At 38.1% G+C, this 576032-nt stretch overlaps 18 protein-coding genes and 1 non-coding gene across 38 annotated transcripts; 11 read left to right on the top strand and 8 right to left on the bottom strand.

The window, feature by feature from the left end:
* The first annotated feature begins 13537 nt into the window (after nucleotides 1–13537).
* LOC131681537 (uncharacterized) lies at nucleotides 13538–14087 on the top strand. The gene is made up of 2 exons (XM_058962360.1): nucleotides 13538–13666; nucleotides 13729–14087. The coding sequence occupies exons 1-2, from the start codon at nucleotides 13624–13626 to the stop codon at nucleotides 13998–14000; spliced, it is 315 nt and encodes a 104-aa protein (XP_058818343.1). The 5' UTR covers nucleotides 13538–13623; the 3' UTR covers nucleotides 14001–14087.
* A 4627-nt stretch (nucleotides 14088–18714) lies between these two features.
* Nucleotides 18715–33088, top strand: LOC131684472 (general odorant-binding protein 84a). Its single transcript, XM_058967384.1, has 3 exons — nucleotides 18715–19117; nucleotides 19182–19311; nucleotides 32925–33088. The coding sequence occupies exons 1-3, from the start codon at nucleotides 18851–18853 to the stop codon at nucleotides 33017–33019; spliced, it is 492 nt and encodes a 163-aa protein (XP_058823367.1). The 5' UTR covers nucleotides 18715–18850; the 3' UTR covers nucleotides 33020–33088.
* A 3-nt stretch (nucleotides 33089–33091) lies between these two features.
* On the bottom strand, nucleotides 33092–45923 carry LOC131684471 (cytochrome P450 4c21-like). Its single transcript, XM_058967383.1, has 5 exons — nucleotides 45534–45923; nucleotides 45211–45466; nucleotides 34159–34285; nucleotides 33779–34000; nucleotides 33092–33713 (listed from the first exon to the last, which is right to left on the bottom strand). The coding sequence occupies exons 1-5, from the start codon at nucleotides 45883–45885 to the stop codon at nucleotides 33132–33134; spliced, it is 1539 nt and encodes a 512-aa protein (XP_058823366.1). The 5' UTR covers nucleotides 45886–45923; the 3' UTR covers nucleotides 33092–33131.
* A 16459-nt stretch (nucleotides 45924–62382) lies between these two features.
* Nucleotides 62383–72152, top strand: LOC131684473 (microprocessor complex subunit DGCR8). Of its 2 annotated transcripts, XM_058967386.1 has the most exons (5): nucleotides 62383–62495; nucleotides 62833–63210; nucleotides 63268–63575; nucleotides 63633–64733; nucleotides 71693–72152. In XM_058967386.1, the coding sequence occupies exons 2-5, from the start codon at nucleotides 62865–62867 to the stop codon at nucleotides 71972–71974; spliced, it is 2037 nt and encodes a 678-aa protein (XP_058823369.1). In that variant the 5' UTR covers nucleotides 62383–62495; nucleotides 62833–62864; the 3' UTR covers nucleotides 71975–72152. The 2 variants fall into 2 exon arrangements, with proteins under 2 accessions (XP_058823369.1, XP_058823368.1); XM_058967385.1 differs by having other exon boundaries at nucleotides 62402–63210.
* Nucleotides 72153–72185: 33 nt separating this feature from the next.
* On the bottom strand, nucleotides 72186–303647 carry LOC131684476 (uncharacterized). Of its 13 annotated transcripts, none has more exons than XM_058967394.1 (8): nucleotides 303568–303641; nucleotides 288876–289146; nucleotides 229767–229803; nucleotides 127776–128050; nucleotides 126764–127193; nucleotides 99210–99386; nucleotides 91800–91914; nucleotides 72186–91509 (listed from the first exon to the last, which is right to left on the bottom strand). In XM_058967394.1, the coding sequence occupies exons 5-8, from the start codon at nucleotides 126837–126839 to the stop codon at nucleotides 91332–91334; spliced, it is 546 nt and encodes a 181-aa protein (XP_058823377.1). In that variant the 5' UTR covers nucleotides 126840–127193; nucleotides 127776–128050; nucleotides 229767–229803; nucleotides 288876–289146; nucleotides 303568–303641; the 3' UTR covers nucleotides 72186–91331. The 13 variants fall into 13 exon arrangements, with proteins under 13 accessions (XP_058823377.1, XP_058823380.1, XP_058823373.1 ...); XM_058967397.1 differs by having other exon boundaries at nucleotides 288876–289094; nucleotides 303568–303606; XM_058967390.1 differs by lacking the exon at nucleotides 303568–303641 and having other exon boundaries at nucleotides 126764–127066.
* On the top strand, nucleotides 72875–72947 carry Trnas-aga (transfer RNA serine (anticodon AGA)). Its single transcript has one exon. It is a non-coding gene; the product is annotated as a tRNA-Ser (tRNA).
* LOC131684474 (venom allergen 3 homolog) lies at nucleotides 149921–202356 on the top strand. Its single transcript, XM_058967387.1, has 5 exons — nucleotides 149921–150193; nucleotides 201234–201296; nucleotides 201361–201629; nucleotides 201692–201939; nucleotides 202009–202356. Exons 2-5 carry the CDS (start codon nucleotides 201281–201283, stop codon nucleotides 202250–202252), a joined length of 777 nt encoding a protein of 258 aa, XP_058823370.1. The 5' UTR covers nucleotides 149921–150193; nucleotides 201234–201280; the 3' UTR covers nucleotides 202253–202356.
* On the top strand, nucleotides 207200–224700 carry LOC131680741 (uncharacterized). Its single transcript, XM_058961449.1, has 9 exons — nucleotides 207200–207259; nucleotides 207315–207583; nucleotides 207648–207889; nucleotides 207948–208189; nucleotides 214092–214360; nucleotides 223262–223343; nucleotides 223407–223672; nucleotides 223737–223978; nucleotides 224037–224700. The coding sequence occupies exons 1-9, from the start codon at nucleotides 207241–207243 to the stop codon at nucleotides 224281–224283; spliced, it is 1878 nt and encodes a 625-aa protein (XP_058817432.1). The 5' UTR covers nucleotides 207200–207240; the 3' UTR covers nucleotides 224284–224700.
* Nucleotides 213995–214878, top strand: LOC131684475 (venom allergen 3 homolog). The gene is made up of 3 exons (XM_058967388.1): nucleotides 213995–214036; nucleotides 214092–214360; nucleotides 214551–214878. Exons 1-3 carry the CDS (start codon nucleotides 214018–214020, stop codon nucleotides 214818–214820), a joined length of 558 nt encoding a protein of 185 aa, XP_058823371.1. The 5' UTR covers nucleotides 213995–214017; the 3' UTR covers nucleotides 214821–214878.
* Nucleotides 259422–262828, top strand: LOC131680742 (WD repeat-containing protein on Y chromosome). The gene is made up of 5 exons (XM_058961450.1): nucleotides 259422–259856; nucleotides 259919–260030; nucleotides 260086–261976; nucleotides 262031–262231; nucleotides 262288–262828. Exons 1-5 carry the CDS (start codon nucleotides 259452–259454, stop codon nucleotides 262826–262828), a joined length of 3150 nt encoding a protein of 1049 aa, XP_058817433.1. The 5' UTR covers nucleotides 259422–259451.
* A 5797-nt stretch (nucleotides 303648–309444) lies between the features above and the next one.
* On the bottom strand, nucleotides 309445–383309 carry LOC131684478 (glucose dehydrogenase [FAD, quinone]). Of its 2 annotated transcripts, none has more exons than XM_058967404.1 (5): nucleotides 382540–383309; nucleotides 329212–329528; nucleotides 311109–312008; nucleotides 310611–311047; nucleotides 309445–310554 (listed from the first exon to the last, which is right to left on the bottom strand). In XM_058967404.1, the coding sequence occupies exons 2-5, from the start codon at nucleotides 329519–329521 to the stop codon at nucleotides 310348–310350; spliced, it is 1854 nt and encodes a 617-aa protein (XP_058823387.1). In that variant the 5' UTR covers nucleotides 329522–329528; nucleotides 382540–383309; the 3' UTR covers nucleotides 309445–310347. The 2 variants fall into 2 exon arrangements, with proteins under 2 accessions (XP_058823387.1, XP_058823386.1); XM_058967403.1 differs by having other exon boundaries at nucleotides 309447–310554; nucleotides 329212–329521; nucleotides 382540–383307.
* A 20562-nt stretch (nucleotides 383310–403871) lies between these two features.
* On the top strand, nucleotides 403872–415680 carry LOC131684481 (glucose dehydrogenase [FAD, quinone]-like). Its single transcript, XM_058967407.1, has 4 exons — nucleotides 403872–404059; nucleotides 413446–413752; nucleotides 413812–415130; nucleotides 415197–415680. Exons 1-4 carry the CDS (start codon nucleotides 404012–404014, stop codon nucleotides 415404–415406), a joined length of 1884 nt encoding a protein of 627 aa, XP_058823390.1. The 5' UTR covers nucleotides 403872–404011; the 3' UTR covers nucleotides 415407–415680.
* Nucleotides 415681–420689: 5009 nt separating this feature from the next.
* LOC131684482 (nucleolar protein 56) lies at nucleotides 420690–422577 on the bottom strand. The gene is made up of 2 exons (XM_058967408.1): nucleotides 422390–422577; nucleotides 420690–422326 (listed from the first exon to the last, which is right to left on the bottom strand). Exons 1-2 carry the CDS (start codon nucleotides 422390–422392, stop codon nucleotides 420824–420826), a joined length of 1506 nt encoding a protein of 501 aa, XP_058823391.1. The 5' UTR covers nucleotides 422393–422577; the 3' UTR covers nucleotides 420690–420823.
* Nucleotides 422578–427492: 4915 nt separating this feature from the next.
* On the bottom strand, nucleotides 427493–503597 carry LOC131684483 (uncharacterized). 5 transcript variants are annotated; one of them, XM_058967412.1, is made up of 5 exons: nucleotides 503302–503597; nucleotides 503133–503243; nucleotides 458498–458728; nucleotides 428888–429254; nucleotides 427493–428819 (listed from the first exon to the last, which is right to left on the bottom strand). In XM_058967412.1, the coding sequence occupies exons 3-5, from the start codon at nucleotides 458673–458675 to the stop codon at nucleotides 428453–428455; spliced, it is 912 nt and encodes a 303-aa protein (XP_058823395.1). In that variant the 5' UTR covers nucleotides 458676–458728; nucleotides 503133–503243; nucleotides 503302–503597; the 3' UTR covers nucleotides 427493–428452. The 5 variants fall into 5 exon arrangements, with proteins under 5 accessions (XP_058823395.1, XP_058823393.1, XP_058823397.1 ...); XM_058967410.1 differs by having other exon boundaries at nucleotides 503133–503597; XM_058967414.1 differs by lacking the exons at nucleotides 503133–503243; nucleotides 503302–503597 and adding an exon at nucleotides 468261–468618.
* A 5760-nt stretch (nucleotides 503598–509357) lies between these two features.
* On the bottom strand, nucleotides 509358–512005 carry LOC131684484 (MAU2 chromatid cohesion factor homolog). The gene is made up of 4 exons (XM_058967415.1): nucleotides 511493–512005; nucleotides 510904–511429; nucleotides 510383–510845; nucleotides 509358–510328 (listed from the first exon to the last, which is right to left on the bottom strand). The coding sequence occupies exons 1-4, from the start codon at nucleotides 511895–511897 to the stop codon at nucleotides 509872–509874; spliced, it is 1851 nt and encodes a 616-aa protein (XP_058823398.1). The 5' UTR covers nucleotides 511898–512005; the 3' UTR covers nucleotides 509358–509871.
* Nucleotides 512006–524370: 12365 nt separating this feature from the next.
* LOC131684485 (large ribosomal subunit protein mL65) lies at nucleotides 524371–526285 on the bottom strand. Its single transcript, XM_058967416.1, has 2 exons — nucleotides 525734–526285; nucleotides 524371–525683 (listed from the first exon to the last, which is right to left on the bottom strand). Exons 1-2 carry the CDS (start codon nucleotides 526180–526182, stop codon nucleotides 524453–524455), a joined length of 1680 nt encoding a protein of 559 aa, XP_058823399.1. The 5' UTR covers nucleotides 526183–526285; the 3' UTR covers nucleotides 524371–524452.
* A 3772-nt stretch (nucleotides 526286–530057) lies between these two features.
* On the top strand, nucleotides 530058–535832 carry LOC131684488 (regulator of nonsense transcripts 1 homolog). Of its 2 annotated transcripts, none has more exons than XM_058967419.1 (5): nucleotides 530058–530174; nucleotides 530291–530584; nucleotides 531328–531725; nucleotides 531788–534051; nucleotides 534168–535832. In XM_058967419.1, exons 2-5 carry the CDS (start codon nucleotides 530396–530398, stop codon nucleotides 534692–534694), a joined length of 3378 nt encoding a protein of 1125 aa, XP_058823402.1. In that variant the 5' UTR covers nucleotides 530058–530174; nucleotides 530291–530395; the 3' UTR covers nucleotides 534695–535832. The 2 variants fall into 2 exon arrangements, with proteins under 2 accessions (XP_058823402.1, XP_058823401.1); XM_058967418.1 differs by having other exon boundaries at nucleotides 530070–530174; nucleotides 530268–530584.
* A 20182-nt stretch (nucleotides 535833–556014) lies between these two features.
* On the bottom strand, nucleotides 556015–558963 carry LOC131684490 (zinc finger protein ZFP2-like). Its single transcript, XM_058967421.1, has 4 exons — nucleotides 557564–558963; nucleotides 557022–557498; nucleotides 556723–556957; nucleotides 556015–556662 (listed from the first exon to the last, which is right to left on the bottom strand). The coding sequence occupies exons 1-4, from the start codon at nucleotides 558800–558802 to the stop codon at nucleotides 556517–556519; spliced, it is 2097 nt and encodes a 698-aa protein (XP_058823404.1). The 5' UTR covers nucleotides 558803–558963; the 3' UTR covers nucleotides 556015–556516.
* A 7085-nt stretch (nucleotides 558964–566048) lies between these two features.
* On the top strand, nucleotides 566049–570057 carry LOC131684489 (poly [ADP-ribose] polymerase). The gene is made up of 4 exons (XM_058967420.1): nucleotides 566049–566427; nucleotides 566488–566744; nucleotides 566876–568062; nucleotides 568566–570057. The coding sequence occupies exons 1-4, from the start codon at nucleotides 566169–566171 to the stop codon at nucleotides 569860–569862; spliced, it is 3000 nt and encodes a 999-aa protein (XP_058823403.1). The 5' UTR covers nucleotides 566049–566168; the 3' UTR covers nucleotides 569863–570057.
* The last annotated feature ends 5975 nt before the right edge of the window (nucleotides 570058–576032 follow it).

The following is a 576032-nucleotide window of genomic DNA, read 5'->3' on the forward strand; positions in this document are numbered from 1 at the left end:
GTACATTGCACCCAGTTACCAAGATATTCCCTAAGGTTCTACAATTGTTTAAAAAATGAAAGCTATTTGAGTGACTTAGTGAAATGTCACAATGAATCCTGTTAAGGAATTATATCCAGGGTTGCGAACAGTATCGGTAAACTACATATTTTCCGGTACATTCACATTTGCATAAGCCGTACAGCTCGCTACAGCGACGCATCACTACTGCTCCTGCTGGAACGGTAGCCAAACCGAGCGCACTTCTCCGTACAGCAGTAAAATACATTTTTGTTTTGCTGCTGTGCTCCGTCTGCTCGGTAAGAGTGTGGCGCAGTATATTTTACCCTCTCGCTTTGTACATTGTTCTCTGCACGGGAGAGGGCCGCATACAAAAGTGTTGATGCCGGTCGTGACATACATGAACCGCATTTATTGTCGTTGTTTGTGATTAAAAATATTAAATAGTGTTAAATAAGACAAGAGAAGCAGTATTGTTTGCGTCTGGTGGCTGTGCTAGGAGCAGTATTTTTTGTCATGTAACTGCTTTGCACACAGGCTGCCGTACAATGCGGGGCTTCTTGCAGTAGCGAACAACAGCAGGATCGTACTAGAAATGAGAATGTGGGCAAAAATATTACAGCCATAGAAAAGGTAGGAATTTTGCATACTTGGTTATATCTACTTGGGTTTCAAAATAAGGAGTATGTTCGCGATTTATTATTTCATCATGTTTTATTTTTTGTGTTTCGAATTTATCTCGTCAGTAACTAGCACCATCTAGGTGTCTAGTTAGGCGATGTATCTAAACTAGTACCGAAATTAGCACTAGTTAGACACAAAAACTCAAACACGAACGTACACATGACACATGTGACATCTTGTCTTTTGGCGGGGAGCAGAACGAAAAAAAAATGGCGATATTTGGTGTCTCAGGAAACCTCTGGTGAAGAAATTTTTGAAAAAAAATGGAACGGGGCTTCATAGTTTAAAACCAAAGCTTGTCTGGAGAACTAGGGGTGTTCTGGAAGAAAGATATCAATGAAAATGGTCATCTTAAATTTTCGCATAAAGTCTTACATAAAAAGCTTATTACATTGAAGAAGTAAACTATGCAAGTTTTTAGCTCAATCGGACATTATTAAGGGGGTGCAGCGTTTGAATATTGATTTCATAATATAAGAAAAAATCGACATGAAATGTTGAAAATCGAATTTTTTCTTGTCGAAATATGTCTAAAATAGTCTAGAGTCAAAACAAATGAAAACCGCTAAAAATAAATTTTAATTTTTTTTAGTTCCAAGGACCTGAAATAAGATTCGAAAATCGAAAAGTTTATTGTAATACCCTATAATTGTAAAAAATGAGGGTGGAAATAGCGTAGTTGGTAAATCGATGGCCTTGTACGCAGCTGACCTGAGTTCAATTCCCAACCCCGCACATTGGGTTAAAAAAATTCTAAAGTGTTTTCTTTGACTCGACAAAGAGGCGAATGACCCTATGATTTAAAAACCTCTATAATCAAAATTAAAAAAAAATGTGAAAAATTTTCCCACCGAACTGGGCTTGAGAGCAGAACAAATAAAAAGATGGTAGGGATTTAGGGTTCACAGTTTAAAACCAAAGTTTTGTGAAATTATTGAAAAATAGCATCTTTTAGGTGAAAATGGACATTTTTGATGGAATTTTCCTAACGAACTGGGCTTGAAGGCAGAACAAACTCAAATGATGGCAGGGATTTAGGGTTACAACTAAATCATCGTGAAGAAATTTTTGAAAAAATTGGAACCCTAAATCCCTGTCATCTTTTTATTTGTTTTGCTCCTAATCCCAGTTCGTTGGGAAAATTCAATCAAAACTGGCAATTTTCACCTAAAAGATGCTATTTTTTAATATTTGAATAAACTTTGGTTTTAAACTGTGAAGTCCCGTTTCATTTTTTTTTTTCAAAAATTTCTTCAAGATGATTTAGTTGGAACCCTAAATCCCTGCCATTTTTTATTTGTTCTGCTCCCAAGCCCAGTTCGATGGGAAATTTTCTGCAATCGTAGGGGATTACAATTAATTTTTCTATTTTCGAATCAATTTTTCGATAATTTCTAAGTCCGTGGCGCTAAAAAAATTAAAAATTGGAGACGAATGACCTTAAGGTTAAAACTTTTATAAATTAAATTTGTTTTTAGCGGCTTTAGTTTGTTTTGACACTATATGCTGATGTTTCATGCTATTTTTAGACATATCAGGACAAAAAATCCGATTTTCAACATTTCATGTACTCTCTTTGATTTTTTTTCTTATATTATTAAAACAATATTCAAACTCCGCAGTTTTTAGCTCAATCGGACATCATTAAGGGGGCTTAGATGACTTTTTCGATGCAATAAGCATTTAATGTAAGACTTTATGCGAAAATTTAAGACGATCATTTCCATTGATATCTTCCTTCTTAAACACCCCTAGTTCTCCATACAAACTTTGGTTTCAAACCACGTATATGGCACCCCTATCCCATTTGTATTGAACTGACATAAGTCAACATCTCAGCGGGCACACAAATTATGGGCCCCACCTACAGTTCAAATTGTTCTAATTGTTTTGCATGAAGCTCGATTTTCACTAGTCAGATACACCATGGTGCACCAACACATTAAACGAACTCGACTATCACAAAATAGCATCGAATGAAATTGATTCTGTTTATTGTGGATCGACCCTAACGCGACGTTTTAGATGTTGGCATAGAGATCATGGCGGCGTAGCAGATACCTGTTTCAAACTGTGAAGCCCCGTTCCAATTTTTTTCAATAATCTCTTCACCAGGAGCTTCCCGGTACCCCAAACTTTTTTTTTAACGTGGGACTACGTCTTTGTTTTCGAAATGGAAGTGCACTTTATAAATTCTACAAAAATAGTATGTAACGAAAAGTGGTCCAATTTTAAACGCATATAATTCAGAAATCTCACGATAAATTTTCAATTTTTTTGCTCATATCGCCCCGAAATACTTCTAAGAATAGATTCCAATAGATAAACCCAAAGATTTTGATATCATAGCATTAAAATTTAAATAATGTATAACCTAGTCAAAATATCGCGCATTTGCACACAGAAGATAGCGCTTCCCAAGTCCGGCACGATATATTTGTGTACCTAGCGCGCGGGTCTACCCCATTTGGCATAATGTGATATGGCATAATGCCATTTGGCATAATGTCATATGGCATAATGACCATTTGGCATAATGGTTATTTGGCATAATGGTTATTTGGCATAATAGTCAGTTGGCATAAAGGTGACTTGGCATAATGGCAATTTGGCATAATGACCATTTGGCATAAAGACCATTTGGCATAACGCCATTTGGCATAACACCATTTGGCATAACGCCATTTGGCATAATTCTATTTGGTATATTTTTTTATTTGGTAAAGTGATCATTGGATTAACGACAAGTTAGCATCTAAGGATTTCATTCTACTTATGTAAATGTTAAAAATAGAAATTTTGGCAATCTTTCTATTCAAGAACATCTCATGTTTAAAAGAAGAGAAAATCATCAATACCGAACCATCTAGTCTGTACTTATCCTAAATATTGAAAGATAAATGACATACTTTACTGAAAATTCATCCTTCTTTCAATTATGAGCTGTTCTTTAATGCGAAAGTTTGCAAATACCTAATTTCATATTTCCACAATTTATGATATCTTACTCAAAGCAAATTTTACTTTTAAAATCCTTGTGTAAATAAATTCAGTAAACTAAGCATTTGTTCTGGTTCTGTTTTTTTCAATAGTTTATGTGCAAATTAAAACAAAATAAATTATATTCAATGATTTTATTCGTAGTAACCGTCATAGGGATTAGAAAATTTAATTTAAAAATCATCTTTATTGCGAGCTCCGATTTGCTGCTATTGCTTGAAGATAATCAATAGTATCAAAATTTTGTAAGTTCGTAACATTTTTGCACAGTTTCGCATCAATTATCCGATCTTTAGTACGACGCTTCTTCTCGGAGGTTGGTGACATATGCGCCAAGATTTGTGAAGCGATAAATTTTTCCTCTAGTTTCAGTTCTTCGGTGATATGCACCAGACCAGCACTGCGACCCACCAGAAGACTCCAATGACCATTATCTTTAAAAATAGAATTTTATTTTTGATGCCAGATGTCTTTAAGGCGCATGACTTGCCGTCGAGATTTGATGCAAAATCAAAAAAAAAATTGACAAAAATTTGCTTTTTTCGATTTTGGCACATTTTTGCTTTTCTCATATAGAAAGGTTATGAAATCACTTTGAAAACCGTCAACCTAATCCTAATAATTTTGTTTGACTGGCATAAGGTTTCTGGATTTTAACAGGGGCATAGTTGAGGGTATACGGAGAGGGGTTCCCCCCCCTACAGTTCACTCTCCTCCCTTTAAAATTTTTAGACCACCACCATATCACAAAGCATACCAAATTAAGCTGGGGAGTCGTTTGTTCGTGGGATTTTCGCCCTCCTAACACACCCACTCCCGCGTGACAAAATTAGTTAGCAAGCAGATAACATTGAACTAATGCTGATTAGGCTAATTAAATATGATATATTATTTAATTTCAAGTGTTTCACCGTCGACACGTATCTCATCAAGTTCGTGGCTGGCAAGCCATTGTGTATAAGTGCAAAGTGTACTAAGAATGTAATGGACAATTCCACAATTATGTTGAAAATAACCTGCCACCGAGCCGTAGTTTATAGAAACGAGAAAGGCACAATTGAACCGCTAGGTGGGTTAAAACAGGTTTTTTTGTATCTATTAAATAGTTCTCATTTTTGTTGAAAATCTGCAACAAACGATTTTGTTGGATATATTTCCACAAGTTCATGCTTAAATGAAAAAAAAAACATCCATCATGCCTTGAACCAGGGAACTCTTCGGCAAACGCATTGATAAGAGCCTTTCCAAATCTGTTAAAATCACTTCTGGGTGCAATTCAACGTCGACCTCATCAGCAATTTCGATAAGCTTAGACAACACTGCTCTATAGCTGATTCGCTTGTCATCAGAGCAAACACCAAAGGGAAGGTGCAGTGCTCCCCTCGATAGTAAAACGCAGACGAAATAAACTAGTCAAATGTATTGTAGACCAGGTTGATCTTTCCTGGACCGTCAATCACCATTCTCCCTGCGCTCATAACGCATAGGCATTCTCCTTATTTGCGCGCATTCGGTAAATGCGGGGTGCTAATTGGTTATGCCAAACCACCCTTATGCCAAATGGCATTATGCCAAATGGCATTATGCCAAATGGCATTATGCCAAATGACCATTATGCCAAATGGAATTATGCCAAATGACCATTATGCCAAATGACCATTATGCCAAATGGCATTATGCCAAATGACCATTATGCTAAAGAACCTTTATGCCAAATGATTATTATGCCAAATTGACATTATGCCAAATGGTCATTATGCCAAATGGTCATTATGGCAAATAGCATTATGCCAAAGGGCATTATGCCAAATGACATTATGCCAAATGGGATAGAGCCCAATAGCCATATTGCCAGTATTCCATTGAAATTCACAAATAGTATCCCAGCACTGGAACATGCTTCCGGATTCCCGGAAACCGAATGGAGTAACGCGATTCATTTTTAACAAGTCTAAAAGTGGATGAGTTCCTGAATCCAAAATACCCAAATGTATCTAAATCGTTTGGAAATTTGCCTTAGTTATTGGCATTTCACTTTTGTGGATACCCGGGTACCCTCGTCGGCCTGCTATGTAGTAAAAAAATTCAGGAGCCCCTCCTCACTCGCCCCCTTACTAGGGTTACTGTGCCCTAATTCATCTTAGCACCTCTATTCATCCCACCCATTTGAACACATTAGTTAGAGCAATGTCTGCTATCTCTATTCAACGCATCAGCTCAAATGGTAGGATGAATAAGGGTGCGTTGTACTCGACTTTTCGCTTCGATCTAACGAGAGTATTTTACATTTTTCAAGCCAGATTTTTTATTGATCGTCTTCTTAAAAACAAAGCAAAGATGTTGATACATATTAAAGCGCAATCTAACCAGTGTAAGCCGAGTTATCAGCGAAATAGTGTGACATCGTGACTAATGAGATAAATAAGGGCACGTCTACCCTATATCAACAATATTATTATCCCAAAAGCTTGATTTAGTGAAGTTCTAAGATGTCATAAAGTTTCAATTTTCGGCTATAGATAAAACATTGGAATTTCATTCATTGAATCCGAAAAAGGTACTCGGGTACTGCGTCAGAAACATAACGGTTTAACGGGAACTGTACGGACAATTTTTTATGTCTTCTTTAATAATCTTCATAAATTATGCAGTACGAAGTCTATTAAAAATTTTTAAATCTGCAGCATTTGATTTGTACACGCAGGTCAAAAGAACAAAAAAGGATGAACTTTGAATTCATATTCGAAAAATTAATGCGTTTTTCTAGCATCTGTTTCATAACCCTTTTCTCACACGGGCAATTTCTGTGTCTAGTGTAAAGAGATAATTCCATTTCTTAGTTTAAGTATAAGGACTTTAAATCTCGACAATTCTAAATGAAGACTTTAGAAGCCTAATCACAAAATTTGGTTGTATTATGTAGTCACTGAACATCAAGAAAAAAAATAGTTTGTCCATTAATATAAACTCGCACGTGCACTTAATATTGTTGGGAAAATTGTGACCGTGACACCTTTTATCGCCAAATATAAAATTTGCCTTAGGAACATCAGCTATTAATGTAATAAATTCAGAAGATAGATATTTTTTGGAAGAATATAAATTGATAAACATGATTTTGCCAACACACGCAATAAAACTACACGAAGGTAAATATAAATTGTACGTCAATATGAACGATTTTAAATCTTAATGTTAACCTTGTGAATCGCTTCGATCTTTTCTAAATATATTAAAATAGGGAAAAGTTTTATTTGAAAGAAGAAATAAAAAAGTTTCTCTAGAACAAAACATAATTATTTACAAATCGTGTGTTATATCATAACTCTCCGAGCTCTCGATCGAAGCAGTTCGTTTTCTGGTGCTGTGCATAAAGTGAACAAGAATATATATTGTCAGTGAAGGTCAACTATTGTTTGAGGCAGTCTTTGTTCGCCGGTGCCCAGGCTGGTGAAGTGAATACCAGAATTGCCGGACACGCCGCTATATAAGCTAAGTATTATTTTTCTTTCTTTCGTTTCCCTTTCCCCGATCGGTCTACTTTTCCCTTTCCCCTGAATACAAGTTTCATCTCTCGTTTACACCACGTGCTATCCTCGTGCCTAAATGGCCGAGGGCGAAGTAACATTGGATGGGAATGATATTCCCATGGATTTACCGGATAAACCCGATATTACTCCCTCCCCTGATTCCCCCAGTCCTCCCCGTATTAAAACATACCCAGCCAGTTCAAATGGACCCTGGGTGGTGTATTTCCGGCCCAACACGAAATCGCCCAATATTCTAGAAATATCACGGGAGCTGACTGCTAACTACCCGGTCGTAGCTCAGATAACACGTGTTCGAGCCAATAAGATACGCGTTATAGTAAATGACCTCGATCAGGCAAACCAGATTGCTCGCAGCGAGCGTTTTACGAAACAATTCAGAGTGTATGTGCCTTGTAGGGCAGTGGAGATCGATGGAATAGTCGCCGAACCGGGTCTAAAGTGCGAAGACCTGTTGAAGTACGGGGTTGGCTGCTTTAAGGACCCTTCACTTCAAAAGGTGAAGATTCTGGAATGCAAGCAATTGTATTCTGCAAAAACAGAAAATGATAAGACAACTTATTCTCCGTCAGACTCGATTCGGGTGACTTTCTCCGGGTCTGCTCTTCCCAACTATGTCCTCCTGGATAGGGTTCGCTTACCCGTTCGCCTGTTTGTACCGCGGGTAATGAACTGCAGCAATTGCAAGCAACTGGGCCACACAGCCACTTATTGTGGCAATAAAAAACGGTGCGGCAAATGCGAGGGAGAGCATGAGGATGACGCTTGCGGTGGAGAAACTGAGAAGTGTATTTACTGCGGGGGCCCTCCACATGCTCTTAAGTCATGCCCGGTGTACAAGCAGCGCGGGGATAAAATTAAGCGCTCCCTTAAGGATCGCTCGAGGCACTCTTATGCAGAAATGCTAAAGAATGCTTCGCCATCTGTCCCTTCCGAAAATTCCTTTGCTCTATTGGCTGGCGTTGAGCAAGAATCTGACGACCCACAAGAGGGAACATCATTGGTTAACCCAGGGGAATCCAGGAAGAGGAGAAATCTAGCCTCCCCTACATTGCCTCGTAAGGGTGCCAAGGTGTCGTCCACTCAGAGTGCGCCATCTACAACCAATAAATCCAACGGAAGTGATGCACAAAAGCCGAAGCAATTTGCTCCAGGACTTGGAAATATTAATTCTAACAAGGAGTACCCACCACTTCCAGGGACACCAAAAACCCCAAGTGTCCCCGTTTTTCAAACAGATACTCAGTCCAGTAACGGACTAATGAAATTTTCTGACATAGTGGACTTAATTTTCACAGCTTTCAATGTTACTGATCCTCTTAAAAGCCTTCTGATACGTTTTCTCCCTATAGTGCAAACATTTTTGAAGCAGTTGACTACTAAATGGCCCCTCCTTGCAGCGATCGTATCCTTCGATGGCTAAGTCATCGAACGAGGTCACCGATTCGATCACTGTTCTACAGTGGAATTGCAGAAGTATCCTCCCGAAAATCGATTCCTTCAAATTCTTACTAAACAGTTTAAAATGTGATGCTTTCGCATTATGTGAAACCTGGTTAACTTCTGATATAAATCTCAACTTCCACGACTTTAATATAATCCGTCTGGATCGAGAAAACCCTTATGGAGGAGTACTTTTGGGGATCAAAAAGTGCTATTCTTTCAACCGAATTAACCTCCCTTCGACACCAGGCATTGAAATTGTCGCTTGTCAAGTTTTAATCAAAGGTAAAGACCTTTGCATTGCTTCCATCTACATTCCTCCTAGAGCCTCGGTAGGGCACCGAACGCTTTGTAATATCACGGAATCCTTACCGGCACCGCGGCTAGTTCTGGGAGACTTTAACTCGCACGGTACGGTATGGGGCTGTCTTCATGATGATAATAGATCAACATTAATCCAAGATCTTTGCGATAATTTCAACATGACCATCTTAAACACGGGAGAAATGACGCGGATTCCTACACCACCAGCACGCGCAAGCGCGTTGGATTTATCGCTTTGCTCGACATCGCTACAGTTAGATTGCATGTGGAAGGTGATCCCTGATCCCCACGGTAGCGATCATTTGCCTATCGTGATTTCAATTGCTAACGGTTCAAGACCATCGGAAACAATCAATGTCTCGTATGACCTCACACGGAACATTGATTGGAAGAGTTACGCGACCGCGATATCCGTTAAAATCGAATCCGCTCAAGAACTTCCTCCGGAGGAAGAGTACAGGTTTTTGGCTGGCTTGATTCTCGACAGTGCGAATCAAGCTCAGACTAAACCAGTACCCAGCGCGAATACCCATGGACGGTCTCCCACCCTGTGGTGGGATAAAGAGTGCTCAGAGCTGTACGCGGAGAAGTCCACTGCATATAAGGCCTTCCGGGAAGACGGGTTACCCGCTAGCTATCAACAGTACGCGTCGTTAGAAAGGCGAATGAAGAGTCTAATGAAAGCCAAAAAACGCAGTTATTGGCGCCGGTTCGTCGACGGGTTAACGAGAGAAACAGCGATGAGCACTCTTTGGGGTACGGCTCGACGTATGCGTAACCGTAATAGTACCAACGAGAGCGTGGAATATTCAAACCGTTGGATATTCGCTTTCGCCAAGAAGATCTGTCCGGACTCTGTCCCGGTACAGAAAACGTTCCGCGCCGCGTCTCCTCCCGATACCGCGAACGAAACACCGTTTTCGATGGTGGAGTTTTCACTTGCTCTCTTATCATGCAACAATAACGCCCCAGGGTTAGACAGAATCAAATTCAACTTGCTGAAGAATCTGCCTGACACTGCAAAAAGGCGCTTGCTGAACTTATTTAACAAGTTTCTTGAGGGTAACATTGTCCCTCATGACTGGAGGCAAGTGAAGGTCATCGCCATTCAAAAACCAGGAAAACCAGCCTCCGACCACAACTCGTATCGGCCGATTGCAATGCTGTCCTGTATTCGGAAGTTGTTCGAGAAAATGATCTTGTTTCGCCTCGACAATTGGGTTGAAGCAAATGGCTTACTGTCAGATACACAATTTGGCTTCCGCAAAGGCAAAGGGACGAACGATTGCCTTGCGTTGCTTTCTACAGAAATCCAAATGGCCTATGCTAACAAAGAGCAGATGGCATCAGTCTTCTTGGATATTAAGGGGGCTTTTGACTCAGTTTCTATCAACATTCTGTCAGAGAAGCTGCACCAGCATGGTCTTTCACCGACTCTAAATAACTTTTTGCTAAACCTGTTGTCTGAAAAGCACATGCACTTTTCGCATGGCGATTTAACAACATCGCGATTTAGCTACATGGGTCTTCCCCAGGGCTCATGTCTAAGTCCCCTGCTCTACAATTTTTACGTTAATGACATTGACGATTGTCTTGCCAATTCATGCACGCTAAGGCAACTTGCAGACGACGGGGTGGTCTCTGTTACAGGGCCCAAAGCTGCCGACTTGCAAGGACCATTACAAAATACCTTGGACAATTTGTCTGCTTGGGCTCTTCAGCTGGGTATTGAGTTCTCCACGGAGAAAACTGAGTTGGTTGTTTTTTCTAGGAAGCGTGAGCCGGCGCAACTCCAGCTTCTATTAATGGGTGCAACGATCAACCAGGTTTTCACATTTAAATATCTCGGGGTCTGGTTCGACTCTAAAGGTACCTGGGCATGTCACATTAGGTATCTGAAACAGAAATGCCAACAAAAGATCAATTTTCTCCGAACAATAACTGGAACATGGTGGGGTGCTCACCCAGGAGACCTGATCAGGTTGTACAAAACAACGATATTATCGGTGATGGAGTACGGGTGTTTCTGTTTCCGCTCCGCTGCGAACATACACTTCATCAAACTGGAGAGAATCCAGTATCGTTGCTTGCGCATTGCCTTGGGTTGCATGCATTCGACCCATACGATGAGTCTCGAAGTGCTGGCGGGCGTTCTTCCGCTAAAAAATCGATTTTGGGAACTCTCATATCGATTGCTCATCCGATGCGACATTCTGAACCCGTTGGTGATTGAAAACTTCGAGAGGCTCGTCGAGCTTAATTCTCAAACCCGATTTATGTCCTTGTACTTCGACTACATGGCACAGAGCATTAATCCTTCTACGTATACTCCCAACCGTGTTCGTTTCCTAGATACTTCTGATTCTACTGTATTCTTCGACACATCCATGAAGGAAGAGATTCGTGGAATCCCGGACCATATACGCCCTCAAGTGATCCCCAATATATTTTATAATAAATTCCGAGAAGTCGACTGTGACAAAATGTTCTACACTGACGGATCAAATCTCGATGGGTCCACTGGCTTCGGTATCTTCAACAATACTATCACCGCTTCATTCAAGCTCAATGATCCCGCTTCAGTTTACGTCGCAGAGTTAGCTGCAATTCAGTACACCCTTGGGATCATCGACACTCTGCCCACAGATCACTACTTCATCATTTCGGACAGCCTCAGCTCTATCGAGGCTCTTCGTGCGGTGAAGCCTAAAAAGCAATTCCCGTATTTTCTGGGGAAGATACAGGAGTCCTTGTGTACGTTATCTGAAAAATCTTATCAGATTACCTTTGTTTGGGTACCCTCTCATTGTTCTATCCCGGGCAATGAAAAGGCCGACTCATTAGCAAAGGTGGGCGCATTAAATGGTGAAATATACGAAAGACCAATCTGCTTCAACGAATTTTTTAGTATTTGTCGTCAGAGGACACTCAACAGTTGGCAAACCTCGTGGAGCAATGGTGAACTTGGACGATGGCTACATTCGATTATCCCAAAGGTATCAACGAAGCCTTGGTTCAGGGGGATGGATGTGGGTCGGGATTTTATTCGTGTAATGTCCCGACTTATGTCCAACCACTACACCTTAGATGCACATTTGCGGCGTATTGGGCTTGCGGAGAGTAGTCTGTGCGCTTGTGACGAGGGTTATCATGACATCGAGCACGTTGTCTGGGTATGCGCCGGGTATTTGGACGCCAGGTCTCAGTTAAAGGATTCCCTTCGGGCTCGAGGTAGACCACCCAATGTCCCAGTCCGAGATATGCTGGCAAATCGTGATTTCCCCTATATGTCCCTTATTTATACTTTCATAAAAACGATAAATATCCCAATTTAGCCCCTCTCTTTTTATTTCTCGTTTTTAGAAGTTTTCTCTTGCCGTGTGGAACCGATAAGCTTCAGACTGCCACTATGTAACCGCCGTCGCCCTTATCGCTACGGAATCTGAAGCGAGAGCGACTCGAGGTCCGAAGGATTCCCTTTGAAGGATTCCCCGCGGGTCCGAAGAATACCATCCGCCAATCCGACCTACTAGACTGAGGCGCAAATTTGTTTCGCTGATCTCCCGTTTGCCCGAAAGTTGCAAGTTTTGCTCTTCTCTACCGGTCACCATCTACGCCTTCTCTCCCCTGTCCTTGATACAACTACTTCTACACCGATTTTGGAAATGACCAAGCATAAGTATCCGATAAAAAATCAAATTTGTATTCCGTATTCCTAGTTTTAAGATAGTTGTAATTTCTACTCTTTGTTAAAACTATTGTCCCCCATCTTGTAAATAGAATTGTATCCCTAGTTTTAAAACATCTGTGAAATTTTTCATAAATATTTGTTCCCCCTTTTGTGTACCAAACTATATTGTTAGTTTTAAGATAACTGTAAATATTTCCTAAAAAACTATTAGTATTGAATTCCTTGTTTTAAAATTTTTCATAAAAAAAATCTTTTGCCCCCTCTTTTATATATAGAATTTTTTTTTTCTAGTCTTAAGATAGCTGTAAATTTTTTCTCTTTTTTAAAAAAATATTTCAACATTGTAACCTCCTAGTTTTAAGATATTCAAAATGTAAAAACAAAAGAATTCGGCACCGCCAAACTAACGCATTTGTGCCTATCAAATAAACAAAAAAAAAAAAAAAAATCGTGTGTTATATCAATAATACAAGTAGAGCTAAATATGGAACCATTTTTCGGTATCCAATATTATAATTCGTACATGCTGTTTAAGAAAGCAAGAAAACCGTTTTTTCTTCTTTTCTTAAAAAGTGAAAACAAACTTGAAAAAGTCGTTTTATTATCAGTTTTGTTCCCCTAACCACTTTCAATTAAGTAACATTCAATCGAATGAACACGCTAATCATATATTCTTCCACCTGAAAGGGGCAATTTCTACTGCACTTGGAGACATTAGTTAATTTGAAATTCCTGAATCAAAGGTTATCAATGCAATGCCAAGCTGGTACAATAGAAAAATTACCTTCGTGTAATTGTTTGCCGATAAAAACCTGCAACATTGTTCTAATCGCATGCGAATTTGTATAAAAGCTTTCCCACTCTGTCATAACCACATCATTCACCTGAAGCAAAAAACCGAAGTGCAAGCAGTATTCAAACCCCCCGATCAAAATGTTCAAGCTAACGTCCTTTGCTCTCCTCCTGGTCGCCGTTGGTAAGTTCACGTTTCGTCAATACTACCCATATTATATATTCACGCTCGTTTCGATTCTACAGCGATCCACGCCGCTCCTCAGATGCCCGATGTTCCTGATATGCCTACAATGCCCGACATGCCAACAATGCCAGAAATGCCAGGTGCTCCAGAAGCGCCAGAATCCCCGGAAGCCCCGGAAGCTCCAGAAGCCCCAGAAGCCCCAGAAGGCCCAGAGGCACCAGCTGCCCCAGAAGCGCCAACTGCTCCAGAAGCCCCAGCCGCGCCTGCAATGCCAGAAATGCCGACTCTGCCGAACCGAATCGGTAACCGTATCAGCTCCAACCGCGCCTAAGCAAAGGAAGGCTATCTCGTTATGACCGATTTGATGTGTGCATTATGATCGCATAAATAAATGGAAGAGTTCATTTCAAAAGCATGATTATGATATTTCAACCCAACGCGACAAACGCCAAAAAGAAACCTCTGTGAAAATAGAAATAACTATTCCAACTGAGTCCCATTTGCATGTCCACGAAACTATAGAAACGTTCCATCTTTTGTTCAGATCAGACTTTTGGAGCTATAGGTTGGTGAGTACGGAATTTCCCACATAATCCGTTACAATCGTAATACCCCAGAGGTTAAACGTCTACTGAAATGGATATCAAATTACTTTGATTTACAGATCTAGATCACTGATAGCCGATCAAAGATGCTTTCAAGTTATTGCCCACTATCGACAATTCCGGTGGTTCCGGGCATATTTCAGAAGCCATACTCGGTGATGATTGAACCGATTTTCACAAACCAAGTATAAAATGGAAGGTATAAAATGCGATTGGTTGCACCTCCCATCAACCCTCCTCTCCTCCACCCGCCTTCCGAAGCCTCGTTGGCTACATTGCCATCACCATACAGTTCGGTAATTTCCTAACAGCCGTGCGGTCAGCAAATTTGGAAACTGATTTATCAGTAAAGTCAGCTTTGTTTGCTGATTTTCGGTGAAATATTTTCCGAGTCTCAGCTATCAAACGTCACTTTTACTGATATTGTTTACTGAGATCTCAGCTGTTGAAATTTCGGCAAAAGATGCGAAAAAACTGAGATTCGGCAGAAAAAATTAAAGTTCCGACATTCCCGGGAAAAGTTGCTATCTTTCAAAATTACCAATTTCAGATCGGTTTTTCGGCATCGGTATAATTAGGTGGATTTGCTTAAGATTTAACTAGAGATATAATAACCATTGATAGCCATAAAATTTCGTACGGATCGGTTATATGGTTCCAGAAATATAGACTTAATCGTCCTGGCACATATGAAATTCCCATGTAAGCCGGAACAATTTTTTTCATGAAATTTTTGAAATCGAATTTGTACTTTTGATGCCAAATCGTCACTGTGGTTCTATCTTATGACAAACTCCATTATGGCGTAAACTGAGTTATATATGCCATAGTACTGAATTTTAAAATATCTGCAAAGTGGATTTTTCAGAATTTTGAAATTCTGCTAGGTTACTAGGATCGAGCGAAACGCCAATTTCACGATTGAACGAGTTGTGCTATCTTGTGACCATCGATGCCAGATGTCAAGTTTGAAAACTTTTTAAATGTTGTAAACAAGCTTTTTACACTTAAAAGGAGAGATGGGCGAATGAATCACGAATCGATCGAAAGAGTCGAAAAAATACCAATAAATTGTCTTTCGCTTTTTCAAATAATATTTTCATAAAAACCTTCAAAAAATCAAGAGCTTAGCTCACTTTACCCATTCAACTTTATATATAACCGCTTAACTGTTAAACCATGCCTACTGATGCATTAAACCTTGTTTTTAAAGTTATTCGAAGATGAAGAAATCAGTAAGCCCGTAGCGTGCGATTGGCCAGGGAGACCTCCCCAAGGGCGCCTACACCACAGGGAGCTGATATATTGAACTACTTTATGAAATAATTGAAATAAGTCATAAAATAAGCCAAAATCCACTGTGCCACTTCCAGGGACACACTAAATTATTATTTGCAAGTCAAACTGAAAACGGAAGTCAATGCAAACACCACAGAGGCGCTAAACCGAAACTCCACAAAAGGCTCCAGAATATCACGCTTCGGCGTAGTCAGGTCCATCCAGATTTCATTGTTATAGATTATTTACTATAAATGGCATTGTTCTCAAATGTAAAATGTCTTCAAAGATTAATAACGTACGTGATTGAGCTGCCCAACACAAAAAAATCAAATACAAAGACTCCAAATTGGAAAAATAGCTAAAATGGTTGCAAACTTCATCGCTCGTTTACTCAATTCCGTAGAAACATAAATGAGGCAGACCGACTATAGCAAAGATCGTGGAGTGAGTTATATGGATTATTTTCGAGAAGACAAGAGACGGGCATGGTGTAGTTGGAAAGTCGATTGCCTTGTACGCAGCCCATCAGTGTTCAATTCCCAACCCTGCACGTGGAGTTAGAAATTTTTCTATAGAGATGTTTTGAACCTGAAAAACGGTGAATGACTCTAAAGTTCAATCATCTATAATCTAAATAAAAAAATCGACAAGGCAACTCCATGTCATACCGTGAGAATTGAAGTCTCCTCGGGAAGAGTTCCGCTATTACACAAATGTTGCGGTGCCCAACCTAAACCCACCCACTCCTGTGCTAAGTTGAATCTCTGGTTGTAATGTTTAACCACTTGAGATTGTTGGCGCTCCTGGTAATGCTGGAAACTCTTGGTTTGATCCCGAATTACTAAGATCAGAAGCGGTTTGCATAAGCTTTGTATCAGCGCTTCCTCGAGCTGTTACATTTGATGGCTCCTTCAAGAGAAAAAATTCCGCCCATAGTTTTTTGAAACAGTAACTAGCGAATGTCAGAGTAGCAGTCTTCTAGAGCCAAGAGGTCATAATATTTTATCGTGGTGAATGGTATAGCCCTCATCAGTTTATCTGCAAAATAGTGCATTGGCATTTTGTATGCGTAGCTGTTGTTAATCTGCATTCAATTAATCATTTTTTAAAAATCTTGTTAGTTTAAACGCACAACTGCAGTAAAACAGTCTTTTAATGGTGATGTACTAATGCAGCCATATATTTTGCTAAAAGCGGTATTTTAATAGCATTTAAAACTAGTCGGTGATAACGTCGACGATCTCTACTTTTGATGTGGGAATGTAGACACGGTAATGCTTTATAAATCCTCAGTAAAGTCGTTTTCTTTCTTTACATATGATATCACAATGCGGAGCTTATCTAGTATGTATACATTTCAATAAAACGAAAACATCGTTAGGAACTCGTTGGTGTTGTGCTATCTTATGACAAGCGCCATTTAGCACATTTCGAGAAAAACGATTTTTAAAGTTTGAGATTGAATATCTTGAAACTTATAAATGGTATAAACAATCCAAAGAAGACAATTAATGCTTCTATCTATTCTTCATCAATCTCTCAAATATTACGAAGATCGCTTGACTATGTTGCGAGTTTTTACTATGAATGTAAACAAAAGTCGCACTCACACGTGTCATAGGCGTGTATTGATGACAAAATTTGTATGACGTGTCATAATCGTGCATGGAAAATTTTCCATAGAAAAAAAATCACCAATTTTTAACTTTTATTCATATCTTTGCGTTCATATGGTCTATAAACAATCGATGAAATGTATTTTGAAACAAATGAGTCAGGGCATCTAGAAAAAATAGTTAATTTTAGTTACAGTGTTGCCAAATATCCTTTATTTTCAGTTTAAAACTAAAACTGTGTTTTTCTCACAACTCGTGTAATTTTCTTTTGAAAATGTTTATGCCATTGTGTTCCTCGGACATTTTCACACATAAAAACATCTAAAACTTCAATATAACTTGAGCAAATCCTTAGATACAGTGATTTTAAGCAAAAAACTCACAATTTCTCATCATGTTTCTCGCTATATCTAAGTAACCAAGCAGAATTTCAAAATTCTGAAAACGCCACTTTGTAGAGATTTTTCAAACAAGTAATGTGGCATGTCTAACTCTGTTTACCCCAAAATGGCGTTTGTCATAAGATAGCACAACAGCGACGAACTGTCATCACAAAGTCAAAAGCGAGCAAAATATTGCTCCAAGAAACACTAGAATAAATTTAATATATAATTGTCATCCAATGTTTTTGAATTGGAAATCATGTTATTGACTTTAAATGAGCCAATGGAAGACCTAATATTTGATTTAAATTTTGGTGTGTATTGTGAAGAATGCAAAAAGGGTATTTTAGACATACATATTTTTAGATGTTTGCAATTTTTACAAATTCCTACGAATACCTATAAAGATTTTTGAACAAAGTTTGAACGATTTTCAATCAATTATTCAGGTTACAGCTACTATAAAAAAGTCCAACAAAACGCGACTAATTGTATTTTACCTGAATTTGGAAAACCTCTTGATGAGACATATCACTCGACAAAAACATGGGGAACGTTCTCGTGAACATTGTTAGGAGGTGGATGAGAAGGACAACAACAAAGTTTTTTTGAACAACGTGGTATATGAACGGCCCCTTAAGTCATGTTAGCTGCACTGGCGTAGAAAAGCTCTTGAACATAAAAGAAACCAAGGGAGTTCTAAAAAATCCCCCAGTGTTAATAATGAATGGGATTCGAAAGTGAAAATTCATTGTTATGCCTTTACTCTATATATTTACAACTTTTCACAGGGACATGCAATCCCCATTTGTCACTCACCGGGCAATTCAGTCGGTTCATAACATACCGTTTTGATTGATGGCTTTTGAGCGCAATTCCTCGAACCGCACAATCAGTAGCTTTGATGGAAGAACCCGTCTGCTAGTCAGTCCGGGAACTAGATGACACAATTCCCCTTTCATTCCGTGCTTGTTTGTTGGCAATTGAAGCGATTTAGAAAGAAAAAAACTGCCACACCATGCAACGGCATGTTCTCGTAGTGACATGTATTGAATGAAACAATTTTCCCTCCCATCCAATCAAATCACGGTCGAGAAAATTGGGATCATGTGGTTTTTCCCACAGCGGCTTCGAATGCTATATAAAAGAGGAAAAATAACACTAAACGGCAAGCTGCAGTTGTGGAAACTAATAAAACGAGATTATTGCTGGGACATAGTGAAGAGAAGCGAACAAATAGGAAAAGCGCAAGTATTTTCAGGCTGCAATCAACTTCGGATCTCTGTTGAAAACATCATGAAAGCGGTAGTACAACAAGGCATCCTGCTGGGTTTGCTGGTAATCCTGGGCGCTTCAGGCTGCAGTCTATCCAACAACGATGACGCTGAACTGCGGGAGGCCTTACTAGCTGATCCGTCCACAATTATGATGAGTAGCAGTAAAAACAATAGCCTGGAGGAAATTTACTCCGAATGCAACAAGACGTTTATCATAACCATGGACTATCTGAGTGAATTGAATGACACTGGCAGTTTTCCAGATGAAACGGATAAAACTCCAATGGTAGCAATGGACACGGTCGGCATTTTAAAACAATCTAATAATGGACATATGTTTGTTATTCCAGTGTTTTATGCGGTGCTTTCTGCAAAAGAACGGTATCCTGACCGAGGACGATAAAATCAACAAGGAGCTTGCCATTTCCGCTGGTTGGGTTAAAAATGGTGAAACCATCGATGAGTGCCTGCAAGATATGAGTAAGTATCAATACCGCTATGAATATAGACTGGCTTTTGATGGCACAGTGTCAGGAAGGTTTAGCTGAATTTTGTCGATCTAATATATCAGCAAAAATTTTAACAAAGAAAACTTCGCTTCAATTCAAAAGTATGGCAATTTTAATTTGATTTAATAAAACTCGTCAAATTGTTGAGGGCAACAGGAAAACAGCTCGAAAAATGTGGAAAACAGTGGAATAACGGAGAGTGAAACCCGTTAAAAACATGACCTATTTTCAGATTCTTGAAATGTTAAGTATAGGTATTTTTATACTTATTTGAAAAGCTCCAATATTTCTTTTCGTTAACCCTCCGGAAGTCGCGCATGTGGCCCACTGAACGAGCAGCCGCTAATGCTCCAAGACTATTTTTTCAGAGCCGTGTGCACTCAGTGCACTAGCGCGACTTCCGGAAGGTTAAAAACAGTATCATAAAATTGCCGGTCAGTGTGCGAAGCGCCTCGGTAATGTAGTAGCTAATTTGTATGACAGCTTGTAATTCTTGTTCAAAACGGTACAACCGAAACCTTTTTAAATTAGTATTTTTTCTTAGGGTCGATCTATTCACCCTCGCTTAGCTTTTAAACAAGGTTTACTGGTTCGTTAAACTTAGTTCAAACGTTAGGTAAAAGTGAAGAAATCAGCCCTATATTTATCTATAAAACTGCAGTAAATCGTGAAACTGTATATTTTATCCGAGGTATTTTAGGAAATGCGTATTATTACCATAAAGCTTTGACTTCATCGTGCAACAATTATTTAAAGGTGTACTAATACTAAAGGGTACAAACCTTCATTTGTTTAAATCGATCAATGGCTTTTTTATTTTCCACTCAATTCAATTTTTTTAGTAATTATTTAAGTTTCATTAATCACGATAAAAATCAATTTATTTCATTTTGGCAACTATTGACGATTAAAAAAGTTGGCGATCGGTATGATGGATGCGATAGAACAAAACTGTATACATATTGCAAGGTAGTAGTGGGAGTATGCAGACTAATTTGTTGGGATTAAACCAGGGAGCATTATCATATACAGGTGGCTTGGTCCATGGTTAAGAATCTCTCTAGGGGTGATTGAGGATCAAGAAAAAATCATTCTACACGAATAATCAAATTTCAACTGTTACGGAGTTATTGAACTTTTCTGTGAACTATTTGTTTTTCTTTTAATGCCTCTAACTCAAAAAGAATACATTGTATTTTCAATCTTTTAATTCCATTGGAGAGGTGTTTTCTTTCCTATTAAATAGCGGGTACGGTACCAGCATAGTAAATAAGACAAACGGTCTAATAAGTGTTCTATAGAAGTTTAGCTTCGTACGGTAGCGAACGTTGTTCGACCGAAGAGGAACAAAAAGAAATTAAAGGTTTGTTTACCCGGCGAAGCGAGGGATAAACAAACCTTCAATTTCTTTTTGTTCAGTGATTTCTAGACGGGAGGTTATACGAAAGCTTAAAAACGATAAGGTCGTTAGGAAGGGCAGAATCCCGGGTGAACTTCTAAAAATTAGGAGTGACTGGCTGTGCGAACTAATCCACTGCGTGATTGGCATGATCTGCGTGGGAGAAAAAATGCCTTCGGATTGGTTGAATGGCCTCATATGCCTAATCTTGGAGAGGGGCTGTAAACTTCCGAGGCATAATGATCCTCAATGCTGCCTACAAGGTAGTTTCTCGTTTTCTGTTGAGTAGACTGCGCCCGTTGGCTGAATGCTTTGCCGGCGAATTTCAAAGCGGGTTTCGAGAAGGACAGTTAACGACGGAGCAAATGTTTACCCAGCGACAAATTCTGGATATATTTCGGGAAAACAATTTGCGGACTCACCATCTGTGTATTTAAGGTGGCATACGATACAGTAAAACAAAGGAACTGTGACAGATAATGCTTGAGCGTGGTTCCCCAACAAAACTGATTAAGCTGATTCGTATGATGCTGGATACGATAAAATCAAGCGTTACGAAGATCTGATGTGCATAGGAACGGAACCGTCATCACGAGATCTCACATGCTTCTTGATTTCGCGAACGATTTCGACATCATTGGTATTGATCGCAGAGCATTGGAAGAAACATTGTTACCTTTTAAAAGGGCAGCTGCAAGCATCGGACTGACTATAAACTCTGACAAGACAAGGTGCATGGTAGCTGGTAGAGAACGTAGCAGTCGTGTTGGTTTCGAGGAGGGAAATCGGTGGGGTACGGTACAACGAATTCATATACATATCTTCAAATACTTACCTTACCGTTCAGGCCTTGTTGTCTCTTGCTGCATGCAGAAGCCGTCTCCACTTCACTCGGTCCATTGCTGCTTGTCGCCAGCCTCGCAGTCTTCGAAGGGTCCGCAGGTCGTCCTCTATCTGGTCGATCCACCGTGCTCGTTGTGCGCCCCGTCTTCTTGTGCTTCGAGGAACCATCTTCACCGAGTCGTCGTCCGACATTCTTACGATGTGTTCAGCCCACCGCAAACGACCTATTTTTGCGGTACGCGCGATGGATGGTTCTTCCAGCAGCTGATGCAACTCATGGTTCATTCGCCTGCGTTACGTTCCGTCTTCCATCTGCACGCCACCATAGATGGTACGCAACACCTTTCGTTCGAAAACTCCAAGGGCGCGTTGGTCCTTCACGAACATAGTTCAGGTCTCGTGGCCGTAGAGGACCACCGGTTTAAACAGCGTCTTGTAGATAATCAACTTCGTGCGGCGGCGAATTTTGTTCGACCGGAGCGTCCTCCGGAGTCCAAAGTAGGCACGATTTTCCGCCAAGATCTGTCTCTGAATTTCTCTGCTGGTATCATTGTCGGTGGTTATCAGTTAGCCCAAATACACGAATTCGTCGACCATCTCGAATCCGTCACCGTTAACCGAACTCGGAATTGGAGGTTCACAGTGTCGTCTCTAGAACCTCTTCCTCTCATGTATTTTGTCTTCGAAACGTTGATGGCAAGTCCAATCCTGCTGGCTTCAGCTTTCTGTCTGATGTACGTTTCCGACATTGCCTCAAATTTCCGTGCCATTATGTCAATGTCGTCGGCGAAGCCAAGAAGCTGGACGGACTTCCTAAATATCGTGCCACTCGTGTCTATCCCCGCTCTCCTTATTACACCTTCTAACACAACGTTGAACAGCAAACACGATAGACCATCCTTAACCCTCTTCGAGATTCAAAGGGACTCGAGAGTGTCCCTGATACTCGAACAATGCACATCACCCGATCCATCGTCGGTTTGACTAATCTTGTTAGCTTATCCGGAAAACCGTACTCGTGCATTATCTGCCATAGCTGATCTCTATCGATTGTGTCATACGCCGATTTGAAATCGATGAACAAATAGCGTTGTATTCGCAGCACTTCTGCAGAACCTGCCGAATTACGAATATTTGGTCCGTGGTGGCACGGGAACCCATGAATCCCGCTTGGTAGTGCCCCACGAACTCCCTTGCAAATTGTGACAATTGGCGGCAAAGAATTTGGGAGAGGACCTTGTAGGTGGCGCTAAGTAGTGTGAGAGCGCGGCAGTTGCAGCAATCCAACTTGTCACCCTTTTTGCAGATTGGACAAACAACACCCTGCATCCACTCCTCCGGAAGAATCTCCTCCTCTCAAATATTGGCGATTACCCAGTGCAGCGCTCTAGCCAGTGTTTCACCACCGTATTTTAATAGCTCGCTGGGTAGTTGATCTATACCGGCAGGTTTGTTGTTTTTCAGCCGACCGATCTCCGCTTTGACTTCTTGGAGATCGGAGCCGGCAGCCTACCCTAGTAACAATTGAGGTTTTATGGCACTCTTGAAGCCCTTCTTAAAACTTAGAATGCACTTGTAGTGTGCTATAAAACCAGAATTGCTACTTGGGTATCGTCTTCTGCGCATTCTCCAAGATCCGTTGCCATACCGCCTTTGTCCTCTGCTGCTTCTTCAAATACTAGTTAAATATGATAATGATGTTCGCCACAAAGGAAAAAGGCACGTTGCTGCTGCGAGCATGGCTTACGTAGTCAGCCCAAAATCAATAGCCTAAGAATTCGCGCAAAACTTGATTTATTCAAATCACTGATACTCCCTGTTGCTCTATACGGCCGGATGTTGACGGAAGCAGGCTATCGATTACCCGGTTTGTAGTGAAGAATTCTGTGTTCAATACGCGGCAGCACAGTAGAAAATGGAGAATGGCGCCAGTTAAAGTTATGATCAGAGTATTTTAAACAAAAGAACATAACACATACTGTTAGGAAGGTCATTTCTCGTTCTTTCCAGATCACAGAAATTAAAAATCGGTTAAAAATGACCGGACAGAAAAGTGTTTAGCGCTGAAGGTCCCGAAAAACACAATTTTTTTGCTATGAATCAAAAATGGAAAAGGTAGTCGAAGACAATCTAAATCCCTGACTACATACGGTGAACGTGCCATTTGAGCTAATATATTCTGATTCCTGCCTACACAGACAAACATCCGTCGGATGTTTGTCTGTGTATATCGTTTCAATATGTCATAAATTGAAATACTTACTGAGAGTGCTCAGGATCAGGTTTCTGATTGTAAAGGTAATGTTTTCATTCAATTGAAAATCATTTTTTTCTGACAGGGTTATGATTGCAAAAAAAAAATCAGAAAGAGGCACGTTGAACAAAAAAGATTGAAAACCACTGTTCTAAGTAATCAACTTCAGGTAAATTTAATAGATTATCACCAAAATGCATTTATGATGTAAAATGATAAGCCGGAAATATTTATACAATGCAGCTTCCAAACTCAATTTTTTGTTTCCAGGTTTTAGTCACCGTTCATGAATGTTACCGTTTTTCAGTTGATAGTTTCGGTGATAATTAATCAAAACCACAGTTTACCGTTTACGTTTCAGCTTAATTCCCTATTTAATTTCAGCCATCCTCAGAATTATTCACTCACGCGCCTTGCCGTCGCTGGGGGGAAATCGAAACGTATACGGTAAACTGTGGTTTTGATTAATGATCACCAAAAATATCAACTGAAAAACGGTAACAAACTCAATTTTTCAACAATCATAGACAAAAAGGGTAAAACTTTTGCATGTAGCGAAAATAAGAAAGATACGATTTAAAAATTTAATAATATATAAACAAGTGATGGCTTTACAATGAATATTAATAACAAAATATTGACAATAAAATGTGAAGAAGTGTGATGTGAAGATTTTTATGCAGACATTTTCTAACACTTTTATCATATTTGTTTCATATGAATAGGTGGGGAATAGTCGAACTCTTAAAAATTAATTAGTGAAGGGGCGGCAAATTTAATTTTTGGCCCCCAGTTTAAATTTTTATCAATAAGCGAATAAGGAAAGTTTCTAAGGCACGGATGGCCACAAAATCTGTGCACCATCAAATATTCTGCAAATTTTCACTAGGTTGTTTTGAACTTGAAGGAAGAACAAATCTCAAATCATGCCCTACTATGTTCAATTCGCCGTTTTTCGTCTGCATTATTCATTCAAACAGCCGAGCTGCTGTATCATTTTTCATTCATTTTCGATTCCATTGACCATATAAATATTGATATTGACGAGGTTTTTCAAGCAAAACTACTCTGAACATACTTCTTACTGTTCATGTAAGCTTGAAAACGCAAAATATGTCAACATTTAACCTAAACTGACCTCTACAGAGCAGATGACAACTTTTGTTGGTGAATGAAAAAGCATCAATTTGAAATGAAGACGTAGGGATTGGTTATGAAAACCCGGAGGCTTTGAATTTGAATCATGGTTGGGTTTGATTGAGCTGAAAGTTGGCATTTGAAAATGAAAATTTGCACCACTGAAAAATATACAATTCATTAAGAGGTGAACTGCAGAGCACAAAAAATATGCATATTTCGAAAAATTTTCCTGACTCATTGAAGAGATAATGGATAACAAAAGCTAGGACGTAGCAGACTTCATCCAGCTTCATGGCATTTTTTTTTCTACACTGCTATGCAACGCAATGAGGCTACAAAGTAATTCTGAACAACAGAGAGGTCTAAGTTTCACAAGAAATATTTGGTTTGGCAGATGATCTGCAACAGTGGATGAAGCAGTAAAAACTACTTACCAACAGCTCCTGATGAGATACCAGTCTAAATGTAAGAAATATTTCACTTTTTTTTGGTTGAACATTTCAAGAGATCTATGTGTTTGACATGTCAGGATTTTGTCGCGAACAAGCCTACACTTACTTTCGTCAGCAACCATTACATTTTACCGTAGCTGTACAGGTGCAATACCTTATTTTTTAGCATATTCCTAGAGTTTTTGTTTAAAAAATTTACAAGATGAATGATTTCTTCAAGGTACGGTTTCGTGTAAATTCGGGGCAAATCGTTACATTTCAAAATTTGGACAAATTTATAACAGTCTACGAACCAGGTTCGCATTCCTCTTCATTTCACTTTCAACTTTATATTTAATATAGAAGTGAAGATTGATGTAATCTCCAAATATTTCGGGTAATAGAACAATATTTGCGATTTAGGATTAATTCTTCTCGTTTTCCCATTTTACAATCAGTTTAGCTCAAGTAGAAAAAGTTGTGTGAGAACTTACCATTCCATGAAATTCATATTCTTTTAAGGTTTTTTGTCTGAAACACGAAACCGAAAGAAGTCAATGCAGAAGTAACGTCAAATGACATGTTATGAATGTTCATTTAAGTGACAGTAACAAAATAGTTAACACCATCCAGTGGCTCGACTTTTAAACCGTTTAGCTCTCGACTCTTATCTTGCTGTTCGTCACCATCTATCACGTCGCCGTTTAGCTCTCGTTTCAGTGAACCGTTTAGCTGCTGATTTCATAAGCCATTTAGCTTATGTACCCGTAAGTCACTCAGCTTCCTTCCTTATTACTATCTTCTCGGATAGTCCCCGGTAGTGAACTCACCCTACTGCGACTGAGAATTCCCCGACGGAGGAATTTTTCCTGACACTGATATTCGCTTTCTTGGGTCGTTTAGCTTATTCAGCGGTGAAACTACTCTACTCCGACTGAGACATCCCCGACGGTTGAATTTCTTTCGGAACTGATGTCTGTTTCGAGAACCAGTTAGCTCCCTGCCAATTTGAATCTTCCCTATTGTGATTTTCTCTGTGGTGGGTTTATCCCGATCCCGATACTTGTTCTCGTGAGCCATCGAGTAGATAGGTACAAAGTCTCCCCGATTCATACCTATCTACTCGATTTAGTCTCCAGCTGTGGTCCCAGCCTACTCAACGAGCCAGCCAGTAGGCGCTGAGGTCTATCCAACGATTTTGGGTGGGACGTAGCTTCTAGTTCACTGGTGCCCCAACGACTCGCTGATGACTGTTCTACGCGATCTACTCGTATTAGTCCCCGCCAGTGGATCTATCCAGCCGACGAGCACCCGGTAGGGTGTCGGGGTCGATCCGGTGATTCCGGTAGAGCCTGACGTCCGCTTCGCTGACGCCCCGATGAACCGAACTCTGCTGCTGCGTCGCATACTACTCAACTCATCGCCGACGGTGAATCTAGTCAGCTCCGGCAGAGAGTTTCTCTGTGGCAGATTTTATCCCGAATGCAATTAGTTGGTTTACGGCGGCTTTCTAGTCGGCGGCTCTGCTTCGTTGGTCCCTTCGCTACTAATTCAGCAGCTAGGAAAGCATACTCGCAACCACTCTGTTGGCAACATCCCAGATGTGGTCGTCTTGGCACATCTCTTCTACGGTATTGTCAACTGTCACACCAGGCAACTTCTCCGAACCTAGGGCATTCGAAGACTACGTCTTCTGGTGTGTCTTGCACGTCCACACACTTCGGGCAAAGGGGTGACGACGCATGTCCAAACCGATGCAGCTACTTCCGGAAGCATCCGTGTCTGGACGAAAACTGCGTCAAATGGAAGACACTTTTACGATAGGTCGGTGGGTCCACCTTCCTTTGTCCACGTTGTCCCACTCTTGCTGCCACTTAGTCAACGAGTCCGCGCTGCCAGTCAGTTTCGTGAATTCCTCAGCTGGTAGCATTCCACGTCCTCAGCCAGAGTGATGCAGATGGGGATCATACCGGCAATTACGCATACCGCCTCCGACGACATCGTTCTGTACGCACTCGCGACACGAAAAGCCACTAGGCGAACCACTCCAGTCAACTTCTTCCGGTTCCGCTTTGAGTTAAGGGCAGCAACCCAGGCCGGTACGTCATACCTCAGTATTAAGGATGAGACACACGCCAGGAAACGTCTGGTGTTGCATCTTGCTTCTCCATGATTCGGCATGATCCTTGCCAATGCGTTAGTTGTCCCCGTAGACCTCTCACATACATAACCGACATGGCTATTGTAATTTAATCATTCGTTCAACATCACACCGAGGTGCTTCAGCGAACGCATTGATGGGATAGATTATCCCCCTACACTGATCACGACACGCTGGATTTTTTTACGGTTGCCGACCAGCACTACCTCCATCTTGTGGTGACCCAGCTGCAACTTGACGTTAGCCTTCCAGGTTTCCACGATGTCTATCGTCTATGCCGTCAATATCTCCGCCTCCTCAAGGGCCTCGCCCGTTATCGTCAGGACAATATCAACTGCAAAGCCGACGATCTCAACTCCCCTGGGCTGTTCCAGTGTTAACACTTCATTGTACATTATATTCCAGAACGTTGGGTCAACCATGGAACCCTGAGGTACTCCCGCCGTGACCCTAATAGACCTCTGCCTCATATTCGTTTCGTAGACCAGTACTCGGTTCTGGAAGTAACTTTTCAGTACCTTGCACAGATAGTCCGGAACCCGTATTCTATGCAGCGCTATGGTGACCGCCCCCCAGCTTACACTGTTGAACGCGTTCTTTGCGTCGATCGTAACCACGGCGCAGTAGCGATTACCCCTTCTCTTTTGCTTCAACGCTTTCTCCGCGCTCGCGATGACTGTGCGGATGGCGTCCACCGTCAATATCCCTTTCCGGAATCCGAACTGCTTTTGTTCGATCTCACTTTCAGCGTAGTTCGTCAGCCCGTTAGGATGAACTGGAAGGTGAAGTATATTTTTCAATATTAAGAGCCATAGTACTTAAGGGAGAGCAAGGAATTGAAGGGAAAAAGTTTAGAAAAGCGTAGAAGGGTCATATGTGCAAGCTTAGAATTTACCGGCGATTTAACCCTTTGTCTGCTATCGTAGCAGCAAGATCTTTTGGCATTAGAAATGCGAATCACCTGAGTCTACGGCATGTCCGGACAAGCGTAAAGTAACTTGTTACTTCATGCTGTCGGAACCGACAAAAATTCAAGTAAAAAATCTAGCTCATTCAATGAATTGCTACGTCGCAAATGCTTAGTGCGGAAGTTTACCGTGAATGAGCTAGTTTTTTACTTAATTTTTGTCGGTTCCGAGAGCATGAAGTAACAAGTTACTTTACGCTTGTCCGGACATGCCGTAAACTCACGTGATTCACATTTCTAATGCCAAAAGATCTTGACTCCTACGGTATCAGACAAAGGGTTAAGTCGCCGGTAAACTCTAATCTTGCACATATGCCCTTCCACGCTTTTATAAACTTTCTCCCTTCAACTCCTTGCTCTCCCTTGAATACTATGGCCAGTGATGTACCAAATCGGGTTTTTATAATTTTGAGGAAAAAACCCAAGGTTTTTTCCCGGTTAAAACGGGTTTTTCGCGGGAAGATTGGGTTTTTTGCATTTTTGATGTTTTGGTAATTGAACATTAATGTATTGTTATCTAAACATTTTTATTTTATTTATGAGCATTATTGTCATAAAGTTTTGCATGTTTATGAATTCTGAATGGTTTTCCTCGATTGAATCATTGTTATAGCGGTGATCCAACATTTTTTTACAAATATTGTGGTTAAATAAGTGATAAAACTTTTCAATGTTTGGGCTAAGTCGATTGTGCTTCTTACTGTGAATCCACCTAAACGAACTAAACATTTTTTCTACTGTTGCTGATGTAGCTGATAACGAAAAAAATCGGATTGTGATTTGTGAGAGTTCTGATTACGGTTCATACTAATGACGAATGTCAAGGCCACTCGCATTCTGCATATGACTCACTTTTCACCGAACTAAATAGGTATTTTCTAAATTTTGTGTGAATACCCACCTCATTTCGCTAAAAGTATAGCAACCCTTAAAATGAGTAACAAGCAGAATAAAAGTAGTTTGGGCATCACACGATTATTCTAATTTTCATTTGTCAGAGTAACAATGACTATTGTTCCCAGTATTATATGAAACCAGTTGGAATATGGAATGGACCGAAATTAAAGTCGCAGGAACAGAAAATGCTTCGTAAAACCCGTATTAAATATATTAGAATGAATTGAATGAATTGAATTGAATTTAAACTTCAAGTTTCAGAATTGGACAGGAGCTTTTCGATTATGTCCTACAGAATAAAAACCGTAAAAAACTATATCCGGTTCTTGCAAAGGACTTTTCTTTATCCAACTTTTAATCTTGAATGTAACGTTGTACGGAATTTCCTCTGAGCGAATTATACTGGAGGTTCATACTTGCCGACTTTTCCGGGTGAGAATATTCTAAGCGATTGTCATGCTCAAAGATCTCTGTCCGATTTTTACGCTTGATGTTTATATTCGATTTTTACATGCTAAGATATCTGGAGTGGATTCTACAAAGTATGTTTTATCCTTGCGACTTTTATTTTCGGTCTCTCAAATGTAAATGCAAGATTCTTTAACCCCCCGGAAGTCGCGCTTATAGCCCACTGAATGAGCAGCCGCTGGTACCGTAAGACGATTTCGCTAGATTTTCAGCGCAGCGTGCACTCAGTGCACTAGCGCGGCTGCCTAAAGGATAAAAAAAACTAAATGAACATTATACATTCGATAAAACGAAAAAACCCATATTTCGTCCGGGTTAAAATGATTTGGGAAAAAACCCGGTTAAAATCCAAAAATAAAAACCCGGGAAGATGGAATTTTTCCCATGGGTACATCACTGACTATGGCTCTTAATATTGATAAATATACTTCACCTTCGAGTCCCTTGCTAATTAAATGCCGTAACAACAGTTGTTAGGATGACCCTTTCCAGAAGTTTACCAAGAGTATCCAGCAGACACATAGGCCATTACGATGCTGGATCTCCTGGTGGCTTCCCTAGTTTTGGCAGCAACACCAACTTCTGGATTTTTGCAGAACTAGCCTGAACATTTTTGTAGAATTAGCCTGAACATGCCCGGAAACGTCAGGATTGCGATCTACAGTGCCACGTTGGGACCGGTTCTGGATCGGAAGCTTTCTCCGCTTTTAGCCCTTTTGCTACTATAAGGACCTCGTCGTCGGAGACTTGAAACTTTGCCTTTGAGTTTTTTTCTGATCCGGCTTGCGGTTTTACAGCAAATTTCCATATAAACTGGTAGCAGCATGATAACAAAATGATGCAAAACTTCTTACAATGACTAATGCCAATGAGAAGAACCCTCAATCTCCTCCGCCGGTAACAGTGATGATCCCCGACTTCGGGGCATTTCGAACTGAGCTTTCAACATTTCTTCATTCCTTCCGGACGTGAAAACCTCTCTCCATATTGGCCGAAGAGGTGAATGTCGAGTTACAGTGGATGGATTAAATGGTCACCAATGAAGGATCCTGGGAGTCCGGACCCCCTCCCCCCTCCCCCCGAAATTTTTTAACTTCTTTAGAAATTCTAAAATAGTTTCTGTTTTAAATTCGTTCTAAATTCAAAATCATTCCAAACCAGATTCGACCACCAAAACTGATTTTAATTAACTGAGGTTATTACATGTTACGTATTGTATAATGAACATTTAAAAATCAAAATTTCGGACCCTCTCCGAAACTTTTGTCTGGATCCGCTCCTGATGGTCACACACGTCTTTTAACGTCTCTCATAGAAAAATTATATATGTTCTACGTTCTATTCAAAATAGAATAACAACTTCTCTACCTATACGAGAACCTTTTATCTCAGTCACACAACACTACAAGGATCCGTCATCTTATGCTTCAGTTGCAGGTAACGAGGAAAACGCTCGATACCAATCTTGCCTTTAATTTTATCTCCACATGAGGCTTCCTAGGTAGCATCACTGAAGAGAAACTAAAATTTTTGCAACAATCAATTTTTCAATTGATGGCTGCAATACCAAATTCTACCTCTATGTTCGAAGTTTTGCAAGCTGCGTAGAAATTTGCATATTAAATTTTAATGAGTTTAATGTTTAATAATGGCTTTAAATGACCATATATATTTTTTAAATTGAAATACTTCTTCATTAAAACGTGTCTAGATGATGTTTTTAACTTCTTGATATTGCGGTTGTGACCGAAACTGTTTTAAAACAAAATATTTAAATGAAAAGTAACCCTAATTTTGTTATTCGCCAAATTGATCGAATTGTTCGATTAGACGAAGGAATCAAAATAGTGGCTAACCGCAAAATCAAACATCGCATTCTAACCTTTTTGACACCTTTTTGGAGGTCGAGTGTTTTGGGTTTGAAGTTGAAACCGATATTAATATCATTTTTATCGCTGCAGTATATTTGCTTTTTCAATGCACTGGTGAACTAACTAATTTCTTTCAAAATCTACGGTAGATTTTTTTATAATCGGTTTTTATAATGCCAAGCATCAATCCTAGAACAATGCTCAAAGCAATTCAACAGTAAACTGCTTTTTAATGACAGCTTTGTTTTGCAATTTTGTTTCCACATGGACATTTATGGGAACTTTTCAAGCTTCTTATAAATTCTCAAAGACCAATTTCAGCTTTGAAAGGGTGTGAGTTACAACTATTTGTACACCTATCATTCATCTACAGAAAAAAAATCAGCAGATAGTGAAATTGAAGAGAAATGAAAAAGATAAAAATATGCTGTTAAAGTACTGCCTTTTAACCCATTCATGCCCATGTTGTTTGTGGACAACAACGTTATTAAACATCTATAACTTTTGATTAGCGCAAAATTTCCTCACAAAAACAAGTAAGGCTAATAAATATGACTATTGACTTTCATTTGATTATTAATAGTTTCAATAACCAGCTCTAGAACTGAAGCTATTGCAGTTAGTCTGATTGGATTCCGATGGAGCAGTGCTGCCAGGAATAGTTTACGTTGACGACGGAAAATGATTTTTTCATATATCTTCGTTATGTTGCAATATTATTGAAAATTGATAAAAGTTATCAATTTAGACTGTCTTTGGCTACATTTTTCACGCAATTGGATTATTGTTAATATTGTAGGAGAATTGTATTGAGCATTGGAAGGTAAAAATTTAGCAGCTTTTAGTACTGCGAGAGAAGCTCCTATCTTTATGGAAAAAGGCTTTTCGTGTTTCTTGATCCCACCGTTTTCAAGGAAAAATAGTTTTGAAACCATACATGCATGAGAAAAAAGTTGGACATGAAAGGGTTAATAAACATATTAAGGTTGATCGGTGAGATAATATATGTTTTTGCTAATAGTGACACCCTGTCACCTCTAAAGAGATACTTAAACCTCGTATATCATTTCGATTATTTCGGTTATCAAATTAATTGAGTCCTTGTTCTACTACTCGTCATCATATTGTTAAAAATACTTCTACTTTCTTCCAGCTGGAAGCGAATGCGAACGAGCCTATTTCCTCGCCCGATGTGTCAGCACCCGTTCTTTGGTGGAAGGCAGGAGCAAGGAAAGCAAAAAACGATAAACGTATTCAGTTAGTAAATGTTGACTTAATGATTTGTGGTATATAATAAAATTTCGGGAGACATTGCAACGATAGTTTTTTAATGTTTCAGATGATAAACCAACATACCATTTCATAATCTTTTCTCTAATCGAACGGCATGCGAACAAGCTAAATTTAACGATATCTGATAATGATACTTAATGTCTTTGCAGCTCATTTGTGTGGATAGTTTAAAATTTTTCAGAATGAAAGCCAACAGCATCTTCAAACTCATCATTGCGTATCTGTAGCCGATACATCCACGTGGTCCTCCACTGAAAGGAAGATGTGCGTAGGCATGTCGCTGTTTTGCTTCATCTCCAAGAAAGCGTTGTGGCTCGAACTGTTCGGCTGTACTACCCCAAATATCCTCTCTTCTATGTAGCGAATAAAAGTTCATTAGCAGCAGAGTACCTTTAGGAATTGTCCGTCCGTCTAACACTACATCCCGGAGGTTTTCCCGCGCAATGATAGGAGCAACCGGCATCAATCTCATCGCTTCCTTGAGTACAGCTTCCACATAAACCAGCTCTTTCAGCACATCCATATCAGCGAACAGATCTGCCGAAGTAATTATTTCATTAACTTCCTGAAATGCTCTTTCTTGGACCTCCGGATGCATGGCCAGCAACAGACAAGTATGCGCCAACTGTGTGGCAGAGGTCTCATTTCCCTGCAAAATAAAATGAAAAGGTAGCTGAAAAATCCTTGCACTTGCGAATGTGAAAGTCTACCGACCGCCACAATCATAGTGTAGATGTGATCAGATATCTCCTGGTCGGTGAAACTGTACGCCCCGGCGCTCGTCAAAGGCATTTTCATCAACTGGTCGATGAAAATCTGCGGCCGGCGATAGCAATCACCCTCCTGGGCGTCTTCGTTCTGAAAACTTTTGCCAATCACGTTTCCATTCTCGTCCCCTGCGTGGGAGCCCAGTTCGATGTGTTTCTCGGCAATAATCTTGAAAAAGTTGGAAGAAAGTAAAAAAGCAAACAGAGCGCCAGTCAACCGTGAAAAAAAATCACAGCTTTCAACACCCACCCACCCCACTCAGATTTGAAGCAGAAATTTAATTTAAGCAAATTGTTTGGGTCAGAGAAACAAAATAAGTAAATTACCTTATCGGTGAACTGATGACAAATGCTGATGGCTTTCATTTCGTTGCGGTACAGTTCGGTGAAGCGGTAAATCAAGTCGTTGTGCAGCAGGACGTTGAAAATTCGTTTGCCGAGGGTCGTGAGGGCACTGGAAAAAAAGATGAGGGGGCGTAGTAATTTGAGTAAGCGAAAATCAGACTGGCATAGCGACGATTCGCGTTCGTAGCTACCTCAGACCGCCAATATCTAACTAAAGTAAATCTAACTACATGTCGACTGGGTGATTAGGGACCAAATCCAATGATATACCCAACTTCTGCGAAAAACCGGAAACATAGTTTTGAGCCTTCAGTAGTTGGATTTTTGCTCACCGCAGCGCATAACCTAAGCTCTCGAACAGGTCACTTGACATGTAGATCGCCAAAGCAGCCAATCTTTGCTACACTCGTAGAGAAACGGCCCATTAGTTTGATTTTAACTCAACAGATGCTACTAATAGACGATAAAAGGGTATCTCCAGGGGAATGCATGGAAAATATCGCAGATGGGTATCTTTCTCGTTATTGATATCTTTATTATGGATGAGCGAATTACAAACAGATTCCCTGTCTTGAGTTTAATACAGCATTACAACGTGGAAAAGTCTACGATCATTTCAAGGCGAAGTTCTCCAAGAAGTACATGGTTTAGCAGGCTATATCTAGATCAATAATGACTAACAGAAGTCGCTTTGGCCACATTGGCCACCTACAACGGTTCGTGATTCCAAAAAAGTTGGAACTAAAAAATGCTCAAAGGAAGGAATAAGGAAAATTTCAAAATCGAATTTGTATTTTTATGCCAAATGTCATTTAAAATGCATGAAACGTCGAGATTTTATGTAATCTGGAAAAATAATTTTTGACGAAAATTGACTTTTTTGGACTTTGGCAAGGCTGATAAGTCTATTATCTTTCTCTGAAAAAAGCAGCGTATAGGCCGTGTGGCATCCGGCGGGTTGAAGTATCTCAGCCAAGAATGGATCCACTGGGCTTCTGCTCCCAGGTCGTAGGAGCGACTGAAAGCAGAAATCCCTAAGTCAAGATGTATTTCCGTGTCGAGGACTGAATGGCTGGCTGGGTAAAATATGTCAGTCGCGAACGGAGTATCATGGGCCTTGCCCTTACTGTGTTAAGCGAATCTTTGACACAGTGGACGTTTTGTTTCTTCCCAAGTCGTGGGACTCAAATGATGAGTGACGAAACCAGAAAAAAATATCCAGGCGAATCTGCATCATGCGAAAGGAGCAACTGGAATTTTTTGTCACAGATTCACAAAAGAAAATATAGCCGTGGCTTTAATCCAAGAACCATGGGCTTTGATAAACAATATTCTAGTAATATCTACACAAACGGGTAAGATAATATTTGACAACTCGGTGAATATGGCTATTCTGGTAAGTGCAAATGTTAACTTTACACCAATAACCGAATTTATAAAAAGAGACATAGTGACAATACAGTTAAATATACCAACAACGAGAGGGAGGACTGATATTATAGTCGCTTCTGCTTACTTCCCAGGGGAATCAGATGAAGCCCCTCCACAGAAAGTAACTGAGTTTGTTGGCTACTGTAGGAAAAGAAATAAGCAGTTCATTATTGGTTGCGATGCAAACGCCCGTCATACAGTATGGGGAAGTTGTGATATCAACGAAAGGGGTAAGTGCCTTATAGAATATATATTATCCAACAATATTGGTATATGTAATAGAGGCAACAAACCTACTTTTATAAGTGCGATACACGAGGGAGTCCTGGATCTGTCAATGTCAAGTACAAAACTCTCTGAAAACATCATAAACTGGCATGTGTCTGATGAAATTTCTCTATCAGACCACACGCATATACTCTTCGAATATAAAGCAGGAGAAGCACTAACAGAAGTTTACAGAAATCCCAAAAACACAAACTGGGATTCATTCTGCTCTCAACTGTTGAGCGCAAAAGCATGTTTTGAAGCAGAAATCCAAACCGAAGAAGAATTGGAGATCTCCACAAATATTGTAACATCTAAACTGATGGATGCTTATAATAGAAGCTGTCCAGCTAAAACGCGTACATCCAATAAGGACGCACCATGGTGGAACAAAACCCTAGAAAAGCTCAGGAAAGTTTCTAGGAAACTGTTCAACCGGGCTAAACGGACTGGACAGTGGGATGAGTATTTCTATATACATGGGACAATTATGCGTAGAACGGCAGCATATAACCTAGAAATTAGGAAATCGCGAAGAAAGAGTTGGAGGTTGATGTGCGAGCGGGTTGAATAAACTCCCGTCGTTGCTAGACTACAAAAAACTCTCTCAAAAGATCATACAAACGGGTTAGGGAGTGTGAAGAAGGACGACGGAACTTTCACCATTGATTCCCAAGAAACACTTAGTATCATGATGGAGAAACATTTTCCTGGTTCGTTTCCCATTAATAATATACAAACACAGAATCAAATTGAAGCAGAGCCTGACTCATATGAAGCTAGTACCGAAGCTCACGAAATAGTCAGTGCTATAATTACAGATGCAAAGGTGGAATGGGCGATCGACTCCTTTGAACCATTTAAATCGCCGGGGATGGACGGAATACTGCCAATAATGCTACAGAAAAGCAAAAAACACATCATTCCACACCTGACGAAAATGTTTAGGGCAAGCCTAATACTAAACTATATACCTACAAGCAAGGGTAATATTTATACCAAAATCGGGGAAGCGCGATACATCACTTCCAAAATCTCAATCAGCCTAACCTCCATACTTCTGAAAATAATGGAGAAAATGGTTGACTTACACATTAAAGCAGAGTACTTGAAAGACTCTCCACTGAGCGAATTTCAATTCGAATATCAAAGCAACAAATCAACATTACACATGTTGGTTGGAAAACTAGAGAATTCTATTGAAACAAAAGAAATCTCACTTGCAGCTTTTTTAGACATAGAAGGAGCTTTCGACAATGCATCTCATAGTTCAATGCGGAATGCTATGAGAAAACATGGGTTTGACATTTACACAATAAATTGGATCAACTCAATACTTACAAACCGTGAAATAACTAGCACGTTTGGAAACACTGACTATGAAAACAAATAAGGGATGTCCTCAAGGCGGAGTTCTATCATTCTTATTGTGGTCATTAGTTGTAGACGAGCTATTGAAATCATTAACTGAAATGGGATACGAAGTGATTGGATTTGCAGATGATGTTGTAATCCTCGTGAGGGGAAAACGTGGTTATGTTATCTCAAATAGAATGCAATCTGCACTGAACTTCACTTCGAAGTGGTGTAAAAAGGAGGGCCTGAACATAAATCCCTCCAAAACAATCATAATCCCGTTTACTCGAATAAGGAAATATTCCATATCAACACTTTTGCTCAACGAAACAGTAATTGAAATGTCCTGTGAGGTAAAGTATCTGGGATTGATACTCGATAAAAAAACTAAACTGGAATGCGCACATTGAGCATGTTACAAGCAAGGCAACTAGTGCTCTTTGGGTGTGCAGTAGAACAATTTATAGAAATTGGGGTCTCAGACCAAGTATGGTTCACTGGTTATACTCTACAATAGTCAAACCAAGAATAAGATATGCCTCGCTAGTTTGGTGGCCTAAAACGAAAGAGACTTCAACTCAAAAAAGCTATGTAAACTTCAAAGGCTTGCTTGTGGAGCGATAACCGGTACCATGCACACTCCGACAATTAGCAGTGAAAAATCATGTTAATTTATACTCGGTTCCAGGGCATTGTGGAGTTGAAGGGAATGAAAAAGCCGATGAGCTAGCAAGAAGAGGGTCTTCCACTAATTTTATCGGCCCAGAACCATTCTGTGGAGTCTCATCGAGTGCCCTTTAAATGGAATTGAAAAAGTGAGAAATCACAGCTATAAAGAACAATTGGAGTACCACACCTGGACTACGACAATCAAAGAAATTTATCTCACCCAACGAGAAAAAAAGCCTGGAGTTGCTTAGACTAAACAAAAAAGAGCTAAGAATCATGGCAGGACTACTTACCGGACACGGTCCGAGTAAATATCATCTTAAAAAAATTGGTAGGCTTACAAACGATACATGCCGCGTCTGCGGATTTGAAAGTGAAACATCAGAGCATCCGCTCTGCGAACCGATTGCCAACTCACCTACGACAAACCAACTCACATCTGAGTTATCAATACCAATCAATGTCTGAACCACAAACGGTGGCTAAATTTGTGGTAATTCTTCAGACCATAATGATAACCGCAAAAGATGCCATCCAGCACCCTAAAATCAACTGTAGGCAACATCGGCAAGGAAGGTATTATCAATTATGACGGATTTACACTGGTCAACAATAAGTGCAAGAAACAGGGGAAAACATCAGATCGTGGGCACCAAGCCAGCTTCCACCTGAACGTGAAAAACAAAAGGAAATTAAATGAACCCGCTGACGCTGTATGCCAGCAGACCCCACGAAGGAAGGGTTCCGCTCGCAATCAAAAGCGCACGAAATCCAAAATTCGTATATATTTTTATATTATATTGTAAACATATAAAAGACCCATGACTCCGCTATGAGCCGTGTCAAATAAATGAATTAAAAAAACACCTTCATCAATTTAAAAATTTCCACAGGTTTTTTTTTAAATTTTATTCTAACTTACAAGTCTGTTATCTGTGGTTCATCTAAACCTCACTGCCTTACAAATATTAGGCACGGTGTATTTATTAGATCAACTTTATGCAAAAAAAATTCAGCATCTCTGAAACTTCGGAATATGAAAGAATGGGCTTTCCTCTTTCAATTGAAACTAAGATCAAAATAATCCGTCGGGGGGTATAGAGCAACTTTTTTTTGAAGATTTTTTCGTAACAATATAGGTTTTACTACTGGAGCTGGTTCACATTTCTGTCCCTAGATGGAGCTGTAGACATTCGAACAACACTAAAAGGGAGAATTTCATAGAAAATTTAATTGTCTACAAAATTGTTGACAACTAAAGGGCGAACACGAAATTATTGCGACACATTCAACAGGGCATAACTTTTTTACCATTGGGTAAAAATCACCCAAATTTTGCACACTTTCTCATTAATGTGTATTGTTTACATGCTATAAAACTCGAAGTCGTGTTTTTCGATTCAACGAAAATGGAGGTGAACCAACGAAACGGTTCCAGGAGCGGTTGACGTTGGACCACGGCAAAGGAGCTGGAAGAAAACCGGGACCGGAGAACAAAAAGACGGAGGGAAAGTGAAGCGGATGATTAAAGCAAATCCCAACGTCTCAAGCCGTAATTTGGCTAAAAAGATCGGCATGTCGCAGAGCTACGTCCAGAATGCAAAGAAGAGAGCTGGACTACATACATACATGGTACAGAACTCCCCAAACCGCGATGAGCGGCAACAATCGACGGCTAAAACTCGGGCACGAAAGCTCTACGAGAAGATGCTGACAAAATATGGCTGCTGTGCAATGGACGACGAAACGTATATAAAAGCCGATTTTATGCAAATTCCGGGGTTGGAGTTTTCAACCGGCAAGAGCAAGTTCTATGTGGACGACAAATTTAAGAAGAAGAAAATGTCGAAGTTCGCCTCCAAATATCTCATTTGGCAGGCCATCTGCTCTTGCGGACTGAGGAGTGAGCCTTTCGTGACAAAGGGCACAGTAAATGGCGAGATCTACAAATCTGAGTGCCTCGAGAAACGCCTTTTGCCGTTCTCGCAGCAGCACGACGAAGCTCCGCCAGATTTGGCATCATGCCTCTATTCTAAAAGTGTCCTGGAGTGGTATGAGGCCAATTCTGTCCATTTTGTTCCAAAGGACATGAATCCGCCAAACTGTCCGGAGCTGCGCCCGGTGGAGCAGTACTGGGCAATGATGAAGCGGGAACTTCGGAAGAGCAAGAAGACAGTCAAAGACGAGAAGGACATGTTAAGAAAATGAAAAAAAAAACTAAAAAACTGGTACTGAATGACACTGTAAAGACTTTGATGGAGGGCATCAAGCGAAAATGCGTTCAATTTTACACTCAAGGCTCCATCGATTGACTTTTCTTTTGATTTTTGAAGTAAATATGTGTACAAAACTACCCTAAAATTTTGGTTTGATTTTAAACATTATAAGAAAATTGGCATAACATTTTCGGTGTCGCAATAATTTCGTGTTCGCCCTTTAAAAATTGATCTGCAATAACCCGGAAAAGTTGTTTAAGATTTTAACGCAGTTATATTTAAGATAGTTTCACACGAGGCCTAGTGGTTTGGAAATATATTTTCTCCCACTTATTTCATTACCAAAAAAGATGGGTGGGTAATGTCAGAGACATAACCGGAGTGAAGTAGAATACACTTTAGACCGGTAAATTCTGCTCTGGAATAAGCAATTTCTATGCGATTTTGTCGACTTTAGCACATTCATAGTTTATTTGGAGTATTTTTGGAATTATCAATTATCGTAAGTCCACCGGAGGAAAGGATCCCCGCAAGCAGTTGGCAACAACCCCCTGGCAACCCTATACCATCATATGGAGTTTGACAGCGACCGACATATATGGGCCGTTATAGCTATAAAGCCCCAAACAAAGAATTATGTTCGGCACTATGCTCGATATTCAAGCATTCCACACGACGTTTTGCATCTTGTGGGATGATTTAATAATTTAATTTAATCGACATTTTGTAACTAAATACAGCTTCTAATCATTCGGTTCAAAATCAATGTTTTGCCTTTCATGGCAGTGATGCTGGCTGTACAGAGACGTCGTCCTTGACAGGGGGCTGGTTGGCAACGAAGGCCGTGTAAAAGTGCCCCAGTCACCGTTGACGTTAAGAGCCTCATCGCTACCGAACAGAAACAGTCGCCCTGCGAAAAATTCACAGCTATCAGAAATCGAGCGGGCCTAAATTGTGACCCAAAATAAACCACAAACCAACAAGTTGTTTTCAGAACCAGCCAATTATAAAGTATTATTATTATAAATGAAATTTTCCATTGCCTTACAACCTCCCTCTCCCTTTCCTCCCGGCTTGAAGAACTATCAATCTTGATGATGCTGTGCGGCGGGGGCACTAGTTATTATTATGGTGGAAAATTTAGGTTTGCTCGTTTTTCCCAAAAGTTTTTTAGCTGTGCTGTTTTCAAAGAAGTTGTAGTTGAATTCAAAATAAAATAGTTTATTTCTATTGTCAGAGATGGACCTTCCAACGAAAACGTCTGGCTCGCTTGGAATCGAATTGTATGGACCAACCACTGCTTTCACAAAATCTGTTATTTTCAGTAATTGAACATTCTACATTTTTGTAAATTGAATCATTACACTAACCTGTCTACAAATCACACAAATAACTTTTTTATTTTGTGCCATTCTACTTGAAAGCGACGATATTGTTCACAAGTGGCTCACTTACCATCCAACGCTCTTGGCAAGCCACTTTCTGATGCTTGTAATAAAATTTCAATTCGATTCTTTGTCGATAAATTGATGGCCCTGAAAAGGGCCTTTTCTTTGGGCAGTGTTCGAAATTTACTTGGTGCTGGTGTATATGGTAACAGTTTTGGTGCCATCGAAGACGGCGTGCTTGGCCAACTCTTCTGACAGCAGCAAACGGACTGCGGTTTGAATTTTGCGGGAGATGCTGCAAACGAACTGATCGTGAACAACAGCATGCTGAGTTTTTATACCTGACTACAGCACAATGTAAGCTCGTCCTTTTTTGTGTTGTCCTCAATATGTGTTCTTCGTAGCTCCACCTCTTTGTTGGTCGACCACATATTTTTGATAAAGAACAAAATTGAAATTGTGTTTCCAATACGGAGGTTATCGAACACTCAGGGTAAAAAGAGTAATGTAATACGGCACTTTGGTAAAATGTTTGAGAATTGAAACCGTTTTTGAATGCGCCTAGTAAACACGAAACTGTAAACAAACAAACAAATGATAACTTTTTATTTTGTGTCATTCTACGTGAAATCTACGATATTGTTCACAAGTAGCTCACTTGCCATCGAACGCTCTTGGCAAGCTACTTTCGGATGCTTGTAATAACAAAATTTCAATTCGATTCTTTGTTGATAAATGGCCCGTACCAAACATACCGCTCGTAAGTCCACCGGAGGAAAGCCTCCCCGCAAGCAGTAAGCAACGAAGGCCGCGTAAAAGTGCCCCAGTCACGGTTGGCGTTAGGAAGCCTCATCACTACTGAACAGAAACTGTCGCCCTGCGAGAAATTCACAGCTATCAGCAATCGAGCAGGCCTAAATTGTGACCCAATATAAACCACAAACCAACAAGTTCTTTTCAGGACCAGCCAATTATATTCCAGTAAGATATAAATGAAATTTTCGTTTTCCATTGCCTTACAACCTCTTTCCTCCCGGCTTGAATTACTATCAATCTTGATGATGCAGTGCGGCTGGGCACAGGCAGTTTCCATTATAGTAAAAAATTTAGGTTTGCGCGTTTTTCCCAAAAGTTTTTTAGCTGTGCTGTTTTCAAGGAAGTTGTAGTTGAATTCAATATAAAATAGTTTACTTCTATTGTCAGAGGTGGACCTTCCAACGAAAACTAGTCTGGCTCGCTTGGAATCGAATTGTACGGACCGACCACTGCTTTCACAAAATCCGTTATTTCAGTAATTGTACATTCTACAGAATTAGTCTCAACTATTTCCAATCAGCGCAAAAATCGATTCCGAATATTCGAATATTCATTCAATACAACAGCAGATTTTCACGTTTGAAAAAACAGGCAGCATTCTGGCCGAAAATTTTGAAACGGAGCACCTATATCGAAACGTTAGAAAACGTTCGATTTTTGTAAATTGAATTACACTAAAATGTCTATAAATCACAAATAACTTTTGATTTTGTGCCATTCTCGCGAAAGCGACGGTATTGTTCACAAGTGGCTCACTTACCATCCAACGCTCTTGACAAGCTGATGCTTGTAATAACAAAACTTCAATTTCATTCTTTGTCGATAAATTGATGGCCCTGAAAAGGGCCTTTTCTTTGGGCAGTGTTCGAAATTTACTTGGAGCTGGTGTATATGGTAACAGTTTTGGTGCCATCGAGGACGGCGACGGGAGATGCTGCAAACGAACTGCTGTATGCTGATGCTGGAAACGAACTGATCGTGAGCAACAGCATGCTGAGTTTTTATACCTGACTACAGCACAATGTAAGCTCGTCCTTTTTTGTGTTGTCCTCAATATGTGTTCGTCGTAGCTCCACCCCTTTGTTGGTCGACGACATATTTTTGATAAAGAACAAAATTGAAATTGTGTTTCCACTACGGAGATTATCGAACACTCAGGATAAAGAGAGTAATGTAATACGGCACCTTGGTAAAATGTTTGAGAATTGGAACCTTTTTTGAATGCGCCTAGTAAAAATGTTTTCCACTTCACTCCAGTTTGTTTCTGACCATATTTGCAATTTACGTACTGAAATAAATCATAATTTAGGGTTTAACCCAAATTGCTCTCCAGGGAGAAACAGTCCATGAAACAGAAAATGCAAACTTATTCTTTGAAATGGTTTTGGTGGCCATGAAAAGGGCCTTTTTTATAATGATACAAGTGAGTTCTACCTTTTCAACTTTCAAATCCATACAAAGTGCGTCCCTGCCGCTTCAGAGTATAGACGACGTTCATTTCGGTTTTGCGCTTGGCGTGTTCAGTGTAGGTCAAGGCATCTCGGATGACATTTTTCTGCACACCATCAGCATTCGTAGATTAAATTGGAGATGCATTTTACACCACCACGACGAGCCAGACGCCGAATTTGGTGATTCCCTGGATTTTATCACGAAGAACCTTGCGATGACGCTTGGTACGGGAACGCAAATATGATACCGCTCATTGTACCGTCCGGACGAGAATGTTGCTCGTGTGGTAAGCGAGCACCCACTGATACAAAACAAGCTCGCGTGTCCTGTATATATAACATTCCCGTATGTAATGAAACGCTTACATGCTCCTTTTTGACGGCTCTGCGTGGGATATGCTGGCAAATTGCGCATTTTCCTCGCTGTTTCCGAAGGATTTTCTGAAAATCCTTGTTTTGGTTTATTTATAGTAGTCGCAGTAATTCCGAAATTTAATACGAAATACGTGCACAAATTTCCGATCAGATAGTGCAAAAATATTGCGATTTTGTCCAGTAGAACGGAAGATATTCGCATTTCAAACCTGGGAAAATTACTTAACTGAAATTTTTGAAACGGGACCCCATATTGAAACGTTAGAAGTATTCTACTTCAAAAATAATTGGGTTTAGTGGCATGAAAATATTTGACGGGATTCATTACAACTTCTTCGTTGACAATACCAATTGACCTTCTGAAAATTAGGATGTTTGACAGAGACAGAAAACTATTTGTGCTTTTGGTTCAAGTTTGTAATCTTTCCCGATATGCTGACGATTGGTAAAGATAGACACGTCTACCTTTATCAGGACACATGCTAGTGAACTCGGGTGATTCGTAGTTATGCTGCCTAAGCTCGACCCTCATTAGCAGAAGACAAAGATTAAACCCGTACGATATTAGGTCTGTTCTAATGACCCTGCCACTTCTAGTTTTCCGATCTGTTTACTTGACATTCTTGCTCTCACTTGAGTACTATGGCTCTAATTTTCATACTTTCGCTACCTAGTAATCTCTAGCTAATTGAATGTCGTTAAAATATAAAAAAGAAAATATTACGTTTCAGTTATTTGTAAGGGGACGAATTGTTCCATACAAAAGCTAAGTTAAACAAAATGGCCAGTAAAATTATTCTAATGACCTTTTCAATTCATCCTTTAGCTCGACGTTTATTGGTATGTCACCAAATATTTTATTCAAAAACGCGCATATCTCACAGCTTCTTGCAATAAGAGAGTCATCTGAGAAGCTTCTTACAATAAGCGATAAGTCATCTGAGAAGCTACGATTAATGTGTCGTACATTTGAAAGCATTCACAAGCAACCCTCAGCTTAGATTAATATCAACCAAGCAATAACTCCTAGTGCAAAAGTTATCACATCGAACTATTCAAACTCACACTTCCAAATTTTCGATAAATTCCTGTCTTCCTTCTCGTTCCAGTGCCTTGCCGCCGAGCGAAGTTCTGCTGATCATTTCCAAGGTACACTCGGAGATGTACTCCAATACGTTACAAATTTCTCCAGTCTCGGCATATCTATTCAATCGATTGATCAATTTCCTCGAACAATCATTGAAAATCGGCAGAAAACTGTACAGTATTCGAATGTTGAAGGTCGAGTTCAGTGTTTTCCGGTGCACTTTCCATGTTTCATCTAAAACCAATAAAGCCTCTTTTTTAGTAATGAAACCCACCGTCATCAATTCCAAATGGTTGCCTACATCTCGAAGCCAACAGTCCTTTTGGCAACCTGACCACTTTGTACACATCGGGTTTCTCCTGACAGTCGGGGTGATTCAAAACTGTTTGTATCAGTTCTGGATGCGTCACACCGACGGCCACCAGCGGTCCGAAGTGTAGCGTGAAAAGCCTATCGTGCTTCTGGAAACACTCGTGCAGTACGTGAAACATTTCATTCGACGATTTTCCCAGAGCCATTGGGAGATTCCCCAACACGGGATAGTAAGGCTCAGCACGGGGGATTGTTTTAGCGAACTGCACTTTTCTGTTCCACAACCGACGAACTAGCACCGTGATAGCAATCCAAATAAACGCCCATACTGCCACGATCATTGTATACTTCGACACTCGACACCTTATCGGAATTTGGCTGCGATTGCCAACCAGCTAGACAGCTGTAGGGAAACTATAATAAGAAAAGCATTTGCCTGCATTTTTCCAGCCAGAAAAACTTTTCCACCTTTTTAAGTGGGGGGCTCGGTGAATGCAGGCAATAATGCTTTAAACATAAACTAAACGAGTGCCCATTTTTTATCCAGCTTTGATGCATTTTTCAATTTCATGCCAGGACGGGGCGCGTTTTGTTTAGGTGGCGTGTCCGCATAGTGCTCGTTATTTAATTTACTGCAAGTGAACCACGTGCACCTCCATGCGTATCATAATAATATGCACTTTGTTTCCTCTAGTGCAGTGAACTTAGGCCAGAAAACATTAGGCCGCAGTCGGTCACCAAAACAAAAAATGAAAAAAAAACAACACGCAGCACGCATAACTGCACATGATAGCGATTACCTACATATTACCTATGTACAGACTAATGTCAACAAGACCCATGGGAAATTGGACTTGGTTGATTGCGAATGAGTCGATGATGCGTGACTATGTACACCTTCGGTGGAAATTGTCGAAAAACTTTGTAGTGCACATGGTGGACTTTGTCATAATTTATGCGAAAACAGGAACAGGTTTTATTGATAAGTAGCTGTAGCGAAATACACAAGCTGACATACCTTAATCGAACAAAACTACTCCCTATAAAATCTTATCGGCAAGAATTAAATATACTAGAAGGGATTGTTCTGAAAACGATAACATAGTTACTATTACTGCTACTATCCTGATGTTATGACAGGCCCGAAAACTGTCGTAAAAGGCCAAAAGTCTGCTCCTACTGTTTTTTTATTCGTCAAAAATCAATATTCAATGATTTATTAATGAATGATAATAAATTACTTGGCGAGATTAAAATTAAATGGTTGTGTACAGGACACGACCACGGTGAGGTGATAGTAAAAATATAGCAAGACCGTGCAATATAATTTGCGAATGAATTCTAATCTAACATAACTATCGACTCATCTGAGGATTGGAGACTACTTAGTCTTCTGCAGCACTATTTGGCTGATACACCTAGCAGTCTGTTCCTTCTTCTTCTTCTTCTTCTTCTTCTAATTCTGTTTATTTTCCGTCGGCCTATTTCCGCTACGAGTCCAAACACCGACGCCAGAGAGATGACACTTCCACTATCTGGACTGGATATCGAGCCATCAACTCAACTTCCGAAGGAAGGCGTGACCTCAGATTTTTCTCACCTCTGCAAAATCTCAACGACCTCGACTGGGATTGAACCCAGACCAACTGGGGTGAGTGACGGTCACGCTTACCACCCAACCATTGGTGCCGTCTAGCAGCCTGTTCCGAAAATATATTCAAAACGAGCAGCTTCATTATTGAGGGCTGTGGGGTGGAAGCCCTCGCTCGCCAAAGCAAATACATTGAAGACCTGTTTTTATCAGCCCCTTTGGTGTATCTTTGGTTGACAAAATGGAGGCAATGACAAAACATATCTATTTATTTTTTTATAAACCGAAGCTGTTAAAATATTCAACATTATTCCATATACATAGCCTCATAAACCTGGCTGGTTAACGAAATCGGGTCGAAAGGCTGATAAAATTAGGGGCTGATAAAAACGGGTTTTCATTGTATTCAGATTTTCCACGAATCATTAAATCTCATTTTCCAATCAAATTTTCGATAATGTACTAATGAACTTAGGTAAAGGAATTTTAAAATTCAGTATTTCTAAATCGATTAATGGCTGAACAAAAAAAAGTATTTAATGAATCAGTGTTAGTACCGTGTAAATCTGAAATTTTGACAATTTTGCGTTGCGTAAGCACGGTATACTTCGTAGATTGCAGACTGATGACTCTCATTTCCAGCCAGACTACTTGAGGAGCATTGTTTGGGAATAACAATTGATCCAGTCCAAGCGAGAGTTTCGCCTGAGAGCCACCATTGCGGGCCACGACCATCTTTACCGTAACTTGGGATGAGAAAGGAAGTGTTGATGCGGTACTTACTTAACGGAAGGCCCCGACTCAGTGACACTCCCATAAGTACCACGGATTGGGTAGTGGGTGGGTTGTTAGTCAGGATTCGCTTCAAGCAAGCGATGCGACTGAGACTATATTTTCGTGCATATTTGAATAGTTTATTGACTGTAGGATACGTAAATCCTCTAGGCGTTTAAACTCTGGCTAATCGTTTATCGAGATTGTTTCATCGAAAACAACTTGAACTCCGGACAGCCGGCTATCGGGAATGTTGTCGACAATGTAAAATGGACCGTAAACAATGAGTTTAAAAGTGGTATGGTGGAACATTAAAAAAATATGTCACGCAAAGATTACCCAATACTAACTAACTCTCTCATATTACCTCGTTATTTTTCCCCTTGGTCTAATACGAATCAAATTCTTTTAGTTTAGTTTTTTCATATTGTAGTAGCACTTTTATGCCGCTACTCGCAAAAGTGTTCTATGGAATTTATATATACATGGCGCAATCGTGCGTAAAACGGCCGATTGCGTCAAAGCACATGACGTGCTCTCCTTCCATTTATGTCACAATTAATCATATCTCTTCCTTCTAATAGCGCGGCAGAATTTATAAATGGTCCTTATTGATATAATGACAAGCATATTGAGATCCCGTAACTTGAAATTTTCCACCTCGTTCGAGTAAACGAAAAAATATAAATGCTGCGTTCCTAAACGATATTAACATCATGCACGAATCAAACACCCCCGGTTTCCAAAGAGTACGCACTTATTCTTAGCTCAGTATAATTGACTGATGAGTTAATGGACTAAAAGTAAAGCATTAAATATGACCATAAATCATTTGTTCCTCGTGCTGAAATGATTGCCGCAAATTAGTAATTGGATTTGAATTGATCTTTCGAATTGTCAATTCTCCACCCTCATACCTTCAAAAGTCATTCACTCAGACAAGACCATGCGTATTTCCCTCCCGCATTAAAGACCTAGCGGATTCGTGTCCTAGTTGGTCAAATAAACACTAAACAAACAAATAAATTAGTTTGTTCAGTCTAAAGAAATGTCAGCTCGATTGGCATCAACCGGCGGATACGTGTTTCCTTACAATTCCATCAAATGAAAGTACATTTAAAATTACATACGACAAAATATGTGCAATTCAGAATATAACGAAATGAAGATTGCTAATTATTTGCATTTAAAAAAAGATCGGGAAAAATTAGTTGCATAATCAAGGTGGTTCATTTTCAAAGATAGCACTGCTGATGAATCACTGTATAAAAATTGGTGAAAAGGGACGCGGACGAAAATAGCTGACCACCGCCCAAATCTGAAATTTTGACAATTTTATCAGCAAACTGCATCCCATGTGCAAAGTTTGAAATCGCTCAGCAGGGTGAAGAGCGCACGATAAACTTTACAGACAACGAAGAAAAATAATGTATAGCGTCTACCGTTTATTGTACCGTCCGAACGTTATAGCGCAGATAACAGACATTTAAGCTAGAACAAAATTTCTTAAAAAAATCTGTGTAAACTTTCAAATTGATAAACGTTGAAAATCCGTGTTTAGTTATTGCCATCTACTCACCTGTTTGCTACACGTGTTTGACAACTGCACTCTAACTGCATTGCGTCGAACACCGCGCCACCTACAAACATTTGCCAAACGTGTTTCAGAGTCTGATTTGTTCGGAATTTCAGTAGCGGGTATTTATAAACGTTTCGAATTGAGTCTAAACGTCTGTTATCTGTGGTTATAGTCATGATATTGTTCGTTTTGCATGTGAGTAACAAATGATTCAAACAGACGCGCGGCACCTTTATTTATAGCCTCTCTTATTTGATTGAGCCGCTTAGGTGCTTCCTATTGACGGTTGTGCCTGAAAAAGCAGCTTAATGAATGGTAGTTTTCTCCTATTTTCGTAAACTTTCCCATTCTACTGATTTTCAATGGACTACTTTCATTACATGGATATTAAATTATTACCAGGGATACCGTGGGTAGTATGGGTAATACTACCCAATCGAAAATAACCAAGAGGGGAAATACCAACTCGAAAGTTTTGAACAAACTAAAACCTGACATTGGCCGCATATTTGTCTTACGCCCAAAATGCATGCGTCTGAAATTGGATCATTAAGCTATATGTAGTTTTCCGTCCCATTCGATAAATTTTAGGTCCAATATATACAATCTAACATTATTTAAAAAAAAATCGTTGTAATACGAAAAACAATTTTTTTGTTTTTTTTAAATAAATCATATGTAAACATAGACAACCTTATATAGGAAAACTGCGGTTGTTTACATCTGGCCTATCAAGACAACCCCAAAAAAAAATATATCATTGGATGGTGTTTTATGTCAAATAAAAATAACCCTGCGGGAAAACCAGGAAAACATGTATTCTTTTTTTCTGACAGGGCATCGTTTTTCGTGGAATTCGATATGTCAAATGCTTCTGATAGTGTCAAATCAAGACTGTCAACATATTTCTTTATTTTAAATTAAAATTTTATTTTCACGTTTCCTGAGTTGGAAAAAAACTTTGTTGTAATCACGAAAATCAGCTTTATCGATGTATGTAATAAAAAAGATTTTTTTTCTCATTTAATGACCCAGTTCTCGATGCACAGTAATTTAGTTTTCTTATTCAGATGCAAATTTCTTTTGGCTTACAATTAATATTTCTTGAAAATAGTGTATAATAATTAGGATTTGTTTAAAATTTAAACTTATTTTTTAGTAATACTAAGGGGAATATATTTTGACACATCTATATCCTAAAACAAGGAATTCAGATCGATATGTAGAAAAAAATTAGTGCATTTTATTCAGACTAAAGGATGCAGTTAGAAATATTTTCAAAGACCAGATATTTAAATAAAAACTAGAGCTATTATTTGATTTACAATTGGAACAAGGAGAGACACTATTAGGCTTATTATAAGGAAGGCAAAAGATATACACAAGAGGAATTGAGTTCAACATCTGAGTAGCAGAGACCGTATCAGGGAAAGTGAAGAGAGAGAGAGAGAGAGAGAGAGAGAGAAAAAAAAATAAACTTGCAGCTTTTGGCAAACGGAAGAATACTGCAGAACATCCTGAACCGGATCGCCAACAGCCCTCTTGGGATCTGCTAGGAACTCTTTTGGGACCATATTTTCAGGTAGCTGTTGGCATATCAATCACAAAAGAAGAGATAACTATGTATGTAACTAATATGTATATGGGAGATATATAGGTAGATCGAGGATAGCTAGCACAACTCGAACGAAGGGATTCGTTTAACGGAAATCTGGCACAAGGGCAGTAGGCGCACGACCAGACAACATGTTTAATGTTGCGATAATCGTCATCATAAGCGCAGAGATCACTATCCACGAACCCAGTACACCGGAGATGCTCATCCAACGTGTAATGACTGAGCATGATCCGAGATATCATCCGAATGAAGTCACGAACCTTATCCGTCCCCTTGAACCAGGGCTTGTTTGTGCCTTCCATTGTTCAACGAAATATACCAATTTCAAGCGCCCGAAATACTGAAAAACTCGTTGAAGTTCAACGATCTTTCATGAATATCACCTAATAATGCCTAACTGTACGCCTCATCTCATTACCATTCTAATCTAAGTGTCCGCCTTCTCATTACCCGGAGTGGACTAATGCAAAAGAATTCAAACTAAGATAATCTGATATGATTTTTTCAGATAAAGAACTAAGGAACTCCCATATTTTCCCCCGGAAATGCAAGGAGTGCTTGCCATGCTCCATCGAATGGAGAGCGTCCTTGAAACAGTAACGATGTGGAAATAGTCGTTGAAAGATTAATATAAAACCATCAGTTTTATGGGGAGAATGTATGCAGCACAGCCTCTTTTGTGATCACCCCAATTACTACATGTCATAATAATTAGAGCTGCCGCGTATAAAACCTTCCGGAACGACGGGTTAGTTGCTAATTATCGAGTGTGCGCGATATTACAAAAGCGAATGAAAAATTGTGAACTGACGACAACGCCTGAAAGCTAAGAAACGCAGTTACTGGCGCCGGTTTGACGACGGGTTAACAAGAGAAACATCAATGAGCACTAGACTGCCCAGAAAAATAATGAATTTTTGAAAACTCAATCGGCCCACCCCTGATTCGATTCCTAGTCCCACCAGGAGTACTTGCACCAAATTTGAAGCAAATCGGACAAGTCTAGCTACCGGACCAACGTGCCTAAAGTTTGTATGGGATTTTTCGACAATTTACATGGAGAAAACCCACTAACTCGCCTTTTTGCCGCTAGGTGGCACTGTACGCATCTTATTATCACTGTAAGTGAAAATAAGAAAGATAATTTAATTGTCTACAACTTTGTCGAAGACTGCTAGTCAATCCGGCTTTGTTAAAAGAAGTTATTAAACTTTTAGCGAAGTGATGTCTGAGTCAGTTTTCCATGGGGCCTAGCAGTGCATGGTTGTGTATCAGTACTCGATTCCCACGAACTAAACATTTTTGTGAAATAACCGTTAGATTTAGCTCAATAGTATGTTCAGAAGAGTTGTAGTAAATAATACGAGTCATGTTTTGGTTAGAAAATTTTAGTTCCAAATGTGACCGCATAGAGGGTGCCAACACTAACTTTTCATAGACGAGAGATAGAATATCGAAATGTTCGGAAGAATTATTGAAAAATACCTGCTCAACAACTTTGTAAAAGAAACCTAATATCTATCTCTTTCCGTTGAAAAGTTAGTGTTGGCGCCCTCTATGCGGTCACATTTGGAACTAAAATTTTCTAACCAAAGCATGACTCGTATTATTTACTACAACTCTTCTGAACATACTATTGAGCTAAATCTAACGGTTATTTCACAAAAATGTTTAGTTCGTGGGAATCGAGTACTGATACATAACCATGCACTGCTAGGCCCCATGGAAAACTGACTCAGGCATCACTTCGCTAAAAGTTTAATAACTTCTTTTAACAAAGCCGGATTGACTAGCAGTCTTTGACAAAGTGGTAGACAATTAAATTATCTTTCTTATTTTTACTTACAGTGATAATAAGATGCGTACAGTGCCACCTAGCGGCAAAAAGGCGAGTTAGTGGGTTTTCTCCATGTAAATTGTCGAAAAATCCCATACAAACTTCAGGCACGTTGGTCCGGTAGCTAGACTTCTCCGATTTGCTTCAAATTTGGTGCAAGTACTCCTGGTGGGACTAGGAATCGAATCAGGGGTGGGTCGATAGGGGTCATTTTTTTCCTGTCACTCAAATGAGCACTCTTTGGGGCACGGCCCGACGCATGCGAAACCGAAACAGTAATAACGAGAGCGTGGAATATTCAAACCGTTGGATATTCGATTTCGCCAAGAAGGTTTGTCCGGATTCCGCCCCGGCACAGAAAATCTACCGCGCCGCGTCGCCTTACAATACCGCGAACGAAACACCGTTTACGATGGTGGAGTTCTCACTTGCTCTCTTATCATGTAACAATAAAGCCCCGGGGCCAGATAGAATCAAATTCAACTTGTTGAAGAATCTGCCAGACTCTGCCAAAAGACGCTTGTTGAATTTATTTAGTAGGTTTCTTGAGGGTAACATTGTCCCACATGACTGGAGACAGGTGAGGGTCATCGCCATCCAAAAACCAGGAAAACCAGCCTTCGACCACAACTCGTATCGTCCGATTGCAATGCTGTCCTGTATCTGGAAATTATTCGAAAAAATGATCTTGTTTCGCCTCGATAATTGGGTCGAAACAAATGGCTTACTGTCAGATACACAATTTAGCTTCCGCAAAGACAAAGGGACGAACGATTGCCTTGCGTTGCTCTCGTTGAAATTCAAATGGCATGTGCTAACAAAGATCAGATGGCATCAGTATTCTTGGGTATTATGGGGGCTTTCGATTCAATTTCTATCAACATTATTTATGAGAAGTTGCACCAGCATGGTCTTTCACCAATTTTAAATAACTTTTTGCTAAACCTGTTGTCTGAAAAACAAATGCATTTCTCGCATGGCGATTTATCGACATCCCGATTTAGCTACATGGGCCTTCCCCAGGGCTCGTGTCTAAGCCCTCTCCTCTACAATTTTTACGTGAATGACATTGACGAATGTCTTGTTAATTCCTGCACGCTAAGACAGCTTGCAGATGACGGTGTGGTCTCTATTACAGGTCCTAAAGCCGTCGACTTGCAAGGACCACTGCAAGATACCTTGGACAATTTGTCTGCTTGGGCTCTCCAGCTGGTTATCTGGGTTTTTTTTTATTATTATTTGATTTATTTTGATTTAAATTAAATAGTGCGGTCGAGCGTGTTGCTCCCGCAACAAAATGGAACAAACAGAAGGATCACCCTCCGAAGACGAATATTACTCGGAAGAAGAACGTGTATCTGATTCGGAGACAGAAGATGTTATGGTCAATCCACTTCCCCCACTTTCCCCCAATGTCTCACAGCTCCCCGAGTCAAGTTTTAACAGGATGGATCCGCAGGTCCTTGGGTGGTATACATTCGGCCCAAAAATAAACTGTTAAACAGCATAACTGTTGCACGGGAGCTGACAAAACGTTACTCGGCCGTAACCGAGATTAGAAATGTTCAGTCAGATAAACTGCGCGTAGTCGTTACTGACTTGAAACAGGCCAATGATATCGTTAGCAATAGCCTCCTTACGCTGGAGTATCGCGTCTACATCCCTTCTCGTGATGTGGAGATCGACGGTGTGGTAAGTGATGCGGGTCTAACTGTCGATGATCTGATGAATGATGGGGCTGGCCGCTTTAAGGACCCCAACCTTCAATCAGTTAAGATTTTGGAGTGCAAGCACTTGCACTCAAAGTCCATCGAAGATGGGAATTACTATCCATCAGACTCGTTTCTCGTAACCTTCGCCGGATCTGCACTTTCGAGTTCTCCACGGAGAAAACTGAGCTAGTCGTATTTTCTAGAAAGCGTGAATAAGCGCAACTACAGCTTCAATTAATGGATCAAACTATTGCTCAGGCTTCAATATTCAAATATCTCGGGGTATGGTTCGACTCTAAAGGTACCTGGGGATGTCACATTAGGTATCTGAAACAGAAGTGCCAACAAAGGATCAACTTTTTCCGTACAATAACTGGAACATGGTGGGTGCCCATCCAGGAGACCTAATCAGGCTGTACCAAACAACGATATTATCAGTGTTGGAGTACGGATGTTTCTGCTTTCGCTCCGCTGCGAACATACACTTCATCAAACTGGAGCGAATCCAGTATCGTTGCTTGCGTATTGCTTTGGGTTGCATGCACTCGACCCATACGGTGAGTCTCGAAGTGCTGGCGGGCGTTCTTCCGCTGAAAAATCGATTCTGGGACCTCTCATATCGATTGCTCATTCGATGCGATATTCTGAACCCATTGGAGATTGCAAATTGCGAAAGGCTTGTCGAGCTTAATTCTCAGACCCGATTCATGTCCTTGTACTTCGATTACATGGCACAGAACATCAATTCATCTACGTATAACGTCAACCGTGGTGGTCCCAAATATTTTCTATATTAAATACCATCAAGTCGACTCCCAGTCAAAAAGGGCTAGTTGCTGGCTAACGGGGGGCAATTTGCCAACTCGGATGCGCTAATTGCCCTTCAATTTGCCAGCAAATTGCTGGCAATTTGGGGGCTATTTCAAATGCAACATTTGGGCGATTTGCCGCCGTCATGTTTTAGCCGCCCTACTCGCCTTAAAATCGCCACCAAATCGCCCACGGAACGCGCTTTTTAATCGCTTTTAGTTGCCTTATTTGAAAATTACAAATAATACTTATTTACGGGTTCATTATCTACTCACATAAACACCATCAAACTATAGGAAGAATTAATGGCGAATATGACATTGCACACCAAAACTTACCACAATCTGAAGTTCATTAGGAATTTAGATCAAAGATCTTGTTTTACTATACTTACACATGATTCCACAATTTCCCACATTCGTTGGCTTAATGAAGTGCACTAGACAAACAAAATTCATGCGAGAACATGCCAATTGTTAAAAAAAAAAACAATTTTAAGCTTAAGCCAAACATGAACCGCCATGTTGGACAAACGCGGAAAACAACCAAGTCCATTTCAGCCGCCAGAAAATTTGTCTAAGTATTGAAATTGCCTTTAAATCGCATCCGCAAATTGCATTTGTTCCTAGGGGCAATTAGCATAGGCGAGTTGAGCCAAACGTTAAACTTTTCAAATCGCCTGACCATGTCCGTCCGCATTTTTTTCGACCGGGCTGCGCCAAAATGTGCTACACTGACGGATCAATTCTCGACGGGTCCACAGGCTTCGGTATCTTCAACGAAAATCTTGCTGCCTCATTCAAACTCAATGATCCTGCTTCAATTTACGTCTTAGAATTAGCTGCCATTCAGTATACTCTCGGGATCATTGACACCCTGCCCTCAGACCATTACTTCATCGTTTCGGATAGTCTCAGCTCCATTGAGGCCATCCGTGTGGCGAAGCCTGGAAAGCACTCACCGTATTTCCTGGGGAAAATACGGGAATATCTGAGTGCTTTATCTGAAAAATCTTACCAGATTACCTTGGTTTGGGTCCCGTCCCATTGTTCTATTGCGGGCAATGAGAAGGCGGACTCTTTAGCCAAGGTGGGCGCATTAGAAGGCGACACTTACGAAAGACCAATTTGCTTCAATGAATTTTTCAGTATCTCTCGTCAGAGAACGCTCGATAGTTGGTAAACCTCATGGAGCAATGGGCATCTGAGACGGTGGCTACATTCCATTATCCCGAAGGTATCAACGAATGCTTGGTTTAAGGGGTTGGATGTGAACCTGGACTTTATTCGTACGATGTCAAGGATCATGTCCAACCATTACTCGTTTGACGCACATCTCCGTCGTATAGGGCTTGCTGAAAGTAATCATTGTGTTTGTGAGAACGGCTATCACGACATCGAGCATGTTGTTTGGTTATGCGCAGAGTACTGTGTTGCCAGGTCCCAACTAATAGATTCCCTTCGGGCCCGAGGTAGATCACCCTATGTGCCAGTCCGGGACGTCCTGGCAAGCCGTGAACACTCCTATATTTTTCTTATCTATATCTTTTTGAAAACTTTTAATGTCCAAGTTTAATGCATTTTCCCCTCTCTCATTCACAGTAGAATCTCACCAACCTATCCCTGTATCTACAATATGGCATTGCTTCACGAGTCTTCGGTGCATCCCTTCTTGATAACCGTCTATCCAGAACATCATGACATACCTCACATGCAGATGATATAGAGAACATCATGACAGCATCAGAGTGCCAATAATTATCCGAAATATCGACCCTCCCCTCGCCCCTGCGATTACAGGCTGGAAACTACAACACTACAACAAAGTGTGCATATCCGCCACAATGATCAATCAGCAAACGACGATGTCAATTACACAATATGTATCCCACTTCCTACCTTTTTCCTTTACTTACATAAGAGGGGAGCAAGCCGCTCTTAAATACGGCTTTCCCTTCCCCCACTAACATGTGACATGTAATTTAAAAAAAATGAATTGTCGGCCTCGTTAAGCTACAGCATTTGGGCCTAAATAAACGTATTTAAGATAAAAAAAAAAGGTGGAACAAGAATTGCTCTCCTCCACAACAGGAAAAGGCGAGCAAAGGAGGCAGACAGCGGTATCGCAAGGGAAGCACTTTGTGGTGTCGGTTATTCATCACCAGAGGTCGCAAAAAAGGGGTAAAACTCACCTTTCAAGCCAACAGTTAAGGGTCGCTGCAGGAGTAGCAACAACACCGGAAGAACTCGATGTTGCTCTAGCCAGTTGGATTGGAACAAATCTGCCATACCTTGGTGCAGCACCACTAACGGTGAAGTGATATGGTAAAAGTGCAGCAAAATAACTTTTTTACACCATTTGGAGCGACTTAGTGGGATGCAACATTTCAATTGTAGCATATAGCGAAATATTACTTTTCTTAATTTGGAGTAAATTTGATTTATTTTTCATTAATTGCTTTGTGAAAGAAATCAGCAATATTTGGTGAACTAATCCTCGCCACCTTGAAACGAGGAGTTAGTCGGACAAAATAAATCTGAATAAAGAGTAATAGTTAACTTAGACTTTTAAAATATTTTGTAAAGAATAAAATAATTCCATAAAAATTGAAATTGCGCTTCTTCCCACCAAACCCGGAGAAATTGATGTAAAACCCGGAGGCCTGGAGATCGCTTTCGAAAACCGGAGTCACCGGGTCAAACCCGGAGGGGTGGCAACCCTATACAGGTGCACTTGAAATTGATGTGAAATTTCCTTTGGTTTTATATTGTGATTTTTTATAAACATGTTTGGCAAACGTTTGCAGATGGCGCAGTGATCGATACAATGCAGTTAGAGTGCAGCTGTCAAACACGTGTAGCAAACAGTTGCGCAGATGGCAATAGTGAAACACGGATTTCCAACTTTTATCAATTTGAAAGTTTACACAGGTTTTTGAAGAAATTTTGTTCTAGCCTAAACGTCTGTTATCTGTGGTGTAGCAGTTTCTTTTATCCGCACCAGAGCTGCCATTTATACAGCTTTATCTGTATTATACAGATTTTTAGGTGCAGTTACAGACCTGATACAGAATACAGATTTTTAATACAAAATACACATTTAAATAGTTTTTTTTTAAATTCCATTTGAAGATGTTTTTGCGGACACTGTCTGCGGTCGTGTTCATTAACAATATCCTATTCTTCAATTAATTGTTATTAGATGATTCATAACACTTTTTACATTCAACAATATTAAAAACTGATTAGTAGGAAAACATACAAGTTACTTTAAAGTACACATTTAAAATTCATTTTTTATTGTTTGAATTTATAGTAAACAATACTTCAACTTTTAAATTAAATGAAGTGAATTAATGATTAAAATTTCTTTTCTTCATTGAATACCAACCCAGGGACAACTTGACAGATAGTGCTTGTTTCATATATGTACCACCCATTTGATGGTGGCGCTAGTATGCCTTCTCTGTACGAATACCATGAACAACGAAACGAAAAAGTTTCAAGAGAAAAGCGTGTTTCGTTTCGTGTGTTATGAACGTCGTCAATGCGGCTAGAACAACATTTAGAAAAAGCTTATTCCAAAATGTGGTTAAAGAAAAACATTATTAGAGAATGAATTTTTTCCTAACTGGAAACCGTCAGCAAAGTTACATAAATATTATTATAAATTTAGCTGGAAGTCGTTGTTTTTAACAACCAGCTCGCTTCCTTCCGAAAAATGTTTTGGTTTTCTTGTTGTGTGAAGTTTGTAGTCGGTAAATCATTGGTGCTTTTTTCTCGAGAAATATAAAGAAAAACATTTTGGCCAATGAAAGTAAATCACCAAGCTTCGTGAACCTACGACATCTTGTTTCAAGTTCATTAAGAACGTCAAGAATTTTAGTATTTTGATCGGGAAAATAAACAATATATGTAGGATTTTCTACCTATTTGGCAAAATACGTTTTGAATAGAATTTGTGTGCTTTCATCAGAATTGTGGCAGTACTGCCAGTACTCGCAGTACTACCGGTAGTACTCAGTTTCTGCAAGAATGCTGCCAAGAATGTACAATTTTGTTCGACTCCTGCCAGAGTTTTGTTCGACTTTTGCAATTATTCCGTCCGGTAGATATTGCGATGGTTTTGGTAGGGATCCCTTCAGAATTATTCTGGCATTTTACTCCAGTCTAATGGAAACCTAACAGAATATTTTATGCCTGGTGGAATGTTTATTCGATCCGGAAGATTTTCGGAAATTAAGTGGATCTGGCTTTATTTTGAAAGTCACCTTCTTGTATTTCCGAAAATCGAATTTATTTTATTCTGGATTTTTTAAATTCAAAATGGAATCTATATTTCTGTTTAGGTATGATGGAATGAGAACAGCGTCCAATTTGAACAGCGATATAAATTTTATGATAGAAACACTTAAATTGTTTATTTTTTACAGATATGGAAAATAATAAATGGGATGCGCCTTTTTCAAATTTTGCTCAATTCGAGCCGCCATGACATCACCAAATCACCACAAAATTTGCTTATGAGTTCCCCGAATAGAAATGTACAGTAACAAAACCATGATTTTCACTGTGACAGTACAGTAATTTTACAAAAATTTACAGTAAGTTTTAGTGTTATGCTACAATACAAAATCAATAAACTTTTACGCTTTTACAGTGAATTTCAATGTAAAATAGACTTTTACAGTGAAAAAGGGGGGTGGTTATGTATCTTAACATTAAAAAAATCAATTTTTCTCCATACATTGTTTTCTCGAAAACAGTAAAATTTAATGTGAATGCACTGTATCAGTTTTTTGCTAAACAGTGAAATTTATTGTTACATGAAATTTTATTGTAAATCTACTGTGAGAACTTAGCATCGAACAATGTTGAAACAGTAATAACTATAATATTTATTGTTTTATGATTGTTTGTAGGGTAAATGCTATTGTAAAATTCTATCCGGGTCAATATATGGGAGCTGTCATGTTGTCCCCGGGCTGTTGAATACAGACAAATACAGATTTTTAATTACGAGAATACCGATTTTCTACAAAATCATCTGGCAGCTCTGATCCGTACCGCTGTACTTGAATCAAATCGGCACGATTAACGTCAATTGACTATATAAACAGGGTGGCCAGATCCACACTGCAAAAAAACTTTACCAATTTTATGTTTAAATTGCACATTTTCGGAAGTAATTCAAGCTCAAAAATGGGTACTTTTTTGTTTCCAACCAAGAGTACATTTTACCTTTTTCAAAACCTCTCGATTCGGTAATACTAATGGGTATATTGATCCTGATAATGAGTGAAAAAATCTTTAAGAATAATTTCAAGCGAACTAACCTGCAAATTGTGGGTCGTAGCGGAACGTGCAAATATCGGCTCGTAGCCGAAAATCGTGCCGGAATCGGAACATTTCGGCAATGCTCTGAACACAACGGCAGTTTAAACCATCGAGGATGTTGCAAATCTACGCCAGTTCTGCAATTTTGACTGCTTTGGAAGCCAACAAAAATATTCTGACCAGTGACAGGTTTTATTTAGTTATGGCTTTAGAACAGAATCTCTCTATCGAGATTCGTATACTTTCATGAGAGGGAAATCTTGAGCTTGTTTACTTTCTCTTTCGATTTTTACGGCGTCACTATAGCATTTTTTACGTATTTTATAGTACAGATCCAAAGACGGTGGTTTTGACTAGTATGTTATACAAAGAGTTGAGGGATAAAGGTTAAAGCGACCGAATTATTAACAGAAGAGAAAGTAAATAAAGAGAGTCACTCATTGTAGATAAGTAATTTTGAATAAAAGGTCTAGAAATATGTAATGTGAAATCGATATTTTGTAATGTCTTTTAAATTCAGAAATAATTTTATTTTCAATATTTTCATTCTAGGGCGATTTTCATGAATGGGTATTTTTTACGCATTTTGTTGTAAATGTTCTGGGAAAAATAATGCATAAAACGTACTCAGGTTGACGTACATGGTCTATTTTTACCATTTTTTTTGTTAACCATTTTTGTTAATGACCTATTGAGTCAATTTGTCAACAGTTTTTACGGCATTTAATTAGCAAGGGACTGGAAGGTGAAGTATATTTTCAATATTTAGAGCCATAGTACTCAAGGGACAGCAAGGTGTTGAAGGGAGAAAGTTTAGAAAAGCGTGGAAGGATCATATATGCAAGCTTAGAGCTCACCGGCGACTTAACCCTTTGTCTGCTACCGTAGGAGTCAGGGTATTTTGGCATTAGAAATGCGAATCACCTGAGTCTACGGCATGTCCGGACAAGCGTAAAGTAACTTGTTACTTCATGCTGTCGGAACCGAGTACTATGGCTCTAAATATTGAAAAATATACTTCACCTTCCAGTACATGGTCTGTACTCATTATTAAGTACAAGCTCTTTACCCATTAATTATTCCACTTTTATTGAAAATGGGTAGTTTTCTAACGGCCAATTTCTTCACTAGATGAAAACCGGTTTTCGCTGAAAACCAGTTTTCGGGTTGCTGGTGGCCAATTAGCCGAAAACCGGTTTTCAACGAAAATCGGTTTTCACCCAAGTGAAGAAATTGGCCGTAAGCAATAATGGGTATTGCGAATCTTTTCTAAAATCCACATCGTGGCGATTCAGTCATGCGCCACCAAGCCGTGCGCCGAATTACGCGCATATTCACTTTGCATTAGTGCAAGTGAAAAAACGGTTTGAAGTTTATTTTTGTTTCGTTCGCACTCATTTGTCCCACATATAGCAACAAATCGACGAAACGCTAGTTTATCTCGGGATAGACAATACTTTATTTTATCGGTGTATGAAAAGTGCGCATACATTTCAAATATCGTCAAAATGAAATCTGGCACCACTGTCCTACATATGCTGTCATTCACCTGTCAAGTGACATATCCACGGTTTTAGTCACGTTTTCTCTTTGCTTGTGGTTTGAATTTTTGCAGTATAGTGAACTATTCTATCGTTTTGTTGAGTTATTTGTTGATAAAGAAGCCTTTGAAATCGTGAACAACAAAAATCATTGTGAGAAACTTCACAGCTTGCGCTTTCTTGCTTTCGATAATGCGGCAGAAACGCTAGGCTTCGGTTTCTACGTGATATTCGTCAGCGATAAATTTTAGTAGACGCCATCAGCAAATAGGGAAAAAATCAATACCCAAACGGACCCACGAATGCGAACTCCGGTTTTCTACCTCCAGCCGATGTGAACACACTCAATTCTTGTCCTGTTGTCCCGTTTAGCTAGGGCAACATTGGGGAAGCCGCAAGATTTGCAAAATAATTGAGCGTGATCGACATTGGACGGTTGGGTGGAAAATCGCAAACCACACCAGTTTGATTTGCTCTACTGCATTGCTAGTCCAGTGTCATTGTGTCCAAGAAAGGTGAAAAATGGAAAACGATATCTCGTCGGATACTGGGGTAAATGGGATAGGATTCGCTTCGCCGCCATTGCCACCAAATTCGACGTTGGGAAGCGGTGGTACCTCATCAGAAGAGCGAAGACCCAATCGAATTATTGGTGAATGTCCCATTGCCAAACGGAGAAGAATGAATGAGTTTTTTGAGGATGATGATTATGATGACAATGACGAAGATGATGGTGCTGTCGGAAACGGTTCTCAGATTCAGTCTGATGGGATTACGAAGCTTCACGACGGATTCAAAGAAAATCTCAAACAGTTTCAAGTGTTAGACGAAGTTCAAGGCGACAATTCGGATGATGAAGATAATGGTGGTAGGTTCACTAGTGTTTTGAACTATGGGTCTGGTTGCAAACAATTTTTTATTTCAGACGACAATTTTGGCGATGAAGACGGTGAGGACAATAGTGAAGAAGGGTCTGATTTCGATTGCGAAGAGATTGAAACGATGCTTGATGAAGGCCTTCCGGAAGGGATGAAAGCAAGTGGACCCAAAGCAAAAGCTTATGAAGAGCGTTTCAAAGAAGTTTTGGAAGAAAAGGGAAGAAATCATTTTGAGGTTCTACCCGAGGGATGGGTTCAAGCGACTCACATCAGTGGAATGCCGTTGTTTCTACACACCGCTTCCCGAGTATGTACAGCATCGAGACCATATTTTTTAGGTCCAGGGAGTGTTAGGGTAGGATAGTCTGTTCTATACACACAATTATCGGTCTAAACGATGGTTCCATTCCAGAAACACGAAGTACCCCTGAGTGCTATACCTTGTCTGAATTATCGGAAAGCGTTGGAGAAGGAAGAAGAGTTGCGAAAAGAAATTGAGGCAAATGCAGCTGCTGCGGCGGATGAAGCTGCAAAGTCCACGGCCAAAGATTTAGCCTCTCAGCAACAAGAAAAACAAATGCACAATCCTCAGTTGAGTAAAATGATTGCCAGCACCACTACAACGGCAGAAGCGCAAGCCAATGCCAAAATGCTACCGCTAAAAGTCACTGCCCGAATCGAAACTGTCAACGATAACCTAAAAGCTCACTCACTAACAGCCGACTTATTTCAAGAGTACTGTAAGAAACTATTCAAATTTAAAACGATTCGAGTGATGCGCTTCAAATCGTGGGCTGCCCGACGAAAGCTTACCAAGCACCGAAAGCATATGAAGAACCTGCAGAGACCCACATTGCCGGATGGAACGAAACTGATTACATTCCCAGTGTTACACAACGAGGGTGAAAAGGGCAATGTTCACGCACGGCCGAAAAAGGAATGGATAATGAACCCTAATGGAAAAAGTTACGTTTGCATTCTTCACGAGTACGTTCAACATGCCCTTCGGAAGCAGCCAAGCTACGAGTTCAAAGAACTGGAAAATGCTGCCACTCCCTATTCCGCGACGGTTTCAATCAACGATCTCAAGTACGGTACGGGTTATGGAACAAGCAAGAAGCAGGCAAAAAGTGAAGCTGCTCGGGAGACGCTGGAAATTTTGATTCCGGATATGAAGGATAAAATCACCAGCAAAGATAACAAAAAGGATCAAAATGGATCGTCGGACCAGCAACCGGAAGCTCGTAATCTGTCGGTGTTTGACGAAATCAAAATTGAGGACCCAAGGGTGGCGGAGTTTTGTGCCAAAACTACAGAACCATCACCGCATACAATTTTGCAAACTTGTCTGCAGCGGAACTTTGGCCTTGGTGATGTGCAGATTCAGTACGACGTCAAAGCGGGTAAACATCGTAAAAATGAGTTTACAATGACCGTTGGGAAGCACACCGCCACCGTGGTGTGTAAAAACAAGCGAGACGGAAAACAGAAGGCATCTCAGGCGATTCTGCAGGTAATTCTGTGAAGTTTCGGGGATGCTTGATCTTTAGCAGATGCGGGGAAGGTGCATGTTGGGAAGTATGGTTACTGGGGTTCGTGTTCAGTAGAATCATTGTTCTCGGAGCATTCTGTGGTGGGTAAAATGTACAGTCTTAACTGGTCGTGTCAGAAAACCAGTGGCTGTTTTCAGGGCCACCACTCGTACGACGTTGTCTTCTCCTGGATGAACAACTTCAATTCTTCCCACCTTCATTCGAAAAGGAGGCTGATTATCGTCCTGAATAATTACCAACTTTCCAAGTTCCATTTGGAAAGGTGAACGCCAGCATTGCACGAAAACCAACGTCGTCCATCAAGCCTACGACGATCCTTTGCTATACCAGGATTGTACCACAGTAAAGCCGGTTGACCTGATACTGGCTTACCACTCGTTCGAGCCTTCCTTGGCAAACCCTTCCAATTGTATGCGACGAAAAAGAGTTTATTCTGCTTCCCTTAGCTCGATGGTGCTAATAAAACCAGGTGTAGCAGTAGTTTAACTACTCACAACCAAATAACTGTACGTGGTACTGAGAATGTCCTGTGGAGGAATACCTCCGGATATTAAATCTGCCGAAAAACGTTTTTCTAGGAACCTGACACAACTCTGGATCACCATGTTGGCAATTAACGTGCTCCAGACCGCGTTAAACTAACGCAATACGCAAGTTGAATAAGTTCAGAAGTAAGCAGGCGTTGTATTTCCGATGGAATTCTGTACCTTTTCGAACAACTGGGCTGCGAGAAGCGCTCCGCATAACTCTTACATAAGAATTCTCGTTTATCTGTTGTATCTTCACCAATAGACCCCCTTTTTTGTTGGAGACGAACCACTGTGACCAGTATTTAGATCTATTGCGGTATGCCCCTTGCTTAATCTAAGTGTACTATCTACTATGGCATATCACTATTGATGAATGATTGTCGTTATTGAGATACACACTCTTCCTATTTAGGCACATCACTTCGTATGAAGTTTATTACCTGTTTTGGATTTGCAGTCCAAATATCAAAAGGCTCTAATGTTCCTTTACCGACGATTCTTAGTCTGCGTATCAATGCACTGCATTCGCAGAGCAGATGCACTGATGATTTACTTTCAGATCCGCAGACGCGGCATGTATCGTTTGTAAGCTTACCAATTTTCTTCAAAAGATATTTACTCGCACAGTATCCAATAAGTAGTCCTGTCATGATGCATAGCTCTTTTTTGTTTAGTCTAAGCAACTCCAGCCTTTTTTCTCGTTGGGTGAGATAAATTTCTTTAATTGTCGCTACAATTGTTCTTTGTAGCTATGATTTCCCACTTTTTCAGCTCCATTTTGAGGGCACTCGATGAGGCTCTGCAGAATGGTTCTGGACCGGTAAAATTAGTAGAAGACTCTCTTCTTGCTAGCTCATCGGCTTTTTCGTTCACCGCAACTCCACGCCCGATTGCACACTGATAAATAACAATAACGATAATTATTTATGACGACTTATTTTCAATGCGCTTTTTTCCGCCTCAAGTTGTATCACCTGATGTAGAGGAAGGAGATGCAGCATTGCATCTAATGCTCTCGATGTAGTACTTCGCATGACACCGGTTATCGCTCCACAAGCAAGCCTTTGAAGTTTGCCTACCTTTTTTGAGCTGATGTCTATTTTTTTAGGCCACCAACAGTTCTACTGCACATCCAAAGAGCATTAGTTGCCTTGCTTATAACCTGCTTAATGCGCGCATTCAAGTTTAGTTTTTTATATTTATCCCAGATACTTTACCTCAGCGGACACTTCAATTACTGTTCCGTTGAGAAAAAGTGTTGATGGGATGTAAATGGGATTATGATTGTTTTGGAGGGAGTTACGTTCAGGACCACCTATTTACACAACTTCGAAGGGAAGTTCAGTGCAGATTGCATTCTATTTGAGATAACATAGTCACATTTTCCTCTCACGATGATAACAATATCATCTGCAAATCCAATCACTTCGTATCCCATTTCAGTTAGCTTCAATAATAGAATTTTTATTTTTGATGCTAAATGTGTTCAAGATGCATGAAACGTCGAGATTTGATGCAAACTCGAAAAAAAATTTGACGACGATTCATTTTTTTGGATTTTGGCACATTTTTGCCTTTCTCATATAGAGAGTGATTGCATAACTCTGAAAAACGTCAACCTAATCCCGGCCCGGAGGGCCGAGTGTCATATCCCATTCGACTCAGTTCGTCGAGATCGGAAAAAGTCTGTATGTGTGTGTGTATGTATGTGTGTATGTGTGTGTGTGTATGTGTGTGCGTATGTGTCAAATAATGTCACTCATTTTTCTCAGTGATGGCTGGACCGATTTGCCCAAACTTAGTCTCAAATGAAAGGTGCAATCTTCCCATCGGCTGCTATTGAATTTTGGATCGATCGGAATTCTGGTTCCGGAATAACGGGTTTAAGAGTGCGGCCACACAGAAATTTCTCATCTAATCTATAGGAAAAATAAAAAATAGAATTTTTATTTTTGATGCTAAATGTGTTCAAGATGCATGAAACGTCGAGCTTTGATGCAAACTCGAAAAAAATTTTGACGACTGTTCACTTTTTTGGATTTTGGCACATTTTTGCCTTTCTCATATAGAAAGGTTATGCAATCAGTCTGAAAAACGTTAACCTAATCCCGGCTCTAATAATTTTTTTTGACTCAAAAGGTTTCTGGATTTTAACAGGGGCATAGTTGATAGTTTAAGGAGAGGGGTTACACCCCCCCCCTCTACCGTTCACTCCTCTCTCTTAAAAATCTCCTTAAATCAGCCCTCAGACCACCATCCCATCCAGCCCTCATACCCCTCCCTTTCAACCCCATCATCTTTAAACCACCACTATATCACAAAGCAAACCAATTTAAGCTGGGGAGTCGTTCGTTCATGGAACTTTCGCCCACCTCACATACCCACCCCCGCATGACAAAATGAGTTAGCAAGCAGATAACATTGATCTAATACTGATTAGGCTAATGAAGTACGATATTTTTTGTTTCAAGTGTTTCACCGTTGACACGTAGCTCATCAAGTTCGTGGCTGGCAAGCTATTGTGTATAAATGCAAAGTGTACTAAGAATGTAATGGACATTTCCACAACTATGTTGAACATAAAAAGCCTCCGTGCTATAGTTTAGAGAAATGAGAAAGGCACAATTGCACCGCTAGGTGGATTAAAACAGGTTTTTTGAAAAATGTGTAAGTCGAAAAACATGATTTTTATTGCTTACACTCACTAAAGGAGCTAAAGTTGGAGTAAACCCCCTAATTTTTGCAATTGGTGCACAATCCAACTTAAAATTAAGTCTGATGTTTTGTGTTTCGGATTCTCCTCGTCAGTACCTAACAGCTGACTGGGCCGCTAGGTAGACACTAAATCCAAAAAAATGACACGCAACTTACGTGTACGTTCGAACGTTTGCCCCAAATTTAGCTCCTTTAGGGAGTGTAAGCACATTGGCGTGATAGCCACAAAAGTTTCGGTTCAATTTTATCCCCATCAGTATAAAACAGAACTTCTGTACCACCGGGACATCAGTCCCAACCAGTCGTTCGAACGTACACGTAAGTTGCGTGTCATTTTTTGGATTTAGTGTCTACCTAGCGGCCCAGTCAGCTGTTAGGTACTGACGAGGAAAATCTGAAACACAAAACATCAGACTTAATTAAAAGATTTTTATTGGCAACAAATATAAATTAAATGAAGTGCATTATTGTGATTTTGGATCTGCAGGATAATATCTTGTTTTGGGTGAGACTATCCACCGTGTTTGTTTAATCGGTGTGTGAATAATAGAATATGGGTTGGTCCAATTCGGACTTTTTCCCGTATATACGATCTGATACGCGATCGCGAAAAACCGTTTGAGAGGAAAATATGCGCAGTCAGTCGAGCTTTCAGGAAAACATAAGTTTTCAGAAATCGGTTGAGAGATTTCGTCGTTATAGCTCATAACATATTTTTAGGTAATTTGGCCCAGCTCTTACTTTTTATCGTATATTTACTGCAAAGTTTTATATATCAAAGAGAATTTTTCATTTCGCAATTCAAAATATAGTGAAAATCAAATAGGAATAACCAACATAGGAATTCATTTCCATTGCAAAAATTCGATAAGAAATGTGTGGTCCGAATTGGAACAGGGTTCGGGTAATTCGGACCTTTCATGTACTTTTGCGCAGAACCGTTTATACACAATACGGTAAAAGATCGGAAAAAGTCGGCTTAGAAAAAAATGTGCGCAATTGATCAGGCTTTCAGTAAAAATTATTTAATTGTGAATCGGTTGGCACGTTCCAGTTCTATAGCTCACAGACTCGTAGACCTGTTGGCCCCAACGGTGCTTGCCTAAACTAATAACATTTCAGAATAGACAATATTTTAGCTTTTAACGAATTCCTCGTCAGATTGAAGCCAAAAGCTGTGGCCACACTGTTAAAAATACGTTGAAGTCCGGTAACAGCACTCAGACGACCATAGTTGGTATGCCTGAACGGTACTCGCAGAAGAGAGTTATTGCGTAGAGCTCGAACAGGGTTCGAGAGCAGTTCCTCCGGATGCCTAGAGTATCGAGCTGTATTAACTGACAACGGTTTCCGTAGCCCAAATTTGTTTTGCCAAGGAAGATGTCGGAGTGCAAAGCTTATGAACCGGCGTTGGCCGGCCTCTATTCTACCAATGCCGCTATGGTAGTACGGATTCCAAACACTAGAATAATATTCTAGTGTTGGGCGAACCAACGTGCAATATTGATTTTAAACAGAATACGTCCCTAAAGTTCCACGATGTATGAAGTATGCGGTTTGAACGTTAGTGTCGAATCCATGATAACTCCGAGATACTTGAAGGGAGAGTGTCCCGAATGTTCGAGTCGAAGAAATAGTAGATAAACTGAGTCGGATGGTGTTTCCCCATGAACGTAACGATTGAGCATTTACTCGGGTATAAAACCATTCTGTTTAGATCACGTGCTAAAGCTTTCTAGTTCACACTGAAGAAACTCGGCATCGGTTTATCCTACGTTAGCGAATTTTTTTGGTGTTGCGAAAGAATGGCGGGGTAATTGTAATTGGTTATTGAAGTACTTGAAGTAGGGGAGGAATATTGCAGGACCGAGATGGCTTCCTTCTGGGGTGCCGAGAGTAGGCAGATAGAATCCATGAACACCAAGTTTGTCCAGCTTCGTTGTTGCGATATCATGGTTGTTTTTGTCGCAGGCCGCAGATAGATCCAAATAAATAGCATCGGTTAGCGAATCCATCTAATACATGTGTTGTGAAGAGCGGGTTGGTTATTGTCGATCGTTCAGGCATAAAACTGTGTTGCTCATCTGCAATGTAGTGTTTGTAGTGAAACGGTCTAAAACAATCAGCTCTATTTAGTTTTGATACGGCACTCAAACGCGAGATTCCTCGATAATTATCAATGTTCGATTTGTTTCCGTTTTTATGGACTGGAAATATACAGGCTGCTTTCCAGCAGGAAGGGGAAATTTTGGTAGTGATAGTTTGATATCGGAGCAAAAGGCAAATTACTGAAAGCGAAGAATACATCAGCGCTTGAAGTGCTTGGTGCAGAGCGGTGAGAGTCAGACGATGAACTAGAAGCGTAAAATGGTCCATCCGTTGTATCATTACAATTTGTATGATACTGGCCAAGAATGGCGACTTGAAAGACCAATTATCAACCCACACATACAGGATCGAGACGACTGTTGAACAAAGGGGTTAGGTATTTTTTACATAGAATATGACAACACGTTCCATTGCGACATGACCCGGAGCTCTAGTTATATGGGAGACTTTCTTCTAGCATCTGTAGTACCTACCATACACTAAAAATTAAGCGTCAGATTCACAGTCCGCGTGCGATCATTCAAGAATACATGCGAATATGCGAATGGCCACACCGTTATAAAATCGACTTTAAACACGCAAAGTTACATACACGCTAGCGTAAGCGACAAACACGTTAACATTCAAACGCTCGAGCCCGTCGCGATCACTCTATTACGCAATTAGCAACATCCACGCCAGCAGAGACAGATATGGACACCTTGAACGCTAAAACTCACACCTTTCACGCACACACCACAACAGGACTCACAATCAGACTTTACATACAAAGTCACACGCACTAATTACAGGTTTTCGTCTGGCAACCGTGGGAAGTACATCGCAAATGCAGAACTTATCATTTGAACGTCGCCCTTGGATCTTCGTTGCTTATTTTGAAGTCACCATAGTTTCGTCCATCAGGTCAAGGATGTATGAAACCTAATAGCCACCACCCTCGGCCCTTGTTGCCCATAAAGGCGCGCGGCTAACAGTCCTAGTACATACCTTCCGTTGGATCACCCCAAACTAATGAATAAAAAATTGTATATTAGAATCTCGGCCGCGCTCACATACAAAATATGCGAACGACAACAGTGATATACAAAAAAATATACACGTGGAGTTACACGCAAGCGGCATGTAAACGCTTACGCAATCAAACACAGCATCATAAAATAGTACAAATAGTACAAGAACAATTTTGAAATAATACCAGATACCAATCATGCTAAATGTCCGTTATGTCATGTGATCCTCAATTTCAAAATGCCAGTTGCCCATCATTTCTCAAAAGAATACCAAATGACAGTTTTTCTACATGTCCATTATGCCTAATGGCTCACTCCTGCGTATGACAACTATTATTACTTGCTTTGCAATGCTTTTTTCTGCTTGTCAACCTCGTAGTTTTAGTGATGGTATCGATAATCACTAATATTTTCTTTTTGAACTTTTAACTTCTATAATAAAATTCATGTTTTTGCGCCTGGATCCTGTTGTTTATTTCAAAATCCAGAGGATCCAAAAAAAAGTTTGTACCATTTGAGTCAACGCCTTCTGATCCCGATTTTCTGTACTTTCAGATCCTGCACCCGCACATCAAAACCTGGGGCTCACTTTTGCGCCTGTACGGTAACCACTCGATCAAGTCGTACAAGGAAAAGAAACAGGAAGAGCAGGAGATCACCGTACTGCAGAGCAAAGCTGCCATCAATCAACCCAACTATGCCATCCTCAGCAAGCTGAAGCTGGAAATGTCCAAACTGGAGGAACGGCAGAAGAATGTACGCGTTATCGGAACCTTCGTACCGGACGTGGAACTGCCGACGGCTTCATGTTCGAACTTGAAAAATGTCGATCTTTAGAGCGCGGGTATGGCATGATATCAGCAGTGTAGACACATTACGCTTAACTGTACTTCATCTATTGACTATCATCGACTATGGTTTGTGTTTGATCTCCTATGGAGTTCAACCAATCTAAATTCCTTTTTACGATTAATTAAATTGATCATTATTTTCCCCGAGAAGGGTTCAAAGATAGTTTTTTTTTCGGATCATAATAAAAAAAACTTAATACGGAAACAAGTGTTACTTTATTTTCTAATTATCACGCGTATTCAGTGTTAGTTACATAAAGGTGAGATACAGTTTTTAGGAAATTAATGAATGACTATTACACTACAGTGAGATTTCTTAGTGACTTACTGAACAAACGAGTTAACCGATAATGGATCTTTCTTCGTCTATCATCGTTTCGCACTGTTGTAAGTATATAATATTAGCATAATATGTGCTCTATCCATCCGTGAATTTTTACCACTCCGTTCTGTTACGATATCACAATTAAGTATTTTTGTTGTGTTTCAAAATGTACATTTGCTTTTTGGTTGTTTTGGGAAAGATTAACTTCCATTACAATAGAGTTACATTTCATTTTAGTAACTACAACTGAGCTTCAACAATAATAGAGAGCCATTTTTGTAAGAATTTGGCTTCTCGTAAAACGTAATTTTGTGAATCGGAAAAAACAATTTATTAAAACAAGTCATATAAATGAATTTGCATTCACTCCCTCTCATCGATCGGGTCAAATCTCTCTCGTTATCTATTTTTAGGTCCAGTGGACTGCGCTAAAGGCTTGAGATATTTATTATCACTCCTTATAGAAGACACTGGTGGTCGATAGGTAAATTGGAAGGAATTGGAGGCTGCGGCGGTGATCACGATACTGTTGGGAATATGTGATGACAGTATCATCACAGTTCCTCGATGGCGGAGTGGTTAACGCACTCAACTAGAGACTGAGAGATCGCAGGTTCGATTCCTGCTTGAGGACATATCTTTTCTCAGTGTTTCCAATAAAAAAGGTGAATTTTCACCGTTTCTTCATTCTCACCGTTCCGGTCATTCTTTCTCTGTCTGTTTTCCATTGGACACGTTCATTAAAACCCGTTTTAACCCACCTAGTGGTGCAATTGTGCCTTTCTCATTTATCCAAACTACGATTCCCATGGCAAGTTATGTTTAATTTAATGGTGGAACTGTCTATTACATATTCAGTGCGATTTACACATACGTACAATGAATCGACAGCTACGAACTTGAATTGCTATGTGTCGACGCTGAAACACTTGAAACCAACGATGATCCAGAAGGAGGACTCGGGGGTTGGACCCCGCCAGAAATTTTCAACTTGTTAAGAAATTTTAAATTAGTTTCTCAACTCAAAATCATTTCAAACCAAATTTTTCCCTGGTTTTTCAGACCCACTAGGAAAATTTATTCCGGAGGAACCAGAAAATTTTATTCGAGTAGGGGGATAAACGATGAGGAAAGGGCGGTTTAAGGAAGGGTGGTGAGTGATTTGGGGTGCCCCTCACCGTATCCCCCTAACTACGCCTCTGATACGGGCTTCAGTATACCTGTGAACGGAAGGTTTTATAGCAGGGAACGGAAACTTAATACAATGAAATTCAAAAGAATGGAATAATTGGTACTTAGCTGTGGAACATTTGTAGTATCTGGTACACTCAAAACTCGGCCGTAATACCTTCACGATAATAAGAAAAATGTTCTAATAGCAAGACGTTTAATACTAAAACGGTCCCAACAAAAAATTCCCCAAACTGCAATACCAACACATTCAAATCTTCTCTGCGTCGAACTCATGTTTCAGCAATTCTTATACAATAAATATTAACGCGTCATGTGTAGCACTTCGCTTGTCATTGTATTGCACATTAAGCAAAACGAACACAATGTGGATAAAGACCACTTTCAATTTTCTCTACACGACACATTCCGTATTTGAAGATCGGCTCACACTCGGCTAGCTTCAAAGTACAGTCAGAATAAAAACCGACACGGAATAGTGGTGTTGTATTTCGGTCGGAGTTAAATTGAAATTTGATTTCTATCACGGACGTCAACAGCAAGGTAGCGACTACACAAAACATTAACAGTCCTTCCAGTCGTGTACGGAAAGCCAGTTTGGATCCACGTATCCGAGCCGAGGGTCCGGATCCATACACTTGGCTAGATCTAAACAGCAAATCTGTGGCTGGTAAGGGGATGGATTAGATCTAGGGACTGGTCCATTTCCGGGTACTGGTCCAGATTCGGGAACTGGTCGGGATCCGGAAACTGGTCCAGATCTGGAAACTGAACTTTCGTCAGTACCAGGAGAAATCACTTCGAATCTTACTATCCATTCGGCAAAAAGGTGTTCCGCCGACCCTGATGTCTGCTCTATGAATTAAAATACGGTGTACGCTAGATGGCATTTTATACCAGCCGTACAGTTTCATATATAGCTGAGCTGCATTTATCTCGAATCCTGAAGATATTACTGCCAAAATATTTGAAAATCTCTCAATCAGTTCTTCGTTTATTTTCGTGATTGAAGCGGTTACTACATCGTACTCGAAAAATCTTTTGGCCGTGTTTCCATCATTTGATGAACCAGAACCTTGTTTAGGAACATCGATAACAAGACCAGTCTGTATTTTAAATGATTCCTGTATGTAGTTTTTTTCGATCTGACACGCTTAATTTTTCATGGGGTTTCCATGCCTGCCAACACATTACATCTTATCTGTATGTTATATGAAGCAGACTCTCCATACATCTGATTTATATAAAAATAATGAATAAATAAGCTACACTACTGCCATTCTTATTCATAATAGAAACATCTTTTTGTTTGGAGTTTTCTTTTGTGTTTCGTTTATATTATTGAACTCTTTGGGTGAAGCACCACACACGAAGCATTTTTGACATGATAATTCGGACAAAGCACTACAAACTTTAACATCAACCATGCTACATCTCATAGTGTGACTAATATAGAGCATTGCATAAAAATGTATAACCTCACTTTTCTGTCAGCACCGAGAGCTTGTTTACATGGACTTGGAATTTTTTTTGTTCCACCCAGTATAAGAAACTTGGTTCGAATTCTAACACCATGTAAACAAGTTCGCTGAACTGTCATTTTTCCGAGCATTTTAACTCATATGACGTCATCTTGCAATACTCCATTGATTTTTGAAAAGGATCAGCTGATGATGTATTCTGCGTCTTTCATGTTTTTGTATGCGTTTTGACCGCGTTGGAGTTGATTGAATAACTTCCGTGAGCGGTTTGGCGGCAGCTTCATTGCCTTCACTGCGAGCATTCATTTGTGCAGCAAATGCAAGCTCAGAAGCACACTTTTCGTATCGTAGACCAGAAACTCGTCTTCTCTTGTTGCGATCAGAAAGGTGATCGAAACCCCTCTTCGATTTATCATCCCGAGGAAAATACAATTCAGGAAATACTTGTCCGGAAAGCGTTGCGCTTTTGAAACAGAGCACGGTTCCGCTTGCAACTACGCCATTATTCTTGGAAGTTTGAGCACAAGTGGACTATCGCTTGTTTATGCTTTGAAGTAAGACTCTCTCGACCAATTTTTTTTCCGAACATGCTCAAACACTTTTTTGTTCCTCCCTTTCAGATCACTTTGTAACCAAAGATCAGACAAGTCAGAACCAGGGTTGCCACTATTTCTTAAAGAAAATCTGGCAGTTCAACTAAAAATGTCTGGAAAAATCTGGCACTTGACAGCGACCTCAAAGTCATCGAAATTTGGTATACATTTTAGTTTTCATAGAACCTGTATCAATGGATTTTTGTAAAATTTGGGACATTATTATTCAAATTTTCAAAATGTGTGTGTAGCAGCTTCTAAAACTTAAAAATCTGGTAGAACGCGAGGTTTGTCTTTTTGTCTGGAAGCTGCCAAAAACTCTGGCTGTGCCAGATAAATCTGGCATAATGGCATCCCTGATCAGAGCTAGAAAAGTTTAACATTTCCGCACTTTCGATGCTTTAAATATTTCAAACTATAGCAGAACACCATACAGATCAGCGAAATAGACTGAACATGGAGGAAGTCCCTCACTGAAAGTATTTTTTTCACGGATTGCTAAGACTGTGCACTTCAGCTACAATGAGGTATATATATATAGGTGTGGCAGAACACACGGTTTGCTAGTATTGGCAACCAAAAATATGTAAACAATCCAGAAGCACATCGGGTCGACGTCATAGCGTTCACACGATTCAATGGAGCGGAGCGAACGGTATGACGAAAGCAAGTCGATTTATTCTGTGATCACTCACACCACTCATCTAAGATTCATCTTACGAATACCAAAGTGCCCTCTTCGCCATACCTGTATATACCAAGGCGGATACAGGTGTGCACATTTTTTTGTGTGTGTGAGTGCGGTTGTCATTTTTCTTTGATGAAGCTGAAAAAACAAGAGGATATGAAGAAGAAAAGCACAAACGGTTGCCGTAGTGGGCCCTTCTGCTGCCATAAGTTTTGTTTCGGATCGGTCATAGTTAATTTAATCGGTTTTTTTCGAGGTAAAAAGTGTCCATAAGTGTTCTAATCGATAGATCCGAAGTGAAGCTTGGCTTTTTCTCACTTTTCATCGTGCGCTTAAGAATCAGGATGCTCGTTCGGATATTGATGTTTACTTCAAGGGCCCCAGCCGCCATGCTTAATTTTGCAAGTATAATACTAATACACTCAAAAGTGTCAAATGTTCCCACCTTTCTCTCCATCTTGTGTATATACGACATTGCTTCCCCCCCACCCAAGTAACCAATAAGCATTATAACGTAGCTTAATATCTGCTTTAGATCCATATATACAGTTATCTTAAAGAGCCGTGAAGCCCTAAATACTGATATAATGCTGATATTATGCCAGAAAAGGCGAAATATAGTGCTATTACTGTGCAGAGATTGACAGCTCGTTTCTGCAGTACTAATGCTATTATATAGCACCAGCGCACAAATGTTGATTTTGAAAGCCTTATATTGGCAATACTAATGTTATTAAAAAGTTTTAGGATGCTGTCATTGTCCGCCATGATTTTGAAACCATTTCTTATGTTTCCTTTCGGTTTAATGCTGTAATGGAGTTTCAATGCAACATTAGTTCAAATATATAGCCATTATAGTGCAATGGCTTTGTGCTTATGGTTACTTGGGTAGTCCAGATCGATACCGGAGTAGCAGCAACCCAGTCAAAACAATGCGGACGAACATGGTCAGGCGATACCCGGTCAAAAAAAATGCGGACGAACATGCACTGAGAAAAAACCTGTAGTATCTGTGACCAGACTTTCGTGGTTGTTTTAACTATTCCCCGAAATAGCAGTAATGACCATGAGATCAGTAATACTAAACATCTGTATCCCAAAAAATACTACAAAAATCGATTACCGCTTAACTATGCTGTTGTTATTTACGACAATTTGAACATGCTCACTCCAACAATATTTATCATCTATAAAGTGACAAATGAATAGTGTGAATCACTATTAAAATTCAAGTAAAAATAAAAATATGAACATGGTAAACATCTTGAATGTAAACAGTGCCATTGTTATAACTACTTTTCGTTTGATTGTCCTCTGCACAATATATTAATAAGTCGTGAACACTAAATGTATAGTTGTTATAGGAATGTAAAGGTTAAAATAACTATATAGACCGTTGATGTGGACTTTACCCTTGTCGAAAGCAGCTTTTGCGTATAGTGATTTTCAGCTGACAATGCTTTGTATTACTAACAACCATAAAACTTGTCAATGTTTGCGATCCCATTAAGTCTTTCTGCAGGATGCGGCCATTACAGTGAAAAATGTATAAATAACATACGTGCGTGTTTTTTGGCGTACTCTGTAATTTTATTTTTTTAACTATCGCACTAATATTATCTCTGTAATATTACGGTAAGGTGATAGCATCATTACCCGTTGTATGGTAGAGTCCCAGTCAGGGAAGGTATTTAGTAGCCAAATATGAACCTCACAAATGGTCTGTACACTAAGAATCGGTTTCAAGTCCTACGAAATAGAAGGTCATGTTTCGCAACGGACTGTATTACTAAGTATTTGCTTTGCTTTATTGCACTATGTGAGTACATACTTCAATTTAATTCAAAAACGATGTTTTAAAATCATAAATATTTTTTGGTTCTTTTCAGTTAAGCGTAAGAGCAGAAAAAAGGAGGCTGAGATATGGTTGCTGAGCCGATTAATATTTTTATAAAAAATGTGTAGCATCAATAAACTAAGGGATACTTTCCAAAAGCTAGATTGGCTCAAACTTTCTTTTGTCCATCCTCACCATCCATATTGGCTCGCGTCATTTCCAAAACAATGATATCCCTTTTTAAAATAACTAGAAGGAAAATGTCAAAACCCCAAGGTTTTAGTTATTGAAAGCAGGCCCTGCTCAGGATGACTATGCTTATTGTTATACCAAGCATCCCACTTTTAATGGTCATTCATACAACAGAGTGTTCAATTTGACTATTATGCATAAAGCATGGTAAAACTGGTAAATAATTCCATTCTACTGGTTTAGTTATAACAAACACTTCCAAGTCAAGATAACTATGAACATTGTTACGGTGAGCATCCCACTTATAATGGTCATGCTTACAATACAATGCTCAATAGTACTATTGTGGTCAAGAGCTCTTGTATAGTAAACTTGAACATGGGTATAGTTGATGTGACCTGATGCTATAGTCGGTTAAAAACCACTACACTCGAAAAGTCGAATTTACCTCCTCATATGGTACATGTTACCATATAATTTTTCTTAGTGTGGTCAGGTGATTAAACAGTTTGGCGTTTGACTCAACTCGCCTGTGCTGATTGCCCCTAGGAACGAATGCAATTTGCGAATGTGATTTAAAGGCAATTCTTAATACTTTGACAAATTTTCTGGCGGCTGAAATGGACTTGGTTGTTTTTCGCGTTTTTCTAACATGGCGGTTCATGTTTGGCTTAAGCTTTAAATTGTTTCTTTGACAATTGGCGTGTTCTCACTTGTACTTTGTCTAGTGCACTTCATTTAGCCAACGAATGTGGGAAATTGTGGAATGATGTGTAAGTATAGTAGAACAAGATCTCTGACCTAAAGTCTTAATGAACGACAGATTGTGATAACTTCAATTTTCCAGCAAATTGCTGGCAATTAGGGGGCTATATCAAATGCAACATTTGGGCGATTTGCCGCCGTCATTTTTTTGCCGCTCGTTCACGGAACGCGCCATTTAATCGCCCTTAATTGCCTACCTATACTTATTTTCGGACTCACTATGTACCCAAATAAACTTATCAGCATACTAGGTAGGGGAGACTGAGGAGACTTGATCCCCGGGGAGACTTGATCCCATCATTGTAACTCAAAGGCGGATCAGAGTACATTAATCGAATATACTAGAAAGTTGCGCAGCTTTATCTAAACATAAGTTTCTTTAACACAAAAAAATAAATTGGATATGTGTTACCGAATTTTTAGCGATTCAAAGAAAAAAATCTCAGAAGAACTGAAGAAGATTTATTTTCAAAATTTTCAAACTTTTATACAATTGATAAAGTCACCCACTACATACTATACTTTTGCATACAGAATTACAGGAGAATGTCAATTATATGAATACGTTACGATTGAGCTGATTTTTTGTTCAACTATACTTGTACTAAACTTTGCTGAAATAAATGCTATGGGTTCACTTGATCCCTTCAAATTCGTGGAGATTTGATCCCCTTCGCCATGCTTCATACACACCACTGAAAATAACCAAATTCACACCAGAACAGTTGAAGTCATTGTTGCCATAAAATAACAAAAAAACTGTCAAAAATGAACGCTTCAACGTACAGAAACTTAACTGTAATTGTTTACTACAGTATACGTAGCAACCATGCATCCCACATTTGACGTTCCTCAACCATAAGAACGACAGCTTTCAAATAATTGCACAGAGATTTGGAGAATTCGAAAAAAAATCTTGTGAGAGATGCGTAATATGTAGTAACAAAAATAGTAATATGTAATCGCAACAATTTAATCAATACCACAATACATTTATAACATTGAATGGGGTTAGGTAGCTATTTTTGTTCTATTAGCGAGGGTATCACATTATTTCATTGTTAATTTTATTATTTCAGCCTCTTTGCTTTGTTATTAGGCGCCATTTTTTATTTCGATTATAGAGGTTTTAGCCTTGAGGTCATTCGGCACTTATTAAGGGCCAATATAATAACAAAATTGTGTTGAGAATGGTGAAAATCTTCTGTTTGAGCGCAGCTAAAACTCAAATCGAGTACCCCTATCATCGCAACACCATTTGAGCCAATGCGTTGAGCAAAGATGGCAGACGCTGCTCTAACCAAAAGCTTCAGATGGGTAGGATGATAATAGACAAAGGGTAAAAATAGGCTTATTACCCTACATGCTCTTTTAAACACGTTTTCAAAAAATAATCAAGTGTTCCCAAATTAGGGATCGAGGCTCCACTAATCAAAGAATTTTCCAGTTTTTTGTTGTTTTCCAAAAATGCTCATAGCTCATGTCCAGTATAATATTTCCATGTATTTTTTTATGATTATCAGTCAACCCTAGAAACAATATAAAACTACAAAAAATACATAGTTTTTGTATCATTCCACGGAGTAGGATTGAAAAATAAAAAAGGGTATCAAGTCTCCTCAGTCTCCCCTAATAACCGCCAAGCTTTAGAAAAAATTTAAATTGGTATTGCATATCATAGCTTACCATAATCTGTCGTTCGTTAAGACTTTAGGTCAGTGATCTTGGTCTACTATATTTACACACAAATTCCTTTTTTCGTTGGCCTAATAAGGTGCACTAGACAATTAAACAACAAGCGAGAAAACGCGAATTGTTCAAAAATCAAGTTTACGCTTAAGCCACACATGAACCGCAATGTTGGAAAAACGCGAAACAAAATTAATTAGTCTATTTCAGCGGCCAGAAAATTTGTCTAAGTATTTAAATTGCCTTTTAATTGCATCCAAAAGGTGGCAGTTGTTCCTAGGGGCAGTTAGTACAAGCGAATAAACTAAAATGTCAAAATATTCAATTTGCCTGACAATATTCGTCCCCGTTTTTTTGACTGGGTATATATGCCAAATTGCAGATAACCTCCGCTGAGTGGGTCTCTGGAATGAAAAATCTACAATTCTAAATATTCATAACATGATGCTCAAAAGCGCAGCTTATTCCACACAAGGAAAACGTTCGAGTTCATACGGGGTGGAGTTAGATTAACTCCGAGTCGCTGAGAGCTTAACAGCAAGAACCAGTTTTGATACCTAGAATTGGAACCAGTGTTGCGGCACAGGTTGGGTTCTCCTCTAGGAGAAAAGATTCTTTTGTCTTAAAGGTCACACAGTGTACAAATATAGAAAGATGGCGAAAACACAGATAAGCCCTTCTGACAGATGGTGCTAAACGATACAAAGACTGAATTAATATTGATACTAACTTAAATTTTCTAAACAAGTTGAAAATTTCAGAAGGATCTGGACCCAATGATCCTCACCAAGCAACCAGAAGTTCGGATAAAACTTAAAAAGCGCACTTTGAAGTTCACATAAAGTTCTTAGCGAACTTTCAAGCTGCTTAAGCTTTAATGGAACTTGAAAGCTGCTTAAGCCGCAATTAGAACATAAAACATACTGAAAAATTATTTAAAACGAGAAGCTTATGCAGCTCCCTTATACGAACTTTTGGTTGCTTAGGTCCTCTAGATCCTAGTCTGAAACATAGTCTTCAATACAATCACCTGAATCACAGACTGTTCCCAAATTTGTGGTAGCTGTTCAGACCATAATGGCAACAACAAACGCACAGCATCCAGCACCCTAACCTCAACAACCAGCACCATCAATAAGGAAGTTAATACTTAAGACAGCGGGTTTACGCTAGTGAATATTTAAATTACTCGTCACGCTCTTTCTAAATATTGGCGAGATTTAATGTACTTTATGGTACTTAAAGTTACTTAACCGCGAGAAATATCAGTGTGGTACGAAAGAACAAATCGGAAATTGAAGCAAATGCGAATTTTTTTTTGAAACAGTGTATGGAATCAGAAGTAAAACTATCAACTCTACTGTTACGCAGCACACAGTAACTTGTTAGAGTGCTCTTAAGGGGAGAATGCTGCACTTTATTGGACTTTTAATTGACACCACGAATAATCAATAGCTTAACTTATTATTTGACATACAAATTCATTTATTTGAAATGTGCTTACGTGGTTACGAAGGCGATAACAATTCCATTTTATTGATGCAGCTCATAATTCATAATATAATGTATAAAATATAATGACAGATATACAAGCAAAAGAAATTAACGCAGGTTTTTGCTAAGTTGCAATTATGTCGTTTTAATTCCAGGCACTTAAAGCACTTAATTATGTTCGGATTTTTTATAATCACTGTTGTTAAGCCTTTTCGACTGTTTGCTTTCTTTTATTATTTCAATGCCTATTTCGATACATAAAGTGCTTTGGCTAACAGTTAATATGGAATACATTTTCTTTCAGCACTATAAAAGTGGTATTTAACTTTTCTAATGTGTCTTACTCATAAGATTCGCTTTATCTAGCAAACATTCGGAGACGCCAAATGTTAATACTTATCTCCGTTTCTTTGTTAGTACGAAACGTACTAAGTGATTTCTGCTTTTTAGTTTTATATTTGTATGAAATTTGAAACCTTCACCAATGTTTTGTTTTTTTTTTTGCATTACCCGTCCAGCAGGGGGTTCTGACGTGTTGGTCACTTGCTACAAAGCGGACATTTTCTATACATTTAATTTGTGTTATACAAAACGTTTTATTTGGTAGCTTAGTTTGTACGCGTGAGGAATTTAATGTGTTGGTCGCATGCTTTCATTGAATTTATTGGACATTGTGTGTTGCTTATAAATTGCTACATCAGCTATAGTTTGGAGCAACTATGGCGGAATTATTTGACGAAACACGGTTTTCCAAAATAACTGAAAATTCCCTTTTCCGCATACATTTATCGTCTAGAGCAATACAATAAAATCAAAGAATTAGAGAATATGGTTATCACTGTACCTAACTGAATCCGCAATCAAACACACTGCAGTATGCGAGTTATATTAAAAATTAAAAAGTTGGGAGTACACGAGAAACTTAACATGTAATAACAGATCCATGAATATCTAATCGAGCATGCCACGATTCTCGCGACAAACTTTGTTCCAACCAGTTTACCGGAAAGTTACATGGTTGCAGTGCAATGACGATGATTCGAGCAATTATAAATTCTAACGATCCTTCCATGTCGCTTTCTTCTTCTATTTTCCGGGCAGCATTTTGTCGTGATTTGCTTGTGGGTTGATAAAGTTTTTATCCTTTCTTTCTTCCGAAAAAAAGTTTTTTGCTTGATACAAAATGATAATGCTGTTAAATTATTCAAATCATTTGTTCCCCAGAGAGATATAGCTGCGTCGCTACGCTGGATCCGGTGAGGCTAATCTGCATTTTATCATTCTTCATTTTTGTTTGAGTTGACATAATTAATTCGTTAGTCAGCCTCTCATTCGAAATTGTTTTACTTATCTACAGTTTGTGAGTAATCTACATTTACTTTTGATTTAGTCATTTGCAACAGTTTCGAGTTTTACTTACTTACTCTTCGAGCGCAAGTTGATAGTTTGGATTTGGAGTTGATTAATTTGATAAAAAATCATGTTTTAAGTATTTCAAAGTCCTGCCGTCGTAGGTCCATGGGAATTAGGTAGAACGTAACTATGGGAATTTCGTTTATTTTGATTAAGTCAACCACACTCATGGTACCAAATGATACATCCGGTTTTTTTTTAATATTTCCAACCGATCAAAGGTGAAGCAAATTATTACAATTCAATGATTTTTTCTCCAAACAAACTAGCATATATAACTGTGTGAGTCTGCATCCTGCTACCGAATTATTATGCATATAACGATTGTTCAGAGTTCATCTTGAGTTTTACCTAAATTGCTGTGATCGACTTCAAACACTGCAGAATCTAGTATTCAGTTGTACGATCGACGTAGAGGCCCTCATGTCCCATAATGACTTGAAACACTTCGTCGAGTGCGAAAATGAAAGGGTCAATATCTTTGTCAACTAACTTCACCTCATAATCAGCTAATTCAAATGTCTGTTATTCTGGTATAGCAACCATGAAACAAAGACTTCAACAAGTATGCACGCATAAAAAGCTTAAACAAAAAATGTATTTTTCATTAAAAAAGTTAAAAATAGTACAACCATAGATCTCGTTAAGTTTTCAGATGTCTACATGAATTTAAATTTTGTGGTATGGACGAACCGAGGAATAACTAATGATCACAGGTGTCTTGGTTCAAATATAAGAATGGTAAACATTTGACGCCGTAAAAATCGAAAGAGAAAGTGAATAAAGTCTCCCATTGTTAGATATGGCGTTTTGAATAAAAGCTCTAGAAATATGTAAAGAAATTTTTCCGCTCTTCAAAATTAAAATTTAAAAATCAAAACATGAGACCTCAAAATAAAAAAATCTGAATATATTCGACTATTCTTTGCAATTTATTCTCTAAAAACAGCTCAATTTGAGGCCGCGTGAGTAAAGTATTTTTTCATCGTGCTTTAAAAATACCTGCACACATCTCGTATTAACAATGGATGTGTGTAGCATCATGCCTACTATTTTATTTTGACATTTGAAACATAATTTTACAAACAATTCATTTTTTTTGGTTTTTGACGTAAGTGCCAAGACTTTCCAATGGGGAAAACATCAAAATTGTGAGCTAAGCGAAAGCAATTATGTGATAAAAATCCCCCCAGAGTCAAGATTCGAACTTTGTAAACCGTCAGGGTAACAATTTAGCCCTGGGTGGAACTATACCTATTATGGCGTACACTCTCCGTAGAGTGTATTTGTTTACATATTATGCCCACCGCTGTTCGATACCGTTCACATTTAGTTGTAAATTTTCGTTCATTTTCGCGTTTGTGAACGGTTTTGTTTGTGCAGATAGGTGAAATAATTTTTGTTTCACATTTGTGTATAATTAGCATAGGGTTTAGTTAGTGACGAACCATGGTTATCAGACGCCAGAATTAACAAGTCCTTTTCGGAACAGTTTTCCGCCACTATTGCCAGTGAAGTAAAGTGCGCGCGTGTGACGGCCAGTTGAATCCGTCGAAGAGTGCCGGCCCGTGGTTCGGGCACACGTATAAGCGGTGTCGATCCGCTATTAAGGGGTAAGGTCAAGGAGTGTTTTCGCTACCCCGGCTAAACCGCAAGGAATCGAGTCACCGACCGTTCTGACTGTGGAGAATCCGTTGATCGAGCCAAACTCTCCTCCACATTTAATCGCCAAAGAGAACGAAGCAGGGCGGATCAAGGCTCCCCCTGGGAAGATCACTGTGGTGACTTCCGGGATCGTTAACGGCGAATAGACGATCCGGCGATTCGTCGCTAAGGAGGTTCCAACAAAGGAGTCAAGCTCATATCCCTAGCTAAAAGCAAAGGACCACTGCTGGAGCAGCCAACGGAAAACGGGAGAACTCGGCCGTCCCGGTCCCGGCCGGTCGGATATACCGCTCGTCGCCAATAGTAGTAGATCGAGTATCAGCGTGCAGAGGAGAGAAAGTTGGAGGACAATAAACACGGTAAAATTTAGTTTATTTGTTTTTCCCTTTTTTGTTTGTTTACATACGAAGGTTCGAAATTCCAGGTCGCCCTGATAAGAAGGGTCCGCCGGACAATCAGATCCTGAGTAGTGGGCAAACCGCTACTTACAACTTGCAACTCTTGAGACTCCGGCCCAATACACAAACCCGTATGCTATCCCTGGGATATGATGTCGTGTTAGGAAGCACACATGATTATTGCATTGGGGATAGTGATTGTACCCTGCCTCTAAAGCGAGATCACACACAACCGCAGCTGCAACCCAACACATTTGATCTATTTAATTACCCCGCTAGATACCGATATTCTAGATCGACACACTCGAGAAAAAAATGCTATAAATTCTCGCACAAAGCAACCAATAAAAATTTACCTATTTCGACATGCACACTTCGAGAAAACAAGATTAAATGTGTTAATCCGCTTCAAAATAGAAATACGACTTCTTTGCCTATATAAGGATCTTCATTTACACCATCCTACAAGGAACCATTCATAAATTACGTAACGCTTTTAGGGGAGGGGGGTATAACAAATAGTTACATGTTGTCACATATGGGAGAGAGAGTAGGCTGGGACGTTGCATGTTTTTACTGAAAAAATAAATTTTAACGGATTTGTTATGCAATAGGAGAGGTACGGATAAAGAAATTTATAACAATTTGTTACATGGAGAGAGGGGAGCTAATACTGGGAAATTTTTGCGTTACATATTTTATGAATGGTCCCCAATGTGTGGTCCAGAATGTCAATTTAACAGGAATTTTAACTTTTTGCTAAAGCTAAATAATTTGGCCTTACGATTTGTTCAGGAAAGTTGTGCTTTGCAATACTCTCCTGTTCGTCTAAACAGTAGGTAGGGTGGTTCTGATTTTAGCACCATTTAAAATTGAACTTTTTAACGATTTGAGACTTTCTTTACTTGAGGAATTTTTAATAAAAATATAACTTTTTAAAATAGAATTATTTTCGAATAAAGCACTTAGCATTAAAAACCGTTGCTATCATATATATGATATTTCTTTATAGTATAGATCATCAAAATATAGCAAATACGATATTTTTGAATATCTTGCAATATTTCCTCTGAAATAGTTCATTTTTAGTAAAAACTCTGTACAACTTTATAACGAAACTTAGAGTTTCATTATATCAAGACAAACTGTTCTCTTTCAAAATATCTCAAAGTATTTATAAAGTCATTTTAATGAAAATTCAAACGAAACACTATTTCGAACACTTAAAAAGTAAATTTTCTGATTTTAATAAATTTAAAACTACCCTACCCACTATCTAAAATAATAGAAAAAGCTTGTAAAGTGCAGCATTTTATCATGGAGACCAAGCTATATATTTTATATTTTCCACCGTGAAAGCAATTTAAAGTAAAATAAAATTTTAATATAACTCTTATACTTTATATTTTTTGCTAACATATCCTTTAAATGTGTTTCGGAGTTTTTTTAAGATAATCATTTCCTTCTAATACATCAAAACTTTAGCTTCTATTATTCAAAAGACTTTATAATATTAAAAGTTTTGGAATCAATTTTGTGAAATTTAAAAAAACGTAGTGCTCTCCATTTTTTGCTCAATTATACCTCCAATCATATATTTAGTTGAAAAAGAATTATCTTTTGTTTGTCCCAATGAATGATATTGGTATACCAAAGAACTTAATTTTTGGAGAAGACACTCTCATAACATTTCAACGATAATAGTTAAATATGTGGTGCCATGAAACAAATTATTCGTTTTAAAACAATCTTAAACTTGTCTGAATATGATTTCAGTTGTAAATGGCTACAGTGAAACCTCCATTTACGAACTCATTTTTAAGTAATAATTGATTTACGTAACTTTTTTTACGAACTAAATTCGAAATAACAAACTCTTTTTTACGATACAAGTTCGTAAAAAAAGTTTGAGTTGGAAGTTGTATACAATTTTACACATTCCTAGTTAACTGATATTAATAAAAGTTGGGTATTTTCGGAATAAAGTTAACGAGTTAATGACGGAAATTGATGTCTTGAGCCATTTTGTAATCCAACATGGCGACGGTTTCGATAAATTCTCTATAACCTCAACAATGTGGATATTTTTTGAATGGAGTTGACGAGTGCATGACGGAAATCGATATCTTGAGCCATTTTGTAATTCAAGATAGCGACTTCCGGTTTAGATAAATTCCCTTAACCTCAAAAATATGGGCAACGATTGACGAGTGAATGACGGGAATCTAAATCTAGAGCAATTTTGTAAACCAAGATGGCAACTTTCGGTTTCGATAAGTTCTCTATAACATCAGCAGTATGGATATTTTTGGAAAGGTGTTGACGATCTCATGACAAAAATCGATATCTGAAGCTATATTGAAACCCAAGATGACGATTTCCGGTTTCTCGGGGTTATCGTGAATATTGCTCAACCGAAAGTCGCCATCTTGGATTTCAATAAGGTTCCAATTGTCTATTTTCATTATCTACTTGTCAAGCCCATTCCAAAAATACTTATGTTGTTAGGGTTATCGTGAGTATTGCTCAACCGGAAGTCGCATCTTGGATTTCAAAACGATTCCATTTGTTCATTTTAATCATCTATTTGTCAAGTCCGTTCCAAAAATATCCATATTGTTAGGGTTATCGAGAAACTTGCTCAACCAACGAATTTTAATAAGAATGTGAAGCAAACTCTTTTCTCGAAGTAAATCCCAAATAGCGAACACTTTTTTACGAACTAATTCAATTTACGAACGGTTTGGTTTGTAAATGGAGTTTACAGTGTACCGCAAGAGTTATTTGAATAAAACAGTTTTTTCTAAAAACACCTAAAACACCCCAAACGTTGATTGTAAATTTGTTGTAAAATGAAAAATATGTCGTCAGCAAACTTTTCTAAAACTTTCATTCTACAGCTTCACTGCAGGTCGTGTGACTCTATCTTGAGTGATTAAAATGTCAAATTTTTTATCTTGATGAAATAAGAACCACTCTATTGTTTCCACAAAAATGATAAGCTCAAAAATTGCGAAAGTGGTTTAGTTTTAGTAAAATCTCATAATTCCTGCTGAATTTGCATTCTGGCCCACTGTGCAATGGTACGTCATCTTATGCTTCAGTAGCAGGAAACGTGGCTAAAAGAACGATGACGACCATGCCTCCAACTTCATCTCCATACAACGCTTACTTCACTCCAATGGATCTAGGTTGCATTACGGAAGCAAAAATCGATTTTTTTTGCAACAATAAATGTTTCAATTGATGACTGCGATGTTATATTCTACCTTCATATTTGAAGCTTTTCAAACTGGCTGGGTATTTTCTAACCAATTTGTCATGCCTTTAAAGTTTAAAAATAACTTTAAATAATCATTTATTTTTTATATGCTCGTGCATTAAAACGTGCGAAGACGAATTTTTCAACTTCTTGAGGGTTAAAAATTTAATTTAATATTTGGTTTTTTACAACCAAATATTAAGTTAAACAGTAACCCTAATTTTGTCATTCATCGATTTGATAAAATTGTTGGATTCGGTGGAGAAATCGCAATAGCGATTAATCGGTTAATCGCAGAATCAAATATTGCGTTTTACTCTCTTTTAACACCAAGGTGATCGAAAATTTACCTATTGAAGTTTAAACCGATCTTGGTATAGTTTATACTACTGCAGTGCATTCGCTTTTTCAATGCACTGGCGAGCAAACTAATTTCTTTAAACGAGACTTACAAAAACTTTCAAGAAATCAGTTGAAATTCTTCGTAATTGGCGCTTTTGACGCCAAACACCGATCGTGGAATAATGCATAAAGCAATTCCAACTAACAAACGAGAAAAGCATGAAAACTTGCTCAGCAGTTTGAGAGCGTCCATAATTTTAAACTCAACATTGTGAGTCCTATTGAAAATGAAGTCTTAGAAAATTATAAAAATGTTTCAAATCAAGAATTGTCTCTAGACGAATTTGTTGAAACAAGCTAAGGTGAGATCAAATTCATCCATTTCTAACACTCTTGTTGAAAACCTTGAGATATTTGGTCAAATTATTCAACAAATGTTTTCAATTAGCATACTTGGGAATGGAAGAACAAATGTGAAAGTATTTCCTATCCCGCAGCCAGATAAAAATTTAGCAGATGCATCTAGTTATCGACCAATTAGTTTACTCTCTTCTATTAGTTCTTCTATTCTATTAAAGTTTCGATAGTGTTTGACATAAAGGATTAATTGCCAAAATGTGGGATTTTATTTTCCAATTTACATAATCATGATAATTAAAAATTATGTTACCAATCAGACCTTACAGGTATATTATCAGAATTGTAAATCTAATATACTACCCGTTAAAGCAGGTGTCTCAAGGGCCAAGCGTCGCTCCAATCTTATATAATATATTTATCTCTGATCTTTCAAATCTAGCCGTAAGCAGTGAAAAGTCAGTTTTCTGTCATGATGCTAGCATCTTTGCCTCAGGTAAAAGCCTTAAGGTTATTGCCGTCGTCTGCAACGAAGTATGACTATTTCCAATGATTATCCGAAAAATCGGAAAATTTCCACTAACAGAAAAAAAAACACAATTAATTGTGTTTCCGCATAAGCCGAGAGCTTCTTCTCTTATGCATTTTTTTTAAAGGCAAACGACAGTTTGTTGATAACACTATCGAAGATTAAAAAAAACAAGTCGAATTGAAAGAAATATTCAAGGTTGTCGGAGTTATGGCGTGTTTTGGCAGAGGTTTGCAATGAACGCTCTTAAAGCCGAACCGCTTAACTGAAATCCAAAAACTAAAAAGATTATTGTAGAAAAATGTAATGTGGTGTACTTGAACGGATCGGTTCATTTAAGGATCACTTTGAAGAAATCCAAGAAAACTGCAACAAATATATAAAAAGTTTGAAATACACGAACCCTAGATATCATTAGAAGTAGAGTAGAGGTTCAAGTATTGCTCGTACTTGTCCACGGAGGGGAAGATGGGGTCAAAATGAATGTTTTTCCATCTACGTGTGACTTAAGCAGTTACGTACGGCCATAAACGTAGTGATAGCTTTAAGCACCATATCTACTGAAGTAGATTGCCGATACGATCTCAAATTCCAACATACATATCCAAACCATGAACTTGAAGCGCTGATGGATCACCCGATGTTCTATTTGAATCTATAGTAAATATTTTACATAATTATTTGATTCCATGTTCTTCATCTCTCAATTTAATTTGAGAAGTTGTTAAGAATGCCCTGTCCAGTAACATTTTGATTTTCAATTCTTCGGTGCAGCAATAGTCACATTGCATCAATTGATCGTGTGTTCTTACTACCTAGTTAGTGCATTTGTTTGTATTTGTTTGGTCGACCGACACACCTTTTGTTCGAATTGTTCGCCACGGTCTGTTGCAACGTCTAACACTACATTTCGTGAGGATTAGTTAGTGTACAAACAATGGAGAAGCTGTGAAAAATGGTATGCTATAAAAAACACTGTGCTGTTACGGCATTCTAGCCCATAGTTTGATATAATAACGGCCACCAAATGGCCCGCTGAAGCTAACTAAACGCTACGACTATGCACTGGTTTCATAAATTATTCGCTCGACGGTGATGATAGTGTGGCTAGATTCCTCTTTGTTAGCTTTCGTAGCCTAGGTACAGCAAACTGGACAAGGCTTGCTGCCGATGATAGTACAGTAGGAGATACAGTGTTGCCAAACAGAAGCCAACCCGATAAGGATCGACTGCCGCCAACCTCGAACTGTGGTTGCATGCATCAGCATCGTTGCAGCTTTGCAGACATCCGTGGACGTATCTGAGGGAAACAACGAATGAGTAATTAAATCGCTGTGGAAACTGCTGACGTGGACTGGACATGGTTATTGGGTTTCACACAACTTGTATAGAAGTTCTTGTATTTTAGATACAATTTTCGCTCTACATATGGTTGGGTCCCAAAACCTACACAATAAAATCTAAAACTAAATGCAGAGTTGACGAATCATTCATCGGTTCAATCTTTACGGGTAAAAAATGTGACATTCACCAATAGCAAGTTCCACCCCCGTTCGCACCTTGAACACAACCCACCAGCGTCGTCCTTACCTATCATCGTAGAAGAACCGACCGCAATGGGACATCCGAATGATTTCCGTATCGGTAGTCAATGTTCCACTATCCAGCGCACATCCTCGGACGGTGATTGTTTCACGGGTGTCGTCTACAATGGAATATAGCGAAGAAGAAAAAAAAATGAAATGTCCATCAATCAAACATTTACCACCGACATAAACCCACAGATATCCCATAGTTGCAGTCAATATTGTCCGCCCAGTGTTCGGCCATTGTACAGTGTCATCGACATGGGAGGTCACATGTTCACTTGCATAGCTATGCTCGTTTACCACATGTATTTTGTGGGATCTAGATCACGATTTTATATGGGCTCCGGTGTTCAATGGGAGGCGAGTCTGGATCGTGGGGAAGTTCAACGTTTTATGCAAATGGAAACCCATCCCCTTTCATGCATTAGCACACTTGCGACAAGAGTCACATCAACACCTAATATTGGATTGGTACTGAGCGATAGTGTGATACAGCCATTGAACGCATTATGGTATGTATAGCATAGCATAAAGCCCAACGCCTAATGGCTCTCAGTCTGATGGGTAAAATTGTCTCAATATCACGATGTTCGCTTCTAACAAGGCTATACAGAAAATGATAAACACTGATTCAGAGTGACTGTAGAGTTCATTCTGCTTTTCAGTTCAGATGAGGGGTAGATCGTAATAATAAAATTATCCAGCAATTACGTGCGCGCTGGATACAGGCTAGTAGTAAATGAGGTGCTATAACCGTATGTTTTCCTACATGTATCCATCGCCTACAAACGTTGATGTCATTTACGTGTCCGGCTAATCATTTGAGACATAAGTGATATCATTATGTCTCTGGCCATATTTTTGTACCTAAGGGGTGGCCTGCTTTACAAGAAGGAAAAATCGAGTTTTTTTATTGCTACGTCAATAATTGAACTATCTAAGAATATAAAGGGCGAACACGAAATTATTGCGACACATTCAACAGGGCATAACTTTTTTACCATTGGGTAAAAATCAACCAAATTTTGCACACTTTCTCATTGATGTGTATTGTTTACATGCTGTCAAACTCGAAGTCGTGTTTTTCGATTCAACGAAAATGGAGGTGAACCAACGCGAGTCGAGAGAACAAATTCTTTCCAAACACCTGGAATTTCCTGACCCGTCGCACCGGCAGTTGGGAAAAATGTTGAACATTCACCATTCAACCGTCTCCAGAGTGTTGCAGCAGTTCCAGGAGCGGTTGACGTTGGACCACCGGACCGGGACCGGAGAACAAAAAGACGAAGGGAAAGGTAAGGCGGATGATTAAAGCAAATCCCAACGTCTCAAGCCGTGATTTGGCTAAAAAGATCGGCATGTCGCAGAGCTACGTCCAGAATGTAAAGAAGAGAGCTGGACTACATACATACAAGGTACAGAACTTCCCAAACTGCGATGAGCGGCAACAATCGACGGCTAAAACTCGGGCACGGAAGCTCTACGAGAAGATACTGACAAAATATGGCTGCTGTGTAATGGACGACGAAACGTATATAAAAGCCGATTTTAAGCAAATTCCGGGGTTGGAGTTTTTCACCGGCAAGAGCAAGTTCTATGTGGACGACAAATTTAAGAAGAAGAAAATGTCGAAGTTCGCCTCCAAATATCTCATTTGGCAGGCCATTTGCTCTTGCGGACTGAGGAGTGAGCCATTCGTGACAAAGGGCACAGTAAATGGCGAGATCTACAAATCTGAGTGCCTCGAGAAGCGCCTTTTGCCGTTCTTGGCAGATTTGGCATCATGCCACTATTCTAAAAGTGTCCTGGAGTGGTATGAGGCCAATTCTGTCCATTTTGTTCCAAAGGACATGAATCCGCCAAACTGTCCGGAGCTGCGCCCGGTGGAGCAGTACTGGGCAATGATGAAGCGGGAACTTCGGAAGAGCAAGAAGACAGTCAAAGACGAGAAGAACATGTTAAGAAAATGGAAAAAAAACTGAGAAACTGGTACCGAATGACACTGTAAAGACTTTGATGGAGGGCATCAAGCGAAAATGCGTTCAATTTTACACTCAAGGCTCCATCGATTAACTTTTCTTTTGATTTTTGAAGTAAATATATGTAAAAAACTACCCTAAAATTTTGGTTTGATTTTAAACATTATAAGAAAATTGGCATGACATTTTCGGTGTCGTAATAATTTCGTGTTCGCCCTTTAACACAGCACTTTTCGAACCCAATGCGAAGTATTTTAGAAGATACATATAGAGCGTAACGCATAGATGCGCCGCAAAGGTATGCGACTCTACGGACGATGTACATACACATTCTATATAAAAAATACCGAACCCCTACGTTAAATTTTCGAGATAATTTTTCAATTAAGAGTTTTTTTTACTTATTTGAAATAAAAAATGCTATTGCTCACGAAAAATTCCACAATTTTATGAGTAAAAAACTCCTTAATTGAAAAATTATCTCGAAAACTCGACGTATGGATTAGGTATTTAATACATATAATGTGAACGCAAAGTTAACCCTTTCATGCCCAACTTTTTGCTAGTGCATGTAGGGTTTCAAAACTATTTTTTCTTGAAAACGGTGGGGTCAAGAAACTCGAAAAATTTTTTTTCATAAAGGTAGGTGCTTCTCTTGCAGTGCTAGAAGCTGCTTAATTTTTACCTTCCAATGCTTATTACAATTCTCTTAGCATATTCACAATAGTCCAATTGCTTGGAAAACGTAGCCAAAAATAATCTAAATTGTTAAGTTTTATCAGTTTTTACTAATATTGCATCATAACGAAGTTATATGAAAAATTCATTTTCCGTCGTCAACTTAAACTGTCCCTGGCAGCACTGCTCCTTCGGAATTCAATCAGACTAATTGCAATAGCTTCAGTTCTAGAGCTGATCCTTGAAACTGTTAATACTGAAATGAAAGCCAATAGTCACATTTATTAGCCTTACTTGTTTTTGTGAGCAAATCTTGCCACAAACAAAAGTTATAGCTGTTTAAAAACGTTGTTGTCCACAAACAACATGGGCATAAATGGGTTAAGTAGCTTTTGAATGGCAATTAATACTGCAAACCGTGTGTTTCCAGAGAAAGCCGTGTGGTGTCCGGCGGGCTGAAATCTTTTTGCACTATTTCAGCCAAGAATAGAACCTCTGGGAACTGCTCCCATGTCGTAAGAGGCGACTAACAACCGAAGACTTAAGGAGTTCCTAGGTCGAGGTATTGCTCCGTATCGAAGACTTAACCTGGACGGACCTTAAGGTTTTACATCATAACCTTTATCCATTCTGTATTTAGTGAATCACTGACATATAGTCACCTTTTCTGATTCGCTATTCTCGATTGTGTACCAACGTTTTAAGTTTCTTCTGGCGGTTGTATAATAGCCGTAAAGGACGAAATCTAATTCTACACTAAGTAACAGCATATATTAATATCTTCCATGCCAAGGTTTAACTTCCAAAGCTTTGGTTTATAAATCGTTTTTTAAAAAAAGTTAACTTTTATGTAGGAAATTTATTGAATTGGCCTAAGATGGAGCTGTCGAATTGCACATTTTTAAGTTGTTAGCGATCTGTAGATGTGTTAAATTAGACTTTTTTTAATTAACTCTGGAAACGTTTACCGACAAATCTACATTTACGAATACCTCCAAAAGTGACTTCTTGAGGTCTCATGAAGGCCTGACACTAGCTTTATGATACTTTTGCTTTCCTAAACAGTGATAAAAATCTCAACATTCCAGAACTTCACTTTGTCAGAAAATGTAGAGCGATCGGAAGCTAAAACTTCGTAAAATCGCACTCCTGGTTCTTTCTTCAAAATCATCCAGTGCAGTATTTAACCCAATTATGGGAACGTGTCTGATAGGGAGAGTGGAGATGCCAACTTGTCATTAACATTTCGCAGTGAATTTTTTCACATTCATTTGGGATATCTTTTATACATTTGTACGCTTTCTTTGTACTGCAAACTTTGAAAATGATTATTGAAGTGTTAATAAGAAGCATTACTCCCGATGGTCGGCTGTTCGGAGTTCAAATTGTTCGTTTCGAATTTTCGGAAATTGATCGCCAGCGACTACGTACATATTGTTAAGATCATATTGTCTATAGATGAGTAGACCTCTATCATATTCCGCGCGGCTTTATCCTTTCATGACGCCCCACGGAAGAATAATTTTTAAAATGCCTATTTGAATGGATTCATATTGCTACTGGAAGTCGCACACCTGAAAACTTTGATCTAAAACGAAAAGACAAAGCGCGTGATTACTTAGCTAAATCACAATATCTACCAAGATATATCCTGATTCATCTCCCTACCTACTAACACCAATCCTATCCTGTGACACTTGTGGATGAACTATTATGATGCGGTCATAATAGTCACAAGTGTTGAACTAACATTCCTTCCCATCCCAAAATTGACCTGCATGGGCGTGGCCATCTACGTTATTGATCATAATATAATCGTAGTCTCTTTAGGTTGCACGTTGAGTATGATGAACTACTCCCAAGTATCATACAATTGGTTCAATATGCAATTTTAACAGGCTTTGATCAATCACGGGAAACTCACGGGCGGTCAACTAAGCTAAGCTAAGCTAAGCAAATCGTGTTTTTTCCAGAGACATTCTACAAAAAGTTTCGTCACCGAGTCGCTTGTTGATATTTTTGTATAAAAAAATACAGAATGTTAATTAAATTATACAGTATAAAATACAAAAGTTTTGATCAATTCGCTTCATCCAAATTTCTAAAAAAATGGAAATGTTTTTTCACGCTGGTATCCTTACATCCACCTTAAACTCCAAGATTCATTGAAAAAATAGTTCCACAAGGAATTTCCCATAACTCGCTAAAACACGGAGTTTGGCTGCATGTTCAAGCTTCTTTTGTGGTTCTTTCAGTGGTACACTGTATTTTCTTTTCTTTTTTTCGAGATTTGTCCTACTGGAGCTTAGAGCTAGGTTCTCGGAAGGGCCAAGACAGGCAATAGCGCCCACAAAAACACTGCTTTATTGTACGGTTCAGGTAAGTGCGGGCCTGGGAACTTCGCAATCGCATGTATCATCGCGAAGGACTCAAGCATTTGTACGATAACAGGCTTTTTCAGCTACATTGCATCGCGTAGTGAGCCATCTTCACTCGATTGCTTCCGTCATGCTTATGATCTTCTCTGCTCTAAAGCTCCCGATTGTCTTTAATGGTAGTGTTGGGACTGAAGGCACGACAGGGCCGTTTCTGAGTTAGTCCACATTGTGGGTCGACAAATAGGAAAAGTATGGTATTCGCAGACTGCTTTGATCAGTTTTTCCCCTAACAAGACACTCATCAACACCAGACGAAGCGCTGATGAAGTCTTCAATGATGTTACGTTCACTTTAGCCATCGCTAGCTGACAAAGGCGGTAGACGGATAAACTTCCTCGCTGGTGTCAGTGAAGACGAGTTGTCATACTGTCCCAACTTCTGCGACGAACACCTTGGAAAGAAGGTCCTATGGAGTCCTATCTAGCCACCCCATTGAACAAAGTTACCTAGTAATACCGGAATGTACGGGCACCCAAACGAGATTGATAGTATCTTCCATGCTAAGTTTTTCTATTTGAGTTCGGCATACAATCACCAGCTTGGACCGTGATTTGTCCGAGCTAATGGCCTTGATTGCAGCCTGACTATCGGAGAAGAAGTTTATAACATTTGCCGAACAAGCTCTGTTGAAGGGCCGATCGTACATAATCGCAAAGTTTTCTATTTGGAATACAGTGCAGTATCTACCTAGCGATGGGACTATTCCAATCTCCAATTTCACGACAGTAGACACCGACACTAGCACGTTCCACCATCAGTGTAACAGGCCACTTGCGTTTGTTATTGTCTCTCCAGATAGCTAAACAACCATTCCTTTGAGAGGGAATTTTCACATGAAATGTCCTGCCAAGTAACAGTTGAAATTTTATGGCATTCTTGTAGTCCATCTTAAAACTTAGATTGTACTTGTAGTGTGCTATAAAACATAAATTGTCACTTGCGCTGTAAGGAAAACTACATGTGAGTGTAATATCGCTGGGAGCAAAAATTTCCTCACCCCATGTAACCATTTGTGGTCACAGTCGTGTATGACTGGTAGCAAGATCAACATAGTTACTGTTCCAAAGACCATTAACCTGTTGTCTATATGCACATGATAGTGCTTTTTTAATGTGTATGTGTAATGGATTAATATTTAGAAGGGCCACAAGGGCAGCAGTCAGAGTTGTTGCGAACGCGCCAGTCAACGCCATGAACGCCATTCTTTGCATATGGTTTAGCTTCGATTGGACCTGCCACCACGCAAGGCATCCGTATATTATTGGACGTACAATTGTCGAGTAAATCCAATAGATGTATTTGGGTTTGAGACCCTAGGTCGTTCCAAACGTTCATCTGCATTGCCCGAAAGTCATGCACGCACGCTTTTTTTAATCTGAATTCAATGCGAGCAGTTCAGTTCAGTGTGGAATTCAATTCAACTTCAATGTGCTTGGCTTGATCCGCACACAGAGTCAGAGGGGACTGCAAGGGACGAATCCTGCTTGTTATTCGCTTCTTCTTGAAAAGAACCATTGAGGATTTGTTTGGATTAACTGATAATTTAACTTATCGACATCTGTCGACACTGTTCGAGAGCTGTTGATACAATGAAGTGTAGTAATTAGTAATTAGTTATCGTCACCAAACCCGTAGGTTAGAAAGAATATTGAGTTTCCTCAACAAGCCGTCGGTAACCAGGTTCCATAGCAAAGGTGAGAGAACGTCACTCTGAGGACAGCTGCAAATACGCAACTTTATTATCTCTGCCTGTCTCAGTGACGAACAAAGAATACGGTTACTAAGCATTGCGTTTATCCAAACCAAAATACTTCATGACCGCGTGTTGCTTCTACAATAGAGTGAAAGGATACATTGTCAAAAGCACCCTCAATATCTAGGAATACACCCAAGCTGGACTCCTTTTCTTGCGGTACAGCACGCAGGACTAGGGGTTTGCTCAGAAACACAAATCGTGTTTTCGTTCTTGGAGCTAGCGTCAATCTAGCGCTAATCTAGTCCTGTGACTAAGTTAGTGTCGGATTCTGATGAGACGAAGTCGAAACGCATAACTAATTTACTTATAGGTTTTCTACCCCCAACGATGGTTTTAAACATTTTTCTCCATGGTAGAGAAAAAATTGTTTTTACCTAATATTTTCTCCACTAAGGAGAAATATAGCATAGCAAATCAATTGAACCCAACACAAACGAGATAGGCGTCTGTTCTCTGTGATATTATCTAATGCATTCAAAACTGGTTCACTCAAATTGTCGAAATGGAACGAGCAAAATTTGACATTCAATAATCCCACCTCAGCTGTAGCGGGTACTTACCGTAGTAACCGGCAATTTTGATGCACGACGTGGCCGGAAACAGTCCGTCCCGTCCTTTTCGCCCACCCATGCACGGCGACTCCAGGATGGCGGTGGAGTAGTTATTGTGGAACGGGTCGTCGCACGCCTTGTTCGCACCATTCATCGACACACATTTGAAGCAATCAATTCCGTGCGCTGGAACGAGAGAAAACCGTGGTTGGGGAATTATGTAAATTATTTAACTTTTTCCACATTTGACCTATATGTAATTACGGTAGCCGGTGGGACCACCGGGACAGGGTGGGTTGCGATATGGTAACACAATCAATGATTACAATGTAGCGAAATAATTACGATTCACGCGGTTCACCGAAGTGGGTTGCTAATTGATTTATGAATAAAATAGTATAGCCCGCTTCTTGAGCGTTATACACTTTGCACCGAATATCACCAGAGAGATAATTTATTAATTCCCCTCCCCCATGTGGTGGGACTATTAATTTATGCTCAAATTTTCGATATAATTGGTAGCTTTTTATTTCTGAAGAGTAGGCCGATTCAGTGATTTAGTGATAAGTTTCTACTAAAGAGGTATTCCAGATAAATTCATCAAGTGCCAACAGCCGGAATAAGAGTAGAAATACAGCCAGATTCTACCTATGATCAAGCTAGATACAATAAACAATTGAGTAGTTTATGTCGTTTCCGCTTACGTTATATAATAGGGTGCGCTTTTCATATTTTGAACATCTTGCGGCAACTAGAGCTTCTTTATGACGACACATTCACGTTCGCACCATAAAATATCCTCATCCCAGTAAATTACATCCGGAATGAGATTCAGAATATGGGCTGACTTATGATTACATTCCAACCAAAGGCAACAACCCATCCTGAATGAATCGGTTTTCGAATCGGCTATTACATTTGCGCTTAAAAGAAAACATTCCAATTGCAATGAGTTGGGAATCTGCTGTCAAAATAAGTGAAACAGAGAGTTGTGAAAGAAAGAGTTTCAACTTTTCATGGTGAAAACTAATGAGTAAAATGTATGGGCGCGAACAGTTTTTTTAGATTTTTTTTGAAGATTTTCCAGTAAGTGTCTAAATAACTGTTCCCATATTTTTTCTGCATCAAATTTTACAACAACAATATTATAGTTTCTCCAAAATCCCTAGCTTTAATATCGTTCTCATACCTTTAAATTCACGTTAGCCACCACTGAAGCAGCGCCATCTCCTAAATATTTTCATGAAAGTTTTACCTAATTAAAGCGAATGAGAAAAATTTGCCGTTTTGATTGACTGCAAATTGTCTGAAATACAAAAAACCGTTTCAACACCCAAGTAACCATAAGCATTAAGCCATTGCACTATATTGACTATATATTTGAACTAATGTTGCATTGAAACTCCATTACAGCATTAACAATGCAATAAAGGTCTATATTAGCATCAATAATGCATAACTGCACAGCCGATATATAGCATTATCGCTTGCTCTATATGCGTATATAAAGCTGATATAACGCGTAAATTGTTCAAGGATCTTTAAAGCATGTAAGCTTTACAAGTGCATTTAGTGCCATTATAGAGCAAATAAATGTACCGAATAGAATTTTCAAGAAGAGTTGCATAACAAATAAACCCACAGCATTACAATAGCATTATATCAGCTTTTCATTTGCTCTATAATGGCACTAAATGCACTTGTAAAGCTTACATGCTTTAAAGGGATCATCCATAAATGACGTTTTTTGAGTGATTTTTAACACCCCCCTTCCCTATCGTAGCATTTCGTCCCGAACCCCTAAATAACCCCCCTGGTAATTACGTAGCTTGACGGTAAACCTCCCCCTCTTGACCCCGTAAAAAATTTAAAAAAATAAAGAACGATGTTAGTTAGATGAAACGGGTAAAGCTACGTAGTATGACATGATCCCCTCCCCCCTATCGTCACACATCATCACAAAATACAAAACTCCCCCCTCCCCCATATAATGCTACATCATTTATGGATGATCCCTAAGAGAAACGAAAGTAATGAAATTGAAAGACGAATAGGTATTATAGAACGATTCAGTTTTAAACTTAGATCAGAAAACTAGGACTAGTCAGGCCCATACGGACATGACCGGAAATATGAAGAATCCTTTACCTTCTGCTAAGTAGGAGTTGAGAGCTGCACCCAAGTCTACCGCATGGTCATGGATACAACATAACTCATTAGGTTTTTCGAGACGTCTCTGGCTATTTTCTGTCACCCGCTCAATTTTTAATAGTTTCCAACCACCAAATTATTGTAAAATATGCCATTCAACGTATAAAATCACAACCGTCTGTACTGGTTACTATAAGCGCGCAATACATGAATAAATAAAACAGGTTGAGTATTGTAATGTACCACCAGAAACTAAATCGCATGACTATGCATACTGGAGTTGTACACGAGAGCAAGCCTTTTCTGGTTTGCATCACGCCATCACCACCATTGTGGACGGAGCTAAAAGGATACAAAAAAAATAACACCACACAGTAGCAAAGCCTAAAACGGGTAGTAAAAAAACATCACAAAAACTTTGCGGTGACGATAAACGGGCACTAGTTGCAGTCATTTTTCGGTGCAGGGTGCAAATGGAAATGTATGACTGGCACTTTTCTGTTTTATTCACTTGCACTTCCGGACAAAGGACTACATAATTAATGGTACTCTTCAGTTGTGACTTTCGGACATTGGGATACATAAATAGAATTCGTCCGAAAAGTGTAGGATCGTGTTTACGAGGCAGTTTGCATTGTATCATTCACAAAGTTTTAGGGAAAGTGGTGTCAAAATTCTCTTTGAAAGGAAATTCCGGACAAACCGTTACAGGCTAAACACAGTTTGCAGCAGTTAATAAAAGAGAAAAATTTTCTCTTTTGTTTACTACCAACATCTGTGATTGATGAGTAACGGTTTGTCCGGAATTTCCTTTCAAATTTGACAGTTGGCTTTTAAGCCGTAATCATATGTTTGTCGAGAAATAATATTTGTGTTATATTGCGCACTTCCCACCAACCAGGACTCCGCACGTTCAAAGTTCGAGTGATCAAACTGCTAGTCTGCTACCGAAAACTACGAGCAGTCAAAACGGTCAAAATGCATAAATTTCAAGTGATAGAGATGGTACCTTCATAGACAGACCAGTCGAACTAACCAGTCTATGAGAAGTATTTAGTAAAGGAATAGTAAGTGCGCAGTGCGGTTAGAATCCAGTTTTTATACCACAAGCAATATTATTGCTGAAGCAAACAGACTCATATGTTCTGATCTACAACAAAAATATTTTTTGAACATGTGAAAATCTACTCAAAGGTTTTTTGATCATTTGACTACTGGATGAAAACCGGTTTTTGCTGAAAACCAGTTTTCGAATAGTTGGGGAGCAATTAGTCGAAAACCGGTTTACAGCGAAAACAGATTTTCATACAAGTGAAGAAATTAGCCGTTAGTATTATGGAAAGAGTAAAGCGAAGTAACGAAGTGAATTAATTCTATTTTGTGATTCAAAAATTGAATGGCACCGAAATCTTCGCCACATTTTTTTTGTTCAGTTTTCAAACAGGTTATTAACCTTTCTGCAGTCGCGATGGTGTACTGAGTGCACGCTGCTAAAATCGTACCCATTTTGAAGTAGAATACTTCTAACGTTTCAATATAGGGATCCCGTTTCAAAGTTTGTGCTGAGATATTTTCCCAGTTTTCAAATGCGAATAACTTCCGTTGTACTGATCGAAAGCGCTATATTTTTGCACTACCTGATCGGAAATATGTGCAAGTATATTATATTTGTAAAATTTCTGTAAAATGCACGATTACTGTAAGTAACGAGAATAATGTATTTTGTGAAAGTGGTAATTATCATTGGTCCGTACAATTCAACCAAGCAGAGAGCGTTGCTAGCACTGCCCAGTGGCGGATCCAGAGGGGGGGTCTTAGGGGTCCGGACCCCCCGTCCTCGAAAATTTTTAACTTCATGAGAAATTTCAAAGCAGTTTCTATTTTCAATTCATTCTAAATTCTAAACCATTCCAAATCAGATTCGTTCACTAAAGCTGACTTTAATTAAATGAGGGTATTACATATTACGTATTGTACAATGAACATTTCAAAATCGAAATTTCGAACCCCCTCCGAAATTTTTTTCTGGATCCGCTCCTGGCACTGCCCCTTTACCATTCAATGAACCCAGACGCACTATAACTTTCTCCTAACTCCGCTAGCGAATGACGGATCTCAATAGTAGCATGTCTGTAATAACATACGTACATGGAACTATTGAGAACCAGAGCTACAGGTCCAAAGCCCTGGTAAAGGAGGATGGTTGTGATGATCCGGGCCGAGATCACCACGTAAAGCAAGGTAGGGCATAACCCCAATTCCAAGGCGTGAAGCGACCCGTGCCGAGGGATGAGTGATCGAGGGGGTGAAAAAGATGCTCGATCGTTAACGGAGCCTGTGGGGTACCTGGGCAACCCCCACAGTAAGCGTCCCTTACCACGCTAATGCGGAGCTCTGGCGTGGCGGACATATATTTCTCGCGCTACTCGTGGGAATTTTCATGGAGCAAAATAAAAATAAAAATAAACAGACGGAGGTGCCAAACCCCTTCGCAAGAGGTGGTTTGGCGAGGTCTCCCCCCCGTGGGGAGAGTAGTGGAACGATGAGTGCTGTACTCGAAAGCACCAGTGACCCCCCAGCAGCGGTAGGCAATACCCCTACCAATGCATCGGAGGGGCCAATAGCTGCGATGCGCAAAGTAGCGAAGCAACTCGATGCTATAATCGACTTCGCTAGCGCAAAGCAGAACATAGCCAAGGAGTTGAAGTTGAGCCTTCTGGAGCTCCGGAAAGCTGTTCGTGTCGCAAGACAGGAACAGCAGGCATATGTTGAGAGGGTGGAATGTCGGGAGAGGCCCGACAGAGAAACCCAGACAGTGGCCTCCAATAGGGAGGAAAGAGAGAAGGTTAATAGAGGTTCACAGACAGTGGCCTTTACCTTCTATGGAGCAGCCACGTCGATCGGAGCGGCGACCGAGTTCCCCTCGAAGGGAAAGGGAAAGGGCAATCGCAAGACGGCATCGAATGCGAAGCGCCCTAGGAAGTCGCCAGGAGAGGGTGCCAAAACCGACACCACTCGGCGTGCAACCGTCAAGGTCAAACGCCGCCTGGGTGAGGTAAGCGAGGGCGAGAGTGACCTCGCTGTGGAGAGCGATGGTACCAGCAACCCGACACGACCGGGGCAGGGGGGCTCAAACCCCTGGACGCTGGTTACCAAGAAAAAGCCGGCACCGAAACCGGAGGTACCGCGGCCTGCGAGGAAGGCCAAGGACAGAGGCGAAGCCTTGTGGTTAAAAACCGACAAGGACAAATACGCCGATGTCCTTAAATCGATGAAGGCGGCCGAAAGCCTCTCGGCCCTTGGGCAGGATGTGCGTAGCGTAAGACGCACCAACACGGGAGAGATGCTCCTGGTGCTGAAGCGAGGCGCACAATCAAGTGCAATATATAAGGCCTTGGCTCAAGAGGTCCTTGGCCAGGGCGCCCAAATCAGGTCGCTAGGTGCGGAAACAACTCTCCAGTGCAAGCACTTGGACGAGTTCGCGACCGCAGAAGACGTCGTCGCAGCCGTCAAGGAGCACTGCGGCGTCACAATCGAGCGGGCCTCTGTGCGATTGAGGGACGGACCCTCTGGCACCCAAGTAGCCTACCTCAGGCTACTCAATGCGGATGCCAAAAAGGTAACCGAGAAAGGGAAGCTGAAGATCGGCTGGTCGGTATGCCCTATTAGTATACCCCAGCCGCCTTCAGTGGACAGGTGCTATCGGTGCCTAGAATCCGGCCATAAAGCTTACGAATGCAAAGGCCTAGACAGGAGTAAGCTATGTCGTCGATGCGGCGAGGAGGGGCATAAAGAGCGGGGGTGCACTAAGGCATATAAGTGCCTTATCTGCACCTCTAAGAAGCAAGCCCATAAACATGCTATGGGCGGACCTTCGTGTCCCTTCGGCGAGTTAAATAAGAAGAAGCCGTGAGAGTCACACAGCTAAATCTTAACCATTGTGCAGCAGCCCAACAGCTGCTGTGGCAGTCGGTCTCGGAGTCGAGGACAGATGTCGCCCTCTTATCAGACCCGTACAGCATCCCTGCCGGCAACGGCAATTGGGTGTCGGACGGGTCTGGAATGGTGGCAATCTGTACAACGGGAAGGTTCCCGGTTCAAGAGGTAATACACCCCTCCGCCGAGGGTGTGGCGATTGCCAAGATCAATGGTGTGTTCTATTGCAGCTGCTACGCCCCACCAAGGTGGCCAATAGAACAGTTCTACCAGATGATCGACAGGCTCTCGTCGGACCTCGTGGGCCGGAAACCGGTAGTAATAGCGGGAGACTTCAACGCTTGGGCAGTGGAGTGGGGCAGCCGCTGTACAAATAGCAGGGGTCAAGCGCTAATGGAAGCGTTTGCGAAACTCGATACTGTGCTAGCTAATGATGGCTCCGCTAGTACATTCCGTAGAAACGGAGTGGAGGCGTGGATTGATTTGACCTTTGCCAGCCCGAGTCTGGCTCCAGGCATGGAATGGAGGGTAGACGAAGGCTACACCCATAGTGATCATTTAGCAATCCGCTTTAAGATCAACTATGGTGTGCAGCATCCGAGGGCGGGAGATCCCTGTCAGGTACGCGGGTGGAAGTCCAATCACTTCGACAGCGAAGCTTTCACCGCGGCCCTGGGACTGGAGGCCAACACCGACAGTCTAAGCGGGGATGCGCTGGTAGCTGTTCTATCACGCGCGTGCGACGCCACTATGCCGAGAAAAACACTGCCAAGAAACGGTAGATGCCCGGTATACTGGTGGAGTGCCGAGATTGCAGCTCTACGGTCAGCCTGCCTCAGAGCTAGACGTAGGATGCAAAGAGCTCGCACCGAGGATGCAAGAGAGAACCGCCGTGAAGTGTTTCGAGCTGCGAAATTAGCCCTTAACAAGGCTATTAAAAGCAGCAAGAGAGCGTGTTTCGACAACCTGTGTGAGAGTGCCAACGCGAATCCGTGGGGTGACGCCTACCGGATTGTGATGGCCAAGACCAAAGGGGGCTCCTCACCCCCAGAACGGTCTCCGGACTGGTTGGCAACGATTATCGAAGTACTCTTCCCGTCTCGAGCCACAAGCCCCTGGCCACCTGCACTACGAGACAGTGCGGGCACGGTCGAAATGGTGGCTCCAGTGACGAACGAAGAACTACTCGCAGTGGCTAAATCCCTAGCAATGAACAAAGCTCCAGGGCCGGATGGAGTTCCGAACAACGCTCTCAAGGCAGCGATCATAGCGAACCCGAACATGTTCAGGCTAGCTATGCAGAGATGTCTTGACGAGTGCCGTTTCCCCGATAGATGGAAAAGGCAGAAACTGGTGCTGTTGCCGAAGCCCGGGAAGCCGCCAGGCGACCCATCGGCGTACAGACCAATCTGCCTGATAGACACGACTGGCAAACTGCTTGAGAGGATCATCCTCAACAGGCTCACCCCGTACGCGGAAGGTACGGACGGTCTGTCAAGCAACCAGTTTGGCTTTCGGAAGGGTAAGTCCACAGTGGACGCTCTCAACTCAGTGATAAATACTGCCGAGATAGCGATCCAACGAAAAAGGCGAGGTATTCGATACTGTGCGTTAGTGACACTTGACGTGAAGAACGCATTCAACAGCGCAAGCTGGGATGCCATCGCGCTCTCGTTACACCGGCTTAGCCTACCGGTGGGTCTGTACCGGATCCTGGAAAGTTACTTCCAAAACCGCGTACTGATATACGAGACCGATGCCGGTCAGAAAAGGGTTCCGATTACCGCCGGAGTCCCGCAGGGCTCGATCCTAGGCCCGGTGCTATGGAACCTCATGTATGACGGGGTTCTGAGACTGAAGTTCCCTCCTGGGGTCAAGATCGTCGGCTTTGCCGACGACGTAACCTTGGAGGTCTACGGGGAGTCAATTCCTGAGGTAGAACTAACCGCAGAACACGCGATTAGCACGGTGGAGGAATGGATGAGCGCGAGAGGCCTGGAGCTCGCTCATCATAAGACGGAGGTAGTTATCGTCAACAACCGCAAGTCGGCACAACATGCAGTTATCCATGTGGGAGAAGTCGCGATCACTTCACAGCGAAGTCTGAAGTCTCTCGGAGTCATTATAGACGACAAGCTGACCTTCGGCAGCCATGTCGACTATACGTGCAAGAGAGCGTCGACTGCTGTTGCGGCACTATCGAGAATGATGTCCAACAGCTCAAAGGTGTGCGCCAGTAGACGTAGGTTACTGGCAGGCGTTGCCGTATCTATCCTCAGGTACGGCGGCCCGTCATGGTCAAGAGCACTGAGGGTAACCAGTTACCTACAGAAACTGGAGAGCACCTACCGCGTGATGTGCCTCAGAGTGATATCTGCCTACCGCACGGTATCACACGATGCATCCTGCGTGATAGCGAGCATGATGCCAGTCGGGCTGGTCATTCGGGAAGATGAGGAGTGCTTTGAGCTACGTGGAAATAGGGGAGCCCGCGAGCGCACCAGGGTGACCTCGGTCGCCAGATGGCAGCGTGAGTGGGACAACTCCTCGAAAGGTAGGTGGACCCACCGGCTGATACCTAGCATATCGAGCTGGGTGGGAAGACCCCATGGGGAAGTTCACTTCCACCTGACACAATTCCTGTCAGGCCATGGCTGTTTCCGTCAGTACCTCCACAGGTTCGGACACGCGGAGGTCCCAGTCTGCCCGGACTGCCCAGGTGTAGACGAAACTGCCGAACACATACTGTTCGTATGTCATCGGTTCGACGTCGAAAGAAGAGCAATGCTTGACGTCTGTGGCTGGGACACAACCCCGGATACCCTTATTCAGCGGATGTGTCAAACGGTGGAGAAGTGGAACGCAGTCTCGGCTGCTACCATCCAGATTGCCAGTAGGCTACAGGTAATCTGGCGAACCGAGCAACAGACGGCGGGCACGGCTAACTAGTGATTGGTTAGTTGGAGCGAAAAAGGCCAAGCGCAAAATAAGAGAGTGAATGGTCTGTTCATGCCGAGGTAGGTTGGCGCAGCGAATGGCAACCGCGTAAGGGGTAAACCCAGCCACCCCGAAGCAAGACAGAAGAGTGAGTGTATAGGCGTATAAGTGGACTGCCTCATGCCAAGACGGGAGGGTCGTAGCGTAGTATGTTGGAACTAAGCTATCGATGCCTCATGGCGTGGCAGAGGAGTGAAAGGGTGAGCATCCAAGTCAGTCTCACACTGCATGTTAAGGGTGAGCATAAAAGTCAGCCTCACAGGTTGGTAGCAAGCAAGGAATGAAAAAGGTGAGCACAAAAGTCAGCCTCGCATGGTATGTCAGAAGTGGGGCCTAAGAAAAATGTCCCACATGGGATGCCAGAGGGAGTGACAAAGGTACAATAGAGTGGCACGATTGAGAGTGAATCAGGTGATAGGGTGAGCACCCAAGTCAGCCTCACATGTATGGGTAGGGCGAGCACAAAAGTAAGCCTAGCAAGGAATGAGTAAGGTGAGCACACAAGTCAGCCTCGCATGGAACGTAAAAGGTGAGCACAAAAGTCAGCCTCATGTGGGAGTGTTTGAGAGTGAATCAAAGTGTGATTGAGAGAGCACCCAAGTAAGCCTCATACAGGATGTATGATCGCGCGAGTGAGAGTGAATGAGTACATTGAGTACAGCCATCCCCCCAGAAGTAATACCGAGAGGTAGTTCCTGGGAGGAATGATGGCGGAGCCCAATGGAGTTTAGTCGGTATTAATGGCTCGTCACCATTCGAGTCCGACACGCCCCCAGTGCACCCCGTGTGGTAGATTGGACCCTACCGTTAGCACGTGTACTGGGCTAGGACATAAAGGTCTTCTCCATTGTAAAAAAAAAAAAAAAAAAGACGCACTATAAAAGCAGCACATAAGAAAAAATCATCAGTTTGCTTTCTGACCTCATAGTAGTTGCTACGTTTCTTCAGCTCCAAGCAATATATTCCATGACTGCCGCCAGGCATCATTTCAATGATGTACAGGCGCGCCATTTGCATACATGCAATGATCACATACCACAGAAAAAAACAGAACGCTCTTTCTTTCGGAGCTAAATAAACGAATTTCAAGTGTTCACTGGCGGTGGCTGGTGAGGTTGTTGGGTGAGAGAGACCCCGCTCTCTTGATCTTTCAATTATGTGTAGCGTTACCTGGGTTTGCGCTAGCAATGATTTTTTCCAAAAGGGCGCCTTGTTCGTAGTAAAGTTTTATTTGCGCTACCATATACAAGAAAATTCAACTTGCATGCAAGTTGCTAGCGCATTTTCTTCCAGCATCTGCACTAGGGCATTGAATGAACCTAGTATGAACATGGAAGTAGGTGCTTTGAACGACTAGCAGCCGGTTCTTAATCTGCTAGTCTTTTAGGATAGTCGATATATATTAAGACTTACTCAACGTATTGGTTTCATGGAAAAAATTGAAAAGTTTAAAACAAATCGGCTTTTTCAAACTTGGACATGATTTTTTTTCTTTTTATTAGTGAATAAAATAGTAAAATCATTTTTCTTGATCCCATAAAAATTTCGGAGTGGGCAATTAAATACTAACGGAGATATGATTTTTTCAATCGCGCCTTGCTTGCGAAAAGCGTACCGCCACGCATTTCGCTTGTACTCAGGCTTGTCTGTATGAGATTTTACACACCACCGTGTTGTGTAAAACACACTTGCAATTAACTTAATTATATATTAGAAATAAATAATAAATATTCAACGGATTGGCTTGATTTTTTATGAAGATGCATAATATGCGTAGCCAGTCGATGAACCACGGAAAACTGAATAAAAAAAAAATTCTCTAATTACAGGAAGATTCCGTTTTTGGCACGTTCCATTTTTGGCATGCTCCCATTTTGGCACACTCCGATTTTGGCAACAAATGGGTTCCGTTTTTGGCAACATTCTTGTTGTACATAATAGGTTTTTTAAAAATGTGCAATAGATATTTTCTGTACCACATTTGACTTTATTTCCAAACATGGGAGTCATATTAACCCTCAAAGGGGCAAATCATTTTTTTAAAATTTTGTAAAAATTGTCTCATAGCTTCAATACATTACTGTGATAATTTTGAGATGGTTTTTGCAGAGTTGTTTTGGAACATTGGATTTAAGGGTTAATTAAATTGTACACTATACGTGTTGTGTTTAATTATCACAATAAGTATAGAAATGTATTATTTGTGTATAATATAACTGGTAACAGTGTAACTAGTGTCTGACGGAATCAATTTTTACAGTAAGACCCAGAATCTGTGCACTTTAGGAGTCAAATACAGGGGAATGCGCTACACTGGATAATAAGACTATTTCTGGAGAAAATTTTCCATAGAACCTTAGTAACATTTCGAGCCTTTTTCTTTTTCGATTATTACGACGTTATTACAAAACTTGGCACTAAATTTTCAGTACATGTCGAAAGCTGACCATGGTGCGTCCCAAAGCCGTATTTAGGAATACAAAACTAATAGCCTTAAATAGTTTGATTTAGCTTTATGATGTCTTTGGTAAATTTGTTAGTTTTTTTGGCGATTTTTTTTTTCAAATGAATGGAATGAGAGTGGTTCTTGTGGTTGGGGTGTTCAAAGTATCGACTGTTTAGATGCGTGAAGTTTACCAGCTTAATGCCCTACAATATAAAAACACAAATGAATTGAAGCAAGTTTGATGAATAAACAAGGCTATCTATAATGGTTAATTTGTTATGATTTGTTTTTAAAAATTTAAGGTAGGGTGGCTCTTGAAAAATAGGGTTACTTATATTATCTTTTGATGTGTTAATTTCTCGCAAATGCATTGTTCTAGAGATTTTTGGAACTTTTATTGGAGAACATTTTCACCGTAGCACTGATGTTTCAATCCCTTTTGTTTGGATATTTGCAAGTGATTTATACAGGTTTTCTTCAAACCTAATTATCTTCAAACATTGCAATTTTATTTTCCATCTATCAATTCCATCTAGAAGATCAACGATTGGTTAGTTAACCCATTCATGCCCATGTTGTTTAAAACATTTTTAAACAGCTATAACTTTTGATTGAGGCATGATTTGCTCACAAAAACAAGTAAGGCTTATAAATGTGACTATTGGCTTTCATTTGAGTATTAACGGTTACAAGGATCAGCTCTAGAACTGAAGTTATTGCAATTAGTCTGATTGAACTCCGATGGAGCAGTGCTGCCAGGGACCGTTTACGTTGACGACGGAAAATGAATTTTTCATATAACTTCTTTATGTTGCAATATTAGTGAAAACTAATATAACTTATCAATTTAGACTATTTTTGGCTGCGTTTTCCACGCAGTTGGACTATTGTAAATATTCTGGGAGAATTGTAGTGAGCATTAGAAGGTAAAAATTGGGCAGCTTCTAGCACTGCAAGGAAAGCACCTACCTTTATGAAAAATGGTTTTTGGAGTTTCTTGACCCCACCGTTTTAAAGGAAAAATAGTTTTGAAACCCTACATGCACTAGAAAAAAGTTGGGCATGAAAGGGTTAAAGAGAATAAAATTTATTTATTTTTATTAAAAAAATTTTTTAAGGAGCTATGTTTTTTAAACAAAATAGTTCATTAACATTCTCGAAAGACAAGATAACAAGCCCAGGAACGAATGTCATGATAACGTTTATCACACTTTGAAGCTTTTTTTATTATTGCATATTTTCGAAGATTTAGCCATAAAACATTTATTTCTAGATATATTTTTCTAGTCTAGTCTAGTCTACTCATACATACATACTCAGCCAATACATGTAGGGATCCTGGAAAATTACAGATGTTCGTCCAAAATTTTTCTTATCATTATTAATGTTTGTGGCACAAATGAAATATGAAACAAGCATTAAAGCGGCCATGCCAACTGAAACGTACGAAGATGATTCAAAATTATACGACAATCAAATTATTCATTTAATGAAGAATTTAATCAACGGATTATTTTGAACCTTGAATAAGGAAGAAACGTGGACAACCGTACATGGGGATGGGTGTTTGATAAATCGTTGGGAGTGATTTTGCTAAGAGGGTTAATGTCACTCCTTTAGTTTCAGAGGTATTTAGCCTTGCATTAACTAATGAGCTTAGGTAATAGCGCCTTTACTGCCCATAAAAGCATAAGAGTCCCATATTGAAAAACAGCAAGCCGAGAAAAATGCTGTTCAAGATTTACATTTTCATTGAGCCTTATGGATGGGACAACCATGTATTGGTATTTTTTTCGATGTTTTATAAACAAACCTGGTAATCTTATTTGTGTATTGTGAATCAGTGGAGGTACAGAATACAATCCAACAGATAACTCATTGTTGCGGCAGAGCGCACTATTTGTGCATCCCCTAGTCAGTGATTTTCATTATCTGTAGACAAGTGAACAAAATAAAAATCTAAGGCAGTCCAGTCCAGCCACCGCCGCTGGCGGTCGGTTGTTCGTCTATATAATTTCAAATTGCTTTGTTCAATATCACAGTCCATCCTGGTGTCGTTGTTTTTGTGTGTTGTTTTTTGTGTGCTGATCGACGATCGAAAGATAGGAATGGGTCCTACCGCTACGATCGATCACTCATTTTCTACAAAAATATATGTGGGACTCTTATGCTTTTATGGGCAGTTTACTCGCACTTTATTTCGGGGTATATTTTTTATTACAAATGTTAAAATTCATTTTTTCGAGTATTTTTTTAAATGTCATGTAGCGCCATCTACATAAGTTATAAAGTATAAATATCTTCAGTACATGTGTTAAAAATATCAAACAAACAACTTTGCCGAAGAAAGTTTTTTATATAACACCTCTGTCAAAAGGTTGAACTGATATAGATCAGTTTCTACTTATCTAGATCAAAACCAAAGTTGTCAAAATACTTATCATTTCCATCTAAGAAATTTTACTAAAGACACTAATCCTCCAGGATATATACCAAAGGCGTGTCGAAAATATCATTCGGCCCCACCGTATGACGTCTGAATTTGATAAAAACATGAATAAAATTGAATTTGCTTATTTTTTCTTTCATCTCAATCCATTTCACATATGATTAAAAATCCTTGAAACATTTTTGAAATCGTAAATTAAAAATCTGAACTTAAAAAATACAGTGCCATTTTTGGCACGGTTCCGGTTTTGGCAACTGAAAAAAATAAAATTGTTGCCAAAAACGAAATTTTTAAGAAAAGTGAGTGAATTTTACTTAAAGATATCATATTTTTCGGTTTTTATAAGGCTATTTCCAAAATTCAAACAATTTTTTTTTTTTTGGTTCATAGAGTAAATACTAGTCCAAGTTTTCAAAATATTATTGAATTTCTTGTCTCATTCAATTTTATCAAGAGTTATCATATTCGCCGTGGCGCTCCTCGACGTGGAAATGGTTGTCGCCTCTCTTGGAACGCTCGTGTGGTTCTGTGTGACTGCAATGATGTATGTATAAATAAATCTTAACATTACACAAGAGGTCCATTGTTGCCTTATCTTCAAAATCGTTAACCAAAATCACTTTCGGTTTAAGCACTTTACACCAGACGCTCCCCTAAAGGAAAACATACACAGCTAATGCGTTATGTTTGTTTAAAATTATTATTGTTTTATACTCAATTTTGTAGTTGATTTTATATCAACAAACGATTGGGAATATCGTTGTTTGGTTGTATGAAATAATTTTTAAAATGATTAAAATGTGAAATTTGTATTCTGGCGATAAATGATTGCTGAAGAGAAATTCTTGCAGTTCTGCAAAAATGTAGAACGAATGCTTTTTAAGTTTCTGGCGCTTTTTAAATCTTGTTTTCAGTTTAGTTACCTATCGTTTGTACGTCGTACTCTTAACTCCATTCATTTTGAAAACCTTGAAAGTTTGCATTTATTTTTCTGAATGTGCTCGTCAACATTTTAAAAATGTCAAACGTTGTACTAATTTTTTTTTCACCTCAAATCTAACTGCATTCACCCCACACAGTGGCATTTTCGCGCAACAGCCCGGGGAAATGTGCTTGCGACGAAGCCATTATTTGTCGACCAAGTTTACAAATGATCAATGATGATCAAATCTCGACCGCAACTGAGTCGTACGAGGTGGCAAGGATGCCTTCTTTGTTACGCAATGTTTCAAGTTCAAATCTCAGACTAACGTAGGAAACGTGCATATAGAACCAATTTATTCTGATGCAAGAGCAGAGAAGAATTTTACAGAATTGCTTCGAAAAATGCCAAAGCATACCTGGAACACAATCATTTCACTATGTGGCAATTGTATTGCTTGTAGAGTATATATATATATATATATATATATATATATATATATATATATATATATATATATATATATATATATATATATATATATATATATATATATATATATATATATATATATATATATATATATATATATATATATATATATATATATATATATATATATATATATATATATATATATATATATATATATATATATATATATATATATATATATATATATATATATATATATATATATATATATATATATATATATATATATATATATATATATATATATATATATATATATATATGAACTTGTTTATCTGATAATCCTGATGAAATTCGCGCCCTCAGAGTTAAATTGTGTTGCAGAACAAGATCGCGTGGATTAATTTTGAACTTGGATTGCCAATTGATCCTGAATGCCCAGAAAATATATGTCTTCAGCGAAGTTCATGTGGCTAGCAAGCCGTTTGGTTCGAAATTCTACCATGGCGCACAGTGGCTGGAAGCCGGACAAAACCTCAAAAAGTTTAAAATATTAGTACTTTTCCTCAATTTCTAATGCATATATTCAAAAAATTTTGTCCATTGAATAAGAACACGATTTTTAACATCAGATTAAACGTAGCAATGTCCGGACTTTTTAATAATTTTTATTTCCGAAGCCACTATATCTATGTTTTCAAATGCATATTGCTCAATGTGGTGCTCAAAAACGACGTCGCTACATGGTTTGAAAGTGATGAACACAGCGAACCAGCGTAACACGGGTAGAAACTATAGCTGAAATCACAATTTCCAACCGCAAACATTCTGGTGTAATTAAATGCGCAAAAGTAAGCAAAAATATACAACACCACCCTCATCGACTTCGTTCTAACAAGCAAGATTGGTTTTCATTCTAAGAAACAGGATTGTTTGAAAGCATGCGAGCTACGTAAGAGCTTTCATGAATAGAAACTCAATCACACAGTATTTTAATAGGGGTATGAAGGTACTACACGGTTCTCCATCCGGCCATGAGCAATATACCTACATAGTACCGACGAACCATAACCGTAAAAAGCACAGTGAACATCCTTTGTTACTCAATAATCCGACACAAGAAGGAGCGCATTACATTTTGGCAAACCATGCTGGGTACCCTTCCGTGTGTTTCCCTAAGCACCGTTTCTGAAGAAAGAAATTGAGAATTTCTTTTTTGCCGTGAATCTCTATGACCCCATTCACATGTTCGCTAAGCAATACATCCATCAGCCCCTTCAGCGAAATTGTAGATGCTCACGGCTGGCCAGGATTTGGCGCAGGTATAAATCTCGATAGGAGTGTTACGTTAACTCGAAAAGAGGAATTGAAGTTTAATGACATTTTTTAATCATGGGTGGTTCTAGCCGGTTTTTGAGACAGCACGATCCAAACCCATTGTTTTGGCCCAATTTGGTTACATTTCAAAACTATGCAGCAGCAGTATGCGCAAGTCCTGTGGTTCAAAAAACTGAAAAAGAAAACGCGCACGATTGTGTAGACTCTGATGGATGGCGTTAATCGCAAATTTCGAGACTTTTAGTCAAACTCAGCCTAAAATTTAATCGACGTATGTAAGACGAAATCTATTTACATACTGAACTACTGTATAATTTTAGTTTCATCTCGATAACTATAAGCGATGTACCAATCAATTTAAAGTGTCGCAATAATCATTTGCTCACCCTTTAATGCATTATTGATTCAAATCGGAAATTTTAGATGATCCTTTTTGTAGTATACACTATTTGTACAAAGATATAACTCAAGTTGAAAACAGGGAAGGTTGACGAAGTGACATCCATGCCATTGTTACCGCCATCCTTTATGCACATATATAAACGTTTCATTTTCGAACAGTATAGACTTTAGCATACAATACAAAGAAAGGTGATGAGAATTAAAAAAGATGTGGAGTGATGCATCCCGCTCGGACGTGCCTGGCAGGATTCCCCCCAGATAGCAGGCAGCGAAATAAAAACTCTGGCAGAATTTCTGGGGGTCTGGCTGGCAGAGCGCTGCCCAGCCGGCCGGCTCAAATGCAACAACCGTTTCTGGCAGAATTTTTCGCCTTACGGTTATTAACGGTTTTTTTCTGCCGGATTTCTGCCAGGCTCGGACCGGCAGGACCGGTTTTGTACCGCTTCAGGTTTTGCTTGTATTTTTTCTTAATTTTTTTTTTAATTTTATGTAAATTTATAATAAAAACATGTCTGGAGACATGAAATCCATATTACTTACCTGATTTGAAACCAAAATCTTTGTTGCTTCCTATTTTTTCATCTGTCAAAACCATCCTTCTTGGAAAAATATCAATATGGCGAAAATGAAACAACGATAAACAAAACAGAACCGGTGAGGCGAATCTGCCTGCCATAACTGGAAGGAGCATAGCTGAATTCTGGCAGCGCCATTTTGATAATTTTGACAGCTGCCGGAATCCTGACGGATTTTTGCTGGCTGCCCGTTTTTCTTCCAAGCGGGATCGAGCTTATAGGGTAATATGCCTATTATAGCAGTAGAACCTATTGTGACCCTCTTTCGCACCTCTTGGTTTCCAACCAAGCATACAAGATAGTAACAATATCTATTTGGTTAAAATTGCAAAAATAAGCTCGAGTGATATTCTTCCTTAGTAATGCACATATTTTTCAGAACTATCGGCTGATTCCATTTTTTAAAGTAAAGTTGCCTTCTTGAAATATTTACTAATTCGTCTCATTCGCAACCGCAACGGATGAGCGAACAATTACCGCATCATATCTCGTTATTTCGCCAGAAATATATTAAACATTGTCCTGATGAAAACTTTTATTTCAGCCGGAGAATCCCTTTATAATAAATCCACCATAAAAGCACTCGTAAAACGCTGGGATAGAACGGGTGACCATATCAAGCGAGTGAAAAACCTAGACAGTCCAAAGGACCACCCTCCATCTCCTCTTAATCGATTGTGCCTTCACCCCAGTTTTTCGGCAGTAAAAAAGTTCTAGGTTCTGGTAGCTAGAGATTCGGCAGTATTATCTCTGTTCTGGAGTCAGGCAGGCACAACTCAGCCAAAGTCTTTCATGAGAATTCGATCACCGAGCTCATTTTTCGGATTTACACACACGCAGCTCTTGTTACATAACCATCAGCGAAGGTAACATGATGTTGTTGGAAAAATCGGCAATCATTTATTTAGCGAATGATACGAAATATTCTTAAATCATCTATGCAGAACCGGTAAGGGGAGATCCGTACTAAACACACGTCATTGAAGTAAAGTAGAAACATCAACAGTGTCAAGTAGCTTCCCTGCGCAATTTCTTGATTTAAAAATAAGTAGCTGCCAATCTCCAATGGCAATCATTATCTCTTGATCTGAGAACTGGGATCGAAACAGCTGCAAAGCTGCCGTTGATTGCAAATTACTCCATTTTATCAATGGTTATATGAAACATAGCGGATAGGTTAGTGCAAATAATATCAGTTTGAGCGCGACCTTCCATACTTCCTGTTATGTAGGATGCGAGACTCGGCAGGTTAGTCGCTGTTCAGCGTCCAGTGAAGCTATGTTAATAGTGGATTAAGTACTGCTAGCATTGACCCTGAAGTGGGTCCATAATCACCAGCTAGAGAGAGCACTCAGTGAAGTTATTCCACGATAGTATTTGTTGTTTCGTCATTTCCCTTTTCTAGATTGGAAAAATGTTCGCGGATTTGCAGTAAGACGAAAAAATGCCACCGGAAAGAGAACTTAACAGAAGTAAAGTCACCAAAACGTCTGCAATTTGTCTTCTCAGAGGCACCAAAAGGAATTCTTCGGATCTTGGATTGAAAGGCAATTTAATCCGAGAAGAAGCTCTAGTCATTATTGTTTCATCGACATTGATAGCGGCCAGAGATTGGTTCATAACGGGAACCAGTTCAATTTATGGACTTCCTATACATATGGGACTGTTATGCTTATCACGGCAGTACAAGTCATTCATATGCTATGCACGAACTCTTCGTTCTTTATCTTTTCAATTTCCACGTAAGAGAAGAAAGTCACCAGACACCAGGACAGTCACTAAAAAAGACATCGGATGGTAAAATTGAGATTTTATTTTCATCTGCACCTAAAATTAGGCTCGTGACAACGCAATATTTGATGTAAAACTAGTCATTACCAGTTGTTATCCTTCGCATGGTTATTCACTGCGGATAAGTTTTTTCATGAATGTGCTGTTTATATTTATTTTGATTGGGTTGAAAAGTAGAATGATTCATTTTAAAAATCGTACGATGGCGTCCATGATCTGGATACCTACTTAGAACTTTTTTGGTGCGATGGAGTATAAGGCATTACGTTTCAACCAGATTTTTGTTTGTTGCGGTGAAATTTTGCACGCCAAAGAATCGATAATTAGAATGTTGCAGTGAGAATATATGCATAGAATAGAAAATTAATTGTCATTCATGCTGAAAATTTAAACATTAATAAGCTTAATAAGTATTATATTTAGAAGAAGGAGAAGAAGCATATTCATGCTTAATTCTGGTTATAGAAAAAAAGTGCGGCCCTCTCCCTAGTAAGGTCAAAATAGGCTCATTACTCTATTGGCTGTGGAAAGCAGAATAAATGTTTTTTTTTTTAATGTCGGCTATCTCAGTTTTCCTCCTATCAATCGATCGATCATTTTACTTATGAATAAGCCCTAAGCACCTGGAGCCTCAGAAAGAGATTGAAAAATTCAGTGTTATTCTCCCTCGTAGACTAAGATACTTTTTACTAGGTACAATGAAAGCTCAGATTAAGAAACATACGATAAAAGTTCGCGTATTTCTTACATAATGTACAACGTATGTAAGACTCACTTGAAGAGCCAATCATCGGAGATGTAATCTAGCGCTCTGTTGAATCGTGGCGCAATTAACTATTCATACTGATTGCATCCTTGAACGCGGCAAGCCATTTCCATCAATATTGTATTAGCACTCAGGAGCACTGCTCCACCAGATGCTTGCGGATTCAGTGTTTGGTTTGGAATGAAATCATTGGCACAAATCCCTTGTTATCCAAGACGATGCTTCACATATGATGATTTGCCAATTTTGATTCTATTAGCGAGGACGTACCACTAGTTTGATAGTTACTCGATCAAGAAGAGAGAGAATGTGGATACATTGGTGTCAAACTATATATTTCATTCCAAAAAAGCGGTACATAAATGTTAAATATGCAGTTTGTAATACAAAAAAAATAGTAATCGTTTCCCTAATTTTCATCCTACAATTTCAGTCATTGTTTTGAAAAAAAATGTTGCGCAACTGCTCACGACAAATTTAGATTACAACTGGTTAGGTAGACAATAAAAATAGAGTAAGCGTGTGCTCAAAAATCTACTGTACACCTTTTACGAATTTAATCATGATGCACATGTTCGATACCTGCTATGAATAACGAGTTATATAAGAATAAATGAAAACCAAATGTTTTCATAGTGAGTTTCGTCCGCTTTGATTCGATTTCATTTCCTTTGTTGGTCGTACAATATACAAAACACTGGTATTATCGTTCACTCTGTGCACCGTACCGGGCAGAGTTTGAGTACAAATTGTTACCACAAAGTACCTATTGGCCAACAAGCGAAGAATGTTCAACGAGCAATGATGGTCATTGATAATATCTATAGTGCTTCTAAAGCAATAACCCGCACCGCAAATAAAGAGCATATAGGATGTTAATGTTACCAGTAAATCGTAAAATGCGAATAAAACAATATCGTAATTTAAATTTGAAAATATATTACTCTACGTAATACTATTTGAATGGCTAAAGTCCAAAAGGGTGCAATCCACCCAATTTTTTCCGATTTTACCTTTTTAATTGTTTCAAGTAATCCATGTGTAGTATCACTTGAGAAATTTTAAATATGACTGTTCGCAATGCTGAGATCAATTGAAATGCTGAGATACAGTTCTATTTTTCAAACACTTTTTGATACAGATTTAAAACAGCTCGACAACTCTTTGTTAAATTTTACACCATTTGAAACACAAATAAAACAACAGGAGAGAATGGAGATAGATGAACCACGGGTTAGGTGAACCACTAAGAAGATTACGTCATATTCTAGCGATTTTTACGCGTGCATGATTTTTCTTGGTATGTAGCTCTTTTAGGTAACCTAACCTCACATCTATTTAAGATAGCGTCAATTGTTTGTTGACGCTTTTAAAAATAATCAAATTTTGTTGTTGTTAACGTGGAGATAGTTGAACCACCGCAAATATTTTTCATTTTGGGTTTTATACTACAGCATACAAATAAATGATATTTGGCGCTGACAGAATAAAAAACAAACGAATAAACGATAAATTTTCGTATGGGTTTACGGTGATTCATAATAGCCGGTAGAATGGTTCAGCTTTCCTCATAGGTTGATTTAAGTATCCCATAGTCATCATAATACTTAGTACATTTCGAAAGTACTAAGTATTATGATGACACCTTTCTTTTAATTTTCAAAGGTATTACATATGTTTCTTCTTTTATATTCATGCACAGAGAAAACAGTTTCAAAAAATTCCTTTAAAACATTGCAAGTGACAGAAAAGTGGTTCGTGTATCCTTACTCCCTCTTATATGCGACAACTGAGAGCAGAAAAAAATTAGAGGGTTGTGTACAAGACACGACCACCGACATTGAAAATGCGACATGACTAACGAACACCATGTGCACCATCATCGCATCAATATAGCATTATTTTTCAGGGCACATACGCATTACGTTGTTACTTTTAATGTCATTGTTCACTGGTAAATATACAGAATTGATTATCAACAAGCACAAGTTTAAAACAAGCTAATCCCTAGTAACAATTATGGTTTTATGATAGTTTTATAGCCACTGATAAAACTTAGGTGGCACTTGTAGCGTGCTATAAAACCTCAATTGTTACTTGGGAATGAAAGGGTTTTTTGCATCATGTGTGAATATTTGTTTACATTATGATTCACTGGTAAAGGTACAGAACTAGCAAGCGCAAACTTAATACAAATTAATAAAAGGAATTTTCGTTTTCCATTGCGCAATCGTCCTAATAAGGATGATTTGTGATACGGCGCAAGAATCCTAAAGTTGAAACGATTCGAACCTTTCGCAGCTCTTAATAGTGAAGAAATGTATATTTAATACTCGAAAACTATTTTTATGGTCACGATCACATTATTTCGAAACTGTCAACTTTGGATGTTTAATATCTTTGAAGAATATTTCAACGCAAAGCAGCACCTCATATAATAAAATAATTATAACAAATTTATTTTTCAAGCAAATTTTGTTAGAGATTTAATGTCTTCAGCAAAGTTTTCGAAAATGCTATTTCAAACAATTTTATTGAATGAAGTGGGCACAGAGTAGTTGTCCAGTCGATTGCATTGTATGCAGCTCACCTGGGTTCAATTCCCAACCCCGTACGTCAGATTAGAAATTTTTCTAACCTGAATCAAGATCCGAAAACCCCTAAGGTTAAAGTCTCTATAATCAAAATAAAAAAAACTTTGTTGAAGATATTCCATTACTAGTTTTGTTGAAGACATGAATACTCCGTGTATTCAGAATGTCGAAATATATTAGACTACATCGTCGCTGTTGTGCTATTTTATGACAAGTCCAATTTTAAGGTAAACTGAGTTAGATATGCCACATTACTAGACTGAAAAATCTCTATAAAATGGCGTTTTCATAATTTTTACATTCTACTTCGTTACTGAACATAGCGATAAACGTGCTGCAAAATGGTGAGCTTTTTGCTTCAAATGACAAATGTCTTGGGATTGGCTCAATTTATATTGATGTTTTAGTTGTTTTTCTGTGTAAAAATGTCTGAGAAACACAATAGCATAAGCATTTTTAAAATAAAAATAAACGAAGAATGAGAAAAATACAGTTTTAGTTTTTTACTCGAAATATAGATTCTCCGTCTAATTTCCTTCAAAGTGCATCTCATCGATTGTTTATAGACCAAATCATACAAAAAACATGATTAAAAGTAAATAATTGATGCTTTACTTGCATAGAAAATTTTTCATGCACGATTATGATACGTCATACATGTTTTGTCATCACTACACACCTATGACATGTGTGAGTGCATTAAATTTTTGGCAAACACTCTCAATATGGTCAACCGATCTTCGTAATATTTGAGAGATTAATACACAAAAGATAGAAGCATCAATTATGGTCTCTGATTTTTTTGTTTATTTATTTGGGTTTTAACCTAATGGTCATTCGCCAATGAGATCAAAAATTAAAAAAAATATATGCAAAACGCAAGGATTCCATTTCGATTTTGTATGTTTGGAATTATTTTAATGTTTTACTAGCAGTGAGGTCAGCAAGTGCTGAGTTGGTTTGGGCCGCGGGAGGCCACCTCATGGGGTTTGGCGAAGGAATCACAATTGGGTGGATTCAGCTACGGTGTCCAGACCATATTTTCGGCACTGTGTGGTGTGTGCCATAGACGTGCCGTAGACGTGCCACAGGCATCCTCTCCGACGCCGAGGTAGTGTGGCAGAGGGCCCATTGGCGATGTTCATTTGAGTGTCGTTCTCGGAATCTTTGTGCGGGCTGGTCGTGATTAGGCGCAGTGGCTCGCGGGGGACCTCCCCACGGCTCCTGGGAGTGTGGTGGGGGACCCGCGCTCACTTGTTCGTGCTTTGTTTATATTCGGTAGAACAGATTGGCGTCCTTCAGGAATAGGATGAGTGCCTCCTCCCGAGCCGGGTCGTTGGACAGGATATCTCGTATTGACCCGGTTAGGTCGTGCTGTTGCCGTAGGTAATCCAGCTCCCGGCCATTGCAGAGCAGGTGCTCGACGGTGAGCCGGGTGTTACATGAAGCGCATTCTGGTGGAGGTACGTTGGACACGATGTGGGTGTGGGTCACACGGGTGTGCCCCACGCGAAGTCGGGAAAGTATTTTCTGTTCTCTCTGACTTCATCGGTCGGTCCAGATGTCAGTTGAGTCCTTGACCTTTTGCGTACGACCTCGGAATCTCCGCCAGTGGTTAGTGAATCCGTGCTTTACACTCGTGTTGAATTCCCTTAATATGTCCACTGTTGGGGTATCGGCTGAGAGACAAGTTCGGGCTCCTCTGCCGGAGAGAGCTTAACGTGCCGCGTATGCAGACCCGGAAGCGGCGGTTGGTTAGATAGTTTTGAATGAACACACCGAGGTTTCCCTGTATGCCCAATCGCTTTAATTCTTGTAGTACACCTTTGCGCCAGAGGGTGTTGTAGGCTTTTGCCACGGCGAGAATGGCGATGTCGACGTGGAAGTTTTCAGATCTGGCTTTGTCCAGTATTTCACCGAGGGAGCCTAGGTGGGCTCCAGTACCGAGTCCCTTCCGGAAGGCAAATTGGCATTGGTCGAGAAGTTTATGGTCTTCCAGCCACGTGGTCAGTCGTCGGTTAACTGTCCTCTCCAGGATCTTCGATGTGCATGATAACAGACTGATTGGTCTGAAGTCACTAGGGGTACGATCGCCCTGGCACTTTTTGGGGATGGGACCACATGGGCCAATTTCCATTTCTCTGGGAAGGACCCTCCTTCCCAAGTTGTGTTGAATGATAAAAGAGCCCTTTTACCTCTGGGGGGATACCGAAGCATCCGATAACCCACCCTGTCGGGGCCGTCGGACTTCCCTCGTGCAGTTCTGAGAGCGACGGCGAGTTCAGATCCCGTGAAGGGTTTATTGTAGATGGCTGTGGAGTCCGTCATGAAGGTAGTAGATGCGGATTGGAGTTTTCTTATTCGTTGGACGAATGCTGCTGGTAGGGCTTCGTCGGCGGATAACGATTTGAAATAGCATCCTATCCTGTCCGTGATTTCTCCAGGGTCTATGATGGTGATGTCGTTGACTGCTAGGGATTAGCCGTTTTGTCGGCGTTTTCCGCTGAGCGCGTTGACCCGTCTCCACAGCTCCGTAGTTGGGGAGTCCGGATGAATTCCGTCCACGAAGTTGTTCCAGCTTGTTTCCTTAGCCGCTTGGATTGTTTTCCTTGCGGCGTTCCTGAGCGTCCTAAAGTTATCCGCTCTTTGGTCACGGAGGGGGTGATGGGTGATGTTTTTGTAGGGTGCGGAGTGCTTTCCGGCGCGCTTTGATGGCGGCGTCAACTTCCGGATTCCACCAGTGTACGGCTCGGTGTGGTGGTGCACCACTGGTTCGGGGGATACTTTCTTCAGCTGCGTTGACAATTATTTCCGAGAGTTTGATTGGCGTGTACGTGCGGTCTCGGTCGAGTTGGGATTGTATCGATGCGTCGTAGGCGTCCCAATCGGCTTTGTCGTACAGCCAGCGTCTGCGCCTGATGGTTTTAGGTGGGGAGTGGTTGGTGTGTACTCGATGGGGAAGTGGTCGCTCCCAGCCGTGTCGTTGGCCGTGTATCAGCCACATAACCCTGCAATGGAGCTGGAAGCAAAGGTGATGTCGACGGCAGAGGCGGTGATACCGCGGATGAAAATAGGGCTGCCGTCATTAAGTATCACGGCATCGACTTCTTCGATGAGTTGGACGATTTCGTTGCCTCGGTGGCAGCACTTATCTGAGCCCCAGGTCGAGTAGTGTGCGTTGAAGTATCCCAGAATGACGAAAGGGGCTGGGATCTGATTGATTAGGCTGATTAGTTGATTTCTTATATTAGTGACCCCCTGTGAGAGGTAGATACATACGATGGAGCAGCTGATGGGGGTCGAGATTCTCCTGGCAACAGCGATCAGTTCAGTGTTGAGCGAGATGTAGGTCAATACGACTTCAACCTTTATGCCCAGGCCGATGGTTTGATGGTTGTTAGCTCCTCTCGCAAGCTCCCACTAGTATCAGTTCCCGAACCAAGAGGAGGGGTCGGTTCCGCAGTGTAGGTGCTTTTCCTAGATGGCGAGGCAGAGCGGCATTCTTCTCTGAATTGTTTCTACCATTTATAAGTTTCAAGATATTCAATCTCAAGCTTTACAAATCGTGTTTCTTGAAATGTGCAAAATGGCGCTTGTTATAAGATAGCACAACATCAACGATATGAGAAAGAAAACAATTAAAACAGGGTATTCTGATATTATTGTAATTAATAAATCTTATCTGCTGTGTATAAACAAAATAATTCACATTCTATTGAAGGTATTCTTTAAAACTTACAGAAAAATAAATTATTGTTATGAACTGGCTGTAAGAAAATTTGTTAAATATCGTCTTATATCTCGATATACTGCATTCATGTAGCCTTAATATTTTCAACAAAGTTGTTTAAAATAACATTATCAACAACTTTGATGAAGACACTAAGTCTCTTACTATTTTTCAAAAGTTTTTTCTCCATAATTACTTCTAGAAGATTTACCAATATTATTACATCAAAAGATGTGCTTTTTTATGTTGAACAGCTTCTTCGAGGTTGTTAAAAGTCCAAAGTTGATGCTTTCGAAATTAAATGATCTTGATCGTTTAAAAATTTTTCGCATTTATTTCACCTGAAAAGTGTACTTTTTATTTTTGTAAAGAAAAAACTATAAATGGTATCTGTTTGACTAATTTTGTTTCTGAACTTTCAATAATTTATCAAACTTACATGAAATTTAAGCATTTTCGAAAAATCAACGATATTTTTACCAACCCCCCCCCCCCCCCGCCGACCTAATTTCTGGATACGCCACTGGCCTCTCATAAAACTTAGATTGCACTTGTAGTGTGCTACAAAACTTCAATCGGTACTTGGGATCGGACCCTGAAAAAATGGTTGAATGATCATAACATCGATGTAATGAAGTGAGCAATAAATGTTCGAATCTTAATCCCGTGGAATGCCACGAAACAAGCAAGAATATTAGAAAAAAATACAAGAAGCATAAAAGGCCATTTCAGTTGTTGGTAGTAACACTTTAGTATAATCAAGGTCTAGAAGAATCAGAAAAGTATTAAGACGATGGCTTTACTACCAAATACTGATAATAGAATTTTTAAACTGGTTTAATATTTGATGGAATTCATTTTTCGTAGTAATGCATTTTGCTGAGTTAATTTTTGGTGCTTAATTTCTCGATATTAAAATATAATTTCCTTTAAAATATAAAATGGCGAAATTTGAATAGTTTATAGGATGGAATTGTTGTTTTATTCAACACTGTAATACAATTAAAGATCAGTACAACTAATCAACTTACCACTTTTAGTTAGAAGCACCAAACTGGTGAACAATATTGCTGGCAGGTAGTTGATATGTTGCTCTCCTATACACATTCTTTTTTGGTACCGCTACTAGAGAAGTAGCACTTGTATAATTCCTCAACGCTGATACCGTTTTCGCACGTTCACTTTACACAATGTTTTCCCGTCCATAAACACTATACGGGTGTGGTATCCATCTCCGTGCCCACCACGGTAACTTCACCACTTGTATTGCCGACCGAAATTAAATTGAATTTCTTCCCCGTCTCGAGTTTCTGCTTGGGGTCGCCTTTATTTGTCTAATTAAGATAGAGTGGGTAGGTATATTTGCACTTCCCGAAGGGCACCGCCGCACTACTCCGGCACAGCTGCTAATCGTTCCTTAACCAAGCGAAAAGTTTTCCAGAGCATATATTTGAACTTGAACTGGTGGCAAAGATAGCAAAGCGGGATTAGCCTAGTTTTTTGTTGGGGTTTTGAAAGAAGATATATACTTAAATTTGTCAATTTCTAGCCAAGTTAATCTTCTAGTTTCATCAAATTCATGTGATATTTTGTACTGAAAATATTAGCACACTATTACGAAAATTACTTGGCCTACAATCGATGGATTGTGCACAACCAGCATAACTCAATCTTCTTGCTTCAAAACTAATAATCACCACTGCCATCTACCCTGATAATCTAATACCTTCATTTTTGAGTGAAGTGAACATTGTCTTGGGCGCAAACAATTTCTTATGGATGAAATGACAATAGGAACATGCATCCAATGCTGTACAGTGGAAAATATTAATCAATTCCAGTTTTGTTATCTTTGCCAAACTCCGAAACATTTCAAGAGATGGCGCGCACTATTTTTCGAATACCAAATGATCCGTTTGAAACCATGCTGTTGACATACACAAACTTGATTTATGAAGGAATTTTCTCAGCCCATTTTCCACCAAATTAACTGACATGTTTGTTATAGCAAAACCCCTCAGAAGCCATATGAATTGAAAGTACCCATAGCACAACGTTCCAACATGAGCAGCACAATCAGTAAGCCAATAACAATTTATGTGTTATTCCTTTCCCACTGAGAATTATCTCGTTCTTCAGCACCAACTGGCAAAGTGTTCTCTGATCGCACGGCAATGTTCGATAATCGTGAAATAGAATTAGTCGCTAAAGGTCGTTCTGCATTTCCTCCTGCATTGGCCTCTTCCTGGATGGCGTCGTCCTCGTTCAATGATGAATGGTCCTTGCTCTGTAGTCTGAAGTCTTCTTGGGCGAAATCTCTGAAAGCGGAAAAAATAGGGAGAACAGTGAGCTAGAATGAAATAGGACTTCGACGTGGCATTTTGTACGTAGAAATAGAAGGGGAAATGGTTCTGCAAGTTTGCGGTATCTAATGGGGACAAATTGCAATTGAAATGATAAATCGCTACACTAGCTACAGAAGATAGGAGCCACATCCTCATTTATTGCAATAAATGTCCTCCGCATATTGGATGGTGTTTTAACTGTCAGCTAACGTGACTATTATGTAATTTATCTTACTGTGACATTTGTATGAAACTCTGGTTTTTTGTGTAGAATACTGATAAATTCAATAAAATTTCAGCAGAAAATAAAAGGTTTTTTTATGCTGAACTGAATTATTTTTTTTATTGCACTATTTGGTCCAAAAATTGTTATGTGGTTATATGGAACAACTTTCATTAACGCAAGGATCGATAGCTCAAATTGCAAGCGTTCTGTTAATGTGCAAAAATTGCAAGAAGCTTCCTTACATGTAATGCAAGAAACAGAAGCCTCGCACGGACAGATTACGAAAATACCGAATCCATCCCACCATTCTATCAGATGTTTATGAAGTGGATAATATATAAACACTTGAACGATTTCACGATTACGTTGCGTTGCGTTGCATTGCATTGTGATGATGATTTTGGCGGATTGCACACTGACTTCATCATGTTTGACTGCTGATTATCTAATAAGAGTTGCTTAGGAAGTGGTAAGTAGGAATTCATACCAATCCAACCCATATTAAAACCTCCACAGCATGATAGCCATCATTGCCGGCCACCCCCATCTCCATCGTTCACAGGGAAGGATAAAGGATAAGATGGACAAGAAGTGTTGATGCTCCACCTACTTAACGAAAGGTAGACGACTCATCAGACTCTTCCATAGCTTTTGCTGCGTTAGTGGTTTGGAAGGGTATAAGGTCTAGGATTCGCTCCAAACAAGCGATGCAACCTCTAAGCATGATTTATTAGGTAGTAGTTTATTTGATTTTCGAGTACACGTTCACTCGAAAAAGAAAAGATCTTGTTTAGTTTTTGATTCTTTTTAAACTCTGGGCAGCCGGCAACCGAGAGAATCCTGTGTTCCCTAAACAAAAGCAATTTGAACTCCACACAGCCGACCGTGGGAGTATTGCTTAGAAAAGTTGATCTTCTCTGCGTAATGGGCCGGATCACTATCTATTGCAACAGTATTTAGACAGAATTCGCTACTTCTTCTCTACTATATACTAATTGGGTTGAAAACTACCGATAACACATTATACATTATAAATCAAGGAAAGTATTTCTTATTTTCTATATCGGATTGCTTGCGGAATACAAGCATACGAGCGATAATAACGGCTTGTTAGCTATAACGGAGCTTGAAACTAGGTTCATAGAAACAGACGCGGAAAATTTTCAGTACGTATTGATACATGATCATCGAAACTATCAGATTAAAGTCTTATTGGGGATAATTTTCGATCAACTATTCATTTTTAATGCAATGTTTTCTCGACTGGATCTGTTCGCACCCTCTCATTCTGCTACTATCGGCAGAAGGCTGATAGCACCCAGTCGTCGCCGATCTAAGGACCAAATGTCATCAATAGACATAGACTCGCGTGGAGGCATGACACTTGAACGATTTCACGATTAATGCAAAAAGTAACGAGTGAAACCCAGATTTGAGCTCATGCTCTTGCGCATCGTAGCACTGACTATTAGTTTTGGTCTGTTCTTGCACATGAGAACATAACGTTAAAACTTGTACATCCACATCCGAAATTCGTAATCTCGTATGCAATGAATGAACCATTGCAATGGTGTTGATCGTAATAATAAACTTATTACTAACATTCAAGTCATATACAAAAATAGTGATCATACAATAATTCACAAAAACGGTAAAAAAGTCAAATGTGGTTAAAAAATCGATTAAAAAGTCTAGAAAATCGCTGACGCAGAGTTTGTCTAGACACGTTGAAATCGAAAGCTGAGGCAACCTGGTTGAAAATCCTTTGTAGACCAGTGATGGCCCCATGCATACTATAATTAGTGCGTCTGAACGGTAATCGAAGCATAATGTTGTTGCGTAATGTTCGTAATGCGACGTATATATTAACTTGTTCCAGTATAGCTGGGGCGTCTATATGACCTTGCAAAGTGTTGGCGATGAACAAAACTCTTGCTGTATTCCTTCGAACATAAAGGGGTTCCAGTTGAATCAGCTGACACCGGTAATCTTTCATAGCTAGGAAATCGGACAGGATCTCTCCACGGCAATCTACGGAGTGCGAAACGTAAAAAGCGACGCTGTACGCTTTCAATTCTCTCAACGCCGTTATTGTAGTTTGAGCTCCACACTTCAGGGCAATATTCTAGGATTGATCGGGATAAAGCGCAGTACAGCGATTTGAGGCAATAAACGTATGTAAAATTTTTGGCTATCCTGAAGTTGCATCCTAGCGCTCGAGACGCTCTACCGACTGCATAGGAGACGTGTTGTTTGAACGTAAGTTGAGAATCCAGAATCACTCCCAGGTCTTTCACGTGACTGACGCGTTCGATTTCTGTTTCTAGAAGACGGTACTTAAAATAGATCGAATCCTTTTTTCGTGAAAATGATATTACCGAGCACTTCATGCGGTTCATGGTACACCAGTCAGCAAAGGCTTGAAGCTGCTGTTCGAGAAATCTGCAATCTTCAATTGTACGAATTATGCGAAAAATCTTGAGATCATCCGCGAAGGACAATCGGGGAGTCTTCAGAATTAGATGTACATCATTGAAGTATATCAGAAACATCAACGGTCCCAAGTGGCTTTCTTGAGGTATTCCTGACGTAGAAGTGAATATAGGGCCCTGGCGTTCTCCTATGACAACCGCTATCTCTCGGTCTGTGGGGTAAGATCGAAACCACTGCAGAATACTACCATTTATTCCAAATCTCTCCATTTTTGCTATTGTGATATCGTGGTTTAGTTTCTCAAAAGCGGCAGATAAGTCGGTGTAAACGACGTCAGTTTGAGCGCGACGTTCCATACTCTCTGTTATATAGGATGTTAAGCATAACAGGTTAGATGCAGTTGACCGCCCGGACGTGAAGCCATGTTGATCGTCACTTAGGTACTGCTTACAGTGAGCCTGAAGAGGTTCCATAATCAACAGCTCGAACAACGTTGAGACAGCACTCAATGAAGTTATCCCACGGTAATTATTGACGTCTCACTTATTGCCCTTTTTATGAACTGGGAACATGTTCGCTGATTTCCAGCAAGATGGAAAAATACTTCTAGTAATAGATGCTCTAAAGATCTGAAGAAGCGGAGCAACCAAAACCCGTCGGGTCCCGGATTGAAAGATGATTTAAGTCGAGACGAAGCTCTGGTAATCATCGTTGCATTAAAATCGATAGCACCCAGTGTGACCCACAAGTGGAGCTCTGCTAGCAGCGAGTTCGATTTGCTCAATAGTTAGGGCCTCATCTGTGAATACATTCGCGAATTTTTCCGAAAAAAGTGCACATATATCTCGAGATGTGGTAGCTATGTTCCCATTGAAAGTCATAGACGACGGCAGTCCTGATTCCTTGCGCTGCTCGTTCACATATTTCCAGAAACGTTTAGGATGCGACTTGAGATTACGCTGAATATTTTGCTGATATCGATAGAAACAGTGTTGACTGACTCGTTTGTACGCATGTTTGAGACTGACGTGGTTGAGTGATATTGTGCGATACTTGGTAAACCTCCGCAGAGCAGCACATTCCACGCACTTGTATCGCTTACCTCATAAAAATAAATCTGCTAATATAAGTAAAAGTTGTTCTAAAATATGTTGGTATAGGCTCCCAAATCATAGATATATAAGATTTTTTTAAAAGAATTTTATGACGGTCGTCGATGAAAACCGGTAATACATTTATGACTCGTTTTTAATAATTGAATTGATTTTTCCGTACCACACCGACAGGTTTGTAACAAAATTTATTTGGAATAAGCTTAAATTCCATTTTATTGTTCACACATTGTACAAAGATTTTATCTTCGGACGCGAATTTATTGAGTGAATTGATCGTCGGATAAAAGGGGGGCAAAAATTGACCATTTTTGCGTTGTCCCCTAACGCAAATATCATGGTTTTTCAATTTTTCACGAAAGCAAAGCACGCTATCTATGAAATCTTTTCAGAATCTATTAGTACTCATCAATACCTTTCTAAAAATATGCTATTTGTATATAACAAGCTTTGGAATCGTTCTTTCAGAGGGGTGCACTGAAGTGTTGTCTCCTAACGCTTTCCGTTGCAATACGATAAATCCTTCTGCAGAGTTACTTTGAAAGCCTACAGAACAGTATATGGACATAAAAGATATAACCAACCTATTTCAGCAATACCGCAGCCATGTAGTGTCATGGGTGGTCTCAGGGGCTGGGAGAGGAGGGGGGGGGGGGGTTCCATTAAGGGGGAGGCCTTATAATATCGAAAAATTATCAAGTTTTTTATATCATATATCAGTAAATAAACTGTCTAAAGATATATCAATGGTTTCAGAACAGAGTTCGAAGTGATTTCAAAGATATAGAATGGAACGCATTAGAATACCAAATAAGCATGAGAGCGCGCGGAAGAATTTGGTCATAGGGAATAACACTCACTCGTCGTCACATTCTTTCAAATTAGCGGGATAATTATTGACCACTTGGAACTAGCCCGGTTTGTCTTTTCGGGATAGATTTTCTTCAACATGAACCAAACATCGTAGTTGTATGCAGTTTTTTGATGTTTTATAGCACTTTAAATTCAAATTGTTATCCTGAGGAACCGCATTTTTTAGAATTCGCTAATAATAGATACAATTTTACGAAATTCTCCAGTTTTCTATTATTTAGATAATTCAATGACAAGCCAGCCATCTGAGCCATAAGACCGCAATTGTATGAAATTTCTTAACGATTTTTTTGTACTCTAATATATCAAAATTTTCAAAAAGCTGGATCTTAACCTTCTTTTCCAAAAATTGCGTAAAACGGCTACATTTTGATTATTTTCCGTAATCATCACTAATAAGTGTCTACTTGCAGATCTATGAGCAGAAACAGTTGTGCAAACTCCAGAGGATGAACTGGAAGGGCGATATTCTCTTTCGAAATTTTTTTCTACCGTATTACACGTATTTCTCGACAACATTATATACAATATGTAAATATAATAACTGCTCGACTGAGTATAATCGTTTGACAGTCTTTCCTTTGTTGAATTGCTTCAGAGTCACATTTGTGTATTTGTAACGTAACAAAAAAATAAATATTGAACAACCCTATGACGTATTTTATCTGCCCTAATCACCAGTCAATTTTATTTTCAAGATCTTATAAGGTCAAAAAACAAAGTCAGTGCACCAAACTTACATGGAAAAAACTTAGATGGTGAACAAAATAAAAAAATGAGTCACCCTAAGAAACAGTTAATTTTATTTCATATATTTTCCTATGTCAATCAGGAGCGGATCCAGAAAAAAATTCGGAGGTGGTCCAAAATTTCGACTTTAAAATGTTCATTGTACAGTACGTAATATGTAATACCCTCATTTAATTAAACTCAGTTTTGGTAATCGAATCTGGTTTGCAAAGCTTTTGAACTTAGAATGAATTTAAAAAAGAACCTTTTTTGAAAATTCTCAAGATGTTAAAAATTTTGGGGGGGGGGGTCCGGACCCCCAAGACCCTCCCCCTGAATCCGCCACTGATGTCAATAATATATTAAACTTACCAAAACTACTTCAAACCACCTTTTTCAATCCATTAGAAAGTGGCGATTGTGGTCTATAATCTCTTCTATACCGCGCCACACTATGGTATGCGGTGTGTCCTGTTCTCATTTCATATTAATTTGATTTCTTAATAAAACACATGAAGGTGAAACTAGAAATACATCTGATTTAACGTTTCAAATCTTTATTTTGAGTTATTTGCAGGTTTAGAGGTAATATACATCGCTTTGTTTGAGCTTCAACAAATACTTCAGTCGCGTTAGGGGACAACACTTCATATGCGACTGTTTGTGTTCATTTTGGTGTTGTCCCCTAACGCAGTGTTCGTAGCGGTCGTGAAAAAAATTTCCTAAGAACTCGAAAATCTAAGTATACAGTATTGTTCTGTGACTATCGATGATCAAATTTCTAGAACAAATAGATGCTCTAAAGTTTGAGACAGAGCAGGTTTTTTGATAAATACAAGTGTAGGTTGGAACATCAATTTTTTGCGCTGTTGTCCCCTAACGCGACATTTTCACCTCTCAGAATGAAAGGACAACCTGAAAAACATCAAACCCATAACATTAACGTTATGTTAGGACTTTTAAAGTATTCAATTAAGTTTTTTGAGCGTAAACCGTAGGATTTTTCAAACGACGAGCTGTTAACAGTTGCATGATGCGTGCAAACGTTGTCCCCTAACGCTGGAATGTGTCTTTATAGACTTCAGCCGTCGCAGTGTACTCGTTTGCCATGAAGGGCCGGTTTGTCGATGGTGAACTTGCTTTGGAACGTGCCCGTCAATAGCGTACACCATAACGTTTGAAAAGATTTGAACTGCGGTTTCGACATATTCGGGGTCCAGAATATTTTCCCAATCGATGGTGGAAAGAAGGTCTGCGATACTGCGATGACCAGCTTTACGGAAATTGTAGGAGACATAAAACGGTAATATATCGAAGTCATGCACCACAGAGCTATCAATCGTGGCGATCAGTGGAGGATAATGTGCCACTGGTTTTACTAGGGGAGAGGGAGCTGTCACTATTGATGTGGCGGAAACCTGATCGCTGACAAAACAAAGATCGAGATGGCGGCTATTCTCATTGGCAATAGGATTGATTTGTAGTAACGTGGCTGAGCTATAGCTGTCAAGTAGCCTCACTACACATGGGTGGAGAACGGAATGGTCAGAATCCGGATAAAGAAATCCATTACGGGAAGATTTCCATGAAATACTAGGAAGATTAAAATCTCCTCGTACCATGATCTCATCAACAGCGTTAGCATCTTCGAGGATAGTAAAAGTGAGCTGCAATGTGCTTCAACGTATTCGGTATCACTAGCGCGGTCGGGTGGAACATACAAAGCACACAAGCACAACTTATGGTCGCCAAGCTCAAATATCGTCCAAACCTACTCTAGACAAACCCAAGAAGTGTTCACGACGATTCTTGCTTTCAAGCTGGTTTTAACCGCTACTAATACGCCGCCTCCGGTGAATTTTCAGCTGTTGCTAGGGCTCCGGTCACAGCGAAACACCTCGTATTCAGTACCGAACACCTGACTGGAAAGCGTGTCATCATTCAACCATGTTTCGACGAAGACAATGATGTCAAAACTCTTATCGGAGACTGCAAGACGGTATTGCTCAACGATTGAATTAATACCACCAACATTTTGGTAGTATAGCAGCAGTTTTGCCCGTCGTTTTGACCAATGCTGGAAATCGAAGAGCTTTGAGGCAAGGAAGAGCTCACAGATGCGTTGTGCTTGCCTGAGGTAGGTTTGCGGAAGAGCCCTCGGCCTATCTCCACCACAGGACCGGGACGGCTGCTGGGCTTCCTCACGGCTGGCGGCAAGTGTGCGTCCCTGTGACCGAAGAGACAACATTACGTGGGATGTATGCAATGCAGCTGGACTAGGTGTCTCTCGTAAACAGCTGTGGTTCGCAGGCAGAAAGAACGGCATCTGGTGCTGATACGGTACAATTAACGGGGAACTGGAATCGGGAAACATTTCAGCGCTTGAATTATTCAGAAAGGATGGGTACTTGTCGCAGAGGGAAGTTTGGAAGACCCTTTCTCCACTCCCGGACATAGGACGTTGGCTGCAGTAGCTGGAATGTGGCGGGGGGATCGAGGGCTTCCATAATACAAGCTGCTGTGCTCCCGGTATCCCATTAGCGAAATCTATCCTGCTTTGGCTGGTCGAAATTAAATTCCCGAACGAGTACTCCAGTCGGCCAAGGAGACGCTTTGAGTGCAGTGTCCTTTAGTTCGCTCGGAAGCTCAACTCGGAAAGAAACGAAGTTGAGTTTCGTGAGATCGGTGTCCTTCTTGACCAACTAAATTGTTTTGGGTGCATCGCTTATTCCATGGCATTCTTGGTCATGGCAACCATTTCCTCCACTGTATGGCTCGGGTCAAGACGGCTCAAATAGACCCAAAACTGCTCCCGCTCATCCGCAACTGTTCTGATTTCCCGCTGAATGGCTCTAGTACCACAGACAGCGGCTGCAGTGGCGCGAATTTTAGCATTATTCTCGCGACATCGTTTCGGTTTTCGGTTTGACAAACAGCCCTCTTTGAGTTACAGAACCATAATTGGCCGGAAAATGATTTTCAATACAACTCGAGAGATTTGAGACGACCATGTTCAAATTATCTACAGCTTCTAGTCCTGCACGAATAAAACCTCGAATAAACTGAATAAATTATATAAAATCAATAAAACGAACAAAATAAAAAATAAAGCGAAAATGGAAAAAAAGTTTTCAAATTGAACAAATTTCAACAAAATGAATAGAATGATTAATATAAATCAAATTAATAAAAAACATAGTATAAATCAAATTAATAAAAAAAATCAAATTAGATTAGCTCATTACATATAAAATTTGGCAATATTTAAAATAGTTATAAAGTAATAGAACAAATTAAATTGACTCAAAGTAACAAATTGAATGAAATATATAAGAGAAATGACAATTGAAAAAATGAATAAAACAAATCAAATGAATCAAATAAAACAAATGAATCAAATGAATCAAATGAATCAAATGAATCAAATAAATCAAATGAATCAAATAAATCCAATAAATCCAAAAAAAAACAAATGAATCAAATGAATCAAATGAATTAAATGAATCAAATGAATTAAATGAATCAAATGAATTCAATCAAATGAATCAAATGAATCAAATGAATCAAATGAATCAAATGAATCAAATGAATCAAATGAATCAAATGAATCAAATGAATCAAATGAATCAAATGAATCAAATGAATCAAATGAATCAAATGAATCAAATGAATCAAATGAATCAAATGAATCAAATGAATCAAATGAATCAAATAAATCAAATAAATCAAATGAATCAAATGAATCAAATGAATCAAATGAATCAAATGAATCAAATGAATCAAATGAATTAAATGAATCAAATGAATTCAATCAAATGAATCAAATGAATCAAATGAATCAAATGAATCAAATGAATCAAATGAATCAAATGAATCAAATGAATCAAATGAATCAAATGAATCAAATGAATCAAATGAATCAAATGAATCAAATGAATCAAATGAATCAAATGAATCAAATGAATCAAATGAATCAAATACGCATATTTCAGAGATTTTTCTTCTTGAAAATTTGTACATTTAGATATTTTTAATGTCTTCCAGTTTTGGCATGTCATTTTTAATACTAAAGCAAGTTTGTCGTCAGTAAAATTTTGTTCGATTTTCTTTAAAATATTCAATGGTGTAACCCCTTGATCATCATCCGTCGCGAAGATACACACAGAAATATCGTGTGCTTTACCTGGTCACTTTGCTTATTATTCATGTTTCAGCCCTGTTTGCCATTCAGATCACTATCGCAAAACCTTTCCGCATAACTGCTCCCTCAACGCTTACAGGCGATTATCTTCCGCAAATCCATACACAAAAAGACGTAACACCGAAATAGCACCCCAAAATAGCTCTCAAGTGAGAATGTTGTCGGCCGCTGGCTGATCAGATAAAAGCCAGAATCGAATATAGAAGGGTCTGGTGGTTTACGATTACATCTTTTATCCATCTAATTATCCTCTGAGGTTTTTTTAGTGCTTTGGGCGCAGTGGATGTTGCTGAGCCAGCAGAATGAGTAAGGGCTACAATATACTGTCTAACTTAATAAAGAACCTTTCGATTAATACATCCAAAATGACCTGCTCATGTGAGATACAGTATGTCGGAATATGTTGTCAAGTCAGTAAACGGAAGCACAATTTATATTAAATAGTTATCGTATTTGAAATGTTCTAAAGGCAGTGTTCTTGAACTACTGGTATTACCATATTGGAGTTTTCACCTTAATTACAGCGTTTTTAACAAATGTGCTTAGGAACTACATGTACTATAAGGTTTAGACGCTGTACCATTAGGCAGCTCCACAACCTATTACGATCATTCATCCTCATTAGTGCTGTGAATCGGAGCAATGTCGAAACATTTGCTAGCTGTATGTAAATAAACGAGCAGTTCGAAGAACTCGTGCCATAACTTTTGTTCTAATTTGTTTTTCGTAAATTTGTTGGTCAAATAAATTCGCAAAAAAATTTAAAATAAACTTAATTTAAGTTAAGAAAATCTACAGAAAGTTGGTTATTTTCAATGAAACGCCATGTCCTAGGTTAGGCGTCACCTTAAAACCAAGGTGTGCAAAAGAATACCAATTTGCGATTCTATTAACATTTGTATTTCACCTGATGAATACGAAAGTGTTTCCGAAACATCCCCGTAAAATAAATGTCGTACATTCCATTCATCCGGTATTCTGCTACAGCACTATTCGGGAAACATTACTAACACTATTCACAAGTGGCCAATTACGCTCCTTTTCAGATAGGCGAGCAAAAACCTCCTTCCATCTTCTTCGGATACAATGCCGTTCTACAGGACTTCTTTATCGGATGTCTTATTTTTTCGCTGTGTTTGCGATAACAGCATTTCTGGGGGGAATGAAGAAAGAGGTCGGCGCTGTTGCTGAGTCATCGCGGGTTTGCTGTTTTGTAGGTTTCGCACGGGCGGTGACATGGCGGGGGTTAAATGTCGTGGAACAAAAGACGAAAAGATGTAATCAGCAGCTTCAATGTCACGAATTATCTTATAAATATTCCAGTTGAGCCAAGGAGGGCAATAGGTCCGTAGGGGGTGGGCGTTGACGAGCGTTTATTCGGGGTGAATGGAGCTTTGCCATGAAATCAACCATGTAATAGAGTAGCCGATTTGAAGGGAATGAGACCTAGAGTAAATGATTTTCTACTTTTAGGTTGTTGGTTTTTGCCCTTGAGATTAGGTGGAAAAACGTGGATTCCGATTTGAAAGATGCCAATGCGATGTGATTTAACGATGATACCATTGATGAGACCGGGTTTTAAAAGTTCTTTCTAGATGGGATTATATATAATATATTAGAATAATTATATTGTAAATAGTATAGTTGAACCTTTGTACTGCTTACCTCGAAGCGAATTGACATCAATCTCAACATCCTTATAGTGGCGGTACGACAGAGATTCATGGAGAAGTTTGTTGCGTTACTTCAATCATTTTTAATGGAGACGAACGGTACTTCATTTTCGAAGTAGTGGATCCAATAAAAATAACAAAATTACGCTTTGGGCAATGAACATGTGAACTGTCCCACTTCTGATTGTAGATGGCATTTAAGTAATTTTACACTGGTTCCCAGTTAAGTTCAGCCGGAAATGAACTGGAATTCCGGCTGGTGCAAGTTTGCATTCCAGCTCCACTGACACAACCGATTCTAGTTAGAATCGGTTGTGTCATTGGAGCCGAAATACGAACTGGAACCAGCCAGAATTCCAATTCAGTTCCGGCTGAACTTTACTGGGTTACGGCATCAATCCGTTGGCAACTTTCGTTAACCCATTATAACCCAGGGGTTTCAAAAAGTGAGCCAAATGTAGTGATAGCTTCAATTCCACCAAAAAATGTATCAAAGATTATGGGAAAAATAAAATCACCGCTTAAAATGGTTTTGAGAATGAAAATATCTCCTGCAAAAAATTTGGTACGCTTGAATAAAAACAACAAATTTTAAGTTGTTTGACATATTTCTTCGGATTTTCTGATGGATAACACTTCTTTTATACCTGTAGGAACGTTTTGTCACATAATGGAATTATTAGCACGAATTCCAACAATAAAATTCAATTAAATGTATTGCTTACTTTTCAGCCGCCATTTGCCCCAACTATACACGGTTCAAAAATGTAAACAAAATTATAAAAAATGGCAGTTGTCTTGTTTCACAATGAAATATGAGGTGCAATAATCCCATTAGTGCAATAATAAAGCAGTTAGATGCCAAAATTCTGCAGTAAATACGCGTTAAACGATGGATAATTCTGCGTATGAAATTTCATACGCTAGGATATAATGGGTTAAGCTTTCCCCTCAATTTTTTAAACACTTGAAGACATTTTGTATCAAAAATACTCATTTGTGTTCTTAAATTACACGTCAAATAACATTTTGTGAAACTCTTCAAAAATAACAAAAATGGAATGCTGTTTAAAATTTGTTCTGTCATTTTATATCTGTATATACGATTTTTTGATCTTCGCTTAGCGCATAAGTTTAAACGTACTAGTGAATCTGGTTTAAGAGTTATGCTAGGGTGAACAAATCAGCCCTAAATCAATAAATTCGAACTTGACCTGATTCTGACGTCGAACTTGTTTGATGCAATCAATCGTTCGTCAAAAAACGGAATGGCAAATACTAGACCATATTATTGCAGAGCCTACAATGTTTGACGAAACGACGCAAGTAAATTACGCGGAAATCGAATCGAATGCCAAATTAAGGCACAATATCGAATATGTATTCCCTTCAATATAATCCAAAGCTCAGTCAACCTGATGCCGGGCTCGAAACCAATAGCCACAGCATATGACAATAAAAAAGCAATTTCGTTGGTCATACCACTCGCCGCGCCGCATATGGTAATGTGATTTATTGTACTTGTTCAAAGGAAAGCGAGGTTTGGAAGTGTTATTCAAAATCTGTCCCACGTTGGGTGTACAGATCACGCCTCGCCGCCCAGCCGTTGCCACGTGGAACACAATCAACTCAAAATTCAATATGCTAGTGCATATTTTAGTCGTCTCGCAGGCCTCATAGAGTAATCAAAAGGGAGGGACAGCTTTTGCTGGCTTGTGGTGCTTAAAACATGGCGAGGAATACTTTGTAATATTATTTCATCGGACTATCTCGGATCCTGCAGGTGAGCTGTTCTATGGCCATAGAGGGAGATGATGTTAAACCAAACATTGTAGCTCCGTTGTGTTCTGCATCGTCCTAATTCCATTTGATTCCACCATGCGCTCTCAATTACAATGTAATACGGTTTCGATCTAATACGTGATGCTGAATAAGAAAATGTCATAATTTTAAATTCGCAATAGATACTAGTTCATTCCTGTGTTTGCTATGGATCTAATCATTTGTTTATGTTTGTTTTATTGGAGAGCCGACAGCAGCATAATTCGATTTACAAATCTTTCGAATGCGTCCATGCTCATTGGACATTTTTCGGCACATTAGAGCGTGAAACCTTGGTGTGGCGACAATTAAATTCATGCGAAAAATTATAAGCATTAGTTTTGGGTGTAGCTATATTAAAATATTCACTACTTCTCACAAAATCCGTTAAGGTAATTCTCTACTCTCGAGGCCTGAAATTGAGCTGTTTTTTTGGGGACTAAATTGTTAAGTATCTACTGAATAGACTTAGAATTTTTATTTTTATTTGATAGGTACATATTTTGACTTGAAAATTTTAATTTTGAAGGCCAAATCCAAAATTTTGACGACCTTGACAGTTATTAGAACAGTTATCATTAGAATAAATTAAATTGATCAAACTAACAAATTAAATTAACTAAATAAAAGGAATAACCGATCAGAATCAATAAAAAATATCAAAACGATGATACTTAAGGAAAACTATGAACTGAAAAAAATAATAAAATTATTAAAATAAAAAGTATGAAATTCATAAAATTTATAAAATAGATGGAATCTTAAAATAAATGACTAAAACAATTAAAAAAATAGAATAAATGAAACCAATAAAAGAAAAAAATAAAGAAAATTATTAAAATATTAAAATTAAAAATTATTAAAAAATAATAAAATTTATTTTATTTATTTGTTTATTTGTGGAGCAGGGAAAAGCCCGCTGAAGTGAAGCTCATTTTCGCCTCTCCTCCAATAGGCATAAAAACTTCTCATCTTTTCATTGCCAACAGGCAATATGCTAACCCTAATGACAAAAAAACTAATTACTATATAATACACAGAATATAAATAATATACAATGATAGAACATACAAGTAAGTTCAGTACCTATTAACTATGTCTAACACAAACTCGAAAAGTGAAACTTGCTTAAGTACTACTTACAACATAATACAAAAAATTTATAAACGAGAGCAACTAAACAGTGGAAGCTGTTGAAGTAATGCGGATCAGTCGATATTACCTTGAATAATATCGGAGACAAACAAAGCCTTTGCGACATTGCGACGACAACTGAGCAGGTCTAGACCGATCAATTTACATCTGTCTTCGTATGCGGGCAAATTTATCGGGTCAATCCAGGGAAGATGGCGCAAGGCAAATTGTAAGAACTTGCGTTGAACGATCTCGATTCGGCTGATGCTGTTTTGATATTCTGATGCATATTCTAATATCGAGCGTACTAGAGAGCAATAGAGAGACTTTAAACAATGCACATTTCTGGAATTTTTGGCTGTACGAAAGATAAATCCAAGTGTTCTGGAAGCTTTTGATGTTACGTATGAAACATGGTCTCTAAATGTTAACTTTGAGTCAAGAATTACACCTAGATCTTTAACAGAAGTATCTCTCCGAAGATTATTGCCATAAAGTTCATAATTGAAAATAAATTATGAATGCTTACGAGTAAAGGATATTACGGAGCACTTAGATACATTCAAGACCATCTGATTGTTGTTGCACTAATTAGCGAATATTTCTAGATCGCATTGAAGAAGTCTTGCATCATCAAGACATTTTACGATGGCGAATAGCTTGAAGTCATCAGCATAGGAAAGCTTGACACATTTTAGTGAAAGGTGGACATCGTTTATGTATAACAGGAAGATTATGGGTCCCAGGTGGCTGCCCTGTGGAACTCCGGAGGTAGCAGCAAATGGTAGGGAAACAGTATCTCCAATTTTAACGCTCATTTGACGGCCAAATAGGTAAGAACGTAACCAACTAAGAAAAGGTCCATTAAAACCCAGCTGTTCGAGTTTGGCAACAGCTATACGGTGGTTGATCTTGTCGAAAGCTGCAGTAAGGTCTGTATAAATCGCGTCAACTTGATGTCTTTGGTGGAGTGCATGAGTTATGTATGATGTGTATGAAACTAAGTTTGTACTGGTAGATCGCTTGGGAATAAATCCATGTTGTTTTTCAGCTATTATGTTACGGCAGTTGTAAGTGACAAAATCCAGGACGATTGACTCGAATAGTTTGGATGTAGCGCACAAGGCTGCAATTATAAGCAAGATAAAATGAATTCAAGGAATAAAATGAATTGAATAACAAAAACAGAATCAGATTCAACTTGCTGAAAAATCTGCTTGACACTGCAAAAAGGCGCTTGTTGAATTTAACAATTTTCTTGAGGGTGACATTGTCTCGTATGACTGGAGCCAAGTAAAGGTCATCGCCATCCAAAAACCAGGAAAACCAGCCTTCGACCACAACTCGTATCGACCGATTGCAATGCTGTCCTGTATCCGGAAGTTGTTCGACAAAATGATCTTATTCCTTGAAATTGGATCGAAGCAAATGGCTTACTGTCAGATACACAATTTGGCTTCCGCAAAGACACAGGGACGAACGATTGCCTTGACTTGCTCTCTACAGAAATCCAAATGGCTTGTGCTAGCAAACAGCAGATGGCATCAGTCTTCTTGGATATTAAGAGGGCTTTTGACTCAGTTTCTATCAACATTCTTTCTGAGAAGCTGCACCAGCATGGTCTTTCATCGATTTAAAATAACTTTTTGCTAAACCTGTTGTCTGAAAAGCACATTCACTTTTCGCATGGCGATTTAACAACATCCCGATTTAGCTACATGGGTCTTCCCCAGGGCTCATGTCTAAGTCCCCTAGTCTACAATTTTTACGTGAATGACATTGACGATTGTCTTGCCAATTCATGCACACCAAGGCAACTTGCAGACGACGGGGTGGTCTCTGTTACAGGGTCCAAAGCTGTCGATTTGCAAGGACAATTACAAAATACCTTGGACAACGACAAGGGTTTCAACGCGAAAAAAACACTTTCCCCGAGAACCCCTTCCCGAAATCTGGGCGAAGCAAACCTATCGAAACCCCTGCACACCACATTGCACCACTCTTACAACAACCTGCAATCCCTCCACGCAAAAACATCGACAAGCGACTTGGTGACGAAGCCCCCTATGACACGTCACCGGAATAACACAATTTGCGGTGTCCACCCAACCGACCCCCCTAAAAGTCTGCACACACACTCCATGCAAAAAAAACCCAACCCCCATGCTGAGCCCCCGGGACAACTCTCCAATCAAGGGGGCCTCCTACTCATTTGAAATAAAAATCGCTATTTTTCGCGAAAAATGCCACCATTTTATGAATAACAATATATAAAAAAAATCAGAACATTGTAATCTCCCAGTTTAAGTATGTTGTAAGTAGGTGTTTTCCCACTACTCAGGTTCTGATTTCCCGCCGGACCCTTCTTTTCAGGGCGACCTAGGTGCCTCTACCGGAATTTCGGATTTTCGTAAGATAACAAAAAGAAAGGTAAACAAACAAATAAATTACTAAATTTACCGATTTTATTCACCTACTCTCCCTTGTGGCTGTTCGTGGTCACAACTGATCCGATACTGCTGATGCTGGCAGGAAGGCGACGGCTTCGTCCGACCGGCTGGGACTACAACGGCCGAGTTCTCCCGTTTTCTGTTGGCTGCCCCCGCAGCGGTCCTTGGCGTTTAGCTAGGGAGGTGAGCTTGGCTCCTTTGTTGGAACCTTCCTAGCGACTTTGGCGATAAATTTCCGGACTGTTTACTCGCCGTAAACGATCCCGGCAGTCACCGTAGTGTACTTTCCAGGGGGAACCTTTGACCGCCTTGCTTCGTTCTCCTTGACTATTAGCTATAGAGGACAGCTAGGCTCGTTCGACTTATCCTCTATAGCGAGAACGCTTGATGTCACGGTTCCTTATTGTTTAGTCGGGGAAGCGAATACACTCCTTAACTGTTAGCTTACCTCTGTTAGCGAACCGACACCGTAATTTTCACTGGTGCCCGAACCACGGGCCAGCACTTTTCAACGGTCTTAGCTTGCCGTCACACGCGCGCACTGGAACATTTTTTTAGTGGCGGAAAACTCCCGAAAAACTGATAAACGGACGTCTGTCTATCGCCGTGGTTCGTCACTTTCTATCGCTACTACGATGGCCGCCTTCTCACTCGACCAAAACAAGCACAAACCGCCTCGCCGCATAGCTGTCATCGCCGATCCGTAGCATCATGAGCACACATTTTTCAGCAAAAGGAAAGTATATAATCCCTATGTTACTTATTCACAAACATAAAACAAAAATTATCTAACCTAGCTGCACGAACAAAACCGTTCATATACGCGAAAATGAACAAAATTTACATGAAAAAGTGAACAGTACCGAACAGCGGTGAGCCTAATCTTACATGTCAACAAATACACTCTACGGAGTGTATACCCGCAAATAGGAATATTTCCACTCAGTGCTAAATTGTTACCCAGGCGGGTTGCAATGTAAAATGTCAAAACAAAAAAATCTGGCACCGCCAAAGCTAACGCAATTGTGCCTATCAAATAAACGAACTGAATAAAAAGAACACATACTGCTTTTGAGACTTTAACAATTTTGAAATTACGAGATTTTTTTTTCAAATAAATATGTTTTAAGTCATATTGATCATAAAAAGGTACCTTGGAGCTTTCAGTACAACTCAGTGTTATTGTTGCACAGTAATGTTGTATGCTAAAAATCTAGTCAGATCGACTACTATCGGTAAAGCCTCTATACTAATTGTGGCTGTCATTAAAATTTCAATCTCAGCATCGAGAAAATATGGACAACTGAACCTTCGCAGTTACACTAATACTTATCATTATACTTGCTTCTCGCTTGGAGACTTTATTTCCCGGATCTAATTTCGTCAAGAACATTTCAAATGGGCACATATACAAAACGTAAACAATTCCGGTTAATACTTACTTTAAATGAACACTAACAATGCTTTATACACATTTTAAATAAGCTTGCAAAATACCTTGTTTTGTTTATGTTCCCTTTCACTTTCCCTCAAAAAATTAACGGTTCATATTCATCAAACAACAAAACTCAAAAAATTGTTTAAGGGCCCTTTTCTCAATGTGAAAAACTATTAGGTAATCCATGTGACGTTTGTTTGACAATTCAGTGGTGGGTTTTGTCAACAAGTCTACTCCTGCGAACAGAAAAAAACTCGTCCGACAAACATATTTCGTTAGTCCGATTCGTTTGATATTTGATGTTGAATAAAATCAACGATATTGTTGGACGTTGCGCCCACCGGAGTAACGCCAAAAGAAATAATCAGCTGATCAGGAATGTCTCATTGATTGCATAATACTTGAAAAGGGTCCAAAAATATCCCAAAACCGAAAAACGGATCAAAATAAACGTCACATAATCATCTGCTATAAACAAAAGTGTTCACCCGCATGAAACCAGTGCGATGTTTCAAAAGAGACCAAAACATTTATCTGCAAAAACCGTTCAAAATGCATTTTTTTATAAATGTGGTATATTATTCGGAAAAAATAGTTAAGTTAACACGGCATTACGTTGTTTGCTCCTTATATCAAACTCCTGTTCATAAATGGGAAAATAAAGTACGAGGTTATTTTTCAGACGCCATTTTTTCAACATGAGTATATTGTATTTAATGCCTTATGAAATATTGACGCGTCGATTTTTGGTTATTTTTAGGACTTTGCGAATGTTTTGACGCAATGGAATATATCACAAATCGACATAGATCTTTCAATAGGGCTTAAATCGCAAATGTAAACAAACTGCGTTTTCGCTGTTATAACATAACGCGACAAAAATACTACAAGATTGAGGTGAAAATTAGTTAACATGGTTTTAGTTCGATTTATAATTAAAGAAAACTAAACGGCGAAACAAGCATTTTCTTCGAGATTTCGACTTAGGCCCTTCTTCTCATATGGAATATAAAGGCTAAACTTACATTTTTGGACAGAACCGGGGCGTACGGGTATTTTTCACAAAATTATTCTTTAAACGGCGGTTCTATTATATAAATAATAAGCAATATCTACTATGATCATGTCTACTCGATAGTTGTTGCACATAAACATTCGAATATTTCGATATTTTTATGAAATTTGAAGAAAAGATGCACGCGTCCTTTCATTTACATTGGATTTCTATACGCCCATTTGCTGAGCCCTATTAAAAAGTAAACTGTCAAGCTCGCCCATTTACCCAGTCCTACTTAACAAGACAGAGTCAGTTTAGCCCATTTACCGCGCCCTTCTGAAAATTATGTTGACGATTTAGCCCTTTCGCAAATGGTGGTTGCTGAAGGGCGAAATCACGACTGGAATGCAAATTGGGCGTAAGCATTTTTTTAGTTTCTACCCACTAAAAGCACATAGGAATTAAATTCATTGTTATATTGTCATAAGGTTTAACCAAAGATGCTTCAGGAAAAACATGGTCATAAAGTAATTTATACTTACAATAAAAACTACATTTAGAAAAGCATCGCCAAATATTGAAACTGATTTTTCTCCATTTGAGTACATTGCGACTTAGGCCCTAATAAAAGATCTGTATCGAAATCAAAAACTTGCTCCTTCGAAGTGTTGCTATTTTTGTAGAAGCTAATCGAAAGTGACGAGACGTCCCGGATTGGGTGGTACAGCCCCGGAATTCAAGGTCTTGTCCTGCTTGTTAAAATGTCCCGGAAAGTCACGCATGTTATACAAAACATCCATAAAAGTTTTGAGACGTGCTGCTTAATCTCCGAACTACGTGGGAAATGTGCAAATTTAGCCAATTTATTCGGATTGTGTTTTGAAAAGTTTTTCATTCATTTAACTGTATCGTAAAATGTGGTTTCAACAATGAGGAAAGTAAAATATCACTTTAGGGTGGGGAGATTTGAACAATTTTTCTTTTAGAACCCTCCAACATACTCTTTATTAGGTTCAAAGTGTTTTGTTGAGCAAAAAACCTTCAAAATAACTTCGATTAGGTTTGGTGTATTGAATGCTCCACTGTGGAACGTGACCAGATGTATACTGTGATAATTGTTTTACTTTGGAGAAAAGAGCCTTTTTGCCCAGCTGTATGGTGTATATATCGTAAGAGCTGATGTACATACACCCACCCACGATTTGTATAATCGCATGTGCTAAGGTACCGCATCACTGCCAAATTGAGGGCTGAGATGAATGGATGCAGGCCCAGAAATAGTGGTTCCAAGCGATTGTTTTCCATAAAGTTTTACAAATCACATCGATTGAATATTCAATTTAATGATCACTCGGTTGAATGTCTTCCCTCCATGCAAGCCGAACCTGGTGTTCTTAGTAACTGAAATATGCGCACGTCCTAATGATCATATCCTAACGAGTCGTTAGCAACGACAAAGCTTTTACTTTGATGCAAAATTGAAAATGTGCTTCTTGTAAAATCACCTAAGCCAAAGACCGAAGCTCAGGAAGTGTGTTTCCCGTGCACAGCGAAGGGAAAAGCTCTGACAGAGGAAATGTCAGTCTTACAAAAAACAGTTGTTATGCTTCTTCATATGTGATTGAAGAAAAGTTGTGAGCTCACTTACGATTGCACAGCCTGACTGATTTATTTTTTGATCAGTCTAGTGCGACGAAACTAAACGGCATTTTATAGTATGTAATATTTATTTTGCAATAATAGTATGATCATCGTCACACTACTGGGTGGATTAGAGCAGGTCGATTCCTTCCGATACTCGGTTATCAGGCAATTTTCCCACACATGCAGGAAAGTCTTTCTAAATAAATTTTATGCTCGTTTGCGATCCACGCCAAGGAACGGAAGTACCCCGGCTGAAAAGAACCTCTAAACGACGGAAACAGAGTGTCTTTTGTATGTGCTGTGCATGTTGCGAAAATAAAGCCGTTTTCCTCTTGACTTTTTGGTTCGCCCTCATCGAATACCGGAGCGGAACCGCCCCGGAAGAGATAAGGTGGAAAAAGGAAGCAGCGATAACTGTTTCACTGGGATGTTTACCCCTTTCGTCGGTTGGGTTTGCAGCAGTGTCACCGCGATGTTGTAGGTTGTAGAACGTCGTCACTTGAAGGTGAAAAATTCGCTAACTAATGGAAAAGATTAGTTATTCTCGTTACTAGTTTCCAGTTGTTGAAAGGATACACGTATGGATGTTTGAAGAATGGATTTGGTAAAATTCTTGTCCATTTCGAAATTTGAGGCTTTTTTGCTTCAAAAAGCAGTTATCTTAGCCGAAAATCTCGCTATTGATGAAAGATTAAGCATTTCTGTTATATTTTTGGTATCTTATAAACTAAAAATCATGGTATGTCAGTTACATTCAGACATTCAGGATATATTGACTCCTTCACCAATCGTTGGCAAATTATATAATGAAATGTTCTTATCTAGTCTTCAGACTATTCTGTAGATCAGATTTGTCTGTTCAAACCGTTTTTTCTTGAACTGAGAATTGATGAAAAAGGTGAAGTTAAAACTATAGTGCCATTCTAAATTTTCCCCCTCTCTTTGGACGAATGACTTTTTCAACAGCATAAAACTGTTATCTAACACCAATCGCGAGTTGTATTCAATAGACATTTTTTAGAGAAATACAGCGCAAAAATCGTGCAAAACTAGAAGGGGCTATACAATGTAACACTGCCGATTGCAATGCAGTTGCGATCCAGGTGGGCATGAAAATGCACTAGGTTCTTATCTGCAGTGCAGCACGTTCTGTAGTTTATAGTCACGGTATTTCCCACTAGACCAAACAATCGCTTCCGTTTGAAGTTAGTTCGGTTTTACCAGTTCACTTATTAACTTATCGACATGTGAGAAGGATACAAAATTCAAGACCTTTACAAAAGCAAGTGATCTTTAAACAATAGAAAAACATTTTCTGTACAGTATTCCCTGTGGTGAGAAAAGTGTACCATCGCCCATTTATCATCGTAACCTGCTGCTATTTGGTAAGAAACTCGCACCGTAATGTCCCCTTCATGCATGATTCATGAGGAAGGATCAAACCAACATAACGATACATTTTACATAGACGAACCAAACCCATGTGGGCAGTTCTGCTTAGTCGATAGTAAATTCCCTTATGCTTGTGGATTGCTCTTGAACAGATCGAGTGAACTTCGTGCCGTTTGATGCGCCATCAAACGAGCAAGGATTGAGCTAGCGAACAAAAGTTTATATATGTTAAGGGAGGGATGGGTATAACTCAGGCTACTTTTGAAAGGAATCCGATTTCTCTGCACAGATGCTGGTGTGCTTTCTTGTTCCTCCCCAAAAAACATTCCAATTGAAAGTTGACCTCCATGATTGGAGGATTACGTGGCGGGCTCCCTATAAAAGTTCCTTTCCGAAAAAATTGCTACGCCATTCGGGATACGATATCTTAGTTTTATTGCGTCACATTCAAAAATCCAGCATAGTGAAGTACGAATTTGGCCATTAATGGCGAAACGTTTTCATTTCGGTTTAAGTGAAACCGGTATAGGTCAATCGAATTCTAGTCACACGTCCCTTCCTTTGAAATAAAAATTTCGATGGTTATCTGTGGTTTTGAATAAATGTTAAGGGTTTGTTAAGGGGTTACATACCTTTTTGTGAGAAAAATGTTATGAAGGTTTGAATTTAAGTAACGGCATAAAGCAATGATTTCATTACATCAAACTTATAGTATTTTGGTTATACATTTTTCAATGAAATAAACAAGTATAAGTTTATAGTAATATATTGATAATTGGCGGAGTTATGGCTTATTCCCCGAAAACCTTTTTTTATTGGAAAGGTTTGCGGTGATTACGTCTGAAGACCAATAGATCAACTAAAATCCCAAAACTCAAATAATATCATTAGCATAGGAGTATTTCTCGTATCTTAACGATTGGTTGAATAATTTTTTTTCCTGCATTCGGGAACGTTTTTTCTAAAAAATCGCTGTTTTCAGCTCTGTATTCATTGTATTCAAAAATACTGATCTACAAAACAAAAATTTATGCATAAAAAAGCAATCGTTAATATACGAGAAAAAAAAATTAATTACGATCAATTGAAATAACTACACGAAATATTAAATTTCTTAGTGGATTTGGATTTTTAATAAATCAAGTATATTTCATTCGTACAGTTTAAATATAACCAATCAACATCGAATGATGACCAAGCTAACGCATTTGTGCCTATCAAATAAACGAAATGAATAAAAAAAAATTAAAGGAGTGTTTACAGGACACGACCACGGTGACATTAAAAATGTAGCTTTTTTCAAGAGCGTGCAAATGAATTTTATCTATCACACATATCGACTCACGTTCTTGTTCACTCGCCTGTTTTCATATGTTACAATTTGCTATATACCCTCCCCATCAAAACATAATTTATTGAAGGTCTTTTAACGGTAATCTATTAATTAATCAAGTATCTCACTAGGTGATTGGCATTATTTGGCTGGTCCATCTAGTAAAAATAGGCTGGTCTGTCCAGAAAATATATTCAAAAGAAAAGTTCCATATTGAGAGCTGTGATGAGGAAGCCCACGCCCGCCAACGGAAATATACAGATTCTCCACGAAATATGAAATTTCATTTTCCATTTAAATTTTCAATAATGCACTAATGAACTTAAGTAAACAATCTTAAGGTTAAGTATTTCTTGATCGATTAGTGGTGGAAAAAATGAAATTATTTGATAAATTACATTGTTATGCAACGTTCGCACTACCAGTTAAAACGGGTTTTTATGCTATCTTGGTGACATTTTTCTTGTTGCTAATTATTAAAACGTGTTATAACTCTGTAGTGTAAACATTGTATTATTAAACCAATTCTGCAGCGTTTTATGTTATATAGGTGTTTTATGTGGTAATAGGACTAACATAATTATATCTTCAGTACAGCGGTTTGTTTCATAATTTAAAACAGATTTATTTAAAAATTTAAATTAGTATACCCAACCGTTCTATTTGTTGTGTACTTTAAAACGCAATTAGAACTGTGTTTTAAATACATAGGGTAGGACAGATATTCTGACTGAACTGGGAAAACAATTTTAAGTCCAGTAACGCTTAAGACATGGCTTGAATTTGAATCGAAAAAGAACACCCGCTTCAACTGCTGCTGGGACGGTAAGTTCTGTTTTAAAATTTTCCGTTGTGTGCAGTACGAAACAAAAGTGTTTGAAATTAGAAAACAAAAAGTTCTGCTGGGAATGTGATTGTTTCCGATGCAATTACACTCAGATTTTTCACGCAGGGGATACAGGCCGTGTAAATGAAAACCGCGTAAATTTCAAAAAAAGCGTTAATGAAAACCGCGTAAGTTTCAAAATCCGCGTAAAGAAACCTGAGTGTACTCTCCTATATAAAATACTACGCTGCTGAACAGTGCAATAACTACAGAAGCACGTTGTCAGATGCCTTACTGATAAAAAACATATAACCGAAATATGAAACATGAAAACCAATAGGCTCTTTACCCTACGCAGCTACAAAGCGCCGTAAACATGGATTAACAAGTTACAACGCACACGCATGCATAAAAATAAATATATTTTTTTTTTCAAACGCAATACTCATAAGCAGCACACACCGTATTGAATTAAATCCAAACCACCCCGCCCACCCACTTTGCAAATCATTCTGTGACACCGTGCTGGTACCCGAAAAATCCGCACACGGCCATCGCTGCCGAAAATGCATAGCGTCTACCGCTTATTGTAGTGCCCAGACGCTGCAGCCATGATCTAACCCGTTCGACATAAGAACAAAAACTGATTCAAACGGGTACGCGTCACCTCTATTTATAAACTAACAGTAGGGTGATGAGCCTATTTGCGCCATGTTTCTATTATCACCCTACCCATTTGAAACCGTCGGTTAGAGCAGTGTCTGCCATCTTTGTTCAACGTATTGAGTCAAATGGTAGCGCAACAATAGGGGCACTCGATTCGAGTTTTCATTGTGCTCAAACACGAGAATTTTACTGTTTTCAACGCATTTGTGTTATTATATTGGTTCTTAACAACGAAGCAAAGCGGTTGATGTCAATTTTTACGCATTCCTTTGATTGTAAGGCAAGAAATTACCGAATTAGTGAGGCACCTTGCTTAGTATGGTGAAAATAGGTTCATCACCCTATATGGTTTAGTCACTTAGGTGCGAGTGTGTGCAAATGCCAACGTTACCGAAAATCGATAACGCTTATTGCATCGCCCGGAGACGATGTTGCTCGTATGGGATAAGAGCAACAACTGATTTAAACGGACATGCGTTGCTTCTATTTATGACTTTTCGTGTTTCATTGAGCAACTAAGCTGCCCTCTCTTGACGGCTGTGTCTGAGAAATCTGCCTCACGAATGGTAATTTTCCCGTTTTTCGTGAACTTTTTAATTTTACCAATTTCCAAAAGTCTACTTTTATTGGGGAGATATTAAATTATTACCAATATTTAAGTTAGGTGTTTCTGAATCGGTTGGTGTATGAATGATTAAAATCCATCTAGTAATATCGGAGTTATAAGCGTGCAAACCTTACATAGTTTCGTTACATGGGAGATAGTTTAGATTTTAGAATGACACCTAGCCCCAGATAGTGGAGTAAGACATTTTTAATGTCAAAAACATCGAATGATACATATTGAGCCACGTCTTCTTGCTTATCAGTTCATTTTATTTGTAGTAGGCGATAGAATCCGATTAAAATTATTTGAGATGACTTGAAGAAAAAAGACAGAAAACTGCGGCCGAAAACCGAACTAATAGCGGGAACTGTTTTAGTTCTTAATGGGACAAACTCAACTTTGAAAAATTGTAAAAACTTTTCGATTGTGTGAGGTAAAACGCCTAGCCCGGTGAAGCAAATTCAAAGTATAGGCGATAGTCTCATTTCATTTGTGGCTTTTTAGTTATATTTTGCCATTATTGTAATTTTCCTAAAGTAGACATTTAAATGTATCTAATGCAGTGGTCTTATTCATATATCGAATCACGTAGAATATTGTATTAGTAGCATCAAAGTAGATAGGCTAAGTGGAAACAAATCACGAGGAATCAATGAACGTAAACAGTAAACCTTCGTTGCGCTTTCCATCGATTCGCGTAAATTTATTGCTAAGAAAATTTTCATCTGTGCACAACGAAAGCACAGATTGTTTTCATGGACGCATGAAACCGCGTATACACATTTGCCTCAAGCATTGAACCCAAGCGAACGGTATACATTTGTGCAATGCTTGAATCAAACAGCTGTGTGAGTGTATCGTATCCGTACACGAATGGAAGATACGTACCAGGCAAAATTAGTCAACGCTAGTGACGAAGGGGGGTTGAAAGAGACAACTAGTGCCACGAAGCTATGTTACCATTGTTTTCATGTGTAGCTCGACCGTACAAGCTATTTTGTGCACGTGTTTTATATGAATTAATGCGTTCGTAATTCTACATAAAATGTGTGCTGGAAGTGAACACAGCACAAGGGAAGCATGGTGTTTGATAAGACAAGCTCAGTCGCCTGTTGAACGTCACTGTGCAGCGTTCCTCCAGGAAGCATGCAACGAAGTACTCTGACTGCAGTTCAACAGGCAACTGATCTTGTCCGACCAAATCTGTTCCTTAAATAGTCGCTGATGACATCATTCGTAGAAGCGTAGCGTGCTAGGTACCAAAATCTGTCGCGCCAGACAGAGCGCTACTTTCTGTGTGCAAATGCGTGGTATTTTGACTATGTTATACATTCTTTAAATTTTTAATGCTATGATATCAAAATTCTATGTGTTTATCCATCGGAATCTGTTTTTATAAACATTTCTGAGTGATATGTGCAAAAATTTATCGTGAGATGGCTGAAATATAAGCGTTTAAAACCTGACCACTTTTCGCTACATACAATTTTTGTTGGATTTGAAAAGTGCGCCCCCATATCAAAATCAAAGACGTTGTCCTACGTCAAAAAAATTGAAGAAAATCGGTTGAGTAGTTTTCCGGCAATCGCAAAAATTTCAAGTTACCACTGCTCTTCATAGATGAAACGCGCTTGAAAGCGCTGTAACTTTCGATCTTTTTCTCGGGTTTCCAGTAGACAGTAAATCTATTATATAATGTTGAAGTCCACTAAAACACAGCTCATGTGAAGTTTCGAATGACGTTCTTTTTCTGATATTGAAAATTTTCTTAAGTGGTAATCGAAAAATTTGGGAACTTAAATCCTGAGATCTTTGAATGAAATTTGGTTGAAGGCTATGCATGTTCCCTTAATTCTGAAATCGATCTACGACAGTAATTACAGAGTTACAAAACTGCAATGGACAAGGTCCAGCCGTAATCATTCGTTTTGTGAAATGCACCATTATGTTCTATTTGGATTAACTGATAGTCCAGCATTAAGACATCATTGCTCAACTACACATAAGGCTTAGGAAAGTGTAGAATAGGGTGATATGAGCAAGCTTAGAGTTTTGTCTTCTACCTCAGTGGTCAGGAGATTGTGGGATTTGAAATGCGAATCACCTAAGTCTGCGGTATGTCCTGGACGAGCGTAAAGTAACTTTGAACTTCAAGCTGTCGAAACCGACAAAAAGTTAAGTCACAGAAAACTTCTAGTGTACTGCGGCGTTGAAAATCTTTGAATGGGCTAGTGCCGAAGACTCAGATGATTTGCTCTACTTATCTTAACGATGAATTCAGATGTCGGCTGCTAAGCATTATGTGTATTTGGTTTGTGGTATATAAAGAACCTCGTGCTGATTCCAAAATGGATTCGAAAAACTCCTCCAATCTCAAGAACAATTCCCAAACTTGATTGCTTCTGCTCCTGATTTTTGTGTAGCATGGTGGGTGCTCTCTCATGCTAACATCCCGAAGGTAGCGATCGATTAAACGTTCCACTGATTTGAGAAGGAATGAGGCTAAACTGATCGGTCTAAAGCACTTTGCCTCCTCATAGGTATCGCGGTTACTGATGAGAATGAATTTTAAATGTTTTTTTTTATTTTCCGAAACGTTATTGGAATGTATCCTGTCGCAAGACAACAAGTAAGACAATTTTGCAAAATAGGCTGGAATTGTTAATATTCTCTTTGAAGTAAGATAACTGGAGTGATTTTATCTTTCCCCAAAATCTTAAAGCGTCTAAAAAAAGCTATTGAGTTTAAATAAATGAATTTAATCAAATAAATAAGTCAAATTAATTCAGTTTACTAAATAAAAAATAAACAAGATTAAAAAATAGTCAAAAAATTAATACAATAAAACTTGTTTCAAACAAAGAAATTGGGTGAAACGAGTAATAAAAATGACTGAACAGAATTAATAAAATTAATAAAATGAAAAAACTGACTAAGTTAATAAAACGAATAAAATTAACCCTAGAACGTTGCACTTGCGTTCTCCACTCTAGAACGTTGCACTGGGGTACAAATCTACCCTACGCGTTTGATCTCAATTTTCGCCGGTAAAAATGCAAACAAAAAAATGTATAATACATCATTTTCTTCGTTTTTTAATTGCGAAAACAGATGTGTGAGTGGAAGTACGGAATTTATTGAATCAATGCTACATAAATTTGTTCGAACAAAAAAAATTGAAAAAATCGTGGCTTTGACTTTTTTCACAAAAATTATTATAACCGAAGTAATTTTTGAGAACGAATTTTCAACCGATTTGAAAAAAAAATGATTCTAAAAGTTGAAAGAATGGTCTAGAAACGGTACAAAATGGAATCTCGAATTTTTTGAAAAAGTGCAATTATTTGAAAGAGTGAAAGTTTAAAAGTCCGGTTTTGGAAAATTCCACTAAATGGGGTGGAAATTGAAATGAAAAAAATATTTCTGATCAGTAATACATTTGTTTCACGCAACGTTACTGTTACAGCAGATACTGCGCGCAAATTATACTTGCGAGTCATTATTTTGAAAAACTAATAAAAAAATAAACAATAAAACAATAAAAATCAACAAAAAAATTTTCTACTTCAAAATTAAATTAAATTAATTGAACAAATTATTAAAATCGAATATATAATACTAATTGTTACTTACGTAGTAAAACAACCTAAATTTAAACTGGTATTGTAACGAATCACATTTCCACTGACAGCACGAAACCTGACGAAACACTAACGGCAACCGTACACTGGGGTACAAATGTACACCACGCCAACTTCGACACCTGCTTCCACGAATGCTATAAGCAAACTGGCTATACCACCTTTTGCTACTCTTACTAGGAACTCTAAATTGAATTATGGTTAGGGTCCCAGGTCAGTAAATACCGAATTCTCGTCTTCTCACGGCTCCAAAGATGGCTTGGGGTGTATTTTACCCCAGTGCAACGTTCTAGGGTTCTAGTTTTTGTTTTAGGCAGGATTTGCTTACATAAAAAGTACGGCTAGTAACTGGGCCTATTTCCTTTCATTTGAAAGCTTTCAGTTAGAAGTCTAATTCGTAGAACTGCAGAGTATTACTATTAGGATTAGGATTAGCGATGAAAAATAAATGTTTTTGCCTTTCTCATATAGAAATTTTACACACACATGCAATCACTCTGAAAAAAACGTCAACCTAATCCCGGCCCAGAGGGCCGAGTGTCATATCCCATTCGACTCAGTTCGTCGAGATCGGAAAAAGTGTATGTGTGTGTCTGTGTGATTGTATGTGTGATTGTATGTGCGTATGTGTAAAATAATGTCAATCATTTTTCTCAGTGATGGCTGGGCCGATTTGCCCAAATTTAGTCTCAAATGAAAGGTGCAACTTTCTGCTGCTATTGAATTTTGGATCAATCGGAATTCTGGTTCCGGAATTACGGGTTTAAGAGCGCGGCCACACAGAAATTTCTCATATAAACTGCAGGAAAAATTAAAAATAGAATTTTTATTTTTGATGCAAAATGTCTTCAAGGTGCATGAAACGTCGAGATTTGATGCAAACTCAAAAAAAAATTTGACGACGATTCACTTTTTTGGATTTTGGCACATTTTTGCCTTTCTCATATAGATAGGTTATGCAATCACTCTGAAAAACGTCAATCTAATCCCAGCCCGGAGGGCCAAGTGTCATATCCCATTAGACTCAGTTCGTCGAGATAGGAAAAAGTCTGTATGTGTGTGTGTGTGTGTGTGTGTCTGTGTGTATGTGTGTGTATGTATGTGCATATGTGTCAACTAATGTCACTCATTTTTCTCAGAGATGGCTGGACCGATTTGCCCAAAGTTAGTCTCAAATGAAAGGTGCAACCTTCCCATCAGCTGCTATTGAATTTTGGATCAATCGGAATTCTGGTTCCGGAATTACGGGTTTAAGAGTGCGGCCACACAGATATTTCTCATGTAAACTATAGGAAAAATTAAAAATAGAATTGTTATTTTTGATGCTAAATGTCTTCAAGGTGCATGAAACGTCGAGATTTGATGCAAACTCGAAAACAAATTTGACGACGATTCACTTTTCTGGGTTTTGGCGCATTTTTGCCTTTCTCATATAGAAAGGTTATGCAATCAGTCTGAAAAACGTCAACCTATTCAATTTTTTTTGACTCGCATAAGGTTTCTGGATTTAACCAGGGGCGTAGTTGATGGTTTACGGAGAGGGGTTACACCTCCCCCTCTACTGTTCACTCCCCTCCCTTAAAAATTTCCTTAAATCACCCCTCAGCCCACCACCCCATCCAGCCCTCATACCCCTCCCTTTCAACCCCATCATCTTTAAACTACCACTATATCTCAAAGCATACCAATGGGGAGTCGTTCGTTCATGGGACTTTCGCCCTCCTCACACACCCACCCCCGTATGATAAAATGAGTTAGCAAGCAGATAACATTGATCTAATGCTGATTAGGCTAATGAAGTTGATATTTTTTGTTTCAAGTGTTTCACCGTCGACACGTAGCTCATCAAGTTCAGGCTGGCAAGCCATTGTGTATAAGTGCAAAGTGTACTAAGAATGTAATGGACATTTCCACAATTATGTTGAACATAAACAGCCTCCGTGCCATAGTTTAGAGAAATGAGAAATGCACAATTGCACCGCTAGGTGGATTAAACCAGGTTTTTTAAATAAAGCATTGTGCAACATAATTGAAAATTGACAAAACCTTTCAATTTAGACTGTTTTCGTCTATCTTTTCCAAGCATTTGGACTTTTGTAAATATTTTAGAAGAATTGTGCTGAGTTTCTAACACGTGTTTCTTCACTGCAACAGTCCCAAAGGAAAATAATTTTAGAACCCCATTTGCGATAGAAAAAAGTTGGGCATGAAAGGGTTAAGGATCTCATTCCTATAAAAACTTTTGATTGTTTGAGTAATATTTTACAAGAACTGCTTAAGTAAAACAAACAGGTCAACCCCGCTATCTGAAATCGCCCTGCGAAAACGTTCACGAGAACGATCGTAGGAAAAAATAATGTTTTAATAAAAAAATATTTATATTTGTTTGACCCCCCCCCCCTTCAAAAAAAATGATCTGAGACATAATTGTTGAAAAATATTTGCATTGGCCTAATGTATGAATATTATCTCTACTTATATTGCTTGGCATCTTTGATTACTATATTTGAGTGTGATCACAAACTGAACCAATCATTAGGGTCGTCCTATGAACATTCAATGATTTCTATTTTGCATTCATCGATAGATCTCAATTTCCTATAAGAAATGACAATACAAGGGCATTTCATGAATGACATCACAAACCATTATGTACGGTCCTGTTTTCGTAACGCCAATATAAATTATATTCTAACTTCTATTATCGTATGCCTATATGTCTTCATACCTAAGCTCGGTTTAAAATGTCTGTCTACTTGGCTACAAGTTATACACCGAAACGTCTAATAGAAAGAAACTTGCTCGGTTCGGTGTTGTCTACGGGGTAAACAGCAGAATCCTATTACTTGATTGCGCTCCAAAGAGCGAGATACAGCCGAGTAACAACGTTCTGGCAGTCTATGAAAACGACAATGTGGTGAAGGCGGTCTGATACAGGTGATATGGAGCAGGATGGTTTTCACATTTAATTTAGGCATGAATCTTAGGGTGGCGAAGCAAGAGTCGAGGAAGCTTTTTCCGGAAATATTCGTGAATGAATTCATTTGTATGGAGATCTAACGAAAAATGTGTAAGTAACAGTGAGGTGAATTATAGAAGCAACACGAGCTTAAATACTTGGACAGAGAGAAGTCTGAAGGGTACTATATCATTGTGAGTGAAATGCCCTTTAAATTCACATATGAAAACAATTTCAATGTGATGAAAGCCTCACAAAAATAATAATAAAAAGTTGCAATATTTACATGTTTCAAAATAAATAAGAAAAAAACCACATTCTAAAAATGTGCAACACCCTAACGTACAACGGATGTAAGAAAATGATTCAGAAACTCTTCAGGGCCCACCGGAGAAAGTTTGTGACATATTTTTAATTGAAAAATGTGGTACCATGGAACTGAACTAAGCCATTCATGTCGAAGCTTTCAAGACAAGGCAGGTAGAGATAGTATATAAATAAAACGGTTCAGTTTTATAGCCTTGTTCTGATCTGTCTCTAGCAGTTGTGGTTTGCATCGGAAAAAATATTGACTGTCCCTGTTTTTACAGAATCTGGGTGAAGTAAACATATCTCTAATAAATTTTAATAGCCAGTATTAGAATAAATAGGAAATATTAAATCAAATTTTGGTGGATTCCTCTTCAGTTATCATAATGGCACCCAATCAATAAAAGCAATGCAAAAAATAATGAGTTCTGTACAAGACACCACTATGGTTACATCGAATATGCAGAATATCTAGCGAACACCTTGCACGAATTTCAGATTTCTAGATTATCAATAATTTTCGGTTCATCTGAAATATTTGCACAGATTGTTGTTGAGGAATTCCAGGAAGATCCGTCCGAAAATCTTTAAAATCGTGACCGACCATCTTTGATTCCGATGAAACTTTGCATGTATTACCAGCATGGAAAACTAAACATTTTCCACAGTCAATAAGATTATTTTGACTCAAGAGCAATTTTGCAAAAGGGCGTACAAGTTTCTACATGTATATTTTCGAAAATAAGTTATTCAATTACCGTATTTTATACATCAAAACCATCTGTGAATGAATTACAGGAGAATGAATACTTCTGAGTGAAAAAATATACACTAAAGAAATTACGTAACGCTTTTAGGGGAGGGAGGGGGTACAACAAGTTGTGACATGTTGTGACATAGGGGGGAGGGGGAGTTAGCTAGATCGTTACGTAACATGTTTTCACCGAAGAAAAACATATTTTTTCTTGGAATTTGTTACGTAATAGGGGAGGGGGGATGGAGAAATTTGTGACAATTTGTTACATGGGGGGAGGGGGGAGTCAATTTTGGGCAATTTTTGCGTTACGTAATTTATGAATGGTCCCTAGTATATAAAAAAATCAAATTGTGACCTATTTTATAATAAAAAACTTAAATTGCAAAAAAAAACATTTTTTCTGATTTTTTTATATTTTGTCAACAAAAAGAGAAAAGAAACATTTTGAATGCGATTGCATGATGGAGAACTTATCGAAAAAGAGTTTTTCTAACAATAACTTTATACATGTTTTTAAATTTCATACTAATTGATATACAATGGACAAACGCAAAAAAACTTATGAAAAGGTCGTAATAAAACAGAATAATTGTGCAGTTTAAAATAAAATTTAAAATATCTCGAGAACTATCACATTTTCAGAAAAGTTGTTTGTTTTCTCTTTACGTTTTTGTTAACAATATATGAGCAATAAAAAATGGGTTTTTGCAATTTACTATTTTAACATACATTTTGGTTTTGTGAAAAATGACACTACATTTTTTGGGTGTATATTCTTTTACGTACGAAGTATTTATTCCCTGTAATTCGTTCTCAGACAGTTTTGCTGATTGAAATACAGTAATCGAACAAAACAAATTTTGAAATTGATGCACGTAGAAACGTCTACGCCTTTTTGAAAATGTGCCCTTGTATCAAACTATTGCAATTAGCAGAGAAAATCATGGATATTCATGAACCTAACACAACTGCAAAGTTTCGTTCGAATCGATAGTGGTCATATTTTGCGGTCGTCCGGTTTCTCGCGGAATCCCTTACCGATACGGCTCATACGTACGGTACAAACCAGTAATTCATTAACTCGCTTCTGTTGTCCCACCATCACTTGGACCTACGTGCGCTGTAAGCCTTCAATAACGCACAGACGGATGTTCTCTTTTCGCAGCTAATGTCAAGAGAGGACGTTCGAAACACGGCAACCTATTTTATTACAGCTTTGCGACGCAGATGGAAGACCCACCTTTTGTACAACAAACGAAAACATTTTCATCGTTCTTTTTGGTGTGACTTTCGCATAGTGACAGGTTTCCACATTCACTGATTTTCTTGAAGATTTTCTAAAATTTGTAGATTAATAAAAAATTTAATGAATATTTGCTTTTAATGATATTAACTGACAAAGATACTGAGCTGTTCAAGAGAAAGCGCAAAGGTAAAACAAGTTAATAGAAGATTTTTTTCATTTTTACTGGTACCTGGTAATTCTTCCTAAAAAGGATGGTTTTCTGGTAAATAAGTTTTGTTTTTCGGGTCGAGTATCCTATTAAACGAATGAGATCTTGCCGGCACGGCTCATACGCATGTCGCCATCTCGCTTCTGTTGCGTCATCATCGTTTGGACCTCCGAATGGTAAAACCCTTCCAGTACGCCAAGACTAACATTCTCCTTCCGTGGCTCATGTCAAGTGAGAGATGGAACAACAATTTGGCATCTCGCTGTTCTGTGTGATCATCGTTGCGAAACCCTACCAGCGGCAGCAATAATCTTATAGCAATATAGAAATTCGGACAGAAATATTCCATAATCGAGTGATGAAATTTGAATGACGCTTATGAATGTGAAGATGCGGTCTGTATTAGGGAAAATCTGGCGCCAGGGTATGAAAATTGTATTGGTTTTGCCTATTTTTTGCAGATTTACAGATTTTTCAATAGTATGTAGAAAAGTGTGGGGTCAAGTAGGTCAGTTTTTTTGGCGAGCTCATACGATGGTATTTTCGCACTGATTTTGATAGAAAAGCACCCGTTGGTTGGGTTATACATCTGACAATGGTTTGGCAATAAGGATAGGCCAAATATTTTTCAAGCTTAATCCAATAAGACGAAGGCGATTTTTTTTTTCGATTTTTTAAAAATCTTTTTTAGCAGCTGCGCCTGGATTTGTACTTGCAATTGACTTCTTCGTTGTCCTCGTCGTCGCCAGAGTGTGGAATTGAAGTTGTGCATTCCGGCTCACGTGATTGCTTAACTGTGCGACGATCACATTTACGCCTCGGACCATTTTTTGGATTCCTTTTCCATCTATTTTTCGATCATGTTTTTTCTATGATCTACTTGAACAATATTTTAAGTTATTATATCGTTAACTCACGCGGAATATCTAACGCGCTTTCATTGATGGCGAGCACTTTCCTTTCACACGAGCACGCAATGTTTCAAACTGAGGCTGATCGAATACTTTACATTTTTTATCATTGATTAAATGTACTGCACTGTGGACGAAAGACACTTCGCCGGTTGTCAGCTGTTTTCGTCCGCGTCCCTTATCACTTATTTTTATAAAGTGATCCATCAGCAATGCTATTTTTGAAAATGAACTACCTCGGTTATGCAACTATTTTTTCCGATCTTATTTCAATGGAAATAATTAGGCTGTCTTTATTTCGATATATTCTGAATTGCGCATATTTTGTCGCATGTAATTTTAAATTTTCTTTGATTTGATGGCATTGTAAGGGAACACGTATCCGCCGGTTGATGCCAATCGAGCTGACGATTCTTTAGATCGAGCAAACTTATTTTTTCGTTTGTTTAGTGTTTCTTTGACCAACTAAGAAACTAATCCATTGGGTATTTAATGCGCGTGGGGAATACGCATGGTCTTGTCTGAGTGAATGATGGCTTTTGTATTATATATGGTCGGTGTTAGGTCAGACCGGACTAAGGGACAGTGCATTGATTTCGAGAAAAACGCGTTTAAAGTTTGAATCGCAGCATCCTTTACATTATAATTGGAAAATATTTTTAACCATAATTCTTGTTTATTGTTTCATATTTCAAATCTGGTAAAAGTGGAATATAGATGAAGGAATTCTTTATCCAGTGCTATCATTAACTCATTTTTTGATGTTTTGCGACTTGGTCCGGTCTGACTTAATACCGACCATATGAAGGTTGAGAATTGGCAATTCCCAAGAAGAATTTTAAACTAGTTGCCAATTTTCGGCAGTCGTATCAGCTCGAAGAACAAATGTTTTATTGAGATATTCATTACTTAACTTTCAGTCCATTAAATCATCAATAAATTATATTAATTATACTTATTGTATTGAGTACTACTTGTATATGCTTTGGAATTTTACATTCCCTATATTACTGTCATGTTAACCATATTTCTTCATGAGTATAAAAATATTGATTATTGACGCAAAAGGTGACAAGTTAGTTTCTTTTCGTTCTTATTATTCTCAATCTTTTTCTAGTAATTGTCGTAAAAAGTTTGCCGTTTCAGGTATTTCAGTAGGGCTTATTTTATTCCGTTTAAAATATGCCTTAGATAGCATAACAACGCGCACGTCCGCGAAGAAAGAAGCCAATACATAATTGTCATTAATAATAATACCAAAATTAATGCTTGATAAATAATGCGTGTATATTGAAACATTTATATCAAAAAATGTTTCGAATCACTAAAAGTAATCGCTTTTCATTATATTCTATTGCTTTTTGGAATACCGTGTTTCGCCGTAATGAAGCAAAAATAATAATAACAACATTCCAGAGCTGAAATTGATTTTTTCACAAGCCAAGTCATTCAAAATTAATTCAATAAACGATAAATCAATCATAAATTCACGGCAGCCGGCTGCCCAGAGCGATAAACATATGATGACACTACTTCCATAGATCATATCACTCATCAAGGTGAATCCAGATTGGTGTAACTCCTTACCCCATACTACTAAAAAAACTTTTTCCCGTGGCAAACGTGAAGATGCAGAGGTATACACGGTCTCCCTAACAACGTTTGTTACACTAACATTCCGTCCCTTCCCCGAATTCTCTGAATTGATTGGTGTTCGAATTTTGAAAATTCACCAACAATTAACAAAACGTAACCAAAGCTTTGTATATTTTGTCACATTTTCTCAATTTTTTTTCGTTATTAGGGATTTCTATTCAGTGAACTGTTGGAAACCTAAACAGAATTACATCAATTACTAAGTTGCACTTTTTTAATCAATTGGTGATTAAATGACGCAAATCCATCAACGATTAACAGCTTTACAATAGTTAAAAATTATGCCACATTTTCGAGACGCAAATCGACTTTCAAATTTTAATTTTACACCTAACCCAATCCCTACATAATCGAGTAAAGCATTTTCAATGTTAAAACAGAATCTTGAGTATTTTATCAATGACATGCGACCCAAGTAATTTTGCTGACAAAATAGGGAGCACGGAATTTCTCGGCGTAGAACACATTTTTTTCAAGAAATGATCTGGCATCCCTGCATAAATACAAATCTATTATAATCAGTTATATTACAACCTTTCGAAGCGTTAGCATTAAAGAATCGATTTTTTCCTGTAGCTTGTTTTGCCCTCTTATTACCTACATACTTACAAAATTACACTTGTTTTCCGGGTAAATTGTTTTAGCTTATATTTCTTTTTTTTTCGGTTATTTGAGTGCACGAAAAAAATGGCTGTGACATTTTGAGTTACTACTTGTTTATATGTTTTATGTATAATAAGAACGCAAACGAAAGAAAGATTTCAAAATTCTACCAATATAATAGATTTATTCAACAATTGCAAACATTACAGTAAAGTAAGGTGCGCTGGTAAACAGCTAGTTTAGAATACATAATACAAATCATTCACGCGTTATCATAGCTGCTCTTGAAAACGTTTCCCTTCATCACGACACGAGTTGTAAATATTTCAATGACATTGTTTGGATAATACCGGCACAATATAATTGCTATTGTAGTCTTCGGTTGCGTCGAGATATTAACTTTCCTAGAGAAGCGGCCCTATTTCACAAGCAAACTCATCTTCCACAGGCGTAAATCCACCAGCCGTACGGTGGGTGAGAGGCTGGTATCTTTCATAATGTGTACAGCGATTGTTGTTTGCTGGCTGACAGTGTAAACAACTGTTTCGGAGAAATTCGTGCAAAGTTTGTGTTAATCGTTTCTCCAGATTTCCATCATCATCAGAATGTACAATGTGCTCCGATTCCACTAGTATATACTGCTTATAAGTCTTGTCATGCTTGTTTCATCCATGTTTGCTACAAGTTAGACTTGCAGTCAGGGAGTCTGTGAAACTATACGCCTACCGTAAGACGGTGTAATATTTCCAAATTCATTAATTGCATACCCTTTTAGATTGAAACAAATTTATTCTATTACGTTTATCAATTGAAGCCAATCGAAATTAACTGTCGGGAGTTTAAGATTTGGAAACTTGGACACCAACTTACGCATTGTTACGGTAGCTGCTGTTTACGTTCTTGCAATAAACCGACAACCAACCGAAGCAATTATAGTGGTGGATAGAGTGAAACTTTCCGTGCCCGCCACTTTCGAAGCTAGTTTGCGGAAATTGCCATCTGCTTAAACACTTTTCCACCGTTCTCGCCCTGTTGCTAGGTATCACTAGAAGGATCACATTTACAGTCCACTGGGTTCGAATGAATGCGCCATTGTCTATGCCAAGTGGCTTCCTTAAACTGTTGCTCACGGCGAAATGAAAGATGCTGTGAAATTTCTATGTTTTCGCAGCCGTAAACAGGTGCCGGATGGCGGCACCTTTCTGGAATGTCTGGAAGGCTCTACTGAAGCGTTCGTCTTCGAAGAGACCCCGTTGCGGTATAAAATTGCGGATCATTAAGTTCCTAAACAAAGCTGCTTTATTACACGTTTTAGTACAGGAGTCAAAATTTCCCAAACGAGCCAAACGCAAAATAAGTAAAATTGCAATTTCAATGGAAGATTCATTTTTCGGTACAATTTGCCATTGGAAATCAAATTCAGACATATTTTGAGGCTCGCTTTGCTTAAAAAATTATTCCGGCGACCCAATTAACTGATTTTAATGATTATGTAGCAATGAAATCGTCAAGAGACACAGATTCAACGTGATTTTCTCTGATTAGAAAAGTTTAATAACAGCATTGAAACAAAGCTTTCTGGATGTCATTTACATTCGAAAAATATCACATTTACTACTTTTAGTATTTAACATCATGCCGCCGAGAAAAACATGACGCTCGATTTGTAACTAAGTTATTTCACGTCAAGCGTTTCGGTGTACAGATTTTGAAGAACGGATTTAAGAGCTCGAACCCGCATGGACCAATGGAAGCATTATGAATGGGAGCACGTAATACACATTTATTCAGCCTGTAACCTTGAATTCAAAGCGATGAAATATACGTATTTATATATCAATCGATTGCAGATTGGTGTAACTCTTTACCCTATACTACGTCTAGCGTAGTACAATGTCAAATTTGCGTAATCCACTTGAGAATATGAAAAAATATTAATAATTCGTAATAATCCGCACAATTTCCGTAAAACGCGTCTTTGTTTGCTTTTTCACTTTCGTGACTACTATTCCAGTGAAAAAGCTCAACTGAAAGCCTAATATAAAAAAAGTAATTAATTAGCATAGGGGTTTCAACAATTCAATAAAAAAATTGTTGAAATCATGGACGAAAATATATTATTAAAAAAAATCGAGATAATTGCGTTCAATGTTTCAAGTATGAGTGAAACCCCGTAAGGGAGCAAGATGAAAACGCTATAATTACTACTACTGCTTGGATCACTATAAAAATATGGGATACTACTCTTTACAACCTATACTTTAAAATAAAAGAATAAGACAACTTTCGATGGTTTGACCGACCTCGACGTACATAACCCCTTAACACACCTCCACAACCATGATGTTTGTTAGTCTTTGGGTCAAAATTTACCAAACGGGGTAACGGGTTAAAATTCCAATTTCATTGAAAGAGTCGTTTACCGGTAAAGTTTTCCATTGCAAAATCAAATCCATATAGATTTCGTGAAAACAAAATTTGACGTAGGACTTGCGTCTTTCTTCATTATACTGGATCATTTCAATATTTTCGAAACGGAAGCGTTACGTACATTTTGAACTTTAATAATATTCTACCCATTCAACTACTTGCTAAAATAAAATGAAAGGAATTATTCAAATTTTTCACAAACCGAACGGAAAGTGTTCAACGCTAACTACTGATACTTTGTTTGAAATGAAAAACTTGTTTAAATAATTTAAAACTTACTTAATTCACCTAGCAGGGAGAAGAGACATTTCTTACCCATATCACTGTTGCATCATGCATTAGCTTGCAGAACTCATGCGAAGTAGGCACCCAACTAGAGGTGGAATAAGCACAGTTTCGAGTCCCGCATGAATAAAACATCGAATAAATTGAATGAATTATAGAAATCAATAAAACAAATGAAATTCAAAAAATAATAAGGCAAATAACAAGTTTTTTTTTAATTCCAGGAAGCATTCTACCTATAATGAATCAAATAAATATAATAAACCCCCGATTTTTGCAGCTTTTTTAACCCAATTTGTCAGTCATGTGGTAGATCGTTCCTTTCTTGAGCAAAAGCGAAAATGTCAATTTTTGCCTTTCTCATATATAAATGTTATTTTTATTTTGCCATGTAAGACAACCTAAGTAAAAATGTATACCAAATCATCAGAAAGAACTATGAGGCTATGTCTAAGGACTTAAGAAGAATATTTTAACAGCTTCGGTTTATATAAAAGAAAGAAAAAAATATATCCTGGTTTTGTCAATACCACCGTTTTGACAGCCACAAATTTACCAAGGGGCTAATAAAAACGGCTCTGTATTAAAAACGCTTTTAATCCACCTAACACTATGATGAGACATTTCTTATAATTCCTATCACTTTCATCGGGTATTATATCGATTGACAACATTTAGAACTTGATGTTTCACGATGATTTTGATAACACGTACTACATGGGATAGTGGCCCATAAAATAGACATTAAAACGAACTATTGCTAATACTCTGTTAATAACATATCTAAAGTCTTCGATCAATGGAAAGATTGTTGTACTAGGCCAAAAACATCAAAAAAATTTTGGAATCGATTTGAAATTCATACTCTCAATAGCGTTTACTCAAATTTCTAACGCGACTCAGAACTAAGCACAGAAATTTGAGCTTTTGATATCGCGCTTCTTCTGAAGTGCATGCGTGCATAGTTCAAACTTTACTTCGATATCGCCTTTTAATAAAAATGACTTTCTAGCAATATCTTTAATTTGAATTATTATCGCTAATCCTAATGAACAAAAAACTCTCGAAACCCGTTAGGGTAATTCATCATCATTACTGGAATTTTCTTTTTCACGAAACTTTTCGGTAACCTTCCGTCACTTGCGTTAGTGCACTAAGTGCAAGCTGCTCTGAAAATCTATTAAAAAATTTTAAATACCTTATAATTTTCTCAACCTTATTTGGGAAAGTTGTTTAATATGCTTTTGTAATATTGTTCAGGAAAAAGCTGAAAGTTTCTGTATTTTCTCTGTCTGCAACATATAAACCTTTAAGTATACCAATTAATTTAGGATACCCTTTTAACATAAACTATCGCACGAATGAGAATACGTTCGCCGAATTTTGGAAGAAGTCAATAAAATAACCCCTAGAAAACTATCAAAAAATTGGTGTAGTTCGATGCAATTGAAAAAAAAAATATTCGCAATTCGGTTTGGTGAAAATCGAACTTACTATCCAAATGGCATAATTCCAAAACCGTCATCTTTGAAGTTTTAAAATTATGGAGAATCATTTTTTTTAAATTGTAGCAGAGTTCCTGTCCTTGGCGAATTTGTTAAGTTGTTTAATAAACAAAAACTTTATTGCAGGCATGAATATTACATGTTGGGAGTATATCGAGTTATAAAATCATATTTACGAAATGTTCCTTAATTTATTCTTCATAAATTCCCTACTTTCGGAAAGTGTTATTCTCGTTATTAATCAAAATGAAAGCATGAAGAAAATGAAGAATATGAAGAAAATGAATAAAATGAATAAAGTGAATAACATGAATAACATGAATAACATGAATAACATGAATAACATGTATAACATGAATAAAACGAATAAAATGAATAAAATGAGTACAATGAGTAAATTAATTAAATTAATAAATGTAATAAAATAATTAAAGCGAAAAAATGGAATAAAATGAATAAGGGAGGGCATAGCGTAGTTGGTAAATCGATTGCCTTGTACGCAGCTCACCTGGATTGAATTCCCAACCCCGCACATAGGGTTAGAGATTTTCCTACTTTGAAACACGGGCAAATGACCCGAAAGTTAATATTTCTATAGTAAAACAAAAAAATAAACAATTAAAATTAAAACCAACAGAATAAATATATTAAATATTAATTTTAAATTCTATAAACAAAATTAATTAAATAAAAAATAGAACTAGAATAGCTTCTCGATAACATCAGTGCTAGCAATCTCAAATGCTAAACCAAATCAATGGAAAGCGGAAAAATTGCCCATGAGATAGACCCCCCCATTAACGGGTGTAGTTAAAAAAACAAAAAAAAAATCACCTAATTCAGTAGTTTTTTTAAACATGTTTATTCTTCAAAAAAACGTCAATGAATATTGGAGAAGGGGCTCAGGTCAGCCGTACGACAAAACTTAGTCGCGATGCTCTCATCAGAGCGCTGAGCGGCACTGACGTCCATCTTCCGGATACAATTCCAGATCCTGCTGGTCAACTGATTCGCATCCTTGGCCCGCCAATTATTTTTGTACGGCATTGAAGGAACCGAAAAAATCCTCAATGGGACGGCACTGGGGCAAGTTGGTCGGGTTCCTTTCTTTCGGCACGTACGGTATCTTTTTCTGCTCCAGATACTCCAGCGTCTTCTTGACATAATGGGAACACGCCTTGTCCAGCCAGAAGACGTACTTCCCATCCGCATGATGCTCTTTTAAGAACGGCAGAAGAATTTTCTCAAGATACTCCTCCTGGTACACTTGTTGATTGATGGCCAGACCGCTCGGCTTGAACCACGGCTTTGAAATCCCTCTGTCCGATATGGCGATGTACAGCATAATTTTTTTTTTCATTTTTTTTTTTCAGATTTATTATACTTATATTTTGCTTCGGGGGTGTGGCCGACTTGTCGCTGGAATAGTAGCTATCATTTCCTGGAATGTGGGTCTTCGAGAACAGAAAGTAACTTTCGTCGTCCAGCACAAACGACGTCCCGCGGTAGTTCTTCGTCATCCACCGGCACTGCGATTTCACGATCGCTATCTGCTCGTCCGTGTACTCGGGGGCCGAGTCTTCTTCCGATAGATGATGTCCTCCATCTTTAGGGTTCGGTGAATTATGGGAGCAGTGATATTTTCTGCCGGCGTGACGCAAACTCGTGCCGTCCTTGTTGTCGAGCAAATTTTTCAACGCTTCCTTCTTCTTCTTCGTCATTATCTTCGCCGGACAGCCTCTACCGATCTTCCGCTCCACGCTCAGGGATGCCAGAATCCAGTAAACTGTACTCACGGGCACGTTTTCGTCTCGAAAATGGTCTACCATAAACTTCTTTCCACAATGACCATGCGTTTCGTAAAACCGTAAAACACGCTCGCGGAGGGCTTGTTGTTTCGACGCCATATTCGAGTGAACTGTGAGCACCTGAGCTAAAAGAAACATGCCACCCATTTCTAAGGAGTCCAGAGAGCAATTCTCGTGGAGAGAAAAAAAATTACGCTGTTTACTTTAATTACAAAAAGGTATTGAAATCATTCTCATTTTTTATTAAACCGGGTTTTCTTTTATAAGAAATGTAAAAATGTGGCATTTTTTGTGTTTATTTGTTTTGAGAACCGCCAAAATCTCGCGTGGATTTGGCGAGTTTTCCGTCTGTCGTTAGTCGTCTTTGGTATCAATCCTGTAATTTGTTATCTCATTTGGAAATCATAAAAACCTAGTTTGCCATTTTTATAGTGTGCATTGAATAATGTTTAATTCTGCAAAATTAATGCTGTTCAATTGAGAAATATAAGTAGATTAATTGTTATAAACAACATTTCATCGCACTACTAGTAGGATTAACGTGTATTTTTTAATACGGAACGCTACAATCGTGTAAAATGAATATAGATAATAATAATAATAATATTGTCGAAAATATCAAGCGGTCCCTGGTAACATGACATGCTACAATACTACCGGTTGCGTTGAAACCATAGGGACATGTAATATGCGGTGCATCCTATCATACTCAACATACTATTTTCAATTATGCGAAGTGGTTTCAGGTTAAAACATCTATCATACCAACTGCACGTTTTAATTCAATTTGTTCTCCGCTACGCTGAACACCGGCAGTTTCGTGGTAAACGAAGGGTAATATGTATTTAGTTCATAAAACAGCTTTCGCCAAAGTTTCAATCCGCTGTTTGTCGGCAATGTCGCCATGGGGGTTGGTCTAGTTTCTATTCTGTGTGACTATGACTATTGTTGTCCCGCAGCAAACATAGTTCGCTGGAATCGGGAAACTACTACCTTCTAGTAATTCCTCGATTCCTATCAGGTCGGTTAAGCGAAAAGATAATTTTATGCGTGAGCAGACAGCACAACGGTGCCCCATGTATCTACATGGAGATACGAACTAATCTCGAACATTTGCTCGTTGTATAATCAGGCGCAGTTAAATAGTGGGGCATGGTAAACCGACTTGGCCACCAAATACGCTAGATTTAATAACTACTTGTGTCCGAACCAAATAAATCGTCGCGAGCAGTTTTTTCTTTTTATTTTACAAAAAATGAAAAGGTACCCATATGCGACATGTAACCATTCACCATACCAATTGTGCGAAAGAATCTAATAAAATAACAATCATGATTTATGTTAGATCACTGAACTGCATATTTTCTCGTAAAAGCACTCAAGCTTATGTAATCAGAACGCTAGTCAGACAGATGAGAGCAGCATATCGACCTTCTTACCGACCAATTTACCCTTATTCTGTTCGCATCATTAGCTCCATCTCCAACGGTCAGTCTGACCATGTTCGCAGCAAGACAACATATCACGGGTGAACAGCTAAAAGGCTTTGGACACATTTGAAGCATTCCAAGATGTGTGGGAAAATAGAACGAAGCAATGCGTTGATATTAGGGGTCATGCATAAATGACGTAGCATTTTACGGGGTAGGGGGGGGGGGGGGGGGGGGGGTGAACCAAATTTGTGACGAAATGTGACGAGGGGGAGGGTAGGGTCAGAAGTTGTGCGACGTAGCATTAAGTTTAAATTTTTTTGACGGGCACCCATTAATTCTAGGGGCAGATCACTTGTGATGCATTTTTAAAAATCAGCTAAATTAAATGCATTTCTTTCCATCAAAATAGAAATTCAAAATGTATTTTGCGTTGCGTGTAAGACGTCAAAACCCTACAAAAAATCAGCCCTACATTCAACCAAACGTCGAACAAAGTGAATCAGCGTAGGACATTTGTTAAACAAAATTTTCTGCGAGGGAGTGCAAAGTTGATGCAAAAATGGAAATTAAATGCATTTTTTCTAATTTGATGCAAATTTGTTATACATTTCTAGGTTGATCTGCCCCTAGTATTAATTAGATTAATTAGAGAAAACAATTTAATGTTCCTCCATTCCCAAGTTGCTTTTCACGCGGTTTTTCATTTTGTAAATTTTACTGTTCGAGGAATGGCAGGCTCGCAAAGAAATTGAAAGATTTTTCATGCGGATTTAAATTTCCACATTAGTTAGCTAATATTGCTAACTAGTAGACTTATTTTGCTAGCTGAATTAAATTTTCTTTCAGATTCAATCAAAGAAAATTTAGTAATTTAGTTGAGCTTATACTTCCTAAAATCGTTGGCCGCTGCAGGATTGTGAACTTCTCTTCATGCTTTATGACATGTAAAATGCTAAACAAAACTATCCACACTATATTTGTCATAAAATGGGCTTGTTTTGTAGGCAATTTGCTGTTATAATGAAAATGTTGATAAAAGTCATCAAACATTTTGTAAGGACATATATTTAAAAGAATTGAAAAACATATGTAATTTTTTATCTCCCTGTCGCGGTGCGTGGGGGGGGGGGGCTTCGGGAAGTGCTACGTCATTTACGAGGGGGAGGTTAGAATTTTGTGACCAAATGCTACGAGGGGGGAGGGAGGGGTCGAAAATCGCCAGAAAAAAGCTACGTCATTTGTGTACGGCCCCTTACAAGATCGGCACGAAACTTTGGTCTCATGTTTCGGAAATCTTCGCAATCTATACTTAGTATACTTAGAAAATCATAGTGTAACGATTTTACTCAATTTATGAATTATTCGAACATAATTATCAAATGATTTTGTAGTGAATTAGATACGAATGGATAATTGAAAACCAATATAAGTTAGAACTTACAAATACAAAATACAAATATATACCACACTCTCCGTACAAAAAATAAAACTGTGCTACGAAATAATCCAGCAATAACGGAATACCTAATTCATTCACACAAAAAAATAAATTTTATCGTCAACGTAATTTCAAACTTGACACAATTTAACAAATTGCAATTCACGAAACGCCATATATGCCAGGCCATAAATGTATTCCACTTAATTTTATCCGAAAGATGTACTTTCCATACGCAGTGACGTATAATTACAATTCACTATGAACACCATATTTGTATTGATCTAGGAAATAGAACGTCACGTAAAATATAAATTAAACGTTAAATTGTGCAGTTTTATATGCTCGTATGTGTCAGGGTCAAGTGATGTAAATTTACATAAGTGTGTAGATAAAAAAGAATTTTCTGATATTTCCTTTTATCGCTGACTCGGGTCCGCGAAAATTGAATGATTCCACTTGTCTGCACATTTACCAATCAACCCTAGGAAAAACTAAATAAACAGGAAATCCCATCAAATAAAATCGGAACGATGTCAATAAGCATTTAATGGGTAGGAATGATTGATTGAGCAGAAACGGAAAATACAACATAATCCCTCCTCGTCCAAGAAAATGGTATTTTTTCCGGTGATGCCATAATGCCCCGACCAGACCGGATGTCGACCCTCGATTCGATTGAAAAAAATCCCCAATCAGCGTGGGGTAGGCTTTAGAACATTATTCATTGCATGGGCAATCGGTTTCAGATGCGACATTTTGATGTGTCTCTATCAGCGACACATCAACGAAGTTTGAGAAACAACTGAACAGGATTAGAATCAATGATACCAAATGACAGGTTCAAATAAAGTTTCTTTTTCCGAAAAATCGAGTTAGAAGAAACATCTCATTGTCATAGCCGGGGAGAAAATATACTTTCCGGGCTGGTATTGAATATAATTTGATTGTACGCGAGGGACGAAATACTTCAGATCCGATCCGAATGGAGTCTAATTTCATTACTCGGACACAAACGTGACACCCATACCGAATGAAAAGATTTGTGTTGTTACTTGAGGTAATGTGGGATTGTTAACATAACCTGAGAAATGCAATAATAGAAATTTAAGTATGCTTGCCGGAAGGAATGGGTCGAGGCAAAATGTGATTCGGTGAGTTGATTTAGTCTTCTGTCACTTTTATTCAGCTAACTACATGATAAAAATTCATGAATATGATTTATAACGCAATTTGTCAATTAAATAGTGACGTAAAACTTAATTTAATAAAATTTTGCGTTCAAATTGTCATAAATAAAAATCGCGTCTCTCATAACACAAAGCTATAGCATGTCTCAGTTAATATTATTGCAGAATATTAAATCTTATCAAAGCGACATAGAAATTTCCACAACTCAACGATTTTTTTAATTACAGTACATATAAAATTATGTTTTATATGAAAATCGTGAAATTATGTTTATATGAAAATCGTGTAAATTTCAAATGAAAGTTCAGTTACAGGTTATGCAGCACATTTGTTACACTCAAGTATATTTTACTATTGCTAAACTACCTACAGCCATGAAATTGAGCCAAAGCTTTTGAGTAATCTTCTTATTATATACTAAACTATAAGTCCGATCTTGATGAAATTTGGCATACGTATTGTTTCCCCCAAGAAGATGTTCATGGCGTGGTTTTTTTTTGGGGGGGGGGTACACTGATGATGGAAGTGGACTACGAAATGGGGGGGGCGAAGAATGTAGTAATCCTTATCTATTCATTCAATGTGATTATTAGCGATGAATTCAATTTTGACATAATTATTCCTTCCACTAAAGAGATGGTCATTGGGTGGTTTGTGTGCTCGATGGGGAGGGTGAGAAGTACCTAAGCCGAGGAAAGGAAGAAGGGGGGGGTGTACTGAAGAACCCTTTTTAGCTATATATATTATATATGATTTGGCATAAGTATTTCTTCCACCAAGACGGTGGACATGATTGTTGGTTACGGAATCTGAAGGAGAGGGAGGGTTTCTGATGCAATATCTATAAATTACTTCAAAAATTTAAAATTTTGTTGCATGTATGTTTACCAGAATATAAATGGAATGGCAAAAATTTATTTGATAGAGATCTATTACGCGAATGACAATATAATACTGATGAATTGCATGAATTTGTCGAAAATTAAATTGAAAATTGCACTTGCGATCTCTTCATCTGAAGTTAAATCAACATTGCTGGATGATGGACGAACAGCTCTGCCCTGAAATAACCACTAAATCTTGCGCTTGCGGAAAACGTTACTTACAATATCAATCAAAATTCGGGTATAAGCAAAATTCTGGAAGAATGCAACACGGTTATATAGGACGAATTCACGATGACCCATAAAATGAACCTATCGAATAGTTGGTGGCGTGGTCGGCGATCTTTTTTCAAATTTTACCCGTTAGTCGACACCTACTGATGAAATCAGTTCTTGCTTAAGGAGGTAGGATTATTGTCGAAAAAATATCGTACTCAAAAAAACAATGGCGATACCGAGAGTGTTAGTCTATTCAGTCAATAACGCAACATTTAAGCAATATTTTCCTAAATGTTTACCGTAAAATATTGAAAATTGGGTGTGTTACAGTGAATCTTTAGGAGACACCTCGAATAAATCCGATGTACAGCATAACTCAAAAGCTACTGAACCAAATTGTTTGATTTTGCACAGTTCTCCTTCATATCATAACATCATTAAAGATTATAACTTTGTTCACAAAAATAAGTTTCATGATTTTTTAAATGAAAATTGCATTTTTAGCTGCAGAATGCTACGAAAAATTCAAATATCAAGAAAAAAATAAAAGCTTCGATCAATACTTGGGGATATCTAGAAGAACTGTGCAAACGTTGAAAACGATTTGTCCAATATATTTTGATTTAAAAAACAAGTTTTCAACGAGATACCTCCAGAGATTCTCTATCACTGGGTCAATTTTCAGTATTCTGCTATGATATTCGAAGAAATATTTTTCAATTGTGCAGTGATTATATGGAAAGTGAATGAATATACTAACACTCTATGTATCGCCAAAATATTTTTTTAAATGTGCCATTTTTTATGAATTAACTTTACCCACCTCCATCAACACTCCGTTATGTCTTCGTATCATTGTAAATATGTTTCGAAAAAAGAACTTTTCACTATATGTGCATACTTTTATTGAATGATTCTTATAGTCACCTACGTAGGTCAATTCGCCAAAAAAGTTAGATATATGGATTGGGAAAATGTTAATCGATGCAACAATAAATTGCACCACATGATTTTGTAAAATAATACACTCTGTTGAAGAATTAATCGATTGCGTATATTGACTTCAATTTCATACACTACTCCATCCAAAATAAAATCGATGGTAATTCTGTTACGCATATAAATGTTGAATTATTTAATTCAGTCGATCCACCATGCTTTCAGAAGTATTGGTTTTATACGTAACCTACCCAGCAGTCTCCGTCAGACGAAGGTTTTTATATTTAAACGAAAGAATAAAGTTTTTTCTACGAATTTTTGCTATTAAGGAAGTTGCTTAAGGTGTAAATTGATCAAAAAATATTCGAAAATTGACAATAACATTGTTGTTTCGAGAGCTACAGATTCTTCGTTGTTTAAAAAAATGTGTATTTGATCGCTTTTAACAACTTTGTAGCAGACACTTTTCATAATAAAAAGTAATCGTAAAAAGTTATATTCGAAAAACTGTTTTGAATGGGTCCATCCCAAGCAAACCTACATATCTAGCTACTGTTACTATATAGAGCTTTAGTAACTTCAGTAAAGATTTTCACAATAATATTTTCTAGAACTTTACTGAAGACAGCGAGTTTCTAGCTAAATTATTTGGGGAAATAAATTTTCTATCTCACTTTTAGGGGATTAATCACTCAATTCATTATATCAAAAGATGCATCCATTTATATCCAGAAACTTCTTCGAAAAAATCCATTCTCCAAAACCAATGGTTCAGGAGTTATTGAATTTTGATCGTGAAAACGTCGTTTTGCAACACTGCGCACCGCATGTGTTGCAATTGAAACTTTGTGTGCCTATTATATTAGTTACTGCGCATCATCGACCCACCACAACTGTGCTTTGATTGAAAAATTTCATTTAAGCGACCATTGTAACTAGAAAATATAAAGAAGCAGATGTACTGCTACCTCGAATTCGAATGATACCAAGGGATTTCAAACGATTGTGTGTAGGAAAACAGAGCAATTAGTTTAATTGTGCTCCAGGTGGTCAAACTAAGAACATTGTCTATCCGCAAGAATTACAATAAGTTTCTTCTTTGTAACAAAAATATTTGTTATTTTTAGTATTTTTAAAATATTTCCTGGTCCTGGTCCTGGTGGGTGTAGCGAAGCGCACCGGGTTACAGCTAGTTCATCCATACATACCAATATGGTAAATCTACAATATATGATGTTATTTTGGTATGCTATATGAAATATCATTGGTCAGGGCCGGCGGAACACGTGGGTAGTATGGGTAGTACTACCCACTCGAAAATTACCGATGGGGGAACTACCCGCTCGAAAGTTTGGAACAAACCAAAACCTGAGATTAACAACGTATGCGTCTCAAATTCTCGATGTGCAACAGATTTATATTTTTATTGAGATGCAATATTTTTAAAAATGTCGGATAATAATTAGGATTTGTTTGCAATTTGAAATAGAATACTATCTATACAAATTTCAAACGCACATTTTAACACATCTACATCTTAAAACAAGAAATTCAGATCGATGCACAAAAATATTAATGCACTTTCATTCAGACTAAATGATGCAGTTAGAAATATTAAGCTTTTATAAGGAAGGCGAAATACATATATAAGAGGGATTGATTCCAAAATCTGCGTAGCAGAGACCGCATCAGGAAAAGTGAAAAGAGAGAGAGAGAGAGAGAGTGGTCAACATTGACAGGAAAAAAAACTTGCAGCATTTTGGCAAACGGAAGGTTACTGTCAGGATATCATGGACCGGATCGCCGACTGGCCTCCTTAGATCCTCTGGGAACACTTTTGGGTACATAATTCCAGGCAGCAGTTAGCATGCCAACCAGAAGAAAAGAGATAACAACTAAATTTGGATACCTGCATATCCATATTGGGGAAATCGAGGAACCAGCACATTTTGGACTGCAACGAGTGTAGCGATCACGTGTATCAGAAGTCAAAATAACTTCCAAATTCGGTAACCCAAGTTCCCTGTTGCAAATATGAGTTCACTTCCTCTATTCCGTAGGAGGAAGAATGAACACTAGGCGGCTAAAACGTACTATCCGCTCGCGCACGCACGTTTTCTCTTTCCCAATCTGTCTCACGATTGCACAAACTAGAGCAAGTGGTTGAGTTTCGGTCGCCGAACGGACCTCGTTGTCGTTGTCTTATCAACCGCCCGACCAGTAAAAACTATGTGAACGCAAGTGAGGGTATTGGCGCGTAATTAGGGTTCGTCGCGGTTGCGGTAATTACCGCAACCGCGCGGTATTTACCGCACCCGCACCGCAAAATCTGCGGTGCGGTGAGACACTTTTTCCCGCAGATGCGGTGCGGGAAAGAGCTTTCACCGCGCGGTTTTACCGCAACCGCACCGCAAACAAAATTGATAAAGTGATAATTTTGATTATTCTAAATTGATAAACAGACTGCTATTACGAAAGAAAATCTAGCTGTGTCCGAAATATTCTGACGCTATTATTTTTACGACTTATTTTGGACTAGTTATTTTATACTTCTAAGTAAAACTTCACAAACTAAATCATTTCAAATACATAAAATGCAAGATCCAAATAGAGATAAGATTATTAGATCATTTAAAAACAATAAATTTTTACTCTTAAATCCAATTTAAAAGTGTGCATCACTTCTCTCGATTTCTGTTGGAAATTGTGGAATTATGAATCGTTTTCGATATCAATTTTTCAACTGTGAATTTTGACTAATTTAAAGGAATTAGAGATGAACTAACTATGCTGGGACTTAAACACAACCCAAAGAATATAATTATCTTTATCATTTTTCATTTTTCAGATAAGACTATTTTGTAGCTTTTTTGCCAAATACCATAGTTTGACTCCCGTTCACTTCAATTGAAGTTTTTGCCAATGGCTCTTTGGGAAAATATTAGAGGAAAATACATTAAATGCTAGAACTTTCGAACTATCCTTTACAAAATTACACTTCATACATTTTTAAAGGGAGCAATCTTAGTTTTTGAATGAGAATACATCTGTTTCTTGAAGAATGCGGAAGTTATTTTTAAAAATCATTTCTGCTGTATGCTACAATTCATAAATTTTTTGCAATTTTTCCAATGTTCAATAATTCTGTACCGGTTTAGACCGGACTCATGATTAGATGTAATGTATAGAGCAATTTTTTTCGTCAAATATGGTGTCGTTCTTATTGATGATATACAATATGTTTTTATTTCACTGTATTGGAATATTTGCACTACTATATAGAAGTACTGGTATTTGACTTTAATTTTTTTTGGTGAAATTCCTTTAAGAATGAACGGTGGTTTACAACGTAAATGCGAAAATCATCCATTTCATTTCTATATGTCAAAAACATTGAAAAAATGAAAATTTAAAGAAAAAAAATGCAACTTCATTTCTTATCACATTTTTCACATTTTACAATTAACTAAGGGGTTGATAAAATAAAAGTTTTCCTATTACTGCAGTAGAACGTTTTTGAATGTATAATGTTTGCCTTAAAATGTACGGAATTTTATTAATAGAAAATGCAAAAGTTGATTTTTTCATAAACATTACATTCTGAGGAGTCTCTTAAAGTTAAATTTCGTGTGAATAAGAATAACATTTGATTATATATGGTTACACAAATGTACAATTTTTCAACACTATTTTTAAAAATATAAAAATTTTACCGCATTTACCGCATTACCGCGCGGTGCGGTGCGGTAAATAAAGGGCGGTTGCGGTAAGCGGTGCGGTTTTATTATTTTTTTGCGGTTGCGGTGCGGACAATCCATTTACCGCCCACATCCGCACCGCGACGAACCCTACGCGTAATGGTATGATGCAAATGTTTCGAGAGGGAATGAGATAGCGATTCAGAATCAATTGTCCAAGAAGTTCGTTTTTCGAAATACGAGTTTTACTTCGGTAAAATTACGTACTTCCGGGTATCTAGAACCAAAAATCGTTTATCTGAGGGTTTTAGGAATAGCTTCTCATCCATTTCAATCTAGACCGTGAAAGAGGTTAGAGTGCGTGTTTTTTGATTTTGTCCCGCGGTGTGTCGAAAGGTTTGTCCAGTTAAAATATGAGATGTCTTTAAAATTTAGTAATTTTTTTTGCTATTAGGTGTTGCGTTAAAGTCTAGAAGTAGGAAGTGCGGATAATTCGTGTGCGTTTGCTGAAAGTACAAAAAAGGTAAATTACAATTGTGCTTATAAAAAGAGAGACAATGCGTTCACGGTATCGGTAGCCGTGCGACGGCTTTTATTCTACCGCTTAGATTGGCACTATTCATCGGCCCGCCACACCGCCCTTCGCCTGCCGACGCGCTCTAGACCGACGCGCTAGTTTGGGATATTCTGGCGCTGCAACCGAAAAGCCAGAAGTGCGACGATTCATCAAACGTTTGCACAGCAAAGTTTAACGTCACGACCATCCGGTGTGCACGTATTTTGTTGCTGGCAGCTTGTCCGGCGTTCCGACACTGCCAGCAGTTGTCCATCCTGTACGCAGAGGAACATCTATAGTCATCCGGCACATCCTTAATCGCCGCCTGCGCAGATTCATCACCGCCGGTGTAGATGCATCGCCGCATCGGAACAGTCTTCGCAGTAGTGCGAATGTGAGTGGGCAAGCAACGAAAAAGACTGTAAGTAGTACTATAAAATCCATGCGCATGGTTCGTTAAAGTTTAGCCGATACACGCACCCGGCAAACTAAAGTTCGGCCACATTATGGCACAATAGCTCGGTAGTAAATAGCGATCGCTCCCCCGCACACAGTAGGGAACAAAACGAATATAGGCAACACTATGTTAGAAAATCCTAGGTTAAGTTTATGAAAATGCTAGAGAATTAAAATATACCTAATTATGTTAATTGTTGTTTCGGTAAATCATGTTGAGGTTAAAACTGTTGTGGTAGTCATGTTCCCATAAAGTTTACTGATTTGAAGAGGTATCTCATGTTTCGCGTCGTGTTAGTTTTGTAGTCTTTTGGGTTCTTTACTCCAAGTAGGGCTACTTGGGAATCTTAGCCCCACCACTCGAGTCTCTTTTCGGTTTAGTTATTTGGGTTTTGAGGCATTCTTCCAGTGATGAGACAATACGAGTGGTGTTCTTAGGTATCTCGGGATAGGAAAGCGAACTTCTTTGGGTTAATTCGTGGGTAATTTGACGCATGAAACTGAGTACCTCTCGATTCAGTTGCGTCTGCTAGGTCGTTCCTCCAAACCTTCACTATATCGACCCGCCCTGAGGCTGGGTTTCTGGTCGGCAACCCTAAAGCACGACAAATGGTCCTCGAAAGAGGTGGCGCTTAAGCCATTTGTTCGGAAAGGTGGGACGATTGGGCAGACTGATTCCGTAGCAACGTCGTGCACGCTACATTTTGGCGCCCAACGTGGGGCCACGTTATTGGGAAATTTCTGGAAGTTAAAATTTTTCTGGAGTAGGTTTTCGTTTAGGTAAATGATACGGTTCAAGATTTTTCTTTCTTTTGCAAATTCAAATGCTAGGCTATATTACTAGATATATGAAAGTTTATTCTTCATGGGTTTTTCCTACCGCTATTTTTAAATTTATGGTACAGTTCGGATACTTGAGTGTTGTGAAAGTCTTAGTTATAGTTTGTGTTTAGTTGTTCGGATATTTTGTGTTACAGTGTTTTTACTTTATGGGAAGTTCTAACGTCCATTATGGAAAACAAATTTCCCAATGCATATCACCTGACAAATGATGAGGTGGATTACGAATTGGTAATTCGGGGTAGGATAGCGGAGACTAAATGGGGACTGGAGGCCAAATGTCAAATTTTAGGGAAACTGTTTCGAAACGATGCCCGAAAGAAACGCGAATATTCTTCCCCAAATACAATTTACGAAGAATACGACTATACTAGGGTGAAAGTGGACTTTTTCGGGAGGAAGTTGGATCGATGTCACGATGAAAGGGTTGTTTCTCGCCTCAAGCATTACTCGATGAGAGTAGCTAGAAGCAAAACACCCGACGATGCGTCGGTAAGGATGCGAAATGAGCTGACTAACTTCATTCGCTCAATATTAGACAGGTCTAATGGGAAACGGGGTCCAGTTGAGCAGAGTAGGGACGTGTTTCCAGAAAACCGCAAAGGGCCGTTACACAACGCTTACGCAGTTTTCGACAGGTCAAAGTTCGAAGAATGGGAAGGTACGAACGATTCGCAGTCAGAACCTTTGTTTTCCAGATCGCTTAGTCGGTTCGCAGAAGAGTTTCCTCTCCAACTTAGTCCTAAGCAGGCATTGTTAGACCGAATATCTGAGTTAGAGAAGGAGATCGCAGCAGTGAATGAAGCCAATCAGCAGAAATCGAACACCTCTTACGAGTATGACACGGAGGATACTCTATTCGATAAACCCTTCTATGGAGAAAGTACATTAACCGAATTGAAACACAGTAGTTGGGGTCAAACTTTCGAAAGGGACGGGATGACCAATCGTTGGTTTGAAGATTATGGTGGGGATAGCCGATCGTACGAGATTGCGGGCGATGAACAGCGAATAAACCGCTTTTCTGAAGTGTTTAGTCAGAACTGTAAAAGCGGTCGGTTAGAGCGGCGTTTGCCATGTAATAACGACGATCGTGTAGATAGGGATAGTTTGCTATATAGCTTTAGTTCAGAGGAAGTCGACGATGACCATTGCTATAAAATACGGGACCCAACTAACATCCAGGTACCAGATTGTCCATCTCCATCTTTTTACGAGAGCTCGTGCGAGACGAATCATGAAGTGGAATATTCGGGATCGTCGTATTGTGATGCCGATGAATTAGATCGCGCTCGGAATCAGTACGACTATGATCGGGAGTCGTGTAGGTCTTTGAATACTAACGTAATCGAGCCAATTCGATTGGATACAGTGCTAAATGAAGAAGGCAGTACCGATGAGCATAGTCCCGCTGATGAACTATGTAAGACTGGGTTGACTGATGGTTCTACGAAGTTTGAGGAAAGGGGAATCTACTCGTGTATCGATGAGATTTTAGACGGTGAAACTGTTCCCTTGCTAGATTCTGGGATCAGTGATAGTTTGAACCCCGAGGAGACATGGGGCGGTTTGATATTAGGAATGAGTCCGGTTCCAAGCGAGGGTGGTAACCGTAGTGTTCACTTAATCCCTACTTCAGGATCGACACTAGAGGAAAATAGTTTTTGCGGGATCGTCGGCAAAAAATCGTGGAAAAGCGGCAAAGAATCTGCCGAAGGGTTGTCTGTACCCTCGAAGTGTGAAACCGCCGAACCGCAAAACACCTTACTGGAGAAAGCGAAGATCGATCGAGATGTCGAGAAACATGGCAGAATTCCGTCGTTAGTCAGAAGCGAGTCGTGTCCAATACGACGACGAAGGGTTTTAATTTCAGATGGTCGTGCATATTGCCGCCTTCGAGATTCACTCGTCACTGAGGATGTTCAGTCGAGAACCCAGAAAACGGTTTACAAAAAGTCTGGCAATAATAACTATGTTCGCTACTCTGTGGAAGAAGGGACTCCTGTGAAAATTTTGGAGCAATCGGGCAAAAGAAAACTTTTTGTTATGTTAGCACTTAAATCCGTGCTGGCAATTGTAAAGTGGGTTAAGGGAGCGCAACGCTACGACCGTGAGGATTTGAGTGGGAAGCAGCCTACGATACTGAACTTCAAATACCGCAGAAAACTCAACCCACCCAATTCCTCCCTCTCTCCCACTTAAAAAGAATTAAAAAAATTCGAGCTATGTATCTTTCATTTGTTGAGTAGAGACAATTGCACCATGATGCGAAAGCTCTGGTTGCGGAAAATACTGTTCCACCGTTTGTAAGGCTCTGCACTGTTCTTAGCACAGCTGCAGCCCCCACAACAACTTTAATTTACTGGGGGATCCTTGCGAAAGCTCAAGAGGCCTTACAAATCTGGTTGGAAACAGTTAATTTGATTTCGGGAAATAAGCTTCGTTCCCCCTCATTAGTTACTACTGCACGTATAGCTATCCCCTCGATTAGAAGTCAGAGAGAGTTCACGGCGCAAGCCTGAACGATGATCTACCAAACCAGAAACTCCGAGCCAAAGTGGCGTTGAAGAGGAGTACCTGTAATGGGAAACACATCGCGAGTCCAAGACTGGGGATGCTTGGATGATGACCGTGCAAGACTCGGAGGACTTTCCTGTGTAAGGTCGATGACGAGCAAACCCGAGTGAATCGAGCTGGCAGTATCAACTAGGAAGAGGGAAAGTTACGTATTTTCTTAAGGAAATTCAAGAGGGAAAGTATTCGAACAGGTTGGCCTGCCTGTCGAGAGAGGAGTCGATATCTTCCCCGGGGCCGAGACTACGACGAATAGGGTGTTGTGTTTATCACAATCACCCACCCTCCCCCGTATTTCTGTAAATAATTTCCGTTCGGATTAAATGATGTTAGTGTTTTTACAACTACATCGAGTCTTATACTCTATGTTAGTACCTAACGCTAACATATATTGAAATTTACCTGCTAATTATGTCTATATTTTTTTAATATGGAATTATTTAATGTTTTTGTTCGATGTTAATATTTTCATGTTTATATTTTGTTATTTATATGCATGCAATTTATTTATTTATAATTATTTATTTGTGAATTATTTATTTGTTCAGTTATTTCATGTTATATTTATTTATTTAATGTTTAGTTATTTATTTTGGTGTAGATGATTTATGTTTATTTGGGAAATTTATGGGGTGAATTATTTTATGGCAACTTTTGGCCAGTCATCCTCCTGGATGAATTTTGATGGAAACCTTTCCGATTTGGAACACTGTACTGTCCGGTTGCTCCTAAAATGTAAAGTTCACCATTAGATCATGTTCAAAAAACTTACCTTCAACTGGAATCCAACTTCCCTCCTTCAGTTTCCGCTGGTTTCTTCAAAACCAGTTTCCGAACAGTATATTCCTGTGGGGTGGGTTGGCCGTCGACACCCGTCCATCTCCCGCTAAGCTACCTGATAAATAAAAATAAAACTGATTTGAGTTACCTTTTCTTTTGTAATCCACCGTTTGCCGGACAGGTTGTCTGCATAAATTACCTGAAAAATTTACAAAAACACTCCGATCTACCGTAACACACTTTTGATAACTATTTACTTTTTTGTTTTGACGTTTCTTATCGTGGCCGTATTGGTGGTTCAATGTGTGCGTGATATTAGTGAATTTTTTTGGAGCTTTCATAGGGTTGCCAACTTTTTACCTACACTTTCGTTAAGTTTTGTGTGGCCGAAATATTTCGGCGTGAGAAACATAATGTAAAGTGGGAGTAGGGTAATGTAGGGTATGTTGTTTCAGTGTGTGTGATCATGTGGTCGGAAAACATTCCGGCGTTGAAAACGCAGCGGAAATGACGTGATGAAGTTTTCTTGGGGAATTATTTTGGCAGATTTCTCACTGGCCGATGCATTTCGGCGTTAGAGTTACTGCTAGGGGTACGGATATGGGTTTATTGCGTTTTGTCGTTTCGAGATTTTTGACCAAGAAATATTTTGGGGTTTTCTCGGAAGACAAAACTGTGCGGTAAATTAGATGTAGGGATACCTTTCCATTGAATTGGAGTAGTCCCGAAATCTGATGAGCCTGTTATTGTGTAATATGGAGTTATGCGTTTTGTCCATTTGAGAGTGTTGACCAAGAAATTTATTGGGGTTCTCTCAAAGGCAAAACAGTGCGGGGAGTTTAACGTAGGGATACCTTTCCATTAGATTGGAGTAGTCCCGAGGTTGAATGAACCAGTTATTTAAGGTTTCGTGTGTCATTGAGGTTTAATGTTTGTGTTGAAATTTTAGATTCAATGCTATTTGGGAATTTGTATGTGCTTGAGTGTTTGATGTTTGAACCACCAATAAGGAAACGAAAGAGATGTCAGACCTACTCAGTATTTCTGTACTAGTTCTGAACCGATCATTTTGTAAATATTCTGTACATAGTAATCTTAAGTTACTATAAGGTGATTGCTTGTAATGTATAAGTCTTCAATGTGTTATTTTGCTTCTTCTTTACAGTTTACCGTTACGAAAATTTGGTTTTACTCCTTCAACCAAATTTTCGTAAAATAAGCTGGGGTGTTATGTAGCGATCACGTGTATCAGAAGTCAAAATAACTTCCAAATTCGGTAACCCAAGTTCCCTGTTGCAAATATGTGTTCACTTCCTCTATTCCGTAGGAGGAAGAATGAACACTAGGCGGCTAAAACGTACTATCCGCTCGCGCACGCACGTTTTCTCTTTCCCAATCTGTCTCACGATTGCACAAACTAGAGCAAGTGGTTGGGTTTCGGTCGCCGAACGGACCTCGTTGTCGTTGTCTTATCAACCGCCCGACCAGTAAAAACTATGTGAACGCAAGTGAGGGTATTGGCGCGTAATGGTATGATGCAAATGTTTCGAGAGGGAATGAGATAGCGATTCAGAATCAATTGTCCAAGAAGTTCGTTTTTCGAAATACGAGTTTTACTTCGGTAAAATTACGTACTTCCGGGTATCTAGAACCAAAAATCGTTTATCTGAGGGTTTTAGGAATAGCTTCTCATCCATTTCAATCTAGACCGTGAAAGAGGTTAGAGTGCGTGTTTTTTGATTTTGTCCCGCGGTGTGTCGAAAGGTTTGTCCAGTTAAAATATGAGATGTCTTTAAAATTTAGTAATTTTTTTTGCTATTAGGTGTTGCGTTAAAGTCTAGAAGTAGGAAGTGCGGATAATTCGTGTGCGTTTGCTGAAAGTACAAAAAAGGTAAATTACAATTGTGCTTATAAAAAGAGAGACAATGCGTTCACGGTATCGGTAGCCGTGCGACGGCTTTTATTCTACCGCTTAGATTGGCACTATTCATCGGCCCGCCACACCGCCCTTCGCCTGCCGACGCGCTCTAGACCGACGCGCTAGTTTGGGATATTCTGGCGCTGCAACCGAAAAGCCAGAAGTGCGACGATTCATCAAACGTTTGCACAGCAAAGTTTAACGTCACGACCATCCGGTGTGCACGTATTTTGTTGCTGGCAGCTTGTCCGGCGTTCCGACACTGCCAGCAGTTGTCCATCCTGTACGCAGAGGAACATCTATAGTCATCCGGCACATCCTTAATCGCCGCCTGCGCAGATTCATCACCGCCGGTGTAGATGCATCGCCGCATCGGAACAGTCTTCGCAGTAGTGCGAATGTGAGTGGGCAAGCAACGAAAAAGACTGTAAGTAGTACTATAAAATCCATGCGCATGGTTCGTTAAAGTTTAGCCGATACACGCACCCGGCAAACTAAAGTTCGGCCACATTATGGCACAATAGCTCGGTAGTAAATAGCGATCGCTCCCCCGCACACAGTAGGGAACAAAACGAATATAGGCAACACTATGTTAGAAAATCCTAGGTTAAGTTTATGAAAATGCTAGAGAATTAAAATATACCTAATTATGTTAATTGTTGTTTCGGTAAATCATGTTGAGGTTAAAACTGTTGTGGTAGTCATGTTCCCATAAAGTTTACTGATTTGAAGAGGTATCTCATGTTTCGCGTCGTGTTAGTTTTGTAGTCTTTTGGGTTCTTTACTCCAAGTAGGGCTACTTGGGAATCTTAGCCCCACCACTCGAGTCTCTTTTCGGTTTAGTTATTTGGGTTTTGAGGCATTCTTCCAGTGATGAGACAATACGAGTGGTGTTCTTAGGTATCTCGGGATAGGAAAGCGAACTTCTTTGGGTTAATTCGTGGGTAATTTGATGCATGAAACTGAGTACCTCTCGATTCAGTTGCGTCTGCTAGGTCGTTCCTCCAAACCTTCACTATATCGACCCGCCCTGAGGCTGGGTTTCTGGTCGGGCAACCCTAAAGCACGACAAATGGTCCTCGAAAGAGGTGGCGCTTAAGCCATTTGTTCGGAAAGGTGGGACGATTGGGCAGACTGATTCCGTAGCAACGTCGTGCACGCTACACGAGGCCGAAGGGATTCGTTTAATGGAGATCTGGCGCTGGAACACTAGGTGCACGACCAGACAACATGTTTACTGTCGCGATAACCGTCATCACAAGCGCAGAGACCGCTTTCCATGACTCCAATACGCCGGAGATGCGCATTCAACGTATAATGATTGGACATGGCCAAAGGTATCAACCGAAGAAAGTCGCGACCTTCATCCATCCCCTTAAACAATGGTTTATTGATACCTCTGGGATTCCTAAACGTCCATTGTCACACAAAATTTGCCAATTTTGGAGCATCCTCTGACAAGAAATATTGAAAAACTCGTTGAAGCTGCGGGATCTTTCATAAATATCACCTTCTAATGCCAACGTTTCCGCCTTCTCATTACGATTCTAACCTAAGTGTACCTTTTCTCATTACCCGGAATGGATCAATGCGAAAGAACTCAAGCTAATATTTGTTCCTGGTAATCTGATACGATTTTTCAGATAAATCTAAGTAAACTCCCATATTTTCTTCAGGAAAAGCAAGGTTTGCTTTCCATGCTTCATCGAACGGAGAGCCTCCTTGGAAGTGTAACAATGTGGGCATGGTCGTTGATAGGTGAATATCAAACGATAAATTTAATGAGGAAAATGTTTGCAGCACAGCCTCTTTTAAGATCGCCCTCATCAGTACTCTCATAATAATTAGCATTGAAGCTATGCATAGCTCTCATCATCTGACGAACGTTACGATGATATGAGCACTACAATGCTTAGCGCGAGCATCTTTGCTGTCAGATAAATTCGAGGGTTTAAAGACCAATCATTACGTTTATATACAGCATTAACATTTCATCGCAAAACGTCTATCGTCTAGAATGAGGATCTATATGGAATGCTGTTGTCGCCGAAGAAGCATTCTTGATTCCGTGTATTCCAACCAAATGTTAAATCGAATACACAACGTAGGGCCTAGCCACTAGACGAAATATTGTTTCTTTCGTTAATCTGTCGACGAACCGTTGCCAATAACTGCGTTCTTCAGCTTTCATCAAGTTTTTCGTTTGCGTTTCCAACGACACATATATATTCAGCAAAAATCGGGCGATCGGACGTTCAAAAAGTTCTTATAGGACCTGTTCGCGTACAATTCTTAGGACTCACTGCCAGCCACGGGGTGGGACACCGCCAACAGTTGTTGGCGCAGGGTACACGTTTCGTCTAACCCTTAATCGCAGTGTAGAGAATCAAGCCAATCCAAACGTGCTTCCACCGGAGGAATTTCTTGTATTCAAGATGGTCATATTGAAATTGTCGCGAATATCATGTAGTAAGATAGATCGGATGTCATCGTGAAGACAATCCCATTATATACTGTGATAGTTGAAGTTTTCTAGAACCAGCTGCGATGCAATGTATATGGAAACAATGCCAATAAGTCTTTGCGTTTTATTCGGATTTGACAAGCGACAACTTGAATTCCTGGTACCGAGGGAAGGCTAATCCGATTGAAATAATAGAACATTCTGATCCACAAAAACGTTCCTCCATTGTGTTTTCTCGGCCCAGGCGGATTGTGGAAGATCTACGTCGGAAGTTAACCAGGTTTTAGACAATGCAAGCATTTTGTAAAACCTAGGAAAATAATAGAACTGACATTTAAAGATACTTGGTTTTGGATGTCCTATGTAGAATTTCCGAGACCAGGAGCCACCTACTTCGGTTTTGTAATAGCACCCATCGAGGGACACTCTTAGGCATTTACAAGGAAGCTTAGGAGAGGAAATGATTCACCTCTTTCGAAAATTTATAGGCACATTAGAAGATGTTTCCTCAATGGGATTGTCAGAAGCTCGCGCTTTAGTGAACGAGGGAGCGTAGAAATTAGTTGTGGTCGATGGCGTAGCACTCTTTAGCATTTCTTCTCAGAGCGTTCCTTAAAAGAATCCTTCAGTTTTTCTTCGTATAATTCATATGCGGGATATGTCGCCACTTCCTGCGGAATCTCCAGAAGGAAATTTTTTCATGATTATGATTCTCTCCGCATTTTCCAAATCGTACCTTGTTTCCACAATGGATAAACCTGCGGCCCCATTGTTTACAGCAACAGCAGTTCATGCTCCCTGGCACAAAAAGGCAAACAGGTAGACAAGCCCCGTTCAAAAGAACAAAGTTTGGAAGAACAGATCTGGCGATGGGCTCAAAATGAGGTTCAAGGAAAATAAGTTTTCTTATACTCCTTGATTTTTGCTGAACGCAATTACTTGCATACCAGAATTTTCTCTGACTGAAGCAAAGCGTTCTGAAAGGAAGCAACCCCATATTTCGCAATTAAGGCCCCTCTCGTAGAATACACCATCAATTTCTACTTCCTGGGCGGGTACGTTGACCAAATACGCGATATATCGATGATGTCTTTGGTCCGGAAGTAGACCATCCAGGTGCCGCTTCTATTGATGGATATAATTTGTATTGAAAAGGTGAATCATCGGCATTATTTTTGCCATCGGAGAAATTTTCAAATCGACCTTCATTAAACCTGAAAGGATGTCGGTCTTCGTACCTTCATATTAGTCAACACTATCCTTCGGGCTTAGTAAAGAAGGTTTTGCCACCGGAAATGAAAAATTAATGCAACGAAATTCAAAAGAATAGAAATATTGGTACTTATCTGTGGGACATTTGTAGTATCTGTAATCAACAAACACATTTTCGCTTAGCCGTCGGTCATACAGCAAGTTTACAAAGGGCCAACAGCTACTATCAGGAAACTTTCATTTTCACTTATACACGCCATATCTGAACTTTCGTCAGCACGGGCAGAAATCACTCCGAATCTTACTACCCATTCGGGAAAAAATGTTCCGCTGGTCCAGTCATTGGTACACCAGCAGTGTTGGCAAAAGTATCATTTATGGCATTTAATTCGATCTATTGAACTTTGAACAGTTATAACTTGTTTTAGAGACATTCTAACACCATGCAGGAAGAATTGTAGTCTGTAGAATTGAAATTGCATTTGCTGTCATTTGAGATACGTTTTTTCACTTTCTAATCATTTCCTTTTTGTCCGTTGATCCTCTTTTCGTCTTTCTCAATTCGCGCCTAATTATGTCCCAATAGATTCTGATCGAACGGAGTTCAAAACAGTTTAGGGGGTTTATGTCTATTGGCATAAAATCCACAAAATGAGAAGCAGGTACCTCTACACGGTTTTGGAGTAGTCACATGAACTCCAAACGCCAAATTGAACTCAAACAACGATTTTTGATAGCAAAATCCGTTTTTGGAGGCACTCAGTTTCATAAATCTCTCCGTTTATGGTACGTTTGGTCACGAATTGTTATGTTTGCTATATGTGCATATGGCCTGCCAAACCAGGTACTTCGAAGCGCACTTCGACAGATTCTTCGGTTTGAAAAGCTATATCCATATCTTTACCCGTAAAATGTTCTTGTCGCAGCCACTGCTTATAATCTGCTTAGATGTAGGTCTCATCATCATTGATGCAGCACCGATATTTTGTTAGCAGCGTTGTGTTGAGTTTCCGGGCGAACGTTTTGGCACCACTCTGCTGGCGATCATCCTGATTTTAAATATTCAGCACCTTATAAGTTCTCGATACGTATCGATGCAGGACTTGGCCAACACTTTATGTTTCTCAAAGTTTTATCCAGAGGGTTCAATCTGGATGAAACTATGCGAAACATCATGTTTTTTGGTCAAGCTTTGCATCAAAATGTTCGGATTTAACTTGAAATCAGCAATCGGCACTCTGTCGGTTTTTTATGCAATAGTCGCCTCAAGCCAGTGTTAACAATAAAGCATCGTTATTTTCATCGTTGTTGTGTCGCGATAGTTCATTTCATGATGGGCGAAGTTGATCAGCAAAATTTGAAAAATCTTGGATTCAATGCGGCGGCAACCTGTTTGAAAAACTGTCCAAACCACCCTAGTAGTCGCGAAGAGGAACAATTATTAAAGGTGTAAATACAGCTTAGACTGACGGAAGTCATCGTCATTCAATTTTACTATACACGTAATGCAGTACTGATAACGTTCAAAACTCTGGATATGGCGGAATAGTTTTGCTTTTATTAACAAGATGCAGCTGAGCAGGACATGATAAGGTTGATGTGCTTCTGCACGATCTGTCTCCGCGTACTAGCAATCATTACAACCATCATGTCGGAATACATAGCGGTGAAATCCGTTAGGTAAAGCTTACAGAATCCTTGCAACGGTGTTAGTGCCGTAAGAATGCGAGTGACGAAGCCTATTCCTTCATATCATTCAATGTGACGTTACCACATCTCGAATAACGTTGGGCACATATGAAGGACAAACCCCTACGCGCCAGTTCTAAAACAAATAGAAACAATACGGAAAACCATGTACGAAAACTTCTAATGAAACAACATCAAATGCAAGCAAACATAACACATCATCCTCAGCAACATCAACTAATTCACAAACAACCGTAGTTGATGTTTAGGCACCAACGTATGCCGAAACAGACACAATCTAAGCACAGCGTTTTCGACATTGTGTTGCGTCTACTACCACCAACATCAGTAGCCAGTATCACCAACGATAAAGCAAATTACAAAAAAACAAGGAGACAGTTAATCGTGAAAATCTATACAACATCAACAGCGAGAACAGCATTCACGAAAACGAAAAAACGGACAAAGTGACCCCCAAGTAATAGCAGGCGATGCAGCCAACAAGAGAAAAGATCTTCACGCGAAGTAACAAAACGCATAAACAAGATTCGATGGATGTATAATTAAATTATATTTATTTACTTTCATTTGCACATTGCAAATATTAAAAGATCCACGGGTCAGTTAAGCTAACACATTGCCGTGTCAAATAAATGGAATATCAAAAACTTAGCGGAGGTAAACCATACACTCAAAAAAAAAACTGGGCATGGAATTTTATCAATTTTCATCCAAGTGTGAAAAAAGTTACGCACGTGTTAAAGTCTTCCCGAAAATAATCAACTCACCCTCTACTGTGATTCGAGCACCAGGTAAAGGGTGTACGGAATCAAATTGCACCACTTTTTTTTCCATTAGATGCCTTCTATTAAAATTTTGGGTGAGATTGGTTCAATGTGTATTGTTTACACTGTTAAAGTTTCGCTAGCAATTGTTCAATTGTTATGAAAATGGAGTCAGAAGAACATCAGCAGCGTGAACAAATTTTACACAAGTGCCTACAAAATCCGAATCTTTCTCACCGTGCCATTAGCAAGAAGCTGGAAAAGGTCCAATCTACGATAAGTCGTATTCTGAAACGGCATAAGAAACAATGTACTATCGATAGTGAGAGAGCAAATGGCCAAAATGAATCTTCGTATAATGTAAAGGGTCACAACCTTTCAAGAGGAATCCCAATAGTTCGGTTAGAGACGTTACGAAAAAACAGCATTTAAGCGAGACTGTTATGCAAGATGGAAAAAACCTGTTTTAATCCACCTAGCGGTGCAATTGTGCCTTTCTCATTTCTCTAAACTATGGCACGGAGGCTTTTTATGTTCAACATAATTGTGGAAATGTCCATTACATTCTTAGTACACTTTGCACTTATACACAATGGCATGCCAGCCACGAACTTGATGAGCTACTTGTCGACGGTGAAACACTTGAAACAAAAAAATATCATACTCCATTAGCCTAATCAGCATTAGATCAATGTTATCTGCTTGCTAACTCATTTTGTCATGCGGGGGTGGGTATGTGAGGCGGGCGAAAGTCCCATGAACGAACGACTCCCCAGCTTAAATTGGTATGCTTTGTGATATAGTGGTGGTTTAAAGATGATGGGGTTGAAAGGTAGGGGTATGAGGGCTGGATGGGGTGGTGGTCTAAGGGGTGATTTAAGGAGATTTTTAAAGGAGGGGAGTGAACAGTAGAGGGGGGGGTGTAACCCCTCTCCGTAAACCATCAACTACGCCCCTGTTAAAATCCAGAAACCTTATGCGAGTCGAAAAAAAAATTTGACCGGGATTAGGTTGACGTTTTTCAGAGTGATTGCATAACCTTTCTATATGAGAAAGGCAAAACGTGAAGGATTACAAAAGTCAAAAAGCGCAGAATTTTGAAGATCGGCAGAATATAGTGTGTTGCGTTTCGGCTTCGCCTCATCAGAAACCAACACTAACTTATTGTCGGAATAGATTAGCGCCGGCTTGACGCAAATCCCTTAAAACTAAAACACACTTTGTGTTTCAATCGAACGACTGATCAAACGTGATGTCCCGTTCGAGCAGAAGTTCTGTTTATGCCGATGAGACACAGTGAAACCGAAACTTGTCTTGGCTTAGCAGGCCTATGCGAAAGCACTATGCTATATTTCACCCTAAGGAGGAAAATTTGGTAAAAACCAAAATTTCTCGCTAAGGTGAAAATTTGTTGGTAAAAACCAGTCTTTGTACAGGAGGGCACAAATCCTTATTTCATACGGTGTTGCGTTTCGGCTTCGCCTCATCAGAAACCAAAACTAACTTATTGTCGGAATAGATTAGCGCCGGCTTGACGCAAATCCCTTAAAACTAAAACACACGTTGTGTTTCAATCGAACGACTGATCAAACGTGATGTCCCGTTCGAGCAGAAGTTCTGTTTATGCCGATGAGACACAGTGAAACCGTACTCCTGTACAAAGACTGGTTTTTACCAACAAATTTTCACCCTAGCGAGAAATTTTGGTTTTTACCGAATTTTCCTCCTTAGGGTGAAATATAGCATAGTGCTTTCGCATAGGCCTGCTAAGCCAAGACAAGTTTCGGTTTCACTGTGTCTCATCGGCATAAACAGAACTTCTGCTCGAACGGGACATCACGTTTGATCAGTCGTTCGATTGAAACACAAAGTGTGTTTTAGTTTTAAGGGATTTGCGTCAAGCCGGCGCTAATCAATTCCGACAATAAGTTAGTGTTGGTTTCTGATGAGGCGAAGCCGAAACGCAACACAGTATGAAATAAGGATTTGTGCCCTCCTGTACAAAGACTGGTTTTTACCAACAAATTTTCACCCTAGCGAGAAATTTTGGTTTTTACCAAATTTTCCTCCTTAGTGAAAAATATAGCATAGAATATAGTGGAAAAATCACGCGCGGAGCTTTGCACTCAGCTGTTGACGAAATCGCATTGTCCTGTCATGGATGATGAGACCTGTGTTTATGTACATTTCAGGCAGCTTCCTGGGTTCTTTTTCTTCGCTGCAAGTCATAAGTTCGACGTCTCTGAGGAAGTTATAAAGCGGAAGGTGGTTAAGTTTTCCAAAAAAAAAGTGATTTTGTAGGCAATTTGCTCGTGTGGAAAGCGGAGCACTTCGTTCGTGACCCCCGAATACATTGGAATTTCAGCCAATTGAGAATCATGAAACAAATGCTTCGGAAGCATCCTAACGAAGATTTCGGAAATTAGTAAAATTGAATTTCCAGACAAAAAACCTTATGAACAGTGTTAATAGGAATACGTGCATTTGGATATGGCTGTAAAATTGAATGAAACGAACATGGAAAAAGTTCAATAATGTTTTATCTTATATCCTGAAAGTAAACAATCAGTGTTGAATGGGCGTATTTTGACGAACCTTTTCTTGTGATGCTATTTAATTCCGTGAAATGTGACGTATTGTAATGCTAGCTGGGAAGGTTATGAAAAAGAAGGCTAAAAATGTGCGATCATAATAAAATTTGACACTGCGACATCTACAGTTACAAAGTGTTGTTTTAGGATCCATATCCAAGAAGGAGGCATGGTAGAGCTAGGGCGATTGAACGTAAAATCATCATTCGCACTCAGTTATTAAAACCAGCAAAAAATTCTTTGTACATTATTCATGATGAGTTTGAGACCATTTTAGTAAACGGAGCGTTATACTATGTACACTGGAACCATTTTACTTTTTTTAGAAAAAGAAGGTACACACGCACAAGTTTTTATCAAAACTTTCTTTTCCTCGTCGAATTTACTTCTCAAATGAAGTGAACATTTTCGACACATGGTATCAATACATATATCAATAATTCACATCGGATGATATTGTCTCCCAGCACAACAGGCGGCTCAGTGAGAAAGTCCCAACTGACGATGTCGTTCTCTGTTTCGCAAAACTTTTTTTTATGGCGCAAAAGTTCTATCAACAAGTCGCTCCACGCCTCACTTCGACTCAAGCTCCACGATATGCTGTCAACCTGCCCAGCCTGTGTGGGACGTGCGGTAAGTTGCCGAAATATACGCATAAACTGTGACATATATAATCTCTTTGTCGTTTTATTGGTAAATATATTACCTCATGTTGCGGCTCTGGCGGTTGGTACTGAAGAGTTAGAATCCCGCTGCGGTCGTTGCTCTTACAAGATGTAATTAATCTTCCACAACCACTGCGAGAATGTGCTATCCCATCCAGAAAGAGTATACGAACCAATAATTTAATTTTATGCTGACAGTTTTCGCTTTTGGGACACCAACGTTCGAGTTTTCTCATAATTTGATAACCGAACAGCATAGACATGAGACGTTGGTGACACGGACGTGGACGATTTGTTGATTTCAGGGACGAAACAAAGCTATAGGAACTTTCGTTTCAAAAGCATACATTCCGTCTGTGTTTGCGTGTTTCCAATCTATCGAATATCTATGCTTATTCGCACCGAAGCATACACGGTGAAACGAAATAATATATTGGGGAAATTGGTATTTGACACAAAACTGTTGATTATGTAATATTTCAGTCTTCGAAAATTTTATATTTAAAAGAGTGGTGACAAATTTTGATTTAAGTGGGTACATAATAGATTAAAAAATGCTTTTTGAATTAGAATTCTCCTAACGTTTCAATACAGCAGTTCTGTTTCAAATATATCTACTGGAACAGTTTTCCAGTTTTTGAATACAAATAATTTTTGTTGTGGAGCAATAGAGGAAGGACTGTTGCTAACATCGCAGACTAATTGTGAGTTATCAAACAACCACAGCAAACGGCGAAAAACCGAAAAATTTTGGTCAAAATTGTTAGAGTCGCATTTTAATCCACTATATTGGAATAGGCATTTATATTTTTTTGATTTTAATGCATACTAACTCAAATTCGTATTTATAAATCATACAACCTTTTTTCTTGATGTTGGCTGAAATATTACTTATTTTTATTAGTGATACTCAACATTGAATTGGCCAATGAGTAATTCAAAAATCTGACTTCAGATCCGTAATAAGCATTTTCCAAAACCTATAATTTTATGTAATTGTTACAAAATGTTTACAATTTATCACGAAAGTGTTCTCAAAACTTTAAACGCGTTTATCGCAAATCATGATTTTTCATAACTGATTACTACCTTCATCTTTTGACCTTTCGGAAGAAAACCTTTTTCATTGGAGGAATAACCTATAAAATCTACAAATTCAAGAAATTTTTTTAAGTGAAGCATTAAAGTGTTTTCACTTAAAAAAATCGATCTCATAGTTTGAGATCGCACCATTACATCAAATTTGAAGCTTTTTACCCGTTCTTAAGGTCTAATAAATTTAGTTTACTTTAGAGCCTTATTATAATTATTTTTTTGTTTTTGATCTAAGGCAGCAGACAGTACGCTGTTTTGAAATTCTACGCGCACCTAACCTTGTCGTTTTCGCTAGAGACAGAAACTAATTCAGTTTCGGACCCAACTGCTGTCACACTGTTTGTTTGAAGCCAGTTTCGAACCTAGGTTATGCGCTACTGAATTGAAAACCGGGTTGGGTTCTAAGCTTAAATATATTTCGGGTTCGCTCACACCACCGCTGTTTTGCGAGAAGCCAACTCAATTTCGTTAAAAACGTTTGTTTGAAGCAACTAACCTGGATTAGTTTCTATGTTTTCAATCGAAAACGACATTATACAAAACGACACCAACAGCGCAATTTTGTTTTTTTTTCGTATTGAAAAAAAAATTGTAAATGAAGTGAAAGAGATAAGCTTTTTGAATCCTAAAACTGTTTCCTTCTATGTTTTTTCACTGGCCCACAAAAAAATCAAATTTTGCTTACTTTTTGACCATGTGAGTGAGATCCTCCCTTTAAATTATTATTTTATTATGTGTTTATAAAGTTCAGAAGATTGAACAAACGGCAAAATGATAAATAAAAATATTTTTTCCTTGAAAGGCATTTTCCGGAAATTTCTAAAAATAATTCCGTTTGCGATTTTATCTTAAATAATTGTCGGTGTGTAATAAACACAAAATAATATTACTTCATTGATCTAGAATTTATCTCTTAAATCAAAATTTTCCGTTAATTTTTTGATGCGTTAAAAAATGAAGAAACATTTCCGAAGAAATGACAGTTCCAAAACCAATAGATTCGTCTTAGCGATCTCCCCCTTGATTATGATTTTATCACACCGTACGATGGTCAAATTTTTCTGCCAACGATGCAGGGGAATATTTGGCTGTTTCGCGAGAAGAGGTCCAACAGTTTGAATCATACATCATCATTGGACAAGCAATATTCCTTCCGTACACGTTCCAAACCGCAACGAGTATCGACTATCGATAGCCAAGAGCCCGGTCACCGAATATCTAGAGAGGAAAGATACATGTTGGTTATTGCAGATATGTCTTCCATGACAATTTATTACGATCCGGCGGACACGGTCCTTTCTGTGATAGATTCCATTTACGGTCGGTCTGCTGTGGTAAAATTATGGTTGATGCTGGTTCAAGAGGTAGCGGAGCGGGAAAGATTAGGAGTTTTCACCCATTTCTCTAACCAAGATACCAAAATGTTACAATTTTTTTCAAGATTCAAAACTTTTCGAGCGACTTAGTAGAATGTCACAAATAATCCTGCTGAGATAGATGTCTTCCGTTTAATGCCTTTATAATAATAGTAATGAAAAACAGTTGCTTTTCACCATCAATATACTAGTATTTCAACGACTACTTATAGTTTTTTTCAGTGTTCATATCAGTCTGACTACTTTAAAAATAATATGTATGTGATTTATGGACTCCCAAACGGCTTAACCGATAACCGTAAAAATGTATACGTAGTAGACATTTATTATGGAGCATGTTTTTGTGCTATTGGTTGGGGATTATCTGCCCGCCAGATTGCGCATCGGCATAAATTGTGATTTACTCCTATCTCGTTGAAAGTCGCAGCAATGCGCGACGGGTATTAGCTAGTACCTTATAATATGTTTGCTTACTTGCAGGTCTACCTATTAAATAAGAATTCAGCTGAAAAGGAAATAGCAACAGGATGTTACCGGTAACAGGTTAGCAACGAAAACTATTCTAAAATCAGATTCATCAGAATCACAAAGTGCTCTTTTCTTACAGTGGTCATCTTATTTCTGGTAAAATCTTCCCAGCAGGTTGATTACTGCAGCCCCTCGTTATGTCCGACCGGAATTGCTCATATTGCTTGTAAAGGGCTATTGACGTTGGCATCATCATGTGGAGCGGGTTCCCAGGAGTTAGTTCTTGACCCGGATGAACAAGCACTGATCGTGGACTTACACAACATGCTTCGTAGCAAGGTTGCTACGGGGCAGCAGGAATACACTGCGGGCAGATACTACTCGCAAGCTGCCCGTATGGGTACAATGGTAGGAAAGTTCAACCACATACACAAGAACAATGTGTTAATATTTTAGAGACATACTTGCAGGTATGGAGCGCTGAGTTGGCAAATATTGCAGCAGCTAACGCGCGGCGATGTGTTTATGGCCATGACAGATGCCGAAACACTGCAACACTCAAGGCTGTAGGACAGAATATAGCCATGAAAAGTTACTACGGCATGACATTTTCCGATACTGATCTAATCAACATATTCGTTAATGCTTGGTATGCAGAAGCTGCCAGCGCCAATACCACTCTGATCGCAAGCTATCCAAATCCTTTTAGCTACAATGGGTACGAATCGAATCATCCTATTGAACTATTTCGATAATAAGTTTTATTATTATTTTTTCATTAAACTAGTCCTGTCATTGGCCATTTCACCCAGATTGTTTCGGATCGTACGACACAAATCGGATGTTCCTTAGTGAGCTACATTACTTCACCATGGATTAGAAAGTATTTTGTGTGCAACTATTCTCTGACCAATATCGTTGGCCAAGCTGCCTACCAAGCTGGGATTGCATGCTCTAAGTGCACGTCAGGCTGCAGTTCTAAGTATCCGGGATTGTGCAACGAAACTGAGGCTATTAACTCGAACCCGTGAAAATAAAATCGTTTTGCTGTTTGTTCTAACTCTTTCATATGATATCAAAACAACTTTTTGGATATGATCGGTAAATTAAGTATATACAAATTTTGTGTCCTTTATTTTATTTTATTCATTCACTTTGTGAACCTTTCCCTTTTCAAACTATTTTCATCGCGTTTTTTTCGATATAGTTATGGGACATCAATACTGTAACTGAAATGTACTATTTGAACCTGCATTTAAGTGGAAAGTTAATGACCAACATTAGGGACAACTGTGTTGATTGTGTACACAGCCGAACAAGAGATCCCAAGAGTCACCTAACGGAGAGATGATATAGTGCTCATAAATTTCTATTTCATACCTCCATGTGAATTATGTTCATCAGATTTGGTCCTTAGGCAGGTTTCGGCAAAATTCCGCACGAAATTCCGTGTGAAATTCTGCGTAAAATTCACACGGAACTTCTCACGGAGTTTCGTTCCAAATTTCGTACGGAATTTCGCATGGAATTTCGCACGTAATCTTGCACGGAATTTCGCACAGAAATACGCACGGAATTTCGTATGGAATTTCGCACGAAATTTCGAACGGAATTTCGCACGGAATTTCGTTCGGAATTTCACAAGGGATTTCGCACGGCATTTCGCAAGTAATCTTGCACGGAATCTCACACGGAGTTTCGCACAGAATTTCGCACGAAATTTCACACGGAATTTCGCACGAAATTTCGAAGGAGATTTCGCATAGAATTTCGAACGGCATTTCTCACGGAATTTCACAAGGACTTTCGCATGGAATTTCGTTTGGAATTTCGCACGGGATTTAGCAAAAAAAAAATGCGCACAGAATTTCGCACAGTTATTCCGCCCGCAATTTCGCACGGAATTTCGCATGGAATTTCGCGTGGAATTTCGCACGGAAGTTGGCACGGAATTTCGAACGAAATTTCGAACGAAATTTCGCACGGATTTCGCACGGAATTTCGTTCGGAGTGTCGCACGGAATTTCGAAGTAAATTTCGCATGGAATTTCGAACGGAATTTTTCACGGAATTTCACACGGACTTTCGCACGGAATTTCGTTTGGAGTTTCGCAATTTCACACAGATATTCGCCCGCAATTTCGCACGGAATTTCGCAAGGAACTTCGCACGGAATTTTGCATGGAATTTCAACGAAATTTTGCCCGAAATTTCGCATGTAATTTCCAACGGAATTTCGCGAGGAATGTCACATGGATTTTACACGGAATTTCGCGCGGAATTTCGCAAGGAATTTCGCACGGAAGTTTGCACGGAATTTCGCACGGAATTTCGGATGTAATTTCGAACGGAATTTCGCTTTTCAAACTATTTTCACACGGAATTTCGCGCCGAATTTTTCGAACCATTTTCACACGGAATTTCACAGCGGAATTTCACGCGGAATTTCGCACGGAATTTCGCGCGGAATTTCGCACGGAAGTTCTCACGGAATTTCGCACGGAATTTCGCTTGTAATTTCGAACGGAATTTCTCTTTTTAAACCATTTTCACACGGAATTTCGCGCGGAATTTTGCACGGAAGTTCGCACGAAATTTCGCACAGAATTTCGAACGGAATTTTGTACGGAAATTCGCGTGGAATTTTGCACGGAATTATGAGCGTAAATTCTCGCAAAAATTTGCACGAAAATTCAAACGGCACTTCGCACGTGATTTTGCACGAAATTTCGCATGAGATTTCGCACCGAATTTCGAACGGAATTTCGCTTTTTAAACCATTTTCACACGGAATTTCGCGCGAAATTTTGCAAGGAAGTTCGCACGAAATTTCGCACAGAATTTCGCACGGAATTTCGAACGGAATTTTGCACGGAAATTCGCGTGGAATTTCGCACGGAATTATGAGCGGAAATTCTCGCAAAAATTTGCACGAGAATTCAAACGGCACTTCGCACGCGATTTTGCACGAAATTTCGCATGAGATTTCGTACGGAATTTCGCAAGTAATTTCGAACGAAATTTCGCTTTTTAAACCATTTTCATACGGAATTTCGCGCGGAATTTTACACGGAAGTTCGCACGAAATTTCGCACGGAATTTCGAACGGAATTTTGCACGGAAATTCGCGTGGAATTTCGCACGGAATTTCGCACGGAATTATGAGCGGAAATTCTCGCAAAAATTTGCACGAAAATTCAAACGGCACTTCGCACGTGATTTTGCACGAAATTTTGCGCGGAATTTCACATGGGATTTCGCACGGAAATTTGCACGAAATTTCGTAACGGCTGTTCAATAAAAAAAATGAGAATAATTTAAATACCTTTCGAACGGAATTTTGCACGGAATTTCGCGTGGAATTTCACACGGAATTTCACACGAAATTACGAGCGGAAATTCTCGCAAAAATTTGCACGAAAATTCACACGGGACTTCGCACGTAATTTCGCAAGAGATTTCACGCGGAATTTCGCAAGGAATTTCGAAAGGAATTTCACATGGGATTTCGTACGGAAATTTGCACGAAATTTCGTAACGGCTGTTTAATAAAAAATGAGAATGATTTCAATACCTTTCTGTAATAAAAGCAAAGAGCGTAAATTTATTCTCTCCAAGACTTTTGAACTCCCTAGAAATGGATGACATGTTTCTTTTCACTCGGGTGCTGTTGCATGGTCATCGTGGAAAAAAAGTTTACTGTAGACCACTTTCGACACGAAAACGTGCCCATGAGTACAGCTTGCTGGATTCTGGCATCCCTGAGCGTGGAGCGGAAGGCCGGTAACGACTGTCCGTCGAAGATAATGACGAAGAAGAAGAAGAAGGAAGCGTTGAAAAAGCTGTTCGACGACAAGGACGGAACGAGTTTGTGTGAAACTGACCGAAAATATCACTGCTCCCATACCTTGAATCACCGAACCCTCAAGATGGAGGACATCATCTATCGGAAGAAGACTCGGTCCCCGGACGAGGTAAACCGGACGAGCAGATAGCGATCGTGAAATCGCAGTGCCGGTGGATGACGAAGAACTACCGCGGAACGTCGTTCGTGGTGGACGACGAAAGTTACTTTCCGCTCTCAAAGACCCACATTCCAGGAATCGACTGCTACTATTCTAGCGACAGCGGTCTGACCATCAATGAACAAGTGTACCAGGAGGAGTGTCTTGAGAAAATTCTTCTGCCGTTCTGAAAGAAGCATCATGCGGATGGGAAGTACGACTTCGGGCCGGACAAGGCGTCTTCCCACTACGCCAAGAAGACTCTGGTGTAGCTTGAGCAGAAAAAGATACCGTACGTGCCGAAAGAAAGAACCCTACCAATTTGCCCTAGTGCCGTCCCATTGAGGATTTTTCGGCTTCCTCAGTGCCCTAGTGTTCAAAAATAATTGGCGGGCCAAGGATACGAAGCAGTTGACCACAAGGATCCGGAATTGTATCCGGAAGATGGACGTCAGTAACGTCTATCGCTCTTGAGAGAGCATCGCGACTAAGTTGCGTCGTACGGCTGACCAGGGCTCCTTCTCCAATATTCATTGACGTCTTTTTTTTTGAAGAATTAACATTGTTTTTAATATAAAATACTGAATTCGTTGAAATTTTGTTCTGTTTTTTAAATACATGACTGAAAAATTTCTCACTTTTTGTTGAACACCCACGTAATCCGTCGGCCTGAGTGGAAGCGATTTTCGTTTGTGCTAGAGTAATGCCCAAATACGAGCGAGCACTGCATAAGCTAGGAAACAACAGCCGAAAAATTTGTTGGCGATCAAACCAGGCGCACCAAAAAATCGCCGAGTTCGGACGGGCTCTCTACAGAATTCTAACGCCTAACCACTTTTTCCTGGGAGGACAACAACGTTTTAAACAGAAGCACCTATGTTTATGAAAAAAGGCTTTTCGTGTTTCTTGACTCCACTGTTTTCAAGAAAAATAGTTTGAAAGCCTACATGGGCATAAAAGGGTTAAAATAACCTTGAGATTTCGCGTTTTTTTTTCAAAAGAGCCAATAAGCTATACCAAAATTCAGTTTGAGCGAAAATTCCGTTCCGTTCCTCGTCGAGCAAGGTCGTTAACATTTTATGAAGGAGAAAAGTTTTCTCTGTCGTCTACTGCTATAATCTATATTCGACGAGTAATGATTTTTGCGGAATTTTTCATAAAAGTGTAGTATAACAATATGCTTAATGAACTTTTAAAACAACAGGCGATGGATGCGCTACAATGGAATTGCATCGTCGTACACAATACTAATGAACTGTCAGAAAGTGAGGCTCATCCATCCACGATCGGGTTAAAACTATTGATATTAACATATTTTTACCGTAAATCACAGATTTTTGTTGATCTTGTACACAGCCTATACCATCGACTACTTTTTATTCATGTTTTGCCTAAAGTCTCATAAGTTGTCGGGAGGCCTGTGAGTGGCCCAATGTCTAGGTCATTTTTAATTTTATCGTTTATCAAGTACCGAATTACGAAAGCCACTGATCCACTTTGAGTACGTCCATCGATATTCAAAAATTTATTCACCTAGTCAAAGAAGTTATTCTTGCGAAAGGTGAACAATAGATCAGTAATGCTCAGCTTGCCGATAAATAATGAACACTTGAGAAATCAGGCGATGACACCTTGGAACAATGTTGGCAACAGTATAAACCAGCTCCAAACTCCGAATGTAAACTTTCCAAACTTTTACCGAGCCGATTCTATTTGCGGCTGAACACGAGTAGGCACCCAAACAAGGGATAATGAAAGAAGTTTATGTTTTCATGTATAGATCCAATTGATACTTGACAAACATTTCTTTTGAACTATTGTTTGGCTCATGTTTGCTCAAGCGATATGAAGTCGTGGAAAAATGAAATTATTTAGATTGGTGACCTTCCTGACACCATCTGTTACTACTCGCGACGTTACTGTATGTTATCATTATATTGCTATCTTGCATATCTGCATATAAAAAAGCGACTACTATGCCCAAAACGTAGTAGTCCGAGAAAAGAAGTGGCATCATGCAGTTTCTGGTAGCAGGTACATCCATTCTAATGAGAAGATCGTCGATTAGGTCATCACATTTTATTTTCAGTGGTCATCTTGGCTTTAGTAAAATCCTCCCTGCAAGTGGATTATTGTAGCGCCTCGTTATGCCCGGATGGAGGTCCCCACATTGCTTGTAAGGGACTGACAGCGCTGGCATCGTCATGCGGAGCAGGAGCACAGGAGGTACTGCTGGACTCGAGTAAACAGGCTCTAATCCTGGACTTGCACAACCAGCTTCGCAGCAAAACTGGTACGGGAAAACAGAATTATACTGCCACAAAATTCTATCCGCAAGCAGCTCGAATGGCCACAATGGTGGGTTATTTGAACAACTGGAGTACTGGAGTAACTCGAAAATCAACCATTGAAATATTTGCAGGTTTGGAATTCAGAATTGGCAAGTATTGCGGCCGCCAACGCACGTCGATGTGTTTACGGTCACGATAAATGCCGAAACACGGCAACGCTTCCAGCAGTAGGACAGAATATTGCCTCTAAAAGCTACTACGGCACGACATTTTCCGATACTGATCTGATAAAAGGTTTTATTGATGCGTGGTTTTCGGAAGCAGCCTATGCAAATCCCGACATAATTGCAAACTATCCAGAAGATTACAATGGGTAAGCAACATTACATATTCCTTAATTATTTTATTAAATTATTGGTATTCCGAACTAGACCTGCAATTGGCCATTTCACCCAGATTGTGTCGGATCGCGCAAACCAAATCGGATGTTCCTTTGTGAGCTACAACGTTTCACCATGGATTAAGAAGTACTTTGTGTGCAACTATGCCATCACCAACATCATAGACCAACCTGTTTATCAAGCAGGAAAAGCGTGCTCCAAGTGCACAAAAGGCTGTAACTCCAAGTATCCAGGATTGTGCACGGCATCTGAAGTTTACAATTTGAAGCCTTAACTATAAACTATTGGTTGTGTATACCGTTATGATTAATATGCAACATGTCGGCTGTTTTTAAAAGGCATCTCATACAAGAACATTCCTCCCACTTCCAGATTAAAACACCTAATGTCAAATATTAACCCACCTTATGTCGAAAAGTACACTGAGTGCACTTCGTTATGAAGGTCAGGTGAAATCGTTTTAGAACTTCAACTAAAAACGCAACTGGCGAAGGGTTAACAATGAATTGAAATCGATCAGAGCATGATAAAATGCAAAATATAAAATATAAATGCATAGTGTTGAAAAAATAACTAAGGAAATGTACATGCCTATATACGAATATAATAAAATTTCAGCAAAATTTAATGAATTGTATATATCAAGAAAATATTAATTTGATTCCAATTCCATTCGTTCCTCATAACATAAAATTATGATTGCTGAACGAAAAATATTAAGACATTGGCGAGATTTCCAACTGGATCTGTAACATTGATTCTTCGATATACATGTAACTTAAACCTGAGAAATAATTGATTTTCCAAAAGAACGCATTGCACTGAAAATGTGTTTATTGCATACATATTTAAACTGTTTTCTATTGAATTATTGGACAAAAGGTGTTTCTCAAAGCGAAAGATTTCACCAAGTAGAATAATCCTAGAACTGCTCTGGGCATCTGGGCAATGCTAAACTAAGTAATCCCTAAAATTAAACAGGTGAGCAGTTGTCATTTTAAAGGGGAACTCTACTCTCGTGGCCTAAGATTGAGCAGATTATTTTCTATTTTGCAGCCAAAGTTGTGATTTTTAAATTTTAATTTAAAAAAAAACATTGGCAATCTTGAAACGCCATTGATTACATTGATGTTGAAACTGCATGAGGCTCGCTTAAGTATAAAAAAATTATATTGTTCATAACCCTTAAAGACGCGAATCGATTTTTTTTTTTCTAATTTAGTTGAAATTGTTTCTCAGATCTGGTACGTTAATACGATAACTTTAAGACGATTTTCGCAATGTTGTTTTAAAATAACATTACGCATTGAAAGGATAATCATTGTCACGTTGGCTATGTTTTCGATTTCGATCGATTTGTTAATTATTTTTATTTTTACGTTACATTTTGACATATCACAGAGCATGAGCATAACCCAGTGGCGGATCCAGGGGGAGGGTCCTGGGGGTCCGGACCCCCTCCGAAATTACTTTACTTATTGAGAAATTTCAAATGAGTTTCAATTTTATCTTAGTTTCAAACTCAAAATTATTCGAAACCATATTTGCCCAACAAAACTGATATTCGTTGCATAAGATTATTATGTATTACGAATTGTACAATCTTCATTTTAAAATCGAAATTTCGGACCCCCCCCCCCGAAATTTTTTTCTGGATCCGCCCCTGGCATAACCCAAGCAACATATGTAACAAGTCCAAGAAAAAATTTAACCTATTTAGTTGAATTTCAGTTGTAGAAAAGTATCAAAGTATTTTTTCAAATCATGGTTTGTTGCTAATAGACAACAAACAAGTTTATTTCTGCTAATCGAACCGTAAAAAATGGTTTTGTTGACTAAAAGAATTATTTTCCATTAAACAACACGGACTGTAAACGAAACTTAGTAGGTGGAGCCTATTATTATTAATAGCTGTTAATTGAAAGTAACTCAATACTAGGGTTACCAACCGTTCTTATTTTAAAGAACATGTCCTTAATTTCGATGATTTGGGAAAGCGTCCTTAATTTTACTTCAAATGTCCTTAGTTTTAATCGCAAGCCGTGTTATATTTGAAATCAATTAGATTAAATTCACTCAAGCGAATGAAACATTTTACTCGCCATAGTTGTTCACTTCCTTATAGTCTTTTGATTTGTTATGTTCAGATTAATGATTCAAAAACATTGATTAATTTCATTTCTTGAAGAAAAGTTAAAAACTTAACTTTGCATGTTTCTCATCTTGTTGAGCGCTGACAGAAAAAAAACGATTTGTCCTCTATTTCGAACCATCGAATTTTAAACAGCTATCATATTCTAGCACAGTCGGCAAATTTCTTAGTTACTTCATGAACTTTAATCAATAAGTTCTATACTTAAGGAAAAGCTTTGATTTTTGGAAATGAAAATGCAAAAAATAGGATTTCTCGTACTAATATCCATACAAATTTTAAATGTAACACGAGATGCCACGACCTAATATTCTGCATAGTTTCTTAGGACCCGAGAAGAATAAAAAAGCGCTGTTGTAAAAAAAATATTGGAAATCTTTTCTTAATACCACTCAACCAAACACATTTTAGTCAAAGATGAGTAAAATTTGTTAGTCTCGGTCAAAATTCAAGATGTCCTTATTTCGCTTTCAGCCCATTTGGTAACCCTACTCAATACTATAGTGGAAAGTAACTGTCAGAGTTTGTTTGCAATGAGCATCATATAAAGAACAAATACTTGCAAACTTGGAAAATACTTGCCGGCACTTCAACAAAACAAATTTGCAACAACGAAAAGACGTCAACGTTGCATCTTTAGGGTGAAGACAGAGTGGGCGCGATGCGTAACGCGACGCGATGCGATGCGAACTGCGTGCGATTTCCAACACGACATGATAGCCAGAGTGAACGCGACTGGAAGCGATGGTCATATGCGTTATACGTAAACAAAAATTGCGTTGAAGTATCGAACGGATTGCGAGCTAAAAAGTTTCTGTAAAAATGAGCTCAGGCGAAAAATATTTCATGTCCGAATGCGTACGCGATTTCTTTTTCAGAAACCATAAAGATTTTGGAATTCATCCGATCAATAGGAAAAGAGAAGACGTATCTCCACCTGCACCAAGATTTGCTAAATTATCCAAAAAAATTTCGCAACTATACCCGTGTGAGCATCGAAACGTTTGATTACATTTTAAGCCATATTGAAGTTGTTCTCACTAAAGAGTGGACCAACGTTATTAAAACTCCCATAGAACCACGAGAGAAACTTATAATCACACTAAGGTAATGCTAGACCTCTCCCTTCCCCGTCGTAGTATGTCTTCACGAATTGCAAAGCAATCACCCCTTAAAAAATAATGTTGAATTTGTAGAATGCCACAAATTAATTCTATAATCCCTACGATATATCGTGGCATATTAGCAAAATTTATAAGCTGTTTTTAGATTGAATTATTAAATAGTTTTATTTAAGAACCAATACAGTGCAATATCTCTAGGCTTCTGGCAACGGGTTTTTCGTTCAATGCACCATCCTACACGTTTCGTATTGGAAGATCTACGGCCGCTAGAATCATTAAGGAGACCTGTCTTGCATTATGGATAAAGCTTCAGCCAATTCATATGCCACAGCTAACCCAACATGTATTTATACAAAGTGCGCAAGATTACTGGACTTTGTGGAGCTTCCCCCATTGTTGTGGCAGCATTGATGGAAAGCACATTCGAGTGCAATATCCGCCACACTCTAGGACAATGTTCTACATCTACAAAAAGTTTTTTTGGTTGTACTTGATGTTATTAGGAAGAGTGAAGATTTCTTACAAAATGTTCAAAAGCCCACACATAATCCTGTCTGTTGCAGCACAATTCGAAGCCGAAGCTTCTCTAGGGGATTTCTTTACATGGGGTAGCGGGCTATCAATGAAAGTTTTATATCAAGCAGTTCTAGCTTCCTTTGCTCAAGCTCTAAAAGATATTCTGCTTGAGCGTTCTTTTCGTTATTCTTTTTATATCGTTTGGTGGGAAGCGAGACAGGAGCACTTAATGATCGCCCAGTGAAGGTATCAGCTACCTCCATTGTTTCTAGTTGACTTGGTTGGATTTCAAAAAATCCTTCCAATGCCTTGACGTCCTCAAATACCTCGCTGTTGGAAAATTGAGGCTTGAGATTGCCAATTGCTTGCCTGGACTACATTTGTTGCCGTAAAAAGTAGACTTTTGAAATGCGGTCAGCTAGAGCAAACGCTTTGGTCACCAGCATCCTGGGATCTGAACACCGGCAGCTTGCACAGTTCGCGACCAAAAGTGTCACGCAACTTTTTACACCTTTTCTTTGCAACATCGTCTGAAATTAAAAAAAAATATAGAGTTTAGAGCAAGTATAATATTTGAGAAAATGTCGGTCACTCACAGTACCCATTAATAACAATTTAAAAATTGTCCATCGATTTTACTTACCAAGTATTCCCCATTAATCCAAAACATATTTCCAACATTGGTTCACAAGAATCCGGTGCCGTGAATGGCGGGGTTGTTGGTCCCACAGTGCACATCTTTGGAAGACAGCTCCAATGTGAGCTTCGACATCAACATAAATATCCTCTGCCACCAAAGTAAAATCAAATTTTGAATTTGTCAGCATCTTTTCGCGCGAAAAACCTGTGCACGTACTAGTTGGTCGCGCGTCGCGCAAAAAATCGCTTAGCGCGTCGCATCGCGTCGCTTCCACTCTGACATGTACTGTATTATTTTGCAGGAAACAAATGAACGGAGCTCAGTCGCGCGTCGTCGCGCGATCTGTCAAAAATCGCTTCGCATCGCGTCGCGTCGCGAATCGCGTTCACTCTGGCATCCCCCTTATTCATTGTTTTTCTTCTGTCAACGAATCGACCACAATGAGAAGGCGGCCCTGATTCTTTTATAGTTTTTTGCGCAGTATTCAAATTGAATACTGTTAGGCGCAATCGAAAACTGTGTCATTCGCTTGGAGTGCTCTAACTAATCATTATATCACGCGTGTTTTTTGTAAACGGCCAATAAGCATTCTGTCAAAATTCACTTTGAGAGAAAATTCCGGACAAACCGTAACTCGCCAAGAACGGATGTTAACATATTATGGAAGGAAAAAGTTTTCTCTTTCATCTACTGCTAAGATTTATAGTAGGCGACTAATGGTTTGTCTGGAATTTCCCCTCAAAGTGAATTTTGACAGCATGCTTATTGGCCCTTTTCAAAAAACACGCGAGATATTTTTATCCATTTCTAATTTTATTTGAGGGCACGTTGAAAATATAAACGAAAAATTAAAGAATTCGTGCGATGGCACCTTAGAACAATGTTGGCAACAGTATTAACAGCTCCAATGCGAATAGGAACTTGCCAAACTTTAACCAAACCGATTTTATTTGCGGCTGAACACAAGTACAGGTAACCAAACCAAAGATAAAGAAAAAAGTTTATAGGTTTGTTCCAGTACCAGGAGAAACTGGAAGTAGTCCGGAGCAAACAGGAAGAAAAACGTTCCTGTATAATCTTCTTCCCTTTTTCTTCTTTTGGTAGCAAACAGGAGTGAAAAGGAGCAAGAATTTTTTGCTCCGGAGCAACAGGGAGTAACTTCCGTGTACTGGAACAAATCTTATGTTTTCATGAATACATCCAATTGATCAGTTCTTTTGAACTACTGTTTGGCTCGTGTTTGCACAAGCGATATGAAGTCGTGTGAAAATAAAATTATTTAGATGGTTGGCCTTAGGGACCATTCATAAATTACGTAACGCAAAAATTGCCCAAAATAGACTCCCCCCTCCCCCCATGTAACAAATTGTCACAAATTTCTCCATACCCCCCTCCCCTATTACGTAACAAATTCCAAGAAAAAAAATTTTTTTTCTTCGGTGAAAACATGTTACGTAACGATCTAGCTAACTCCCCCTCCCCCCTATGTCACAACATGTCACAACTTGTTGTACCCCCCCCCCCCCCTAAAAGCGTTACGTAATTTATGAATGGTCCCTTACGGACACCATCTGTTCTTACACGTTCCAATGTATGTTACCATTATATTGCTATAAAAAAGCGGCTACTATGCCCAAAACATAGCAGTCCGAGAGAAGGAGTGGCATCATGCAGTTTCTGGTAGCAGGTATATCAATTCTATCGAAGAGATGATCGAAAAGGTCATCACATTTTATTTTCAGTGGTCATCTTGGCTTTAGTAAAATCTTCCCAGCAAGTGGATTACTGTAGCGCCTCGTTATGCCCGGATGGAGGTCCCCACATTGCTTGTAAGGGACTGACAGCGCTGGCAACGTCATGCGGAGCAGGAGCACAGGAAGTAGTGCTGGACTCGAGCAAACAGGCTCTAATCCTGGACTTGCACAACCAGCTTCGCACCAAAACTGGTACGGGAAAACAGAATTATACTGCCACAAAATTCTATCCGCAGGCAGCTCGAATGGCCACAATGGTGGGTAGTTTGTAGAGCACTCTAGTTAGAGTGTGACCATGAGGCCTTGACGTATCCAAAAGAACATGAAATTTGACGTATTCACAACAGAAATTCAGATTTCAGATTTCTGCTCATTTGGATACGTCAAATTCGTCTTGGCCTCACTCTGCTGGAGTAACTCGAAAATCAATAAGTGAAATATTTGTAGGTTTGGAATTCAGAATTGGCAAGTATTGCGGCCGCCAACGCACGTCGATGCGTTTTCAGTCACGATGCGTGCCGAAACACGGCAACGCTTCCAGCAGTTGGGCAGAATATTGCCATAAAAAGCTACTACGGCAAGACATATTCCGATACTGATCTGATAAAAGGTTTTATTGATGCATGGTTTTCGGAGGCAGCCTACGCAAATCCCGACTTAGTTGCAAACTATCCAGAAGAATACAATGAGACAGACACATTAAATATTCTTAAATGATTTTATTAAATTATTGGTATTTCGAAATAGAGCTGTAATTGGCCATTTCACCCAGATTGTGTCGGATCGCGCAAACCAAATCGGGTGTTCCTATGTGAGCTACAACGTTTCACCATGGATTAAGAAGTACTTCGTGTGCAACTATGCCATCACCAACATCATAGATCAACCTGTTTATCAAGCAGGGAAAGCGTGCTCCAAGTGCACAAAAGGCTGTAGCTCCAAGTATCCAGGATTGTGCACGGCATCTGAAGTTTACAATTTGAACCCTTAACTATAGACTATTGGCTGTGTAGGCCGTTATGAGTAATATGCAACATATCGGCTATTTTTTAAAGGCATGTACATACATACAAGCGTATTCCCCCCACTTCCAGATTAAAACACATATATTCAAATATTAACCCACCTAATGTCGAAAAGTACACTGAGTGCACTTCGTTATTAACAGTTATGTGTCCAATAAAAAAAACACCTTTAACAGGCCAACGAGGGTACCCACAAATTGAAATGCTCATAACTATGGCTTCCTTTAACCGATTTGGACACTTTTAGATGTTTTGGATTCAGGAACTCATCCACTTTTTGATTCTGTACAATAGAACCGGAATAATGGACCTGGTTTTTAGTAATCCCGATTTTCCGGAGTAATGTTTCAGTACTAGGATATGATTGGTAAATTCTAATAATGTCCTAGCAATATGAGTATCAAAACTTTTCAAATTGTCTCGAAAGTCTGTTTTTTATTGTTACGGGACCCTGTGTCAATTTTAAAAATGGAATTGGAATGGAATGGCCACTCACGGCCCCACGGGAACCTGCTCCGGAATGTCCGTTCCGGGGTCAAATAACCAAATGGTTCCAAAACCACGAGATACGGCCTACTGATGCAATTCCAAGAATTTTGATACCCATATTGCTAGTATTCCATTGAAGTTCGCAAATAGTACCCCAGCTCTGGAACCTGCTTCCGGAAACCCGGATTTCCGGGAACCGAATGAAGTAACCCGATTCATTTTTGCCAAGTCCAAAAGTGGATGAGTTCCTGAATCCAAAACGACCAAAAGTATCGAAATCGGTTGGATATTACCTTAGTTATGGGCATTTTAGTTTTATGGGTACTCGGGTACCCACGTCGGCCTGTTACGTAGTAAAAAAATTCAGGAGCCCCTCCTCACTCCCACCCTTACTATATCAACAATATTATTAACCCAAAAGCTTGACATAGTGAAGTTCTAAGATGTCACAAAGTTTCAGTTTCCAGCTATGGATAAAACATAGGAATTTAATTAATTGAAACTTAAAAAGGTACCCGGGTACCGCGTCGGACACACAACGGTTAAAGTCAGGTGAAAGCGCTTAAAGCTTTAAGCGGTCGCCTAATGACGCGACTGCCGGAGAATTAATTATGAATTGAAATGGAGCATGATAAAATGCAAAGAACTTAGCATAGAGTTAAAAAAACTATGGAAATGTGCATGCCTGTATATAAATATAAAAAAAATTCAGCAAAATTTTACAAATTGTGCATATCAATAAAATATTAATTTGATACCAATTCCTTTCGTTCCTCAGAATATAAATTAATGACTACTGAACAGCAGATATTAAGGCGAGATTTCCAACTGGAGCTGTATCGTTGATTCTTCGATATACATGTAACTTAAACCTAAGAAATAATTGATTTTCCAAGAGAACGCATAGCACTGTAAATGCATTTATTGCATATATATATATATATATATATATATATATATATATATATATATATATATATATATATATATATATATATATATATATATATATATATATATATATATATATATATATATATATATATATATATATATATATATATATATATATATATATATATATATATATATATATATATATATATATATATATATATATATATATATATATATATATATATATATATATATATATATATATATATATATATATATATATATATATATAAACTGTTTTCTATTGAATTATTGGACAGACGATGTTTCACAAAGCGAAAGATTTCTCCAACCAGAACAATCCTAAAACTACTCAGGGCATCTTGGCAATGCTAATGGGGAATAAATTGCGAAGTATCAACTGAACAGATTTTAAATTTTTATTTTCTAATTTGAGGCTAAATGTTGTGGTTTTTAAATTTTATTTTGGAGACATAAAAAACATTGGCAACCTTGAAACGTTATTAGGTTTTACACCAACCGACATAACCCCACAGAATAAGCCTGATGAACTTCGTTTGACAATTCTCGGTGGTTTGTTTACATGGAAGTTACGTGAGTTCAAATGTAACAGATGAGCGCCCGTTGCACTCACACTGCAACGCAACTGGCAAAGTAAACAAACCACCGAGAATTGTCAAACAGGAACTTCATTCATCATGATTTAATTCGTGTCGTCATCTTGTAGAACTCAATTGATTACACTGATGTTGAAACTGCATGGGTCTCGCTTAAGTAAAACTGTGACCAGTTGGGTAAGCTGTAATCAAAAAATTGATAGTTTTCATAATCATTGTTACGTTGGTTATGTTTTCGTGCAACAGATTGTTCTTAAATTTATGCAACGATTTGTTTTTTTTAATTTTTGCATTATATTTTGACATATGGTAAAGTGCCTATTTTCACCATACTAAGCAGGGTGCCTCATTAATTCATTAATTTCTCGGCCTTCAATCAATGAAATGCATAAAAATTGACATCAACAGCTTTGCTTCGTTGTTAAGAACTAATATAATAACACAAATGCACTGAAAACAGTGAAATTCTCGTGTTTGAGCGCAACAAAAACTCGAATCGAATGCCCCTATTGTTGCGTTACCATTTGACTCAATGCGTTAAACAAAGATGGCAGACACTGCTCTAACCAATGGCTTCAAATGGGTATGGTGACAATAGAAACATGGCAAAAATGGGCTCGTCACCCTATCACAGAGTATGAACATGAAAATGATTACCGTAGAATTGCATACTTTGAAATGTCAATAACGGCGCCAGCCCCACGTCCTTACAGTCATCATGAGAGAGGAATGTTAGTGTTACAAACATTGTTATGGAGCCCTGCATCTCCACGTTTGCCACGGGAAGGAGTTTTTGTTAATAGGATAGGGTAAAAAGTTGCTCAAATCTAGATTCACCTTGATAGGTGATACGATCTATACAACTCTTAGAAGTGTTATCATGTGTTTATTTCTCTGGGCAGCCGGCTACCGAGAATTTATGATAGATTTATCGTTTGGTAAATTATTTCAGAAATTCTGAGCTTGATTGAAAGAGAAACTTCAGCTCCGGACACTCAACTGTCGAGAGCTGTATTTATATTTAATTAATCCCGAGCAAGCGGCTATCGGAAATATCAACGATCGTTCTTTCTTTATTCAAATTTATCTCAAAAACTGAACGTAGGGGTTAGGTATTTTTTACATAGGATGTGTATGCAAAGTTTAAAAGAAATAGGTTAAGTAGTTTTTGAATGGCATTTGAATTTTCCAGAGACGTTCCACAAAAAGCTTCGTCACCGAGTCTCAGTTGTCGATATTTTTGCTTAGAAAAATTACATAATGTTATTGAAATGATACACTATTTTTTTCGCGCTAAAACCCTTACCCCCCTTAATAGTGATGATTGCAGAAATTAACCAAAATGTAGCCGTATTTCACGACTTCTAGAAAAAAGAGAAAGACCCAGCATTTTCAAAATTTTGATATATTACAGTACAAAAAGGTTTTTCGTTAAAATACTGCACACAATTGCATTAAACTATGATGTTTGGTTCATTTAAAATAAAATAAATTCTGAAAAGACAAACCGTGGTTTGTTCCAAGTGGTCAATAACTTTCCCGTCATGCGAAAGATTAAAAACTCGATTATTATTCGATATTATAAGGTAGGCCTCCCCCTTAACGGCAAACCGACCCCCTCTCCACCGCCCCTAAACCCCTCATGTCTTATGTCTATATTCTGTTCTGTAGGCTCTTAAAAGTAACTCTGGCGAAGGATGTATCATACTGTAATAGAAAGCGTTAGTGGACAACACTTCAGTATACCCCTGTCAGAGAAAGATTTCAAAGCTTGTTATATATAAATAGCACATTTTTAGAAAAGTATTGATGAGTACTAATAGCTTCTGAAAAGATTTCATAGATAGCGTCCTTTGTTGTCGTTAAAAATTGAAAAAAAAACATGGTTTTTGCGTTAGGGGAGAGGGCTAAAATTGGCCAATTTATTGTAACCAATAAAATGCCATTTAACGTTACTCCAATTTATTTTAGTACAAACCTACCGGTATGGTACGGAAAAAATCAATTCAATTATGGTTTTCATTGATGGCCGTCATAAAATTCTTCTATGATTTGAGAGCCTTAAACCTATACCAACATATTTCAGAACAACTCTTACTTATATTACCAGATTTATTTCCATGAGGTAAGCGATACAAGTGCGTGGAATGTGTCTTAAGTAGTTTTTGAATGGTAGTTAACACCTACAAAAAGAAATTCTACAAAAAGCTTCGTCATCGAGTAACGTCGATATTTTGACATGGAAAAATTGCAGAATGTTGTTGAAATGATGGAGTATAATGTACAAAAGTTTCGATCAAGCTTTACCCAAATTTCTAAAAAAAGTGTTATTCTACACTGAAACCCTTATTTCCCCTTAATAAAATATTTAACCCTTTCATGCCCAACCTTTTTCTAGTGCATGTAGTGTTTCAAAACTTTTTTCCTTGAAAAAGGTTGGGTCAAGAAACACGAAAAGCTTATTTTCATAAAGATAGGTGCTTCCATGGCAGTGCTAGAAGCTGCTCAATTTTTACCTTGTAATGCTCAATACAATTCTCCTAGAATAATTACAATAGTCCAATTACGTGGAAAACGTAGCCAACGACAGGCTAAATTGATAACTTTTATCAGTTTTCAATAATTTTGCACCATAACGAAGATATATGAAAAAATCATTTTCCGTCGTCAACGTAAACTGTCCCTGGCAGCACTGGTCCATCGAAATCCTATCAGACTAATTGCAGTAACTTCAGTTCTAGAGCTGATCCTTATAACTGTTAATACTCAAATTAAAGGGAATAATCACATTAACGAGCCTTACTTGTTTTTGTGAGCAAATCTCACCTTAATCAAAAGTTATAGCTGTTTAAAAACGTTGTTGTCCACAAACAACATGGGCATGAATGGGTTAATTGCTTTAGATTTACTCTTCGAGTTTGTAGAATGTTGAAAAAAAAATCTTTCATAAATCGAATAATTATTTCAAAATCTCAAACAATTACCAGTGACGCCACTGACTTATTCTGTTGAAGTTTTACACAATGTCAATTGAAACAAGTGTGCACAGATAAGTGAACATTTCCGGCATCAGCTTCGGACCTCATATTTACAGAGCATCCACTTGTTGCGTCAGAGTGATATTTACGTGGAAGCACACAACCCCTTCTTTAAAAATCAAGCCGGAAGGTACATGAGGTAAAAAGAGTTTGTAAATAGCACCTGCACTGTTTAAGTAATTTACATACTTACTTGTGCTCAGTTCAAAAAGCCGTTGAGTATATTTGTTTGAGATAGACGGGTTCGTAATGTTAAATTGTTAATTATTATAATTTGTCCTAGGAAGGGAAGGGATTGCGTTGGTTCAATGTTTATGAAAATTTTCAAATCAAAGTATATTTCATAGAATATATCGCGAAATATATCTTTGCACTCTATCGTTGAATATAATTTTTTTCCAGAAAATGCTAATTAAGGATGGCGTCTGTTGTATTGGGATTTTTCACATTTCTTCATTTGCTTAATTGTTAGTATTGAACTTCTAGAATAATCTCTCGCAAACTCGATGGCCCCACTGACCTCCTTTTGTTTTAACAGCCCCGCGCATCTATCGTTTCCAAAACCGCATTTTTCAAATTGGTGGACACAGTAAGTTTAGATGCCAAATTTAACATCATTTGGACAATGTTCAAGTAAACGCTAGCCCATTTCGATTGGAGTTTTTATCATTGTCACTATGGGAAAATATGACAAATAATAACTGTAACTTTTGAAGTAGCTCTCGGAACACTTTGTATAAATTTTTCAATGGAAACAAGCTAGTACAAACAAGTATTTGATTAGAATAATGTTCGTTCCTTAAAAAATACGGAAAGTTAAAATTTTGGGATGTTTCATCCCCGAAATTTTCTACACGCCAAAAAAATCTGAATTTTATCGTTGACGTAATTGCAAACATGACACAATTCAACGAACCGTAATTTACGAAATGATGGAACATTACCGTGCTTCGTTTAATTTTACATGAAACATATGCTTTACATGCGCAATGACATAAAATTACACTTCCTACCATTCAGAACAAACGCTGTATGTTGAGTAAAATTACATGATTTGCGAAATTAAACGTCATGTAAAATTAAAATCAAACTTAAAACTAAGTCATTTTTGATGCTCGTATATGTCAGGGTCAGGAGACGTAAATTTACACTATTTTTTCTAGGTGTGTATATTAAATGATATTTCTGACTCACGCTGCGTACATTTTTACAGTTGTACGTAGCTCAGCTGGGTTCGATTCCCAGTCCGCACATAGGGTTAGAGATTTTAATAACCTGAAAAGACCAATGACCCTAAGATTAAAACCTGTATGATAAAAAACAGATTGGATATCTGTAAAATTCAAGGAAACATGGAAACCTGACTTTTTTCATCAAATTATTGCATTTTCACTGATATAATACTTCTACCATGAGCATTTTTACATAAGGAATTTTTTTTCGAGAGCTGTAGTTTCGCGATCGCATGTAACATAGCGAAGAGCTTTAGCGTTTGTACGTTAACGTGTTCGATCGCATGGGCGTTTGTATGTTGTGTGTGCTATCGTGTATGTAACTTCGCGTGTATAAATTCCATTTTATAACTGTGTGTCCATTCGCAAATTCGTGTGTGTTCTTAGATGATCGCGCGCGGACCGTGACTCTGATACTTAATTTTTGGTGGACGGTTCAAATGCTAGAACAGATTATGTCAACATGGAACGTATTGTCTAGTGGATATGAGCGTCATTTTTTATTGGTCCAACAGAAGGCGTGGATCTAAGCTGCTAGGACCGAGGGCACAGGCTTTCGAACGTCACCATGATTCATGATCGCGCGAGCTGCGAGTCAATGTTCGAGGACGTGTTTGTAAATTTATAGGAGCTAAAAGATTCACTTATTTACAGGGGTGTTTTAATGTTGGCAAGAACGCGGACGTAAGTATGAGTGAATGATTGTAATTGCATGTTCGCGATTGTGACTAGGTTTGTGTTGTCGCGAAGGTCACGAGCGATTATATGTTTTGAATGAGAGAGATTGTGAGTGTATATGAGATGCAAATGATTGTGTTAATGAGAGTTAGTATGATTTAAGACATAGTAAAAAGGGAAAAAATATGCAAAGAGATTATGTAACAGTGTATAAATTGTCCGATATTATTTTTGGTATACATGAGTAGTGGAAAAGCGAACATAACGAACATAACAGCAAAAACAGACTAGTAAAGTAAAAGAAAAGTACGCATACAACATTTAATCAAACTACTTGCACTCGTAATATTGATTTACCATTAACAATAATTGCAGTGTGTAAGAATTTTATTATACCAATCCAAATCGGTGCCAAATACTGAAATTGCACAATGGGTTTCATCTAATATCGTAATTAATATATCTTAAAAAGGCTTATAAGCCAAGAGCTTTACCCTATGAACCCCTTCATGACCATGTTGTTTGTAGACAGTTATACAGCTATAACTTAAGCTCACAAAAACAAGTAAGACCAATAAATGGACTATTGCCTTTCATTTGAGTATTAACAATTACAAGGATCAGCTCTAGAACTGAAGTTATTGGAATCAGTCTGATTGGATTCCGATGGAGCAGTACTGCGAGGGACACTTTACGTTGACGACGGAAAATGAATTTTTCATATATCTTCGTTATGTTGCAATATTATTGAAAACTGATAAAAGTTATCAATTTAGTCTGTCTTTGGCTACGTTTTCCACGTAATTGGACCATTGTAAATATTCTAGGAGAATTGTATTGAGCATTGGAAGGTAAAAATTGAGCAGCTTCTAGCACTGCGAGGGAAGCACCTATCTTTATGAAAAACGTATACTGTTTTCTTTAGGTAGGTTTTCTTGGGTATGTAAAAACTATTGATTTCTAGAAACTCTATAAAGTAAAAGCATAACCTAACTTTGTTTTCGTTGAACACAAATCATTGATATTCAAGCCGCTTGGAATATATTTTGATCGATCAAGTACTATCGATACTACGACAATACGATCAACTGTTTGAACAAATGATATGAAGTAAATTGCATATAATATTGATCTCATCATTACCATCTGTTACTGGTCTAGAATACATTCTATAAAAGCATCCATTGCTTCCTAAGCCCAGCAGTCTTGAAAAGTAGTAGCATCATGCAGTTTCTAGTTACAGGTCGGTCACGAAAACTCCTTTCAAATCCAATATAACGGTATAATTGCTGTATACAATTTCCAGTGGTTTTCTTGGCTTTGGTGAAATCCTCCCAGCAGGTGGATTATTGCAGCTCTTCGTTATGCCGGAACGGAGCATCTCACATTGCTTGCAATGGATTGAAATCACTCGCCTCATCGTGTGGAGCAGGTGCACAGGAGATAGTTTTGGACTCGGCCAAACAGGCTCTGATCCTGAACTTGCACAACCAACTTCGTAGCAAGATTGCTACCGGCAAGCAGAGTTACTCTAACAAATTCTACTCACAAGCAGCTCGAATGGGCACAATGGTGGGTATCTTAAGCATCACAAGCATCGGAGAAATGTGTTAATTTGTTTGAGAAACACTTGCAGGTCTGGAGTTCAGAGTTGGCAAATATAGCAGCCGCCAACGCAAGGCGTTGTGTTTACGGTCACGATCAATGCCGAAACACTGCAAACCTGAAAGCAGTAGGACAGAATATTGCCATGAAAAGCTACTACGGTATGACAATTTCCGACACTGATCTGATCAAAGGTTTCGTTGATGCCTGGTACTCGGAATTTGCTTTCGCTAATAACGACATAATTGCAAAGTATCCAAGTAATTACAAGGGGTATGCAGAAACTTACAATATATTAGGAAATTTTAATAATATTGAATTCTTGAACTAGACCTGCGATTGGCCATTTCACCCAGATTGTCTCGGATCGTGCGACACAAATCGGATGTTCTCTGGTGAGCTACAAGGATTCGCCATGGATTAGAAAATTGTTTGTGTGCAACTACTCTCTGACCAATATCATTGGTCAAGCTGTCTATCAAGCTGGAAATTCGTGTTCTAGGTGCACGTCAGGCTGCAACTCAAAGTATCCGGGATTGTGCAATGAATCTGAGGCTATTAACTCGAACCCTTGGTAATAAAATGTGCTGCATATATTTACTGTTTAACCCTTAAAAAGGCTAGCTCAAATTCTGACTTCAAGAAGCATAGCTCCTAAGAGCTCGAAGTATTTCCATCCTCGTTTAATTACTGAGAGAAATGAAAACCCGAAACCGTTCGATCATTCCTATAAAAAAATTTAAAAATTTAAACCCAGGCTTATGAAACCCCTTGCCTTTTTGAGAGTTAATATGATCTGTTTTATCCAGAAGTTTAATTGCATTATTTGTATAAAGAACTCCAACATAGGGTCATTAGTATCGAGTGCAATCACAATCGGACTGTCAAAAGCAATAGAAGTTATTAGTCTTCGAAACTAACGAAACAGAAAACAATAACAGTGTTTTGACCCTAGAGTTAGTCAATTTACTTTAAAATAAATTTTTGAGAGAAGAGATACTGACTGTGTCAAATGTAACTATGAATTTCGCCTAAGCATGAACTCACTCGCTTCCACATCATTTTACTATTTGCATATCTTTCAGAGATATATAAAAGGTGCTACTTCAAATATGAAAGTTGCTACGGCTCAATTAAGGGCAAAAGATTCACATTTTCGCATATCTTGCAAAAATTATCATATGTTTACAGAATGTGGATACAGAATGTTTCTGTGGATATATACAGTCTACCTTCTCATCTCGCGTAGAACAGAAGCTAAAGATTATTCCGCTATAGATATATTAGTGAAGCAAACAATCAATTCTAGCTATAGCGTTGTTACGTATCCACTCCACAAGCTGTACAGTATTGCAATGAAATGAATTAACCAATAAAACATGAATTAACAAATAAAAGGCTAAACCCAATAGGTCTGGAGCTGGAACAGTTACTATAAATGAAATAGAAGTTAAATTCGAACAAGTTACCCATATACAGCTCCATCACTTGAGAAACTTTATATTGATAACATTCAGAAGTATATACCAACGCGGTTTCGAATATGACAACGTTCAAACCAAGATCCATATATATGGATGAAGATATAATTAAAGTACACCTACAAGACCGAAAACATTGATGGATTCATGTTAAAATACGGAGAAGAGAAATTCGACACGGACGATACTAGGAGATACTTTGTCATTGGCATTCCAAACGTCATTTGAGACGTGAAAATGCGGCTGACCAATCTATCTATTGCAGTAGTTCTGTGCCGTCTGACATTACCATTACATTACATAGATTACCATTACCTACAACGAAACAACGATTGCGTTTAGTGTCTCCAAACTAACTGATGTCGCTTACCCCTACGTTGTGATTTTCTTCTATTTCACCAGAATTTTCCGGTAGGATGAAGGCCACTATGGGTACACGTACCCTACTTTCAGCATGCAATGTTACTTGCACAGGCAACGCAGATCACCGACGGGAAGCAGCGGCAGAATGACGATAGCCACCAAAAGCAACTCGCAATTAAGGCGAGCGGAAAAACGAGAAAGAAAAAGTCTCGACGACGACGGCTGATGCACCGAACGACAGGTCATCTCTGCACACAATTTCACCAGGGAAATCTTCTTACAGGTAGGTGTTCACAGTAAATCTTTCAGGTAAGTTCACCGTAATTTATTTTATCACATACAACTTATACTTTGCATGCACAAACTAACTACACATTTATTTTTTCAGGATCGAAATAGGAGCGATCTCGTCTGGTTGCAGGTTTATTCTCGACTGTCATGCTAGTCACGCTTATAGAGTGAGCTAATGTTGGCTCACTACTTCTGATCATTACCCGGTTGCCAGAAGGGCTAGAAAAACCGGTACAACGGGTGCCCGGTAGCACCAATCTTTGCGTGAGAAAAGAACTTCTCACGCAGTGGGACCAAATACTATTGCGTGAACCAACACTAACATTTAGCACCACCAGTAAATAAGCGAATGGCCGATGGAGATGGACATACGATAGGTAATACTTCACCGCTGAGAAAAAGAACACACTGCATCAACAAGCCCCGGCGGACAAGCTGACACAACTAATAGATATCGGAAACCGTGAAAAGTCCCATACATGAGCCACTCTATTCAGGGCAGAGCCGTCAATAGAGAGCACCTAACGACTTAAACAAATACCTCTAGATTATAAACAAAGGTGCCGCGTGTCTGAATCAGTCGATACTTGCATTTCAAACGAGCAACATTATGACTATACGGTCCGGACAGCACAATAAGCGGTGAGGCTACATCCAAAAATGATGTAGCATTTTTTGAGTGAGTTTTAACACCCCTCCCCTATCGTATCATTTCGTTATAAATTTCTAAATATAGCCCTGATAATTATGTAGCTTAACGCGACAATTAAATTTAGTAACAAACGTAATATCGAATTTTTGCTAGTAATAAGCAAATTATAGTTCTACTAGGGTTGTGGTACCGGTAATACCGGTAGCTAAAATCCGGGAATCCCGACGGGCTCGTTGTTGTCATGTTTCGTGCACGTCGCTTTTTTATAGAATATTACTAACGTAGAGTTAAAACGAAAATCAAAAAGCCATTGCCTCCAGAAACTGATGCCGGAAAAAGAAGTGTAACCGAAATAGCGGGCGTTCCACAGGGTTCAATACTCAGCCCAACTCTTTGGAATGCTATGTACGGCGGAGTGCTGATGCTGAGCCTCCCCACGGCCGTAAAGATTGTCGGTTTTGCGGACGACGTGGTGCTCCAAGTGAATCACTAGAGGAAGTAGACGTACCGGTATTACCGGTATTACCGGTACCACAACACTACTCATCACAAAACCGAGATGATGTTGATAAGTAACCGCAAAGCAGTGCAGCAGGGTTCGGTCAGAGAGTATACCATAAACTCAACGCGAAAAGTTAGACAACTGAGAGTAATGATAGACAACCGGCTAAGCTTCAATAGCCGCATCGACCACGCATGTGTAAGGGCCGTAAAAGTGATCTCGGCACTATCTCGAATCATGCCCAACAATTGGGCGGTCAGCAGCAGTAAAAAGCGACTACAGGCATGGGTGACGGCACTGCAGACGAAGAGGAACACATCTCGACTGAACAGCACGTTCAGGCTCATGGCCATGCGGGTGTATAGCGCGTATTGAACTATCTCGTCAAAGGCAGCCTAAGTTATAGCTGGAACGATTCCCATAAACCTTCTATTCGAAAAAGATAGCGAGTGTTATAGGGAACGAGGCACGAGAGGAGTCCGTAAACAAGTTCGGACTGATACCTTAAGCAAATAGCAATTTCAGTGGGATAACGCAGTAAATGGTAGATGGACACATTGAGTAAGTCCTGTGGGTGTTTATGAACAGAAATTCAAGAAATAGGTTCTGCCACGCGAGATCGCCGTACTGCATCGCGTGCGGTGATGCAGAGGAAACGCCTGAGCACGATTCAAGCACGAGCAAAACCGAAATGGGAACCATTGTCGGAGAGGTAATTAACATGAACAATATTGTCCAAAGAATGTGCGCGTACAAAGAAAAATGGGAATGGTGAACAGACCAGTCGTGTCAGCGTTGCAACGAAGCTGTCGAGAGGAGCAACGACCAGCAACGTAGCAGTACATAGTTTCGGGTCATCGAGGCACCGATGAACCGAAAGCTACACTTCACAGGAATCGCCGGACCGACCTTGAAACCAGACAAGTCAATCTGCTGAAGAAAGAGAAGGTAGACCAGCGGGCGCGACCAGAGTAGGCTAGATCCACCGCCGGGGACTAGACTGAGCGCACGCACCGTCGACGATAGATCGTCGGGGTACAAGAGAACCGGAAGTCATCCTCCCCCGGAATTGCAGGACTGACCTTGGCAGCCAACCGACCTGCATCGAGATAACGGTATCGAAGTCGGAAAATTTCTACGTCGGAGTAGGCTAGGCCCATCGCCGGGTTTAGCTCGAGTAGATCGTAAAGTAGCACCGGCAAAAGGTCGTCGGTGCGCATGTGAACTGGAAATCCACCCTACACCCAGAATCGCAAGACCGACCTTGGCATATGCCCGGGTAACATCTGTTTCGGAAGACCTTCCGCTGCCGGGGAACTCTTCGTCGGAGTGGGAAAGATCCTCCTTCGGGGACTATTCCGAGTAATCCGTAGCGAATCACCGGCTTGAATCGTCGAGGCACCAATCTCGGTCAATCTCTGGAACTGGACGCAATCCTCGACCCAGAATCGCCGGACAGACATCGGCATTCTGTCGGACTGCCTCTAAGCTAGAATAACGCGTCTGTCAGTAGTTGCGGGAGTCATTATTTCGTCGGGAACTCTCCGTCGAGGCTAGCTCCACCACCGATCACGACAAAACACCAGTATAGGGTCGTCGGGGTACCAGTGAACCGGAATCCACGCACCAACCGGAATCTCATGATCGACCATGGCATCCAATTGGTCAACGCAGAGAAGAGCGCATGAACAATATCATCCCGTGCAGGACTGATATGGCAGTCATGAGACCAGCGAATTAGTACGACCAACTAGACCTGGAATCTATTGAAGTGCGTGAGCACAGCCTCCCCCCGAAGTAGTACATTCAAATGGAATCCGGGGGATCAGGCAAATGTTAGACTCCTTTATATTTAGAGAAAAATACATTTGTAATAGACAATCTACCATTTTATAATTTATTTATTATTGTAATTTAAACTCAATGATACAATAGTTTTGTAATGCTTTTGAATTAAACTCGTGAAGAAAGACATTGTTCCAAGATGAATCTTCCGGCCTGATAATCAACCGATCGCATCACAATATATGCATATAATATTCGCACACGAAGAGAAAGTAAATTTTCTTCTTAGAATTTGTTCCTACCGACCGTACAGTATTTTGCTGTATTCTCATTACTCGCACCAATAAGAAAATTCATTCAATACACGGGTAATTTGATTACCGGGTGAAAATCTAGCAAACTTTCATTATCAACTTGTTCTTGTCCAAGGAGTAGCTAATATGAATAATAACAACAATAAATCACGTTGAACCCCACCTTTCTCAGTTTTAGCTTCCGGCCGATGTTGATGGACACCGGAAAACGCGCCGTAGCGAAACTCTGAACGAATACCTTCAGTTTCCCATCAGGCCTGTTTGCCAACAGAAGCGGTGCCTGAAGTTGGCGGAAAAGAGAATCTTCGTAGAAAAGTTATGAATTTAAATTTGAATAAATTTTGCATTGCATAACAAACAACAACACTTCATCTGGATAACCGTCTCAAGGTTCTACCGTTAATATATAGGTATACGTATACAGACGATAAACAGAAAAATTGCAGGAATGGAAATGCGAAGTGTGAAATGTATAGTGAATGGAACGTGATAGACAAGAAGTCCGCAACAGACAGTTGTCGGCGGGGAAGCTATATAATCAAATTTATTTTAAAGCTCATTTTGCATTTGAAACAACCGAATAATCTCAGAGCTATTTAAAAGATTTTCTATCGAAAAAAATATACACCAAACGATTACACAAGATTGTCCTATAAACATTCCGGATAATTACCTGTTTATGATTATCCTAGGAAATGTACATAATGTATCTGAAAAAAGAAAAGAAATACGAAGCTCATTAACAGGTGTTGATATTTATTTATTGGACTTTTTCTATGATGTTTGGATAGTTTAATCCAGAGGCGAAATATCTCTTGTCAAAATCGTACCAAAATGACGAAACACGGTGTCAATTTTAATACCACCAACCACAATAATCTTATATTAGGGATGTCAGTTAAAGGATTTCGCCACTTTGAAGACAAAAATCACATTGAAGTGTGTACGTCCGTTCAGTTTTGAATAGCAATGCATTAAAATTGTCTCCCGAAATTCTCGTAAAATACGGAAGCACTTGTTTGTCAGCTTTAATTTGCTCAGTGCCATGTGACTAAAGTGACAACTGTCCCTAAACGAACTAAAATTGGAAATTCGTGTGCAAAACCATGAACCGTCGCCAAGAGATTACTATCATCTCACTTTATTCGTATTCTTATCCTGGATCAATTTTTAAACTTCCCGACTGTTCTTCCTCTTCTAGTGCACCGGTGGAGTTCTCGTTTTAATACACTAGGGTTTTCGCGGGCCACAAACAAGCTACGTGGCTTCAATGCCAGCAAAGACAAAAATATCGCGTTTCAAAAATGGTACACCGGCTTCCAGAATCCTACCAAGGAAGAGGGGATGAATACAACACGCTCAGCCAAGGATGTTTTCGAGCGGAGCTGAAAATACGAATAGAACCAATAGTAATCCACCAGAAGGAAAAGCCATTTCCGGTTATCTATTTTTATCTCAATAGCACGGTGCAACTAAATCAAGTTTATGATTCCAGTTCGCCGCAGCTTAGGTGAAAAATCATTAAATCCATTTATAATCCTAGGGAAAGCGCTTCCGTAAGATTGAAATTATATCTGCCTTATTTGCAAGTACGGATACTGAAAAACTTAGCACGATGAGTCGGAGGTTGATCACGATTGCTTTCATATACAAGGTAATGAATTCGTAGTAACGTTAATGCAAATCGACTTTCCAACCATGGGTCATATGGCAGAATCTCATATCGGACTAAGTTGTTTAAATATGAAGATCAATGATATTTTAGAAAATGTCCCATTTTCAGCATGTGCAAAAAAGAAAGGCAACACATGACTTTAAATTAGAATAGCTTCGGCAAAGTTGATCGTTGCGTTGTGATGATGATTTGGGCGGATTGCACACCTTCAGCGTTTGTTTATGCATATGTGGGATGGACTTTGGTCAAATATCATCTTAGTGCTTCAACGGAAAATGGTGTAAAATGACCATTGAATAGTGCTCCGAATCTCTCTAACTTTGGTTTCACTTCATGGAATTTAATTTTGTTGAATTTTTCTGAAAGGGCATTGGGAGGGGTTGAAAATGGGCTATAACTTTTTTTATTGGTAATGCCATGTTTAATTCAAAATACTATCAGTTTCGGATTCCTCAAACAGTTCTACCATAATTTGTTGTATTTCAGTTCTACATTTTGCCGAAAAATCTGGAATATAGCACGATCGAAAGACTATCCTTTGTCCAGAATGATATTTAATCAATATATTATTTCCGCCTTTCTCAAAAGAAAGTTCTTGCAATTGCTCTGAAAATAGATCACTATTCGATTCAGCTCGTCGAATACGGCAAATTTCTTTGTGTGCTTTGCTATAGAGCAGAAAAAAATCTTCAAAATGACCCTGAAAAACTACCAGCTCTGGGAATGGGTTTGAGAAGCCACCACGGCCCATCAAAACAACTACTCTTGCCGAGAAACCTGGTTCCTCCCCTTCATTACCTTATAGCATACGGAGAGGGGCTATATTACGTGCATAGTGTCCAAGCTAGTCCAATTACTTTGTAGTTATTTCGCTCAATAGAGTTAGAGCGCCACTGCTCGACACACCACCAGATTTCGAACATCCATAGACCATTTCAGAATGTAACAAACTACAGATTGTCCAATTCACTGAGCTCCTTGGCTCCCTTGTGCCATTCAACCAAAATTTCTTGAACTCTTTGATTCCCTGTCCACTGCCTTTTAGCACCGCAACTACTTTAAGGCCTTTGATTCTCCTCTCGTACCATTTAGCACCACTTCCTTGATGAGCCGTTCAGCTCCCGACTTGTTCGCGAACTACTCGGTCTAGTCCCCGATGATGGACCTACCCTTCTCCGACGGAGAATTCCGCGGCAAGAGAATATCTCCCGAAACCGAGCCAAAGTGCCGAGGTCAGCTCGGTGATTCCGGTGGACCAGGGCGTCCGGGTCGCTGGTTCCCTAGACGACCCGCGACTGGTTGTTTCTCGTTGCGGTCTACTTAGTCTATTCCCCGGCAGTGAATCTAGCCTACGCCGACGGAGTGTTCCCCGGCTAGAAAGTTCCCCCGATACCGATTTCTTTTAATTTCGCTGTATTCCTCTCAGGCGACCAATAGGATACCGTGGTCCGCATCCGGTGCTCTTTCACAGTCTCCTCGACTTGATCAAGCCCACTCCGGTGGAGTTTCCCGACGGTGATTGCTCTCCCGTAACCGTTGCTCGCTGCTCATCACGCCATTTGCACGATAAGGTGATCAGGATCTGTGTCAACACTCTGTTGACCGCGTACCTCGTGTTTATGTCTTTTGTCATTTTGTAAACGACATTATCCGGGTTGAAGTGTGCAAGTATCTCCTTGTGTATCGCTTCGAACCTCGGACATTCGATTACCATGTGCTCCAGTGTCTCTTCGACGTTTTCACACTCTGGGCACACCGGTAACGTTGCGTGCCCGAACCAATGAACGTACTTCCTGAAGCAGCCGAGGACCGACAGGAACTGAGTCAGGTGAAAGTTCATCTATACATGCTATCTATTGAACCACGTCGCCAGGTTTGGGATGAGTCGGTAGGTCCACCTTCCTTTCTCCGTATAGTCTCGTTCTTGCTGCCACCTGGCCATCTTATCGATTCTCACCACCATCTTCCTCCCGTTTCTGGTGTTTTTCCGATTATGGCCCTCGACATCCTCCGCCAGGATGATGCAGATGGAAATCATCCCGCGAAAACGCATACTGTCTCCGACGGTATTGTTCTGTTTGCGTTCGCGACTCGTACGGCTGTCAGTCGGAACGTCTTGCTCGCAGCTTTTCGCGGCTGCGCTTGGTTTTCAGAGTTGCACCCCCGCCTGAACCCCAGTACCGATGACGAAACATTAGCTAGCAGACGTCTCGGGCTGCTTCTCGGGTGTCGACGTTTGGCATAATAATCGCTACCTTATTCGTTGCCTTCGCCATCCTTTTACAGGCGTAGTCGACATGGCTGTTGAAGCTTAACCGGTCGCCGGTTAGAGTTCCGAGTTTTCTGAGTGTATCCCGCAGACATATAGGCCTAAACGAGGTGAGATTGCCCGGTAACATCCCCGGTTTTAACAGCATCACCAGTACCACATTTCGGAGAAGTTGCCATCATCTAAACATTTCTGCAGCACCATCCTGAACGTGTCCGGATATACCAGGATGCCAGCTTTCAGAGCCACATTTGGACGATGATAGACTCCCTCCCGTCTCTCCAAAATGTGCTAACAGAACCTTCATTGTACAATCGTAAGTCTAACTTCACTGAAACTTACTGAAGGATACATCCTACACTCTACTGCCTAGGCATTGAAGTCACCACCAATGGCTACTGATCGGTTAACTGTTCCAACATTAGAATGAACTGCTCCACTATCCACGTTGTAGGTGCGAGGCAGATGCATATGAAGACGCCGCCGTTGATTTGGGCGATCACGAAGCCTTTTGCTTACGAGTTTTCCGAAGTCCCTTGATCGCTTGACCCACGAAATAGCTCGACCTTTCATTCATTTAGTTCCCGACAATCCTCTTGCTTTCCATCATCCTCTCCATATATTACGCTGTATATAGGTACGTACTTGAGCCATTTTTCCCCGTGCTCCATTCGGATATTACCCAGCGGTAAATTACCGCAAGGCCTTTATCTATGGTTCCTGTGAGCTGGTTAGCTAGCGTTTTCGTGAGCTATTTTAGCCTTCGTCTCAGTGATCCATTTAGCTCCAGATACCATGAACCATATAGCTCCGGTTTACTTGAGCCATCTAATTTCCAATTTTATCCCTATATCCCTTCCCAAGGTACTACGCCGCTGCAGCGCGCTGTGAGGATTTATCGGTGACTAGCAGCAACAAGTATCGAACTAACATTCTTTCTTTCCTCCAGATGGTCTGCATTCGGACGTTGCCGGTGTCGGTATTGATCAGCATGCAGGAATCCATATAGGTTGCACACAGTAGGTCATCGTGTTATTCTGACATTTTTTTTCCAATAATCCGATCCCTTAAGCTTATGCTTATACTAAATCGCTGCGTAAAGGGTACAAATCCTAACTTTATAAAGTCATGAGTTCGACTTCAATTTAGACTGTTTTCTGCTACGTTTCGCACCCAGTTGGATTATTGCAAATATTGAGCATCGCAAGGTAAAAATCGAGCAGCTTTTCACACTGTGAAGGAAGCACCTATCATTATGCAGAAGGTTTTACAGGTCTCTTGGCCCTACTATTTACAATGAAAAATAGTTTTTCGCCCCAAATACGCTAGAAACGAGTTGAGCATGAAAGGGTTAAAATCGGTGAAAACCATGCTGGTGCAGCTTTTCAGAATGAATGTTGATAAAAGCCTAATCAAAAACCCCCTCGATATCCAAGAAAAACTGATGCCACCTGTTCTTTGCTAGCAAAGGCCATTTGAATTTCTGTTGAGTGCAACGCAAGACAATCGTTTATCCCTTTCCTTTGCTGAAGCCACAATGTGTATCTGACATTAAGCCATTTACTGCAAATTAATTGTCGAGGCGGAATAGCATCATTTTTTCGAACAGTTTCTGAACACAGTTCAGCAATGCAATCGGTCGATACGAGTTGTGGTCGGAGACCTTGGACCTTTCCTGGTTTGGAAAGCTATGATACTCACTTGCCTCCAATCATATGAGACAATCTTACACTCAAAAAACTTATTAAATAAATTCAACGAGCATCATTTGACGGAGTCTGGCAGATTCTTCAACAAGTTGGATTGGATTCTATATGGTCCTGGGGCTTTATTGTTACATGATAAGACCCCAAGTGAGAACTCCACCATCGAAAAAAGGGGTTCGGTCGCATTATATTCTACGCTCTTTTCCGGTTTCGCATACGCCGGGTCATGGTCCAAAGAGGGCTCATCTATATTTCTCTCATCAATCTGTTATCGATCCGGCGCCAGTAACTACGTTTCTAGGCTATCATTAAAATCTTCATTCGCGTTTCTACCGTCGCGTACTGTTGATTGTTAACGGGTAACTCTTTATGCCGGAAGGTCTCATAAGCGGAGGCCTTCTCCGCGTATGCAACTAAGAACTCTTCCGCAACTTGTAAGCGTTTGATCAGAGATTAAATTGCGGTGTCGTTAATCAAACCAGTCAAGTCTTTCTCCGAAGGAACTTCTTGTCCGGGTTATATTTTGCCGGATATCGCGGACGTGTAACTCCTCCGCTCAATATCGTGTGACGTCATACGAAACATAGATTGTATTCGGTGGCTCAGAGCCGTTAGCAATACTAATAAAGATTGGCCGATGGTCGATGTCGCAGGGGTAATCATACAATCTTATGTCGAGCAAAGGGACAAGATTAAGGCACTCCGGGGCGCTGGAGGTGGAATCCGTGTTCAAACTGGTCATATTAAAGTTGTCACAAGGTTTATGGAGTGAGGTAAATTGATTATCACCATGAAGACCGTACCATGGGATTTAAAATCATCTAAAACTAGCTTCGGCACGAGGAGGAGTTTCGCAATATCACCAACCGTCGGTGACCAACTGAGGCTTTAGGGGGAATGTAGATGAAAGCAATGCAAAGTGTCACCGAACGAATATAGATGGAAGCAATGCAAATTCTTTAATTCTAGTTTGACAACGGAGACGCCTGGAGTCCAAGAGAGGTTGATCCGAAAGTTGAAAGAATAGCACTTTTTGATTTCAAAAAGTACTTCGCAAGAGTCTTCCCGATACAAGCGACTAATATTAAAATCGTGGAAGTTGAGGTCTATTTCAGAAGCAAGCCATGTTTTGCATAATACAAATGCATGGAACTTCAAACTATTTATCAAAATTTTAAAAGAAACGATTTTCGGGATAATGTTTCTCCACATCCACTGTAGTACACTAATCATATCCATGGCCTCGTTCGATGAATTAGCTATCGAAACAATCGCTGAACGGAGGGGTTATTTAGCAGTCATCAAGAATTTACTGCGGGAAAAAACTGAATAATGGGAACATTTTGGAGTTTTGATGTTCCAGGAAATGCAGGGAACTGCTTATTCCGAACTTTGGTACTCCATCCTTCAGTTTCTGAGACCAGAGCTACTTGCTTCGGTTTTGCACCAGTACTTTTTCTATTAGTTATTTTTGGAGGAACGAAGCTTCAGAAAGTAAACGTTCCTCTTTTTTCTACTGCTTTTAGGCATATAAGAAGATGTTCCCTCCTGGGGTTCATCAGAGTTGCATTCGTCAGTAGACAGGTTGGTATACATTCGTAGAGACCGATGATGTAGCTCTCATTAGCATTTCTGCAAAAGATTGCCTAGAGCGTCCCTGAAGGGAACGCTTCAGTTGCTCCTGGCACTGTTTGTATACCCGGACATATCACGAAATCGACACATTTCCCACATCGAACCTTAATGCTGCAATGAGAGACTGTGTGTCCCAATTGTTTGAATTTAGTTCAGTTCATGACCCGGGGCATAAGAAGGGAAACAGGTAGACGAACCTTGTCAAAAAGGTAATAGTCACATTTATTAGGTAGTTGGGTAGAGCAGAACCGGCGAAGATCACTGGATAGGAATCTGAGTTGACATATACCCTTTTTCCGTCAGCTGCGACTGAAGCTGAATGCAAAAGTTTGCAGTTCACTATCTTCACTGCCTGAAGCATGGGGTCTTTAAGACGCCCAACCTAATGTGTCAGCAGATTCGCGCAAACTCGAATCGGAGACGACCTTGTCAATTTCAACCCGATTAGCTGGTGCATATACTCTGTACTCCTTCGTAAAAGGCCAGTATCCAGCAATATCATTTGCCTACTGCAAACTATTTACCTCCACCCGAAGCTTATCGGAGAGAATTTTCGAGAATTCCGTTACAGTCGAATATCGTTCAGTCAGAACTCGAGAAATCTGTACATAAATTCAAACACGTTTTGTCTTTGACCCGGAAGAATATCTTGTGGGGCCCGGTTGAGGAGGATGGGTAAAATTTTAGCCTGGGAGTTGATTTTATTTCGACATCCACATCACCTTGAGCGAATCATAGTCAGGAGAAATCATAGCCCAGCACAGGATGGTACGTGATACAAGAATAATAAACATAAATAAAAAAGCAATACTTAAATTGTATAATGGTATACAGGCAGCTCGCATGAAAAGAAACACTTCTACTACTCTGCTGGTCGAATAACGGTTAATGCGTACACACAAGGGAAGAAACAAATTTCAAAACCTTGAAAAGGTGTAAAACACTCAAGGTAAGTTTGAAAGCGGATTAGCTAGCTTTGCTTTATAGTGCTACACTACATGAATTGTATAGTCCCTGCGAGTGTCACCGAACGAATGACTTCCGCCTCAGCTAAAAGGGTTACTACGCATTATTCGTACAATCACCCTTGTTCTTATTATTGCTCTAATAAGGTTACTACAAGTACAAAAATTATATTGATCATTACCTTAATTTCAAAGCCACCGATGATACAGCGACTTTAGGATACTTTCGTACTGACATTCCTTTCTAGCGAAAACAGCTCTTTTCAGAGACATCATAAAAGAAATCCCTTTTAAGGTCATAAAAATATTCATAAAATTCCATAAACACAAATAAGCTCTGGTAAAACTCGAAAAAAAATAATACGAGAAAATATAATTCGTTACTGATATACCATCAAATGAAAAGACATTTAACCAATATATTTTACATTTAGTAGTGTACTTATACGTCATTAGTTCGTTTTTTTTTTTGCGGTAAACCACGATTTATGTAATCTACCAAACTAAGGCTTGTTGAAGTGCGAGGTGATGTTGCAGAATCTTTTCAAATTGGGTCTGACGTTTTGACCTTTCAGGGAAGGGATATTTAAATGACTAATCAAAATTCCGGGAAACTGTGCTTTTAGATTTTGTATTTTTGAAGCTTAATTCATATGTAAGAAAATTCCAATTAAATCGTTTTTCTCCTAATTATGGGCATGTTTCAGTTATTAGAATTTGTTACACCCATCTCAAATTTGAACATAATGCAGAAGACAGATTAATGTGACGAGTCCATTATCCGTTGAGGAAATCGGCATGAAACTTCCCTTTCTGCGTCGTAAATAAACGTGTGCTTATCGAACCTTCTTCATAACTAAATGTGATTTAAAGAACGACCGCGAAAATTAGTCGATAACATAATGAAATTTTCGTAAAACACTATGAATCATAAAGAGAACATGTTTGTCTCCTTAAATATCAAAGCTCGTATTGTAATGCGTTGTTTGTTTTCATTAAAAAATATGTGATCTCCTAAAATCACCTAAAACTCCTCCACCAAATCATATCCGAGAGAGCCAAATGTTTCGGAAAATGATTCAGTTTTATCTCCCCACATAAATCAACATAAAATACAAAATGGAAAATAATAATTAAATATTTTAAATCGTCGAAAGTTGTGCATCCAAATTTCGGAATCTAAACTATAGGCATTTTACTGTATTTTGAATGCCAAACAATCGTGATTTAAACTTTTACTGCTCAGTTAAGAAAAATGATTATGTTAAAATCTAGTTCATGTTATGGCATAGTTAAATGCTAACGGTGTACACATGATAGGACATCTGTTTTATTAACAACATAAAAGGCCAACACTGCAGATACCATACGTGCTCTCTGCTTATATAGCTTCTCTAGTTGCTCTTGTGCCGTAAATATATAGGGCAGCCTGTTGTATATCCTTTCAATTTCAACATGATACAAAGCCCGAATGTATGTGTGCTACAAAAGCTCTTTATCCAATTTTACGATCTCGTATTTTACCTCGCCTAACCAACTAGTAAGCAAATCGTTAAGCTATGGACCAACGTGTTGTCCCCTCGGGAAGTGCGGGTGGAAATTTTGATTAAAAATTTCCATTTTTCTTTCCTCCTTTCAATACATGTTTACATTTTCCAGCCACTGTGCAGGGCACAACAAAAAGTCATCAGTTTGATTCGCAAACTTTTCCAACAACCAACCAACGGAAAGATAGCATCCAAAAACACCTCGGCAAATTTGAGTCTCTCGCTAATTTCATTCCCATTTATGCAGATTGCCATCCCGGAAGGGGCAAAGCATACAGTCAGCATGTAGGGTATATGATTTCTTATTCGTCTCAATAGTGCCCCTAATTCTTCGAATTCTCGGAGTATCATAAACGAAAGTCGTTTTATTTTGTAGTCAAATTTTTGCATTATTCCTAGGATATAGTAAATTCACGTAATAATGATACTTGCTTGAAAAATACTAGTGTTTAAAAACAGCGAAAGTGAAAATTAACAATTGGCCAGTTACCCCAGCTCGGTAGTTTAGCTTTTAGCTATTCGTCCCTCCACATTTAGGAATCCTTGGTTGTAGACACGAGATAAATTCAAATACGCACAGGATGACGAGAACAATTTGATGTTACCGCAGTGCTAGAGTTAATTGCATATTTTGCCCCTATGTACTGCACCATTGCACTCGACCTATAATCGACGATTTACGAAAAAATTGGATCAACATTATTACTTCATCTTCAAAAAACAGTACAATAACAAAACAACGTTAAATACTCTAAACTTCGAATCGGGTGCCCCATTTTTTTAGCATTCTCTACCATACTTCTAATTCGTTTATAATATAAACGTTATAACAATGATTTGTTGCAATTAAAAATACCGAATCTAATGCCCACTCGAATGACCAGAAAATAGGTCGTACACCCTGGTAAATCACGGTACGAAATTAGGGATATATTTTGTTTATCTCGTGCTGTGCAGAGCATATCATGGATCGCAGGTGCTAAAGTTTATTTGACCATAAAAAAAACTGTGCTACTGCTGATGCTCGTGTAGCTGCTGGTAGGTATGCACTGTCACTTGCCAACTGTTATCGTTCTCGTAGACGGTAGCACAGCAAAACGGTAGGACGAAATCTGCTTACTACAGTTGAAATACCTTGCCGCAGAAATAAATAGCGAGGAACCAGACAGCCTGTAGGGAGTGCACGCATACGGGAAACTAGCCACAACTTAGTTTTTTTTTTACTCAATTTGCGGTACTGTTGAACAAGTTGAATTTAGGTAAATCGCGCTGAAGGGAGTTTTTTATCTAACTGCGGGGAAATCACAACTCATAGCTAGGGTTTCAAGACTTACCCATAGGTTGAATTGGGGAGTGTTCCGATTGTAGCCATTTTTGTTGGTGTGAAATGCTGCACAAAGTTTCATCGTAAAATCGTCGGAGGACAGTTAGAAAAAGTTATCAACTAAGTGATAGAGGTCAAATTTAGCTTATAAAAATATCCTTGAGTGGGAGGAAAATGCGATGTCATTGGCAAAATGTCATCATTCCCGATTGTGACTATTTTGAATCACTGAATAGATTTATGGTCATATTTGTTGCATCCAATTCTATGTTCTCGTTTGCCACATTCCAATATTTCTGTGATTTTCTTGTTATTTTATTAGTTGGTTTATTTGATAGGCACATTTGCGTTAGCTGCCTTTCTCATATAGAAAGGTTATGCAATCACTCTAAAATCATCAACCTAATCCCGGCCCGAATGTCATATGCCATTCGACTCAGTTCGTCAAGATCGGAAAATGTCGGTGTGTGTATGTGTGTATGTGGAAAAAATGTCACCTCTGTTTCTCTGAGATGGTTGGACCGATTTGCACAAACTTACTCTCAAATGAAAGGTACAACCTTCCCATCGGCTGCTATTGAACTTTTTATTGATTGGACTTCCGGTTCCGGAGTTACGGGTTGAAGAGTGCGACCACACAGCGAATTTCCATAAAAACTGGAATGAAAAATTCTAAAAGGGAGGAGTAAGCGAAATTTCAAAATCGAATTTGCAATTTTGATGCCAAATGACTTTAAAATGCATGAAACGTTGAGATTTGATGCGATCTCGAAAAAAAATTTTTTGCGAAGATTGACTTCTTTGGACTTTAGCACATTTTGCCTTTCTCATATAGAAAGGTTATGCAATCACTCTAAAAACCTAATCAACCTAACAATAATTTTTTGACATATAGGCTTAGATAGAAATATGCAGTGAGGGGTTGCTACTTTAAAATTAAAACTAGTTCAAAATTTCTTTACAAGTTGAAAATTTTCGGCAGGGTCCGGCATCCGGATCTTCTCCTTGATCCGCCGCTGGTTTCAAGCGATGTTTCAGTATCGACACATAGTATCTCAAGATCATGGCTGTCGATCCATTCTATGTATGTGCAAATCGTACAGAATATGTAATATACATTTCCACCATTGTATTGAACATAACCAACCATGGAATCGTAGTTTGGACAAACGAGAAAGGTTTTTTGACGTAGGACTACGTCTTTGTTTTCGATATGGGGGTGCACTCTGCAAATTCTACAAAAATGGTATGTAACGAAAAGTGGTCCAATTTTAAACGCATATAATTCAGCCATCTCACGATAAATTTTCAAATTTTTTGCCCAATTCGCCCCGAAATACGTCTAAGAATAGATTCCAATAGATAAACCCAAGAATTTTTGATATCATAGCATTAAAAAATTAAATAATATACAACCTTGTCAAAATATCGCGCATTAATACACAGAAGATAGCGCTTCCCAAGCCCTGTACGACGGATTGGTGTACCTAGCGCGCAACGCTTCTATGAATGACGTCATCATCGACTATTTAAAGAACGGACTTGGCCAGACACGCTCAGTTCCCTGTTGAACGGCTGGCGAAGCAGATCACTGCGCTGTGTTTTTTACAGCCAGCGTAGCTGAGCTAGAAGTCCGTTACACTGGCTGTGGAGGGACGCTACCCTGTGTCGTCCAACAGGCGACCGCTCCAACTGCTTCCTAAATGCCGCTGCAATGTTGCCAGTAAATTTTTGGTTTAACTAGCACATGTATTTGCTATTTTCGCTTGAAATTAAGTAATGTAGTGGTAGTAATAAGCTTCCCATTTTGGTTTAAACGCAAGGACAGTTTTTAAAACAGGATTTGATTAATTGATTTAGCTCATCTAAGCAATTTTATCAATTCTGTAATTTAAAAGGAATTTTACGGAACTTGGTGAATTTGGCCCCACTTGCAACTGGTATAATCAACCTGCACAAAGTGTTGCATAACGCAGGGCTGTTTTTTGGAACAAAATCATTCAGCCCTTCGCTATGCAAAATCACGATATTATGACAGATGGGCTAAGCGCGGCCGTTCCTTTCAATCGGGAAAGGCCGCGTGGAATTTTGGTGAAACGCGCTAATAGTGTCGTGGTGATACTAGTTGTCTATGGATTTCCTATGCAGGTGGGACTGTTATGCATATCACAGCAGTATGAACCAGTACACGGTGCGTTACATAGCGGTACTTTCCGAGCCCCTAATCGACCGGAATGACATTTGGTGCGCACTTTGTATACTTGGCTGAACAGCTGTTCACAGGCTTTCTAAAGAACAGCTGATCAGCCAAGTAAACAAAGAGAGCGCAGCAAATGTCATTCCGGTCGAGCTGGGCTCTGAACGTAACGCTTGTAACACAGCGTATTTTGATTGATAGCGAGTGGGTAAAATGAACAGATTCTGGTGACCTGCAAAATGTCCTGTATGTATGCAATGCGCCGCGTTCGAAAGCATTTTCCGATCAATGCTAATATCCCAACAAATTATGAGCTTTGCATACACACAGGGCATTTTGCAAGCAAAAAAATTGTCACGGAAGAATTGAATTTTCATGACGTAATATTAACCATTTCACAATCCTGTGGCATCGAAACACATCTACAAACTTGGGGTTATCCATGGGTGTTTGAACTTTTAGGATCTGTTTGAGAGCAACTAGAAAGCTTGTTCTATACATGAGATGTGATTATATTGTCTAAAATTTGATTTTTCTTCACCGGTCCGGGTGTTTTTTCCCACACACTAAGTACTAAGAAAATAAATATTTTACATTAAGTAGTATAGTCCTACGTCTACAGTTTGTGCAACCCCATAGGGCTGCCCCTTGTAGTTTTTTACATTTCAAATACCTTAAAACTAGGAAGTCATCTTGGACCTCTTCTTTCTATACTCTTCGTAAACGACCTCTGCAGTGAATTGTCGTCGACTAAAGTCATGTATGCAGTTGATTTGAAAATGTACCGTATTATAAAACCTATGGTTGACTGTTGCGCTTTGCAAATTAACCTCGAAAGGGGTATGGATTGGAATGACAGAAACGGCACGAGAGTGAACATTCACAAAATGCAGTATAATCACTTTCGCACGATTACAATCGCCCATTGTTTTCGAATACTTGATGTGTTCTGGTCCTGTAGAACGAATCGCATCGGTCAAGGATCTAGGTATCACTCTCGACTGTAAACTACGTCTCACCGAACATGTTTCTTCTGTCATAGCTCAATCCTACGTTGTACTTGGACTCATCAAGCGCACAGCAAACAACACCCACTGATTTAACTGATCTTTACTCCCGAAAATCTCTATATATCGCACTGGTACGCAGTATTCTGGAATATGGAGTTACCGTTTGGGCCCCGCATCACACTGTCCACATTAATCGTCTTGAACGGGTACAGAAGAACTTCACCAGGTTTACCCTTCGTCGGCTTCCCTGGCGAAATCGATTACAACTACCTCCATACGACGAACGCTGCGCTCTCATCAATCTCCCTACGCTGCGAAAAGGGCGAATCTTTCTGCAACGGCTCTTCATCTTCGACTTACTTACAGACAACATCGATTCCCCTGCGCTCTAAGCAAAGCTTGACTTCAACGTTCCAGGAAGATCTTTCCGGAGAAATGATTTTTTTCCGGCACTCAACACATCGTACCCTATACGACCAGGATAATCCACTGGATGTTTGCTGCCAACTTTACAACAACGTTTATCCACTTTTTGATTTTAATATAAGTAAAGAGTCTTTCAAATCAAAAATAGTTAGTTTATAGTTGAATTATAGTTTTTTAGTCTGTATGATGTAATATTTTTGGTCGAAGACAATACATAATCAATCAATCAATTCATCAAAACTAGGAAATTACGATTTCGAAAAAAAATTAATGTTAGATCTAAGAGGAAAATCTTTACAGCTATCTTAAAACTAGGAATACAGTTCTATTTACGAGAAGGGGAACAATAGATTTTCATTAAGTGGGGAAACGAAGTCGCCAAAAGATATACTTTTTATGAGTATGAGTTCAAGTTTTAAACAAGATGTATTAGAACTAGAAAAATTCAATCTCGTTTTGGAGCGGAGGTATTAACTAACCTATGGCAGCTATCGTATCAGGAGCAGGGGAGAGAAGGCAGGCAGTGACGAAAGGGGAGAGGGAACTCAAACTTGCAACATGAGGGCAAACGGAAGATAAGCGTCATTAATTACAGCTTCGGGTTTCCTTGACATCATAAACCGGGTCGACTGCTGGTACACTTTGGACCCGCAAGGAATCCTCCAAACGTGCTCAGACCATCAGGTCGCAACGGTTGTAAATATAGGTAGTACCGACGCACAGAGGAGTAATTGGGGTCGAATCCTGGCCAAAATTATTTGCTGCTGCAATTGTTGTTATTATGCCTTAATATGGACTAAAAATAGACAATTACTAGTTTTTGGAACAATTTGGCATCTACCCACCTACCAGTGCAGAGACCAATTTTCTATATCCTTTCGAATACTAGTAATTTCTAGGTGACCTTTGTGAATACATATGTTTTTCCAGTGGCATAAACATTTGATCAGTGGGAAAGGGAGACGAAAAGGGGCGCCTGTGCATATTTTCATAGAGATACATTTCGGCAAAGATAATATTTGCCCCTACAGCATTTAGGTTACCTCAAATTAGTAAAAATTTCAATATTTTCAAATCGCTTGGGATTGGTGGATCGGACAAGATCGGAACAGTTCGAATATTTTTTGTATAGCTGAAATCTTGTTTTGTAATACTGCTTCAGCAACTTTGCCGGATCTAGCCGTATAATGTAACTTTTTTATCATTCAAATTTGGAATAAAATGTTCAAAAAAAGGTATTTTTTAAAGTTGGTGCAATACACAGCAAGTCGACTTTTTTTAGTTAGTTTTAAGCTGAAGTTAAACAAACGGTTGTGTTGAGCTAGGTTTGTAATAATACTGTCTTACTTAATACAATCATCATCACTAGAAAGCGATTTTACGGAATATATAACGAAAACGATTAAAATATCCCTTAAAATATCACCATTGGGCATACATGCTAAAATTCTTTAACAATTTTTGATATACTCCTAGTTTTGCCACGTTATACAGTAGGTTCTTAGGTATGTAAAAAAAATATAACGAAACAAAAAAATCGAAAAAAAATATTTTGGTTTTTGGCCAAGAATTTGTTCTAGTTACTCCTCTGCGCGACGTAGTGGTGACGGCGAAAGTGGTTACATGATTGCACTCTGGTACAGGTTGGTTCCACAAATACAGGTTTCTGAGAACGATAGACAGAAGAGAGGGACTAGATATTCATCGTTTAAATAAAAATGTAGATATATAGGAAAGGTCGCGACTTGCCAGGATATTTCGAACTGGGATCCTTTAGCTGTGACCCAGACAACATGCTCGATGTCGTCACAATCACACAGACTACTCTCTGTAAGTCCAATACTTCGCAGATGTGCATCCAACCTACAGTGGTTGGACATAAGCCGGGACATTTCATGAATGAAATCCCGACCCACATTCATCACCCTGAATCAAGGCTTCGTCAATACTTTCACGATTTTAGAATGTAGCCATCGTCAAAATTTCCCATTGTTCAACGATGCCTGGAGCTGTTCAGTATCATCTGACGACAAATACTGAAAAATTCATTGAAGCTAAACGGTCTATCGTAGATGTCAGGTTTTTGGATGCAGCTTTTCAGGTGTCTCTGCCACATGTTCTTTCAGAAAAACTTGAATCACGGCGTCCCACCTCTCACAGAAGGTGGAATCCGTTTACAATTCGCTGATGATTCAACAAACCTGTACAAGGGTCATACCATCAACGCTCGGTAGTAGAAATTGAAGAGAGGACTGGATTCTCTAACACAATATTTCACGAGCTGGAAAATTTATATCAATACGGAGAAAACTCAGGTCATTCAGTTTCCGCATTCGAGATAACGAAAACTTGTTTTGTTTGACAACTGCAAAATCCGGTTTGGCGACGACCTCGTCTACTGGTCCGACAAAGTGGTTTGCCTCGGTTTGACCTAAGACAGACATCAGATCTTCAGATGTCATGTTAACAAAATCATCTAAAAATGCAAAAAATAACCCGCTTTTAACACACTGATATGTAGAACATCTAAACTGAGTCTGAAGAATCAGACAGTAGTCTAAAAATAAAAAAATAACCTGACAACTATTAAGCATGGAGGAGTTGCGACAGGATCGATAGAGTGAGGCTCCAGTGTATACAATACAAGATCTTAGAGACGATCCCAAATCTGCCCCTCCCTCCGCTGCACGAGAACTAGTTAGGTAAATGAATTGGCCTCCTATGATCCCCTGGGCAATAAATTACAGCAATATTAGGGATCATCCATAAATGACGTAGCATTATATGGGGGAGGGGGAGTTTTGTATTTTGTGATGATGTGCGACGACAGGGAGGTAGGAGGTCATGTCATGCTAAGGGGAATAACTAACATCGTTTTTAATATTTAAAAAAAAAATTGCGGGACAAGGGGGGGGGAGAGAATTACCGCCAAGCTACGTAATTTCCAGGGGTATTTAGGTTTGTGACGAAATGCTAAAATGGAGGAGGGGGTGTTAAAAATCACTCAAAAAATGCTACGTCATTTATGGATCGTCCCTTACACAAAATTTGGTGAGTAGTACTCTGCCTCTGCAATATACTAACAATTCGAAATATGAATTTGCCAGATTAAGGTAAGTTTTAATGTTAGTATTAAATAGGTAGAAATTTTGTAATAATTGAGTTAATTTCTTTCAAAAGCAAACAAAAAGGTAATAAGTTGCAAAAACTGAACAAATAATAAAAATGATGAGAAAGAAAGAGGTAACGAAAGAAGCGTGAGAGAAAGAGGTACCAAGGTTCCAATATTCAAATTGTCTTTAAATCGACAGTAAATGTTTACACAACTTTATCGTTACCCACTTTTCAATAACCCCGCATGATTCAAAACTGAATAGAGTTTGTTGGACATTAAAAGGACGTTTTTTGAATGAAAGGAAGAAAGAATAAAATGAGATTGAGGTATCAAATAATAAAATTTATCCTGATATCCTAATAACGCATTGCATGACATTCCTTATGTTATCCATTTTTACAGTTCACCGATCCTTTACATTTAAATAAAGAAAACATCTAACCTAACTGCTTGTAAACCAGCTCGCTAAACCGTCAAATCTTTGTCGGCGATACATCATACAATTTTCTCCAAAATTACATGTATGAAAAGATGGCAGCACTTGATAATCGCGAGTCGAAGCAATAATTGTGATTTTAGTAGTAAACAAAGGTACAATTTGATAAATACAATGCAACAAACGTGCGAGATCAGTAGTACAGGGCCATCCCTTTCGTCAGACTTTATCAGATTTTGACAAAGGAGGAGTGATCGAAAATTAGCGAAAAAAGCTACCCATTCGTGTATGGTCTTTTACTTCTGGCCCAATACAATATCGGAAAGAAATTGCATATAAGATTTGGAAACGGTGTTGTAAACATAAATATTTAATAAAACGACACCTTGCTTATCTTTAGTGGATAACATATGCACATAAAATCAGTATCATTTTTACAAGTCAGATCAAAGGATCTACAACACATTCGGGTACAGTTAAATGTGCCAGTTTCTCCCCTATTGGTTTTTATGTTGTCACTCTACTCCATTCAATACCATCCATTCGATCGACAGTATAAGTTCTAATGCCACCGAACAGTAAATGGAAGTAAGAGTTCGAATAAAACGTTACTGTTATGATTATTATCTTCTACCGAACAGCTATCCAGTATTAGGAAAGGACATCTACACTATACAAGGATATAAGCAATGACCGACAAGCTGTGGCCGTCTTATTGAGATGGGTACAAAAGGAATAGCATTGATGGATGCCAATCAATATGTAGATAAAATATTCGATTTCCGTAGATCTGGAGTGATTACGTTTTGCGATAACTCTCAGCCCTATAAAGCTGAATACATTAATCTGTCCACTCCGCAATGATACAAACCCTTCAAATAAGCGTAAACCTTCAAACAACACAACACCCAATACTAAACTTTAAAACACCTAGAAAATTCTATTTATTAAAATAGAATAATTTGACATGAAGAAAATCACAAAAATACATTATGACAGTTTACCGGATTGAGGTCGAAGATATTATCCCAGACAATGAAAGATTTTCCCGTTTATCACGTCCATTGCCATTCTGTGCCAACAACCATCCTCGGTGTAAGTTCGGTTCGCACACAACTCCAAGCCATGTTGCCGTCGTTGTCCTAACACGTGTTCCAGCAGATTTGTGCTAGTGGAGCAGCCAATCACACGACCGACAAAGGGGCAAGCAGACAGGCGAACAGACTTTCGCTTTTGATTGTACTTTTGATTGCCCTCCGGTTTCTGCGGATAAACTTCTGAAGGAAGACACTGAAGCAAACAACGAACAGGAAATTTCGTAGGTGACAAAAACATGAATAAGCTCTTTTATCTGCGCTGCATTGTAACGAAGCAATGCATGTAATTTTAATTTCAAACTTGCAGGTTTGGAATCCATTGACAGGGATCGTGGGTATTTTAAAGCGAAGATGAAAAGTATTTCGCCAAAACATATAAATTTCATTTACTTCAAACGATAATATACGACAATATTTCTTTCGTATCTCCGAATAAATTCAGCTACATAAAAATCATCAATTGTGTACATTCCAGATTTACAACTAAATGCTGATTCTATTTCTTGATCACATAATAGCCCTGGAAGAAATTTGGTGAGCAAGCAGGTTTGTTGCATGACAGTAATGCAGTGTCACATAACAGGGATGACATATTCACAATAGTGAAGCATTATAATAATTCATCCAAAAAAAGGCAGCACTATAGTGCGCTAACGTATTACGAGCAAAATAACCTGTTATAAATGAAACAGTATAAACGTGAATTGCTTTCGTGTAACTGCAAAGGAGCTGGTTGATAGGGCGATGCCACTGAGAAAAAACTATTTTGGCTTAAAAATATTTTGAACGGGACAGGGCCGGCGAAAGGAATTGGGTATATGTGTGAAGTGTAACTCAAAATGGTGTAATGTAACTGGGGGGAATGAAAGGGAAATGAAAAATCAAAGAAAAATCATCTCTTACAGATTATATATGTTTCTTTTTTTACACAATATTTAGGGTGGATCTTATTTTTATAAACTAGATTTCAGAAAAAAATTGTTATGAGCATTTTGATTTAAAATGGCATTAAGAATCACATTCTAAAAGAAAATTGTATTTTTGACTGCAAATAGTATGATAATTATAAAACTATGTCAAAAGTTGTTAAGAAAACTTTTTTGTTGAAAGCTTCTCCATGGTCCAATTACACTGCAATTTTTTTAGGTCTTTAAAACGATAAACATTGGATTTTAATTCTCATAAAACGTTTATTTGACACCGCATTTGAGAAGCTTTTTACCCCGGGGTTTCTTTTTTACATATTATGTTACAACAGTTCTTAAGACTATCACGTTATAATATAAAATCGCTTCCTAATACTACATTCACACTACAGAGTTAAAACACGTTATAATAATTAGCAACAAGAAAAACATCATCAAGATAGCGTTAAACACGTTTTAACTCGTAGTGTGAACGTAGTATAATACTAACACTCAGAATAATCATCATTTGAAACATTTTTATTTATGCTTTATTTTCTTGAATTACATTGTAAACCTATTGATAGTTTTTCTGCAGTCTTTGTTTATTTTCTTTTCTTTCTTTATATTATTTGATGTAACTTAACCAATTGCAAGGAATTGATTGTGGGTAGCAAGAAATGGAAAACTAGGAATATAGCGGGGACAATTATATTTGAACATTTATTGTTTTTAGGAAATGATAAATATGGTTCATGTATGTAAGATCTCGTAAAGCGAGGATATGACGAACAGGAACATAGGGTGGTTTTCTTCGGGCTCGTGAGAAATCTTTTAATTGGGATCTGGCTTCACGATGTTCAGTGCAAGACCAAATAATATGTTCAATGTCTTGGTATGCTAAACATTAGATTGTTGATATTTTATGATGGGGTAACGCGAATAACTTTTAAAAAGGGCATAATTGTTTTGTTGGAGCAAAGCTCTAAATATCTAGAAAACTATCTCATTTTTGAAGATTTTTGTTAAAGAAGTTCTGATTTAAAATGATATTTTGAATTATATTCTGTAATAAAATTACATTTTGTATGTCAATTAGTATTTTCTGACATTTCTGTGTAGCACAAGTGAATTCAATTCGGGAACTTAATCACTTTCCCAAAGCTTTCGCATCCGCCGAAGGTATCGAAAATGGTCAAATGGGTATCAGTGAGCTGAAGCTATAAATCCTAGCAACTTATTACACATTTTATGAAGTTCTTCGTCGTCTAGATAACTTGAAGATTTTGATTTATATGAGAAGCTTATGCGTGACCGTACTCTTCAACCCGTAACTCCGGAACCGGAATTAAATGAAATTCAATAGCAGCATATGGAAACGTTATACCTTCCATGGAACTAAGTTTGATAATATCGGTTCGGTCATCTCCGAGTAACCGATATGCTTGTTGGTCACCTACACACAGACATTTGCCAAACTCGAATGAGATTGCATAGCCTTTCTATAAGAGAAAGGTAAAAATGTATCCTGAAACGTCAGAATTCACGAACATATTTTTAAATATTGTGTAGGCAATTGAATATAAAAACAAGAATCTGCTGGAAAAATAAGATCGCCAGTATTTCTTTATTTATTTTATGTAACCCAACGCTGGTGCTCCCAAATCTCTGATACAATTTTGAGAGGTTAGTGAATGCAATACTGTGGCACTCGTTATCATATCATTATAGCGGCGTTAAAGATTATCAAATTGTAATAAAAACTGACAGCGACAGACGTTCCGAAAATAGAATACGAAACGCTGCAGCTGTGGGTGGAACCACGATAATGGCCAATTAGGTACGGCGCTAAAAGCATCCAAATACAACGTTGTCGAATTTTACTCCCACCCCGAAAGGAGAACAGCATCCTAAGCGAAAAACTGCCGGCTTTAGGGCTTGGGATCCAATTTATATGTTTTGAAATGATTTCCCATTCACGGTTCTCATCGTGAAACCGACGAACGTACTAAAAAGAAAAATCAAATTAGATCACATGTGACCGTTGGTTTATCGACAACTTCAACGTCGAACGTTTCCCTGGTCAAATCCTTCGACCGGCATGTAAATTAGTTTACAGTTTTCTTTTTACCATTTCCTCCTAAGTTTACTGCCCTTAGGGTGGGTCATCGCAAAAAAGGGTTTTCCCTTGTGGACCTTCTGCTTCTGTAAAGACATTAGGATTAAACCATTCTATTTTATTGAATCCCGAAGAGAACCCCTCCTTCTATTAAACTATTTAAAAGCATTTTACTGCTATAATTTGTGGACAAGCTTTGCTACTGAACCGAATTTATGCATGGATCGATATCGTTCGAGAACGATTGGTTTGAGAAAATCTACTGCGAAGATCAACATCAAATGGTCGTGACCAGAGTTGAGGTATGTCACTTATACCTGAATATTTCAGATTTTATAAACGTGGGAGCAAAAATGTGAAGTTTTTAATATCATTAGAGATCCCAAACTGATATATGCTCAAATAGACATGTCATAATGAATTTAATGCTTACAGAAGGATGTTATTAATTACTAAATTTTACAGAAAAAATCGAAAAAAATGTTTTTGCTTATTTTTGTATGGAAAAGGTAAAAAACATAATAAATTAAGCTTACCCTATTCATAGAGTTCCAGAGTGCTACGCACCAAACCTTCTTACCTTAATTGTGCATAGTTTAGACTGTGAAAAAGGGCCTGTTCGTGCATTGTGGTTTGCACCTTTCTTTGTTATACGTAGTTGAAGTTGGTGCAAAAATGTAAAAATCTTCAATAACTTTGAAACGAATGAGTATTTCTACATATAATCTTCGACAATATTAAGTGGATTTGATACCTACACATTTGTCTTGAACATAGTTTGCACGAAAAGTCACAATGAAAAAAGTTATATTAAAAAAAAACTAGATTTAAGGGGGTTGCCATACAAAACGCCTTATAAATCGATAACCTTTAGTCCTACAAGCTCAAGTTTTTCAACAAAATTCTTCACTATGAATATTACTAAAACTTTGTCGAAAACACCAACTTTCTACCTCGTCAGTATAAAAAGTTAATATTTTTAGTTCGATCATAGTAAGCTATGCCTAAGTTCAATTGTTATCAGATTGTGGGGAATATTCATACGAACAATTCCTCCAAAGACACCCAGTGAATATATTCGATGGTTTGGCCTCTAATAAATTAAGTTCGCGTTTTAGGCGTTTCCAACCACTGTGCAGTGGTTTAACCTCTTAAGGTGAATCAGTATAATACAAATTTCTGATCAAAACCATTTTACTAAATTACTAGAATGAAGCAAGCGTAAACTCAGCTGTAAAATTTTTCTCTCAGCCATCGGTCCAGCAATGAGAATAAACAAATGATATGTTTTCTTATTGATTTTCGTAAATAAAATTCGAATTAGAAATGGTGCCAATTTGCATGCCAATTATACCGGTCGTGTTTTGGGTGTATGTATAGTAATAGCGGCCGCATTTCTATATCTGCTTCAAAATATCTGGGATGAGCAAGTTATATCGCATCGTGCGCCTTGAAACAGAACAGAAGTTCACATTTCAACGTTAACAAGGGAAAAGAAATAAATTTTTCCAGCAGAGGGCGTTTCTTTCAGTCCTCTAGAAGTGAAATCGAATCAATTTCAAGCTAAAGAAGCGAAAAAAACTAGAATACCATAAATTATGTTGTCAGAATGTACTTTTGCGGTTGGCTTCTTAATCATACAACAAGCCTGAAAGTGGTTTGATATGTAAGGGATAACGATATTGGATTTTTTACAATGATTTTAGCGTCGTTTTGTTATCCGTCCATAGATCGAGAAGGTAATATACGAGATGTTTTAAAGCGTTTTGTTGACAAGAGAACTTAAGCAATATTCTGGGCGAATCAAAACCTATAGTTTTTGTGTCCATTTTTGCGCTTATTATCATCTGCTACACTATACAAAAACCGTTTACCGAGCTTAGCTTATCCATTTAAACAATAGGTACATAGCTCCAATAGTATTCGGAGTTCACCTTTGAAATTTGATGATAATACCAGGGCCTTGCCACAAACGATTTTTTATTTTGGTTTGTGATGGACTCAACTACAAACCACGCACAATTCCACGAAAGCCAAACACTACAATGACGTTATACTTTTTTGATGAAACTGAATTAAGTTCTCGCAAAACTGTGGTGATGTTAGCTAACCTGAAATGTACTTCAGGTTAGACCCAACCCGATTTCCAGAACTGAGTTAGTTTTAGCCTCAAGCAAAAAAAAACAACTTTTCAAATGTAAATCCTAAATGAATCGCCGACGTTCAAAAGAGGATACCCAAACTATTTCCGAATTGACTTTTTTGCAATTTTCAATAGTTCTAAGTAATCCACGTATACTGTCATTTGAGAAATTAAAAAAAGATTTTTTGCTATTAGCAATCAAAGCTGACCATGGAGGTAACTCCAGTACTATTTGGCTTTTAAAAGAAGGTACCCCACGTGAAAATTCGAATTTTCACGTTCGTTTTCGGAGGTTTCAAGAAAAAGTAGTCTCTCGATTCGCCCTCTGTAAATCTTAAGTTATAGCTCACATATCGGTGAACTCGATATAATACTGATTTTAGCACCTATAAACTAAGTATCCTCAGAAGATATAAAGCCGTGTGGTGTCCGGCGGGCTGAAATCTTTTTGCACTATTTCAGCCAAGAATAGAACCTCTGGGAACTGCTCCCATGTCGTAAGAGGCGACTAACAACATGCTAGAAGTTCCTAGGTCGAGGTATTGCTCCGTACCGAAGACTTAACCTGGGCGAACCTTAAGGTTCAGGGTTGTTAATCGATAATTAATCGTCATCGTCGATAACGTTAACCACGTCATCGGAAACTCCGTTAACGATAATGTATCGTCGGATTCATCGCGATACATTTTGCGTTACTTTCCCGTTTATTCTATGGACACTCATAGTAATGGACTCGCGGATGTAAAAATCGCAAAACTGGCAACTAGAAAAACAAGCATGTTAAACTGGCATCACCCAAAAATGTGCAAGCTCGAACGTGCTCGACTGTATTCGATCATCTGTTTTTATCAAAATAAGTTTTCAAGTGGTTCAATATATGAATCAAAAGAGAAGTTATATGTTTGATACTGAGCAACAAGAAATTGAGAAAAAAATCCAATTTCCAATCCAATCCAATCCAATCCAATCCAACACAAAGTTGATGAAAAAGAGCATAAGTAAAATGTTTTTTGTGTAGTTATATTGAACACAATAAATATATTTCTAAATAACATTGTGAAATACCAATACGAACACGAAAAGTGAAGCCTACTGTGAATAACAAAATATATTTTTTTAAATAAAATCGCAATACTTGTTCTGCTTGTTTGCATTGAATGACGTCATGCTCGTTTGGCTTCGGATTTTGACAGTTCGTTTGGCTCGATAAAAGTACCTTCGCTGGTCTATTACTATGAGTGTCTATGGTTTATTCGAGTTGAAGTTGATGCGGTTAAATTTCAATTGTTTAGAAATAAATAACTATTGAAGGACATGTTGTGGCAGTTGAAAATCAATAGTTTGGACATTTTCTAAGCACAGGGGGGGGGGGGTCCGACGATGTGTCAAAATCGAATTTTTTGCCAACTTTTCGGGAGTGTTTTATATTGAAGGGAAAGTTATTGGCAGTTGACAATCAATAGTTTTGGACATTTTCAATACACAGGAGGTTCGACGATGTGTGAAAATAGATTTTGTTCAACTTTTGGGGAAAGTTTATTATATTGAAAACGCTATTGGTAAGTGAATAATCAGCTCCAATAAGACTTTAATTTGACTAGTATCGATGAACGCGGATCAATACGTACTGAAAATTCGCCGCGTCTGTTTTAATAAATCTAATTTCAAGTTCCGTTTTTGGTAACAAGCCCGTCCATCAGGTTAACGATCCTTTGTATTTCCCTTCAATGTTCGATATAATCGTTCGTATACATGTATTTCACAAACAATCCGATATTAGAAATAGGAAACACTTTCGCTGATTTATAACATCTAGAGCTATCATAACTCTTTGTCTGTATAACGTGTTATCACTCGATAGTTTGCAACCCAAAAAATATATCGTAGAGAAGGAATAGCGAAGTTAGTCTAAATAATGTCGCAATAAATAGTGATCCGGCCCATTAAGCAGATAAGATTAGTTTTTCTGGGCAATACTCCCACGATCGGTTGTGTGGAGTTGAAATTGCTTTTGTTTAGAAAACATAGGATACTCTCGGTAGCCGGCTACCCAGATTTTAAAAGAACAAAAAAGTAAACAAGATCTTTTTCGAGCGATCGTGTTTTCGAAAACTAACTGAACTACAAACTAAGGGATCATCCATAAATGACGTAGCATTATATGGGAGAGGGGAGAGTTTTGCATTTTGTGATGATGTGTGACGACGGGAGGGTAGGGGGTCATGTCAGGCTATGTAGCTTTTTCAAAGGGGAATGACTAACATCGGTTTTTATTTAAAAAAAAATCACGGGGACAGGGGGGGGGGAGAGTTACCGTCAAGCTACGTAATTACCAGGGAGTATTTAGAGGTTTGTGACGAAATGCTACGATGGTGGAGGGGGCTGGTAAAAATTGCTCAAAAAATGCTACGTCATTTATGGATGATCCCTAATAAACTATGCTTTACAGGTCGCATCGCTTGCTTGGAGCGAATCCTAGACCTTATTTCCTTCCAAACTACCAACTCCGCGACATCTATGGAAGAGTCTGATGAACCTTCGGTATAAGATTCCTCATTTTATTCAAACGATCGCCGGGTAAAATCAGCACCGACACGATAGAAACCACGAATAAATTCGTCGCGTGATTGAATATTATTAAAAAATATAAGCAGTGCTTCTTATAGCCGGCTATCCGGAGTTCAAGTTGCTTATTTTGCTAATCGTATTAATACAACAAATGATAAATTTCCCAAATTCTCGGCAGCCGGCTGCCCAGAGCAATTATTACATGATAACGCTATTGGCACACTCACTAACAACTCTCCCCTTCCCGTGATACATGTGGAGATGCAGAGGATTCCTCGGTCTCTAGTAGCAACATGTATCGAACTAACATTCCTTCCTTTCCCAGAAGATCTGCATTCGGACGTAGCCGGCGTTGGTATTGATCAGCATGCAGGGATCGGAATAGATTGTACAATGTGGCTCATCATGTTATTCCCAAGCATGTTGTTCCAATCAACATTTTGCAACCTAATTTGGTTCTGGTCAATAACGGAGTAGCAACTACGGGCGATCTCTTATGCTTATGCTTATGCTTATGCTTATAAACTAAGTATCCTCAGAAGATATACTTATAATTACCTGACATACAATTTTGTCGTAGACACCATCTTTCTATTTCATTCTATCGATAGATTAATACCAGCTCCGCCCTAGCGACTGAATTCCGAACTAATCTGAAATGATCAAATAAAGCGCTAGATGCCATGCAATTTTTTTACCTAAGACACCATAGCTTTAACAAGAAAGAAAAGGAAAGGGCGTGTGAATTGTGGGTTTACTCACATTGGCCTGGCGAATTTGTCCATCGCCGGACTCGACGACCTCTATCACTTCGCGGATCCAACACTTCCGATGTAAACTATGTAAACCAAGTCACCTACTCTTAACGGTGTCGATTCAACGAACCACTTTGTCCTCTGGCTCAGCGAAGGAACGTACTTCTTGACCCAATGTTCTCACAAAATGCTGGCTAAGTGCTACGAACGCTGAAACGCACCTTGAAGCGCTACTGCTAGATGAGGTGAGGGTAGATTCACGCTAGGCTGATTCGGGGAGAGCCTCCGAAAAATGTGGTTTTGAGTCAGTTGCTCCACTTCATCAGACTGACACGTACGTTAGCGGACGAGAGTTTATCATATATTTCGCCTCAACAACTACCGTCTGCAGAATTTCGTCCGTCAACCGCCTCCCATCATCAAGTGCCACAAATGCCTCTTTAACCGACCGAACGAGACGCACTCCTCCCATGTGAGGAGCCAAGGATGGATTAAACGTCCACTTCATTCTCGCACTGTCAGCTGATCCGCACAATCTTTTCCTATTTCTCGGGTAGCTTCTACCAGTTCCTTACTGACCCCTAGGATGTTCGTCCCATTATCGGACAGCAACTCACTCGTCCAACCTCGGCGACCAATGAACCGGTGAATCACCATCGAGAACGACTTCGTAATCAATCCGTGAGCGACCTCCAGGTGCACTGTGCGGGTTACCAATCAGGTGAATAGTTCGATCCATCTCTTCTCCGTTCGGCGTAGTAAAGTAACATCAAATGGGTCCAAATAACTCACACCCGTGTAACTAAAGTGGCGAAGATTCGGTGATAGCCACTGCACTGGTAGCGGAGCCATTCGTGGCACTCAAGGCCGACTTCGATAAACCTTACACCATACGCAAGATGACGCCACCTTCCGGACTACAGCGTCATGTTGCGGAATGTACAACAGCTGCTTCAGCTCGTTCTTCATCGCCTGTCGATATCCGTGACCGCTCTCCTCGCGGTAATGTTGAACATACAGCTGTTGAACCATCAGCTGCGTGATCCTATACTGATGTGGCAGGATCGATGGAAAACGTAGATCGAATGACAACAGCTCTGCCCTCCATTCGAATCAGTCCGTATTTATCAATCAGCGGAGTAAGTTTGTAAAGGGGACTGGACTTCCCGATCGCCAGCCATTGGCTCACCGGCCGATCCTTGTTCCTAGTCAGTACTTCCAATTTATCGATGAACACTCCACCTGTGCCATCTTCATCAACCACAGTTCCGCCTTCTCGCACTTGCTTTGCTGTATCACCACACGTACTCCCGTAGCTGCTATCGGTTGTAGTACGCGGCTCTGTCCACGACAGATTCGCATCAAACATCAAATCTTCGAGATGCATCAACCTGGCGGCAATGTTCATACACTTGAACTCCTCACAGCACCTGATGAGATGATCCGTTCGTTTACTTATCCAACACGTTACTGTTACCGTCTCTCTTCTAACTTCACCAGAATCCATCTGGTCCGCGCCATAAAGATGGAAGAACTCCTTCTTTCGGTAATTTCCTTCTCCCATTCGCGAGAGTTCCGTCACCTCCGACACATTCGAAACGATGTCAATCAAATTTTTAGCTCGGTGGCAACTTGTCAACAAACTCTTTCACCATCATCGGGTTATTCAGGCGGCCGCATAGTCCTGACACTTCACGATGGTCGCATAACTTCTTCTCCGTTATCCCGAAGCTGATGAACGTCTCCAATCGATCAGCTCTCGGTGATGGCATATTCCTCACCTTCGACAGCAACGCTCTGAGCAACTTCACCGGTTTCTCGAACAGATTACGAAGATCCCCGATCACATCCGGAACAGAATCCGGCAGCACTAGCCAACTCCTGATCGCCTCAAGTGCGTCACCCTGTAGACAGTCCTACCAACGCTTCAAATTCTCAAGGTTTGAAAACCCACAGCAGTCGTGTACTTCAAGCTGATGATAAACAGCGGCCAAACTTCTGCTTCCTCTTTGAAATTAAAAAGGTTCTGAGAAACCGCTTTGCGAGCAGCTAGCTGATCTCTTGTGATACGATCAACGATACACCCCAGCCCGTTTCCTTCTCCGCACATTTGAAGACTGTTGCAACTTCATCTACTCGGTGGGACCCGAAACTTCACCGTCACTCGCATCGGATTTGTTGGCTTAGACTTATATAACGGCACCTTATGGCCGAGCTTTTATGGACACGTGAGTTTATTATTCGTCTGCTACCCACCTTGGCGATAATCCAGCATCCAGTTTTCTACTTTATGTTCCGGCTTGGAGGCAGAAGCATCGCAGATAGCTCCTTTTTGGACCTTCAACGCGTTGACCTTATTAATGCTGTCGTCGAGCTGTTTCAGAATATTGTAGTAATGCAACAAAAATCATCCATCATAGCAACCAATCTCTTTGGCTGCGCTTCATCTTTGAGTCCCTGAAAAAAATGGACTTCTCAGCAGTAGCTCTCAGTACCAGCGTAAAAGACTATTCAAATCCGCAACTCCTACACCGGCATCTCTCCCAGGAAGATATCGAGTATTTGCGGGAAGTATTCATCGAGCGTAAGCAGTTACTACCGGAGGAGCTGCGCTCGGAACTGCACAACCTAACCGGAGTGCAATTCAAAGATGAGGATTTCGAGGCCTTGTTTATGAAAATCAATACCGATCAGGACAATTTCTGTCAATGGGATGAACTGATTAGCTACCTTATCCTTGGATTTCAAAACGACGATCCACTGGCGGTACAAGAATCATTGGACCTACCCATTTCTTCCGATTTGGGTTTGAAACTTGGGCGACAAACCTATCCAGTGACCAAAATAGAGTACAGTCCATTCGTATCGTATGTATGTTCGAATTTTCCCTGAAAATAATTTATTTCAAATGACAGCAACAGTTCACTTTCTAGGAAGGTACAGTAAATTGGTCTCAAGGGTCATGGATTACGTCAACTCGTGAAGCAGTTATTAATTTCTGGAAGCGGGATTGGAAGCATGAAAAAACTGGCAAGGCTTTCAGCGGTATGCGGAATTTCATAAAATATGCAACTTCGCATTGTATACTTTGCCATTTCAGTTGACTTGAAACGAGCCAAAACGATGATCCTGGACACGGCCGTTCTTCCCGATCAATATAACTTCTGCGTAGCTTGTCTGGAATGTGAACTTCGCTTTTATGACATCATCGCATCTGGGTTTACCCTGAAAACCATCGTGAATAGAATTCCGCACGCAATTAACGCTCTATTCTATCACTTTGCACCGAATTCCAGAAGCAAGCTGATACTGGGGGACTTCATCGGTTTCGTGCGGATTATTGAGTTTTATCCGGAGAAAAAGGAACCGTTCAAGTTCGATGCCGGTTCCGCTATTACTAGGATGAGCTTTCGCGATCTGATGAGCGGTCACTGTCCACAGATGCTTTGCATAGATTATGGTCGTTTGCTACCGGATGTTGTGCAACAAGTTATGTTTGTTGAGGCAACCAACTGTGTTTTGGCATGTTCTGAAAACAACCCACTGGTTCCGCATAATCAGCGAAATAAACTGCAAAAGTCGCTGGTAATTCAACACTGGGTCAATCATGACAAAAGGACAGAGTTCAAAGTTCCGAAAGGTGTCGCTTGCTTTGCGTTCGAACACTTGAAGGACTTGCTGGTTACTGGAGGTCCTGATGGACAGCTAAGATTGTGGGACAGCCGTCGACCAGAGAAACCAACAGTGGTGCTTCCCGGGCATAATGCAGGAGTCGTATTTCTTTTCCTGCAGGATGAAGCTCTGAAGATATACAGCATGGACCAAAAAAAGATTGTTAAGATTTGGGATATGCTAAACAGAGTATTAATTCAAACGTATAGTGGTTTTGCGACTAATTTGTATAAAACAGTTCCGGCATGCGCGTTGTACAGCGAAGCAAGCCGAGAGCTACTTGTTGGTGCCAACAAAGTGTTGTCTGCAACATGTTGTCCTAAAATTCCGCTGGAGGTTACCGACGGTGAGAGCCACACCCAACCGATTTCAGTTCTTTTATATAATCCACTGTTCAAAGTTGTGATCAGTTGTGGCCTAGACAGTTTCATAATCGTGTGGGATCACACGGTTAACCGAAAACTGACCGTGATAACAAACGCACACACCCAAATCGTTAACGGATTACAGGAAAAAGTCCAAATAACTACTGCCTGTTTCGATCCAAAATTACAACTGCTGCTGACTGGTGCTCGCGATGGCACGATGAAAATCTGGAACTTTAACAGTGGCTCTCTCATGAGCTCTATGAGCATCGAGCCAGATTGTGAAGTAACCGCCGTATTCTGGGAACCTACCAGTATTCTGGCAATGGGTTGGAATTGCGTCGTTTGCGAGTTCCCTGTTGGTCAATCCGGAATGGACTTCCCTAGTAACGTAGAGTGGCAAAAGCTCCACTCGGATGACATTCTTGGTGCAGCAGTAACTCATAGTGAGCCGAGGGCAGTGGCCACCTGTAGCTATACGGGAGAACTGATCTTCTGGATGCTGCAAACAGGACAACCATATCGCAGATTCGACGCTGCCAAACCTACCATTAAAATTCCAGTTAATTTCCGCCGCCAGATTAAACCGCATCCACCACGAAGAACAACTCGAACGTCAATTTTTCTGCCACAGGAACACTGGAAACACCGTAGATTGACTAAGATTGAGATGCCGGTAACGGTGGAACAGTTGAGACAACTAACTATTAACACGATGCTATTTTTGGAAAAGCGCCTAATGCATCCGGAATATGGTACACTGATGGCGTCGTTGGACACGGGAATTATACAGGTTTACTCACACCATCCGGATGGAGGTTTCCTGGGATCCTTCAGAACCAGCCACATGGCGGGCGATCGAGTAGTTACAATGACAACGGACGCGCAGAACCGCTTCCTTTTCACTGGATCTTATCTAGGATATGTGAAGATTTGGTTAATTGAAAACTATTTGTAGGCTACACATAGTAGCAGTTTGAAAATTGAATTTAAAACATGCAATTTCAGCATTCCGGAAGCAAAACAGTCTAAAATCAATCGAGCTGCATTGAGACTACAATTTTCCTTCTTGCATGAAGATGTGATACCTGGTCGAGCAAAACGTTCGGTGACACACCAAGCAGACCCATGGCTCTTAAATTCATATCAAGCTCACCGAAACTGTATCACTGCTCTAGTTTACATGGAATCTACCAAGGTTCTAGTAAGGTAATTATTAATTAATGCACAGTCTTCGCAATTTTTTCTATAATTTCCAACTGCAGCGCCAGCAGTGACCGAACGATTCGTATGTGGTCACTCAACGGGCAGTACATTGGACTGCTGGGTAGTCCAGTAAAGTGGGCCGCACTTAATCCGGATGTCCCCATTCCAACGGGGTACCAATTCCGGATTCCACCGGACCTCCAACGGGAAGTTAGTTTCACTACGGCTCAAGTTTTGAGAGGCGGCGAGCGGGTAATCAAATTCAAGAGTCGCATACTGCAAGAAGCCAGTGAGCGTCGTCGTACAGAAGCGATTGAAACCTATGGGAAACCGCTGGAAGATCCAATTTTGAATCCAAACGTTTTTCCCTACATGGAGCGATCTGGTTACGTACCGGATCCTAAGATGGACTATTCGTTTCAAGTTGCGCCTATTTTTGAACATTTGAGCATTCAAAATTTGCTCAAGTTGAAACCTGTCGACTCCGAGAATGCGATCAGAAGGGTAAAGGAGCTTGATTTTTCCCAGGATGGAGACCGAATTGATTCGTATAACGAAAAAGACCAACAGGTATCCCAATTCAGTTTTAAGCCAGAGTGATCCAAAAGCAAGGAGACAAATTAGATAGCATAATATGTTTTATTAATTATCATAAAGCGTGGTGACATTGATAACTTTTCGAATTAATCATTACATGTTTTTAGACACAACACATTTTTTCAAGCTTAATTTTTTCAAATCATTTACTGATGTATGGAGAACAAGATTGGATGGTTTTACCTGAAATTGTCCGTTTATAACTATTTTTCCAAAAATGATTTCAATTTGAAGTCCGATTTCGTATTCGTATAGTGGTGCATCGAGGAGACCGAGAAGGCTTATGGGCCTTTTTTGTGTTTTATGTTTTATCATACTCTGCACCAGCCCAATCTAACAAAAGCCTGTGCACACCGGTGTGGCCGATTGGCGGGTCACCGTTGATTGACTTTTTCTGTGGGCTGTGTTTGCAGACATTGTTCAACAGCTTAATGGCAGTGTTTGTGAGTGCGACTTCGCACTCGGTCGGCCTCGTCAAAATGCACAGGCGCATTAAAAATTTAACAGTTAAACCCTATAGTTGTGTTGTGTTGTGTTGTAATAATTGTAGTTTTTGGTACTAGTGTACAACTGTTATGTACTAGTCGTACTTGTGTATGTATTCGTCTGAGTATTTGTGACAGATGGGTCAGGGAACGGATGCAGAATTGGCTTATATGATAGAATAATGGGTAATTCTTCTTGAGATTCGTTGGTCACTTTTAACTGGTGTTCAATTCGTTCATTCGATTTGATTCATTCGGGAAGATCGGATTAGATAAATTAAGGTACGATTAATTTACCGACGCACGTCAATCATCCATTCCCGGTCAGCATAGCATGAAAAACTTCTAACGGTATGCAATTGTTAAATATATATCATTTTCTAGCATTTAGACGATTCCAAGTAATTTTATTGCATGTTACATGTGTTCTCTTCTCCTAATTCAATAGTCTGGTTTTTGTACTTTTATAGTTTGCTTTTCCACTACTCATGTGTACCAAAAATATTACCGATTAATTTCGCTTCTACTTAATTTCTTTCTTTTTTTCTTTATTCGGCATGTTATTTTCTCTTTTATTACTATATCTTGGATTCATTCTAACACTTACTAACCTAATAAATTGCTTATTCTCTCATTTATACCCACAATCTCTTTCATTCCAAACGTACAAACGTGGCCTTCACGATAACATAAACCTAGCCACAAACACGAACGCCTCCGATCTCGTCAACATTCAAACACCCCCGTAATTAAGTGAACGTTTTAGCATATATAAATAAACTCACGCGGTCTCAAGCATCAACCCGACGCTCACGCAAGCATGAATCGGTCACGTCCAGAAGTCTCTACCCTCGGTCATAGCAGCCGGTCATTCCAGCCTTCAGTTGGACCATTAAAAAAGACACTAGACAACACGTTCCATGGCGACATGATTGGGAACTCTAATAATATGGGAAAACTGGCTCACTTCTAGCACTTCTACCATACACTAAAAATTAAACATCAGATTCACGGTCCGCGCGCGATCATTCAAGGATATCGTATATATGCACGAGAAAGTACATAAACGCTACCGCAAACGATAGACACGTTAACATACGAACGACCGTGTCCTTCGCGATCACACGCGATTACGCAATTGGTGAACACCCACGCCAACCCAGACAGATATGCACCCGGAACTCGAACGCTAAAACTCACACCTTCCACGCACACACCACCACAGGACTCTCAATTAGAATTATACATAGAACGTCACATGCAATAATTACAGGTATTCGTCTGGCAAGCGGGGGGAGCTCAAACACAGAAATTATCATTTCGATGATGGCCTCGGTTCTGCGTTGCCTGTGTTTAAGGCACCATAACTTCGTCCGTCAGGTCAAGGTTGCATGAAACCCGTTAGCCGCCACCCTCGGCCTTAGTTGCCCATAAAGTGATAAAAAATTTGGAAATCCGTTTTCGTGTTCCGGGGTGACTTTGATAATTTGTTTACCCACACTAAGTTCTTACTGTCAATGGATTTGATTCAAATGTTTGTTAAGACTGAATCTGAAAAGATACTCATTGCTAAATAGGTGTCAATTGATATTGTACAAAGTGTTTCAAAATGCTGTACAATTCAAGTGATCGAAATTCGTATAACTCGAGTCCAACTAGAATAAAAGAATCTTAAAAAAATTTCAACTGCAAAGTTTGTTTTATTTCAGTGGTTTATCAATGTCGAAAGAGTTACATCCATTTTAACACGTTGGAGTATTGTATATAAAAAATATTGCGAATTTTGGCTTGAAATAATTTGAATTAATTACCAGTTAGTTTCACAAAAAAATTCTTGAAAATAAGCAAACACGTAAAAATAAATTTGACCCATCCGACTATAAAGAAAAATAAAAGCTCACTGGGAATTTAATGCTCCTGCTGCAATCTAAGAATTATTTGTTTAAAAAAAAATAAACACTTTACGAAGCTTCGCAAAAATAAGATTACGGTTTTTGGTAGCTTTTATACCCAAAAATCGAACAATTTACTCAAAAAGTATATCAAATCAGCATTTTATAAGTTAAGAGTAAATTTAAATGATTCTGTAAACTATTCGGGCTAAATAAGCAATATACGAAAAAAGTTTCGAGTTATCAAAGTCACCCCGACGATCAAACTCACCCCGGTTTACGGTAGCTCAGCTCTGATGCGTACGGTGGATCGATGGTGATAGAGATTGTCTTCGGGAAATTCTGACCTTTAAAATTTTATCAAAATCAAGTAAGCCGATCATAGAGAGGTTCAAAAACTAGAACTAGAACCTATTTTAATCATCTACCAGTGCAACCGTGTCTTTCTCATTTGACCAAGCTACGATTCCATGGCTTGTTATATGTTCAATATAATGGTGGAAATGTCTATTACATATTCAGCACAACGTTGGAAGGGGGGGGGGCATGTCAAACCCTCACCACATACCCCTAGCTACGCTCCTGTACAGAAAACCTACTTTAACTTTGCATAACCTTTTTATATGAGATAGGCCAAAGTCCAGAAAAGTCAATTTCCGTCAAAAAAAATTTTTTTTTTAAGATTGCATCAAATTTCGACGTTACATGCATTTTAAAGACATTTGGCAGTAAAAATACAAATTCGATTTCGAAATTTTCGTACCCCCTGTGAGCATTTTTCAGTTCCTGCTTATATGGCTTCAAGAACTGTCGTATGTGACCAATTTGATCAAAGCGACTTTGGTTAGTCAATATTGATCTAGACTGGCGAATTCAAATAATGTTGCACCCATTTCAATAAGTTTTGCATCATTTTGATATGGGGTACAAGTTTATGTAAGAATTTGCTGTAACTGTAACTCCGGAACCAGAAGCTCGATCATAAAAAGTTCAAAGATCTTAGCTATAAAAGAACTCTAGCCTAACCGGATTGCCAACCGACACTTCAGGATCGACGCCAGCAATATCATGATTATGGCATCCTGGTCATGGGGAACGTCAATGAACAGGACGGCTTTGGGCTGACATGCGTGCTGTTCTACTCTCTGAGTAGGGAAGGATGACACCGACTTGAAATGGCGAATAGGGTAACAGCACAGCTGCCTCCGTCCCGTCAAAATCTTAGCTGGACTCCGGGTACGTTCAAAACTCGTCACCATTTAGTTGGGGGTACTAGGTTCGGATGGCCCATTAACGATCTTACGCTGACGCGCCAAAGAACACTACTCGCCGTGAAGGAAAGTGTCAACCCTAGCATGACCTCCCTGCTCGCATAGATAACCATGGGATCACAAGAGGCCAATCCGTACAACGAGTGGAGATATCGGCCCGGAGTTGGAACCAGCATGGTGGTTACATAAAAAAAACAAATGAGATTGGAGAGACAACCGGAGCAAAGTAGGACACGATTGCGTTTGCAAAGAGCAGAGTAAGCTGCAAGCTGCAAGTGTAAGCTGCAGAGATCACTGGTTACGCCATCTTGCGAGTAACAGCAGCGGCTTGGTACAGAGTGAGCCATGAGGAAACCAACGTGAGATGGGGTTACTGAAACAAGTGTTCACCCCGAAATCAGATAGTGACAACACCCAGAATGACTCACATCTTGGGAAGTTGTATTTGAGAAGGAGGAGGAAAAAGTTCGACGAGCTCTATGAGTTCATGAAGGATAAGCACAATGTGCACGCAAAGTTTAAGCAGCTAGTGACGAGTATTAAATCACCCGTAACAGCTGCTGAACGCGAGCAGAAAACGCTCTTGATGAGAGCTGAATCAGCGTAAAAAGCTCTGATGGAAGCCGCAGAATACGCGACGGCAGAAACTGAGGCGACGTCGAATAGTCACCACAATACTCGCTTGGAGAAAAAAGTAAGAGACACGCCGGGGGAGTAAGAGGACCCGAAAATGCAAAAGAGCTAACTGGAGGACACCAGCGACCAGAAGAACATTGGGAAAAACCGTGGCTGATTCATCGTCGGAAGCAAAAAAAAAAGAAAAGAAGAGGGAACAAGAGAAGAATGAGTAACAGAACCCTTCTCGAGAGAGGTACAATGGCGATGCACTGATCATCGAAGCGATCAATACGACGTCCTACGCCGCTCTTCTTGAGAAAGTAAGAAATGACCCAGAGCTGAAGGAGCTGGGAGAAAACGTCTTTATAACTCCTTATATGCTGAGGTCGGCCAAAAAATCGATTTTTTTTTACTCTTCTATCGTAAAGCTCTTAAGGTTCTTAAGAATGTTACCTCAAATTTTTATAGAGATCGGAGCAGCTGACGCAAAGTTGTAGCGTTTTTCATCTTGCTCCTTTATGGAGGTGTTGCTTATACTTGAAACTTTAAACGCGATTATCTCGAAATCATGTTTCCCAAAAGCGTCCTTGAGTACGTTTGCCGGAAAAGTTTTCAACCGATCTCAAAACTTTTTTTTTTATTTGTTCGTAATTTAACTGCCGTGTCCTTCAATGATTTTTTTAATAATTTTTTTTCAGGTGAAAATAGTGATTTTTTTGGAAAAATCATCCCCTTTTCCAAAAAGAAGAATTTTTTTTAATCGATCGTTAAAGGACACCACAGGTACATATACCATTAATTTTTTTAGTTTGATGGTTTCTGTTGAGCTGTTGGACTGGAATCGTAGTCACGGCAAACCTCTTTGAAAAAAAACGCGCTTTGCGGAAATTGCTATAGCTTCGACAATTATTAATATTTTTTTATATCCTCAAGTGGATTTTGCAAAGTGTACATTGCACTGCGCTAAACGTATAACAAGTATTTCATAAAAATATGGCTACATACCTTTATAAAAATTCAAACTTTACCCTTTTTCCCGCATCTCAACATATATAACCCCTTAAAACAAAACGCATTCATAAAGGCGAAATGATCTTGGAGCTGAAGAAGGATCCTTCCGTCAAGAGCTTGATCTACCGCGAGCTCGTTGCTTAATCCCTGGGCAGCGAAGTGAACGAGAGAGCTCGGACGCAGGAAACCGTAAGCGAATGCAAGATAACAACCGTAGAAGGACTGCAGGGTGCATTGATCGAGCAGTGCAAACTGGACGTACCGGCGACTATTCGGATTTGGAAGTCATATGGAACCACTCAAACGGTGGCGATTCGACTACCGGTAGCCGTTGCCAACAAGCTGACGGAGACCGGCAAGATAACAGTCGGATGGTCGGCGTGCTCGCTGAGAGTTGCTCCGCGAGTTATCAAGCAGATGAAGCGATGCCTCAAGTGCTTGGTTCTCGGACATCAAGCAAGGAACTGCAAAGGCCCGAACAGGAACTGCAAGGAAATGAGAAGAAAATAGGCACGTTGCTAGAGACTGCACGAAGCAACCATGATGCATGATCTGCAAACCGGAGGACGGAAACGACAACACGACGGGCGTCTGCAAATACCCTGCGTACAAAAAGGCGAAGGCAGGCCAACAATGATGGAAATAACCCAGCTTAATATCAATCATCGCGACATTGCACAACAACTGTTGTCGCAGTCAACAACAGAAACGAAGTGCGACGTTGCAATTATTGCAGAGCGGTATCGTTTTCCTCCCGATAAGGATAACTGGGTGCTGGAACACGAACGCTTCGTCTGGCGATCAACGACGTGTTCATTTGTTATTCTCCCCCACGTTAGACACCAGAACAGTACAATCGGATACTGGACACACTAACCGACTCGGTAGTTGGACGATCGTTGGTTGTTATAGGAGGAGACTTTAACGCTTGGGCAGTGATGTGGGGTAGCAGGCTGGCCAGCACAATATGTTACAGCTTGTTAAAAAACCCTGGCGAAGCTGGATTTATAACTGTGTTCCGCTGGCACATTCCGTAAAGACGGTCGGGAATCCATCATGGACATAACCTTTTGTAATCCTTCGCTGAAGGGTAACGTAAAGTGGCGACTTAGTGAGCAGTACACACAAAGCGATCACTAAACGATCCACTACACCATTGGTCAGTGGAATTGTATTGTAACGCGGAGAGTGAGGACGGGCGAGCGGAAGCATGAAATAAAGGACTTCAACAAGGACCTTTTTGTGGAAGCACTTCGTACTGACAGCCTCACTCCAATTCCGAATGCCGATGAGCTGGTGGAAATATTAGCAAGGGCGTGTGACGTATTTATGCCGAGTAAAATGGAGCCGAGCCGGCGTCCAGCGTATTGGTGCAACGAAAGCCTCAGCATCCTCCGGGGTGCCTGGCTAAAAGACAGAAGACGCGTTCAGAGAGCAAAATGTAAGGCAGCCAGAGAAGACTGTAAGGTAACATTCCAGGCGGCCAGTGCCGCTTTTAAATGCGAGGTAGTGCTAAGCAAGTCCACCTGCTACAAGGATCTGTGCAATAGACGCTAACCTCTGGGGCAATGCTTACCATGTCATGTTAGCCAGGATTAAGGGTCCAACGACAAAATGTGCGCCGACAAACTGAAAACTATCGTGGAGGGCCTTTTCCGAGCTCTTTATAGTGGCAAAAGGGCTGAAAGCGAAGCTCCCGGACCGCAAGGTGGCATTTAAGACTACGCTCCTGGTGTTTCAGGACATGTTTAGGATAGTTCTACAGAAATACCTGGACGATGACTACTTCTCGCATAGATGGAAGATCCAGAAGCTAATGTTGCTGCCAAAACCATGGAAGTCGCCAGGAGATCCAGCATCGTATCAGCCTATGTGCCTGCTGGATACTCTTGGTAATCTTCTGGAAAGGGTCATCCTCAACAAGCTGACGACCTACGCTGAAAGTGAGAACGGGCCATCGCAGAGGCAGTTCGGGTTCCGGAAAAGGATATCAACGGTGGACGCCATCCGCACAGTCATCGCGAGCGCGGCGAAAGCATCGAAGCAAAGGAGAAGAGATAATCGCTACTGCACCGTGGTAACGATCAACGTGAAGAACGCGGTCGATAGTGTCAACTGGGTGGCAATCGCCGTAGCGCTGCACAGAATGCGGGACCTGCACTGTCTGTGCAAGATTCTGAAGGGCTACTGGAGGAGATGTTGATTACGGTCACGGCGCGAGTACCTCAGGACGCCATACTTGTTCCAACGCTCTGGAATATAATGTACAACGGAGTGTTAACACTGAAACTGCCCAGGGGAGTCGGCTTTGCAGGTGGCGTTGTCCTGACGATAACAGGCGAGAGGTGAGGAGGTGGAGATGTTGGTGCTTTCACCACAACTCCAACTCCTGCCCCTGAGGTACTTCTAAATATGAAACCATTACACATACACTTTAAACAAGAAGCACTATGTGCATACATACTGCAGGTTACTGGGCTTTGGAACAGTAACCATGTTGATCTTGCTACCAGTCATGCACGATTGTGGTCACAAAGTGTTGCATGAAGTGCTACTTGCTCCCATCGATATTACACTCACATGTATAGTTTTCCTTACAAGACATTCCATGAGAAGATTACCTCTCGAGAGGAGTGGTTGTCTGGCTATATGGAAAGACAACAACAAACGCATGTGGTCTGTTATACTGACGGTTCTCTGCCACTGGTTCTCTGATGGAAGGACGTGCTGGTGCTGGTGCCTACTGTCGTGAAATGAGATGGGAACAATCTCACTCACTATATTATATGCGGAGTACAATCGGCCCTTCAACTGAGTTTGTCCAGCAAAGTTATAAACTTCTGCTCCGACGGTCTGGCTGCAATGAAGGCTCTTAGCTAGTCAAAGCTAGTCATCGCGAGCCGAACCCAAATCGAAGAACTAAGCATTGTCAACACTATCAACCTTGTCTGGGTGCCCGGACATTCCGGTATTACTGGAAATGAATGGGCTGACAAATTGGCCAGGGGATGTTTAGCGATTGATTTCGTTGGTTCTTAGCCCGCCCTGATAATTTCGACAAGTTGGATAAGGGAAAAATACGGTCCAAGGTTTCTTCCGAGCACCGTTATTATTAGAGAAATCTATAAACGTGTCGCCAAACAAAGGCGTTTTTAGAACAACCGTGCCCAATGATTTCGAAAAATCTCCAACATTTTTCGAAGCTCAATGCTGACCAAGGCTTTAACCGGCCACTGCAAACTCAATTATCACATGGCAACTATTAAGCGCGCTGAGTTTTTTCATGTGATCTTTGTGAATCCGACTACGGAACCATCTGACGTGCAACTGCCCAGCAGTAGCGTAATTGCGATTTCGAGTTTTCGAACGTAGCTAGTCAAAGCTAGTTTCTTAACCAACGTGGTAAAACGCTTTAGGCTTACTCGCAGGCGAGTTGAATTATTTGTGAGATTAACTTATCTGCAGTTTGTTTTTGTTTTTGTGCTGTTATTTTTCCCACCCTTCCAATTCTACTTCCCCACACCTCCTTCTCCTTGCCTTCCACTCAGGAAATGATGAAAAGACACGGCAAGGCACAAATCCCTGACTACATACGGGTAACGTACCATTTACCTTTTTGCCTTTCTCATATAAAGAAAGGCTATGCAATCACTGTAAAAATCCATTTTTTTAACCGAGGCCCGGAGGGCCGAGTGTCATACACCATTAGATTCAGTTCGTTGAGATCGGCAAATGTCTGTGTGTGTATGTATGTGTGTATGTGTGTGTGTCATTTAAACTCACACAATTTTCTCAGAGATGGCTGAACCGATTTTCGCAACTTAGTTTCATCTGAAAGGTATAACGCTCCCATAAGCTGCTATTGAATTTTTAGTTGATCCGACTTCCGGTTCCGGAGTTATGGGTTGAAGAGTGCGGTCACACAGCAAATTCCCATTTAAACAGGTACCACCATGATGTTCAAATGATGTAAAACATATTAAAATTGATATAAATTTACTCTAGTTTGCGGGTCTGGATCACTAATGATCAATCAAAGCAGCTTTGACCACATTGGCCACCTATGACGGTTCATGACGCCCCCGGGGAACCCGCCAAGTTCCTAAGCTAATATCACACCCATTCCCCAACGAATTCTCTACCGATTTTCACAAACTTGATTTCAAATGAAAGATACAGTAATACCATTGACTGCTGCTAAATTTCATTCGGTTCTGACTCTTGCTTTCGGAGTTACAAGGGTGTTAGTAAGGATACACTGGAATTTCCCATATAAATCGGTACAATCATAATACCTCAGAGGCTAAAAACTACTGAAATGGTCACCAAATTACTTCTAATCGCAGATCTAGATCACTGATTGCCAATCAAACATTCTTTGGATGTATTGTCCTCTATAGACGATTTCGTAAGTCCGGTATTCCGGGCATATTCCACATTTAAAGTCACATCAGTTCTTCGGTGATGACTGAACCGATTTTCTCAAACCAAGTCTCAAATGGAAGGCAAAATATGTAGTCGAGTATTGCGTCGCCGCCCCTCCCCCCGCCTTGCCCTTACACCTCCCTCCTTCATCACTCCCCTCCGCTTGGACCACCCTCACGCCCGCATTTCTTTGATCCACCCCGTATACCGAAATAAGATGAAGGATTTCTGACGCATCCTCCACTCCCACTCTACTAACCCCCCATTCCCTCCACTTTCAAACCCATTCCACCAACATTTCAAAATATAATCACATGAAGATAACAATGAACTCATGCTGATTAAGCTAATTAAATATTATTCTTTTGCCTTTCTCATATAGAAAGGTTATGCAATTACTCCAAAAACCGACTTCTTAACAGAGGCCCGGAGGGCCGAGTCTCATAAAATTCGACTCAGTTCGCCGAGATCGCAAAATATCTGTGTGTATGTATGTGTGTATGTATGTATGTATGTATGTATGTATGTATGTATGTATGTATGTATGTATGTATGTATGTATGTATGTATGTATGTATGTATGTATGTATGTATGTATGTATGTATGTATGTATGTATGTATGTATGTATGTATGTATGTATGTATGTATGTATGTATGTATGTATGTATGTATGTATGTATGTATGTATGTATGTATGTATGTATGTATGTATGTATGTATGTATGTATGTATGTATGTATGTATGTATGTATGTATGTATGTATGTATGTATGTATGTATGTATGTATGTATGTATGTATGTATGTATGTATGTATGTATGTATGTATGTATGTATGTATGTATGTATGTATGTATGTATGTATGTATGTATGTATGTATGTATGTATGTATGTATGTATGTATGTATGTATGTATGTATGTATGTATGTATGTATGTATGTATGTATGTATGTATGTATGTATGTATGTATGTATGTATGTATGTATGTATGTATGTATGTATGTATGTATGTATGTATGTATGTATGTATGTATGTATGTATGTATGTATGTATGTATGTATGTATGTATGTATGTATGTATGTATGTATGTATGTATGTATGTATGTATGTATGTATGTATGTATGTATGTATGTATGTATGTATGTATGTATGTATGTATGTATGTATGTATGTATGTATGTATATATGTATGTATGTATGTATGTATGTATGTATGTATGTATGTATGTATGTATGTATGTATGTATGTATGTATGTATATATGTATGTATATATGTATGTATGTATGTATGTATGTATGTATGTATGAATGTATGTATGTATGTATGTATGTCCACATCGGATTTTTACAAACTAAGATTCAAATGAAAGGTATAATATTCCCATAGGTTGCTATTGAATTTCATTTTCAACCGACATCTTGTTCCGGATTACGAGTTGAAGAGTATGGTTACAAAACAAAATTTGTTGATTTGTCCACATCGGTTTCTCGGAATTTTCTGAACCGATTTTGACAAAGTTGATTTTAAATGAAAGGTCCATCAGCCGTTGAATTTTGTGTGGATCCGAGTTCTGGTTCCTGAATTACAGGGTGATACGTACGATCACGCAGCAAATTCCGATTCTAACGTATTCTGCGGTGAATGTAAAAAGGAGAATAACGGTTATATTGGTTTCTCGAAAATGGCTAGACCGATTTGATCAACTTAGTCTCAAATGAAAGGTGTTGCGTCCCCGGAAACTGATATTAAATTCCATCTCCATCCGACTTCCGGCTCCGGAGTTACGGGTTGTGGAGTGCGATCACATAGAAAACTCCGATTCAAACCGATACCGCGATGAATGCAAAAAGGTGCATATATACTTACCAAGTGTAATAAGAATGAAAGACATTTCCATAATGTTATATCGTACGAACCAGCTATTAAATCATAGTTTGGAGAGATGAGAAAGGCACAATTGCACCTCTAGGTGGATTAAAACAGGTTTTTAACGTTATGTCTGTTGTTAAAAGTACTATGCGGTTTTGAGACAACAATATGAAATCAACTATTATTTTGTCATGAAAAATACGAAAATAACATTTTTGTTAAAAAGTGACAGTTAAAATTTAAAAAGTTAAAATTTTAAAGAACATTTAATTCCGCATCTAATGACGTATTTATCAACAAAAACGGTTGAAAAATGGCAGAGCTATTAATTCATTTTTTTTTTATTTGGAAACTTGCTCGCATGAACTTTGAAGTCCCATATGAAGTTTTTAAAAAATCGATTTTTTTGCTCGATTACGTATACAGTCCAAAGTATTTGCTTGAACTTTGAAGCTAAAATTGGAAAAAAATAACGGAAGACGTAATTGTAGAATTTTATAGCGCGTGACAATATCTTGCTAACCCCTTAACCCTCCGGCCAGAGTTAAAAATAATCAAAGCTCTTTTTTTACAACTGAAAATTAACCTGATGCGACACGCGGTGAATAGAAAAAATATTCATTCAAATAACCATGTTACTCATTCAGTTGAAAATCGTACAATATATTCATTTCACCAATTATCTAGGAAAATGTTTTCAAATGCCGGAAAATCATATGAAACAACAATGATCATAGCTTACATTGTGCCAGGGCCTACTTTGATGCGTTCGATTCGTTGCCGCACGGCGGCTTCGTGTAATAATCGGAGACGAATGAAAATCTGTATTGATGAATGGGCAGTTTGTTCGTTTGACGTTTTTAGCTGCATCACTGAATATTGAAAATGAATGCGGCTGAATATGATCAATTTTCATTCAATGAATTTGAATATTTTTACCTCTGCCTCCGCCACTCGCGCGAATGGGTTGCACAAAATACAACGGCGCGAGTGCCGGAGGGTTAAGGGTTCTTCATGCGAGCAAGTTTCTAATTTTTAAAAAAATCATAGCTCTTTTCAACCGATTTTGAATATAAATAAGTCGTTAGATGCGGAATTAAATTTTCTCTCCAAATTTTTATTGAACTAGATACACTTCCTAAGGAGAATGTTGAGTAATTTTCACAATGTTCATGAAAAAGTCGCAAAGCAATGGTTGGTTTCATATTGTTGTACCAAAACCGCAACCAAATTTGTCTGTTATTAGTGCATTCAAACTTGTCTGTTATCGCATTGAATCCAAAGTTTTTTGCTATATAAGCTAAATTTCTGCATTTAACTCAAATGAAAATATAAATTCGACTAGCTCAAAGTGTGTGCGAACTTTTTTACCCCTTTTGGTAACTTTTTATCCTCTAAGTATTCCGGCTGTTAACTAAAGACGGCTATTTGAGGAATGATATGAAATAAATGCACCGAATCATAATTTCGTACGATGGAAGTCGACATTAATAACATTAATAAACATTAATAAAACTATCAAGCAATACGTTCGACTCGAGTCATTCTCGACTTCGATTCTTTTGGGTCCATAATGCAAACGCTTTTCGATAATCTAGTACTTCTTCGAGCGAACTCGATCAAAACATAACTTTCGTGCTCGGATCAAAATCCATAATGCGAAACAAAATCGATTTCGTAGAATTTTTATCGAATCGAGATGCGGAATGCAACCGCAGATTTCCAGCAACTTCTTGGATATCTTTTTTCACTGATCGTCGTAAGTTTGACGACCCTGAGGAAAGTAGAAAGCAGAAAATGTCTAAATTTGCCAAAAATTCATGTTTTGCAGGCAATTTGCTCATGTGGAATGAGGATTACCCCGTTCACGGCAAACGGAACGGTCAAATGGCAGGTGTACTTGAAAGAATGCTTCCAAATGCGTCTGACTCCGCGTCTCGTTCTATTACTCGAAAGACGGTGCAGAGTGTGACAGAAATATTAGGCTATCATGATCCGGGCACTCTGGAAGCTAGCTTCCTTAGGAAGTGAAATCGGAAACAGAAAAGTGAGAAAATGGATTTCAACCCAAAAACCCCCAAAACAGCCCAAACGTTGAACAATACCTTATGAGCGGTGTTAAGTGTGTGTGTGTGTGTTTGGGTATGGCTATGAAATTAAGTAAAACGAACATTGAAAAAGTGTAATAACATGTTTTAATTTAACTCCGTACACCCTTTATCTTCAAAAATTCAATTTTTTAACTAGTTTATCAAATGATATAAGCCAAAAAAGTCGTTTTTCTGTTCTTATAAAGCAGACCACCCAGTCTACTCCAGTTCCGTGAAAGTTAAAGGAGAAAGATTTTGAAACTAGGTCAAATTTTGTTATACGTGGTTTACGAATTGCTCTTGATACTTCGTGCTACAGGTTTCTTTCGCCAGTGTACCTATCTGCAAGCTGCAATTTTCCTTTATTTGTGGAGCCCAAAGAATCCTGCCAGTGACGACGACGTCTCATCTAATATTCAACTCATGGATTCGATAAGCGTGGAATGGTGGGAAGCTAAAACGGGAATATGTTAATTCAGGATAATGTTGAACATCGTATAACACGATACTGCAGAAAATGATGATAAATTGAGAACACATTTCCGCTGCAGGGCGAGATCTAGATGTCAGTTCATTTTGTCTATCCTGTAGCTTGGTGCAAAGAGATGGTCAAGATTCCTATTCTCTCGAGCGAATGTTTGGGCGTTGGATCAGCAGTATTTTTGCAGGTCTAGTTCACTAACAAAAGTTTTTTTTTTCTCGAGTTCAAAAATGGAAGATACTCCCTGCTTATGATGGAGAAATTTTCGAGCTAGAAAGCAGCTGGCACTTATTTTTCGTTCCATCCAACGGGATGCCTACCCAGAAATCTTGCTCTGGGGTTTCGTTGTGCGCAACATGAAGCAGAAATGCATCCGACATGCTGTAGAGGTTAACGCAATTTTCGCTTCCACGACGTAGCTTTCCCTTCATCACATTGTCGTCAGCAGGATGGTTTTGTTGGAACATAATTCTTCATTCCCGCGCTTTTTTTCATTGTAGCCGTACTTCCTCAACGGAGCGTTTCAACCAAGAATATATCTAGGTGTATATTTCTTGGATTTCAACTACAGAACAAAAGATGAAAGCAGAATCTACTTGTTTGAATGCTATTATCCTTTTATTTCTTTCATTTTATTATACAGACCTAAAATGTATATTCACGTACTGCAGCGTGCTTATCTCTCGGTTTGTCTTGGTGGATTGAAATTGTCTCATTGGCAAAAGTGCATTCAAGCGATTGAAATCTCAGTGTGATGATTCATAGTCTGTAAAACATAGACAAGCCAATTTCGTTAGTTTTCGCAGGGATAGCAAAGCGTATTTAAGATCTGGAACAGTTCCAGCTGGCAAGAATGCATATTTTTTATTTTTTTCCTCATCATAAGTACGACGCTTTTTATAGTGGGACGAAGTTCTTTATGAATAATCTAATTAATTAAAAATCTGCGGAGCTTGGTTTCTGCATAAGACCAAATATTTCAAAAAAATGGATGAATGCTATTTTAATGGATAAAACCAATTCTTAAAGATATGCGTTGTATATGTACATTCTTCATGCTCATGTTGTTTGTGAACAACAACGTTTTTAAACAGCTATTACAAGATTTGCTCACAAAAACAAGTAAGAGTAATAAATGTGACTATTGCCTTTCATTTAAGTGTAAACAGTTTCAATGATCAGCTCGTGAACTGAAGTTATTACAATTAGTCTATTTGGATTCCGATGAAGCAGTGCTGCCAGCGACAGTTTACGTAGACGAGGATAAATTATTTTTCATACATCTTCGTTATGTTGTAATATTATTGAAAAGTGATAAAGTTTATCAATTTAGACTGTCTTTGGCTACGCTTTCCACGTAATTGGACTATTGCAATTCTAGGAGAATTGCATTGAGCGTTGAAAGGTGAAAACTGAGCAGCTTCTAGCATTGCGAGGAAAGCATCTATCTTTATGCAAAAAAGTATTTCGTGTTTCTTGATCCTACCGTTTTCAAGGAAAAATAATTTTGAAACCCTGCATGCGCTAGAAAAAAGTTGAGCATGAAAGGGCTAAATATGATTAAAACAGAACATTTTCTAGACACATCGAAATGGGCCATCAAACTAGAACCTTCAACTTCAAATTCCAACAATTGATCCATTGATTGTAGCTACAAATTATACTTTCTATCTTTGTAACCCGGGACGTGTGACTGTTTGATAATTTTGATAATTTAGTAATAATTTAGTTACATCGTCTAAATTTTCCCCAAGTATATTGCGTAATTTTTCGAAAATTCCAATACAAGTGTCATATCTCTACATTGCAAGTTGAACGAGCAATAAGGCATCAGTAGAAAAACGGAACATTGTGGTCGGAAAATTAAAAAGCCTGGAATCAATTATTATCTTTCGTTCGGAAAAGTTGCTGTATGGCACCTAGCGCTTTATTTGATTGAAGCATACTAGTTCATAATTCAGTCGCAAGGGCGGCGCTGTTAACGAGAAAGTTGTAGATCCTATCATTTTAAATATATCCTCTTAAGATGCAATCTTTGTAGGTCCTGTATGTTTCGAGATGTTTTGGTTAAAAATTTTACTTGCACATTATGTTTTCAAATATGCGTCATATTTCAAAACCTGTAGGGCCTATAGGGTTAGTATCTTCAGAAGAAAAACTTATAATTACCTAACATACAACTTTGCCGAAGACATCTTTCTATCTCGTTCCATTACAAAGTTGATAGTAGCGCCGCCCTAGCAACTGAATTCCGAACTAATATCAAAATTGATCAAATAAAGCGCTAGATACGATGGACGCTAGGTACCCCCGGGATTACCCCTTCGAACTACGAAAATACTAGGTTTCTCAAATTGTGGTAAAATGAACATGTAATCAAACAGAAACTACAGCTTTGTTGAATTGACTTAGAAAGTGTAACCGAAATCATCATAGAAAGTTAACCTTACGCCTTACTTACTCTCCCGGAATAGGAAATTAAGTGCAATGTATTCCCTTCCAAGTGTCGGAAGAAAGACATGCTGAAATTCTATTAACAGAAAGCTATCAAATTTATATCTCATGTTGATATTTATTACTCACTGTGTTATTTTTGTGATATCCCTATCAGCAAGGCAAGCAAACTTATATCAAGATTATATCTTCTGGTGATATCATTGAACTGCTAATATGATTTTAATGTACGCATATAACAATGATGTTATAATATATTACATATTCTTTCACAATTATCTTTGAACGCTAACTGTACACTGTAAAGCGGGCAAATGACTAGTTGGTTAAAGCCCCAATAAACAAACCAATCGATCAACTGTGAATGAATGAATTATATTACACAAATGACCGTCTTTTTGCTAATACGCTGAAACCTCCTTTTATGCGTATTTATTCAACTTTTTAAAGCAAATTTTTGAAGTTTTTATTGATTTCCTTTTATTTGCGTTTTCCACATGGACATTCAAAGCTCCACGATTTTGAGAATAGATAAGTTTTAGATGCAAGTAGGCGGAAAACTTGAAAATAAGGTGTTTAACCCACTTGGTTGCATTTTGATTAAGAGATTACCTATTTTCTGAGACACTCATCTGACACGCAATTTCGAATATGTGGCTTATGATTTCAATGTTGAAACTTTTATTCAAAAAGTTTTGGAATCGCAAAATTATCAAAAGCTATTCTAAAGAATATAATTTTCGTATAAAACTTATTTTAAAGAAGATGCAGGAAGTATCAAGCACACCAAATGAAATAAAGAAACGCGGATTAAAATAAAAAAGCATTTTTTAAACTATTTGTTATGGTTTAGTCAAATGATTCTATAAATAATTTTAATTAATTGTGCATATTGCGAAAACGAATTTTCAGAACTCAAAAAACTGTTTGATATATACTGATTTCCACAATACCGTTATGAATTTTGAGGATCTACGAGGATCTTCAGTCCGATTTCTCCAATTTATGCGGGGTTTTCATAAACAACCGAAACTTGTCCAGTTTGTGGGTATCTGATTTTGTGCTTTCTCCGAATTACCAAAGTATTTTTTTTATTTAAACTCCCACATAAAAATTTTTGAGTTTGAGATTGTTGTATCTTTTCATTCCACCTAAGACAGTTTGACATTTACAATGAACTGACAATTCCTTTGAATGCGCATATGTACACCCAAAACGTACCCGGTAAGATTCGCTTACATTAATGCAATAAATACGAGCGAAAATTGCAAGCGTTCTGGTAATGTGCGAAAATTGCAAGAAGCTTCCTTGCATGCAATGCAAGAAACAGAAAAACCGAATTTTGCCTATGTATTAGCGATGTATGTGTATTGGTGACCAATATGCGTTAGAAAAAAAGACTGTTGGCATTGAAAAATGAATCCTCCACAAACAGATCGCTGAGTAATGCTTTATCCACCCAACCATACTACCAGATAGTAATAAGTGGATAAAAGCCATATATAAACACTTAGATGATTTCACGATTAATGAAAAAAGTAAAACAAACAACCAGATTTGAACTCAGACCTTTCCGCATCATAGCGCTAACTATAAGCACTGATCTGTCCTTACACATAAGAACAGGACGTTAAAACTCTTACAATTGTCACATCCGAAATTTGATGCCGACTTGTGTGTAATGAATAAACCACAAAACTGCGTTTGATGATGTTGGTGAGGAATGAATAAAAAGTAGACGGAAAATAAAAACTCGCCGTGCGTTGCTATACCAACCAGCATAGGCATGTGAATGTGGTGGTGATCCTTTGACAGTGTGTTGAAGAAACGTATGTACGTATAGCGAGAGATGAAGTGATTTTATATGCTTGCAACAATTGCAAGCGGCTTTAACTGCAAAATTGCAAGCGATGCTAACATTATTTGCAAGTGATTGTCGCTTGCAATAATTGCAAGAGATTTTTGTTTTGGGTGTACTAACGTTTCTGTTGTATTCGTCTTAAAAAAACATCGAACTAACAAATTTTCGTAATAATCAAGATACTTGATTCATTATGTAGAAAGTTAAAAAAAGGAATAATACGACCTGTTCAAATTGTTGAAAGATTAATATTTGTGAGTATGCTGCATAAAGCTATCAATATTTCAAAATGGCCTAGAAATCTCTGAATAAATACGCATCCCAGCTAGTATTATTGTTTGCTGTTACAATTTAAATATGTGTTTTAGATAGTGCTTGAAATAGCTTAAAACTTTAATGTAAACAAAGTATTGAATAATTTACTCCTTAAAACTAAATAAAATTTAGAAAAGAAAATGTATTTTAGAAAACATGAAATATTCTAAAATTCATAACAACGAAGAATCCTCAACAATTTCTCAAATTTTATGATTATCTGTTATAATATTCTCAGTTGATAGATTGAACTATTGTAAAACATTGTATTTCTGCGAATTTATTAGATGTGAGATAATTGTACTGGTTTGCTTAATCTTCCCCATACTAAAAATGCTAATAACAAAACCCCAAAAGCGACTTTACTTGAAATCTCAAAATGCAAGCCTCAAAACTCTGTATATGTTTCATTGAATCTATTCGGAATCATAAGTAACATTTGTCGTATTCTCCGTAAAATAATGTAGGTAAATTATCCGCTAAATGTTACCATATCGCATCGACATTATTTCTAAAAATCGTGTAAATCATGTTAACGTGCAAGAGAAACGCCGAAGCGCACTATTTAGATTCTAAAAATAGCCCCACTTTCCTAATCTGAAAAGATATTATAAAGCTATTCAGTCTATCGTAATATAGGCAGCTGTAGTAGTGAGCAAAACTGTATGAAAACAAAGCGTATTATACAAGGAAAACAAACAGTCCTTAGGCTTTGGCAAAGTTCAATGTGTGCGTTCTGGAAACATCTTCTGCATCTATAATCGTTTTGCCCTTGATAGATGCGTGGAATATTATGCTAACATTAAACATCAGTCGAAAACAACGTCGTTGGTTCATACAGGAAACTTTCCCATCAAACTCGGAATACCCAGGTTCAAAGCGGCAATATCGACAAATAATAATCTGCGTGTCCATATAATCACTATAAAAATCAGCCAGCATGTATGCAATCATTTGGCAATGCTATAAAAGCTTTTGCTGCATGAAGCTTTTTGCTCCCAAGCAAAAAGTGCCCTAATGTATGCTTTATTTTTCTCGTATTCTATTTTTAGACGCGCACGCTAAAATCGTTGATGTTATACAATAAGTAATACACGCTATATTGGGTTTAATTATGCTATCTCACGTTATTATGATCGTGTTATATTGCTATCAACGTTTGTTATAAATGTGATATTCGTAGAGATTTTTTTGTTAGAATTTTTGTTATTTTAACACCTAACGGTTTCTACTTTATAACAAAATTTGATAGGATTTTTTTCGTAACAAAATATCAGCATGAGTTATAATTGTGTTATTTCCTTCTGATCGGGTGAAGTATATTTTTTCAATATTAAGAGCCATAGTACTCAAGGGAGAGCAAGGAGTTGAAGGGAGAAGGTTTAGAAAAGCGTGGAAGGATCATATATGCAAGCTTAGAGCTTACCGGCGACTTAACTTTTTGTCTGCTACCGTAGGAGTCAAGATATTTTGGCATTAGAAATGCGAATCACCTGAGTCTACGGCATGTCCGGACAAGCGTAAAGTACCTTGTTGCTTCATACTGTCGGTTCCGACAGTTTCATTTTAATAGAATATATTTAAAAATTGTGTTAGCATGATGCCATAGAACTGGTAATAGTAGCAAAACGCCAGATCAAGAAAATAAAAGTTGAACCGTTTCTGCGCATTTACAAATTGCCTGCTAAATCAGAAGTTTTAGGGGAAATTTCGTCATTTTCTTCGTTCGAACATTCTAATAATATTTCACGGTGTCTTTTTTTAACTACTTTATGCAAACAAATTCAGCATCTCTGAAACTTCAGGATATGAAAGAATGGGCTTCCCCTTTCATTTGAAACCAACATCAAAATAATCCGTCGTTTTTGTTTAATGTTTTTTTCGTGAAAACATAGATTTTACAATAGAACTAGTTCATATTTCTGTCCCTAGATGGTGCTTTAGACATTCGAACAACACTAAATGTGAGAATCTGATTGATATTTTAATTGTCTACAACTTTGTTAAAAACTAAAAACCGATTTGAAATTATCCGGAAAAGTTGTTTAATATTTTAACGAAGTCTTAGTCTAAGTTAGTTTCACAGAAACCGTAGTGGTTTGTAAGTCAATTCACACGCACTTTTTTCATTTGCCAAATATCTATGTTTAGTTGAACAGTGCATTCAGTGGAATTTAAGAGCTTGGAAAGTCTCATCTTTTAGCTGAAAATTATAATTCCAGATTCCACCTGATATAGGGCACTATTAATATTTTTGGGATGAAAAGTATTAGATAAGTGTTGACCAAACTAGTATGATAATAATATTCTTTTCCAAGATAGTGAGTGATTCCTCCCGCTGAAACAGCCTTTTCAATGATGTAGGCCTTCTTTTTCATTTTTTCGATTGTTCTCGGGACTGACTGATAACTATTCTTGCATGAACCTCCTACTTTGTTAGCATCTTCGTATAAAATTCAACCTTTATATTTCAACAAACTCAATAAAACTGTTAAAACCATTGCAATATTTCGCGAATTTCATTGCAATGCTTGGTTAAAAACGCTGATTATCTTTTTCAAAATTAACTCAATGTGACAAACAGTGAACAATAAATTTTGAGTTTTTGGATCAAGATAATTTTTTTTTTCGATATATTCGTGGATTTATATGTATATAAGGTTTTTCTTGTACTCAAATCATATTTTGTTTTCAAAAGTAATACATTTCGCATAATCTAGGATCAATTTATTAACGATTTCTCGCATAATTGATAGGACATGACCGTAAAATCCAACTGCCACAATATACTTTGCGGAAAAAATTGAAAAAATCGTTTCGTGCTAACCACTAATTTGGACAGTTACTTCTGTGGTTTGCGTTCAAGTATAAACTGTGTGTCCCGACATTTTGTCTTGAACAGAAATATAATAGCTGACTTAAACGATCATAACCTAAATTATGCGACGTATGGTCCTTTCTAAAACATAAATGATGGCAAACCCTAACCAATCGAGAAAGATTACAAACTTGAACCAAAAGCACAAATACTTTTCTGTCGCTGTCAAACATCATAATTTTCAGAAGGTCAATAGGAATTGTCAACGAAGAAGTTGTAATGAATCCCGTCAAATATTTTCATGTCACTAAACGCAATTATTTTTTTGGTAGTGAAATAAGAGCGAGAAAATATATTTCCAAACCACTAGACCTCATGCGAAACTATCTTAGATATAACTTAGTTAAAATCTTGAACACCTTTTTCGGGTGATTTCAGATCAATTTTTAGTTGTCAACAAACTTGTAGACAATTTAATTTTCTATCAAATTCTCACATTTAGTGTTTTTTCGAATGTCTAAAGCACCATCTAGGGACAGAAATATGAACTAGCTCGAGTAGTAAAACCAATATTGCTACGAAAAAAAACTTCAAAAAAAAAGTTGCTCTGGACCCCCCGACGGATCATTTTGATCTTAGTTTCAAATGAAATGGGAAAGTCCATTCTTTCATATTCCGAAGTTTTAGAGATGCTGATTTTTTTTGTATAAAGTTGTTCTAATAAATACACCGTGATTTTTCTACTCATTTCGACTTAGCGTCTTCTACACCTTGCAAACATGTAATTAGAATACATTGCATTTTCTAACCCCGTCAAGGATTGTCATACTGGATTAGTATTTCAACACTTTGAACTCTCGAATATTCGTTGTTGTAACGAGAGTAAATTATAACTTCTAAAAAAAATAAAAATTAAATTCAACATCAATAATCCGTAAATGTCCTATAGCCTTTCTTGAGACAAAGAACATGTTTTTTAGGATTTTATTTTCTATGATCTAACATTTGGAATTGTTATAATATGAATTCATCAGATCAGAATAAAAGATTTATGCAATATTTTTAAAGCCCCTCCTGAATCCAACCCCTGGCTACTGGCCTGATCTTTACGAGCGTTGGTAGAAAAGGGAAAAGATCGGGAGGTATATCTTGGTATACAATATCTTAGCAATATGTACGAAAGCCACTCGCGGTCAAATTTCGAGAATTTTAAACTTTGAATCTTGAACTCCAGATAGCCGGCCATCGGGAGTGTTGCTTCTTATTTACACTTCAATTATCATTTCCAGATTTTTTTTTAGTTTTCGTTAAGCTTTAGATTGAACTTCGCGTTAAATAACGAGAAAATGTCTTGAAACATATTCAATTGATATTTAAAAATAATAATAAATAACTGAACGAAAAGTGGCAAAGGAAAAGAGTGAAATAGTCTCGTTTTGATTTGTGAAGGGAACACGAAATAATTTTGAGCGGCCCAAAATGAGCATTAACTGTACCAAAAGCAGTACTTTGTATGCCGGATACATTAACAGTTCCACGCGCTCATCACACTGATGAAATATATTCGTAAATTGCTAGGCATTAGTTTCGTACAGAAAATTTTCATAAAATATACGAATTTTTCGTACATATTATGAATCGTCCGTAGTTCTATTAAAACACAATTATTTTTTGTTACTAATTTTTCGTGAAAACCACGAAACGACTTTCGTTGGCTTATTACGAAACAGCTTCGTTCAGCAAACGAATTGTTCGCTGTTATATACGAATATCTTTATAATATTTACGAGCATCATTCGTCAAACCGTTAACGTCAAAAAGGCTTCAATATGGAGTCAAATACAAATTATACATATTTGTATTTGATGGAGTTATTGTTGCTATACGTCAGATAATTGTTGATCATAACGACGGTCTCAGTCTGACTATTTAGTAGCCGTATCTGTGTTCGTCGATTTCAGGAAGATTTTGCCAGACCTGTTCTTTTAATTAAAAAAATCGATGTTGTTAAACATCGATCCTAAAAGATCGAATGCTAAAATAAGGGGAAAATAAATACGAAAACTTTTCTAATATGAACGAAATGAATCCGTGCGACCAACGAAATCGTTCGTAATATACACAAACATTTATTGAAATAAACGATTCATTTCGCTTGATTTCCGAAAACTTTCGTTCATCAAGCGGCCATTTCTTTGTATTACAATAAAATCGATTTGGCCACATCGATTTTTTTAAATTTAAAAAAACGATGTTGTCAAACATCGATCCCAAAAGATCGACTGAAAATAATAAGATAACAAATACGAAAACTTTTCTAAGATAAACGAAATGAATTCGTGCGACCAACGAAATCGTTCGTAATATACAGACACGTTTATTAAACTAAACAAAACATTTCGTTTCATTCACGAATAATAATGTCGTTATCAACGATAAGATTCGTGCAGTGTACATTAAATGTGTAAAATTTACGAAAGCTTTCGTTCACCAAGTGACCATTCTTGTTCATGAAATGAACGAAACCTACTATTTAGAATGCACGAAAATACTTCGTTGCAGAAAACGACGAATGAATTCGTGCATTGCACGATCGATTTTATTATATTTACCAATATATTATCAGTGCATTAATGCAGCGGAATAACAAAATAGCTTCTTTTAATTAATTGACTTATTTGAATAGGTGTTCTCAAGTGCTCATTCCACTCAATTACGACTTGAATTATATTAAAATTGAATGGTAACTGCAGGTAACAAAACTGTCGAGACAATTAAACAAGTAAATAACGGTCGAAATATTTTCGTATTTTTGAATCCAATCTCACTGTACCAAACCTCAATGTGTAACTTTTTCGATTGGACCGTGCTACTGCTCCGAGCGTATTCACATTTTCTGACAGAAGTGTCAAAATCACATATCTTTCTACCGATGTAGAAAATACTGACAAATACTACTAGTAACCCACCAACCTTGCACAAACTCCCTCACTCTCAGGGCCATGCCAAGTTCCATACATATCGATTTTGCTCGCGTTTTGCTCAAGTAACAGTGATGAAAAGCAGAACCCTCTCACCCTTCCCTTTCATAACCAACTTTATATTCGCTTTACGTACACCTACCTAGCAGGAAAACTTTCCTCTCATTATCCTTTTTTGTAATAATGAGCACCGAAAAGTGGATAGTATACGGTAATGCCAAAGTATATTTTTACCAAGTTTCAAGTGCTCCACTGTGACCATAATAATTTATGCAAAGGTAGTGCTCTAAATTGAACCCCTCCCAGGATCGTCTTCATTTATATCACTTCGTTGGGAGCACTTTGGGCCCAATCGCACTCATCAGGGACGATTGATTGCAGTGGGTCGTATTTCGGTTGATATCCTAGCAAGTTTAGATTGATCTGCTTTTGGTGAAATATCTACGTATATGTAGAAAATTACCTTTTACATATCTTTCGTCATTGGTGAGTGGTTAGAATTGGAATATAGAACTGAGAAATTCATCATTAATCACTAAGCAAACCCCTGTATTAACTGGGCTGAACGAGTAAAACTACACACTATTTATTTAACAACTTTACAACCTTACTTTGACGAGGGAAAGATAACCCGGAATTTTTTTTTAAATTGAACCGCTTATGGCAATAATTGAAAGGTTGACAAAAGGAATGAATTTTGGAATTTTTATTCTAAACAATCAATTAGTGTAGAACAATATGGAAGGTTTAAAAAGAATTGACTATTGCAGTGAAAAGATAAGAAGAATTTGTAGAAGAATAACGGAAAGATGCAGCACATATTATTTAAGATGGTGCAATGAATGAAAGCTTTAACAAACACGTTTATTGAGACGAACGGACATAGCGCAGTTAGTCAGTCGATTGCCTTGGGCGCAGCTTTCTAAGTTCGAATCCCAACACCGCGCAAAAGATTGGAGATTTCTCTAATTCGAAAAACGAATGACCATAAGGTTAAAATGTCTGTAATTAAATTACAAAAGAGAGAAATATTTAGTGAAACCAGTCGACTATACTGTTGAATACATTTCTCATTTTAGTTCTGTTACAAAATCGTTTTAGTTAGCTGCGTTTCTCGAGATCGAAAAGAGATAGAAATATAAAGACTCTTTATTCCCTTTAGGAACTATTTATTACTCTTTAATCCCTTTAAGAGCTACTTATTCCCTTTAATTCATTCTCCGGTAATTTTGCTGTATAAAATGCAGTAAACAAACATTCTTTGTACAAGTAATGCTTCTACGCCCTTTTTAAAAAGTTGCTCTTGGGTCAAAATGTTCTAATTGCAAGAGCAAAAACATAGAGATTCATAAAGAGAACACAGCTACAAAGTTTTGTTTGAATCCGTTATCGTGAGCCACACAAAATATCTAGATATAACAAAAACGGTGTATAAATTGATTAAAATAGTTACATGATCAATCAACTTACCTATTGACGACTGCTCCGTATCATCTGGTCAGATTGAATTTCAGCGAACGACTGCAGCAGCAAGTAGTAAATATTCCGTGAAATCGAGTAAGTCCAGCTTGACCACGTATCACCAACTGTATCATTTCCACACTTTCCTTGAATCTCACATCCAAACGCAATAAAACAAGAACTCGCAGCAAATAAAACCTTCCACCGTTGATGTTGTGCTGATGAAAACTGCAGCAAACTTTTACACACCCTCACATCTGCACTCGTAAAACTGTGCGAACTTTGCCAAATCAGAACATTGAGATATTCTGTGTCAATCAGAAAAAAGCACACCACTCACTCAACTCGGCACCGACCCAATGATTAAACTTTTATGTATGACGTGCTAAGTTTGATGTACTTTTCCCCAGCGTTTCTTGTGATTTGCTATCTTTGCTCAAACTTTTCTGGAATGCTGCCGCTTCTTGACGGTGCTCTTCAACAGATTCACGCTGGTCCTTTCCGTATAGTTTCCGGATTTGGCACTTCTCCAAAACCATCAACTTCAGGCACTGACTGACTGACCAGTTGCTTTTCGGCTGGCTTCGGATAATAATATTTTCGCTATATTATTGCAGCAGCATCGTACTGATACCTACTGCTCCTGTTTTGGTGCCAGCAGCTGATGATGAGAGGAGTGAGCCGAAAAACAAGCAATCAGTTGCTGTATATGTGTTTGGAAAGGACAGTAGATCAAAACGTGCTTCCAATTCTGATGAGCAAACGAAGCATGTCTCAAATATTCAATGTAGCGAGAAAACAACTTTAACTAGTTGACAAACGACAAAGCATGTTGGAATATCAAATATCACATCATTTGAACAAATTCAGTCTTCCACGTACTTTAATTAAAGGTTTTACCTCTGCAGTTATGACGAAAGTTGGATGATGACATGCGCTTAATGCTTAACTTCATGAAGAAAAATAATAGTCATACTTGTTTGAGGAAGTTTCCTCTTTTATAAAATACGGGAAGTTTGTTTTGTCACCAAAATTCTTTAAATATCAAAAAATAGTTTTAGGCTGCAAATCATACTTGTCAGAAATCCTAAAATCTGCAACAACTCTGGACTATACTATTTTTGTAAAAAATGTGCATTCGAATTAACAACCTAAGCGTATTCTACTTCACTTCGGTTATGTCCCATTACCCACCAATCATTTTTGGATGGAAACAGTTTTTTAAATGAAAACACCGCACAGTGGCGGCTCGTCGAAAAAAAATGGGACAAAACCTAAAATGTTGTCTAATTTGTCTGGAAATCACAAATTAAGCTAATTTTGAGGTGCCTGTCTTATTTTAGATGTTAAAAGTCATAAAAAATGCTCAGCTTTCCATACAATGTTATCGAACCTTTCATGTGATTATGATTCCATTTTTATGGCAGGTTTTCTTTTACTGATTACTTTTATCAACATTATCATAAAAATGGAGAACACTACTTAAAATCCATTGTATAACGTGGTGGTTTACGTTATATTTTCTAATTATCTTGCACTAAACACCGCGCGCCTCCATATAAGTAACAAAAAATTAATATCATAATCATAACAAATCATAATCCAAAGCAAACTTAAGGAATAGATTACAGTTGCACCCAAAGTTCATTCAGTTCCCTGTAAAATGAAACAAGTTGTGCTAAAATGGGACCAGCAACATGCATTTGAAATGAACATAGAAATTGAGGTTTCGGAAATGAAAATCATCAAAAAGTCCTGACATTACATCGTTTAAACTGCTGTTAAAATCATGTTCTCAGCCAATAATGATACTGTTTTGAATATACATATATCATTCGCAACATGAAGTTTAGGAAAAATATAAAATATCAATAATTAAAACATTTTTGAGGTTTTGTGCAGCCTCCGATCACTGTGCACCGTAGCAATTATCCAGTTAACGTAAGCAAAGCAATGAATACAAAGATTTTTTTATATTATAACCCTTGATGTAGCAATCTAAAGGGCGAACACGAAATTATTGCGACACATTCAACAGGGCATAGCTTTTTTACCATTGGGTAAAAATCAACCTAATTTGGCACAATTTCTCATTGATGTGTACAGAGGTGGGAAAATACCGGTTGAGTACCGGTACGGTAAACCAAATTTTCACAAGTGTTTATGTTTCCTTTACATTGTGTGCGGTCTCATCGCTGGTTGTGTTTATACGAGACACGAAAACCAAACCGAGTTTCGTTTACACAGCACCGCGGTTTGGTTTTGATTTTCGTTTACCGGTGCACGAGTATGGGAAGGAAACACGAGAGAATAACAAAACCAAACTTCGGTTGTGTTGCGGTTGTGTATTCGGGTTGATGTTAATCGGCTGTGCTAGTGCTGCTAGTATTTTTATTAAGAATTCTGAACAAATTTCTTTATAATATAAGGTATCTTTTCGGTAATTGAAAAAATGTCTTCAGACATATTTCTGTTCAAATAAATTATGTTCGTGGTCATGAATGGCGTTCCTTAACTCAATATTGCGACATTTTCATAATGATTTATCATCAGGAAGTTTTCAATATGGGTATGTTTGGTATGGGAAACTGCCCAAAAATCGAAAGTAAAAGGAAATTTAATAGCCTCCGCTATTTTTATACCTATAGCAGCAGATACCAGATCAAAAGAGACGGTATATTCAAGATATTCTGAAGAGATCTGAAATGGCGAGCTATATTCAATACTACTGGTATTCAATAACGTTTTAATGGTAAAAAATATCATGAAACAAGGGTATTTTTGATGTCGAAAAGTTGTGTAGAGATTAAAAATTGTTATTCATTTTGCATCCCAATATGGTGTTATTTTCACGAAAATTTAGCATTTAAAAGCATGCATATTTAAATAGGCATATATTTCCAAGGAAACGAAACTTGAATTGAAATTCAAAATGGCGGCCTATTCATGATGATTTAATCCACAATATCCACATTAATGATTGAAGGTCGTTTTACATGTTTTGTTGTAATGAGACAGACAACTTCGGGATTGGACACAATGTGATCAAATTTTTTTTATTCAAATTATTGCGCAACATTTTTTAAAAATTTAATTGTTCTGCAGTAGATTTACATACACACATCGACTGGTATCGCCGGAAATATTTATTCCTTAAAGAAACTTAGTTTTTAATGGCGGTCTATAAAATGAAAGTGTTTTTGCTATTCGTTAGTTGGTTGCTGTTCTCAATGAATTAAGTTTTTTTGTAATTGAATAATTTAGTGGTAGTTTTCTCTAAACTCGAATGTACGCGACCAAACCTTCTAGATGTTTCAGAACGATGTACAGTAACAGCAAAAATAACTGAAATTCGTATTACCAGCACTCAGTAAATAAGAACCTAATCGTGAGTTTCCCCCCACTTGCGTCTGAGTTGCTTACCATATGTAAATACCACACACATACACGCAATTGCCTCTGTGCAAGGGTAGATGTATCAATACGATGCGCCGTAGCAGTAATAATAAGGATATATGTATACAAAATGCGAGTGTGTGCTCGAGATTATTCGAGAATCGCCTAACCAGCGCAACCAGACGTGGATTAGATCTCATTGATACGATTATTGGCGATATAAATACAGGCCACTTTGAATGCATTGAGTGTTGATGTCATGTCATGTTTAATTGATTTAATTAATTTTATTGATTTCATTAATTTAATTGAGTTTATTGTTTTTGTTATTTTATTGACATCGCTGATTTCATTGTTTTCTTTAATTTCAATTTAAACAGTTGTTGAACTTTTAACAACTGCTCAGAACCAGCCATTTCTATATTACCCCATTGACTCTCAACAACTAATTGAACTCAATTCAGTTGTCTATTCGGCAGCACTGCAGACGAGTTTACTGCTTCCTCTTTCAACCGAAGCACCGTGTACAGAAAAAACCAGGCCCGGTTTTCTAAAGCCAAACCGAAACCGCTGCTGAGAATACATCAACACAAGTTGAAATTCGTACACACATGTAAACGGTGCTGAGTGGCTCGGTTTGGTTTTGTAAACTGAGAGTCGGTGGAGGTTTTTCCTTCGTTTACCGTGTGAACGAAATCCAAACCGAATACGATGTGCATCACTCGTTTACACGTGTTGAGATTTTGAGAACAATACCAGTGTATGTACGTACCGGTCGGTTTTCTTACCCACCTCTGGATGTGTATTGTTTACATGCTGTCAAACTCGAAGTCGTGTTTTTCGATTCAGCGAAAATGGAGGTGAACCAACGCGAGTCGAGAGAACAAATTCTTTCCAAACACCTGGAATTTCCTGACCTGTCGCACCGGCAGTTGGGGAAAATGTTGAAAATTCACCATTCAACCGTCTCCAGAGTGTTGAAGCGGTTCCAGGAGCGGTTGACGTTGGACCACGGCAAAGGAGCTGGAAGAACACCGGGACCGGAGCACAAAAAGCCGGAGGGAAAGGTGAAGCGGATGATTAAAGCAAATCCCAACGTCTCAAGCCGTGATTTGGCTGAAAAGATCGGCATGTCGCAGAGCTACGTCCAGAATGCAAAGAAGAGAGCTGGACTACATACATACAAGGTACAGAACTTCTCAAACCGCGATGAGCGACAACAATCGACGGCTAAAACTCGGGCACGGAAGCTCTACGAGAAGATGCTGACAAAATATGGCTGCTGTGTGATGGACGACGAAACGTATATAAAAGCCGATTTTAAGCAAATTCCAGGGTTGGAGTTTTTCACAGGCAAGAGCAAGTTCTGTGTGGACGATAAATTTAAGAAGAAGAAAATGTCGAAGTTCGCCTCCAAATATCTCATTTGGCAGGCCATCTGCTCTTGCGGACTGAGGAGTGAACCTTTCGTAACAAAGGGCACAGTAAAAGGCGAGATCTACAAATCTGAGTGCCTCGAGAAGCGCCTTTTGCCGTTCTTGCAGCAGCATGACGAAGCTCCCCTATTTTGGCCAGATTTGGCATCATGCCACTATTCTAAAAGTGTCCTGGAGTGATATGAGGCCAATTCTGTCCATTTTGTTCCAAAGGACATGAATCCGCCAAACTGTCCGGAGCTGCGCCCAGTGGAGCAGTACTGGGCAATGATGAAGCGGGAACTTCGGAAGAGCAAGAAGACAGTCAAAGACTGATGGAGGGCATCAAGCGAAAATGCGTTCAATTTTACACTCAAGGCTCCATCGATTAGCTTTTCTTTTGATTTTTGAAGTAAATATATGTATAAAACAACCCTAAAATTTTGGTTTGATTTTAAACATTATAAGAAAATTGGCATGACATTTTCGGTGTGGCAATAATTTCGTGTTCGCCCTTTAAGAACGAGTCGTTGCACAGAATTTTTGTCAAGTTCAATAATCTCTAAAACTGTTAAGTTTAAGTTAAGGACCAAGTAACAAAAATCATGAAACTGTTGTACTATAAATAAGCACTAATATTGCAAAAAAACAGTATTTCAGATTTCACAATGCAATTGACTTCTACATTAACATTTTAAATGCGTATAATCTCAAACAAAATTGTCAGTTCTACATGCTTATATAAAGCTTATATAATACAAAACATTATACATGCATTTAGTGCTATCATAAGACATATATAAGGTAATTATAATGCCAACCCAAGCAACAAATCTAATGCTTTTCGGGTTTAACTAAATTTATAAAGGTTTTATTACAGTCACCACCATTTCTATCGGTTTTATAAAGGTAATAAACATTGCCAGATAATTCAGTTCCTATTAATAACTCATAGCTATCCTAAAACCTCCAATAAATTGTGTAAGTGAGTACAACAAAAAAAATCTTCTTGGCCTTATTATTTGCTTTATGGCAGCTTTAAAGTGCTCAAGAAATTATATAGCTAACGCTACTATAAACCCCTGTGACCTGGCTTAATGTTGTTTTATAAACATTCTCAATAAAATAAGATATTTTACGAAAGACGTCTTTAAAACTCAAAGAATCAAGCTTCCACCGTTGCAGCTATAAATACTCGCAGTTTTATAACGTATTTATGGCGAGCAATTTGATTTATGGCTAAACTGGTGAAGAGTAATTCGCATTGTTATGATTGCCACTGAGTCGCCATTTGTTAAAACTTTTTGTCATGAAATACAAAGTATTGAAAGTTTTCTAAATGTGAGAATATAGAATAAGTACCTGCTTCTTTTATAGGCAACAATAGGAGATCACTTCAGTCTATTTTCAACCATCAAAGGCATCGGTCACGATACTCAGTGTGCTCCTGCTTCTGTCCGAGCCAGTGCAAAGCGAACGAAAAAAAAGTTACTTGTGCGCATTGTCTGAACAACAAAGGATACCGTTATTTTTATTCTTGCGTGGTCTATGAAGATGAATGAGTCTCATCAACAAAACGTGGTTATTCGGCCTAACACAGTGACTTCAGTTCTTATCGCGTAAGACCAAGTATTCGTGATGGGTGAAGGTGAAAATGCAGCTTCGGTTTTCGGAAGTCACCTGCATACAGCTTGAGCACGTCAGGCATGCGGTGCTGATAACCTTCAACAAATCCGCCCAGGCGAAAAGATTCATTTTACAGAACAACTTAAAACACGTGCTTGTTTGTGACAACGCTGAAATCAAGATCCCTATATACATAGGTAATGGGAATATTGAAGTTAAATTACATGATTTATCTCCACTTACTTGCAAAGTGGCAATTAAAAGATTCATGTCGCATTTCGGAACAGTGGAATCTATTACGGAGGACACATGGAGAAACTACTTCCCAAGTATTTCAAATGGTGTCTTTGTGGTGAGAATGCGGGTAGACCAACCCATTCCCTCCTACCTTACCCTACAGTACAACACAGAAGGGGGTGATACCATTACACAGCGAACTCTTTTTACATATCAAGCACAAACTAATACGTGCCAGTTCTGTGAACAAGCGGTGCATTACGGACAACCCTGCCCAGAAACAACTGAGGAAAGCTCATCTCCAGAAAAATATGCCAACACACAGACTCCAATATCTTTACCTGAACCACAAACGGTTGCCAAATTTGTGGCTGCAGTTAAGGAAATAATGACAACTGCAAAAGCTTCAAACTTAACCACTAATACCACCAGTGAAACTACCACCAAGAATGAAGTGTTCACATTCGTGACCCGCAAGGGCAAGAAGCCAGGAAGAACATATGATCGCGAGTATCATGACGAAAACAACAACGAGACAGACATGGATAACCCCAAAGTTGGCGAAAGAAGAAACATCTTCCCGACGCGAAAAAAGATCTCCGCTCGCGATAGCAAGTTGAGCGCACGGGATCTTACAGACTCAAAATAAAATTTATTGCTATTTTTATTTTTTACTTTTTGTAAATATATAAAAGACAAATGGCTCCTCTAAGCTAACGCATTGAGCCGTGTCAAATAAACGAATAAAAAATAGGAGACCACTTCAAAAATTCCAGTAAAAACATTTCAGTTGATAACCCCGAAAGTTTCAACAAACTACTTGAGAGGTAGGCTTTGAATTAGAAGTATCGAAATACTGAAGAAAGCCATTGTACGATAATACGTCAAAATACCGGATATTCGGCCTTCCATACAAAATGGTTAAGCTGGAGTTATTCAGTTTTGATATGTTCTTCCTTTTTTTACAGTGTGCTGCAAACTATTTCCCGTCAGTGGGATAGATCATCACGTACAGCGGATAACGGCGTGCACTAGATCCGACGAACACAAATTAATATTCGTTTCTTTATTTCAATTCCACAAATAGTTAGAATATAACAACGGTACAATTTAACTAACACATACAGCCCTGCCAGTTAGGCGAAATTAAAAAATATAAAAAATATTCTCTAGACTTTATTTATCAAGCGACTAATTTATTAAGTGAGGATAGTGTAATTAAAGGAAATTCCCCAATTTAAGGAACTGTTTTATCAACCATTCCAATAGAATATTCATATATTCATATAATATAATGAAAAGAATATTCCTCGGAGATTAACATTCTGTTACTCGCGCTAGTGCACTGAGTGGACGCCGCGCTGATAACCAAGAGATATCGTCTTAGGGCACCAGCAGCTCTTCGTTCAGTGAGCCATTTGTGCGTATTCCGGGCAAATGTGTTTGACAGCTGTCCATCGACCCAACTAACAAATCTGCGCTGTATACGATGGGTAACAGTCGACGTGTAACGTGAATATAACCGCAGGATGTTTTTTGTACCGTAGATGAAGCGTGGAGTGACCTTCCAACAAGAGCGACCAGCACACAGTGGGACGAGCCCGGACTTAAGTCCATATATGAAGGTTATGCGATATTCTCACTAGTATTTTTCTCGTATCAGCTGAGCCATCAAAGACATTTTTGCGAGATTTTAGGTGATTTGAATGCAAAATGAATTTTTGACAGCTTTTTGAAGAGCATAACTCAACTGTTTTTTGCATTATTTGACCATAGCACAGTGGGACGAGCCCGGACTTAAGTCCATATATGAAGGTTATGCGATATTCTCACTAGTATTTTTCTCGTATCAGCTGAGCCATCAAAGACATTTTTGCGAGATTTTAGGTGATTTGAATGCAAAATGAATTTTTGACAGCTTTTTGAAGAGCATAACTCAACTGTTTTTTGCATTATTTGACCATAGGAACTACATACGGTTATTCTCGTTTTTCAAAGAAACGGTTGATTTTATGAATTGCATTACTTCACCAAAATTATCCGTGTGATAAAATTACATCGTAAAATCGCCAAAAATAAGTCACTAGTTGATTTAGTTAGTATTTAGATAACTGTTTGTCATGAATTTTTATTGAATTCGAACTTCTAAAGCGATAACAACAACGACGCCCGTGAATGCCCGCGATCACACTATGCTCATTCGAAAGCTTTTCATTTTCTCTTTAAAATGAGCCTATGCTAGTTTTGCGAAAATTTGCGATAAGCAGTCAAAATTTGAAAAAACTGTGAATGGAGACGCATGGTTATTACTGATATTTAATTTGAATATTCACTTTATGACTAGAATAATGACACTAATTTATGCACAACTTTCAAATAGCATTTAGAGCATGATCTACAAGGGTTTTACTAGTGATCAAGAGTAAGGAGCCGAGTGGGAAGTATGGTTTTTAAGTGGTAAAGGAATTAAGAATGTTTAAAATTTCGGTAAATATTTTCAACCATCTGAAATGTGTCATAAAATGTTTCATGAACTATTTTTGCTAACTTACGCAATAACTGTCAAATTGAGTGAACATAGTTGAGTTAGAGTCATTTGGTGAGACTATTTTTTCCGAGTTTGCATAGCGCTGATAAAGCTTAAGGGTATAAGATATTATCCTAATAAAATAAGACCATTTTTAAATGAACCATATACGCGAAAAAAGGATTTTGGATTTATTTTAATTTAAGGTATGAAATAAGCAATCTAAGCAACTTAAAACACACCTGCGAAAACAAAATCGTTAACCATCTTGTTGATTAGTGAATGTAAATCAATATTCCACTAAGACGTTCAAAATGTTTGTTTTGAAAATGAAAAAAGATGTAGGTTTCATACCAATTAACCCACTAATGAATTAAACTTTCCAAAATTAGTCGATCACATCTTATTTGATCCTTAAAAATAATATAGTCATTTCTAAAGCCACATAATGAGAATCAATTCGTTTCAATACGGAAAATAAATTCCAAAATTACAATTGAAAGAAATCTTTATAAAAGACAAAATATTTACTTTTGAGCCACTCTAATAAGTAGTAAAATTAATTTCTATTTTCTATAACCAACATAGGATTTCAGCGCACGGAAATGTCTTTAAAATTTTTTTGAACCTTCACAGCAAAATAATTATTTTTGAGCCACCCTAATGTATAATCAATTTTTTTTGCAAATGTTATTATCAAAAACGATTTAGCACACGAAAATTAATATACACAAATTTTAAGAACGATCTAGAAAAAAAATTTTTTGAGACACCCTAATGAATAGTAAATGTTCATTTTTGAAATGTTTTAATATCGAAAACGAATTCAGCGTACCAAAATTACATAAAAACGTCCTATATGAACCGATACGGAAAAGTTTGGACTTTAGTCCATCTTTTGTTCTAAGTCGTACCACTGTGCAGCAGCTCAGCAGAAATGGCTTGCAGAAAATGTTCCATAGTTTTAGGAAAATGAATCCTGCCCCTTAGCAATCTCGGTATCGATGCGTTGGATTATTTTGTATGTACATCTTCTCGGCAGTTCCCGGAAGCGTTTGGCAACAGTTATTAAAAAAGGAAGATGATTTTGTTAATAAAATGATTTACAATTTCTACGATAAAAATTGCTACGATAAAAAATAAACCATAACACGTTCATTGCAAAAAGTGGTGTATTTTTTCTAAAACGTTTCATCTACCACAAAAATTTGTCACGCACTCTGTATTGGTTCACTGCACAGAAAAATAACAAAATTACAGCACATATCTAGGGTTGCCACATCCAGATTTTTACGGACCTTGGATAGGCTTTTATAAAAGTACGAGTATATCGTTGAAATCAAGTCTTCCTACTGAGTTTAAATGAGAGACGTATAAACTCTTTCATTCTTTCTGTATCTCGTCGAGGCAGCGTTGCCAATAATGTTTTCAATTAGGACGTAAGTAACAATGAGAGATTTTCTTTTGGGTCTTTCTCTTCTGTCCGTTACTCATTAGATTCAATATTTACTACTCAACTCTTTGCATAATATTCAAGTAAAAACATCGTCCTTCGGCATGTACTGGAAAGTGTTATAGTGACATCGCAATTACCGAAAGAGAAAGTAAACAAAGAGAGGCTCTCAATGTTAATTAGGGACCATCCATAAATGACGTAGCATTATATGGGGGAGGGGGGAGTTTTGTAATTTGTGATGATGTGTGACGACAGGGGGGTAGGGGGTCATATCATGCTACGTAGCTTTTTTAAAGGGAATAGGGGTTGACCTGATGTCACGACAATCTTACTAGTTTCATCTAACTGACATCGTTTTTTTATTTTTTACGGGGACAAGGGGAGGGGTAGGGTTACCGTCAAGCTACGTAATTATCAGGGGGTGTTGAAAATCACTCAAAAAATCCTACGTCATTTATGGATCATCCCTTATGTCCTCATCTAAATTTTCTCCAAATTAATCCTTTCAATCAGGGGTGCCATTACACTTTTCACAAAAAAATTGAACTCTTTCATAAAAGAACTGGATTCTCAAACTTGATGTCAAACATCATTGTGCAATATGAAAAGATTTAGTTATTTAAAAGATATGAAAACAATCCCAACCTCTCCAGCCGTCGTAATGATAAAAATTAATAGTAAAAAAGTAGTAATAAGAACAAATATTATAATTAACAAAAATTCAATTATATAGAGAATCCTGCGCTCCATAGCATATCGATTTCTAATGTGTATTGAAATATGACAAGGTGCAGCAATATACGATTCCTGAAACACAATTAACTTGTTCTCCAGAGAGGATGTTCTCTTGGTAATTTTATATATTTATTGGTAGTAAGCTACCATTGTCTGCCAAATAATAATGCCATTGTATGCGAAATGGATAAAATTGGACAATATTTAAAAAACTGGACGAATTACACATTTGTCTATTTGACTGGATCGAGTAAAAAGAACTGGAAGAATCCCGTTTAAACTGGAATGTTGCTGTTGACATTGATGCGTCGAGGCATCAATTACCAAAACTAACTCACATCCCGTTCACCATTCATTCAATTTAATTCAAAGCTGTAAGCTGTAAATTTTTCGCGTTTGCAAACCGTGCAAGCTTTAGATAGGTGTGGGATTCCACTACCCCTGTTAACGACAAAAAATCCAAAAGCGCCGGCCACTCTCGCTGTGGAGGATAAGCCGAACATGGATTGCTTTCTACCACAGCTAACAGTAGAAGTAGAGTGAAACAGGCAGGAAATCGGCAACGACTTAGAAGTACACTTTAGTATCTTCCGGATTTTTTTTGCTGTCGCTAAAAAATCGGCTATTCTTTATTTTAGTCGCTAGAAAGGATCCAACAAATGAACAAAGTCCTTCTTCCAGGCAAAAGGTACCGCTGCCAACATTAACACCGGAAGAACTCATTCAAAGCAAATAAATTCAGTTCAAGTTATTCTTCGTCTCACTAGACCCGGAGAAATTGATGTAAAACCCGAAGGTTCGGAGATTGTCTCCAAAAACCGGAGTCTCCGGGTCAAGCCCGTAGGGGTGGCAGCCCGTGACATATCGTAACATCTATGGTAAATAAATTCGCCACCGACGATATCTTTTGTACGACATACATGAAATTAAAAATTAATTATTTCGAAAAAGTATGAACAAAATCGTGGGATGGATGAAAAAATTGGTCATAATATTTTCAGTTCGTTAACTAAGTGTTCAGCAGGACGACACGGAAATTTGAGGTTGAGGTGTGAGTATTCCCTCCTTTGCGAGCTCACGTCATTCCGGTTCAGTTGGTGTACAAGTTACGCGAGTAGATAATCATTTGTCTATATGCAATCCTTGAAATACAGTGCGTCTCCATTGTACTCAGAGTTTGCCAGGTAAAGTATTCTGGTTTCGACCGTACATTGTAAGTAAAGGTAATTATGAAACTAATGCTTTATCGTGATCTAATATTCAATTTAATTTAATGGATTTTGTAGAAAGTTTAACAAATTAAAATTATTCAGACAAAAGAGTAATTTCATTCGTAAATGAAAGTGCCATGTAGAGGCAAATGGTCCTATGATTAACCTCTTCATGTCCATGTTGTTTGTGCTCAACAACGTTTTTAAACAGCTATAACTTTTGATTGAGGCAAGATTTGCTTACAAAAACAAGTAAGGTCAATAAACGTGACTATTGCCTTTCATTTTGAGTATTAACAGTTACAAGGATCGGCTCTAGAACTAAAGTTATTGCAATTAGTCTGATTGGATTCCGATGGAGCAGTGCTGCCAGGGCCACTTTACGCTGACGACGGGAAATAGTTTTTCATATATCTTCGTTATGTTGCAATATTATTGAAAACTGATAAAACTTTTCAATTTAGACTGTCTTTGCATACGTTTTCCACGCAAGTGGACTATTGTAAATATTCTGGTAGAATTGTATTAAGCATTACAAGGTAAAAATTCAGCAGATTCTAGCACTGCGAGGGAAGCTGGCTTTTCGTGTTTGTTGACCTCACCGTTTTCAAGGAAAAATTGTTTTGAAACCCTTCAATCTACATGCACTAGAATAAAAGTTGGGCATGAAAGGCTTAACCCCCGCTATGATCGAAACAAAAACATCCTTTACCAGAAATGAAACTAATCCAAAGAAAATGATTCCTCTTTACTCCGATCCTTTACCCATCATAGTACACAGCAGATAAGAAGTACGCATTCCTTTTGCAATCTTCAGTGTCTACTGGAAATCCAATGCGATTTTATCAAAAATCCGATAAAGGCATTGGAGAAGCTTACATGTAATAAGTGAAACATGAACAGCATTTCACATTATTCGGATGATCACCTGAATGGTAATCCATAAGTGACGCAGGCATTAAATCAAATTCTTCACGACATAGCCATCTGATGCACAATTCATCGCTTGTTCTTTCCTTGCTCCTATAACGGATCACCCGAATAGAAATGTACAGTAACAAAACCTTGATTTTCACTGTGACAGTACAGTATTTTTACAATAATTTACAGTAAGTTTTAGTGTTATGCTACAATACAAAAACAATAAACTTTAACGTTTTTATAGTAAATTTCAATGTAAAATAGACTTTTACAGTGAAAAAGGGGGGTGGTTATGTATCTTAACATTAAAAAAATCAGTTTTTCTCCATACATTTTTTTCTCTAAAACTGTAAAATTTAATGTGAATGCACTGTATCAGTTTTTTGCTGAACAGTGAAATTTATTGTTACATGAAATTTTGTTGTAAATCTACTGTGAGAACTTGGCATCGAACAATGTTGAAACAGTAATTACTATAATATTTATTATTTTATGATTGTTTGTAGGGTAAATGCTATTGTAAAATTCTATCCGGGCAGTGATGTGTAGTTTTCGGATTACAAAACGTTGCACTTAGTGCTATGCAGGACAAAACAAGTCGCAACCATCCGTTATTCTGAACTTCAATCAATTTCAGGAATCTGTTACTCCATTCAACCGTTCGCTAGCTACCATGAAGTCATATTGCAATTAGTGAACGAGCGCAATGAATCAACGGGCTGCATGTTTGTTTCCAATCCATTCCAGTGACTGACTGTAATCCACTTCCACAGTGCTCTTTGCGAGAAACATTGCACCTGCCGTTGTTCTGAAATTCTAGAGAAACGGAAAAACAAGGCAATAAAACACCGTTCAGTGCGCGAGCCGAATTTCAGCCAAACTTGATTCGAATACATATAGCCACTTCACTGACGCACCGTATAGATCAAAAAGTCCTTTCGGCTGCACCCCAAATCATTTTTCCAAAGCAAGTTTTATCCAAAGCTACCGGCGGTTCAACTATGACACAAGGACACGGTGACGAATCTATTCTTGCCGTGCTCGAAACTGTTTCCTCTACCTCATATATTTCCCACGATTACAACTTCGTTTGTTATTATTATTATTATTACTATTGTTATTACTCAGCACACACAGGTATTCATCACGGAAATCTAACTAATCCCTCGGTACACACCCGTAGCGCCAAAGACGATCCAAACACCGAACGACCCGAACAGAAACTGACGGAGTGCAGTGACAGACAGCTGCTTCACATTGTGGACTGGTATGGTAGACCTACATGTGGTAAAGGTGGAAAAACGAAATGGCCATCCTGCTGCCACCCACTTCCCCCAAAAGTTCAAGCTCGTGAAAAACCGATGTCGAACGACCGAGCGATCGTGTGTTGGTGTTGGTACCTTGCGCCGCATACCGCACCTTGTGCTTATCCTAATGGGTAGTGAAGTACAGGCTCTCCCGTTGTACTAACCGGAATTGTTTTGTTTTGACAGGTATTTTTCCTGTGTATGAGGACTCTTTGTGCACTTGTTACATAACGGTGGGTTGATTGTAGTGCTAGTGCATCCTAATTCCGATGGCTAGTGCTGAAACGATTCATGAATTATGAATTATGTGTTGTTTTTTGGTCTCCATCATTTGCATTTAAAAGGGCAGCTCCAGATTATGTACATAATCTTTCCTGTTAAGCAACATTTGTCGCTAAGACAATTTTTTGTTACATGTTGTGGCATTCTTCAAGTTGCATACCCTTTCTGTAACTGTGTATCGACTTTGACAAGTTATTACAACAGATTTCAATTTTCGGAGTCAGATTTTCTGTACAAATCCAACGAATGAAAACTCTATTTTTCATTATTTAACTCGTATTTTTTTGGCATGAAACAAATTTGTGTATTTAATATGTTAAAAATATGGTGTCTTGAATTATGAATTGTGTCTTTGTTCAGTGTTACCAAGAAAAAAGTGAATTTTCACCGTTCCGGTCATTCCTTCTCGGTCTATTTCATAGTCCAGTGGACACGTTCCTGTAAACCTTAAATTTATCTTTTTTGTAATATATTTAAGAATCGTAAGTATGAATTTTACCACTACATATAGGGTTGCAACCTTCGGTGAGGCTGCTGAGTTTAAATGAGGCAAGTATAAACTCTTACATTCTTTTTGTAACTCTACTTTGTCGATTACCAAAATTGACATTAATGCACCGTTTGATTTGGCACCACTGTTTGAGCTTTCCTCATTGAGCTCTAAATTTTTTGCGATTGTAATTAGGACGGGTGTGAAAATTTCACCCCCGACTAACCATAAGAAATTCAAAAGCACCACCCACTCTCGCTACCTGTAACCTGTGGGCTACGCTGAACAGAGATTGATCTCTTCCACAGCTAACAGGAGAAGTAGAGTGAAGAATTGCAAAAAAGTTGCATCGCGTGGAAAGCACACTGCGGTGTCTTCAGGAAATTTTAATAGGCATAAAAAAACGATTATTCGTCATCACAGTCAACTGTTAACTGGTTGCTAGCGAAGTTCTAACAAAGGCTCAACAGTAACCTTAACTTCAAGAGCAGCCAACAATTCCACCGAAAGAACTCGTCTATAACAAACAAATTAAGTTAAAATTATTTATCGTCTGATCAGATCCGAATAAAATGAACAAAAATCGTGGTCTCCATTTGCTATCATTGGCTGCTCCGACATCAATCTTCAAATGATAATTTTGAACTTTTTCAAAAATCTTCCTAGATCTCAAGAAGACACAACAGAGTGCTTCCTAGATGATGTCACCGTCTTGTCTGCTTCACTCACCTTGACAAATGACAGTTTGCTATGAAATAGAGGGGTACTTCATCGATCTTTCATCCACAGCGAAAATAGCTGATGACTTTGAATTTATTTAATTAGGCTGAAGAGCGAAATTGTCCATCAAACTACAAACACGAAAACAAACAAAATTTAGGATATACTTTTGTCTTTATTTCAGTGTTCATTTTATTTTATTTTCATTTACCTCATTTTATTATATTTCTTTGGTGCATCTTAAGCAATAAAGAGCGATGAAAGTGTGCGAATACTGTATCGAGCAATTGCTTTAATTCCAAATTGGGTCCAGTTTCTGCGACACAATTTCGTGTAGGCGTTCAACCTTTAAATATGCTTCGTCTCGATGTACAGGTTCGCCTCCAACATCGAACCTAAGTGAACGATGTGCAAACTCTAGTTCAAACATCCGTGTACGTACACCGGGTGCGTACACGAGAACCATTCACACAAGACAGAAAGACAGTTATTAATCAAAATAAATGATTTCAATTTATTGCTTGACTTGACACGTCAGGTTTCTGTGCAGTTTGTTCTAAATTTGACAAATATTGACTTGATTTGGCTGCCTGTTCATTTTACCCCCTGTTTATTTTACCCACAGTTCCCCTACATCTGATAACATTAAGTTCAAAATCTAACAAAATTCAAAGTTTAGGTGAAAAAGTGATTTTTTAAATGCTTTGTGTAAATTTTATTTGAAAAAGCGAAAGCCAATTTGTTGATAGTACTATCGAAGAAAAAAACAAGTTGAATTAAAAGGCCCACTTGATCCACCTAGCAGTGAGATGAGACATTTCTTACACATATTACTGTTGGTTTATTCATTAGTTTGCAGAACTCATGCGAAGTAGGTACCCAACTGGACGTGGGATGAACACAGTTTCGAGTCCTGCACGGAAAAACCACGAATAAACTGAATGATTCATAGAAAATCAATAACACAAATGAAATAAAAAAATATAAAGCGAATCTATTTTTTGTTTCATTTCATAAAATTAAAAATGATTCATAAATCGAATTAATAAAGTAAATAAATCAAATTAGTTCAACTCATTGATTATTTAACAAAATAGTAGATTGACTCAATCTCGCCAATTGGATGAAATTAATTCAAAGAACGACTGAACATGACATGAATAAAATCAAAGAAATGAAAAAAAATATAAAAAAATAAGTTGAATAAAATTAAAAAATAAATATGCATGAATAAGTGAATGAATCAAACGAATCAATTAAATCGAATGAATCCAATGAATTCAGTGCATCCAATTAATCCAATGAATCCAATGAACCCAATGAATCTAATGAATCTAATGAATCTAATGAATCTAATGAATCTAATGAATCTAATGAATCTAATGAATCTAATGAATCTAATGAATCTAATGAATCTAATGAATCTAATGAATCTAATGAATCTAATGAATCTAATGAATCTAATGAATCTAATGAATCTAATGAATCTAATGAATCCAATGAATCCAATGAATCAAATGAATCCAATGAATCCAATGAATCCAATGAATCCAATGAATCCAATGAATCCAATGAATCCAATGAATCCAATGAATCCAATGAATCCAATGAATCCAATGAATCCAATGAATCCAATGAATCCAATGAATCCAATGAATCCAATTAATCCAATGAATCCAATGAATCCAATGAATCCAATGAATCCAATGAATCCAATGAATCCAATGAATCCAATGAATCCAATGAATCCAATGAATCCAATGAATCCAATGAATCCAATGAATCCAATGAATCCAATGAATCCAATGAATCCAATGAATCCAATGAATCCAATGAATCCAATGAATCCAAAGAATCCAAAGAATCCAATGAATCCAATGAATCCAATGAATCCAATGAATCCAATGAATCCAATGAATCCAATGAATCCAATGAATCCAATGAATCCAATGAATCCAATGAATCCAATGAATCCAATGAATCCAATGAATCCAATGCATCGAGTGAATCGAATGAATCAAATGATTCGAAAGAATCAAATGAATCGAATGAATCAAATGAATCAAATGAATCAAATGAATCAAATGAATCAAATGAATCAAATGAATCAAATGAATCAAATGAATCAAATGAATCAAATGAATCAATTGAATCAAATGAATCAAATGAATCAAATGAATCAAATGAATCAAATGAATCAAATGAATCAAATGAATCAAATGAATCAAATGAATCAAATGAATCAAATGAATCAAATGAATCAAATGAATCAAATGAATCAAATGAATCAAATGAATCAAATGAATCAAATGAATCAAATGAATCAAATGAATCAAATGAATCAAATGAATCAAATGAATCAAATGAATCAAATGAATCAAATGAATCAAATGAATCAAATGAATCAAATGAATCAAATCGGGCTCAAGGACGGCGGAGATAGCAGCACTAAGTAGGCAGCACCAACAAGCAGTTTCACGTCGGTAAAAAATCGTGCGAGGGTGGCTGTGAACGGATGCGAATTAGGTTTTCGATTTCTCTGGATCGGTTCACGTCTAGAAGTTGGCGACGGCGCGCCGGTACAAATTTCCGCGCACAAATTTTTTTTTAAGAAAATTAAAAAATGAAAAAATAAAAAAAAATAAGGAAAATAAAAATCCCGAAGTAATACCCAACGGTGATCCCGGGAGGAAGAGGAGGTACAAGAGGTTGATGTTTAGTCGGTAGGCTTGCTGGAGAAAGAGCTGCAGTAAGAATCCGACAGTACCACGGCCAAGTTAGTAGAGGTCTCTTTTGAAGATTCACCATCGATAAAAATAACTTTTGCCGAACTGGTCGAAGTGAGTCGAATGATATGAAAATTTCGAATGTTCGGGCCTCAGCGAAAAAGTCGATTTTCTGAGTAATTGCCTAACCTTTCTGTAGAAGAAAGGTAAAAAGTTTTAAATCGAATCCTTTTATTCATAACTTCGGAACCTACACTACGTTCAAATGAAATTCGGTTGTAATCAAATTATATACTGAATACTCTTTATTTAAGACTAAGATTATGAGAATCTAGTCATCAATTGATGAGAAACAGATGTGAATCTAATTTCGGGACTTGGCCATTTTTTCGGATCTTCCGGAATCCTCAACGGTTCTCAATGTGGTCAAAGAGATGTTTATTTGCAATTAGCGATCAGGGCCTCCAATTAAAAGCAATTTAGGACTTATTTCAATTAGTGTTGCATTATTTAGATATTATTATTATACCGGTTTGTACGGGAATTTCGCGTGAAACCGCATACTTCAACCCGTAACATCCGTACCAGAACTCCGATTCCAATGGCATTTGATATCAGTCAATAGGGATATTATCGCTTTCATTTGAAACTAAGTTTGAGAACACATTTTATTAAGTTTTGCATCTTTTAGATAACAAGCTGATACCGATTTATGTGGTAATTTCATGCGTGACATCAGGCGTAACTCAGGAACCGGAAGTCGGAATTAAATGAATTTGATCGCCACTTATGGGAACGTTGTACCTTACATTTGAGTTAACACACACAGATAATTGCCGAACTCGACGAACCTAATCGAATGGTATGACACTAGGCCCTTCGGACGAAAAATCGATTTTCAAAGCAATTGCAAAAAGTAAATAGGTAAAAATATTACGAATTTCGATAACTAAAAAAAATCTTTTCAAAACGAGCTTTTGCTCGACAGGCGAAAAATTGTTTGAACGCTTGGGAAATTTTGACTTAACACTATAGTAATCTTCCATAATTAAGCCACATTAAATTCGATTCTACAACAATGCACACATATATCTTGCGTTTGTGCATAGATAATATGTATACAGTTGTTACATAAAACGTATGTGTGCGCTTGACAATTTTAATATTTCTTTTTTATAGATTTAAAGTGTAGGAAGCAAATAGAATTACCAGAAGGATTTGCATTAGTGTATGGGTTCGACTTAAAACTGTGCATACTTATTTTAAAATACTAAAAAAGCTAAACTAGAAATTATATTGACACATTAAATAGTATACATTAAGTTAATTTTTTTCAAACTTTCAGGACCATCAACTTTTTATACTCTTACATGCGGCATTGTAACAAGCCGCATGCGCCTACACTGTACTGTAAAATACATTTATTACTCTAGTACTACCACGAACGGAAAACGAACGAAACACGACTACTGCTGGGCAGTAGTGAGAGGAAGGCGGGCGCCACGACCAGGAAGGGGGTGGTAAATGAAAATCCAAAACAAACGAATTTCGATGGTTTTCGTTAGATCGAGAGAAACAAGAAAAACCTGCACGCGCCCAATGACCACTGGAACTGATCGGATGGAAAGAAAATAAACTCCCTACTGGCCGGTTGTGTTTACATTAAACAGTCTCGCATTCTTTATTCTTATATCCTATTCGGCACTGCGAGCGCCGCAATGATTTTAACATTTCTAAAGTAAACAACAGTAACCTTGGAAATCAAACAAAGGTTGGTGAAATGAATCGAACTGTGAAATGGAAAAGAAAAATGCACCATAATTTTCGAAAACAACGTAATAGGAGCCGTTGTTTATAAGCTTACTTTTTCTAGTTATGCGGCGATTTTAATAAACTTTATAATAATTTTGCAATACATATCAGAATATGATGAATTTAGCTAGCATAGTATTAAATAATATGCCAGCTAAAAACATTCTTTTTATATGCATTGCAAAATTTTTATTTACCGGAAGAGAGAATACACAATTAGCGGCTATCATTTACAGTTACGTCGTTTCCAAAAAATATGTTAGAAATATGTGTTGTGCGAGGTTGATCACATTTCAATATTTATGATTTACGTAGAAAACGTGTTAGGTATTGGCAGTTCTTGGAGTGTTATGTAATGACATACAACTGGCAAAGCTTTGTGAAAGATATACTAAACTCAGTTTTTACGTATTTCTAGTATAACCTCAAAGCACACTCTGAGCTTTCTATATCGGGAAAAACCGTCAAGGTATCATCACGACAACACATACGAGTATTGACATAATAAGTGAATTAAAATCGATTCAAACTCTTCCCGAATGAACTCGGTTTCGATATAATGGTAACGGTTGACTAGAGCACATTGCTGGGGACACATTTATTCTGATGACTATGCGGTGTTATCGTATCTCATTGAGCCAATAGTGTTTGATCATATCAGCTGCTTTTTCGCCAATCATAAAAGCAACTGCGTTGGTATGAGAAGCTGGAATCACCGGAATAATCGAGCAGTCGGCAACACGAATCCCTCGGATGCCATAAACTAGAAGTTCTGGATTCACGACTGCTGTCGGATCCGATGTAGGACCCATTTTACAAGTTCCGGACTGAAAATGTTTGCAAATATAGTTAACACTGCTATTTAAAAAATGTGAACACTTACCTGATGTTGTAAACTTGTACCGATTCTCCTAATACAGCACTCCCAATACTCGTCACTGCGGAATCGATAATGTGCACAGCCGAAAAATGGCTGCTTATGAAGTCTTGCACCGAAACGAGCAAACTTCGGTGATTCCGCTACTTGTACGGTTAGTTTAATTCCTTCACGAAGCACTACCAAATCGTCATAATTTTCATAGTAGTTGCCTTGCATTCGTGGCCAATGGAACGGGTTTTTACTCTTCAGCATAATTCTACCTCTGCTTTTCGGTCTCATCAGCACCGGTGACATGGCAAAGGCATGCTGTCCAATGATATCACCGTATGTCTTTCGATAGAACTCATCAGTTATCCCGAAAGCATTCCTCAGCGAACCAGAATCGTCATTATTGTAGGCTCCTGTTCCTAGCACCATTTCAACATCCGGATAATCTGGGGCTGAAAACCAAAAAAAAAACATTAAAAGCTTTCCAAACAAAAAACATTTAAGCAATCATACGCAAAAAGGTAATATTGGTTTTCACGAAAGCTATTCCTTCGGCTCCACCTGGAATAGTGAAAGGTCCTTTCCCGTTCAGCAAATAATCAAAGATAATCGGCGGGGATCGCATGTCACGCTCCCGTATAGATACGGGTTGATCCACGGTGAAAACTAATCCAGGCAGAGTCATATGATCCTGTAGATTGTATCCTACTCGAAGATCTTGAATTACGGGAATTCCGACTTCTTGAAGATGTTCCTTAGGTCCAACACCGGACAACATCAGCAACTGTGGGGAAGCTATAGCTCCTGCTGACAAAACCACTTCTTTGCCAACTTTCACCGCGTACCGTCTTTTATTTTTAAGAAACTCTACCCCATAAGCCACCTTAGTAATGGGATCAATCAAAATACGCGTCACTCTTGAGTTAATAGATATATGTAAATTTGGTCTGTTTGCCACAGGTCTAAGAAATGCTTTCGCAGCGCTACATCTTCTTCCGTTACGCATCGTTGCCTGCGCCTTCGAAAATCCCATCATAATCTCTCCATTGGGATCGGTTTCCTGGTAACCCATCTGTTTCCCGGCCTCTATGAAGGATCGCAGCATTGGTGTTTCGAATGACGAGAATTCAACGTCTAAATACCCATTCCCCGAATGGTATGGCGATCGCTTTAGTTTGCTAATTTTAACCCGTTCGGACTTTTTGAAGTACGGCAGCACGTCTCGATAACTCCAACCGAAATTTCCAGCACTCTCCCAATCGTCGTAATCCCGTGGATGACCACGGGTGTATATGAGGAAGTTTATCAAACTAGTTCCACCCAAACCGCGTCCCTTGGGCCAACTGCACATGCCGTTACGCAGCCCGAGACAGGCACCCTTCATCGGGTCTGCCTTGTAGCCCCAGTTGTAACCTGTTAACGGGGAAACAAAGATCTGTTAGAATTTATTGGATATTGTATAAATTGACTTCCGGTTGTAAAAATATGCATTTTTATTTAAAATTCATCTGACAAAAATAGACTGTATTGTTCAGATTATTCTAGGTTTTACGGACTTTCTTAGCTCTATTTAAAAATCGATACCTGGGGTCATCAAAATCGAACACAGATACCACTCATATACTCACAGTTAATTTTTTCATAACATTCTTGGATACTTATGGACATTAACCATTTCTTCAGTATTTGATAGTGAATTGATAGTACTTTCAAGATAACAATATTTCATCTGCATATTTGTGCAACTTTTTGTGAAACGTCTTAAGAACTATGACATTTTTAATCAAAGAAACACACCGTTGAGAAATATGACTAACACTATTGGATCAAAGTTGCTTCCCTGAATGCTTGATGTGTTAGAAAATAAGGACAAAAATTCGAACCGAACTATACACGTAATATTCTTTTCGCAAATTGCGACGATATTTGCTACTTCAAAATCAAGTATTTGAATTGCAGATGAGATCTCAACCTCATTTGTGACCATAGATGGGCTAAAACAAGGCGATGCACTTTCAAATCTGCTCTTGAAGGAGCTATCAGGAGAGCTGGCGTGGAAAGAAACGGCACTATCATCACAAGATCGCATATGCTCCTTGGTTTTGCACACGAAATTGATGTAATTGGAATCGATCGTAGAGCAGTGGAAGAGGTCTTCGTGCCTTTTAAGAGGGACACAGCGTGGACAGGCTTAGTCGTCAACTTAGACAAGACAAAGTACACGGTCGCAGGTACGGATAGAGGCAGGTCTAGTGGTGTTGATGGTGACACGTTTGAAGTGGTCGAAGAATTCGTTTATCTTGGTACACATGTGACTTGCGACAACGATGTTTCCAGTGAGGTAAAATGGCGTATTGCAGCTGCCAACAGCTGCCTTTCACGGTCTACGTAACCAGCTTATGTCCCGCAACCTGCAAACGTCAACAAAATTCGCGTTATACTAGATACTGATCTCCCTGTCGCTCTTTATGGCTACGAAGCGTGGTCGTTGAGAGGGGCAGATAAGAGAGCATTCGTAGACTTCGAGCGATATGCGAAAATTGAGTGTTCCGCAGACGCATGAATCATGAGTTGTACCAAGTAAACAAAACTGCGGATATTATTAAAGAGATGAAATACGGCAGACTGCAATGAGCTGGTCATGTGGTACAGGCACGTAGCCAGAGGGGGGGCTAGGGGGTTAAAGCCCGAAATTTTTCAAAAATAAATTTAAATAAAAAACCGGCAACTTTTAACAAAATTTGTTACTCATTTGGTTTGAACAAATTATTGAGAAAAAGTTGAAGAAGGCTATTTCTAACCACCGAAGGCAATGGTCACGAAATTCAGTGTGCTTTATGCTTTTGCTCGAGCCAGTGCGAAGCGAACGACAAAAACAGTAACTGTTATATTGTGTGCCTTGTCTGAAGAATACAAGAAACTGTTACTTTAAGTGTAGCTGTAGTAATCTGTCGAGATTAGTGAGTAGCAGAAGCAAGAATTGGTGCTCCAGCCAAATACGGTGATTATAAAAGTTGATTCGCATAGGACAGAGCATTCATAATGTCGAACATTTCCTGAAGGTTAGACTTTCGGAGATTACACTTTCGGAAGCCGCCTTTATCGAATTCTACCATGGCAGGCATTTAGCGCTCAACAAATTAGCCCAGATGATCATTTCGCACAACTTAAAGCACAAGGTTGTGCGTGACAATGCTATAATTAAGATCCTCCTATATACGGACGATGAGAAGATGAATGTTCCGCTACAAGATCGGATACCGCTTACTCGCAGATTAATGTCACATTTGGGAGAAATGGAATCTATTTGGAAGGGCAATTATTGAGGACGAGAAGCAAGGAAGATATTCGCGAACATAAAGGCAGCAACTACGATGATGACACGGAAATGTACAATAGCGAGATAGAAATGAACAACTCCCCCCCAAGACATAGGGTAAAGACTTAATTTTCGCCCCATTAGGGAGGGTGCCACACTATTCTATTAATTACGCAGTCTACAGTCGATGAAATTCACATAAATTGGCATCAGTATCCTTGCTTCGTTTCCAAGAACCAATTTAATACCAAAAATGTCCTGAGAATGGGGAAATACTTCTGTTTGAGCGCCATGAAAACTCGAATCGAATGCTCCTATTTTCGTACTACCATATGGACCAAAGCGTTGAACAAAGATGGCAGACGCTGCTCTAACTGACGGCTTGAAATGGGTAGGGCGATAATAGAAATAGGGCGAAAATAGTCTCCACACCCTAGTTGGTGAGGAAAAAAATATTTCCACGCCTCGTAAACAGGTTTCCACGTGCAATGGCTAAACGCTTGCGCGAGATCTGTATGACAACCATTTGAACTCATTATATTATTTTTATTTTGTACATAAGAAAATATATAAAAGACCCACGACCCCGTTTGTTATTTTTAAATAATAAGTTTTTGAATTGCACACAATTTTGAATTTTTGTATTAGGTCAGTGCACACTGTACACTCTGTTCTCTGTACTGTGCTACACAAAAACTATTTCAATTTGTCTGAGAACGATTGAGCCGTGAAGAAAATTTTTGTTTCGCGTCATTTTAAGGCAATACCATTTTTATTCTCGCTTCATTTCATTGTTACGAGGAATTTGTTCCGTACTAATACACTGTTAATCCGTAATTCCGTGATATCTACAACAAACGTGTAAAAAAAATTCTTTTAAAAGTGAACCGGGCAAAAAGTGGTAAAACAATAGGCAATCACGAAGAGGGACTAAAATGTTGGGACTGATTGAATCTGTAAGCCAATAAGTGGGATAAGAGTTTCGATTTCATGTCTTCAGTATGTGACAGTCTTTCGTTCCGTTTCTGCTCGTCATGGAATAAAATGAGAGAAATAATCTTAAATAAGAGAGAAAAGAGAGGAAAAAATCAACCAATCGAAATCGACTCAAGATCACTCTTCTATCTTTACTATACACTCAACACGAGTTCTTTCCGAATTGCGCCTTGATCTTCTCATTTCGTCTTCGTTGCGTTAGGTGCAACAACTTTAATTGAAACTTTTTTCCCAAATAGTGGTAAAACAAACATGTAATCAGACAAACAGTACAACTTTCTTCAAGAAATCATACATCTCTTCCAATCTTGATGATGATTGAAAAAAAATCAAGAGCAAATTATTTTTATTCATAAACAAACCTATTACTGAACAGATTAGTGTTCACATATTTGTTTAATGAATTGACAAAAAGTTTTGCAAAAGTTTCACAGGAAACGGATAATTTGCTGGGATAATTCTGGGTAGTTTCCATTAGTAGATTAAATCATTGAAATATATATTTGACATTGTCCAAAAACCCACGAATTCCGTAATAATACCTTCAAATGTTCAAATATAATATTTACTTAATCTAGGTAATCTTCGTAAGTTACAGCGGTTTTGCAAGATTGTTAAAAGTCAATAGAGCTAAGGTATTCTTGCTTTGTAGTGAAATCAGTAGTTTTTTGCACTCACTTTACATTTTGACTTTTACTATAGTTTCAGGGATCTAGGAAAATCAGTCTACGATATTTTTAATTCGTAAGTACAATGATATAAAAAGTACCTAAAAAGAATCTACTTAAATAGATAAAAAGATAGTTATTCTGAGTTGCCTGATAGTATTGTCGAAGATAGTCTTTAACCCATTCCCTATGAGAGTCAAATGAAAAAACATGCGTTTTTCTCAGGATTGTATTGATTACGACATGATCAGTATCATTTAAATTGAAAATTCCATAAAGTCGAGTTAACGCAAACTTCGGATGAAGTCACAGAACTAGTAATAGTGGAAAGACGCCTGATCATGAAAATAGGAGTTGAACCTATTTTCTGCATCTACAAATCGCCTGCCTTATCAGAAGATTTGAAGCAAATTTCGACATTCACTTTGCTCGGACATTCTTTGCAACGGTAAACTTTGATTTCACACTGATATATTCCTATCCATGGGGACAACCTTGACGTTAGTTTCGTTCTCCTGATTAGCAAATGTGTGTAAAGTTTCGTGAGACGGGTTTTTGGATATTTTTTACTCATTCCAATTTAGCGTCCTCTACAAATTGTAAAGGTGTAGCGAATGTGTACCATTTTCAAGCAGCGTAGCATGCAGCGTAGCACTTTCAAGCAGCCCTAAATACTTTGAACTCTTGAATATTCATTTTTGTAACTAGAGAAATTTCTAACTTGTGAATTAAAAATAATCAAATTTAATTCGTCGATGCACTATAGCCTTTCTTGTAACAGACAACATATTATTAGAGTTTTTTAGTGTCTATTGTCTTAGTTTTGGAATTGTTTTCACTAAGAACTTTTGATAATTACGTTCAGTTTCCAGTGATTATTTCAAGTCATCAGAATTAATACATTTATGCAATAATTTTTAAGCCCCTCCCGGAACAAAATCCTGGCTACGGGCCTGATGTGGTACGAATGTCGGAAGAAAGAATAGCAAAAACAATGTTCAGCAGGGAGCCAGGAAGAGGACGCCGACTTCGTGGGAGGCAACGAACACGTTGGCTATACGCAGTGGAAGAAGGCCTGAGATCCTGAACGTGCGGGGGTAATGGAAGGACGCCGCCCAAGACCATTAAAGATGGAGCTCTATGATACGCCCGTGCATTGACGCGATCACGCTATAGCCAACAAGGACGTCAGGATATTTTTTATTAAAGTTAAATGTTGCTTAAATTAAATACAGGATCTTCTACTAATAATTATTATCTATTATAATAAACCTAACGTTCATGATGAAAATAATGGTGAGCCTATTGATCTCGTCAATGTTATCTAAACGATTGCCGAAAGATACGGTATATTGTGCCGTTTAGATATCTCCTTCGTATCAAATTTAATTTTGATTGGATCGATACGGCTATCGGTACTGAAATTTGGAAGAGCAAATAAAGATGAATGGATTGTTTGACAAAAATACAGATTTGCTTTTGACAACCCTACCAGTGAGTTATTTAGGTTCTAGGTCAATTGGTCGCAAGCCGAACACCATCAGCTGGCCAATAGCAGTTTAATCAAATGTCAAAATTTTATTGAATTGTTTCGTTTTTTTAATGTAGCGTTGGGTTCAAAATTGTATGGATATCGGTTGAAAAACCTGTTTTAATCCACCTAGAGGTGCAATTGTGCCTTTCTCATTTATCCAAACTATGATTTAATAGCTGATTCGTACAATATAACATTATGGAAATGTCTTTCATTCTTATTACACTTGGTAAGTATATATAAGATCACCTTTTTGCATTCATCGCGGTATCGGTTTGAATCGGAGTTTTCTATGTGATCACACTCCACAACCCGTAACTCCGGAGCCGGAAGTCGGATGGAGATCTAATTTAATATCAGTTTCCGGGGACGCAACACTTTTCATTTGAGACTAAGTTGATCAAATCGTTTTAGCCATTTTCGAGAAACCAATATAACCGTTATTCTGAATTTGGATGCTTTCGGATCCGTCGATGGTGGCCAGTGTGGCCAAAGAGACTTTAAATGACTGTTGGTGACCTAGATCTACAAATTCAACAGTTGTGTTTACATTTTGGAATAAATTCACCTTTTTACATTCATCGCAGAATTCATTAGAATCGGGATTTTCTGCGTGATCGTACGTATCACCCTGTAATTCAGGAACCAGAACTCGGATCCACACAAAATTCAACAGCAGCTGATGGACCTTTCATTTAAAATCAAGTTTGTTTTGTAACCATACTCTTCAACTCGTAATCCGGAACAAGATGTCGGTTGAAAATGAAATTCAATAGCAACCTATGGGAATATTATACCTTTCATTTGAATCTTAGTTTGTAAAAATCGGTTCAGCCATCTCCGAGAAACCGATGTGGACATTTTGTTAACAAATCCGCACATACACACACATACATACATACATACATACATACATACATACATACATACATACATACATACATACATACATACATACATACATACATACATACATACATACATACATACATACATACATACATACATACATACATACATACATACATACATACATACATACATACATACATACATACATACATACATACATACATACATAAACACATACATACACACATACATACACTCAGATATTTTGCGATCTCGGCGAACTGAGTCGAACGTTATATGAGACTCGGCCCTCCGGGCCTCGGTTAGAAAGTCGTTTTTTGGAGCAATTGCATAACCTTTCTATATGAGAAAGGCAAAAGAATAATATTTAATTAGCTCAATCAGCATGAGTCCAATGTTATCTTCAAGTGATTATATTTTGAAATGTTGGTGGAATGGATTTGAAAGTGAAGGGAATGGAGGGTTAGTAAAGTGGGAATGGAGGATGCGTCAGAAAACCTTCATCTTATTTCGGTATACGGGGTGGATGAAGGAAATGCGGGCGTGAGGGTGGTCCAAGGGGAGGGGAGTGATGAAGGAGAGAGGTGTAAGGGCAAGACACGTGGGGGGAGGGGCGGCGACGCAATACTCAACTGCATATTTTGCCATCCATTTGAGACTTGGTTTGAGAAAATCAATTCAGTCATCACCGAAGAACCGATTTGACTTTAATTGTGGCATATGCCCGGAATTCCGGACTTCCGGAATCGTCGATAGTGGACAATATATTCAAAGAATATTTGATTGACGTTCAGTGATCTCGATCTGCGATTAGAAGTAATTTGGTGACCATTTCAATAGTTTTTAGAATCTGAGGTATTACGATTGTACCGATTTATTTGGGAAATTCCAGTCTATACTTACTAACACCCCTGTAACTCCGGAAGCAAGAGTCAGAACCGAATGAAATTCAGCTGCAGTCAATGGTATTACTATATCTTTCATTTGAAATCAAGTTTGTAAAAATCGGTAGAGAATTCGTTTGGGAATGGGTGTGATATTAGCTTAGGAACTTGGCGGGTTCCCCGGGGGCGTCATGAACCGTCATAGGTGGCCAATGTGGTCAAAGCTGCTTTGATTGATCATTAGTGATCCAGACCCGCAAACTAGAGTAATGTTACATCAATTTTAATATGTTTTACATCATTTTAACATCATGGTGGTACCCGTTTATATGGGAATTTGCTGTGTGACCGCACTCTTCAACCCGTAACTCCGGAACCGGAAGTCGGATCAACTAAAAATTCAATAGCAGCTTATGGGTTATGGGTTATACCTTTCAGATGAAACCAAGTTTGCGAAAATCGATTCAGCCATCTCTGAGAAAATTGTGTGAGTTTAAATGACACACACACACACATACACACACACACACACACACACACAGACATTTGCCGATCTCGACGAACTGAATCGAATGGTGTATGGCACTCGGCCCTCCGGGCCTCGGTTAAAAAGTCGATTTTTACAGTGATTTCATAGCCTTTCTTTATATGAGAAAGGCAAAAAGGTGCGAAATCGGCAAAGTCCCAAAAAGTCGATTTTCATAAAAAAAAAATTTCGAGATAACATAAAATCTCGACGTTTCATGCATTTTAAAGATGTTTGGCATCAAAAATACGAATTCGATTTCTGAAATTTAATGGGGTCCCCCCTTTGAAAAAAAATTAGAGTTCCGACTTATATGGGAATTTCATATGTGACCATTTTCGGGAAACTGATGTGAGTTCGTAAATTTTGAAAGATGGCCGCTTTTCCCGGGCACTTCCGGAACCGTCTATGGTGGTCAATGTAGTCAACGAAAGTTTGGTTGGCCGTCGGTGACCTAGAACAGCAAATTTAAGTTGTTTGAGAGACATTTTAGCGAAATTTTTACCTTTTTTGCTTTCATCGGAGTATCGGTTTGAATCACAATTTGCTATGTGATCGCACGCCACAACCTGTAACTCCGGAACCGGAAGTCGGATCGGGATGAAATTAAATAGCCATTTACGGGGACGCAATACCTTTCATTTGAGGCCAAGTTTAGTCGAATCGGTCTAGCCATCTCCGAGAAACCGATGTGACTGTTATTCTGAATTTAGATACTTCCGCCGGGGCCTCCGGAACCGATGATGGTGGCGAATGTGGCCAAATAGACTTTGAATAGATGTTAGTGACCTAATACTACAAATCGAAGCAGTTGTGGTCATATTTTGGAAAAATTTTCACCTTTATACATACATTGCAGAATTTATTAAAATCGACATTTTCTGCGTGTTCGTACTCATCACCCTGTAATTCCGGAACCGGAAGTCGGATCCATTAGAAATTCAATAGCAGCCTATGGGAACGTTGCACCTTTCATTTGAGACTAAGTTTGTCAAAATCGGTTCAGCCATCTCTGAGAAAAATGAGTGACATTTTTGGTCACATACACACACATACGAACATACACACACACATACATACATACACACATACATACACACACAGACATTTGCCGAACTCGACGAACTGAATCGAATGGTATATGTCACTCGGCCCTCCGGGCCTCCGTTAAAGTCGGTTTTCAGAGCAATTGCATAACCTTTCTATTGAGAAAGGCAAAAATACAATAACTTCGATTCGAATAACTGATATTGGCTTGATCGATAATACACAGGATTTTTTACTAGGTTTTTGCACTATTTCCGCCAAAATATTCTAAATCCGGAATTTCGGAAAAGGACGTCAAATTGAAACAATGTCGTTGTTTCGTCTATGGCTAGGAAGGCGGTTCGGAATTACCCGCGCAGGGGCTGATCTTCACGAAATAGAAAAAGTAGATCCTCACGGTTCACTATATTTATTGCAACTGATTGAAAGTATAATTGATAGATACATAACAGGTTGGATGTCTTTACTGCTTCTACGGTATGTGTGTGTATCATTCGTGCACTAATAATATTGAATTGCCAGAGCTCTAAACCGGCTATTAATTTTGCATGACAACGGTCCGATGATTTTGCGTTGAACTTCTAGAGAGACGCAACATCCTCCCCCGCTTGAAGCATGTAGATTATTTGCTTCAACAAATCTAAAATAATGATTGGCTGATATCTGTCCGGTAAAGTGTTCAATCCACGAGAGCGGTTTGTGCGCAGGATGAATCAGTAGATTCCGTAGGAGTAACTGTCGTCGGTGGCCAGTCGTGTACACATACCTTGGAAACTCTCGTAACTGACACACTTCAGATGACTTTAAGGTTAGGGTGGAGTGGGATCCACCGGAAAAACTGTTTCGGCGAACAGTGGCAACAACTGCCTCAAAGTCATCAAGATGTAATTGGAGAAATCGAAACGATATGTGAAGCTTAACTATTATACTCGTTTATGGTAATGATTGCAGCGCTCGGTTTATCTCAACAGAAAGGCACACAAAATGGCGTATTCCTTCAGTAACGATTGGCGTCGGTAAATTCTCCATCGTAGAAAACAGGGACGATGAAGATGGCCATTTGTCGTTGCGGAAAAATGAAAGCTGCATGGATGAAAATCCTCGGAATCACAGCTCCCTGCGCAGATCCTGGTCACGGCACCATGTTTCGTCTATGGCTAGGAAGGCGGTTCGGAATTACCCGCGCAGGGGCTGATCTTCACGAAATAGAAAAAGTAGATCCTCACAGTTCACTATATTTATTGCAACTGATTGAAAGTATAATTGATAGATACATAACAGGTTGGATGTCTTTACTGCTTCTACGGTATGTGTGTGTATCATTCGTGCACTAATAATATTGAATTGCCAGAGCTCTAAACCGGCTATTAATTTTGCATGACAACGGTCCGATGATTTTGCGTTGAACTTCTAGCGAGACGCAACAGTCGTTTTAGCGGAATTTTCTAAAAACCATTCAATGTTGGTATATCTGGAACTAACTTAACGAGTTGACGCCAAATATCAATGTCTGAAGCCAATTTCAAACCAAGATGGCGTGCTCCCGTTAAGTGGAATTCTCTAACATCCGATAAATATGGGTATTTTCGGCCCGGGCTTGACGAGTAAACGTCAAATATTGATATCTAAGGTCATTTTGAAAACCAAGATTGCGACTTTCGATTTAGTAAAATTCTCTATAACCACAACAATGTCACAAATTTTGGAATAGCAGCGATGAATGGATGTCAATCACGGAGGCCATATTATAGAATAGCGAGTTCTGGTTTAGTGAAAATCTCTTTGTGCTTAGTAATACAATGAAGAATCGATTTTATCAACACTCGAATGGACTCAAAGATTGATCTCTGTCATACACTTATCAAGACCGCTCTCGATATTGACTGTATTTTGGAGAATTACGCTAAACCGGAAGTTGCTAGCATTGTTTCCAAAATAGCGTCAAACTCAATATTTGGTTCTACTAGTCAAACCCGTTCCAATACTATTCATATTGATTGAATAGAGATTTCCGTTAAACCGGAAGTCACCAACTTGATTTTAAAAATGGTCTCAGATATCGATATTTGGCGTCTACTTGTCAAGCCCATTGCAAAAACACCTAGACTGATTGGGTTTTAAAAAAATTCCCTACACTGGAAGTCGCCATCTTAGTTTTCAAAATGACGTCCGACATCGACATTTGGCGCCTACTCGTTAATCATGTTCCAAAAACGCCCCTATTTTTGAAGTGCAAACCAAAAGGAATCTTGAAGACCCGTCTTTTCCTCATTCCCAAATATCTTCTAAGTTCTTTGCCAAAAAGACTCAAAATAAATGCAAAAATAGTGTCAATTGCGAAATCCGTGCAAAAAAACGTGTTCTAAAATCGACTACGTCTTTTACTTTCAAAAGAATTTTGGTTCTAATGCCTTATTGAAGATATTTTTGGTGGTATCCAACGGGGAAAACAATTCTAAATGGTGGGTTAAGGTTCCACTGAGAAAGCTATGAAAAGCGGCCATCTTGGAAAACGAAAAAAGCACATTTTTCTCACACCGTTGGAAAAATCTTCATGAAAATCAATCAATAGTACTCTACCAGTGCCTCGAATACATTGATTCATTTTCATGAAGATTTTCCCAATGGTTTGAGAAAAAACTGCTTTTTTCGTTTTCCAAAATGGTCGCTTTTCCCAGCATTCTCAGTTGAACCTTAAACGAAAGCAATTTTGTGAAAAAATCACCCAAGATTAGGCAGGATTATAACCTGCAACCTTTGGGACTCTGGCTCAATGTACAAACTCTTTTGCTATCCCTGCGCTTTGATAACGTCTCAGGACGAACACGCAGGGCCGGCGGAAAGCGTGGGTAGTATGGGTAGTACTACCCACTCGAAAATGGGGTAATTACCCACTCGAAATTTTGAACCATTTCAAAAAATTTAGATGTGCAACGCATGTATCTCATATGTACTACACATATTTGAAAACATCGAATTCCATTTGCATAAACGAACGTGACTTAATGTGAATGTAATGTAAGCGTGCGCATTGCGAAAAGGAAAAATCCTTACTAATGGACCCCTCACACTATGCTTTCTACCCACTCGGCGTAAAGTGTTTCGCCGCCCCTGCGAACACGTGATCATCGCATTGGCACCAGTGAACGTACCACTGCGACAGTCTCCATTAGCTCTGTCACCCACCGAAGTTTGATGGATAGGGAACTAAAATCAGACACTAGACGGTACAAAAAATCCAGCCTTGGTATCTAGCGGGGTAATTAATTAGATCAAATGTGTTGGATGGCAACGGCGGTTACGTGTGATCTTGCTTTAGAGGCAGTGGTACGATTACTGTTGCCGATGCGTAGATCATGTGTTCTTCCTAGGACATCATCATAGCATAATGGTTTGCGCATTGGACCGGAGTCCCAAGGGTTGCAGGTTCGAATCCTACCACTGGAGTGTGTTTTCACATAATTGCTTTAGTTAACCTTCCAAACCGTCGTTCTGCCAAACGGCATTCGGCCAAATGGCATTCGACTAAACGGCCCTTTCGATCAATCAGTATTAGGCCAAATGACCCATTCGGCCAATTGAACCAAAAGACGGTTTCGGTTCACGTTCCTCGTCGGAAAACAGAACCTCTGTGCTTACTATCGAGACATCACCTAGTATGAACCATTTTTTTAAAGTTCACCCAAGACGTGTGACTTTTTCGATTTTATTGTCTAACTAGCGCCAATTGGGTGCAGGTTTGGACTTATCTAACTAGCATTAAGTTGGTGTTAGTTACTAGCGAGGAAAATCCGAAACACTAAAAACCATACTTCAATTGATCCTTTCGGTCAAGTGGCAGTCGACCAAATAGCGTTAGACCAAACAAAACTAGCGAGGCCAATAAGGTCAATGGCACACAAAATCAGGTGTTCAGACTTCCAAACCGCTAAAAACTTTAGATAATAGTCTTATTTGCTACGCAGAGGCCAATTTATAAATTATGAGACCAAATAAAGGCGAATAAAGAAAACTAAAAGAAAACTCTTGAGTTAGTTAAAGCATTGACTTCATAAGAATCCTTTCAACTTTTTATCTAATGTCCCACTTAGGTCACTCAAATGTAAAATCAAAGCGATAATGACATCATTATATCTATACATGGAGAAAGTTGCTCGCGGCAGAGTCCAGAAGCGGGTATGAATAGTTCTTGAAAGAAGGTGACATTTTTTTAATGAAGTTATTTATAATGTCCCATATATTACGACAGAAAATAAACCATAACATTTTCATAGTAAATATAATTAACTGATGTAAATATGACATTAATAAACATGTCGTTTAGTGCAAAAATTCATCGCGCACCCTGTACAGTGGCGGAAGTCTTTTCCGACCAAATTCTCGCACCATACAACTCCACAACCTTCCGGCACTCGTGCGAATGGCTCCCCGAATGCCACTGGTGCTGGAAGAAGATGTCGCTAGAGTTTCGGAAGGTGTTACACAAAATACAACGGCGCGAGTGCCGGAGGGAAAAAATACCATCAATACGGTCCGCGCCAAATTTCAAAACCATAAAATGGTCTCAAAAATCCATAAATATATCAAAATATGGTTTTTATATGGGCTCTTTTGGACCACAGTGATGATGATTTGACGGGTTGAAACCGTTTTAAAAACTAACAAAAAACCATGCAGTGTGGGTTGAATTTGGATCATGTGCATGGGGAAAATATGGGCTTTTTGTTTGCTCGGGATACCAAAGAAAATATGCCTCGAAGATGCCAGGTTATAATTAGTGTTGCGCGAAAAAAAGTTTTTTCCAACATCGTGAATACAATGCAGTGAATTGTGGATCAATCACGTGTTTTATAATCATGTTCAATTTTTTTTTCGCCTGAAAAACGCTGTTATTAGTGGAGAAATATGTTTTTGATTTGTAACCATTAGTCACGTTTTCCGCCATGTTATTTCCAAATCAATTTTCTGTACGCGAACTAATTCACAACTACATAAAGATTATTCATCATCCACTCGTGATTTTATTCATAGATTTAGGAACATTAATAATTTCAGGAACTTTGTCACGATTTTCAAAAATCGTTCAGTTCACAAAATCATGATTTTTGCTTCATGAATTTGCGAACAGATTTTTTCCGTGTTATTCATAATTTCAGGAACTTTGTCACGATTTTCGTACATAGTTCAGTCCACAAAATCATGATTTTTGTTTCATGAATTTGCGAACGATTTTTTTCAGTGTAGAGGAGATTATTCATCGTATTGAAAAAAGCCATAAAAGTGTCCATCAATAACTGCAAACAAAGGTTCTCAACAGTGTCAAACTTGGCCATAAACGTCCACGACGAAAAGTATCGTCATTTACGTTCTTACTAAATAAACGGTTTTGAGTCGCTCTGAAAAACTGTCTCTACTCCACATGCTAAGAGATTAACTTCAAGCTCATTAAATATAATTAGATCAAAATCAAGACTTCATCGCTTTGGTTAATTTTACAATCTAAGCAATGAAATCTTTTGACCTCTCGCATTACACTGAGTCACAATGTGTGGGATCTCCGCCAATATAAACAGGTATGTAAACTTATACTGCTGTTCGAGAGGTTTACTCCACTGATTCTATGAATGAAACCACCAACCGGCAATTATCAAACTCGTTTTATAGCGTATGTGTGCGTAACGAATAGTTTCAAACCGGCTCGAATACCGTATCATACCAGTTATTGGACGATCAAACCTGACGGTAGACATTTCTCTAAAGAGCCATAATATCAACCCAAGACGGTAGGCGATCGCCGCAATCAGGTGGGGTCGCTCATGCGCTTCACACAGCATTCATTCGTGGCGCGGCTGCGCGCATCAACATGCTGCGCTTCGTGGGGTGGTGGGAAATCCAACACATACCAACATAACCTGCGGAACCGGCTTCTAAAAATAACCTCAGAACACTACAACTGTTCCGAGCTGCCACATGACCAGCCAGCGCTACACACCAGACTTTGCTGATTCAACATCGCTAGACCCGAAACGACCAATTGCTGCTATAAATATAACTTCAAAAGTAGTACTATCCGGGTAGTCTGCCTGCCTCTACGGGTTAAAGGTGCGAGTTACCTTAACAGCTCAAAAATACATAAACATGAAAACTTCTCTGTTAAAGGAAACTCCGTCAAGATTGAAACCAATTAATAATATAAAAGTAATCAAGTAATAATTTCGTTACGAGAAAACTTTAAATTACCGAGAGGCGACTTCGACTACTTTTTGCATTTTTGGAAATCGATCTTTTTTTCAGAAGACCTGAATGCCGACTGAAAAAAAAATTTAATAAACCCTAAATAAATAAAAATGTGATTAAAAATTTTTGTTTATTCTCTTTATAAATTAATGTGTTTTATGTCAGATCAAAAATGATGATTACCCTACCAGTTGTGCCAATACGTTGAACAAAAATAAGAGACTTCATATGGGAAGATAATAATAGAAACTGGGCGAAAAATAGGTCTGTTACCCTAATTGTTGAAACAAACAGTTATTTTTTATGTATCGAATTCATCTCGTCAGTAACTAATACCATGTGGGTGTCTAGTTAGACGATGTATCTAAACTAGTACCCAAATTAGCACTAGTTAGACACAAAAAATTCCAAGCACCTTTGTGAACGTTCAAAGCAACTGGCTTGTCCCGGGAAGCAAGCACAGAGGCTCAGGTTTGCTGACGAGAAAGCGAAAAAGAACTCTTGTCTTTTGGCTCGGGAGCCAAACGCCTTGCATTATGCAATATTAATTCCCATAAGTCCCGGGACATCACTCGGGACAAGCCAGTTGCTGTGAACGTTCACATGTGTCGTGTGAACGTTTTGGAATTTTGACGTAGGACTACGTCTTTGTTTTCGATATGGGGGTGCACTCTGCAAATTCTACAAAAATGGTATGTAACGAAAAGTGGTCCAATTTCAAACGCATATAATTCAGCCATCTCACGATAAATTTTCAAATTTTTTGCACAAATCGCCCCGAAATACTTCTAAGAATAGATTCCAATAGATAAACCGAAAGATTTTTGATATCATAGCATTAAAAAATTAAATAATATACAACCTTGTCAAAATATCGCGCATTAACACACAGAAGATAGCGCTTCCCAAGCCCTGTACGACAGATTGGTGTACTTAGCGTGCAACGCTTCTATGAATGACGTCATCATCGACTATTTAAAGAACGGACTTGGCCAGACACGCTCAGTTCCCTGTTGAACGGCGGGCGAAGCAGATCACTGCGCTGTGTTTTTACAGCCAGTGTAGCTGAGCTAGAAGTCCGTTACATACACTAGCTGTGGAGGGACGCTACCCTGTGTCGTCCAACAGGCGACCGCTCCAACTGCTTCATAAATGCCGCTGTAATGTAACCAGTAAATTTTTGATTTAACTAGCACATGTATTTGCTATTTTCGCTTGAAATTAAGTAATGTAGTGGTAGTAAAATAAGCTTCCCATTTTGGTTTAAACGCAAGGACAGTTTTTAAAACAGGATTTGATTAATTAGTTTAGCTCATCTAAGCAATTTTATCAATTCTGTAATTTAAAAGGAATTTTACGGTACTTGGTGAATTTGGCCCCACTTGCAACTGGCATAATCAACCTGCACAAAGTGTTGCATAACGCAGGGCTGTTTTTTGGAACAAAATGTGTTATCATTCAGCCCTTCGCTATGCAAAATCACGATATTATGACAGATGGGCTAAACGCGGCCGTTCCTTTCAATCGGGAAAGGCCGCGTGGAATTTTGGTGAAACGCGCTAATAGTGTCGTGGTGGTACTAGTTGTCTCTTTCGCTCTACCCATCATCATCAGCGTTGACTCATTTTGCATTGTACGCTTGAGTTCAATGTTTGGGGCGAATGTGTTGGTAGGTAGGGGAACTGGCGGTAAAATGAACACGTGAAGCAAAATCATTATTTTCTAACTAATAAGTGAATGAGATATTACAATCACCTTATATTTCTTGTTAGACATGTTTTGTACATATCTGGTAAAAATACTTCGTCATAAACACATTTTTTCAAACATGATTCTTGATTTCTAAACATGTCCAAAAATGAGATGGTGGTAAAATGAACAGCTTCTGGTGACCTGCAAAACGTCCTGTATGTATGCTATGCGCAGCGTTGGAAAGCATTTTCCGATCAATGCTAATATCCCAACAAATCATGAGCTTTGCATACACACAGGGCATTTTGCGGGCAAAAAAAAATTGTCACGGAAGAATTGAATTTTCATGACGTAACCATTTTACAATCCTGTGGCATCCAAACACTTCTACAAACTTGGGGTTATCCATGAGTGTTTGAACTTTTAGGATCTGTTTGAGAGCAACTAGAAAGCTTGTTCTATACATGCGATATGATTATATTGTCTAAAATTTGATTTTTCTTCATCGGTCCGGGTGTTTTTCCCACACACTAAGTACTAAGAAAATAAATATTTTACATTAAGTAGTATAGTCCTACGTCTACAGTTCGTGCAACCCCATAGGGCTGCCCCTTGTAGTTTTTTGTGTCTAACTAGTGCCAATTTGGGTACTAGTTTAGATACATCGTCTAACTAGACACCCAGATGGTGCTAGTTACTGACGAGATGAATTCGAAACACAAAAAATAAAACTTAATTTATGTTAGGTTTTGTGCCCTTAACGCGCAAAGTGGTTTAATCCAATTATTCCCTTATGGGAATTAATATTGCATAAACAAACAGTTTTAACCAACTACTCACCGGTGACTGTTGTCAAACCCGCGGTCAGAGGTACATCTGTCAGCATGTTCTCATCCTTCCCTGCCTCTAGCAGAAGAACGTTCCACTGTTTCACCTCCGACAGTCGGTTGGCTACCACTGACCCGGCGGAACCGGCTCCAATCACTATGAAGTCGTACTCTTTGAGGAAGTGTTTGGTGTCCGGGATGCGTTTGATCGAGTCATTCCGCAGCAGTATGCTTGTTTCGTCGAAAAGCATCTCCAGGACATTTTCCTGTCCAAAAGTTTCTTTCAGAAATAACTGAAGTAGTAACAGCATCGGCACCAGCATCTGAAAGCTTAGAAAAAATTTAATGATTTCCCAAACCGTGGAAAATAAAATATATTTTTTTGGATTTCAAGTAATAATTCGATAGTCATCGTTGCGTCAACTGTGTGTGACCCCAAACAATGTACGTTAGTAAAGGTTTACCGTTGCCTCTTTTTGAGCAAGCATTAGTTTCATAATAAAAATTACATAGGTGGTCCAAAGTAAAATCGAATGTTTCACAGTAAGATTGCATCTGGTGAGAAGAAACATCCGCCCCAATTTATCGCTTATAGAATATCGTGATCTTCTTCTCAGCCTCTAAATAAAATTAAGATAGTGGCAATTTTGTCGCCCCGATTCCTTGCGATGGTCACGTTTATGCGTTATTGAAACATCTCACGCCCTCGTACACCAATGCACTGTGGCACGACGTGTGACAAAACCCCAAAAAATCAATTTTTTGGATATATTTATTTTGTTTTCACTAAGTTTTAATAAACCTATCTTAAAATTTTACGATAATCGGATGAAAGATCAATTTTTAACATGTCGTTTAAACAAGTTAGGTCGTGGGATTTTGTTCAATTCAATTCACACGAATTTTTAATGCCTGTGAACTTCAATGTGATTTCAAAACTGTGAGCTGGAATAGATTCAGTGACCCAAAACTAGTTAAAATTTTTAGCCATTTGAAACTATTTTATAATTTTGTAACAACTAGACTTTGCAAGGAAATTTGCATATTATAATCTTATTACCCGATCAGAAACACATAACAAGAATATTTCAAAACTATATCTCCCGTTGTTACTTGTTATAATTTTCTGTTATTTTAATTACTAACGAGACCAAGCCTATAACACAATATGTAACGAATATTGCATTCCGTTATAATCTTGTTATTTCATTCTGATCGGGTAGTGGTACCAATTCGATAATTACTCGGTCTGCAATAAATGAATTGTGTATCAATTGATTCCAATATTTCTCAAATATGCACAGTAGAGTGGGACGCAGTTATATGAAAAAAATTTGCTCCGAGCAACTATTTGGGTACTATTTGGGTCCTAGAACATCTGCGCAATTTTTTAACTCGATCGGTGAAACTATATCTTTACCCCCATGGTTTAAAGTTTAAATGGGAATTCGTATGACACTATTGATTCTCACAAATTAATTCCTCGCCCATTACTTCCTAAAAATAAATCAATATGTGGTTTTCATAGAAAATTTAATAATAAAATAAAGTCTCGAAGACCGCAAAACGATCTGTCGTTTGAGGAAAAAAATATTAAGCAAAACCCGAATGATGCTCAAACGATTGATAAAAATTTCAATTTGCACAGCATCACTGGTGCTAACGGTCGAACTATATACAAAAATTTTAACATTCTCTTAATGCGTTCAAAAGAAGGCTCATTTTCTTCCTAAAATTTTTTGTAACGTTACCAAACAGCTTAGATCAGTGATTCTCAACCTGGGTCCGCGAGCCCCTAGGGGACCGTGAAGTCGTTGTTGGGGGTCCGCGTTTTTCCTAGTGGATATTGAAATTCCAAGTGTTTTTATTTTCTAACAGACTGGTAATGATATATTGATATCATACGAAATCGATGTTTGACCGTGGGGGCCCGCAACAACCCAGGGTGGTTTCTAAGGAGTCCGGGGTACGAAGAAGGTTGAGAGAATCAATTTTTCCATACTAATTCCCATTTAACTTTTAATCCATGGGCGCAAAAATATTGTTTCACCGATCGAGCTAATAATTTGCGCAGATGGTACCCAAAAAGTTGCTCGGAGCAGAGATCAAAATTTTGTCCCACCCTAATGCACAGTATAATAATGAATTTTGAAAATATGAAATGACAATTTAAAAAAAGCTTTGCGTAGAGAGTGAATCAAACCACATGAAGAATATGGAATATTTAGATTCAGAAAAATCAAAGCATAATTGTCTAACTAAGTTATCGCAATGGATTTCTACTTCGCACATAGAAGTACCAGATTTTCGGACAATTGCCTAACAAAAAATACATAACCCTATCTATTTCAAGCTTTTGGGTAGAGCAGCATCGTCCATATTTGTTTAACGCATCGGATCAGATAATAGGGAAAAATTTGCTACACCAGATCCGAATTTGCGTTTAACCCAAAGTTATAAGATAAAGGTCTGTTCACTTTATAAAGAAAGAAGTTTTTTAATGAAAACTATCATTTTTGAAAAAAATCCGTAATTTTTTTTTAATAACACTAATTTACAACATTTCTAAACTCAATAATCTGGTGGTCATTTTCAATTGTGTGCTGAATCCGAAAATGAAGTTCAGAAAATTTTCAGTAGAACAAATTTCGAGTTAAAGTGAAAAAATGAATTGCACCTTTAAAATAAAAAGCATGTTTAGTAAAATCCAATTATCTTGGGGATAGGAAAGATTATTATGTTTAATTAAAGATAATCAAATGTAGCTTTGGTCATCTGAATATTTTGTTTTAGTGCGGTTCATGTTTCTAACTTTTTCATAATTTTGCCTCATTTTTGAAACAAAAATGGGCGTTTCGTCAAGATTTTGGGCAAGATTAGAAAATTTTAAAAATTATATTTATATGGGAACTTAAAGCCTGCTAATAACAAATCGAAATAAGCAGTTATTGGTTTGTATCGGATAAAAATTGAGAAAGTTATTCATTTTTTGTAGAATAAAAATCTTTGAGTTTTGGGTCAACTTATTGAACCGTCTCGATCCCAATTTTTTATGGCTTGTTACATAATATAAGAGTAGTTCGCTGTTAGAACTATATTAAACAAATAAAATGAGTATTGAGAGAATTGAGTCTGTGAGTCGACCTCGTTTAACCAAATAATTCAAGATAACAATAATTTCAGGCCCAGAAAAGGGATGTCATGAAAAATTTGGGATTAAATAATACGGCTAATATTTACATGTATCATACAGATTTACATGTGTCATCAACCATAACATATTCGTATATTTGACATTCGCCTGGAATTCTGTATGTAAAAGTCTAGTAACGGGTGTTCAATAAAAAATGAGTGATTTCAATACCTTTCTGTAATTAAAAAAAATAACGCATTATTTTCTCTCCAAAAAATTGCTCTCTGGACTCCCTACAAATGGGTGGCATCACGGCTCACAGAAACGAGGCTTGCTACTCCGTGAAGTGACAGTTTTTGGTGACGTCAGAAATATCTTAGAGAGACCAACTTGGCTCAGTGCCGTCCCATTGAGGATTTTTTCGGCGCCCTCAGTGTCCTAGTGTACAAAAATAAATGGCGGGCCAAGCGTACGATGCAGTTGAGCACCAGGATCCGGAATTGTATCCGGAAGATGGACGTCAGTGCCGTCCAGCGCTCTTGTGAGGACATCACGACTATATTGCGTTTGGTTTTGAAGAAAAATACTGAATTCGTTGATTTTTTTTTTTTAACTACCTGACTGAAAAATTCTCATTTTTATTGAACATCCGTTATGTAGTGGGTGATTTTATCAATTCTATAACGTCTGAAAATTATGAAAAAAATAATCTTCTAAGATTTTTTTTTTAATCGGGTAAAAAATTTGGTTACACATTTTCTTAAAACTACGCAACTTTCTAGTATTTTTCATTGATGTAATCTGATCCGCCTTTGAGTTACGATGATAGGATCAGGTCTCCCCGGGGATCAGTACCAGTTTCACCTACTATAACTAAGGAAATCCTTGGGTACCTCAAACTGGGGATTATGGATGTTTACATGATACTGCTCATCATATCTCCGGAACGAGAATTCCGAATGAAACTATTCGCAGGTTATTAGGGTGACTGGAAGGAAACTGCATTGTAATTGATTAAATGTATGACTATTGTGCTATTGACAATAATATAATCGCCAACATAGCCTAGACACTTCACACTCCTTTCTGTTTACTTCAATGCAAATGAATTCCATTTACAGATATTACTATACATAAATCTTTGTTTAAGAGGTTTGAAAGCACATGCAACAATATCCCAGTTTACTATTTCCAATTACGCGTTAAAATACTAAACCTGAAAATTCCATTCATTACAAAAATCTTTTGTTCAGAAATCTGTGACCAAAAAGACATATTTGAAATCCAAAACCAATTCAATATTCCAGTTATCTGAGGACTAATTAAGGCCCGTCAATAAAATAGAATCACCAGATAGTCTTAAACGACGCCGTCCAAAAAAAGCAACACTAAAACGAAAATGTGAAAACAAAAAGAATGGAAACCTATATTGCATTGTATATTAAATAGCCATTTTCGAAATAATGAAATTTTCACGAACATTTCAGAACTTTTTGAAACATTGATCCTCAAATTCGTGCAATTCGTTTTATTCTTTTGCTGTATTTAATTTTTTGTATTCAAAATTCCATTATATGCACTCATTTCATACAGTTCATTCATTTCATGGATTTTATTCGTGTTGTTTAATTTATTCTTTTCAAATATTTGACTAATTTTGTATATTTGATAATTGCATTTTATTTTTTTTTATTCAATATTCTTTTTATTCATTTTATTCGTTTGAGCTTATTTTATCTATTTTATTAGTTTCATTCTTTGGATTCATCCTGGTCAGTTTGTTAATTCCACGCATCTTATTCGCATCATTCAATAACCTTTTCACTTTTTTCGTATTATGCATTTTATTCATTTTTTCCAGTTCATACATTTTATTCACTTTCATTCTTTTAATAACCTGTTTTTAGTCTTTCATTTTATTAATTTATTTTTATAACTTTTTTTACCATCGTTTGAATTTTCAGTTTTTTTTTTCATTTTAGTCTGTTTATTTTTTCGTTTGGTTCATTTTATTCATTCTATTCGTTCCAGTGATTTTATTGACCCCTGCATGCCCATGTTGTTTATAAACAACAACAGCTATAACTCTGAGGTTAAACAAGATTTCAAAACAAAAACAAGTAGAGCTAATTACTGTGAATATTGCATTTGATTTGAGCACTAACAGCTATATCCGTAGAACTGAGTTTTCGCAATTAATCTGAGCAGTGCTGCCAGAGACATTTTCAGTTAAAGAGTTATATATGTTGAGGTCGGCCAAAAATCGAATTTTTTTTATTCTTCTATCGTAAAGCTCAGGTTCTTAAGAATGTTACCTCAAATTTATATAGAGAGACATGTATAACATGCTACCTCAGGTTTAATATAGAGATCGGAGCAGTGGACGCAAAGTTATAGCATTTTCATCTTGCTCCCTTATGGAGGTGTTGCTTATACTTGAAACTTTAAAAGCGATTATCTCGAAACCATTTTTCCCAAAAGCGTCTTTGCGGTGACTACGATTGCCGGAAAAGTTTTCAACCGATCTCAAAACTTTTTTTGACTTGTTCGTACTTTAACTGTGTCCTTGAACGATTCCATTTTTTCGTAAAAATTTTTATATTATTGTTATGAATTTTTTAATAATTTTTTCCATGTGAAAATAGTGATTTTTTTGGAAAAATCGTCCCCGTTTCCAAAAAGAAGGAATTTTTTTTAATCGATCGTTCAAGGACACCACAGGTACATATACTAATCATTTTTTTTTTAATTTGATGTTTTCTGTTGAGCTGTTGGACTGGAATCGTAGTCCCCGAAAACCTCTTTGAAAAAAACGCGTTTTGCGGAAATTGCTATAGCTTCGACAATTATTAATATTTTTTTTATTTTCTCAAGTGGATTTTGTAAATTGGACATTGTACTACGCTACACGTATAACAAGTATTTCATAAAAATATTGCTACATACCTTTATAAAAATTCAAACTTTTTCCTTTTTTCCCGCATCTCAACATATATAACCCCTTAACGGTGAAAAATATTTTGATGTGTCCTCGTTGTTTTAAATTATTTTTGAAATCTGACAAATCTTATCAATTAAGACTGTCTTCGACTACCTTTTCCGCCCAATCGAGATATTGAAAATTTTGCAAGAGATGTGTACTAAGGATTGAAAGGTAAAAATTGAGTAGCTTTTAGAACTGCTAGAGAAGCACCAATCTTGATCAAAACAGGTTTCTCGTCTTTGTTTACTCCAACACTATTAAGCAGAAAGACGTTTGGAACCCTCTATGTGCTAGAAAATAGTTGGGCGTGAAAGAGTAATTTTCGTCCATTTTATTCATTTTGATTGCTTTATTATTTGTATTATTTCAATTTATTTTTTAGTTTTATTCCTATTAATTATTTCATTCATTTTATTCATCCTATTCATTTCATTTATTTTATTCGTCGCATTACTTTCATATTTTTTCAGTTCATGCATTTTATTCAGTTTCTTCATTTTATCAATTTTAAGAATCCTTTTCAGTCATTCTTTTTATTCATTAATCCAATATGTTAGTTTAAAAGAGTTTAATTTGTTCCCTTAATTTTACAACTTTTTATATTTTCCAACTTTTATTTGAACTGAACTAATTTGATTAATTCATTTTATTAATTAATAAATATTGATCATTTTACCCATTTCATGATTCTAATAACTTTTTTCATATTTTGGTTTTATTAATTTTTTAATTTTGTTTTATTGATTTTCTATAGTTTATTCAGTTTATGCGAGGTTTTATTCGTGCATGACTCATCTCACCTCTAATTGGGTACCAACTTCGCGTGAGCTCTGCAAACTAATGAATAATCCATCAGTGATATGTGTAACAAATGTCTCATCTCACTGTTAGGTGAATTAAATAATTTTTTCGGATTATGTTATCGAAATAAAATATTCTTGATTCACTGAAACTGTGAAAACCGCAATATTTTTTTTCGAGGGACTCGTGCGAGTGATTCATGGTTGGAATATTAATGAAATGCTTTGGTAAATGTATTATTATGTTTCCTACGAAATAATTTCTGAAATGTTACACATATTTACCACGTTCAACCCATCTCCACCCGTTAGGCCCACAGTGACTCCTACCTAAGCATAAAGCAACTCTCGTAAATTATATATCTATGTGCGATCTACCTCCAATTCTAGCAGCTCATACTACTGAGCTAACGCCCAGAATCAATCATAACATTCGCCAGTACAACGACAACATTCTGCCTGCGTTTGTTGACCTCAGAAGCGCGACTACTTGCCTAAGTATAGCCGACTATACTCGCCAACTTTGTGTCAGCATTTCATTCACCGTTTCGACTAGGTTTAGCGCGGATCGAATAGAAATTCTGACAGTGACACACTTTTAGCATATTATTTATGTATTCTATGTTTGTGCTCATCTGTTTTGCATGGGCATCGGAACGGTCTACGATATTGGTTAATCAGGATTCTAACCAGCACTTCGTTTCGCAAGCATGGGAGAACTTTTCGAAAAGAAGATACATTTGTTTTCGTTTCAGGCATAGAATGAAGCGTGAATATTTTCCCAATCGGTCTTGCTTACGTGTAGCAGATTCAAGTGATACGTACTTCAACAGGTGCATTTGCATATCCACTTATCTTTAACGAGTATTGGATTCAGTTGACATTGATCTATGAAGGGATGTTGCCTGAAGCTACGGCGTAATCTTGCATTGAATGCTTAACTCAAGATCAAAGGTGCAGTCAGCGTCTCCATTTAAGTTCAGGTGCATGTGCATTACTTTTTAAAATATCAACCATAAATTAAGAAAATTTATTTAAAAAAATATGCGTTTCTACTCATGTTTCCTGCTGAACTTTCCAATTCAAATCCATATTTTTTCTATACTTTTAGCAACATTCCGAATATTTCTTTATGCTGGTAAACATTCCGACCACGCTAAAGTATAAAGGTCGTCCTTGGAGCCTGTATTTTCAAAATCACTATTAATTTACCAGCAACAATTATCCAGCTAGTACGACAAGATGCAACCGATAAAGTAGAATCACCTTAAACCCCGTTACTTCCATTGTCAACCGGTTTACTTTTACTACTCGTGCAAAACATCTCACGGATGACCTAGATGGATAAACTTGAAAACGAGAGTTCACTATGCAATTGTGCAACACTGCACTTTCGATGCGTGCATCGGCCTTTTGTAATTATTTACAACCATTCCATGTTGCACTGGACAAGGGATCGGGTGCGGTATTCAAACCTGTTTTCCTTCGATTCACTGTTCTTTTTGTAAGTTAATCATTCCGACGAGCCCACACCAGTGCCAAACTGATCAAGTAACAATTTTACAGCTGAACTTATTGAATTGCATTCACCGGTTGAGAACACCAGTTTTGCAGTCATTGCACGTACATACCATATGATTTGTTGATTGAATTCCACATTGATTTGCTCAATAGTATGAACTGTTCTAATGTTTTGTGGAAGTTGAATTGGGTGCATAATTTACCAACACAATATAATCGCATTTTTCATCACCTAGCATCGACCGGTTGCATCGACCTTGGCTGTGAAAGATCACGACCGCACGCCGGTGGCGCTGGTTGAGTTTACCAGAGCATGAAATTTAATATCTATCAGGCCTACAAAGCATTTCTTTTTCATTTCATCTATACTAACGCAGCAAGTGGTTTCAAACCAGGTAGTGATTACATTTCAACTGGTTCGATTTCCGCGTAGCGTCAGCTGTTGACAGGGCACACCTCAGGGGCTAGATTTTTCATTGCCGTTTGGTCGTGTTATGTTTGCCAAACTTAATTGTTTCCATCAGCCACTTTATGATCACGATTAATTAATTAGTTGCTATTCTGTTAATGGGGCTGTTTACTCAGCATCAGTTTCAGATTAGTAGCTGAAGCGTGGTAAGGTGGCGCTGGGTGTAACCTTGGTGACCCTCGTATAATTCGCTAGTAGGCACCGAGAGAGTAGTTCGGCACGAGTAACTAATGGAATGAGCGGTACGTGGAGACACGGGACGCTGTCGCTTGAGGCGAAGTTGTCTTGACATTGTTGCAAATTTATTTCTGCGCTGATCAGTTAATCTTTTCATCTTATAAATGGTGGTATTGAATTAATTGAAATTCAGCCTCAAACAGTTTCTGATAGGCGTTTCAAAGTTGATTAGGTGACTACACATTAAGTTAATTCTCCTGGATTTATTTGTATATTCATTGTTGACAGTTCAATGTGATTATGTGTGAACTTAAATGATTGTGGCTTAACAACAGATCAAATCCATAGGGTGCTACGGAATAAAAGCTCGCGTGAATGTTTCCCATAATTAGTCAGAAATAAAAATTTCAATCCTCTTTCAGCTTCACTAGAGGCGAGAACATCTTTCTCATTCAATATTTCAATATCCTTTACACTTCATGCAGCGTATGATATCCCGGTTCATATTCAATCACTACACATTGGGCTTATGGGAAGTAGTTTGCTCTTTTGGCGATAGTTATCACGACATCACGCATGTTGTCTGATCATACACCGAGTATTAAGGCGCCTGGTCTCAGTTAAAGCATCCTCTTCGTGTTCGAGGAATATTTTACGTTTTGGATTCACATCCTTTACATTTACGTTTTATATCTCGCCTCTTCTTCCTTCTCTCTTCTCTCATCCACTGGACGCTTTTATACCAAACGTCATCGACAGTCTGATGTGAGTTTAATTTGCCATAATACAGCTTCATCATACAAATCACAATTCGAGGTGCCTACCACACCACCATGATATTACCAATCCATATCGCAATCCTGCTACTCGGTAATTTCACTTTACCATTAGTCTACAGCATCTTTTGTGCCGCATAAAATCAAAAATATATTCTCCAATATGGCAAGCTGCCTCCGATTTTGCTTCTCTTCTTACCACTAACCCATTACACGCTGCTACAAAAAATCAAACATTCAATTAACTTTCCAAGTGACCTAGTGTAAGTTGTAGATCTACTCAAATGCAACACAAAACCACGTTTAATATACTATTCTATTCTATTCTAACCCTTACACAGCCAGAATTGAAAAGCATCCTGGAAAACACTCCAGTTATTCTTCAGTGTTTTTCTTGTCATCATTAATATTTGAAGCATATTATAACATGTCGCAAACATTAAAATGACCAGGCCTACTGTACAGAGTTGGGTTTGAAGATGTTTCAATATTATACGGCATTCATTTAATGAACAATTCAACCAACGAATCGTTTTGAAACATGACTGAGGAAGAAACGAGGACAACCGTACCGACCGTTTCCGTTTATAGGGGGTTAGGAAAACACGTTGGGAGTGACTTTGCTAAGAAGGTTAATGTCACTGCTTTGGTCCTTTGGGATGGGACAGAGGTATTTACACCGGGCCGTGGCTCATTAAGCCTAGGTTAAAGCGTCTTTACTTGCTCTCCTCCAAACTAATGCTAACTTCGGTTTTGGATCCGAGTCGCTCTAGGTTCGCTCTGATAATTTACAAAAGCCATATAAAAATGACAGCTCAGAGCGAATATAGAGCAACTCCGATTCAAAAATGAAATCAGCATTAGCATACACCTGTGGTTTAAACTTGTCCTTAGGAGATCATTTCGAGGAAAAAATAAATATGATTATTTCCTAGTTTTAGTATTTAAGTATAAATATCAGATTGGAGCATGGCTGAAAAATAATTTTTTTCGTTCAATTGATGACTAACAGAAGGTAAACAAGTAAATCAAAAGGACGAATATACATTATAGAACATATGAGCTTAAAATGAAACTATCGGATGGAACCTTAGACTCCTGACAGCAAGTTCATTGATAAGACTAGTTCCATAGTCATTACTGATTCGTTCTAGAACATCAGCTGTCAAACCATTGTAGCAAATATAAATCTTCGGTTATAACCCCCCTTATTAACAAAAAGGCTGGACATGTTCTAGAACCCGGCGAAGAGTGGACGCGCAAAGAACAGAAAGGAGAGACAGGAGGAGCTTTGGAAAATTAAAGATTTGTAGGGGAAAGTATAGGAGGGTACTTATCGGTTTACTCGATATACGAATGGATCCAGATTCGACCCACAGATCATTTTATTTTTCACGCACAAAGGACTTGCAAAATGCGTAGCATTCGCCATCTACTGAACAACCTGTCACATCTTCCGAATGATCCGCGTTGAAATCAAATTTCTTTAGATATTGTTATTCAGAAAAGTCTTTAATCAATTTGGCACATTATTTCCTCGACACAACTTTTTATGTCAGATCTAGGCAAGGCCTACTTTAGAACTTTACGTTTGACTAGTTTAATATACCCCCAAAATCTTGATTTATAGCATATATAGATATTTTATATCTTTTTTGGGACTTTCGGAACTAAAGAATTTGCTGCGCTGTCCTTTTCCAACCGATTTTCGAATTTTCAATAAACAACAATATAAAAATTGCCATCATCGCGAGATTTTTTCATGAAAATATCCAAACGGTTCATTATTTTTCCAGTGGCTTGTCCTAGTTTTAATGATAATTCTAATCTAGACCAATTTTTATGCTGGGAATATCGTTGGACGCGTTGCATGTTTCTCATGGAAAAATCTTCAAAAAAAGGAAATTTCCATATTGTTGTTCAGAAATCGCACATTATTTACACTGAAGTCTTTTTATGCGGTTTTTATGCAGTTTTTTATGTGACTTTTTTGTGCTGATTTTCAAAGTTATGCGGTTTTTTTATGCGGGTTTTCAAAGCTATGCGGTTTTTTATGCGGATTTTCAAAGTTATGCGATTCTTTTTATGCATCTTCCTTTTAATTTTTAGGGCATCACCTGAAGCGACTTTTATCGAAAGATAGATCCTCGTGAATGCACATGCTTAAACAAAAGACATAAAATGTTCATATTTTCATTTTAGATTATTAATTACTAGTCTTTGGGTTAAGGATATGAGAAGCATTCTTGATGCAGTGAAAATAAAAACAGAAAATGTCTGAATACCTTTTTACCTTTCTCATAATAAAACTTATGCAATCGGTCGGAATTTCGACTTTTTAACCGAGGCCGAATCTGCTATACCATTCGACTCAGTTCGGCGAGATCGGAAAAAAGTCTCTGAGCGTATATTTTTTTACTTGGTGGTAAAGCTTTTACACCGACCCGGCACACGTTCAGTTGTTAGACCATACTACCAATTTCGTCCATCGTGTGCCAGAGTAAGGGACTCTGAACAGAGAAGATAACTCTGAACCCTATTCCTCTAAAGTCCACCAAGAAGTCCGGCATTTGCCTGATCCCCCGGATTCCATTTGAAATGACTACTTCGGGGGGAGGCGTGCTAATGCACTTCACTTGATTCCAGGTCTAGCTGGTCGTGCTAGATTTCGCTTGTCTCGTAACCGCCATATCAGTCCTGCATGGCATGATATTCTACATGTCTTCCTCTCTACGTTGAGCTGTTGGATGCCGTGGTCGATCCAGCGATTCCGGTTCACTGGTGCCCCAACGACCCTGGTGGCTTGTCGTGTTCGGTGCTACTCAGCGTAGTCCCCGACGGTGGAGCTAGCCTACCTCGGCGGAGAGTTCTCCGACGAAAGAATGTCTCCTGCAACCGTTGACGGACACGTTATTCTTCTTTAGATGCATTCCAGCAGAATGTTCAGCGATTTCCGGTGGAGGATTGTGTTCGCTACGGACTACTCGGAATAGTCCCCGACGGTGGATCTTTCCTACTCCGACGAAGAGTTCCCCGGCAGTGGAAGATCTTCCGAAACCGACGCTACCCGGGCAGATGCCGAAGTCGGCCTGCGATTCTGGGTGGAGGGTTACTTCCAGTTGACAGGCGCCCCGACGAGCATCTGCCGGAGCTACTTCCCGATCTACTCGAACTAGTCCCCGGCGGTGGGCCTAGTCTACTCCGACGGAGAAATTTCCCGACGTTTAAATTTCTCTCGAAATCGTTATCTCGATGCTGTTCGGTTAGGTGCAGAAGCGGATCCAGAAAATAATTTCGAGAGGGGTCCGAAATTTTCATTTTGGGATACGTTATGCGTCAAAACCTAATTTAACGAAGATCAGTTTTGGTGGTCAAATTTGGTTTGAAATGATTTTAAGTTTAAAACTAATATAAAATTGAAACTAATTCAAAATTTCTCAAAGTTATGCGGTTTTTTCAAAGTTATGCGGTTTTTTAATGCGGATTTTCAAAGTTATGCGGTTTTCTTATGCGGATTTTTTATGCGGTGCGTATCCCCCGCATAAAAAAACTTCAGTGTATTACTAAACATCATCATATAGCATACTGTTGGAAAGGTCTAATTTTCTTATTATCAAAACTGTTGACAAATCGAAAATCGGTAGAAAAATAACAGTGTAGCTAATTTTTTAGTGCGGAAAATATTTTTTGCTATAAATCAAGATTTTGAGGGTATACAACATTTTTCAAACAATTTTTTGTATTGTATTTGATGAGTCTACAACATATACTAGGTCTCTTGAAAAGTTCAAAATCACTGTAGCAGCGCGTTATTTTTATTGTCAATGATTTGTTTATATTCAATTTTGACATATGTTGCTTGTTTTGACGTGAGTCTTGTTTTTTATCCTTTTTCAAGGTTTTTGGGAACATGTCCAATAGAAAATAGACAGAAAGAATGACCGAAACGGCGACAATTCATTTTTATTGGACACACTGAGAAAAGATATGTCCTCCATCAGGAATCGAACCTGCGATCTCCCAGTCTCTAGTTGGGTGCGTTAACCACTCTGCCACCGAGGAACTGTTATGATATCATCACAGCTTCCCAACAGTATCGTAATCCCCGCCACAGTCCCAATACCAATATAAGTTTCTCCTCGGTACAATTTCAGTTGGGATGCCCGGAGATAAGACTTCAGTGTACACTCAGTTTTTTTTAGGCGGGGGATACAGGCCGCGTGAATGAAAACCGCGTAAATGAAAACCGCGTAAATTTCAAAATCCGCGTAAATGAAAACCGCGTAAATTTCAAAATCCGCGTAAATGAAAACCGCGTAAATTTCAAAATCCGCGTAAATGAAAAACGCGTAAATTTCAAAATCCACGTAAATGAAGACCACTTAAATTTAAGAATCCGCGTTAAAGGGAACCTCGTTGATGGATACCGCGTAAATTTCATAATCCGCGTAAATGAAAACCGCGTAAATTTCAAAAACCGCGTAAATGAAAACCGTGTAGATTTTAAAATCCGCGTAAAAAACCGCGTAAAAAAAACTTGAGTGTACTTAAAAAACACTAGTATGTGCTGAGACCAAACAGAATTTCGAATCAAAATAACTGCTCGATAAAATTTAGAACGCCATCCATAATATATTGAAAAATGGCAAGTATGTTCTCTTGCATTTCCTCAGTAATCCGTCAGGAAAACAATTTAGTACTGGGTAGAACATTTAAAAAAATACTCAATGCTCATCACTGTTTTGTGCCTTTCAAATTTTGTCACTTCCACATTCGTGAGCGCCTTGGTTGGTGTAGCATTTCGCTTCTCCGACACACCACAAAGAATCCAAAAGTACCAATCAATCTCGCTGTGGAAGATAAGCCGAACGAGCCAATCCCCTATAACTAACAGCCAAGGACAGTGGCATCGCCACAACAGTGTTTTCCGTTGTACAGAGAGTAAAGAATAGGGAATTAGTCGTGGCTGGAAACACCAGAAGAACATGTTGATCCGACCAGTCGGAAGGGATCTTCCCATCAAGCAGAAACAGACAACAGTGTGGTGCGTTTTGATAAAATAAATGTAAATTGACTTTTTCAAATTATTTTAAACATCTTAAATTAAAGTAACTTGAACCGCTTAAGTTTAATGTAGCATAACAATATTAGTAAATAGCCGATGACTATTACTCAAGGGTTATATAAAAAGTTGGGACCTAAAAATAAAAAAAATACATTATTGCTGAATCTGAAAATACAAAAGTACTTTCGAAAATATCTGTGCGAGATCCCATCCAGATCAGAACACCCAATTTCAAATTACAGCCGTTCACAGCGCTGCAGCGCGCTGGTTCCATCCACAACTGAAGTTAATAGAAAACTTTAAACGCGATTATCTCGGAAAGAGGGTTTTTGAAAAGTACCCTTGCGATAAACGTGATATTCCAAAAACTTTTCAACTGATTTTAATTGTTTCGTATTTACAATCTCATGTACTCAAACAATTATTTTTTCTACCAAAAAAATGCGATTCTTTACAATGAATTTTTGTATAATATTTTGAACACCTCAAAAATCGAGTTTTTCGACAACATTGTTTTTTTATAGAAATAAAAAATTGTTAAGGGAACCGAACAGTTCAAGTACACCGCACCATATTTTTCTTCAATATGTTTTAAGTTTCTGATTTCTTGATTATTTCTGGGGAGTGATCATAACTCCGAAAAATTGTAATATTTTTATATTAATTTAATAGTATTCCACCTACCCGAGCAAATACTCATGGGTTCAAACACCATATAGCCCCTTGAAAAAACCTTAAACATGGTCCGTGCCAATATTCACAACCATCAAGACACCATAAAATGGTCTCAATAACCCATAAATACACCACCATATGGTATTTTATATGGGATCTACTGGACCATGGTGATAGTGTTTTCATGGGTTGAACCCATTTCAAACACCCTTGTCAAACCCCATGAGCATGGGCTTTTCGTTTGCTCGGGTATTCAAATAAAATTTGCATAAAACCATTCAGGGCGTTTATCATATCTCGACAAACATATGATTACGGCCTAAAAGCCAACTGTCAAAATTCACTTTGAATGGAAATTCCGGACAAACCGTTACGCGCCAATCACAGATGTTGGTAGTAAATGAAAGAGAAAAGTTTTCTCTTACATAAACTGTTGTGAACTGTGTTCGACTAGTAACGGTTTGTCCGGAATTTCCATTCAAAGTGGATTTTGACAGTTGGCTTTTAGGCCGTAATCATATGTTTGTCGAGATATAAACGATTAAATCATATTGAATTTTTGCGCGTGAAAAAATGTTTCAGATTCAGGTCTTGAACTTTTTTAATATTGATTGGGTTGTCGTATAAAAACCTAAATGCTTGGTACACGCTTCATAGCCATTTTCAAATGAAGGAACAAACGTGCCAAATAAATCTGATATAGTGGAAAAATCTTGCATACTTTTTCTAAAGTGTGAATTGCGGGAGATGGTTCGAAAACCCCCTAATCAACTCTTATCTGGTAATTTTCACTGGAACCGCTCTACCAAACTACATTTTCTTGCACAAGGTTCGTCTGCCTGTCCGTCTGTTTGTACCGCCTGGAGAATGCTGAAAAGTTTGCTTACTGTGCATGAGGGAACATCTACTAGGGTTATAGGAATAGGAGGAAGACTTCTTATAAACTTTCTTGTAAAGACCAGAAGGCGTCCCTTGACGGGACAATTGTTCCGTTCGGGAATAATCGCGGCACTGATAATTAAAACTTTCAATCTTACTGATCTTATTACAAGTCAGTTATTAGCTTTTCCACCTATAGTAAGAGCATTTGTGAAGCACTGACTTTCGAAAATATCTGTGCGAGATCCCATCCAGATCAGAACACCCAATTTCAAATTACAGCCGTTCACAGCGCTGCAGCGCGCTGGTTCCATCCACAACTGAAGTTAATAGAAAACTTTAAACGCGATTATCTCGGAAAGAGGGTTTTTGAAAAGTACCCTTGCGATAAACGTGATATTCCAAAAACTTTTCAACTGATTTTAATTGTTTCGTATTTACAATCTCATGTACTCAAACAATTATTTTTTCTACCAAAAAAATGCGATTCTTTACAATGAATTTTTGTATAATATTTTGAACACCTCAAAAATCGAGTTTTTCGACAACATTGTTTTTTTATAGAAATAAAAAATTGTTAAGGGAACCGAACAGTTCAAGTACACCGCACCATATTTTTCTTCAATATGTTTTAAGTTTCTGATTTCTTGATTATTTCTGGGGAGTGATCATAACTCCGAAAAATTGTAATATTTTTATATTAATTTAATAGTATTCCACCTACCCGAGCAAATACTCATGGGTTCAAACACCATATAGCCCCTTGAAAAAACCTTAAACATGGTCCGTGCCAATATTCACAACCATCAAGACACCATAAAATGGTCTCAATAACCCATAAATACACCACCATATGGTATTTTATATGGGATCTACTGGACCATGGTGATAGTGTTTTCATGGGTTGAACCCATTTCAAACACCCTTGTCAAACCCCATGAGCATGGGCTTTTCGTTTGCTCGGGTATTCAAATAAAATTTGCATAAAACCATTCAGGGCGTTTATCATATCTCGACAAACATATGATTACGGCCTAAAAGCCAACTGTCAAAATTCACTTTGAATGGAAATTCCGGACAAACCGTTACGCGCCAATCACAGATGTTGGTAGTAAATGAAAGAGAAAAGTTTTCTCTTACATAAACTGTTGTGAACTGTGTTCGACTAGTAACGGTTTGTCCGGAATTTCCATTCAAAGTGGATTTTGACAGTTGGCTTTTAGGCCGTAATCATATGTTTGTCGAGATATAAACGATTAAATCATATTGAATTTTTGCGCGTGAAAAAATGTTTCAGATTCAGGTCTTGAACTTTTTTAATATTGATTGGGTTGTCGTATAAAAACCTAAATGCTTGGTACACGCTTCATAGCCATTTTCAAATGAAGGAACAAACGTGCCAAATAAATCTGATATAGTGGAAAAATCTTGCATACTTTTTCTAAAGTGTGAATTGCGGGAGATGGTTCGAAAACCCCCTAATCAACTCTTATCTGGTAATTTTCACTGGAACCGCTCTACCAAACTACATTTTCTTGCACAAGGTTCGTCTGCCTGTCCGTCTGTTTGTACCGCCTGGAGAATGCTGAAAAGTTTGCTTACTGTGCATGAGGGAACATCTACTAGGGTTATAGGAATAGGAGGAAGACTTCTTATAAACTTTCTTGTAAAGACCAGAAGGCGTCCCTTGACGGGACAATTGTTCCGTTCGGGAATAATCGCGGCACTGATAATTAAAACTTTCAATCTTACTGATCTTATTACAAGTCAGTTATTAGCTTTTCCACCTATAGTAAGAGCATTTGTGAAGCACTGACTGCTAAATGGAGCTTCCTTTCAGCGATTGTATCCTTCGATGGCAAACTCATCGATCAAGATCACGGATTCGATCACTGTTCTAAAGTGGAATTTGCAGAAGTATCATCCCGGAAATGGATTCTTTAAAAAAAATTATAAATAGCTTGAGTATTTGCATTATGCGATACTTGGGTAACTTTCAATATAAACCTAAATTTCCACGATTTCAATATAATTAACCTGGATCGAGATACTCCCTACGGAGGAATGCTATTGGAGCTATGAGCACTCCTTGAGGCACGTCCCGACGCATGCGAAACCGAAATATTACTAACGGGATCGTGGAAAATTCTAATCCTTGGATATTTGATTTCGCGAATTTGAACATCACCTCAACACAGAAGTCCTACCGCGCCACGTCCCCTCTTGATACCGCGAACGAAACACCTTTTTCGATGGTGGTATTCTCACTCGCTCTCTTATTATGTAACAATAAAGCCCCAGGGCCTGACAGAATCAACTTCAACTTGGCGAATAATCTCAATCAAAAGATACTTGTTGGATTTATTATATAAGCTGCTTAAGAGTAACATCATCCCACACGATTGAAGATAGGTGAGAGTCATCTCCATCCAAATACCAGGAAAACTAGCCTCCGATCACAACTCGTATTGTCCGATTATAATGTTGTCCTGTATCCGGAAATTATTCGAGAAAATGATCCTGATCCGTAACGATAGTTGGGTCGAAGCGAATGGCTTACTGTCAGATACACAATTTGTCTCCCGCAAAGGCAAAGAACGAACGTTTGACTTGCGTTACTCTCAACGTTGTTCTTAGATATTAAAGGGGTTTTTTATTCAGTTTCTAAAAAAATTCTTTCAGAGAAGCTGCACCAGCATGGTCTTTGAATTCTTTTTTTTTGAGTTTAAACTAATTTTTGCTAAACTTCTTGTCGGAAAAGCACATACATTTTGCGCATCGCTATCCCGATTTAGCGAAATGGGTCTTCCCAGGGCTTATGTCGAACCCCTGTATTATATAATATTGTCAACGACATTGATAAATGTCTTGACATCTCTTACTTGTTAAGGCAACTTGCAGACGACGCACAGTACCACCTCTCCATACAAAGTTGTTACAAAATTATAAAAAATGGTTCATGTGGCTAAAAATCGGGTTATTAACTAATTTTGGGTAGCTGAATCCATTGCAGGTATCAGTTTTAATAATTCATCAATCTTTTTTTGACTATTTTTTATTTAAACCCATTTGATGGCGTTGTTCATAAAAAGTTAATATACTCGTCGATAATAGTAGCCAATCACATCGGATGGTTAACAAAACTAGTAAAAATCACTGATTTTTCAGTAATATAATTATGTCTAGGTAATCAAATTTGTAAGAAGATTTTTGAGCTACAGGACTTCTCCATATAAGTATTTTCAAAAACATAGATATAAAAACTGCAGCGCAAAATAAAGCCTGTATATCTTGAAACTACACTAAAGTTTCCTCCAATCGGCAGTTCAGTTCTAGAGATATCGCCATTTGAAGTTCAAAGGTAGGAAAAATTCTTATGAATTGAATTGAACAGAAATCCTCGACATCATATGCTTCAAAGATATGTTAAAAAATCATATTTCATCCGATTATCGTAAAATATTGAGATAATTATATAATAAATAATATAAATATTTGCAAAGTCACATCAAATGCTAACTAAAAAGAAATTTCTGTGGGAATAGGGCCCATTATTTTGACTGCATTAAACCCTACTTAACTGAGAGGTAAGTTTTTTCTGGAATTATTTTGCCCAAAATTTACTTCTTGGTGATTTTTTATTAGGTAAGAAAGTGAAGGGAGGCTCATTAAATTTGCAATATTAATCAATACCTCGAAAAAATGTCCTTGTTCCTAATCCAATAGTTGATTCCTTCCCGATAAGAAGGACATAACTAAATTATAACAACCGAAGTTATTTTTTCAAAAACATTTTGTAACAGAACCTGTTATAGATCCAGGTGGTTAGTTGTTAAAATAACAACAAATAAAACAAAAAACTGACTAGCGATAACAAAATTGTAAAAAAATTTTAAATGATTTTATCAAAGTTAAAACTAAATTAATTAATTGATTCCAAAAGTATATACTTTCATTGCAACTTCTGTAAGAGATTGGATAGAAACTGTACTAGTTATAATCATTTAGTGACAGTGACCTTGAAACAAACAATCAATGTTTATTTTGTTTTTATTTCCTTTTGAGATTTTTCGATTGGTACTTTTTTATAAATTGATCGTGTTCATAACTGACTATGTTATAATATTGATACTATAGAAAACTGTTCACAATCCACTTTCAATTACGTTATCTGGAAATAAAACAGGTTCTTATAAATATCAACCATAGTTTTGATTGTGTTATTGTTTTGTTTCGCTCTTCTGATCGGTTTTATCTGGCCATGTATCAGGCCACGAATATGTGTGTTGTCTGCATGCGTCAGACTATTTCGTTATCCTCTTTCTTTATATGCGCCAAATTCTTCCAAAAAATAAACAGCTCTGAGTCGATGAGTAACCAGTTTATGCATACTTTCATTTGTTTTGCATTCGCAGCAGCTGCACAGGTTTCAACTCTTGTGAAGGTCATACTCTAGTCCAGGAAAAATACCAGCCGTATATGCAATCTGAAACCCGTTCTGTCTCACCGTACAGTTAGGTTGTGTCCTTCGTGCAATCACGTTTAGGTCAGTTGTAACCGTAAACCTATGTTTGAGTTGTTTTTTTCCGAAAACTTGCTTATCCAATTCTGATGTTAATGATGGGTTGTACATCAATTTATTCTAAATTTTAGAAAGTTTTAAAGTTTCACAAATTTGTACTATAATATATACGAGTCGAATGCAACTGTGCACATGTAAACAAATGCAGTTTGAAAATTGTCTATCAAATTACTATCTTAGGCGGAATTACTTGGACCTTATGAAAAATGTATGCACTGGAACCAGTACTAATTGCATATTAAAAAATCTTTAATTCGAAATGTTTCTTAGAATAATTTTGAATTTTAAAGCACTATTCTATATTTCTCTTTCAAGAGGATAATAACGAAGACTTCATATCAAGAAGACAGGCATCTCTTTACTTCCCCCATACAACAGGACAGAGTTGCCAGTCTTCTTGATATTGATATTTCAATCAAAACTAATTTTCCTAAGAAGAAAATTGCGTAAAATCACGTGAAGAGTACAAAACCTACACGAAGTATGCGAAGTATGAATTTCGTTTCGATTCATCAGAATCTGGCACCAACTTAGCACCAGATTGATGCTGGATCCAAAACGAAAGCACGGTTTTTACCGTGTTGCCGTGAATCCGTTTGTACCAAAATGGCTGTCGCATTTTTTCAGCATGTAGCTTTCTATTCAAAAATGTGGCATACACATATTGCAATTTATGCAGGCTACAATTTATGGAGAATTTTTTAATTTGAAATTCATTACTCAATTTAAAAAAATTATAATCAAGCAATTAGATTTTTATTGGAAACAACAATATTTAAAGCAAGTGCATTATCGTGTTCATAGATGAGATAGATAATATCTTTTATCATCTTGCTTTAGCTGAGAATGTCAACTGTTTTCGCTTAACGCCCAAAAAAGCAAGGGGTCTCTGAGTTACAGTTACAGATTCCTAGTTACAATGAACTGGGAACTTTAGAATCTATCACTGGTAGAACGACAAAAAAAAGCTTCTGATTTTATTGGGTCTTAGGAGCAATGCTTCTTGAAGCTGCAATTTCAGCTTGGCTTTTTGAGGGTTAATAGGTGTGTGAATTGCGAATTTACGTTGGTCCAATTTGGACGTTTTGCTATAGATACAATCTGGCACGACATCGCGAAAAACCTGTATAGAAAAGTGTGTGCAGTCGATCGAGTTTTCAGGAAAACATTAGGTCGATTGAAAAACTTCGATGTTATAGCACGACCCCGAGTCATCTCTATTTGAACCAGTTCTTACCAGAGCTGCAAATTTTCGACAGTTTGTTTTGAATTTGAAGGAGCAAAAAATCTCAAATCATGCCCTACTATGTTCAACTCGCAGTTGTTCGTTTCCATTATTCATTCAAACAGCCGACCTGCTCAATCATTTTCCATTCATTTTCAATTTCATTGACCCTGTGAATATCTCTTCACTGGGGTATTGACTAGATTTTTCCAACAAAACTACTCTGAACATAGTTTTTACTGTCCATGTAAGCTTGAAAACGCAAAACATGTTGACATTTAACCTAAACTGGCCTCTACAGAGCAGATGACAGCTTTGGTTTGTGAATGAAAAAGCATCAATTTGAAATGAAGACGTCCGATTCAGTTATGAAAATCCCGCCAAATTGAAAGTGAATGATTAAGGGAGGCTTTGAGTTTGAATCATGGTTGGGTTTGATTGAACTGAAAGTTGGCATTTGAAAATGAAAATTTGCACCACTGGTTCTTACACTATATGATATATTTATTATAAAGTTTCACCTCTATTTCATTGCACGATTTGAAATTAGGCAAAATACAAATAGGATTGGTTTCATATACATAACATGTATTAAGGTTTGTTTTATTCCTATATAAGTTTTTTTGCTAACGTCCACCGCTAAAACGAAGATGAAAATTAAATGAGTGAAACAGCAGATTGCATAATATGAATGCTGAATTTGGTTGATCAGCAGCGTTAACCAGTTTCAACTGTAAATTAATGGGCTGTATGTAAATCACCTACCATCGCCTACGACAGTCGGAGATCATCCGATATAAGACCAAACCGAATAATGGCATTGGATTAGTAGCCCCAATAATTTACAGAGCAATGTCAATGTCAGCTTCACAACCAAAACAAAACTAAAAATCTGCGTTGCTATTTTGTATAAGACCAAACAAAGCAATCAAGAATTTTCCAGTTTTCAAGGTGAATAAGTTGAAATCTTGACTTTCTATGTTTGGTTTCAACAATAGCCTTAGCATTATTGAAAATTCAATTCATGTTATCATCAATGTTCTAGAACTGCTTCAGGCGATTTTCAAAACAGCAAAACAAAGAAAAATAAAAATAAGTTTATCAACGGTTTCTATCACTCTTGGTGATGCAAAAAACCACATGAATGAGTCACTAAAATAGCGACCGATAAACACGCTAATGTGTACCGCCAATAACTTCCAAGAACATCAGTTTCTCCATAACCATTCTCTTCACGCGAAAAGAACAAGTACAGCTCTAAAAAAATATGGGAGGTCTCGCATGTATATGACTTTTAAAGAAGGTGCGAAATATTCCTTCTCTCAGCATCTGAATCGGAGTTATTGTAACGATAATTTCGGTTGGCGCCTAACGTGACGTTTTATTCCATTAAAATGTCATTCTATCAGAAGACCCGCGAGCGCATCGTAAAAAGTATCGGGAAATGATTATGGTATCGATTAATGGCATACCATCGAGACGCATGGAAATACTTCGTCCGATGGCATGTTTTTTCGCTGAAAACCATTAGCGCTCGACTCAACTATAAGCACATAAATAAATGCTTTTATTCACACGCTAGCCACAAAAAAGCCAGTACTACGGTAGCATGCCTAAAACTAGTCCTAAATGACTAAGCAACCGACTCACAGAAGCAAACAAAGACTGATTCAAGTTCATGGATGGTGGCGTCAACGAAACCAGCCATAACAAATGCACTAATGATCGCGTGATCTTGAGCGTCACTGATGCAAAATTGTGGTTTTTCTATCGCTAGGAAAAGCTTTGTACTCGCTGGATTTGCAGCGTTGGAAAGTGATCGCTATTGAAGTTGAGCTACCGTATTGCTACAACACCGAAAATGAAATCTGAACAACTCGAGACAACGTATAAAACCATATCACCAATAGTTTCGGTATTGAATTTATAATGCAAAGTACCATCCAGTTGCCTGACACATCGGTAAATGGACTAAACTATCTTCTGATTGTCCTAGTAGGTAGATTTGTCTTGGACTGCCGGATTCCAAAGGTCTAGAGTGCATGAAGAAGCAACCACAACGCTTAGGACTTTGGTAGTTTCCCAAGAAAATATTTAATATCCGGGTCAGGCAGAATGAACCCTATTAGTTAGAATTATATTGTGATCGTTTGCGTCAATTCCACGTGCTAAAACATCTTCTTCGCAGACCCCTTCACGAGGATCACAACGGTTGTTATTATTTCAAAATATTCCCCATTTGGGTTCCTGCTTCTGTGTCGTAAGAATTGACAGAAAATAAAAGCTTAGAAATAGAAGTATCTTCGTACCGAGAACTGAATAGCTGAAACAACTATGAGATAAATTAGCTAACGAATTTGCGTTTCGACTTCACCTCATCAGAATCCGACATTAACTTAGTGACAGGACTAGGTTAGCGTATGATTGACGCTAGCTCAAATAAACGAAAACACTATTTGTGTTTCTGAGCAAACCACTATGCATGCATGATGTTCCTCAAGAAAAGGAGTTCTGATTAAGCTGATGAGAATTAATGAAATCGAAACTTGGTTTGTCTTAGCAAGCCAATGCAATATGCACTATGCTATATTTCTCCTTAGTGGAGAAAGTGGTAAAAACTATTTTATTAATGATTATGTGCTTTCAGTTGCATCACGGAGTGCCGAAAATTTTTCAGCACCGCATCAAAATTTCGTTTTTTTTAAGTTGTTCGATTTGTTTGATAAATCATGTATCGGTTAAACAGCTCGGACCTTTTAGAAGGCATTCTGATCATGAGCACGGTCATCCATAATTTCAGAGGAAAATGTGCGTCACCTCTCCCCTACAATTGGGAGAGATGCCGCATCAAAATTGCGGGTGAGATGCCGCACTCGATGGAGGAGGATGGGTAGCTAAAATGTATTTTTGTACCTCGGAATGTCATTAAATGATCATTTCTATACCGTTTATTCAAAACGTAATATCTAACAAATGAGTAAAGCCATGTCAAGTGATCCTCGAATTTTTCGCAAAATCACCGATCTTCATGAGGTATATTTTATTGTATAGGGACTATGGTGATTAGCTTTTGCTATAAATATTTCGTTACAATTCCTTTTTTTTTTCTTTAAGATATTAATCCTTAAACTTTATTGCATGATAAAATTGAAAATTTTATATCTCAAAAACTACTGAATATAATTCAATGAATTTTTGCACACTTATGGAATGATATTTGCACTATCTTATAAAATATTTTTACTTTATAATTGTATGAACAATGGTACTTTGCATCTATTTAAAATTTTCAATTCTATTTTTTCTTGTGTTCCTCGCGCTAAAAATTTTCAAAACGTATGTCAAATTTTGCGGCAATCTTTCACCTTCAATAATCTGAATTGATAATTTTTCATTTTTGTTCCTATCGAGAGTTATGGAGGAATTTGTAACAGTGCGCTCTTTCAACGCACGACCCACTTGATGCAACCCGCGAGAACGCACATATTGACAACGCCGCACGTCGCAACGTCCTAATGCGCATCGCTTTGAAGGAGCGTATCTCATGTTCAAAATTGACATCTCTGAGATTAAAGCAAAAAGACAAGCATTTCTTTATAGATAATTGAAAGTGATGTTTTCTGAGTAATTTGCATGCTCTTGAGCGTTATTATATTATTCAGGGGTTATTTAATTTTCTGTCACTCAATACCTCGGACAAGTGCGCTCGGATGTTGCCAGCCGGTGAGCAAAGTTGAGCAGTGGGCATGTTTTAACCTGCGTTGACATATTTTTCGCAAATTGACATACTTCACCACGTTTTATTTTCAGTTGGTTCTGTCTGAGAGGTAGCATGGAATATTGCGAATCTTTTCTTAAATACACATAGCGACTTTTCAACCATTGCCATCGGGTCGTGCGTTAAATTACGCGCTCATTTAATTTGCATCAGTTCTAGTGAGAAAACTGTTTGACGTTTGTTTTTGTTTCGATCGCATTTGGGTGTTTTATCTTTATAGAGATAACTCGACGAAATGCTATATTATCTCAAGATAGACAATATTTGCTAAAAAAAAATTCGATTGTTTTATGTTATAAATATTGGTCGATCACACGAATGATGCATTCCGTCAAAAAAAAATTCATAAATATGTTCGTCGTATCTTGTTTTTGTGGCATCCTTGTAGAGAGATAAATTTAAAAATTATATTGGTCAAGACATGTGCAGCATATGTCGTAATGGGCGCAAAAATACAACGAAAATAAATATGGACACGAACAAAACACAATTTTCGTTAAATTTTCAATTGTACATCCCATGTTTATAGTAATGAGTTCTTCTATAACACGTTTAAAATATAGGAAAATTTACATGTTTAATTTTTCTTCTTATAGTGTTTGCCAAAGTAATGGAACTGGAATATTCGATGACTCAACAGGTACATGCGGAAAACTGTAACGATTATTTTGAAATAAAGATCGTTGATGAATAATTGAAATTCCACAAAAATAAATAATATCTTACCAGAACTTGGAGAACCACCAATTAACAGAATTAACAGAAGCAATAGTGATAAAAAAAACTCAACATCGATGCGATTGTACAACAGATTTTATGTAAACTTTTTTCAAAAGACACATCGTTGTTTAAAGGTAATATCACTCGGTGAAAATAAAAACGTGAAATAAAATGCTGTTGGAATAAGATTTTCCATTTTCATATATTAATGTTGTAGACTAAAAAAGATTTAACGTAGATGTATTTTGACTAACAAAAGTGTATTTAAAGATGTTAATTGTTAGTAACGTTAAATTATAATAATAAAAACTACATTAAACAACTATAATTTTTGTTGTGCACTTCGGTAAAAAAAATTTACCGCAACTCAAAATATCTGGAAAAAAATCACCTTCGATAATCCGAATTGAAAAGTTTGCCCTTTTGCGCTAATCGAGAGATGTGGTTTCTTGTAGTCATGCGATGCGCACTTCCCACGCGATGCGCATTCTGACGTAGCGACGTGCGACGTTGCTAATATGAACGTTCTCGCGGGCTGCAACAAAGTGGGTCGTGCGTTGAAAGAGCGCACTGTTACAAAATCCTCCATAACTCTTGATAGGAACAAAAATGAAAAATTATCAACACAGATTATTGAAGGTGAAAGATTGCCGCATAATTTGACATACGTTTTGAAAATTTTTAGCGTGAAGAACACAAGAAAAAATACAATTGAAAATTTTAAATAGATGCAAAGTATCGTTATTCACATAATTATAAAGTAAAAATATTTTTATAAGATAGCGCAAATATCATTCCGTAAGTGTGCAAAAATTCATTGAATTATCTTCAGTAGTTTTTGAGATATAAAATTTACAATTTTATCATGCAATAAAGTTTAAGGGTTAATATCTTAAAGAAAAAAAGGAATTTTAACTAAATATTTATACCAAAAGCTATTCACCTTAATCCATTTAAAATAAAATATACCTCAGGAAGATCGGTGATTTTGCGAAAATTCGAGGATCACTTGACATGGCTTTACTCAAATGTAAACAAACTGAGTTTATTAAATATGTCAAATAAAAGCAAAGCATTGACTCTTTATCGTCCACAAATAATAGAGAAAAATGATAATTCTTTATATGTTAATTTAATCTTAAGTCAAAATGTAAGATATAGTATACCAAAGCTTTGCTAATATTTTGTAGATGTGATGTTTTGCGTTGTTATATTTCTCCAAGTCGACTGTAATTAGTATGTTTTTCCAATGCCAAACCTCATATCTACATTCTCGGTTGCAATACAGCACATGAAATATATCACAACTACAAGCCCGTCTCTCAAAACGTCACAGTAAAATGTGACATCTACAAACGGTGTTGCCAAGACAACATATGTAAAAGAGCATAATAGCAAAAGTGATCGGCAAAATGTAATAAAATAATAGTTATCAATTATCTCCCAATTATCTTCGCGAAAAACATGTAATATGCGTATACGATCCTTCAACTAGTAAATGCAGAGGTGATAGAAGAATCAATAGCCTTCTGTGTGCTTTAATTGTTAAATAAATTTAAAAGTTGCAAGGAAATTTTTGCACGCGATTTTCTCCGTTTGACGTTTCTGTTAGATATGATGTAATGAAAAAAGCTCTAGATTTGCGTCGGATATAGGTTTTTAATAAAGTATATCCACAAACAAACGGACCTAACACAGTGACATATAGGATTATGAGTCTATTTATCTATATTTTTAAACGGGCGATATGTATCTAAGTATTAGTTACCTCGGTTAATTCTTTAAAGTTTCAAGCACTAATTTTAGTGAACGCATTGATTTGTAGTGATGTCAATATTGCGATAAAAAATTTCAACGAATTGATGCTTTTTAAAAATAAATCTTTCATGAACAAACCTAAGTTATATAAATTCATTGTTGGGAGAAACAGCCAAACACTGCTTTTCTACCGCTACTAACACATAGATATATATCGCTCGTACCAACATTTAGATAAATAGTACCCTAAATTAAGTTACTCCAACTTAACTGTTTTACAAGATTGCGAAAGAAAAACATTTTTAAATAGTTGAATAAAAAAATGTTTCTAGAAATGGTAGTACCCCCTTAAAAAGTGAAGGTGCTAGCCGATTTATAGGTGTAATCAAACTTCATGAAACTCAGCTGAAGACACTTAATTACAAAAACATCAACGAGAGCTAAAAAATACTCATGTTCACCATTTTGCCTTTCTCAATAGAAAGGTATTGCAATCAGAGTTAAAAATAATCGAAGCTCTTTTTTGACGGCTGAAAATGAACCTGATGCGACTCGCGGTGAATAGAAAATATATATTCATTCAAATATCCATGTTATTCATTCAGTTGAATATCGTACAGTATATTCATTTCACTAATTATATAGGAAAATGTTTTCAAATGCCGGTAAAGCATATGAAACAACAATCATCATCGCTTACATTGTGCCAGGGCCTACTTTGATGCGTTTGATTCGTTGCTGCACGGCCGCTTCGTGTAATAATCGGAGACGAATGAAAATCTGCATGGATGAATGGGCCGTTTGTTCGTTTGACGTTTTCAGCTGCGTCACTGAATATTGAAAATGAATGCGGCTGAATATGATCAATTTTCATGCAATGAATTTGAATATTTTTAACTCTGATTGCAATTGCTCTGAAAACCGACTTTTTAACGGAGGCCCGGAGGGCCGAGTGACATATACCATTCGATTCAGTTCGTCGATTTCGGCAAATGTCTGTGCGTGTGTATGTATGTGTTTATGTATGTATGTGTGTGTGTGTGTGTATGTGCGTCTGTGTGTGTGTATGTGACCAAAAATGTCACTCATTTTTCTCAGAGATGGCTGAACCGATTTTGACAAACTTAGTCTCAAATTAAAGGTGCAACGTTCGCTATTGAATTTCTAGTGGATCCGACTTCCGGTTCCGGAGCCCGATCACGCAGAAAATGTCGATTTCAATAAATTCTGCAATGAATGTATAAAGGTGAATTTTTTTCCAAAATATGACCACAACTGCTTCGATTTGTAGTATTAGGTCACTAACATCCATTCAAAGTCTCTTTGGCCTCATTGGCCACCATCATCGGTTCCGGAAGCCCCGGCGGAAGTATCCAAATTCAGAATAACAGTCACATCGGTATCTCGGAGATGGCTAGACCGATTCAACTTGGTCTCAAATGAAAGGTATTACGCCCCCGTAAATGGCTATTAAATTTCATCCCGATCCGACTTCCGGTTCTGGAGTTACGGGTTGTGGCGTGCGATCACATAGCAAATTGCGATTCAAACCTATACTCCGATGAAAGCAAAAAAGGTAAAAAATTTTGCTAAAATGTCTCTCAAACAACTTAAATTTTGCTGTTCTAGGTCACCGACGGCCAACCAAACTTTCGTTGACTACATTGACCACCATAGACGGTTCCGGAAGTGCCCGGGAAAAGCGGCCATCTTTCAAAATTGGCGAACACACATCAGTTTCCCGGAAATGGTTGGGCCGATTTTCACAAACTTGGTTCCAAATGATAGCTATATTATCCTCACAGATGTCCATAAAATTTCGCACGGATCGCTTATATGGTTCCGGAAATACACACTGAACCGTCCGGTCACATAAAATTCCCATATAATCCGGAAATCAAATTTTTTTTCAAAGAAATTTTAGAAATCGTATTCGCATTTTTGATGCCAAACATCTTTAAAATGCATGAAAGGTCGAGATTTTATGTTATCCCGAAATTTTTTTTTATAAAAATCGACTTGGGACTTTCGCCGATTTCGCTTCTTTTTTCAATTCAATATTACCGTGGGTGGTTTTTCTTTTGCAAAATTTTAGAACTCGAATAATGATTTCTTTTCTTGTATATAGTTGTCAAGTCATGTATAATAAAATTGTAATGTATACATTTGAAAGCTTTTAATAAATATAAGCAAGTTCATGATTAAGAAAGGCACAATTGCACCGCTAGGTGGATTAAAACAGATTTTCAGTTTGTGACTACGGTGCGGCGTCACTCCCGCACATGCGGCATCTCTCCCGCAATGACCTTTTTTGTGAAATGTTCGGGGAAATTTGATAACAAAAATTTTATCGTGGCAAAAATCATTTCACAGTATTTTAGGAACTTGTAGCAATTAATAAAAATTATTTCATCAAATATTGAACGGTTTACTTTGATGCAGGATCGATTTTTAGAAATGTGCGTCATCTCTCCCCAAATTACCCTACCTCTAAATTAAATTTTACCCAAATATGTTGTCTTCTCACAGCAGCTTAGACTTAAACTATTAGAATGTGCGGCAAAAAACCAAACCGAGCCGGACTATATTTTTCAGCATCAAAAACTTCGCAGGGTTGTTGGACAGGTTCTTTTCAGTGTTCTATGCGGTATTTTTTTAATGTGCTTATTTTTTCGCACAGTATAATTACTATGCGATATGGGCCTGTGATCAAGCTAAGGACAAAGGAACCTTTTTTCGGTTTTTCAAATTTGAAAGTTTTCAGCGCCAAACCTTGGACCCCAATATGAGAGTTGTATTTACGAAGGTAGGCTGCCAATTTCATCACCGTCTGATAAAAGTTACCGAAAAACGACAGAATCATCGAATAAATCAAAGTAGATATGTTAATATCAATGCACCAACATCAAAGTGCCCCCGAACTTTCAAATTCACGACCAAACGGCCGTGGTAATGAAAAGCAGCAAAACAAACTTTCAAAACATCTTCAATCAAATAATGCAGGTTCAAGTACATACAGCATCAAGTGCAACCCAAACCGATAGATCATTTGCAGCTTCTGTCTTTGCTCCATCATTCGTAACATTCGTTTGTTTGCACTCTCAGCTCTTATTTGTTGAGTCATGCTGACTGTTAAATTACGTTTGGATTGAAAACATTTCACCACTCTTCTTATTCTGTCCGTTGGCGTATTCATATGCAAACTAGATAATTTGTTGCGAACAATTTCAATTAATATTTAACCCATCGATGATTACATCCTACTATCCTTGCATTGAAACGGCTTATAGGTTATGTTCAAAATAGCGTTCCGTGGTTTCGATTTACCAGCCATCAATCACGTTAGCTATGCAGTTGAACCGGATTCGAGAGCTTCAAGTTCAATGCGATATCAGTTTCCAGTCACGTCCGCTGTCCATTCTATCCTAGTGGTACAGCGCTGTTCAAAAAAAAAGCAGCGCAAATATTTTTCGAGTTTAATGTAAAATACTCCCATACGTTCTATTCTCCAATAACATTATATGTTTTTGTAAGTGACCTATACTGCCGTTCTACGCATAATTGTCCCATGTATATAGGGAATCCCATAGAACATGGGACAATTAAGCTTATAACGGCAGTATAGCACGAAGAGTAGAACACGATACCATTTGGAATCATTGTCTTATTGTTTTTTATTACGAAACAAAGCTGTCATGAAAGAAAGTCGATATAAAGCTGTTCGTAAAAATAGCAGCGCTACCACAAAAGGTTTTCAAATCGCTTAAGTTTCCAAGATTTTCAGTTTAGTCAATCTATTTTGTTCGGAATAGTATTCCTACGCTTACAATTAACCCGAAATTATAAGTTTGCATATTGTAATATCGAGGAGCGAAATTTCATCAAACGGTTGAGTGCTAGTGGCAAAGCATACCAGGAACTTCTACAGTGTTCTGCCACAAAGATACACAATGCATTGCACTTGTCAAACAAATGTGAAACTAGCGGTAGATAGCGAACAACATCCGCTCAAACTTAACAAACTGATGGGTCGGATGGCAAAATAATATTGGTTTATGTCTTCGAGAGAATTCTAGAAAGACCTGGAACATTCTATTGCAACGTCAACGAGTAGAAAACGATTGATTAAGACAAATTTGAACGCAGGAAGTCCGAGAAAAGTACCACTACTCACAATACGGCACCTTCACAATCGTCTGAACATTGTCGAATTTCACGCCAAGTGGACCGTCGAAAAGTGGCGTTCCATTTAGTAAGCTGATGATAGTAAAGTGGCATTATTAAAATCGAAAGATAGGCGTCAGTAGGTTAGACGACCATCAGGTACTGAATTTTTATCACTATACACGATGCGAACATGAAAAACATATTCAAAGCCAAATCACCATACTCGAAAAAAACGCTTGCGCTGCCATTATTTCGAACAGCACTGTATATAGAAGTAGACACACAACACTAGACTATGATCGTTACTGATCAAAACATTCTGATGATATATCTGTCAAATGAATGTATGTGTGTATTGTTAGAGCAAATGAGATAGAACAACATGTTCTCGTGGATCAATCTTAGTCTAGTAATCTGTATCTATTGGTATGACTAACAATTTAAATTTCGAGCGACCGAGGGGATGCTGTAGAAGCGAATATCTGACTGCTTTATTCTTTTGTCGAATCGTTTTAGAGTGTCTAATTGGTACATTCAAGAGCGCCCTAGACCATATGCGACACGAGGTCAAGTCATCAAATTACCACCATTTCAAACTAAACAGTTTTAGCTGTTAAATGGGAACGAGTTTCTGTAAAGGTTTCGGAAGAACTTATATGTTTATTTATACCTCAGAAGCAGTTTTTTAAGATCCATAGGACATCCAGCGAGTCACAACTGATTCCGGAAACATGTTTTCAATCCGTACGTGTCAATGCAAATCAAATCGGTACATAATAGAAATAGATGTCGAAATGCTCAAATAACAAAGAATTTGTGCGGAAATAGGAAACAATTAGGTTGCGAAAATGAAGAGACCACCCATAATAACCTTCACAACTGGCATGTAGGGAAATGGTAACAGGTACACTTCATTGGTCTCGTAAGAATAAAGCATTCTTGCCGGTTATTATGACCAGTAGAATTATTCTCTTTTTCCATGGCTGATTTTGATTAATAATTGATCGGTAAAAGTAAATAGTTTTCTATTGTTCTATTTCACCCACGTAAGAGGTTTTGTGGATGAATCAACTACGTTGGGTTTGCAGGTTATCGAAAACATACGTGGTCACTGCTAATTGTTTGAATTGAGCTCGCACAACTCCGCGAATTAGTTAGTGAATTTTCACACTGTGACCAAACAACAAACCTCTACCTCATATCAAATGCATTTATCTCTGCCTACGCCAGAAGATTCACTATTCATCTTATATCATCCTATGGTTAAAACAAAAGAATTACAAAGGTCAGATTTTCGAGGGGATTTAGGATAAAATAAAAAACAACTTATAGTTAAGTCATCTTTATATTTGACCACCTCTGTCATAGTATTTTAATATATCTTGCGTGATCAGTGTGGCCTTGCAAATTGATGACATGACAGCACCAAACGATGTGATCGATATTCGTATCACTACCGGTGTTGATATTAATATCACAAAGATATTGAGTTGAAATCTATTTCTGTCACCGTATCATAAAACACTTCCAAAGTCATTAGTATGTGATGCTTTGTATTACGTCAAAAACGCCGAGTAACATTTTAGTATATAACTATACTATTGAGTGATCTCTAGCCAACATTGTATGGCAATTCAAGATTAATGTATAAATTTACAGTCCGTGTTTTGTAAAAAAAAAAATCATTCGATTTATTTGTGATTAGCGTGACATTGTAAGAGCCAATCTAATTAAACTTTTTTTGGGACTCACGTGTTTAATTCCCTTCTGTTATTCAAATAGATAGAAAAAGATGGTTTAATGAATAATTATTATGCCGAGAGATTTAGCATTGAAAGATGAAAATGTGCATGATAAATTATGTTAATTGCAATGCTCCTAAAGGAACGCCAATAATGGCGGGAAGCTATGCGCTAGATGAATATTACATTAGAGATAAAACGTACTAAAGGGCGAACACGAAATTATTGCGACACCGAAAATGTCATGCCAATTTTCTTATAATGTTTAAAATCAAACCAAAATTTTAGGGTAGTTTTATACATATATTTACTTCAAAAATCAAAAGAAAAGTTTATCGATGGAGCCTTGAGTGTAAAATTGAACGTATTTTCGCTTGATGCCCTCCATCAAAGTCTTTACAGTGTCATCCGGTACCAGTTTCTCATGTCCTTCACGTCTTTGACTGTCTTCTTGCTCTTCCGAAGTTCCCGCTTCATCATTGCCCAGTACTGCTCCACCGGGCGCAGCTCCGGACAGTTTGGCGGATTCATGTCCTTTGGAACAAAATGGACAGAATTGGCCTCATATCACTCCAGTACACTTTTCGAATAGTGGCATGATGCCAAATCTGGCCAAAATAGCGGAACTTCGTCGAGCTGCTGCAAGAACGGCAAAAGGCGCTTCTCGAGGCACTCAAATTTGTAGATCTCGCCATTTACTGTGCCCTTTGTTACGAAAGGCTCACTCCTCAGTCCGCAAGAGCAGATGGCCTGCCAAATGAGATATTTGGAGGCGAACTTCGACATTTTCTTCTTCTTAAATTTGTCGTCCACATAGAACTTGCTCTTGCCGGTGAAAAACTCCAACCCCGGAATTTGCTTAAAATCGGCTTTTATATACGTTTCGTCGTCCATCACACAGCAGCCATATTTTGTCAGCATCTTCTCGTAGAGCTTCCGTGCCCGAGTTTTAGCCGTCGATTGTTGCCGCACATCGCCGTTTGGGAAGTTCTGTACCTTGTATGTATGTAGTCCAGTTCTCTTCTTTGCATTCTGGACGTAGCTCTGCGACATGCCGATCTTTTCAGTCAAATCACGACTTGAGACGTTGGGATTTGCTTTAATCATCCGCTTCACCTTTACCTCCGTTTTTTGTTCTCCGGTCCCGGTTTTCTTCCAGCTCCTTTGCCGTGGTCCAACGTCAACCGCTCCTGGAACCGCTTCAACACTCTGGAGACGGTTGAATGGTGAATGTTCAACATTTTTCCCAACTGCCGGTACGACAGGTCAGGAAATTCCAGGTGTTTGGAAAGAATTTGTTCTCTTGACTCGTGTAGGTTCACCTCCATTTTCGTTGAATCGAAAAACACGAGTTCGAGTTTGACAGCATGTAAACAATACACATCAATGAGAAAGTGTGCAAAATTTGATTGATTTTTACCCAATGGTAAAAAAGTTATGGCCTGTTGAATGTGTCGCAATAATTTCGTGTTCGCCCTTTATAAATTATTCATGTATGCATGCACTAGCTATTTGATCCCAGCCACTGAGAAGCTCAAAAATTGATATGTCATACTTATACAAATCCACGATCGACACACACCTTTGATGAAATTATCTACAAGAACAAAATGAAACACTTCGTTGAACATGATAACGAGGTGAAGATCTTCGTGTATGTGGATAATAATGCAGTTGACGTACGGATACATGATCTATCTTTGAGTAGGGGAGCCCAGGGATAGTTAGCGGTTGGAGTAAGTTGCTGGGGTCCACTTTTCTCTGTTTCCATTAACCATATGGCGCTGTCTCTCCTAGTGTACGTAATGAATTCGGTTTACGAATCTCAATGATTTTATCTGACAATTGCAATATTTTCATGCAAGAGCAATTTGTCAAAAGGGCGTAGTCATTTCTACGTGCATTAATTTCTTTTTTTTGTTCGATTACTGTATTTTAAACAGAAAAACTTTCTGAGAACGAGTTACAGGGGATGAATATTTCTGTTCGAACAAAATATACACTGAAAAAAATGTTGTGTCATTTTCCACAAAAACAAAAATTTGTGTTCAAAATTTGAAATGCAAAAAAACCAATTTTTCCTATGTCACCAAAAACCAAAAGAGAAAAGAAACATTTTGAATGTGATTGTATGATGGAGAACTTATCGGTAAAACAGATTTTCTAACAATAACTTTAAACATGTTTTTAAATTTCATACTAATTGACACGCAAAACTGTAATTTTATTACAGAATATAATTCTAATATTCATTTTAAATCAAAATGCATTTAACAATTTTGTTTTTAAAAACACAATTCTTTTGTTTTATTATTTACCTTTATTTATTTATTATTTACCTTTTCATAAGTTATTCGCGATTCTCCATCAACAACAATAAGTTTTTCGAAAGGCCCATAACATTTCCTGTAACTTTCTCTTTGACATCAAGGCGATATCGTAAACCATTTGTAAGCTATACAAAAACAATCAAAATACTATTCAACCAAAGGGTCTGATGATTAAATTAAATATATCGATCATACTTTGATTGTTTTCATGGGGTTACAATATCGCCTTGATGTCAAAGGAGAAGTTACAGCGAATGGGCCTTTCAAAAAACCTACTGTTGTTGATGGAGAAGCGCGAATAACTTATGAACAGGTTGTAATAAAACAAAATAATTGTGTTATAAAAACAAAATTTAAAATATCTTAAGAACTACCACATTTAAAAAAAAAATTTGTTAAGAGTATTTTGATTTAAAATGACGTTTAGAATCATACTCAAAACGAAAATTGTATTTTGGACTGCAAATGTATGAACTATAAAAATATGTCAAAAGTTGTTGCTAGAAAATTTTTTTATTGGAAGCTTCTCCATGATCCAAATACACTGAAAAAGTTTCATTTACGTCTTTAAAAGATTAAGCATTAGATTTTTGACATTTTATGATGGGGTAACGCAAATAACTTTTAAAAAGGTCATAATTACACGATTTAAATGTTTTTGTTGCAACAAAATTCCAAATATCTCGAAAACTATCGCATTTTGGAAGATTTTTGCTAAAAGCATTTTGATTCAAAACGATACTTAGGATTATATCCTGTAATAAAATTGTAGTTTTGCATGAAATTTTAAAGCATGTATAAAGTTATTCTTAGAAAAACCTTTTTACCGATAAACTCTCCATCATACAATCACATTCAAAATTTTTCTTTTTTCCTTAGTTTTTTTAGTTTGACAAAATATAAGAAAATTGAAAAAATGTTTTGTTTATGTGATGTTTATGTGAAAAATGACACAACATTCTTTTCAGTGTATATTTTTTTCGTATAGAAATATTCATTCCCTGTAACTTATTTTCAGAAAGTTTTGCTGTACGAAATAAAGTAATCGAACAAAAAAAAATTGAAATCATGGCACTTCGAAATGTCTACGCCCTTTTAAAAAATTGCTCTTGAGTCAAAATAATCTTACCGACTGTGTAAAATGTTTAGTCTTCCATACCGGTGGAACGTGTAAAGTTTCGTAGGAATCTAAGATGGTCGGTCACGATTTTAAATATTTTCGGACGGATCTTCGTGGAATTCCTCAGCTTCAGAGACTACCTTGAAAAGAGTGTGAATTTTATTGTTTATACAAAGCAGAAAACATTTATCAGTTACTGTAATATCAGAAAAACTTATTTTAAAACTATTCAAATAGTTGATTTTACCCGTAGGACGGCATAATACCTAACTTAAAATTAGTTTTTAGCATCTTGGTGCCAATTAGATGATAAATCTAAAAATTGTTTCATAAAATTTATCACTGAACTGAACTGAACTGAACCCAGTCTTCCAGTCTTCGAGTCTTCCAGTCTTCCAGTCTTCGATTTTTTCAATCTTCCAGTCTTCCAGTCTTCCAGTATTCCAGTATTCCAGTATTCCAGTGTTCCAGTCTTCCAGTCTTCCAGTCTTCCAGTCTTCCAGTCTTCCAGTCTTCCAGTCTTCCAGTCTTCCAGTCTTCCAGTCTTCCAATCTTCCAGTCTTCCAGTCTTCCAGGCTTCCAGTCTTCCAGTCTTCCAGTCTTCCAGTCTTTCAGTCTTCCAGTCTTCATTCAAGTTTGTTATGAATATATACCAAATTCGCTACAGTTGGGAAATTGGAATCTGAGATAGTTATGACTTTCATTGGTAAAGTTTTCGATAAAAATGCACTGAAAAAAATTTTGTTTGGACAAGAAAAAAAAATTTCTTTGAAAGTGCCTAAATTGAATTTTTGACGGTAGGTAGGGAACATAATTACCTATCTTGGAACATAATTTCATTTCATTCAAATAAATAGTAATCACTCACACAACATTTTTTTTGTAGGAATTGTTATTTTTATATTCTTTTGAAAAAAATGGTAAAATAAATTTAACCCATTTAAAAGATAGTCTAGATCATTTTTGGGAAAAAACAAAGTATGCAAAGTGACTTTTTGCGACAAAGCTCTAAGTTCTTCTAAGCAACACAATTGCTCTCTGTCTACTGAAAAAAAAACTTTCTGATTTGATATTGCTCAGGAACTCGCTATGGCGGAATCATTCAAATCACCTCTCGCATTCTGATCGGTTTCGTAAGATTGGACTTGACTAACTTGTACAAAGTAGTTGTATTGAACACAGAAAAAATATAGTTTTAATTTATTTTTTGTGAGAGATGGTGTGATTTGTCTAACTATCTTCTGCGCGAACCGTGTAAGTTTTCAAAATTTATTATCTAACTTTCTAAATAGTAAGCAAAATACTTTTTTATCAGGAAGGTGTGACGCTACCAATTACCAAATTACGTCTGTCTTCTCGGAAAAAATATGCTGAAAGTAGTATATGGACAACAGTACACTTTTGTGAATAAAATAAACAAAATGCGGGAAATCTCGTCATTTTCAGGGAACAAAAAGCTTTATAATGTAGAAAGCTTTCAAATATACGCAATATAACAATTTAACTATGTTTACTACCCATGTGAGGAAACATGCAATAGTATTTTGTCTTATTAGTCTAGTTGAACCTTGAATTTGGCCTGACAGAAAATCATTATTGACAAAATGTTGCCAGATGTATAACCTTTCCAACGAATGCTTGATTGTTAAAATCAGTGCAAAAATACCATCGAATCATCAAAGAAAACTGATCTACTTGACCCCACTCTGCTCTACCCATCGTAGTTTCTTAACATCAATTCACTATAATCTCATCATTCATAATTTTCAATTCATTAATTATAATAAAGAATGTGATTTTTTTTAATATTTTGTTTATTTATCAAAAGATTCAAGATTCAAAAGCGATCATTCTAGATACATGCGTCAATAGATAATCACAAACCAGAAATTTGTTCAACCATCCACATTGAAGGTAAATAATACGTCACACGTGGTCTTAGATACCTACACCTCAAAAACAGCTGGTGCATGAGCTTCAATCAAAGTCGCTGAATCACGGAAAAGCCGGCACAAGCAAAGTTCAAAATTAACACGACATAGCCGTGTTTAGCGACCATGCCGCGTAAAATAATTAGCACCAAACGCGGGTGCCGTTCGGTGCATCACAGTAGGAAACGTAAATTCAAGGTTAAACGACCAGTTAATGTCGAGGGTAATTTCGCGGATCTGTTACAATCAATTGAGAAATCGGTTGTTTAGACAGTGGAAACTTCCCAACAGATATACCTTGTCGAATAAATTGGTCGATAATCTTTGAAGCCTTTGCCAGCATATGTTTCGATCCTAGCAAATTATGCGGATATGAATGAACCAGTGAGAGCCAGCGTGAAATTCAAAACCATCAATCGAGTTCATTGATCCGCCTCTTTGCACACAAAGCTGTTAAAACTAAATTCTTTTGAGTCTCAAAATAAACAAAATTATGCATACACCTAGACGCATGGTGACCCTCGCACTTTAAAAAAAAAATACGCACAAACTGCGCAGCGCTAGCGGTCTCTCGATTTAGTATTCATGAATACGCAACTTTAAACTGACCAACTGAATAAGCTACTTTGTGCCTTATGCTAATCGAAATACCTGCCTTGTTTTGAACACTCGCCATTTCTTCTACACACTAACCTTGGCAAAACAACTCCCAGCTTTTAAGCAAATGTAAGAAAGCATTGCTTCGAAGTCCAAGTCAACAGATAGATCAAATAATGAGATCAATCCATCCGGTCAAACCGAGCGAAAATGAATCATACTCACAAAAACGATAAGTCGCTAAGATTATCAACCATCAGCTCCAGAATTGGTCATTCCCTCAATGACAAGGTCGGGTCGGCCACGAGGATTATAACGGTGCGATCACTGCGAAAAGTCTACCCCAGTGCGAATTCATTTCGTAATATAACGTTGAAAGTTCAAGCGAAGCGTCGCGACATCAGTGAGAATGTCTGCGCGAAGACACTATTTAGTGTCACGCCTCTTCGATTATTATTCAAATACTGTAGGTTTTTATCGTCTTAGCACGCCGAAATCCGTTAGTTCGAACGATACCCCAGACGATGGTCAATTTGTGGTTGTTCTGGCATAGTTTTTTAATTGTCAATTGTTTTGAACCACAAACGATCGACCTCGCTGTGTTATTGTACACGAAACTCTAAACATATTAGTTAAAATCGCTATACTTAAGGAAAACTGTTATTAAAAAATTGATAAAAAGATCAACAGGTGATGTTAATGTGTTAAACGAAAGCATTCAATCTTTATTTCAAAGAAAAAAAATTAAAGGGTTGTGTACAGGACACGACCACGATGACATTAAAAATGTAGCTTTTTTCAAGAGCGTGCAAATGAATTTTATCTATCACACATATCGACTCACGTTCTTGTTCACTCGCCTGTTTTCAATTTTTACAATTTGCTATATACCCTCCCCATCAAAAAATAATTTATTGAAGGTCTTTTAACGGTAATCTATTAATTAATCAAGTATCTCACTAGGTGATTGGCATTATTTGGCTGATCCATCTAGTAAAAATAGGCTGGTCTGTCCAGAAAATATATTCAAAAGAAAAGTTCCATATTGAGAGATGTGATGAGGAAGCCCACGCCCGCCAACGGAAATATACAGATTCTCCATGAAATATGAAATTTCATTTTCCATTTAAATTTTCAATAATGTACTAATGAACTTATGTAAACAATCTTAAGTTTAAGTATTTCTTGATCGATTAGTGGTGGAAAAAATGAAATTATTTGATAAATTACATTGTTATGCAACTTCGCACTACCAGTTAAAACGGGTTTTTATGCTATCTTGGTGAAATTTTTCTTGTTGCTAATTATTAAAACGTGTTATAACTCTGTAGTGTAAACATTGTATTATTAAACCAATTCTGCATCATGCATAATTATATCTTCAGTACAGCGGTTTGCTTCATAATTTAAAACAGATTTATTTTAAAATTTAAATTAGTATACCCAACCGTTCTATTTGTTGTATACTTTAAAACGCAATTGGAACTGTGTTTTAAATACATAGGGTAGGACAGATATTCTGACTGGATAAACTGGGAAAACAATTTTAAGTCCAATAACGCTTAAGACATGGCTTGAATTTGAATTGAAAAAGAACACCCGCTTCAACTGCTGCTGGGACGGTAAGTTCTGTTTTAAAATTTTCCGTTGTTTGCAGTACGAAACAAAAGTGTTTGAAATTAGAAAACAAAAAGTTCTGCTGGGAATGTGATTGTTTCCGATGCAATTACACTCAGATTTTTCACGCAGGGGATACAGCCCAGTTAAGCTCAGCCGGAAATGAACTGGAATTCTGGCTGGTTCCAGTTCGTATTCCGGCTCCAGTGACACAACCGATAAATTTCAAAATCCGCGTAAAAAAACCTGAGTGTACTCTCCTATATAAAATACTACGCTGCTGAACAGTGCAATAACTACAGAAGCACGTTGTCAGATGCCTTACTGATAAAAAACATATAACCGAAATATGAAACATGAAAACCAATAGGCTCTTTACCCTACGCAGCTACAAAGCGCCGTAAACATGGATTAACAAGTTACAACGCACACGCATGCATAAAAATATATTTTTTTCAAACGCAACACTCTTACGCAGCACACACCGTATTGAATTAAATCCAAACCACCCCACCCACCCACTTTGCAAATCATTCTGTGACACCGTGCTGGTACCCGAAAAATCCGCACACGGCCACCGCTGCCGAAAATGCATAGCGTCTACCGCTTATTGTAGTACCCAGACGCTGCAGTCATGATCTTACCCGTTCGACATAAGAACAAAAACTGATTCAAACGGGTACGCGTCACCTCTATTTATAAACTAACCGTATATGGTTTAGTCACTTAGGTGCGAGTGTGTGCAAATGCCAACGTTACCGAAAATCGATAGCGCTTATTGCATCGCCCGGAGACGATGTTGCTCATATGGGATAAGAGCAACAACTGATTTAAACGGACATGCGTTGCTTCTATTTATGACTTTTCGTGTTTCATTGAGCAACTAAGCTACCCTCTCTTGACGGCTGTGTTTGAGAAATCTGCCTCACGAATGGTAATTTTCCCGTTTTTCGTGAACTTTTTAATTTTACCAATTTCCAAAAGTCTACTTTTATTGGGGAGATATTAAATTATTACCAATATTTAAGTTAGGTGTTTCTGAATCGGTTGGTGTATGAATGATTAAAATCCATCTAGTAATATCGGAGTTATAAGCGTGCAAACCTTACATAGTTTCGTTACATGGGAGGTAGTTTAGATTTTAGAATGACACCTAGCCCCAGATAGTGGAGTAAGACATTTTTAATGTCAAAAAATGCGGATTGCAAATTCACCAATTTATTTATTTAAAACCGCTTATACCACTATAGGAACATATGTACCAGTAGTGGTGTAATTGCTAATTTCGGCTCCTATTGTTGCAAATTTCATTGATTTCTTATGTGACATGCAACTATAGGTACAATGGAGCTCAAAATTAAAAAAAATCAGATTTTTCAATCGTTATTTGCGCAAACAATATTTGGTGATGGTTGATACTCTAATAAGGCGTTTAACGGTACATCTCAACTATAAGAGAACCCACCTTAGCTGGCTTTCTCCCCTATGTGATCAATGAATCTCTCAAGCATGCCACAGAGTTTTTGATTAAATCGCAGTCAATGGTTTTCATTATAGCGAAATCCGACATAGAAAATGCTAAACTACAAATCTCAATTCAATAAGTTGCTCATAAAAAGTATGTATCACAAATGGTCGGTGTTAAGTCAGACCGGACTAAGCGACAAAATATTGATTTCGAGAAAAACGAGTTTAAAGTTTGAATCGTAGCATCCTTTACATTATGATTGGAAATTAATTTTTGCCATAATTCTTGTTTATTGTTACGTATTTCAAATCTGTCAAAAGTCGAATGTAGCTGACGATATTCTTTATCCAGTGCTATTATTATCTCATTTTTTGATGTCTTGCGACTTAGTCCGGTCTGACTTAACACTGACCAAATAAGACTCAACTAAGTATAGTGCAGTTTTGTAACAGAAAAACCACGAAAACTAAAACAACTGACGAGCTACAAAGTAGGTGTCTTCGACAAAGTTTTATAAATGCTCGCAATCCAGAATTTTGTTGAATAACTCAGACTTGCAGGACCAAAGGTTATCGATTTATAAAACGTATTCTATGGCAACCCCCTTAAATTTAGTTGAAGGGTGCATATTCAAAGTCGTATAACCGCCATTTCCATTTGATTACAGGTGGACAGAAAAACGCTCGCCTTATTTCATTTTTAATATTGAAAACGAAATCTCACGATTGTTGGTTCATTATAAAGTAATACGACACCTATTCAAATTTGAAATAATTTCGATTTAAATTGAGAAAAATACGAACACTTAAAATTTTAACATGTATAAGTCTCGGGGGTCTGGTAGTTTAACGCCGTATATCAACCATTAGCGTCACGAAGTGGAAATCAGAGAGATAAGCTTCGTGAAGGTTTCAGTTCATTTTTGACAATTCTATAATCAAGATGCTTCAATAAATGCTCACATAATAAATTACATATAGTATACACAGATATTTATTTATTTATTTATTTATATCATGAATTCATTAGTTGATATTGACGATAAAACGAATTTCTCTTGTACTACTCTGACGATATGAATAGATTCGAGTGTATATGGAGTATTTCTTTGGGCAAACTTTTTTAATTATTAATAACGTTAAATGCCACAGAAACCGACTTTGGCCCTTGGGAATCATTTTCGCTTAATTGCGTTTTCCCAAAGCCATCGTATACTCTTTGCCGCTAATGCGGCGTTTTTGCGACGCGATTAACCATGATTTTCTCCGGAAATATAGTACCTAAAACATTGTTTCATGAACCAAAATGGTTGTAAGTTATTGCTTAAATATAAACAAACATATGATTTGGCGATTTTCAACATTCAATTTCTTTTTATACGTCAAAACCAAGACGGAATATTTACCTTATCAGAAATGTGGGTGACACTGGGTCAAAAAGGTTTAAATGCAAATTTTAAAAAATTCTCACGATAAAACTATTGCAAATTTTGACTCACTCTTCTCGCCAAAATGACGGCTTCAGCTTAGAGTTTCAAAAAAATATATAAAATGAAGTTTGAAATATTGGCGATTATACGACTTTGAATACCCTTCCTTTAGTTTTTTTTTCACTTTTTCCACTGTGACTTTTCCGTTAAAAAAGGGTATCCTTAAGCCTTACAAGTTTGCCGTGGTGGTGTTCTTCGAGAAAATTCTTCATCGCGAGAATTTCTAAAACTTTTTCGAAGACACTTACTTTCTAGCTTGTCAGTATAAAAAGTTTTTTTTTCGATTATAGTAAGCCGTGCCTAATTTAATTTTTTACGGGTTGTGGGGAATTTTCATACGAACAATTCCTCCAAAGACATCATGTGAACATATTCGATGGTGTTGGTTTCCGACCACTGTGGATTGGTCCAGTAGATTTTGATCTACAACGAATTTTTAAAACTTGCATAAGAATACGCAAAAAAACCTGTTTTAAAACTCTTCTGAAGTATGCTGCTTCATATTGCACAAATAGCTATTCAAAATTGATTTTTGATGAAAATCGTAAATTTTTCGAAAATACTTCAATATAATGTAAATTTAATAAAATATTTTCAGTTCAGAAACAAAAACAGTTCATCAGTTAATTAATCCAGGTGTTTGCGTTTCGACTTCGTCTCTTCAGAACCACGGCACTTGACCAATGCACCGGGCTGACGCTAAGTCCAAAATCCTTAGGAAGAAATATATAGCATATGCCAGCACTCGCCTGCTTAGCTGAAAACAATTTCAGTAGGTCTCATCAGCAAACAGAACCTCTTCACATGCGGGATATCGTAAGGTAGAAGTCGTTTATTGTGTTCACAAGTTGTGTTTCCAATTTTGGACTTAGCGTCAGCCCGGTACATTGGTCAAGTGCAGTGGTTCTAAAGAGACGAAGTCGAAATGCACATGGAGTAATTATAGTTAGGTTTTGTTCCCTTCATGCATAAAGACGGTTTTAAACCAATTTTCTCCTTAGGGAGAAATATAGCAGTTCATCAGTTACCATTCCATTCTACAAATGAGAAAAAATAATAAAGAAGACATTTCATATCTTTATAGATAATTTCCTTTTATTAAATGTTATAAAATCAAAGAAATACACTTTTAAATTGGAACATATGTTCGACAACTTTTCTTACGGTCACATGATTTCGAAACCAACTTCGAAGGTTGGTCGTCAAATTGTTAATACTTCCCAGTGTTCACAAGCGCGTATCTCATGCTTCTCTGTGCGTCTATTGATGACTTTTAATCTGTAGGCCGGCATCGACTAGTTACTACCGTCTTCTGCAGTAGAAGCGAAATGATAAGGTACGAATGAGTATGGGCGCTATAACCCTACCGTAGACAAAACTGAATACGTGAGGTGGCAAACAAACTCTGCATGGCTGTCCTTCCACGAGACAGGAGGTTGGGTCAAACCTAATCAGTAAGAAAAGGTGGATCGGAACAATCGGTCAAAGCTTACGTAGCGAAAAATTACTATGATTGAAAACTTGGCACATCGAACTGCAAGTCACTTTGCTTCCCTGGGTTCGAACAAATCCTACACGATGAGCTGGAAACTCGCCACTTGAAAGCCGTAGCATTGTAGGAACTTTGCTTGGCGGGCCAGAATGTGTGGAGAAGCGGGCATCGAGCGGCTACATTCCATTAGAACGACGGCACAAGAAACGAGTTGTGAATCCGCTTTGTAGTGCTGGGCAAAATGCGCCAACGCGTAATCAAGTAACATACGATCAGCAAAAGGATGTGTGTGGATCAACGGCCTTTTCTACAACTACAGCATCGTCAATGTAAGAAAGAAGGATCTTACGCGCATTTGGAGCCCGCTGCTGAATGTAAAGCTCCTCATCACCGACATGAACGCCACCCTTGAGAACACCTGGTTAACAAACTGATAACTAAATCGACCACGTTCTAATGAACTGACCTTTCTTCTCCGACATCACAAATGTTCGCACCTTCCGCATTGCGTAGTATGTCCTATCTATAAAAAAGGGTGTCAAGCGGGATTGCGGGGTCTTCGTGCCCTGCGAGAAGACAAACAGCCATCGACCGAGTGAACTGAAGACTCTTGATACTAGAGACTTCTTGATACAGCAAAGGACAACGCGGGTTTAGACGGATTAGTAACTAAATTATTTAAGTGAAAGTTTAGCAACAAGTTTACCAATATTAAATAACACTTCAAATATAATAATTTTAGTGATAAATCCTCCTAGAAATAATAATGGCAAATCAACTATTCAAAAAAGTAGTAAGAGACTTGATATCTTCCGCAAAGTTTTTGCGAATTTCACTTAAAACATCTTTATTGAAGATATGAACGCTCTATGTATGTGGCATATCGTGATATAAATCGATATTTACGAAATTATTCTTAAATCCAGTTTTCTTCAATGTTACTGTAAACTTCAGAGGCACATGGCTTGGAAAAAATGTTTGTTTTATTGTTTATTAACAGCAGAAGAGATTGATCATATGCAGTAATATCAGAATAATTGATTTTGAAGGTCCACTTTCGCAAATAGCAAATATATCTCAATATCCTGAATAATGCATCCATCTGGGAGGATTATTCACGAAAATTGTTTTACCAGAAGTTTTTTTACGTTGCAAAATTCTTCGACAATACTTAACCTCCAAAGCTGACTGTTTCGAAGCTATATCCCGACCAGAAGGAAATAACACAATTATAACTCATGCTGATATTTTGTTACGAAAAATTTCCTATCAAATTTTGTTATAAAGTAGAAACCGTTAGGTGTTAAAATAACAAAAATTCTAACAAAAAATTGTCTACGAATATCACATTTATAACAAATGTTGATAGCAATATAACACGATCATAACAACTTGAGATAGCATAACTGACCCCAACATAGCTTGTATTACTTATTGTATAATATCAATGATTTTAGCGTGCACGTCTAAAAATAGAATACAAGAAAAATAAAGCATACATTAGGGCGCTTTTTGCTTTAGAGCAAAAAGCTTCCTGCAGCAAAAGCTTTTATAGCATTGCCAAATAATTGCATACCTGCTGGCTGATTGTTATTGTGAGTATATGACAAGCAGATTAATATTTGTCGATATTGCCGCTTTGAACCTGGGTATTCTGAGTTTGATGGGGAAGTTTCCTGCATGAACCAACGACGTTGTTTTCGACTGAGATTTAATGTTAGCATAATATTCCACGCATCCGTCAAGGTCAAAACGATTATAGATGCAGAAGACGTTTCCAGAACGCACACATTGAACCCCGCCCAAGCCTAGGTGCTGTTTGTTTTCCTGGTGTCATACGCTGTGTTTTTATTCAGTTTCAGTCACTAATACAGCTGCCTGTATGACGATAGACTGAATAGCTTTATAATATCTTTTCAGATTAGGAAAGAGGGGCTATTTTTAGATTCTAAATAGTGCGCTTTGGCGCTTCTGTTGTACGTTAACGTGTTATACATGGTTTTTAGAAATAATGTCGATGCGACATGGTAACATTGAGCGGATATTTAACGTAAATTGTTTCACGAAGAATACAACAAATCTTATTTAGGATTCCGCATAGATTCAAAGCAACGAATGAGTTTTGAGGTTTCAAAATAAATCTCTTTTAGGGATTTGTTATCGGCATTTTTGATATGGGGAAGACTAAATAAACCAGTACAATTTGATTTCAATTCGCGTTTCTTTCATTTGGACTGCTTGATACTTCCTGCATATTCTTCGAACTAAATTTTATAGGAAAAATATAATCTTTATAAAAACGCTCTTTGATAACTTCACGATTTCAAAGCTTTTTATAATAATGGCTTTAACATTTAAATCATACGCCTCCTACTCGAAGTTATGTGTCAGAAGAGTGCATCAGAAAATAGGAAATGTCATCTCTTAATCCAACTGAAACCAAGTAAGTCAATCAAACACCTCACTGACAAGTTCTCCGACCACTTGCATCTAAAAGTTGTCTATACTCAAAATGCGGAATTTTGAAAATCCAAATAAAAAATCAAAAGCTTCGAAAATTCGCTTTAAAAAGACTGTACTTACTGTAACATCATCGTTGTATGCGTACAATAATATCATATTATTAATCCAATGATAGCACCAGAAGATATAATCTTGATATAAGTTTTCTTGCATTCCTGATCGGTATATCATAAAGATAACACAGAGAGTAATAAATCTCAACATGAGATATAAATTTGATAGTTTTCTGTTATGATGTTCTGATCGGGATGATATTGACCGTAAAAACTGTTTTCGAGCATTTATTTTACTTCTCTTCGTTACTAAAGTTCATAACATAAGAATGAGTCCTTGTATACGAAATTGTATTGCGCCATTTAATTCAAATGTACATTATAAATAGTCACTAACTTGATTTTTTTTTTAAATTTTCTTCTATTTCAATCCGGCATAGTGGCTATTCAAATAATTGATAGTACAAAAGAAAATCAAATACTCATAAAAACTGATCCGGGGCTACTAGAGCCCAACGGAAAATGCCATGTTACATCAATTTCTATGTGGATGTTTCCATGCAGGTATTTTATTTGATATTGACATGATTTGTCAATTATAAGCTCCTCATTAAGAGATCAGTTAAAAAATCCCATTCCCGCAATTTACCAAAAGTCCCAACGGAGTTTAAATATTAAATATTAAATATTTTTTAAATTAAACTGGTCATCACCAATTTTTTTTTTTTCAATTAGTTTCTTTACGGACACAGTTTACCTCACTTTTATTGACAGTTCACTTGTACTGTTAACTTTGAAAATTATATGGGCGACTAGATTCGCTCGAAGTAATTCGCAAAGAATTTTCTAAGTCCATGTAAACAGTACAAGCGAACTGTCAAAAATGAACAATTGAGTTTATTTGTGGCGTCAGTGTAAAGTATTCAGTTCAATTAATTTTGGTTTGGGGGGAGGGGTTTACCCCCAAAATCCCCTTCTGGCTACGCCACTGACAGAATATATTTCTAAATAACACTTTAAATCAAACTGCATTTAACAAAAGTCTTCAAAAATGCAATAGTTTTCGAGATATTTGCAATTTTTATCCAACAAAAATAATTCATTCGTGTAATTATGCCTTTTTTTAACCTAAAGATTTATTTGAAACGGCTCAATGCATTAGCACAACTGAGCCGTGGGTCTTTTAATTTTTTTACAAGTAAAAAAAATGCTAAGAATGTCGGTCTGCCAGATACTGTTGACGCAGTTTGCTGCTGTGTGTTGAGATCCTTTTCCTTGGCGGCGAAGCCGCTTGGGGGTCATCCAGTCTGCCTTCTTTCGCGTTATCGTTCTCGTCCATGTCATCATCGGTACAGCTTTCTTGCTGTTCACGATCAGAGGTTCTTATTTGTTTCTTGTTCTTAGGGGTCGCTGTTGTAAATCCGTCTTCATCGGTATTTGCTTCTTTATCGGCGATGCTAGTTGTTGGTTTGGGAGCAGTTGTCGTGGTCGTTGTACCTGCATTATTGGTTAATTGGATCGTTGTTTTTGGTTTATCTGTGGCTGCTTGTTAGAGTTGGCTGTAGTAGATGAGTCTTGACTAGTGGCTTCGGCGCATGTTTTTCCGTAGTGGGCTGTATGGTTACAGAATTGGCATGTTGGGGTCTGCCTGGGATATGTGATTAGCGTTGTTTGCCTATAGGTCACGCCATCCTTCGGTGATTTGCATTCGATAGTCAGGTAAGAAGGTATTGGTTTAGTCACTCGCATCCTTACAATACGAACGCCGTTGGGAATGCCGGTGAAAAAAATTCTCCAGGTGTCATTCGTAATAGATTCTACTTCTCCATATTGCGACATGATTCGTTTGATGTGCGGGGCCAAATCATGGATACGCACGTCCACCATGTCGTTTTCCATATGCAGCATTCTGGTGTTATTAAATTCGACCTCGTGTTGCATGTTGTTCTTTGCAATGAAGTTCTCTACCTGTGGTAAACTTCTAAACGTGATCAAAACACAGTTTTTAACGTGGTGCAGCTGAATGTACGTAACTTCAGCGAGATTAAGCTCCATTTTAACCTTAACTAACTGTTCCACTTCCTGAACTGTGGGTCTAACACGAGTTTTATTAAATTCGATCGAAATCGTGTTATCCCGTAGTATGGGCACTTTTGTTTCATTTGGCAAACTTATTTCTCTCCGCAGCCGGGGGAAACGATGCAATTTGTTTGTGCACTGATATAGAACAAAAACTGGCTTAATTCATTGGTGCCTATAGCCTGCTAATTATGCCTTTTTCATAAGTTATTCGCATTACCCCATTATAAAATATCAACAAACTAGGTGTATTTGGATTACGAAAAAGCTTTCAATAAAATAGTTGTTTTAACAACCACTTTTGGCATCTTTTCATAATTACTATTTGCAGTAAAAAAACATTTTTTTTTTTTTGAATATAAGTCTGAACGCTATTTCAACCCTAGAACGTTATACTTACTTTTCTTACCTTAGAATGTTGCACTGGGGTACAAATGTTTCCCACTCTTTGATCGCAATTTTCGCAAACAAAAATTCGCAAAATGCGAACAAACGAAATGTATAATACATCGTTTACTTTATTGAATCAATGATACTTAAATTGGCCTGAACAAAAAAGGTGACAATAATATTGACTTTTAAAAAAAATATTGTAAATTGACATGAAAAAAATCAAATGATTCTAAAAGTTGAAAGAATGATCTCGGAACGATATAAAATAGAACTTTTTTTAGTGCGGGGTCGGGACTCAAACCCAGGTGCGCTGCAAACAAGGCAATCGATTTGCCAACTATTCTACGCCCACCCCCATAAAATAAAATTTCTAGAGTTTTGAAAAATGCAATTATTTGGAAGAGTGAAAATTGAAACATCGGGTTTTGGTGAATGAAATGATAAAAACTATTTCTGGCCAGTAATGCATTGTTAACACGCAACGCTACTGTTACAGCAGTTACTGTGCGCAAATTATACTCACAAGCCATTATTTTTGATAAACTATTAAAAAGAAAATTGAAAAGAAAAAATCAACCTTAAAGAGAACCAATTTTTTCTACTTAAAAATTAAATTAGTTGAATAAATGATTAAACACGATTACATAATACCATCGTGTTCTTCAGAGATTTTTACTTGAAAAACGCTTGGACCATCAATATAATTTTAACCGATTCTGAAGTATACAGTTTTGAAGCAAAGAATCTCCCAATACGAAAAACAATTGTTTTGTTGAATCGAATATGGTCGAATTCTATCGCCATCTGCTTTGAAACAACAACAAACGACAATTCTGATCCCAGACGCACTGTCAACCGGCAGGCGGGTCAGTCATATCTATGGAAATGTGGCTAACGCATTGATTTGTGCTCTTCACTCTCTTCTTTAACTTTAGGACATTTTCGGCACCTCGTAACATGATTATAAATAAAACTGCATTTTTGTCTTCTGCTTCTAGCGACTGGGTAAAGATTATTAAGTGGGAAAAGTTCTGATAGTAGACGAGTTTATAGATTTAGGTATGCCTAGTCGAGTTCTTGAATTCCTTGTTGGCCGTTCATACAGTGGAAAGGTCAGTGGTCAGTGGGTATTGCTTAATCAACACACATCACACACTCCTAATCGTGTTCTTAAAATTCGATTCAGTCCACCGATGCTGGTTGAATCATGCACACCATTTATTTGTTTTAATGTCCAAAATGCAAATGTGGCAAATGTTCTATAAAAATAATGAAACTAATAATGACAAAAACAACGAAAAATTGTCAGCAACAACAAATTATTACATAGACTCTCCAGTTATTCCACAGAATTTTTGGAAGCAATTTTTGTAACGCGAAATCCGGCAATCACATAAGTGGACCCTAAGCTTAACGTCATGTTACTCTCAAACAACTAACTGTTGTGTATTCGGAAGAGACCCGATAAAGACTCATGACGTATAGAAACATGCAGAACACTTGACTGATATTTTAATATCATATTCATAACATTAATTTCAAAATAAATAAATGATTAAGAAATATTGATCATTTGAAATTAAACGTGAAATCTGTTTTCTTAAAACCGAAAGAATCATATTAAATAATATCAAAACTATTACAGTAGAAGACAAATGCCCGTTGAATTAGAACATTGAATAGTCAGCATCTTAGTTTTCGAGAAGATCGTTTAAATTTACATATATATTCATTATTGACAATTTCAAAGATAAGTGTTTGAACCACGTTCCATACCTATTGTACATCCAATATACGATTAGGACAATTATAGTGATTTTAGAATACTAAATAGTAAGACAATGCTGCACAAACAGTACCTTCAAGCAATTGCTAAATCTCCACTGGTACGACGCATGTAAATGACGCTAGTTACACCACCCGAACACTTGTCGTTGCTTCCAAATTGCCTAAAACTTCACCCACCAAGACACACCTCGGCTTAAAATGGCCTTTGCTTGCTTCCTGTTGTGTACTGAATCTTCAACTCGCACGGAACTATTCGTTGCTAATTCTCAGCAATTCCACAGCAATTCACACTTCCCCTAGTAGCACCACGAAAACGTTCTACTCGCACCGCGCATCGCCCAACGACTGAGGCCCAATTTCGAAAAACCTACATCGAAATCTCTTATCGAATGCGTCATGCCGACCAGACGGTTTATTATTATTTTCTTTCCAGTTCGCGGCGTGGTGTTCCCCAACCGCACAAAGATACCATGCTGCCGCCCGCAACGTTGAAAGGCTGAGTGAATTTCGCGCGCGTACTTGCAATTAGAGTAACTCAACTTGGGCCCCAGACCACCAATACTAACCAATTACTACAGCACATACACGATCGCTGGGAAAACCGCCGGCTCCAGGAAACGCTGCGGTGTACACCACTTTTGCCGCAGACCACCGAAGGATGGCATCAAAAGTAAGTGCTCACCGCACAGCCCAAGTTCGCACGTGTAAAGCACAGCTCTCTCTGTTATGACTGGCAACCAGCGAAGCTTGAAAAGTTGTACGCTCAGCGCGCGCTAAACCGTCACTCACGCGCATATCCGAGAACGAGCATTTTTCACACCCACTTTGAACGGTAGCCGTGCGATCGACACTCCACACTACGCTTCGAGCCAGTCAATGTTGCTGAAGCTTCGGGAGGTGATCTATCGACCGCATTTACGACAGCAACGACAGCCGGTAACAGAATGTTGTTCTAAATAGATCGGGCTCAGCTCTACTACACGTATGGTCATATGACAAGTAATTTAACGACGCACGTCAACAATGTAGATAGTAGAAGCTGCTGCCGGCTGAATTCGACATCAAGGTAAACTTACATATGATCCACTGCCGATCGCCTTGTGAACAGACCGCGAGGTTGCACACGTCAGAATTTAATACTGTTTTTAGTAGAATCGTGATCCGTGCACCGACAGGAGTGTGAGATACGATTTACCTAGCCCGGAGAGCACGGGTTGAGTTTATTAACGTCGAACTAAATCCGGTCTGAACGCCTTGCAAAAATAAGCTATTTTTCAAACAAATTAGTTCCTTGTTTATTCAAATACTACTTGTTTTGAGCACTGCCGTTTGACAAGAAAAAAAAGTTTTAAAAAACACATAGCCGAAATAAATTAACTGAAGCTGTTTTTGCAAACACAATGATTAATGTTTACTGAACATGAAAAATGATTAAAAACTCAATTCAGCCCGTGATTACCCAAATAGATGTGATGAAGATTTGCTTCTTATTCGAGCTTGACGACTGGTATCGTTAGTACTCCGAGTGCCGTTGTCGTCCTCCGAGTAGGCAAATAAAGAGCTATAAAAACTATTGAAATCGGGTTTTAACTACTTTTTTTCATCAGTTCGCTTATTTGATAGGCACATTTGCGTTAGCTTGGCGGTGCCAATATCTATTTTTGTACATTTGAAATAGCTTAAAACTAGGAGTACAATTAGGTATACAAGAGGGAAACATAGTGTTTATGAGTATTTTATAGCTATCTTAAAACTGGCGGTAGTCAGCTATTTTCGTCCGCGTCCCTTATCATCTATTTTTATAAAGTGACAGTGCTATCTTTGAAAATAGACCACCTAGGCAGGGTTGCCAAAATTAAATCTGTATTTTTGTCCTAAAAAATCTTTTCATCTGTATTTACTCCTCGAAAAATCTGTGTCGATATCTTTATTGAATCAGTTGAGTCGTTTAACCTTTTGGTGGATTATCTATCGAAGATATTAGGACCTGTTTACATTTTCGTAAAAACACTACAAATCGTTCTGATATTTTGCATCTAGAAACTTGAACTTTACCGATGTGCAAAATGGAAAAATAATTTTCTTCATTTAATGACATTTGTTGATATATAATGTTATATAAATTAAGTCGACCAATGTAGCTGTCGAATTTTCGAAAAAAAAAATTGAGAATTAGCAAAGTTACAGAGCATTACAATAAACGTTTCTGGAAGTAGACTTCAGCCAGGCGTTTGCTGGGTGCTAACCTGAGTGTATTACAAACCTTTACCTTTCAGAATGAGCGACGGCTCTCAAGAAGGTGACACATTCTTTCGTGACATTTGCAACGATTTGACGAATTTTCATTCGACAAACATGTTATAGCTTTATCAAATGAACTCCTACATCAAAACTTATTACAGATTCAGAAAGCAGATATATTTTAACCCTTAAATGCGCAATGTTGTTTTCAAACAACATTGCGAAAACCATCTTAAAATTATCATAGTAACGTATTAAAGCTGTGAGATAATTTTCAGAAAATTTGAAAAAAAATGGTTTGCGCTTTTAAGGGTTAATTAGGCTGTGCACGCGGACGAAGTCGACATAAATAATGACTTTTACTGTGAGCCGTGTTTATCAACACTGCCATTAAACTGTGAAGCAATGTTTGTAAGCGTGCAAAGCCTAATATAGAGGGCTATGCTGAGAGAGACACAGAGCAAGTATTACTGAAACTAAAAAAAAATTTCTAAAATAGGTTTTGTAACATCACTTCTCAAAAATCTGTATATCTGTACATACACGCAAAAATCTGTATATCTTCACATACAGATTCTTGGTCTAAAATTGGCTGAAAAATCTGCATAAATACAGATTATTCTGTGTTTTTGGTAACCCTGCACCCTGGTCATGTAAAGGATCATCCATTAATGACGTAGCATTAGATGGGGGAGGGGGGAGTTTTGTATTTTGTTATGATATTAGGGGGTCATGTCATGCTACGTAACTTTTTTAAAGGGGAATAACTAACATCGTTTTTTTATTTTTTTTTATTTTACGGGAACAAGGGGGGGGGGAGAATTACCGTCAAGCTACGTAATTACCAGGGGATATTTAGAAATTTGTGAGGAAATGCTACGATGGGAGTGGGCGTGTTAAAAATCACTCAAAAAATGCTACGTCATTGATGGATCGTCCCTAACTAATTTTTTTCTCATTTTAATGCAAATAATGAAGCATTTTGTTATATTCAGAATTGCATATGCAATTTTAAATGTTCTTTGATTTGATAGCATTGAAAGGGAACACGTATCCGCCGGTTGATGCCAATCGAGCTAACATTTCTATAGACTGGGCGAAACTAATTTCTTTGTTTGTTTAGTGTTTATTTTACCAACTAGGAAACTAATCTATTGGCTATTTAGTGCACGTGAGGAATACGCATGATCTTGTCTGAGTGAATGATGACGGTTGAATTTTGTATGAGGATTGAGAATTGTCCATTCACAAAAACAATTCGAAACCAATTACCAATTTGCGGCAATCAAGAAGCACAAAGAGTGCACGAATGTTTTATTGTCATATTCAATGGATAACTATAAATTCAATAAATCTTTAATCAATTATATTAATCGTTTTCAATATATTGAGTACTTTCACATGGCATTTGAAAGTACTCAATATATTGAGTAGTACATGCACAATATTATTTTAATGTTAACCATATTTCTTCATGAGCATAAAAATATAGCTTGGTGATTGACGCAAAAGGTGACAAGTTAGTTTCTTTCCGTTCTTATTGTCTCTAATTTTCCTCTAGTAAGTTGCGTAAAAAATTCTAAATTCATTCAACAAACGGTAAATCTATCATAAATTCTTGGCAGCCGGCTGCCCAAGCTCGTATCACCTATCAAGGTGAATCCAGATTTGTGTAACTCTTTACCCCATCCTATTAACAAAAACTTCTTCCCGTAACAAACGTGGAGATGGAGAGGAATACACAGTCTCCACAACAACGTTTATTATACTAACATTACTTCTCTCCATTCGTTTTCGAGCTCTCCATCGAGACAGAGGTTGTTTTTTCTAGTCCGTAGTGCTGTGTGAGGCGATAAAGAATAGTTTTAATCCGCATTCAAGGTTATTTTGCCAGTTCGGTTCGGTCCTCAGTCTTTTGTTCGCGTGTGAGGATTAAACAATAGCCAGCTGTATAAGCTGGATCGGTTCGTCGTTGGACACCAGTTTAAAGCTAAGTGGTTTTTGTCTTTTGTAACACATTTATTGCTTTCTTCCGTCTGCGCGGGCGCTGACCCCGTGCGTTGACGTTTTCTATGGTTCCCTCTCCGGATGGTCAAATGGAAGTTGAATCGGGTTCAACTTCTAAGGCTCCCCCCCCGGCCCAAATGCTATCCAGAACTCTCAACTGGTCCATTTGTGGTCTTCTTTCGGCCCAAGACTAAATCACTGAATTTTCTTCAGATTTCTAGAGACCTGACGGAACGGTTCTCGGCTGTGACCGAAATTTCAAAGGTCCGCTCGGACAAGATAAGGGTGTTGCTAGCCAACTCAAAGCAGGCAAACGATATTGCTTGCTGTGAGCACTTTACGCGGGATTATAACGTGTATATTCCGGCTGTAAGAGTACAATCCGAAGGCGTCGTAACCGATGAGAGTTTGACGTGCGAGGATCTGCTGAAGTACGGGGTTGGCCGATTCAGAGACCGCTTACTTCAGCCAGTTAAAATACTTGAGTGCAAACGTTTGCACTCAGTAGTAGTTGCGGGGGATGGTTCAAAAACGTACCCCCAATCAAACTCTTATCGGGTGACCTTCGCTGGTACCGCTTTGCCAAATTTCGTCCTCTTGCACAAGGTTCGTCTGCCTGTGCGTCTGTTTGTGCCGCGGGTCATGAATTGCACAAAGTGTAAACAACTGGGTCACACAGCCACCCATTGTAGCAACAAGGCCCGCTGTGGAAAATGCGGGGAGAATCATCTAGATGATTCGTGCAGTAAGCAAGCCGAAAAGTGTCCTTACTGTGCAGAGAGTCTGCATGATATCTCGGCATGTCCCGCGTACAAACTACGCGGGGATAAACTGAAACGTTCCCTTGCGGGACGATCCAAACATTCTTTCGCAGAAATGTTAAAGAATGCTACGCCACCATCCTCAGCAAACATCTATACTCACTTGCCTCCTGACGAGGGCGAGGCTGGTAACCCACAAGAGGGAACATCTACTAGGGTGCCTAGAATTTATAGGAAGAGGAGGAATACTTCCTCTCGTAAAGTTCCTTGTAAAGGCCAGAAGGTGTCCCATGAGGGGGCTCCGAAAGTCACATCTATTGGAAGTGTTGCAACCAAACCGAAGCAATTAGCTCCTGGTCTCGGAGGATTAAGCTCAGAGAAGGAGTTCCCAGCACTTCCAGGAACATCAAAAATCCCAAGTGTTCCTTTGTTTCAGTTCGAGAGTAATCACAGCACTGGAATTATAAAACTCTCGGACATAGTGGACTGGATAATAAAAACTTTCAATATTACTGATCCTATTAAAAGTCTTATGTTAGCTTTTCTCCCTACAGTGAGAACATTTTTGAAGCAGTTGACTGCTAAATGGCCCCTCCTCTCAGCGATTGTATCCTTCGATGGCTAACTCATCGAACGAGGTCACGGATTTGATCACTGTTCTACAGTGGAATTGCAGAAGTATCATCCCGAAAATCGATTCCTTCAAAATTTTAATAAATAATTTGAGTTGCGATGCATTTGCATTATGTGAAACTTGGTTAACTTCCGACATAGATCTCAACTTCCATGACTTTAATATTATTCGCCTGGATCGAGACACCCCCTATGGAGGAGTGCTTTTGGGGATCAAAAAGTGCTATTCCTTCTACAGAATTAACCTTCCCTCGATAACAGGTATTGAAGTTGTCGTTTGTCAAGTAACAATCAAAGGCAAAAGCCTTTGCATAGCTTCCATATATATTCCCCCCAACACCGCGGTTGGGCACCGACGGCTACAAGGCTACAAGACCAGCACCGCGACTAGTTTTAGGAGACTTTAACTCTCACGGTACAGCATGGGGTTGCCTCTATGATGATAACCGGTCTTCCTTAATTCAGGATCTTTGCGATAACTTCAATTTGACAATTTTAAACACGGGTGAAATGACACGGATTCCTGCTCCTCCAGCGCGTCCGAGCGCCTTAGACTTGTCCCTTTGCTCAACATCGCTGCGGTTAAATTGCACGTGGAAGGTAATTCCTGATCCCCACGGCAGCGACCATTTGCCGATTGTAGTCTCAATCAATAACGGTTCAAGGCCATTGAAATCAATCAATATTTCGTATGACCTCACACGAAATATCGATTGGAAGAGCTATGCTGCCGCGATATCCGACAACATCGAATCTACCCAAGAACTTCCTCCGGAGGAAGAGTACAGCTTTTTGGCTGGCTTGATTCTCGACAGCGCGAATCAAGCTCAGACTAGGCCAGTACCCGGCGCGAACATACAAAAACGTTCTCCCAATCCCTGGTGGGATAAAGAGTGCTCAGACGTGTACGCAGAGAAGGCCGCCGCGTTTAAGACCTTCTGGAACGACGGGTTACCCGCCAGTTTTCGACAGTACGCGACGTTAGACAAGCGAATGAAGAGTTTGATGAAAGCCAAAAAACGCGATTATTGGCGCCGGTTCGTCGACGGATTAACGAGAGAAACATCGATGAGCACTCTTTGGGGAACAGCCCGACGTATGCGAAATCGAAACAGTACTAATGAGAGCGTGGAATATTCAAACCGTTGGATATTCGATTTCGCCAAGAAGGTTTGTCCGGATTCCGCCCCGGCACAGAAGATTTACCGCGCCGCGTCTCCTCACGATAGCGCGAACGAAACACCTTTTTCGATGGTGGAGTTCTCACTTGCTCTCTTGTCGTGTAACAATAAAGCTCCGGGGCCAGACAGAATCAAATTCAACTTGTTGAAGAATCTGCCTGACTCTGCCAAGAGACGCTTGTTGAACTTATTTAATAAGTTTCTCGAGGCTAACATTGTCCCACTCGATTGGAGACAAGTGAAGGTCATCGCCATCCAAAAACCAGGAAAACCAGCCTCCGACCACAATTCGTACCGTCCGATCGCAATGCTATCCTGTATCCGGAAGTTGTTCGAGAAAATGATCCTATCCCGCCTCGACAATTGGGTCGAAGCAAATGGCTTACTGTCAGATACACAATTTGGCTTTCGCAAAGGCAAAGGGACAAACGATTGTCTTGCGTTGCTCTCAACTGAAATTCAAATGGCCTATGCTAGCAAAGAGCAGATGGCATCAGTGTTCCTAGATATTAAGGGGGCTTTTGATTCAGTTTCGATCAACATTCTTTCAGAGAAGCTGCACCAGCATGGTCTTTCAGCGACTTTAAACAACTTTTTACTAAACTTGTTGTCGGAAAAGCACATGCATTTTTCGCATGGTGACTTATCGACATCACGATTTAGCTACATGGGCCTTCCCCAGGGCTCATGTCTAAGCCCCCTTTTATACAATTTCTATGTCAACGACATTGATGAATGTCTTGACAATTCCTGCACGTTAAGGCAACTTGCAGACGATGGCGTGGTGTCTGTTACGGGACCCAAAGCTGTCGATCTACAAGGACCATTACAGAATACCCTGGACAATTTGTCTGCTTGGGCTATTAAGCTGGGTATCGAATTCTCCACGGAGAAAACTGAGCTAGTTGTATTTTCAAGGAAGCGTGAACCAGCACAATTACAGCTTCTATTAATGGGTCAAACTATCGCTCAGGTCTTCACAGTAAAATATCTAGGGGTCTGGTTCGACTCGAAAGGTACTTGGGGATGCCATATTCGGTATCTGAAACAGAAATGCCAACAAAGGATCAACTTTCTTCGTACAATAACCGGAACATGGTGGGGTGCCCACCCAGGAGACCTAATTAGGTTGTATCAAACAACGATACTGTCGGTAATGGAATACGGATGCTTCTGCTTTCGCTCCGCCGCGAACATACATTTCATCAAACTCGAAAGAATTCAGTATCGTTGTTTGCGTATCGCCTTAGGGTGCATGCAGTCGACCCATACGATGAGTCTCGAAGTGCTGTCGGGCGTTCTCCCGTTGAAAAATCGATTTTGGGAACTCTCATATCGATTGCTCATTCGATGCGATATCTTGAACCCGGTCGTGATTGAAAATTTCGAAAGGCTTGTTGAGCTCAATTCTCAGACCCGTTTCATGTCCCTGTACTTTGACTACATGGCGCAGAATATTAACCCTTCTTCTTACAATCCCAACCGTGTGCATTTCATAAATACTTCTGAATCTACTGTTTTCTTCGACACATCCATGAAAGACGAGATTAGTGGAATTCCGGACCACATACGCCCACAAGTGGTTCCAAACATTTTTTATAATAAATTCCGAGAAGTCGACTGTTCTAAGATGTTTTATACTGACGGATCAAACCTCGAAGGATCCACTGGCTTCGGTATTTTCAATCAAAAGTTCACCGCCTCCTACAAACTCAGTGACCCTGCTTCAGTTTACGCCGCAGAACTAGCTGCCATTCAGTATACCCTTGGAGTCATTGAAACATTACCCGCAGACCATTACTTCATCGTTTCGGATAGCCTCAGTTCCATTGACGCTATTCGCTCGATGAAACAAGGCAAGCACTCCTCGTATTTTTTGGGGAAAATACGGGAGCTACTGAGTGCTTTATCTGACAACTCTTTCCAGATTACCTTGGTATGGGTCCCTTCTCATTGCTCCATTCCGGGCAATGAGAAGGCAGACTCCTTAGCTAAGGTGGGTGCCTTAGAAGGAGACGTTTACGAAAGACCAATTTGCTTCAGCGAATTTTTCAGTATTACTCATCAGAGAACCCTCGAAAGTTGGCAAACTTCGTGGAGCAGTGGAGAGCTGGGAAGGTGGCTACATTCGATAATCCCTAAGGTATCGACGAAACCTTGGTTCAAGGGGATGGATGTGGGTCGTGACTTCATTCGTGTGATGTCCCGACTCATGGCAAACCATTACACGCTGGATGCACATCTCCGGCGTATTGGGCTCGTGGATAGTGGTATCTGCGCTTGTGGCGACGGCTATCACGACATCGAGCACATTGTCTGGGCGTGCACCGAGTACAGTTCCGCTAGGTCTCGGCTAATGGATACCCTGCGGGCCCGAGGAAGACCAACCAACGTCCCGGTTCGAGATGTGCTGGCAAGCCGCGATGTTCTCTATATGTCCCTTATATACACCTTTGTGAAAACCATCAATATACAAGTCTAACTGCCCCTTGTTATCTCCTTATCATTCTCAGAACGCTCTTCCACCTGTATCAAACCATCTGTATCGAATGAGCCAACAAACACGGGACCTACGGCACGAACATAACACGCTTAACTCGAAATGTAGCCGATCCACATCTGAGCCGTACTACGAAATCGTCTGGAAAAACCCCTGCCATCTTGAGGAGGACCACCCGGCGTCCCAGTACATGATTCCCCTGATGAAGGCCACCCGAGTTTGTAATCCATCCGTTGATCTCACGATGCCTGAAACTGAAATAATTTTCTCTCCCTGCCATCTTTGTCTACCCTCCCTCCCCTGACTCTTATACCCAGAAGTAACACCCCTACCCCCCCCCCCCCCCCCAATATCATCACGAAGCATTTAGCTCTTCTTGTCTCTTCTAGTTTTAACTATTATATTATATAATCTCGTTGAAATTGCCCAACTCTACTACCCACAAAAATAACTATAATTACGAATCTTTACAAAATTCAATCATGCCCTCTAGTTATGCCTAGTTTTAAGTTAGTCGTAAAAAATTGTCCCCCTTAATTAAACATTATTTGCTCCAATAATCTCACTGATAAAAATGTCAAACCATATTGCCACAAAAACTAAATGACCCCCCTAATCTTACGAAAACAATATTATCCCCTTGTGTAGATATATAAGATAGCTATAAAATCGCATTAGTTTCATTTTTAAAAAAACAATATGTAATCCCCTAGTTTTAAGCAATTTAAAATGTAAAACAAAACAAAATTGGCACCTTTAAGCTAACGCAACGTGCCTTATCAAATAAACGATTTGAATAAAAAAAATTACTTCTCTTACCCGATGACTGTAAGGACGTGACCGGCGCACAGAGGTCCCCCCAAAAGCCAATACATAATACAAAAAAATATTTCGACAAAAGCGTGTTTTTGTCTCTTGACTATATGGTTATGGATGTATGTTTTATTGTTTCAAAGTTGATTTTGCAAATAATGAACTGATTTTTTTAGTATATAGATGATGCCCGGATCGGAAAACCCATTTTAACACAATATAAGGGTGATGAGCCTATTTTCGCCATGTTTCTTTTATAACCTTACGCATTTGAAGCCGTTGGTTAGAGCAGTGTCTGCCATCTTTGTTCGAGGCATTGAGTCAAATGGTAGGGCAATAATAGGGGCACTCAATTCGAGTTTTCGTTGCGCTCAAACACAAGAATTTCACCGTTTTCAGCGCATTTGTGTTTTCATCACAGTTCTTAACAACGAAGCAAGGCTGTTGATGCCAATTTGTACGCATTCCATTGATTGTAGGCCGAGTAATTAACGAATTAGTAAGGCACCCTCCTTAGTATGGTGAAAATAGGCACTTTACCTTAGTAGACACTCATACCTTTCAAAAAATGCAAAGAAAAAAATCAAATTTTTGAAAATTTTGAATGAGAACATCCCCAAAGTGCCAACAAACTATATACTTTTTAAGTAGTCAGATTTTAAGCAAGAAATATAAGAACTAGGGTCGACGGGTGGTACCTTCGGATCCGCATGAAATACTCCAAACGTGATCATTTTCTCGAACAACTTCAGAATACAGGACAGCATTGCAATCGGCCGATACGAGTTGTGATCGGAGGCTGGTTTTCCTGGTTTTTGGATGGCGATGACCTTCACTTGCCTCCAGTCATGAGGGACAATGTTACCCTCAAGAAACTTGTTAAATAAATTCAACAAGCGCCTTTTTGCAGTGTCAGGCAGATTCTTCAGCAAGTTGAATTTGATTCTGTCTAACCCTGGGGCGTTAAGAGAGCAAGTGAGAACTCCACCATCGAAAACGGTGTTTCGTTCGCGGTATCGGGAGGAGACGCGGCGCGGCACGTTTTCTGTACCGGGACAGAGTCCGGACAGATCTTCTTGGTGAAAGCGAATATCCAACGGTTTGAATATTACACGTTCTCGTTTGTACTGTTTCGGTTACGCATACGTCGAGCCGTACCCCAAAGAGTGATCATCGCTGTTTCTCTCGTTAACCCGTCGACGAACCGGCGCCAATAACTGCGTTTTTTGGCTTTCATAAGACTCTTCATTCGTCTTTCTAACGACGCGTTGATAGCTAGCGTCCGTCTTCCCGGAAGGTCTTATATGCAGTGGACTTTTCCGCGTACAGCTCTGAGCACTCTTTATCCCACCACAGTGTGGGAGACCGTCCATGGGTATTCGCGCTGGGTACTGGTTTAGTCTGAGCTTGATTCGCACTGTCGAGAATCAAGCCAGCCAAAAACCTGTACTCTTCCTCCGGAGGAAGTTCTTGAGTGGATTCGATTTTAACGGATATCGCGGTCGCGTAACTCTTCCAATCAATGTTCCGTGTGAGGTCATAGGAGACATTGATTGTTTCCGATGGTCTTGAACCGTTAGCAATTGAAATTACGATAGGCAAATGATCGCTACCGTGAGGATCAGGGATCACCTTCCACCTGCAATCTAACTGTAGCGATGTCGAGCATAGCGATAAATCCAACGCGCTTGCGCGTGCTGGTGGTGTAGGAATCCGCGTCATTTCTTCCGTGTTTAAGATGGTCATGTTGAAATTGTCGCAAGGATCTTGGATTAATGTTGACCTATTATCATCATGGAGACAGCCCCATACCGTACCGTGCGAGTTAAAGTCTCCCAGAACTAGCCGCGGTGCCGGTAAGGATTCCGTGATATTACAAAGCGTTCGGTACCCTACCGAGGCTCTAGGAGGAATATAGATGGAAGCAATGCAAGGGTCTTTACCTTTGATTATAACTTGACAAGCGACAATTTCAATGCCTGGTGTCGAAGGGAGGTTAATTAGGTTGAAAGAATAGCACCTTTTGATCCCCAAAAGTACTCCTCCGTAAGGGTTTTCTCGATCCAGATGGATTATATTAAAGTCGTGAAAGTTGAGATTTATATCGGAAGTTAACCAAGTTTCACATAATGCGAAAACATCACATTTTAAACTGTTTAGTAAAAATTTGAAGGAATCGATTTTCGGGAGGATACTTCTGCAATTCCACTGTAGGACAGTGATCAAATCAGTGACCTCGTTTGATGACTTAGCCATCGAAGGATACGATCGCTGCAAGGAGGGGCCATTTAGCAGCCAACTACTTCAAAAATGTTTGCACTATAGGGAGAAAACGTATCAGAATGCTTTTAAGAGGATCAGTAACATTGAAAGCTGTGAAAATTAGGTCCACTATGTCAGAAAATTTCATTAGTCCATTACTGGATTGAGTGTCTGTTTGAAAAAAGGGGGGTTTGGTGTCCCTGGAAGTGGTGGATACACCTTGTTAGAATTAAAATTTCCAAGTCCTGGAGCAACTTGCTTCGGCTTTTGGGCACCACTTCCGTTGGATTTATTAAATGTAGTTGGCACACTCTCTGAGGAGGACACCTTGGCACCCTTACGAGGCAGTCTAGGGGAGGCTAGCTTTCTCATCTTCCTAGGTTCCCTCGGGTTAACAAAAGATGTTCCCTCTTGTGGATCGTCAGATTCTTGCTAACCACGAGCCAAAAGAGCAAAGGAATTTTCGGAAGGGACAGATGGCGAAGCATTCTTTAGCATTTCTGCAAAAGAGTGCCTCGAGCGATCCTTAAGGGAGCGCCTAATTTTATCCCCGCGCTGCTTGTACGCCGGGCATGACTTAAGAGCATGCGGAGGGCCCCCGCAGTAAATACACTTTTCAGTTTCTCCACCGCAAGCGTCATCCTCATGCTCTCCCTCGCATTTGCCGCACCTTTTCTTATTGCCACAATAAGTGGCTGTGTGGCCCAGTTGCTTGCAATTGCTGCAGTTCATAACCCGCGGTACAAACAGGCGAACAGGTAGGCGAACCTTATCCAGGAGGACATAGTTGGGAAGAGAAGACCCGGAGAAAGTCACCCGAATCGAGTCTGACGGAGAATAAGTTGTCTTATCATCTTCAGTTTTTGCGAAATACAATTGCTTGCATTCCAGAATCTGGACCTGTTGAAGTGAAGGGTCCTTAAAGCAGCCAACCCCGTACTTCAACAGGTCTTCGCACTTCAGACCCGGTTCGGCGACGACCCCATCGATCTCCACTGCCCTACAAGGCACATACACCCTGAATTGCTTCGTAAAACGCTCGCTGCGAGCAATCTGGTTTGCCTGGTCATTTACTATAACGCGTATCTTGTTAGCTCGAACACGTTTTACCTGAGCTACGGACGGGTAGTTAGCAGTCAGCTCCCGTGAGATCTCTAGAATATTAGGCAATTTCGTGTTGGGCCGGAAATACACCACCCAGGGGCCATTTGAACTGGCTGGGTATGTTTTAATACGGGGAGGACTGGGGGAATCAGGGGAGGGAGTAATTTCGGGTTTATTCGGTGAATCCATGGGAATATCATTCCCTTCCAATGTTCCTTCGCCCTCGGCCATTTAGGCACGAGGATAGCACGTGGTGTAAACGAGAGATGAAACTTGCATTCAGGGGAAAGGGAAAAAGTAGAGACCGATCGGAGAAAGGGAAATGAAAGAAAGAAAAAAAATACTTAGCTTATATATCGGCGTGTCCAGCTATTCTGGTATTCACTTCACCAGCCTGGGCACCGGCGAACAAAGACTGCCTCAAACAATGGTTGACCTTCACTGACAATATATATTCTTATTCACTTTATGCACAGCACCAGAAAACGAACTGCTTCGATCGAGAACTCGGAGAGTTATGGTTTTATTAAAATGATAGATAAGGATATTTATCGTTTTGTTAAAACAATTGATATTAAAATGATAGATATTAAAACGATAGATGTTTACCAATATGATATCCATCATACAATCACATTCAAAAAGTTTCTTTTCTCTTTAGGTTTTTGTTGATGACACAAAAAATGAGTCTTTTGCAATTTTAATTTTTAACATAAATTTTTGTTATTGTGAAAAATGACACAATTTTTTTTCAGCGAATATTTTTTTTGTGAAAACGTATTCATTTCCTGTAACTCGTTCTCGGATAGTTTTGCTGTATAAAATAGAGTAATCGAACAGAAAAAAATGAAATTAATGCGCGTAGAAACGTCTACGCCCTTTTAAAAAATTGCACTTGTATCAAAAGAATCTTATTAACTGTGGAAAATGTTCAGTCTTACATGCTGGTTTAGCCTGCAAAGTTTCATCGGAATCTAAGATATCGGTCACGATTTTAGAGATTTTCGGACAAATCTTCGTGGAATTAGAAATATAATGTAAACTAAATTAAATAGAAAAAAATAATCTTGCAATTAATCTATTCAATTTGGTTCCCTATACCGACAATTCGAACAAGTAACATTGTTTTACGAAATAATGTGAACCGATTCGTTTTATTAGCTGATTTATAGAACACGTAAACAATCGTAATCGGCAATAATAAACGGCGAGCGCTGAAAAAACTGCCGCCCGATCGATCACATCATTTGCGCCTGCAGAAACGTAGACATCTGTAAAATGTAAACGTAACAAATGACATGAAAACAAAATAAAAGTAGTGACCTTCACCAAAGTGCTACTTACCAATGTACTGTCTGCATATAGAGAGTTAATTGAGTTCAGCCTGTTTTGGGCACTCAGGCTGAAAGTTGCTTTTGTTGCCAACGATACTACTGTTGATTTATTTTAAAAGGGTAACTTAACACTAGCACCTCGAAAATCACGTTGCCCGATGAGTATAGGTACTACTTGTTGCTGTCATATCGCGAAATTCCGGACAAAGACGATCTCTTTGATCAATTGTATAGAATCAAAAGGAAAGAAATGGTGAATGGATCGCTTTCATATATATTTCGGAAGGGGTTTGCTTACAGACAGCGCATCATGTAACACTTGTGCCGTTATGTTTTGCATTTTTGTTACATCATGTAACCGAGCAACGATCCGATGACATTTTTATCAGTGCATGATCGATTTCGCAGATTTGTCATACACCAATCGGTATTTATGAGGTAACATGATTAAGTGGATGTTCAGCTGTCGATAGCATGCTATCAAATTTGCAGAGTTTAAGGTTCAACAGAGAACGCCTCTACAAACGGCCATCTTGGAGAACGAAAAAAGCGTTGGAAATACCTTCATGAAAATGAAACAATGTATTCGGGACATTGGTAGAGTATTACTGATTGATCTCCAAGCTTTGTCAGTTGAACCTTAAATTAAAGAAATGGCACCATTCGACAAACTGGGACTGATATTGTTTTTCGGAAAGAAGAAGGAAAATAATGAACAAATTGTTTCCGTTTGTCTCTAGTATTCACGTCAGGATTGGTTTTGAAAAAAAAAACAATTCTGTCGGACTGGCGAATTCGCACTGAGAATATTTTGAACCCCCTTCAACAATGGAATTGGGATGACCTGTTTGGTGGGTTTTTACTACCGGAACAGACGGCACGTAGTGTAATTCTTAACCGGTTGAGATAACCACTACCGACTCTACACGGTTTATCTAGGCTGCTCGGAGGTGAAGCTGACATTGGAGGTCAGCTTCCATAGCCGGCCGAGCAGTCAGCATTCTGTCTCATTTTGACAAACCGAGTATGTAGGTATATTTTAAGCGGAATAGTAAGGATAGGTCAAATAAAACCAATAACGGAAAAAATAAAAATGTGACTAACTTTTCGATCTAGTTTTAATTGGTCGCCTAAGTGAGGTTAGTGAAACACACCTTGACAACCGATAGTCATTCGAGATCGTCGATTTGCCTTCAGACACTTCAAAGTCATACCATTAACATATACTATTTTTTTCGGAACTTCTGTTTCGTCTGTATTGTTTCGATCCGCGTGAAAAACACGAAACCCTAATGGATAGGCAGATAATATTTGCCAACGCGTATCCGATGTTTTCCTCTCTTAGTTCCGATGACGACAAGTCATTTACTTAATACGCCTGCGTTATGTTGATCAAGCTAGCTTGCCTCACTGAATCTCAAAAGGCAAGCTCCAATAGCCAGTTTTTAATGGAGTTTTCAGTTCAATCTTACGTGTCACTGGTAACGGCAGCCGCGTGCCACTAACATTGACCGTTGTTTTTTTTTCGTTAGATTTACGGCAATTTTATCGGCGGCGCTAGCTAAAGAAAGGCGTTAACCTTAATGGTTATTCATTGGCTTCGCTGAAGGCCAAAGATGATGCAGTTTCAGCTCGAGTTTTGACATTGTTCCTACGTTCTATGCCCAATGTGCTGGTTTCCGAAATGGAATGAAGCTATTTCTGTGTACATGGTTAGCATTGATTACGCAATCTTTAATTTAGTTTTGCCACTGGAGGATAGCTTATCCGTGCAGTGGCGATGCATTTTATGATATTCTAGATGCGTGACACACATTCTGATCTAGACGAGACGATCGTTACTTTTGGAACCGGTTCCTACTATTTTATCCAACACTTGCCAACTTAGTGAAGGAAATCGCTGAATGCACATATGATCTCTTAAATTTTACTGCTGTTGCAAGGCGATTGCCGATATGTTTACTTTTTGGATTGACGTTTCCAAACCGGTAGAATGTTAAAGGTTTGGTTCTCCGGTGTAAGATTGATTAGTACATACCTTTTAGAGGTCTGTGTGAGCAACGCATGTCATTGCAAAACCTAATATTTACAATATGCGACAGGTTGGGTCGTGGCAGAAGCAACGAAAGTGTTGAAAATCATTAACAACTCGCATTGCTTGAACTTTAACTATTCGGGTCATCATCACGACATCATCAGAGGTTCTTTGAGAGTAGTACTGGGCGCCAATAATCCATCTATACTCAATTAATTATAACTACTATTGAATAATGATCGCTTTTGTAGCGATATTAGAAAAAAATCCCCAGAATTAAAAAAATGTGCATTAAATTTGCAGAGAAATTAATTGGTGTTGAAAAATGAACATGTTTATAAAAACTCTGCCATTGGTATTCCCAGGCTATTTTTATTGACGCAAAACGAACCAACAGGCGATCAAAAAGGAATTGACGCAATCTAATCAGCCCGATTTATCGTCACATGACCAGCCAGGGCAACAATATGACACATTGCTTGATTCCATGTTCTTATTCTGCATCAAGAATCGTAACATGCTTTGTTATTGTATGCCACGTCATATCGCCGTGCTAGGGTATGGTGCCTATTATAGTAATATCATACAATACAGGGCAAAACATGCGCAACAAATACCGAACTTTATAAAAAAGCATCAGTAAACTTCATCGTTCTTAATTCGAAACAAAATAAAGTTCCACAATCGATGGTTTAGATGTCTAATTTCATTCTAAATCATTATATGGGCCGTAAACTCATTAACGACGGCATGATGAAAAGTCCATTTTTTGTTGGACACAACAAGTGAAACTTTTTGTGATTTTTTTTTGTCAAACTGTAAAAAACAAGCGGAAAAGATTCCGTTTCACAACAAAAGTGTTGTACAATTGTTATTCTACCATTACGACGCTAATGTCACACAAAATTCCTTGACAACTGCAAAGAGTTAGAATTTATGACCGTAAAGTACTATAATTGTTGTTGCCAGCCTTGGATTTAGATTTAGATGAAATTATCGATTACTACTTAAGGCAAGTTATCATAATAATTATTTGTGCCAAATACGGGGTGGAAAACAAAGTATATCACGACGTTGTTGCGAATGTATTCGCCGGGAAAAATTTGATGGATTAAAACAAAATGCTTATTGCGGTTACGGTTACCACGACATCGATCACATTGTCTGGGTGTGCACTGAGTACCGTTCCGCCAGCTCTCGGCCAATGGATACCCTGCGGGCACAACCAACATTCCAGTTTGAGATGTACTGGCAAGCCGCGATCTCCTCTATATTCCCCTTCCTAAAAACCATCAATATACAAATTTAACTGCCCCCTTTATTTTCCTTATCATTCTCAGAACTGCCCTCTTCCGCCTGTACCATACACCCACGATGGTTTGATGTGAATCCAAGGCGGCACAAAACATCTCTGTCGAATGAGCCAACAAACACGGGCCCTACATACCCTCGAAGTGTTGCCGATCCACATCTGAGCCGTACTACGAAATCGTCCGGAGAAACCTCTGCCGTCTTGAGGAGGACCACCAGGCGTTCCCAGTGCATGATTCTTCTTGATGAGGGCCACCCGAGTCTGTAATCTATGCCGTTGATCTCCCGATGCCTGAAACTGAAAGTTAATAATTTTCTCCCCCTGCCATCTTTGTCCACCCTGCCTGACTCTTATACCCAGAAGTAACACCCCTACCCCTCCCCACCAAATATCTTCCTAAAGCATTTGGGTCTCCTTGTCACTTCTAGTTTTAACTATTATATTACATAATCTCGTTGAAAGTGCTCAACTCTACTATCACATTAAAATAAATAATTAATCTCCCCGAATGTTTACAAAATTAAATCACACACTCTAACTATCTTAAAAGTAGGAATAACTATTCCTACTTTTAAGATAGTCGTAAAAATTGTCCCTCTTAGTTAAAAATTATTCGCTCCAATAATCTCACTGATAAAAATGTCAAACCATATTGACATAAAAACTAAATGACTTAGCGAAATTTTACGAAAATTATATTACCCCCTTGTGTATATGCATAAGATAGCTATCAAATCTCCTTAGTTTCATTTAAAAAAATCAATATGTAATCCCCTAGTTTTAAGTAATTTAAAATGCAAAACAAAACAAAATTGACACATTTAAGCTAACGCAAACGTGCATTATGAAATAAACGAATTGAATAAAAAAAAACCTGTTTTAATCCACCTAGCGGTGCAATTATGCCTTTCTCATTTCTCTAAACTATGGCACGGAGGCTTTTTATGTTCAACATAATTGTGGAAATGTTCATTACATTCTTAGTACACTTTGCACTTATATACAATGGCATGCCAGCCACGAACTTGATGAGCTACGTGTCGACGGTGAAACACTTGAAACAAAAAAATATCATACTCCATTAGCGTAATCAGCATTAGATCAATGTTATCTGCTTGCTAACTCATTTTGTCACGCGGGGGTGGGTATGTGAGGAGGGCGAAAGTCCCATGAACGAACGACTCCCCAGCTTAAATTGGTATGCTTTGTGATACAGTGGTGGTTTAAAGATGATGGGGTTGAAAGGGAGGGGTATGAGGGCTGGATGGGGTGGTGGTCTGAGGGGTGATTTAAAGAGATTTTTAAAGGAGGGGAGTGAACAGTAGAGGGGGGGGGTGTAACCCCTCTCCGTAAACCATCAACTACGTCCCTGTTAAAATCCAGAAACCTTATGCGAGTCAAAAAAAAATTGGCCGGGATTAGGTTGTCGTTTTTCAGAGTGATTGCATAACCTTTCTATATGAGAAAGGCAAAAAGGCAAAAATGTGCCAAAATCCAAAAAAGTGAACCGTCGTCAAATTTTGTTTCCAGTTTGCATCAAATCTCGACGTTTCATGCACCTTGAACACATTTAGCGTCAAAAATAAAAATTCTATTTTTAATTTTTCCTATAGTTTATATGAGAAATTTCTGTGTGGCCGCACTCTGAAACCCGTAATTCCGGAACCAGAATTCCGATCGATCCAAAATTCAATAGCAGCCGATGGGAAGGTTGCACCTTTCATTTGAGACTAAGTTTGGGCAAATCGGTCCAGCCATCTCTAAGAAAAATGAGTGACATTATTTGACACATACGCACATACATATACACAGATACACACACACATACACACACATACATACACACATACATATACACATACATACACACATACAGACTTTTTCCGATCTCGACGAACTGAGTCGAATAGGATATGACACTCGGCCCTCCGGGCCGGGATTAGGTTGACGTTTTTCAGAGTGATTGCATAACCTTTCTATATGAGAAAGGCAAAAACTTGACAGCTACTTCAGGCAGAGCCGTCAATAGGAAGCGCCTAAGTGGTTCAATCAAACACGAAAAATCATAGATATAGGGGCCGCGTGCCTGTTTGCATCATTTTTTGCGCTTATGCCAAACGAGTACCTCCATGGCTTAGCTTCTGGACGCTAGTGGTAAACGCTATGGATTTTCGGCAGCGGGGGCATCGAACGCAATTAAACCGTACACGAATTTTTCAGATACCAGCAAGGTGCAACATCCAACGATATTTACATCCAGCGAATCACCCATCAAAACCAACGCCAAAGTTCTTTTCAGATCCACCATAATGAAATATAATTTAAAAATTCAAACGTGATTCCTTTTAATATCAGTAGATATGAATTAACAGGCCGAAGTGTAGTACTCACGACAGTGCGGGCAAGTCACAGACATTACTCACTCATCTCTTTTATCAAGAGAAATGGGTGCTATATCCTTTGACTACTCGACAGATGATGTTTCAGTGAAGTTAGTTATGCATTTATCGAATATTAACTTTACTTTGTGTAATTTTACCCACAGTTCCCCTACATATCAAATGAACACAATGCTTTTGAATTTTTTTCAAGTACGATGTGATATATCTAACCGCCCGAGATGAAGAAGAGCGTATGAAAATCAGCGATGCCAAAATTAAAAATCCTATTTTCAAAGTCGATTTCATAAATTAATGTTTCTCTATAGTTTAATCAGGAAGCCGTGAACTGAAACTAAAGCCGTGACCTGAAACCTTGATTCGAGCCAAAAATTCTCAAAGCGTATATTCGTTGAATGCTTCAGTTTTGCTTTCAAAATTTGGAGAGAAAAATATGTCACCCGCATTAGTTTCGCACCCGACTGTTCAAGCAACGAATTGACCGACAAAAGCAGAACTAGCGTCGGAAGTTTTCCAGTGGAGGAAATAACATACCTTCCGCTGCAGCCGTTCTCCATAAAGCCGATTTAACCTTCTCGGCGGAGAATCTCCCACCAAAGAGCCTACACTAGCCGTGCTGTTTTGATCGCGACTAGCATAAACTAAATACTTACTAGACTTGGTTGACTATTTGCCGTCACGGCGTGCGACTGAGACTAGCAATTGCCAATAGGAGATAAACCCCAAATGCTGAGCTTAGACCACCGGTTTTGAGCTACGGCTTTAAAATGCAAGCCTGGTCAGCGGATCGAGCTGATACACTAGTCGTCGGTGCAACTTCGACGCGATCAGAACCATCGAAAGAGGCTTTCCGTGATAGGCTGGTGTTTGCTTGGGGCGGTTTGATTTTTATGTCGGTGGAAGTAGTTTAATTCAACTCTAGCACCAAAGTGTAATATGAACAATTGATCGTGGATAGTGCATGCGTTGTTATTGTGTGTATTTGTTCGAAAAAAGAAATCATCTAAAGGTACTGTGCAAGATTCTAATTGGTATGCAGAATAGTAGTAAAGTTCTTAGGAGAACATTTTTTTCACAACCATGTTCTATTAAGGATATTCTTCGGATTACAGAAATCAGTAAATTTATGTGCTTACGTGATATCTTTACAGTTTAATATTGACTTCAAACACAACGAAAGATATGATAACTATAAGCAAATAATATGCATTTCACACGAATTTGGACTACCACACCAGGGTCCAAACCCCTTATAAAGTGCAATAAAAATGCACGTTCACGTCGAATCGCTTACGTGGTGTACTGAATTATTTATTTTCCACAGAATCTGAAATCAATCGATAAATATTTGTTGCCGTTACCGGTTATTTTGAAGCAAATCGTGTAATATTTCCTTTTTTCCAAAGTTTTTAGGAAAATGTCGATCGGAAAATAGACAGAGAATGAAAGACCGGAAGTACCATTAGTCGGTATAAAGGCTATTGTGGCGATCAAGAATCTGTTGGGGATTTGTGATGACGTCACCACAGTTCCTCGATGGCAAAATGGATAATGCTCCCAAATAAATACTAGGAGACCGCAGGTTCGATTCCTGATAGTGAACATAACTTGTACTATGGAAGAAGCTAGACAACAATGAACTCACAGATATTATTCCTATTGGGAAAACATCTTAATAAAAATAAGTTGAAGAATCTGCAGAAGCACGTTGAGCGATAATACATACTAGCGATCTAAAATTCATCTCGAAAGTTCAGGCCCTGCTTTATACACCTTCCAAAAGTTATACCGCATTTCGACGATAATGACTTGAGGAACTTTGAACAATTGTATGTAGTCCAAATCAATAACTCCAACAAAAGCCGTACACCATTTATTATTAAAATTAAATTTATTATCGCACTTGCAAATGATAATTTGTTTGTAATTTTATAGAATTGAAGCAAGCCTCAATTTTTTGCCCTTGTGCTGATCAGTCTATATCCAGGATCCAGATGACTTTTTAATTTGTTTATTTGATCCTTGCACGTATCTTAACTGTTTTGTCGTTCGCTTCGCCCTGGTTCGGGCAAAAGCAAAAGGACACTGAGTGCCGTGATCGTTGCCCTTGAAAGTTGGAAATAGACTGGGGTTCAGATGGTTGACTCGCCTCTTTGGTGTCCTAATCCTATTGTAGGCGGAATATTTTTCAATATATATTTATCCTAAGCCAGGGTAACTATAAAAATTCATCTAAATTCTTCGCGGTGCAGATGCCGAAAGCAAATGAGTTCCCCGTAAAGCAGCCGAAAATAAACTGTCAAAGCCGGACCGTTCCGAGCAAATTCTCAAATATGGTCCGTGCTAAGTTTCGCGATCATCAAAACTCCATCAAATGGTTTTAATAACCCATAAATACACCAAAATATGGTTTTTATATGGGATCTATCGGACTATGGTGATGGTGTTTCCATCGGTTGACCCCATTCAAAACACTATCAAAACTCCATGTAGGTGGGGTAAAATTTGACCATGGCCATGGGGGTATTATAGGCTTTCCGTTTGCTTGGGATGTTACCCATGTGAGCTGCGCACGGCAACCTTAACGTAACTACACTCCTAAAAATCCAAACTTATATTTTATGTATCCATGACATCCATATGTACAAAAATGTGCTAAAAATATAAATTGTATTAATCACAATAATTTGACATGCAATTTGCCATGAAAAAATTTTTTTTTTGGGAATCTTATAATTTTGATGTACACCACATGAATTTCAATAGTTTTTACATGATATTTATTATAGAGTTTCTCGGGTTGGGGTTTTTGGACCCGAAACCCGGACCCGACCCGAACCCGACGGGTTTCGGGTCGGGTTCGGGTTCTGTAAATTAAAGCTTCTCGGGTTCGGGTCGGGTTCCGGGTGTTCAAATTTGAAATTCTCGGATTCGGGTCGGGTCCGGGTTTTTGAAATTTTGAACTTTCGGGCTCGGGTCGGGTTCGGGTTTTTCAAATTACAGATTATCGGGTTCGGGCCGGGTTCGGGTTTTGAACAAAATAACCCAACCATTTCATGACAGTCTTTTTTGTAGTAATGAATTATACTTCGTGATACGAATGGATGACACATATAACCGTACCAAATGTTAGCACCTCTGAATCGCTAGAATTCGTCGTGTTTTCTGGTGCTCAAATATTGTATTTTTCATTCTTGCTTAAAATTCCGTCCCTTCAGACTCGCAAACTACCTGAATTATATAATTTTTTAAACGAACATTCATGAGAGAGCATTCAACAATACGTGTTTCGCATCTAAAAAGACTTTTAAATTTCCTTTTGAACAATTTTTTTCAAAAACCGCTCAAAAAGCGTATTTATTCCGATGCTTTTTTGAAAACCAAACGCCAATACAAACGTTAAAAATACAGCAATATGCAGTAACGGAGATGAAACAGGAAGGCGTCGAAGGAACAGGTAGAACCGGTGCATTATACGTGTATATAAGTAAGTATGTTCCAGAGCCTAGGCTGCAGAAGATAACAAATCGAATGATGCGTTTTGCATACTATATACAAATCATATTCATGAATGTGTTTTGCCTCTTTAATCCGCAAAAGCAAAAATTACGATACCAACCCAAGCGCATTTTCTAGTTACTTTGGTATAGTGCTTTGTTATATCAAATAAATTATATTTGAAATAACAGATACTATTATTCGGCAGAGTTGGAACTTATACAATTTTACACAAGTTTCTCCCTTTCTATGTATCGATATTTTGCTTTGAAAAAAAGATAAAATAATTTTTTTTTAATTATGTACACATGACAAAACACTAACGCAAACGGGTTTGGATGGCACATTTGTACCCCAAACAAACTTTAAGCGAGCACTGGTTGGTCAAATGAAACAAATAGGTTGTACCTGCTTTAACGGAAGTTTAATAATCAAATTGGTTTATGATAAAGATTGCTTGCAATTTAAATAAACTATAACGGAAAATTAAGGATTTGGTGGTACTTTGGTGTCATTATGGAGGCTCAAATTTAAAAAAGGCACATTATTTTTTTAAAAGCGGATAATTTAGGCCAAATTTATTTTCTAGAGACTGTCTTTGTTCCAAACCTAGCTTCACTTCCGCCAGGTTCCGTTGTTCATGACACTCATATGGTGATGGTATAATAGCACCACTATCAAATCAGTGGTACATATATGAAACAAGCACTTTCTGTCCGATTGTTCCCGGGCTGAGCTGTTTGCATGATCCGGATTCTTTCATGAAAATACATGAATTTCCACGAACTTAAGGAATTGATCGCAGAAATTTCGTGTGTTCTGTTGAAGCAATTAACGGATTTTTAAAAGTTTAGAGTCGTTCCGAGAGCTCCATTGGAGAAGTCGAAGCATCTCTACTGGCGTGCTTACCGTATAATCTGAAGCATAAAATAACTTAGATACCCCATCATAGATCGTCCTAACGCTAATGATGGGACATCAAGTACACGTCAATAAATCTTGATTGATACCCTTCGATACAGGTTTGACCCTACCAACCAGTAACGTGGGTGACGTCATGTAAACTGTCGAATACGAATTGCCATAGCTTAATTTAATACATGTAATATATTATACGAAACTGCCTTGCAGGAATGGTTTCTGATAAAAAATTAGAAATTTTGGTTAAGGACGACGGACAAGGTTGTTGGAAACTGTGAACAAGCTCTCTGTTTCCCCATGAGTTAGCCGCCGATTTAACTTAATTTCCGGTTAAGATATCGACGATTTATAAGTTTCTCAGAACATTACAAATTCGACGTTCAATAATAGTAAATATAAATGCGGATTCTACTCGGCAGTGATTTGTTTTGCCATATGCAGATATAACTCAATGCGTATGGTGCTACTTCAGATTCGAGTGATTCTACTTGATGAGCCTAGGGTCCAGATCGGGTGCCCAGAATTAAAAATCTTCGAGATCTTGGGTTGATTCTCTGTAGCAAGTTGGATTCGGATCGGGCTTCTCAAATTTTAAACTTTCGGGTTCGGGTCGGGTTCGGGTTTTCAAATTTTAAAATTCTCAGGTCGGGTCGGGTTCGGCTTTTACAAAATTTTCATTCTCGGGTACGGGTCGGTTTCGGGTTTTTAAGTTTTAAAATGTTCGGGCTCGGGTCGGGTTCGGGTTTTTCAAATTTTATAATTTCGGGCTCGGGTCGGGTTCGGGTTTCTAAATTTTCATGCTCTCGGGTTATCTAATCTCTAATTTATTACCTCTCCACATATTGAATTTTTTTTTGAAATATACATGGGTCAGCTCTGATTTTTGTTCTAGGCGTGAATTTAAAAACTTTCGCCAAAAATGACTTAATTTGGACATGATTTAGAGGTGTCTCATAGTAAGATCTCTTACACTCTAATTTAATAGGGCCTACTTGCCCACAAATCATCAAAGGTTGTTCCTTAGATATATCTTAACATGTTTCAACAGGTGAACATAGCTCTAATCGAAATAGAAAATTTGTTAACTGGATTTTTATATAAAAAGGAAATCAAAACCAAGGAAAATTAGGATTATTTTTTCCTGGTTTTGATATTCTTTTCCGTATAAAAATCCAGTTAGCAGTTTGTCTATTGCGATTAGAGCTATGTTCACTTGTTAAAACATGTTAAAATATGTCTAAGGAACAACCTTTGATGATATGATGGCATGTAGGGCCTATTAAATCAAAATATAAGTGATCTTACTATGAAAACATAGCAAAAAGACGATTTTTGATTTGAGACACCTCTAAATCATGTCCAAATTAAGTCATTTTTGGTGAAAATTTTTAAAATCACACCTAGAACGAAAATCTGAACTAACCCATGTATATTTTAAAACTTCTTCAAAATGTGGAAAGGTCTAAAGCTACAAATTGCGAAAAATCATGTGTGAAATCAATAGATTCAATCTGACTACCAGACGATTACTAAAATCTTCGGAGATTGCGCAACACATGGTATAAAATCTAGTCTTATGATGTGAGATGTATAGGGGAGCCCGGGGCTAGTTGGCGGTTGGGGTAAGTTGGCGGAATCCCTTTTTCTCCGTTTATATTAGACATATATCGCTCCCTCTCGTTATGTACCTCAAGTTATGCGAAACCAGCCCGGGGACAACTTGACAGCTCCCATATATTGAACTCATAAGCAAATTTTGTGGTGATTTGGTGATGTCATGGCGGCTCGAATGGAGCAAAATTTGAAAAAGGCGCATCCCATTTATTATTTTCCATATCTAAAAAATAATCAATTTAAGCATTTCTTTCATCAAATTTATTTCGCTGTTCACATTAGAAACTGTCCTCATTCCCCCATACTTAAACAGAAACATAGATTCCATTTGGAATTTTAAAAATCCGAAAGAAAATAAAATCGGAAATACAAGAAGATGACTTTCAAAATCAAGCCACTACCACTTATATTGGAATTTCCGAAAATCTTCCGAAACTAATCAACATGAGGCATGAAATCCTCCGGTAGAGCCGAGGAAAATGCCAGAATAATTCTGAAGGGATCCATACCAAAACCATCGCAACATCTTCCGGACAGAATTATTGCAAAAGTCGAACAAAACTCTGGCCGAAGTCGAACAAAATTGTACATTCCTGGCAGCATTCTTGCTGAAACCGAGCACTAGTGGTTTGGTGCCAGAATTCTGATAAAAACACACAAATTTTATTCAAAACCAATTTTGCTAAATGTGTAGAAAATCCTACATATATTGTTTATTCTCCCAATCAAAATGCTAGAATTCTTGACGTTCTTAATGAACTTGAAACAAGATGTCGCAGGTTCACGAATTGTTAAGCTTGGTGATTTACTTTCATTGGCCAAAAAGTTTTTCATTTATATTTCATTTATAACACCAATGATTTACCGATTACAAACTTCACACAACAAGAAAACCAAAACATTTTTAGGAAGGAAGAGAGCCGGTTGCTAAAAACAACACCTTCCAGCTAAATCTATAATAAGATTTATGTAACTTTGCTGACGGTTTCCAATCAGGGATAAATTTATTCTCTAATAATATTTTTCTTTATCCACATTTTGGAATACGCTTTTTCTAAATGTTGTTCTAGCCGCATTGACGGTGTTCATAACACACGTAACGAAACACGCTTTTCTCTTGAAACTTTTTCGTGTCGTTGTTCGTGGTAGTCGTATAGAAAAGGCATACTAGCGCCACCATCAAATCGGTGGTACATATATGAAACAAGCACTATCTGTCAAGTTGTCCCCGGGCTGTGTGAAACCTATTATCCAATGTGTTTTGGTTGTAAAACATTTTGTTTTGTGGAAGTTGTGGGCGATATTGTGTTTTCGAGCATATCAAGAAAATTTTCTAAATTTAAACACTTTGTGTTATTAAGGACGATTTTCAATCAATTTCCCGAATGATTATATTTTTCGATAGTGCATGAAATGTGCTTTCATTATCCATCTAGATTATGCCGTTGGGGTAAGTTGGCGGTACTGCTCGCTGGATAAGTTGGCGGTACTATTTACGGTGCAAAAATAGTCATCAAAAATTTTTCTTTCTGGAATTCACTCCAAATTAAGAAAATCTTTTTCTTGTGTATCTCATCATTGCAGGAAACATTTACTTCGACCAATCGCCTGAAGAATTTCGAAAATTTGCTTTTGAATTTGGAGTACGCGTCGAAGTCAATAGTCCGGAGTATTGAGAATGAAATATAATAGCAAATGTCGGTTAATATACAGTTTTCTTGAAACGACACTCAGCACGTTCCACAAGGACCCATAAAGTATTTGATTCTTCATATGATTGCCTATTTTTCGGCGTATCTATACATACCACCAACTTACCCCGGGGCCGGGGTAAGTTGGCAGGTTTTCCGCGTCACATATTTTTGTCTCAAAAAATGGAGACAATGCATCAAACATTTTAATAAAATTCAGAGATGTTGCCAACAGTCTGCCCTTCCATTCCACCTGTTCTATTTTGCGAAATCTTCCTACATCAAAGCGGTAAAAAATGAAAACTGAAAACACCGCCAACTAGCCCCGGTCTCCCCTACTCGACGGCCCAGCGCCACAATGCTCCGAATAACCATTTTCTCTACACATTGTTTTTATGAATTTTCGAATAGTAACGTCACCATCCGCAATTAAATTATTTTAAAGTGTTTTTTCGATTATAAAAGTTTTAAGGTCATTTTTTGAGTTAGACTATCACATTTTAAAAATGTCTAACCCTACATGTTCAGAGTGCAAATTAAACTCATGTGAACTGCGTACAAGGTAATTGATTAACCAATTACGCTATGCCCATCCCTTTTTGGATGTCATTCAGTGCGTATCAATAAATTGAACAGAAGCAACTAGTACAGCTAAATGCAGCTTAATTCAGGATGTAATTCAGAAAAAATAACACGCTGAAAAGACTATTTTTGATGGATTTGAGCAACATTTTTCAGCAAATTAAAAATACTTGAACTGAATCAGTCAAAATAAACATTTCTTCAGCATATTGTTCAGTCAACACATGCATTTTGAATAGTCGTGCTACAACTAGTAACGGATACGTTTATTCAGCCAACACTTCTACTTGTAGCATAGTTCAGCAATACTGTTTATTCAGCAACGGTTGCTTTTATTAGGCATTTATTCAGTAAATAGTCTTATAGTCGCTTCGAAGTTGTTCCTTGGGATCTATCTAAACATAACAATCCTCAATATCGTCTATGAGTACCCTGTTCTGTTTAACAGACGGTGAATACCAAAACAGACGATTTACGGCGCCGGACCAGATGTTAACCCTGTGATATATCTGGGACTAATTTCGAAAACACGACTGGCGGACTACCAATCCGTTTGTGGACTTCAAGACAGCGTACGATTCAGTGAAACAAAACAAACAGGTCAGAAACGATGGGTAAAAATTTAGCGGCAGAATAACCTGAGAGATATCTGATTGAAGCCAAGCGATGCGCTTCCAAATTTGTTGTTCCTTATAGCGATCGAAGGTGCGATACGAATATTTGTGGCACAGAGGAGCGGAACTAATGTCGCGATATCTCACAAATACTGGCATAAAAAATATGCATTTTGAAAACTTTTTTCTTGCTATAGAACAAACAAGAACGGTTTCTGGGCGAACAACGTGAGTGCAACTCTTTAACTCTTCACGAGTAGATTTTTTTCTATCCGCGATCTAACGTAGGTATTGCAAAAAAGAGATTATAACTACTAGAGGTCGCATGTCGCTGTTAACACTGAAAATTTATCATCTCGCTCTTACATATGTTAGGTTCATTAGTTTGACACATATCGCCCCGGGTACACACATGTCAAGGTAATGGGATACAATATGCTAGAGCGCCATATTTCAGTCCGTGAATACATGGAGACAGTAGCGCTTTGCTCCCTCTAGTAGTTATAATCTTATTGTTATTGCAAGTGTGCTTTTTGCTCAGACTGAAGTCATATCTGCCTAACGTTGGTCTATCTTTAAAAAATAATGCTGTATATTTTCAAAATGTTCAATCAAATTTGCGTCCGTGCCAAAATTTAGACTCATTTGATCCCGACGTTAGATCGTTGGGCTAGATTGAAGAATTCTGGAGATATTGTCATTTTGAATTTGCGAGTTTTAATGTGGATTGAATTGTACAGAAATCATCTATATTATATTTTCTATTCTATTATATTCTAACCCTTACACAGCCAGTATTGAAAAGCATCCTGGAAAACACTGCAGTTATTCTATAGTGTTTTTCTTGTCAATATTAATATTTGAAGCATATTTTCAAATCTCGCAAATATTAAAACGGACAGGCGTGCTGTGCAGAGTTGGGTTTAAATATGATTCAAAATTAATGGCAATTATATTATTCAATTAATGAATAATTTGATTAACGAATCATTTCAAATTTTAAAGGAGAAAGAAACGAGGAAACCCGTACCAACCGTTTCCGTTAGAAGGGGATATGATAAATCATTGAGAGTGACTTTACTGAAAAAGTTAATGCTACTCCTTTTGTCCTTTGGGATGGGACAGAGGTATTTACGCCTTGCCCTGGCTAATATGCTTAGGATAAAGCGCCTTTACTCGCTCATTACACTTTGATCTTAAAATTCTCGACAATTACTGTTAGTTAGAAAAAAATAAAAACAAGCAATATACTAAAGTTTCAAGAGTTTGTTGATTCTAAATCGATATCAGGAAATCAAAAACTCCTCAGCCATCAAAAACATTTATATCCCAGAGACTTGGAATGGTCTTACCAATGAATCCTGAACTATCGAATAAAGCTTCTTAAAAACTATTAATATTGATTCTACTCATTTAACTACGATAGAAAAATACTGTATTTTACTACTATTTTCTACTTATTCCACATATTTCAGATGCTCCTACGAATATTGCTCCTACTGTTCTCTATCCACTGCGTCATACCCGACAGCCCTTTCCAAAACGTCTTCGATACCCTCAGCTTCCTATTTATGTACGGCAATCGAACGTCCCGAGTACCGGATACCACTGTCTACCGCAAAGAGTATGACTTCATTGTAATAGGTGCCGGTTCTGGTGGCTCCGTGATGGCCAACCGGCTTAGCGAGAATGAAAATTGGAACGTTCTGCTGTTGGAAGTAGGCAACGAGGAAAACATGGTGGTGAGCGTTCCGTTGACAGCGGGTTTGACCACGGCTACCAGTTAGTGAACTGAATGTTGTTTTTAATTAGATTTAATATTATTAATCTTCATTTTGCAGGATTTAGTTGGGGCTACAGAGCAAACCCTATGAAGAACGCCTGCTTGGGATTAGAGAATGGAGTCTGTTACTGGCCAAAAGGTCGGGGACTAGGCGGCACGAGTTTGATCAACTTCTTGCTTTACGGAAGGGGACACAAACGGGACTATGATGAATGGGAACAGAATGGAAACTACGGTTGGAGTTATAAGGATGTTGTAAAATATTTTCGAAAAGCAGAAAAGATAAAAGGGGAAAAGCTAAACCCGGATGGTTACTTACACATCGAACAAAGCTCCTATGAAACACCCATGCTGCGACGGTACATTAAGGCTGGGGAAGAATTGGGATACCGGGAAATCGATCCCAATGACAAAATCCAACTGGGATTTTACAAAGCTTTAGCAACTATGGTGAATGGTGAACGTTGCAGTGCAGCCAGAGCATACCTTCGACCGGTAATGCATCGACAGAATTTGCACATTTCGATGAAATCATGGGCCACAAAAATTTTAATCGATCCAGAACTGAAAACTGCGTACGGTGTTGAGTTCATGAAGGGTAAGCAGCGATATCAACTAAAAGCAACAAAAGAAGTAATTTTATCAGCGGGAGCAATTGCTTCGCCACAGCTCCTCATGCTGTCGGGCATCGGCCCACGCGAACACCTGGACTCATTGGATATTCCAGTTATCCAAGACTTGAAAGTAGGATACAATTTGCAAGATCACACCACTTTATCAGGATTAGTTTTCATAGTCAACAAACCAGTTACAATTCGTGAACAGGATATGCGACGACCTGAAAATTTCTTCAATTATATGTTTAATCGCAAAGGACCTTTCACCATTCCCGGTGGGGCAGAGGGAATCGCTTTTGTAAAGACAAATAATTCGGACCTCCCAACGGATTATCCGGATATAGAACTTGTGATGGGGACGGGTGCTGTTAACAACGATGAAACAGGTTCACTACGACATACTTTCGGTATGACTAAAGAGTTCTACAGTAAGACATATGGAACGGCTAGAGGGAAGCATGCATTTGGAATTGCTCCGGTGCTGATGCGGCCGCGAAGTCGTGGGCGGCTATCCTTGAAAACTACAAATCCGTTCCACTGGCCACACATGGAAGGGAACTTTTTCGACCACCCTAAGGACATGTCCACTATGATCGAAGGAATAAAGCTTGCGGTTCGGATAGGTGAGTCCAAAAGTTTCGCTCCGTTTGGGTCAAAGCTTCTGAAAACCCCGTTTTATGGTTGTGAAAATGAGCGGTTTCGCAGTGATGAGTATTGGAAGTGCTGTGTCCAGCGCATCGGCGCCAGCATCCAGCATCAGGTAATACATATTGGGGAAATCCTTTAGCTAGATTTTAATTTTGCAAATTAAAAATATTCTTTCTAGTCTGGAACCTGCAAAATGGGCCCGTTGAATGATCCAGATGCTGTCGTAAATCCTGAACTTCAGGTTCATGGGATTAAGAATCTTAGAATCGTGGATGCATCTATTATGCCCTTTTTACCAGCTGCGCACACCAATGGAGTAGTGTACATGATTGGGGAGAAGGCTGCTGACATGGTGAAAAAATATTGGGCGAATGACATCGATAGTTAAAATAACACTAAAATAAATTTAATATTAATTGTAAGAAATTAGTAACACGGTCAATCATTATCAGAATAGTCAATTCTAGTCAATTGAAATAAACCAACCGGGCCGTGTAGTTATATAAAAAAATATATTTAGCACTGACATATGCGAAATGTAAAAAGTATAATTAATTCTAATAATTTTCTGACTTAAAATAGAGTCAGCCAATTTACTGATTCTTTTTTTCACTACAAGTATACAATAATTTTTATCACAATAAATTGTTATGTTATCGTAATTAAGTAGAACAATTTCACTCAAAATTTGAAAAGTAGCGGAAATGTCACAAAAAGTAGATCCGCTATACTGAGCAATAGTTGCTCAATACTTTGTGTGTATGCCATTCGACACAGTACCAGCTTACGATGGTGATTTGAAAAATCCCTGGTCTAAATATGAAAAAAACATTCCCTCAGTCAAATTTTAATTTTAAGATTCTATCGCAGTAGTCCTAAGCGTTGGATGTGAAAATTTTCATCAACATTATGCAAACCAGTGTAGATTTCCAAAAATTCCTAATATCCCTAGTAACAATTGAGGTTTTCTGGTAGTTTTATAGCCACTGATAAAACTTAGATTGCACTTGTAGCGTGCTATAAAACAATTGTTACTTGGGATTACCTCGGGTATGAAAGGGTCGCGCACGGAAGTGAAAGTAGTGTAATTGGGGCCAATGAAGAGTGTTTGACGCAGGTGCCTAAAGACTCGGACGTATTCCAATGATTATCGCAAGAAATTAACTGGCGCTTGCCCATAAAACGCTTCGATCTTGCTCTTATCAAGAGGACTTGGCAGGTTTCAGCGCAGCAGTAAATTCAAGATCGACGGATTCGCCTAAAAGTGCACCGGAATAAATGCCAAATGGATCTTACGCTGCTCACAGTTTAAATGGATGTCTATCGCAGCTAGTGAAACCCGGTGAGGTCGATGCTTGTCCTCATAAAACGTCTCCGAATTATTCCAATTTCTACTTAGCTATCACCGAAGACTAAATAGTACCTATATAAACTGATATTCAACATGATAACTTCTTTTTTGAGACTTTTTTCTCGAGTGTTGTAAGCAGAAATGTTGTCCTGATCGATTGAATTTACGCAAAAATCGTTGTCTCATTTCAGAATATTTAATTGGCCTTCGGAAAATGTAAAACGTGACAAAGTATTGCCAACTAATATCATCATCTAATCTAAATCGCGATTCAAAAATCTTCACGATATTCTTTTTTTTTTTGTTTGTTTTTTAACAAATTCTTATACGTGCTCACAGTTTTGGTAACACTGCTATCGGATACAAGATTTAGGATACTTCATTTAAAAAAACTGCGCTGGGTCAACAACTTGTTTACTGTCGCAGATTTATTCGATTAACCCTCCGGAAGTCGCGCTTATGGCCCACTGAACGAGCAGCCGCTGGTGGTCTAAGACGATTTCGCTAGATTTTCTGAGCAGCGTGCACTCAGTGCACTAGCGCGACTGCCGGAAGGTTAAGACACGATTCCCACGGTATAAGGTAATAAGGTAAAAAGTTAAATCTTGAAGCAAATAATTTAAATTGCATATCAATTCCATGCGTGGCAAGAAATCGAAAATTTAATAATACCGGTATAAATTTGATGCTCCTATTATAGACGGCTTGCCGACGGAAAAATGACCCCGGAATGTACCGCTAGGTATCTGTCATTCTGAAATGGGTCATTGGAAATTCGGCAGAGCTAACACCTCCTACATCCCGAAATCAAGTCTATTGCATGGGGAAGCCAGACCATTTGCAGAGGACTTTTTTCATAATACCACTGCCAGCCAGTGGGATTTGGGAAAGTTAACACACACAGCCAAATTTAATATCATTTTCCAAATGCTTTCAATACATTTAAGGTTGCACAGAGAATGCGTAAAATTCGCAAACGAAAAAAGCAGTTTTTTTTCCACACCGTATGTCAGATCTTCATAAAAATCAATCAGCGTATGTAGAATGTTGTTACTGTACTGCTGATTGATTGTTATGAAGATCTGACATACGGTGTGGAAAAAAACTGCTTTTTTCGTTTGCGAATTTTACGCATTCTCTGTGCAACCTTAATCCAGTTCTTTTGCGTCTTTTTTATTACACGCAAAAAATGTTCTCTCCGCTGAGATGAAATTTAAATTTGGGAAGGAAATCACACTGGAAATCATACCGAACTATGAATGAACGATCAATGTAGCACGGATACGAAGGAGGGCATTGTTATGATGTTACAGTATTTTATTCTTCAAACCGGGACGTGTCCCTCTAATTGAATAGTCTAAAAGATCCAGTTAGAGTTCCTAGTACCGACCTTTTTTGACGAGTACCCCTTTTACGGTACTGAAGCCCTCAGTACCGGTAAAATACCGGTACTGGAATCTTTGCAAAAAAAATAAAGCGAAAGAAAATGCTAAAAACATACTTTGGTTTGTTGGTAAGCTATTCTTCATCTATCTTCTGATCTCGCCCAGAGCAGAAGGAAAAAAGTCTGTTATAGCTACCAATAAAGCAAGCAATCAATTGCTACTGCTTTGTTGCTTATGCACTGTACAAACAGTACAGTATCGTTCCTCACGCTGCACTGTGAAAACAAAACAAAAAAAACAAACTACATAAGTATAACGTACCTCTGCTACGAAAATTGCCATATTGACTGACTTTAAACAAACTCGAATTAGACCAAATTTTGGTGGAACAGTTAAAAAAGATGAGAACGGCGTCAGAAGTTTAGCCGAGGCTGAAAGCATTATTGCGAACAACTTCATGCGACACAACATCGAATAGAACAACATTTGAGCCAAGATGATGTAATGAAGGAACGTCGACTTGCGCTGCCTACTAACTTGGATTTAATTAGCAAGGGACTGGAAGGTGAAGTATATTTTTCAATATTTAGAGCCATAGTACTCAAGGGAGAGCAAGGTGTTGAAGGGAGAAAGTTTAGAAAAGCGTGGAAGGATCATATATGCAAGCTTAGAGCTCATCGGCGACTTAACTTTTTGTCTGCTACCGTAGGAGTCAGGATCTTTTGGCATTAGAAATGCGAATCACCTGAGTCTACGGCATGTCCGGACAAGCGTAAAGTAACTTGTTACTTCATGCTGTCGGAACCGGACTGAGTACAGGTATGACTTAGTCCACCAACTTATTATGTCGGCATATATCGAACATTTTCGCTTATTGGGAATTATATATTATATTCGTCATCAAAAAATTGCATCGTACCAAAAATATTGGTACTTATATTTATTCTGTACCAGTATTTCAGAATCAACAATGATTCGGGATTCCCGGGATTTTTGGTACCGGTACTACTGGTAGTAGTACTGGTGCCACAACACTAGTCCAGTCCCAAGCAACCAAGAGTTCGTATAAGCATAAGCTTCTCGTTTTAAGTATTTGTGCCATATATTTTATGTTTTAATAGCGGCTTAAGCGGCTTTCAAGTTCCATTAAAGCTTAAGCAGCTTGATAGTACGCTAAGAACTTTATGTGAACTTTAAAGTTTGCTTTTTAAGTATTATCCGAACTTCTGGTTGCTTGGGGTAGCTTCGTGTAGTACTTTCCATTGATGATCTTTCTCTCTTCCAGGAAATCGACAATAGCTATTCCTTTTCTATCCTAGAAAACAAGAACCATTAAATTCTCCGTTGATTAAACTATTTGACCATCTTTGGAACCGGTTCTCCTTTCTAAATCCACTGCATTGACTGTCATTTAGTGTTGGGCCCACGTTACTTCATCAATTACAAATCATCACAAAAAATGATAAAGACTCATACGGTGCCATTCACGACATGCCACTGATTTTTTGACTCGGGTGCGTCGCTGCACAGCTATGAGTAAACCACATCTGTGGTACGGCTGTCGTCTACATACATTTGTCTTAAAGCCGAAAATTTTGGTTCTTTGGTTCGCTTGCCTGGCAGAGGTTGACAAATCTGTATTATTGTGCAACATGAGGCCACACTATGTCGCCATTCACCTCTGATACAGAACTCCTATCCCTGACCTCTGCGCGATGCAAACCAGAATACGAACCACCTTGTGCCGTTTTTGCTAGAACCCGGGGCTGGGTCGGGTTCTGGCCAATACCGCTGTCAGTTCATACATTTTGACAGCTGTTGGAGTCTGGCTTAGTCCCACTAAGGGTGGAAGCGGCATTAGAGAAGATCTGTGTGTCGTATGCTGACAGGGGAACAAACGGCGCGCGTGTGAAACCGTGTGTGTCCGTCATACAAATTAAAGCTTTCGGTACAGTTAATGCTTATTTTAGGCCGCTCAAAACTATTTCATATTCATTTCACTAATAAAATCGAGTTTTCGCTCGATTTTCTCGAGACTAATTTGCTTTATTTCCTCTTGCTAGATTTCTTTCTGTCAAAAATATTTGAGTATGCCTTAATACATTTTCTCGCTATTTAACGTGAAGTTCAAGTTCAAGCTTAACGAAAACAAAAAAAATCTGGAAATGACCATTGAAGTATAAATAACAAGCAACAATCCCGATGGCCGGCTGTCCGGAGCTCAAGTTGCTCTTTTAAAATTTTCGGAAATTGATCGCAAACGACTTTCGTGCATATAGCTCAGATTATATTAGGTTTGTACCAGTACCAGGAGAATAAGATAGTACAAATATTTTCGAGACGCTCACCACATTTGTGCAAAATGAGCGAACGGGGCTATTCAGACCCCCTATTCCGTCAACCTCCATTACGCGGCTTACGGCTGCGCACATCATTGCACACGCCACAGCAAATAAAATACATAGGTCGCCAATCGACAGCTGTGACATACCAGATTATGTTTTTGTAAAGGAATTTATTTTTTTTTTTTGCTTCTTAAGGAGTCTTTCTTATAAATATTTTATAGGTAAACATAATTCCATTGCAAAAAAATTAAAGAAAAATCACGGTCTGAATTGCCCCGTAGGGAGGTCAGAATTACCCCAACATTGTAAAAGGATGGAAAAACGGAGAGGTTTGAAAATCGTCGCCTAGCGCTGCCTTTGAGTGGTGAAAATGAACCTTTTATGGCATCAAAATGTAGCTGAGGTTTCAAACCAACAATTTGGACCTTTGACCGGTATTTTTTCTCACATTTATCAACCTAAAAGGGCGATTTGCTTAACTAGGTCCGAATAGCCCCGGGTTCCCCTATAACTTTTGCGATGCGGGAAACATATCCTTCAGTAATATTGAATTGATTTTAAACACGGGATCCAGTTCGGAAGTACTTATTATATTTTAATAGGGGTGAGAATATATTTGAATCAAATAGGATAAACATTACATAATAATGCTATGCTATGAACAATCAAGGAAAAGAAAAATATAAACCAATATAAATTTTCAAAATGCTTTCTTGTAAACATGTTATGTATCTACGTCTTTGTTTTTGTTTTTCTTCTTTTTCTTCTTCTTGGGTTCGTCACTAACATCAGGCTCTGCTTCGACACTCAATCCGTTACCGTTAGCTGTATGGTCAAGCGTTTCATCCGCACCACTGTTGACATTTTCCTCCTCGTGCTTACGCTTTTTGTTTTTCTTTTTCTTCTTTCCGCTCATCTGAGACTGAGCTGCAGTGACTGCAGCGGCTGCTTCCATAGCTTCTTTCATGACTTCCAGATTTTTGCGAGGTGTTTCGCCTGATTCGTAAAACTTCAGACGGTCTTCAACCTGTTGCTTCAGTGCCTCCCCAAAAACGTTGCTAGGACTCTCAGTAAAGCAATCTATACGGGACGCAATGGAACATTTGTTAGCTAGGAAGCGAGAAATGCGACCTTTGTTTTTAGCATTGGCGCGCCCAATAAACGTTGAATTGAACAACAAACCATACTTCGGTGTATTACTTTTGGTTTTCAGTGCTCTAAACAGGGCTTTTTCCGCTCCCAGTATTTGCACTGTCGACGCAGGGTACTTAGCAAGATTTGTGAGGCTGCCAGCTTTCGAAATAAGCCTGGCTCCAACCTGATCCCCAATCAGAGATTGCAGATTCGGCGCAACGTTTGTCATTTTTGAATGTAAATATTCTGATAACTGCTGACGGTATTCGGACAGCTTTACAACTCTCTTGGCAAACATTTCTATGTTCAGTAAATCAATTACCGAAATATCCATTCCCATGGACATTTTGGAAGCATCAATTATAGCCTGAGCTTTTTCAGAATCCATAACGATCTCCTCAAGCCCTTCAAGACTCTCCTGGTTCAATGATTTACGATCCTTAATGAAATGTGCAACTTTAGCAAACAAATAATTTTCTGGCACAATTTTGACCAGCTCTGGGAAGTGATAGGAGTACCACTCACGGATCCGCATCGAAAACGTGTTAATATCTTTATCCAACTGATCCAGCAATGCAATCGACTGTATGATCATATTATCCGATCGATGTACATTAAACTTAACTTTACAACGTGAATAGCTATGGCCTAGACCAAGCTGCGCCACAGCAGCGCTTTTGTCTGAAAACCCTTTGACGAGTTTTGGGAAATGATGACGGATTCCGCGCAAAACTTCCGGAACGGCGCCAATATGAGAGCATTGAATACTTAATGCTTCAGCCAGTGCGGCTCCTAACTTAGGATCTGCAACACCAAGCGTAAACTTGTTTGATTTGGATGCTTTTGGTAGGACACTGTCTAAAAAGGCAGACAAATCTTCTGGCACGATGCCTTCCGAAATAGCATTTACATTTTCCAATGCTGCAACTGCTGTTTTGAACGGCGAAAAACCCAGTAACTTTACTATAGAATTGAATCGGGATAAATCAGTTACACTCTGCTCAACCTGCGGCAACAACATCGATATTTCTTCAAACTCTTTGACGCTGAAAACCGCGTATCCGGCAGCATGTTCGTACAACACGTACAACGCCTGAAAAGATAGGTTAGGAACCTTGAAATTGAAAATATTTTGCATATGAAATATTCGCCTTACCATTTCACCAATTCCACGTTTTGCCAATCAATATCGAAGAATGTAATTAGTCACCACTAACACAAATCACAAAAAACAAATTATAGTTATTTATTAGTTTGTTTTACTGCGAAGTTGATCGCATAGTCAAAAAAATTGAATTGGTACAGAAACACAGAGCACGTTCTGCATTATATGTCAAAGTCAATTATAACCATGCATCAAAGAGAATAGTGAAAGAGACGCAGAGTGAAAATCAGTCAAAACGGCAACACTCCCTTTACGATGATTTCTCGACAAACATATGATTACGGCCTAAAAGCCAACTGTCAAAATCCACTTTGAATGGAAATTCCGGACAAACCGTTACACGCCAAGCACAGATGTTGGTAGTTTTCTCTTTCATAAACTGTTGTGAACTGTGTTCGACTAGTAACGGTTTGTCTGGAATTTCCATTCAAAATGGATTTTGACAGTTGGCTTTTAGGCCGTAATCATATGTTTGTCGAGATTTCAACACTAGAATTTGGCAACCGTTTCCAAAGGCAGCACTTTAAATGACTCCTATTATATTTTGAAAACAAACCTTTTGTCGATCGTTGAATTTGTATATCAAACGATGTGCATTTCGAAACAAAGAGATGAAATAATTCTAAAACTTGTTTTTACTCATACATAGACTCTAGAATGCACCTTACAATCACGATTGCACTAAATTCTGACGAAAATTCAAATTTTTTTTTTGATAGATTTACAATACTTATCTCCTCCAACTCAGGCATGAGTAATGTTTATTTACATTGCACGATTGGTCTGCTCAATAAGGTATTTTTGGCTTCACACTATTCGTCTCTTTTCCTATTCTCTTTGCCATGCATGTGTAATTCCCCACTACAGCAACAGAACCTTGATTAAGCCAAGACTGCCACCGATTCCAGTGCAGCATCTAGTGGCGAGCGCATTAACTAGTTCAAATCAGATTTCTACACTGAGAAAAAAGCAGATTTAGCATCCCTGTCAAAAAAAATGCGTACGAACATGGTCAGATGATTTAAAAAGTTTGACGTTTGACTCAACTCGCCTGTGCTAATTGCCCATTGGCGATTCTACGTTGAAACCGCTCACAGATAGCGCTGGAAGCAAAGTGTTACTGATTTGATTCTGTTCTGTCATAGTGCATATATTTTCTGTAAACATTGGTAAAAAAATAACTTTTAAACACCAAATCACCGATCAATTTGTTGATAATTGTTTAGGAAAATGATGGAAAACCATCATTTTATAAGATGATGAGTAAACATCTTGCGAAAAGGTTGTAAAACATAGTGGTGTTTAATATTATTCGCAGAGCTATATGTGTGCTGTTCCAAAATGTAATTTGTTGAGCATCGTAGCCGCCGCAACATCATTTCCAGTTCCTCCTGAGTTAAGCGAAACCCTCATGAGATGGTGTAAATTTATGCAACTCTCCGGATCACGCGAGGAAAGAATATATCTGGTTAATAGGAAAGTGTCAGCTTTGTATCATACACAGCTGATCCTTCTCTCTGATAGTCTTCACTGAATCTCCTACGTAGTCCAAAATATGAAGGAGTTTGACATTGGTACTGATTGGGTCTCGGCTTCAAGTTGGAACTTTATTTATGGAACGATTTTTGATAACCACAATAATACCCTGAATACATTTCGAAGAAGCCAAATAGTTGCAAATGGCTGTAATTTCAGAATAATTGCAAATAAAACTAAATTTCTTACTAGTTTCATTCATATTTTGGCAGTGGTAAGCTTTTTCCGAGAAGATAATGAAGATTTTGTTGTAAGCTACGACTCACTTGCGGGTGAAAAAAAGCAAACTGTATCACTTTACCAGTTCATGAGCTGAATCATAGGTGTCGCATGACTAATTTTGGTTTTGCCGCAAATCGCCAATAGGAATAAATGCAATTAGCGAATGCGATTTAAAAGCAATTTCAACACTTAGACAAATTTTCTGGCGGCTGAAATGGACTTGGTTGTTTTTCGCGTTTTTCAAACATGGCGGTTCATGTTTGGTTTAAGCTTAAAATATATTTTTAACAATTGGTATGTATTCACTTGTACTTTGTTTGTCTAGTGCACTTCATTTAGCCAACGAATGCGGGAAATTGTGGAATCGTGTGTATGTATAGTAGAACAAGATCTCTGACCTAAATTCTTAATGAACGGCAGATTGTGATCAGTTTTGAAGTACAATACCAATTTCACCATTGATTCTTCCTATAGTTTGGTTATGATTACCTAGTATACTGATAATTTGATGTGAGTAGATAATAAATCTGAAAATTGATTTTTTTTTAATTTTCATATTAGGCAATTAAGGGCGATTAAATGGCGCGTTCCCTGGGCGATTTAAGGGTGGGTAGAGCGGCAAAAAAATGACGGCGGCAAATCGCCCAAATGTTGCAGTTGAAATAGCCCTCTTATTGCCAGCAACTTGCTGGTAAATTGAAGGGAAATTAGCGCATCCGAGTTGGCAAAAAGCCCCCCGTTAGCCAGCAAGGTGCCCTTTTTAACTAGGAAGCACTCAACCCGAGGGAAATCACTTGGAATCCTCGAACGAGGGCAGGCAGATGAGTCCTTCTCCACAAATAGCGTGAGAATAATTTTCCCGATAAAATTTATTTTTTAAATTAATTTTTTTTTTCCTTCTCATCGGTGAAGGTGATAATATTTTATTTTCTTGGAAATCAATAAAAGTGTCGAAATATTCATGTATTTGTTATGGAGCGTGTTTGTGTGCTGTTGGTTGGGGATTATCTGCCTGCCTGATGGCGCTTCGGAACAAATTGTGTTTTCCTCCTATTTCGTTGAAAGTCGCAGCAACGCGCGATGGATATTCGCTATGAGTGATACATTCAATGCCAGAACGAGGGTAATTACCAGGCCTCGTGCTCGATTGGAAGGACACTGAACAAACAAACGATAGAGATTGCGAATCTTTATGTCACAAAGATTCAGCAGAATATATACTGAAACTTGCTGTTCAGTTGTGAAAATGGCATCAAAGCAAGTGGAACAATAGAGCAAAATTTTACTCGTGCATCGTGAATCTCCGAACTACTCGCACGTCAAATTGGCGAAATTCTTGTATATGGCCAAATAAACTATCACCAACGTAATAGGATCAGTGTTTGGAAAACCTCTGTCAACAGCCCGGAAGACTGGATAGATGGTGATGAAGTTGTACATGGAGATTCTAACAAATTTTGATTGCGTAGTACAGGATGACGAAACGACCTACGTCAAATCAGTCTTTAACCCTCCGGAAGTCGCGTATGGCCCACTGAACGAGCATCCGCTGGTACTCGAAGACGATTTTGCTAGATTTTCAGAGCAGCGTGCACTCAGTTCACTAGCGCGACTACCGGAAGGTTAAACAGGTTCCTGGGAAAGAATCAAGGAAAGAATACTATACGCCGACTGTAAGAAAAGAGCTGCCAGAGATTCCAAACATTAGGCTGTCAGAGTTTGCAAAGAAATATCCCGTGTCCATCTGTTCATGTGACTTTACATTTACATCGTAACCGGCGCCATGAACGGAAAAAATGGTCATGGTGTGGTATGCCGTGAACATCGCCCGGCAGTGCCAATAAAAAGTGCGAAATACAGTTGTCAGGGAGGTACAATTCAACGCAAACAGGCGTTCTGCGAGAAATCTATTCTATTCTATTCTAACCCTTACACAGCCAGTATTGAAAAGCATCCTGGAAAACACTGCAGTTATTCTGTAGTTTTTTTGTCATTATTAATATTTGAAGCATATTTTCATATGTCGCAAATATTAAAACGGCCAGGCCTACTGTGCAGAGTTGGAATTGAAGATGTTTCAAAATTAGACGACAATTAAATTATTCATTTAATGAATAAGTTAATTAACGAATTGTTTTGAATCCTAAAGGAGGAAGAAACGAGGACAACCGTACCAACCGTTTCAGTTTAAAGGGGATATAATAAATCGTTGGGAGTGACTTGGCTAATGGTCATGGTTAATGTCACTCCTTTGGCCCTTTGGGATGGGACAGAGGTATTTACAACTTGCCCAGGCTCATTAAGCCTAGGTTAAAGCGCCTTTACCCGCTCTTAATTCGCGGCCGGGAAATCCGGATGTTTTTCCGAACTATTCTGGATGCTTCTGAAAACTGGAAAATTTGACCAGGACTATCGCATTTCCTCTTATTATAAGGAAGTGAATCCCATCAAAGATAGTACGCATAATTCGTACAATAATGCGCACGACCTCCGACATGAGGGATTAGCACTAAACAAGCTAAAAAACGACCGCCGCTGGTCGGACCCTCCAGCCCTCAAATGCAACAATAATACTATCGACCGAACCAACTAATTTCAGAAATAATCTTTTAGAAAATGGCAAATAAATCTGACTCATGTGTAATAGGATCATCCAGAATGCTGTCATCTGTATCTCTCGTGATGGCGGCATTGACTCCCAAACACAGAATACTCACGATTTTCTGGGTTCCAGTTGTAGTTGATGTTGCATTCAATCTAGCCCAGGAGATCTCTTATCGAGCCAGCCATCGCTTCAAACATTTTTTGAATGTTGAACACTCCGAATTGAACGTATTTGTCGGGTTCAATGACACCTGCACTGCCGCTAGAAGCATAATTGTCCCATGTGTATAGGGATTCCCATAGCACATGGGACAGTTATGCTTCTAGCGGCAGTGCAGCCAGGAGGTCACCGGAATGAACCAGTTCTGAGTTTTCCAGTTTTGAGGGGATTTCCTGAGGTTGGGCCGCTTGCGGATGGATGCCTGTGGTCGTATCTCCTCGAAATCAGTCCGCTTGGGGCACGAACTTCTAAATGCAAAATTGTTCTCTTCATCAGCTGAGTTGTTGAAGAGCAGCGAAAGGAAAACTTTATTTCCTCGAAAACGTGTCAGGAGCGAAAAAAACACCTTCGTCGTCAGAGGTTGCTGCGATCGATCTCCACAGGCGTTCTGCGAGAAATCTCGAAAAAATTCCAAAAATACGGACTCGCCAGCTGTTGGTGGATTTAAAAGCGACGTATGATCCAGTAAAACACGGCATTCAATCGGAATGATCGAGAAATCGAAACTCAGGTTGTTTTCTGTTTTGTCTTTAATGAAATTTATTTTCTGCATAAGTTCTTGGGTGACACATGTTATGTCTCGTCGTAGGATTTCTTATATTTTGGAAGTGATTATCACTACAATGTTGATATTATAAAATAGAATAATAGCGTTGTTCATGACCAAACAATATTCAGTTTCGCTTATCTCCAGTATAATATATGATATAAATGCAGTTGACAAAAGTGTTGAGGATGATTGCTTGTCAAGTTTACTGGCTATGGCTAATCAGCTAAACATGTTCAAGTTCTTCAAGTGTTTCACGCATTTCGCTGAAGTGAAGAACCTTCCTTATTCAGTAATATAAATATGATTGTTCTCGGAACATCACTTAGAATCTCTAACGACTTCGCAATAAATAAAATTCTTGGAAACTTTCCTCGTTACATAGGAAAATGTTCGAATCTTAAAAGTAATATTCACCTTATATATTTGGAAACAAACCAACTGACAAACCCTGTCATGACCATGCTACATTTGAGAAACGAACTTTGCTTATTTTTTTCCTTTTAAACAATGGAATAATCACTACAAACTGCTACGTTTAAGTACTAACATGCAATGGAAAATGTTGAAACAATCACAAAAGCAGATAAATTTCAGAAGAAGCTAACTTCTTATTTAAAATAGCAAGTAAGACCTTGGTACTACAAATCTTTTGAGAAATTGTCACACTTTATTTGAACAGATTTCTCAGCCGATTCTACAAAGAACAATTTCAAGACTAGTGCTGCAATCATACTGACACAGAAGCTTATCTCCGTATGTCCCAGTTTTAAAACGGACATGACAGGGTTAAACAGTTTTGATGCGCTTCGGATTGTCTGTCCTGGTGTAGTAATATCTGACGTCGATATGTCTACACCAAACTATGGTGAAAATGAAAACTCCTAGGTACTAAAACAATATTTTAAAACCCAGACATCAGCATTCATTTTTGCGCAACTAGCGTGGATGCACTGGTCCGGCAAGACGTTTTCGGTTGAAAACGATTTCGAAGGGTCTCATTCTCCGGGTTTGCCATTACCGACTCGATGAAAGCTTTGGTCTCCGCCTGTAGCTGGGAAAGTCGAATCTGCAGCTCCTGGTTACGCCTTATCAGTTTTACCGTTTTCAACGCAATGTCAAATAGGCCCTTCGTATTGTTCGGATGATGCGGAACGTTCTGGTGGTTGTGATGCAGCTGATGGTGTGGCTGGTACAACCTCGACGAGGATATTACCGTGTACATCGATGATACGCTGTTTTCCTCGCGAAAACCGTCATCGTCAAAATCCGATATACTAAGGGACGAGCATCTGGAAAAAGAAAGGAATTGATTAGTTACAGAGAATTGGATCAAATGTTTAATGTTAGCTGAACTCACCGACAACTGCTAATGCTGGTCACCGGCGAAAAATCGCAATACCGGTCGTCCATAGAACTGGAGCAACCACTTGAGGAAACACTCGTCGAACGCCTGCTACGAGAACCAGCATTGAGACGCGGAAACCGATGTTGCTGATACAGCTGCGGCTGATCGCCAGGTCTGCTGTTTTCTTCAAGTTCATCCATGCCCGAAGCGTCCTCGGTGATGATCGTTGAACAGGAATCAACCGACGACCCAATCGATGAGTTGGTCGTATCGTCCACCGATTCTACAACACTAGTCCGAGATTGCGTTCGCTGACGATCATAGGGTGTCCGACATCGTACCGTGGACCGATGTGATAATTGTTTTTGAACTTTACCAACTGCAATAAATAGAAATCGAAACATTAGCACATATAAATTATCAGTTGGACTGAACACTCAGATGAACTCGATGAGTAACCCTTATGGCGCTATTCGGGTTGCAAAAAATGCTACTCTTCGACAAAGACTCGGGTTGACCTTGGGCTGTTCCATATCGAATGTATGAACGGTATCACTATACTACGTCTACAAATTATTATAGGACACTGAAAGTCATACTTGTAATATTGTTAATGTAATTTTGGTACAGGATTTGATCTAAATGATCATTAGTAGAAGGATGACTAATCCAACCTAATCTACATATGCTAAACTTTTTATTGGATACGTAATGCGCTATGAATTTAACACAAGTTTTCTTTTTGGCACAGCACTCTTCATATTATAAACAAAAGGGTTGTTTACTCATAGCACACACGACTCTCGGGATTTCCGATCAAACGCGCATGATTGTGCTTCACACGTGAATCAGCACAAGTGAACTACATGAACTATTTGCCATGCGACAACACTGCTGAATAAAGCAAGTTTCAAATGTATCCTGGTAAAGACAGACTTGTCCCTTTCTACCGCGAGAACCGGTTCAAGTCTGTCTTTACCAGGAGACATGTTGGTAGACTTGAGTGATTCGTAGTTATGTTGCCTCCTGCCAACAGAAGACAAAAGATTAGCCCATAAGATTATAAGCCTATTTCTAACGTACCTGCCACTTCTGGTTTTACCGATCTGTATATTTCACAAACTTGCTCTCACTTGCGTACTATGGCTCTAAATTTTCCCTACTCAGTAATTTCTAGCTAATTGAGTGCCGCTCAAAAGTAAAATCGAAAATGTGACTACATATTATTTGATATAAAAAAAAAGAATAACTGATTGTCGTTAAAATGAAAAAATAAAATGTGACTTTATTTTAGTCGAAATAAGAACAGCAAAAAGTTCCCAAACTTTGAAACGAAAATAGTTTAGTAGTTGGTATATTGAAAAGAATTTTGCACCCCAAAATAACCTTGAAATTAGCCAAAGGATGCCTTAGTGTTAAGTGAAAACTATAACAGTAATACGAATAAATTCCTTTTTGAAGGAACACTATAAAGAATACTTTTGAATTTCTCGTGGAATGGAAATTTGTCTGTAAAGTACTATAATACAAATTCATAGAAGACAGTCAATTTCTATCTCGAACCGTTAAAAAGTTTAATTTTGGATCTTGCTTAAATGCGATCCACTCTACTTGAACGAAAAGAAGGATCTTGCACGGTACCCTTAACATATTATGAGGCTAAGGGCATGTTCAGGAGTGTTTCCGTTCTAGGTTCAAAATTTTGACAGTTCTATAATATAAAACTGAAAATTTAAAACTAGATCTTACTGTCCCCAGCAGCAGTTTTAGCGGGTGTTCAATTCAGTTTAAAATTCATGTCTCGCCATGCCTTCAGCGTTACTGCATTCAAATTTATTTTCCCCAGTCTATCGGGTCTAAGTGTCCGTGCTAAATACTCTCTATTAATTTAAAACACAGTTCTAAGGGCATGTTCAGGAGCGTTTTATTTTATATAGGAGTTAGAACTCGAACTAAAACATTCACATCCCCAGCAGAGCGTTTTGTTTTATAATTTCGAACAGTTTTGTTTCAAAATTTAAAACTGTTATACGACGCCGTTCTATTTGTGGATGATTTTAAAACACGTTTAGAACTGTGTTTTAAATACATGCAAATTTTTCAGCACAGACACTTAGACCCGATGGACTGGGGAAAAATAAATTTGAATGCAGTAACGCTGAAGGCATGGCGAGACATAAATTTTAAACTGAATAGAACACCCGCTAAAACTACTGCTGGGGGCAACAAGTTCCAGTTTTAAAATTTTCTGTTTCATATTATAGAACTGTCAAAATTATGAATCTAAAACTGAAACACTCCTGAACATGCTCTAACCGTGTTTTCAAATCAGCAACAAATGGAACGGCGTCGTATAACAGTTATAAATTTTAAAACAAAACTGTTCGAAATTATACAACAAAACGCTCTGCTGGGGATTTGAATGTTTCAGTTACAGTTCTACTTTGAAACTCCTATACAAAATAAAACGCTCCTGAACATGCCATAATTTTTTTAGTTTCAGTAAAAAGTCTAACTAAATTCGCATTCTGGACCACTGTGCGGTGGCGGCGTTAGAGGGGAGCAAGACGGCAGCCAGCCTTCAACGTATTTTAATTTGATTTTTTGGTATAAATTGTACAAGTTTCAGTAATCACGATGACCATAAAGCGCGTGGAAACAGTTGAATTCGTATTGTTTTGGAAGAAGGTAGGAACTGTTGAGTAGGGGAGACTGAGAAGACTTGATCCCCTTTTTTATTTTTCAGTCCAACTCCGTGGAATGATAAAAAACTATGTATTTTTTTGTAGTTTTATATTGTTTCTAGGGATGACTAATAATCATAAAAAATTACATGGAAATATTATACTGGATATGAGCTATGAGCATTTCTGGAAAACAACAAAAAAATGGAAAATTCTTAGATTAGTGGAGACTCGATCCCTAATTTGGGGACACTTGATTCCTTTATGAAAACGTGTTTAAAAGAGCATGTAGGGTAATAAGCCTATTTTTGCCCTGTTTCTACTATCATCCTACCCATCTGAAGCTTTTGGTTAGAGCAGCGTCTGCCATCTTTGCTCAACGCATTGACTCAAATGGTATTGCAATAATGGGGGTACTCGATTAGAGATTTTGCTGCGCTCAAACAGAAGATTTTCACCATTCTCAAGACAATTTTGTTATTATATTGGCTCTTAATAAGAGCCGAATGACCTTAACGTTAAAACCTCTATAATCGAAATAAAAAAATGGACCTTAATAACAAATCAAAGAAGCTGAAATAATAAAATTACTGTAGTAATAATGTGGTACCCTTCTTAATAGGGCAAAAACGGGTACATTACCCCATTCAATTTTATAAATATAATTCATCTCTCACCTGATCTTTTTACGAATTCCCCAAATCTCCGTGCACTTATTTGAAAGCTGTCTTTATTATGGTTGAGGAACGTCAAATGTGGGATGAATGGTTGCTACGTATACTGTAGTAAACAATTACAGTTATGTTTCTTTACGATGAAGCGTTCATTTTTGACATTTTTTTATGACAACAATGACTTCAATTGTTCTGGTGTGAATTTGGTTATTTTCAGTGGTGTGTATGAAGTATGGCGAAGGGGATCAAATCTCCACGAATTTGAAGGGATCAAGTGAACCCATAGCATCTATTTCAGCAAACTTTGGTAAAAATATAGTTGAACAAAAGAATCAGCTCAATCATAACGTATTCATATAATTGACATTCTCCTGTAATTCTGTATGCAAAAGTAGAGTATGTAGTGGGTGATTTTATCAAGTTTATAAAAGTTTGAAAATTTGAAAAATAAATCTTCTTCAGTTCTTCTGAGACTTTTTTTTAAATCGATAAAAATTCGGTTACACAAAAGTCCAATTTCTTTTTTCTGTGTTAATGAAATTTATGTTTAGATAAAACTACGCAACTTTATAGTATATTCGATTAATGTATTCTGATCCGCCTTTGAGTTACAATGATGGGATCAAGTCTCCCCGGGGATCAAGTCTCCTCAGTCTCCCCTATTACAATCTCTGCAATCCATGCATCTGCATCGATGCGCCCCTTGCTATTTTTGTCTACCTTTGATTACACACACTAACTCTATCATTCTCAACCTGAATAAAAAGTAACCGCGTTGTTTTTCTGTTCGCTTAAAGGTTTCGCTTCTTTTATCGCGTTTCTAACAGTTCTCCGAAATTCCTCTGGCCATATCACTTTAGGTTATGGGCCAAGTATCGCGCTGTTATAAAAGTGAAGCTAATTATGGCAGAGGAGGAGAAAAATGAACGTGTTCTATTACCGCTTTTCGACGGGTCGAATTTCACCGTGTGGCAGGGGAAGCACCGACGAACCGACGTGCCCCATGGAACAAAAATGCGTCAGATGTTGTCCTAATTGTTTAAATTAAAATACGTTGTTACACTAGCGGCATCTGTAGAATGGTTCGCGTGGTAGTCTACGTCGATAACACAACAGTACGCAAAAACCAAGGTGTACCGACGTTGTAAAAGGTATGCTAGAACGAACAAACCTTTTTTGGCATGTTGAAGATCGTTTTTCCAGCTTTTCATTATCCTATGTATGTACTATTTAACAAAACTGTCCGTTACAAGCAAAAAAGTAACAATACATGCATTTTCAATGAGTTCTGAATACAATTTTGATGCATATTACCACTACATACGCAGCTGAGGGAATTGCACACCTTCTGTAATATCAATATACTTATCGAGAAGCCTGCCCAGATTCGAACATGGCGGAGCGATCTGTCGTAGTTTGACAGTAGTGTTCGCTTCATTTCAAAACAATCGTTATTTTGTATGGGACACGTTTCGAATGCCTCTGTCATGTCGGTTCGTCGGTGGTATTAAACCCATTATACCGCAAAGATACTAAAGGCCTATTTACACCCTTGGTGAAAATGAACGTGAATTCGATGCACACCAAATTGTTTTTTTTTTTAATATCTCACTTATTAGTGCAAAGAAATTGATGAAAATGGAACTAAACGATAGTACATTAATATACCTAGCGAATCCATGCACAATTGTTCGATATAATTGAATCAATGCAATAATATTCACATTCCCCGATCATTTTAAATATGTTCGCAGTGGATATTTCACTTGTTCACCGGGAGTGTAAACGCGACGATGTAAAAAGTTGCTCCGGAGTGGTGAATATAAGTGTCATCGCTGTTCACGGTGAACGTTCGCCTCCGAATGTCAGATTGCATTCTGACAAACTGTAAACTGCCAGTTGAACGAGAAATCGTTGTTCGCTAATGAAACGTTGATGCGGAGTGGTGAATATAAATGTCATCGCTGTTCACGGTGAACGTTCGCCTTCGAATGCCAGATTGCATTCTGACAAACTGTAAACTGCCAGTTGACCGAGAAATCGTTGTTCGCTAATGAAACTGTTCACGACGTCGTCCACCGTGAACAATGGAAGGTATTCAACACATGGTCACGTTAATTTTCACTGAGTTCAATAGTGCTTAAGCGGTGGAATATTGAACTTCGGTAGCTGCACATGTGTATGTGCATCACATAACCAAATAGATTTTCAGTATGCGTCAGATTCGATTCTGTTCGTATGTGGGATAATTCGGTTGATTCCTGTGATTGTATCAGTACCGAGCCCAACCAGTCGGAATTGTGTCTGGTTTCTGCTGGAATTCTGGCTAGTTTCTTCCGAAATAGAGGCAGAAGCCAGTCAGAATTCCGGATTTTTGCCTGGGTGTGTAGGATCGCACAAAAATTCTAAAAATCGATGCGATGTTTTGTGCTGGACTTTTGCCTTGGGTTCCAGATATCTGGTTCCGATTTAGGCCCGAAAGTTTGTTAGTGTATTTGGATCATGGAGAAGCTTTAAAAAAAGTTTTTCTTGCAACAACTTTTGACATATTTTTGTAATTCATACTATTTGCAGTCAAAAGTACAATTTTCTTTTTGAATATTATTTTAAACGCCATTTCAAATCAAAATGTTTATAACAAATATTTTCTAAAAGAAAGTACAGTAAAGACCCGATTTTATCAGCTCCCGATTTTATCAGTTTTTTGACCCGATTTTATCAGCTTTGCATGAAAATTGATAGTTGGTAGTTTGATAGGCTCTATCAGACGAACCAACTTGAATTCGAGTAAATCCTTTCTTGAGTATATATTTCTTATCTTTGGGTTCCGAAATAAGCAAAAATTAAAATTTTATGTTTTTATGGATTTTGCACTGTTAGACCCCTTCAGGGAGATTTAAACAAAATAATCAGAAAGGGTTATGAGGCTATCTAGGCTTATCTAGGGACTAAAGAAGAATACTTTAAGAGCTTCGATTTTTTAAAAAGAAAGAAAAATATATGTCCCGATTTTATCAATATCCCTGCTTTATCAGTCCAAAATTCATCAAGGGGCTGATAAAAACGAGTTTTCACTATAGTTCTAGAGATATTTTCAATTTTGTTTTAACAACATAATTATTTTGTTTTATTACGAACCTTTCATAAGTTATTCGCAAAGGTTTTGTCAATAACAAAAGTTTTGTCAAAAGGCCCATAAAATAAAAAGGCCCTTTGAGGTCATATAAAGGCCCTTTGAGGTCATATTGCAAAGGCCCTTTGAGCACCGACGAACCAAAATGACAGAGGCATTCGAAAAGTGTCCCATACAAAATAACGATTGTTTTGAAATGAAGCGATCACTACTGTCAAACTACGACAGATCGCTCCGCCATGTTCGAATCTGGGCAGGCTTCTCGATAAGTATATTGACATAACAGAACGTGTGCAATTCCCTCAGCTGCGTATGTAGTGGTAATATGCATCAAAATCGTATTCAGAACTCATTGAAAATGCATGTATTGTTACTTTTTTGCTTGTAACGTGTAACGTTGTAACAATTTTGTTAAATAGTACATACATAGGATAATGAAAAGCTGGAAAAACGATCTTCAACATGCCAAAAAAAGGTTTGTTCGTTCTAGCATACCTTTTACAACGTCGGTACACGTTGGTTTTAGCGTACTGTTGTGTTATCGACGAAGACTACCACGCGAACCATTATACAGATGCCGCTAGTGTAACAACGTAATTTAATTTAAACAATTAGGACAACATCTAACGCATTTTTTGTTCCATGTGGCACGTCGGTTCGTCGGTGTTAATACCCCAATGCGCAATAGCATTGTCTATTACCAAAAATATAATAGAATCACAAGCGGTAGAAACTTATATGTATTTTGGGTGTACAAATAGGATTAGAACTTGATTTAGTTTCGCATTAAATAAAAACCACACTGGTTTCAGCCACAAGCCTGACCTGGGCTCTCAAGCAAAACCAACATGAAAAGCATAAATTCCATTACCTATAGGTAGGGTGGGTGCTCCTACCCAAGTAGCAAATCGAATGCCTTTTGGTTTTATATAAACTTTATAATGGTTTTATTGCGGATACCGAAGTTGCCGTATGCTTTATGACTGTTTCAATAAATGCCACATATAGGAGCTCTCATAAATATCTTAGAGCTATCTTTAAAACTTCAATAAAGTGTATCACTGAATCCGTCATGTCAAATTTATTTTAGTTTTATAAATGGTTTTATAATTGCATTGTGGTGTTTAAAAAGTTAAATAGCTAACCCTGTTATAAAGCACTGCAAACAAATTTAATATTGCTTTATGACCATCCTTAATAAAGCAATGCAGTCGCATACAATCTTTCACAAAGCAGTTTTAAATTTTTAATTCTGTCAAAAATAAAAATAAACAATCATTTGGTTGCAAATATTTAATATTTTCATGCATATAAACACAGAATAAAAAATTATGGCACTTTCAAGCGATATGTGAAGAACGTTTTTATAAAATACTTAACATAAACCCTCTTTTGTACTAAAAGGTGAAACGACCTGCCGTAGTACAGTATACACAAAACCAGAAACAAGGAGCTCTATAGAAAGTGTTGATTCCAGAGGAACGGATCCCGGTTACGAACTGGATCGAAACCATAAGTCTCGCTTATTGGATGTATCGGAAGGATGGGAACTGGCTGTATATGAGGATGAATACGTTGACCCTGATCCGGCAGATAAAACTTTCGCTAAACTGCGTCTTCTGGATAATCTGCAGTCTTGGGCAGTCAAGAATAACATTCGTCATTTAGTTTTGAAAGAATTGTTAGCTATTCTGAACATTCGCCTTTTGGATATGTTACCCCGTGATCCAAGAACCATATTGTTTTTGTTACCATTTGTTACTTAGATGGAGAAAGTTGATAAAGGAATTTATATTAATGGCTACAAAGTTACAGTATCCATTAGGTGCTTCGTGTGCGATTCTCCAGTGGGCGTTTAGAAGAGGTTTATATACTACACTTATCTTTAAGTACCGAAAGTTATTTACTCATTTTATGATTTTAGGAACTGATTACTTTAATGCGCAAATCGGATGCCGTGTCCGACATTGATTCCATCCATTTCAGTACATTTTGATCCTTATCATGAAATAGGAATAGGTGTTTCAGCGTACACCTGATCTTTTCCAATTCGCGCTCGTACAATCCTGTGATGGTGCTACGTAGAGGCACATCTCACGATTTTCAACCGTTTGTACAATTTTAAACGGCATGTTGTTTAACTTTACCTACTGAAAAATTAACGTATACGATACAATCACTCAACTTAGTTGTTTTTTTTTTGTTTTAAATTTAAAGTAGTCAACTTTTGTTTCATTTATTCAATAGATTTCCCAAAGGTACATTTCTAGCGGAACATGTGAAAAGGTCATACAGGAAAAATGAGAACAAACACGTTATTAGGGAATATTCAATTATAAATAAAATTTAGATCATTTTTCTTGATTTGTGCGGTTACTCGTTTGAAAACAAATACGAATATTATCGGTCATATTATGTCAAACATGATAAAATTTAACAAAATGTTATTTCTTGATTCCATTTCCTCTTATTTTTTAATGGAAAATATTTCAAATGTGACAAACCTATGTCTTTAAGATTGCACCAATATAATATGACACTAAAGCTATGGCATATCTATACACGGGACATGTTAATACAATCAACATATCTTTTATTTAAAAGTTTGAAGGGATACGGATCCATGCGTATCAGAACATCGCTGCGTAAATACCCTCAATAATGCACGTAATTTTATTCGCTAGCTTCGTTTGTGTCATCAGTTCATATGGTTATCATCCTAAAAGTAACTATCGGTCTTACTTCCAAGTTGTTCCAACCACAAAGGTTAACATTTCTGACAGTTAACGGAGCAAGAGAATAGATATCAAAGTGGTTAATTGGAAGCTGTTGCCCTCTGATAATTTAATTCCATATCATTTGGCGTACAAAAAATAACCAAAACAATTGGCTACCTATTTTTAATGTCTGCTGCAACGGAAAAGATCAACAACACAGTGGCTTGGTGATTTAATTGTCAAAAAGATGCATCGATGTAAATTTCTGCAATGTTTGTATTTCTATATTCGGGAATTTGATATTTCATTTTTTTCCGGTTAAGCAAACAATAATCAAAATGCGAAAGAAAAGGATTTCTACAGCTAGCTGTAATGTAGCAGACAATGCATTTGCTGAAATTTTTGCAATTTGTATGGAAATGATAATAGATTTTTACAATGCACTAACTAAAAAGTTTCTTTTTTGGAATTGGCGTGTGTCGACTCGTGCAAGGAGTTTTTATTCTCAGGTGATACGATCCTCAAAAACGCCGATCAGCCATGTTGGTTTTAGAAACGACAGCTAACAACATTGTTAACTAGTTCTCTCCATATGTTTGCTTGGATTTCAGTGGGTAAACAAACTTGTTCGCTGTCATTTTTCTTCCCCGCAGTCTGCTGCACGCATACCTCACACCTCATCTAATTACTGCCAAAGACGAATCACCTTAGAACTCTAAGCACCTTGGCCTCGTGGGTGCACCGCTTAAGTATGACAACCGTAGCCTCAAAACGTAAACATCTGCATCATGAACTAACCCAAATAAAGCTTGACACAAAATTTTATCGCTTTCATTTATCTCCCTTCATTTTGTGTTGAAAAATATTGACATTCTCAGAACATTTCCCCACCTGTCATTTTGCATCACGGGCAAAAAATGTAACCATCGAGCTGTCAAATTTAACCGTGCTCCAGAGCAGGGTTATTTTACAAATAACTTTCGAAAAGTCAGATTTGAATCAAAAGATAAAACTTTCGCCAAATGGCTCACAGCCAAAAAGCGAATGCATGCTTGTATTTAATTCGACATTATTTTGATTTTGGCCCATTTCAGATGTTGCTCTAGATTCGTCGAAACAAATCAAAGAACGTATGCGTAGTTTCATGGCAGTTTTAAGACGGATTTGTTGTAGGCAACTTGATTTATTATCGTTTATGTGAAGCGTAAAAAGCTCTCCATCTATTATTATGGTTGCCATGTTTTTTTCCCTCGTTAAGAAAAAATACCGGAACATCTTGCAGAATAACATTATTTTGAATAATGATGCGCTATTTTCGGGATACTTTCCTAATACTCAATGTAGCGAAACTGATTTGGATTTATACAGTGGTGAATTGAGCAATTTAAATTAGTCAACTATATTAATCACTTTGCTAAAACAGCAATTATTTTGAGGCGCTTTGCTGAGAATCTTAAAATTATCGCTATATTTACGATAGAATTTGAACCGCACATTCTTTAACATTGAATGGAGGCTTAAAAGTTATCAATAAAATGTTATATTTTCTATCCTTGATACTACTTTTTTGAAATGCAATGCTAACACGCACACTTCGATTATTCGTTCCGTGTATATGTGTGATTAAGAATTTTATTTGCTTATGTTTACATTTCAGTTTCTGTCAAAAGCAATAATAAATCAGAAAAAAGCGGTTTTAAAAAGGCAATCCGTAACTCCAAATAGATTTGATACTGTTCTTAAAATGCTTTTAAAAATCTGTAGAGAGTATTCAAGTTGCTTCAGAAGAGTTTTAAAGTAGGTTTATACGTATTCTTAAACATACTTTAACAACCATATGAAGATTGGGCCAAACAGCTATTATAGCGATATTATAGCGGATTTGAGGAGGTTTTTATGGAGATGAAAGTTTTAATGCTGGTTTTATAAATTAGGTCCTAAAACCGTTAATAGAATTTAATAAAATTGAAATTGTTACTTGGGTATAGTTGAGGTGTACCAATAGTTGCAGTAGTGGGTTATACGCCTAACTAAGGTACCAACCATCAACAAATATTTTTTTATCGATTCATCGCACTAAGATTATGCGACAATAAAACTGTTATCCTTGAAATTTGCTCAAATTACTATTGAAAAAAATGATTTTCTTAGAATGTTGAGCTCCCTTGCACCTATAGTTGATGTAGTGTACCTATAGTTGCAAGTCCCATAAGAAAGCAATGGGATTTGCAACAATAGGAACCGAAATTAGTGATTGCACCACTATTGGTACATGTGTTCCTATAGTGGTACAAGCGGTTTTGAATACATAAATTGGTTATTAAGCCATCTTTATATTTTTCCTATGAAGTAGGGACTGAAAGCTTTCGTTTAATGTATTAACATTGCCCATAGGTCTATTAATTTTTTATCAAAAGTTTTCCTTAAGCATGCGACTATTGGTACATCCACCCTAATATTTGTTTAAATTTGTCGTTTTGTAATTCACGTTCAGAAAATGATGAAAAGAGGAATTGGGGAGGCTCTGGAGAATATCCTATTATTTTTGGAAACAACGTAAAAACCTCATAATAATTTATTATCAAAAGGAAGCTTGAAAGATCCTTCGCTTTTCTCAACTGTCGGCAAATGAACTTATCTTCCGAGTTTTGAAGCGTGATCGAATTTATTTTTGATTTATTTAAGTAGTATTTATTATAGGAAACATTCGCACACATGACGAGAATGCAGCCCGGCGAAAAAATAATGAAACCTGCAACAATAAACTCTGTAATTCCAATCTACTTAGTCAAATCGAACATCACACCATGCATTACTTTGAAACTACCATGTTTTTAAACATCTAGGGGAATTATGGTTAAAACCGACACCTTAAGCTAAACAGTTTTTCTTAGTTGCCACAAAACCAATAAAATTATAATTTTAATGCACAATTCTTCTTCAGAAAATTCTTAACAAGACTTAATTTTCAGCGCTTCGAAAAATTAATTTCATTAAAAATTATTGGTTGTAAAACTTGGAAAACAAAGTGACTTTTTGTAGGCACTGCGGGTAAAACCGACACCCTATAGGGGTAAAATCGACACCCCCTTTAATTTATTTTCTCTCCACTTTATTAAAATCTTTATCTTTATTAAAAATTATAAGGTGTGAGTATGTATGATGCAAAATATGTGCTTTTTATTGCTTCATCATGTAGTGAGTGGAAGATAGTTCGAAAGCGTAGTACTATAAGTAAGAGTATTTTATGCTATAGGATTATTTATTGACATGAGTATTTCCAAATAATCCTTGCGCACATCATTGCAACTTCCAGTGTCATTTTATTTCGTAAGAGAAGATTTGCAAGCGTTCTACGTTCTGCTAATTGGATTCATTCACTTATAAGTGACACACACACATTTCTTAGTAAAACTATCTTTTTCAGATTTGATTTTTCGGACTCTGATTATCAACGATCTATTGGGGTATACATAATATCATTGTCTCATTGTGATAAAGTTCGTCTATGACAAACCAAGAAAACACTAGAAATTCGGTTTGATGAGCTTTTTGGAGAAATAGCAAAAGCTTCGATAGAATTAGATAAGCAAAAATTCCAATTTTTGATTTTTAAAGAGACTTATAAGAAATAAACACAATAAAAGTATTTCTGTGTATTTCAGCTATTACTATAGTGTGCTAATAGTGTAATTGAAGTGTCACAAAGATCCCCAGCCTTTTGTAATGAATCGCAAGTAAACACAACCATCTTAACAGTGTGTCGGTTTTACCCTAACCAAAGGGTGTCGGTTTTACCCCAACAGCGCACATTTTTTTATAAAAGCAATTAAAAATATTGAATTTCTCAAACTCGTCTTCAATGCATCTAATTGATCATAGGAAAGGCCGATAATAATAGGTACTGAAAAATGGGGTGATTTGAAAAGCTTTTGTTCGGTTAAAACCTTAAAATCTACCAACGAAATTTTACATCCAGACGAGTATGAACGCTGCTGTCGTATGTTTTGTTTATTTTTCTGACATTCGGCGCACTAACGTAAATCCAATTTTTATTCAAATGCTCTACATAAACGTACTAATAATAATGTATCATTATGAAATGAATAAAAAATTTGATTTCTAGGCAAAGTTGTGGGGTGTCGGTTTTACCCACAGTGTCGGTTTTTCCCACAATTCCCCTAAACCGTTTTGGTTGGACTCGATTCGTGATCGACAGGAACTGATTTGCTGATGCATCATGTTACAAAGTTTTTGCCGTTTATAAACATGTTGTTCTACCAAACTTCGAAAGGTTGAGTGGTATACGTATCGTAACCGAATAGTGAGAAGCTAACTTCGCGTGGAACAAGCAGAACATTTCTGAACTGTCAGTGGGGCACATAAATTGTGTGCCAGCTGGGATGTTGACTGCTGCCACCTCAATACAAACGATATAGAAGTGCCATACATAGTGGATACTGCACATTGCATTCGTGACTTACCTATGAGGTTCCTACTGAACAAGATTAGTTCCACGTAAAATCAAACCATACACAATCGATCAAATAGAGCACAACAGATTATTTTCACAAACTACATTTGAATTCCATTACGAGCTCAGTCTGACTGAGCTTAAAATTCTTGAAACTCAGCCTGATGGAGACTTGTTGTCGTGTGTTAGTTGTTGACCGACCGAACCGGAGTCACGTGCTCTGGCAAGTGTTTTTCACTGCTGCTGCTCCGAAGCTCTCACTCTCGACGGCTCAATTCACTCGACACCGGCGACTAAACTAAACCATTCCCCGCACAGTGCCGCCCCATGACAGCGGTGTGATTCACGGAAATTGAAAATGTAAATTGATTACGTGGCGTGATGAGGGCGTAGTTGTCGATGATCGTTGTTCTTACTTTAGAAGCAGTTCGAAGATAAGAGTAAAAGTAGCTCCATCGTACTACAGTTCAGCATCAGGGCATCGGAACTCGCGAGATTTTCCTCAGTAATGGACACTGTCACGTTTTATTCCAGTGCGATGAACGATGATGTGGTGGAAGCGCATACACTAGGGTATTAGAGGAACGACAATCGGTCTTAAAATGTGACACTTCGTCACGGTTCGAGAGCACGCAAGCCTAACCTTCTACTGTCCTCGATTGTCTGAATAGTTTTTATTTATTGGAGAATGGTTTTGAATTGTTCACTATTCTGATTTTGAAAGTAACTAATGTTGGAAACACATATAAAATAACGGAATTGTTAATAAATCAATTTCTTCTTTTAATAATAAATATTATAATTTTTTTCTTATATAAAGATTACAAAAGCAAAATTAACGTATATGATAAGTCATAGCGTCATATGGTAATTCGATAATCAGAAAAAGAAAAGATGGAGCCTAAAGATATAACATCTATAGTCAAGACTTTTCTCAATTGTTCATTTTTGTTGAATTTCATGTGTATCTTTAAATTGCCAAATAAACTGACAATTTGTATTCTGTTTGACCAGATAGAGCGCAGAAAAAAATTGTATAAATTGAGCAAAATAAGTATAAAATGATGAACCGTTACTCATATTCCTGAAATGATAGCAGTGTGAATGTTGGTCGAAAGTTTGACCAACGCTGTTGGTTTTAGACTTTGCAGGAAAGAAATGGTGGCTTACGGTTTTACGGATGTAACCTATATCCAGAATGAATATAAATAAATAAATTTGACAACGAAAAAAAATTAATATGCATTAAAAATTGAGACAGGTCGATGAGATTAAGAAAATTAACGTCAAGATCCTTTTTTATACAAACGATAACAGAATTGAGGCGCGTTCTTAAGATCTATCAACAACTACTACTACAAGTGGTAATACAAAATGAATGACGTCACTCTTCGCCTGATACTACTGTTGTTCCTATGTTGGAACTAATACGCCTAAATACAGCAGGAAATACAGTGCTCGTAAACAGAGTAGTTCATTAATCTCTTTTGCCGATGAAGTAAAGACTTCTATTCGTCTTTGCTATAACATGGGGGTAGTGATCTCTGAAGGACACATACCATTCCCAAAGATAGTGGGTTTTCACCGTGTGTGAAATAAATCACAGAACATTCAAATACACTGAATACCCGTAAGCTCAAAGGCGTACTAACTGTTTTTAAACCGGCCTAAAATATTTGGTAAGCTTTAACCCGAAGACTGCATATCAAGAAGATTGCCAAAAATTAATTGAAAAATTATTTCGAAAACTCAACGTAGGTGTTTTTACGTAGAATGTGTATGCAAAGTTTGAAATAAATCGGTGAAGTAGTTTTTGACTGGCAGTTAACGCCGCAAATCGTGTTTTTTTCAGAAAAATCCGTCAGTTGCTTGTCAAAATTTATGCATGGAAAAATATACAAGGTTATTGAAGTGATACATTATTATGTTCAAAAATTTTGATGAATCCGTTTCGCCCATATTCCTAAAACAAATTCGCAAAAAAGTGTCTTTTAGCTGAAACTCTTACCCAACCCCCCCCCCCCCCCCCCCCCAGCATTCCATTCAATAGGTAGATACGTATTAATTAAGAACCTTCTCTACTCCTCCCCCCGTTTTTCTTCGTGGTCAGCACCCATCAACGATGGGAATCTCCTTTGTAGGAGAGATACATATCAATATTAATTCTGCAATTAATGCTACAAGACACCCTCTGCTCCCTTCCCCACTTCTTCACAAAAACTACTCCATATATACCTCATTAGTTGAAGGAATACGTATGCCAAATTTCATGAAAATAGGACTCGCTTAGAGGTAGTTAGCGAACATACATACATACCTTAATTTTTTGTATATCGATAAAAGAACTTATTTATATCTCTTATATAACATAGATATCCATATAGATATGATGAAACATCATGCCTATAACCTTCCGAGAAGTCTCCTGAGCACATATGCAAAGTTTGGAGTCGATCCGTGCAGCGGTTTTGGCGTGATGCTCGTTCATCACAAAACACTTTCATTTTTATAGTATAGCTTTATGACGTACACATTTGTGACACGTCATACGTATTTTATCATCAATAGGGGAGAAAGTAGACGCTTGATCCTTGGAGATGTTTGATTCCCAAGCCATGTCACACAATCTATATGAAGTTATCACAATATAAAAAGAAAATGAAATATTTGATCGATTATGATGTTTAAAAAACCAATCTGATGTATGGCATTTGGTTTGGAAATATTTTAGAAAATATGTGTTTAAATCAATCTCGAAGAAATTTCTACCAATTTTTTGAACAGTTCTATGAGATCGTCGAACTAATTATATATGAATATTTCTAAGTACGATTACTTTCTAAGAGCTTTTGTATGGAAAAAAAGTTTTTCGAATAAAAAGATTCACAATAAATACAAAAATAAAACTGAATTTTGTTCACCTCATACAACAGGTATCTTTGATCCCTGTAGCACTGGGTATTCTTGATCTCGATCATTAATTCTCTCAAACACTTTCGAAATGTATAGAAATAGAAAAACATTTTCATAAAGTATCTGGCACTATTAATTGATCTAAAATGTTTTTTTCCATGAACAAATTATGGTATAGTGGGACCCGGGGCTTTTTAGACCGTGAGAGTAATTCGGACTCGATTTCTCAGAAAATCGTAAGTATTTCTTACTACCCTACATATTTGTGGAACCACTACTCTAAAACATAAATTTTGAAAGATGAAACTCATACTTTGTTTTTTTTTAGACAAATGAAAGTGAAAAAATATCAGGTAAGTGTTTTGCAAAGCTTGAGGCTCGTATTCTATGAAATGATTTTAGTTTGGGCGAAAACACAAATATTTTCAAGACGCTCACCACTTTTGTGCGAAATGAGCGTACGGGGCTATTTGGACCCCCTATTCCATCATCCACCGTCCAGCGGCTTGCGGCTACGCACGCGATTGCACACGCCACAGCGTAGAAAATACATGATGCGCCAATCGACAGCTGTGACTACCCAGATTATGTTTTCGAGACGCATTTTTTTGCTTCCTAAGGAGTTTCTCCAATAAATATTTCATAGCAAATCATAATTCCATTGTAAAAAAATAATAAAAAATGATGGTCTGAATAGCCCGGAGGGAGGTCCGAATTATCCCTACATTGTAAAAAGATGGAAAAACGTAGTTTTGCGAATTGTCACCTAGCGCTGCCATGGAATGATGCAAAAGAATTTTTATGGCACCAGAATGTAGCTGAGGTTTCAAACTAACAATTAGGACCTTTGGCTGATAAATTATTTTACATCTATCCACCTAAAAGTGCGATTTGCTTAGAAAAGCAAGCTAAGCAGCACTGATTTACCGCAAATACTTGTCTTGACTTTCTACTGTGGCTAAAGTTTGTCGTGCATCTAAAACGATAAAGTTATTAATTAATTTGTCAGGATAGGTGATTAGCTGAACTTTCGTGTCTATAAGTCATAGTGTACTTTGTTTCTTTAGCCCTAGTAGGCGGGGGATCAAGTTACCAAACGTTCTTACAAAAACTTCGTTTTGGCATGATTTTCAAAACTATTTATACTACTGACAAGATATGGTATTCGGATTTAAACATTATTCATAGCTCTTACGATTCGAATTAACTACAAGATAGCGCAAGCTGCAATTAAAATTTTTATTTCACTGAAAAGTTATTAGGAAAAAACAAAAGTGGGATCAAGCGTACCCGGTCTCCCCTACACACATAAGACACGTATGCCACTGACGTTTGTTTACATTTTAAGCAAAAACTATCAAGATAGTCTTCGCATAAATTAAGAGATTTCTACAGAAAACATAGAAGCATCGATTGTATTCTGTAACATTTATAACTTTCAAGATATTGAATCTTAAACTTTAAAAGTCGTTTTTCTCGAAAAGTGCTAGATAGAGCTTGTCATAGGATCGCACAAAAGCGACGATGTGCCAAATATGAGCTCTAGTTTGCTTACAAGAGTTTTCAAGTTTCTATAATAATATATATTAAAAATCAGAAAACAAAATTCTATGCCGCGTAGCTTATTTTTACGACCAGCTTTGTTGAAGGTTGCATATTGATTGGAGATCAACGGATAAAGTTACATACCTTTGAAAGTCAACAGAAATTTAGAAAATATATCTACTCATAGCATGTGCGAGAAAGAGAGGCAACACTTGACTTTATATTTGAGTATCTTTTTACTACAGAATCAGATAAATTTATCTTTTCTACTTCGCATGTAATAACATGTTTAGTTAAGTTTAGTTCTGTTAAAATATTTTGCCCTTGTATTCTATTATTCTAAGATTCAATCTTAAAATTGCCCTCTTCCGCCTCTACCATACACCATCGATGGTTTGATGTGACTTCAATGTAACATGAAGTCTGTCCGTAGCCGTACTACGAAATCGTTTGGAGGAAACCCTGCCGGTTCGAGGAGGACCACCCAGCGTCTCAGTTCATGATGTCCCCTGATGCGGGCCATCTGAGTCTGTTAATGATGTCGCTGATCTCCCGTTTGCCCGAAACTGAAAGTGTATATTTTTTTACTCCTTGTCTTCATTGTCCACTCATACCCCTGTCTCTAATACCAGATGTAGGAATCTCCCCACCTCATCTCCAGAATATCTTTCCGAAGCATATTAGCCATCCCTGTGTTATTCCAGTTTCGATTGCTAAATTCAATAATGTCGTTAAAAATGCCCAACTGTGCTTTTCTAAATATGCAGCTGTTGTTTCCATTCCGCGTTCGCGGGAAACAAGAGCTAGCTGCACAGCCGCCATCTTGTGAGAAAATCACCTGAAAAAAATATTTTTTGTGCTTAACAACTAGTATTAAAAATCACATTTGATAAGGTCTCAATCCACCGCTTTATTGAGCCTATAAAAAATCCTGAAATATGCCTATCGTGTTGTACAGTGGTGTAACCCCTTAATAAAGTGTACCATTTCAAGGGATCCACCAAATTATGATTTTAAAATCGAACTGAAAAAGAAAACCGAAGTGAACACCAAGGGGGCTCAAAATTAAGACTCCGCCAAGGGCGCAAAAAGAATGATACTTGAGCTTCTAGTTAAAATTTAACGTTATATTTTGACAAAAGCAAAACATAGTATTATTCGCTAGTTCAACGCAAATATAAATACTGGGTGCAGGTTCAAGAAAATGCTTGCAAGTAATCGTAGTATGCGACGAAACTGAAACATAAAATACTCGCAAAAAACATTGCAACTTAAATTCTCTTGGAAAAGTGTGATACAATTATTAGATTATTAGATAAGAGGATATAGATTACGCAAAATTAACCTAGCAATTGGTGACCACATGTCCATTTCATTTAAAATAGGTCTACTTTAAGCCAAGCTTTACTCAAATCTGTATTCCACAATCTGTGTAGTTCTAATCTCTAATATTTACTCCTATTTTGGGGCTTGATTCTAATTCAAAACAGATTTTTATTAGCGTACTAGTTTGACTGTTTTTATTTAGCGTACTAGTTTGATAACAGTTATCGATGATTTGCAAGTTAAGTAGTGTAGTTGCAATGAAGCAAACATTTAAAAACGCTATCGGTTCTTGAAGTATTTGAACTATGTGTATTGAAGCAATTTGTTGTGGAATGATAGAAAGAGCAGCGGGAAATAGTTATGCAGTGTAGGCGAATGACCTTATGGTTAAAAAATTACTAAACAAAAAAGTCCTCAGTACATTGGAAATGGATATCTCCTAAAAGATGGATGAACTGACCTGACCATCAAATATAACAGTACAATTCGCATTTTTGTTGGAAAAGCCTTTGCATTCCGAAACACAATTTATACCACTTTTAGAAAATTATTAATACAAGGTTGTCTAATTCATAAGGATGAAAAAGTATATCATGAAGAGCGTTTTTTCTCGGCTTGCTGTTTTTCATTGTAAGACTTATTGAAAAAATAAGGTTATTGTATGCGTGGTACGCAGTTTTTTAATATACCCTTTCATTTTTACGAGCACGATATTCATTTGCATTCACACATAAATAACGAGTATAATCCATAACAATAAATCAATTAACATGATTTTGGAAAATAAACTTTTTGACGTAAAGTAGCCCCCCTGTGAGGGTGACTTTCCGCCAATTTTTAGTACTTTATATCTCATGTTCAATAGACTGACCTTGGAGGTATACTTCTGCCATATGTAAAACATCAAACAGTTTCAAATTTGAAATTGCGTGATCGTAGTTCTTGAGTGTAATATACAAAAAGTTTTATTTTTGGCGTAATGTAACCCCCAATGACGGTACTAAAGAAAACACATTTTTAACACAATTTGACACGATAGTCGCATTTTGGTATAAAACTATTTATTTATTTTGATCGGGAAACCACATTGCTTTATTGATTTTTTTGCATTTTCAATCTATCAAATCAATCCACGTGTAGTGTCATTTGAAAATTTGAAATTTGGAAATTATTTTCTTTTAATTGCTATTAATATTTCAAGTTGAAAATTAAGGTAACTTCAGTACTAGTTGGCATCTGCCATTCTCCGTTTCTTGTAAACATATGAAAAATGTTTTTTAACCCCTTTTGGACATCAGCCATTCATTTATTCAAAGCATGATTTAAATATCAGAAATGTATTTACGTTCACATGGAAATACCCATTTAACAACGGCGAAAACACGCGGACTTGCTGAATAGCAAGCTCTCACGTTGAATTTCTATTCAGCGATTGACTGCTACTAGTTGCAGATGCAATTGAATGCCTGATGTGTATGTATTAGCAATCCAAACAAACCCGATGTCACTTTCGCGGTATGACGAACGTTCTCGCATTCTACCTACTAGGTCCAACTGAAAATATCTCACGTTGGCAGGCTTGCCCCAGAAATCGTCTGAGTGCATTTCAAATTGTTTGGACACAAGGACGGTTGCAATCATCAAACATCCGCCGCCGGTACAGAGTCAGAGGAGCATCAGGTCAGTACACGAGCATTCATTTTTTTTGTATAGCTATCGCTCTGTAGTATATAGTATGCCCGGTTCACATCGGTTAGGATCAGTGGATTGAACCGGTATCACGGGTAACGCAAACTAAGCTGCTCCTAAGCCGCCTGACGATAGGCGTAGAGAGCTGCTGTTGTCGGTCACGTTTGAATGTAGCCTTCCGTCCGGTTGAGGCTGGTCGGAAACGTGGACGAACACACCACTCGAATCTACTGTTGCCAATGCAATGGGTGTGATTCGTTACGTTGCAAGTGCTAATTTTGCTGCTCGGTGATAGACAATGACGCTCGGTGTCGTTTTGACGCCACAGAATCTATTCAAAGAGTGCGGTGGGGCTAGAGTTTGTTTTTTGAAAATTGGATAGGTTGGAATATTTCTTGCTCAATTAAAAAAAATCTTTAATGTTTTCATTAGTTCTCTCATCTCTCAGGTGTAAGTTAGAACTTTTTGTGCTTACATCGAGTTAAATTTGAGCCCATTACCTCTGAAGCGATAAACAACTATGTTAACCCAGTTACGCAAGCACGTGTTCGTCCGCGTGAATCCATCACTGACCTAGACTGAATAATTGCTTATCTCACATCAAGTATGATCGTTTTGCTGACGCTTATAGCTGATAGCAGAGCAGGAATATACTGGACTTAATTTATAATTGAACTAGTGTATATCATTAACATTAAGTTCTAATAATAAACAGCCAAAAAAATAAGCAATCAACGCATAAAAATTCTTCTAAAAAGTTGAAATATTGTAGCAAAAAGAACAAAATAAGATATAATGCGAATGCCTGTCTCAGCCGCTTTTCTGGTGACTCATATACACCGGTAAGCAAACATTCGTGGTGTCACATGGCTGGAAATGTGAAAAGGCACCACTTCGGCGTGGTAAGTGATTCGCTACACGTGAAGAGACAACTGTAGAGCTTACTATTTTAGCACATGTTATTCCACTGTGATAACGCGTGCACTAAGCTAATGCAGTGTAGTGCAGTGCATCGCACTCAAAATACCGTTAAATGACCAAAAGAGCTAAAAAACGGAACATCGGTGAGTGATGTAACACTAATTTATCCGAATGAGCTTTTCGTTTAGAATCATGTTGTTTTAATATGGTAAACATATTTTGACAAAAATAAGACAACTACACAGATGAACAGATCATTATTTCCTTAAACACATTAACTGGGATGATTGGTATATGCTTACAACTTTGTAGTAAGTTTTAAGGCACCACCATACCACGGAAATAGAAAATAAAGCGAATAAAAATCTGGCAACATTTTATTGTTGCATCACAATAATATTTAAAAAAAACTGCGACGAACTTTACAATCTACAAATCTACAGTGCGATGATGCGATATGATATGAATACTGATACATACTACAAGTCGTAGTTGAAATACGTATCTATTATTTGAAAGTGCATGTGTATTTTGAAGTGCAAGTGTATTTGTATTTAGTACAAGTGTAGAGTTTAAAGTTCTTTGCATTTTTTTAATACAGTGGAATTAAGTCATTAATCCATATATGGTTTTCCGTCTTTTCCGATGCAGCTGATGTTAACTCTTACGTACCCAACTCCCATTTCATTGAAAATGTTAAAGTTCAAAATAATTGCGCGTTCCAACCAAATTTGATGCGGTTTTTTGGAAACGATCACAAAATTTGTCCAGTTTTAGAAACCGAACCCACCTTTCCGGAAGTGATCGTAGTCCTGGATATATTGTTGAGAGTCCTGGGGTTACCTCTCTTTCCGAACAGCAGTCTTCAAACCAGTCTTGCGACTTTATGGTTTTGTAAAACAAACGCATTGACCAACATTCTGAGAGTTTTTGGTTCAATTGGCCACAACCCAGGGTATTCCGGGAACCTGGTTCCTATGGCTTAGAAGACACTTTTCTATTGATTATAAACCTGTCTTGCGGGGAGTTAAACTTTATAATTTTGCAAAAGAAAGTGCAGTGGAGACCATTTTGAGAGTTTTTGGCCAAATTGGGCGCACCCCGGGATCTTCCGGGAACCTGGTTCCTCCGGTAAAAAGGGACGATTTTCGACTGGTTGTAAAACCCGTCTTGCAGCACTTCAAACTTCATGATTTTGCAAAACAAGTACACTGAAAGACATTTTGAGAGTATTTGGACGAAATAGCCATACTCCAGGGTATTTCGAGAACCGGGTTCCTCCGGCAAAGTGGACACTTTTGGACCCTTTGGAAGCCCTGTCTTGGGGCATGGCAAACTGCAGGAATTTGCGAAACAAGTACGCTAAAAGACATTTTGAGGGTTTTCGGTCGAATTAGCCTCAGCCCGGTGTATTCCGTCAACCTGGTTACCCGGCAAAGAGGACACTTTTTAACCGATTATAAAACCCGGCCCGTCCCATCTTATAAACCCCACCAAACGGGTTTCACAATCAGTTGAAAAGTACTCCGGACAGAGCTGCCATTTATACAGATTTATCTGTATTATACAGATTTTTAAGCGCAGATGCAGATCTGATACAGAATACAGATTTCCAATACACAATACAAATTTATACAGGTTTTTTGAAATTTCAATTGACAACGTTGTTGGCGGACCCTTCCTGTAACCGTTTTCGTTAAGAATAGCCATTTCTTCAACAATTTATTGTCAAATGAACCATAATACTTTTTATATTAAAAAAAAAGAAAAGCTCCGGAAAATGTACAGATTACTTCAAAGTTTTTTTCCATACCGTGGGTTAAATCTTCATAAAAATCAATCAGCTTATATAGAATGTTGTTACAGTACTGCGGATTGATTTTTATAAAGATCTAACACAAAGTATGAAAAAAACTGCTTTTTCGTTTTCGATTTTTGCCCATTCTCTGTTCAACCTTAATTTTGAATTTTAAATTCGCATCAATTATCAAAATTCATTTTCTTCAATAAATGCAACCAAATACAGATTTTTTATAACGAGGATACAGATTTTCAACAATATCTTCTGGTAGCTCTGACTCCGGTTTGTGGCCAATTCGACCAAAAACTCTCAGAATGTTGGTCAATGCGTTTGTTTTACAAAATCATAAAGTTTTGTGCATCGCAAGACTGGTTTGAAGAGCGCTATGAAAGTGTTTTGCTTTTCGGAAAGGGGGTAGCCCCAGTACTCCCAACAATGTATCCGGAACTACGGTCAGTCCCGGAAAGGTGGGATCGGTTTCTAAAACTGGATAAATTTTGTGATCGTTTCCAAAAAACCGCATCAAATTTGGTTGGAACGCGGCTGAGAACTACTATTTTGAAATTCAACACATTCACTCAATGAAATGGGGGTTGGGGACGTACAAATTAAAGATACGTGCAATTGAACTTTTTCATCGCGTTTTGTACGATAACTAAAAAATATTTTATTAAATTGAATTAATAGAATCACACATTCCATTCAATCACCTTGACCTCTACTGCTTTACCGCGATGATAACCCACGTGGCTGAAGCTATTGTCAAGCAAGATCTATGCGTAGAAAATCATTAAAAATCATTCTAAAGACAAGTTTGGACATATATTTTGGTACATTTAGAACGCCGAGCTCTATCGATATATGTAATAAAAGAAGAATTTTATTCTTCATGTAATGTAGCCTAATCAGAATGGAATACTTTTTCATAGTTATAATTGAGCGACCCATAATAAGTCAGAAGGACAGAACATACTTCGTAGAACCTGCTCCAGATACATTAGAATGTAAAACTAAAACCTACTCCGTGCTCCTTTGCGATTAACTGTGGAGGAGAGCTATGCTCGTTCGCCTGATCCTCCACAGCGCGTTGCGGTGAGCAGCAACCCATCCCGAAACAACGTTTCTTTGCCATGATCCACCACCCTCTGTTTTTTCGAGAGCCGCCTTCCACCTCGACCAAACTAACTCCAAACTCCTCAAACTGCATCAGCTGTAATCGCTATGATGCAGCATAATCAACATTTTTGCAGCGAGAGCTGTGATCTACGCAAGCCCTATTTTATTTTTTACAAATGTACAACAAAAATATCTATACACCCATCTATACCAACCAAACCATTTACAAAAGCGAAAACGAACAAAAATTTACAGGTTACAAATTCAAAATCAAAAACACTTTTCTTCCACAACCTAGTATAACATTTAATTTGGAATAACTTTGTTGAAGATTGAATTTATTGCTATATTTATATTTATCTATTTATTTATTCAGTTTATTTGTGTTTTCTCCATACTATGAATTTTATCACCCTAGGTTTTTCTAGAAAGTTTCAGGAAATAGCAAGTTACAAAACTTTTCTGAACATACTGATTTGCTCTGTTGTCAAAAGTGGGGAAAATGTGAAGTTTAATAAAAAATCTTTTATTTAACATGATTTTTATCAAAATTGTGACACTGTGAAACAATATTAAACAAGAAAATTAATTCTTGTACAGAATCATATAAGTAGACGGAAAATTACGATCGGGAATTTCTGAGCACTTTATTTTTTACTCTCTTCTTTGTATTGTTGTTCTCTGTAGAGGCAGGGTCTCAGAAGGGCTCCACGCACTACAATACAAGACGGGATATGTCACCCACTAAACACTGCTTAAGGCCAATCGCAGTGATCTGTGGTTCTGAATGTGATATTCATTGTACGGTTTAAATATGTGCGGGCGTGAGGATTTCACGATCGCGTGTATCACAGCGCAGGGATCGAACGTTTGTACGTTAACGCGTTTGATTGCGTATGTCGTATATGTTTATATATAGCGTGCATGTAACTTCGCGTGTATAAATTCGATTTTATAACCGTGTGTTTATTCGCATATTCGCGTGTGATCTTGTACGACATTCGGTGTACGGTTCAGATGCTAGAACAGAGTGAGTACTTCCATATCATTAGAATTCCCGGTTATGTCAACATGTCTTGCCTAATGCAGTGATTCTCAACCTGAGGTTCGCGGACCCCTAAGGAACAGTGAAGCCGTTGCTGGGGGTCCGCGAAGAAAAATATATTTTCCGAGTGCATATTGGGGGTCAGCCATGGTACGAAAAAGGTTGAGAACTGCTGTTCTAGTGGATATGAGCGTCATTTTTTTCATTGGTCCAACTGAAAGCATGGGCCTTGGCTGCTAGGGACGAGAATAGGGACTTCCAGACGAAACCGATTCATGATCGCGCGAACATGGGCGTTTGTAGGTTCACTCTTGAGACCACGTTTGTAAATTTTTAAGCTCTAAAAGGTTCACCTAGACACCTAGGGGCGTTATCGTGTTTGTGAAACGATTCGAGCGTTTGTATGTTACGTGTTCGTCACCTGTGCTAACGTGTATGTAACTTCTTGTACAGAAATTCGATTCGACCGTGTGGCCTTCCGCATATTAGCGTGCATTCTTGAATGATCGCGCGCGGACCGTAAATCTGATGCTTAATTTTTCGTTTATGGTATTACTGATACTTAATTTTTTGTGTATGGATGCAAGAAGAGAGTAAGATTCCCAATATCAGTGGAGTTCCCCGTCATGTCGCCGTGGAACGTGTTCTCTAGTGAATATAAGCATCATTTTTATTGGCCCAAATAAAAGACCTAAGCTGGTAAGATCGAAGGTAGAGATTTCCGGACGTATGCGATGCATTGCCCAGCGAACATGGGCGTTTGTAGATTCTCGCTTGAGATCGCGGTTATAAGTTTATTAGTGCTAAAAATTCACTGAATCGCCAAAAAAATCATTTAATCGGATCGCATAGCGTAGTTGGTAAATCGATAACCGTACGCACAAAGGGTTAGAAATTTTTTTTAAAAGGGATTTCTCTAACCCGAAAAGAGACGAATGACCATAACGTTAAAACCTCTATAATCAAAATAAAATAAAATAAATTGTTTGCGAGACCGCAGGTTTTGTTGTGCATAGATGATCGCGAAGGTTTTAGGCGTTTGTATGACAACGTGCTGAATACTAGAAGAGAGTGAGATTCCCCATATCACTAAAGTTTCCGGTCATGTCGCCATGGGACGGGTTGTTTAGTAGTGAGTATGAGCGTTGTGACCAAGTTTGTATTACCGCGAAGGCCAACAGCCTTTGTATGTTTGGAATGGGATAAATTGTGAGTGTATATGAGCGAATACACAATTGATTGTGTTAGTATTAGTATGGATCTAATTTAAAATATAGTAATAAAAGAAAATATAGCATGCCATAGACATGCTATGAGAAAACATGCAAAGAATAATTAGAAGTGTATAAATTGAACGATGTTGTTCTAGGTATACATAAGTAGCGGAGAAGCAAACTACTAGAAGTACAACAAAAACAGACTAGTGAAATAGAGGACAAGAACACATGTTACATGCAATCAAACTACTTGAACTCGTCTAAATGCCACCAAATGTCAATTATTTATCATTAATGACAATTGCATTCTGTTAGAATTTTTTGTTTCGTGTTTTGCTGACCGGGAATAAATGATTTACGTGCGTCGGTAAACTAATCGTACTTTAGTTTATCTAAGCCGATCTTTCTGTGTAAATCGAATCGAATGCACGAATTGAATACCGGAAAAAAGTGTTCTACGAATCCTAGGAAGTATTACCCACTATTCTATCAGTAGTTCTGCTTCCATTCCCTGACCCAGCTGTCACACTATCGAGGCGTAATGCAATAACCATCTTGAAGCAAAAACTGTCAGAGGTTGTTTAAAACTGATGTAGAATTATGCTTGATGCTACCATCAAACCCATGAGCCTAGGGGAGGGGAATTGTTGTTCTCTCAATATACCGCATAAAATAGTCATTTATAACTAAAAATTTACGTCAAAATAAATTAGTTTGTTCCAAAAAGCTATGTAATTCGGCACTTTCTGAAACTTTCTAGGATAAACTTAAGCGGAAGAAAGTTATTGTGTACAGGCAGTATAAAACACTGATTTTAAGATACGCCAACATATAGATATATGTCGCACGAATCAATAAATAGCTGAATGGTGCCTTCAGCAAAGTTATTCCAAATTAACTTATACAAGGTAGCAAAAGAAAAAAACTTGCTTCTGATTTTGACGTTATGCTGTCAATACTAGTTTTACAACTCAGTGTCGTCTCGGAAATCGAAAAATGAACAAGTTGAAAAAGAAAAATAAAAAGAGAGACACAATTTGTGTTCCTAAAATATTCAAGGTTGGTGAAGTTATGGCCTATATTCAAAATTTAAAAAAAAAATCAGCGTGAAGAATCGAATTTTTTTGGATGAAAAAGGAACCGTTCAAGTACACGAGAACATTAATACAAACAATTCAAAAAAAATCATGAAGATCGGATGAATAGTTTTTAAGATATCACGTTCACCGCAACGGTACTTTTCAAAAAACTTAGTTCCGAGATAATTGCGTTTAAAGTTTTGCGTTAACTTCACTCCCGGAAGAACCTGCGCGCTGCGAACGGCTGTAGTTTGGAATCTGGTGCTCCGATCTGGATGAAATTTCGCACACATATTTTCCAAAGTATGTACTTTCAGAATATTCAATATTTTTTTTTTCGTTTTTTTTTTAGTTTCAACTTTGTGCATAACCCCTTAAACCATAAAACCGATTCCAGGTTAATTTTCTTCCAACCGAATCCGGAGCCTGAAGACATTAAAAAAAACAGGTAGCTTTCTTCACATACTATTCTCTCTTCTTAACTACAAAGGAAGATGTTAATATCATAATATCTCTCTCTCATAATGGCAAGAAAACTAATACGTGAGAGTTTTTTTGCGTTCATGCATTCGAATTATTATAATGGCGGACATGATACAGTTGTTGGATAATAAATTCATTTATTTCGGAAGCATATATAGCAGGATAAACATGTTGTAATTAATAATTAATAATTATAATTGATAAATATACAGAGGCCTTTTTAAATTGAACTCATGTTACAAGAAGGCTTAGCAAGTTTAAATAAGTTACTTTTTTACGGTTTCTAATCCTCAGAAAGCAATTTACTGCAACATAATCATTTACCGTTACGATAGGTGTCGCGAATTTATTCGGAAAAACAAATCTAGAACCCATAATCATACAAAACAGACAAAAATCAATTCAAAACAGTGAAGAGAAGCGAATATAAATAAACTCGAAGTATGAAACAAAATTTAAAAACGCAGACTCACGGTGTTTCCCCCTTACGTGGTTTCAAACGTATAAGTTTGCTCGCAACACGTGCTTCAATCAAAAATTACGAAGAGTAACTAATTACAGGTCATGTGAATAATGATTCACAACTAGTAGCAACGTCGGGAGATAACATCAATTAACTTCCTTGGCTCTTATATACAAATGTATATTTTAAGGTAACTCAGCTTTGTAAACGTACTCATCCTTTTAATTGATATTGATTTACGAATCAAATCTAGAGCACTTTCGAAATCTGTTTAATACATTTAAATATTCGACCCTTTCACACTGGTGTTCCCCTGTCACTTCCGTATAATACAACACTTACCATAATTTATCACCGAGTTACTACCCGGTGACGCGACTGGCGCTGATGTCCTGGTCGACAAACCATTCTCTTGGTTCCGTATCTGCGGTGATGACGTTGTTTCCTCGGAGGTTAGTGATTGATCATCGGTAAAACTGCCGGGTGAAGCCGTGTCAGTGTCCTCAATCATAGGACTCATGGCAACTAACGGTACCGCCAACTATCGTTTAATTTGAAGCAGACGATCGGCAACTGAAAATGAGAACAATGGAATATTCAGAGCTTTGTTGGCATTTTAAGGGTAAATAAATAAAACATTGACACTTCCATATCTGGAATTTGTTGTTGCTAAATGCTGCGACATAAATGTATGTGCAGTAGACTAGTTGAATTTATTTGATCCAAATCATAGAACTTGAACACTTCTGTATAATTTAGGCAATTGTCAATGAATCTGTTGGGTACAGATAACCGAGTGTGTGTCTCAACCAAAGCTTAATTTAAATATCAAAGCTTGGAGTATTCTCTTTTAGCCTGATACGTTTGAAAATAAGCAGATTTTTTAATGTATCTAGGTAGTACGTAATCGCCATATTTTGCAGCTCCATCCATATTTATCAAATTTTGGGGTCACGTTTTGACGAACAAAGTATATTTAGCATATCTTAAAGCATCAGTGCAAATACGTTAACATAAGTGTGTTACTACTTCGAAAACAGGTAGAATATCAACTAAAATTACTGAAGAATGAGTATTAGCTGGGTTTCAAGTTAAAAAAAACTATCCAATATCCGGACAGCTAAAGCTGCAAAGGTCATCCAGAATTTTTCCAGATATCAATTAAGCATTAATTACAAGCAGAAAAGTAGCATAATATTTAAATTTCAGATACTTTTTGCTGTATATTAGCATTTGGAATGCGTAACTGTTGTAAATTAGCATATTATTAGCGATCGTCACCGCCCCTCTCTCTCTCTGCGATCGTCCTTATGTCTCTAGTTATCTATCTTAAGCTTTCGTGGAACACGTTCAGGCTTGAGATATTATTATCACTGAATGCCTTTTATTATCTAGCTTAAAACCCCGCCAGGCTTTGGTGGTGAATATAGCTATGGAGAACCATATTGAAGTCTGCCTCCAAAGTCTATCGGCAGATTGTATCGGAGAATCCAGCGGTTGATGGAAATGTACACAATTCCTTATTTCGACGTAAGCCATGTTTTATCCCTTTTTCCAAAGGTTTTAGGGAAATGTTCGACGGAAAATAGACAGCGTAAGAATGCCCGCCCAAAATTGTATTTCCTGTCACTTTGGTGTCAAAATGCAGGTTACTGAAAATTTTATATTCATTTTGAAGAACCTTTTGTACTTATTTGTTTTATTGACCTAAATTTCAAAAAAGCTTAAAAACTACTGCATTTTGGAGAATTTTTAAGAGGAACTTTTCGTTTTGAAATAACTATTAGAATCATATTCTATAAGAAAATTGTGTTTTTTCATCAAATAGTAAAAATTTTAAAAATAGGTTTAAAATTGTTTGTAGAAATACTTTATTTATAGTTTACCCATGATGCAAATACATTTTGAACCTTTTTTAACCTTCCGCTAGTCGCGAGTGCACGCTTCTCTGAAAATCTAGCGAAATTGTCTTAGGGCACCAGCGGGTGCTCGTTCAGTGAGCCATTCGCGCGACTTCCGGAGGGTTAATTACGTTCATTATGAAAAAGATTTGAATGATTAGGGACAAATGAAAATAAAGTGATATTATACAAATTATACGTACATTAGAGCAACTATTGGGTCTATTTTTATTCCCACCAAGAGTGTCTGCTCCAAATTTTAACCTAATCGGACAAGTTAAGCCCAACATGTTCGAAGTTTGTATGGTATTTTTTACGTTTTACATATAGAAACCCAACTAGATTGCATTTTCACCGCTAGATAACACAGTATATATCAGTTTATCACTGCAAGTGAAAATACAAAATATAATATTATTGCCTACAACTTTGCTGAAAAAAGTCAATTTTGGTCAAATTTTTTTTTCGAGTTTACATCAAATCTCAACGTTTCATGCATTTTAAAATCATTTGACATCCAAAATACAAATTCGATTTTGAAATTTTTCCTTACTCCCCTCCTTGAGAATTTTTCATTTGAGTTTATATGGGAATTTGCTGTGTGGTCGCACTCTTCAACCCGTAACTCCGGAACCAGAAGTCCAATCAACAAAAAATCAATAGCAGCCGATGGGAAGATTGTACCTTTCATTTGAGTTTAGAGTAAGTTTGTGCAAATCGGTCCAGCCATCTCTGAGAAACAGAGGTGATATTTTTTTCACATACACACATAGACTGAGTGTATGCATATGACATTAGACTGAGTCGAATGCATATGACATTCGGCCCTCCGGGCCTGGATTAGATTAACGATTTTTAGAGCGATTGTATAACCTTTCTATATGAGAAAGGCAAAAATGTCACGATATCAAAATTATACTTTGTTTTCCTTGAGATTGTCGAAAGCTATGAGATAATTCAAGAATTTGTAGAATTTTCCAACTATGAGACATATTTCAACAGGACGTACATCGACTGATAGGAGTACAGAAGACAATAAATAAACTGGTTGATTGTGCATTTCAAAGCCGATAATTTTCCAGCGCGCGCTTGCCAGCGATTGTACGAAATCATATCGTTCTGGCCATTCACCGACAGTATACAAACGCTGGAAGAACTAAGCTAAGATAAGCCAGATATGGTACTAGAAATTTCGCTACAAATCGTAAGTTTTTTTTATGGAAGAATAAGGAACGTGTAAGAATTATTAAGATATAGAATGTAGGTATAACCTCAAACCATTTGCATAATCTCGCTGATTTTTCATTTCTTTCATCTATGGAAACTCGTTCGGTTTCGAGCGATTCTTCGAGTAGATGACAGGTATATTAGGCAATTAAAATGTTTGAAATGACGTTGCCTGGTGAATGAAGGTTACTGAACCTTATTGGCATAACGTTAGGCACCTCGTTAAATGGAACAGTATCGACTTTGCCAATCTCGAGATGAACAAAGCCTTTGTTCAACCTAGTGAATTTTTGATTGAATAAGAATTGGTCTTAAAGCAAGCACTATCATGTGTGTTTGCATGTTAACTAGTTTTTGTTCCTCCATTTCGATGTCGGCTTACTGTTTCACTAATAGAAAAACGCACATGTAGGGTGGGTGCTCCTATAGTTGAGGTGTACCAATAGTTGCAGTAGTGGGTTATACGCCTAACTAAGATACCAACCATCAACAAATATTTTTTTATCGATTATTCGCACTAAAATTATGCGACAATAAAACTGTTATCCTTAAAATTTGCTCAAATAACTATTGAAAAAAAATATTTTCTTAGAATTTTGAGCTCCCTTGCACCTATAGTTGATGTACTGTACCTATAGTTGCAAGTCCCATAAGAAAGCAATGGGATTTTCAACAATAGGAACCGAAATTAGCGATTGCACCACTATTGGTACATGTGTTCCTATAGTGGTACAAGCGGTTTTGAATACATAATACTAAGCCATCTTTATAAATACTAAGCCATCTTTATATTTTTCCTATGAAGTAGGGACTGAAAGCTTTCGTTTAATGTATTAACATTGCCCATAGGTCTATTAATCGATTTTTTATCAAAAGTTTTCCTTAAGCATGCGACTATTGGTACATCCACCCTACAAAATTGCTATTGTAATCGGCTGATTTCTTTCGAAGCGATTTTGCTTATGATTTAAACAAAAGACGATTGAGAGTTGAGGGAAGTAAGCTCAACAATAGATTTATAAAATAGCACTGAACTGTAAGTGCCTGCTAAAGTACGGAAGGTGAGCAAATTTTGAAGATATAGAAAACACAAGTATTGTATCTTGATTCGGCGCTTAAAATGCTAGATACTTTGTATTGGTTGGCAGCGGAGTTTTAGTGCTACAACCCCCCATCGTTTACTTCAACTTTTTTTCAGTTCGTCTTTCGAAAAATAATTTAGTATGAACCATGAAATGATTCACTTATCCTTACTTCTTCTATAACTCATCGTTACTGATTATACATATAAAGCTCTCTTGGCGAGGGCAAACCCTATCATCCGCACGCAACCCCACCAGGAGAAAATAACTGGACAATAACCCAGCATACTATTTTCTGGTATCATACCAAAACTTGGTATCAATAGCTTACTAGTTTACAGCATTTCGGAACTCAATAATCTGGTGGTCATTTTCAATGTAAAATCGTGTGCTGGACCCGACAATGACGTCCAAAAAAATACAGTAGAACAGTTTTCGAGATCGACTAAGAATGATGAATTTCACCTTCAAAATAAAAAGTACGTTTAGTAAAATTCATATATCTTCGTTTATAGCGCATCGATCCGAAATATATTTCGGTTAAATTAAAAGCGAATGAATGTACTTTTGGTCGTCTGAACATTTAGTTTCAGTATGGCTAATGGTTCTGACGATTGTTGATTTTTTCTTAATTTGTTCTCATTTTTAAAGAAATATAAATGTTTGATCAAGATTTCGGGCAAGATAAAACAATTCTAAAAATCATATTTTAGTATAATTTAAATCCTACATAAATACCAGTGAAAATAAGCCATTATCAGTTTAAATCGGATGAAAATCGTGAAAGTTCTACAATTTTTTGTGGAATGAAAATTTTTGAGGTCGAATTATTAAACCGTCTGGATACCGATTTTGTCTAGGGTTTGTTTCATAGTATATGAGGGATTCTCTGTTTGATCTCTGTAAAATAAATAAAATGAAGAATTTTGAGAGAATTTAATCTGGGGTAATAATGGACTTCGTTTATCCAAATGATTCAAGTCTTCCTTCTGATAATAATTATTTCAGGCTCAGTGAAGTAATAGCGCATAATATTTACATGTGTCATACAGAATCGTATATGTACAAAATTCGGTGTAATGTTAAATGCTCTTACTAGTTTCACAAATGGTGGCTTATCCCCCTGTTTCGTCACGTTTTGTTCTACTAACAATATATTTTACGTTCTTGAAACGTCTATAAGTTTGTATTTTGAAATTGTATTGGATACACATAGGCTTCTACGACGTACCGATTTTAATGTCCTGGCCCACAAAACTTCAATATACTAGAATATATGGCCTAAGATATCTAAGTGTAATTGCAAAATATTCTACGTTCTTCAAATCATTCGGAAGTTCAGACTTTGAGATTTTAATCCTACAATAAGTCTTGTTCAATATCCTACATTGTTTCAAAATACGAACTCAAATAGATGTTCTAGTAGGTAAAATAAATCATTAGTTCTACAATACTTGACGTACCGTAGACCGGGGTGACATTGATCACTTTTCGAAGTAATCATTACATATTTTTAGACGCAACACATTTTTTTTAAGTTTAATATTTTTAAACTGTGTACTGATGTATGGAGAACAAGATAGGATGGTTTTACCTAAAATTGTCCGCTTACAGCTATTTTTCCAAAAATGATTTTAAGTTGTAGTCCGTTTTCGTATTCCGAGGTGACTTTGATAACCTGCATGTTCACCCGCATTAAGTTATTGATGTCAATGTTTTTCATTCAAATGTTTGTTTAAATTAATTCTGGAAAGATACTCATTGTTAAATAGATGTTAATTGGTATTATACAAAGTATTTCAATGTACTGTAAAATTCGAGTAACCAAAATTAGCATAATTTGTGTCCAACTAGAATACAAGATTATGAAAACCTTTAAAACTGCTAAAATTGTTTTATTTCAGTGCTTTATCAATGTACAAAAAGTTTCTTCTATTTTAACACGTTGAAATATTGAACAATAAAAAAATGCTGCGAATTTTAGCTTAAAATAATTTGAAATAGTTGCCAACTAGTTTCACAAAAAATGTATTTAAAATAAACAAACTCTTAAAACTAAGTTTGGCACATCCCAATCTGAAGGAAAATAAAAACTCGCTTATAATTTAATACTTTTGCTCAAATCTGAGATTTATTTGTTTTATAAACATAGACACTAGTCAAATTAAAGTCAAATTTCGGTTTTTTGTAGTTTTTGTACCCAAAAACTGAACAATATACTCAAAAAGTATAACAAATCAGTATTTTAAAAGTTTATAGTAAAAATCATTTCAAATGAAAATAATTCGGTAGACTATTCTGGTTTAATAAGCGATCTAGGAAAAAAGTTTCGAGTGATCAAAGTCACTCCGATGATCAAAGTCACCCCGGTTTACGGTATGTATTGGCATGTAGTATCACGTAGAGATTCGCAAAGTTTGTAATAACATTGTACAAACCCTAACGGGTTGCTAACCCGTTGAAAAAGTCATTTTTTTCGTTTTTACAGAAGACGAAAAAATTAAGTCGGTTTTGAACTGACCGCGTAGTTAATTTTTTTATTGCTGAAAGTCCCGAAAATAGTTTGTTTAGCTATAATCGAGATTTTGAGGGTACATTAAACAAACGCGGTTTTGTATTGTATTTGACCAGACTTACAATCTTTACTAGATCACTTGAAAAGAACATTAATTTTTGTATTTTGTGGCACCGTGTAATTATTTTGAACTTGTCATACGCATGGCGTGAATTGACATTTGATAACGATTGGAAAATGCCAACCAGCAAGACGATGTGGTGTACAGAAGAGTAAGGAACCATCGAATGCAAAGCAGAAATAATAATCAAGTAGCACAACCGGTTCTCGCTAAATAGGCTCGGTACTCAGAACCATACTCCCAAATCCATGAAAAATACAACTTAATAATATAGAGGAGAAAAATATACACAACCGCAAGTCTTATTATGTTCCCTTTGATTGTTAAAACATAATTGGTCAAATAGACTACCAACATCCCTGAAAGGTTTACATACAGTTTAAACCAATTTAGGTTTAAACATTTTACTGCACCATTATCTGAATGCCAGTAAGTTTTCAGGAGATCCATTAAACGGTGGTCGACACTGCACTTGATTATCTAAATATCCCAGCCTCGTCAAAACTTCGATGACCTTTAGACACTCCTTGGCTTCCCATGGATTTCAAAGAAATACCGATAATAAATCAAAATATACGAGACATCAGTGAAGATGCCCAAAAAAACCGTCAATCGCAATAGAATTGTGTCAATTTTCCTGATGTGATGCATATGATTACAGAACCATAGTCACGATTTCCGTAACAAGGGATAATGTGATTTATGTTCATGATTTTAGGAGCGTAGCCGCGATTTTTGTACGATATCGTGATATTTAATTCATGAGTTTACTATCAGATCTTTTACGCGGAGTAGCGAAACAATGTGAAATGAATGATGAAAGGGTAACCGATCAGCGGTATTTTATGGATTTGTGAACTATTTCATAAACATGATTTGTGTAAGGTACCGTAAAACGGGGTATCTTTGATCACTGGGGTAAGTTTGATCAAATGAGACTATTTTCAGTAACGTACGATAAAATGATTCCCTCCAACAAAATACTCCAAGCAAAATACAAACCATATTCTAAACATGTTCAGCATTTACCGGCAACGATTATTTCGTCATTTAATGTACCTTTTATGAACACAAATTCAAATTGAAAATTATACAACTTTCACGCATCGTTTCAATCTGTTCAAACAATTCCTTGTATGTTAATGAAATCAATCAACTTCAACTAAACAGATCACTTTTTTAGCAACCATAAATATTTTTGTCCAATAATTTATTTAAAAAATCCGAGATTTTTATTGTTAACTATGTAATTCCGACTATTTTCCTGAAAAAGTTCGATAAAAGTCTGCAATATCCTTCTAGGCAAATTTTGTTCTCTCTAGAGACGTCACAATATCGGGCCATGAAATCACCTGCAGATATGCAATTTACACAACATTAAAAGCGTTATTTTTCATTTCAATACACATATTTTGCTGATCAAAGTTACCCCGAAGACAGCGAACGAAAATTTACAACTTATTTATTTTATTTTTATAGTAAAATAAAATAAATTACCAAGCAATTTGGACGTTTTCAATCTATGGGTATTACTACTTGTTTTAAAATGGGTCCTTAGAAATGAAAGCAAAGTCGTTGGCCCCCAGTCTATCTTCTGACCTCGCACATAGCAGAAGCAAAAAAATCGCTACGCTATAGTAGGCTATAGGCACCAGTGAATCAAGCTAGCTTTTGTTCTATATTAGTGCACAAACAAATTGTATCGTTGCCCCCGGCTGCGGAGTGAAATGAGTTTGCCAAATGCCCGAAATATCAAGAATTTCGACACCCACATTGATCAGATTTGACATGCAGACATTGGCGGTAAGTTGAGTTCTTGTACACAGCCTACATGGAATCTATACTCAACTCATGCACCAAGAGTTAGATTTTTCGAACTTGTAAATAGAGGCGAATAGACTCTACATTCGAAGCAATTAAAATTGACAATTTTAAATCTTCACGTGCATGGTGGTAGTTGAAGTTATTATAAATATGACGATTGATCAAGACAATAATATCCAATGAACATCAGTTCACGAGAGTTCCTTAACTTATTTTACAATATACTATAATCTCAAAGTCAATTGATCGTCAGCACGCTGGAAAGATGGAAAATAAACATTCTACACTTCTGAAAAAGTACACAAATATTGTGAAGTAGATAGCACTGTTAGAAAAAAAAAAATCTCGCCCCTCTTGATGAATATTCCTAATGCGACTTCAGGATAGAGTGATCTATGTTATGTTAGTACTTTCCCCACCTACATTTGTCATTCTCGATAACAGAGAAAAGACCTAAACAGAATGTCCTGTCACTCCGTAACCGTCAGTTCGATGTGAAAAATCTCTCTGACCTCGAATTGCTTTATGTAGCGGGTGGGCTATGATATCTTTAAAACTTTTCAAATTGGTCTTGACGCTGCGTCAGTGACGAAACATTCTGTTTAACTCTCCAAAATCAATATTAAGCTATTCGTTTTGCTGTGTGAACAGAAGCTGCGAAGAAAAAATCCTGCTGGCTGCTAAGTCTCGATTGTATTTTACCAAGCTTGTGACTGAAATGCGAATCTTGGGATAATCTATTCCACATTAATTGCATGAAGCCTTACAATAGTCAAATTGATTTGGTTCATTTAGGATGAAATTAGGGGTTCCAAGAAAGGTCGGCAAATGGGATATTGGGTAATTATCTCATACTGCGAAACTAGCTGATTTAATTGGAAACATAATCTCGTCAGTAGATAAACAGAACAACAATATGCTATTATTATGCATCTACTCTTCGCATCCACTAGCTCCTGAGCAATAATGTAATAGATTATATATGTGTTATTAAGTTCAATTCCGTAGAACGTATTTGACAGAGTTGGCCGCAATTGAGAACTTTTACACAACAGTGTCGTTTATGGATTTCTTACGCGCTTAATTGAGTATAAAATCATTACTGTAAAACTACCAGTGAAACTTCAATCAATTTGACTCACAATCCTAAGAAAATCAACCAGCCCTTGTTATTAATTAATGTATGATGAAATAGCGAAATTGCCTAGGATGAAATTATTAGATTACAGTCCAAATAGTGCAAAATTGCTTACAGAGTTCACTCACTTCACACTTCACAGGCGAATAATTATATACTCCAGACAGCATGCACTGCAACCTAATAATCCAACAAAATGGAATCGGAGTATTGCGCCATCCAAAAATGCACCGTTCGCACTTTTTTGTTTTTTTCTTCTTGCACAGTTAGAACAGGACGGGCAAACGCCCAACTTACAATTCACTCAAACTAAACTTTCGCGTTACTTTTTCACCGTACCACACATGCAACCGATTTTTGCAATTTGCCAAATTTTCAAGGGAAACACAAAGAACGCCAGTCACCACGCCACGCTTTGACGAATGCGATCCAAGTCAGTAGTTGTTATATGTATAACTTCCGCCGCCGTTATGCACAACATTCACTCCACCGTCACTCTATGTGGTGAGTGTTTAAGCAGCTTTTAGCACATCAACCTATACCGGTACTTTTTTATGCTAATATGTTCATAAGTATATATGCTTGTATCATTCCAGCAGCCCTAAACAAACTGAACTAAACAACTGCTTGGGTGCGCGTCTGAACACCGACTAGCGTGCGGAAGAAAATAATAAGCAGACATAGGCGAACAATTCCGCGCCAACCCTACCAACCAACCACCCACCGACTACCAATCCAGCCCGATTTGTGCCATTGCCGTTTGTCACAAATCGCACCAGCCGGTGCCACCGAGAGCGAGTATGCGAGCAGCTGAAACGTGCTCTCGCGAATGCTCACATGTTGCAATAGGGTACTACAGTGTGCTCAGACTAACCATTTTATTTAATTCAAATTGCAAAATATGTTTTGGTAAAATTTTAAATTGATAAAGCTACAGTCGACTTTTCAAAACAGTTTAATTGGCTTCGATTTTAGATCATTATAGTTTAATGTTTTGAACAACATAAAAAACATCCACCAAATTACAACGGAACATTTATTTTGATATTAACAATGCCGTTTGAATAGTTTGAAAAAATGAGGAGATAGATGGTAATTTATACAGGGTTTGAGAGCAATGGGTGCACACTAGAGTGGGACATGGTTACTTAAAAAAATAAAATTTCGCTCCAGGTAACTTTTTGGGTCCCATTTAGCTCCCTAAACAACTCTGCAAATTTTTAGTTCGATCGGTGAACCTATATTTTTGCGCCCACGGTTTAAAGTTTACATGGGATTTCTTATGGGTAAAACGTCTTTTGCCGATTAATTCTTCCAAAGGTCACCCGTTACCTCCTAAAAATAAATAGATGTCTGATTTTTACAGGAAATTTGTCAAGGAAACGAAGCCTAGAAGACCACGAAACGATCTGATACTTGTGGAAAAAGTTATTAAGCAAAAACCGGTTGGTGCCCTGAAGATTAATGAAAATTTTTCTTTTCATAGCATCACTGCTGCTGACGGTCGAATTATATACAAAATCTTTAATTTTCTCTTATTATGTACAAAAGAAGACTAAATTTATCCCTCAAAACTTTTGCGAAGTGGCCAAATAGTATAGAAAAATGATTTAGACACATTAAGAGAAGATCAAAATAAAATTGCATATAATTGGACAACCCACTGTTGTAGGTTGCTAGGAAAAATGAATATTTTATCAATCGTCAGAGCATCAATTGGTTTCAGCTTAATAACTTTTTTCTGAAGCGTTAGTTTTCGAGACATTGTTTCCGTGTTGAATTTCCTACAAAAGCCATATAACGGTTTATTTTTAGGAAGCAATGGGCGACCCCTGGAGGAATTATTTTGTGAAAGGTAATTTTCCCATATAAAATTACATGTAAACTTTAAACAGTGGGCGAATATAGTTTCAGGGATCAAGCTAAGAATTTGCACAGATGTTCTAGGACCCAAATAGTACCCAAAAAGTTGCTCGGAGCTGGAATCTATTTTTTGTGCCACCATAGTGCACACGGTTATTAGATGAAAGCCTACCCTGACCAACGACAACTTGTCGAACATTTAGCTAATACGACGTCCGACGAAGGCGAGAATTGATGGTTTGCTTAAGATTGACTCCTACTCGTTCAAAATACGTTATTACATTAACTAGATTGTTTTGTTTTTTGACATGCACACTAAGGCACAGTCCGACACAATTCAATAGGGCGTCATTTATTCATGACGTAGCATTTTGGGGGGTAGGGAGGGTATACCAAATTTGTGACGCAGTGTGACGAGGGGGAGGGTAGGGTCAGAAGTTGACCGACGTAGCATTAAGTTATAAACCCATTGTTTAGAGAAAACAATTTAATGATCCTCCATTTCCGAGAGAAATGAATTTAAATTCAAACATGCGGTTTTTCATGATATAAATTTTACGATTCGCGGAATTACAAGTTCGCAAAAATACGAAAAGATTTTGTATGCGGATTTAACTTGCTACATTAGTTAGCTAATTTTGCCAACTAGTAGACTTAATTTGGACGCTGAATTAAATTTTCAGTTCGGATTCAATCAAACAAAATTTAGTAATTTTGTTGAATGTATGCTTCTTAGAATCATGGGCAGCTGCACGATTGTGAACTGATAGAACTTGCCTTCATGCTCTCCTTGACATATAAAATTCAAAACAAAACTATCAACACTATATTTGTCATGAAATGGGCTTATTTTGCACGCAATTTGCTGTTACAATGAAAATGTTGATAAAAGTCGTCAAACATTTTGAAAGGAGATGTATTTGAAATAATTGAAAAACAATTTTTTTTTTTCATCACCCGGGCGCTTTGCATGGGACGAGGGAGAGGGGGTAGGTAAATGCTACGTTATTTACGAGGGGGAGGTTAGAATTTTGTGACCAAATGCTACGAGGGGGGAGGGAGGGGTCAAAAATCGCCGAAAAAAGCTACGTCATTTGTGTACGGCTCCTAGTTATTTTCAGGATTATCTTGCAAATGGTTTATAGCATAAGGAAGTCGCAATATTTCGTTTTGGGATGAACAAATTATATTTTTCAGTGATTTTAGGCAAGAAACCTTTGTCAAAACTATATTTTTAGGATAAAGCCGATGTGCGTCAGTTTTCCATGATATGAGCAGCTCCAAACAGCAAACAGTGGGAAAAACGCGACTTGATTCAACAGCTTGATAGAACGCTAAGCGCGGTCATCGAAAATGTCTAAAAAACCGATTATATGTATTTAAAATGACCGCTACCCTTTTTGTTAGTGTCCAGTTTTATTACTGGCTGTATAAGTTGAAAGTAAACTGTGCAGGTTACCATATATAGTGTTTCTTATGCAAAAATATTCAAAGATTCTATAGATGATAGTAGGATTGTCTGCATGAAACGTTTTAATCCATTTTACCCCAATTTTCCCCAAATGCTGGGTTTTTAGTTTAAATTTACTCAACATTTCGGAAGCAGGTGTAATGCCGCTTATCAAAAGTAGTGTTTCTTATGCAAAAAGTCCAAGGAAACGAATGAAGACATATATAATGAGTGCATGAAACACATGAACCCGTTTTACCCCCATTGTTTCTAAACTCAAGAGGGTAATTAAACATGGCAATATATTTCGATAGAATCTACATGCAGTTCAATAGTTCTCTTGTAAAAAGGTCCTGGAAATCGATTGCAGAAAATCAGAATGGTCGCATGAAATGTGTAAACCCATTTTACCCCGTATTCTTCCTATAATTCAAGATTAAAGCTAAACTAGGTTTTACATTTCCTAAAGGTCGAATACGGCTCTTCTAAAGTAGTAATTATTATGTAAAGAATCCGGTTAATCAATTGAAGATAGTTAGAAGGACTACACGAAACTTGCGTATCCGTTTTACCCCAATCCTTCTCATAACTCGAATATGAAGTGAAATCTTGCCCTTCATTTCAGAAAGAGTCTGAATGCGATTGATCAAATGTTTTAATTCTTATATAAAACAGTCCGGGAATCGGTGGAAGATAAATAAAACGACTGCACGAAACAGGTTTACCCGCTTTACCCCATTTCCCAGAATTCACGTTTGTAGTTAATCATTTAATAAAAGGCGGCATATTTCTTATGTAAGTGCATAAAGTAATATTTCTTATTTATGAAATCCCAAGAAATTGATTGCAGATAGTTGGAAAGACCGTACGAAACGTGTGAATCCGTTTTACTCTACTTTATCTCATATCTCGTATTTTCAGTTAAATCTGACTACAAAACTATTTTAGCGCGCCGCTTTTAGCCTCTTTCTGTAATAACGAGTAAGGTATAACTTCACACACACATTATATGAAGAATTGGGGTGAAACAAGTATAAACGTTTCGTGCGGTCATTCTAACTAACCTCAGTCGATTCCTCGGAGTTTTCTACATAAGAATTACTAGGCTTCATCGGTCGTATTCAACCTCGTTCCGAGAGTTCCGAGAGTATAGGAGAAGAATTGGGGTAAAACGGGTACACCTTTCCTGCGGACATTCTAACTATCATCGCCTCTTTCTGAAATATAGAACCTGGTTTAACTTTATACTTGAGTAATGGGAGGAATTGAGGTAAAACGAGTAAACATGTTTTGGGCGGTCAGTTTAACTATATTGAAACGATAATTCGGACTTTTATACATAAAAATTTGATTGATTGATCAGCCTCATGAGGCCTTTTTCCGAAATTTAAATCCAGAAATTACTTCAAACTATAGTTAGGCGAAGAATTGGGGTAAAATGGATGTATATTTTTCGAGAGATTAATCTAATTATATTCAATTGATTATCTGGGCTTTTCTACATAAGAAATACTAATTTTGGTCAGCCGTATTCAACTTTCTTCAAAATTATATATTCAGTCTTGAACATAAACTCAAGCGAATGGGCGATTCGGGACAAAACGGGCATGATAGCTTATCGTGCGGTAGTTCTAAGCACTAGCAATCATTTATTCAGACCTTTCGACATAAAATACCTTTCCTAGTAAACGTCATCACAATGTGAATTGCGGATGATGACCAAGCGAAAGGTTAAAGGGTAAAGCCCCTAGGGAGGACGAAATCCCGTACGAACTTCTAAAAGCCAGGAGTGATCTACTATACGAAACAATCCACTGTGTGATCGTTACGACTTTGATGGGAGAAATTAGCTTTTTGACTAGTTCGAAAGGCCCATATGACCTATCCACAAACCATAAACTCGAGTGTAATAACTATCGAGGCATCAAGATCCTCAATACTATCTACACGATACTATCCCGTGTTCTATTTAGTAGACTGCACCGCTTGCCTGAATCCATTGTCTGTGAATACCAAAACGGCTTTCGAGAGGGACGATCAACGATAGACCGGGTGGTTACCCTGCAACAAATCCTGGATAAATTTCGGGAATACACTCTGTTAAATTCTCAAGCAGCGTGCGACTCAGTTAAATGGAACAAGATGTGGCAGATAATGCTTGAATATGATTTTCAAGCTAGATTAGACTTGTTCGTATTACTCCGGATGTTTAAAAATCAAGCGTCAAAATAGTCAAATTAGATGAATTGATGACGATGCACTCTCTGAACCTAGCGCTCGAGAATGCGATACGAAGATCTGATGTACTAAAAAACGGCCCCATAATCAAGAGATCTCACATGCGTCCTGGTTTAGCGGACGCCATCGAAATATTTGGTGTTGATCGTAGAACAGTGGAAGAGGTATGAATAGGCAAAACTTTTTTTTATTTAGATTATAGAGATTTTAACCTTAAGGTCATTCGCCTCTTCGGGTTAGAAAAATCTCTTATGAAAAATCTCTAAACCTATGTGCGGGGTCGGGACTCGAATCCAGGTGCGCTGCGTACTAGGCAATCGATTTTCCAACTACGCTACGCCCTCCCCTAGGTAGGCAAAACTCTCAGACTACATTCCGTAGCGAAACTCGACCTTCTACATCGACAAACTTCGCAGCCGAAGTTTAGTGTACATGACTATGCCGGGGCTGGTGTTACGATCTCACTGGCTACTAAGAATCTTTTCTGGTTGGTGCTCAAATATATGACGAGTGTGTGTTATGAGATCAGCGACTTACCCTCTGCACTGTCAGGCCATGGCGGAGTATAAGCGACATTCGTGGTGGGCTGCGAGAAACGAATTGACTATAAACTTTGACAAAAAAGTACATAGTAGCTTGTAGAAACCGGAGCAGTCCGAACAGTGTTGATTTTCAAGTGGAACTCGATGGGGCACGATACGACGTTGTCGACGAATACATATATTTTTGAACATTAATGATATGTGATAACGCGTGATATGGGTAGCCGCGAGGTAAGAAGGCGTGTTGTAGCTGCGAATATAACTTTCTATGCTTTGCGTAGTCAACTAAAGTCTCTAATCTACAGATGCACACATAACTTGTTCTAGACAAATCGCTGATACTCTTTGCAAGTATACAAATATCAACAATCGTCAAAAATGTGAAGAAAAAAAATTACATCAGTTTCGACTTAACCATTTCGTGCAAGTTGGTAGAATTTTCGGATGTTCATGGGACTTCTCTCAAATTGATTTCGTAGAGCTCGTAGAACTATTTTGAACTTCGTTTGGACTTGTCAAAGTTTTTAAAAAGAATTTTTAGGATGTCTATGAGATTTTCCGAATCTTTTCAGAGTTATATCCTCAAATTCCAAAAAGATTCGGAAAGTCTCAAAGACATCATAAAACAATTTATTCAAAACTTTGACAAGTCGAATAAAATTCTTATGATTTTTTTGGACATTATGACATTTACAATTCGAATAATATAATCCATCATCACAATTTCATTTGACAGTACGTGAATGAGTAGGCTATGAGAATGGGTCTAGCAGCACAGCCAAACAGCAGACGGACTATCTACTATACTATATAGGGTACCAAAACAGCTTTTTCTTAAAACGCTTGTTGTAAAGAAACATGAAAAACTTTTTTTGCTCATGATAGGTACTATTATTGCAGTGCTAGAAGCTGCTCAATTTTTACTTTCCGATACTAAATACAATTCTAGAAATTTTACAACAGTCTAATTATTTTGAAAAGGTAGTCGAAAATAGTCGAAGTTTATAGGTTTCACCAGTTTTCAATAATATTTCAAGGTAACAAAGATATATCAAAAATTTATTTTTCACCATTACCTCAAACTGTCGTTGGTAGTACTGCTCCATAGGAATCCTATCACATTAACTGCAATAACTTCAGCTCTACGGATAATACCTACAACTGTTAGTGCTCAAATGAAAGATAATAGTCACAGCTATTGGTCTTACTTGTGTTAGTTTTTTTGTTTTTTTTTTGTCCCTCGCCAATTGCCTGCCTGAGTGTTTTATTTGATCGACCATTGTGATTGCCTCAGCATCTGTATCATATGGTTTCAATTCAATTACTTCTTTTGTACGTCAAAAGCAAGACAGAATATTTACCTAGACAGAAATACGGGCAGGTGGTTAAGTTAAAAAGGTTTAGGTTGCACCTTTGAAAAATTCTCGCAATAAAACTATTGCTAATTTGCCAAATGACGGCATCAACTTAGAGTTTCAAAATAAATAAAACGTATTATTTAAAATTGACTGTTATACGACTTTGAATATCCATCCTTCACATAAAGAAATAAATTTCGATTGTTATTATTCAAATTCAAATATTATAAAAGATGAAATAACATTATAAATAAATAACAGTTCGTGCACCCCCAGGAATGTCCTTTGTAGTTTTACTGAAAAAAAAATAATAATAGAAACAATTCGTGACGTAAGGGAGAGGAAAGGAAATAATGAAATTTGTAAAAATAGTTGTCATAGGGGAAGGAGAAATTTTCGCGTGAAATAATTTATTCAAGGTCTCTAAGTTGTAGCTTAGTACATCTCATCATACAACGTATATATATATATCATATATCATCGTCACATTTTGATATAAATATGTTTCCAACACATCAAACTAAATTAATGCAATAATTACATAAAACACTAATGCAATATTCTCTTTTACCCAAAAAACTGCCAACACCAATCGAAATGGGTCGTAAATACGACAAAGAGCAAGACTTGATCTTATTTATTCGCAAACCTACAACAATATGTGTAACATAATCCAACAGCATATTTTCACAGGAAGAAAGTCACCATCACAGCAACGTTACTAAAAGCCGGTCCTTCTATACCCCAGCCACAATAAATTGTTCATTTTCGTCAGTCATGAGGCGCGGCGATCAACGAAACTCCTTATCAACAGAGAGAACATCCATGGATAAATCTGTTTTATTATTCTTCTACGACGCGGGACGCAACGCATTTTCTTTCGTTTTTTTCGCAGGGACACAACCGACCGTAAGTTGTCTTCGAGCGTTGTATGGTACTACAATGTTTATAGCACATGTCTGAGCAGACACACTTTCCTAAGAAACATATATTCGTATGTATGTTTGATCCACGAGCGTACCCATCGCGGCAGCGCACGTGTTCGATGTTTTCGCGTAGGTATCTGCCATATAACGTACTCAAACAACAAGTTCAGCTTGTGTTGATAGCAGTAATAACGGTAGCACTTTTATTGGCAGCAACAAAACAAAACCTTGGTAATACATTCCGGAGCGGAACTTGACCTTCCATTTAGACAAACTTCGCAACCGTTGGTTAGTGTAATATACCGGTTGTTAGAGGAGAGTAAGTGTTACGATCCTGCTGACTCTAAAAATCTTATGAGACCAATTCCTTACCCTTTGATCCACTATACTACGGCATTTTTGTCAAATTATGCATATCTGCACAGGATATTAGATTTATTGTTAGTTTGAAATAACGGTTACCTCCCATTAAAAATATATTTTGTTTACCTTTCTACTATATACAGCAAAGTAACACTACAAATATTCAACATTTACTAGTTAATAAAAAAAAAGATACTCCAGAGATTATAAATGTACTGTAAGACTTCCACGTATCATATCAATTGCTAAAATAAATCAGATTGCTCGGAATCTCCCTTACTCTGCTGTGGGCTCGGTGGGGTGCTGTCTATTTTCGCTCGATTAGACAACGGTCCGAAGTGTTTCTCGATTGACATGAAGTTATATTATTAATATTCTATCACACAATAAAGTATAAACTATTTCTTACATCTCTATAGAATACATATTTAACAAATATCATGAAATATTTAGTATAAATGAAAACAAATGTTCAAATGTTTGTGGATCTATTCTCACCGCATGAATTTAATTGTGAACACATTGGTATTCATAATGTGACTTATATGGATCACGATGATTTACGTTCCGGTGCTCCATAAACCTGAAGATACCAAGCATTGACACATATTACTTTTGACATCCCATCAAAAAAAACATAAGCATTACACATAATAAATTACCAAATCAGCTGTGAGCCGAAGAACTCCCAAAATTGCACTTACAGGAAATTACCACGCGAAGACTAAAACTGGTGATGACAACTTGCACTTCAACCATTGCATTGTCACGAGCCCAATTTTATAGTGGTTGAAAATTAAAGCATTACAATTAGTAATCAGTTCAATAACATAAAATGATTGATTATTTGTAGGGGTTATGTTCGGCTTCCAGTATTTGAAATATTTAATAAACGGAATATTTACTTTTCATCCGACATTTCGGCGGCATGTATTGCGCATTTCTCAAGGAATTAAGCTAGTTACCGTGTTATAGTCAAGCACACATTCGTATATTGGTGCAATAGTCATATTTAGCTGTAGATAATTTCAAGATTATTTTAAGACCTTTGGTCTATTCCAATACACCAACTACTAAATTATTTCCATTTCATATTTATGAGAGCTTTTACATAAAATCTTGAGCTTTTTTTTTTTTCAAAAGACATATCTGCAATGAGTGACTCTCTTTGTTTACTTTCACTTTCGATTTGTTCGGCGTCACTATAGCACTTTTCACTTATTCTACAGTACAGATCGAAAGACGGTGGTTTTAACTAACATATTATGCAAAGAGTTGAGGGATAAATGTTAAAGCGACCGAATTATTAACAGAAGAGAAAGTAAACAAAGAGAGTCACTCATTGTAGATATGTCGTTTTGAATAAAAGGTCTAGAAATGTATTAAACACTTTAAACCGTTGTCTTCCGTTTAAAGTGTTTAATATAACATTCCACTAAGTCGCTCAAAACAGTGCTTTTGTTAAAGTGTAGAAATGTACAACTTTCCCAAATATCTTTTTCATCAATTAGGGCATTTATCATAAAATACATTTCCAGCGATTTGGAATATCATACTTTTAGTATATATCGCCAAAAATGGCAATGACGATATATTTTATATATTATAATATTTATTCAAAAGCAGTCTATTTTTGATAAAACGTGCTTACAACTTTCTAACAGAAGAAGCCAAAGGTTTTCTATCTTGAGACAAACTGTTCTTTTTCAAAATATCTGAACAATTTTCTAAACTATCTTAACGAAAAGTTAAAACTGCAAAAGTTATATAAATAATACCATTTTTAGAAACAACCTAACGACCGACAGTCGGTTCTCATGGTAAAGAGAGACAAGTCTGTCTTTGCAGTGGGACATGTAGGTAGACTCGAGCGATTCGTAGCAACACTGCCTAAGCTCGACTCCTGCCAGCAGAAGACAAAAGATTAGTCTGTAAGATTTTAAGCCTGTTTCTAATGATTCTGCCACTTCCATTTTCCTGATCTGTATACTTCACATCCTTGCTCTCACTTGAGTACTATGGTTCTAAATTTTCATAACTTTCCCTACTAAGTAATCTCTAGCTAATTGAATGTTTTTAAAAATATGAAAATAACAGTTTTAAGCGTTTCGGATCCTACTCATCAGTAACTAGTACCATTTTGGTGCCAATTAGATGATAAATCCAAACTAGCACCAAAATTAGCACTCAGTCCTAAATCCAAAAAGTCATACGTCTTGCATGAACTAAGCAACTGGCATGTTCCGAGTGATGTCTCGGAAGACAAGCATAGAAGCTCTGGTTTGCTGGCTTACATATAGGGGTTGGGTCTCGAATTCAGGTGAGCTGCGTACAACGCAATCGATTTACAAACTACGCTATGCCCGCCTCGATCGGTTCTTTACCCTAAACAATTTAATGACGAAACAAGTATTCGTTTCCGGGTAAGATTGTATTGTAAGATTGTAAGATTATACTTGTTACAGTTTAATCACTTGAAACCTTAATAAACTCTACCAATGTTACACACTTACGGATTCGTATCATTACTATTCGAACTGTAAATCTGTTTCGTCGCATGTTTTTTTTACGAAATACTGACGAATAAATGCAAAAAGTAAACATGCTTTTCAAAAAATCTATAAAACGCTTGTTTAAAACGGAAAACGGGTATTATTTTCGTGCCAATTGACGTAAACTTGATTTAGAAAACAACTTTTTTGTTAACTTGAAGCGGTTACCCCAAAATTTGGAAACCAGTATTATTAAATTTGTATACATATAAATGTATAAATTTTTATACAATTTTAACGCTCAAGACGACTTTTCTCTGTGATATAATTGTATAAATTTGCGACATGCGCATGACAGATCAGGTAAATCGTTGCTCCGACCAGTTACCGGAATCTGTCCGGTCATCGTAAGTCAGTTTTAAGAATTAAGAATGGATCGGTTCACTTTTCAATAGATGAATCGTTATTACTTTTGTATAAATCGATTTAACCAGGGAAAAATTACTGAACTCTAAAATTAATTGAATTTTGATAAAATTCGAAAAGTTTCGCAAATTTTGCGAAACAGGCAAAAAACTTTCACAAAATTTTGGCGAAATTCGGGAAATTAACCGAAATTTTCTTAACGTTTTATTTCGCAAAGTTTGCGAAAAATTTCGTTTCGTTTCGTTCCGATAAATTACGAAAAAATAAATTTTCGCCCACTCTTACTATCGACTATGTAAGAACAGTTGAAAACTCGAAATCTCAATTGCGTTACAGTTGGACAGTTACATATCAAATGATGTGAGGTTCCGTAGTTGGATTCACAAAGATCATATGAAAATGACTCAGTGCACTGAGTGAATAGTAGTTATGTGATAATTGAATTTACAGTGGCCGGCCGGTTAAAGCCCTGATCAGCATGCTGTCTTTTCAAAAAGTGTAAGAGGTTTTCCGGAATAACTAAGCACGGTTTTGCCAAAAAATGTTTTAAACGTTTAACTTGTGAAAGCTAGGGACTCTTATGATCTAAAACAAACTTCGTAGACACCATTTTTTAATGCGAAGTTCACTTCCAACTTTTCCCAATATTATCCTATACAAATAAAAACTTATTATTACCCCTTAATGCTCTAAGTCAGCTTCATCTTCACCTGTATCTCAATCTCATATTACCACAGCTTGCTGTGAGACTCGAAAATTTTTTGAGCCAGTGCAAAGTGTCAAATTGATACACTGCTAATTAATATGTACATATACAGGAACATAGGTGTACAACTCGAGGATTACAATGTGTTCAATTCTACGTTTACACCTTTCGCATGGTAAACCTATTAGGATAATCCTACATACATAGATACCTACCCCAGTGCTGAGCAAGGTAGCAAGAACGGAAACAGTTGGATAACCCAGTGGACTACCTTGTGACTCGTGCACGTGGATTCCCATCATGTACAAGCGATTGTGGCATGGGTTGCTGGTTATCGTCTGCTACCGCATGTTATTTGCCATGTGTTTTGGTTCGATGTGCCGGTTTCACATGCTCAGACCGTAGTTAAACTGTTGGCGATGTAAACAGTTGCTGGTTATACTTTCACTTTTTGTATTATGCTTTGAAATAAAATTATTGATATTGGATTACTGGATTGGTCGCTACTTGGAACTGACAACATTCTTCAATGTGGTAGATGACACACGTTCCATTACATCCAACGATCCAACGACATGAGGCTTGCTAGTCGAAAAGTCAAAAGCCACTTCATCCATGACCTCCGAAATAAACTGTAAATGTTCTCTTTTGGTTCACTATTCTAAACCACTTTTTCACCTCGTTTGTCACCCGCAAACAGAACTTTTCTACTTACGATACACTACCTATTATCAGTAAATTAGTGTGAACACAGCTAGTTATTCATTTTAAGATTTGGTGTCCATCTAGCGCTAAGTCAGTGAAAGATGCTGATGAAATTAAGTCAAAAACCCATTCCTAGACTTTTAAAAACTAGGTATTAGGTCCTTTATGCAAAAAAGAGTTAAATCTAAGTTTCTCTTGAGGGAGATATATAGCTAGTTTGTTATATTCTTTCACCTTAACATTTTGTGGAATGATAGGTTTAGAACTCTATAAGCCATAAGAAGAAAAAGATTAATTCATTTTTTGTAATCGTCTTTTTTCGAAATATACCACTCATGAACTAATGTACTCTTCAAATTCTGAAAAGCCTTCCATGGTCGTGAACGAAGACATTCTTTGCATGTTATTTCTATGTTTTGTGTTCCTTATTCCCAATTTTTGTTACAAAAGAAAGTTGGACAGTAATGAGTTAATTTAGGGACTGACTTCATGGTACTGCGATAATCCGATCATATATTTGTATCAGTAGCATTGATCTTCTATTACACCATAATAATATCCTGATGTTTTATGCCTCTCCTAAACCATGTAAAACAAAACTTTTACTTAATATGTGCACATATTGTAAACGCCCTCGAGCCTGCATGATTCGTTTAGTTTCTTTTTAAGAAAGCTTAAAAAATTCTACGACCCGCATTGGAGGTGATCGAACTGTACAAGTGTGTACATAACATCGTATGCCATGTGCGAACTTTTGATAAGCAACGTTAACAGCCTCGTGGGGCCACCGGATTCTGAAACAGACCGAAAACTGTCTTTTGCGCTGCCACAAATGTCACATTTTTTGCATCCCCTATAGCTTTCCTGATGGGCGTGGATGTCGATACAGCCAGCACTGAAAGTACAGCCGTGTGATACCCCACACAGGAAAGCGTGTTCCTACTGTTTTGCTATCACCCCCCGCCTGGATCCGAAACTCATTGCGTTGATATTGGCTTTCTCATAAACAGAAGGGTAATGCAATCGCTCCTAAACTAAACCTACCTGAGGAGGCCCGAAGGGCCATCTGTTGTATAACTTTTGACTCAGTTCGTCGAGATCGGAAAAGGGATTTGTATGTGTGAACGGTATAACGCTGCTGATTTTTTTTTGACAGGCTGCCGGTTCCGGAGATACGGGTTTAAGAGTGCGATCACACAGTAAATTCTCATATAATCTGGTACTCCCGAGATATCAAGGTGGTGTAAAACTTATTTGAATGGTTGAATTTCGTATAGAGCATTTACTGTTGAATTGCAAATGTTTTTGAACGTTTAGTGCAATTATAACAATTATGCTAGGCAGCGTCCATGAATATGAAAGAAACAATTGCACCACTAGGTGACATACAACAGGTTTTTTCTTCTTTGTTCGCCTAATGTGGAAAACGGATCGAAGCGATGGTAATGTTCCGCGCCGATGGTACACGTGCAGAGCGAAAATTTGCGCCTGTGTCGCCATGTGCCGTCGCTGTCCGGACAGGCGTCGTGCCAAATTTGCTTAGCGAAATTAACAAGAATCATGATGACAAATCAGTTTGTCAGCCGCCTTCACATTGTTTAGATTTACTCGTGGCTGATAGATTCTACAGTCAACTCAATTCATCCATGCAAAACAAATAAACCAAATTAAATTTTAGTTTAAGCATGGTTTAAAACCAACTTAAATGAATTATGCATTGCCACATCTCGTTTCTATTGCATTCTATTCTATCGGCGCTCATACAGTTGAGGAGAAATTCAGGTCCAGGGAGTACACCATACGGGACCCCCTCCATTATAGAAAAAGAAAGCTCAAAATCAAAAGTAAAACTATTATTTAGTTTCCCGTTGTTATTTATAGTATTGTTTTAGTTGTGCACGAGCTTTGTTGTTGTCCACAGCGAAAACTTTATTGCGTGAAATTTCGAAGAATCGGAATCCATCATAACAAAAATAATCTTTCTATTTATATCGCATGGTGATTTTTCTATGGCTATTGACCCCCTGAACGCAAAAATCAAAGCTAAAAATTGATTTGTGAAAACGTTTTACAAAATTTGATTTTCAAATATTTTTATAGATGTTTGAAGATGTTCAGAAATTACACTAGTTTACAAAATAAAAATAAAAATTTGAACTTCAACATTTGAACACCATTTCTGATGTAAAATTGTGTGCTGAATCTGAGAATAAAGTCCAAAAAAATTTCAGTAGAACAGTTTTCGAGTTACAGCAAAAAATTAATTTCACCTTTAAAATAAAGAGTACGTTCAGTAATATCCAAATATCTTCGGTTGAAGTGCTTCGAAAATAAAATATTCTTATCCTGAATTAAAGGTAATTGAATGCACTTTCGGTTGTCTGAACATTTTGTTTCAGTGCTACTACTAGTTCTGGCGTTATTTACGAGTTTAATGATCTTTTTCTTGATTTTTCCTCATTTTTTAAAGAAAAATGAGCGTTTGGTCAAGATTTTGGGCAAGATTATGCAATCCTAAAAATTATATTTTTATCTGAAATTTAATCCTGCTAATAATCAATGAAAATAAGCTATTTTTAGTGTAATTCGGATGGAACTTGTGAAATTTATATAAAAAAATTTATAGGATAGGAATTTTTGAGTTTCTCAGAGTCAACTTATTGAACCGTTTCGATCCCAAGTTTTTCTAGGGTTTGCTTCATAATAGATTCTCTGTCAGAGTTCTGTTAAACAAGTAAATTGAAGAATTTTGAAAGAATTCAATCTTTGAACGACCGCAATTGCATTCAATTAGCTTATGTTCAACATAATACCTAATATTTCATATCAATGCACTACAACCGAAGATATTTGGATTTTACTTAACGTACTTTTTATTTTAAAGGTGCAATTCATTGTTTTACTGTAACTCGAAAATTATTCTACTGTAAATTTTTTGGACTTCATTTTCGGATTAGTAAAGTAAAGTATTTAAAAGTTAGCGTTTTCAATTGGGTTTCTTCTTTCATTTCTCGAAAAAGTAAATAGTTAGTGTCATCATTTTAATAATTCAGATTATTCGTCTGTAAAAGCTGCATAATTAGATCTTTGAAATCATTAAATTATCTACTATCTATTGCAAACATTTACCTTATTTTTTCTTATATTAGCTCTAATTAAAAAAAGTATGCCATTTATCATATTTTTCTCGTGATTACGATTTCCGAAAAACCATTCAACCGATTTTATTTTATTTTTAATTGATCGTAATTAATTTTTCTCGTACCTTAACAATTCCTTTTTCATGTATAAATTTGTGTTTTGTAGATGAGAATTTTTCAATACAATTTTTAGAGCTTAAAACAGCGATTTATTAGGAAAGACGTTCCCGAATGCAGAAGAAAATATTATTTGTTCATTTAATCGGTAAGGTGCGAGGAATACTCATATACTAATAGAGTTTTTTTTAGTTTTGAGGTTGTAGTTAATCTATTGGTCTTTAATCGTGATCACCGCAAATCTCTTAAATAAAAAAGGGTTTCGGGGAAAAAGCCATATCTCCGCCAATTATCAATACATTTTTATAAACTTATACTTATTTATTTCACTGAAAAATGTGACACCAAAATACCATAAGTTTAATGTAATGAAATCATTGCTTTGTGTCTTTACGTCAATTCAAACTTTCTTAACTTTTTCTCACAAAAAAGTATGCAACCCCTTAAACAGCTATAACTTTTGATTGAGACAAGATTTGCTCACAAAAACAAGTAAGGCTAATAAATGTGACTATTGCCTTTCATTTGAGTATTAACAGTCACAAGGATCAACTCTAAAACTGAAGTTATTGCTATTAGTCTGATTGAATTCCAATGGAGCAGTGCCGTCAGGGACAGTTTACATTGACGACGGAAAATGATTTTTTCATATATCTTCGTTATGTTGCAATATTATTGAAAATTGATAAAATTCATCAATTTATACTGCTGATAAAATTCATCAATTTATACTTTGGCTACGTTTTCCACTAGCATCTGGACTATTGTAAATATTTTTGGAGAATCGAATTCTGCATTGGATGGTAAAAATTGAGCAGTTTCTAGCACTGCGAGGAAAGCCTATCTTTACGAAAAAAGACTTTTCGAAAACCTATCTTTATGAAAAAAGACTTTTCGTGTTTCTTGGCCCCAACATTTTTAAGGAAAAATAGTTTTTGAACCCTACATGCAGAAAAAAGTTGAGCATGGTAAGGCTAATATGGCACACAACATCACATTCGTATATCTTCTCGTTTCATTGAAATTTCATTAACAAACTTTTTCTGTAGTCGACTTGTCAAGAAATTCAACTTTTGGATAATAAGTATTGTTATGTTTATTATTCATTATTTTGAAAAAAAAAAACTAACAAAAACTCATCATACACACACATTTTTGACTACTTCACCACTAAACAAAAACAAAAAAATATGAAAAATTTATTTATCGTCGTCAACGTGAACTGTCACTGACAGCACTGCTCCATCGGAATTCAATCAGACTAATTGCAACAACTTCAGTTCTAGAGCAGATCCTTGTAACTGTTAATTCTCAAATGAAAGGTAATAGTCACATTTATTAGCTTTACTTGTTTATGTGAGCAAATCTTGCCTCAATTAATAGCTGTAGCTGTTTAAACACGTTGTTGTCTACAAACAACATGGGCATGAAGGGGTTAACTGAAAGATACTAGGGCTTTGTTTATTGGCAAATTTTCTCACATTTTTAGTGAAACAAAAAGATTTAAATACAAAGTACACTTTTTGAGCTAGAGACATGAGAAGACAAACTCCACTGATGAAATAACTTCGGAAATAGAACGAAAAGTACAATAAAATGCACGAATCCATTCGTCGTTTTCTGCAACAACGCATTTTCGTGCATTGTAAATAGTTGGTTTCGTTCATTTCACAATCTAAAACCATGGCGACTTTAATCACGAAAATTTTCGTGATTTTAAATGTTTACATTGCACGAAATTCATCGTTAAAAACGAAACTATTTTTCGTGATTGAAACGAAACTTTTCGTGATTTTTCTGTATTTAGTGTATATTGCAAGAAATTCATCGTAGAAAACGAGATTTTTTTCGTCATTGAAACGAAATGTTTCGTTATTTTACCAAATGTTTGTATAAATCACGAATATTTCGTTGGTCCCACGATTTCATTTTCGTTTACCGAACAAAATTTTAGTATAAGGATCTGACAAAATCAATTTTATTTCAAAATGCAAACACTACGAAAATATGTATAGCAAATTGTTGCTATATGTATAGCAAATTATTGCTATAATGAATTAGATTCCTAATCAACCCAATTATTTGGCGCTAATCACGAGATACTTAACCTTAAACCAAACTTCTTGTGATTCTTCAAACGGTAAGCTTATAAGGGGGTGACTGAGGAAGACATAATAATTATATCGATTGAGGCTTCAAAAAATCGATATTTTTGCTTCAACCGTTATAGTAATTATTCCTTCAGACGTCGAGCAAATGGCTCACTGAACGAGCAATGGCTGGTGCCCTAAGACGATTTCGCTAGAAGCAGCCTGCGCTCAGTGCACTAGCGCAACTTCCGGAAGGTTATCTAACAATATTCTAGCGATGTTTCAGAGTCTAACTGATTAACATCTCATGCCTGTAGGTTTCCTTTAATTCGATTTTGTCCTTCTAAAACTTTAAAGCTCATTTTATGAAAACCATGATTTTTAAAATTTAAAATTCTGTGCATGATTACTTTACTTCTGAGTACCAACTACCAATAATAGTTTAGCTCGCAACTTTTTTAAACAAATCAAAACTTAAACTGCTCTAACATAACTCAATCACCTTGCCCACCAAAATTTCCAACTAACACCGACCTTTGAGTAGGCGCAAGTCCAATTCAGTCCGTTCGTGCTTTAGAAATGCTTACAGAATCACGTCAGATGTATTAGTGATAAAAATGCATCACGTATATTCGAAATATGAAACATGTGTGCCAATAGGCTCATTACTGTACGTACTTAAAAACCGCCGAAAAACCTATTCCGAATGAGAATTCCAACACAACGCACACACAAGCACAAAAATAAATTAATTTATCCCAACGGAAACTCACAAGAAGCACTCTTATGTCCAATGCTGCAGTGTTCATCTCCATTCAAAAATCTCTAACTCTATCAGTGGAGTTGGGAATCGAACTCATAGGAGCAAAGCGTACAAGGCAATCTATTTACCAAATACTCGCCCCATAAATATGTTTTATTATATGATAAGAAAATGTGTAATTCAATATTGTGCGGCGTTGTTTTCAGGTCAAGAAACATCCAACATAAATTTAGGAAAATTAATGTTAAAAGTTCAATAATAACTATCGATCCGAACCGAATGCAGTCTCATCCCACTCGCATGAATAAATCTCCTGCATTCCATCCTCAAAACAGTGTGTAAAAAAGTATCATTTGCAGACTCCTTAAGAGTTTAATAAACATTAATCAATAATATACTTAAAATAAATATACATATCACTACAATCACAGTTATTAGACATTTAGCTTTCGAATTGTATGTAGACACGTACAAGTGCTATTGTAAATGAAGCGAACGACTAAAACCAAACTTTGTTTGTAGGTGGCGCAATAATCGATACTGTGCAGCTGAAGCACAACTGTCAACCTACGTGTTGGAAGAAGTTGAGTAGATGGCAGCACAGGTAGTTACTAATTGTTCAACATATATCGTTTTGATGGAAATGAACACAGGTTTTTAAATGAATCTTGTTTTACCCATATAATTCTGTAATATTTAAAGTAGAATTATCAAACAATAAGACGAATGAAGAGCATGACATGAATATGAAATCATCTACTCTACTTGCTTTAATATGTTGCATCTTGCGAATAGAAACAGTTCAACTTTTCCCTGCAAAACTTGACAGAAGCTGATATATCTTATCTAATGCCACAAGCTTTCAAACCCTCTCACCCAACGTGTAGTGTGAAATCATTAATTCGTATCTACTGCTCAAATCGCCAATTTCAAACTAAGTACATGACTAACCGCTGTCTGTCGTCGTCGTGGTATAGTAGCATTTTGTCGAATCGGGGCCAACAAAGCTATGAAATTCCACCCACTTGCTCACGTTACAACGAGCACCGGCCTAGCACGTGTAGCTGGTGCCGTAAAAACGCGACCAAAGCGGATAAAGAACGTATACACAACACAACGATTTGGAGCAGATGGTGCAAAAAGTAGGGCACCGTCGCTTCAGCGCTGCAGTCACCGGGAATAGCTTCCTAAATTATGTAACCAGCCGTCGCGTGCATACACGTGCCCACATCTCGTGCGTGGCAAATAAAACGTTTTCACGATCTGAATTGGTTCTTGATCGTCCGACATACTTGACGGTTATCAACTGTTAGTTGTGAGACAAAAAAATGGTGCGCAATGTTTGTTATGTTTTGTCTAGTAACTATGATTTGAAATCTGTTTCAGTATAAGGCTTCTAAAATAACGCTTCGACGTTAATATGTTTTCTGGGAACTGAATATTTATAGGAAATGATAATAATATACGCCGGAGCGCAGTTAGTTAGAAACTCGTCTGTTTTCGATCACCAACATATCATTTCATTAATCTATTCAACAGAAGTAAGCAAAGCCCAAACCTCAATAAAATATCTAAAACATAGGCGCGAAAAAGACTCGGAATGTTCAAACCCGAAGCGATGTTGTAAATTAATGTCTCCCAGAGGCGAGCAAAAATTATGCCATAAATAATCGACCTACCCTGCCTAGAGTAAATAATAACCGTTGGCACGTGTGGCAAGGTGATCAATCGAGTTCCGTTTTCATTCAATAGTGCGTATTAGCTTTGCACACAATAACACTGTTCAACAAAAAAAACCAACTGGAGTGTTCTGAGACTGCATAATGATTTTCGGAAAGTAAAAGTAAATTATGGAAATAGCGTTTTCCATTTGTTTCTAGTATGTCATGATCAGTTTATGAGCATTTGAAAATGTTTTTTATTATCAATAATATATCCCAGCATGGTTGAAAATATGAAAAAGTCAAGAAAATGGCTATTAATCTTTCAAAAAGTAGTTGTGGAGAATCGACTCTTCAAATGTATTATTTAGAGACTTTGTGTCTTCGGTAAAGTTATTAAGAATGATATTTCTACATTTTTCTGCTACTTTCCGAAAAGACAATATTCAGTCTGAGCACACTCAAGTTGGTTTTTGCGTTGAACAGTGTAATCCTGTCTTCTTGGAATCAATTAAATAATATGTATTTTAACAACTTAGTTGTACAGTTATTGATTCAAAATATGACACATATCAGTTTAGAAATTATGCTTTCAAAAATCATGCCAGCACTAATTAAAAAATATCTGACGATACAGTGAGTACGGTCAGGGGCGGCGAAACACTTTACGCCCGAGTGGGTAGAAAGCATAGGGTGAGGGGTCCATTAGTAAGGATTTTTTCCCTTTTCGCTATGCACACGCTTACATTACATTCACATTAAATCACGTTCGTTTATGCAAATGGAATTGTGGTACATCGATGTTTTCAAATGTGTGTAGTGCGAGATACATGCGTTGCACATCTAAATTTTTTGAAATGGTTCAAAATTTCGAGTGGGTAATTACCCACTCGGTTATTTTCGACAGGGTAGTACTACCCATACTACCCACGCTTTCCGCCGGCCCTGAGTACGGTGCTGTTCCCATAAGCAAGCTGTCGCACAATGGAATCAAACCATATAAAACGGACATTGATATTTGCGACGAAACTAAAAAAAAATTGAGTGCTTTAAAAAAGTGGTTATAAATTTTGATTAAAGAGTGTAATATTTTTTCCTACAATTTAAGATTTTCGGTCGCACTCTCGTTTACAGAGGCGATAGTAACTTCAAAACAGACACTTTTGGCACGAGATGATTGAGGAAAGGGGAGAGATTTATTAAAAAGCCGACGAACGGAACGTTCAATTGGACGACCACGAGCACTAAACCACACATTTTGCAATTTCCAATGCGTTTCACGAACTTAGGTCCCAATGCGTTTCACGAACTGGGGTCCATTTCACGGACTTGGATTTAGGAATTTACTAATATCGATTCTAATGTGCCGGTTGGTTCTTCGGGTTTGGGCCAATGGGCTTCAATTGTTCTCTTTCAGCCCATTTTTCAGAGTTATTTTTGGAAAATATGTTTTTATTGATAGATTCTCCAGTAAAAACCTTTCCTTTTTCTTTAGACTTTTGTTTGTGTAAAATTGTTGTTATGAATTTTTTAATAATTTTTTTCAGGTGAAAATAGTGATTTTTTGGAAAAATCGTCCCCGTTTCCAAAAAGATTTTTTTTTATTCGATCGTTCAAGGACACCACAGGTACATATACTAATGATTTTTTTAGTTTGATTGTTTCTGTTGAGCTGTTGGGCTGGAATCGTAGTCACGGCAAACCTCTTTGAAAAAAACGCGTTTTGCGGAAATTGCTATAGCTTCGACGATTATTAATATTTTTTATTTTCTCAAGTGGATTTTGCAAATTGGACATTGTACTACGCTAAACGTATAACAAGTATTTCATAAAAATATGGCTACATAGCTATATAAAAATTTAACCTTTTCGCTTTTTCCCGCTTTTCAACATATATAACCCCTTAAGAGCAAAAGAAGTTTTCATTCTTTAATATGTGTTTAAGACTGTTTTCATAAACAACTCATTCAGCTACGTATAACTTTGTAAATACTACAATGTCACATACCTTTTTGGTTTTCAAAATATCAAAATATCATTTTGCTTGATCTGAATGCAACATCTCAAGACTATTTTCAAGAGCCTTCATGTATTGTATTGGAAAATGTTAAGGATTTAACAGTTCAAAAGCTTTGAAAGTCTCCATTTTTTGTTACACATTTTTTTATTATTTCGATTATAGAGGTTTTAACCTTAAGGTCATTCGCCTCCTCGGGTTAGAAAAATCTCCTATGAAAAATTTCTAACCCTATGTGCGGGGTCGGGACTCGAACCCAGGTGCGCTGCGTACAAGATTTACCAACTACGCTACCCCCACCCCCTAATGTTACACATTATTATCTACTCTCCATATCATAACCCCGATGTGTTAAAGATAAGTTTGAGCTATTCGATATTATAAGTCGGGTAATCCTTTGGCGAAGTAACACCGACACACGGTTTGGATGGTTGGATTCAATATGAATGACTGAGAATGTTTCTGCTGTTTCCATTACACTTTTATCACATCAAATTAACAATAGAAATACCGTCAAGTCGCCAGTCGCCGTGCGTGCTCCATTCACCGTGCAGATTCAAAACCACGAAATTTATGGAACTAGTTCCCTGAACACCACAAATCCTATTAGTTTTATCGTTTTATTGAAACATTCTAAATGAAGTTGAATATAAATTTTAAATACACGGTTGATGGATCCCTTCATGTACAATTAATGGTGCCTAGAACGGTGACTGGTGACTATGACATGCTCCAAACAAATGTCCTAAACTCCTAATTATCGTTTTGTTGCTAATAGTTAAATATTATTTCTAAATTGTGACGTATTATGAAAATATTTTCACGGTAACTATGGGAGCGATTATCATTTTGATAAAAAATAGGACTTGAAGTCACGCCAAATCTACTTAAACGCACGGTGACTGGTGACTCGACGGTACACGGAAATTCTCTTATTGTATTTATTTCTTGTCAGTTTGTTCTACGCCGAAAAATTGAACATCAAGGACAAGCATCATCTAGCATCTAAAATCAACTGAATTACTAAAATGGTATTGAAGAACAATTTTTATTGACCGTCGGATCGTTGATGAACGGAGTCTCGAAAAATCGAAACGAATACTTGAAGCAGTGAATATATGATGCATGCAATACTTCTCTCACTATTTCGAATGCGCACTAAAACAAGAAAGAGAAATTATCTAGACAACCTCTAGCGCTAGATAAAACAATTTTTTTGAAATGCTTCCTTCACTAAAGTATTTTGATTTTACCTGCGCCTTCTTTTGGCAAAGTAAATCAGTTTGAATTTTCACTGCATGGATGGCGTTGCAACGCTAACTTTCTTATATTTAGAGGTTTGCAATCTTCAGCAAAGTTTTAGAACATTTAGAACTATGACAAGTTTTCGAAGAGCTCTATATCTATTAGTAACAAAATTAGAGCGATTTTTAAAAAATTCACTGAAATTCACGTTGCACTAATTTCCTCTGGTTCGTTAAATTTAACACTTCCAACATAACGCTTCTATCAGAACTAATACTTTGCGAATTTTCGACAAGTTTTAAGTAAAATATGAGCAAAAATATTGACAAATATCATGATTTAAAAATCAGTTTTCTCGAAAAGCTTCACCTTTTGGCAAAAAGCCATTGATATATGAATGGCTGGCATCCAAAAGGGGCTAACTCACATTTTTTTTCAAAATTGATATTTTTGAATTTTTTTAATAGTTCTGAGTAATCCACGTCGACTGTCTTTTGAGAAATTTGAAAATAATTTTTAGATGCTTGCCTTCCTCAATAGAAAGGCCCGGAAGGCCGATTCTCATATACCATTCGACGCAGTTCGAGATCAGCAAATGTCAGTATATATGTGTGTGTGTGTGTTTATTTTTTAAACTCACTCATTTTCTCAGAAATGGCTGAACTGAATCTCTCAAACTTAACTTCAAATGAAAGGTATAACGCTACCATAAGCTACCACGTTATTTATTTTTTTGTCGATCGGACTTCTGGTTCCGGAGTTACAGGCTAAAGAGTGCGGCCACACCGCAAATTTCCATATAAACTAGTAACAGCTAAATGTCCAAATAGCGTAATGCGTTTTAAAAAGGTCCCACATTACTGGGATTTACATGTCTATATTACTAGTGATCGTTCAAAGCAGCTTTGTCCACATTGGCCACCTATGATGATCTTTGATGCCCCCGGGTACTTTCCAAGTTTCTAAGTTAATGTCACCCCTTTTTCTCAGGGAATTCTTAACCGATTTTTACAAACTTGATTTCAAATGAAAAATACATATCCCTCAAAGCCTGCTATTGTATTTAATTCATATCTGACATATGGTTCCGGAGTTACAGGTTGGTTACTGCGGCCACATGAGAATTTCACATATAATCCGGTACAACCATAATACTTCAAGGGCTAAACATCCATTGAAATGGACATTTTGCAAGTCTAGATAACTAATGGCCAATCAAAGATTCTTTGAATATATCGTCCACTATCGACAGTTCTGATACTCTCGGGTTCTGGGCGTATTTCAGAATTAAAGTCTCATCGGTTCTTCGGTGATGATATAATGTAAATATGTGAATTGAAGGTACATTGATTGAAATAGTAACATACATGACCAAGGGCGGATCCAGATTTTTTTTCGGAAGGAGTCTGAATTTCGATCTTCAAATGAATATTGTACAATTCGTAATACGCACTAACCTTATTTAATGAATATCAGTTTTGGTGGTCAAATTTTGGAATGATTTTGTGTTTGAAGCTGATAAAAAATTAAAACTAATTTAAATTTTTCAACATTTCGAAGGGGGTCCGGATCCCGCTAGATCCGCCACTGAACATGACAACAATATTCCATAAATACCTCCTCGTCTCAATGCTACTGCACCCTCCGCAAAATAGGTCTTTGTTGCACACGTCCACAGCCAACTAGTCCCACCATTTGTGCACCTTGTTGCTTCAAATGTGCTGTGTGTGTTTCAAACAACCCGAATAATTTAAAATAATCTTCGATTTTGTTCTGTTTACTTTCTTCCCTTTCTGGACTACCAGTTTATAAAAAGAGACAATTTTGAAGCACTAATCTAAGATAAAAATTTATATACTTTAATAAAAACTTATTTTTTAAATGGTAACGTTGCTCAAATTTTTATATAAATTTTCACATTTTACAAAACACAGTGTACGAGATGATGTCCAGTCTTATCTTGTGACGGGTGAAATGGAGATATATGTGACAACTGTCACAGAAGCTATTAACACATTATAAATATACTAGGAACGTTATATAGTAACCCATCTAACAGAAATACATAATAAATGAGTTGATGTGGTAAACGCATTATTTATGAATATAAATGGATATAAATACATAATAAATGAGTCGATGTGGTAAACGCATTATTTATGAATATAAATGGACACCGAGACGTTTAGCTAGAGTCCAAATTTATTCGGGTAGCAACAGCTAATCAATGGCACGTGCAGCTATCGGAACACGAATGAAAACAAATGATGTATTTTTGGCTGATTTTATACGAATAATCAAATATTTATTTTTCCAGACAGAATTGGGAATGTTGTTAACAATTTTTAATTCTATTTGAGGTCAACTAGCAATGCGAGTGGACAAATAACCCACGTTTGTGGTTTAAACCAGGGATAAAAAATCTGTCGAATGAATCAAAATGTGTTCGCCATATGTGACCGAACTGTGAAGTCAATGCAAGAAATCGAGTTGTTCGAAGAGGTTCCTTCTATTTGTCAGTGTTTTTATAAAGCTAATTCTACATATTTTAATGTAGAATACATTTAAGCTTTCAATATAGGGGTCCCGTTTCAAAATATCGGCTGCGGCGCCGCGTCAGATTTTGAACGTTAATAACTTTTATCATACTTAACAGAATAATTTGATTTTTAGGCCAATTTGTTGAAAATATGTTCCTCTATGCTGTATTAAAATTTGACGTATGTATAACATGCACTAATAACAAAAAATTGTGTTTTGAAAAATCTTTCGAAAACGACTCGGAAAAGTGAAAATTTTCAGCCCATCCCGCACAGAGCCGTCACTTTGGTAGACCAACCGAACAATAAAATAATGAAGTTTATATATAGGTCCACTACATGTTTGTCCCTATGATTATTCGCATTGGGTTGCTTGACGAGAGCAGTTGGTGGGGGAAAGACGGCATATTCCTTTGGTTAGGCCATTAGAAGCCGGACGGAAAGGAAAGGCTCATGCACGGCACGAGAACGAGCGAGAAAGCGATAGTAGTGCATATTAGCGCGATTATAAAAATATCTGTCGGTCGGTTTTTCTCATCATTCGTATTCGTTCAAGTACAAACACTAGCAAGCAGCCAGTCCACCGAAGGAAAGCAGTTGGCGATGACGACGGTCGGAAAAAGTGCCCCAGCTACTGGTGACTCATCGCAACCCGATCAGGAACTGTCGCCCTGCAAGAATTTCGCCCCAACTAAAGGGCAACAGAGAAACTAATCTGCGTTCTAATAAGAGTTAAACTGGCTCACCGTGTCCGCGGGGAGTGCGTCTGAATTATGCTCCCGCAATAAAACAATAAACGGTTCTTTACAGGACCAATTAATTGTGTTCTAATAAGAGTTAAACTGAAATTTACATTTTATGGTGTATAACAAATAATTTTCAGAAAGCTATATAAGAAATACGATGTGTGGAAAGAAAGAAAGAGAATTTAAATTATCCTCTCTCGCTCGTTTTCGTGCACTGCTTTTCCATTCCTTTCTGCTGCTAATACCATCATAACAAACGAATGTGGGTGTTCCCCCACCATCCCATGGCCAGTATCACCGCTAACAAATAAGACAAAAGAATTTAAATTTGTGAAAATCTTTTCCTTCCTTCTTTTCAAATCTGCAACATTCTTTGAAAATATTGTTGGAATGTTGTTATTGAAAAACTGAACATACAAGTTTGCTAGCACTGGCCACTAGATTGAAGGCGATGGAAAGACAGAATATTCGTTTTGGTTATGCTAGTATTGGTAGCCGAACGGAAAGGAAAGGCACAGGAATGGCACGAAAACGAGCGAGAGAGTGATAGTAGTGCTTTCTCGTGTTTTCATATATGAATATTGATCGGTCGGTTTTTCTCATCATTCGTATTCGTTCAAGCACTAGCAAGCAGCCAGTCCACCGGAGGAAAGCAGTTGGCAATGATGACGGTCCGCAAAAGTGCCCCAGCTACTGGTGGCCCATCGCAACCAACTACCGATCAGGAACTGTCGCCATGCCAGTATTTCGCCCCAAATAAAGGGCAACGGAGAAACTAATCCGCTGGCTAACATTCCAGCGTCTGGTTCGTAAGGTTGTGTATTACTTCAAAGTCGAGCTACGCTTACAAAACTCAGCCGTAATGAAGCCGGTGATGCCTACTTGGTCGGTTTGTTTGAGGATACAAAATAGTGCGCCAAGTACGTAACTTTCTCGCAAAAGAAATCAAACTGGCTCACAGTGTCCGCTGGGAGTGGGCGTAAATTACAATAAAAGCAACGGTTCTTTTCAGGACCAATCAATTGTGTTCTAGTGAGAGTTAAACTGAAACTTTCATTTTAAGGTGTGTAACAAATTTTCAACAATCAACATAATACGTTGTGTGGAAAGAAGTAGCTTGCACACGGAACAAAAATTTAAATTATCCTCTCGCTCGTTTCGTGCACTGCTTTTCCATTCCTTTCTACTGTTATTATCAGTATTACCAAAACGAATGTGTTGTTGCATGTGTTTAAGAGAAATGTTGAAGTCGCATGCTTCTATTCGAACTTTTTGGCAGCCTCTGTGAACTAACTGCATTAAATGATTTTTTGTGCAGCTCCGTGCTAGTAGCAAACAAAATGGCCCTACCAGTGTCTGATTCGTGAGATTGTGCAGGATTTCAAAGTCGAGCTAAGCTTATAAAGTTCAGCCGTAATGGTACCCGAAGAAGCCAGTCTTGTCGTTTTGTTCGAGGCTACAAAACAGTTCGCCAGGCACGTAACTATCATGCCAAATATATCCAACGATCCAGCGCATCACCATCAACACCAACGCCGATACCAAAGGTTCTTTTCAGAACCACCATTATTACCATAGAGAATTATTTGAGAATTTCCCATTCAAACGTGATTCTGTTGAATATTATTAGATTTAAATTAACGTCTCGAATTGAAATCACGACGCTCCGGTTATGTGACAGACATTACCCACCCATCTTTTTTTTATTGTGACCACGACTAACGGTTTAACATAGACACCCCATTTCAATATTTCTGAAGGAACAGAAGGTCGAGTTTGGAAAGTTTGTAACTTTCATTGTACTTAACCAAATTACACAATGTTCGCATGATTCAGAAATATGACCAGGAATCTTCTATTAGATTTGTAAGTATGTATAATTTACATGAATAAAGAAAAATTGATTTTCAGGAATCAATTATTATCTGTTCTTCCATTGGCCAGTACTACGCGACTTCCTCATGCTAACAATTAATTTCATCGTTAGCCATCTCCCTCACCAAGGCCAACAACGCCAACAAAACCGGTCTGTAAGTTAGGGTTCGCTTACCTATGAGCATGCAGACTCACCTTTGACTCTCTCGAGGGCTGCCTAAACTAGCTCTTTAGAGAGGTTAACTGCCATTGGACGTGGACCGCTATTCTCTCCGAGCACGCAATCACACTCGGGCACTCACGGTACTCTTCTTCGGTGAATTCCGGGGTGGCTTGAGGGACGGGTTCACTAATCGCACCACGGCCACAGTGGTGTTTTTGACGGCCACACCACGATTTTCCGACACTCGCGAGGTCATCAACGGACGGTGGGTTCGCTTAAGGTGGCACTATTTCACACGCGCGCGCACACAAAGTTATTTCCGAGCTCGGGATGGTGGAATTACGAGGGAACACTTTTTTTTCTTGATCCGATACTGAATGATTTCCCGGTCACTATATTCCGATTTCACCGTGAGCTTGATCGCAGGGATGGCGTTAGATGGCTTTTGTTCACTAAGAGGAACTCGATTTGATACGTGGCTTCGATTTTCTGGACACACTTGACGATCATTTACCAGTACGTGTTGCTTGATCAAAAGGTGAAGCCAAAAAGAGCGAATCTATCCCGCAAGCTGATCTCCAGCCCCCAATATGATAAACTGCGATCTTTTTGAGCGTTGTGTGTTTTCCGGATTTGGTAGCTGATGATCGCACTCGGACGGTTTGGTAGCGGTAGTGTTTGAATTGGCAGTTAATTGTATTAAACAATTCTACACCTAACTCCTATCAAACAAACTCAAACAGAAATTTATATTTTTTATTTATTAATTTTAATTATGGGACAGGGTGACATGTTACAGGTCCTTTTTAGGACCACCATCATTTTTGTAAAGAATAATTTGAAATATTCCTCGCCCAAATCACCTTTTGTCCGAAAATTCCAATGAGTATCAACATATTTGAAGAACGTGTTCCTTATGTATTCTACATCTCTCCGGTTATGTCGCAGACATTACCCACCCATCTTTTTTCGATTAGTTTGTAAGGGTCTAGTACGCATACGAAACTTCAATCATTTAAAAATTTTGTGTTAAAACTGTGAGTACTATTAACATACCCTCAGAAACACAGTATCGAATAACTAGATTGAATTAATTCTACATTGTGGAAAACGAAACCGATTTCAATGCACAAACAACACGGTATTTTCTAACCCTGGAATTCCAAATCATACATAGAAATGTGCAGGAATTATCAAATACTTTTAGCATCGGTCGTTTTGATTGACTAGACTAAAAACACAATGAAGCTGCTAACGTAGTTATTGTATCACATTTCGTTTGGCATAAATGGCCCCGGAGAGCCAATTTCGGGTGAAGCGTAATCAAGAATTGAACAAAAACTCTCGCACGTGCTATTTGCGCGGTCAATAGCAACGCTCTCGCCGAGTAAACAGATATGGCGCACGCGCTCGCACCTTCATAGCTAAACAAACTGTTGATGGAGGAACTGGTCCGGTCTTGTTTTAGGTGCTCGTTTAATGATTTTTTTGCTATGGATGTTTGAGCTGGATGAGACTGGAACTGTGAAGAGTCATAGTTATCTAATACAGGATGGAAATGTCGATCAAAGGCACGTTTATTTTAATTAGCATATTAGCTGAATTGAAGATGATGGCTTTAGCAGGTGCTAACACGGCTTCATTACTGATCTAATTTTAAATGGAAGATTCCTACTGTTTTCATAATCAACCATATTTAAAATAATTCCGGTGTTGATTCTAAGCTGTGACTCCCAGGTTGTGACAATTGTGTTCGTCCTTATTGGCATACACAACTGCTGTTTCCAGTCGCCTCTCACGAAATGGAAGCAAGAAACCAATGGAACAACTCTTGACTGAGACACTTATATTGCCCGGATATCACTCGGCTTTTAGGCTAGTTTGGCCCGAAAAAAGATAATGTTACCAAAATTCTAGTGGACCACAGCCGGACAACAAATAAGAGGTAATAATTAAAAATGGATGAGATAGAAGAGAAAAATAATGTCTAGGATATTAACTACAACGGAGAAAATGTACACTCTCTATCCACCCTTTCCATCCAAAAGGTACCAAGTAATACAAGGGTTTGTATTTCGCAACTGCAATGGTTACACGATTTTTTGATTATGGGCCGATTTCTTCACCCTCGCTTAACTTTTAAACCAGGTTAACCACTACGTTTAAATTTGGCTTAAGCGTTAAGCGAGAGTGAAGAAATCGGCCCTATGTAACGAAATGTGCCATGAGGAGTTTAGTTTTCATACCACGGAAAAAAATCCGTTTATAAATCCATGAAAACAAGATCACGATTTCGTGAACTGAACGATTAACGAAAACCGTAATCCAGTTCCTGAAATTATGATTAATAAACCTCGTATTCATGAAACTATTTGTGTTGCCAAAAAAACTGGTCAATCGTGACTATTATACTAAGAACCAAGGACCAGTTCACGAATACATGAATAATATTTTATGATTTCATGAACTATTTCACAGGCCCGGATGGTCAGTCGTAATTATTACACTGGTAATCATGAACCGCTTCATGAATACATGAATATTTGAGGATTTTGTGATCTATTTCACGAGCGTGGATATTGATTTCGACTAATATAATAGGAATCATGAATTAGTTCACGAAGATTGAATAGATTCATGAATAAAATTCCGAGTTTCGTGAAAAAGTTGACGAGAAAATATCCAACCTGTTTTGATTTTGCAAACTAAGGTTCCTAAATATATGAATAAAATCATGAGTCAGCCTTTGATCTTAACAATGTTCAGAAAGTTGTGAACTGGTTCACGTACAGAATATCGATTTGTTAACAAGGCGGAAACCGTAACTGAAATTCACAAAACAAAAACAAATATTTCCACTAATAAAAGCATTATGCAGTCGTTACTGAAGGGAAATTGAACATAATTATAAAGCACACGATTTTTGTTCATGGTCCTGTTTTCGTAATGTAAACACATGATTGTTCCAGAATTCATGGTACTTTATTCACGATTTTGGGATCAATTTTTTCCATGCGTGTATATAGCTTCTTAGTGTAAATAACATTTACAATCAGTTTGTCTTCCCGATTAACGACAATCAATTAGCTAAAGATTACTAAGTAGGGAAAGTTATGAAAATTTGAAGCCAAAGTACTCAAGTGAAGGCAAGGATGTGAAATTTACAGGTCGGAAAACTGGAAGTGGTAGGGTCATTAGAAACAGACTTAAAATCTTACAAACAAATCTTTTGTCTTCTGCTGGCAGAAGTCGAGCTCATGCAGCATTACTATGAATTGCTCAAGTCTAGCAACATGTCTCACGGCAAAGACAGACTTGTGCCTCTTTCTCTGTCTCAGTTTCGGGGATATAATCGGAATAAGAAGCCACCTCCCTCAAGGAATTCTGGGTAACTGATTATTTCAGGTCATCCCTGAATTCGATTCTGATTTAAATATATCCATAGTGAAAAGTCGTTTGGCAAATCATTCTCATCAACGGCGGCAGTTTTCCTGGACACTCGGTCGCTATACTTCGTTTCGAATCACAGCGAATATTGAAAAAAAATGTTCAGCTTTCCAGAAGACGAGAGCACTATCTCGTTGCCAGCTTTCTTCATTCGATAGTTATTTTATGAAAATCTGTTCCATTAGGGACCATTCATAAATTACGTAATGCAAAAATTGCCCAAAATTGACTCCCCCTCCTCCCAACAAATTGTCACAAATTTCTTCATTCCCCCCTCCCCTGTTACGTAACAAATTCATTGAAAATTTTTTTTCTTTGGTGAAAACATGTTACGTAACGATCTAGCTAACTCTTCCTCCCCCTATGTCACAACATGTCACAACTTGTTGTACCCCCTCCCCCCCCTAAAAGCGTTACGTAATTTATGAATGGTCCCTTATCGAAAATGATATCTTCGACCGCTTTTTCTCTATAAGCTTGCAACAAATTTGCTGAAATTGGCTCTTAGAACAATTTGCATTTTATTACTTTTCATGTCGCAAAATTCGCAACGCTCATTGAAACATCATTACTACCTAATACCTGATGCTAAAGGGTGAGTCGATAATCATTGCGAAACTTTCATAACTTTTTTCATACTTGACCGAAATCAACTAAATTTTGTCCCTTTCTCTTTGGAGTGTTTTGTTTACATCCGTGCTGTTGTCAGTGAGGTTCCGGTCACGATAGAAGAAAATCGACAGTCTGTTCGGAACAGAATTGTGTGCACTCACATACAAAATCCTAGGCTGTAAGGTGCTGAATCTTTCAAATCGGGACGAATGCCAGCAGTATTGGCAGAACGCGCGGCCGTAAACTTTAAACGACACTGATTACGAAATACCGGTGCTGCATCATGGATGATGAGACCTACATCAAAGCAAATTTTAAGCAGTTGCAGGGACAGGAATATTGCACTGGTAAGGAAAAGTTTGCTGTGGATGACCGTTTCTAACGGATTAAACTGACGAAATTCGCTTCGAAGTACCTGATTTGGCAGGCCATACGCAATTGTAGAAAACATAATGAACTATTAGGGGCTATTCATAAATTACGTAACGCAAAAATTGCCCAAAATTGACTCCCCCTCTCCCCATGTAACAAATTGTCACAAATTTCTTCATTCCCCCCTCCCCTGTTACGTAACAAATTCCTAGATTTTTTTTTCTTTGGTGAAAACATATTACGTAACGATCTAGCTAACCCCCCCCCCCTATGTCACAACTTGTTGTACCCCCTACCCCCCTAAAAGCGTTACGTAATTTATGAATGGTCCTTTAGCGAGCAAAGGCACCATAAACAGTGAGGTTTATAAAACCGAGTGTCCCCCAAAACGGCTGTTGCTTTTTTGAAACAGTTCTATCAAATCCTGCTGTGCTGGCCCGATATGCACTTCAAAACCGTGCAGGAGTGATATGCGCGCGTCCAAATTTTTTGTGGATTTTGTGCCAAAGGACATGAACCCACTGAACAGTTTTGAACGCCATCCGATAGAAACCTACTGCGCCATGAGGTAGTGCGAGCTTGACGAAATTCATCGTCAAATCGGAGAAAATGTACCGAAAACCACTGTACAAGAGCTAATGAAGACCGTCAATAGCAAACGACGAGTATTTTGCTGTTAATGTTGATACCGCAGTGGTCTTATGGTCTTGTCCATAATTGTATGAAGAGTTAAGTTTATCTCTGTTTTAATTTTACTTGACCAAATGAGCTAAATTAATATAGAAATTTGTTACATTTATATCTTTTTTAAAAGTGAAATAATTTTTATTCCTTTTCAGAAGAGATTACAAAAGCAATTTTCACTCTAAGAGGTTTTTGTTAACTTTAAAAAAAACTCAAGTATTGAAGAAATAATCAAGTTAGTTATAAAAAAATAACAAGATTTGTTATGAAAAATCAATTGCATAGCAAAATCTAAATAATATTGAAATTGATTATAGTGCATGTACCCTTTAACTGTGTATGGATACAAAAAAACCACGCTCATTGTAGATAATATCTTAGGCTTAAAAGGGTTTTAACGAAGACATTATTCATTGTGAAGACGTCGAATACATAGTTCAATAACAGAACTGAAAAATCACGCATTCTCACTACATTATCACTACATGTTTACATTTCGATCCTGTTTAAGAAAACATAAATCATCGATCCATCATTGTCTGCTTGAGCACTCCGCCCACTCACCGCGATGCATTTTGATTCCGTATTTTCCGTGTTTAGCTTATGTCTGGTAAAAATCGATACTTACCTAAATACTAAGAGCGTACAAAAACGTTTGTTGCACTCTAGCAAATTCACTCACGAACAAAGAAAATTACTAAACAACTTTCACTCACAACCGTTCGAAACACTCCGTGAACTACAAACAAGAGCAGATTCCTCTTATATCAACAAGGATATATGTTTGACTACCCAACTGCTTTGTGATCAACTCAATTGATGCTGCATTGAAATGCTTTAACTAATGTTGCAGGCATTTCGAATTTATATATACAACGAACCTTTTCAAATAAAAAGTTTTTGGAACGAATCAAATTAAAGGAGAAAAATCCCAAACATAGCAACATGAAACAAGTAAGGGAAAATATGTCTAATACGTGTCTAGTTTGACAATGCTTTCACCTATACGCTTCGTGCTGTAAAGAACTATGTTTCAAAATTCTCCACGAGGCTGTTAAGTTTGTACACCATCATCGCGTGAGAGAGTCACCCTTGTCGCGAAATGAGCACAGAGAGAAAATTTGCTATCGGAATCGCAAAAACTAAATACCAATTAGGGTTATCACACCTCTGATAATATGCCTCCAATACGTGTTACTCTTGAAGCTCAGATTTCAGCTTCCGGTGCATTCAAAAAGTATTTGGTAAAATGATACTCATGGATTCCCATGATTTACGGAACGAAATTATGTGAAAAGCTATATTGACCAAAGTTCATTGATTCCTCCCACGATGTGCATAGTTGCACGATTAAATGCAGACGTACCCGTCGATTACCCACACCCCGGGCACGGAAGGGGAGAATACCGCAACTGCGCACTTTAACACTTGACTCTCAGAAGATACAAATGAGGCTGACGGTGAGCTGACGTACATCTTATATTCAATTTTGAGGCAAAATTTGAATAGCTTGTCGTTGTACCATGCGATACCAGGATTCAAGGTTCAAGGTCAGTACTGATGCACACGTGCGCGAATCGAAATGCACTGTAACAGTAATGGCATATTCGTTTTTGACAGTGCACTACACCGGTGTAGTCGGTGCTACACTCATTCAAACTTGGGTGTAATCAGTCTATCTCTTTCTTTGCACTACACCGGTGTAGCACCAAGAAAAAACGAAAACGCCATAAGAGACCTCGAATGGATTGAGCGAGCCATTTAATTCAAGGGGGAAGCTGATCGAAGTAGACAAAGAAAACAAGTTAGAGATTCTATTGTTATATGCGGGATATGAGGTATTCTTGATGGTTTCGGATTGATCTTTGTCTTGCTGAGCGCATTTAGTACAACGCCTCCACTGTAGGTATGCGACCAGGGCTGCAAAACTTTGATGCGGTTTCTTTGATCGGGTATGGCACATTAGAAGTTTATAAATAAGAATTTATCCAATGGCTGCCTGTTTTAATGTTGCGTATTACGAGTTCATTCTTAAAGTTGATTGAATGAAACCAAAGTAGCGCATTATGTTTGTTTTTTTTTACTGAAAATATTATTCGTGCTTTTCCAAGGGAGAAGTGAGGATTATTTTTCTTCACATTTTCATTCGGAGAGCTATTCGGCGTGCAATTCAGATGGAATCGATCAAACGTTCGTAAAATTTTGTGCTAATAAGTGTTATTATTTTGCTATAAACAAAACATAGCTATAAATATTGATTTCGACAAGATTTGTTTACAAAACCAAGTAAAGTTGATAACTGTGGCGATTTGAGCTGCGAAATAGTGACAGGTTGGAGGAGGTTGTTAACAATCAAATATCCTCCTAGAGCTAACGTCAATCTGGCGCTAGCTTAGTTCAAGTTAGTGTCAAATTCTGATGAGAGAAGCTCGAAATGCCTCTTCAACTAAATTCATAACTAGTATTATAAATCCCATTTTGCAAGATCTCGATTAACCTCTTTATTTCAGTGATGAAACCCCTTAACCTTCATTAATTTTTTGTAACGAATAAGGTGTTAGCGGGTCATATTGACCCCGATTTCAAACTCAGTTTTAAAACACATTTTCGGTCGAATCTCTATGTACTATGTTTCAATTTTCAGTTTCTGGTAAATATTACCGTTTCTGACCAGTTTGGCTAGTGGGAATCGGTGCCGAATGAGGTCATGTTTGGCATACATAGATGTATGCAGAACCATAAATCACAGGTTTATTGACAGAAAACAAAACAATAATAAGAATGCATATATAAAATTTGTACATGATACGACCGACCTTGGATGTTCCGGATTTCGATTCCGATGTGGATTCCGGTGGTTTAATTGAATATCATAACGTTGAGCGAACGACAATATGGTCAATCAATGAAATCGATCCCAAAATTTTGTAATATTCTTGAAAGCTTATTTAAAATCCCACCTAAAGTGATATTAACACTGTGACTCAACTATTGACCCTGGATTCTACGTAAAAATCATCCGGTAGATCTGGAACATCCGTACAATTGGTCAATTCATGAATCTAGTTCTAGATCTGTGAAGCTTTTTTCGAAAATATTTGTTGCATGGGCATAAATTCGTAGTTATGACTGGAAAATTGACACTAATGGCCACATAATGACTTTCCGGAAGATCTAGAACATTCGTGCAGCTGATCAATTAATGAACTTTGTCCTAGAGCACTGATATCTAGTCTAGTCTACACGTACACAACCAATACATGTAGGGATCCTGGAAAATTGCAGACGTTCGTCCACAATTTTTCTTATTTAATGTTTGTGGCACATATTGAATATGACACAAGCATTAAATCGGCCAGGCCAAAATAAAGATGATTCAAAATTATACGGCAATCAAATTATTCATTCATTTAAATTATTAAATTAAATTATTCAATTTAATCAACGGATTATTTTGAACCTTGAATAAAGAAGAAACGTGGACAACCGTACACAACCGTTTCAATTTGATGGGGGTTTGATAAATAGTTGGGAGTTACTTTTCTAAGAGGGTTAATGTCACTCCTTTGGTCCTAGGTTCCTGGGATGAGAGAGAAGTACTTAGCCCTGCCCTGGCTAATGAGCCAGGGTTATAGCGCCCTTACTCGCTCTCTGAAACAACAGAAAAAAATTGGCGAAATCGGTTAATGAGTAGTAATATAAAAAACGCATAAAAATACTAACCAACAGACAACTCACCTTCGACAAAAATCCATACAGGACTTCTATGTCCTAATGGGCAGTACAGGATCACGAAAACAGAAACCTTCCGCGTTCGTTGAGCGTTGACGGAAAACACAAATAACTGAAGTACCTCTTCTACCGACGCATGTAAAATAAAATACCTAAACCCAGCTCAAACCAACATGCCAAAATACGCCTTTTAGAAAATTTGGCAAAAAATAACAAAAACAAAGAATTCACATACGGACCGAACCAGCATAACAAAAATCACATTGTCCAACTAGTCTTCTTAAAAATAATTGGAATTCTCTCACCCGATGAGTTCCGTGATGATCTCGACCTCCTCGCGACTGTGCATGAAGAGCCACTTCCGGATGCTCGGAAACTCAGCTCCCACCGTGCTCCATCTCCGCAATAACACACTCTGGTCATTCAACGTTCCATCGCACGTCTAGACATCCAAACACGTAAACAAGAATCAACCGCTTTCCGAGCACTGAACACAGTGCCTGGATCTCGTCGAGGCCAAATACACTTAAGTTGCCTATCGGCATCCACCTTCCGGAAATCCATTCGTATTTTCAATTATCGAGAGTAGAAATTTCTTCTGAACAAAAATTGACACCAGTGAAAAAATGCACCTCCGTCTCCGATGGTTGCTATGATCAAACTCAAACCTTGTCCTAGAGCACTGATATTTTCAAAAACATGTAAGGGTATATCATTCGCATAAATTAGTACTTGTGACCAATTGACCTTTCGGATGGTCTGGTGTAGAATTGGCCAGTTCACAAATACGAATTTATGCGAATGATATTGCGCACTTCACCAACTTGGACTCCGCACTTTCAAAGTGCGAATGATCAAACTGCTACTGAAAACTGCGAGCTGTCAAAACACATATATTTCAAGTGATAGAGATGGTACTTTCATAGACAGACCAGTCTAACTAACCAGTCTATGAGAAGAATTTAATAGGAGAATAGTAAGTGCACAGTGTGGTTAGAATCCAGTTTTTAGTGCCACAAGCAATATTCCCAAAAATAATTTCGAAGTAATCTTATAGCTCTAGGACAAGGTCCATGAATTGACCAGTTCATTTATGTTTCAGGTCTTCCAGTAGTCTTATGTAGCCAAAATAACATGTGTAGGTCATAAGCGGACCCTACACGAGCAGAAATATTGACATTAAATCATATATTGATCAATATATTGATGGTGTAAGGTCATCTTGAAAATATTGATTCTGTAGAATTAAAATGGGATTGATGGATTGAAGTAGTATTGTCAATAAATTTATTGACAATATTTCTGTCTCGTGTAGGGTCCGCTATAAGCACGAACTCGTTCAAATGAAAATTAAAGAAAAACTAAAAGCACATTGTTCTAACACCAGCTTTATGAATTGATCAGTACCAGATTTTCCGGATGGTCATTATGTGATCAATAGGGCAAATTTTTCACTCGAAACTACGAATTTATTCCAATGACGTGAACAAATGTTTTCTAAAAAACTGCAGAATTCTAGAAGTAAATTTACCAGTTTTACGGATATTCCGGATTTTCCGAATAATTTTCACGTAGAATCCAGGGTCAGTATTTGAATCAAAGTATCAATATCATTTTAGATGGGATTTTATATAAGCTTTTAAGAATATTACAAAACTTTGGAAACAGTTTCATTGATTGACCACGTTGTCGCTTGTTCAGTATCAGCATCGGAACCGTAATGGGGAACATCTCAGATCGGTCGTATCGCGTACACAATTAATATGTACATTCTCATTTTTGGTTTGTTTGTGTTTATTATTATTTTTCTGTCAATAAACCTGTGATTTATAATGACGGCTCTGCATACATCTATGTATGCCAAACATGACCTCATTCGACACCGATTCGCTCTGGCCAACCTGCTCAAAAACGGTAATATTTATCAGAAACTGAAAATTGAAACTCTTGTAGCTTAGAGACCTTGGATTCTGGTGGTCCAAAGAATCTAATAACAACATGGCGCGTGCTTCAGATGGTGCGAAGAGATACCCTGACGACTGGCAGATTGAATTATTTTTGCTGTCAATTCAACTAAATTCAGACCGATGCAGTATCCTATGGTTGTTGGTTCATTACATATAATCTAAATTACATATCATTCAATTTATACAATGCATTAAAACTTAAGTGAATTAGCCAAAGTATTGGGATCATACCAATTCAAACCCCAATCTAAAGTAAACATCATTGAATTGCACAATGTACTAACTTTTAAACTTAAATGAACTATCCAAACACAATCAATTGCACATTCTCTCATTTGCACTCACAATATCTCTCATTCAAAACGTACAAACGCCGCTATCCTTCGCGATAACACAAACCGGGTCACAAACGCAAACATGCAATTGCAATCATCCACACATACTTACACCCGCTATCTCGCCTACATTAAAACACCCCGATAATTAAATGAACGTTTTAGCACTTAGAAATTTATAAACGCGATCTCAAACATTAACCCACCGCTCGCGCGATCATGAATCGGTCACGTCCGGCAATCCCTGCCCCATAAGAATCTATATTCTTGCCTTCATTTGGAACAATAAACAAAAAGACCGTCATATCCACTAGACAACACGTTCCATGGAAACGTGACCGGAAACTATAGTGTTATGGGTGAACTCTCTTCTAGGCCACACAATAACAAATTCGATTTTTTACACACGAAATCACATACGTGCTGGCACATACGACAAACATGTGAACATAAAAACACTTGATCCCTTCGCGATCTTCCACGCACATCCACGCTCGCGATCTCACAAACTTGATAAAACCACGGGATGAAGTAAACTCTTTAACACTCACAAATTGGCATCACATATTCACAAAATACTTGCATTTGAAATCAAACCTTATGGAGAAACATATTATATTTATTTCCGGACAGCCAACAGTAGTACTGTCCAATGCACCTTTTCATCACATTCTGCAGCGCAATTATTCGTGAAGCATACATGAATTCATAAACATCATTTGGACAATTCTAGACCCCCGCCCGCTTCGCTTGAAATTTTTGAATTTGGTGCTTTTGAAAAATATATTAAACGCTGTCACTTTTGAAGAAGAATGGAAATGAAATTATGTTTATTCAAATTAATTTTTCGTTGCAGACTTTCGGTTCGTTATATTATTTAATTTCTGGACTCCACATATTACGCACTTCAAAGTATGCCGTGTTTCCCTTCTTTACTAGCAACTCACAAGGAACTGTTCTTTTGTTTTTGGATTTTCAACCTCCCTATCTCCTTCTGAACCTCCAATAGTTACTGTGCTGAAATGCTCTTGACGTATTGATTCCTGTACTATTTCCATCGTTTGTTGCTTGGCGTTCGTCGTAGTAACACTTCCAGCTATAGATTACCTTACAGCTCGCTTCATATCAGAATCTGACACAAAGCCTTTACATGATCGATAACATCAACAGTCTTTCAAAGGTAAACGCAAATGAAACCAAACTTGTTGGAAACACGGATGTCATGATAAATTTATTGGATAGATAGATGAATGCGAATATGACTTTAAAGTTTCTAAAGAGAACCAGAACATGTACAGTCGACCTTACTTTCTTTACCGGAAACCACTCACTCTCACTGGTAAATAACCTGTTGTCCGGGCTGACCAGGTACACGGACGATCGTGGCCGTTTGTTGAATTTGCGACATTTCTGGCATTTCCTGTGTCAACATCGGCAACGGTGGATCACCCTGCAACCAGTTGATTAGTGTGTGCTCTGGAAACTTGGTGCATTTCAACTGGTCGGCAATCAAATTTTGCGAAAAATTCAGATGATTGTTGTACGCTTCGTTTTCCAGCGACTGTTCCTTCAGCATCCGGTGGAGATCTTTTAATATGGCACTTCCCCACAACTGCACGTGAATGTCGGGGATTTTCGACGCTAGTTGCATTGCTGGTGTAACCATGTTCATGCTTTCTTTTGAGTTCCCAATGCTGAGGAATACGTGACTAAGCAGCACCAACGAACACGATGTCAAACGATTCAAATCCTCGGCGTTTGCCATCTTCAAGGTTTCACGGAGGAAGCGTCTGTGGGAAGAAATTATTACACATCATGAAACAGCTATTACACATTGTACTCACTTTGCTTCGTGGAAACTACTTTTGTGGAAGGCATTCAATCCTTGCACGTAGTAGAAGCTGCCCATCAACGCCTGACTATTGGAGCACTGTGAATTTTCTTGCTGAACTTGTTCCAAAATCTGCCGCAAGTCGTGTTCACGTTTCATCCGCAAATACACTATTGCTAGATTTAGATTGGCAAAAAGTTTGAGATCTCTTTCGGTTGTATCCTGAATACAACTAGTAAACTGCCTTTCGGCGTGATCAAACAAACTGGCCGACATTGCGTACAACCCCAGCAGACAATGTAATTGAGCAGAATGCTTTTTTAGTAAAAATTTGTTAGGTGATGACAAGCAAACATCTTTCGCGAGAGCAATTTCTTTTATGGCAAGCGACTTGTTACCCATCACCAAACGACACATGATGATATGCTCCAGCAGGATTATTTGAAAAACTGCCAATATTGGTTTATTCTCCTGAGCTGCAAATAACAAAGGCACTGTTAGGTTCAAACTCTGGTGTTTTCTACACCAACTTACACTTTAGTTTCTCGATCTGAGTTAATGCTTTTTCCGTGTATTTTTGAGCTTTGTCCATGTAGCCGGCCATCATCGAATGCGATACAGTGACCAAATAAACCAGCACATAAAGCTGTTCTTTTGGCAACCACATGAACATTTCCGTGCTGTTCTGGCCGAAAATTTGCTCATCCGATGGCCAGTTGGGTGCCATGATGGTTTGAATACTTTGCTGCAACTGCTTTAAACTGGTCTTTACGGTTTTTACCTGTCCCAGCTGTAAGAAGTGACATACTTGAAGAACGAAAAAGAAAACTTTTAAATACTCCTTCAGATGAATGTTCTGAATGCCATTGTCAATTATAGCCCCGGCTTGGTTCAAAATTGCCAGCACATCGCTACTCTTCCTTTCGATCATCATAATCATAGCCCGGCTAAGCAGAAATAATGATTTCAGGTAAGTTGCATTTGATTCATCTGTAGATTCCACGCCGACAGCTAGTAGTTCCGATGCCAATGCATACTCTTTGTCAGTAGCATGAGTTTGCTAAAACAATATACAAATATCAAATTAAAATTGAAACCACCGTGCAGCTATAAATCTACCGACCGCCAACTGAAAGAGCAGCTTGCAATGCCAGTAAACATTATGTTGAGAAAGTTCAATAGCCTTTCGTAGGACCGGCTTCGCTAGAGAACTTTGATCCTGCTGCTGATAAAGCTGTGCCAACAGGCTAGCCGTGTCAAATTTAACATCATCGAAGTTATTGATATTTTCCGACAGCATCCACGCCTGCTCCAGGTGGTTCCGAGCCAGCTCGATATTTTTAGTGTATGCCATCAGAATCTGCCCCAATTGAAGATGCGTACGGGCTTCCACCTTGAGCGGCGGTTTGAATGTAAACAACGCCTGCAAACATTGAATACACTTTTTAATGTTCGGTGGCGACGAGGTCCGAAAGTATTCCGCCAATCCGAGCAAGGAAATGTAGCAAGCGTCTTGTGAAGACGTCATCGTAGCAGATTCAACTGTATTCAATCAATAATTCGGGCCCAATTTTGAATGATCATTAATTTTTTTTTTAACCGCAAACCTCCACGACGCGTTCGAATTGTTGACAACCTAAGAGTTGACAACCAGAGATGCCAGGTACTTTTTTCAAATGTCTGCAATAATAATTTTGAAAGTCTGGGAAGAACAAAAAATGTGAGGCAAGCTAGTGTAACCAAAAGCCTTTATATTCAAAAATCTGCAAATATCTGCAACCAAACTAAAAAATCTGCAAATATCTGCAACCAAACGGAAAAATCTGCAAATATCTGCGTCATCGAAAAAATCTGCAGCTTAAATTAAAAGTCTGCGAATTTGCAGACTTGTCTGCAAATCTGGCATCTCTGTTGACAACTAAGAAGATGACAGACAGGAGTTATTTTTTGACGTTTTTCCTGGCAGAGTTTCCAGATACTCGATTATTCTTCAATCGTGACATCCCAGCAAGAGTTGAGCAAAATAAGCGCTGTTACATATGGGATTTTCGATTGATTAACACCAGTGTACTGGAGTGCACTGGAACTGCACCATTTTTGCACTTTCTAGCACTCCACTACACCGGTGCACATCAATCGAACACCGGTGTCAATCAATCGAAAATCCCAAATGTGACGAAGGCTCAAGAAACCTTTTTTGAGCACAAAGTCCTTATATATAGGTGCGTCAAAACGAAAACTGCCTCTGCGCTCGTATGTGCACACTAAGCCAAAAGCCAAAAGTTGTTCAGGAATTTCTTTTGACGACTTTCACAGTACAGTGAATTTTTTACAGAGCTGTCAGCAAATTGTTTAAAAAATTGCAGTGAAGTTTTCATTTTTAACGATTTTCAGTAATTTTGTGAATAATTTGCTGAAACCCGCAATATTTTTAACTGAATTTATCAGCACTTTTGTTCTTTTCGGTACATTAATATTATCCAGTAAAATACTGACTGATTGTTCGACAAAATTGTACCAACATTACCGAACCTCGTCAAAAACTTACAAAACAGGTACAGCAAATCATCTCTCAAGTTGCCATTTTCAGAGAAAATTGCTGACTGACCAGTATTTTTTGACGTTTGGATAGAACGGATTGCGGAGAGTTCGGTAACCGAATTGTTTTCCTGAATTGATTACCGAACGGTATGCTGTTCAAAACCCCAGCAAAATTTTACTGTACCCAGTAATTCAAATTAAGTGTGTGTGCCAGTTTCTATGGGCGAATGGTAGCGTCTACGTCATCAATACCACGTTTTATAGGCTGTCTCTATTCAATGAGGTATATATAGGTGTGGCAGAACACACGGTTTGCTAGTATTGGCAACCAAAAATATGTAAACAATCCAGAAGCACAACGGGTCGACGTCATAGCGGTCACACGATTCAATGGGAGCGGAACGACCGCTATGACGAAAGCAAGTCGATTTATACTGTGATCACTCACACTACTCATGTACGATTCATCTTACGAATACCAAAGTGCCATCTTTGCCAGACCTGTATATACGACATTGGTCTCTATTCACTATACCACCCACTGAGACGTCCAAAAATTTGTTTCAAAATCGTTCAACACGGGTCCAACGATGGACGTTCGTTGAACGGTTATTTGGACGTTGTCCAAATTGGTCCAACGAACGTCCGTCATTGGACGATTTTGAAACCAACCGTTCTTAGAGGGCACTAACAGTTTTGACGCATGCTACAGGGATGCCAAGTGTTTTTCCAAAAAGTTTGTAATAATTTTCGAAAAAGTCTGGAATTGTCTGGATAGCCCATTTTTTTGAAAAAGCTTGAGGATTGAATTTGAGGCTGTGAGCTTTCAGCATCTTGGATTTCCAGGTGATGAAAATTTAACAAAATTTATTCACTTTTAGCGAAAAAACCTTTGCTATTTTATGTATCCAGCTATTCTAAAAAGTTTTGTTTTCAAAATCGTAGCTCGAAAAGTTGTTACGATGAATTCTTCTATCTCATTTTGTTATTTTTAAAATTGTCAGGATAAATCTGGACAAATTTTCTGAAATCTGGATCAGACAAAAATAAATCTGTATGTCTGGACGATGCTTAAAAATCTGGAAGAATCCAGATAAATCTGGAAGGTTGGCACCCTGGCATGCTAGGACCTTAAGTGGGACCTAAGACAACCCAGTCAAAAAGGGCAAGTTGCTGGCTAACGGGGGGCTATTTGCTAACTCGGATTGCCCTTCAATTCGCCAGCAAATTGCTGGCAATTAGGGGGCTATTTCAAATGCAACATTTGAGCTAGTTGCTGCCGTCATTTCAACGCTTTTTTGTGAAAAGGGCGATACTTACAAATGTAAACATAAGGCTTTTTTCATACATGCAAATGAGGGCTTTAAAACGCAACAAATTAACCTAAAAATTTGGATTCTACGATATTGCTTTCTTAAACTACAGCAAAAAATACATTGGGCGAAACTGTATTTTAGTTTGTTTATTTAAAGTTTCGCCCTCCACGCTCCATGCAAACAAACAGGGCGATACTTATTTTGCTAGCAGTTTAGAGGCGAAACTGTATTTTTCGTATTTTTTTTAGGATTATCAAGCTGATACCAGCTGTAAATAGTAACAATGATCGCTATTGAAAAAACCCGGACGAAATCGGTGGTGTAAAACGGTAGTTATAGTAAAAAAACATAAGGGCGATACTTCAATGCTGATAGGTGGGACCGAAAAAGTAAACAATCGCCAAAGGGGCGATACTATCATTTTGTCGATTTAAATAGAAAAAACAAATTTCAATAATTTCAAATACTTTATGAAGTTTTGGGTTTCGATTACTGAATCATGCAATTTATAATGTAAAAAACACAATAGTTCTTAAATAGGAAATAAAACCAAGTCTGGAAATATTCACTGTTGATTTTCTTTGAATGGTGTCACTGCTAGTATCGCCCTTTTCAAGAAAAAGCGTTGATTTTTTTTTTGCCGTCCAACCTGCCCTTTAATCGCCCCCAAGTCGCCCACGGAACGCGCCATTTAATTGCCTAATATGAAAATTAAAAACAATGCTTATTTTCGGATTCATTATCTACTCACATACCCTGTCAAAAAATGCGGACGAACATGATCAGGCGATTTAAAAAGTTTGACGTTTGACTCAACTCGCCCGTGCTAATTGCCCCTCGAACCAATGCAATTTGCGAATACGATTTAAAGGCAATTTCAATACTTAGACAACTTTTTTGTCGGCTGAAATAGACTTGGTCGTTTTTCGCGTTTTTCAAACATGGCGGTTCATGTTTGGTTTAAGCTTAAAATTGTTTTTTGAACAATTGGTGTGTTTTCACTTGTACTTTGTTTGTCTAGTGCACTTCATTTAGCCAACGAATGTGGGAAATTGTGGAATCGGGGGAATGTGTAGTAGAACAAAATCTCTGACCTAAAGTATTAATGAACGTCAGATTGTGATAAGTTTTGAAGTGCAATACCAATTTTACCATCGATTCTTCCTATAATTTGGTGGTGATTACCTAGTATACTGGTAAGTATAGCCAGTCAAAAAGGGCAAGTTGTTGGCTAACGCTAAAGTTACTGGCTAAATCACTGAGGTTTAACATGAACTTTGAGTAACATTTATATGTGTTCATATAAATTCTACACATCAAATTGATGTGCTATTCATATGACAAATCTTATGAATATAAAACATATTTCATTTCAGTTAAGATGAAGTTCAAATGAATTTCAAAACACCCAACGAAAGGGGTTCGAACAGGTCTGCAGTTTAGGTCATTTTGTCCTCTCTATACCGAACATTTTACTAACTACCCCAACAACAATCCCTACTACAAAACACATAGCAACATCCGTTTCAAAATCAAAACTGGTTAGCCAGCGCTCACCAACCCATGATTTTTTGTCAAACCACGTAATCATTGTACGTACCTGTGTTGCGCACTTCCCACCAACCTGGACTCCGCACTTTCAAAGTGCGAGTGATCAAACTGCTACTGAAAACTGCGAGCTGTAAAATCACATGTATTTCAAGTGATAGAGATTGTACTTTCATTGACAGACAAGTCGAACTAACCAGTCTATGAGAAATATTTAATAGAAGAATAGTAAGTGTGCATTGCGGTTAGAATCCAGTTTTTAGTGTCACAAACAATATTTACCCGTGATTTTTCTTTTTGCATCAGCCAGAGAACCGCTCCCACAACGGAGAAAAAAGTTTTTAAAAAAGTAAGTTTTTTAAAGAGCAACAAATCTTCAAAATGTCTCCAAAACTCGTCGACTTTACGTCTAAGTTCAAGTTATGAGCTACTCAAACTTAAGAGTTGCTCTCGGTCGGCCATTTCGTTTTTTTCTTGTCAGACTTCATTCCCCAACCCAGTAGCAATGAGATAACTGAGATCAGTAGCTATTCATATAACGTGAATATGCTATTCTAATCTTATTCAAATTGACCGCGCAAGATTCAAACCTATTGGATATCACTGAGTTTTACCATGAAATTTTAATAACATTCATATGGTTTCATATAAATTTTACACAACTAAGCGAAGTGCGATCCATATGAGAAATCTAATGAATACAAAAGACATTTTCATTTCAGTGTATTCTCATAAGTCACATCACCTGACTAGAAGAAAATTTCCTTCTAATCTTTTAGTCACTGTGGGTGACATGACTGTGAATAGTACCCCTGATTTGGACACCTACATATTTTGGACCCTTTTCGTATGCTATTTGTCTCCTCTTTACTTTTTTCGATATTCGTTTGGTTTGATGGAGGGAATTAGACTCTAACCCCAACTGCTGTTAAAATACATGAACTGACAGAGGTTGGGGTTGCAACCTGAATCAGATTCGGGGTCAAGCAAACACAGCATAAGTCGAAACATTAGTTTATCTCTAATTGATGCAATTAATCAGAAATCACAGTCGAACAAATGTCGAAAATGATTCTTAATTCCACTATTGCCAAGAAGAATCGATAGAAATGATACATTTTCATATTGAATATTTGGGGCACACTCAATGTAATCGTTTTATAACAAACAAAATCTTTCTATAGAAGACCTTTGGAACAGACCCATGTATATATTGCGTAAAAAAGTTAAATACAGATTTTAGGGGCGTTTCTTCCTCTAGAGAGGTTCAAAATTGGTTGATTACCCTAGTACTTAAACGGTCGATTTCTTCATCTATCTGAAAGCTGGTATTAGGCAATCCATGAGACGTTTCTGATCAGCTGATTATTTCTTGTTTACTTATTCTGACGTTACTCCGAGGGGTGCGACGTCCGACAATATCGTTAATTCGATCCAACATCAAACTAATCGGACTAACAAAGTTGTTAGTCCATTCTCCCAGAGATGCCAGATTTGCAGACATGTCTGCAAATTCGCAGACTTTTAATTTTAGCTGCAGATTTTTCAAATGACGAAGATATTTGCAGATTTTTTAGTTTGCTTGCCGATATATTACAGATTCTTGATAATAAAGGCTTTAGGTTACACTAGTTTCAAATCTACTTTAGGTTTTTCCTTCATAAGCAATTTCTCTCTACTTATCTTGGGCTATAAATGCACTACTTTCATTTAATATAACACATCATCAATAAGTCATTTTTGGTCAAGAATAGTTTTTCTGACATTTTTTGTTCTTCCCAGACTTTTAAAATTATTATTGCAGACATTTGAAAAAAGTATCTGGCATCTCTGCATTCTCCCTTGAGCCTTTGTGCAGTGCGGTTGGAAAGTATAGCAGGTGTATCAGAGCGCGCAACGCGGTTATTTAGAGAGAAAAAAAGCTAACCTCAAAATTTGATTTTCATCGGAAGTGCCTTTCCGGCCATTTTGTTGCATTGTGAAAAAGTGTGTGAATCGCGAATTGACTAACTCCGTTGTTTTTCGGTCTCTCATACAAATAAGGTAGGTTACGTTTCACCTACGCAGTCTCGGACGAGACTCGTAGGAAAACATGGAGTTAGATGAGGATGGGCCTCGTGGTCCCGACCATGATGATGGGTCTGGTACGGGATATGAGTCGGCGAGTGACGCCTCTATGACGGGTCGCAGAAAGTTTGTTCTATCTTCGGACGAAGAGGGTAAATTACAAAGGAAAAAAATGAAAAAGGACAAGAAGACTCAAATTATAACAGCTACGATAGAAACCACAAAAGACACAAACTTGAACATGAATGAAAAACTGGAAAAGACAAACGACAACGAACCGACGAAAACCGACAAGCATTCGAAAACGAAAATTAAGACTGGATGGATTCAGAACAAAATTTACAAGACATTCATTATGGAACCTACAGACGACAATTGCAAACTACATATAATGGAAATAGCCAAATTACTTCACAACATAAAAATCACTCAATATAAAGAACTTAAACCCGCTGGTAAATTCCGATATAAAATCATATTTGAGAACCCAAAACATGCAGAAAGCTTACTTAATTCCAAAATACTGTTAGAGACATACAAATACAAGATATTCGTTCCTAAGATGTACCAAGAAACCATCGGGGTCATCAGGGACATTCCAATATCATTCACGGACGAGGAACTGCTGAAGAACCTCGAATGCGAAAGAATAAAAATTACCAAAGTTGAGAGAATACAAAAGTTAGTCGATAAAAAACTTACGCCTACTTACTCGATAAAAATTTACGCTGAAGGAGAAAAACTACCACAAAATGTTACAATATATACAATCCCAAGAAGGGTTGATGTATATTTGTTCCCAATCAAATTCTGTTGGAAATGTTTACGCTATGGTCACACATCAAAGGTATGTAAATCAGAACAAGTCAGATGCAGCAACTGCTCATTGAACGGACACGACGGAAAAGACTGCAAATCACTAAAAAAATGCTTTCATTGCAATGAAGGTCATAAGGCATTTGACCCAGAATGCAAGGAAAGAACCCGACAAGACAATATCCGCAAAGCCATGGCTTTTAACAAACTCTCCTTTGACGAAGCCAATAAACTTTATCCCAGACAATCACAGGTACAACAACGACTGCAGTCACTAAAAGAGTTTCCCCCTATCACACCGCTAAACACATCGGAAGAAACAAACACGACAAATCCACTAAATAAACCGACAGCTGACAAAAAACCGTTACAAACTACTAGTAAAGTCACAACTGCAAGCAATACTCAGACCGAAAATGAATCTAATTACATCACGAAACTTGAATTGACCCAAATAGTAAATAAACTCAAAATTGAAATAGTCAAGCAATTAAATCTGAACAAACTCATAACTAAAATCAAAGAAATCCAAGAAAAAATAACGGAAAATATTTCAGAAAACAGCGCGAAAAAAGGAACAGACTATAAATTTCTAACAAACATTAATGAGCAGTTGAACTAATAAATCCGGAAATACTACAACCATTAAAACCACCCAACAAACAATAATGGGCTCACTTCGCAATCTTAATATACTACAGAACAATATCAATAGCATAAGACCTGTTGCTAACCGTTCTCTTCTCACTAATTTGCTACAAACACAAAATATCGATATTGCTATGTTATCAGAAATTTGGTTAAAGCCTGAAGAAGATTTCAAATTTCCGGGCTATAAATTTATCAAAAAAGCGAGAGATAAAGGCTATGGTGGCGTAGCATTTTTGATAAAAAACGAAATAGCATTTCAAGAAATTAACCTCCCAGACACACAACCAGTTGAAGCAATAGCAATTAAAACAACGAATACAATCGACCCACTTTTATTTGTTTCGATTTACATACCTCCGAGCCCTATAAATAATAACCAAATAAAAAATCCTCTCACTAGCCTTCTTAACTTTATTGATCAAAATCGCTGTAAAACAATTTTTGCTGGTGATTTCAACGCACATCATTCAGTATGGAATGTGGCAAATAAAACTTGTCCAAGAGGTGAACTAATTTTAGACTCGATAGAAAACAGAAACATGATTATACTAAATGACGGCTCACCAACAATGATAAATCATCCAAATAAAACACCTTCCGCAATTGACCTGACCATAGTAACATCCTGCCTTGCCCCACAAACAGAATGGACAATATTAGACGACGAAATCTGTGGAGATCATAAAATAATAATACTAAAAATAATAAATCAAGCACAAAAATTCACTTACAACACCACTTTAATCAACAAGAAAAAAGCAATAGCAAACCTAAACTCAATAGACCCAGAAAGTATATCATCACCAGAACAACTAAGCAATATTTTCAAACACGAAATTGAAAAAACAAAATATAAACCGCATAAAAAATTCTACCCAAAAAAATGGTAGAATAACGATATCCAACAGCTATTTAACGAAAAACAAGATAAATTTATGATATACCTTAAAAACTTAACAATAGAAAACTTCATAGCATTTAAAAAAGCAAGAGCAAAATTGAAAACAGAAATTAAAAAAGCGAAAAGAAAAAATTTCCAAGATCTCACAGACACACTCACACCGGACCTCGACATTAAACAGCTATGGACAACCGTCAAACTTATCAGTGGAGGATTTTCACAGAAACATAACCTAAAATTACTAAATAATAAGGAACTAGCAAATCAATTTATGGATTCAAATTTCCCAAACATATCAAACGAAATAGAATACTCGGTAAGAAATTCACCAAATCACCTTCAATTATCAGTAACGGAATTCTTCAAAACAATCAAATCAAAAAAAGACAGCTCTTCACCAGGCCACGATCATATTTCTTACTTTATTTTGAAGCACTTAAATCCAGAATTAATCAGAGTAATAACAAACATGTGTAACGATGTCTTAAATACTCTTATAATTCCAGACAGTTGGTTAAAGATAAAAGTAATCACAATTCTCAAACCTGGAAAAGATGAAAATAGTTCCAATTCATATAGACCGATATGCTTAATTCCAATTTTTTTGAAAACAATAAACATTAAAATAAAACGCGAAATAGTTGAATTCACCAATGCCAACCAGATTTTGTCTCAATACTCATTTGGTTTTAAAAGCAAAACATCATCAATTAATTGCGTTAATTATCTTGTCCTCAAAATACAAGAGGCAAAAAATAATAAAAAATGTATCATGGTCACCTTCTTAGATTTGTCTAAAGCATTTGACTACGTTGACATTTCTAAGCTACTGAAGATCTTATCAGAAAAAGAATTTCCCACACATATAGTTAACTGGTTATATTTTTATCTCCATAAAAGAACAATACAATTAACACTAAATGATGGTTCCACAATAGAAAGAGTTACAAATAAAGGATTACCTCAAGGCTGCCCGATATCACCAATACTATTCAACATTTTTACAACCAAATTACACGAAATTACAGAAGATGGTACACTCATTCAATTTGCTGATGATTTTGCAGTAGTTGCAATAGGCACAGATGCAATAGAAGCTAGCCATAACATGAACACCACACTCAATACAATATGCACAGAACTAGACAATTTAGGCATGCAAGTAAATCCCGATAAGTCTGCAACAATAGTATTTATGAATAACGTCCCCGAAAATATCAATATAAAAATCAACAATACTCCAGTAGAAATTAAATTTATACACAAGCATTTAGGAATCTGGATCAGAGCTTAAAATTCTCATACCTATTCAATGAACGACGAAACTCAGAGAATTCATTTTCGTCCTTTCCCTGCCTCTTTCGTCGCTAACTGCATGGAAAAATAAAACAATAAAGGCGATGTCCCCTCCTCTCTCGAATCTATGAAAACGAGTAGCAGCAGCAGCGACTTTCGTTTTCCTATGAGAATCCGAAGCTGCAATTTCGTTTTGATGCATGGTCAGTAATTTGCGACTCTCATTCATTAAATGAAATTTATGCAATGTGCATCTAATAATGCAACTAGAACATAGTTAAAATGAGAAATATGCATACCGATCAGGCTTCCGTCTTACAATACCATCATTAGCTCGCAAATCTACAGAATCGAGCATCGACAAATAAATATCATTGCTAGTGTATGTTCGTTTCCCCAGCAGTAAGTTCAATATCGAATGTACCAATATCATTCTGAATCTCAAAGCGAAAACGAGCGTGTGGAGCGAATAATGAAAACGCTCTGCTACATGCTTGCTTTGTCCTAGCCTGCTGTCTCATTTTCGATTTCGCAAAGTGCTAGTGGTATGGAAAGAAGCTTCGTTCTTTCGTCATTTTCGCCTGATTTTGGCAAATGAAAAAAACATTTTCCGACTCTGATCTGGATAGACCACAAGTTGAACTTTAAAGCGCATATCACACATACTATAAATAAAACCAGAAAGAAAATCAATATATTAAAGATGTTGAGTAGAAAGAAAGGTGGCTGCCACCCCGAGGTCTTACAAAAGATAAATAACTCCATAATTCGTTCTCAGTTAGATTACGGTTTGACGGTTTACTCCAAAGCTTGCAAAACAGACCTAACTAGAATTGAAAAAGTACAGAACCTTGCAATTAGAACCTCTTGCCGTTATCTACAATCGACTCCTAATCACGTCCTCTATGCAGAAGTTGGTGAATTCCCACTACATTATAGAGCACAATATTTAGCTTACAAAGAATTGCTAAAAACGCTTTATTTCGAGACCAGCCCAATAACAAACCACTTACGGAATTTGATAAACTCAGACGAAATACCCAAATACCATAGTTACCTTCAAAAAAGCGCATCGATAAATAATTATCATATCCTGCAATGTAAAACATTAAAAAATAATTCTACTATCATTCACGACCCCAAAATAGTTGAAATAATACCAACAATACCTAATCTACATAGAAAAAACACCCCACTAGTATTACAGACAACTACAGTACAAAGATTAATAAGAGAAGACTATTTTACCTATTTCAAACTATTTACAGATGGCTCGAAAAGTGAATATGGAGTAGGATATGGTATATATGACCAAGAAAATAGAATATCCTTTAGCTACAAATTAAATCCTAATTTTTCTATCATGAATGCTGAACTGGTAGGCATTATTGAGGCTGTAGAATATGCAATTAGTATCAACCAAACCAAAGTGGTCATATTTACAGATTCACAAAGTGGCTGTATGGCGCTTATAGATAACAATACTGAAAATTATCTAATACAGCAGCTATATACAATAGCCAATTGCAATAATTTACAAAAAATAATCATTCAATGGATACCCGGCCACATCAACATCTTAGGAAACGATAGAGCGGACGAAGCCGCTAAATTAGGGATTAAAAAATCTAATATAGAATATTATTCTTTAACTATCGGTGATTCTCTAATAAGTTTCAAAAAAGAATTGACTATAGAATGGAACGAAGAATATACGAGACTATCACAGGAAAAAGGGAAAGAACACTACCAAATAATGAATACAATGACAATGAAACCCTGGTTCTACAAAATGCAAATGACTACGACACAAACTATTACAATGGGAAGAATGAGAACCTTCCACACAGCCTCTAAAGACAGACTATATAAATGGAAACTGATACGAACCGAAAATTGCGACGATTGTAACGTTCAAGAAAACTTGACCCATATCCTCCATGACTGTCCGAGGTATAACTCGACCAGACAAAAGTATCCCGTGCTAGACAACCGAATCAGCCTCATTAGCGTCCTGAAAAACAAAAATGTCGATGAATATATGCAAATAGCCGAATTTGTGAGAGAGATAGGAGGCAACGTTTGAGTGACTCCCGCGAAACTTAAACTCACCATCGATTCACAAACTTTCGCAACAAACTTGGGTTTTCACTTGTTTGGAAACGCATCTGACGGAGGTTAATCAAATTCATTATTTTCCTCGAATTCGTACGTCAATTGACAACTATCATTTGATACACCTGGCAAATATGGACCAACAGGTCTGTGTCACAAAAGGAGAGAAAAAAAAAGTTGTTAGTCGTACGAGTTTTTCTTTTCGCAGGAGTAGACTTGTTGACAGAACCCACCGCTGAATTGTCAAACAAACGTCTAATGGATTGCCTAATTCAGTAAACACCACGAGTTCCGTTCCAGTTTAAATCTAAACAAATGTATATGCAATGACTATATCACAGAGAACAGACATCCATGATCGAACAAAAAAACGTGTGTAAACATTTGAATTAATATACGATAAACACTACCGCCGCCACACCAACCTATCCGTCAAATCCATTCCGGAACTGATTCGAAATCCTGAATGGATTCAGTATGGAATCTTGCTCAAAGAAAACAACCGATTCCGACTCTATCGGTTGATGCATTTGAGCTGGAAGTCTGAACCGGTTCCGGACTAGTTTGACTGGGTAGAGGAATAACCGCTGGCTGTCAATTCTGTCGAACTCAGCCACAAAAACATGACAACAGTAGCGCACCTGGTTTGGATATCCCAACTACCTTCGAAACCGTTAGAGATTTTGCACAAGTTGAATGCTGAAGATGGACGTCTGTTCTCTGTGACTATATTTTGTTAAGTTTAGAAAGTTGAGTTTATGTGATGACAAAAGAGTTCCAAATCATCAATTTATTACCGACTGCAACTACAAATATAGAGCTTACTACTAACTCATCGCCTAACATTTGGATAGTAGGTGGCCTCAAACTTGGGCAAGCTTTTTGGGCCATTCGGTCGTACCTTGCGAGGAATATACTTCAGTGCGTGCTCATCCATCCTACGTTTGTACATGTTCTGATTGAGCTCGAAAGGTCGTCTTTTCGCTTCCATTGGTCTAGTATTATGGTCCACCTTGTAAATCTTTTCCCACTGGTAAAGTTCTGGATCTGGTCTGTGACGAGGACGATTCGAGGTGCGGTGCTTGTACGTCATCTCCATGAATGTACGTCGGTTTTCTTCGACAATATCTGCGACGCGTGGCTCAGTTTTGCATAGATAAGGTTTCATCTCAATCCCTTCTCGCACCTTTGGAGCGTTGACATAGAAAGATATCAAGTGCAATAGAACATCTTCGTTGAGTCCGTGGATCTTGCCGCTTTCATCAATGTGTTCGAAAAGCTGCAATTCTTTCGTTCCCCAGCAGCGGTTGAATCGTGGGTTCGAATCAACCTGATCCGAATGCAGCAGAACTGTATTTAACTGATATGCATAGAACGACCAATGTTTACCATCAGTGATAACGGTTTGTGCCGAAAGTGGGTAGGTTACGTCATTAAAGACAGAAAACCCTTGATAGCACGCCTGCCCGAGTAACCACGCGTAGCTAGCTAAAATTCCTTGTGAATGTAGAGCTTCTTGCACGTCGTTTATAGCGCAGTATGTTTCGCGTACTAGAGTGTGACTTCGGCGTTGGAATGAAATCATACCGAATTCATGTTGATCCCCTGGCCAAAACCCTGGAATCGTCGTGGCATGTCGCTGTTCCGTTTGATAGCCAACCGTAGTAGGGTCGTACTTAAAATCAGGAATTAGAGCATCCTCCTGCTTTAGATCGAGGGTGTTTAAATTATCCTGAATAAAAGGTTCCAGTGGATATCTGTGCCTTAGTGCCAAATATGGTTGGCCAACATATTGCATTTTGCGATCATAGGGATCATTTGCGTATGGTTTTTGCCATTTGATTCCTTCCTTAATTTTTCGAACTAGCGATGGAGGAGATATGCCCCCTAGAAACCAAAAAGCCTCATGTCTAGGATCATAGTCTACCTCTAGTTCATTCATATGGGCATATACGCTTGATAAGTTATTGGTCAGAACTCGATGGAGGCCCTTTAGAAGCGCTGATGTTACAATTTCCTCCCGTTTCTCAGGAGACATATTTTCCTTACTGAGCTCTTGGCGCCTGTAAAAAAAACGCATGAAAATGAAACCATCTTACGTTTTTCACTATACCTGTATCCATGTAGTTCAAATCCCAGTACGTCTTCCACTTCTCCGCGTATCTCGTCTAGTAAGCTCTTCGAGATCTCACTCATTTTATCATACGTTTGCGGTAGCTTCCCTTCGATTAAATGAGTTCTGGTTGCGTATTGCGCCAGCGGCAGCACATTGTAGGGAAACTTTTGGTCCGTAATCATGTGCGCCTTGTATCCATAGTACTTTGGCATGTTGATCTCGAATAGTTTCTCTTCCACGCTACTCAACTGTTTGATTTTATCGTGCCACTGTGCTGCCTCACGTTTTTTCTTCGCCTTGAAGCTCAGCTCGTAAATCGGCGGGTATTCCGGCCTGTCGGTATACTCATCTTCCCGTTTCGCCAGTGCCCTCGTCGACTGGTACCGAAGACCAGCGGTATTCCGAAACATGATCTGAACATTGTGACGCAGGTGTGGTAGCAGCATTCCTGATATTTTCTGCAAAATTTTGAAAAATTGTTACCAAATCAAAAAATTGTTATTGAAAATCATCCCGTGTGAGACCACATCTGACATTTTTAGGGAAGTGTTGTCAGACGCTTCAGAAATTATACTCTTTTCACCAAGATGAAAAAATAGAAAGGTTGGAGCATTTTCTTGAGTATTTTGAGCGCAGAGTTGATGCAAAAATGGAAATTAAATATTATCCGTCATCGACTGGGGTGCTTTTCAAAAGGAAACGCGACGATTATTTTTCGTCAGGTGATGCAATTTTTGTGTAAAAACCTTATTGTGAATAAAACATACGAAAACCTGAAACTTTAGAAGCACAGTTTGCAGTCACTTTTTGACAAATTCGATTAAAGTAAATAATTAGCACACATTAAACTTGGATAATACATATTTTTAGACGTTTCTCAGCATTTATAATTAAATTCGCCTATTCAATTCGTCGCCACAAAATGATTGAATGGCTCGTTTCCAATGAAACGTACAATACATTTTTCCATTTTAATGCAAATTTGTTATAGGATAATCAACCAAATTTGGATCCCTACATATTTTGGACCCTGTTAATGTATTTGCCTCTTGCTCAGCCAGGTTTCTCAGCATTCGTATGGTTTGATGCAACAATTACATTCCTTGGAATGTCTATTATCGAATCCATAGTTTTAAAAAATATCACCGAAAACGTTTCGTATTTCAACGATAGCCAAGAGGAAGTGATATATTTCGAAAATGAATTTAAATGTACAACTGTAATATTTGTTATTGATTCAATTAGTTTGACTGATTTGGCATTATGCATGTTTCGTGTTTGAAAAGGTTTCTTCGTAACGGTTTATCTAAAAAGTCTTAAATAAATGGTAACAAATATGTAATTTGTATTGAACTCAGCCCCGTGAAAACTGTTTGTTGCCTGAAGCTGCCTCCAAACGCCAGTAGCGCTAGCTACGTTTCAAATGTTCAAGGTCTGTTCACATAAACTGTATAACACTGTTTAAAAGTTGGATTCAAAACAAGTAATTAGTAACAATATATGAGAAATCACGCTTTCTCTTGCATCGCTTCCTCTACACAAAATCCGAACGCTTTTATCACCTGAGTACCAGTTAAGCACATCGAAATGTAGTTTGTTTGCATTCGATAAGTTTCAGGTCGAGTTAACAACATCGGCTCGTAGCGATATGAACGTTGCTTAAAGCGCGTTCGCTGTCATTTGTGACAACTAACCGAGCCAGAAAGCCAGCTTATGTTGGCTTCACTCATTTTTCAAAGAAACGTCAAAACATTCACCCTCCTTAATTGAACTCTATGTTGACACATCTAAGAGTCACATCACAGCTAAATAATGATAATAGTGTGCTTGTTGAATTCCTAGAATCGCCTGAAAGCCAGTACGATTCAAGAAACGTAGTCCTGCTGTTTCAACATTGCGCCGAATACTTGATTACCACAAGGCGAAGACTGAAGAAAAAAGGAAAATAGAGGAAGAGAAACAAAAAAAGCTGAGCTTAGAAAGAATAACAAGAAACCACCTCGTAAACAAAAGAATTGGGTAATCCTGTTTTTTTTTTATTTTTCCGATGCAGCTGACGTTAAAGATACGTAATCAAACTTTTTTTCACTTTTTGTACGCCAAATAATAATATTTTTTGGAAAATCTTGAAAAATATTAGGAATCGACCTCAGAAATGAGAAAAAAAGATACTCAGAATATGAATATTAACCAAACTTTCCAACATTAAATGCATTTTTTCAAATTCAATGCAAACTTGATGTACATTTCTAGAGTGATCTGCCATTACACTCTCGACTTTCTCGGATGGGTTCATTTTTTCGTTTGCGCGACGTAACAAAATTGCGGAGATCGAATAATACACGGTCACCATTTTTAAGAAATATTTTAAAATCTAAAACCAGTATTTTTGTTTCAAATGATATTATTTTAGAATTCTTGAGCGTTTTTTCAAAACGTCATATCTGCATTGAGTTACTCTGTTTACTTCTCGACAAACATATGATTACGGCCTAAAAGCCAACTGTCAAAATCTACTTTGAATGGAAATTCCAGACAAACCGTTACTAGTCGAACACAGTTGACAGCAGTTTATGAAAGAGAAAACTTTTCTCTTTCATTTACTACCAACATCTGTGATTAGCGTGTAACGGTTTGTCCGGAATTTCCATTCAAAGTGGATTTTGACAGTTGGCTTTTAGGCCGTAATCATATGTTTGTCGAGACTTTCTCTTTCGATTTTTACGGCGTCACTATAACACTTTTCACTTATTTTACAGTACAGATCGAAAGACGGTGGTTTTAACTAGCATATTATGCAAAGAGTTGAGGGATAAATGTTAAAGTGACCGAATTATTAACAGAAGAGAAAGTAAACAAAGAGAGTAACTCATTGCAGATATGACTTTTTGAAAAAAAAAAAACGCTCAAGAACTAACCAAATTTTCTTTTGGTTCAACTAAATCCTTGAATTTGAATCAACACAGAAAACTTGCATTACCTAGCAGTAGGTAATCTTAAATCTGTGCATCCTACTTCCTCCAACGGAAAACAAAAGAGAGGGAGTCCAAATTTACCCAAAAATAAGGAGATATTCCCCAAAGCCGACTAAACTTCATCCCATTAATTTTGAGTAAAAAAATCATTCCCTCTCCCTTGTTTCCCGGCAGTGAAATAAGGACAGCAAATTAAAATTACCTACTGGTAGGTAATGGATTTTAAGTGTGAAAGTTTCAAGAGTACTCAATTTTAGGTAGTTTTTCGGTGGCGTGTAGGTTGTTTTATTTTTGCGTGCAGACTGTCACTTCTGCTCATATCAGGGATGCCAGGTGCACAGATCAATCTGTGTTTAATAGATTTTCAATATGCTGCACAAACTTCTATAACTGCACAAATTTCCACAGTTTTCTGTTATAATGGACAGACTAGCACAGATTTCTCAATTTTTGATCTCGTGCTGAATTTTTGGCTTGGGCAAAACAATAAAAGGTCGCCACTTCCCCGAAAAGAAATGTACAGTAATCATGATTTTTACTGTGACAGTACAGTAATTTTGCAATAATTTACAGAAAAATTCTAGTGCTATGCTACAATACAAAAACATTGAACTTTTACGTATACTATAGTAAATTTCAATGTAAAAACGACTTTTACAATATCAGCTGAAAAGGAGGAGGGAGTGGTTATGTATTTTAACATTTAAAAGATTGATTTTTTTCTTGCATTTTTTCTCTAAATCCGTAAAATTTAATGTGAAGTTACTGTATAATTTATTGGCTGAACATAATATATTGATTGTTACATGAAAATCATTGTAAATCACTTGCGAGAACTCTATGTCGAACAAATGTTGAAACAGTAATAACCTACACTGAAAAAAATCCAAACGTTAATTCTATTTGCTTCAAACCGCTTAAAATTCATATGAAGAAGATATGCTATTGTTATCACGCGCACACATACCTTCTATGTGTCAACTGTATAAACTATGTATGCACACACATAAGTTATATGTGCATATTGTTATAGAATGGGGTTTTATGTGGCTAATAGTTATGAAATGTGAATGTAAGATTAATATTTCTTGTAAATACACACATTAGGTTTATGTGCCAGCAAATAGTGTCTATATGCCTCCGTTAATTGCAAAAATCTATGTGTAAAATCAATAGGCATAACGTTTACTTTTTTTTGAGTGTACAATATCTATTGTTTTATGACTGCTTGTAGGGTACCCCCTTTCATGTTTTGAAACAAATTTGTACGTTTTCGCGCGTATATTTGCGCAAATATTATATCACAAAATTTTACCTGGCATCCCTGGCTCATATATCAGTAACGGGGAAAAAGAAAAGAAAAGACGTACAGCAAGCTGTGACAAAAGAAACATCGCGTTTTCCAATGTGCTGCTGCGAAAACAATAAAGTGTTAATTTTTCGCGAAAATCCCCCCATTTCTGGTAAGTTTCGGTTTTAAATTACGATTATTCGATTACCTCGAAGTCAAAGCTTGGAAATATATTACTTTTGTGACCAATATTCCGTTTTTTAAGGCATTTCAAACGATTTTTTCCAGGGCTAGAACTGACGTGAGCTGAAGCACCTCACCTCGACAGTGGCGAGCAAGAGGAATATCGGAGTTCGAGACAAGATCGCAAATCACTATCACTAACTATTGGCGATGAGTGTTGACACCTACGATGGTGCGGTTGGTTCCCAAACGTTAACGTTCCTGGACACCGAAGAAAATGACTTGATCGGAGCAGACACCCAGGGAACGGATTTCGATTTTCGTGACTTTACCATTCCGTCCCAGAGCCAGACGTTAGCGTCCCAGTTAGAACATCTTGCAGGTGGATCCGGGAGTCAGGTTTGTGTTTCAAAGTATCACTTGGCCTATTGCCAGTACAGAAAAAGAATGCTTCCATTTTGAATCATGTTGAACATTTTCGAGAGCTGTAGTTTCAAGGGCGCAGACGGGCAAGAGAGATTGTATGCGTAAACACTTGAACCTGAATCATGCTTAAGATCGCCGTCGTCTTAGGTATAGATCGTGTGAAAATTTAAGCAGTTCAAGCAAAGGAGTGAAATATAGTTGGATATCACTTATTGCGAAATAACTAAAATTTAGATTGTCTCAGAACATAACCTTATCTCTATTCTCTGTGAGGAAATGATTGCTTTAGGTTTCGAAGTTCGAAAATTCAATTTGTATATTCTTTTTTGGAAACGCGATTAACCAGTAGTGATTATCTTCCTCACAATGGTATCAGAGTATGCAGAATTGAGGATTCAGTATTCTGTTAATATTAACGGCATACAGGAGATGTAAAAAATATTGTTTCACAATTATTGAACTTTGCATTGAACCGCAGTTACGGGAAAATTGTCGCAATTTACTCGGTTGAACGTAATTCAATATAGGTTAATTTCATCTTTTATGCCTAGCGAAACAGAACGCTTCGTCACTTTGAGAGTCCGAATGTAAAAACCTGCTGAACTGTGACAAGTGAGACAATGTCCTTGCAAGTTTGAAGCTTTTCAAATTGGGTCTGACGGAGAATTCTATTTGCCCCAGACAGATATTTCAACATTTGCTATTTTAATTTGTAGCTCAACGGATTTGGGCGTCGACTGGGCTCGGATGCGTCGAAGGTTGCCGGTATTACAAGCGCCATCGGTGAACTCCAGTTCGAGGAAGACGAGGATGATGCGGTTGTGAAAAGTCAGGAACTTCCCCCGCACGCATGTCGCTATTGTGGCATTCACGAACCAAGCACAGTTGTGATGTGCAACATCTGCAAGAAGTGGTTTTGCAATGGTCGCGGGAGCACTTCCGGGTCCCACATCGTAAACCATCTGGTCCGAGCGAAACATCGTGAAGTTACGCTGCACGGTGATGGGCCACTCGGAGAGACCGTGCTGGAGTGCTACTCGTGCGGTGTACGGAATGTTTTCGTTTTGGGTTTCATCCCTGCCAAAGCCGACTCGGTTGTTGTGCTGCTGTGCAGGTAGGCAGACGCTTTATGTTTACGGATTACATACATGATTTCTAATTATTCTACTCATACAGACAACCATGTGCAGCTCAAAACTCCATTAAAGACATGAACTGGGACCAAGAACAATGGAAACCTCTCATAGCCGACCGATGTTTCTTGTTCTGGCTCGTGAAGGTTCCCACCGAGCAAGAGCAACTGCGAGCCCGCCAGGTTTCAGCAGCGCAGATTAACAAGCTAGAAGAGTTATGGAAGGAAAACGTGGATGCAACATTCCAAGATCTGGAGAAACCCGGTATCGATAAGGAACCGTCGCCGGTGCAGTTTCGTTATGTTGATGGCTACCAATATCAGAATATTTTCGGTCCTCTGGTAAAGCTCGAAGCAGATTATGACAAGCGTCTGAAGGAAAGCCAGACACAAGAGAATATTGAAATTCGATGGGACACCGGATTAAACAAGAAAACGATTGCCTACTTTACACTGGCGAAGAACGATGGCGACATGAAACTGATGCATGGTGATGAGTTAAGATTGAGATATACAGGCGAACTGCACAAACCTTGGAGCTGTGTAGGCCATGTGATTAAAGTTCCCGATAATTACGGAGAAGATGTTGGACTTGAATTGAAACATAATCATCAGGCACCAATCGAGTGCACTTCACATTTTGCGGTAGATTTTATCTGGAAAGGTACTTCTTTCGATCGCATGCAGATGGCGTTAAGAAAGTTTGCAGTGGATGATAACAGCGTTTCTAACTATATCTACTCGCGGCTGTTGGGACACGGTCGTCAAGATGGTTCCGATGATGTTACATTCCGTATCAACAATTTGCCCAAGCACTTCAGTGCTCCGAATTTGCCTGACTTGAACCGTTCCCAGGTGTATGCCGTGAAGCACGCCTTGCAACGTCCTCTCAGCTTGATACAAGGGCCGCCCGGAACTGGTAAAACCGTTACATCAGCTACCATCGTCTATCAGCTGGTGCGTCTGAATGGTGGACCGATCCTCGTATGTGCACCAAGTAATACCGCCGTTGATCAGTTGACAGAGAAAATTCATCGTACCAATTTGAAAGTGGTTCGCGTTTGTGCTAAGTCTCGCGAAGCTATCGATTCCCCGGTTAGTTTTCTGGCTCTGCACAATCAAATTCGTAACATGGAACAAAATACGGACTTAAAGAAACTGCAACAACTGAAGGACGAAACCGGCGAGTTAAGTTCGTCAGACGAGAAACGCTATCGCATGCTAAAGAAACAAGCTGAGCGCGAGTTGCTGGAAGCGGCTGACGTTATCTGTTGTACATGCGTTGGAGCTGGTGATCCGAGACTACAACGCATTAAGTTCAGCTCAATCTTAATTGACGAATCAATGCAATCAACGGAACCTGAGTGCATGGTCCCTGTAGTGCTAGGAGCCAAACAATTGATTCTTGTTGGAGATCATTGCCAGCTAGGACCGGTTGTGATGTGTAAAAAGGCAGCTAAGGCAGGGCTTTCGCAAAGTTTATTCGAGCGTCTTGTCGTGCTAGGCATTCGTCCGTTCCGTTTGGAAGTACAATACCGCATGCATCCCGAGCTGTCCCAGTTTCCATCAAATTTCTTTTACGAAGGCAGCCTGCAAAATGGGGTCTGTGCAGAGGAACGAAAGTTAAAAGTTGATTTTCCATGGCCGTCACCGGACACCCCAATGTTCTTTTTAGTGACTCAAGGCCAGGAGGAAATCGCTGGTTCAGGAACATCCTATTTAAATCGCACGGAAGCCTCAAACGTAGAAAAAATTACCACCCGTTTCTTGAAGGCTGGCGTCAAGCCGGAACAGATCGGCATCATTACACCTTACGAAGGTCAGCGTGCCTATTTGGTACAATACATGCAGTATCAAGGGTCGTTGCATTCCAAGTTATACCAGGAGATCGAAATCGCCAGTGTGGATGCTTTTCAGGGTAGAGAGAAAGATATCATCATCATGTCCTGCGTTCGTTCCAATGAGCACCAGGGAATCGGCTTCCTCAACGATCCAAGAAGATTGAATGTGGCTTTAACTCGAGCCAAATATGGCATAATCATCGTCGGAAATCCAAAAGTTTTGTCCAAGCAGCAGTTGTGGAATCATTTGTTGAACTTCTACAAAGACAAAAAAGTACTGGTGGAAGGGTCTTTGAACAACTTGAAGGAGTCAATGATTCAATTCACGAAACCGAAAAAGATTGTCAACACATTGAACCCTGGTTCACACTTTATGAATACTATTATGTATGATGCTAAGGAAGCGGGTTACTTTGAAAGAAATCATCACGGCGCAGGCTTCTCCGGAAGTTCATTCGGTAATCCAGGTGAGTTGAATGATCATTACAACAGTCCTTTCAATATACATTTAATCTCATTTGTCTGTGGTGTTTACATTTTCGAAAAAAAACCATTGACCAATTTTCTTCACCGCTTCGTGCAGGTCCTGTCGGAAGCATGATGAACGGACCGAGAAATCCGCCATTGGACATGTTCACACGCACTCACGACCCGATCAGTTACATTTCCCCGGAGCGTGCCCAGGCAGCAATAAACAACATGCCTGTGCCGGTCGGAATGTTTATGAACATGTCGAATGTTCCGCCGCGGTTCTTCCAGCAGCAACAGGCAATGCAGGCGGCAAAACAAACCCGTCGCATCAAACCCGCAGTCGGCGCCATCGGCACTAAACCGAAACAACGCCCAATCGGTCCGCCGTCAAGCCAGAACCAGCACACACCCGGCCCGATCGGTTCCGGTTCAGTGACCCAGGGAATGTCCCAAAACATGTCCCAGCCGGGTTTCAGCCTCTCGCAGCAGCCGGATTTCTCCCAGGACTATATGGCCGAGTACCAGTCACAGGTGGATGGACTGTTGTCCCAAGACTCAACTTTCGGTCCGAGTCAGTCTACAGCCACCGATCGTTTGGTGTTTGACCTACCACCGAATCAGTTCTCGCAGCCATATTGATAGAGAGAATACACAGGATGAACAGGATGGCGTGCCGCCCGGGGGAATATCTTTGAACCAGATCAAAGCAGCAGGAAAAGCTAACAGCAAATTCGTCTACGCCAAATCACCAATTCGCAGTATAAACGAGAGTATTCGAAAGTAAAAGTGGAAGAACAAGGAAATCTGTAAGTAATCCTTACGGAATAGCACTAGGGCTCAGGGGACATGAAATCTCCCTTGGTGCATCTTGGTGTTTGTCCCCGCGCCGTCATCGTCGTCAATGTCGTCTTGTCGGAAAACAGGAATAAAAGGCGGGAAGGAATCTGAAAAGAGAAGAGTGACTCTAATGCGACCTATGCTACTGCCACTGGATTTTTTCCCCTTGAAGCCAGTAGCAGCAGCGTTAGAATCTGGGAAACAAACCACACAGCTAGCTAACTAATCTCCACAAAAATATCTTCATCGTGATGGGACTCGATTCTCCTATTCGGCTAGATTCAAGCAGGCTCACTGAAAAGCTACGGCAAACTTGATACCGGTATGGAACCGTAGCAGCAATATTCGGCTCTAGAATTCGGATGCAAGGAGCGTTGACTCGCTGAAATGATGTCGGAGACGCCCCTGCGATGTGAGAGATTAAGAGTTTATTTCTTAAAAAAAATATTTCCGTTATATAACAAAAACCATATTTGCTTTTTTTGTTTGTTTTCTTACGTGATTTATTTTGTTCTTTTCGGACAAATCGGTCAACATACGAGTGTTATTTCACTTGTCAACGCGTGCTGTTAAAAACATTCAACAACAACGAAGTTCGCGAGCGACCAAAAACAAAGTTTTTTTTTATTTTATACGACTTCTTACAGCTAGTTTGGTGAACATCATTTCTTTAAACAAATGGCAAATAACATTTCAGAAATTAGACATATAGTCAAAAACATAATAATTAATTGGAAAGGGGATGTACATGCTTTTTTGAAAACGACTTCTTGCTACAGTACATAGTAGTACATCTGTCATTAGTTTCAGTCAGTAAATCATCCATCTTGTAATAGCAACAACGAGAAATCGCATTGACATTGCCAAAAATTTAACATCCTTCAGGACAACGACGTACACCTTTTCCAAATAAAAAAGTGCTTCAGGCATAAGAAATGTAATTATTTAACCGAACACTCCTTACCATTCATCCTAAAGCGAACTCATGCTGTACTTTACTGCATCACAGTTCTCTCTAATCAACCTGGTCCAAGGACTCGTCCCTATCTCGATGCAAGGCTACTCCGAATGTAACAAGGACTATCTGCACAATTTCTTGCTACATCCGGCATCTCGTAAGGAAGCCACCTCGGACCAGTAATATTCATCCTCTATTTTAATGTCGTCAATATCACAGCACAAGGACCCTACCTTTCATTCGTCGACGACATGGAAAGTTTTCGACGGATACTGGATTGAACTCATGCGGATGCTGTTGGTCAGCTATTTTCGTTTCGCTACCTATTATTTTAAGTAAATTCATCAACAGTGATCTTTGAAAATTAGCCACCTTAGTTATACAACACATTTTTCCGATTGTTGTCATTGTCATTTCTCAGTCCACACCCTGGCAGACGTTCATCCGCCCATCTAGACTCTGTCAAGATGAGGACCTACAAAGCCTAACTGTTCGTATGTGCTAGTCCGTATAGCACACCAGTTTCTTCCACAAGCAGGCGCCGGCTGTTAACCAGTCCCACAAGTTTCAGATACATTACATAGAGGATAGTTGGAGACAGAAAATGGAGAGATAGTAGAGATATTGGTTTGCTGAAACGAAACAAGAAAAGCAAAATAATTGTGATTAGTTGTTTTTTTTTGTTTTTGTTATCGGGCAGATGGGACTGCAGCTTAACGTAACGTCAAGTTCTCTATTTTGTCTGGTCCAATGTATCCTGCTCCTAACAACGTCAGTGATGCAATTAAAACTTCGCATTGATTCCGCTTCTATTTTTTCCTGATCTCCTCATGGGTCCCCTAGGTCAGAAGCGGATCAATCGACTGTTAAGTAAATTAGAGATCGCAGTCAGCCGTGATGTCCGCGAATTTCATACATACATACAAACTATTTGGCGCAAGTTCAGAGCGTGTAACGTCGTGTCATCTAGTCTGTCATCCTATGGAAAAATAATCCTACCATCGCCTTGGGGTCAACGTCATATTGGCAAATTTTGCATTGAATCCGCTTCTGTCTCTTCCTAATCTCCTTTTGTCTCCTAGGTCCGTAGCAGATCAATCGACTATTAATTGAAACGGTAAACATACTAGCAGTATTAGTCCTTACTCGCGAATACTTTTCCTGCAACTGTGCTGTTTCTTCTCTATCTTATAACATAACTCGATTATCCCTGTTCTAGTCCATATACATATTCATTACATTATGGACCAGGCAAACCCTTAATTTTCTTTTATTATTATCCTGAGTAGCTATACCAGTGAAGGTATTTTAGGATTTCACAAAAAGAATCTCTGCCAATAAAGGCGTAAGAAATATTTATCCACTATTAACCATAAAGTTTGCTCGAACCGAATGTCCGCCTGGTTCGACTCGAATAGACCACACCGACCCAAAAGGGTTGCTTATCATTTCTGAGAGCCGGTGTGCTTGGTCGAGTTTAGTAATCATAAGAACAAGTCCTGAATAATTAATTATCTCTTGGGTGCCAGTCCTGCACTCCTTTCCTGAACTAGCCTCATTCTAACGATCAAAAGAGTCGACAACTAGTAGGATCCACATGTCCCCCACCCAAGTGAATTGATCAACTTGCAAGTAGGAGCACATATCTATCAGCCAGCCAAGAAGACTTCCGAATCAATGAGAATGGACCATGCCAGTCGAAGGCCACAGGCCCAGCGCCATCTCGTACAGTGTCATTGTCATTTCTCAAGATGAGAACATACAAAGCCTAACTGTTCGTATGTGCTAGTCCGTATAGATTTTGGTTTGCTGAAACGAAACAAGAAAAGCAAAACAAGAAAAACAAAACAATTGTGATTAGTATCGTGGCTATAATAAATAAATAAACGTTTTCTCCTCTGTTGTCGGTTTCCCTGTTCGCAGTCCTCCCTCCTGTTCTTGATCTGTTTGGGCCACTGGCTTTTCGTTTCCTTGGTCGTCCGGTTCTCCCGTACACATCGTAGCAGGAGAAACAAATGAAAAGACAAAACAAAACAAAATGAAAATAAATGGACGTCTGCTATCTGTGCCTAAATTGATGTTGCTTCTCAGTTTTGCACGACCCAGGGGGGACTTGGCCTTGATCCCAATGCTCTGTCACCGATGTTACGTGATATTCGTTATGGAATATTCTTTGTTTGTTTGGGGGCCATTCATAAACAATGTTGTACGTTTTTTTTATCCCTGATCCGCTGATACGTCTAAAATTCATTTTTAGTTTTTTTTATCTCGTTACGTGACGCTCTTCCCCTATTGTCAATATCGAACATCATTTATGAATGGTCCCCTGGTGATATATTTAGAGCAGACAATCCAATGAAAAATAGGATTGACAGGATTTTAGTGCGCTCTTGGCACCTTGTGTCACATCTTCATGTTTGTCATACATATTAAGAATACCAAAGCATGCGATGTGATGACCGGAAGATTAGAGAAGCAACTCCTCCCTGATTTAAAATTCCTTTCAAAATTGTTTGCACATACCTTGTCGTATATGTAATTTTAAATATTCGTTGGTTTTGTGGCGTTGTACAGTGGTCCAGGTTGCAAATTTAGCAGGAATTTCTATTCTATTCTAACCCTTACACAGCCAGTATTGAAAAGCATCCTGGAAAACACTACAGTTAGTCTAGTGTTTTTCTTGTCAATATTAATATTTGAAGCATATTTTCCAAGGGGTGAGTCGCTTAGCACAAATTGGGGGGAAGGGGAGGAGTTGCTTCTCTAATCTTCCGGTCATCACATCGCATGCTTTGGTATTCTTAATATGTATAACAAACATGAAGATGTGACACAAGGTGCCAAGAGCGCACTAACATCCTGTCAATCCTATTTTTCATTGGATTGTCTGCTCTAAATATATCACCAGGGGACCATTCATAAATGATGTTGGATATTGACAATAGGGGAAGAGCGTCACGTAACGAGATAAAAAAACTAAAAATGAATTTTAGACGTATCAGCGGATCAGGGATAAAAAAACGTACAACATTGTTTATGACTGGCCCCCAAACAAAGAATATTCCATAACGAATATCACGCAACAACGGTGACAGAGCATTGGGATCAAGGGCAAGTCCCCCCTGGGTCGTGCAAAACTGAGAAGCAACATCAATTTAGGCACAGATAGCAGACGTCCATTTATTTTCATTTTGTTTTGTTTTGTCTTTTTATTTGTTTCTCCTGCTACGATGTGTGAGGGTGAACCGGACGGCCAAGGAAACGGAAAGCCAATGGCCCAAACAGATCAGGAACAGGAGGGAGGACTGCGAACAGGGAAACCGACAACAGAGGAGAATTTATTTATTTATTATAGCTACGATACTAATCACAATTGTTTTGCTTTTCTTGTTTCGTTTCAGCAAACCAAAAACTATACGGACTAGGACATACGAACAGTTAGGCTTTGTAGGTTCTCATCTTGAGAAATGACAATGACACTGTACGAGATGGCGCTGGGCCTGTGGCCTTCGACTGGCATGGTCCATTCTCATTGATTCGGAAGTCTTCTTGGCTGGTTGGTAGATATGTGCTCCTACTTGCAAGTTGATCAATTCACTTGGGTGGGGGACATGTGGATCCTACTAGTTGTCGACTCTTTTGATCGTGAGTATGAGGCTAGTTCAGGAAAGGAGTGCAGGACTGGCACGTAAGAGATAGTTAATTATTCAGGACTTGATTATTAAACTCGACCACTATGATGAGAACTATGATTATTAAACTCGACCAAGCACACCGGCTCTCAGAAATGATAAGCAACCCTTTCGGGTCGGTGTGGTCTATTCGAGTCGAACCAGGCGGACATTCGCTTCCAGCAAACTTTATGTGGATAAATATTTCTTACGCCTTTATTGGCAGAGATTCTTTTTGCGAAATCCTAAAATACCTTCACTGGTATAGCTACTCAGGATAATAATAATAGAAAATTAAGGATTTGCCCGGTCCATAATGTAATGAATATGTATATTGACTAGAACAGGGATAATCGAGTTATGTTATAAGATAGAGAAGAACAGCACAGTTGAAGGAAAAGTATTCGCAAGTAAGGACTAATACTGCTAGTATGTTTACCGTTTCAATTAATAGTCGATTGATCTGCTTCGGACCTAGGAGACAAAAAGGAGATTAGGAAGAGACAGAAGCGGATTCAATGCAAAATTTGCCAATATGACGTTGACCCCAAGGCGATGGTAGGATTATTTTCCATAGGATGACAGACTAGATGACACGACGTTACACGCTCTGAACTTGCGCCAAACAGTTTGTATGTATGTATGAAATTCGCGGACATCACGGCTGACTGCGATCTCTAATTTACTTAACAGTCGATTGATCCGCTTCTGACCTAGGGGACCCATGAGGAGATCAGGAAGAAAATAGAAGCGGAATCAATGCGAAGTTTTAATTGCATCACTGACGACTTAGCACGCGTTGTTAGGAGCAGGATACATTGGACCAGACAAAATAGAGAACTTGACGTTACGTTAAGCTGCAATCCCATCTGCCCGATAAAAAAAAAAAACTGATCACAATTATTTTGCTTTTCTTGTCTCGTTTCAGCAAACCAAAATCGCTTTACTATCTCTTCATTTTCTGTCTCCAACTATCCTCTATGTAATGTATCTGAAACTTGTGGGACTGGTTAACAGCCGGCGCCTGCTTGTGGAAGAAACTGGTGTGCTATACGGACTAGCACATACGAACAGTTAGGCTTTGTAGGTCCTCATCTTGACAGAGTCTAGATGGGCGGATGAACGTTTGCCAGGGTGTGCGCTGAGAAATGACAATGACAATATTAATATTTGAAGCATATTTTCCAAAGGGTGAGTCGCTTAGCACAAATCGAACTGTGCTCACAAACGAACAGCGTGGTAGCTTGTGCCGCAATGTACTACGATGTGCCACGATGTGCCATGGTGTTCAGTAAAACAAAACCAATGGTTGCTATGATTGTTCAACTACACTTTGTTGACGGTTTTTGAGTTGTCAAAAGTGTGCCTCATTGTGCCACACATTGTGGTAACGAGTGAAATGATCGTGTATTACTGTGAATCGTAATCTTATATCGTATTATCGTAGGTGATACAGTGTGTATGGCACATTGTTCTAAGCGACTCACCCCTTGATATTTTCATATGCTGCAAATATTAAAACGGCCAGGCCCACTGTGCAGAGTTTGGTTTAAAGACGATTCAAAATTATGTGGTAATTAAATTATTCATTTAATGAATAATTTAATTAACGAATCTTTTTGAATCTTAATAGAGGAAGAAACGAGGACAACCGTACCGACCGTTTCATTAAGGGGTATACAATAAATCGTTGGGAGTGACTTGGCTAAGAAGGTTAATGTCACTCCTTTGGTCCTTTGCGATGGGACATAGGTATTAGGGTGGGGCAAAATGATCGTTTTTTCAGCACAGCACTTTTTTGGTTCCTTTTGGGGTCCCAAACAACTGTGCAAAATTTGTTGACCCGGCGTAGCGCATTGCGTTTGAAATTTGTATGGAGATTAGTATGGGAAAACCTACATTTTTGCATTTTTAATTCTACAGACTACAATTCTTCCTGTAGTAAGCCAACAATTAGATAGAAGTATATTCCAGGATATGCTGAACAACTTTGCCGAAGAATGTATGGTGTTAGAGTGTCTCTAAGCCAAGTTATAGCTGTTCAAAGTTCAATATATCGAATTAAATGCCAAAAATCATTTTTATTGCCAACACTGCGGGTGTACCAATGGAATTTCATATAGAATTCCAAAATAACATTATATATTTTAGATTTACCACATTGGTATGTTTGGATGAATTATTCAAAAACCTTAGCTCAATTTCATGAGCGTAGGTAGTTTAGCAATAGGGCGTAGTGAGGGGTGAGGGGGGGGGGGACTTTAATATGTAGAAATTCGAACTGAAATGTTTTTGAGTTGGAATGTTCAGATGAATTATTTCAAAACATTTACACATTGTCCTACTCATAATAGTAACGATGAAATAAAACATACTGTATCCCTTTGCCTTGACTTTTATCAATAGAAGTTATGTTACAGACTGAATCAACTGATGTCCAGTTGATATGTCAGAGGATTGCATTGAATATATTTCAGTTTAATACGCACTATGATTTGATGGGATGCTCATTTCTATGCTGTTCGATCACGAGACGTGAAGCTAATTTCTGGATTTCAACATGAAATCCACCAGATCCCCACATCAATTTTGCTTCAGGTGATCGAACAGCATCGAAATGAGCATCCCATCAAATCATAGTGCGTATTAAACTGAAATATATTCAATGCAATCCTCTGACATATCAACTGGACATCAGTTGATTCAGTCTGTAACATAACTTCTATTGATAAAAGTCAAGGCAAAGTGATACAGTATGTTTTATTTCATCGTTACTATTATGAGTAGGACAATGTGTAAATGTTTTGAAATAATTCATCTGAACATTCCAACTCAAAAACATTTCAGTTCGAATTTCTACATATTAAAATACCACCCCCCCCCCTCACCCCTCACTACGCCCTATTGCTAAACTACCTACGCTCATGAAATTGAGCTAAGGTTTTTGAATAATTCATCCAAACATACCAATGTGGTAAATCTAAAATATATAATATTATTTTGGAATTCTATATGAAATTCCGTTGGTACACCCGCAATAAAATTATTTTTGGCATTTAATTCGATGTATTGAACTTCGAACAGCTATAACTTGGCTTAGGGACACTCTAACACCATACATTCTTCGGCAAAGTTGTTCAGCATATCCTGGACTATACTTCTATCTAATTGTTGGCTTACTACAGGAAGAATTGTAGTCTGTAGAATTAAAAATGCAAAAATGTAGGTTTTCCCATACTAATCTCCATACAAATTTCAAACGCAATGCGCTACGCCGGGTCAACACCAATCGACCCCAAATTTTGCACAGTTGTTTGGGACCCCAAAAGGAACCAAAAAAGTGCTGTGCTCGGTTGATGTGGCTATGATTACGTTTTTCCATATAACAACGCCCCACCCTAATAGGTATTTACACCTTGTCCTGGCTAATAAGCCTAGGTTAAAGCGCCTTTACTCGCTCTTTTCCACACCGTCTGCGAAATCTTTATGAAAACCATTCAATGTATACAAACTCATGTAGGATTGATACTGATTGACTCTCCTAAAGATTCAGCAAATGATGTCAAAAAACAAACGCTTCCACTCTCATTGACGACAGATTTTAGGAGCTTGCTCTGTGAAACATTAATTAGTCTGATGAAGACATATGACGTGACAGTAAAGTTCAGCTGACCAAGCCACACTGTATTAAACAAAATTTAATAATATTTTGAAAACACTACATTTGTTCTTCATGTTCATAAAAAAATAACAACGAAAGATGTTTGCGTTCGCTACTTCCAAATAGGAATGCTTTGGAGAAGTTTTATAAAGAAACAAGAAACGACCTCACCGATTTTCAGTAAAGCTGATGATCATTCATTAAAACTGTGCACAGCCTGCGATCCATCCCAGAGTGTCTTGATGAACTTGAAATCCTGTCTATCCGTTTTCAAATAATGAAGTACTTCGGAGTACTTTTGGGTGCTCGATTGGTCTCTTTATACCCGGCCCGGCGTAGGATTGTCGCTCTCCGCACAAACACTTGACGATCCGAAAGCTGCGGAACTAATGTGGGCTTCCTGATTGTGGACCACGGAGCAGGATATAGAACACAAAATGAAAGCCACTCAACTTAAAAAAAACTGACAGCAGCATAATACACCCCATTCGGAACCATAAAATGAACTCCAAAAGTGGTGTCCAACTCTGAATATGGTAATATGTAGTACTTACTGGTTCCAGTTCGGTGGCAGATATCCTTCTCTTATATTCAAAACTTACAAATTTTAGCGATCCTCTTTGTACGATCCCCGGATTATCGCATAGAATTTCTTCTAAAGTTTCGACTTCCTACTTTAACTGAATCATCATCCATACATTTTCATTGACCGGCCATCTTTCGTTATTCTCAGCACTTAACGTCCAGGGGATTGTGATAGACCTTGATGTGGGCATCGAACTTTGTATCTAGTTTCCAGCTAGAATATAACTGACGACCAAGTTGATTTCCCGTTAGTAATGTCGTTTAGCCATTCTTGAATGACACACCGTGCCTGGTTATCCGTTGAGAGGAACCTCTTTTGACTTTTCTAGCACTTCGGGACGAGTAGATAAAAATTTCACAAATTTTTTGCTATTTTCAATTTTTAATGAAAAGAAATGTCGAGAGCGAAAAATTGTTTCGCCTCCAGCGTGTATGGTTGCTATTGCAAATTTAGCAGGAATTTCGATATTTTACTAAAACTAAACAACTTAGCCTTAACACTTTACACAGGTTTTCTACTATTTAATGGTTTTCATTGTATAACTTTTGCAGTTTTGATTTTTCATTAAGATCACTTTAGAAATACATTAAGATATTTTAAAGAACAATTTGTCCCAAGATACCGAACCTCTAGCTTCTCTCGTTAGAATGTTATATATACTGGATATTGCAAGATAGGGGAGACTGAGGAGACTTGATCCCCGGGGAGGCTTGATCCCATCATTGTAACTCAAAGGCGGATCAGAATACATTAATCGAATATACTAGAAAGTTGAGCAGCTTTATCTAAACATAAGTTTCTTTAATACAAAAAAATAAATTGGACATGTGTCACCGAATTTTTAACGATTCAAAGAAAAAAATCTCAGAAGAACTGAAGAAGATTTATTTTCTAAATTTTCAAACTTGTATACAATTGATAAAGTCACCCACTACATACTATACTTTTGCATACAGAATTACAGGAGAATGTCAATTATATGAATACGTTATGATTGAGCTGATTTTTTTGTTTAACTATACTTGTACTAAAGTTTGCTGAAATAGATGCTATGGGTTCACTTGATCCCTTCAAATTCGTGGAGATTTGATCCCCTTCGCCATGCTTCATACACACCACTGAAAATAACCAAATTCACACTAGAACAATTAAAGTCATTGTTGCCATAAAATAACAAAAAAAATAGGGGAGACTGAGGAGACTTGATCCCCTTTTTTATTTTTCAATTCTACTCCGTGGAATGATACAAAAACTATGTATTTTTTGTAGTTTTATATTGTTTCTAGGGTTGACTGATAATCATAAAAAAAATGCATGGAAATATTATACTGGACATGAGCTATGAGCATTTTTGGAAAACAACAAAAAACTGGAAAATTCTTTGATTAGTGGAGACTCGATCCCTAATTTGGGGACACTTGATTATTTTTTGAAAACGTGTTTAAAATAGCATGTAGGGTAAGCCTATCTTTACCCTTTTTCTATTATCATCCTACCCATCTAAAGCCTTTGGTTAGAGCAGCGTCTGCCATCTTTGCTCAATGCATTGGCTCAAATGGTGTTGCGATAATTGGGGTACTCGATTAGAGTTTTTGCTGCGCTCAAACAGAAGATTTTCACCATTCTCAAGACAATTTTGTTATTATATTGGGTCTTAATAAGAGCCGAATGACCTTAAGGCTAAAACCTCTATGATCGAAATAAAAAATGGCTCCTAACAACAAAGCAAAGAAGCTGAAATAATAAAATGCATAACGAAATAATGTGGTACCCTCCCTAATAGGACAAAAATAGGTACCTAACCCCATTCAATGTTATAAATGTATTGTGGTATTGATTAAATTGTTGTGATTACATATTACTATTTTTGTTACTACATATTACGCATCTCTCACAAGTTTTTTTACGAATTCCCCAAATCTCTGTGCAATTATTTGGGGATCAAGTCTCCTCAGTCTCCCCTATAGATAATATTGTGCAAAGGTTCAATCACCGTCCAATAATCGTTGGTGCAATGCTTATGGTTACTTGGGTTCCTTGCTATGTTCTGTGCTTGCCATGCTGATAGAAAGTATATGTAATTGCTAAGTAGGAACGCGGCTCTTTATACTGTAAGTATATCTTTGTTGGCATATTTCAGTAGCAACAAGTTTTTCGTTTTGCATATTTTACTTAACTGCATATTTTGGTGTAGCCAATACAAAAAAAACTGTTTTAGTACACCTAGCGGTGCAATTGTGCCTTTCTCAAGCATGAACACAAGGATTTCATGGTTGGTTATGTTTAGCTTAAATTGGTTAATGTATATATTACATTTTTTTATACGACATGACAACTGTATAAAAAAAATCGTATGCGATCACTAAAATTTTGTAAAAGAAAAAAGACCAAATCGAAAACTTAAATCATCATAACCAGCAATCGGCGGTTTAAGACATAGTTTTGTTGTCTTGATCGGATGGTGGGAGAAGAAGGGGACCATTCATAAATTACGTAACGCAAAAATTGCTCAAAATTTACTCCTCCCTCTCCCCATGTAACAAAATGTCACAAATTTCTCTATACCCCTCTCCCTTATTACGTAACAAATTCCGGGATTTTTTTCTTCAGTAAAAATATGTTACTTAACGATCTAGCTTACTCCCCCTCCCCCATATGTCACAACGTGTCACAATTTGTCGTACCCCCTCCCCCCCTAAAAGCGTTACGTAATTTATGAATGGTCCCTTATGTAGGACGGATATTTTTTTTTTCGAGACAATCTCGACGTTTTTTTCATTTTAGAGATATTGGGCATCAAAAAAATGAATTCGATTTCCGAAGTTTCATGGGATCATGCCTTTGAAAAAATTTAACTCCGGGTTATATGGGAATTTTATATGTGACCGGAAGGTTCAGTCTAAATTTTTACGAAATTTTGTAGACATGTATGGGATAATATACCATTCATTTAGGTCTAACTTTGTTAAAATCGGCCCAACCATCTCCGATAAACTGAAGTGGGTTTGTTAATTTAGATAAGTGGATACTTTTCCGGGGAACTTTCGGAGCTGTCTATGATGGTCAATGTGGTCAACGAGACTTCGGTTGGCCGCCAGTAACCTAGAACAACACAAGTAGTTTGACACACATTCTAGTCAAATTTTTACTTTTGTGCATTCATCGCGGTATCGCTTGGAATCGGAATTTTCTATATGATCCACAACCCGTAACTCCGAAACCGTAAGTCGAATTGGAATGAAATTTAATTGCGATTTACGGAGTTATGAAAGCTTTCATTTGAGACTGATACAATCGGTCTAGCCATCTCCGAGAAACCGACGTAATGGTTATTATAAATTTGGATAATTCTGCCGGAATCGCGATGGCGGTCAATGTGTCCCTCTTTGGATGACTACCCTAGGATCTAGAACTACAAATCCAAGCAGCTGTGGTCATATTTAAAATAAAATACACCTTTATACATTCATCGCAGTCTCCGTTTAAATCGGAATTTTCTGCGTGATCGTACTCATCACCCTTTAATTTAGTAACTAGAAGTAGGATTCACACAAAATTCAGTAGCAACCGATGAGAACGTTGCACCTTTCATTTAAGACTAAGTTTGTGTAAATCGGTGCAGAAAACTTCGAGAAACCGATGTGGACAAACTATAACTTGATTTTCTATGTGACTGTACTTTTCAATTCGTAACTCCGGAACCGGAAGTCGGATTAAAATGAAATTCAATAGCCGATGAGACCATTGCACCTTTCATTTGCTTCTAAGTTTGTGAAAATCGGCTCAGCAATCTCCGAGAAACCGATGTGGGCATTTTGTTAACCTATCTGCACATACACACATATATATACATAATACATACACACATACATACACACAGACATTTTCTGATCTCGACGAGCTGAGTTGAATGGTATATAACACTCGGCCCTCCGAGCCTCGGTTAGAAATTCGGTTTTTGAGGCAATTGCACAACCTTTCTATATGAGAAAGGCAAAAACAAACAATAGTGAGAATTTTTCATTAAATCCGCTTCTGTCTCTTCCTAATTTCCTTTTTGTCTCCTTGGTCAATCAACTATTTATGGATGCGGTAAAATACTAGCAGTGTTAGTCCTTACTAGCGAATACTTTTTCGTACAACTGTGCTGTTTCACCTTAATCTTAAAACAGAATTCGATTATCCCTGTTCTAGTCAATATCAGTGATTATTAGGATATGGATCAGGCAAATCTTCATTTTTCTATTATCAGTATTTTGACTAACTGGACGGTTTAAGACACTTCAAAGTTTCACAAAAAGAATCTCAGTCCATAAAGAATTTGGGTAATATTTATCCGCGATTCCCCATAAAGTTTTCTCGAACCGAATGTCCATCTGGTTCAGCCAGGTAACTGGCATCCCTATCTCTACATACAGAGTTTGACAATAGGCAACATCGTTTTTCCACCGATCGATGGGGGTCAGTTTGACAACGTCAAAATCGCTTAAAATGTCATCAACAAACAATAGTAGCAGTAAACAAAAGAAAACAATGAGCACTTTAACTGATTTGATGTAAACGTAATCAGTTAAAGTGTTCATTGTAAGTGCTCCTCGTTCGTAATAAAAATTAATTTCGTTCATTTTGTTACAAGCAAAGTTCTTATGTTGGCTACGAAAATATGACGTCACGTCACCCTCTTGGGTTCAGCTAGAAGAAATCACTCCGACCCAAAAAGGCTACTCAGCATTTCTAGAAATTTCTGTATTTGGTCGAGCTAAATAACCATAAAAACATGTCCTGAATATTGACCTATCTCTTAGGTGCCAGTCCTGCACTCCTTTTCTGAATTAGCTTCATACCAAAGGTCAAAAGAGACGACAACTAGCAGAATCTAGGGGCAGATCACTCTAAGAATGTATAACAAATTTGCATCAAATTAGAAAAAATGCATTTAATTTCCATTTTTGCATCAGCTTGACACTCCCTCGCAGAAAAGTTTGTTTAACAAATGTTAGCAGAGTGTAGTTGTGTGAGAAAACCGGGTAGGGTCTTCACCACACTTCAACGAACCTGTAAAAGGGTTTTCTTTCATAAATCATAAATAATACCGCAACCCAGAAACAGTTCAAATAATATGCCTTTCGCATTCTTTATTTGACCATTCTTTAGTATCGGTATGATCGACTCAAAGTACCTTCGAGTTTAGAGTTACATTACATTGTATGAGTCGCCTATGTCTTTATTCTACTCCCTAGTTCGACAGCGATGGATACTCATCACTTTACTACCTTCCCTACTCAGAGCGTCGGCATCGTCCGAACTAATGGCTAAAGCTTTCTCTCTCGCAATATTGCTCTCTTGTGGTATCCCGAGTGTACAGGTGTACAGAATAAACATAGTAATGATGAATTGATATTACATACCGAAAATTGATTTTTCAACACTTCCTCTCAATTTATCATTCCTAAACTGCTAACTAATTTTCAAAATCGAGTTTTATATAATGGTTTAGTAAACAAATCTGCAATCTGATCTTCACTTTTAATGTATTCCAGTATCATTTTCTTCTCTTTAATCAGATTTCTCATATACATATATTTAATATCGATGTGTTTGCTTCTTTGATGTTCTCTTGGCTCTCCTGCTATTCTAATACAGGGTATGTTGTCCTCGTATATAGTGAACGGGACAAATTGTATCCCAACTTCACGCAATATACCCGACATCCATACACCTTCTTTAGAAGCATAGCAAAGCGAAACCAACTCAGCCTCTGTAGACGAAAGTGTCACGAGCTGTTGCCTCTTGCTGCTCCAGGACACGATGTTTCCGTACACCGTAAAAGCATATCCCGAATTAGACCGACGTTCCTCAACGTCATTCGCGAAGTCAGCATCCGCATAACCCTTAAGTGGCACGTCGTCTTTATCTTGATGATATAGCAAACGAAAAGATATCGTCCCTTTAAGGTATCGAAGAATCCTCTTCAACCCAATCCAGTGTTCCTCACTTGGACAGCTCTGAAATTGACTCAAAATATTTACAGCAATTGTTATATCAGGTCTAGACATCAGGGATAAATACTGCAAACAACCCAGAAGTTCCTTATACGGTTCATTAGTTAAGTTTCCTGATTTCACCCATTTACAATTTGCATCCATAGGGGTGGCAACTGGTTTACAATCTGTCATTCCAAATCTGTTCAATATTTTGGCAATGTAAGTCGATTGAAATAATTCTAATGATCCCTTTTCAATATTTCGTGTACATTCCAGCCCTAAGAAAGTTTTCAACTGTCCCAAATCCTTCATTTTAAATATTTTAGAAAGATTGTTTTTAATCCAATGGACATTCTCGGTATTACATCCAAAAATAAGAATATCGTCAACGTATAATACAATGAATAACCCTTTTTCAAAACAAGCATACAGGCAAGTATCACTGTTCAGCTGTTTGAAACCCAACTTAGAAATAGTTTCAGTGAAATGATGATTCCAACTTCTACCCGCTTGTTTTAAACCATACAAACTCTTGTTTAGTTTGCAAATTCTTGTATTTTCATTCTTGGTTCGAGGTAAATTCATAAATATTTCTTCTTCCAAATTCCCATATAGGAAGGCAGTTTTTACGTCCATTTGATGAATTAACCACTTTTTCTTCACAGCAATTGCCAGCATAGTCCTAACCGTGGTCATTTTCGCAACTGGCGCAAAGGTTTCCGAATAATCTAACCCTGGCCTCTGTGAGCAACCTTTGGCAACAAGTCGAGCTTTGTACCGTGGTAAACCACCTTCATTTTTGATGCCGAACACCCACATGGAATTGATAGTTTTTCTTCCCTTAGGAAGCCCACTAACCAATGTCCACGTGTTGTTATCATCCAAAGCCATAAGCTCTTCATTCATTGCTTGTTCCCACTTGTGCCAATCGTCGCGTTGCATTAATTCATCAATTCGTTGTGGTACCTCTTCAGAATTATGAGACATAACAAAACTAGTTTCAAAATTATTCAGCCATGCTGGGGTTCTCGTGTTTCTTTGACTTCGGCGTCTCTCATCAATAGCTATATCTTCGAGGTCATTAGAAACATTCTCGGTGTCCACAAATTCATCTTCACTATCAGAAGCATTAGCTGATTCAATCTGAGGGTCTATTAATTCTTGTTCATTTTCTATTTCGCATTCTGTTAAAATTTCTTTCTCGTGAAATTCAACTTGCTTGCGTTCCTCGTCAATAAAACTTCGGAAATAGAAATTATTTTCATCGAATTTTACGTCTCGTGAAATTATTATTTTCCCTTCGTCTTCGTCCCATAGTCTATATCCATTTGGTGCGTACCCAACCATAGTAAGAACTTTACTTCGTTTGTCTAATTTCGTCCGATGTTCTTTATTAACGTGTGCATAAGCTAAACAACCAAATACTTTGAGCTTACTTACATCGGGCTTACTTCCAAACCACATTTCATACGGTGTTTTCAACACCTTCAACGCACTTGTTGGACTACGATTTAGTGTATAGCATGAAGCATATAATGCTTCCCCCCACAAACTCATTGGTGCATTACTTTCATGTAAAATGGTTCTTACTTTTTCCATTAGGCTTCGGTTCATTCTCTCGCTTACCCCATTTTGTTGAGGTGTATACGGAGCGGTAGGTATCATTTGTATTCCTCTTCCTCGACAGAAGACCAAAAATTCTTTACCATAATACTCGCCTCCGTTATCAGACCTCAGTTTAGAAATACGAAGAGAGAAATGAGAATTAGCAATAGCCTCAAATTCTTTAAATTTTTCAAGAACTTCACTTTTTTGACTCAACAAGTAGACCATGACAAAATGTGTGAAATCATCTGTGAAAGTAACAAAATACCTGTAACCATCATGTGTCACTTCAGGCAATTTACCACAAACATCGGAATGAACTAGTTCTAATGGCCTTGATGATCGTATTCTTGGATCAATGTTAAATTTTTCTCGCGTTTGTTTCCCAAAAATGCATGAATTGCATCCAAACGGGCTCGCAATCATGGAAGATGGTACTAGATTCAACCTCTCAACCATATTGTCTCTTACCAGTCTGGATAAACTTTGCATTCCCAAGTGTCCAAAACGAGCATGCCATAATTCAGTTTCATTCAATCCTTTACCTGTTAATGCTTTACCAATATTTTGAACTAAAAACAGTTCCAAAATATAGAGACCATTTACCTTTTTACCTGTGATAATAACATGACCTGTCTCATCAAGTATTTCCACCATATCATTCCTGAAAACAACTGATTTTCCAGTAGATTCAATACGAGAAACTGATAGGAGATTTGAGCTTAATTCCGGAATGAAAAGCACGTCGTAAATATCAACCTTACGCATTTTATTGGTCCTCAAACAACAGTTTCCCTGTCTCTTACCAATGATACCGGTACCAGTTTTAGCGGTATCAATTTTTAGTTCCTGGCAGTCCCACATCTCGTTGAACGCTCTTATGTCTTTAAACATATGTTGAGTAGCGCCGGAATCCATCACCACTGGAATAAACGTTGTCGATTGAACGGGAAATTTTCGTGAGTCCATACAGAAAACTCGAGAGTCCTGCACAAAATCGTCGTTCAGCCTTTTTAATGGCACTCGTACCATGAAGCTACCATTCTGACGTGTGACTAACGCTACATCCCGATGCTTTCCATCCGCGTGCATCTCTACCTGAGGCTTATCCTGCTGCTTTTTATTCCTCCACTGTCGACAAAAACGTTGTTTGTGGCCTGGCTTACCACAATGGAAGCAAACAAGTTGTTTCTTCTGTGGTTTTTGCGTTGGCTGCTTGCCGTTCCCAACCATCGCCACTTGTCGATCGAAATTTTGTCCGCTCGCACCAGAATTCTCCGCGTCCAGAAAAATGCGTCTTATCTGATCAAGCGACATCTTCTCTATGTCGTCCTTTCTCACAACCGACAACGCTCCGAGAATATGTTGATATCTCTCCGGTATGGCAACCAGTAGTGTATTTAACTGCTCAATACTGGTAACAGTTTCTCCCATACACTCAAGTTGTCGAACAATCTCTTCGTGAGAAGCAAAAAGCTCTTTGAGAGATTTAAATCTCTGCGTCTTGAGCGTGTACAATCTTGTTCGCAGCCCAAGCATGGCTACCGCACCTTGCTTCTGGTAAACTTGATCCAACCGAGTCATGATTTCTCTTGCATATTTACAATGCAGCACATGCCCCATCGGTTCATCATCTAGTGCCAGCCAAAGCTCATTAACAGCAGCGTCGTCATCTTTCAGACGTTTTGCCAGTTTCTCTTTCCTTTCAGCTTCCTGTTCGGCTGAAGCCCCTACTGCCGCTTCAAAATATTCTTCTTCCTCGGGAGTTTTCTCGAGGGCATGCAACAAACCTTCATGCTTGAAGTGTTGCTCCATCCTCTTTCGCCAAAGAGGGAAAGATTTTTCGTCTCCTTTGAATACCGGAACGATTACTCTTTTCAATCGGTTGTCCATAATTGAAGATATGTCAATACCTGGAAACCTTACAAATGTTAGAAATTAAATAATTTCCCCTTCTTTCAACATAGAGCACTAGCTGTGTAGACAATATTCGGAGCTTTGCCCCACAGACAAAACAGATCTCTGTCTGAGCAAATGCAACGAAAAGTCACTCCACAAAAAGCCTCTGAACCCAACAAAAATAATCGAGAATAATTGTTCCGCAGAAAGGGTGGTCTCCGCCTGAACAATTCTCAATTCTTCCAAAGCAATTATCTGTTAGGACAATTTACTCTGGGCCCATAACCTGTTAGCAGAGTGTAGTTGTGTGAGAAAACCGGGTAGGGTCTTCACCACACTTCAACGAACCTGTAAAAGGGTTTTCTTTCATAAATCATAAATAATACCGCAACCCAGAAACAGTTCAAATAATATGCCTTTCGCATTCTTTATTTGACCATTCTTTAGTATCGGTATGATCGACTCAAAGTACCTTCGAGTTTAGAGTTACATTACATTGTATGAGTCGCCTATGTCTTTATTCTACTCCCTAGTTCGACAGCGATGGATACTCATCACTTTACTACCTTCCCTACTCAGAGCGTCGGCATCGTCCGAACTAATGGCTAAAGCTTTCTCTCTCGCAATATTGCTCTCTTGTGGTATCCCGAGTGTACAGGTGTACAGAATAAACATAGTAATGATGAATTGATATTACATACCGAAAATTGATTTTTCAACAACAAACGTCCTACGCTGATCCACTTTGTTCGACGTTTTGTTAAATGTAGGGCTAGTTTTTCTGTAGGGTTTTAACGTCTTACACGCAACGCAAACCACATTGCAGGCAACGCAAAAACATTGCACGCAACACAAAATACATTATAAATTTCTATTTTGATGGAAATAAATGCATTTAATTTCGCTGATTTTTAAAAATGCATCACAAGCGATCTGCCCCTAGAGCAGAATCCATATGTCCCCAACCCAAGTTAATTAATCAGGTATTGCATTTATCGCTCATATGAGTAAATGAGTCCGGATAATTTGCTACTGCGACAATAAAAACTCACATTTTCACACGAAAAGTTATTGGCACTCACACAACTTCTCGGGATAAATACAACATGTTATTTCTCCGGATAAAGAAAACCACAGGAGAATGAGCGAATGAGTTTATCATGGTATCCTTTTTGCGCTCGGAGTGAAAACTGCCGAATACGGGTTGAGGACAGCTTGAAGCAACATCTGATGTTCTTCCAAATATATGTAATCCAAAACTGACTTGGATAGTTCCATTGAGCCTAGGTTGGATTGCTTACATAAATTGGCTCACTGTTCTCCATTCACTCACGAAAACAGCTTAACAGCCATCATTTAATAAAAAAAATGTTTAAGTTTGCAGACACACATGCAAAATGTATCGAGTTCGGTATTTGATGGAAGGGAACAATAAAATAAAATTCAAATCGTGTATAAAAATTCTTTTGAAAATGAAAAATTTGATTGAAAAACTTTTGCGGAAAATACATTTTCCCCTTAAATTGTCGTTCTGAACCACTGTCCATTGTATGATCAAATTCAAAACCAATTGCTAATTTAAAGCCCACAATCACACATCACGACCTAGATTAGAGCGGTTCTCTATTCACAATTGGTCGGTGTTTTTTTTATTCATTTCGTTTATTTGATAGGCACAAATGCGTTAGCTTGGCGGTGCCAAATTCTTTTGTTTTTACATTTTGGATATTTTAAAACTAGGAGGTTACAATGGTGAAATATTTTTTTTTAAAAGAAAAATTTTACAGCTATCTTAAGACTAGAAATAAGATTCTATATACAAGAGAGGGAGCAAAAGATTTTTTTTTTATGAAAAATTTTAAATTGGTCGGTGTTAAGTCAGACCAGACCAAGTCGCAAAACATCAAAAAATGAGTTAATGATAGCACTAGATAAAGAATTTCTTCGTTTACATTCTACTTTTACCAGATTAGAATTATGAAACAATAAACAAGAATTATGGTAAAAATTATTTTCCTATTATAATGTAAAGGATGCTGCGATTCAAACTTTCAACGCGTTTTTCTCGAATTCAGTGCACTGTCACTTAGTCCGGTCTGACCTAACACCGACCAATTGATGAAAATTGGGCATTATTATATGGTTCTAGATGAACTGTTTGCGGTCTCACTAAAAAAATCCAGTCTGTCGTTCAACATAACAGACCAGACGGTGTTTTCCCGATGAAAAAACAGATCCCCAATCAATAGAATTCTCACGCAGTAAAAGCTTACCCCCATTGAATGGCATCCCGTGTTCAATCACTCTACCAAATAGTATTTAAGCTACATGAGATCAAACTATCGTCGAAGAAATTATACGGGATGTCAGGCTAACGTTGGAGTTTTCGGAACAAACTCATATTTGATAAATGAATTATGTGATAACGGTAAGTGCCGTTTGATTTAAGAGTGTTCCGAAAAAAGTCAAAATTGTTACCGGACCAATAGTTAGTTTCTGAGAAATGGTTTTCGGGGGAATGTTGTAGAAGCCATTCATCAAATATATATTTAAAAATGCTAAAAATATATTAATACATTACACTCAAAAAAGTAGAATATTTGTACGCTCAAGTAGCATTTTAGGCGGTTATTTTTCAATGAAATTTTTAAATCAAGAATTAAATTGCTCGGTACGTCTTCTCCGCGAAAAAAGCGACTTGAGTGTACTATTAAAAAGAATATTCGTTATAAAGAAAAAGATAGATTAAGAAATGCCATTGTATAATTTAAACTTTATATTAATATTATTTAGGAGAGAATCATAAGAATTTGCCTAATCACAAGCTTTGTTACTACTCATATGCGTATAAAATATAGTGTACAATAATCATAAGTATACTGGTAAGTTTCATAAGCACTGTTTGTTTGATTATATTTGTAAACCTTAAATACTATTCAGCAGCAGCACGATCAGACAATATAGAATAAATATTGATTCTGTTACACATATAGCTTGATTTAGAAGGTATCACTACGTACCACTTCCACCACATGAACTTCATTCAAAGCAATTTGTTTTAGCACAAATGAGTTTCTAGTTCTAAATAGTCACGAAAAAGTGGTCGAATATGGCAGAACAAGCACGTAGAAAGTAGTTGATGTGTGTTTCCCAGCAAAGAGAACGACAAGGTGCCTTACAGGTAATTGTAACTAGAAGTCACTCTTAGCCATACTGCCAATCGGACAATAAATATCTTAAACTACCAACATATGCTTTGGTCAAGAAATTTTTCGATCATGCGTCTTCTGATGTGTGTTCTTGTTGGCCGAGCTGCTAAATCGCCGGTCGCATATATCACAGGCATAGTTTTTTTCGCCGGTATGAACATATGTGTGATTCTTCAATTGATAGTTGGTTGCAAAGGCTAAAAAGTAATGCATTATTATAGATATAAGATACGGACGTAAAAAGCGGTTTATTATACCTTTCTGACACATGGTACAAGTAAAAGGTTTTTCTCCAGTATGCGATCTCATATGTACTGTTAAATGAACATGAAGCATAAAACTTTTACCACACACCTGACACGAGTACGGTTTTTCTTTCGTATGCGTACGCATGTGAATTTTGAGATCTCCTTTTCCGGCAAAGGCCTTTTGACAGACTGTACACACTATATTTTTTGCCTTTTTCTCTCCTGTGTGTTGCCGCATGTGTCCCTAGAAATGCCAATAAAAAATAGAATCGGTTTTGTTTCATAATTAATAATTCTATTTTACTTACGCTCAACTCTCCTTGGCTAGGATACGCTTTTTCACATAGTGCACACTGAAACGGTCTTTCTCCCGTATGAATGCGAACGTGGATCATAAGATTACCCTTTTGGTTGAACCTTTTCTGACAGTACTGACACTCGTATGGTTTTTCATTTGTATGAATACGGGTGTGTGCTTTCAACTGCCATGAGAGCGTGAATCCTTTGCCACACACCTGACAAACATGCGACTTCTCGCCTAGATGAATCTTGTTGTGCGTGTTTAACAAACTTTTGGACTTGAAGCGCTTTTCGCACGAGTCGCAGTTATACCTGCGTTCGTTCGAGTGGCGACGCTTGTGAACGTTCAGCATGTTTTTCTGGTAGAACCGAGCATCGCACTTGTCACATGCGTGCATTTTCTCTCCAGTGTGTCGAAGCATGTGGTTCTTTAGCACAAACTTTTCAGAATATTTGCGTGGGCAATGAGGACACTCGAAGCGTTTCTGAAAAATAAATGGAAATGTTTCTGAAATACATTTGATCATATCTTATTTATTTACAAACTTACCTCGGAATGTCTTTTCATATGGTTATGGTAGTGCCGATTGCTTTCGAAATCCATATCGCATATTTTGCATCGGCGTTTGCTGAACTCGCTAGCACTAAGAGAAGATTCTCCGTTTGATTCCCGGTCGACGAATTCACTGTCAGCCAAACATTGTTGTAGATTTCGATCGCCTGCTAAAATTCGATCCTCATCGTTGATTAAACTTGCCATATTTTCTTGCTCTAAGCGTTCTTGTATAGGATCATCGGACCGAGTTACGGATGAAGCCAACTGCTTCTCCATACTTTGAATATATTCTTCAGTCAAAGCATCCTTTAAATAGTCCACATGAATCATCTCGTCGTCATCGTTATCGTCCAAATCCGGTTCTTTTGGTATGTTTCCGATAAATTCGGAGAGTTCTTTTTTCAAATTTTCTAGCACTTCGGATTCTTCTTGTTGCAATGACTCCGGTTCAACAGTTTGGTCATTCAACAATTCACTGGGATTCATAATAGCTGAAGCTTCCTCGATACACTCCTCCTCCACCAACATAGTTGGTACTGAAAAGTTTATATGAAGATTCGTTTCTGGGGTTGCGCTGCCGATTCCATTAGTTTGGTGTAATTCTTCGAGAGCTGCAAATTGCACAGTCTTGTTTATACCTTCAATTGGCATATTCATAGATTCCGGAATGGCTGTGGTAATGGTGCTACCCCCGTTCATCAATTGAAAGCGTAGTTCTTCAATTGGAACGACAACTGCAGAGGTCTCTGTATTGCCATCGGAGTCAGTTAATACTACGTTCAAAACCTCATACTTTGTTGCACTATCTTGTGTGATAACTACCGATTTTTCGATCAAATTTCGAATGGAAGCATCAGAACGTTCGCATTGCTGTCGAAAGTTACAAATACGTTCCACTTCCTGCAAACAATTCACGCAGATGTGGCATGGTAGTCCATCTGCTTCTTCGATCGTGACACTCACGCACTCCATCACTGTTTCCGCTAGACCAAACTCGAACAAATCTTTCAGCTGGTCTTTCTCCTTTTCCACCAAACATGTTCGACAAACCCTGTCCAGGTAGACGATCGTAGGAGAATCACTAACACTGGAATCAGACGTGTGAGGCGGTTCTGTTAACGCAGTTCCATCCTGTTCCACTGACTGGCAATGCAGCGCATCTGCTGTAATCACTGCAGCTGTGAGCTGAGCTTCCAAACTGAGCTCGTTTTTTGGAAGATATGAACTATTCATCGTAAATGCATTATGCACTTTTGAATCTAATGAAAAACATTACTGTCTTTTATATTTTGAATTATTGTGCGCTAAATATTGTTTTACAAAACTAGAAAAAACTCCATATCTTAGTGGTGACATCGATCGATCGATGTCAATATTTGAAGAAAGGGAAGCCAAAACAAAAATCGATATACGAATGCGATGTGTAGACAAAACTGCGCAATGTGCAAGATAACTTGTATGTTTATAAAGGTGCACCCATGCATGGGATCTTCATAAGCAGGGATGCCAGGTGATTTGCCGTTTTTCATAGAGTTCTATTGGGATTTTCGATTGATTGACACCGGTGTAATGGAGTGCACTGAAACTGCACCGTTTTTGCACTCTCTAGCAGAAGTGCAGAAAACTGAGTATGTTCCATTGACACTTCTGCTAGAATGTGCAAAACCAGTGCAATCCACTATACCGGTGTCAATCAATCAAAAATCCCATAAATAAGTTCTCCGTGTGCGCACAAACAAAAAATGAATAGAGTACTTGACAATCTGTAACTGTATTAGTGTGTTCAACGATTTGTTTTGCCCACCTGTCATGGGTGGAGGAAAACAAATCAAAAATAACTTTTCGGTCGGATTATTTTCATCATGGAATCTGACCAACCGATATTGTACATCTCCGGAATAAGTTTTACAGCGACATAGAGTATTTCAACATCATTGTAAATACTTTAGGAGAGCTAATTCAAATGTTTAAATTGGCTGACAGTTTTATATTCTGGTTGCAGATAAAAATCGAAATAATGAACTTGCGCCTTTCGAGTTTTCGCTTATTTTCAGCGTGCGCACCTAAATCGGAACTGGTGTAGATAATGGGCAAGTTGATTCTCTAATGTCGTTTTCGCTTGAAGCAGAAACTAACTTAGTTTCTGACCTAACTGCTGTCAAACCGTTTCTTTGAAGCCAGTTTCCAATCTAGGTTATGCGCCACTGAACTGAAAACCGGGTTGGGTTCCAACCTGAAATATATTTCGGGTTCGCTCACACCACCGCTGTTTGGCGAGAACCCAACTCAGTTTCATTAAAAACGTTCGTTTGAAGCAACTAACCTGGGTTAGTTTCTAGGTTCTCAATCGAAAACGACATAACATGTGCACAAGATGCGCATTAGTTACACACTCTCCAAATAGAAAGGTGTAAGTTCAATGTTTCGATTTTCAACTGCAGTCGCAATGATAACGAATCGAGAAAAATTGCTTTGAAAATTAAATCGCATTTTAACAGTGTTTGCATACTGCGCTTTCAAACACTTTAAAACAATACTAGTTTTCGAATGCATAACTAAAATGTTTTATATAATAACGTTTACGTTGATAAAATTGAAAAAAAAAATTTCGTTGTTATGAAATGTTGATTAGGCCATTTTCGAGTCGCCCTCTTGTTTTGGCGACTCTCAATTTCGACCTGCAGTGTCTTGTGCTTCTTTTTACTCCGGTATGCTATCGGAAGAAGAAAAAGGAATGGTTTTCTACCTAAAAATCCACGTATATGGCTGCGAGGGAGTGCAAAGTTGATGCAAAAATGTTATACATTCTTAGAGTGATCTGCCCCAAAGGCCCCATTGACAGTTCAGATTGTTCTGCTCGTATTGCTGCAAGTTCGATCTAGATAGAAACGATATGGCATGACTCGATGTTAACATGTTTATCATCGAGCTAAAATACTGGAAGATAAATTTAAGAACAGTGTTGTTTTCGGCAGGTTGATGAATGACAAACACTTTACACCATGTTCCATAAATAATAGAACGAATTGGGTCATTAAATGAGAAAAAAATAATCTTTTTTTTATTACATTCATCGATAAAGCTGATTTTCGCGATTACATCAATGTTTTTTCCAACTCAGGAAAGGTAAAAATAAATTTAAATTAAATTAATTTAAAATAAAGAAATATGTTGAGTCTTGATTTGACACTATCAGAAGCATTTAACATATCGAATTTAACGACAAATGATGCCCTATCAGAAAAAATGAATACATGTTTTCCTGGTTCTCCCGCAGGGTTATTTTTATTTGACATAAACACCATCCAATGTACACGCTTATCCTCAGCTACTCATTGCAACTAAAACGCTTTAAATAAAAAATGAGTAAAATTTGTTTGAAAGTTCAATATGATGTCTGATCGAAGTAGGTCATCTCCATCCGACATCGGTACTACATCATTCCGAATAGCCTCACCTACTTTTACTCATTTTTGACAAGGTACGGGTTTTTTACAAATGAGTAAATTTGACGCGTTTCTGACAATTTACGTATCACGATTTTTTTTTTAAATGATCTTATATTATGTATATTAGATTCAAAATTTATCGAATGGAACGGAAAACTATATATAGCTTAATGACCCAATTAGCACAGGCGTTTAACTGTTTAAATAGCCTGACCATGTTCATTTTTTTGACTGGGATATAGTCCAACGATCTCACATATTGTTGGCTGAGACGAGACATGCAGATAGCAAAAAAATCGAACGTCAAATGCAGCCAGTCCATTTAAACTATGTGAGGCAAAAAGAGAGGCTATGCGAGACGAACGATAGGAGCAGAAAAAAAGAAAAAGAAAACATCTATCGGCAAGTCCCGTCCCAGATTGTTGGGATTATACCAAAGATAAACTCAAGATTACTAGTTCCCATACAAACCATTAACAAAATATGGAAATATGGATCAGTAACCGTTAACCGGTGAATTCAATAATAGTATGCATTTGCTGCCCCCTCGTTAATACGCGTCGATAATTTTTAAAATGCGTCGAAAAAATGCTATGGTTACGAACTAGGGGCAGATCCTAGGAGCAGATCACTTGTGATGCATTTTTAAAAATCAGCGAAATTAAATGCATTTATTTCCATCAAAATAGAAATTCATAATGTATTTTGCGTTGCGTGCAATGCTTTTGCGTTGCCTGCAATATGGTTTGCGTTGCGTGTAAGACGTCAAAACCCTACAGAAAAACTAGCCCTACATTTAACAAAACGTCGAACAGGGCAGATCACTCTAAGAATGTATAAAAAATTTGCATCAGATTAGGAAAAATGCATTTAATTTCCATTTTTGCATCAACTTTGCTCTCCCTCGCACAAAAGTTTGTTTAACAATCGTCCTACGCTTATCCACTTTGTTCGACGTTGTGTTGAATATAGGGCTAGTTTTTGTAGGGTTTTGACGTCTTACACGCAACGCAAAATACATTGCACGCAATGCAAAATACATTTTGAATTTCTATTTTGATGGAAAGAAATGCATTTAATTTCGCAAATTTTTCAAAATACATCACAGGTGTTCTGCCTATGCCTATATATATATATATATATATATATATATATATATATATATATATATATATATATATATATATATATATATATATATATATATATATATATATATATATATATATATATATATATATATATATATATATATATATATATATATATATATATATATATATATATATATATATATATATATATATATATATATATATATATATATATATATATATATATATATATATATATATATATTTATATTATATATCTATATCTATCTATCTATATATATAAAAGTCAAAGTTTGTATGTATATGATTCATAGACTCCCAAACGGCTTAACCGATTTCCGTAAAAATTTATACACAGCAGGCATTTGTGATGGAGCGTGTTTGTGTGCTATTGGTTGTGGATTATCTGCCCGCCAGATGGCGCTACTGAACAAATTGTGATTTTCCTCCTATTTCGTTGAAAATCGCAGCAACGCGAATTGGTATTACTTAGTTATTAATAACAGAAACTTTACTTAGGCACATCAATTAATTTCCGAACTATGAAAAACTCATAGTTTGATTATTTTTCTGTTAAAAAATGTATTGCTTTTTTCATAATAACTGATAGTCATGGATACGACGCAAAGATCGACATAGTGTCCTTTTTCGCAACCCGAATAGAAATGTACAGTAACAAATCCATGATTTTCACTGTGACAGTACAGTAATTTTACAATAATTTACGGTAAGTTTTACCCAACAAACAATTTAGCTGGATAATGGCTCGAACCGTTTTTATTCAGCTTATTCTCTCGGATCAAAGGCTTATTCAGCTTTCGTTGTTTGTTGGGTAGTGTTATGCCACAATACAAAAATAATAAAGTTGAACGTTTTTACAATAAATTTCAATGTAAAATAGACTTTTACAGTAAATAAGGGGGGTGGTTATGTATCTCAACATGAAAATAATTGATTTTTCTCCATACATTTTTTTCTCGAAAACAGTAAAATTTAATGTGAATTTACCGTATCGGTTTTTTGCTGAACAGTAAAATTTATTGTTACATGTCACTGACGGAGAATCGAGTTCATCGAGGGGTCACATTTAGATGGTACATAGGAAAACTTTGACCACTCTATCTTGAGTTTATCTTTGATTATATCCTGAACAGGTCGTTAAGACTAAAACGGGATTTTAAAACTCTACACAGAAATCCGGCCGAGAACAATTCAACCCAAATTGTTTCCGACGGGGAAAATAGTATTTTTATAAGGTTTACAATTCGCTGCAAGTTTGACTCGAGTTTGATACTGTTTGTATTTTTTAGGAAGCAGCAGAGTTTTTGGTTTGACAGTTTGGAGAGATCTCGGCGGGAAATTTTCCCTGATTAAATCTCGTGATCCATTTCCGGAACTAAACTAGCCTTTAGGCTCTTGGATCATAAGATGCTTATTAGGGATGCCGTATGAAATGTTCACGCAGAAAAATATATTGTACATACAACAATATTCTGGTTCAAACTCAACAATAATTATTATTGTCTCAGGGCTAATAATATTCCATATTCAACTCAATCCGCAATATTTTTGTTTCTACGATATATTCTGGTTTTGACATTTCTAGATTTTAATAGAATTATCAGTTGAATCAATAATATTATTGTTGAAACGATTGATAGCGTTATTGATCTAATGATGTGAACTCGATTAGTTCAACAATATACTTTTGTTGAAACAACACCAAATAACATTTGGTATTTTTGCATTATTTTTTATTAAAAATAAAATATTTTTCGTTCTCAGTTTTTAGTTTAGAATTGACATCAATGTACTTTCAGAATGCTTAATTTTGAATTGCCATTGATGTAGTTTTGACCTGTTTTAGCATGCTGTCTTTGTTCTGAAAGTTTTAAAAGATATTAGTTCAATACTGTAAATTATTTTAACATTGACACTTACCTATAATAGCCAATGACAATAGGGATCTTTAGGGGTGTGCGGGTTAAGGCATATTCTGATGCAGATTAGTACCGTGAGTTAATATCTCAGTCCTTTTTAAATTTTTTGGCCCGAAACTATTGAAAAACACATTTTTTAGCTTGTTTCCTTTTAGGACAATAACACATCCAAACCCATGCGACTTGCACGACCCTCTAGGTTGCCTTATCAGATCTACCATAGTTTGCAATGAAACTTGGGATGGCAGGTTGCTAGCGGATTGACAAAGTACCAGATCATGCTGTGTGGGGTGCTGTCCCGGTTAACAATGAGGCGAACGAGATATTTGCAGATACGTCATTTAGTAGGACAACTGTCAGTTTGCTTATTGAGTTTAATTTGGTTTTTTTAAATTTAAAAATCATAAAAGAATAATTAAGGTTTAAGAATGATATGAGTGTACTCGTAAGGACACCCGCTACCAATACATATGAAAAACTGGCACAATTTTTCCAAATTAAAGATCCCTATTGTCAGTATAATCGTAGCTCTTGCCCTGCAAATGTCTTCTATATGCCATAACTAGGCTGCGAAATCTTTTGAAATAAGACAAAAAATATATATAAAAATGGCTCTATGGTTGGTCAATGACAGATGAAAAATACATGCTTATTAACTACTACACGCAGAAAAATTTAGCATATTTAAAGCAAAAATATGTGTTATTGAATCCAATCATTTATTGTTTATCACTTTAACAAACAAACTTATTGGTTTGAAAATATTTTTTTATTAGAACAACAACAAATTTTTGCTTTCAATAAATACATTTTTAGTATCTAGTAATTTTCTTTTAATTTCAATAAAATAATTATTGAAAAACGGAACGATAATTTTTTTTTATTGAAACAATCAATAAATTTTATTGAATTCAATAAATAATTTTATTGTCTCCCGACCAATAATTTAATTTATTGAATTTAATGCATCATTTTATTGAACCTACAAATCTTTTTTCTGCGTGTACACAAGACTAAAATAAAATAAAATTTGGTTGGAATAAAAATAATATTGTTGGCTCAATAATAAAATAATGTATATTTAACAATCAATATGTTTCGAATCAAAAATAGGATGTCGTTTGAAATCAATAATGCGTTTTGTTGGTTTAATCATCAGAAATTTCGTTGCGTGTTGACGTCGATTTCAATATCAAAACATTTGGGACCTTTTAAGAAAGTATTCTTGATATATTTTCGCGCCAAAAGACACAATGAGTTGCATTTAACAGCTGTGTGTGCACGTCTTATTTGAATACATTAGACACCGAATAAAGCGTATGGAAATCGCAAATTTACGTCATAAATTCACAGAAAAATAGGGGTAGAGAAATTACTTTCGCTGCATAGTATATCTCATTGAGCGAAGCTCTTGAAATACCTAGTTGCCATTTATAGTTGATAATATGCCAACTGTAATAAAGACAATGTTATAGTTCCTTTTTAAACATTTTTATATATTATATAAAAATGTTTAAAAGTGAACTTCTAATTCTATTTTTCATAATGTTCATAATGCTACCCATGTTATAACCAAAAAAATCTCCGAAACAGAATAAACTTGGCATAATGTTACATAAATAAAAAAACACCTAAATGTAATAACAACACACCTCGCTGGCAGCCTTGCTTATATCTGTTGAAAAGCCGGGATCTTTCGGATGGTGTTTTCTTTCAGAGATGCCAGATTTGCAGACAAGTCTGCAAATTGGCAGACTTTTAATTTAAGCTGCAGATTTTTTCGATGACGCAGATATTTGCAGATTTTTTAGTTTGGTTGCAGATATTTGCAGATTTCTTAGTTTGGTTGCAGATATTTGCAGATTTTTGAATATAAAGGCTTTTGGTTACACTAGCTTTCCTGACATTTTTTGTTCTTCCCAGACTTTTAAAATTATTATCGCAGACATTTGAAAAAAGTACCTGGCATCTCTGTTTTCTTTTCATGTGATTTCGTGTTGTTAGTATTTCGTCGAAAATTAAAAGTCGTCTTATCTTCCCGGGTTTTATCCACAACATTATATTTAGGTGAATTTTACGGTGGACTCTTATTAAAATGGACACTCACAATTTGCCGTACGTAGCGGAATATGCGAAAAGTAATCGGGCCTCGTGCAAACTTTGCAAGAACAAAATCGACAAAGAAGAACTGCGCCTTGGGGCGATGGTACAGTCGGCCTTTCACGATGGGAAACAGCCTCAGTGGTACCATGAAAAGTGCTTCTTCCAAAAGCTACGTCCTACAACGGAGGGCGATGTGGCCCATTTTGAAGGACTGCGCTACGAGGATCAGCAAAGGGTTCGCGATAAGATTGGTAAGATTTTAGCTAATGTTTAGTTAAAAAATCGATGACGATGAATTTTCGATTTTCCAGCCGCTCTTAGCAGTGTAGTGGTTGCGGCACCATCAGGAAAAGGAAAGGGTAAAGGCAAAAAGCGAACAGCCGAGCAAGGAATGGCTCTCAAGGATTTCGGTATCGAGTATGCATCCTCCGGGAGGGCAATGTGCCGTGGGTGCGAGATTAAAATTTTGAAAGATGAACCTCGGATCAAAAAGGTGGATTACACCACCGAGATCGGTATGAAGTACGGTGGACAGGCACTGTGGCATCATATCGAATGCTTTGCACAGGTAAGTCGAAAAGGTAACCAATAAGAGCAAAATTAACTTCCTGTACATAAATCAAACATGTGTAACAAGTTAGCGTACGATTAATAAATTATAAATTACAAAATCATTCGACTATTGACGTATTTTCTCAGGTGCGCTCGGAACTTGGTTATTTCGAGACAGGTGAAATGCTGCCGGGATTTCGTTCGATGAAGAAGGAAGACAAAGAGAAGGTGAAGAATTTACTACCGGCCATCAGTGTGGCGGAAATTCCCGCCAAGAAATTGAAAGCTGAGCCTAAGGACGAAGCAGACTCTGCTCAGGAAGCGATTGATGAGAAGCTCTATTCCGCGCAATTGAAAGCATTTTACAAAATTCGCGATAAACTTAAGGATCTTGATGTGAAAAAGAATGATTTGATAAGTATTTTGCAGCGTAACAAGCAGTCGATTCCCGAAGGCTTCGATGCCTGTATGGAGCGAGTGTGTGACATCTTGACCTTTGGCGCACTACAACCTTGTCCCAAATGCAACGGACAGTATGTTCTGCAGAAATCTGCCTACACATGCGAGGGTAATCTTACGGAATGGGTTAAATGCCTAAATACGGATAAGAAGCCGCCACGTGTTGCTACGAAGGTTCCGTCGGAAATTAAAAAAGCGTTTCCCTTTTTGGAAAAGTACAAATCTGTGGTAAGCGATAGGGTAATCAAGTACGTACCACCCAGTCTAAATACAACCATGAAAAAGGTCAAGAAAGAAGAAGCCCTGGAGCCAAGGGTTAAGCGTGAGAAACCACCGCTTTACAATCTTCAGTTTGTGATTCTTGGTAAGACAGTGACTCCGAAGGATGAACTGAAGGACAAGATCCAAAAGTTAGGTGGCAAAGTATCAACAAAAATTACCAACACTATCGCGGCTATCATTTCCACACCGCAGGAGGTTACAAGAATGGGTAGTCGCATGCAGGAAGCTAAAGATATGCAAATTCAAGTGGTACCGGAAGATTTTCTAGAAGATTCCAAGGCCGGCGGTGCACTTTCCTATATTACCAGTAAGTCTATTTGCGATTGGGGCTCGGATCCGCACAGTCGTATTCCGCAGGACGAGGAAAAGTCCAAGTCGAAAAAGAGTATTTACACCAAGTCGGTTCCGTCGAAGGTGACCCTGAAACTCAAGGGCGGTTTGGCCGTTGATCCCGATTCTGGTCTGGATGACGAGGCACACGTGTATAAGGACGGGAAGCAGGTTTACAATTGCGTTCTGAATAAAATCGATATTCAGACGGATAAAAATTCGTTCTTCAAAATGCAGGTGTTGCGATCGGATAAGGGACAAAGGTAACTAATTGATTTTAGGTTTTAGCTTTTGAAACTTTCATCACAGAGAACAGACGTCCATCTTCAGCATTCAACTTGTGTAAAATCTCTAACGGTTTCGAAGGTAGTTGGGATATCCAAATCAGGTGCGCTACTGTCATCATATTTTTTGTGGCTGAGTTTGACAGAATTGACAGCGGCTATTTCTCTACCCAGTCAAATTAGTCCGGAACCGGTTCGGACTTCCAGCATGAATTCCAGCTCAAATGCATCAACCGATAGAGTCGGAATCTGTTGTTTTCTTTGAGCAAGATATCATACTTGGATTCATTCGAACCGGTTCCGGAATGGATTTGACGGATAGTTGGGATAGGTTGGTGTGGTGGCGCTAGTGTTTATCGTATATTAATTCAAATGTTTACACACGTTTTTTAAATATTTATGTTCGATCATGGATGTCTGTTCTCTGTGCTTTCATTTTACTAAACTAGCCTTTCTCTCATATATTTGTGTATTGTTTACAGTTACTGGTTTTTCCGCTCCTGGGGTCGCATCGGAACAACCATTGGTGGCAATAAGCTGGAAGATTGTGCCACTTTGGTCGATGCGATTGCTTCGTTCAAGCATCACTTCAAGGATAAAACTGGCAACTCGTGGGAGTCATACTGCAGCGGAACAATCGAGAAACGAAACGGTTTGTACTATCCGGTAGATATCGATTATGGCGATGAGAAGAGCAAAAAACTGACCCAAAACAACAACATTAAATCCAAGCTGGAACCTGCCGTGCAGGATTTAGTGCAAATGCTGTTCGATGTCGACACCATGAAAAAGGTGATGTTAGAATTTGAGCTCGATATGGAAAAGATGCCACTGGGAAAGTTATCCCAAAACCAGCTTATGTCGGCGATGAAGGTGCTGAATGAGATTTCAAATTTGATCGTGGATGGTGGCAGCAATGCGCAGTTTATTGATGCTTCTAATCGATTCTATACCTTGATTCCGCATAATTTCGGAGTAGAAACTCCGACAATTTTGGACACTGTCGAGCAAGTCAAGGAAAAACAGGACATGCTGGAAAGTTTGGTTGAGATTGAGATTGCGTATAGTTTGCTGAATGCTGAAACGGATGAAACTGTAAGCCCGCTGGATGCTCACTATGATCAGTTGAAAACAGAGATGCAAACACTTAAACGAGATTCGGAAGAGTTCAAAGTACTCGAGAAGTACGTGAAGAATACGCACGCTGCAACACACACCGCGTATGAGTTGGAGATTTCCGAAATATTCAAAATCAAACGCAAAGGCGAAGAACGTCGCTTCAAACCATTCAAAAAGTTACACAACCGCAAGCTATTGTGGCACGGATCACGTCTAACCAATTATGTTGGAATATTAACGCATGGATTGAAGATTGCTCCGCCAGAAGCTCCGGTCACTGGTTACATGTTTGGTAAGGGTATCTATTTCGCTGACATGGTGTCCAAGTCGGCCAATTACTGTTGCACAAGTTCCCTGAACTCAACCGGTCTTATGTTGTTGTGCGAAGTGGCTTTGGGTGACACTGTAGAATACACTAACGCTCACTACGTAACGAAGCTACCCACTGGTAAGCACAGCACCAAAGGTGTGGGTCGCACCCAACCGGATCCAAATGATACGTATGTTCGTCCAGATGGCGTCGAGATTCCGTATGGCAAAGGTGTCGTTTTGGAATCAAAACTACAAACATCGCTGTTGTACAACGAATATATTGTATACGACGTGGCTCAGGTCAACTGTCAGTACTTGTTCAAAATGAACTTCAAATACAAATATTAGAGCCACATCAGGTGAGTCTGTTTTGAATCAAATGATATTATCCTACGCGTTACCTCCTACACATTCGAATTCCAACAAATAACTGTTGATACCTAAAAAGAAGTAATTTTTTACATTTATGTTTTTGTTTGAAACATGTCTTTAAATTTAATTCATTTTCAGTAACATGCATTTTCTGCGATGATATATGTTTAAGTGTAGTGTTTCAATTCACTAGAGCATCCCGAAAGAAAAAACTGGCGGTGGTCAGCTATTTTCGTCCGCTTCACTTATCACTTATTTTATAGAGAGATTCATCTACAGCGCTATCTTTGAAATCGAACCCCCTCGGTTATGTAACTATTTTTTCTGATCTTATTTTAATGCAAATAATTAAGCAACGAAATGAAGACGTTATATTCTGAATTGCACATATTTTGTCGTATGTAATTTAAAATGTTCTTTGATTTGATGGCATTGTAAGGGATCGTCCTGTTAATACCAATCGAGCTGACATCAAACTAATTTCTTTGTTTAGTGTTTATTTGATTAAATAGGAAACTAATCCGCTAGGTATTCAATGCGCGTGGGGAACACGCATGACCTTGGCTGAGTGAATGAAAGTTGAGAATTAACAATTTGAAAGAAGAATTCAAAACCAGTTACCAATTTTCATGTTTTGTTTAACCCTGTTAGTGGTTGTCATGCTAGTCGTATGTCTATCTGTGTATGTGTTCGTCTAAGTATTTTTGACAGCTGGGTCAGGGAATAGATGCTGAACTGGCGCATATGATAGAATAGTGGGTAAATCCGGTGTTCAATTTTTGCATTCGATTGTATTCATTCTGGAAGATCGGATTGGATAAATTAAGGTACTATTAATTTACCGACGCAAGTGAATCATCCATTCCCGGTCAAAGTATCATGATCATCAGATGTTGCTTCAAGGGACCATACACTATTTACGTGCTCCTACTTACAAGTTGATCATTTCGCTTGGGTGGGGGACATGTGGATCCTACTAGTTGTCGACTCTTTTGATCGTGAGTATGAGGCTAGTTCAGGAAAGGAGTGCAGGACTGGCACCTAAGAGATAGTTATTTATTCAGGACTTGTTCTTATGATTATTAAACTCGACCAAGCACACCGGCTCTCAGAAATGATAAGCAACACTTTCGGGTCGGTGTGGTCTATTCGAGTCGAACCAGGCGGACATTCGCTTCCAGCAAACTTTATGTGGATAAATATTGCTTACGCCTTTATTGGCAGAGATTCATTTTGCGAAATCCTAAAATACCTTCACTGGTATAGCTCCTCAGGATAATAATAATAGAAAAATTAAGGGTTTGCCTGGTCCATAATGTAATGAATATGTATATTGACTAGAACAGGGATAATCGAGTTATGTTATAAGATAGAGAAGAAACAGCACAGTTGAAGGAAAAGTATTCGCGAGTAAGGACTAATACTGCTAATGTGTTTACCGTATCAATTAATAGTCGATTGATAAGCTTCGGACTTAAGAGAAAAAGAGAAGATTAAGATGAGACAGAAGCGATTTCAATGCGAAATTTGCCAATATGACGTAGATCTCAAGGCGATGGTAGGATCATACATAGAATTACTCAGACTAGATGATACGACGTTACACGCTCTAAACTTGCGCCAAATAGTTTGTATGTATGAATATAAGCCTGTATGCATGGATGTGTATAGGACCAAGGTATCCCTGAGCAACATGGAAGGACACCTCTGAGCCGCCAAAACGCTCATGGGAAGCCGGGTGCGCGGACGTAGGTGTGACCATAAAGCACTGCACACGGTTATTCTGACGGTCACTTTCGGTGAGGTGACACAAATCTCACGTGACTAAGGTGATCGGAAATTTTCGAGTCACCTCGCTTAAAGTGAGAGATGTCACCGAAGTGACAAATTTTGTCACATTAGGTGACTAAGGGAATATGGAAAGTGACTTCAATGAGGTGACTTTTGGAATAAGAAAAACGACGCAACTGAGGTGAGGCGGTTGATAATTTTAATTTTAATGGTTGATTTTAATTTTTACATTTTAACAGTGGAAGCTCTACAAAAATATTGTAAATCTGTTAGAAATTTGTAATGAAGTATTAGTTTCTATAATTTTGTTAACCAATTGAAATGAATTTAACCAGTTTTTTAGTGACTCTGGTATATGAAATATTTTTGAGATTGGAACTATCTGCTGGAATGTGTTAAAGGTTTGGACGTTATCCTCTTCAGTTATATTATTCTCAGCTATGATAACCACCATAAAAGCACTGATGAAATAAAAGATAACAACAACATAACTGTTGTTTTTTATAAGTAATAATTTTCAAATAAAAAGTCATTTTTATTAGACACGACTTGTGTGACAAATTTGTTTTCGGATATTATTTTGGGATGTGGAGGATGGTATAAATAACGGGAAAAGGGACATTTTCAGGATACGCTTGAAGCAGTTCGTAACAATTAAATGGTTGTTGAAAATAAGCTTTGTTTGCACTCCTGTTGGTCTGTGGATAGTATTTGCCAGTTAAAAATGAAACTTCTTAATACAATTTTCACAATGTGATTGGAACATGGAATCGGCTTCATTTTGTAACATATATTTTGTTTAGGCACTCAAACAATATAGATGATTGGGAATGCGTGTCTACTTTTCGGCATTGAAAGTCAATTGAAGTGATGTATTTATGGGATCTAGCCCTTAAATTCATACTGTTGCCATTTTGCAACATATCGGATTTCTTGATATAAAGGCTTAACAAGAGGTATAGATTGTATCCAACCAGAAAAATGAGTACCAAGGAAAAATGAGTTCCATGCATTTAAGGGCTAACAGCATGTTCCATTACTGCATGGATCATTTTTAAGAGTATATAGCTCTAGGGGAAAATAAATTAATGTTGGTTATTTGTTTGTGGGTTCGCGGTTGCTCTCATCCCCCGGGGATAGTCGTTGCGATTCCGAAAGGGGCCTGCTTAAGTCCCAACGCCTAGTATTGACGTTCTAGGGTGGTAATGGAATGCCTTGTTTTGGTCTTCAGGAACAGGGGGCGTATTTTGTTTGTTAGGTTTTCAGATCTGGTTTAAGGTTTAGGATCATACCTAAAGTTCCGGGTTTATCCGCTTACTTCTATAAAATTCTGATACCGGATTTCTGCCCATGCAATGAGTGGTTGTTTTTACACGGTGTTCTCTAGCGATAGAAGTAGATTAACGTTACGTCTTCTGCTGCGGCGCGCTATCAATTGTCTTTTATTGTCGCGCTTATAATAAAATCTCACATTGCGGGCGTCTGAAAGGCGCATCAAATATAGCCGCAGTTGCTCCGCAAGCAGATTTCAGTGGAGCTTTATTTTTGTGCCAGCTGTGTGCTTTTCGAAAGCTTCAAGGAAAAAGCTGCCTATACATTTATATAGGCGGCTGTCACGCGCCTATCTCAATTGAGCTTTCATATAATCGCATTTCGAGCGATTATCCTGCAAGGCACAATATGTTGCCGTGTCAGAACTAGGACTGATAAGAGAAAGACAGGCAAATTCCATGTTGCTCCTTGTATAGTTCACCGACAACTTAAGTCTGTGATAGCTGGTCTATGAAATTAGTGTGTTACATAAGCATGCATGGATTGTATTTTTCATATTTTACTATTGATGCAGGAGTACAAAAATCGAAGCATATCCCACCATATATGTATTTTTAAAATTGAGTTCCTATTGAAAATAGGCAAATAGTGTTAACTAACAAATTGATAACATTATTATGATGGTATAAATGTAAAACATCACTAATGACGGAAACAGTATCTCAAAATTGATGTACCTATTTACTCTATATGGCCATTGCCGCATTTTTCAGACGTATTATGAACATGAATTGTTGCAGGGGCCCCATGGAACTTTTTTCGAAGCTTTTTGGAGGATTGTGCGTTTGTATGAAGAACTACGACCGATTAAGATGCTTTATTTCAGACTTTCTATGTTGACTGACTGAATATTTACCGTTTAAAATTTAAATATTGAGTTTGGGAGGGACTATTGAAACGATTTGAACAGTTGTTAACATTTAGTAAATATATGGTTTCTCCCCACCCATTGGGACTACATTTGACTACCATTGCGATCAGTTACAGTAGTCCAGTACGATAATTGAGGAAGAATTTACGTTTCCCGTTAAATCTAGTACTTCTAGGTTAATGTCGTTTTCGAATCACCTTTTCGCATAATTGTGTGCAGCGAATTCAAGCATGTCTTCGCTAAAAACAATTTCTTTCACTCACTATACTGCCTATAATCGCAAGTAAGTCCCGTGTAGATAGGGAATCCCATAGAACATGGGACTGACTTGCGATTATGGGCAGTATATTTCTTGGCAAATTGGATTTTGTGGCAGGAAAATTTTTAGAATAGTGGATAAATTGGTTTCTGAGTTTTTGTAGTCGCCGCCCGTGTAAGAACTTTACAACGCATGCACGCATTTTCAGAATACCTTTATAAAACAAAAGAATTTTGTCATCGTGATAAGAATGTGTAATCCCGACTGAGCTTCATTGCATTGTAAATTGTAAAAACAGTGAGTCTAATTATGTAAGGTATGCAAACTAGACTCAATGGAACTATTCAAGTCAGTCTTGGATCTCATACATTTGGAGTAACGTCAGATGTTGTTTCAAGCTGTTTTCAACCTCAACTTTCACGCCACCATCCACGTTACGGCTTGGTAAGGCCAAACTGGTGTGGAAAGGGGTCAATTAAGGTTGGTTGACGTATTCTTGATGGTCACATCATTAGCGTTTCTGCTTTTTAAAAGGTAGACAGTCTTTGTTGATTTTAAAATTGGGGAATATGTATGAAGTGATATGTCTTTTTCGCTTCAGACAGCAGAGTTTCAAAGGAAATGGCGGATTCGATGACAGAGATATCGATTCTATGACTGTCGGTGTCGAAATACCAGAAGAGATGAGCAGCGGTAAGCTGCAACTTCGTATGCATCACGTTTTGAAAGAGGAAGTGAGACACTACCCCTGAAATGTAATCTGTAAGTAGCACTAACACACATTATTATTCCAGCTCAAACAGTTCAGGGATTGTACAGGATGGTGCTAGGCCTGTGACCTTCGACTGGCATGGTCCATTATCATTGATTCGGATGTCTTCATGGCTGGTTGGTAGACGTGTGCTTCTACTTACAAATGGATATATATTTTCGCTTGAATAGAGGGATATGTGAATCCTGTTAGTTGTCAACTTGACCTTGGGTATGGGTTAGTTCGGGCAAGAGTACTGGACTGGCACCTAAGAAATATGCAGTTATTTATTCAGGACTTTTTTATGATTATTTAGCTCGACCAAGCGCACCGGCCCTCAGAAATGGTAAGCAACCCTTTCGGGTCGATGCGGTCTGTTTAAGTCGAACCAGATGGACATTCGGTTCGAGAAAAATTTTTGGGGAATCGTGGATAAATATTTCTCATGTCCTTTACGGGCAGAGATTCTTTTTGTGAAACTCTAAAACGTCTTCTCCCGTCTAGCTGCTCAGCATAATGATGATAGAAAAAATTGAGGACAAATGTGAATATTTACTAGAACATGGATAATCGAATTCTGTTATAAGATGAATGTGTAATAGCACAGTCGCAAGAAAAAGTATTCGCGAGTAAGAACTAACACTGCGACTACTATGTTTACCGTATTAGAAAGAGACAGAAGTGGATTCAATGCGGAATTTTCCACTATGACGTGGGCTCTAACGCGATGGTCGGATTATTTTCCATAGAATTGAACAGACTCAATGACACATTACACGCTCTCTGAAACAAACGCGTCAAATATGTATGTATGTAGGAGTGTAACCTCGTATGTATGAATGTATGCCTGTATGTGTGGATGTGCATAGGAGCAATGTATCCCTAAGCAACATGGAAGGACAGGCTCTGAGCCGCCATAACGCTCATGGGAAGCCGGCTGCGCGGTGCATAAAGCTCTGCACACACTGACATGTGAAACGGTAGGCGTACAGTTAATGCCCATAGGTTTCAAAAATAGGTTATTGAGACAGCCCGATTGCACACTGATAAATAACAATAACATTAGTGCAAATATATAGACAATATTGTGCAATGGTTCAATCACCGTCCAATGATCGTTGATTCAATGCTTATGGTTACTT

The sequence above is a fragment of the Topomyia yanbarensis genome, chromosome 2, assembly GCF_030247195.1.
Source record: "Topomyia yanbarensis strain Yona2022 chromosome 2, ASM3024719v1, whole genome shotgun sequence".
Lineage (NCBI taxonomy): Eukaryota > Metazoa > Arthropoda > Insecta > Diptera > Culicidae > Topomyia > Topomyia yanbarensis.

Excerpts from the sequence above, each read along its gene's own strand:
- LOC131681537 (XM_058962360.1), top strand. The coding sequence starts at position 13,624 with ATGTTCAAGCTAACGTCCTTTGCTCTCCTCCTGGTCGCCGTTG. Across the intron at positions 13,667-13,728 it reads TCTCCTCCTGGTCGCCGTTG|CGATCCACGCCGCTCCTCAG; the intron begins GTAAGTTCACGT and ends TCGATTCTACAG.
- LOC131684485 (XM_058967416.1), bottom strand. The coding sequence starts at position 526,182 with ATGCTGCTACCACACCTGCGTCACAATGTTCAGATCATGTTTCGGAAT. Across the intron at positions 525,684-525,733 it reads TTTGAACTACATGGATACAG|GCGCCAAGAGCTCAGTAAGG; the intron begins GTATAGTGAAAA and ends TTTTTTTTACAG.
- LOC131684473 (XM_058967386.1), top strand. The coding sequence starts at position 62,865 with ATGGAAAACGATATCTCGTCGGATACTGGGGTAAATGGGATAGGATTC. Across the intron at positions 63,211-63,267 it reads GGATGATGAAGATAATGGTG|ACGACAATTTTGGCGATGAA; the intron begins GTAGGTTCACTA and ends TTTTTATTTCAG. Across the intron at positions 63,576-63,632 it reads TAGGTCCAGGGAGTGTTAGG|AAACACGAAGTACCCCTGAG; the intron begins GTAGGATAGTCT and ends GTTCCATTCCAG.
- LOC131684475 (XM_058967388.1), top strand. Across the intron at positions 214,361-214,550 it reads CAGCTCGAATGGCCACAATG|GTTTGGAATTCAGAATTGGC; the intron begins GTGGGTAGTTTG and ends AAATATTTGTAG.
- LOC131684478 (XM_058967404.1), bottom strand. The coding sequence starts at position 329,521 with ATGCTGGTGCCGATGCTGTTACTACTTCAGTTATTTCTGAAAGAAACT. Across the intron at positions 311,048-311,108 it reads AACCAATATTACCTTTTTGC|CCCCAGATTATCCGGATGTT; the intron begins GTATGATTGCTT and ends TTTGGTTTTCAG. Across the intron at positions 310,555-310,610 it reads GTACAAGTTTACAACATCAG|TCCGGAACTTGTAAAATGGG; the intron begins GTAAGTGTTCAC and ends AAACATTTTCAG.
- LOC131684471 (XM_058967383.1), bottom strand. The coding sequence starts at position 45,885 with ATGATCGTGGCAGTATGGGCGTTTATTTGGATTGCTATCACGGTGCTA. Across the intron at positions 45,467-45,533 it reads AGGACTGTTGGCTTCGAGAT|ATGAAACATGGAAAGTGCAC; the intron begins GTAGGCAACCAT and ends TATTGGTTTTAG. Across the intron at positions 34,001-34,158 it reads GTCATCAGTTCACCGATAAG|ATTATTGCCGAGAAACACAT; the intron begins GTAATTTACTTA and ends AACTTTTTCAAG.
- LOC131684481 (XM_058967407.1), top strand. The coding sequence starts at position 404,012 with ATGCGTTGTTATTGTGTGTATTTGTTCGAAAAAAGAAATCATCTAAAG. Across the intron at positions 413,753-413,811 it reads GGGTTTGACCACGGCTACCA|GATTTAGTTGGGGCTACAGA; the intron begins GTTAGTGAACTG and ends TTCATTTTGCAG. Across the intron at positions 415,131-415,196 it reads GCGCCAGCATCCAGCATCAG|TCTGGAACCTGCAAAATGGG; the intron begins GTAATACATATT and ends TATTCTTTCTAG.
- LOC131684484 (XM_058967415.1), bottom strand. The coding sequence starts at position 511,897 with ATGACGTCTTCACAAGACGCTTGCTACATTTCCTTGCTCGGATTGGCG. Across the intron at positions 511,430-511,492 it reads AGCTGCTCTTTCAGTTGGCG|CAAACTCATGCTACTGACAA; the intron begins GTCGGTAGATTT and ends ATATTGTTTTAG. Across the intron at positions 510,329-510,382 it reads AGTAGTTTCCACGAAGCAAA|ACGCTTCCTCCGTGAAACCT; the intron begins GTGAGTACAATG and ends TTCTTCCCACAG.
- LOC131684472 (XM_058967384.1), top strand. The coding sequence starts at position 18,851 with ATGAAAGCGGTAGTACAACAAGGCATCCTGCTGGGTTTGCTGGTAATC. Across the intron at positions 19,118-19,181 it reads AAACGGATAAAACTCCAATG|TGTTTTATGCGGTGCTTTCT; the intron begins GTAGCAATGGAC and ends TTGTTATTCCAG. Across the intron at positions 19,312-32,924 it reads TGAGTGCCTGCAAGATATGA|CTGGAAGCGAATGCGAACGA; the intron begins GTAAGTATCAAT and ends ACTTTCTTCCAG.
- LOC131684474 (XM_058967387.1), top strand. Across the intron at positions 201,630-201,691 it reads CTGCCCGTATGGGTACAATG|GTATGGAGCGCTGAGTTGGC; the intron begins GTAGGAAAGTTC and ends ACATACTTGCAG. Across the intron at positions 201,940-202,008 it reads AATCCTTTTAGCTACAATGG|TCCTGTCATTGGCCATTTCA; the intron begins GTACGAATCGAA and ends TCATTAAACTAG.
- LOC131680741 (XM_058961449.1), top strand. Across the intron at positions 223,673-223,736 it reads CAGCTCGAATGGGCACAATG|GTCTGGAGTTCAGAGTTGGC; the intron begins GTGGGTATCTTA and ends AAACACTTGCAG. Across the intron at positions 223,979-224,036 it reads TATCCAAGTAATTACAAGGG|ACCTGCGATTGGCCATTTCA; the intron begins GTATGCAGAAAC and ends TTCTTGAACTAG.
- LOC131684489 (XM_058967420.1), top strand. The coding sequence starts at position 566,169 with ATGGACACTCACAATTTGCCGTACGTAGCGGAATATGCGAAAAGTAAT. Across the intron at positions 566,428-566,487 it reads AAGGGTTCGCGATAAGATTG|CCGCTCTTAGCAGTGTAGTG; the intron begins GTAAGATTTTAG and ends TCGATTTTCCAG. Across the intron at positions 568,063-568,565 it reads CGATCGGATAAGGGACAAAG|TTACTGGTTTTTCCGCTCCT; the intron begins GTAACTAATTGA and ends TATTGTTTACAG.
- LOC131684476 (XM_058967399.1), bottom strand. The coding sequence starts at position 126,839 with ATGTGTATAGGAGAGCAACATATCAACTACCTGCCAGCAATATTGTTC. Across the intron at positions 99,387-126,763 it reads GGTGCTTCTAACTAAAAGTG|CGCACGGAATTGATTGCTTC; the intron begins GTAAGTTGATTA and ends CTCTCGTTCCAG. Across the intron at positions 91,915-99,209 it reads CAAAATTGCCGGTTACTACG|ACGACACCCGTGAAACAATC; the intron begins GTAAGTACCCGC and ends ATTCCATTGTAG.
- LOC131684483 (XM_058967412.1), bottom strand. The coding sequence starts at position 458,675 with ATGAGTCCTATGATTGAGGACACTGACACGGCTTCACCCGGCAGTTTT. Across the intron at positions 429,255-458,497 it reads TAACTCGGTGATAAATTATG|TTGGTAAAGTTCAAAAACAA; the intron begins GTAAGTGTTGTA and ends TATTTATTGCAG. Across the intron at positions 428,820-428,887 it reads ACCAGCATTAGCAGTTGTCG|ATGCTCGTCCCTTAGTATAT; the intron begins GTGAGTTCAGCT and ends TTCTTTTTCCAG.
- LOC131684490 (XM_058967421.1), bottom strand. The coding sequence starts at position 558,802 with ATGAATAGTTCATATCTTCCAAAAAACGAGCTCAGTTTGGAAGCTCAG. Across the intron at positions 556,958-557,021 it reads CTAGCCAAGGAGAGTTGAGC|GGACACATGCGGCAACACAC; the intron begins GTAAGTAAAATA and ends TGGCATTTCTAG. Across the intron at positions 556,663-556,722 it reads TTGTACCATGTGTCAGAAAG|CCTTTGCAACCAACTATCAA; the intron begins GTATAATAAACC and ends ATTACTTTTTAG.
- LOC131684488 (XM_058967419.1), top strand. The coding sequence starts at position 530,396 with ATGAGTGTTGACACCTACGATGGTGCGGTTGGTTCCCAAACGTTAACG. Across the intron at positions 530,585-531,327 it reads CAGGTGGATCCGGGAGTCAG|CTCAACGGATTTGGGCGTCG; the intron begins GTTTGTGTTTCA and ends TTTAATTTGTAG. Across the intron at positions 534,052-534,167 it reads AAGTTCATTCGGTAATCCAG|GTCCTGTCGGAAGCATGATG; the intron begins GTGAGTTGAATG and ends CGCTTCGTGCAG.
- LOC131680742 (XM_058961450.1), top strand. The coding sequence starts at position 259,452 with ATGGACTTCTCAGCAGTAGCTCTCAGTACCAGCGTAAAAGACTATTCA. Across the intron at positions 261,977-262,030 it reads TGGTTAATTGAAAACTATTT|CATTCCGGAAGCAAAACAGT; the intron begins GTAGGCTACACA and ends ATGCAATTTCAG. Across the intron at positions 262,232-262,287 it reads TCTACCAAGGTTCTAGTAAG|CGCCAGCAGTGACCGAACGA; the intron begins GTAATTATTAAT and ends TTCCAACTGCAG.